Below are 533,755 nucleotides of genomic sequence, written 5' to 3'. Positions count from 1 at the left end.
TGCATCTAAAATAAAAGTTGAATTAATAAAATCAAAAAAATAAAGGCCGGGTGTGGTAGCTCACGCCTGTAATCCCAGCACTTTAGGAGGCCGAGGTGGCTGTATCACCTGAGGGCAGGACTTCGAGACCAGCCTGGCCAACATGGTGAAACTGTGTCTCTACTAAAAACACAAAAAATCAGCCGGGCATGGTGGCACTCACCTGTAATCCCAGCTACTCCAGAGGCTGAGGCAGAAGAATCGCTTGAACCCAGGAGGCAGAGGTTGCAGTGAGCCGAGATCATTGCACTCCAGCCTGGGCAACAAAAGAGAAACTCCGTCTCACATATATAAGGAAATAAACCTTGGTTTTTTTTTTTCCAATCCCACCTGTCCCGGCCCCTATTTAAGACTTAATCTATCATCAGTTTATATATGCACTGTCAAAAATAACAAACAAGGAAGTCTAGCTCTTTTGTTTTCTATGGCTCTTAAGAAGTCAGGGTGACATCTGGTGGACAGACAGTCTTAAGGTATCTATCAAGACAGTATAAATTTCTTTCTGATTCCCACTTTAAAAGTTCTCAAAGAGTCAAAAATTTAAAAAGGAAGTTGTGCCTCAAGTGGACAGAAAACATGACTCTTAACCCCAAACACAAACTATTCAAAGTGGATCCTCACAATTAAATAGTTGGATCCAGAGATACTGCTAATGCTGTAAATGCACATATACAAGATGATGCTTGGCTCTGAATAAAAAGAAAGATTTGTGCTTTTTTTGCTAAAGACCAATTTTTAGAGGATTTAATTGTGACTCTCCTATAAAACGAATTGTGTCAAACATTTTAGTTAACTCTTTTAGTCATCTAAAGATAAGGAAGACATTCAAATGCACAAATATAAAATACATGCTAAGCTCATGAAACCACCAACAGTAAAGTATGACGAAAGTGTAAGGTGCCAGATGGGAAAGCTGAATTCAGGAAAGGTCTATGCAGCATAACTGAAGCCAAATCATAAAAAAATCTTGCAAATCAATAGGAGATCAGATGCTTTTTTAAAGAAAATGGAAAGCCATTGTGATTTTAAGCAGAAGAATGACATAATCTAACTTGTGCCACAGAAAATTAATCTGGCACTCGTGGAGCATGGATTAAAAGTTGGAGAAAGACAGAAGGCAGGATCCAGGTTAAGAGGCTGGCACAGTATTCCAGGTGAGAAATAATGAAGAGCTAACATAAGCAGCAGCATGGAGAGGAGAGGGATGGAGACACATTTGAGGCGTCTATGGAAGCTGGGGCTCTCTAACCTCACAAACCTGCGAGGGCAGATTGAGTTACATGTACCCTTATCTTCTAATCTTACTAGCTCCAAGTGCCACCTGCAGAAGTGTTGTACCTGAATATAGTCTCACTGGGGCCTCCAAATGTTGTACCTGAGCGAGTTAGAGAAAATGCCACACTTTGAGATGAATTAAGAGTCCGTTTATTTAGCTGGTGGCCAAGAGACGGCTAATGCTCAAAGTTCTCTCGGCTTTGAAGAAGGACCTAGATTTTCTTTTATACTTTGGTTTAGAAAGGGGAGGGGGGGTCTAGTTAAAACAATTTTGCAGAAGTAAAGTAGGCAAAAAAGTTAAAAGGATAAATGGTTACAGGAAAGTAAACAGTTCCAGGTGCAGGGGCTTTAAGACTATTACAAGGTGATAGACGCGGAGCTTTGGGTGTTATCAATCGGACGAATTCCTGGACGAACTGCGGATATAGCTGGCCACAGTATCTTATCAGTTAATTGCATTCTTGGATGTGCTGGGAGTCAGCTTGCACAAGTTAAGTCCTTGAGGAAGGGGCTGCCAGTGAAAGAGCCAAGATGGAGTCTGTCTGGCTCTCTTAGCTAAGGGAGAGTCAAAAAGCAGGGTTAGTAAAAACAAGGTTGGGCATTAGAGAAGCAGCACTTCCTCTGCACAGACACTCCAAAAAATGTCTGGGAGTTTGCAACCGATTTCTTATATATGTTTACAGAACAACAACAAAAATTTCAGGTTGCTGCTTGCCATTAGCATCTTCCACGATGAAATTAGAAATTTGCTGATTTTCTCTGGCCACCACTGCTCTTGGTCCTCAGGGTACAGCACGTGCCCAGCAATCTCTTATTAAGTGGAAAGGAGTTTCATCCCCCTGGCCCCTACCCCTGTTGTATTTGAGGGGCATCCATAGCAGGGTAGATTGAGCAATGGGGTGCTATAGAGTTTAGTGACAGAGGTCTTTAGGGTACAAACAATTCATTTTTGTTTTTTCCCAGGGAACACACATATCACCAGGATAGCTGAGCTGGAATGGGTTTACCTACCAATTACTACATGGTACCTTGCACCACTCTGACCCTTAGTCCCTTTGGGTGAGGCTGAAGGTCCATGCTAGGTAACTTCCCGGCTTAGAATGAATTCTCTGTGTGTGTGTTAGGTTGGTACAAAAGTAATTGCGGTTTTGCCATTAAAAGTACTGGTAAAACCGCAATTACTTTTGCACCAACCTGATACTTTCTTACCTGCCTGTAACCTAACTCTCAATTTGGCAGCCCTGTCTGAACTCCAAATGTGAAGAGAGTTCATGCTTTACGACCATCAGTGTCCTCAATTTTCCTGAAAATCAGTCTGTCAGAACAATTAGAGGTCATGGAGATAAGATGAGAAGAAAAAACTAGCTCCACGTATTAGCCACATTAGAATCTAGTTCTAAACCAGCTGAAATCTGTATTACACCTCAGGTAACAGGCAGCAGTAAAATGCAGACATCGATAAAATATAAATGTAAACGATTAAGTATAGAATGTGAGGGAAAGACAGTAGGCAAAGAGGTCTCCGAGATATCTAACTTAGGTAACTAGAAGGCTCCATTAAAAAGGTGGGTGGGAGGAGGGAATACAGGAAGTGAAGCAAACTTTCAGGTTATGAAGTGAACTCAGCTTCATGGAATATCCACATTCCAGTGGAGGTATCCAGAAGACTAGAGGTCCTCCAACCATAATACATCTCGATGAACCTGGAACACTTTAAAAAATACATCTGGGGAACTTGTATTGGAGCCCATACATCCCTCTCTTTAACAAATTCTTTAAAATTATTTAAAGACTCTCTTAAAATTTACCAAAATACCAACAGTGATTGTCTCCAGGAAAGTTGGCTTCGGGTAAGATTTATCGTTGCAAGTACTAGAAGAAGAAAAAAAAACTAGTTGTTTTAAACAGTAAAAAGGAGATTTAAAAAGAAGATTTTAAATAGTTCACGGACTCTCGAGGCAGGAAGTGGTTGGGCGTGGCACAAAGGGCTAAAAGGAAGCCAGTTCAAGAATCCAAGAGCAATGTTCAAAATCGTCCCAAAAGCAGTTTAGTGAGGTCCCACTGTGCCATCCATTGTTTGAAAATTTCCTCAATTTGGTGAAAGATCCATGAAACTCAATAAACCCCAGTTCCCAAATGAACTGGGCCAGGGGCAGGGCAGGGCTTCATCAGTGCCCCCTGCATCACTGACGTTGCCGCCTCAGGAGCCAAGGTCACTGCTACTCCCTGGCGCTGCACCTCTTACCAGCGTGGATTCTTTCCTGCTTATGCTCTCTTGTTTTCAGACCCACTTCTGGGGCAGAACCTCAGTCATGTGTCCACATCCCAGCTGCAAGAGGAGGTAGGGAAAGCAGGGATTTTCACCTCTACAGCGAAAGAGGTTCTGATGTCAGGCAGCCAAAAGAGATGAAAAATGTACACAACAGTGATTTTTTTTTTTGGCGATGTTTTCTGGTTATTTATGCTTCTTCATATGTTCTACATTTTCTATAATGAAGAGGGTTCAATAATCAGAAAAAAATGTTTAAATAAACTGACACTGGAGATTCTATGTCAGGTTTTTTGTTTTTTATTTTTAGCAAATCTGTTTGGTATTGCTTCTCCCTCTAGTGGAGACTAAAAGGAAATACACAGGTGGATGACTTCTGATGGTTCTGTAACTTTACTGTTAGAGTAAAATGTACTATCACTCCATTTCACAGGTGAGTAAACTGGAGCTGAGAGATAAGAGACAGTTTACCAAAGGTACATATGAACTTAATGGTAGAGCCAGCCCTACAATCAAGATATCTTGATGTAGGTTTCTATTTTGTGTTCTCTCATAAAGAGCATGACTGTAGACTATACGGCATGATTTGAGGGGCAATCAGAATCTCCGAGTTAATTCTCTGTTGTTGTTTTTTTAATAGAACACAAGAATTAGCTATGACTAAAATATAAGTGGGTTTAGCAATTATCCCCAGTATTTCATCTTCAGGGAAAATAAATTTGAGAGGAAGCATTGTTAGAGATTAAGAGTGCAAACTTTGAGACAAAACTTCCTGGATTGGATCCCAGCCCTTCCATTTGCTGAAAGGAGCCCTCACAAAACAAAAATTGCAGCTGGTGAGATTGGAGAATGTACAGCTTCCTGCCTGAGGACAATCTCCAGTCTGCACAGCAGCTCAGAGCAGCAGAACATCGCAGCCTTACTGCTCTGAAGCATAAAAGGCCAGAGTTTAGGGTTTGGGGAGCAGCCAGGAAGCTTGGAAGAGAAGGGGTCATGTAGTGGGTGTGTCCCAAAATAGCAGCTAATATTGGCCTGAAATGTAGGCTGACCACTCAGCTAAACTTCACAGGGGAACTAGTTAAAAAGCAGCAGCTGGAAACTACAGATCCTAGGGAAACTGTTGACTTCAGGGGACACAGATGGAGTTTGAGTCCAGCCATGTTAATTGTTGACTGGAATAAAAATCAGCCTTCTCCAAGTCTATTATGTATGATTCATGCAAAGAAATGGAAGCACATGACCAATGCTAAAGAACAAAAAGAGTCAAGATAAACCCATCTCAAAATGACTCAAATAGTACGATTAGCAGAGAAGTGAAAGAAACATAATGGATATAAATAAATGAAAATACTAAATACTAAACAAAATACTGAACAAAATGGCTCCTCTTGGCTGTGACAGTTTCTCAGACTTTCTGGCATTTTTGTAACTTTAACAATTTTGAGAAGCATTGGTCAACTATATTGTAGGATGCCCCTTTATTAGAATTTTTGTTTTTTTTGTTGTTGTTTTTTATTTTTTATTTTTATTATTTCTTTTTTATTATTATTATACTTTAAGTTTTAGGGTACATGTGCACAATGTGCAGGTTAGTTATATATGTATACATGTGACATGCTGGTGTGCTGCACCCATTAACTCATCATTTAGCATTAGGTATATCTCCTAATGCTATCCATCCCCCCTCCCCCCACCCCACAACAGTCCCCAGAGTGTGATGTTCCCCTTCCTGTGTCCATGTGTTCTCATTGCTCAATTCCCATATATGAGTGAGAACATGCGGTGTTTGGTTTTTTGTCCTTGCGATAGTTTACTGAGAATGATGATTTCCAATTTCATCCATGTCCCTACAAAGGACATGAGCTCATCGTTTTTTATGGCTGCATAGTATTCCATGGTGTATATGTGCCAAATTTTCTTAATCCAGTCTATCGTTGTTGGACATCTGGGTTGGTTCCAAGTCTCTGCTATTGTGAATAGTGCTGCAATAAACATACGTGTGCATGTGTCTTTATAGCAGCATGATTTATAGTCCTTTGGGTATATACCCAGTAATGGGATGGCTGGGTCAAATGGTATTTCTAGTTCTAGATCCCTGAGGAATCGCCACACTGACTTCCACAATGGTTGAACTAGTTTACAGTCCCACCAACAGTGTAAAAGTGTTCCTGTTTCTCCACATCCTATCCAGCACCTGTTGTTTCCTGACTTTTTAATGATCACCATTCTAACTGGTGTGAGATGGTATCTCATTGTGGTTTTGATTTGCATTTTTCCAATGGCCAGTGATGATGAGCATTTTTTCATGTGTCTGTTGGCTGCATAAATGTCTTCTTTTGAGAAGTGTCTGTTCATATCCTTTGCCCACTTTTTGATGGGGTTGTTTGTTTTTTTCTTGTAAATTTGTTTGAGTTCATTGTAGATTCTGGATATTAGCCCTTTGTCAGATGAGTAGGTGGCAAAAATTTTCTCCCATTTTGTAGGTTGCCTGTTCACTCTGATGGTAGTTTCTTTTGCTGTGCAGAAGCTCTTTAGTTTAATTAGATCCCATTTGTCAATTTTGGCTTTTGTTGCCATTGCTTTTGGTGTTTTAGACATGAAATCCTTGCCCATGCCTATGTCCTGAATGGTAATGCCTAGATTTTCTTCTAGGGTTTTTATGGTTTTAGGTCTAACGTTTAAGTCTTTAATCCATCTTGAATTAATTTTTGTATAAGGTGTAAGGAAGGGATCCAGTTTCAGCTTTCTACATATGGCTAGCCAGTTTTCCCAGCACCATTTATTAAATAGGGAATCCTTTCCCCATTGCTTGTTTTTCTCAGGTTTGTCAAAGATCAGATAGTTGTAGATATGCAGCGTTATTTCTGAGGGCTCTGTTCTGTTCAAAAAAAAAAAAAGAAAAATGTCATATCCACTTTGGAAATACAGTCAAAACTGATACTTCCAATTAGGCTCTCCAGTTAGATACTTTCCTCTGAAGCTCATATTTCTGGTAGGTGTATAAATCAGGGTGTTAAAAGTCAAGATTGTATACTTTCAAAGGTCAGGGTTCTTTCATACCTCAGATGTTTGAGAAGTATACTGAACATGATGTTAAACATCTACTTATATTCTTTTATGTGATGTGTGGGTCATTTAATTTTTCCAGGCATGCTTCCTTGTCACCCTTAGAACACAGCTGGTGACTTGGATAACCTCTAAGACCTCCCATGATAGTGAACTCTCTGGTTTTAAATAGATATTCAGCCAGAGATTCTTGCGTATCTTTTCTTATCCCCAAGTCTCATCTACTCTAACTTTAAATCACTTTATCAGCTTGTCTCTTAGCTTCATAATATTTAATAAACTATATTTCTCTCTAAAGTGAGTGTTCATCAGACCCAGTATCAACCAGGGTCTCTAAGAAAAAAAATAGGTTACATTTGTATACACTTGTGCCTAACTCCTGCCTTAGTATTTACATTTATAAAGCTTTTTCAACTCTATGAATCTGAAGTGTAGTAAATGTACGGCATAGTATTAACTTTACATAGAATAATAAAGTTATTATTTGGCATGATTTAAGAGTATTCAGAGACTTTAAGATCAAATATCCTATTGTTGGAATTACATAGTATGTAGCCGTTTCAGACTGGCTTCCTCTACTTAGTAATATGCATTTAAATTTCCTCAGTGTCTTTTCATCACTTGATAAATGCATTTCTTTTTAGCTCTGAAAAATATTCTGTTGTCTGAATATACTAACTCTCATTTATTCATCCATTCATCTACTGATGGACAACCTGTTTGCTTCCCAGTTTTGGCAATTATGAATAAAGCTACTACTACAAGCAAAAAAGAAAAAGAATTTTTCTGATTTTGTTTCTCATTATTCAACTGGGGTTATGAGTTTTAGAGAGAAAGATAACAGAGGTAAAGTGCCATTTTTATTATAACATATCAAGGGTATAGACTATTAACATGATTTATGACTAATAATGGTGAACTTGATCACCAGACTGAAATAGTGCTTGAAAAGATACTCCTTTTTCTCCCATTTCATTCTGTACTTTTTGGAAGGAAGTCACTATGCACATCCCACGCTTAAAGAGTAGAGTTATGCTTCACCTTGTTGGATGTGGGAGTATCTGCATAATTTATTTGGAATTATTCTACATGGGAGATTTATCTCTTCTTCCTATTTATTTATTATTCAATCATTTATTTATATCAGTATGGATTCATGGATATTTATTTTTTACTTTGAGTTATCACTGAGTACTACTTGTTTTATTTTGTTACTCAAATTCTTTCAGCTTTGGACATTGGGAGCTCTTTCAGTTGGCTTCTGTATTAATCACCCAGGGCTGCTGTAACAAATTACCACAAACTCCATGGCTTAAAACAACAGAAATGTATTTTCTCAAAATTCTAATGGCAAGAAGTCCAAAATCACTTTTACTGAGACAAAAAACAAGTGTTGGCCAATCTGTGCTCTCTCTGGAGGTAAGAAGTTATTCCTTGCCTCTTCTAGTTTCTGGCGAATGCCAGCAATCCTCGTTTGACTTGTGGCTGCCTCACTTCCATCCCTGCCTTCCTGATCACGTTGCCTCTTCTTCATTCCTGTGTCTGTGTCAGATCTCTCTCTGCCTCCTTATAAAGATACATGTCAGCTGGGCGCGGGGGCTCACACCTACAATTCCAGCACTTTGGGTGGCCGAGGTGGGTGGATCACTTGAGGTCAGGAGTTCGAAACCAGCCTGAACAACATGGTGAAACCCCATCTCTACAAAAAATACAAAAATTAGCCCGGAGTGGTGGCGTGTGCCTGTAGTCCCAGCTACTCGGCAGGCTGAGGCAGGAGTACCACTTGAACCAGGAGGTGGAGACTGCAGTGAGTTGAGATTACAACACTGCAGTCCAGCCTGGGCAACAGAGCGAAACTCTGTCTCAAAAGAGAAAAAAAAAACAAAAAAAAGATACATGTGATTGTATTTAGGGTCCAGCCAGATTATCTGAAATAATATTCCTTACTTATTCACTCTGCAAAAACCATTTTTCCTCATAAGGTAGCATTACCAGGTTACAGGGAATAGAAACTGATTGATACCTTTTGAGTGGCATTATTTATCTTAATACAGCTTTTGTGCCACTTTGACATACCCATATCAAGGTAGGTTGTGGGTTTCTTTTCTCTTCTCTTTGTTTGTTTTCTGAGCATTTCCTTACATTCTAACACTACAAGATGCTCCAGGCTCATCTTGTGTATTTCCTGCTATAGTCCTAGAATTAGCCATTGCTCCAAGGAGCCCTACTTCCTTTCACTGGAGAATGGTATTAGAAACTATGATCTGTGTACTATATATGCTAGTTGCTACTAGAGTGTTGCTTCTTTTAGGGTCAGTTTAGAGAAACTGACAGAGAAAAAAAATAGATGTGTGTCCTAACCCATGTATATATACATATTCATAAATATTTCTATATGTAATCACCTGTATCTCTTTTAAATTAAACATGAGTTCTTACTAATGTAATCCATTACCATATGGATCATTCTAGCCTTCTCCCCTTGCTTATCTGTATATTCCCAAAACAATGCTGAGAAACCTGGCTCCCACCATCCACCATTCATTGTTCAGTTCTAGTATAATGTATGGCAGTATGAGAATCATTACTCCATATCCTTAGGGGAAACAAACGTATCAACTGCACATAGTGCTTATGTACAGTTCCTTTTGCCTTTAGTCTCACAGACTCCACTTATTTCCAAAGTTACTTAGGTCAGCAATTTTCCCCAAATCCCTCAGTGTGCTTGTTTCATACATTTGTGATACAGCTAGATTATCTTCTCACAATATGCATTTTTTCCTGTGACTCCAAAACACCCTGATAGATTTTTTAATTTGCATACATTAACATTTACTCCTTTTATTGTCAAGTTCTACGAGTTTTGACAAATGCATAATGTCAAGTATCCACCGTCACAGTATCATACAGGATTGTATTACCACCCTAAAAATCCCACATACTTCACCTATTCATCCCCCCAACAACAACCCCCACACACACCAAAATCCTTAGCAATCACTGATATTTTTCTTATCTCTGTAGTTTTAGCTATTCCAGAATGTCATATATATTTGCAAACATTTTCAATTTGGCTTTCTGCACTTAAAAATGTGCATTTAAGTTTCTTCCATATCTTTTCATGGCATAATCGCTCATTTCCTCTTATAATTGAATAATATCCTATTGTAAGGCCGGGCGCAGTGGCTCACGCCTGTAATCCCATCCCTTTAGGAGGCTGAAGTAGGTGTATCATCTGAGGTCAGGAGTTCGAGACCAGCCAGACCAACATGGAGAAACAGAGCAAAAAAATAGATGTGTGTCCTAACTAAAAATTCAAAATTAGCCAGGTCTAGTGGCACATACCTGTAATCTCAGCTACTCGGGAGGCTGAGGCAGGAGAATCGCTTGAACCCGGGAGATAGAGGTTGCAGTGAGCTGAGATTGCGCCATTGCACTCTAGCCTGGGCAACAAGAGTAAAAAAAAAAACAACAACATATATATATATATATATATATATGTCCAAAATCAGTTTTACTGAGACAAAAACCAAATGTTGGCCAACTTGTGTTCTCTCTGGAGGTGAGAAGTTATTCCTTGCCTCTTCTAGTTTCTGGCCAATGCCAGCAATCCTCGCTTGACTTGTGGCTGCCTCACTTCCATCCCTGCCTCCCTGATCCCGTTGCCTCTTCTTCATCCTTTCATATATATATATAAACACACACACACTATTGTATGGCTATACCACTATTTGTTTATCCACATACTTTTGTGTTTTTAAAAAAGTTTTCCAGCTTCATTGAGGCATAATTGACAAATGAAATTGTATAAATTTAAGGTGTATAATGTGATAATTTGATATGTGTACATTGTGAAACGATTATCACTATTAGGTTAGTTAACACATCAATCACTTCACCTAGTTACCTTTTGTGTGTACGTGTGTGGTATGAACAATTTAAGATCTCTATTAACAATTTAAAGTGTACAATACAGTATCATTAACTATAGTCACCATGCTGTACATTAGATCCCCAGAATGTATTCATCTTATAACTGAAAATTTGTGCCCTTTCACCAACATTTCCCCATTTCCTCTAGCCCCAGCTCCTGGCAATCACCATTCTATTATCTGTTTCTATGGGTTCAACTTTTTAAAATTCTACATGTAAGTAAGGTAATACAGTATTTGTGTTTGTCTGACTTGTTTTGCTTTGCATAATTCTCTCAGGATTCATCTATGTTGTCACAAATTGTGGTATTTCCTTCTTTTTTAAGGCTGAATGATATTCCATTTTCTGTATATAACACAATTTCTTTCCCTATTCATCTATCAACTGACGTTTAGGTTGTTCCCATGTCTTGGCTACTGTGAATAATGCTGCAATGAACATGAGAGAGCAGATTCTCTTAGAGATACTAATTTCATTTCCTTTGGATACATGCCCATGAGTGGGATTGCTGGGTCATATGGTAGTTCTGGTTTTAATTTATTTTTTGAGGAACCTCCATACTGTTTTCCATAATGGATGTACCAATTTACATTCCCACCAACAGTGTACAAGGATTCCCTTTTCTCCACATCCTTGCCAACATTTGTCTCTTGTCTTCTTGATGATAGCCATTCTAACTGGTGTGGTTATATCTCTCGTTGCAGATTTTATTTGCATTTCCCTGATGATTAGTGATGTTGACCACCTTTTCATAATATGCTTTTGTGTATTAGCCTTGTATCCCTTGCTATCATCCCCTATTAGTTTCAGGGGTTGGTTTTTGGGTGGTTTTGGGGGTTTGTGGTGTGTTTTATTGGTCAACTAATTGCAATTGTTTAGATACAGAATCATGTCATCTGTGAATCAAAATGGTTTTATTCCTTTTTTTCCTAATGTGTATCACTTTTATTTCATTTTATTTTCTTATTACACTATCTATGAGTTCTAGCACAAGGCTGAATAGAAGTGGTGAGAAAAGCCATAGTCACCTTGTTGCTCCTAATTTTAGGAGAAAATTATTTAGTTTTTCACTAGTAAGTATCACGTTGGCTGTAGGTTGTTTTAGATGTTCTTTATAAGGTTGAGAAAGCTCGCCCAATTCTAGTTTGAATAGAGTTTTTATCATGAATCGGTATTGTATTTTGCCAAATGCTTCTTCTGCATTATTTGAATGATCATATCACTTTTCTTCCTTAGCCTGTTGATGTGATTGATAGTGTTAATTGATAATCAAATGTTGTATCAGCCTTGCATATTTGGGAGATATCCTGCTAGTTTGTGATATCCAATCCTTTTTGTATATTATTACAATCAATTTGCTACTACTTTGTTCAGGATTTTTATATCTATATTTTTGAGAGATATTAGTCTATAAGTTTCCTTGTTGTAATGTCTTGGTATTAGGATAATGCAGGCCTCTTAAGAATTAGGAAATGATCCCTACGCTTTGTGTTTCTGAGATTGTGGAGTATCATTGGTATACATCATGAACAATTTCTTCCTTAATAATTGGTAGAATTCACCAATAAAACCATCTGAACCCATCTGAAAGTTATTGCTTCTTGATTTAATTTCTTAATAAATATAAGCCTATTCTGATTACCTATTTCTCCTTGTGTGAGTTTGGGTAGCATTGAAAGTTTTGTAACTTTCAAACAATTAGTAAATTTCATATAAGTTATTAGAATCATGAGCATAGCATTGTTCTTAACATTCATTTATTATGATTTTTTAATCCACCTCCTCAAATGTTTATCCATTGAGTTGCAAACAATCCAATTATACTCTTTAAGTTATTTAAAAATGTACAGTTATTATTGACTATAGTCACCCTGTTGTGCTATCAAATAGTAGATCTTATTCATTCTTTATATTTTTTGCACCCATTAACCATGCCTTACTCCCCCATATGCCCCCCACTACCCTTCCCAACCTCTGGTAACCATCCTTCTACTCTCTATGTCCATGAGTTCACATTGTTTTGATTTTTAGATCCCACAAATTTTGTGTGTTTATTTTGTATCTGTATCCTGTAACTTTACTGAATTTGTTTATCAGTTCTAATAGTTTTCTTGGGGAACCTTTAGTTTTTTTCAAAAATAAGATCACATCATCTGCAAACAAGGATAATTTGACTTCCTCCTTTCCAATTTGGATGCCCTTTATATCTTTCTCTTGTCTGATTTCTCTAGCTAGGACTTCCAGTACTGTGTTGAATAACAGTGGTGATAGTGGGCATCCTTGTCATGTTCCAGATCTTAGAGGAAAGGCTTTCAGTTTTTCCCAGTTCTGTATGATTCTAGCTGTGGATCTGTCATATATAGTTTTTATTATATTGAGATATGTTCCTTCTATCTCTAGTTTTTTGAAGGTTTTTATCATGAAGAGATGTTGAATTTAACAAATGCGTTCTCAGCATCAATTGAAATGATGTACATTTGAAAACTGTACATTTTTAAATAACTTAAAGAGTATAATTGGATTGTTTGCAACTCAATGGATAAACATTTGAGGAGGTGGATTAAAAAATCTTAATAAATGAATGTTAAGAATAATGCTATACTCATGATTCTAATAATTTATATGAAATTTACCAATTGCTTGAAAGTTACAAAGTTACAAAACAAAGATAAGTTTTTTTATCCTTCATTCTGTTGATATGTGTATCACATTGATTGATTTGCATATGTTGAAACATCCCAGGGATAAATTCCACTTGGTCATGAGGAATGATCTTTCTAATATATTGTTGAATTCGGTTTGCTAGTATTTTGTTGAGGATTTTTGCATCAATATTCATCAGAGATTTTGGCCTGTAGTTTCATTTTTTTGAGGTATCTTTGTCTGGTTTTGGTATCAGGATAATACTGGCCATGTAGAATGAGTTTGAAAGTATCCCCTCCTCCTTTATTTTTCAGAATAGTTTGAGTAGGATTCGTATTAGTTCTTCTTTAAATGTTTGGTAGAATTCATCAGTGATGCCATCAGGTCCTGGGCTTTTCTTTACTGGAAGATTTTTTATTACAGCTTTGATCTCATTACTTGTTTTTGATATGTTCAGCATTTGGGTTTCTTCCTGGTTCAATCTTGGTAGGTTGTATGTATCTAGGAATTTGTCCATTTCTTCTAGGTTTTCCAATTTATTGACATAGAGTTGCTCATAGTAGCCACTAACGATCCTTTGAATTTTGGCACTATCAGTTGTAATGTCTCCTTTTTTATTTCTGCTTTTATTTATTTGGATCATCTCTCTTTTTTTTTTAGCTAGTCTGGCTAAAGGTTTGTCAATTTTGTTTAACTTTTCAAAAAACTACCTTTTTGTTTCATTGATTTTCTGTGTTTTTTATTTCAATCTTATTTATTTCTGCTCCAATCTTTATTATTTCTTTTTGTTTACAGATGTTGGATTTGGTTTGCTCTTGTTCCTCTAGTTCTTTAAGGTGTATCATTGGATTATTTGAAATTTTTTCTCTTTTTTGATGTGGGCACTTAATAGCTTTAAATTTCCTTCTTAGTTCTGCTTTTGCTATATCCCATAGGTTTTGGTGTATTGTGTTTCCATTATTATTTGCTTCAAGAAATGTTTTAATTTCCTTCTTAATATTTTCATTGACCCAGTGGCCATTCAGGTGCATATTGTTTAATTTCCATGCATTTTTATGGTTTCTAAAATTCCTCTTGGTATTAATTTTTAATTTTGTCTGTATCCAAGATGCAAGACAATGTCCTCCCCTCTCTTTCTTCTCCTCAAGTAGAATGAAGGGGTGTTGTTTTTGGAGTCACGAGTTGTGCAGCCTGGAGTTAGGGGAGGGGTGATGCCAGCACTCTCTTGGCTGCCCCAGTTGGTGTCTCAGTATGTCATTCCCTTTCACCCCCAGTCCACTCTCTCTGGGCTTACTTCAGCCCTAGGACTCACCTATGAGCTGTAGTCCTATGGCATAGAGTGCCTTTAAGTTTACTTATAGACCAAGAGCCCTTTAAGCCTTGGTGGGGAGGTTTGTGGGCACTCAAGTTCAGACTGCTTGGATCTTTGATTCCCCACTGGCTAGGGCTGCTTTAAATACTCCTGTGGGCCGGTGTCAGTTGAGTTTGGTCTATGAGTGCTCACCTGATTTTTGGTTCTTGTGAAGGTGTTTTTTGTTTGTTTGTTTGTTTGTTTGTTTTTTCTATGTAGATAGTTGTTGGTGTCTTTATGGGGAGGATGATCAGTGGAGCTTTCTATTCTGCCATGTTGCTCCACCTGTTTGTTTTTTTCTCTCATTTATTATTTATTTAATGCCCATAATATCAACGTGCGAACCCCTTTTTTGTTTCTGATATTAGTAAATTTTGTCTTCTATTTCTTCATGGTTAGCCTGGCTAAGGGTTTATTAGCTTTATTAATATTTTCAAAGAACCAGCTTTTGGTTTTGTTGATTTTCTCTATCTAGTTTCTGTTTTCAATTTATTTGATTTTCACTCTAATGTTTATTATTTATTTTCTTCTGCTTGCTTTAGGTTTACATTGTACTTCTTTCACTAATCTTTTAAGTTGGAAGTTTAAATTGATTTTAGATCTATCTTATTCTCTAATAATATGCATTCAGTGCTATAAATTTTTCTCAAGGCACTGTTTTTGCTGCGTCCCACAAATTTTGATAAGATGTATTTTTATTTTCGTTTAGTTTAAAATATTTTAATATCCTTTGAAACTTCTTCTTTGACCCATGTATTACTTAAAAGTGTTTGTTATTGTTTCTCTGCCACTTGGCTAATATCAAGTATAGAGTTGTTTAACCTACAGCTATCTTTTTATAATTGATTTTTCGCTTAATTCCGGTATGGTCTGAGAACATAACTTGAATTATTTCTATTTTTTTAAAAAGTTTAAGATGTGCTTTATTGTCCACAACACAGTCAATCAGTGTATGTCCACGTGAGCTTGAGAAAAATGTGTATTCTGCAGTTGTTAGATGAAATATTCTATAAATTTTAGTTAGATTTTGTTGATTGATGATACTGTTCAGTTTGGTCATATCCTTACCGATTTTCTGCCTTCTGGATCTATCAATTTCTAAAAGAGGAGTGTTCAATTCTTCAGTCATAATAATAGATTTTCCTATTTTTCCTTGCAGTTTTCTCAGCTTTTACCTTACAAATTTTGACATTCTGTTGTTTGGTGCATACAAGTCAAGTATTGTTACATCTTCTTGGAAACTTTACTCACTTATCGTTATGTAATGCTCTCTTTATCCCAGGTGATTTTCCTTGTTCAGAAGCCTATTTTGTCTGATATTAATATAGCTACTTTGGCTTTCTTTTTATTATGGCATGGTATACTCTTCTATATCTCTTTATTTTTAATTTATCTGGTTTTGTACATTTAAAGTAAACTTCTTGTAGATAACAGATAGTTGAGTCTTGTGTCTTTATCTACTATGACAGTCTCCGTCATTTAATTGATAATATAGAACATTCACATTTCAAGTGACTATTGATATTGATGAAATAATATCTACCATGTTTTAACCTGTTTTCTATTTATTGCATTTGTTTTTTCTTTTTTTTTAAATCTTCCTCCTTTTCTGCCACCTCTGGTTTTAATTGAGCATTTCACATGATTCCATTTTATTTTATCTCTTAGGAAATCAATTATAATTATTTTCTTCCTTTTTTTAGTGGTTGCCCTACAGTATACAACATACTTTTACAAATAATCTAAGTCCACTTTCAAATAACACTGTGCCACTTCACCAGTAGTGCAGATATCTTATAGCAGAACATTCTCAATTTCTCTTTCCCATCCCCTATTACTGTTACTTACTTATCCATATGCTATAATGCCTTCATATTTTAACTATTATTAATTAGACAAACAGTTATCTGTTGGATCAATTAAGAAGAAGAAAAATAAAATGTTTCGTTTTACTCTCATTTATTCCTTCTCTATGAACTGTTTCTCCATGTAGATCTGAGTTTCTGACCTATATTATTTTTATCTCTGAGGAAGTTCTTTAACAGTTCTTGCAGGACATATCTACTGCTAATGAATTCCCTCAGTTTTTGCTTTTCTGAGCAAGACTCTTTTTCTTCACTTTTGCAGGATAAATTTCGTGAATATAGAATTCTAGGTTGGTGGCTTTTTTATTTATTCAATACTTACATTTTACTCCACTCTCTTCTTGTTTGCATGGTTTCAGCAAGTATTCCACTGTAATTCTTCTTGTTGTTTTAATGATAAGGTGCTTTGTTTGGTTTTATTTTGTCCTCTGAATTCTTATGCGATGTTCTCTTTGTCTTTGAATTTCTGCTGCTTTGGTAAAATATGCTTATTTCTTGGTATTTATTCTACTTGTTCTTTATTGTATTTGGTATTCTCTGAGCTTCCTGGAGCCATGAACAGATAAGAACAAGATGGTAAGGTGTGGGAAGAAGAAACGTTCTATAATCATTTGATAATATTTTAGATTTCTAGTGGGACTGTCTTCCTGAGCTATAAATGTCACAAGTTTTTCTTAGCCATTTTCTCCCCTCTCTTTAAATGAGATAGGAAGGCTAGAGAACCTAAAGTTGGCTAATTTCCCTTCCCCCAGGTTAGATAATGTTTTGGTAAAGTGTTTACCCTTGCTTAAATTAAGGAGACCAGTATTTGTTATGAAATCTACTATGGGAATATTTCAAAAGCTGTTTCTCTCTGACCATAATTCAAATGGTTACTTTTCCTTCCTCCTGCCCAAAATGGGATTTTTCTAGATCTTTACCTTGAGAACCTAGTGGGCTTATGGAGGTAAAACCTACAAAAGTGTGGAGGGTTCCAAAGCCTGAGCCTCCAGGGTTTCTCATTCTCAAGCTAATCCACACTCAGCCTACAGAAATTCATCAAAACTATCATTTTAGTGTTCTCACCTATTTATGGCTCTACTGACTTCTGTTCCATGTAAATTGACCATGGCTGAGATTCTCTGTATTTACCTATCTTGCCAGGTTTTGGGGTGTTCTTGCCCTGTGTCCTCAGTTCCCAGATGGGTCTAAGAAAAGACTGATTTTCAGTTTCTTAGGCATTTTTAATTATTCTAGGGACAGGAATGATGATTTCCAAGCTCTATCTATGTTGGAGCTGAAATTGTAAGTCTGTTACATACCTTCTAATCTGCAAATTTTCTCTTACTGTTTATCTTCTTTCACTATATGTTTGTTGAAGAAAGTGGGAGGGCAGGTGGAGGGGCTCATGCCTGTAATCCCAGCACTTTGAGAGGCTGAGGCAGGAAGATCACTTGAGCCCAGTAGTTCAAAACCAGCCTGAGCAACATAGTGAGACCTCGCCTCTACTAAAAATAAACAAAACATTAGCCAGGTGTGATGGCATGCAGCTGTGGTCCCAGCTACTTGGGAAGCTGAGGCAGGAGGATCACTTGAGCCTGGGAGGTTGAAGCTGTAGTGAGCCATGATTGCACCACTGTACTCCAGCCTACACAACAGAGCAAACCTTGTCTAAAAAAAAAAAAAAAAGAAAAAAGAAAAGAAAAAGAAAAGGAAAATGGGCCACCTCTTAGAGATTCCTACCTTCTAAAATTTGCTTATTTTCTCCTATGGGGAGTTTTCACACATTCTTCTGGCTTCTTTATTATCTGTAGAGCTAACATCTTGATCCGATTTCACTTAGATTTATGGCATGACTATTGTATATGGGTGTTGTGTTGTTCCATTAAGAGACACATAATGTCTAGTTCTTTCCCTTTTTTGTGGCACGAAGGCTGGGCATTAGGTTTGCTGTTGTCATCCTCATCACCATTATAAAGTTCCCTATCAGCAATTCACTTAATGGTTTTAGTAGCCATTGATAACTATGACCTAAATCCATTATTTCATTAGGAGTTAAATGATGATATTCTAATTATACTATTGCTTTCTGGTTTATTTGCTGTAATTCTTTTTAAAAGTCTTTTTTTTTTAATTAACTGTTTGGCACCCTAAAATACTATTTGTCCAAGAAATATGATGTAAATGCTTGATCATTTTACTCAATTTACCAGTTTTTACAATAAAGTATTGGTTCATAGCATCTTCCAAAGGTGATTGAGAGTTTTTGTATGTGAGTATCCTTAAGAACTAATGAGTTTTAGTATATTTGATGTGTCTTAATGTATTATCATTATTATTCTTTTTTTGTTGCTAGTATTTTCCCAGTGTACTCCCCTTCAAATTGGATCTGGGATCCAATTAACATGAACCCAGTTATTTCCAATAGCTTCCTTGTCTTTCAGTAAGACAGAATATTTCAGATATATTTTATGCATTTCCTGGCCCAAAATTGGTATCTGCCATTTCTTCAAGGATCCCTATACTCTTTAAGCCCTATAGTCTTAATACAAACCACACATGCAAGCCTGTTTGAAATATCAGTAATGATGTACTACAACTTGCTAATATTTAATACTATCCTATTGGCTGTCTGCTTTTAACTATATACAGGATGTTCATCATTCTAACAAATGTCATTTCTGAAGATATTTCTGTAAAACAAAATTAATGTCTCAGCAAATAATCTACTTGCTTCAAGTAACATTCTGTACAACACAATTTCAACATGCAAAAATGATATTTATTTTTCTCTGAAAACTAACTTGGTATTTTTCTTCTTCTGGCTACCTATTTGTATACCATTGTTCGTATTTCTGCAATGTCAACTCTCCAGTCTTATTCCAACCTTTGTTTTGTGGGGGTTTTTGTCTGTAACCTTTTGGGGGGATTTTGAGACAGGGTCTTGCTCTGTCACCTGGGCTGGAGGCCGGAGTGCAGTAACACCATCGATTCTCACTGCAGCCTTGATCTCACAGGCTCAATTTATCCTCCCATCTCAGCCTCCTGAGTAGCAGGGACTACAGACACATGCCACCATGCCCAGCTATGTTTTTCTTTTCTTTTCTTTCTTTCTTTCTTTTTTTTCTAAGACAGGGTCTTCTTATGTTGCCCAGGCTGGTCTGAAATTCCTGGGCATAAGCCACCCTCCCACCTGGACCTCCTAAAGTGCTGGGGTTACAGACATGAGCCACCACGCCTGGCCCACTATTGTTTTCACGCTGCTGCCTCCATAACTGCACCTTGTCCTCATTTAGATCCTATTCCCGTTTCAATTCCACCTGTATTTCCAAGACACAGCCTAAACACTCTGGTAAGTGAATGTATGAAATTTCGAACTTTAAACGATCTATGTAGTAATGTCTTCATTCCCAATCACCTTCTGTTATTGTCCCACACGTGGCCTGCTCTAAGTGTGTACCCAGCAATAATTTGTCCCTCTCCACTGCCCAGCAAGTTTGACCTCTTGAGCAGTACTTCTTAAATTTTACCCAGTGTAGGAATCACTTGTGGTTTTGTTAAGGTGAAATTCCTATTCAGAAGGTCTGGAGTGAGGTCTGTGTGGGACAGAGAGCTTCTGGGATGCCAGATGAGTTGGTCTCCCCTGTGTGAGACACCCATGGGAAGCCATGGGCAGCCTCTGAGGAGAAAAGTCTCCTTATTGCCTTCATGTCTTTGTGCTCCGAGAGCATAACTGCTCTGCGGCATTCCACAGGTTGCTCAGGGAGATAACACTGCCTTGAAGCAGTGGAGTATAATCAAACATCTTGGCTTCTCCTGAAATCCACTCCCACCCATTTCAGGCCTGATAAGTTAAAGTTCTTAAGTAGTTTAGACACACAAGGCTTGAGGAAATTCACAGAAACCGCCACTGCTATATATCTTATTGAATGACTCACGAGTTCTCCTTCACTGATTAATCTTTTTCCTCATCCCTTCCTCCCTCTCCCATTTGCCCTAAGAACAAAGAGCTTGTGAACCAATAAATTGGGTGGAGGCCAGGAGCTCGGGGAGTGAGGAAGCCTCCGACGCTCCGGTCCCCTGGACCTGCCTTTTAAACTCTTATTCTGTCTCCTTCTAATTCCTTTGTCTCCGCTGGACTCGGGGTACCTGCCGGGTGGTGTGGGGCTGGTTTCCCCAACAGTCTGATATTCTGCATTTCTAACAAGCTCCTAGTAGATGAATATTGCTGATCCTACACCATATTTTAAGAAGCAAGGCTCTAGTGTGCTGGTGTTATATGCTCTATAAAGAAATATTCCAAACACACATTTCTCCCTAATCTGTCCTTCCCTTCATCTCTACTATTATGATTGATAATCTTCCTTCTTACTTCACCTAAAAAAAAAGACTGACAACATCAAATGTGAGCTTGGACAATTGAATATGCTCCTACCCTTTTGATAATGAGAAATCTGTTACACCATATGGTTAAATCTGTTAAAACATGTTAGAGATTATTTGGCATTTCTCCCTTCAAAAAGGAAAACCTAGTTCCCCTTCCCTTGAACACAGGTCAGCCTTAGAGACTTGCTTCTAAAGAATTACTGAGCAGCAATGGTGAGTGACCTCCAAGGCTAAGTCATAAAAGAAGTATGGCTTCTGCTTGCCTCTTTTTGGATCATGTGCCTTTGGAACTACCTGAAGCTGCCAAGCTGGAAAGACCACATAGAGACAGAGACACCTGAGGGTCCCCAGCTGTCCAGTCCAGCAGTTTGAGTTTTCCCAGCCCAGGCACCAGATGTGGGAATGAGCGAGGCTGCAGATGATTGAAGGCTTAGCTGCTGACTACAACTGCCTGAGAGACCTAGAGTCAGAACCTCCTTGTTGACCTACAGGCTGCTCACAAAAACATGAGAGATAATAAGTTCATGTTCCAAGTCATTGTTTTGAAGTGGTTTGTTATGCAACAAAAGGTACATGGAAATATATCACAATTCCCCTTGTCCCTGACTGCCAAGAACTTCAGAGCCAAATCTGATACTCAGTCACTCCAACTCTGCTGGCTATTATATTTGCTTCTTCCTTCTTTCTAAGTCCTGATTTTTTTTCTGTTTATTAACTTCATTATTTCTATGTTCTTTTTCTAAGCTGCCTCAAATTCTTTTAGATAATAGATGAAGTATAAATAAACAATGACTCTGTTTCTCACCCACTTGTCTCTACATTCTTATTTCTCAGTTTATTTTCTTTCATACTTTTATGTTGTCTCAGAAAAAACTAAACGGTCTGTTTTTTTTTTAATTTTCTGAAGCATCTTTAATCTCTTGCCGCCTGTGTTCTTGCCATTTGATTTTAAACAAGTACAAAGCTCTTCTATCTTGAGAAAACCTTTACTTTTCTACCACTACCATGTTTATTACTTTCTTTTCATAGTTAATCTTCTGGAGAATGTTTCTCTTCCATTTTATCGAAGCTCAAACTGAATTTTCACTTGTACATCAGGATGTGAAATGCAACAGCACCTACAAAGTAAAATTGTGGGTATGGCTGGTGTGTTAATTTAATGCAGAAGAATGTCAGTAGAGTACTTCTATTGTTACTCATTAAAAACAGTTCTTGGCCAGTACTCAAAAACACTTATTTAATTATTGCATGTATCTCCAGTGATCACTTTTTCCTCGTTTACCCTTTAGCAATTTGTGAAAGCATTTTTTTTCCATTTTCAAGTGTTGTTAATAACACTCTTGTTAGTAACACTGTTAATCTTTCACCCTATGGTCCTGTAGATTTTCTTTGCAAAATAAAGGCCTGGTAATGACAGGAAAAGTGATATTTCTTATTAATATTTAATTATGTTGTGTGTACAATAATGCAATAAATCCTCCCTCTTTGACACTGTCCTAATGTACTCAGAACTAATGTCTCCTTATGTTTTACTATGACAACATTTCTTCCCAGGGTTGATAAGCCCTAATTAGGGTGTTGGTTGGGGACAAGGTCTTGTTAATGAGTGGAGGAAGGAAAAACAATCCATGCCAAACTCAATCCAGGTTCAGAAACATATTTTACAACCTTGATGGAAGTGGATGTGATTAATTTCAACAAGAATTTCAAACCATGTACTCTACATCTAATGAATGGCAACACATCTCCTTTTACACCTAAACTTTGCAGATTCCATTCTCTGTCTAGATTTCCATCTCCCATTCTTCTTGCCCTAACCCCCTTCTTTTTTCTTTCTTTTTTTTTTTTTTTTTTTTTGAGACAGAGTCTCGCTCTGTCGCCCAGGCTGGAGTGCAGTGGCATGATCTCGGCTCACTGTCACTGCAAACTCTGCCTCCCGCCTAACCCCCTTCTTACTGACATTCGTCTGATCACCATCTCATTTCTTCACTGGGTTGCCAACCTTTCAGGAGGGCTTTCTGACCACCTACTTTGGGGTAAGAGCCCTTTCTCTGCATTTCATCATGCTCCTATGACCACAATGTTGGACTTGCCTTCTCTCCTGTCTGTTTTTAACTAAGTGGCTTTCTGAGAAAAGAACCATGGTTTTTTCCTTTAAGATCATATCTCTTGCACCCTTAGCACCTAACACAAACCTGGCTTATGAAACACTTGCAATATATGTTATATGTTGAATAAGAACCGTGTGTTCATTCCTTTCGATATTTAAAAGCAGGACATCTTACACATTTGAAGGTAGGTTTGATTTTCTAAAGAAGTCAAAGTTTAAGTGGGGGTAAACAAAATCACTGATCAAGCTTAATAAAAGCATTTTTGAAGTGACAAACAAAATAACCACTTGCTCCTCCCCAAAAAATTACAACTACAAAATAATAAGACTGGTTTTATGTGGTTTTTGAAATATCACTAAAAACCATTCTGAAAGAAGAATTTAGAGTAAGAGAAATGACATCCGATGTGACTGAGAATATCACATCTTAAAGAAGCTCTTTTGAGTGGGACAATTTTCCTTTGGCTACTTGTGGAACAGTCACACTGAGAATTGGTTCTAGTGGAAAAAACAAATCTAGAAATAGAGTTGCAAGTTCTGTCTCCAGCTTTGACGCTATAGCTGGGCATAAGACCTTGGGAGAAAGATCCACTCATGTTTCCTTCCTTGTCGACAAAGGGGCAGACTAGCAGTGCTGCATATTAGAGCACTGCTGCACTGCAACCATCCTGGGCCCCGGCACCAAATGCCAGGAACAACCTCAAACATTGTGACAACCAATACAATGGGCAGTTACGGCCGCCAGAGGAGAATTACTGCCTGATGCTCTTTCAAGTTCCTTACCATTCTATCATCCTGCAAAAGAAGCAGAGGCTTCTTAATTTGAGTATTTTTTTTAATAATCCTCACTTGTATTTGCACCCATGAAGTGTCTTAGGAGGTTAAGCAAATTGGATTCCTTTTCTAAATGTGACTCTTTCTCATCTTTTGGGCTCCATTATGGTGTCTGATATTTCATCACTTGATTCTTCATCTGGGTAAAAACAATGTCATTTTAGCACTCTTGTACATGCTCTAGAACCCAAAGGAACTCAAATTAATGTCTTAAGCAGAAATGAGTAGAGAAGAAAGGACTAATCAGTTTTTAAAATAGCCTAAAATTAGTAGGTTCTTCATAAGGCTCTGAAAATTATAATATTTTCCACTAAGAAAGACAGATAAAAACACTAACTATTGGTTACTACATTAGCTAAAAATGCCTTGATTCTCTGCTAAGGAGTACAGAAAATGTCAATACCTCTACCTTTTTCTGTGATACATAATGGAGAATAAGTAAACAAAAGGAAAGGAAGAGAGAGTAATGGGGGAATACAAAGTAAGAGATTTATTTGGGAGAAATTATTCCTACACTTTCACATAATCAGTTTGAAAGTATGCAAGTATTTTAATCTATAAGACAGTAATAAGGTCTTTAGCCTGTTCATTGTCTCTTCTCCAACACCTCAAACATAACAGACCTTCACTAGATATTTGTTGAGTAAGTAATAAGAGGCTAAACATTTCTCAAATGTTGTATGTGAATGCACAACAGAATGGAATAATCCACCTGCACCATTGGTGTATCAGCACAGGCTAAAGTGACATACGGGGGCATAATGTCCTCGCTAATGAATGGGATTTAGGAGGAGGAAAGCTAGGAACAGGAGTGCTGTCAGAGTGGTAATAAGTTGAAGTGAGAGCCGGAATAAACAAACTGGCTGAGAGATCCCAAAGGCTAAGGTTACACCAGCTTCTTCCACTTGACAAGTTTGTCAACAGCCAGACCTGCCAGTAAATCATCTCTGGCACTTTGTGTTGTTCAGAGAGATTTGAGCTTCTCATAATGTTATCTCAGGAGTCCTAAATCGACCACACAGCGATGTATTTTAATAGGCGTGAAAGCCTGTAAATCAATGGACTAAGCATAAACTTTGGGGTTAGGCAGTTATAGGTTCAAATCCCAGAGGAGTGTATATCACTGTTTCCTCCCCAAATTCAGGAGTAAAAGCATTGCATTGGAGGGAGCTAATAGCATAGTTTGGGTAAAACTTTCCAGGGTATAGTATACTTTGTTACTTTTTAGTCTTGTATTTTTATCTTGATAAAAATATTCAATATTTACAGCAGTCAGAGAAAAACACAGAACTTCACTCAAGTTTTACATATATTATTATTATTATTATTATAAGACATATGCATATGCAGGTGCCATCATGATATATTGTTGCATTTTCAATAGTAGTTTTTCTTCCTTTGGGACATTAATTGGTGATGGGGCATGCCACACTGCCACACTGTAACCCAGGAAACTTCCAATCATTCCACTTCATCATCAACACCAAGCTATACCACTGTTGCAATATTATAGTTGTATGGTCTTGAGCAAGTTAGTTTACCTCTGTGAGCCTGTTTCCTTATCTTTAAAAGGAGAATTACAGTAAAAAATAAAGCTTAATGTGTGTTAAGCCTTACTCTGAATAATTTATATTGCAATACCTAATCTGTAGCCTTCCTGGAAAGCAGGTACTATTACTATCACCATATTGTAGAAGATGAAGGCAGGGGTCCTGAGAGGTTAAATACCTTGCTTGAGGTAACATAGCTTGTAAGTGGAGTAGCTGGGATTCCAGCCCAGACTGACTAGCTCTGGAGTGCAAGTCCTTAGCCACTATACTACAGCCACTGCTCATAAAGTAGGGAAGGCAGTGAGATGATGTAATAAAGGCATTTAGCACAGTGCCTCAAACATAGGGAGTTTTTATAGATTGATGGTTAAGTTCGCTGGAGCAAAGTTCAACCCCTCAGAAAAAAATGACAGTGTAAAGGAAAGCATAAGGGCTTTGGAATTGAATGGCCTAGTATTTAAATCGCAGCACACTGACTCCCTAGTTGTGTGATTTGGGGCCAGTTACTTATCTCTTTGAAACTCTGCTGTTTTCTTACCTTTGCAATGGGATGATAATACTCACCTGTTAGGGTTGTCATGAAATCTAAGTTTAAGACAACACACATGGTGTACAGCGTGCCATGGTGAGGGCACTATGTGAAGGGAGGTATGCAGAACAGCTTGGGAGCTTGGACCCTCTGTAGGCCATCCTCCTAATTCAACCTGCTTCTTGTCCAACCCCCTCCCTCCCCATCCACCAAATGCCCTCATTAAATTAATAAATAAGTCTGAGTCGAAAACACAATTCTTCCCTAAATCAAGAATCAAAGGCTAGCTTAGATTACAGACCAAAGCTTGGATGAAAACAATAATTTCGAAACTGGTCTCCTTGTTTTCACTCTTGTTTAACTCAAAATAATTTCACACAGCACTCCTTATGATATGGTTTAGCTGTGTCCCCACCCAAATCTCATCTTGAATTGTAGTTCCCATAATCCTCATGTGTCATGGGAGGGATCCAGTGGGAGGTAATTAAGTCACATGGGAAGTTTTTCCTGTGCTGTTCTTGTGACAGTAAATAAGTCTCACAAGAACTGATGATTTTATAAAGGGAAGTTCCCCTGCACATGCTCTCTTACCTGCTGCCATGTAAGATGTGCCTTTGCTTCTCCTTTGCCTTCTGCCAGGATTGTGAGGCCTCCCCAGCAATGTGTAACTGTGAGCCCATTAAACCTCTTTCCTTTATAAACTACCCAGTCTCAGGTATGTCTTTATGAGCAGCATGAGAACAGATTAATACAGTAAACGGGTACCAGTAGAGGGGGGTGCTGCTATAAAGATACCTGAAAATGTGGATGCAACTTTGGAACTGGGTAACTGGCAAAGGTTGGAAGAGTCCGAAGGACTCAGAAGAAGGCAGGAAGATGTGGGAAATTTGTAACTTCCTAGAGAATTGTTGGATGACTTTGACCACAATGCTAATAGTGATATGGACATTAAAGTCCAGACTGTGGCAGTGTCAGATGGAGATAAGGAACTTCTTGGGAACTGGAGTAAAGGTCACTCTTGCTATGCAAAGAGACTGGTGGCATTTTGCCCCTGCCTTACAGATCTGTGGAACTGTGAACTTGAGAGAGATGATTTAAGGTATCTAGCAGAAGAAATTTCTAAGCAGCAAAGCCTTCAAGAGGAAGGAGAGGATAAAAGTTTGGAAAATCTGCAGACTGACAATGCAATAGAAAAGAAAAACCCATTTTCTGGGGAGAAATTCAAGCCTGCAGCAGAAATTTGCATAATTAACAAGAAGCCAAATGTTAATCACCAAGACAATGGGGAAAATGTCTCACCTTCAGGGCCACGCCTCCCATTACAGACCTAGAGGCCTAGGAGGGAAAAATAATTTCCTGGGCCAGGGCCAGACCCTCTCCTTGCTGTGTGCAGCCTAAGGACTTGGTGCCCTGTGTTCCAGCCACCTCAGCCATGGCTAAAAGGAGCCAAGGTATGGCCATGGCTTCAGATGGTGCAAGTCCCAATCCTTGGCAGCTTCCACATGGTGTTGGACCTACAGGTGCACAGAAGACAAGAATTGAGGTTTGGGAAACTCCATCTAGATTTCAGAGTATGTATGGAAATGCCTGGATGACCAGGCAGAGGTGTGCTGCAGGGGCAGAGCCCTCATGAAGAACCTCTGTTAGGGCAGTGCAGAAGGGAAATGTGGGGTTAGAGCTCCCAAACAGAGTCCCCACTGGGGGACTATCTACTAGAGCTGTGAGAAGAAAGCCACAGTCCTCCAGACCCCAGAATGGTAGATCCACCAGCAGCTTGCACCATGAGCCTGGAAAAGCCACAGACACTCAACTCCAGCTTGTGAAAGCAACCAGTAGGGAAGCTGTACCCTGGAAAGCCACAGTGCCAGAACTGCCCAAGTCCATGGAAACCTCTATCTTTCATCAGCGTGACCTGGAGGTGAGACGTGAAGTCAAAGGAGATCATTTTGGCGCTTTAAGTATTGACTGCCCCGCTGGATTTCAGACTTGCATGGGGCATGTAGCCCCTTTGTTGTGGCCAATTTCTCCCATGTGGAACAGGAGCATTTATCCAATGCCTGTACCGCCATTGTATCTAGGAAGTAATTAATTTGCTTTTGATTTTATAGGCTCGTAGATGGAAGAGACTTGCCTTGTCTCAGATGAGACTTTGGACTTGGACTTTTGAGTTAATGCCAAAATAAGTTAATACTTTAGGGAGTTGGTAAGGCAAAATTGGTTTTGAAATGTGAGGACATGAGATTTGGGAGGGGCCAGAGGTGGAATGACATGGTTTGGCTGTGTCTCCACCTAAATCCCATCTTGAATTGTGGTTCCCATAATCCCCAGGTGTCATGGAAGGAACCCAGTGGGAGGTAATTGATTCATGGGGTGTTTTTTTCTGTGCTGTTCTTGTGATAGTAAATAAGTCTTATGAGATCTGATGGTTTTATAAAGGGCAATTCCCTGCACATTCTCTCTTTTCTGTTGCCATGTAATTTGTGCATTTGCTTCTCCTTTGCCTTCTGCCATGATTGTGAGGCCTCCCCAGCTAGGTGGAACTGTGAGTTCATTAAATCTCTTTCCTTTATAAATTACCCAGTCTCAAGTATTCTTTATTAGCAGCGTGAGAACAGACTAATACAACTTATGACCAAATCTTATTGTCACCCCGCTTTAAAATGTTACAAAGACTCTTTACTTCTATAGAGGAAATAATCAAATTTTCTACCACAGACTGAAGGCCCTGGGTGAGCTGGTATCTGCCTGCATCTCCAGCCTCACTCACGCTATGCAGTTACCATGTTAGTACTCCCTTGGATGCTTTCTCAGACGTTTTTTCTTTTCAAATATATATATTTGAAAAGCATACATATATTTTCAATATATATGTGAAAAGGAAGACTAGAAAGAAAAGATTTTGAAATGAAAGGTTATATATGTGTAAATAATATTACATATTGTTATATTAGATATTACACGATATTTTAATAAACATGAAATCATACCAAACACATCATTGTGTTATCTGCTTGTTTAGTTTAGAAATGTATTACGAACATCTTTTCAAGCCCATAAATATAATTGTGTGACATCACTTTTGCTGCACCACAGTGACATTCATTTCTAAACCAATCAGAAACAAATTTTTATTATTATAAAAACATGCTGCATTGACCATAAAAAAGAATGAAATCATGTTCTTTGCAGCAACACAGATGCAGCTATAGGCCATTTTCATAAGTAAATTAACACAGAAAAAGAAAATCAAATATCACATATTCTCACTTATAAGTGGGAGCTAAACAAAGGGTACACACGGACATGAAGATGAAAACATTAGACACTGGGGATTCCAAAGTGGGGAGGAAAGAAGGTTGGGAATGGGTTGAAACATCAGACACTATGTTCACTATTTGGGTGATGTGTTCAATCAAAGCCCAAACCCCAGCATTATGCAATGTATCCATGAAAGAAGCCTACACATGTTTCACCTGAATCTATAGTTTTACTAAAAGTCAGATTTTTAAAAATTACAATAAAATCATGCTGCATTCAGATTATCCTTGTTGCTGAAACTTTGTGTCATTCTTATTTCTTCTTTCAAGAAAATTTTCTAAAAATACAATTGTTGGGTCAAAGAGCATATGCATTTTTGAGGCATTTAGTACATACAGTTAACCTTCCTCTAAAAAATGTCTTACTGATGTTCAGTCACACAAGCAAATAGTGGACATCTTGCTAGATTGTCACTAACACTAAATAGTATCATTCCATTTTCTTTTGATCAATTTCATAGTCAAAACAAACAAAAAAAGAATTAAAACTCCAGCCAGGATACCATTTTAATTTGTTCAAATATTAGTGAGATTTAGCAAGTTTTTATATATCTATGAAATACTTGTATTGTGAGTGAAATGCCAGTTTATTCTCTGATATGGTTTGGCTGTGTCCCCACCCAAATCTCATCTTGAATTGTAATTCTCATAATCCCCTCATGTTGTGGGAGGTACCTGGTGGGAGGTAATTGAATCATGGGGGTGGTTACCTCCATGTTATTCTCGGAATAGTGAATGAGTTCTCATGAGATCTGAAAGTTTTATAAAGGGCTTTTCCCCTTTTGCTCTCATTCTTCTCCTTTCTGCTGCAATGTGAAGAGGGACATGTTTGCTTCCCCTTCTGCCATAAGTGTAAGTTTCCTGAGGCCTCCCCAGTCATGCTGAACTGTGAGTCAATTAAACCTCTTTTATTTAAAAATTACCCAGTCTCGGGTATGTCTTTACTAGCAGTGTGAGAATGGACTAATACAGGAAATTCATACCAGGTAGTGGGACAGTACTATAAGGATACCCAAAATGTGGAAGCCACTTTGGAACTAGGTAACTGGCAGAGTTTGGAACAGTTTGGAGGCACTTGGAAGAAGGCAGGAAAATGTGGGAAAGTTTGGAACTTCCTAGAGATTTGGAGGGCTCAGAAGACAGAACGATGTGGATAAGTTTGGAACTTCCTAGAGACTTACAGAATGGCTTTGACCAAAATGCTGATAATGATATGGACAATGAAGTCCAGGTTGAGGTGGTCTCCGATGGAGATGAAGAGCTTGTTGGGAACAGGAGTAAAGGTCACTCTTGCTATGCAAAGAGGATGGTGGCGTTTTTTCTCTGCCCTAGAGATCTGTGAAACTTTGAGCTTGAGAGAGATGATTTAGGGCATCTGGTGGAAGAAATTCTCAGCAGCAAAGTGTTCAAGAGGTGACATAGTATAAAAGTTTGGAAAATTTGCAGCCTGACAATGCTGTAGAAAAGAAAATCCCATTTTCTGGGGAGAAATTCAGCTAGCAGCAAAAATTTGCATAAGTAATGAGGAGCTGAATGCTAATTACCAAAGCAATGGAGAAAATGTCTCCAGGGCATGCCAGAGGACTTTATGGCATCTCCTCTCATCAAGCGCCCAGAGGCCTATGAGGAAAAATGGTTTCCTGGGTCAGAATCAAAGCCCCCCTGCTGTGTGCAGCCTTGGGATTTGGTGCCCTGTATCCCAGCCGCTCCAACCACAGCTAAAAGGGGCCAAAGTACAGCTCAGGCCATGGCTTCAGAGCATGCAAGACCCAAGGCTTGGTGGCTTTCATATGGTGTTGAGCCTGTGGGTGCACAGAAGTCAAGAATTGAGGTTTGGGAACCTCCACCTAGATTTCAGAGGAAGTGTGGAAATGCCTGCGTGTCTAGGAGGAATTGTGCTGCAAGGGCAGGGCCCTTATGGAGATCCTCTGCTAGGGCAGTGTGGAAAGGAAATGTGGTGTTGAAGCCCCCACAGAGTTCCCCCTGGGGCAGTACCTAGTGAAGCTGTGATAAGAGGGCCATCATCCTCCAGATCTCAGAATGGTAGATCCACCTACAGCTTCCGTTATGTGCCTGGAAAAGCCACAGAAACTCAATGCCAGCCTGTGAAAGCAGCTGGAAGAAGGGCTGTACTCTGCAAACTTCAGGGGAAGAGCTGCCCAAGGCTGTGGGAGCCCGCCTTTTGCATTAACGTGCCCTGGATGTGTGACACGGAGTCAAAAGAGATCATTTTGGAACTTTAAGGTTTAATTACTGCCCTACTGGATTTCGGACTAGCATGGGGCCTGTAGCCCCTTTCTTTTGCCAATTTCTCCCATTTGGAATGGGTATATTTTCTGATGCCTGTACCCCCATTGTTTCTAAGAAGTAAATAACTTGCTTTTGATTTTACAGGCACATGGGTGGAGGGACTTCCCTTGTCTCAGGTGAGACTTTGGACTTGGACTTTCAGGTTAATACTGGAATGAGCTAAGACTCTGGGGGACTATCGGAAAGGCATGATTGTGTTTTGTAATGTGAGGACATGAGATTTGGGAGGAGCCCAGGACAGAATGATGTGGTTTGGCTGTGTCTCCACCAAAATCTCAACTTGAGTTTTAGTTCCCATAATCCCCATGTCTTGTGGGAGGGACCTGGTTGGAAGTGGTTGAATCATGGGGGCAGTTACCTCCATGCTGTTCTCATGATAGTGAGTTCTCATGAGATCTGATGGTTTTATAAGGGGCTTTTCCCCTTTTGCTCTCATTCTTCTACTTCCTGCCACTATTGAAGAAGGACATGTTTGCTTCCTCTTCCACCATATTTGTAAGTTGATATGGTTTGGCTGAGTCCCCACCCAAATCTCATCTTGAATTGAAGGTCCCATAATTCCCATGTGTTGTGGGAGGGATCCAGTGGGAGGTAACTGAATCATGGGGTGGGTCTTTCCCATGCTGTTCTCATGACAGTGAATAAGTCTCATAAGAGCTGACGGTTTTATAAAGGGGAATTCCCCTGTACACACTCTCTTGCCTGCTGCCATGTAAGATGTGCCTTTGCTTCACTTATGCCTTCCACCATGATTGTGAGGCCTCCCCAGCCATGTGGAACTGTGAGCCCATTAAACCTTTGTATTAGTTTGTTTTCATGCTGCTGATAAAGATATACCTGAGACTGGGCAATTTATGAAAGAAAGAGGTTTAATTGGACTTACAGCTCCACATGGCTGGGGAAGCCTCACAATCATGGAAGAAGGCAAGGAGGAGCAAGTCCCATCTTACATAGATGGCAGCAGGCAAAGAGAGCTTGTGCAGAGCAACTCCCGTTTTTTAAACCATCAGATCTCATAACACTCATTCACTATCATGAGAACAGCACAGGAAAGACCTGTCCCCATAATTCAATCATCTCCCACTGGGTTCCTCTCATGACAATTGGGAATTGTGGGAGTTACAATTCAAAAAGAGATTTGGGTGGGAACACAACCAAACCATATTAACCTCTTTCCTTTATAAATTACCCAGTCTCGGGTATGTCTTTATTCACAGCATGAGAACAGACTAATACAGTAAACTGGTACTGGGAAGTGGGGAGCTACTGTAAAGAAAACTGAAAATGTGGAAGCAATTTTGGATCTGGGTAACAGGAAGAAGTTGGAACAGTTTCGAGGGCTCAAAAGACAGGAAGATGTGGGAAAGTTTATAACTTCCTAGAGACTTGTTGAATGTCTTTGACCAAAATGCTGATAGTGACATGAAAATAAAGTTTAGGCTGAGATGGTCTCAGATGGAGATGAGGAACTTGTTGGGAACTGGAGCAAAGGTGATTCTTGTCATGCTTTAGCAAAGAGACTGGTGGCATTTAGCCCCTACCCTAGAGATCTGTGGAACTTTAAACTGGAGAGAGATGATTTAGGGTATCGGCCAGAAGAAATTTCTAAACAACAAAGCATTCAGGATGTGACTTGGATGCTGTTAAAAGCATTCAGTTTTATGTATTCACAAAGATATAACTTGCAATTGGAACTTATGTTTAAAAGAGGAGCAGAGCATAAAAGTTCAGAACATGTGCAGCCTGACAATGCAATAAAAAATTCCATTTTCTAAGGAGAAATTCAAGCCAGCTGCAGAAATTTGCATAAGTACCTAGAGGCCAAATGTTATTCACCAAGACAATGGGGAAAATGTCTGCAGGGCATGTCAGAGACCTTCCTGTCAGGCCCTCCAACTACAGGACTGGAGGCCTAAGAGGGAAAAATGGCTTCATGGGCGAGGCTCAGGGCCCCCCCTGCTTTATTCAGCCTGGCAACATGGTGCCCTTTATCCCAGCTGCTTCAGCTCCAGCAATGGCTAAAAAGGGCCAATGTACAGCTCAGGCCATTGCTTCAGAGGGTGTAAGTCCCAAGCCTTGGTGGATTATGTGTGGTGTTGGGCCTGTGGTGCACAGAAGCCAATAATTGAGGTTTGGCCACCTCCACCTAGATTTCAGAGGATGCATGAAAACTCTTGGATGTCCAGGGAGAAGTTTGCTGCAGGGGTGGGGCCCTCATGGAGAACCTCTGCTAGGGCAGTGTGGAAGGGAAATGTGGGATTGAAGCCCCCATACAGAGTCCCCACTGGGGCAATGCCTAGTGGAGTTGTGAGAAGAGCACTACCATTCTCTATCCCCGTCAAATGGTAGATCAACCAATAGCTTGCACCATGCACCTAAAAAAGCATCAGGCACTCAACACCATCCCGTGAAAGCAGCTGGGAGGGGGGCTGTACCTGCAAAGCCATAAGGGCAGAGTGGCCCAAGACTGCGGGAACCCACTTCTTACATCAACAAGACCTGGATGTGAGACATAGAGTCAAAGGAGATTATTTCAGAACTTTTGGTTTTATAAAAGGGAGTTCCCCTGCACACGCTGTCTTGCCTCCCACCACGTAAAACATGCCTTTGCTTCTCCTTTGCCTTCTGCCATGACTGTGAGGCCTCCCCAGCCATGTGGAGCTGTGAGTCCATTAAATATCTTTCCTTTTTAATTACCCAGTCTCAAGTGTGTCTTTATTAGTGGTTTAAGAGCAGACTAAAACATTCTTTTTGCCCGTCTTGTACCCATCTTATAACATGAGTAAAAGAGATACTCATCTTACTTGTTAGCTTATAAGACTTCATTTGTTTATTCATCAGACACTTAGCATCTATACCATTTTCTGGACACTGTGCTATGTCTTGAGGGTACAATTGAGTTTATGATTAAACCAACTTTCGCAGTCTTCTTGAGTTCCTTCCAGCTTTGACTCCTGATCTAGTTCCAAAGCCAGTGGCATGTGGTTTAGGTTTTTCATTATGGCAGCACCTTAAATTTTTTTAAAATTTTGCGTGTGCATACTAGCTGTATATATTTTTAGAGTACATGAGATATTTTGGTACAGATCTTAAACATCAACCTTTTTATTATATCTCCCAGTTGTGGAATTGACTGGGATCAGTAAGATAATTCTCCTTCTAATTTCCCTTGGGATGTCTCTCAAGTATGTCATCATTGGCATCTCAGGCTGGATTTATTTGGAGGCTGAAATGGAAGCTCAGATGCTTGACCCTCTCTCCCTCTTCATGGAATAGTAGGACTTAGGGTCAGCTACAGAGCCAGCCCAGATACAAGAGGATAGGAAATAAAGGATACCTCTCAATGGAGGAGTGACAAATAATTTGCTTCCATCTTACATCTACTACAGATCATAATGGTTTTAATGTGACTTAAAAGTATTTTTTGAAGTGTGTCATATGCCCTTTAACTTTCATATGGATTCGATGTGTAGATGATTTTAAATTATACACAGTAAAATTTGTCAGTCACTTCTGAGATTATCCCAACTTCTCGCCCATATACAAAATTTTCTTCTTAAATGAAAAGCAAAAAAAAAAAAAAAAAGATATCTTGGTTTGTGTTGGGTGGGAAGTGCATGGACTATGAAGAGATTCATCTTCTTCATAATCTTTTGGTATTTTAAAAAGATAATAAATGTGTATGATTTTTATAAGTTTTTTTATAAAAATATAAGAAAAAGAAAGAGGAAGAGAAAAAGAAGAAATAAAAAAGTGGAGGAGATGGGGGAAAATATAGACAAGGAAAGCTCTTTACCACACTAAAATTTTATAATATTTACTAATATTTAACTCAAGACATTTTGTAGTTTCTTTTTCATTACTTCTGAATCTATAGTTCATTTGAAAATTATTTAATATGATATGAGTTAGGGTATAATTTTAATTTATTTACAAGTGCTGAATTAGTAACACAAATTCAGTAATTGATTTCATTATTTAACTAGTTTTATTAACCATCTAATATGTGCTAAGCACTCTGGCCATTACTAACTGTACAGTCCTGAAATTGATTCAGTCACTGCCATGATGGAGCTTATAATACTCCAGTGAGGAAAACAATAAGAAAATATATAACAACTATTTTCACATTTGTTATAAAGAAAAAAATGGGAGCTATAGTGAGAAAATAGGAAGAGAAATAATGGGAGTAGAAACTCAGAACTAAATATGTCATAGGTTTTGACAATGCAAAGTCAAAAGCAAATGATTTCTATGTCCTATTCTTTCTCTATTATTTATGTATCCTCTCCTTTCATTAAATCAGTTAAAATAACATATATGAAAGTTTGTTAAAGAATCAGGAAACATAAAAGGATAGATCAGCATTTAAGAGTGGATAAATTGTCAAAATCCTCCCTAAAATGTTTTGTGCGGTTGCCGTGGGAGGGGATGGAGGAGAGGTTATGTAGAAACTGAGTTTGGGTCAACCCAAAGAGTACTTGCAGAAGGCCCAGCACAGTGGGGAGTACTGGCTACAGGGAGGGCAAAAGCATTGCCAACCAGGTGCCCATCTGAGCTTTGACTGAGCGTTGATGATTCTCCCCAGAGGAAAGGAATTTCTTCCTGGCTTTTGAGGTCTCTTGGCCTTCAGCATGGGTCCCGGTGCTGTAGTCACTGCCCTGGTGCCTTCAGTGATGGAGCTGCCATAATGAACCTGAAAGACCGAGAAGCAAGAGGGAAGCCGGGGCTCCCTTGCCTACAGTGGAGGGTCCCAGTTCTGTCAGCTTCTCTCCTCACAGGTTCTACTAACGACCGACATTTGCTAATGTAAATAATAGTAAATTATTGAGAATGCTAATTATTTTATAGTCTGTTTTTAATCTACTTTAATTAAATAAAATCTGTTACTCTAAAAAAAAGAGTGATAAATTGGAGATGATCTGGAATATTTCTGAGAATGTAAAGTTGAGAGCTGAAGGAAGTTTATATTATCCATGAAATGAGCTGGATTATTTAAGAAGACAAAGACATGAGGATATTCCAAAAGAACAACTCCTCAGGATGACAATTACTGTTCACTTCAAAATGATGACATCACGTAAAATTGCCAAAAACAATGCAAAGTCCAAAGCAAATGATTTCTATGTCATATTCTTTCTCTACTATTTATGTATCTTCTCCTTTCATTAGATCAGTTAATATAATATAGATGAAAGTTTGTTAAAGAAGCATTATCCAAATGTAAGGCATTGTTGTTGCTGTCATAAATTGGAATTCAGTCCTAGTTCTAAATTGATTTTCTCAGGATAACAAATATAGGACTAGGATACTAACTATAGACTACTCTGCTCTTTGACCTTTTCTGGGATGTTAATATAATTAAGTTCTGGGAATTAACTTCCCTTCATGTCAGAGTGTGCTATAATCTATAGCACAGTTTTTCTTCTGGAAACTTCCATTTGCTGATGATTAAGTACACAATATTGCAGTCATTTATATAGGCAGCTGAGAATAATTCACAAGGAGACTGCAAAATCCAAACTGCATCTGGGTCATTTATTCTATAACATCGTCTCAGGCAATTATTCTGCTCTTGCACAGAGCATTTAAAGCATGGAAAATAACTAGGTTTACCACTGTTATAGTAACAATTTCAAATTGTTCAATGTTCACCTTTTTTAAGACACAGAATTCTGTCATTTAAAAATACATTGACTTGTCTTTTCTCATTTTGCCTTCAATATAGGCACTTCCAAAACATGAAGAAGAAATGTATTTGACCTTGAAATCAGTTGCTAGAAAAATAGCCTGTCTAAATGTTACTTTTCACCTAAAATGTTATATTATAGGGCTGCTCAATGGCATGGCTATAATAAAGAATCTGCCATCATTTTTTTAAGCTCCTAGTTATACAGGCTTATAACTTCTTTAAAAGTCATTCCAAGGATCTTCAGTTCCACTGCCAGTTCAGGAAAGAAGACACACACACATACACACACGGGTGGCTATCTTTACAGTTTTATTTTATAAGCCACATATCTTTACAAATTCATTTTTATAAACACATTAAGTCCTTGATTTGAGTAATAAGTGAGAAGTTACTAGCATTATCTAAGTCTTAACTGAGACAATGGGGATTAGGGGAAAGATCAGTGACCAGTGAGGTTGATACTTGAGCCCAGGTTTGTCAAAAGGAAATGCATGACCTTGATGAAAACCCTTAACTTCTTAAGGCTTCTAATATCCTAGCTAAAATACGGTGTTGGACTTGATAATGTTTACAATTCTTTAATTTTCAGTTAGGACTTTAGTGGAATAGCATAAAAATGGAAAATCCTGGACTTTCCTCTCTGATGATTGATCAGAAAGACACATTTGCAGTCTCTTCAATTCTTTACTATTATCAGGTATTTATCATAGTTTTCCTATTACATATTCTTGATCCAGGGGATTAAAATCTAGTGAAAGTATGCATGTGAAATGTCAATAGTAAATGCTAAATTCTTATTCTTCACTGATGATTTTAGTTTTACTAGTAAACAACAGAAACCTACTCCAGAAGTTTAAGCGGAAAAGTAATTTATTTAAGTCTATCGTGAGGACTGCTAAGGACAACTTAAGAGTTTAGAACTGCTCTGTGGAAATGTGAATACCACTGCTATTGGCACAGGAAGCAGAATTCTCACCACTATTGCTGTACTCTGGACCCTATCACTAGAGCCACTGCCACAGATGCCTCTGAAGTAGAGGTCTCTGCTGCCAATGTGGCTGAATTCTGCAAGCACCTACTTTGTTGCATTGATGCTAATCTATGGGTGCATCTGATTGGTAAGCCTAAGTTATGTACCTGAACCCGGGCTTCAAAGTAAACTGGGAAAGATATTTTACCTTCTATCTTGGGGAGGTAGCAGTGGGTTAAGAGGGAAATTTTCCCCAACTACAAATAGTGTCCCAAGAACCTGAGAAACCCAAAAGAAGAGTAAATGTCCATTATAATCTTCTCATAGCAAATTTTAAGTAGAATGAACTTTACATATGTGTATATATATATATATATATTTTTTTTTTTCTTTTTTTTGGACATGGAGTCTTGCTCTATCACTCAGGCTGCAGTGCAGTTGCGCGATATCGGCTCACCGCAACCTCCGCCTCCCGGGTTCAAGGGATTCTCCTGCCTCCGCCTCCTGAGTAGCTGGGATTACAGGCGCCCACAACCACGCCCGGCTAATTTTTGTATTTTTGATAGAGATGGGGTTTCACCATGTTGGTCAGGCTGGTCTCAAACTCCTGACCTCAGGCGATCCATCCGCCTTGGCCTCCCAAAGTGCTGGGATTACAGGCGTGAGCCACCGCACCTGGCTATTTATATATTTTTATGTATAAATGTTAGTTGTTATTATCTTTGTAATTGTTATCTTTTATTTTAAATAATGTTGAATTCAGTACTTGTACTGTTTCGCATTTGGGTAATTTTTTAGTATTTTTCCCCAGCGTTCAAACCGACTAGTCAAATATTTACCAATAATTTTTGAAATGCTCATACATATCAAGTAATTCATCTATTCTATCTTGTTCTCCTCTAAAGACTATTCTGCATCGCTTTTTTCCTGCTATACAGACTGGCTACTATTTGGGCTTTGGGCACGTATCTCATGCTGTGTTTTGCCTTCACTGCTTTCTCAAATCGATTCCCATTCCCATCATTCCTGGATGTCATGCTTTCCTTTTTCTTGGTTAATATATTTGTTTACCTGAAGATAACCTCCGTGGCTTCCTAAAAAGTGTGTATGGGAGGTTTACATTTTTGTTCCTGCATTATGAAAATGTCTTATAATTGTTGTTAACTTGGCAGAATATACAATTCAAATCTGAAAATAGTTTGTTCTTAAAACTGTGAAGGCCTTGATAACCTGTTTTCTATTATCCCACATTGCTGCTGAAAAGTCTAAAACAATTACACTTCTTGTTCCTTTGCAGGTAACCTTTATTTTTCTCTCTGAAAGTTTTTAGAATGTCCTCGTAAACCCTGGCATTCTGTAAATTCACAATAATAATAATGTACATTTTTTTGCTGAATAACAATTTTAATGTGTTTTATTTTTAATGATGTTACTTCAGAAAATAAAAATTGGCAACCCCCATTTTCTTTGAAATTTTATTTAGACCTATGAAATTTAAAGTTTGGGAACTGCTTAGAGCAAGGATCTCTAACAAGCCTTTTGAGATCAGGTGGTCAGTTGGCATCCTTGGTCTCAATTATAGAATAGGCTTTCGTCAGTGAAAATTGATATACACTCATTATGCATGACCTTACAGAGTTTTATAACTAAAGTGCAGAGATCCTGCCCTTAAGGCAAGATACCTTCCTTTAGGTATTATGTGCAGTTCTAGTGTTGGTCATTAGAAGGATGCCTTGTCCCTAGTCACCTAGCAGCAAGCCAGAATGCAGGGGAGAGAGAGAGAGAGAGACAGAGAGAGAGAGAGAGAGGGGAGAGAGAGAGAGAAGAGACTCCATGTCTGTGTCTGCACCTCTGCAGAGACAGAATTAGTTTAGTAATTCTTATGTCTCACATGTGCATATTGCCTACAGTTTATATATGAGCCCCTGACTGTTAAATATGTTTCTGAAGATTGTGTGATTTGTTTACAGTCACATACATAATGTCAGGCCCAGAATTCACAGATCACAAATCTCTGGCTCTTTTCGTGAATTTCAAGTAATTTCAGGTTTTAATAAAAGGAAGTCTCTGCTTTAAAGAAGACTCAGGGATTATCTACCAAAGCATAAAAGTAAATAATTTCAAGTGCAAATAATTTCAAATACATATTGTAAAGGTTGCACAAAAGAGGCATTTGAACCCATTCTTTTTCTGTTTGTAAAGTGTCATCCTGATATGATATTTCTTGAAATGATTCTTGGTCTACTCAGTCACTGAACTGTTTTGCTTTCTTTTGGTGAGTTGTTATTACACTGGTGATAAACACATTCTAGTCTCTGCTTAGTTCTATTTAATACATGGTTAATGGTTAAATGAATGACCCTTTAGTTCCTAGGTTTTTTCTTTAAGTCTACCTACAGTAAATTCACACTTTGTGGAGTTTGATTCTATCAAAAATGGCAAATAGATACAGTCGTGTAACCACCAACACAGTCTGGATATGGAACAGTTTTATTATCCAAAATACTTATTCCATCTCCAAGGCAACCACTAAAGTATATAGTCTCCAACCTGGCTTGTTTCATGTAGCATAATGCACTTGTGATTCAGCCATGTTGTTGCATGCATTAATAATCCGTTCCTTTTTATTACTGAGTAGCATTCCAATATATAGATATATAAGAGTTTGTATACTCACCAATCTAAGCTGTTTCCACTTATGAATAAAGCTATGATAAGTATTCACAAACTGGACTTTATATGAACATAAGTTTTCATTTATCACTTTACCAAGGAGTAGCATTGATAGATCACAAAGCAAGTGTTTAACTTTGGAAGAAACTGGAAAACATTACCCAAAATTTCTGTTTCATTTTACAATCCCCCACCGCTGTATGATAATTTTAAATCTTCTGTATCCTCACTGGCATTTCATAATACCAATATTTTAAAAACTTCAGCCATTTCAATAGGGGCTTAGTAATATCTCATTGTGGCTTATTGTGCATTTCTTTAATAACAAATGATGTGGGGCATTGCATCATCTGTTCATTTTTCATCAGTAACATTTTCTTTGGTGAAGTGGCCAAATCTTTTAACAGATTTAAAAATTCAATTGTTAGTGTACTTACTGTTGAGTTTGGAGCATTCTTTTGTATTCTGATAGAAGTCCTTTACCAGATATATGATTGGCAAATAATTTCTCCCGATCTGTGGCTTTTCTTTTCTTTCCCTCAATAGTGTTCTTCATAAACCAGAAGTTCTTTGATAAAGTACTATTTTTCAATTTTTTTATTTTATGGATATTGCTTTTTGCCTAACTCAAAGTAACAAAAAATCTCTTCTATGTTTTCTTACAGAAGATTTACAGGTTTATGTTTTACATTTAGAGCTATGATCCATTTTGAGTTAATTTTAAGGTGCAAGGTGTAGGTTAAAATGTATTCATTCATTAATTCATTTAGTGTATGGATGACAATAGTTCTAGCATCATTTGTTGAAAAGACTATCCTTTCTCCATACAATTACTTTAGCAACTTTAACAAACCTGCACATTGTGCACATGTACCCTAAAACTTAAAGTATAATAATAATAAAAAAATTTTTTTTTTAAATCAGTTAACTCTACACATTTGAGCCTGTTTCAGGATGCTGTTTTGCTTCACTGATGTATATGTCTGGGCTTTTACCACCACTGGAGTGTCCTGATTACTGTAGCTTGATAGTACGCTTTGATATCAGAGAATGTGAGTTCTCCAGAATTATTCTTTTTCAAAATTGCTGACTATTCCAGTTCTTTGCCTTTTCTTATAATTTTAGAATGTCTGTCAATTTCTTTGATACTATTATTTTTTAATTGACAGATGAAATTATAAGCATTTAGCATGTGCATGATGTTTTGAAATCCATAAATATTATGGAATGGTTAAATCTTGCTAATTAACAAATGTATTACCTCACATAGTTATCATTTTTGTGGTGAGAACATTTAACATCCACTCTACATTTTTCAAGAATATATCATCATTAACGATAATCATTGTGCTGTATAACATATCTCCTGTACTTTTTCCTCTTTTCTAATTGTAATTACATCTCCTTTTGTCAGAGGTATTTGAACCAGAGCAACTCCAACTTGAATAGGGGCTGAGTAAAATAAGGCAGAGACCTACTGGGCTGCATTCCCAGGAGGTGAAGGCATTCTAAGTCACAGGATGAGACAGGAGGTCAGCCCAAGGTACAGGTCATAAAGACCTTGCCTATAAAACAGGTTGTGGTAAAGAAGTTGGCTAAAACCCACCAAAACCAAGATGGTGATGACAGTGACCTCTGATCGTCCTCACTGCTCATTATATGCTAATCATAGCACATTAGTATGCTAAAAGACGTGCCCACTAGTGCCATGACGGTATACAAATGCCATGGCAACATCTGGAAGTTACCCTATATGGTCTAAAAGGGGAAGGAACCCTCAGTTCTGGGAATTGCTGACCCCTTTCCCAGAAAACTCATGAATAGTCCACCTCTTGTTTAGCATATAATCAAGAAATAATCATAAAAATACCAACCAGTTGCCCTGGGGCTGCTATACCTGTGGAGTAGCCATTCTATATTCCTTTACTTTCTTAATAAACTTGCTTTCACTTTATGGACTTGCCCCACATTCTTTCTCATGCAAGGTCCAAGAACCCTCTCTTGGGGTCTGGATGGGGACCCCTTTCTCGTAACACTTTGGCTAACATCTCCCTGAGCTGGCTCCACTCTAACCACTGCAGCCTGTAGTAAACACTGTTCTACTTTCTACTTCTAAGATATCAGCTTTTTTAGATTCCACATATGAGTGAGATGATGTGGTATTTTTGTCTTTTTGTGCTTGACTTATTTTACTTCACATAATGTCCTCCAGATTCTTCCATGTTTTTGCAAATGACAGGATTTCCTTATTTTTTTATGGATGAATAGTATTCCATTATGTATGTCTATCATATTTTCTTTATCCATTCATCTGCTGATAGACACATAGGAGGATTACACATCTTGGCTATTGTGAATACTGCAGCAATGAATATGGTATTTCGGATATCTCTTTGACATACTGATTTCATTTTCTTTGGCTATGTATCCAATAGTGGCATTGCTGGATGATATGGTAATTTTGTTTCTAATCTGAGGAAACTCCATACCATTTTCTTTAATGGCTATATGAATTTGCAGACTTATCAGCAGAGTGAAAGTGTTCCCCTTCCTTCACATTCTCACCAACACTTATGTCTGGTCTTTTTGATAATAGCCATACTAACAGGAGTGAGGTGAGATCTCATTGTGGTTTTGATTTGCATTTCCCTGATGATTACTAATGTTAAGCATTTTTTCAGATACTTCTTGGCCATTTGTCTGTCTTCTTTTGAGAAATGTGTATTCAGATTTTTGTCCATTTTTTATTTTTTTAATTGTTATGAAGTTGTTTGAGTTCCTTAAATAGTTTGAATATTAACCCCTTATCAGATGTATAGTTTGCAAATATTTTCTCCCATTTGGTAGATTGTCTCTTCATTATGTTGATTAAAATTTTTTCCCGCTCCCTAAATTATTTCTTCCCTTTTCCTTTTCTACTTGAGCATCTTGCTCTGTCTCCTCTTCCTTTTTCCATTTCTAATTGATGTGTTTTGATCTCTTTCTTATTGGAAGTTTTCTACATAATTCTGATGATCCTTTGTTTTTTATTATAATGTAAATTTAAAGTACTACAATCTGAGTTGGCATTCTTCCTGTAAGGTGTGGATTGGCAAATCCTCAGAATCATATGTATACTCACCCATTTGCTTGAGAAACTTGCAAATGTCATGCTTTTGAGGACTTTTTCTGGAATCATTCAATTTCTTTTGAGAAAATGTCTCCAGTATCCTGTACAGGGGTTATCTGCCTAGCTGTCAGCATTCTTATAGCTGTCATTCCAGCCTTGGGATCCCTGTTCCATATGTAGACTTTGTCCTAATGTCCCTCCATTGGTTGGGTAGAGTCTGGGGTCTTTCCACTCCTTTTGTTGGTGAGATGGGGTGAAGTCAGGCAGACAGGTAAACAAACTTAAGCATTTTATCATGGATAGAAACAGAACTCTGGGAAAGCATTAGAGGTGGATGAGAATAAATACCTTTTCCCGAGGGCTCAGAAGAGGCTTCAAAGAATAATCATCACAACATCTGGGTTTCGAAGTAACCTCCAGGCAAACTGATTAATGAGTGGGAGGCAGAGATGGACAGATAAAAGCATTTCCATGAAGAGGTATCTGTGTAAAATCAAGAAAGCGTGGAAAAGCATGGTCCATTTCTGAAGCAGCAAGGGCTTCAATGCCATAATGCTGACAATTAATATATGGATTAGAACAGGGAACTAGCACTTTATCTAGTTTAAAGGAAAACAATTAATATGGTTTTTTTTAAGTATCTAAAGCCTTTGCATTTTAATTCTAAATTTGAATATTACTTTATTTGCTTAGTTCAATCTGTACTAGTTAATGTATTTCAATTCTATCACTTGCTACTTATATCTAACAACACATCATTTAACATCTTTGGTTCTCAATTATCCCATCTGTAAAATGGAGCTGCCTGTATCGGTCACAGTTTTTAGTTGTGTGCAAAATAAAGCGACATGCGAATCTAAATAGAAAAGGATTTTATGAAAGGGCGTTGGATCTCTCCCAGGAAATAGAAAACTAAGTTTGAATGTTATGCAATCCTGACAAAATCGAAAATCATACTGCAGAACTTGTACCATCATCACTGTCACCAGCTGGGCATAGACAGTGGATCCTGCACCACTGACACTCTGCTAGTGTCCTTGGATGCAGCCACTAGACACTGCACCACTGCCTTTGAAAATCAGGTGTGGCTGTGGTGCTGCCATCTCCCTCACAAGAATGTGTTTTGTCTAGAGCTGTGGGTCTGATTGGCAGAAGCTAGAACATGTGTTCGAGCCGTGTGTATAATGGAACACTGAAGAGTAAGCAATGAACTGTTTACAACTTCTCCAGGAAAAATACAGGCTCTGACTCCTAAAGAAGGAAGTGGGTTTCCAACCATGGAAAACAGGGGCAAAAACTGAATCATCAACAAGAATGACCAATGCCCACATAATTTAGGCAACCAAAAGGTTTTTAGAAGATACATGACATTATAATAAAGAAAACTTTGAAAATGCCAGATATTATTATTATTATTGTCATCCTTAGCACATCCTCATCAAGGAAGGTTCCTGAATAAATTCTGTATTAGTTATTTATTAATGTGTAACAAATTACCCTCAAAACTTAGTGGGGTATATGTAATAATGAAAAGGCCTTATTATTGCAGAGTATCTATGTGACAGGGATTCAGGAGTGGTTGAGATGTGTGGTTCTGGTACAGTGTTTCTCATAAAGTTGCAGTCAAGATACCAGCTGGGACTGTCAGTCTGACTGAAGCTAGAGGATTTGTCTACAAGCTGGCGCATTCACAGGAGGAGGCCTGGGTTTCTTGACGGCTGCTGGAAATAGACCTCTGTTCCTGAACACATGGGTCTTTCCATAGAGCTGCTGGAGTGGCTTCCCCCAGAGAGAATGACCCCAGCAGCAGAAAGAACAAGGTGGAAGTTACACTGTCATTTTACAATCTACATTTCACAGTTGTTCTCCATCATATCTACCGTGTTCTTCTTGTTGGAAGGTAGTCACTAAATATTGCCCGCAGAGAGAATTAAGGCTTCACCAGAGGGAGGAGTTTCAAATAATTTCTGGGCATATACTAAACCATCACGAGTTATTTTTATCATTTCATAGACTGACCAAACTAATTTACTTAGGCATTATTTCTAGTCATTTTTTGTACTATAATATGTCAGAGCATCTTTCTGATTGGAAATTACCACATCTTCTCCAAAGATATTTATTGTATCTGGCAAAAATCTTTCAGTGCTTAAAAGGAAGAGGGGTTCACACTGCATAGCATCTTATCAGCAAAGAAACACATTTCAACTATAAGTGAAATATTTGTCATTTGTTCAAACACCTGAATCCTGCAGTACAGAGATTAACAGATTATAAAGTAAGTCATCATTGTCTGGCTAGCCTTATTAATGTGATGGGAGGAAAGGTAGGAGGTAGTTTTTAAAATCAGGACACTTTTCTGAGAACCACAAAGTATTCTAGGAACACAAAGTTGAGTGTCTTCAGAGGCCAAGCAGGTAGTATACATGGGTGAAGACTACAGGGAGTGGCGAGGCCTGCAACATTCAAATGCCAGTTAAAAATAACAGCACCAATACCAAGCCAACCAAACAAATCACCTTCCAGTGTCCAGTTTGGCTTTCACCTGCCAGCTTGCTCTTCCTGCTGATGTCTAAGCTCTAACTTGCTTTTCTTTGGGAAAAATAAAGATGTAAGGAATGAGCAAGTTAAGGGAATCCTTGTGGTTCCTTTCTTTTTGTTCTCCCTTATATCCTAAACTAAGGATTAACTGCACGACCCCTTCCATCATCTAAAGAGAGAGACAGAGGGCATGCTCTCTTCATCCTCTCCCATCTGTTACACTGAACACATTCTTGCTGTCCAAGGCAGTTGGTCTCATATGCATCCCCTCTAGGGGCATGTGTTAGGGGCACCATGTTTCTTTAAATAGGCTGTCATTCCGGGTTTATTATTAGCCCAGTTTTGATCATGCTGTGTTGAGGCTACCTGTGCCTCGACAGTATAGAAATTCATACACTGGAAACAAGACCAAATAGGCACAATACTTCCCAAAAATTCTTTGTGGTTTAGGCGATAACATCCATGTTTGGGTTTGAGATATTCAGTGCACTATTAATTTTTCTTTATTCAAAGGAGAAAAGGCCTTTTCAGAAACATTGCTTTAGAACCTCCAATTTTATTCAACCCTGCCTTGAATGCCAATTCTAGATGAGTTTTTAATGACCACTTCTCAGTCCAAGGATTAAGACCAAAGAAAAATAAGGATATTTTATGGCACTTATAAACTGTGTTAGTTCATTGCATTCCAAAATGCAGTTTGTTCAACAGCGTGATAAGATACAACTTTTCCTTCATTCAGTCTTCTATTCACTATTTACCAAATAATTATTGAGCAAGGAGATGGTGAACAAACAGACATAGCCCCTCATGGAGTTAATAGTCAATGTAGTACATCAAATTTGCAAACACTGAGAATATGTATATTTAATCCCCAGTTAAATATTTCCTTGGTGGAGAAATTGGCTCTCACACACTGATGGAAGCATTTGCTCCAACTATTAAAAATCAACTTGGAAAGTTGTATGGAGAGGCATAAAAAATAGGGATACATTTTGACTTAATAATTCTGCTTCTGGAAATCTGTCCTAACAAAATATTCAACACAGCATAATTTAGTTAAAATTTAGAAACAAACACCCAGCAAGTGGGAAGCATGGGAAGCAGTCGTATTACAAAGCATCTATTTGATGGTCTATTATGCAGCTATTAAAAAGGATAATTATGAAGACAATGTAGCAACAAGGTAAACTTCTTATAATGTAATGTTTAAGGGAAAGGATATAAACTGTACCTGTATAACATTACAAATACATAAACAAGTACTTTTTCAGTGAAGCAAGAAAGAAATACACTGAAAAAAAGATACTAAAGTTCTTTTAGATTGCTATTGTTTGAGATATATATTTTTTATCTTCCTCTTCTATATATTTATTTTAATGTATATTTATTTAATCTTGGAAAACAAATTATACTAAAAGTCCAATCCTCTTGTTTTTTAAAAAATTATGATTTATTTCACTTTGAAAAATGGAATGCTTCATACATTTGGATGTCATCCTTGTGCAGGGGAGATGTTAGTCTTCTCTGTATCATTCCATTTTTACTGTATGTGCTGTCGAAGCAAGCACAAAATGAACTCTTCTTAAAGAAGTGGGGAAATTATGAAATTTCATCTGAATGGGTGAGATATCAAATTGCATATCATGTTGTTTTTACTTTAGAACTTATGGAGCTTTTTCAGTTATAATATCATATGCTACATGAATAAGAAAACAAGAAATAAAGGGAGGAAGGGATAAACTATTGCTATAACCAATACCCACTGTGTCAGGACCCAAGAAATACATATAGGTTGGTACACAATCAAAGGTCTTATTTGTGTGCCGGAACTTTCAGAAATGAAGCCTGAGAGACCTCTATTTTATCCCATAAGTCAGGCACAGGAAGAGCCCTGAGTCCAGTCAAAGAAGTAGCAATGAATAAGATGTGTAATAAATGAGGTGGGCATGTCATTCTGTCAGTTGCTTCCTACTGACTAACCAAGAGCAGATAATTCTGCTTCTGAATTCATTAATTTTGGCAAAAGGTATCTTGGTCTACCTAATTCAGCTTCTCCATTTAACAGTGAGGAATCTGAGGCAGGTTCACATTATGATTTTAGTGTGCATTTTTGCTTTGGGGAGGCCTCTTCATTTATAAACAATATTAAAAATTATATCTTACAATGTCAAATTAAAAATATAGACTTGGGTAAGCAAAGACTTTTATTCTAAAGGAGTATTGCAATGGAGAGAAAGTGACTTGCAGTAGGAGGAAGGGGACTATTGCAATTAGAAGAAAACTTTGATCCTGAGATATACAAACCTCTCAAAGGTTAGGCAGAAAAGGTCTTTTCTTTTCTAGGAAGGAATAAACAATACTGGAAGTAACAGGATGTCGAAAAGTGGAATGAGTTAGGGTGAATGATCTTACAGTAGAAAAGAGAAAATTCTACCCTATGATCACCCGATTTTCAGGAGGGGCTCTTAAGGAGGGGTTGTATCATGGCTCAGGCAAAGGGCAGGTCAAAGCTCAGGGGCCAGGAGAAAGAGAGAATTCTAACTAAAATTGGGTCAAGTCAAGGTAGCAGATATTCTGTCCACATTGGTCAGTGGGTGAAACAGTTCAGCTAATCATTAATGATGCAAAGAACGGAATGGTGGAGCGTCTATGTTCAGCTTTGTCATTAAAAAAACAAGGTTGGCATCAGCAAGTCTTAACTAAGTCACATGGGGGAGGATCTTTCCTTGTATAAGCTGTTTTCTGGAACACTAAAGAGTGGGAGGGTTCCTTTAACCCTTCATGTTTTCCAGGATCACAGGACTTGGGTAAAATTCAACATGGTCAGTGACTACATTGGTACAAAGACCAACACATTAAAATAATATATTACAAGACTTTCTTTGACTTAAATGTTCTTTTGTTCTTTTCTCTCTGCCCCCATTTTGTGGGCCCCCAAATTATTATGGGTCCTGGGCACCGTCCCTAATGGATAAGCCAGCCCTGATCTGAGACACAGAGAGGCTGAGGGTCTCTAAGACCACTAAGCTAGCTACAGCAGAGCTCAGACAAGAGCAACTAGGTCTAGACCTCTTTCTACATTTGCGACTATGAAAACTATGGAGAAGGCTCTGCTCAAGAGGTAGGATGAAGGCTTGGGGATGAGGGGATGTGTGGGGATATTAACTTTGATATAAGAACCTGCAGACTTAGAAGGAAAGGATTGGTGAGGGAAATTCATTAAAGAGTTGATGGCTGGGAATGCCTTAACCGTTGACTGTCACAGGCACATCATTCAACAACATTTATTCTGTATCTCCTACGTGCTTGGTGTCCCTGCCTTTACAGAGCTTACAGTCAAGCAGGGGAGGCCAATGCACAAGCAATGGTAGTCAGTTGTGACAAGTGTAATGACAGAGGAAGCAAGGTAATTAGGAGTGAGTAACAAGCACATCTAACCTGCAGGAGGGAAGTGAGAATCCAGAATGGAAATGAACCAGTCCCAAAGGATGCAGAAGGCGAGAGGAGTGCTCTAGTAGGAAACACTGCATGCAGGAAGACCCAGGATATGTGAAGTTTAAGAGATGGAAAACCTGTGATCTTACTTGGGCCTGGCCAAATATCCTTAATATTTGGGAAGCCAGATATCAGTGAAAAAAAGGAGGAGTTAAAATCTCTCCCAACCTGCTTCCAGGAGTATTAGAATCCAAGACTAAGGAGCCAATAGGATTTGGAGGGTAAAGTCATGTAACTGAGAAACCTTAAAAAAAAAAGCAGTGTCTCCCCACCCCACATTTTACTAAACCACCCAGTCATTCAGTTTAGGTACTTAGTCTATTCACAACAGGCTAGGATGCTGGTTTCAATGTTGAATTTTTCACCCACTCTTGATACTTTTAATGGCTTTTCCCTATTCAGAGGCTGCATTTTTTGTTTTGTGGGTTTTCTGCTTTGGGTTTTTGTTTTTGTTTTTGACAGAGTCATGCTCTGTTTCTCAGGCTGGAGTGCAGTGGTACAGCTAGCTGCAGCCTTCAACTCACAGACTCAAGTGACCCTCCTGACTCAACCTCCAGAGGAACTGGTACTACAGGTGCACAGCCACCACGCCTGGCTAATTTTTGTATTTTTTGTGGAGATGGGGGTCTCCTCCTATTGTCCAGGCTGGTCTCAAACTCTTGGGAGCAAGCAATCTATTCACCTCAGCCTCCTAAAGCGCTGGGATTACAGGCATGAGCCACCATGCCTATGCAGTCTTGAGGAAAACGTCCTTCCATCCCTTACCAAAAGATCTTGGATATATTGATTTCTTTTCTTTTGTGTATATATCCAGCAGAGGAATTGCTGGATCATATGGTAGTTTTATTTTTATTTTTTTGAGGAAGCTTCAAACTGTTCTCCATAGTGGTTGTACTTATTTATATTGCCACCAACAATGTATGAGGGTTCCCTTCTCTCCACATCCTTGCCAGCATTTGTTATTGCCTGTCTTTTGGATATGAGCCGTTTGAATTTGGGTAAGATGATATCCCATTGTAGTTTTGATTTGCATTTCTCTGATGATCAATGATGTTGAGCACCTTTTCATATGCCTATTTGTCATTTGTATGCCTTCTTTCGAAAAATGTCTTTTTGGGTCTTTTGCCTATTTTTATATTTATTTATTTATTTAGAGATGGAGTCCCACTCTGACACCCAGGTTGGAGTGCAGTGGTGTGATCTCAGCTCACTGCAGCCTCCACCTCTCGGGTTCAAGTGATTCTCCTGCCTCAGTCTCTGGAGTAGCATCGACTACAGGCACACACCACCATGAGCAGCTAATTTTTGCATTTTCAGTAGAGACAGGTTTTCATCATGTTGACCAGGCTGGTCTCGAACTCCTGACTTCAAGTGATTTGCCCACCTCGCCCTCTCAAAGTGCTGGAATTACAAATGTGAGCCATTGTGTCTGGCCTTTTGCCCATTTTAAAACTGAATTATTATATTTTTTCCTATTGAGTTGTTTAAGCTCTTTAGTACCACCACTACGGAGAATAATTTGGAGCTTTCTCAAAAAACTAAAACTAGAACTACCATATGATCCAGCAACCCGATTGCTAGGTATACATCCAAAAGAAAGAAAATCAGTATATCAAAGAAATATCTGCACTCCTGTGTTTATTGCAGCACTGTTCACAATAGCCAAGATTTTGAATCAACCTAAGTTGTCCATCAACCGATAAATGGATAAGAAAAATGTGGTACATATACACGGTGGAGTACTATTCAGCCATATAAAGAAAGAGATTCTGTCATTTGCAACAACATGGATGGAACTGGAGATCATTATGTTAAGTGAAATAACCCAGGCACCGAAAGACAAACTTCACATGTTCCCACTTATCTGTGGGAGCTAAAAATTAAAACAATTCAACTTATGAAGATAGAGAGTAGGAGGATGGTTATCAAAGGCTGTGAAGGGTAGTGGGGGGTGGGGGAGTCGGGTGGAGGTGGAAATGGTAAATGGGTAGAAAAAACAGAAAGAATGAATAAGACCTACTATTTGGTGGCACAACAGGGTGAATATAGTCAATAATAATATAATTGTGCAGTTAAAAATAACTAAAAGAGTATAATTGGATTGTTTGTAACACAAAGGATAAATGCTGAGGTGATGGAAACCTCATTTACCCTGATGTAATTATTACGCATTGTTTGTCTGTATCAAAATACGGCATATACCCCATAAATATATACACCTACTGTGTATCCCCAAAAACTTAAAAAAAAAAAAAAAAAAGGTTGAGGCCTCATCTCTGCCAATGCCTAGGGTCAAGAGTTCACGTCACCTGGGCTCTTTTGATCTAACCCCCCCTAACTAATTCTCTCCAGCCCTGAGAGGACAGGCAACCGCAGGCTGCTGGCGGGCCTTTTCCAGCCGCCACCGCAAGTGAGAGAAGGAGGGAGGGAGGGAGGGAGGCAGCGGGTCCAGGTTGCAGGAAGGGAGAGCGGGTGCACCCGCCCGCGGGCGGCTGGGGCCAGAGCTAGCCCGGTCCGCGCGCTGCGGGGGCAGGACCGGGGCGGGGCGGGGCGGGGCGAGGCGGGCGGGGCCGGTACCCGTGACCCTAAGGGCGAGACCCGCCAGCCTGCCTGGCCTCTGCCGCTCCTCCGCCCCACGGCTCAGGTAAGGCAGGCACCCCCAGAGCGCAGGTCGGGCTGCCGGGTCCCAGGCTGGTGGTCTTCGTCTGCCCCTGGCTGGTGCAGCCGCACGCCTTCCCGCCTTCAGAGCACGGCGCAGGAGGGGACGGCCCGCGCTTGGATACAGCTGGGCCGGGAAAGAGGGTGGGCGTGCGCAGCGCTATCTCTAACCCCTTCCTTTGCTCTAAGTTCTTGCACTTGGAAACTGGAAAAGTCCCTCTTCAAACTCTTTTCCAGATGTGGCATCAGGAGTGAACAAAGCCGCTCATCTCGCAGTATCCCTACCTATGCTCCTGGGAGGAGTCTACCCCAGATACGGTTAGGGACCTGCCTTTCCCTATTAGGATAATTTCTTGGAACTTGGGAATTGGACTTCTATGGAACGGAATCGATTGAATTAATTTTATTTATTTATTTATTTTTAAAACTTTAATTTTAGGTCGAATTAATTTTAAAGCTGAGTTCAAGGGCAGGGAAAACGACCGGGTGGGCCTAAGCCTGCTGGGGTGTGACAGCTTGGGGCTGTGGGGACGGGGGCTGGCGAAACTTTCCTTGCTCTGCCGCTTGGGCTGAGTCGGCAATAAAGACTGCGGGGACAAGACTTTTGCCCCTTGTAAGGTTGGATGAGAGGCAGGAAGATAAAGGGGGGACTGTCTGTGCTGACAAAATCTGGAAAAGGTGATGCACTGGGAATACTTCCTTTTGGAAACTGGTGCTGACTTATACCATCTTCCCCACTTATTATAGCATTTTTGTATCCATTTCAATACAGTTAACGACGTTCTGTTAAACAAAACGTAGGTGTATGGTACGTTTGTCTTCCCCCGCCCGCACCGCCCCCCCCCCCCCCGCAGTTTTGTGTTAAATGACTTCAAGGTCACCGATTGGAGACTAGGTCACCTGTTGGGGATCTTTTTACCTGAAGTGTTTTCCTCCACCCCTTCCCATTGTCACTGCCAAAACACCATTCCTTTCTTCCCTGTTCAGCTCTCACCACTTACAAACCAGTGAAAAGGAAAGCGGCCACTTCTGTCATGCAAGTACTTGTGGTTAAGTTGGTCTTGTGCAGCTTTTTTTTTGTAAACATCACTTGTTCCTTTGTCTTTTTTTAACTCCTTCAATATTAAAATGTGCCAATAGAGTCTTCTGTAAAGAATGTAAAAGGCTGTAGGAGAAAGGGAAACTGCCCTTGAAGGTGTCTAGTAAAGTGATTTTTTTAACCTAAAAATTAATATTTTATATTGAGTTCCAAAGCTTTCACTTCTTTTGGAAAAGGTATTTTAAAATTATAAGTATTTTGTCAAGAAAATATTAACTAGGCTGGGCGCTGTGGCTCATGCCTGTAATTCAAACACTTTGGGAGGCCAAGGTAGGTGGATCGCTTGAGCTCAGGAGTTCCAGACCAGCCTGGGCAACATAGCAAAACTTCATCTCTACAAAAATCAGCTGGGTGTGGTGGTGTGCGTCAGTCCATAATCCCAGCTACTAGGAAGCCTGAGGGAGTTGGATGACTTGAGCCTGAGAGGTCGAGATTGCAGTGAGCCATGATTGCATGCTTCACTGTACTCCAGGCTAGGTGACGGAGAAAGACCCTGTCTCAAAAGAGAAAAAGAGAGAGAGAGAGAGAGAGAGAGAGAGAGAAAATAAACTCTTAAGTTTCTCCCTGTGTGTGAAATCTTCCATTAACGGTCTCTACCCAATGAACTGAATGCTTTAGAAATCTGACGTTCTAGTTTATACATGCCTACTGGAATGGAAGAGTGCATTTGACTTGTGAAATAACTTAAAGGAACCTTGAAAATAATGGTATCAGTAAGATTTTAAGATTTCAAGTTTGTTGCATTCAGATATCTTTGTAGCTTGACAATTCATATACTCGAAATTTCTGTTATTTAATAATAATAATGTTAGTAATAATGTTGCTCACAATAGAGGATGTCCTTTATGAATAATTCTTTTTTTTAATTTTTAATTTTTTGTTGTTGTTGTTGTTGTTGAGATGGAGTCTCACTCTGTCTCCCAGGTAGGAGTGCAGTGGTACTATCTCGGCTCACTGCACCCTCTGGTCCCTGGGCTCAAGTGATTCTCCTGCCTCAGCCTCTCCAGTAGCTGGGGTTACAGGTGCCTGCCACCATGCCTGGCTAATTTTTGTATTTTTAGTAGAGGTGGGGTTTCACTATGTTGACCAGGCTGGTCTCGAACTCCTGACCTCTAGTGATCCACCTGCCTCGGCCTCCCAAAGTGTTGGGATTACAGGCATGAGCCACCGTGCCTGGCCATTTAGGAATAATTCTATCGCTACATCATAAAAGGTACCTTTCTGGAGGCCTTTTCTATATGTATGGTTATTTTTTCCCAGTTGTTAAGCTTTGTAGATTCAGTTCTTCTCTAGGCTGAATTGGAAGCAGGCAGATGTGGTGGAGACCTGGACTAAAAGTATCTATCTGTGCACTGAGGTCTAGGCCCAGGTCAGCTTTGAAGTCCTTGCAAGACCTCTTCCTAATCAACTTTGGGGACCCAGGAGTTTCTTTATTTACATGTGTCACGTTTATCTTCAAAATGAGAGAGATATCTTTGGTCTGAAAAGACATTTGGGCCCCTTTGAACTTTTCTAAAAAATGCAAATTTTCATTTACAGAGCTAGATATCATTGCTGTAGGGGAACACTGATTCCAGAATTTGCTCTCATTTCCAGAGGCTGTCCTCACATGCTGACCACCACCTCTGCCCCACCTAACCAGCATAGTGCAGTGATTAAGAATTGAGTTTTTCATAGACTGATGGATCTGTTTGTTTCCTAGCTCTGACCTTCGGCAAGTTACTTATGTTCTCCAAGACTCATTTTCTTCATGTTTGGAATAGTGATAATAATGCATATTGATATTATGAGGACCGCATGAAGCAGTGAACGTAATCTAAGCAGCACAGTGTCTACAACTTAACATATAGTCAGTAAGTGGTAGCAATTGTTTACTTTGACACTGACTTTTCCTCTCTCTCTCTGTCTTTTTTTTTTAACAAGTTGAAATTCAACTGGGAGAAATGTAAAGCCCTACACAGTAAGTGTTTAAAACAATAAGCGAGTACAGGATGAGGGAGATGTAATTTACTGAACCAGTCAACCTTTTGGTTAATTGACATTTTGTTGCTTGTGAGTCGGCAGTGAGTTGTGAGGGCCCATGTATTAGTCCTTTCTCATACTGCTCTAAGGACACTGCTCTAAGACTGGGTAATTTATAAAGAAAAGAGGTTTAACTGACTCACATTTCCACGTGGCTGGGGAGGCCTCAGGAAACTTACAATCCTGGCGGAAGTCACCTCTTCATAGGGTTGCAGGAGAGAGAATGAGTGCGGAGCAAAGGGGGAAGCCCCTTATGAAACCATCAGATCTCGCGAGACCTTACTATCACGAGAACAGCATGGGGGAAACCATCCTCATGATTCAATTACCTCCCACTGGGTCCCTCCCACCACATGTGGGGATTATGGGAACTGCAAGATGAGATTTGGGTGGGGATGAAGCCAAACCATATTAGCCCAGAAAGCTGATATGATTTTTAGATTGCTTTAGTATAGATTAGAACACAGAGTCCTGTGAAATCCTTATTCTCCTTAGGGTATCAGTACTCCTACTTTCTTTGTTACCACTTTCTTATGTTAAGAGGAATAATGAATTTCAGAATGGGGGAGTGAGAAGGTGTGGTTGATAGAGACTACCTTTTCTATTAGAGACTGAGCTATGCCCCCCACTTTTTTAGACTGGATATGTAAATTACCAGCTGAATGTTTCAGTAATTGGACTTCCTTGGAGAAACTCTTCTTGATCTCCTCCCAGCAGGGTTAAGTGCAGCCTCTGCTGCGCTCTCTACCTGCTTTGTGGGAACCAGGCCTAGCCCTTCTCTTTCTGCGGTAATGGAGGCCCCATGATCTGTCAGCATCATGGGACAGGAAGTGGGGCCTTCATCTCATTCTCAAGAGGAGAACAGAGTCAAGAACACAGTAGGTGCTTTATAAATCTTTGTTAAATTAATTAACTGCCACTTCCCAAACCACTGTTAAAACAAATTGCTTTATTTTCTGTGATGCATTGCATAGTTTTCTTCTCTTTCTTAAATGTGCAAAACCCTGTGCTAATTCTATATGCCCGCTTTTGAGAATCTATATGCCTGCTTTTGAGAAATACAATGTATTTAGCTGTAATTATTATTTAAAATTGAAAATAAAAATAATTTGTAATAGCATCATTAATTTTTAGTTAAGGGAAATAATGAATGTGATGCCTAATAATCCGTTATGCCACATAGGAGCACAGATAATTATTTCTCCTCTTGTTGAGGAACTGGGATGTAAGCATTTAAAGTATCTTCTTTATATGCATTTTGATTTCCAATTGAACAAAAAAATATAAACAGGAAGGACTTCATTCTTTTTTCCAGTGAGATCACAGAGATAAACCAAGTTAGAGCAACTCTCTTGAATAGCTAATAGCTGTCGCCTGGGGAAGGAGAAAATTATTTTCTGCCTTCCATGTTGATGTATATAGAACATGTGTTCTGAGTAGCTCCTATTTTCACTGCCTCTTTTTCCAGTTGAGGTGCAACATAAACTATTTTAATTAACATTGTGTCACCAAAAGGGGTTGAAATAGCCAATTGAATTCTGCCAAGATAGAGTCTTTTGATGAAAACATATCTTTATTGATTGTGGATGAAGAAAATCATTCTTAAAATGAAATCCAGAGAAAAATCATATCCCTCAGAGAAAATTTCTGAGTGGCAGGCTGAGATTAACATCATAAAATTGAATTTGTGCTGCAAGCCTTTGATGTAATCAGCAGCTGGGAGATGGTGTTGCCCTTGCTGTGCTCTCTCTGATTGTGGTGAATTATTGTGTGGAATGAAATAAGTGTTTCTTGTGTCCCTCCTCCAAGAAATACAAACAAGGTATTACCAGGTAGTTTCTTGCTAGTTAAAATGGGTTGGATCGATTCCAGGCCTCTCAGGCTCTTATACACCCATGAACTATAGGTGTTGGATATTTATTTATGCCCTAGGGACAGAATTTCTTTATATCACTGGACAGTGACTTCTTTGGTCAGTAGAAATCAAGCAGAGAAGAGGGATCCCCTTTGCCACGGATTTTTTTTTCTTAGAATAAGCAGAGGCCAGGATGTTTTAGAAAGTGCCATAGTGCCACATATTGCCTGGTTTTTGTTGGCCTGTAGGTTCAGGCAAGCCCTTTCGTGTCTCCCTCTGCTACCTCTTATGTCATAAACTGCATTGCAGTCACCCCAATGTGGAAATCTCACATTGTGTATTATGAGTCTTTTTCCATGACACTAGTGTTACGATGAGCTTTTTAGTGTTTTTGTATTAAGTTCTGATGCTTTGAAAACATTCTGGCCCATGCATACACTTCCACATACATAATGAATAGGTTTTACAGATTAAGACTCTTAGACTAAACAGTCTTTAGTCTAAGAGTGATTTGGCATCTTAACCACCCCTGTAGTTGAATTTAAGTTGTGTTTGTTTTGTTTTGTTTTGTTTTGTTTCATTTTCTTTAAAGAAATAGGTGGACTGGCTTGTCTGTGTGGAACTGTAAACAGATGATGATGTCATCATTATGAATTCTCACTTTCAAGGCCTTTAAGAAGTGGTATGGGCTTTGAGGTCATACAAATCTAGGGATGTAATCCCTAGGGATGTAGTCGTAGCCAGGGGATTTAGATTTACCTAGCCTTCTTTTCCTAATAACAGTAATGGTAGATGTGTGGATTACTTGAGAAAATGCATAGGAAAGCCACCAGCACAAGGTCTGGAACACAGTTGGCATTCAGTAAACACTTGCTGAATTGAGTATACAACACTGTGCCTTAACACTGAGAAAAGAGGCAAGGATAGTGAAGACAGAAGGTGGGATGTGTTTAGGAATAAGGGAAAGTAGGAAGAGCCAGGACTAGAGAAAATTTTGAATAATCAAGTGGTGAGATAGGGACTATGAAACAGAGGTGGGGCTTATCTTGGCTCATGACAGAAAATCCACAAAGATGTTCACAAAAGCTACAAAGGCTATGGTTCCTTCAGATTATGAGCCTCAAATCCTGTACTTCCTCTACCACTTTTTCCAAACCACCTTGGGATTCTGCATTCATAGCCTTGCTGATGAAAGTCTGTTTTGGCCTAGCTTCTGCTAGAATCCTTTAGTGCAAAAGGTGAGTTTAAAGTCTTCCCTGGCAGGTATTCCTGATTGCTAGGACAGAGTCAGAAAACACTAGAATCGTGGGCATTAGGGAGGCTTCTCCAAATAGGCCTTGTCCATATAGGCCTGTATTTCTGCCTATGGGAGTACCTGCCATTTGCTTATTCTAGGAGGAAAAATGGATTGTTATAATTACAGTGGACTGACTTCCAATGTCAACTTGTGCTGAAACTGAAAGAAGGGAAGTAGATGTCAGGGCCAAGGAAGAAGATAACTAGTCCTTGGAAGAACACAGTATTTTTACACGAGAAGCCAAAGTGTAAGGGATGACCCGTTGACAGCCATGGGAATGAAACTTGGTTTGCTGTTGTGCCTCGGAAATGCTTCTACCAACCTACTTTACGTTGGTTCTTTACATACTTAGGATTTGACTTATAGGTTGTGAATTCCTAGAGGGCAGGAACTTGTGTTTTTTCATCTTTCATTTAGTAGGGCTTTACTAGATACTAATTATTGAATTAATAAATGAATATATTCTTTTCTCAAGGAGCCGATAATGTAGATGGAAAGGAGATTTATTACACAAAGAGGTAGAGAATAGATTTTGGTATATGACCAATTGTGTGATTCAGACTAAAATTTAAATATATGTTTCAGGAATTGATACATGTGTTACTGAGATCTGCATTCTGACTCGAAAGAAACAAAGTCTGTCAAATGCTGTATTACTTTTCTAGGAATGTATAACAAAGTACCACCCACTGGGTGACTTACACAACAGAAATGTGTTGTCTCACAGTTCTGGAGGCTGGAGGTCTGAAATCACAGTGTCAGCAGGGTTGGTTCCTTCTGAGGGTGAGACGAAGGTTCTGTCCCATGTCTCACTTAGCTTCTCGTGGTTTGCTGTCAATCTTTGGTGTTCCTTGGCCTGCAGAAGTCACCCCAACGTCTGCCTTCACCTTTACCTGACTTTCTCTGTGTGTGTGTCTGTCTGCACATTTCCTTGTTTTATATGACTACCAGTCAGATTGGATTAGGAGCTCACCCCAATCCAGTATTACCTCATCCTCACTTAATTAATTATAGCCACAATGAGCCCATGTCCAAATAAGGTCATACTTGGAGGTACTCCGAGTTAGGGCTTCAACATATAAATTTTGGATAGGCTCAATTCAACTCATATTAGATGAGAATGTGGCAGATTTTTGAAAAAATCAAATTGTTTTTTAAATTTAAATTACTTTACTTTGCCAATTTGATACTTTTGAAGTTTTATCTTTATCTCTCCTACTTAATTCACTTAATAGATGGGATCTACTGTAAGTTATGAATGATAGAATGAAGAATTATAAATGACAAGAATTTCATTTATCGGAATATTGTTTACTTAGCAGGATTTATGTACAGATTTTGAGATTTGAAAAACCTTCTGATAATAGAGTCTAATATTTATTGAATGCTTACTAATTAATGATTTCCAAGGATTATTTACTCACATCAACCTTATTAGATTGATATTATTATTTATCCTCATTTTATTGATAAAAATCCAACACAGAGTTGTAAAATAACCTTCCCAAGGACATAGATTGGTAGAGTTGGCATTTGAATCCAGGCTCACTGACTGGAGGGCCTGACCCACCGGTACATGCTGTCTCCTTACTCATTACGGCTGGGTGCAATAGATAATTGATCCCCTTTCCTGGATGACAAAATAAGCTCATTGGGTCACAAAACCAGCAAATGTATAAGATTTGTGATTTAAACTTAGGCGTTACAGACATATCTTGGAGATATGGTGGGTTCTGTTGTAGGTTTGATTCCAAGCGTCTCTAATAAAGTGAATATTGCAGTAAAGCAAGTCACACAATTTATTTTGGATTCCCAGTGCATATCAAAGCCTATTAAGTATACGATAATATAATATCTAAAGTAACAATGTGCATACTGTGATTAAAAGTACTTTATTGCTAAAAAGTGCAAATGATCATCTGAGCCTTCTGCAAGTTGTACTTTTTGCTGGAGGAGGGTCTTGCCTCCATGTTGATGGCTGCTAATTGATTAGGGTGGTGGTTTGCTGGAGTTTGGGGGTGGTTCTGGCAATTTCTTAAAATATGACAATAATGAAGTTTGCTGCATTGATTGACTCTTCCTTTTGTGAAAGCTTTTTTTTTTTTAAAGTAGTCTCACTATGTTGCCCAGGCTGGTCTCAAACTCCTGGCCTCAGGTGATCCTCACACCTCTTAGCCTCTCAAGTAGCTGGGATTACAGGCATATGTCACTGTGCTCAGACCTTTTGTGAAAGATTACTCTGTAGCATGTAATGCTGTCTGATAGCCTTTTACCCACAGCAGAACTTTTTCCAAAATTGGAGTCAATCCTTTTAAACCCTGCTACTTTACCAACTAAGTTTATGTAATATTCTGAATGTTTTGTTTTCATTTCAGCTATGTTCATAGCATCTTCACCAGGAGTAGATTCCATCTCAAGAAACCACTTTCTTTGCTCATTCATAAGAAGCAGCTTCTCATCCATTTACATTTTATCAAGAGCTTGTAGCAATTCAGTCCCTCTTCAGACTACTTTTAATTCTAGTTCTCTTGCTATTTCCACCACGTCTGCAGTTACTTCCTCCACTGGAATTTTGAATCTCTCCAAGTCATCTATGAGGGTTGGAATCAACTTCTTCTCAACTCCCGTTAATGTTGATATTTTGACTTCCTGCTATGAATCACAAATGTTCTCAAGGCACCTAAAGTGGTGAACCTTTTCCAGAAAGTTTTCAATTGACTTTGTCCAGGTATATCAGAGGAATCTCTACCTATGGCAGCTATAGCCTCACAAAATGTATAGCTTAAATAGTAAGAGTTGAAAGTCAAAATTACTGTTTGGTCCATGGGCTGTAGAATGGATATTATGTTAGCAAGCATGAAAACAGCATTAATCTCTTGTGCATCTCAGAGCTCTTGGTTGACTCGGTGCATTGTCAATGAACAGTATTGTTTTGAAAGGATTTTTTTATTTTTTCTGAGCAGTAGATCTCAACAATAAGCATAAAATACTCAGTAAACTATTCTGTAAATAGATGTTTTGTCATCCAGGCTTTCTGGTTCCATATACAGAGCACAGGCATTATTCTTAAGGGCCCTAGAATTGTTAGAATGATAAATGAGCATTGGCCTCAACTTAAAGTCACCAGCTGCATTAGCCCCTAACAAGACAGTCAGCTTGTCCTTTGAAGCTTTGAAGCCAGGCATTGACTTCTCCATTCTAGCTAGCAAAGTCCTAGATGGCATCTTCTTCCAATAAAAAGGTGTTTCATCTACATTGAAAATCTGTTGTTTAGTATAGCCACCTTCATTAATTATCTGAGTTTAGAGCTTCTAGATAACTTTCTGTAGCTTCTCCATCAGCACTTGCTGCTTCATCTTGCACTTTCATTTTATGGAGGAGGCTTCTTTCCTTCAATCTCATGAACTCAGCTAGCTTCCAGCTTTTCCACTGCAGCTTCCTCACTTCTTTTAACCTTCATAAAATTGAGGAGAGTTAGAGTGCTGCTCCGGATTAGTGTTTGACTTAAGGGAATGTTGTGGATGGTTTGATCATCTTTCCTGATCATTAAAACTTTCTCCATATCAGCAATTGTTTCGGTCTCTGATCATTCATGTATTCACTGTAGTAGCACTTTCAGTTTCCATCAAGAACTTTTCCTTTGCATTCACAATTTAGCTAATGGTTTGGTGCAAAAGGCCTAGCTTTAGACCTGTCTTGACTTTCAACATGTCTTCCTCACTAAACTTAATCATTTTTGGCTTTGATTTAAGGTGAGAAAAGTGCAACTCTTCCTTTCACTTGAACACTTAGAGGCCATTATAGGATTATTAATTGACCTAATTTTAATAGTGTTTTGTTTCAGGGAACAGAGAAGACTGAGGAGAGGGAGAGAGGAGACAGGGGAATGGCCAGTTGGTGGAACAGTCAGAACAAAAACTTAATTTACCAATTAAGTTTGCCATCTTATATGGGCATAATTTATGGCACCCCAAAACAATTACAGTAGTGATATTTACGATCACAGACCACCACAACAGATATAATAAAAATGTTATTGACAAAGTTTGAAATATTATGAGAATTACCAAAATGTGATACGGAGACATGAAGTGAGCACATACTGTTGGAAAAAATGGTGCCTATAGATTTGCTCAAGGCAGGGTTGCCACAAACCTTGAATTTGTAAAAAAACACAATTATCTGAGAAGTACAATAAAATGAAGTTTTATTCCCTCCCCTGGGGGAAATCCTTCCCAATTTTGGCTTCGAGCTCTAATTGTGCTCCCTCCCTGGACACTCTTGCATTTACATTAACATAGCACCTATCACACTATGGGATGATTCAGGGCAGGCCTGTCTCCTTAGACACCAGTAAGCTCCTTGAGGTCTGTGACTTGCTTTGTCTTTCTTGTCTACATCCCTAGAATCCTTGCACAGTCTCTGACATGTAGCAGATAATAAATATTTTTAAACTAAATATATGTAAACAAAGGCAAAGGGACCAAAGAAGAGAAATCAGTTGAAGACAAAATAAATATTAATAAAGGAAGTAATTGAGTTGATAGAAGATGAAATCTGGAATAAAGGTAAAAATGTTATCAGAGGAGACTAGTATGGATATCTCAGAAGAAAATAATCTTAAAAATAAGAAAAAGTGATGGAATGTTGAAGTAATGAGGAAGCTCATGTATGAGAGACTTGATTTTCTTGGTTAATTGAAAGAAAGGATCATCAACTAAGAGTGCTGGGATATGAGGAACTACCTCAGTTAGGGTGGAGTTTTGAAAGGTAGAGGAAAGGATTTGACTATGACGGAGGATTAAAGCTACGTTTCCCAATGTGATTTTAGGTAGTACATACCAAGTATTTGTGTTAATAGACAAGTATTTCTTTTAATGTGTATTTTAAAAATATAACCTGTACATTAAACCTCATGATTTTATGGACACTTATGATTAAGGTGATTCCAAAACAAATATACTTATGTAGCTTAATTTCTTCTTACCTAAGTTTAATTAATACTTAAGGCAAGTTAATTTAAAGAGAGATATTAGGCAAACAGTTTTCCAGATTGTTTTTGGATATGGGAAAGAAAAACATGAGTCAAGACCAGAAATAGGTTTGCAGAATTTATACACACGCAAAACAATTGTTTTGTCTAGTAGCATGAATACTTAGTTAAAATTAATCCAAAGATGACTCCATGGTAAATATTTTGAGGGCAAGGATGGTGTTTTTCTGTTCTTTGTGTTCTCTGCAGCCCAACCCACCACCTGGCTATATTTAGTTCTCAATAGATATTTGTTGAATTTACTTAAGAATGGTCTAGGACAATGGTATTTTTTGTTTATGTTAGCCACATCTAAGTAAAAAAAAAAAAAGATTTTCACTGTAAATAGAGGGTTAAATGTGGTATAAGCTAAATACATATCCACTTCTTAAAGCCTGAACTTTGAGCTTTAGACAAGGGGATTGTAGTTTTTTCAGTTTGTTTGTTCACTAATTGAATATAAATAAAAGTGAGGTTACTACCCAGAAAGAATTGAATTGTTCTCTCATACTTCTCTTACCACATCTAATGCTCATTTCCTTGACAATGACTAGAATTAGACACCCTTGGCCTTTCTTTGAATGTGTCAGCTCTGTTGCACTACAGCTTATTGAGCGAGGAGGTGAAGTTTGAAGGCAATACTCTGTGAAAATCTTTGACTCACAAGTCTGGAAGAGCTGTGAGCTGTGATGGAAACCTCATCCATGTAATGAAAGAGATGTGATTTCTTGGCTGTTTTGCTTTATATGTGTTCCAGGTCATGAGTGTTTGGAATTCAAAGATTAATTTGCACATTTGTTTAATTCCTCCTTTGATCTCTGGGCTGTTTCAGCTTTGACTTTACCTGCTAAGATATTCTCTATCTAAAACACATTATTTTCTAGAGTTTACTAAGTAGCAGTTAATTACTCAGTAACAACATTTTTGGAGGAGCTTGGCGTTGATGTTGGTTAGGGGTTAATTCCGAAATAGTCATGTTCCAGTGGGTTGACCAGACAGAATGTTATGTGTTATTTAAATATGCCTTGGACACTCTTTGACCTCATAAAATTTATTTTTTTACCTTTTCTAAGGAGTGATCTAATTACAATCTGTTGATAAAATAATAACTTTGGCTTCAGGAGCATTTTCAAATAGATTTTGGGTGGACAGGGCTTCTGCTGACCCATGCCAGCTTGGACTGGTATGTTCTCATGGACTGAAGTCAGGCCCTATGGACTGCAGAGGCTGCTTGGTTCATAGTCTTCTACGGTTAAAGTAGATCTCATTCTGGCCTACCAGAACACCCAGTTACTTTCTCCAGCTTTCCTCAGTTTCCTTGAGTTCTTTGTTCCTTCCTAAAGCTCAACTTTGCCCTTTCCCAAACTGTTTCCACTTACTAGCTAGCTGTGTGACACTGGCCAAGCCACTTTACTCTGCTGTCCTATCTATCCATTTGTTTCATCAAGTTTATTAGGGTAAATTTATAATACATTTAATAAACTGCATACTTTTAAAGTGCACAATTCCAAATTGAGTGTACAGTTTTCACACCAAAGCTCTTTTTATCTCCACCTAAACTCAAACTTTTAAAAGCAAAACTCCCTCCTGGGATAAAGATGACCAAGGTATGTTTTCTGGAAAAAAAAAATCTTTAAGTAATTCATCTTTGCCCCTCACAGTACCTATGAGTTTTGAAGAAAGTAGGTGGGATTCTTCTCCACTTAAGAGATGGGATTCACAGAGGTCACATAACTATAAGTGGCAGATCTGAGATTCAAACCCAGGCCTATTTTATCTCAAAGCTCATATTATTCACTGCTGTACTATATTTACTTTCCTCTTAGTGTTTATTCTGGTTAGGATGTTATTGTCAAAATTCATGCATTGTAACCAGGAACTTTATCCTTTGTGTTTCTAGTGGGCTGTCCTCAGTCAAGGGGTTTGAGATTTGTCTATGTTTGTGAGGTTGGTAAAGCAGACTCAGTGTCTGGGTGTGTCCCTGAAGACAGCTATTTATGACAAGGTAAACAATTCCAGTGTCCAGTAGACACCACCCACAAAACCACATTTGCATCATACTCATTATTCTGCTACCCTCAGACAAGTCAGAAAGATAAAAACAAATTGTTACGGGGAAGAAGATGAAGGCGGGCTGGAGGATGGGAGCTGTAATGGCGTGTTGTCCTTCCTTGTTCTTGCCAGGTATTGTATTTATGGAGAGAGGATCAGGAAGTGTCAGTTCAGCTTTTAAAGGCAATGAAGGCCATGTTGGAGCCTGGATGAATAAGAGGTTTATTGCTCTTGTTTTGCTTGATTTTTTTCTTTTTTTAGAACAACCAAAATAACGAAGGAATTTCACATCGCAAATCCCTAAGAATTTCCGATGGGCAAGACAAGGGCATCTTTGCAATTGTGTGTAAGGAGCAAGTTCTGGATGGGCTGTTAGTAAACCTGGTTCAGTTTCTGTCTCGGCCACTCATTTCTTTGGTTACTTTGGCCAAGTAACCAACTTCCCTGGGCCTTCATTTACTCATCTGTAGAAGGAAAGAGCGGTAATTGTGATCTACAAGGCTCCTTTTTGTCTTCAGCTTAGAGATACCAGAGACCCTACTATGCCTACAGGTCCTAGTTATATTTGAATTTCAGATGAAAAATACGTATTTTCTATAAGCATGTCTCATACAATAAACAATAATTTTTAGTATAACCATGTCCCAAATATTACATAGTGTATACTATACAAAACTTATTTGTTGTTCATCTGAAATTCACATTTTACTAGGCATTTTATATCTTTATTTGCTAAATCTGACAACCCTAATTTGGCTTGGAGTCATTGATTTAAAGATCATCATATAGTTTAGAAGTAATAATAACAAATTGTATATTTTCATGGCCAAATATTCCAGCATATAGCCACAGTATTTTCAAGAAAAGAAACTGTAGTGTCAATACTGTAAAAGTAAAGGAAGGAAATCTCACACTCTCAAAGGTATTGCTAGAAAGTGATAGTCAAAATCTCTATCCACAGTACAAAATTATAGTGATTCATTGCCTCATCCAGTCAATTCATTCCATATGCTGAGTGCTGATTATGAACAAGGAATAATGATAAAAGTTATCTATGCAGAATCACCTATACCCCCATCAGTTCTCCAAGGTAATTTTTTTTTTCCATTTTATAGATAAGAAAACTGAGGCTCAAAGAATATTTGCAAGTTACTAAGGTGTGGGAAAGGAAGGCAAAACTTTATCTGACTCATTCTATTAATATTTTCTTGCCCTTTTTTTTTTTTTACAATAAAGTATAGTTTGAATTAAAATAATACAAATAGTGGCATGCTGGATACAACCTAATGATGAACTCAGAATCAGAAACTTTATATTTCTGTGTATTTTGGTAGAACATGAAGAGAGGAACTGGGGTGGTTACGTTCCCCAGAATATACTTCTTCCAGAGCAAGACTATGCTTTGGTCCTAGGAAGGTCACACCACCTTTCCTCCACTTCCTCATCAGCAGAATAAGAGTTCAGCTTTACATTCTTCACATCTCTTCCAATTTCTAGTGAACTCTTGCTTCAGTATCCAGGTCAAACACATCATATAAGAAATATTACTGAATGTCATCTATGTGTTAGGCAGTGTGCCAGGGACTAGGGATCAAACAATGAAAAGACATACCCACCTTTTTCCAGCTGTAATGTACAGTTTTGCAAAGTGTCCCCATGCTGGTGATTTGAGAGGCCCTATGGTTTAGGAGGTGATTGGGAAGTTAATGTTGCTAGAGTAGGTAGCCTATTGCTATTTCTATTTCAAAATATATTATTTAAAGAAATTTTCACTTTAAAGCAGAACAGTTTGGGAGCTGGCAGGTCATCCTGTGAGTGCGCAACAGTCAGTGGCTATCAGCAGGACTGCATTACTGGGAGGTTTATTTCTTAGACGTGGATATAGTTTTGTGAGCTCAATAATGGTTTGAGCCCTCTACGGCTTTAAATTATTTATATTTCTAGACAAGTTTTATGTAATTCAATGCTTCTCATCCTTCTTCATATCAAAGCATAAACATAGAAAATAATTATTTTCGTATACACCAGGTTGAAAGTTTCAGTTCCTCTCACCCCTATAAACTCTTCATAGCTCATTATGTACGATGGCATGCTGATGGGAGGCCCTGATTTAGCTGATTTGTATCACAATAGAGTGTTGGTTATAGAAAGGAGCACAGGGAACTCCGTTACTAAAATCCTGTGTCAATGAGAATGAAAACAGAAACGTTACTGCACATTTACTACAAGAAGGTATTCCTTTGATCTGAAGAGAAGATTCATTTGATAAATTTTTTTTTTTTTTTTTTGAGACGAGTCTCGCTCTGTCGCCCAGGCCGGGCTGCAGTGGCGCGATCTCAGCTCACTGCAAGCTCCGCCTCCCGGGTTCACGCCATTCTCCTGCCTCAGCCTCCCAAGTAGCTGGGACTACAGGCGCCCACCACCACGCCCGGCTAAGTTTTTGTATTTTTAGTAGAGACGGGGTTTCACCTGTTAGCCAGGATGGTCTTGATCTCCTGACCTTGTGATCCACCCATCTCGGCCTCCCAAAGTGCTGGGATTACAGGCGTGAGCCACTGTGCCTGGCCTGATAAAGATTTTTATGTGGAATATCAAGCTATCACTAGTACTTTAAAAATCAATATTAAAACCGGAAATCCTAATGATTTGGAACATTGCATATGGCTTTTTCTAGAAAGTAAAAATATTCATGAACTTCCTATATTTCGAATGGCTAAAAATCATTCGCAAGTAACGATTTGAAACATCTCTTATTTAGAAACAAATGTGGAAATTATAAACATGAACAGTTTTACTTTATTAACTATAAAAGGTAGGAAGTCCCAAAATATATCACAAATGCTGTTTTGGTCTTATTTGATATATACCTAAATTTCAATCTATATTAAATATGTAATACTAAAATAACATGCTTAAATTTAATATTATGCTTTTATTTCATCGTTATGTATAAATTGCAGTGATCTATATATAATTAAACTCTATAAATTAAACTCTATAAAAATCAGCTTTTTAACACTTTCATAATTATTACACCTAAAATAAATTTTTTCTTAGAATTATTTTTTTCATTATGCCACCAAGAAATGACAAAATTGTATACATACATAATGTGAAAATGGTAGGATATACATAAATGCAACTACATAACTAGCAAGTAATTCATTTACATTGTTTTTTTACCTACTGGCTGTGAGCTTCCTGAAGCCCATTCATCCTTTCATCCTGAGAATCCAGTGTGGTATCTGAGTAGGCTGCAGTCAAGAATTTGTGTAGGAATTATTTGAGAGTTACTTAAGAGAAGTTTTATGTCTGTATGTTTGGTTGTTTATATAATTATTTCCATAGCTGTATTGATTATATGATAAAATGTTGATTACATTGCTTATATGTTACAAAATGCAATATCAAAATATACTTAGTACTAAGATGTACTAAGTACATTTATTTACTATTTGTATTTACCAAGTATTTACGTACAAAGTGTAATGTACTACAGTATTGTTGTTTGTCCTGTGACTAGAGATCCCCGTGAGAGAAATTCATTTGACCTCTATAATATAGTCTCTAACTTTATCCCTATCTGTGGCTATGATGCCTATTTTTTTTTCTTAGCCAAAAGGCCAAGAAGTAATGCTATATTTCTTTCTCAGTGTACACTTATTTTCTCCAGTGAAAGTATTTATTTTGAATTGCCTTTAAATAGATGAGATTTAAAAATTATCCTACAAAATCCTACCAGCTTGCTTTAGACACCCAAAATATCATTCAGGTACTCAAATTTGGTATACAATAATTATAAATTGAGGGCTATGATAGAGGTTTGTAATCTTTTTCCAAAGACTTCTTTAAAACTTGTCTAGACACATAATTATTTGAAACACAACAGGTGTACTTCTGTCAGGAACATAACTTTCTCCTCCGCACCACAGAGATTCTATAGAGAGTTTTTAATAAAATGGTTTTTTCCTTTGAGGTTTATTTTCACTTAGAGATTCCTAGGGAATTATTAGGGATATCAGAAGACATGGATTTGCTTTCTATCCTATTGATAGCAAGACACTACGTTTCTGGGGTTACTTTTTAAATTTTGCTGGGGAAAGATAAAGAGTCTGAAGAAAGTGACTTCTGATATGTGCAAGCTTTTAATCAGTTCTTTCTCCTCACTGTACAATTCATTTGGTCTTTCTCAGAATCTCAGAATTAGAAGTGATCGTAAGAATTATCTAGATCAAGCCAGATGCAGTGGCTCATGCCTGTAATCCCAGCACTTTGGGAGGCCAAGGCTGGCAGATCACTTGAGGTCAGGAGTTTGAGACCATCCTGGCCAACATGGTGAAACCCGATCTGTACTAAAAATACAAAAGTTAGCTAGGTGTGGTGGCAGGTGCCTGTAGTCCCAGCTACTCGGGAGGCTGAGACAGGAGAATCGCTTGAACTTGGGAGGCAGAGTTTGCAGTGAGCAGAGATCGTGCCACCACTCCAGCGTGAGTGACAGAGCAAGACTCTTAATCCAAAAAAAAAAAAAAATCTGGATCACATTTCTCATCATCAGCTTTCTTATAAGTGAGGGGGGGATTACATTAATGATCCAAGGCCACTTGCTCTAAATCCTATGGGAGTTTATGAGTAAAATATGCAAGGTAATATAATGATAGCATAATATGTATATTTTTGCCCATATGCTTTTGTTTACATCATTGTATTTGTTCCTCATAAGAATAGTGAAATGTAGGCAGCTCAGGTGGTAGTAACCTAATTTTACTAATTACGGTATTTACAATGTGGTAATAACGGTTATAAATGGTAAAAGCAGCCCTGGAAGTACGTCTCTGAATTTCAGGTATGTTGCACTACACATAGCAAATCTGGATTGTTCGAGATCGATTCTAGGGATCTGATTTCTTGTGGCTTTGACCTTGGTCCATTTTGTTTTCTAATTTGGTTGTGTTAGGAATCCTGTGGCTATAAAGGTTTTTAACCTGTGAAATGCTTTGATTTACTTTCACCTCCATAAACTCCAAATTCCTTGTCTTTTAACAATACAATAACATTTGTAAATATTTGAATGGGGGGATGTTTTATCATACGTGAGTCTTTAGAACTATATCCTGTGAAACTGCTCTGGGCCCTGCAATTATAGCAATAGACAAATGAGACAGAAGTCTCTGCCCTCAGAAAATTTATAATCTACTGAAAGTGAAGTTGATGTCAGTTTAATTTGAATAAGAATAAAGCAAAAGTGTTATGGTGAAAAAGTTTGACATATGGATTATCCAGAAGTATGAGAGCCAAAATAAAAATAATAGTAGTAAGTTATTAGTATTGCTCTCTGCTCCACACTGTGTGCATGATCTCATTTCATTCTCACAACAACCCTGTAAGGTATCTTTATTGTTCACATATTATAGATGAGGAAACTGAGGCTCAGAGGGACAAAATGGCTCAAATTTAAGTCTAGCCTGATTCAAGTTTACACTCTTAATCCACTCCCTCTCTTTTGGTATACAGAGCTTAAAAATAATGAAAAGAGGAATTTATTCAACCAATATTTATTTTGTCCCTATCTTCAAAGCACTGTTCTTCAGGCATTGTAGGGAATAGATGAGTGATTAAGAAATGATTCCCATATTTCAGAAGGAATGTAGAAGGAAGAAGCATCAAAATTAGTTGAATCGTGGCTCACGCCTGTAATCCCAGCACTTTGGGAGGCGGAGGCGGGCGGATCACGAGGTCAGGAGATTGAGACCACGGTGAAACCCCGTTCTCTGCTAAAAATACAAAAAATTAGCCGGGCGCGGTGGTGGGCGCCTGTAGTCCCAGCTATTCGGGAGACTGAGGCAAGAGAATGGCGTGAACCCGGGAGACGGAGCTTACAGTGAGCTGAGATCGCGCCACTGCACTCCAGCCTGGGCGACAGAGAGAGACTCCGTCTCAAAAAAAAAAAAAAAAAATTAGTTGAATCAATTTTTTTCAGTAGAAAAGAATATTTTCTGCTATGGGATAGGCAATATGCTACGTAAGTAAGGACTGATCTCTATCCTTGGGGGAAGTGTATCACTTCATTAAGGGAGACATCAATGCAGAGCGGATAATTTTCAGGGAGATACAAAACCGGAATACAGGTGACTAGTTACTGGGTAGACAGTGTTGCAAAGATTCAAGTAAGAGAAGCTAATTTTCCAGAGCAATAGGAATATAAATACTGCACCTCAAGAGTTATTTATCCCTTAGTGTAATGTTAATCATTACAAATATATTAATTACCTGGCAAATGTTCCTCGGAATTTCCTTCTCCTACTGTTCTACTCAGCAGGGTGGGTGAATTTCTTTGACTAGTTTCCTAGGTAAAGTTTAAAAAATGACACAAGTCCTTGGACAAGAGCCAAAGTGCACATTGCCCGTAAAAAAATGCCCAGTTTCCTTTGGAGCAGTGTGACCCAGAAGCTTTCCCTTGTGTATCACTATTTAATTCTTAGCTAAGCACACGTTAGCCAAGCCAAGAATGAAGGTCAAATGATTTTTGTATGGTGATTTTCGTTGTCTCAATACTAAAAGCTGTGGTGAAAAGAGCAATACAAAGTCAGGAGCAGTAGTTCTTAGGAGCAGAATGTTAAAACACGCCCATGTGTGTCCTTCTCACTACCTGCTTTGCAGTCTTCACTTGTATCCAATTTATCTGGTATTCATGAGAGTGAGCTTTTCCCCAAAGGTGAATTTTCCTTGTCAATGAAACTTACTATCTATTTAACTCTTGTCTTAGAAATAGTTAAAACTGCTAGTTTCTACTTCCCCCTCTTCTTATAGTAGAGTATATTGGACATCTCAGCATCTTTTATTCAGACAGGTGGTTGCCATCAGAGGCAGTAATTGTCCGGGCCTTAGAGGACTGCGGAGCCCTCAGGAGTGATAGAGATGTAGGCCAATTTGCTCTTACACTAAGGGTCCCAGGACTGCCAGATTCTGCGGCTTTAATGGCAGGTTTTGTGGGCTTTTTGATCTCCTTTCTCTTTGCCGATTCACTTTTTTTTGATGCTTACTTCAGTTGAAAATCATTATGTTCCTACTTTCTTCACTTCATTCTCCTTCTGTCTCTCATCTGTTGATTTTGATATAAATGAGCTGTTAAATGAGCTGTCATTTTGCTTTACTTAGGAGAATTTATGTAGGTTTGTCCTATGTGCTTTCATATATAAGAATGTATCTGTTAATTCCCCAAGATTACACCCAATATGAAGTTTTTGCTAAAATAAATGTGTGTGTGCATAATTTTACATATTTTATTCCATTTTAATGGTTACAAGTATTTGTGTTTCTATTTCTTATTCATTCAGATTTAATAATCTGTGTTTTCTGGCTGGGTACAGTGGCTCACGCCTGTAATCCCAGCACTTTGGGAGGCCATGGTGGGCAGATCACCTGAGGTCAGGAGTTCAAGACCAGCTTCGCCAACAAGGTGAAATGCCATCACTACTAAAAATAAAAAAATTAGCTAGGCATGGTGGTGGGTGCCTGTAATCCCAGTACTCAGGAGGCTGAGGCAGGGGCAGGGGCAGGAGAATCCCTTGAACCCGGGAGTGGAGGTTGCAGTGAGCCGAGATCACGCCATTGCACTTCAGCATGGGCGACAAGAACGAGACTCCATCTCAAACAAACAAACAAACAAACAAACAAAAACAAAAAAAAGGCTTGTGATCTATATTTTCTCTAAAAATTATTTCACTTACCTTTCCAAATTTTTAGCATTAAGTTAATAATATTCTCATTTAAGATATCTGAGTTTACTCATTTTCTCTGTATATTAATTTTGATGTTTTTAGGGCCTTCCTTATCAAACTTGCCATAGATTTCCTCATGTTATTTCTCTTTTCAAAACCTGGGTTTCATTTGTAGATTATTTCTTATATGTTGTTGTTTTTATAATATATATGGTTTTGTCTACATTGTTTCCTTTTGCATTCTTTGTATTTACCCTGCTCTTCTTTTATATAAGATTTTAATTTGGCTGTTATTTACTTATTAATTTGCTGTCTTTTTTCTTACTGATGTATTTATGTGTTTAAGGCTGTAATTTTTTTAATACAAAACCTACATTTGGCAAATTTTATTATACAACGTTTTCATACTTTTGAGTCTTAACTACATCGAATTTATATTATGTTTTCTTGGTAGCCCAGGGATCATTTAGAATTTTTTTTAGTTTCCAAACATTCAGACAGGGAATATTTTAAACTTTTGTGTTATGCATATGTTACAGGAGTGGGGAAGGAGGCAATTTCAGATTTTTATTGATTGTGGTCAGATAATGTTTCCTAAATGGTATTAATCCTTTTAGATGTTTTGGGACCTGTTTTGTGGTCCAGGAGGGTCACAGTTTTATAAATGTTGTATGCGTGGTCTCATTGAAATGTATTTTTATTTAATTCCTAGATGCAGGAATCTATATATTTTTGTGATGTTACTAATACAAATTATGTGGTTCAAGTATTTAATATCCTTAAATTTTTGTTGTCTGCTTGATCTGTTTATTACTAATTGAAACATGTAAAATCTCTCCGTGTCACAGTTAATTTACCAGCTTTTCTTAGTAATTATGCTATATTGTGTTTTATGTATTTTGAGACTCTGCTGTTGAGTATCTAGAGACTATTATCCTTTTCTGGTGAATGACTTATTTAATCATTATATAGTGACCACCACCTCCCCCAACAGTGGTTTTGCTTTAAAGCCCATTTTGTCCAGTATTACATCAGTTTTCTTTTATTACTATTTGCCTGGTACATTATTATTCACCTCTTTATTTTCAACCTTTCTACGTTAATATTTTAGGAATCTTTTGTAAGTAAGATATAGTAGGATATATTCTAATTGATAATTTTTGTCTTTTAACTAGCAAGTTTAATCCATTTATTCATTCTGTTGCTAACATTATTTATTCCGATGCTCAAATTGTCCATGGTTTGGCCTGTGGGAGGTCCTTCAAGCAGACTTCTGTGTTCCTTTGATATATCCTCACTATTTGAGCACTTCCTTGTTTTAACAGCAATTTAGTCCAGTAGCATCTTGTGTTTCCCTGCTCCAGGCCTGGAATCAACCAGTTTCCCAATAAAACCTGATTCCTTTTTAGTAGAGAATAGTATTTAGAGATGCTATGTAAGCTCATTGCTATTGGAGTGTTGCTTCTCCCAAGACTCCAGCTAACAGAGATGGCAAGTCTGTGTGTGTGTGTGTGTGTGTGTGTGTGTGTGTGTGTGTGTGTGTGTTTTACATCTACCTTTGTTTTACACCAGTTCCTCTAATTCGACTCCAGTACCACAGGGATCATTCAAGTTTTTTCCTTTCCATATTTCTAACTCTTTTTTTCTAACAGTAAGAAATCTGATTCCTGTTATAAATAAGCAATATACTAATTATTTGCCATCAGTCTGTTATGTAACCAATTTCCTGTAAACGTGCTACCCTGTCCTCTGTGTGGATGCCCTCCTGATCATTTTCTGGCTTTAACACTTCTTGTGGACCTGTCCACTGCCTAATATGTGAAAATCCTGCTTATCCCTGTATTCCTTTACTACATCTGATTACATTTTCAGGCAGCAACTTTTCTCATCCTACAAGTGCTCTCAGGATGCTCAACACCCCTCAGTGTGCATGCCTTCCTATCCTCCTTGGGCTTCAACACTTTGTGCCAGACCATCCTTGTAAATTGATGTCCTCCTCACCCTGCCCAAGCTCTGGCCCCTCACAGCAGGGCCACTTCCTTCACTGTCCTCACCCCTGTTAGGCTCATGACACTCCTTGTTGAGGAACCTCATTATGTGAGCTCCTTTCTCACTTGTTCCTGCTCCAATACCCAGTGCCAGACAGCCCTGTATACATTACTCCTCTTCACCCTCCTTGGAGGCTGCACCTTACATGCAGCTGCCCCCACATTTGGACACCTCACTCACCATCCCTGGCCTCTGACTCCACTGTCTTCCTATCCTGATGCCCTCCTCATACTATTTGAACTCCAACACTCCACTCTTGCTCTGTTCTATTAATATTCCATGGCTTTAGGACTGAATTAGCAAAGAAGGGAAAGGGTTCTATCATTTTTGGAGCTTATATTAGATAAATATTGGGTCTTTTCACTTAGCATCTATATCTCTTAACATCTCTGATTTATCTTAATGTCTCTGAATTCTTTTTACTCAACATTTTCATTTTTTTTTAATGACTTCTTGCTGTATTCTGGGAAATTTCCTGAAAATTGTATTCAAGTTAATTATTCTCCCTTCACTTGGGTCTATTCTGATTTGTCCTTTTGAGATTTGTTATATTTTAACGATTATGTTTTATTTCTAGAAGTAATATTTGTTTCTTTTAAAAGTCTACCTTTTGTAGGTTTTTTCTTTGGGTTTTTAATTTCATCTTTTGTCTATTTATTGATTTATAATAATTTATTATATTTGTTCTTCTTTTGAAATATGTTTTAGATTGTTCACTTATTATTAGTTCCTGGGGTACTAATCTTTCTGTTTGCTCATGGTTTATCTTGAATGTTTTATAATTTTTTATTGTAAGATTATTTGCTACTGGGGCTAATTGTTTTACAGAAATCTCGTTCACTCTTGATAGTGAGAGTGTCTTTCAGAATGCCTTAAGTACAACATTAAACAACTTTATTGAAGTATAATTGACACACATAATATTTGTGTGTATACATAAATGCATTTAAAGTATAAATTTGATTAAGTTTTGACATATGTATACCCTCATGAAACCATTACCATAATTAAAATAATGAACTTATCTACCACCTTCAAAACTTTTCTTACTCCCCATTGTAATGTCACTGTTCCCTGTTCTTTCTTTCCCTGAGCAATCACTGACCTATTTCTGCCAAACTGTTTTCCATTGTACGTTCCCCCCGTCAGTGTATGAGTTCCAGTTGCTGTACATTCTTCTTAATACTTGTCATGGTCTTTTTTTTCCCCCCTGTCTTGCTCTGTAGCCCAGGCTGGAGTGCAGTGGCACAATCTCAGCTCACTGCAACCTCCACCTCCTGGGTTCAAGTGATTTCCCCACCTCAGCCTCCCGAGGTAGGATTACCAGTGTGTGCCACCATGCCTGGCTAATTTTTGTATTTTTAGTAGAGAGGGAGTTTCACCATGTTGGTCAGGCTGGTCCTGAACTGCTGGGTTCAAGTGCTCCACCTACCTCGGCCTCCCAAAGTGCTGTGATTACAGGCCTGAGACACTGCGCCTAGCCATTAACACTTGTCATGGTCTTTTAAAAAAATTTAGATATTCAAATAGGTCTGTAGTGTTTCTGACAAGCCTCCCAATAGTATCATTGACCTGGAAACAATTTTTTATATATAATTATTATAAAAGTATTATACATAACTCCAGAATCCCCATGTGAAGAAATTCATTCCGGAATTATATATAATATTATTATTTTTTTTTTTTAGTCCCAACCCATTTGTACTTCAGGCTTGACAGATTTTTCTTGGGAGATTTGGAAATACTCTTTCTTATCTTCCTGGGGTAGTTTTTCTGTTCCTCTTTCATTGAGCAAGGCCACTTCTGAGAGTTTTGCTTCCTATCCTTACATAGGGATTAATATGCAAACTCCTAGCCAAAAAGCCACATACTAATTTAGTTCTAATACTTATTGTACTGGTTTTCTGGTTTCTCTTAGTTTTTCACTGCTTGGGATTTTCCAGACTTATTGATAAGCTTGGTCAGGAAGCAACAACTTAAAAATAGGTATAATGCATTTTTCTCTGTGTTTGAAGCAGAAGAAGGTCCATGTTCTGGTTACAGTATTATTGAAATCAGAACTCTCTGGGTAGCTTTGTAGTATGATTAATATGTATAATCCTGGTATTCAGAATTGCAATGCTCAGAACATTTCCTGTAGAAACTTTGGCTTCATGGTGTTTGGACATGGCAGTTAGAATAATGCAAGTGTATTATAGACTAGATAGACTAACATATTGACCTAAGAAGTGAAAATGGGGAACTAGATACTGAATTCCAGACAATGGAACTACAAGGAAAATTTGTGTTCATAGTGTCAGTGCACACCCATGTTTATGTATATATTTGTGTGTGTGTGTGTGTAGACATATAATTGAACATTAGAAATAACATGTATCATAAGTTTTAAAAATTTATATTGGTATTTACACTTTTGGTGGTTTAGCAACAGAAATCCTGCAGGACAGAAGGTTTTCATTTTCTTGACTTTCTCAAAGCAATGTGGGAAGTATGCTTGGCCCCTTTCTCCTCTCTTTCGGACATTTTTAATGGGATTAAATATATAATGCTAAATTGTCTCCCAAAATTGTTTGTGTTTCAGGAAGGAATGACAATTTGGGGAGAATATTTAACTCAGTGTTTCACAAAATATAATGCACACATCACTGAGTGATACTTTGGGTGGTCATAGATAACATTTTTTGATACTTATGTATTCATTTTAACCCTTGTAACTAACATATGAATGTAGTAATTTCATAAAGATTATTGTTTAGGAAGATACCAAACATAAAAATAGGTAAAATAAAAATTATTATTAAAAATAGAATATGGCAGAAATCATGACAGTCATACATGAATCTTGAAGACTAGGAAACACTGTTTTTATGGAAAAGATTTATTTTTTTAATAGCAAATTCACCAATTTCAGGTATTTATTACCTAGATGAGGTAACATTTCTAGGGAGAGAGAGTCTGCAAAGCTGGCTTCAAATTATACCATGTAGACAGCTCTATGCTTCTTGAGAGGCCCAGCAGGACTTTGCAGCAAGTTGGATGTAGCCACAGGAAGAGCTGGGTGTGAAGTGAATAGACCATTCCTTTCTTTCTCTTCAACAATAATAAGGAATTCGAAGATAAGTCATTCTTGTTTGATGAATTAGCAGTGTGCATGGTAATTTCAGTTTCTGATGACTACTTTCTCTTCTAATTGACGGGGAAACACCCTTTTCCATAGCACTGGGAGAACACATCATTGAAGTTTGGTCATCATAAATCTGCTTGTAATATTATCGGTTTCCTCAAATTTCAAAAAGATGACCATGTATGCTTCTTCCCTTCTTTGTATGTCAGGATTCGCCCAAAATGAGGACTTCCCTGCAGGCAGTGGCACTCTGGGGACAGAAGGCCCCTCCCCACAGCATCACTGCCATCATGATCACTGATGACCAGCGAACGATTGTGACTGGAAGTCAAGAGGGTCAGCTCTGTCTCTGGAATCTCTCACATGAACTAAAGGTTAGTGAAAGCTACTGATATTGAAACAGACACCACTCACAAAATACGGACAACTTGCATTTTCTATCTGCAATGACAGTGGAAGGTTTGCATGATTGTTAAAAAGATGTTTATTAAAGTAATAAATTGATTTTACTTCTGAATTTTGAGAAAATAAAGTATTATATGATTGATCAAGATTATATTTGAAAATTATATTATGAATATTGCTAATCTTAGCTACAGCTAAGTGTTATCATCCTTTAAGCTATGCTGAGTTTTACTATTTTATATCCTGAATTATATGTTTAAGTAACTGAACTACAGGCATGTAAGTATAATTTTAAAAATTATGGCTCATTAATCTAAACAAAGGGCACCCTTGAAAGCCACGATTAACTAAATGAGTAATATCTTAATTATGTGGGTGTTTCTGCTCATTTGGCCTTCTTGCTATTCTTTTAGTCTCTGCCTGCCTGTGATTTTTACAGATCACATCAAAATGCTCTAAATCCAATTTACTATTGTCATCCTTCTATTTCAGAACCTGACCTCACCTAGGATTTGGTCCATTGATTAGCAATTAATTGTCCCTGTCTCAAGTCATAAACATTTAACGTATCAGAATAGATATTTGCTTAACTCTAGCAGTCTCTAGACCCAATTTGAACAATTAAACTAATGATGTAGTTAAAGTATACTGCCCTCATTAAGAAGCCTTTTAAAGATCAAAGACTATTTTTAGCCTTTAAAGTTTGTCACTTTAAAACCTAAATTAACAATTAATTGTAATTCTATTTTATAGTGTAATTAATTAACATCTCCCATCACTGAACAGTTCTACTACAGGACTGCCAAGAACTGCATTGCAGACCAGCTCAGCTCAATGTTAATGAACGTTCTTGAAGGAAGGATGGGTATTATTGCAACAGTTGTGCTTTAAAAATAGTGGCTCCCTTTGAAAATTAAAACATTAATTTTCTATTATAGTTTAAACACAAACTTCTAAGTGACTAAAATATCTTACTTATTTTTAATGTTTAAGTGTATTATTTTCTGGCTAGAATAGTTGTGTAATAATATGTAGGTCACTATAAGCTTAAGAAATCTGGAATTCTAGCATCTTCATATTTATAAAGGCATTGCTAATATTTATTCAACTTTTGTTTAGCATACATTTGTTGAGTGCATGCTGTAAGTTGTGTGGTATGGTGGGTACTCATTTGTAAATTCAAATGTGAATGATAAGACCTGGTGCTGGCTGCCCAGGAGGTTACAGTGCAGTACAGAAAAAAACTGGCTACTGTGGCACAGTTATGATATAAGGCACTCTAAGCAGGGAATGGTCTGCACTCCATATTCAGTGGAGAAGTTATGCCATGGGTCTCTTAGGAGCAAGTCTTCTGCTTGGATTCAGAGTAGTGGTTCTTACAGGGAGCAATTTTCCTCCGAAGAGACATCTGTTACTATCTACAGACATTTTGGTTGTCACAATTGAAGGACAAGGTGGCATGTAGTGGGTGGAGCCAGAGATACTACAAAGGTCATATAGTGCACATGACAGCTCCTCACAATAAATAATTTTTCCATTCCAAATGCCCAGAGTGCTGATACAGAGAAATCCAGGGATAGAGATATGGGCTGGGAATAGGAATTAGATTGGTGAGAGTGGAAGAAGCAAAGTTATTCTACATTAAGGAGACTGCCTGTGCTTGGAGGAAAGGGAGGAGCTGTTTGTTGCCTTAACCTAGGTGTGAAAAAGGATCAAAGAGAGGTAAGGCCAGAGGGGAAGACGGGCCTAGGCGTGGAGAAGTTGAGATGACAAGTGAAGGAATTTATATTGAATTCTCGAGAACTATAGAGGAGATTTAAGTTGGGGATGGGATCAGCTTTGTGTTTTTGAAATTCACTGTGAGGACATTGTGCAAAAGTTAATTACACAAAGAAGTTATTGATTCGTATGAATGTGAGATACTCCATGTAAAGATTTTCCTGAACATTTTCTACGGCTAACCATAGAGCCAGACTGAATAAATAGCATCTCTTATTTTCCCATGAATCTTGCCCCCCCACATTGCAACTAATCAACTATTAGCAGGGAAAACTCCAGACTGAAAAAAATCAAGGGCACTTTTCAGTTCTCAACAAATCCTCTTGTTATCCATAAGGTGGTCAAGTGAGTAGATTAATGGGTTAATACTTAGTGGTTTAATTTTATTTTTGTTTAAAAAATGTGTATATAAAGGAATAATTTGGGTAGGGGTAGAAAAAAAGGAGTCCTTGAGGACAGAAGAGACTGTAAAAAAGGATGTAACTACATGGTTGACTGAGTCACCGTAGGGCAGCATCTCAGGGAGAGGATGGTAGGAAGAAGAGAAGGAAGTCGGGCATGGGAGGTTGTAAAGTGAACAGGGAGCCATTTATTTTCTCTTCATACTAAGTTTGGAAAGTTCTTTCCCCCTCCAAAAGTATGTAGGTAAGAGAATACATCAGGTTCTGTGGTCTTAAACACTCGCTTGCCACCATGCAAAATGGAAAAACAAACCAGGAACACTTATTTACGCTTTCATTAGGCAAACTACACAGGTACTTTTTGTTCTAGGCACAAATCCCTCCTCCAAGTTTCTCGGAGTCCAGTATGGGAGACAGACTTGTAAATAGGAATTTGTAAAGCACTGAGATACTTTCTATCTCTATGAATTTGACTATTCTATATATCTCCTGTAAGTGGAATCATACAGTATTTGTCTGTGATTGGCTTATTTTATTTAGTATAATGTCTTCAAGGTTCATTCATGCTGGAGCATATGACAGTATTTCCTTTCTTCTTAAGTTTGAATAATATTCCACTGTATATATATACCACATTTTGTTTATCTGTTCATCTATGGATACATACATGGGTTGCTTCCACCTTTTGGCTATTGTGAATGATGCTGCTATACACATGGGTGCACACATAACAGTTTGTATCCTTGCTTTCAACTCTTTTGGGTACATACTGAGAAGTGGAATTGCTGGTTCATGTAGTAATTCTATTTTTGAAATTATTTTTAATTGACACATAATTTTGTACATATTTATGGAGTGTTAATTCTATTGTAAATTTTTTGAGGCACTCCTATGGTGGCTGCACACTTTGCATTCCCACCTGCAGTACACAGGGCAACCAATTTCCCTGTATCCTCACCAGTGCTAGTTACTTTATTTTTTTTTTTGTAATAGCCATTCTAATGGGTGTTAAGTGGTATCCTGTTATGTTTTTGAATGGAAAGCCTTTCTGAGAGTGATGCTTGAGCTGAGTTCTAAAGAATGCACAGGAGTTGAAGGTGAGTTTGCAAACACAGGCAATGACAAGTGTGTGTGAAAGACATGAGCATTTTGCCTTAAGGGAACTGGTAAAAGTAGTTGAGTAGACCTGGAGCATACATGGTGAATTAGAGGTGACAGGCTCATCTGGAAAGGACAGGATGGGTCCAGCATGGAATCCCACAGGCTGAGGGGTTTGTAAGTTTTGTTTTGTTTTTTTTTCACTAGATAGAGCTAATAGCACATGATAATTAAAAGCAGTGGTGATTTTAAGGGCTTTAGAGGATATTTTATGTGAGAAGATGACATAATACTATTCAATTGTATTTGGGTTTTAGAAGATCACTTGCTAGCAATGTGAAGGGCATATTGGAGAAAGGGGGAGCTGACATCAGGGACAGGGACTATGGCTAGCAGACTTCTACTGTAATTTACTCAAGAAAGGTTTTGAGGATAAACCAAATGAATGGCAGTGAGGATGAAGAGGAGATGAAAACTGAAAAGACATTAAGAAGAGAGGATGGACAGAACTGAGAAACTGATTGGATGTAGGGTAAGGGAGCAGGAACAGCCAAGGATCTTTCCCAGATTTAGGGTTTGGGAGCTGGATGGGACTGGTAGAATGATGGTATTATTCATTTGCATAAGGAATAAAGGGGATTGGAGAATAGGAATAGGGAAGGAAAAAAGGTGGTGTAAGTTCTGCACGTCTCAGAGTGCCCAAGTATTCAATAGGGGTTTGAAGATGTGCCTCAGTCTTTCCTTGACCATGTGCAGTGGGATGGCAGGGCACAGGGGAGCTAGAGAATAAGTGTCTCCCTGCCTTGGGCTTCTCACTGCATGCCTAGATTATACATGCTGCCTTTGAGTTCGAAGTCTGACTCCCATAGCCCTCTAGTTTCCCCAGAATTTTGTGAAGTCTACCAGTGAGGAGCTTCTCCAAATCCCGTGGCAGCAAATTCTTTACTTGGGTTTTCTGGCATTGATTGCTTGTTTTCTTAAAAGCATAGAGAAAGGTGTGGTGAATATCCTGTCAGATAGATTCCCTTAGTATTGCTATGTTCTGCTCTTCCGCCTGTCTAATACTCAGAAGGAAACACAATAAAATGAAGAAGAGCAATGTGTGGAGACAAAGAATGGAGATCTTAGTCAAGTGCCAGCCCTGATATTTACCAACACTGTGATACTGGGCAAATGACTTATATTCTTTGAGCTTCAATTTCCTCACCTGTGAAATGGGGATTTAAACACTACTCTGTGATTGTGTTTTTGTCTGGAATACGGTAGATGTTCATTGATGTGGTTTGGCTCTGTCCCCATCCATGTTTCATCTTGAATTGTATCTCCCACAATTCCCACATGTTGTGGGAAGAACCCAGGGGTAGATAATTGAATCATAAGCCTGGTCTTTCCCGTGCTATTCTCGTGAAAGTGAGTTAGTCTCACAAGATCTGATGGTTTTAAAAAGGGGAGTTTCCCTGCCAATATCTCTCTTTGCCTGCTGCCATCCAGGTAAGATGTGACTTGCTCCTCCTTGCCTTCCACCATGATTGGGAGGCCTCCCCAGCCATGTGGAACTGTAAGTCCATTAAACTTCTTTCTTTTGTAAATTGCCCGGTCTCAGTTATGTCTTTATCAGCGGTGTGAAAACAGACTAATACATTCATCAAGTTGTGTGTTCTTTTCAGTCTCCCATTGTGCTGTTGGAAGTACCTGGAAGTGATGGTGGTGGTCAGGAGGAACCAATGCTTCATAAAAGTAGAGCTAATGGACAACAGGAAAGGTCTTGCAGATTTCATCATGACAGTGACTAAGTGTGATTGTAGAATTTTTGAATTTTGTTATTCTTCACAGCAGTTCTACAATATGGTAAATGAGGAAATTTTAGTGAACTGTCACAGCTTATTCAAATATATGTGGGGATTTAGTAATAGAATGAGGACTTCATATGAAAGGCCATGATGTTCTGTTCTGATATTTTGTCCATGGTAGATTTTCTCTGGAGGAGGGAATATCCTTGATGTTCCCTCATTGATTGCTTAATTTGGCTTCTAATAGACTGGAAAGGGATTAAATGCACAGGGATATGCACCCCTGAGTGTGATGACAGGGAAAGATAGTATGTTGTTCTCTGAGATGGAACCTTCTGGACTTCTCAGGAAAAAGGTAGCGCGAACTTGAATTGTGCAGGATTCTAATCAACCACAAAACACTTCTTGTAGCACTAAAAAGTTAGTCTGACAACAGCTCTTTTAAGAAGGAAATATTTCTGATTATGATAGAAATGATACAAAGGCAGAGAACAATTATGTCATGAAATAATTTGTCCTCATTAATATGGCTGAGTTACCATCTACATATGTTCGTATAGTTCAGAAAAAACATAATAGATATTAATTCATTTGGAAAATAGATTTTTATTACCCACAAGACATTTGCTAGCCATTCAAATTCAATTTTTGGTCTTTTTTTTTTTTTTTTTAGACAGAGTCTTACTCTGTCACCCAGGCTGGAGTGCAGTGATGAGATCCACTACACCCAGCTAATTTTTGTATTTTTAATAGACATGGGGTTTCACTATGTTGGCTAGGCTGGTCTTGAATATCTGACCTCAAGTGATCCACCCGCCTCAGCCTCCCAAAGTGCTGGGATTACAGGCATGAGCCACCGACCGTGCCGGGGCGATGTTTGGTTTATTATTGACAACTTTCTCCATCTGAGGAGATCTTACATGTTTTCTGTTTTGTAATTTAATTTTCATCATCTTGTTTTACAAAATAATGAGGAATTTACTTCTTTCACACATGAGATAGGGGAATTAGCCCTTAGTGTCATATTTTTAAAATTGGGTGTTTGTTTTTTCTTGAGATGGGATCTCACTCTGTCACCCAGTCTGGAGTGCAGTGGCATGAGCTCAGCTTGCTGCAGCCTTGACTGTTAGAGCTCAAGCGATTCTTCCACCTTAGCCTCCTGAGTAGCTGGGATCACAGATGTGCGCCACCATGCCCAGCTAATTTTTTAAAATTATTTGTAGAGATGAGGTCTCACTACATTGCCCAGGCTGGTCTTGAATTTCTGGATTCAAGTGATCCTCTTGCCTCTGCCTGCCAAAGTGCTGGGATTATAAACATGAACCACCATGCTTGGCCAGCATCGATATTTTAAAAAATCATTTAGTTAAAATTTTGTTTGTAATGTAGGAAGGTTAATTTTAGTATTTCTGAGGCAGGAAGATAAATAAGATATTTTTAAAAAGTATTTCAATAGACTATTTTTGAAAGCAGTTTTAGGTTTAAAGCAAAACTGACTGGAAGGTACAGGGAGTTTCAGAAATACCTGATCAGCCCCGCCCCCCTCCCAACACACGTGTACACACAGTCTCCCTCACCATTAACATCCCACACTAGAGCAGTGTGTGTGTGTATATATATATATATATATATACACACATACATATATATATACACACATACATATATATATATATACACATACATATATATATACACACACACATATATATATATATATTACAACCAATTAACTTACATATCATCAAGCATTGGTTCACTCTTGGTATTGTACGTTTTATGGGATTTGACAAATGTATAATGACACGTATCTTTTTTTTTTTCTTGAGATGAACTCTCATTCTGTCACCCAGGCTGTAGTGCAGTGGTGCAATCTTGGCTCACTGCAACCTCCACCTCCCAGATTCAAGCAAATCTACTGCCTCAGCCTCCCAAGTAGCTGGGATTAAGGCACATACTACCACTCCTGGCTAATTTTTATATTTTTAATAGATACGAGGTTCGTCCTGTTAGCCAGGTTGGTGTATCCATTATTATAGCATCATACAGAATAGTTTCACTGCCCTAAAAATTCTCTGTGCCCCATCTATTTATCTCCTGCTCCCCACAAACCCCTGACAACCACTAATGTTTTTATTGTCTGCTAAGTTTTGCCTTTTCCACAATGTCGTATAGTTGGAATCATAAAACCTTTACAGATTGGCTTCTTTCATATGGTAATACACATCAGTGGTTTTTCCGTGTCTTTTCATGGCTTGATAGCTGATTTCTTTTTAGCGCTGAGTAATATTTCATTGTATATATGTACCATAATTTATCTGTTCACCACTTGAAGGATATCTTGGTTGCTATCACATTTTGGCAATTATGGATAAAGCTACTGTAAACATTTGTGTACAGATTTTTGTGTGGACACAGCTTTTCAACTTACTTGGGTTAAATATCAATGAGCATGATTGCTGTGTTGTATGGTAAGAATATGTTTAGTTTTATATGAAACTACTGTACTCTTTTCCAAAGTGGCTGTCCTATTTTGCATTCTCACTAGCAGTGAGTGAGAATTCCTGTTGCTCCACATCCCGGCCAGCATTTGATGTTGCCAATGTTCTGGATTTTGGCCATTTTAATAGGTGTGCTGTGGTTTCTCATTGTTTTTTAATTTGCACTTCTCTTATGACATACGATATGGAGCACCTTTTTATATGTTCACTTGCCATCTGTATGTTTTCTTTGGTGAGGTGTCTGCTCAGATCTTTTGACTATATTTTAATTAGGTTTTTAACTTTCTTATTGTTGAATTTTAAGAGTTCTTTGTGTATTTTGGATAATAGTCCTTTATCAGGTATAACTTTTGAAAATATTTCTCTCAATCTGTGGCTTGTTTTCTTATTTTCTTGATCTTTTCTTATTTTTTATATAAATAAGAAAGATGTTTTAATTTTAGAAATTTTAGGTAATATAGATAATTTAGAAGTGAAACTTGAAGCCTAAAATTTCCTCCATGGTAACTGGTCTGATATTTAGTCTATGACTAATGGAATTTTAGTCGTTTTTATATTAACTTTAATGAGCTGTAATTAACTAGTAAAATTATATAGGTTTAAGATGTACAGAGTGATGATTTGATATATGAATACATTGTGAAATGATTACCGCAAATGATATGTTTTGGCTCTGTGTCCCCACGCAAATCTCATGTTGAATTGTAATCCCCACATGTTGTGGGAGGGACCCCGTGGGAGGTGATTGGATCATGGGGGTGATTTTCTCATGCTGTTCTTGTGATAGTGAGTGAGTTCTCGCGAGATCCTATGGTTTAAAAGTTTGTGGCACATCCCCCGTCACTCTCTGTCTCCTGCTCTGCCATGATAAGATGTGCTTGCTTCTCCTTCACCTTCCACCATGATTGTAAGTTTCCCGAGGCTTCCCAGTCATGCTTCCTGTTAAGCCTGTGGAACTGTGAGTCAGTTAAACCTCTTTTCTTCATGAATTACTTGGTCTCAGGTAGTTCTTTATAGCAGTGTGAGAATGGACTAATACAACAATCAAATTAGTTAACACATCTATCACCTCACATAATCATTTTTTGTGTGTGTGGCAAGAACTCTTAAGACCTACTCTCTCAGGAAATTTGAAGTATACCATATAGTAGTAACTATAGTCACCATGTGTACATTAGATCCCAAAACTTATGTGTAATTCAGTGTTTGTACCCTTTGAGCAACATTACTTCATTCTTCCCTCACCCCCAGCCATTGGCAACCACTAATTCTGTTTCTATGAGTTTGGCCTTTTAGGTTCTGCATAGAAGTGAGATCATATAGTATTTGTCTTTCTGTGTCTGGATTATTTTATTTAGCGTAATATCCTCTATGTCCATCCATGTTGTCACAAATGGCAGGATTTATTTCTTTTTTATTTATTTGGCTGTATACTATTCCATTGTGTATACAGTCGGCCCTTCATGTCCATGGCTTCTGCATCCATGGATTCAACCAACTGTGGATTGAAAACTTGGAAAAAGAAAAGAGGATTGCATCTGTACTAAACGTGTACTGACTTTTTCCCTTGTCATTATTCCCTAAAAAATATAGTATAAAAGCAATTTACATAGCATTTATATTGTATTAGGTATTATAAGTAATCTAGAGCTGATTTAAAGGATATGAAAGATGTTCATAGGCTATATGCCAATACTTTTATATTGCAGACTTGAGCATCCTGGCATTTAGGTACTTAAGTGATGGGGCATGGGGTGTGGGGCAGCTGTGTCCTGGAACCAGTCCCCCATGGATAATGAGGGAAGACTGTATGTGACACATTTTATTTATCTCTGCATCCGTTAATGGACACTTAGATTGTTTCCATATTTTGGCTGCTGTGAATAATGCTACAATGAACATGGGGGTACAGATACCTCTCTGAGATACTGGTTTCATTCCCTTTGGGTATATACCTAGAAGTGGGAATCCTGAACCATGTGTAAGTTCTATTTTTATTTTTATTGAGGAACCTCTATACTGTTTTTAAAAATAGCTGTACCAATTTACATTCCTATCACCATATAGGGTATTATGGTGGTTTCAAAAAGGGTAATATTTTCTCTTGTATTATTTTGTGAAGTTATTTTGAATTCTGAACTCTGAACATTAATGTGCTACTATTATTGAGGGGACATTTTGTTCAGAGGAAGCATCAACACAGACTTATTTGTATTCACAACCTAGCTGTTGTAAGACAGGCTGGCAGTCATGGAGGTTTCATGATGGACACCAAACCAAAACAAACAAAACCTGTCTACAGCACAATTCCTCTACCTAGAAGTTTATTACTCTGTGGATGTTGTTATTACATATATCAGTTTTCTTAAAACTTGTATACAACAAAAACAACAGAATTTCCTAATCAGAGTTATGAATACTATATTGTGGTGTTTTTATTCTTCAAACAGTTTACAATTATTTAAAAGCTCACTCTCATTATTTTCAGATTTCAGCGAAAGAACTCCTATTTGGTCATTCAGCTTCGGTAACATGTTTGGCAAGAGCAAGGGACTTCTCTAAACAGCCCTACATTGTTAGTGCTGCTGAAAATGGGTAGGTATGGTATGTAAACTTTGTCCCCTTCTCCATTTCCTTCCCTTTTTAAAAACTACAATGGAATACAATTTTAGGGCTGAAGGAAACCTTTGTGATCAACATGTGCCTCTCACATATAGGAACATTTAGATATAGAAAGTTTGAATAACTTGTGTGATGATCCCAAGGAATGTAATCAGTATTATGAACCCTCACTCAATACTCTTGTTGCTGGATTGGGACCAAGTTAAGCATCTCAACATGTGTATCAGAACTTGTAGCACTCTTACTGGGTGAGGGTCAGTGACCAATGCCTAGTATTGTAGAATCAGCAATGAAAAAGTCTAGGTGTTTGTCTTTTCTCATGTAGTAACACACTTTGAGCTCTTAAGCAAACCCATCCAAGCTTTCATAGTTTTACAAAACAATTTAATAGTTACAGTCTTCATGTTGTACCCTTGTCTGATGCTACTATAAAACTAACAGGCCGGGCACGGTGGCTCATGCCTGTAATCCCAGCACTTTCGGAGGCTGAGTCAGGCGGATCACCTGAGGTCAGGAGTTTGAGACCAGCCTGGCCGACGTGACGAAACCCTGACTCTATTAAAAATAGAAAAATTGGCCTGGGCATGGTGATGCATGCCTGTAATCCCAGCTACTCGGGAGGCTGAGGAGGGAGAATTACTTGAACCCAGGAGGCAGAGGTTGCAGTGAGCTAAGATGGCGCCACTGCACTCCAGCCTGGGCGACAGTCTCAAAATAAATAAATAAATAAAAATAAAAAATAAAAATAAATAAATAAATAAATCTCACAGAGGAGAGGACTCAATTATCAGTAGAATGGTGGCAGAGAGATGGAAAAGGAACATAGCCAGTGATTTGGGTGCAGTGTCACGGGAGCAAAGCTTGCCCTCATGAAATAGGACTTACCTGTAGGAAAAAGTTCCACTGATGGAAGAAATACTATGAACTAGGCTCCTGATGAGTTATTTTCCAAAATATACTCAGGAATGTCATATCAATTCAATATGCATTTATGAATAAGGGATTGGGTTTCTAGTTGAAACAAGATAAGCCTCTCTTTTGTTTTTAATACAAAGAGAAATTATACGCTTCTGAATTCTGAAAACCAAAAGAATAGTGAGGAATCAAGGTCCAGCTTGTATAAACAGAATAGTTTAATATGCTGGCTAGTTGAACAGGTATCAAAGAGATACCTATTTTCATAGCTTATAGTAAATCATTAATTGTAATATTTAGAGGGATTGAACTTTGGATAAGTCTAAAGTGAAATGTCCTAATACATTCCTTTTTTAACCTTTGCTTGTAGCTTTCATTCACCAGGGCTGCCACAAAGTCTGCTACACATGCTGAGATATTTATTCCCAATCTAGAGAATTTTGGGGATGGTGAATTTTTTTCTGGGGCTACATGAAAAAATTGAGAAATACATAATAGCTAACTGAGAAAAAGGTCTGAAAAGTTACTGAGTTTCAGCTTCAGATCTTTGCCCATAGTGATCTAACTCCAAAAGAGAAACTAGGGGTTAATGGATATATTTTTGATGAAAGATGAATTCTGCTGTATGAGCCCTGTAAATATTGTTGAAGAGCCTGGGAGTCTAGTTTCAGTCTACCTAGCTGTCCTCCTTCACCAAGTTGATTTGAATTTTCTAGAACTTTGTGCTTTTGAGGTTTCTAAAACTTATGCTGTATCTATAAGATACTTTTCAGGTAGTACCTATGCTTCAGCTACTGTGTTCTTAGCAAGTCTTAACTTTATTCACTGGAAATTATTACTCCTACTAGGCTTGCCCCATTATTTTCCAAACAACAATGCATATTTAGATTTGAGAAGTCCCAGATATTGGCTATGGACTTAGCATTTTTGCCTTTATGGTGACCAGAGGGGACCCAGAGTTGCTTTATGGCTCAGTGTTTAATATTTTTCTCAAATTATTATTTTATTTGTAGGCATACATCCTCAGATTCAGCAATCACAGAAAATTCTAGGATAATGAAAATAAACCACTGGAGATCTGATGTTAAAACAACAGAATGCCAAAGAAAAAGAGAAGATCCTGTAGGTAGACAGTGAGAAAAAGCAGTTTATTTACCAAGGAGTGTTAATTAAGCAGAGAGCTGACTTCCCAACTGTAATGACAGCAGTGAAATCCCTTCAAAAAGTGGACAGAAAATATCTGTCAGCTTGGAATTGTATATCCAACAAAAACACTTTTGAAAAATTGGGGCAAAATAATAAACCTTCAGACAAACAAAAACTAAAGGTACTCACTATACCAACAGACTCACGATAAGTATAATAACACATTTCTAAATGATATTCTTTAGTAAGAAGAACAATGATTTCAGAAGGAAGATTTGAGATGGAAGAAGGAATTTTGGACAAAACCCAGCAAAGCTGCAGAAACTTTATAAGACATAATGATATTTATATACACCCATTCACACACACGCGATTCTGGTCAACAATAGCATATAATAATGTAGTAATAAGATCCCACACATTCTGGTGTTCTAGAGGTGGGTAAAGATGTTGATTGACTTTAGACCTTAAGCTATATTTATATGTTTACGTTTCAAGTATTGTTTAGTAGCTACAGAAACAATAGACAAAAGAAATAAAAAATAAAAGAAAGAGTATGTAACTTTTAATTAAAAAAATGTTTAATTCAAAGAAAACAATTTTTTTTAAAAAATGGGACAAATAGCACAAAATAAATTAGTAGAATAAATCTGAATAAAATAGTCATTCCAATTACATATTATCATATGTATACTAATCAAAATAAGGTTGGTATGACTATATTATTTTTATATATGTATAGTTAATAAAATTTTAAGGCAAAAAGCCTTGGCCCCAATAGAAAGGTTTATAACTTATTAATAAAGGTTTAGTTACTGGCAAGAGATGAGCCCAGAGAAGTAGGGCACCAGGACTTGGAAGCCGCTAGGTGAGTGCTTCTCAATCCTGAGCGTGCACCAGAATCACCTGCAGAGTTTGTTTAATTAGAGATTTCTGGGCCCCACTACCGAAAATACAGATGTAGTAGGTCTGGGCTAGGGTCTAGTAACTTGCGTTTCCAAAGCATTCCTAGACTATGCGGGTACTGCTGGCCCAGAGCCCATATTTGAAGTAGCAAGTACCCACATTTGGGAGCGTGAGAGAAAATGTTGGGTCAAGAGTTACGGGAAATTTATTAGTAACGATATCATTCATTGAGATAATGAACCAAAGAGAGAAGATGCTATGCTTCATATTGAACATGAAAGTGTGTGATCTCCTGAAAGTCACACAGGTGGAGATGTCTAAAAGCTAGTTGCCTATAGAAATATAGAGCTGAAGTAAACCGCTCTGGGCTTCCAATAGCATAATAACAGTACCTGAAGCCAGGGGAGTAGATAACTTACCCAGGAAGAGAGTGAAATATAAGGATGTAAGAAAGTATAAGACAAATATCTAGGGAAAACCAGCACTTAAGAAGCAGACAGAGGAAGAAGAGGAGGCTGAGAATGCCAAAGAAAAAATGAAAGTATAATAAAAGACAAGGGAAAAGAGTTTGAAAAATGTAATAGACTTCCAATGCAAGATGGCAAAGCAAGCATTCATGTTTATCTCCTCTCCTTCCAGACACTTCATTAAAGTTTGATCAAAACTATAGTGTTATAAGCACACAAATATGAAAAATAAGAATGAGGTCAAGAGAAAATAATATATTTCCAAAAGATAGAAAGTGTATGGAAGAATGGTGGCTGATGTATTTATCCATGGAACAAATTTTTATTGAGGTGCTGAGGTGGGGATGTAAAGTTGAGTAAGACCAAAAAATTCCCCTTTTCAAGGAATTTGTAGTGAGAATATAACAATTTTCTAATGTTATATGTCGTAGACACTTTCATCTGCTGTTTTCTTTTCATTGAAATAAAAATTTAAGAATTTTTAAGCTTTTAAAAATTCTTAAGATTTTTAAAATTTTTAAAAATCTTAAGGTTTTTAAAATTTTTAAAAATCTTAAGATTTTTAAAATTCTTAAAATTTATTAAGGTTTTAAAAATTCTTAAATTTAATTTTTTTATAACAGAATGTGATTTTAGCTATGTACAAACTTAGGCGACAGCTTCAGAAAATGAAAAGATTATGTTTTTTAATAGTTCAATTTCATGTCTTATTTTTACCTATGTAACTTATATGGTTCCAGGTAAGATGTCAGTGTTCCATTTCATACACCACAAATTTGCTTTCTTTTATTAAGCAAAATTGATAGGCAAAGAGCAAATTTTTGCTTTGTGATATATTTTCATTTTATTTTCAGATTTAATATAGAAAATAAAATGATAAGCAAACAAATAGGGAAAGCAATGGGATCCAAGATGGTTTAAATACATTAATATTTTTAAAGGAACTTTTACTGGTGTCCAGGTTCCAATCCTGGAAAATGTGAATTAATTGGCCTGATTTGATATCTGCATGGTCAGCCATCAGTATTTTTTAAAAGTTCTCAAATAAGTCTAATGTATAGCTAGAATTTAGAGCTACTGGTTTAGAAATGGGCTAGAAACAAGTCGACTGACCAGGTGCTTTTCAAAACCACACATGCCAGGATCCCAACACAGAGTCATGGAATTAGAATCTCTGGAGATAATATTTGGAATAGTATCAGGTGGTTGTTGATGCATAGCTAGAGTCAAAAACCTTGTTAATAAGCTCAAATCCCTTAAAGAGCTAAAATTTTATAATGTTGACTGCTTAAGGTTCAATTACTTTACCTTTGCAATATGTTTCTTTATTTTATAGATGCATTATTAGTTTGTTTCCCTTTGAGATATATTATTTCAATATCTACCTTCCTCCCAATCTTATTTTTTAGTACATACACACAGACACACACAGAGAGATTTTTTCCTCCTATTTTATAGAATTATATGTCTTTTCAGGTTACCTGAAATCTTTTTGGAATGAGGCTGGATATAAACAGAGGGAAAATGCTATGAATATTTTGTGTGTATTTCTAGAATATTATTTCTCAACCTCAGTACTAATGGCATTTAGGAACAGATAATTCTTTGTTGTGGGGTACTGTTCTATGCATTGTAGGATATTTGGCAGCATCCCTTGCCTCTCCCCACTAGATGCCACTAGTGTGTTCCTAGTTCCAACAACCAAAAATATCTCCAAATATTACCAAGTGTCCTTGGAATGTAGGGGGAATAAGGGGTAGCAAAATTGCCCCATTTTAAGAACTACTCATGTAGAAGATTGAGTTCCCATGGTTGGTTAGAAAAACAAAAAAGCCTGCAAATCACCAAATGCATACAGTTGTTGACATTATTAGTCTATATATTTTGTTTCTTAGTATAATGGCAGTATCTCCTTTAAGGCCTATAAAACTTTTCTTTTTCTTGCATGGAAAATTTTGCTTATGTGTTAAAACTCTCAAGACTGAAGAATATTACCAAACAATTCTGAAACAGCCATTCTGATTTTTGTGAAGTCATATAAACTACCCTATGCTGGGTGTACTTTGTATTTTAAAACTATGTCTTTGTAATACATAAACGAAGTAAGAGTTTTCAAAATAATAATATTTTTCTAAATATTAAGTGGCAAGGATGATTTTAGGATTTCAAATCAGGAGAAGCAGAGATAAACTGTTATCGATGATAGACCAAATGTAGCCTCTTGGTGGCACTGTTTGTTTTTACAAAAATGATACATTGGCCTCAGAAGATGCAGCGCTTGATGCATTGTGATTTTCAGAATATGTAGTTTAAGTTCAGTGAAATAAAGCATTTTCAAGAGGATACAGTTTCCACTGAAAGATTGTTGTACTGTCACTAACAGGCTGTGATAGCTGTATCCCCACAATTTGTTGTAGGCCAGGTTGTCTCTAAAGTAAGGTTTGCAGGCTGGCAGCAGGGTGTAATTACCCAAACAAAAAGATACAGATACAGTATGTCATCCCTGCTAATGACCACAACATTTTCTTGCCCAAAATCTGTAACAAAAAGCCACATAAATGATCAGGCTGCTAAAGAAAAACTTGGTGGCACAAAAATTATTCCAGCCAATTGAGTGGAAATGACAGAGAATAACACAAAGTTATCTTCTGCTAGGGAGATGTGTGTTTGGAATGTCACCAATGGACAGTGCATGGAGAAGGCTACACTTCCTTACAGGCACACTGCAATCTGTGTAAGTACACTCACTTCCTTCAGGGCATTTCTAGATTCTGCAACTTGTTTAGGGCATTTGCAAATACACTTCTAAAGAAACATCTTTGGAGAATATTCTTTGCTTGAATTTTTATTTTGTCATGAGGGTCAAATATCACCAGTAATTGTCTGCTGTTTTGGCATTTTGCTTTCCCAAAAAGTATTATTCAAGCAGATTTTCCCCCTGATTCTTTCATTTTTGTATCTTTCTAACAGATTTGAAAGACAATTTCCATATATTGCCTTAGTGCTACAAAACATACACATACTTGTACATGTGTAAAAATTCAGTTTTAATGATGTGCTGTCTTATAAAGCACACACAGTTTTTTTCTCCCTCATTTCCAATTTTAAACCCTATGTTTTGGTGGATAGGTTCTTAATTTCTCTGTATATAACTTTTATAATCACTTCCCAATCTTTAAAGCAAATCTTGGCTTTTAGTAGATGGTTTCCAAGCATATGTAGTGTGGTTGCATGATTCCAATGGTGCTGACCGTGTTTTAAAATATTTTACACTCTTAGTGTTGCTGATGTGCATTGTAACATTCATGAACTCTCTTCTATTTTTTTTGGAAATAAAACCCTGCACAGAGAGAGCTGGTTGAAAGTAGAATGCATTACTTGATCTTTAATAAAAGATTTCCAAAACTTATTTGGCATAATAATCCTCAAATGCCCTTCAAATACTTTATTTCTTTTTAACATACAGCATTGTTGCTATGGCAAGGAACCTGGGTTTTGTTGTTGCTATTAATTTTTTCTCTTTAAGAGACAGGGTCTTGCTCTGTCACCCAGGCTGAAGTACAGTGGTGCTAACGGCAACCTCAAATTCCTGGCCTCAAGTGGTCTTCCCACCATAGCCTCCTCCCAAAGCACTGGGATTATAGGCATGAACCACTGTGCCTGGTCCTGTTGTTGTTGTTTAGTTCCAAGTTGCACTCCAGAAATAATATAATTGTGAGCTTTCCATGATTTAGAATAAAATTACTTCTTCCAAGCGATCTCTCTTTCCCTAGAAAAATCATGAGATGCAAATGAGACTAAAGTGCCAATAGGAGTTTGGAATAACTGAACTAAGAGAAATTTTAGTTGCTATTCAGTTCAATACCTTAATTGATCATATGCTAAAACTAAAGTCTAGAGAAATCTTCAATGTAGCCAAATTATGTTAATTTTAGTGATAATTAAATGTTTGCTTTGCTTTCCATGTACGTAGTATTACCACTGCTCATTCCGGATGACAGGAGAAGGCTGGCTTCTTTGTTGTGGAGAATATCAAGATGTCCTTATAATTGATGCCAAAACTTTGGCTGTTGTTCACAGTTTTAGATCATCTCAGTTTCCTGACTGGATCAACTGCATGTGCATTGTTCACTCCATGAGAATTCAAGGTAATAGTTGGATATTATCTGACAGTAGAGAGATTGCATATAAAAATATCTACTTTTGAATTATTTGTCAAATTATTGGGCAGAAATTCAGAAAGAATGCTTCTTTATGCTTACCTGTTAATGAGGATATGTCTGTAATACACCTGATCAAGAAAAACTAAGAACACCCATGCCAGTGGTTCAAAACATTGGAAAGTCAGCAAAAGGTTAAGATGAGGGGGAAAGAGGAGAATTTGTGTTTTTATAACCAAGTTCTGCTTGTTACATTTTAAGAGTGACAAGCAGGTTTTGTTGTGGATTAGCAGGACTCCTGGAATTTTGCCCTGCTGTATCTTCTAGATGTAGTATTGATAATTCAGTTTCTGTAATGAGTGACTGCAAAGGGAAGTGGAAGTTGGCGCCTCACTTACTTCCGAAATAGGAAGGTTTCATTTTATGATGATTTGCAATGTGGTTCTGCTTCTAGTGGTGCTCTTCTTATACCTAGGAATCACTTTGAAATTTTAAAACAGATTTGGAGCACGATGTAAAATGTTTATTTTTTCTAGTTAAAAAGTAACTCCAAAGCTGAAAATTTTCTATCTACACAGCCCTGCGTAATTCTTAAATGACTGTGAAATGATTTTTACCTACCCAATTATATCCATGGTAAGCTTATATGTGACTTTTATTATTTTCACAGAAGATTCTCTCTTGGTGGTATCAGTAGCTGGTGAGCTCAAAGTATGGGATCTTTCCTCATCTATCAACAGCATTCAGGTTGGCTTGGGAACCCTACTCTTTTTTCCTTACAATTTCAAGCATATTCATTAAAATTTATAAATTTTAAGGCTATTACATGTTTATTGTCAAAAGTTCAAATAACATAGAAGTGTATAAATTCTACTTCCATATATTTCCCCCATCCATCTTCCCAGGGGTGAGCCTTGGTACACTTGGCTTGTATCCTTCCAACCTTTTCTCCATGTATATACAAATGTTTTCATTTACACACACACACACACACACACAGAAAGATTACATTTTTAATCTTTTAAAAAATAGAACATCTCTCTGTTCGTTACAGAGGAAATCCCCCTTTTTTCTGAGTATATGTGAACAGTGGCAAGCAAATGACCCTAAAAACTTGAGGGGCATGTCCCTGGGGAGTCCAGTATATTCATCTATTCACTGGCATCAGGCTACAAGTTGAGATGATGGACAAAAGAACAGCCATACTATGTGTGTTGATGACAAAATTATTTAGGCTTCCCCAAGGAGTTCTGGGGTCTTTTTAGGAATTTATTGGTTGAGGAAGCCTAGGAATTGTGATGGTATGCTGAGCTTAAGAAATACACATCCAGCATTTTCACAAACTTATTGAGAACGTACTATTCTATGTGCTGTGTGTTGGCACTTTGTTCATTTTTTTTCTGTTTAAGCAATCAAAATACTAGGCCATGCACAGTGGCTCACGCCTGTAATCCCAGCACTTTGGGAGGCTAAGGCGAGCGGATCACCAGAGGTCAGGAGTTCAAGACTAGCCTGTCCAACATGGTGAAACCTCGTCTCTACTAAAAATACAAAAAAAAAAATTTAGCAGGGAGTGGTGGAGTGCACCTGTAATCCTAGCTACTCAGGAGGCTGAGGCAGGAGAATCGTTTGAACCCGGGAGGCGGGGGTTGCAGTGAGCCGAGATCCTGCCACTGCACTCCATCCTTGGCGACACAGCAAGACTGTGTCTCAAGGAAAAAATAAAATAAAATAAAATAAAATAAAATAAAATAAAATAAAATAAAATACAACAAAATAAAATAAAATAAAATACTGTAGGTTTTTTTAGTCATCATTTTAGATTTTTTTGTTTGACCTTTCTGCCATATCTAACAGTCTGTAGCTTATTCTCATCTTGACATTCTCAGCATCCAGCCGTAGTTCCCCAAAGAATGTTTGTTGAATGGTTGCATGTAATGAGCCCTTGAATCTAAGTGGATTTCCTGATCACAGCTTTTTTTTTTTTTCAAGAAATACATCCTATATTTTTTAATTTTTTTTTTTTTAAACTTTCAGGAGTACATACGCAGGTTTGTTATACAGGTAAATTAAGTGTTGTGGGGGTTGGGTGTACAGATTATTTCATCACCCAGGTACACAGCTTCTATTGCCAAGTAACTTCTTAGTTCAAAACACTCAAAAGGTAACTCAGATACTTTTCGTTTTATAATGGTGTGATCTACTTGAGATGTACGGGAAGCAGGTCTTCTCATGGCTGTGTATGAATTACCTGGAACTAGTACTAAAAGATTTTCTTTCCTTTTGAAGGAAAAGCAAGATGTCTATGAAAAAGAATCCAAGTTTCTTGAGTCCTTGAACTGCCAGACAATTCGATTTTGCACATATACTGAGAGACTTCTATTGGTGGTATTTTCTAAATGTTGGAAGGTATTATAAAGTAACATAATAAATACCAGTGATGTACAAGTGTAATTTTTTTTGTTTTGTACAAAAATAAGAATATGATTTAAATATGATACAAATTCTCTGTAATAGTATTACCAGAACATGGAATGATGTGTCTTTTATGACTGACGTAACAGTTTTTTTTTTTGGCGGTGGGGTGGTTGACAGTCTCACTCTGTTTCCCAGGCTGGAGTGCAGCGGCACGATCTCAGCTCACTGCAACCTCCACCCCCCAGGTTCAAGCAGTTCTCCTGCCTCAGCCTCCTAGTAGCTGGGATTATAGGCGCATGCCACCATGCCCGGCTAAGTTTTGTATTTTTAGGAGAGACCGGGTTTCACCATGTTGGTCAGGCCGATCTCAAACTCCTGACCTCGTGATCTGCCCACCTCAGACTCCCAAAGTGCTGGGATTACAGGCGTGAGCCACTGGACACGGCCTGACATATCAGTTTTTAACTCTCTAATTAATAAAATTAGGATATACTACTACATATTTAATATCATGGTATATGCAACAGTTTTGTATCCCAAGATATTATATATGTAGTAGCATATCCTAATTTTAGTAACAAACCATAATAACAATGAATATTTAGCTCTAAATTGTTTTCAAAATTTGGTGTTTACATTTCAGAACTAAAAATATACTTTTCACCTACATAGTTTGATTATATTTTTAGATGTTTTACTTTTTCTACTTTGTCACTACATTTGTTTTAAGAGGGACAAACGTTATTTTCTTGTGAATATGTTCGCTGACATTTCCAAGAAGAAAGAAAAGCTAAGTTGCCATCATTTCATAACATTTATTTTTCTTTAAAGTTTTTTATAACTGGCTCAGTTAACAAAACTATACAGTCTTACTTGTGTGGTGATAATGTATTTTTGAACAAAGATTTAAAAGTATATGGTCTAGCAAAAGATTTACGTGATATATATTTTTTATGTGCATAATACATTTTCAAATGTAAAACTTGGAGTACTCATTATGGAAAGAATAAAATTACTTAGAAATTTTGGGATTTGGGGTTTCTATGTTTAGTGTACACACTCTGGAATGATATAACCAGATGAACTGTATCCCCTGAAACCTACCCTAAGATAAATATAAGTCAATAAGTCATGGTAAAATATCATCTTAATATGAGAGTACAGTATGGTCTGTTATTAACGCTTACTATGTTGTTATATTATTACTATCATAATTTATATTCATCTTATTGGCAGACTAGATTTAAGCCTTTGATAATGTGCATCAACTTCATATTTTAGGTTTATGATTATTGTGATTTTTCCCTTCTGCTGACTGAAGTTAGTAGAAATGGGCAGTTCTTTGCTGGTGGAGAAGTGATTGCTGCTCACAGAATCCTCATCTGGACAGAAGATGGTCACAGTTACATCTATCAGCTGCTGAACAGGTGGGCTCAGATGGGAGCGGCATACAAAACATTCAGGTAGAAAATGAACTTTGGGAGGTTTATTATGGAAAAATCCCTGCATGCTGCCCATGATCAAAAACCAGAACAAAACAACTTTGGCACTAGAAGATTTACTCTGGGCTTGGTAGGCTTCAGCCTTTGTACAAAACAGCAGGGGATGGAGGAATGAGATTAACCATGTATAACTTGTACAGCTGGTGCTGGGTTTTCAAAAAGTCACTTGTAATTATTAACCCAACAATTTCTAACTAGAGTTTAGAAACTTGAACGGTACCATCCGGCTTTTGAAAGTGGGAGGGGGAAAAAAAACGAATAAAGAACCTCAAAGTTCTAAACTTTGCTTTTTATTTTTGCCACGCAGTGGGCTTTCAAAAAGCATATACCCTGCTGATGGAAGAGTGCTTAAAGAGACCATTTATCCTCATTTACTGTGCTCTACTTCTGTGCAGGAAAATAAGGTAATGCAAGAAAAGAGTGACTGCCTCAAAGCTGTTTCACTCAGTTTCTTGGATAAGTGTTGCTTTGTCTGTCACAGAATCAGGCTTGAAAAAATTGAATTGAAGCATCCCATCAAGTTGTTAATGAGAAAATCAAGTTTAATTATCAATGGCTACCAAAGAGAAAACTTTGTCTTTAAAAATCTGCTATGTTTAAGTCTGTATTTTAAGTTTATAATGAAACAATATGTATTTATTATAGGAAAATTATAAATGTTAAAAAGAAAGGAGAAATTAAAATTCCTAATTTCACCGCAGTACATATTCACTGAGATTTTTTTTTACTTTGTTGTATGTATTTACCTATTTTGATTGGAAAATTTTCAAATAATTGGAAAAGTTTCAAGAGTAGTGTAGTAATTATTCATATACGTTTTACTTAGATTCACCAATTGCTAACATTTTGCTATATTTACTTTCTCATTCTCTGTCTCTCTCTCTGCATTTGTGTGTGTGTGTGTGTATACGTACAAACACATACACACACACCACACATTTTTTCACTGACCCTTGTGATAAATGGTGTGACAAAACATTGTTAACATTTTTACGTATCTACTCCAATTTTTAAACTTTATGAAATGTTTTATGTTCTGTTTCTTTAATCATATATTGATATCATTTTCAGATGTATTTAGCTATTCTTACGAATAAATTTTCTTGTTAAAACAAATATAATTATGCTTTTGGCAGAGAGTTGAGAATATAAATGTGAGCTTATTACTTGACTGAATCATACCTCTGACATTCTAGGAAGCCTGAAAATTTAAGCAGTTGTTTTCTTTCAGTAGTGTTATCCAAAGTGTTTCTTTTCCCTGAGCCTTTGGACTTTGTCATCAGTTAATTATCCATAAACGTTATTTCATGGAGAGTGGAAGAGTTTTGAATTATTGATGTGTCAACCAAGGAAGCATGCTACTTTTAACAGAATGATGGTTTGCTTAATTAGGCAGCATAGCTGTTGGAAATCCTATAGTTCAGTGATTGTCCCTTTAACATATCTGTGAGGTTTTGTTGTGAAAACTTGATTAAGAAACTGTCAGCCAAAAATTAGAACCCCAAGTGCCACTGGGACACAAGCAAACTTTATAATTACGGCATGCATCAACCACTATTTCTAAAATTATTTGTGGGCAGTAATAGGTTCCTGTTTTGCTGTCGATCACAAAAACAGTATTGGGGCTTACTCAGAAAAGCATATTCAGTTATTTTTTAAAGGATCTGGTCTTTCCTCCTTAGCTTTGAATGCATTTTTACAAAGCACAGTTTGCCCTGAAAGCCAATGATCAGTTGTGCCCTTTAGGGGCTTCTTGTTCCTGAAAATTTCAATGTTATGTATAACCATGAGGAAAGAATACAACAATTAAAAAATAACTAATCTCATGGGAAGTTACCTTGCTTTGTTTCTCAAAATGTGAAGACATAAGCTTATAGGTCTTTTACCAGTAATTCTTGTTTAAACAACCATAGATGTTTCTGTATCTTAAAAGCGAGAAAGCCTAGAAGCCAGTGAAATATGAATAGAATAATTGGAAACTGGAAAAAGCTGGTCTGCCTGTCCTTACTTGCCTTTTATCCAGGGCATAAAGTCAGACTTTCTTCCCCTTATTCAAACATCACTAGTGTTCACTAAATGTAAGAGTCCTTAGTCTCTCTTGCAGTTACCAAGTAATGAAGGCATTGTGGTAGGATGAAGAGATGAATTTGATACATTCAGTGAGCTTAGAAAAGACTGCTCTGTAAGCAGGTACTATTGTCTGAACTCATTTTTTGGAGTAATACCATAGAATTAAATCTCCAGGTTTGACAGTAACAGGTTCTCAGTTATTGTTTGTAATGCCCATGTACATATCTGCTGATGGAGTTACAGTGGTAAGAATGAGGATTCGTCTTTCCTTCCAGCAGCTGCATGAGGATCTCCCTAGCTTCAAATCACAGCTGGTAATTGCTGAGGCCTGTGGTGCAGGGGTCCTGGCTATTGAGACAAGGAACTGGTTTTCCCAGGGTCTCAGCCACAGAGTAAGACTGCTGTGCTGAAGTGGGAATAGCTGGGATAGAAACAGCCTAAGAATTGCAAATAAAAAATGTGTGTGCATGAACTAAGAGTAATGGTGATGATGATGATGGTGATGATGATGACAAAAACTTCATTTGAGTCCTTATTATTGTCAAACATACAAACAACCTCATTTACTTTAGTTGCCACCAAGATCCCATGTTGAAACTGATGTTCAGAGAGGTGAATTCCCAGGATTTGAATTCAAGTGGTTTAGCCCAAATCCAGTAATGGGTTTTGGAGTGAGTTTCTTAATTGTTCTGAGAAAAGAATTACCAGAATTGTTAAAATTAATTGAATAGGGACTAAATGTCAGGGACCATCCTGTGCACCTTATCTTTATCTACTCATTAATCCTCACACCAATCCCATATAGCGGGTGCTTTTATTAGTCTTATTTCACAGTTAGGGAAAATGAGACAGTGAGGTGCACTAAATTGCCTACAGTAACCAACTTGCTCTTTCAATAGAGCTAGGATGTGGTAAAGCCAGGATTTAAATCCAGGCAGTTAGCCCCAGGGATTTCAGTGCTAATGGCTATGTTTTATTACCTCCTGGGTGGTGGAGACTCTTATGATGGACACAGTGATGAAAAATCGGAATTCACATGGTAAGGGACTATGAAGAAGTTTTCAGGTGAATAGCAGAACTAGAGGGAACTGTTTGGGAGGAGGAGGAGCGAGGGACCAAGCGGTGAGTGTGAGCAAGTGAGAAGCAGCAATGTGGAAGGTGAAGGCAGAGGGGATGAGAGCAACAGGGAACTTCAGCTGCCAGAGGCAAAGCACCAGCTGGGAGGAGTTGTGCTGCCACCAACTCGAGTAACCCAGCAGCCTCTTGGAGCTTCCTTTTCAAATCAGAATAACCAGGGAGTTGGAACAATCAGTTCTAAGTGCATACAAGGGTGGGAGAGTTTGAGTAGCCAATTTAACCAAATGTTATCAACACCATTTCAAATAGCTATAAAAATCATGGCTGTAAGACACCAAAGTGCCCTCTGAGTCTTAAAAAAATTTATTGGCCGGGCGCAGTGGCTCATGCCTGTAATCCCAGCACTTTGGGAGGCCGAGGTGGGTGGATCAGGAGGTCAGGAGATTGAGACCATCCTGGCTAACACGGTGAAACCCCATCTCTACTAAAAATACAAAAAATTAGCCGGGCGTGGTGGCGGGCGCCTGTAGTCCCAGCTACTCGGGAGGCTGAGGCAGGAGAATGGTGTGAACCCTGGAGGCAGAGCTTGCAGTGAGCCGAGATCATGCCCCTGCACTCCAGCCTGGGCAACAGAGCGAGACTCTGTCTCAAAAAAAAAAATTCATTTAGAAACTGACTTTATTGGAACCATTTTCTGTGATGCTCTTATTTCTTGGGACTATAGGGAATTAATTATACGTCTTGGTTGGATGACCTTGGATTGGTTTCTTATTTTCTGTGATAGTTTCCCTATTTTCATATCAGGATAATAGCAATGTTTACTTACTACATAGCTTTGTTGTGAAGATTAAATGTAGCAATATCGTGGCCTTTAATAATCACTAATGAATAGAATTTTTCACTAATGTGTCTAAATCCAGACCTTAAAGCATGTATTTTCTGACTAGGAAGCATCACTTTCCTGAACTTCTTTAATTCTAGCACCAGCAGTTGGCTTTCTTTTTAGGATGACTTTTATTTCTGCGCCAAAGAGAGTTTGGGTTTTGTTTTTGTAATCGCTTAAATGATTTTGATCCCTTATGCATAATCTCTATATACAAACCTGCCCGAAGAACAGCTATACTGCCCTGAGAAGGACTAGGGATGCTCTAAATGCATTCATGAGTGAAGGCATAGCTTTAAAAACGCTGGTGCCCAATATTCATATTCTGCTTCAGCAAGATCATAAGTTATATATAATTTAGATACAATGTACAATATTATACATAATTTATATAATGTATAACATTATATATGTATATACACACCATTATAAATTATGGAATCATTTTCCTTTGTGGCCACTTGAGAAATCAGAAATCAAGTATGTTCAATCTGAAAATAGTCAACAAAATGTAGAAAACATATTAATAACAAAATTACTATACAAATGTTACTTGTTGCTGTTTTAACTGACAATTAGAACTATAAAGGAACTGTAAAGAAATTAAGCCTTCTCAGTGGACATCTTTAGCATCAAGACATGGGTTGCTGAATCACAATGACTGGACTCAAAGCCCATTGCTTCTTCTAATCGCCTTAGACAAATCAATCTCTTCATTCCAAGTTTTCTTGTCTGTAAAATGAAAACAATGATAGTACCAATTTTATAGGGTTATTGTGAGGATTATTTAACTGAATATGTAGAAAGCCCCTTGCAGTAATGTGTACACATAGCCATATATATATATATATATATATATATATATATATATATATATATACACACACACACACACACACGCACATATAACATGGTCAGTAAATGTTAGATACTTTTATTGACTTTCTGAGGTCTATGACTTTGCTTCTTGTTTTATAAAGCCTCTTTAGTCCTAGATCACAGATTATTTCATTTAATTTACTTGAAAATGTCAAAAGAGTGGGAAATAAATTGAAAAGATTTATTCAGTTATTAAGTCTTGTTTCTCCATTTAAAAACAGTGGCCATCTCTCTCTAGTTAGAATATTTCCTACATAAAAGCTCACTTTTTGTTTAGGAACAGAGCCGTCCCTTTGTTATGGGCTACATGAATGAAAGGAAAGAGCCTTTTTACAAGGTACTTTTCTCTGGAGAAGTCTCAGGAAGAATTACTTTGTGGCACATCCCTGATGTTCCTGTATCCAAGTTTGATGGTTCTCCTAGAGGTAAGTCAGTTTCCTTTTCTAGTAACATGTCTTCTGAGAATGAATTTGTAATTAATTCATTGTTCTTCTAAGTTGAGCAGCATGGGACCACAAACAAGAAAAATTTATTGTGTACTACTACGTATTAAATGACAACATGAAAGCAGGTATAAACACAAAGCTTAGGCGGGGCACAGTGGCTCATGCCTGTAATCCTAGCACTTTGGGAAGCTGAGGTGGGTGGATTGCCTGAGCAAAGGACTTCGAGACCAGCCTGGGCAACACGGTGAAACCCCGTCTCTACTAAAATACAAAAAATTAGCCAGGCATGGCAGCATGCACCTGTAATCCCAGCTACTCAGGAGGCTGAGGCAGGTGAATTGCTTAAACCCAGGAGGTGGAGGTTGCGGTGAGCCGAGATCATGCCACTGCACTCCAGCCTGGGTGACACAGTGAGACTTGGTCTCAAAAAAAAAATTTTTTTTTAATTAAAAACACACACACACAAAGGTTATGGATCTTATATACTAATATAACCAATATAATTCATGTTAACATCAATTGAACTTCCCAAGAGATGAATGCTGGCAATATGAATCTGGGATAGGCTGTAACACTGTATTCATATTTTTGAAGGGAGGGTGCCTTGATATTTTCCATGTCTATGATGTACTGATAAACCAAATTTTCTTTTTATGTCTGTTTTCTTTTTAGAGATACCAGTAACTGCCACCTGGACTCTTCAAGATAATTTTGATAAGCATGATACTATGTCACAAAGTATTATTGACTATTTCTCTGGGCTTAAAGATGGGGCAGGAACTGCTGTAGTCACTTCATCAGAGTATATTCCAAGTCTTGATAAACTAATATGTGGCTGTGAAGATGGGACAATTATCATTACCCAGGCTTTGAATGCTGCCAAAGCAAGACTTCTGGAAGGTGGTTCTTTAGTAAAAGGTCCTTGAATTTTATTTGACCCTATTTATTTGATTTATCTAAAGCTGCAATTTCAACAGACTGCACTAAACAAGATTTAGAGGCCTAAATAATTTGCTGGCATTTGCTGATAAATATGTACATATTTTAATGTTAAAGTAAAACATACATATAGGTTTTTTTTTTTTTTTTAAACTCCCTGTAATCCTAGCACTTTGGGAGGCCAAGGCGGGCGGATCACGAGGTCAGGAGATCGAGACCATCCTGGCTAACACGGTGAAACCCCATTTCTACTAAAAATACAAAAAAAAAAAAAAAAGCTGGGCATGGTGGCGGGCACCTGTAGTCCCAGCTACTTGGGAGGCTGAGGCAGGAGAATGGCGTGAACCTGGGAGCAGAGCTTGCAGTGAGCTGAGATCACGCCACTGCACTCCAGCCTGGGCAACAGGGCAAGACTCCACTCCATCTCAAAAAAAACCAAAACCAAAAACAAAAAAAACTCAAGCAGAAGGCTACACAATAAGAAATGATTTTTTCTCCTTACTTGATCTTCCAGTTCTTTCTCCAAAGGCAACTGCTAATAACAGTTTATTTATACTCTTCTTGAAATTTTCTATGTGTGTACAAGCACATATCAGCATAACAACATACAGTCTTTTAATTATATTGCACAAATAAAAATGTATTCTACATGCTTTACTCAAATGTCCTTAAACAAATCTAATTAAAATATTGTGGAGTTCATTCTTTATGAGCTGACTTTAAATAATTAGTAATAATTGAACTTTAATTGCCTATTAATTGGCATGTAGGTTTTCTAGTTTTTAGCTACTATGGACAATGCAGAATTGATTATTATTGTACATATATGTGAGCATATCTGTACAGATGTGTGAGTATATATCTTTGGCCACTTACTAAATGTTACTGACTTGTGCTTCAGTGATTGACTGAAGTGGAGGAGTAAATGGCAATGAACCAAAGAGAGGTAATGTACTGGTATACAGCTAAATGGCTGCCATTAAAAGTTAGTGAAAAAGCAAAGACCTAGCAGTTTTTATCTAGGCTGATTTACCCTAATATCCAGAAAGCAAGAAAAAGCCATATTTGACTTGTAGCACCTCAATGAACATTCATCCAGGTGGGTTAGGAGATAAAAAGTGAGGATATGCCTGAAGGAATAGAAGTTTCCGAAGTATAATAATAATTTGATGTTTATTTTCATTTTGAATAAAGAGAGTTTGTGGTTTATGGTTCTTTCCAGTTTGGGGGAGTTTAGCTAATGATGAAGGAAGAAGCAGTGTGGTTAGTGGGAAGAGTAACCCCCTAGCACAGTAGTGTGTCAGTAGTCCTGTGCTCTCATACAGCTGTGATTTGAAATGCCCATATGCCTACCAAGTGCCAAGCAGAGTGCTACAAAATTATAGACATTATCTTATTTATTCCACACAACAGTCTTGTCCGAAGTAAGGAATATTATTATCCTAAATTTTCAGATGTAACATCTGTGGTTAAGAGGGAAAAGGCAACTAGATGTGGTGACATATCTAGTAAGTGATAGACCCAGGGAGAAAAGGCAGATTAATTTAACAGCAATGCTGTACTCTTAAACATTTTGCTTTGCTTTTTCACACTTGGATGCAAGTCACTTAACCTCTCTGAGCCTCAGATGCTTTATCTGTAAAGCCAAGAGGTAGAATTAGGTAATGTCTAACATCTTTCAAAGCAAAAATATTTCCTGAAACTTTTATTTTCTTGTATACTAGACTTAGTCATTCTAATTTAAAGAATGACGGGCTGGGCGCGGTGGCTACCGCCTGTAATCCCAGCACTTTGGAAGGCTGAGGCAAGTGGATCCCTTGAGCCCAGGAGTTTGAGACCAGTGTGAGCATTATGGTGACACCCTGTCCCTGCAAAAAAAACAAAAATTAGCTGGGCATGGTGGCGCTCACCTGTGGACCCAGCTACTAGGGAGGCTGAGGTGGAAGGATCATCCGAGCCCAGGGAACTTGAGGAATAGAAGTTTTGTCTTATGGTGCCATGATTGTACCACTGTACTCTAGCCTGGTCAACAGAGTGAGACCCTGTCTCAAAAAAAAAAAAAAATGAATGAAAATAAGTAATATTCTGAATTTATTTTTGTGGAGGTAAATGTACGAAGTATTCACTCTTTTAGAGCAGTGTTTACTATTCAGTGACGCTGGAATTGGTAGCTTACTAATGTCCTTAAGAATTAATAGACTTTGTAGCTGGGACTATAGGTGCGAGCTACCACACCTAGCTAATTTTTGTATTTTTAGTAGAGATGGGGTTTCACCATGTTGGCCAGGCTGGTCTTGAACCCCTGACCTCAAGCGATCTGCCCATCCTGGCCTCCCAAACTGCTGATATTACAGGCATGAGCCACCATGCCTGGCCTAGAATTAATAGACTTTGAACAACTAACTGTAGTGCTTCATCAAAAGCATACTCTGGCTTCTGGTGAGGCACTTGTTTTTCAAGATGATCTAAGGATGTTCACTAGTTTTCTTAGCCAAGTGCATGCTTTAATTATATGTAATTTCCTTATGTTAAAATTTTATAGAAGAGAATCTTGGGACGATTTTCTGAACAAAAATAACATCTGTATTATTTGGTGTTTCATTGTTTTTCAGATTCTCCCCCTCATAAAGTTCTTAAAGGCCACCACCAAAGTGTCACTTCATTACTCTATCCACATGGTCTCTCTTCGAAATTAGACCAAAGTTGGATGTTGTCTGGGGACCTGGACTCATGTGTGATCTTGTGGGATATCTTTACTGAAGAAATTTTGCATAAATTCTTTTTGGAAGCTGGTCCAGTAACAAGTCTTTTGATGTCACCAGAGAAGTTTAAAGTAAGACGAAGAGTAAAATATAACATCTAAATTTGAAAATTATATAAATTATAGAATACTTAATAAGACAAGTAAAAATGACCCATATTTCCAAAGAAAAGAAAAACATGAGTTCTATGTACTTATAATACAACTGGATGATTCATATATATTTATTTCTAATCTTTCTATATGAATTGTAGTATTATTATAACTTACATTAGACGGATAATTTGGCTCTAAAGCAAAGATTTAGTCAATGCTTAGCTTTACAACAACCACTTAATTCTCTTCAAGTACTTACATCTATTTTTTTCCTCTCATTCTATATCTTCATTTTTAATGGAATTATCTTTTTTTTAAAAAAGTAGATACTCAAGGCAAAAACAAGTCAAACAATATAGGAATCTATAAATTAGAAATTAACTTTTGCCTTCAATAACTTCCATTTTGCAATGAGCTGAGATCATGCTACTGCATTCCAGCCTGGGCAACAGAGCAAGACCTTGTCAAGAATTTCTTTTTATAATAATATTGATAAATAGTTACATTTGTCTTCTGTGTGTGTGTGTGTGTGTGTGTGTGTGTGTGTGTGAGAGAGAGAGAGAGAGAGAGAGACAGGGTCTCACTTTGTCATCCAGGCTGGAGTACAGTGGCGTGATCATGGCTCACTGCAGCCTCAACCTCCTGGGCTCCAGGGATCCTCCTGCCTCAGCCTCCCAAGTAGCTGGGACTACAGGCATGTAGTCCAGCTACTGTTTTTTATTTTTGTTTTTGTAGAAACAGGATCTTGCTTTGTTGCCCAGGCTGGTCTCCAACTCCTGGGTGCAAGGAATCTTCCCACCTCTGCCTCCCAAAGTGCTGGGATTACAGGCATCAGCTATTGTGCCCAGCACATTTTCTTCTTAAATGGGTTTTTATTTGCTTATTCATTTATTTAACAGAGAATGAGCTTTAATAAGTTTGTGAGCATCTACCTTGTTATGGGCAAAATGAAATCGCTTTAGGTAGAATTTTCTCATGAAATGTCAACTTAAATTCAGCTTTTGTAAAGTTGACTTAAAAAAAACATGAACAACCAACTTTTGAGTTTCCTCTGTAGTAAAAGGACATGGTAACACAGGTAAAATGATTTTTTAAGTCAGTTAATTGGCTTATAAACATTATTTCTCCATAGTCTATTCCTGACCATAAGATTTGTGTTCACACGGTATGTGTGTGTATGTATGTAAGTTTCCTGGAGCACGTTGGGCTGCCTGTTCTAGAAGCCGTGGGATGGGCAGGTTCTCCAGGAAATAGAATGGTTAGGGAAAAATGACATATGATCCGTTCTGCAAGTCTAGGCTCCAGATCTATCACACCTGCCATTTTGTGATTTTTTTTTTCCTTACGATTTCTGGAGTGCACTTAATAAAGAATTAGGAAAGAAAACATGTATCCCAATCCTCCCTGCATCCCCGCCTCCAGAGAGGTTAATGATGAGTAATGGGTGTCTCAAGGTCTCCAAACTGATGCTTTAAACAAAACAGCCAAATTTCTGGCTAGATCATTAGAATCCACCTTGGATAGTAATTGTCGTAACCTGTTCAAGGTAACCACATGCTGACTTCTTAAAAAGTATCTTAAGGATTGTTGTCCTGGGAGCCTATTTTTGGTCCTTATGTCTTTGAGGCTGTACATTCAGTTGGAGCTATCTAATGCTTACCTCTTTTAGACTGTGTCTACACTGAGTTTCCTGTTTGGATTAGAACCTGTATAGTTCTGGGAACAGCACCAAATCACATTTTGAGGCTTTAAGTGGAAAATATCAGCTCATGATACCCTTGGGCCTAAGCTTGTGTCTACAAATAGCTTCTTTTTGTGGCAACAAATTAGTTCTGGGGTTTATTTTATTCTGCATTATTTCCGATGTCTGCCTCGCTGCCTGAATTTGCTGAGTGATGGTCAAGTCCTTCATTTATCTTATAAGTAGATCTGTCCTGGATTCATCTTTTGACCTTCCTGTGAAGTTGTTGAGCTTAGACTCCACTCTGTGTTTAAAGCTCCTCTGTAGAGGGTTACATGAAAGGTGCTGTAGAAAGCAGAAATATCATTTTTGTAAATGGGGCTTTAACAAAACTTTTTTATGTTACTGGGAGAAAAAAATCTGACTTACTCATAAAGAAAGCATTTGACTATTTACTTACATAAGCATGTTGTTTTTTCACAGCTAAGGGGTGAGCAGATAATTTGCTGTGTGTGCGGTGACCATTCCGTGGCTCTCCTTCACCTTGAGGGAAAGAGTTGCCTCCTGCATGCCCGGAAGCACCTTTTTCCTGTGAGGATGATAAAATGGCACCCGGTTGAGAATTTTTTAATTGTTGGATGTGCAGATGACTCAGTTTATATCTGGGAAATTGAAACAGGTAAGTTGAAATTTTATCCCTTTCATTCTTTATATATTTATGATGTACAAGCATTTGACCAGATGGAAAGTTTCAGAGAAGACACGGTGATGACCTCACTTGCTTTAACCTTTGTTTGGGCTGCATTTAATGGCTTCAGTTAAAGGCATGTGTGCAAAATTAAACACAACGGCCTAAGTCAGATCCTGACCAACTGATGATTAGCTGACAGGGCAGTGCACAGGAATGAGCCGGATATTTCTGGAAGCTATAAATAAAAACATAAGTTATCTACTTTAATTATTAACAAGAGAGAAATTTAGTGTCCTACTGGTCTCAAATTATCATTAAATTCTGCTTTCTTCAGCATGCTCACCATCTCAGCAACATTTTGAGCTAATTGATGATCAGTAATAATGGAATATAATTAATTATAAAACTCCAAAAAGTTGAGTCAGGGAAACTGAAAACTGAGTGGCTCAATTGAACTTTTGATATCATATCATAGAGAATGTAGAGTTTGAACTTTTTAAAATTAAAAAACAATTACTAAATAACTAAAGATTGAGAGTAATACATTCCAGAAAATGCTGGAACATATCAAATAAGGTGAGGTAATTAATGAACGTGAGTCAGGGGAGTTCGTTTGAGAGTACATTTCACTGAAACTGTAGCATGATTTTTATTGATTAATCAGTGGTGGTTTTATGTTGGGTGTTATTAACAGACTGGATAGTTTATAATATTATAGTTTAGAGCCATACTTCACCAAAATAATTGCTATTTTCTTTGCATTTTACTGTCATGTGTAAGTGATGATGACTAGTGTACTAGTGTTTAGAGGGTGCAACCTAATACTGCCTTACATTTGTAAATTGTTTTATAGCTTTGATGGGCTTTCCTGCTCATTTTCCCATCAGATTCTCACAACTTCTGAGGTAGGTCAGAGAAGTATTATTCACCATTTTATTGATGAGGAATTTGCAGATGTGATACATAAATGTACAAGACTGTACAACTAATAAGTGGTGAACCAGTTTGAGGGTCTTGCTTGTTCTTTGCACAATATACACAAAATTAGGGGAGTTTTAGAATTCTTGATTTGAGCAACAGTTAATTATAATAGATAAAATAGGCCCTAAAGCCTGGGCTTGCCTCCAGAACCTGTTAATAGGACCTCGGATCATATTACATTGCTTCTTTGCTTGTCAATCTCCTCATCTATGAAATGGGGTAATAATACTGCCTTCCTATCAGGATTAAATGAGCTAATACCTACAATGCTTATAAACAGTACCTGCAGGTGGTTAGCCCTTAGTAATAGTTGACTATTGTTATTATCAATGAATGCAGCAAAGTCTTGACTTCTGCTTATAAAATATAAGCCTGTAAATCACATATGCTTATTAATGTGCCCAATTGCATTTTCAGTTGTGAACACTTGGTAACTAAACATATTTTTCATAGGTGATAGAATCCAGCAAGAATAAATAAATATCTGGGCACTCACGAGTGTTTATGGTCCCCTTTTCCCATCGGGATACCCTTAGGCTATGTAACTTTTTATTTATGTATTTCTTTGCCAGAGTGGGAAGTAAAGCAAAGCCAAACCATTAGTACTTCTTGAGATTATATTTATTCCCATTCTGTATTTTAATTTTGTTATTTCTTTTTTATACACCCTCAAATACATAACCAAATGTTGAAGAACGTTTGAAAAATAAATATAAAGAAAAACAAATAATCCTATCCTACTACTTAATAAGTGCTCTTGTCTACTAAAAATATAAAAAAATTAGCCGGGCATGGTGGCGGGCACCTGTAGTCCCAGCTACTCGGGAGGCTGAGGCAGGAGAATGGCGTGAACCCGGGAGGCGGAGCTTGCAGTGAGCGGAGATCGCGCCACTACATTCCAGCCTGGGCGACAGAGCGAGTCTCTGTCTCAAACAAAAAAATAATAATAATAAGTGCTATTAATATTTTGATCTACTTTCTGTCAGACATTTTTCTATGTCAATAAATAGATATTTACTGTATTTTAGTCTATATTGTATTTCAGTCACAGTCCTGGCAGGAAACTGAAGTCAACCCAGATGGGTCAAATGAAGAAACTTGAATGAAAGGACTATTTATAGAGGTGTGGGCAGGGATTAGGGACCAGACAAGGAATGGATGGTGAGGGCCTCCAGCACCCAGGCACTGGCAGCATCAGGAAGCTCTGGCCACCTCTAGGACTGAAGCAAAAAGAGGAGAAAACATTGTTGTTGGAACCCAGTGAGAGTTGAAGCTCAGGAGGAATGGTCACCCCATGAAGTCATAGAAAAGAAGCAGCTCCTGCCAGAGATGGAGGACTCACATAGAGAGGGGAGGGTTGGAAGAAATTCTTTTTTCTTCTGCAGTCACCTCCATTAATTTAATCCACTGAAAGTGAGAGAGGAAGGGCATTCAGTTCTGGGCATCAGCCTCCCTGTGCACAAAAAAGGAAGGACACAGAAGGGTAGGAAAGGACGGAGTGGGTTGTCACATGGACAATAATCGATAGAGTTGTCATTATGGACATACTAGGCTTTAATTGAGGAATCTCCTATAGTTGGTTATCTATACTATTTTCTATAAAAAGTTTGTTTTAGAATTTCCGTATCAAACAGTATGCATAGGTTTAGTGCCAAAGTAACCTAGAGAATATAAGTTGTTCATCTTTTGGTTGTCTATATTAATAGTTTAAAAACAATCTCAACTCATCTTAAGATGAGCTTATAATTGGTGATGATAGTATTAATGATTCTACCCAGACCTTCACATTTGTGACGTGCCTCTTCACTTCTTTAGACACAATCCCATTGACCACCTCATTTGAGCCTTACAACACCCTGTGAAGGTGGCTGGTGGCCCAACTTTCTATATCACATTCATTCCTTTTGAATAAGTTTATGCTGTTCCTTTATTCTCGTGTTGGGTATTGCCTTTGTTGTGTTTTGCCTTTAATCTGTGCAATTTTAATTTTGGTTACAATTTAGTGAATTATGTTTTCTTTTCCAAGCCAGATTTCAGCTGGCTAAGATGCTTCCATCATGTTTACTGCACTTGATTTCTGTTTTATTCTTTACTTACAAAGGTTGAATGGTCTGAGATCAGGAAGTGTTTCCATTTATATTTTCATAAAGCTAGGGGGAAAATACGAACTAAAGCCAAAACAGGCTGAAAAGAGCTATTTGAAGGTATGGAATATACTTGCTCATGGATGTGCCTGGCACACGAATGATAAATGAATGAGTGAACTAATTAATCCAAGTGCCCTTACCTCAGTAGATTGAGTATGAATTAATTCACCTTAACATTGGCCAGTTATGGCTCTTAGATCCTGACTGCCCAACTGTAAGCAGGTCCTTAGCTTTCTGCTTCAAGTCTTCCCTAGGGTTTTGGAGTTCACAGGGCATATTTCACCTCCTCAGGTGAAGGTCTGTGTATTTCCTACTCCAGTCAATTTTTCCTGGGCCTTGGCCTTTTAGTTTTACTATTCTCTCCACAGGGTTCACACTTAGTTCCATGTGTGGACAGACCTATTCCTACTTTCATTTCTCCAGCACTCTGCCTCCTCTAACTACGTGAAGGAGGAATAAATTGACATAAAGGTATTTATCAGATCTTTCAGCACTAGAGCAACTCCAGAGCCCACAGAGAGAAAATAGGAGGTGTTAGTGGGAGAAGAGTTTTGAGGAAAGGGGCCTAGAAAGAAAAGGCAGGAAAAGGGGCTTGAAGCCAAAAGTAATTAATTCTCAACTTGCCAGAAGTCTGCCTTGGTGGGAGCTTGGGGAGTATGGGGTATAGCATAAGTCCCTGTGCCACCCTTCCTCGATTATAGAGGAAAGTTTGCGAGGCCTCTTGCGTTTTTCACGAATACTTTATAAGAGCCTATTCTCACTTTACTTACGAGTCTCTTTGGCAGAATACGTAAGCATATTCTAGAGTCATGTACCACTGTGCCTATTTTATCTTGGACTGATAAGGGTGTTCCTTTCTGTGATAGGTGGCATAGTGAGATGGATGACAGGGTAAATTTTGGGGTCGTAGGTGGACACACTCTTGGGAGTGGCAAACAACTGAGGTAAAGAAATGTTTATGTGACACTGAGGGCCCTCGTCCTCTGGCTAAAAATGTGGCGCTGCCAGGTTAGGAGTGATGAGGGCATCTAGTTTTGCTTATTGATTTGCCGGATGTCCCATGATGTTTAGGCCTGATTAGGAAAGGAAAATATTGCAGATGTCAATTTGATTAATATTTGAGCTCCCACAGTGTATTTGGCACTGACAACTCTGGGCGGCTTGGTCGCCCTCATTGCTGTGAGACACAATAGGCGTAATAATGTATTACTGATTTTATTTTCCCTAAATTACATACCAGAAATAAATCTTAGCTCTGAGCTAATTATTCTTTTAAGAATTGAATTTAAAATAATTCTGAGTACTACTCTTTTCACAGTAGTGGATTTACATAGCAGATAATTTGTGTAATGAATTTCTTGTGTGTTATTAATGTAACTTTCTGTTGAAGGTCTTCTGTTAAGTGTACAAACTGTGTTGGGAAATATGCCATATTAAGTAATTGCACTTTTTTGTGTGGGACAATGAAACCTTGTTTGCTTAAAAATAATACTTTTTAAAAATACCTTAAGATGGATCAGAAACACTTTTTTCTGTAGAGGGCTGGATAGTAAATGTTTTCTGCTTTGTGGTCCGTATGATCTTTGTTACAACTACTGAACTCTCCTATTGTAGCATAAGTGAAGCCATAGACACTACATAAAGGAGAGGGTGACGCTGTGTTCCAATAAAACTTTACTTACAACAACAGGCAGCAGGCCTGATTTGGCCTGCATCTATAGTTTACAGACCCCTGAGAATGATGATTGTTCTTTTTAAATACATTGATTTCATAATAACTCATTCTTAAAGCAATAGAAAATGTTTGATCCATTTTGCCTCACTGTTAAGCAGGACAGGTATAGTTATACCCATTTTACCAGTGAGGAAATAGAACACAGAGAGGTTTTGTGAGTTTGAAGGTCCCCAGAGTAGGTGTTGGCACAGGCACTAGATTATATGTCTCCTTCTTCCATTCTGGTGTGTTCTTCACTTATCGTGCAATGCAAACACCTCTTGCAGATGGAGGTCAGCCTTTTGAGACTGTCAAGCAGGGAATTAGATAAGAACAGCTTTGAAAAGAAAGGAGATGGCTGCCAGGAAGCCTGCTATAAGATCTCCTAAAGGAGAGGGTCTCTGGCTGTCTTTCAGAGTTTGGCTCTAAATTTACACATAGTTCTAACGGCTCTGGTCATCTGATTTCTCAGATGACAGATTAGCCGCAGCAAATTACAAGTGGGGAGGCTGTTCGTGGCTGGCACTCTGATAGCAGAAGCGACAGCTGATGGGAAGGGAGGAGAAGCAAAAGCTATGTATCACTGCTCAGGGCTGTCTTTCTTGTGCTCATAGGAAGATAGTTGCCAAAATATAAAAATGCTGAAATTGCTTCCCTTACTCAGCAAGCTCCTACAGATCTCTGCACAGACCATGGAAAGCTGCCAGTCCACATCCCGTGACTCCTGTTGGAGAACTGGGCTGGCTTCTTCCCAGGTACTGCTGGGCTCCAGGAGGAATATTTAAAAGTATTGTATCCATGGTGGATTCCAGACCTAAGGACATCTCAGAAGCAGCTTGGGGCTTGGGTTTAGGGGACTGAAGTCTTTGACCAATTAGTAGGTAGAAATCAGGGTCCATGGGAGTCTGTTTTTGTTCATTTCTTCTAGTTCCTGCTCAGGTAATGTGGACTGTGTAACACTGAGCAGAAAGCCTCATGATTATAGCATAGCATGAGCACCCAGCCTCTGATTATGACGTGGTTTCTGTAGGAAAACACACTCCAAGTTTTAAAACAAACATTTTTTGTACAGAGCATTGAAACAAAACCTATTCATAAGAAATTAAGGAAGTAAGGAAGAAGATACGTTTCAGAGTTATTTTCACCACAGGTGTTAAATTTTCTTTTTTTGCCTTGCCAGTAAGAAGTCAAAACTTCCACCTTTTAATTTCTTTTTCTTATTAGAAATAGTAGTAGTTAGCTGGAAAATTATTCAATCCACAATACTGCAAAGTGGAGCACTTGTTCTTCCATGTTTTCAAAGTGCATAGGCTTTGAAATAACTAATTTTAAAAAGTTTTTAGAAGAAAAAAGGAAAAGATAAAAATATAAAGAAATGAGTTTTGTCAACCAACAGCTAATAGCTCATGTTTTTCAAAAATATTCAGTGTTTAATCTTGTCGTATAGATTTGAGTTTGCTTTAATAGTTTACAGTGAGGGGTATGTAGAATATGTGCAAGACACGTTTTTCAGAAATATAGCTGTATTTGCCTCAATAGACTAGAATTGTGTGGTAAATTCCTACTTTGCCACACCAAAATATTATACAAGTTTACTACATGGAGAAGTAATTTGCCAGTCCACAGGTTTTACTTGGTCACCTTCTTTTATGGTAGACAACATCTACTATTCCCATACATATAAAATAACATTAAAAATTACACTAGTGACCAACTATACCATTCTCAGAAACAATATTGCTTGGTTTTCTCCTCAAGGTCACCGCTTTGTAGATATCAGGTCAAAGTTATGTTGTGTTGACAGTCTTGTGAGCATAACCAGTATACGATTTTCATTATAGGTATGTTAAAAGTAGGTTTGGGGTATGCCGCATCCTGCAGGTAATAGTCTCTCTAGTATGTCATTTTCTCGAAGCCATGTTATTTTGTTGTGGTAGATTACAGATGGAACCCTCTTGGGTTGATTGGTTTTAGGAAAGAAAAAATAGGATACATTAAAGTATAGGGTGGGATTTTTCCTATGTCACCTTTTCCAGACCTCTTTCTTATTATAATAATTACTGATGTTATTACTCGACATATATTTTTAGTTTACTGACCATTTTTTGAATCTTTGTTTCTGTCTCCTTTGCCCTAGTTATCACAGTTCCACTGCAATTTGTGATTTTGATTCATGCAATATTGTGCATGTGCGTATGTTTGCATGTGTATGCACATGCTGTTGTATATGAACTTTGCAGTTTAGCTATGAAATATTTACACAATTGTCAAAATTTGATCTCTTAAGTAGGCGACAATGTCCAGAGGAGTTATGTACATGAGCCCTGGGAGTCAGCTTGCCTAGGTTTGAATTCTTGTTCCACTCTTTTTATTCTATATTACATAAATCAAGTTTGAACTCCTCAAAACACCATCTCTTAATGGCAGCGAGGGCTGAATAAACATTAACTATTATTTATTATAAATCCTTCATGAATTACTGTACTAGTGTGTACTAAGGATTCATTATTCCTGACTCCTTAACTCCTTCTCTCCATTCTAATTGTGCTCAATAATTATTTCCTGTTCTGGTGAAATGCATACCACTGTGAAGGACACTAGAATTATCACATATGGTTTCCCTCCTTAAAGAGCTTTCAGTGTAATCAGGGAAAACTTGTACCTTTGAAACAATTTGAAAAAATATAAAGCAACATATAAGAAAGTGGCATATGGAATATACTAAAGTGTCCAAGTGTACTGATAAGTATTCCTGTGGGGAGAGTTTTATGACTTGTTCCCATAGCACAGTGCACTTCACCTCTCATAATTACATTTCTGGGGTTAACATCTGTCTTTCTCACTAATCTGAAAACATCTTGAGGGCAAGAATTCTGCCTGTGTGGTTCACTGTTCTATTTCTAGAAGCTGATATGGCACCTGCCACATAGGAAGAACTCAACAAATATTTATTGAATGAAAAAATATTTAGCTTCCATGAGCACAAGTAATGCCACATGATTAATTATTCACCTTTAATCTGTCAAACTAATTCTATTGCTTAGTGTTCAAAGAAAGAAGATTTTTCCACTGTTAACATGTGCAGTCTTTGGCAAATCCCTAAATTGACCAGAGCCCTAGTTTCCTCATGGTAATAATGAAGATACTTAACACACAGTGTTTGCAGAAAAGATGTATGAAGTTACTGTATGTGGAATACTGGCTTTATTTTTGTTAAACATCTATCTATCTATCTATCTATCTATCTATCTATCTATCTATCTATCTATCTATCTGTCTGTCTGTCTGTCTGTCTATCATTTTACATGTTTGCTGTAATAAAAAAGAAACCTGAGCAACGAAAGAAAAAAATAGATGAAGTTTACAAAATTTAAAAACTTTTGTGTATCAAAGGTCATTAACAAGAATGTGAAAAGACAATCTACAGAATGGGAAAAGTAATTTGCAAATTGTACATCTGTTAATGGTCTAATACCCAGAATGTATAAGGAACTCTTATGGCACAGCAACAAAAGACGAGCCACTCAATTCTGCAGAGGACATAGGGCTGGACAAGGTGGCTCATGCCTGTAATTTCAGCACTTTGGGAGGCTAAGGTAGGAGGATCACTTGAGTCCAGGAGTTTGAGACAAGACTGGGCATCATAGTGTGATCCCATCTCTATAAAAAATTTAAAAAATTAGCCAGGCACAGTGGTACGTGCCAGTAGTCCCAGCTATTCTGGAGGCCGAGATGGGAGGATCACTTGAGCTGGGGAGGTTGAGGCTGCAGTGAGCTGTAATCGTGCCACTGTGCTCCAGCCTGGGTGACAGAATGAGACCCTATAAAGGTTATCAACATCATTATTCTTCAGGGAAATGCAAATCAAAGTTATAATGAAATACCATTTCATATTCACTAGGATACTTATAATTTAAAAAGTGGAAAACAAAGAGTATTAGCAAAAATGGAGAAAATAGGAACCCTTGTACATTGCTGGTGGGAATATAAAATGGTACCACCACTGTAGAAACTGTATGACATTTCCTCAAAAGGTTAAAAATAGAATTATGAAATGACCCAGCAATTCCACTCCTAGGTATATACCTAAAGGAAATAAAAACATACCCACACAGAAACTTGTACATAAATGTTTACAGTAGAATTATTCATAATGGCCAAAGTACAGAAACAACCTAAATGTCCATCAATGGAGGAATCTCCATAGACTAATCTCCTGTTAATCTAACAAATCATAATATACACATACAATGAAGTGTTACTCCACCCTCAAAATGTAGCAAGTTGTCATGCTACAACTTGAATGAACCTTGAAAACATGCTAAGTGAAAGAAGTCAGACATACACAAAAATGCACATATTGTATGATTCTTTTTTATATGACATATCCAAAAAAGGCAAATCCATAAAACCAGAAAGCAGATCGGTGGTTGTCAGGAGATGTGGTTGTGGGAGGGTGGAGAATGGGGAATGATTACTTAATGGTATGGGGGATTCTTTTGGGAAGATGAAAATGTTTTGAAACTAGAGAGAGTTGGTGGTTACACAACATTGTCAATGCACTAAATGCCACTGAATTGTGTAGTTAATGTATATTATGTCAATGTTACATCAATTTAAATAAAAACAACATACAGTAAGTCTAAAGGCAATTTTTTTTAAGTTTTTTTTCTTTTATTATTATACTTTAAGTTTTAGGGTACATGTGCACATTGTGCAGGTTAGTTACATATGTATACATGTGCCATGCTGGTGCGCTGCACCCACTAACTTGTCATCTAGCATTAGGTATATCTCCCAGTGCTATCCCTCCCCCCTCCCCCCACCCCACAACAGTCCCCAGAGTGTGATGCTCCCCTTCCTGTGTCCATGTGATCTAATTGTTCAATTCCCACCTATGAGTGAGAATATGCGGTGTTTGGTTTTTTGTTCTTGCGATAGTTTACTGAGAATGATGATTTCCAATTTCATCCATGTCCCTACAAAGGACATGAACTCATCATTTTTTATGGCTGCATAGTATTCCATGGTGTATACGTGCAACATTTTCTTAATCCAGTCTATCACTGTTGGACATCTGGGTTGGTTCCAAGTCTTTGCTATTGTGAATAATGCCGCAATAAACATACGTGTGCGTGTGTCTTTGTAGCAGCATGATTCATAGTCCTTTGGGTATATACCCAGTAATGGGATGGCTGGGTCAAATGGTATTTCTAGTTCTAGATCCCTGAGGAATCGCCACACTGACTTCCACAATGGTTGAACTAGTTTACAGTCCTACCAACAGTGTAAAAGTGTTCCTATTTCTCCACATCCTCTCCAGCACCTGTTGTTTCCTGACTTTTTAATGATTGCCATTCTAACTGGTGTGAGATGGTATCTCATTGTGGTTTTGATTTGCATTTCTCTGATGGCCAGAGATGATGAGCATTTTTTCATGTGTTTTTTGGCTGCATAAATGTCTTCTTTTGAGAAGTGTCTGTTCATGTCCTTTGCCCACTTTTTGATGGGGTTGTTTGTTTTTTTCTTGTAAATTTGTTTGAGTTCGTTGTAGATTCTGGATATTAGCCCTTTGTCAGATGAGTAGGTTGTGAAAATTTTCTCCCATTTTGTAGGTTGCCTGCTCACTCTGATGGTAGTTTCTTTTGCTGTGCAGAAGCTCTTTAGTTTAATTAGATCCCATTTGTCAATTTTGGCTTTTGTTGGCATTGCTTTTGGTGTTTTAGACGTGAAGTCCTGGCCCATGCCTATGTCCTGAATGGTAATGCCTAGGTTTTCTTCCAGGATTTTTATGGTTTTAGGTTTAACGTTTAAGTCTTTAATCCATCTTGAATTGATTTCTGTTTAAGGTGTAAGGAAGGGATCCAGTTTCAGCTTTCTACATATGGCTAGCCAATTTTCCCAGCACCATTTATTAAATAGGGAATCCTTTCCCCATTTCTTGTTTTTCTCAGGTTTGTCAAAGATCAGATAGCTGTAGATATGCGGCGTTATTTCTGAGGGCTCTGTTCTGTTCCATTGATCTATATCTCTGTTTTGGTACCAGTACCATGCTGTTTTGGTTACTGTAGCCTTGTAGTATAGTTTGAAGTCAGGTAGTGTGATGCCTCCAGCTTTGTTCTTTTGGCTTAGGATTGACTTGGCGATGCGGGCTCTTTTTTGGTTCTATATGAACTTTAAAGTAGTTTTTTCCAATTCTGTGAAGAAAGGCATTGGTAGCTTGATGGGGATGGCATTGAATCTGTAAATTACCTTGGGGCAGTATGGCCATTTTCACGATATTGATTCTTCCTACCCATGAGCATGGAATGTTCTTCCATTTGTTTGTATCCTCTTTTATTTCCTCGAGCAGTGGTTTGTAGTTCTCCTTGAAGAGGTCCTTGACTTCCCTTGCAAGTTGGATTCCTAGGTATTTTATTCTCTTTGAAGCAATTGTGAATGGGAGTTCACTCATGATTTGGCTCTCTGTTTGTCTGTTGTTGGTGTATAAGAATGCTTGTGATTTTTGTACATTGATTTTGTATCCTGAGACTTTGCTGAAGTTGCTTATCAGCTTAAGGAGATTTTGGGCTGAGACAATGGGGTTTTCTAGATATACAATCATGTCGTCTGCAAACAGGGACAATTTGACTTCCTCTTTTCCTAATTGAATACCCTTTCTTTCCTTCTCCTGCCTAATTGCCCTGGCCAGAACTTCCAACACTATGTTGAATGGGAGTGGTGAGAGAGGGCATCCCTGTCTTGTGCCACTTTTCAAAGGGAATGCTTCCAGTTTTTGCCCATTCAGTATGATATCGGCTGTGGGTTTGTCATAGATAGCTCTTATTATTTTGAAATACGTCCCATCAATACCTAATTTATTGAGAGTTTTTAGCATGAAGGGTTGTTGAATTTTGTCAAAGGCCTTTTCTGCGTCTATTGAGATAATCATGTGGTTTTTGTCTTTGGCTCTGTTTATATGCTGGATTACATTTATTGATTTGTGTATATTGAACCAGCCTTGCATCCCAGGGATGAAGCCCACTTGATCATGGTGGATAAGCTTTTTGATGTGCTGCTGGATTTGTTTTGCCAGTATTTTATTGAGGATTTTTGCATCAATGTTCATCAAGGATATTGGTCTAAAATTCTCTTTTTTGGTTGTGTCTCTGTCCGGCTTTGGTATCAGAATGATGCTGGCCTCATAAAATGAGTTAGGGAGGATTCCCTCTTTTTCTATTGATTGGAATAGTTTCAGAAGGAATGGTACCAGTTCCTCCTTGTACCTCTGGTAGAATTCGGCTGTGAATCCATCTGGTCCTGGACTCTTTTTGGTTGGTAAGCTATTGATTATTGCCACAATTTCAGATCCTGTTATTGGTCTATTCAGAGATTCAACTTCTTCCTGGTTTAGTCTTGGAAGAGTGTATGTGTCAAGGAATTTATCCATTTCTTCTAGATTTTCTAGTTTATTTGAATAGAGGTGTTTGTAGTATTCTCTGATGGTAGTTTGTATTTCTGTGGGATTGGTGGTGATATCCCCTTTATCATTTTTTATTGCGTCTATTTGATTCTTCTCTCTTTTTTTCTTGATTAGTCTTGCTAGTGGTCTATCAATTTTGTTGATCCTTTCAAAAAACCAGCTCCTGGATTCATTAATTTTTTGAAGGGTTTTTTGTGTCTCTATTTCCTTCAGTTCTGCTCTGATTTTAGTTATTTCTTGCCTTCTGCTAGCTTTTGAATGTGTTTGCTCTTGCTTTTCTAGTTCTTTTAATTGTGATGTTAGGGTGTCAATTTTGGATCTTTCCTGCTTTCTCTTGTGGGCATTTAGTGCTATAAATTTCCCTCTACACAGTGCTTTGAATGCGTCCCAGAGATTCTGGTATGTTGTGTCTTTGTTCTTGTTGGTTTCAAAGAACATGTTTATTTCCGCCTTCATTTCGTTATGTACCCAGTAGTCATTCAGGAGCAGGTTGTTCAGTTTCCATGTATTTGAGTGGTTTTGAGTGAGATTCTTAATCCTGAGCTCTAGTTTGATTGCACTGTGGTCTGAGAGACAGTTTGTTATAATTTCTGTTCTTTTACATTTGCTGAGGAGAGCTTTACTTCCAAGTATGTGGTCAATTTTGGAATAGGTGTGGTGTGGTGCTGAAAAAAATGTATATTCTGTTGATTTGGGGTGGAGAGTTCTGTAGATGTCTATTAGGTCCACTTGGTGCAGAGCTGAGTTCAATTCCTGGGTATCCTTGTTGACTTTCTGTCTCGTTGATCTGTCTAACGTTGACAGTGGGGTGTTAAAGTCTCCCATTATTAATGTGTGGGAGTCTAAGTCTCTTTGTAGGTCACTCAGGACTTGCTTTATGAATCTGGGTGCTCTTGTGTTGAGTGCATATATATTTAGGATAGTTAGCTCTTCTTGTTGAATTGATCCCTTTACCATTATGTAATGGCCTTCTTTGTCTCTTTTGATCTTTGTTGGTTTAAAGTCTGTTTTATCAGAGACTAGGATTGCAACCCCTGCCTTTTTTTGTTTTCCATTTGCTTGGTAGATTTTCCTCCATCCTTTTATTTTGAGCCTATGTGTGTCTCTGCACGTGAGATGGGTCTTCTGAATACAGCACCCTGATGGGTCTTGACTCTTTATCCAATTTGCCAGTCTGTGTCTTTTAATGGGAGCATTTAGTCCATTTACATTTAAAGTTAATATTGTTATGTGTGAATTTGATCCTGTCATTATGATGTTAGCTGGTGATTTTGCTCATTAGTTGATGCAGTTTCGTCCTCGTCTCGATGGTCTTTACATTTTGGCATGATTTTGCAGTGGCTGGTACCGGTTGTTCCTTTCCATGTTTAGCACTTCCTTTAGGAGCTCTTGTAAGGCAGGCCTGGTGGTGACAAAATCTCTCAGCATTTGCTTGTCTGTAAAGTATTTTATTTCTCCTTCACTTATGAAGCTTAGTTTGGCTGGATATGAAATTCTGGGTTGAAAATTCTTTTCTTTAAGAATGTTGAATATTGGCCCCCACTCTCTTCTGGCTTGTAGGGTTTCTGGTGAGAGATCCGCTGTTAGTCTGATGGGCTTCCCTTTGAGGGTAACCCGACCTTTCTCTCTGGCTGCCCTTAACATTTTTTCCTCATTTCAACTTTGGTGAATCTGACAATTATGTGTCTTGGAGTTGGTCTTCTCGAGGAGTATCTTTGCGGTGTTCTCTGTATTTCCTGAATCTGAATGTTGGCCTGCCTTGCTAGATTGGGGAAGTTCTCCTGGATAATATCCTGCAGCGTGTTTTCCAACTTGGTTCCATTCTCCCCATCACTTTCAGGTACACCAATCAGACATAGATTTGGTCTTTTCACATAGTCCCATATTTCTTGGAGGCTTTGCTCATTTCTTTTTATTCTTTTTTCTCTAAACTTCCCTTCTCGCTTCATTTCATTCATTTCATCTTCCATCACTGATACCCTTTCTTCCAGTTGATCGCGTCGGCTCCTGAGGCTTCTGCATTCTTCACGTAGTTCTCGAGCCTTGGTTTTCAGCTCCATCAGCTCCTTTAAGCACTTCTCTGTATTGGTTATTCTAGTTATACATTCTTCTAAATTTTTTTCAAAGTTTTCAACTTCTTTGCCTTTGGTTTGAATGTCCTCCCATAGCTCAGAGTAATTTGATCGTCTGAAGCCTTCTTCTCTCAGCTCGTCAAAGTCATTCTCCATCCAGCTTTGTTCCGTTGCTGGTGAGGAACTGCGTTCCTTTGGAGGAGGAGAGGCGCTCTGCGTTTTAGAGTTTCCAGTTTTTCTGTTCTGTTTTTTCTCCATCTTTGTGGTTTTATCTACTTTTGGTCTTTGATGATGGTGATGTACAGATGGGTTTTTGGTGTGGATGTCCTTTCCGTTTATTAGTTTTCCTTCTAACAGACAGGACCCTCAGCTGCAGGTCTGTTGGAATACCTTGCCTTGTGAGGTGTCAGTGTGCCCCTGCTAGGGGGGTGCCTCCCAGTTAGGCTGCTCGGGGTCAGGGGTCAGGCACCCACTTGAGGAGGCAGTCTGGCCCTTCTCAGATCTCCAGCTGCGTACTGGGAGAATCACTGCTCTCTTCAAAGCTGTCAGACAGGGACATTTAAGTCTGCAGAGGTTACTGCTGTCTTTTTTGTTTGTCTGTGCCCTGCCCCCAGAGGTGGAGCCTACAGAGGCAGGCAGGCCTCCTTGAGCTGTGGTGGGCTCCACCCAGTTCTAGCTTCCCGGCTGCTTTGTTTACCTAATCAAGCCTGGGCAATGGCGGGCGCCCCTCCCCCAGCCTGGCTGCCGCCTTGCAGTTTGATCTCAGACTGCTGTGCTAGCAATCAGCGAGACTCCATGGGCGTAGGACCCTCCGAGCCAGGTGCAGGATATAATCTCGTGGTGCGCCGCTTTTTAAGCCCGTCGGAAAAGCGCAGTATTCGGGTGGGAGGGAGCCGTTTTTCCAGGTGCCGTCTGTCACCCCTTTCTTTGACTCAGAAAGGGAACTCCCTGACCCCTTGTGCTTCCCGAGTGAGGCAGTGCCTCGCCCTGCTTCGGCTCATGCACGGTGCGCACACCCACTGACCTGCGCCCACTGTCTGGCACTCCCTAGTGAGATGAACCCGGTCCCTCAGATGGAAATGCAGAAATCACCGTCTTCTGCGTCGCTCACCCTGGGAGCTGTAGACCGGAGCTGTTCCTATTCAGCCATCTTGGCTCCTCCGGCAATTCTTAAAAACAGTAGAATCTCAACATTTGCAGAAAATCATTGTTAAAGGTTCGTCTATTATACCTGCAATGTTTTCTTTCTTTTATATATTAACGTATACAAAGATATGCTCATACTTATTTTCATATTGTGATTTTAAGATTTTGCTGATTTTAAAAATTAATTGATATCCTTTATTATATGCATTTTATTTACAAATGTTAAATTATTATTGGAAAAAAAGGGTTCGTTGACATCCCCAGATTGTTGATGGGGTTCATGGTGTAAAAAAGGTTAAGAACTCCTGTTAGTCTAAGAGATTTTGAATTACTCAATGGTAGCAGTACAGTTGGGAAGTATAAGTGAAAATCTGCTATTTTATTTGCCAGGCTGTCTGTATTTGCCATCCGTATACTTTTTAAAAAATCAGACCATATATATATATGAGATTTATAGATGTATCATTGATTAGATCTCTTCTTCCTCTTTCTCTCTCTCCTGTGTGGTTCTTACCCAAGTAATTATAAATTAATATACTTAATATTCACTATATTCTGTGTGTGTGTTTTTAAAATCTATTTTCTATGGGGAAATAGGTACATGTAAAATACATAATGTAAGAAAGAGAGCAATTTATAGTAGCCAAAGACAGTTGTTTCATAGGATTCAGTTAGTATAAAAATGAAAGTAAATTTTATGTAGAGAAGATACTATCCTTATTTTAAAAAATTTTGTATGGATACATAAGATTTTACATATTCCTGGGGTACAAGTGATACTTTCTTATATGCCAGTATATGTAATGATCAGGTTAGGGTATTTGGGGTTTCCATCACCTTGAGTATTTATCATTTCTATGTGTTGGGAACAATCAGATTATCTCTTCTAGCTACTATGACATGTATAATACATTGCAGTTAATTCTAGTCACCCTATTCTGATGCCAAACATCAGAACTTACGCCTTCTAAGTATGTGTGTATACCCTGATAGGGTTTGGCTCTGTGTCCCCACCCAAATCTCACCTCAAATTGTAATCTCTGTGTGTCAAGGGAAGGGAGGGACCTGTTGGAAGGTGATTGGATCATGGGGGCAATTTCCTCCATACTGTTCTCATGATAGTGAGGGAGTTCTCACAAGAGCTAATGGTTTTAAAAGTATTTGGAAGTTGCTCCTTTACACTTCTCTCCTACCACTGTGTAAGGCATCCCTTGTTTCCCCTTCACCTTTTGCCATAACTGTAAGTTTCCTGAGGCTTCCACAGTCATAAAGAAATGTGAGTCAATTAAGCCTCTTTCTTCCATAGATTGTCCAGTCTCTGTTATTTCTTTATAGCAGTGTGAAAACAGACTAATACAGAGAACTGGTATAAGTAGAGTGGAATACTGCTATAAAGATAACCTGAAAATATGGAAGCAACTTTGGAACTGAATAACAAGCGGAGGTTGGAACTGTTTACAGGGCTCAGAAGAAGACAGGAAGTATATGTTGGGAACTGGAATAAAGGTGACTCTTGTTATGCTTTAGCAAGGAGTCTGGCCGTATTTTGCCCCTGCCCTAGAGATATGTGGGACTTCAAATTTGAGAGAGATGATTTAGGGTATCTGGTGGAATAAGTTTTTAAGCATTCAAGAGGTGACCTGGATTATTCTGAAAACATTCAGTTTTATGCATCCGTGAAGAGATGGTGGGAAAAAAAAATCAGAGCAAAAATACAGTAATAAGAAAGAGTTTGACCTTACTTTGAACCAAATTAAATAAACAATTAATACTGCATCACTGAAGAGAGGCATGTAAGTCTCGTTGTATATATATATTTTATTTCAATGTAGAGACAAGACCCAGTGTACATCTTTACATGCATGTGCATGCAAACAGACACATGAGTGCATCCTCCCACCCCACAGGCCCACCACAGTCGTCGTCTTTAGTTCCATGTGGTGAACATGGATCTCCACTTTGGTGAAATTATGTAATTGTTAACTTGATCTTATAGTTTTACAAACTTTTCAAAGTAAGGACATTCCAAGGATGAAGTAGTAAAATGGTCTGCATGAAGTGGTTTCTGGTGTGCATTGTAAAATGGTCTGCATGAAGTGGTTTCTGGTGTGCATTGTAAAATTCAGGTATCACATTGAAAGGCTGTCAACAAAACAGGCACATGTAATTTTTCCCCCAAATTTAGAGTTTTTGTCAATCTTTATTAGTTATAAACATTGGAAGAATTACCTACATTTTATTACAGGATTATACTTTATATAAACATTTCTATATTGTTTTTAGGTATCCATGACTTATTTTAAAAATTCTACATCATTTGATTCACTTTTTTTTTCAAGTGACACACACACAGGTATTTGTGGATGTGTGTGTGTGTGCATTTTAATTGAGATATTATTCAACTCCACCTTTTTTTGGTTCTCCTGGCATCTTAATATATATTAGGCATATTATTGTGGTATTTGCAGGATGTCTTCAGAACATTTTGTATGCTCAGAAACAAATAGGAAAATCAATACAGTCTCATTCTAATGATAAAAATAAATATTGTCTGCTCTTAAAATTACTTTCATCAATTAAGTCCCACCCTTTGCTGCCTTTATTGTTTCCTTTGGCAGTTGCTATCTTCCTGGGTTTTCCTTTAGTAAAGAAAATACTGGCTGTAATCAGTTTTAGCGATTCCTGTGGTCTGATTACACTTTTGGATTGAGTTCTGGCTGAGTAGTTTGTTATGTATCTGGTATCTGCATTTAATGTTTACGGGGGCTTCACCTACAACAGTAGAAAAAGAAACACATCAGGATGGCTGCTCTTTGGCTCCTCCTTAACTAGGCCCTTTCTTCAAGCATTTTATATGACACTTGGAACGTTAGTGGGTTTCACAGCTGTAACGTTTAGTGGAAATAAACCCAAAGGAGCCATCTGCCCTCCCCACGCTGCCTTCTTTCAATTCCCTAGCAACTTCCCAGTAGCCAGCTGCCACAGAAACAATTGGAAACGCAAGACTCAGTGGACTGTAATGATTGTTATTCTCTGGGAAAGTAGGTTCTCTGATTTGGCTGAGAGATAAAGGATACTGGATGCACTTGATTCATCTGACTGTATCAATAATATCCAACTCCTACCATTTGCTTACCTGTTAAGATTTGATGGGAAAGGTCTTTTGTGTTTCTAGGGATGAACTAGATGAAAACAAATTCAAAGGTCAAGTCCTTGGCTTGGGAGTGGTGAGCAGAGAATTCGACTGAGGGAATGTCAGATTTTATCTTCTGTGCTGCAAATAATGTTGCCTGCTGATCTCAGCCTTGTCAGTGCATCCCAGGCAATAGATTGGCCCACCACTTTCCCCAGTCCTTTTCACATTTGGGGGAAGCAGGTTCCATTCCACTGAGACCCATATGCTGAGTAGACAAAGGACCTGCTTCAGCCCTTGGAGCATCTGAGTACCCAACACTCCACTGAAAGGCACATGATGCCATCTTACAGTTCATCAGTTGAGCAGATAACAAGCTGTTTTTGTAAATTTAGTAAATGAATTGTATTTTCTGCTAATAAAAAATTTAGAAAATTTATGGGGTTAAGGTTCTAGGAAGATAACTAAGATAAGAAGATTTAATAAAAACAATTGGCTTTAACCCATGATTTACCCCGCAGGTTAACTTTCTTTGGTCACCACATTTTTCTTACTTCTGGAAGTATCAACCATAAGTCAAGTTTGAAAATTACAGTTACATGTTCCTTATTAGAGGTCTGTCATTTAAAAATAGAAATTCTCTCCATATCTTACAACCATGATAGTTTTCTTAAGCTTGGTCTGTTAGCAAAGTTATCTCCCATCAATAATTGTGTAAAGAAACTTGTGCTTCTTTTAAACATTGAATTTAACAGAATTGTTAGTACATTATGATCTAATCATAGAGGGCATAGATAAAACAATCCGCCAAGCTTGGGGTTGGAATTGCATGACTAAGCATACTTGTATAGATATAAATAGGAGCTAAATGCATGAGTTAATATACTATATTGCAGGAAACTGAGCATTCTATTAACCTATCTTATCTCAGAGAATATTTCTGGTTAGTTCTGGCCACCTTGCTACCAGTTATTTGGAGTATAGGCCTACATTCTCTTAGCCAAAATTTATAAATCTAAAAATCTCTGAAAATAAAAGTTTTTAATAGTTTGTAGTAAAGCAACATAACCAAAATTTAAATTGCATAAGGTTATTTATTTCACTAAGTGTAAGTATTCTTCCTTTTCTTTTTTTTTTTGCTGCAGATATATAGCATGTTTGATTACTGTCTGCTCTGTTAGACCTTGCTCCAGTTATTATATAATATGCATATGTGCATTATTTTATCTCTCCAAAATCTGAAAAATCATGAATTCTAAATTCCTATGGTCTCAAATGTTTTGGATAAGGAATTGTGGGCTTCTATTATTTTTCTCTGAGATTCTTCCCAAAGTAACTGGTGGTTTCCTACAAAATGCCATCTCCACTCTATATCTTTGCCTCCCATTGATTTAATACAGTTTAATCTGGCTTTTGCTACACTTTTTCCATTGGAACTCTTCTTCCTATACCTCACTGCCAAGTTGAGTTGCCATGCTCTGGGTCACAGGTACTTGTCTGCAATCACTCTGCCATCAATGTCCTTCTTTCCTCCCTCTCTCTCTCCATCCTCAGCCTCATATGACACTGCCTTCTCCTGATGGCCAATGGTCCCTCTTTCTCAGACTGCCCTACTTCTACATGCTTTCTGTATATTGTTCTTTGGGTTTATTCTCAAAGTTTTCTTTTCCTTGTATCTTCTTTGGGCTGTCTTATTAACACAGATGCTTTTTTATTATGATGATTGTGGTAAAATATAAACAAAGATGTGGGATCTTTACATAACATAGAATTTACCATTTTAAGCTTTTTGAAGGGTACAGTTCAGTGGCATTAAGTATGCTCACATTGTTGTGCAACCATCACCATCATCCATCTCCACAACTTTTTCAGCTTCTTTAAATGAAACTCCATACCCACTGAACAGTAATGCCCCATTTGTCCTTTCCCAAATTCCCTAGCAACTGCTATTCTACTTTCTGTTTCTGTGAATTTACCTGTTCTGGGTTGGGTATATCATATAAGTGGAATCATGCAATATTTGTTCTTTTGTGACTGGCTTATTTCACTTAGCATGAGGACTTCAAGTTTCATCCATTTTATAGCATGTGTCAGAATTTCCTTTTTTAAGGCTGACTGATACTCCATTTTAGGTGTATACACCATTTTATTCATCCATTCATTATTTGATGGACACTTGGGTTGCTTCCATCTTTTGGCTCTTGTGAATAATGCTGCTGTGAACATGGGTATACAAATATCTATTCATATCGTTGTTTTCAGTCAATTTTGGTATATACCCAGAAGTCAACACAGATGCTTTAGACCATGATCTATACATTATGAGAGGTGGGGGATAGAACCTTGTGGCATAGGATACGCAGCCACGCATACTGGGGTCTTTACCAGACAGGGGACCAAAAAAGGGAGGAAGAGCAAGTTGTTCTCTAATTCAGAATTGGGTAGGACAAAGGCTGATGCCGGAAAGTCTCTGTTCTGTAAGACTCCCTCTATAGTAGAGATAAAGTATATGCATCTGTATACAAAACACCTAGAGGAAGTGGCAGCAGAGATTATAAACTACAGAAATAAGGATGATAGTAAGAAGGGATAGGGTAGAATGCTCCGGGAAAAGAAGGAAAAGGAAATGGTTCTATAGAGTTAAGAGCCCACCAAAGACTACTGGCTATATAGGGAACCTGTGTAGCCATTCCATGGAAGTCCTAATCAGTACCTGTTTCTTAGCCCCAATACTATCAATAATGTCTAGTGATGAAGTTGGGTTATTTGAAAGATAAACTATTGCTACATTTATTTCGTAAGCCTTCAGTAAAAGATAGAATTATACATTTTCAGAGGTGGCAAAAACATTAAAAAATAAAATGTTTTAAGGGCAGATGGATTGGGATGTTCCTAATCTTTTATATGAACTTTTGAAAAATTTGCTGATTGTCTTGCCAATAAAGTTCTTTCTTCAGTTCTCTTCTCTGTATTGCCAACCAAACATTCCCTACTTTAAATCTATCCCTAAACCTGCCAGTCCCCATAATCTCTGGTAGAAATGTAACTCTACCACATAGCATTATGGCCTTGCCTGTCTTTTTAGTTAAAATACTTTCCCTAATCACCCTCCCAACCACAGGAAACACTAATACCCTGTCACTTATTCTTCCTGATCTTCCATTTCTTTGCAGTTAACGGGATTGTTTTAAGAATTAAATGGCACTTAAAAATACTCAATTAGTGGTAGATAATGGCAATTTTGATGATGATGATGATGATAAAGAAGAGGATGAGAAAACAATATTTTATCTCTTACATGTGCTTCTGTATTAGTCTGTTCTCACACCTGAGACTGGGTAATTTACAAAGAAAAGAGGTTTACTTGACTCACAGTTCCACGTGTCTGGGGAGGCCTCACAATCATGGTGGAAGGAAAAAGGGGAGCAAAGTCATGTCCTCCATGGCAGCAGGAAAAAGAGAGTGTGTGCAGGGGAGCTTCCCTTTATAAAACCACCAGACTACTCACTATCATGAGAACAGCACAGGAAAGACCTGACCCCATGATTTAATTACCTCCCACGGGGTCCCTCCCAAGACACATGGGAATTATGAGAGCTAAAATTTGAGATTTGAGTGGGGACAGAGCCAAATCATATCAGCTTCCTTTGGAAATAGAATGCTTTAAAAGGAATTTTTTGATGTGGCATATGATTGTGGAATCACCAGCTATTTAGAGAATATCTGAATGGCTTATAGTACTTAGGGTGTAAGAAAGGGGAAGGAGTTATAAAAAAGTATGAAATGTCTAACTAGCCATCACACTTACTTATTTTTATGTGTTTATGCATTTAGTTATATATTATGTTTAAGAAGCAAGAATTGGCTGGGCACGGTGGCTCACGTCTGTAATCCCAGCACTTTGGGAGGCCAAGGCGGGTGGATCATGAGGTCAGGAGATTGAGACCATCCTGGCTAACACAGTGAAACCCCGTCTCTACTAAAAATACAAAAAATTAGCTGGGCGTGCGGGAGGGTGCCTGTAGTCCCAGCTGCTTGGGAGGCTGAGGCAGGAGAATGGCGTGGACCCAGGAGGCAGAGCTTGCAGTGAGCCGAGATGGTGCCACTGCACTCCAGCCTGGGCGACCAAGTGAGACTCTGTCAAAAAAAAAAAAAAAAGCAAGAATTTCACGTATAAAATAGTAAAGAATGACTAAAATATTTGAAATCTAAATATGTTGTTCTGAGTAAAAGTACTGCCACAAGTCCTGGTTATATTAATTTCCTATTGCGTATAACAAATTAACACAAACTTAGCAGCTCAAAACAACACCTATTTATTGTCTCACAGTTCTGTAAATTAGAAGTCCAGGCAAACTCAACCAGGTTCTCTATTTAGGATCTCATGAGGCAAAATAAATATGTCAGCCAACTGGGCTCTCATCTAGAGGCTCTGGGAACCAATTCACTTTCAAACTAATTCAGGTCCTTGGCAGAATTTAGTTCTTTTCACTTGTAGGTCTGAGGGCCTTGCTGGCTGTGGCCAGGTGTTGCTTTCAGCTCCTAAAGGCCACTCCCTGACCTTTATTCATGGCCTCCTGCCACTTCCAAGCTAGCAATGGCACATCAAATACTTCCAATGTTTTAAATCTCGACTTCCTCTTGTTTGAGTGGCTGGAGAGAACTTTCTGCATTCAAAGCGCTCATCAAATTAGGCCTGGTCTATTTGAATAATCTGCTTATTATAAGGACAACTGAGTAGAAACGTTAATTACATGTGCAAAGTTCCTTTTGCCCTTTAATAATCACTGGAGGGCCATCCTATCATATTCAAAGGGGAGGGAATCACATAAGGATGACTGTCATTGGGGATTATTAGTAGAAGTCTTCCTATTACATTAGTGGTCAGGTAGGACAGTCCTACCTTTCTGGAGGTCCTCACTGGTGAGTGAGTCTATAGAAAGGAAGTGTGAAGAGATGAGAGAGCCTTTTGAGGTCACTGGGTGTGGTAATATGGTATTGAATTTTACAAGTGGCACTGGGGACCTAGGAGTATAGTGAGGGTACCCTGAGCCTTGGTGGTTTCAAAACAAATCCTGACATGCCTGCTGGAGCATTAGTCACCCATTATTTGCCTAAGGCAAATCACCATCATGTCCCAAGGGAAAACTGATGGCAGTTAAAATGTTTTGGTACTCTCATCTCTACTATATCCTTCCTCTCCAAAAAAATAACCAAAATAACTCTCATAGGACTTCACCCCTCACCCAGCACTTTATTCAAGAGACCATACCCCAATTTATCCTTTCCCAATACTCTTCCTCTTCCCAGGAAAAATTCCAGATCAACTCAGCAAGATATTGATCTGATTAAATTAATTGACACCAGAAGCATATAAATGAACAGACTCAAATCTCTTCAAGGATATTATACCCAATAAGTAACTTAACCTACAATTAAAAGCATGAGGGACAAAATCTACTTTTGAAATATTTTAAAATTTAAAAATAACATGCCTGGTGTAATAAATTTAAATAATGCGACGTGATGAATGAAATTTTGAAATACTCAGTAGCAGTATAATTTTATAGTTTTGTATATAATAGATAATTGTACAATTAATTAAATGTATTCTTTACGTTATACTTAAGAAACACTTGGCTGTGAATATCTACCTCTTAAATTGGTTGTAAATTGTATTTAGTCTTAGAGTGAGGTTAAAAATTAAAAATTAGTCATAGTAGATTTTTTTTTTTTTTTTTGAGACAGAGTCTCACTCTGTCTCAAGGCTGGAGTGCAGTGGTGCAATCTCAGCTCACTGCAACCTCCGCCTTCCAGGTTCAAGCGATTCTTCTGCCTCAGCTTGCCAAGTAGCTGGGACTACAGGCATGTGCCACCATGCCCGGCTAATTTTGTGTATTTTAGTAGAGATGGGGTTTCACCATGTTGGCCAGGATGGTCTCAATCTCCTGACCTCGTGATCCGCCTGCTTCGGCCTCCCAAAGTCATAGTAGATGTTACGCTGCTAGCGTGTGTTAATAAATAGATACCTTATCAAGAAAACCCTAGTTTAAAATGTGTTGAAAATTAATGCATTCTTTGCTATCTTTACACATCTCAGCAACTTTAAACCTCCAGGTGTTTCAATCCTTTTTTTTTCTTTCAATTGTCCCCCGCCACACCTCTTTATTCCGTTTTTCTGGAGGTCTGTGGTCAGAATTAGACGTGAGGGTTGAATGTGGCCCAGCTGATAAATCCCAGCATTGCTGTGAATGTGCTGGAGGCTGTGGCAGAGCTGGGGTTAAGGTCATGGTGGTTAGAGACTTTTTAAAAATGTATCCTATATACCCTTAAGGTACAGAAGATTGATGTGACGCCAATCTAAGTTTGTTATCATATTAGGGCCTCTATATAGTACAAAATAAGCCAGGTCTTTGACACTCCATTTTTTAGCTGAATTTATTATATCAACTACATTTAGGAATGAAGGTAAGTACCTTTATCCCTAATTTAATGTTTTAAGACTCATTCCCTTTCCCCACCCTTCCATTATTTTCTAGTTAGCTAAATTTGATACCTCCAGGGCCCCTGTTTGTGGTGGGAACCCCCATCAGTTATACATTTCCTGGAGTAAGATGCAGTAACTGTGAAATGGTTTTAATAGAAAGGGGGTGCTAGGTCGATCTCCATATGTGTTTCTGAGCAAGGCAATGAACTTCATGAGTAACTGAAAATAAATGATAAATTGTATAACAGACCCAATGGTCAAATTTTTTGATTTGTGGAATTTGATTATAACTGTCAGTCAGTGGTTTTGTTGAAACCTGACTTTTATGAATTTGATTATCAAATTTGGTAGTGAGGTCATTTTTTAAAACTTACTCTGTTTCAGAGAGAGTCACTTTGAAATATTGTCCTCTTAATCACTTGCCCAATATCATAATGGATTCAGTTAGAAAATGCCTACCCAATATGGAAAAGACCTAATTCTATAATATGTCCACTCACATGTTCTTGCTATTAAGCTTTGTTCATTTAAATACAATTATTTGCTAAATAATTCCTATCCTATTATGTGATTAGTGATGAATATATATGCTTTTTTTTTTCTTGAGATGGAGTTTCACTCTTGTTGCCCAAGCTGGAGTGCAATGGCGCGATCTCAGGTCACTGAAACCTCCGCCTCCCGGGTTCAAGGGATTCTTCTGCCTCAGCCTCCTGACTAGCTGGGATTACAGGTGTGCAGCACCACGCCTGGCTAATTTTTTGTATTTTTAGTAGAGACGGGGTTTCGCCATGTTGGTCAGGCTGGTCTTGAACTCCTGACCTCAGGTGATCCACCCACCTCGGCCTCCCAAAGTGCTGGGATTACAGGTGTGAGCCACTGCACCCGGCCCTATATGCTTTTTTCACAATGAAATATATATGCTTTTTCCACAATCCAATAATAAGCAGAATATTTAATTTAAAATGTTTTCCTTTTCTATGAAACAAATTTGTTTGAGATTCATTGGTTTACAATATATGTGCTTTGGATGGTCTGGGAGAATTTTATGTTTCTATAGAAATGGTGTTTCTACACTGTTCTTCTTTGGAAAGACACCATGAGTTATAGTAAGTCAATTAGTCTCAAATGTATTTATGTATAATTTTAACATAAAGAAAATGTTTCTGTACAACATGATAAAGTGTTAATCCATCTGGGTGATGTTGTTTAGTCTTAATTTCCTCTTGATCATTTGCAGATGGATTCATCAAATGACTATGATTTCTTTTTAAATTATTTCTCTCCCTTTGAGCATAATAGCTATTCTTTTTTTTCATAGACTTAGTGGACCGAGTTAATTTGTAGGAGGAAGTATGTAATTTAAAGCTATTCATACATTGATATTAGGCTAGGATACTTTTGTTAATTTTGGAAAGTAAATGTCAATGGGAGTTGAAAACAAGTTTCTTTTCTTTTCTTTTCTTTTCTTTTTTTGAGACAGTCTTATTCTGTCACCCAGGCTGGCTGGAGTGCGGTGGCATGATCATGTCTCACTACAGCCTTGACATCCCAGGCTCAAGCAATCCTCCCACCTCAGCCTCCTGAGTAGCAGGGACTACAGGCGTACACCACCATACCCAGCTATTTTTTGTAGAAATGGGGTTTCGCCACCTTGTCCAAGCTGGTCTTGAACTCCTGAGCCCAAGGGATTAGCCCGCCTCAGTCTCCCAAAGTGCTGGGATTACAGGAGTGAGCCACCACTCCCAGCCAAAATAAAATATTTAAGTAGAAGACAGCAAATAATAAAATTATGCACAAATTTCAAGGAAAATAAAATCAAGGAAACAACTTCTGGCTGTTTGGAAGGGAATTGAAGTGTAGAATGTGATGGCTCTTTCTTCTCCTTCTTTAGGTAGATGTTTAGATCTTTTTCATCATTTGGGCAGATGTATAGAAGTGTGCTCTTTACTCTGTGCCTTGCTCTTCTACTGCAGTTGAAGGCTGCATCCTTCACACTACATGTCATGCTTTAAGACAGCCTGATATTGCAAGATCAGATCTCATAACCGGTACATCACAAAGTGATTATTTGCTCTATTTAAGAACAAAACAAAAAACTGTAGATGCCTATAAATTTGACAATCCTAATGGGTTTACAAGAGGGCTGTATTTTAGCAACATACTGATTTACAGCAGTTTCAGAATCTTCCTTCTTTCTTGTGCAGAAACTGCTAACAGGGGTTTATGCTCGTCTCCTGAAACAGCTCACTCCAAATTCACTTGGAGTGGCTTTTTTTTTTTTTTAATCGGCATTTAATCCTCACCTATGTGCTGCTAATGCTTAAGGCTTTGTGTCTCTGCTCTGATCTCTACCTGGAACTCCACATGCTGTCTATTTGGGCATCCTTAAACTTGGCCTTTACCGTAATAGAAACATCTCTGCCCCATTCTTATTAGGGCCCCTATTAGGTAGGAAGCAGTAGAAGTAAAGTTAATTTTATCAGAAAGTGGTGTTTATTATAAGGATTCAGGTGTGTATTTCAGACACTTTAGGGGCACTATTCCTTAGGAAGGATCTAGAAACAAAACTAGAAAGTTGTAAGTGCTCTCTCTCTCTCTCGCTCTCTCCCTCCCTCTTTCCCCTTCTCCCCATCTCTCCTCTCCCTCTTCCCTTTTTTTTCTCTTTTCTCTTCCCCTTTCTTCCTTCTCCATTTCTGTCTCTCTCTGTGCATTTTCTTATTTCCATCTCATCTTTAGACTAGCATCTTCTGTTCTGTAGTCCACGAAGCAAGAAATGGCTAGTTCACAGGTCAAGACAACACGTCACATTCAGAAACTGACTCGCTGTCTCCAATTACAAGTTCTTGTGCCATCAGGAGTGACCTGGCAACATTGCTGAAAGCTGGGACAGGCCTCAGGCTTGTGAATGGCACTTTTCGCAGTGTTGGCCTCTCCTGGGCTCTAGGGTCTAAGTTTATAGTGCATATTTCTGGCATTAAATCTTGTCACACTGAGACCCTCATATGCTCTGATGCTTTATAGCCACCTCTTTTCACTGCCTCAGGGAAAGGATAAAATTCTTCAATTTCTTCGGTGAATATTTAGAAAGACCTGCTTTGTACCAAGCTCATGGAACACATACTTGCCAAAAAGAGTTTAGTATCTGTTGGGGAAGCAAGCAAATAAAGGACACCAATTACAAATGTGATAAGTTCTATAAAGTGAAGAAGCTGAGATAGAAAACAGTACAAGATAGGGGAATCTATTTTAGAAGGCTTCTCTGAGGAGGTGAGATTTTAAGCTAATACCTGAAGGATGTGCTAGAGCTAGCAGGAAAAAATTTGTTTGTTTTCAACAAAAGAAAAAGAAAATCTAATTTGTGAATAAGGGGAGGCTGACATGGGAGAAAGCAGAGCGAGGGTGAGACTATGACTTCTTGGTCAGGGAGTTTAGGTTTAATCCCAAGTGCAGCGCCAGTTAAAAAAAAATCATGAGCAGGTTGTTGATGTCATATAATCTATTAAGAAGTATTATCTAGCCTTTAATTTATGCCAGACCCCATTCTGGTGTACTGAAGAGGATTAAAAAATAAGTCAAATATATAATCCTACTCTGAGTTTGATTGTAACGTAGCCTGTGAGGAAAGGCTGATTGAGGAGGTTCAAGTCTCAGGTAGGAAGCCCTGGGGGCCCAAGCTGGCCATATGCCCAGTGACCTCAGGCCTAGGTGTCAGGCAGACTCTAGTGCTTGGGGGCCAAAGAGGTTTGTTAATCAGCTCACAAGCAGCTGAGTGAGGACCTCTCTCGTGTGACAAAGAGGGCTGTCATATAGCACAGCATTCACTGTGTGCCGAAACCTCTAAGCACTTGTTATATCTACTCAATTTAATCCTCAAGTAACTCCATGATGTAGGGATTATTATTATCCCCATTGTACAGATGAAGATATTGAGGCACAGAGATGTAAAGTAACTTGTCCAAGGCCACACAGCTATCAAAGGTAAAACAAGGATTTAACTACAGGACAGTCTGATGCCAGAGTCTGCCCCTAAACACCATGCTGTGATGATGTGTCCTTGTTGTCCCCCTGGACAGATAGAAAGAACATGGGCAGGGTTGTGCATGGGGTCATAGAGAAAGCTCTGGTTTTACATGTAGTTGATTAGGTATGCTGTGGGTTATGCTGAACTGACAGGGAAAGCAGTGTGTACAAGTGAAAATCCTGTCAATATGGTTCTAGGGATCTGCAGAGATTATCTTGGCTGTTTCTTATATTTCTGTGTGCTGACTTTTTGGAAACTACGCAACTTTGGAAACTGATCTTTCCTTCATTTCTTATCAAGATGTTAATTGCTTTAAGCTATCTTTTCTTATGATTAGCTCTGGTCTCTAATGCACTATTGTATAGTTTAAGATTAAAACAAATTATATAAAAATTCATATTAAATAAATAATAGAAAAATACAAAATATTTACTGGAAAGCATTTTATACAATAAAGATTTTACTTACAATAGATTTTATAGAATATTTTTGCACACCTACTTTGAAGGAGGAGATGTAGTGTAACTTTCAGTAATGCTTAACTCACCTATGTCTCTGCACCTTTCCTTGTCATGTTCAGATTGATTCAAATGAATAATAAATATGAATTAACTCCTATTCTTGATGTACTATAATGAAATAAAATTCTAATTATCATTAAGTTTACTTTGGAAAGCAAAAGTACTCCTGAAATTGGAAGTTGAATTAAGCAATTTTGTAAACCTTCAGTTTCTTATATTTCTTTAATATCTGGAAACAGTAGCTATTCTGTATCTTGCCCAAGGCAGTATATTAGAGTTGCAAAGGCATCCCTTGTTGGAAATCTTCCTTGTAGTCATACCTCCCTTTTTGGTTATTTTTTTGCTGTAGATGTTCTCTAATAGTTTAAATATATCTCTGAAGTTATGTAAATTTCATAGCTTTGGAGACATATTTAAGGAAACATTCTGCATCATAAGTGATTTGTCATAGTGTATTAATCAGGGTTTAATCAGGAAAAAAAATGATGCAGTAACTTAAACAGAAAATTTAGTATAAAGAATTGTTAACTATCATAAAGAATTTGAATATGAGAGATTGACTAGTAAGAAGAGAACTCTAAAGAATATAGGAATAGCAGATGTGAAGGATGACTCCTAGCCCTAGAACTTGAGATAGCTTGACCAAGAAACCAAGAAAGACCCCCCTCCACCCCCTAGGGCTAAGTTCCTGACCTTGCTAGAGAGGGTATGGTTATATGTACTGAATGGCAAAGAAGCTGCTATGGTGTAGTGCTGGTGGAGCTTTCCAGAAATATTCCCTCGCGGGTGCCAGAGAAAGCTGTCCATAGGGAGATGTCTTGCTGGAGGCGCTGTTACAAAACTACCCAAAGAGTATGCCAAAGAAAGTGGTTGGATGCAAAGTGCTGCTAGCCCCGCCGTCATGTACTACAGACAGCTGTACTGGGGAAGACACTAATACTACTCCAAGAAAAGTACACGAGAACCAAGAAAAGAAAGCCCTTTCTTCTTCCCCTTCCCCTCCCCTTCCCCTTCTTTCCCTTCCTCCCTTCTTCTTTTCTCCTTCTCCTTCTCCTTCTCCTCCTCCTTCTCCTTCTCCTCCTCCTCCTCCTTCTCCTCCTCCTCCTGCTCCTCCTCCTCCTCCTCCTTCCTCTTTTTTTTTTTTTTTTTGAGACGAGGTCTCACCTTGTCACTGAGGCTATAATACAGTGGTATGATCACAGCTCACTGCAGCCTCGACTTTCTGGCTCAAGTGATCCTCCCACCTCAGCCCCCCAAGTAGCTGTGACTACAAGCACATGCCACCATGTCCGGCTAATTTTTGTATTTTTTTGTAAAGATGGAGTTTCTCCAATGTTGCCCAGGCTGGTCTTGAACTCCTGGACTCACCTGATCCACCCGTCTCGCCCTCCCAAAGTGCTAAGATTACAGTTAGGATGGGATGAGCTATTATACCTGGCCTTAACCCTTTCTTCTACTAGGTGTTTCCAGCACGCTCTGTCCACAAAGGTTAACATTTCACCAGCTGATGAATGAGAAAATATTTATCAAGCCCAAATTCATTTTCACAAAGCAAGCAGTGAAGGGTGAATTTGAATCTAAGAGGTAATAAATTGATAACTAGCACATGTGGGAATACCCATCCACTGTCAGAATTTTAACCAAGGTCTTTCAAAAGCTGCCATCCTGAATTTATTACAAAATTAACTTACTGCTTTGAACATGTAGTTTATTTATCTGTCTGTCTATATCTTTTACAGAAATTGATTGACTCTAACCACTCCTTATGTCATGTGTATGCCTTAATCAGTTCTTCAAAACAAAATATTCATTATTTTTTAAACTATTTTATAACTAATCATGATAGAAACCCTTGTACACAAAACCGAGTGTCTAACATTTTTAGAATGAGAGATTGTTAGTTTTGGGTGGAAATAGCTTAGGTGTTACTTTAAATATTGCAGCTTATCAGTTTTCAGATGTTTCTTGCCTCTGCACTACCATTAGGTTTTAAGGAAGCTCCCAGGGACCTGGACTGAGTCATTCTTAAATACTATACATTGTCATCATCTGGCATGGTGGATGGTACATGGTAGCATAGTAGATGCTCAGACAGATTAATTATCTGTGTATGAATGAAAATGGATTACAACTACCTAAGTTTGTAGATAAACTGTTTTCATCACTAAAAAAATACAAGAAATGTTGTATTTGGGTAAGACATTAGGTATACAATAAAACGTGCATATATAAAATGTATACATTTTGCATAAGGCACATAACAAATGTATTAAAATGCAATAAGTTCTTTCCCAATAATTCTCAAAATATGTAAACAATATCATAGTTTGAGGAGCCACAGAGAACCTGTGAGAAGAAAATATCCAGGATGATACCGTATTCAAAGAGAGACTTCTCAGAAAGACAGTGAATTTTACCACATAACACGGTTCCAAGTTCTGGAATGCAGTAGTTTTCAGGAAGCAGTAATAACTCTTATCTTTGGTTTGTGAAGCTTTTCCTATTGTCAGTCTTGAGAGGAAGGGTTTTCTTGATGTTGCTGTCAGCTTCATTTGTTGATCTATAAATCATTTTTTTCTCCCTGAGGTGTATCCTTCAGAAGATATATCAATATTTTTTTTCCTAATTTATAAAAATTAAAGTCCCAGAATATCTAGCTGTTGCATACCATTGTGACGAACTTTGTGTTTATTCTTTTTTGAGACAGGGTCTCGTTCTGTCACCCAGGCTGGAGTGCAGTGGCGTGATCCTGGCTCACTGTAGCCTTGACCTTCTGGGCTCAAGAGATCCTCCTGCCTTAGCCCTACCTAGTAGCTGGGACTGTAGGTGCTTGCCACCATGCCTGGCTAATTTTTGTGTTTTTTTGTAGAGATGGCGTTTTACCATGTTGCCCAGGCTGGTTTCAAACTACTGGACTCAGGCAGTCTGCCCACCTCAGGCTCCAAAAGTGCTGGGATTACAGGCATGAGCCATCACACCCAGCCAGATAGATCAATCTTGGTGGAAAAGGAAAGCTTAGAAGAACAACATGTTTATAAGCTTGTATGATAAGGATGTTTATTTATGAATGTAGAAATGTTATAATAAAAGTATATTGTTAAGGGACTCGAGACTGAAGTTTTGCCTGTTATTTGAGCACAGTAACTGTTACTGATTCAGAATCCACAGTGCCAGCTAATGGTAGTTTAGTTGTAATAAAAGAAGGCTATAGAAGAGTGGGAGAGAAATGAGGAAGGATAGAATAGTCATAATCTTCAAATGTATCTACCAATGTTTTTATCTAAAGACATAGTGGCCTACAATTATTATTTCTATTTTCTTATTGTAATTAAGTTGATATTTTCTTAACAATATAAATAGTACATCTACTTCTTTCTCATTGGTGGAAAAGAATATGAAATGAAGTCTGTATTTAGGTATTGTTTATTAAATTAGTATTCCTTGGTGTCTTTATTCAGTAGGAGATAACCTATATATTTAATATAGTATGAATAATACAAATGAACTCATAAGAGACAGAACATGATTAATTCGTATTTATTGATATTTCACTGAGTGTATGGCATTGTATTTTATAAAAGCATTGAATTATTTGTGAATTGGTTTCTGATACTTTTGGTCTATTTTATACTTTTTTTTTAACTTTAAGTTGAACTTGACAGCACTCCTAAATTCTGAAACTGGAAGAATGACAGAGGCAAAGGATTTTTTTCCCCTTCTAATAACATAAGAAATAAAAGCCAAAGGATATAATCACAACAATACCAACAATAAAACAGCAAAGCCCTGTGGGGACACTTCGGTGAGGGAGGCAGTACACAAAGCATCCGTGTTCTTACTTGCTCCATTCATTTAAATTATGTGTTACCAATAGAAACATTTCAAGCCTGGAAACCCAGGCAAAGCACTGTGGGTTCTCTGTTGCTTGTGAGTTGGAACACTAGGGGACAGCACTAAAATATTCCATAGTTATGTGTTATTGATCACTTGCAACTGTATAATAAGTAAGAGATTTTACTATTAAAGACTATCGAATCTCCTGTTGATTTCAGTGGATGAAGAAGCGCAAAGAGGAAGATGAACTTTTCAAATCCATAAGTTCAGACTTTATGAGCAAGTGTTTTGAATAATTTAGGAAAAGCTCCCAGGCTATTTTTCAGTTGCAAGATACTAAGGCACGATAACTTAAAGGATTGTGATTCTTCTGCTAAAGAGTGTTTGTTCTGTCTTATTCTGTTGGGGTAAATATTTTCCTGACATTTTTACCTCTAATCTTGTTTTCCAGGCACTTTGGAAAGACATGAGACAGGAGAAAGAGCACGAATTATTCTTAATTGTTGTGATGATTCACAGCTTGTGAAGTCTGTACTTCCCATTGCCTCAGAGACACTTAAGCACAAAAGTATAGAACAGAGATCCTCCAGCCCCTACCAGCTTGGGCCATTACCTTGCCCTGGTCTGCAGGTGGAGTCTTCATGTAAGGTAAGTTCAAATCAAGCTGTTGTTCACAAAGAACATTATCAACCGAATAAGAAGTTATATGCATTCATAAATACATGGCACTTAAGTATCAGCATGAAAACAAGAACTAAGAGACTGCTGCATCTACCAAGTAATCTTGGGTGAATCAGTATAACTTTTTGAGTGACTATTATACTTACTATGGCATGATTTTTGACAAAATAGGTTCTGGCTTATCAAAATTGAGTCAATTTTATATTAACCCTTGAATCCTAGGTGATTTAACATAAGGAAGGGAAAACATTTATATTCTGTAGTTTGGATATATTTTTATTTTTCACTTGAGAGTATCTGACCTCTTAAAAATGCTGATTGAAAATAAACAAAAAAAAAATCAGAAAAACTAGATCACAGTATGGATAATTCTTTTGATATAACCAATATCTGTAGGATCACTAACTCTCTAGGATTCCAAGCCTCAGTGAATACACAGTGATGGAGTTGGCATTTATTCTCATAAACCAAGTCAACCAGCTTAGCAGAAATTTGGACTAGCTTTATTGTTTTTTACTTCTAAATATGATATAGTAATTTAATCTGATTTCTTAAAGGGATTATTTTCCATCTTTTTGTATTTTCACCTCCAAATTATCCCCTCAACATACTGTTGTAACTATGCCGTTTATATGTACATATCAAATGTATTTTTTCATATAAACATATTTTCATGGTATTAATATGTAACTTTTATTATTAATGGCTGCATTATGCTCTATGTGGTGTGTCTATCATTGCTGGTATAAATTGTTTCTCTATGTCTTGATATATGGCTTGGTTTTTATGTTTCACTTTTAAAAATAACACATCTATGAACCTAAAGCTTTTTTCATGTAGATTATTTAAAGGATATATTTTTGGAAGTGGGATTGCTAAATCAAGGTTTTGCTGATTTTTAATTACATATTGTTCATCTTTTCTGTTATTTTAATGGTATTTTGAAGGCTAGTAATATACTATTAATAAGGACTTAGAATAAGACCTTATTTTATCTCAGGTGTATGTATATAGTTAGGCAAAATAATGTGTCATCATCAAGAAAGGCCAATGGGCCATTAAAGCCATGCCTCAAAGCAGTAGAGTTGGGGCAGGGGTGCTAGCATGTAATCTTTAGCTTTTTAGGTTTAGAGGACTGATTTAGATTTCACACGTGAGTCTAGGATTTGTCAACCTTGTGAGAACTGAGTCACACTAACTAAATACCTAAAAAATGAGTATATAAACTAGAATGACAATTCTTTAATTGGCATTCTGGTTATTGCTTGGTACATTCTCACTGTAGCAAATCTGAGGCCAGGGGAAATTGTAATACAGGGTGCCTTGATGGAAATGGAGTCAGAGCCCAGAGGATATTCATTCACTGAGCTCTGAGAGTTGAATGTAGCCAATGCTTTCAGCCCAGCAGAGTACCATCTCCCTTGGTCAAAGCTAATAATGCATGGAAACATTTCTGAATTTTGTATTTCTCTTCTTAAGACTCCATTTAGAACACCTGCTTTTGTTCGTACTTTCCTCCTTCAGATATTGAAACCGGTGATTAGGTGACAGCTTTTTTTCTTTTCTCATTTAATCCATTGTCTTTAGGTTTTTAAAACCTATTTTTCCTATTCTTAACTTGAAAAGGTCATTTTTCTAAGGACAGTTATAGAGATGCATTGAAACTTCAACATTAACAGCTGAACATAAGGTGGGAAATTGAACCACACTGACAGTCTTAGGTATCATAAGGCTATAGTGAATAAAGCCCAGTGAGTGAGCTGAGCCAGCTGCCAAGCATCCCCATCTTGATGTGTCTTTGTTGCTCACTATTCATAACAGAGTTAGCATCTTATAGTGGAAATTATATGTCAGAGTATTAGCTGAGAACCGGGGGAATGTCTCTTGACCTATGCGTTTCAGATGTCTAGGGTCTGCAGGAGCAAATCTCATTCATCAAGTGTCATTTTTACTAATTTAACTCCCAGAAGGTAAACTGACTGATATTTATTTCACTCTCTTGAAGAGCTTCATAGCTACTCTTTAGGTAGTGGTAATAATATATATAGATTTCATTTTCTTTATATAATTTTGTTTATTCCTTGACTTCAAGAAGCAATGAAATGCCAGAGTCTTGTTTTCCTACTTATAGGCTGATTTCAACTTTATTTTCTTGCTTTTGCCCCTTGCCTTAGATGACTACAATTTCAAACTTTCATTCTTTACATTCGGACATAAACTGAATTGGACAGGACTATCACCTTCTTTGTCCTACATACTATACTTCTCTTATTATTGAATTTAGTGCTAATTAGAACAATATTTATTTGTGCTTCTCCTAAGTTATATCTTTTTAATTTATGTTCTGGGTATCTTCAATGTCTATTATACACTTTTTCTCTTAGCATTTCATCCTGATAGAGTTAGGCTGTTGAGATTGTTTTATTTATTTATTTATTTATTTATTTTTAGAGGCAGGGTCTTATTTTTAGAGATCGTGCCACTGCACTCCAGCACAATCACAGTGCAGTGGCACGATCATAGCCCACTACAGATTTGAACTCCTGGGCCCAAGCAGTTCTCTCAGCTCAGCCTTCCAAGTATTTGGGACTACAGGTGCACAACACCATACCTGGCTAAATTTAAAAAGTTTTTCTATTACAGGCAAGATCTCATTTTGTTGCCCAGGCTGGTCTCAAACTCCTTGCCTTAGGTGATCCTCCTGCCTCAGCCTCCTGAGTCTCTGGTGTGAGAGGTGTGAACCACTGTACCTGCCAAGGTTGCTTTATCTTAGTCTTCTTTAATTTACAAATTTGATAAGTGTGAAATGTTATGGGTGCTTATAAGTTTCCCATTCTCCTTGTTACTAATACAGTAAAATGCTTCATGAGTTTTCTTAAGAAAAAAATTAATTTTAAGAAACCAAGTTTGAATCATACTCATTTTATGTGTGGAAAAAATGAGGGACAGTATGCCTGTGAAATTTAAAACTGTTAAAGGTTACTTTGTATTTCAGGATTTTTTTGTGTGTGGATTTTAGTAAGACACAGGTGAAATATTCTCCAACAATAGAATGAACTGTTTAAACAGGAGACTAGCAGCGGAGCTTTTTGTGTTTGGCAACATTAGGACTTTATTAGAATGCTGTATTTCTTTTTTATTGTTGTATTTGAAGCAAGTGCATATAGATCTGGGGAAAAGTTTGCAAGAGAAAAACAAATACAACAAAACATTTTGAAAATAATTCCAATTTGAAATGCTAGAGGAGTTGAATTTGTGCTGCTAGACAAACAATATCTCTGGTATAGGAAAGGAAGGCCAGAGTCATAAAGGATTTAAAGGAATACAATATCATATTCATGATGGGGAACTGCTTTTCTTAGATTTATCTAAGGATAAGACAAGATAGAACCTGTTTAAATTGCAATGGAAGGAATTTAGCATCAAAGTAGGGAATAAATAACCACCCTAAAATCATCTATATATTGCAGAAATCTTTGTAGCTTCATGATATTTTAAGGTAAAAACACCTATTTTGTTTGTTGGTTGGTTAGTTGCTTTTAAATTCTTTTTCTGCATTTCTTGTCTGTAAAATGAATAAAAGGGTAAAGTGGATTATTATTTGGGGCCCATTGTAGTATCCTGGAAATGTCTTTTCTTTAAAACTGATTTTCTGTAGAATAGGTCCCCCAGCAGCTCCTTGTGATTTGCTTTTCTAGAGCTTCACTGTCTAAAATGGTAGCCATTAAACATTTGTAGCTACTGAGTATTTGAAATGTGGTTAGTACTACATGTTAAATTCTATTTTGGTTATGTAGAATTAAATGAAATATATTATTAAAATTAATCTCACCCATTTCTTTCTCCTTTTTTTAATGTATCTACTAGGCAATTTAAAATTACAGATGTGGTTTTCATTCTATTTGTATTAGACAATGATGAACTAGACCAGGGATAAGTATTTTTCTTTTTTGTAAAGGACCTGCTATGATTTGGATATTTAACCTCTCCAACCTTACGTTGAAATTTGTTCCTCAGTGTTGAAGAAGGGACCTAAGGAGAGGTCTTTAGGTCATGGGGCATATCCTTCCTGAATAGATTAATGTAAGGATGGGAGTACATGAGCTCTATCAGTTTCCAGGAGCATTGGATGCTAATAAGAGCTCCTCCCTCTCCTGTCTCTCTTGTTTCCCTTTTCACCATGTGATCTCTGCACACATGGCTCTGGTTCACCTTCTGCCATGAGTGGAAGAAGACTGAGGCCTTCACCAGATGTCCTGTCTTCCAGCCAGCAGAATCAGGAGCCAAATAAAACTCTTTTCCTTATATATTACTCAGCATCAGGTATTCCTTTATAGCAACAGAAAAAATAGGCTTAGAAAGGACCAGATAGTACATATTTTTGGCTTTGCAGGCCAGAATTTTGCTGCTATGGGTACTCAACTCTGCTTTAGGAGCACAGAAGCGACCATAGACAATTCTTCAACAAGGGTGGTTGTATTCCAATAAAAACATTATTTACAAAAACAGGCAGTGGACTAGAGGTGATGCACTGGTTGTCATTTCCCAATTTATGATCTAGACAGTCTACTGGACTTGGAGATCATGAGGTCTGAGGAGAAATTGGCAAAATAGTCAACACCTCCCTTTTCCCTCCATATCTGTATTTTACATGAAACAACTTATCCCAACCTCTGCACTGTGTGGAATGTAATCCAAAAGAGCTTATATCAAGTCTAACCTGTGACAGAAACCGGGAACTCATATGTGTTTGGAAAACCACCCTTTGTAGAGAAACAAATTTGTAAGTAATGGCTCCCAACTTAGTTGGAATTTTTTTTAATGGAATTTTCTTTAAATAACGCACTTATATGTGCATCTTTATCTAAGCATATAAAATTGATTATAAATAAAGACTGCACTGCATTATTTACATTTTAGTTGAGCTTTCTAGACATATGGTTATATATATTTTTAACCTTTAGCTGACCTTATGGTGATGTGTCTCTGGTACCATTTGCTGAAAATTTTTATTAGAGTTTTATTCTCATACCTCTTGTAAAAAACAGCTGGTGTATTGGTAGACCACCAATTGAAAATTTGATCCCACTACTACCTATCACCTTATGAGAATGAAAGTTAGTTCTTTTATATTTTATGACACAAAAAATAACCAAAATAGAATTAGTATAGTTTCTAAATTGTGAGACTGGAAAATATCATCTGAAAATATACTTGTAAAAGTATTAAATAATAATTCATCATGGCAATACTACATGTTACCATGGTTTTTATTAAACTATCTTTATTTTAATATTAAACTTGTATAACTATAAAAAAAGAACAAATATTTATTTTAAAACAATAAATTGCATTATATAGGGCTAAATCATCCATATAGAATGAAAATTTTCCCTTTTTGATTAGTAAATTTTTGATTTATTCTTTTTAATAAAATAAGCAGCATAGAACTATTTTTCTAGTGTGGAAAATATTCTATATCAATTTTTTATAATTTTAAAAGAAAATAAATAGATTTTTATTTTACATTTCAAACACTTGATGAACAGTCATTTTCCTCTGTAAACATTGGATTAAGATTTCTGTTTTAAGTATTTTGATTTGGTGAATCTCAACTTAAAACTGTAGTACCTAAATGATAATACCCAGCCTAGGAAGATGGAATAAAGAAATAAACGTTAGGGGAGAAATCTACAAAGTCATTTGCTTTTTGAACACATAAAGTGATGCAAGTTTTTGACAGTGTATAACTGTTTACCATAAGAGTTTTATAGATAATTTTATGTAATGTAAGTTAAATAAAAATTTCTGTAATATCTAATCCTTTTTTTTTTTTATAACTGCCTTATGAAGAATTTCCCTTTTCTCATTTTGTGGCATGAGTTTAAACTTTTTTTGTTTTTAAAATATTACCTCAATCATGAAGAAAACTATGAGGAACATGTCACAGCTTCGTTTCAAAACTAATTTAGAAGGTCTGAGTGACTATGAAAAGTAGAAAATGCACCATTAAATGACTCCAGCTGTCCACCTCGCACCCAGAAGCAACTCCGAATTTCCTCACAGGACTTCAAAGCCTGGCTTGTATCTAAACATTCGTTGGCCATGTAAATCAGAGGCACAAAAGGAGAATGCTCCTATTTCATGGTGCTAGGCTAGCTTAAGTCTGGCTTTGTGCAGCACGTGCCGGTGGGGAGTGCCAGCAACGGAAGGACTCTGTTCTGACTCGTGTGACAAATGTAGTTAACACCGGATCCATATTAATGTTGTCAAGTTCCCTCGATGTATTTAAACAGATTTTAATTATTTTCAGCGTCCACAGGCCTGAAATATATAGCCTAATAGTTCTTCAAAGAAAGCTTACTTAATGTGTGAATGTAAAACCTCTCATAAAAATGAAACTTTTATATTGGCCTTAGTCATTGACATAGGTTATTCATCAAGTCAGCAATTTGTGTGGCAAAGTGCCATTTGAATAGTGTATTGTTAGGATACTTATGGTCCACTTGACAAGGGCTCTTGCTGTAAATAGTGCAATTTGACTCCAGCTGTTAAAGAGTGGCTTTGACAGCAGCCAAATAGAATGGAGATGCCTTACTGCACTGCTGAAAAATCAATATTGGGTTCTTGTTCATAGTAACCTGTTCTTTTCTCTTCTGTAGATTTATAAACGACTATTAAGGGTTTATAAGTGGAAGTTTAAATATTATTTTAACTGTAATTCACTTTAAGTTTCAAATTAAGACTTGTGATAAAGGGTACAAATGGAGAGTTTTCAGATATTATTTCCAAACCCTGGCTCATGTTTAGTCACAATTACAGTTAAGTTTAATTTGGATTCTCTAGCTTCAATAGAAAAGAATTTGTGTAAAACATGGACACAAAATTGTGTGCCTATTGTATATTGCCAGCCCAATTATTTCTTCTTTTTGATTTTCCTTATCAGTTTATCTTCCGTGTCCCTCCCCTCTTCTCTGTGTGTATACCTTTTTGTATAGATGGCAGAGTTCTTTGTGGCTGTGCCCATAGCAACACCCACAGATGTTGACAGCCAGTCATGTCCCCAGTGTTGTTTTCCTAAAGCAGAGTCTTGCTGGTTTTGAAGAATTTTCTAAGCAATTTTCAGCACTACAAGGTTGCTATGATACCTGACTGGCTGTAATAGATATTGAATCTGTTAATTACAATAACTACACACAGGGCTATTTTTTGATTGGGTTTCTCTACCATTGCGAGCTGTTATGTTCAAGATACAGAGAGGAAGTGAAGTTATATATTTAAGATGAGGAAAAAAAATGCTCCAAGGTAAAGTCTTGAAATGTAAAAAAATTTCCAGGTATAAAAACCTTTTAGCTGACTATTGCTTTCCCAGGACTACAGATATAATTTATTTAAATCATTTCTAGTTTTGGCTGAGTTTGATTTTTAGTTTTTATTGCTGTTCCTGAGAGGACATAAGTCCTCATCTAAAGTGTACTGAGCAGGATTTGAAAAAGCTGCATTTTTTAACATGGAAAATGCCAGTATAATGTGTACTTTCTCAAATGCCTTTTTCAATGAAGTCAGCTGTTAAAATAGCTATCTTCCTATTACTAATCAACTCTGCATTTATTGAATTTATGGCTGAGATAGCAACTGAAAATTCATAAAGCTGATAATATAATTGTGAGCGAAGACCTTTAAGGCTCATTCAAGGTCGGCGTTATTGTTTTTATAATTGCTGATAGGCAACCGTGATTTCTACCAGAGAAAAGGTTGGTTCTGCTTTGGGTTTAGCTGGTTTCAAAAAATGTTCTCTCTTCCATTATTTCTAAAGTAAGATTTTTCAGTGAATAAATATTTATATCATTTATTTAGTACTAAACTTAGCTTTAGATTTATTTCAGTTTCTCTCCCCCTACAATATTTCATTAACCCTATAAGAGACATAGAAATCTAAGATTATAACTTTCTTCTTGGATTAAATACTCCATTTGTAGTTATCAGTTAATTTGAAGGGGGAAGTTCTAACATAGAACGTGGAGAAAAGTTTAACATTTTAGGCATTTTAATTTTGTGTTTAGCTTGATCTAGGGACTGTGTTAGCATAATTTATTAAAGCACATCTTTACATTTGCCTTCATTTACATTAATAATTTTATAGATATTTTAGAACCTATGAATTCTGTAATCATGCTCATATATTATGCATCCAAAACTATTTAGCTTATTTAGACTTTTTTCTTCCTTATTTCTTTTTTCCTTCTTTCTTTTTTTTTTTTTTTTTTTTTTTTTTGAGATGGAGTCTCGCTCTTTTGCCCAGGCTGGAGTGCAATGACATGATCTCGGCTCACTGCAGTCTGTGCCTCCCAGGTTCAAGTGATTCTCCTGCCTCACCCTCCCGAGTAGCTGGGACTACAAGTGCATGCCACCACAACCGGCTAATTTTTTGTATTTTTAGTAGAGACGGGGTTTCACTGTGTTAGCCAGGATGGTCTCGATCTCCTGACCTTGTGATCTGCCCGCCTTGGCCTCCCAAAGTGCTGGGATTACAGGCATGAGCCACCATGCGAGGCCTGTTTTTCCTTTTTAAAAACATGTAGCCTCTCACAATTTGTTAAGATCCTGCTTCTTGTAGTACCCAAAAGATGACCCTATCCCACCTACTTAAAGAGGTTATTATTTATTGGGGTCCAAATTCACTCCAGTGGATTTGGATGCTCTGTTATTGAGCAAACTTGTTGGTTCTGATTAAAATGATTATAAATGTTACCTCTTTAAAATGTGTTTCTATTCTGTTTTTTTAATGACTAATGCACTGGATGGTATTTTCTGGAAAAAAATGATGTTTGTAGAATTCAAATGTTAACTCAAACTATTAGTTGCTTATAACTGGAAAGAAATGGAGGAGAATAAAATCTTTCTTGTTGAAAGCTGGTAATACCACTTATTGACTGAGAGTACCATGTGGACCCATTTAAAGCAATCCCAACAGGAGCACTACTTCTGTACCAATGACTTATGTTGAAACTGGCCCTAAGAGAGTAGCAAATGCAAAAAACTAACAGGAAGCAATTCTCAAAAAAGAAAGCATTTATTTTCATGGAATATTTCCCCATACTATTAAAAACAAAATGTATTAAGACTTTATCTTTATTTATTGGAACTAAGAGCATGAACTTATTAAAAAAATACATCCAGCTAACGTTCTTGCCCATTTTTCTGAATTCTGTTTTAATAGTGATGCCCTGAAGGCACCACCAGTTCTCTGCATCTCCAAATGACGTTTATTTATTTGTAATTTTTTTCATACTATATAGCTTATATAATTCTGCAAACAGCTTTAATCCTAAATTAAAATATCCTGCATAATCTTTTGGTTCAAGTGTGATTATTCCTGTCAGATATAAAAATGATCCTAACAAGCTGCTGTGAGCAGCAGGGGCTTTCTTATGCACATATTTAACTCCATGCACAATCAAATGGGACTGAAAATTGTAGTTGTTCTATGTCTTCGCATATTGCCCAAAACCTGATGACTTTTAGAAAGCCATTAAGAAAGCTTACAAAGCTGGGCACCATGGCTCACGCCTGTAATCCCAGCACTTTGGGAGGCCGAGGTGGGTGGATCACAAGGTCAGGAGTTCAAGACCAGCCTGACCAACATGGTGAAACCCCGTCTCTACTAAAAATACAAAAATTAGTCAGGCGTGGTGGCATATGCCTGTAATCCCAGCTACTCAGGAGGCTGAAGCAGGAGAATTGCTTGAACCTGGGAGGCAGAAGTTGCAGTGAGCCAAGCTTGTGCCACAGCCTGGCCCACAGAGCAAGACTCCATCTCAAAAAAAAAAACTTACAAAATGCAAAGTCCTGCTCACCTTCATTACTTTCTTCTGAGCTCCCACTAGAGGTCTCTTGTCGTTATATAAAACGTGGCCTTCTCCATTGATTCTCTGGTAGCAGATGTTTTGTTTTCCTTTTTCTTGTCTCTCAGGCCAATCTCTGTTTTACAACAACCATAGCATGACATTCATCATGTAATCAGATGGCAAAATATGGAAAGAATAGTATGGGTCCTTTCTCTTCATGTGTGATTATCTTGAGGCTCAAATGAGAAAATTATTTGACAGTTGACATCTCCCCAAATCTAAGAGGATACCTGAATCTTGAACTTTCACAAAGTTTTTATTATATGATTGTCAGTCCAAAATTGTTAATTACCAAGGACCTATCTTTTATTAAACCAGATCAATTATAAAGTCAGGTTGATAGATGGTAACAAATTGTCTTTAAGATCTCTTTTTTTTTTTTTTTTTTTTTTTTTTTTTTGAGATGGCATCTTGCTCTGTCACCCAGGCTGGAGTGAAGTGGTGCGATCCTTGCTCATTGCAGCCTCTGCGTCCCAGGTTCCAGCGATTCTCCTGCCTCAGTCTCCTGGGTAGTTGGGATTACAGGTGTGCACCACCACGCTCAGCTAATTTTTGTATTTTTAGTAGTGATGGGGTTTCACCATTTTGGCCAAGCTTGTCTTGAACTCCTGACCTCAGGTGATCCACCTGCCTCGGCCTCCCAAAATGCTGGGATTACAGGCGTGAGCCACTGCACCTGGCCAAGATCTCTTAAGCGTATCTTTATTTTATGACTTTAACATTTATGTATGCTAACGATCAGCTTAAAATATCTTGAGGCATATTTTTAGTAATTAAATTTCTGGTGTTAACAAGGATGGAATTAGTAAGATAGAAGCAGAAAACTAACAGTTCTGAGTGTGTTTTGTCAAAATTTTCACTTTTTATGATAATCCAATTAATCATGACAAATTATGCCCTCAATATACATCTGATTTAAATGGTCTACCTTCTATCTTAATCAAGATAGCTACTGAGATTAGTTACAGAAAATTCAATGAGCTGCATGGTGAGGAAGTGTCCATATAACACACAGTACCTCAGATGATGGTTTGCTTCACTGTTCTTGTGCACCTACCGCAAAGGCCCAGCTATGGGGCCACAACTTGATGTTTTTTTGCCTTCATCTAATGTTCTACGTCCATTAATTCTAGGACCAAGTTCTTGTATTTTAAAACATTGAGTTATTATATTTTATCAGACTTCAGTTTTGTAACAGGAAATAATTATCAAAATCTGTTTATCTTTCACTAATTAATAAAATCTAAGGATATGGGCCCTTACTTCTCTATCTGTATAAAGGGTATAATAAATGGGTATTTAATTCACAGACAAATCATGAAGTATAATGGGACTAAGTAATATAATCTACGAAAGTCTCGTTATGTATGAATGATACATCATATCTCTTAAATCTTTTGCAGCCCTCTTGTGGTTACCTGATGTCTTCTTGATAAATCATTTAGTATGGTTGCTTTTGATTCTTGTTTTCAGGATATACTGAATTTCATTCAGCATGAACACATACATCATATTATAATTAAAAGTTTCTTCACTTGAGAATTAGAGCAGGTTTTGTCAGTAGTTTATGAGTGATACTTGGGAAAGAACTCTAATTGATTTTTACTATCCACTGGTAATTTTGTGTTGATTTCCAGACTGGGTATATTTAAGCATAATCAAAACCTAGGAAATATCCTCTTTAATATTTCAGAATGTTCATAAAATTCAAATTTCTATTTAGTACTATTATTTTAAAATATATTATATCTCCTAAACTAGGAACTCTATTATTTTCTTAGCAAGAGTATCTTTGGAGTTATAAATTTGATTTTGACACTTATCATGTGGGGCAGGGGATGTCCCGTAAGGTTTACACATATTCTTCAGCCATAATAATTTCCAGTCTATTGAACTCACATAACTGTTTATGAAATATTATTTTCAGCTTCCACAAGCATGACAGAAAGAAAAGAAACTAAGAATGAGCATTCCATTATTATTAATCTGAGTTGCATTCATTCTTGTGATAAAAACCCAAATCAAACATCATACATTAAAAAAGATGAAAAACGTCAACTACAGGTTCAGTCCCATGACCCAGATATTTAATCCCCAACTATTTGGCCTCATTAAAGAAACTCATATTTCCACTGATGTTAGTCTTTTGCCAGAATATTTTCACCTCAATTCTATACCTTCAAGTCTAACTTCGATGTCAGTTTACCATTATGCAGGTAGCAGCCCACTTTCTGTTACTCTCTTTCTCAGCATCCTTTTTATTTCATTTTGTATCTTCTCTACCCTCTACTCCAGTGTAAGTTCAAAGGGGACAGTTACAGTTATGATAAACCTATTTTATAACTTTATCATGAAATTCTCATCACCTGGCATATCTGGCACGTGGAAGGCATTCAGAAATATTTGTGGAATAAACTCATGAACTGAAAACTACTGAAGTCTAAAACATGAAGAATAGATGGTAAGAAAGTAAAGAATGCTTCCTTTTTTGAATTGTAAGAGAAAAAAATATAAATGACTGACAGAAAAAAAAGTGTATTTATTTCGCCACCCAATTGCTTTAAGTCCAAATCAGGTTTACATGTGACTTGGTTGTACAGAGGATAGTGACCTAGCAAAAAATAGTCAATAATAGCAAAGAGGCTGTTGAAACACAGCAGCAGCCTCCACTGATATTTAGACACCAGTCTCAATTACAAAAGTTTATAAGAAAAAGTGTATTAAATAGTGGTGATAAAACTTAGTATGCCCAGCATATTAGGGAGAAATGATTCACTTTGGGTAAGGTGGGCATAGAACAGAGCTGATAAAGACTCAGAAAGGAAGATTAAGAGGCAATGTGGTTAAAATGGCTTATTATACCAACACAGTGCATATTATTACCCCATTTACTTGCCCTTAAATCTTAGACTTCTTTTTCTAATAACAAAGTTGTCTAAAATAAGCACTCAAAAATAGCCTGAGGATTGCGTTGTATATCAGGAGCCTCTACTTCCCTGAAATAATTACTTTACTAAGCCCTCCCCTCAATACAAAACCCCTGAAGCCAGCAACAATCTAATCAACAGGTTTGTAATAACTTTCAGAAATTTAAGTGTAATAAATATGAAGAGGGCTGATTTATGTTTCATTTCCCAGATGCAAAGACTAGTACAATTCTGTATCCCCCAAGTAGCAAACATTGCTTCCTGCTTTTGTACATCATTTGAAAATTGCTTAACTCACCCTCTCATCAGAGGAGAAGAGAGGGCTGATTACGTTTCAACATGTATGACATTAAATGCTTTTAGGTAGCTCATTGTGGGAAGGTAGGGTGGCATACTGGATTAGCAGCCCCAGGAGAAACTGAGCTTCATAGGATTTGTTCTTCTTCCTTTTCTCTGAAGACCCCATTTAGATTCCCATGACAAGGCTCTTCCATAATTTCTCGTACACTAGTGCTCTTCCACATGGGTGGTTCTGGTGACTCTATTCTCCACATTTCTTCCTGCCCAATCTCATGTACCAGAGATGTTCTCTTTACCTAGTCATATCCTACCTAGACTACAGTATGTGCATGTACAATTTACCATGAACATGCTAGTTAAACAATTTATATTAAACTGATAAAAACAGATGCTACATTTGATCTTAGCCAGAAGGCCGAGAAGTGATTAAACAATTTATAAATTAACTATGGACTGGGCGCAGTGGCTCACTCCTGCAATCCCAGCATTTTGGGAGGCAGAGGTGGGCAGATCACCTGAGGTCTGGAGTTTGAGACCAGCCTGACCAACATGGTGAAACACCATCTCTACTAAAAATACAAAAAATTAGCCGGCATGGTGTCGCGCACCTTTAGTCCCAGCTACTCGGGAGGCTGAGACAGGAGAATTGCTTGAACCTGGGAGGCAGGCGTTGCAGTGAGCTGAGATCTCGCCACTGCACTCCAGCCTGAGCAATAGAGCAAGATTCTGTCTCAAAACAAACAAACAAACAAACAAACAAAAACTATAGATTGCCTAATTATTTTGCCACTATTTATTTGTCTTATTTTCTCAGTTAGGCCTAAAGCTCCTTGAAAACAAAGAATTACTGTGTCTGCATGTTATGTAAGTTTTGTAGCATGGAATGCAAAACAGAATACTTTATTCATTCAGCAAGTATTCATTGAACATCTACTATGTACCAGGCACTCTTCTTGATACAAGATCATGGTGCCCATGGCACTTACATTTCTAGTGAGAGTGGATACATCGTAAACAAAACAAAACAAGACTGTCAGATAATGATAAAGGCTCTGCAGGGAATTAATGTTGGGCAGTTTGATAGACAGTCTTAGGGGTTTACGATAGCCTGGGTGGTCAGAGAACATCAGAGAAGGAGGTAGGATTTATACTGTTTGAATTGCAAGAAAGAACCAGAGATTCTCCCGCCTTTCAGAGGGGAGAATATTCTAAGGAAAGCAAACAGCTACAACAGAAGGCCTAAAGTAGGAATGAGGTTGATGTAGACAATGAAGTCAAAAAGGCCAGTGTGACTCAAGAGGAGTATGGGGGAGGGAGCATTAAGAGTCAATATTGAAAAGTGAGGGACGGACAGAATATGTTGGGTGTAATAATCCAAAGTAAGAAGCTTGACTTCCAAGTATTAAAGGGAGTCTTTTCACGATTTTACTCAAAAGGAGTAACATGATTTGATTTATGTTTTGAAAAGGTCGTTTTGTTTGCTATGTAAAAAAAAAAAAAAAAAAAAAAACTGAATTAGAGGAGAGAGTGTGTCTGGAAGAGGAGTCCATTGCTTAGTTGAAGCAAGAGAAAGAAATTGTTAGCTGGTGTTTGTTTTGTTTTGTTTTGTTGTTTGTTTTAACATCAAGTTGGCAAAAACCATGGTGTGACATATGTGCTCTAGTTGACCTATATCCCAAAGTGCCAGTGGGAGGAACCGCTTTAGATGGTGAGGCTAACCCTGTCTGTGGTATGCAGGAAGTCATATTAGGACTAAATCTTGATGGATGAATAAGATTTTGCCATAAGGAACAGCAGGTCCAAAAGCCCAGAATATGAAGATGGGGAAGAAGTAGGAGGTTAATGAGAAGTTGATATGACTGGAGATGGAATATAAAGTGAGACACAGTGGAAGGTTAACTATGACTTGTACCCCTGAAGAAAATAAGAGGAAGTCTTTGAACCTGGACTTCAACTTCTTATTTTATTTTGGTAAGAACACTTAACATGACATCTGCCCTCTTAACAAATTTTTAAGTGTATAGTACGTTATTGCTGACTCTAGGTACAGTGTTGTACAGCAGATCTCTATAGCTTACTAATTTTACTGGGCTGAAACTTTATGCCCATTGATTAATAACTTAAGCCCCTAGCAAGCACAATTCCACTCTTCGATTCTATGAATTTGACTATTTCAGATATTGCATATTGGTGTAATCAGGCAATATTTGTCTTTCTGTGACTGCTTATTTCACTTAGCATATGTCTGCAAGGTTCATCATGTTATCACATATTGCAGAAATTTCCTTTCTTGAAAGGCTAAATGTTATTCCATTGTATGTATATATCAAAATTTCTCTATCCATTCATCTGCTAATGAACTTTTAGATTATTTCCACATCTTGGTTATTGTGATGCTGCAATAAACATAGACATGCTAATACTTCTTCAGGATCCTGATTTTAATTCTTTTGGATAAATACCCAGAAGTCGATTGCTGGACCATATGGTAGTTCTATTTTTAATTTTTTGAGGAACCTCCATGCTGTTTTTCATAGCAGCTACACCATTGCATTTCTACCCACAGTGTGCTAGGATTCCAATTTCTCTACATCCTCACAAACACCTGACTTTTGTTTGTTTTGTTTTTGTTTTCATTTAATAATAGCCATCCTGAAAGGTATTGGGTGGTATCTCATTGTGGTTTTGATTTGCATTTCTTTGATAATTAATGATATTGAGCATTTTGCATATATTTCTTGACCATTTGTATATCTTTTTTGGAGAAATGTCTATTCAAACCCTTGGCTTGGTTTTTTTATTATTAGGGTTTTTTGCTATAGAGTTGTAAGAATTCTTGGACTTGGACTTTTGGGAGCAATTTATATTTGTGGTGGAAAATCTCATGAGTAACAAAAACAACCAATACAGACTTAAGATAGGGTCCTCTTTTAAAGTGTAACAACTGAATTAAGGGGATTTAACACATAAAATTGCTTTCTTTATATTTATATTGCATTTTTGCCCAGAAAAAATATTTTGCATACAATTAAAATTCCCATTAATTTAGAATAAGCCAGGGGTTGGCAATGTTTTTCTCTAAAGGATCAGTTATCAAATATTTTTTGGTTTTGTGGGCCATACAGTCTCTGGTACACCTACTCAACTCTGCGTTGGTAATGCAAAACCAACCATAGCCAACGCATCAGTAAATGAGTGTTTCTGTGTTCCAGTAATAGTTTCTTTGCAAAGAGAAGTGGTAGGCAGGATTTGGCCTACAGGTCATTGTTTCTTGACCTCTGCAATTGGCAGTGCTGTGATTAGATTGTGTTATAATTGACTATAATAGGCCACAAGAAGAGGAGTGTGGTAGCTTTCCACTGGAAAGAACTATATTTTATTATTGTCATTAAAAGATTTTCTTGTAAAGCTCCCTATTTGCTGAAAATTATAACTGGTTTTGCTCAATTTGGGAGCCCTGGTTTGTAAGCTCTCTTTTGGGTTTTCAGAGATTTTTGTCTTGTTTCTTCTGCTTCTTACTTTTTTAAGGTAGTCTACAAGCTTGATCTTGTCAATCAGTTGCTAGACATGTGAGAAGTTATTGTGGTATGGTTGTTTGAAAGAACTCATGTTCTGAGACATTTCATAAATTTTATATACTTTTTTTTTAGTGAGCATACTCTCTGGGTATTGATTTCAATTTAATAAGTATGTGTTGAATTGAATTGACTGAAATATCTGGTGGCCACACAAATATATACCCAAAATAAGTGTTTGTGGTTGGTTATTCGTTATGTGAATACACATACAAATCACTCAAAAGAGGAGAAACACTATTTTAAAAAAAATTTGTCCTTTGGTCTACTTAATGGTGAGCCAGTTCTGGCTAAGTTGTTTTTCCTTCAGACCTATACCTTTCCTGACCTCTTGGCCAATTATAAGCTTGTTAGTATGATGTTTAGAAAGCATCAACTTGATACTGCTGATTTCAGTGTCATAGTTTGGGAAGCAAAGGTGTTTGGAGTAAGTAAAATTACATGTACATACCACATCTCTTTTAATTAGTTTTCATCTCCAGAGGGTGAGTACAGAGTAATTTAGTAACACATACTTGTTATCTTAATTGACAAAAACATATAGAGAAAGAGGTGAAAACAAATGGAAGGAAATAATTGCTATTTAAAGAACACATGAGACAAGTATCTTTCCTGCTACGTAAAATTTGGCTTATTAATGAATTTTTTGGATTTGATATTGAGAACTTTTATTCTACTAGTGACATTGAATTTTTATAGGATGCAGAATAGACCAAAATTGGATCATGACGTGTCTATTCAAACAGACGTGCCATCTGTCAGAGGTGGGGAAGTTAGGGGGAATTTGTTTCTGTGTCTTCTAGTAGTTTCCAGAGAAAGTATAATGCACGTAAGCATGAGAAATCACATTTCATGTAGTGGAAGGAGCACTGGACTAGGAGTAGTCAATCTGGGTTTTAATTTCAACTTTGGCATTTCAGTAGTTGCATTGATTAAATGAGTGGCTATATGACATTGAATCAGTCACCAGGCCTCTCTTGTTTCCACCTGTCTGTCCATGTATATATTGATATCAATTTGGAAAACATCTAGATCAGAATAGGCTATATTATGTTCTAGTAACAAACAATGTCCCAAATCTCATTGGCTAAAACAACTCAAGTTTATTATTTCTTATTCACTCAATGTACCAACCTGGGGTCAGAAGGGGTCTCTGCTCTTGATTGTTACACAGAGACAGAGCTAATGAAGCAGAAGCCGTATGCTGGGAAAAGGTGGAGAACTGTAAGCATTTGGTAAAAATACCGATGACTGAGGAGAGGGAGCATGAGAGAGGAAAAAAATACTAATGATTGCACAGATAATTTGTAGGGCTCTATATAAAATTATATGAAATTTTGTGGAAAAGTGTGGTTTCTCTTTAGATTCCTGCTTCAGGAAGTTAAGGATCTCCTTAGGTGTTATAATTATGGATGATCTAATTTTCTTTTGATTATCTTTATTATTGAATTCTTTGTAAACAGTATTAGTATTGTTTATTAAAGGCAAAAATAATATAGGAAAGGCTATTTTTAAGTAATGAATCTCTTTCAAATGTCCTTTGCTTATCTTACTTTTTAAAAATTTATGAATGGATATAAATACCTTTAGTTTCTTCTATAATTCAGAATTTGGTGTCTGAGTTAGTATTTCATGTTCTGTACTATTGTGATTTCATAACAATTGAACACATCTTTTCCATTTTTCACATGGAGTTATATGATTTTCTAATCTGTTTGTGCACAAAAATAATTCTGATTTTTCACATTTTATTCTTGAGATCTGGTCAGACTTACTAAGCTTTCTACTGGAGTCTCTGCCATAGGACTAATAGTGTCCTTACCTTTGCATTGTACCAAGAAAGGATAATCCTTTGTATATTGTCTCTAGTACAGGCAATACCCTACAATTTGGGGGAATATTTTGACTTCAGTAATTTATCAACAAAGACCCTTAATTATTCCCTTTTTTATTTTTGGTTATGAGACTTCCTTTTTATTACACCTATTTGGCCATACCTTACTTTCCTTGCCATTTTTTTTTAACTGTCCCAGAGCTTTTATTTGACGTTTTCTATCATTTCAGTATTTCAGTTCCTAGAGAGGATATTTTGTTGTACATTTATTTCTCAGAATTATTTATAAAACCATGAAAGTTTAAAGCTGGCACTTGGTTTCAATCCCTTTCCAGAAGCTGGAGACACACTTGTGGTTGTGGTTCTTTTTGTTGGGGAGAATACATTGGTCCCTAGCTTTTGTCTCTTGTTTGTTAACCAGTCCTCAATACAAGGTGACCTGAAACAGTCTACTGGCCTTTGGTAATTTTGTTTACCTTATTTCTTTTCTTTTTCTATCCCTCACTCCCTCCTTTACCTTGGTCTTACAACGTTTTTCAAAAATGATGAGCAGTTTGTTTACCTCTAAATCCATTATTTGTATTATTTCTCACTTACCTGCAACTGAATCTGCACCACAGAAATTTAGTTGATTGCTGAGAGATTATTTGGGAAATATGATAAGAGAATATGAGTTACGGGGGTTTTATAAGCACGAGATATAAAAATAAAAATTTCAAACAATCCAGCAATATTTTTATAATTAGGACTTTGGTTGTTTTTCCTTTGTTGTATACATCAGAAGTTTTTTGAGAAGTAGAAATAAACTATCTGAGAGTGTAAAAGAAAATGACTGCAAAATTAATTTCTTTGCAGTCATTAAAAAATAGACATACAGAGATATGGTTATGATTTACAGAACAATAGTCACATTTTAAGTGTTACAGAAACATCGATGCTTTTTAAGAAGCCACATCATCACCTTATTCCTGTAAGATAGGGTCATCATACATCCAGGTTCCCTGGGACAGTTTTGGCTCATGCCTCTTGTTTAAAGGTAATTGTTAATAATGCACCATTTCACTCTAAAAAGTAGCCTGGTTTGAACAATAAATTATATGATCACTTTATTTAAAGGAGACTAGCAAAAAATATATATGTCCTACTTAAGGTTAATCTAGCAATTTCAAAATATTCAAATAACCATGTATGACATACTAACACAAATGGGTTAAAGAATATAAAGCTGATGCTTAATCATTTTCCTTTTATATTTAGATATGCAAAAATACTAGAATCTCCTAGCAGTTAAAATGATATAGTTTAAGAGAAAAATCATGCTTAAGGCAAATAAAAATCTTAATTTTTACTTCATCGAACATTTACAGTTTTAGTTTTTCTGTGTTTAGCATATCTTTCTTAGTACATCATTTTAAAAACCAACATGCAAAAGGTTCATTGCACAGTAAATGACACCCTTCATTTTATAACGGTTTATTGATATATGCATTAAAAATGTAACTGGATAACCCTGAGAACTGCTTTACAAAATTCTGCTATTCTTCACACTTAAAACACAAAACCTATAATTAAAAAAGAAATGAGCAGTTTGTCCATTAGCCAGAGTCAGATTATACGCTTTAAATCTGGAGATTTTGTAAACACACTAATAATATTTTACAGGCATAAACCAGCTTGAAGCCTGAAACACAATTTCGTTTATCTTTATATTCTAAGCTTTATAATGTCACAGAAAGTGTCCATCTGTTCAGCTGAGATTGCTTCAAATAGTGAGTGGTCAGAAAGACTTAGATGATAAAGGTCAAAGGAGCCTCTTGACCCTGTGATACTTGCCAAAGCAATTGGAGCATCAGGGCTGATATATAGTTAGATACAGTTCGCTAAAGCAGGCTCCACTTTAATTGGTAGTGATAGCAAGAATACACAGTAAAGTCATTGCTGAAAGAAAACAAAAAGTATCCAATATAGTAATTTATTACCAGTCAGTGGGTTTCACGCACTAAGTTGTTTTACCCCTGCAGTGGTGAGAGAAAGCAAAAAGGTACTCTAACACTTAGCTGAAAATGGATGCCCTGCTGATACCCAAGATGCGTAGTGGCCCCATGATTGCCCGTGCCATTAGCTTGGTAATGTTGTCTCTATTGTAAGCTCAGCTCCCCATGTTCTTCCTGTGCATCAGCTGCAGATTGAAGGCTTTCTCCTTTGTCTTCTATTTGCCCTGCCAATCATGCTGCTCTCCACCCGACCCGTTGGAAGGAGACAGTTTTACTGCCAACAACGATCTTCAGCAACCTAGGTCTCAGAGAATCTGAAAATGAATGGTTGGCACTTTCATTTACACCTTGCTGTTCGATTTACACGTTGTTGGGATTCTTTTTGTTCCTATTATTCCACCAATGGTTTCCAGATTTTTCATATCTTTGCAAGATACATACTTCTCATAACTAGTATACACCTATATGCTTATGGCTCCCTATAAAATTAAATTATTTGTTACAAATGTTGACATATATTTGGTGCAGTATGAGCACAGCTCTTTGTAAATATTTTTTATTTAGTTAATCGGCTTAAAAAATCCTTTAAAAAATAGTTACTGGTTTCTGTCAATGAAGATAAAATTCCCATGGGGAAATATGAACGAGCTCTTCAATGTCTCGATTTTTTTCCTTAAACATCTTAAGAAAAACTATGTACCACCAAGAAAAGATAGACTAAAGCAGAGACTTTCCTAATTGCAAGCACAGATGCAGTAAAATAAATCTTATTTCACATTTCCGGTCGTATATGGGAGGTGTAGTTTGTGTTTTTGGTTTGCGTTTGTTTGTGCTTATCTAAAATATGGATACCCTCTCAAATATTTAAATTTACTCAAGGATCACTTGATTTCAAGGCTGATGGATACACTGTTTTCATCAAATCACAATAGAAATTTATTCCTGAAGTAATTACAATAGATAACAATATTAGCTTGGCATTTACAATTAAACACTAAACTTAAACTTGATTTGGATTTTCTAACTGAGGGCTCAGTGTATAAAAAGTATGTATGTTACTGTACACATTTTTCATGGATAAAATAGTCTTTTGTACATTTTGTTTGCATATGTAAAATTAAATTAGATGATATTGTGATTCTATGAAAATGTATTTTCTTTCATTTTTTTTTGTGACAGGGTACTCTAGGTTAGATCATGGAAATGGTAAGTTGTTGAAAAGTGTGTTATTTTCTTTCTCTTTCTACACACACACGCACACACACAGATACATACACGCACGTTTCAGTTTTTAACTTAAGCAAACAATATCTGGGATTATTCTGAGACTAGCCCTAGGTGTGTGAGGAGTTAGAAAAGACCAGATTCAGGCTCTCCTTCAGTAGCTGCTTTTATTGTGGCCAGGTTCTTAGCATTGTATTTGGTTGCCCCAAAGAAAGTTTGATGAGGAACATGTCTCAAGCCAGCTCCCATCTGTTTTAGAAACCATGGTGCTTTGGACTTCAAAACAACTAGGGACTTTAACGTTTTAGGTGAGAATTAAGCTTTACCATCTTTTCAAGGACAGAAGGAGAGACATTTCAGAAAAAAAAATCCTCATAGCGTGTCTGTGTACTGTGGGTGATGGTTTAACTTCCTTAATAAAAGTATTCTCAACAAACAGTTATTACAACATTAATTAACTGACTAATTAATTAATTTGCTGCTGGAATGGAGACTAGGCAGTCATTATGCCTTATGTCATAAATCTTCATAAACCAAGGAATTCTTAAGTCAATATCTGTATCAGTTTTCAGTTCTATTATTTAGGCTAAATAGTTCTAAGGTAAAAATAGGATGAAATAATTTTAGCACTGGATACATATTAATTTATCATTACATTTATGAAGAATTCTTTCGCTTTTTTTCCTAACTGGTATTTTCTACTTTAGAATCTTCAAATGGACAAGGCAGTGGCAAAGGAGAAGCTTATAGATAAGGAAAATGACTAGCTTTAGGAAAGAGGACAAAGAAGAGGTAAACCAATATAGGACTCTCCATCACTAATGGAAATATGTATTTTAAGGGAGGTAACACAGTTCCCAGAATAAGTTGGATCCCAATGGTAAACAGCCCTCAGAGACAAGCAGGTAGATAAGGAAAATAGCATTTACATTGTACTTCCCATGCAATTTTTATGTGGTTATGGGTATTCAATCAGTTAAAGTAGATGGCATGTCTTGATGTATTTGAAGGGGCAAAATTTGAAAGCATTTTCTTTTCCTGGATATTATGCCAGTAATATATAGAGTAACTTGAGTTTTCAGGTATGGTTTATGTTGTAATTTAAGACTTTCCAAAATACTGTATAGCAGTATCAGTTTTCATGTATCACTAATGGATTAAGGCTGAATTTTAGGAAGTGAATGCTTGACAGTACAGAGAGGAACCTGACATTTATGGATAATAAAGAAACCTCTCTCACCCTTCAAAACACAGCCCTTGTGTTAGGCTCTATTATTATGATGCTGTTGATGTGCCCCTTTCTAGATATGAAGTAAAACATATGTGTACACATTGGTGTGTGCATGTATATATTGTTTTTACATAGAAATGAGATACTATAGAGCTATTCTGCAAGTTGCTTTGTCAAGTCAAAAATATTTGGCAGACATCTTTCAGTATCAGTACATAAAGATCTACCCTGGTTAGATTTTTAACTAAGCTTCTGATACATACTATTTTAGTTTTATCTTTGATGGGGAAGCAATTTGGGACTATATGCTAATATACAATTATTACTAGTTTATGCTATTATAATGTCACTCTTCTTTCATTTACTTAATACTACTGCATATATCAACTTCGAATTACAGGGATTAAAGAAGGGTGGTTACTCACATAAATGGACCTAGAAAAACCATTTAACTTATTCAACATCAAGAAAATATATGAATCAAATGAGTTTTTAAAATAGCAACAGTAATCATACCAAGTAAAATTACAGTAATCTACAATTTCTGCTATTATTTAACATTTTTTTCTGACAGCTTAAGCAAATGCCAAAATATAAGAAACAGAAAAAAAAGATGGAAGGAAAGAAAAGCATTACCTTTATTCAAATAGAGTAATAGTGGACACTCTGCATATAAAATATTAATAGATCAGAAAACCTAATAAAACAAAAAATAATGTTCAGCATGGTCGTTGGCTAAAAACAAAACTTAAGTGCTTATATAAAAAAACACCAATTAGAATGTACAATGGAATTAAAATTCCATTCATAAGTCATTAAAAAGAAAATAAATAGGAATAGATTTCATAAGAAATATGCAAGAGCCATATGAAACCATATTCTAAAAATTACTAAAAGACACAAAAATGCCTTAATTTAACAAAATGATATAGTCCCAGAGAGCAAGCACACTATTTTAAAGGTTTCCATACTCACAACTCTATATATTTAATAACAATCCATTTCAAAATCTCCTTAGTGGGTTTCCAGGAACCAATGAGTTGATTATAAAATTCTTCTTGAAAAACAAATATGTGAATTGAGCTAAGATAGCAGAATGATGGCTGGAGCCTTCCTTCTTCCTTCTCAGATGTCAAACATATTATCTCTCTGTCTACATATTTATCTCCATACACACATACACACACAAATACACACACAGTAAAATAGTAGCACTTGGTACAAGTTCAAGAACAGAGAAAGAGATAAATGGGGAAAAAAAAGATGGTCCAGGAATGAGCATATCATAACCTACTCTTTGTTAAAGATGGCACTTAAAGTCAAAGAGGAAAGTTAATAAAAGGCTTTTGTATAACTGAGTGTGATTTTTGTATAAAATATAAAATTATATCCCAACTCTCTACCTTTCACAAAAATAAACTTCAGATGAATAAAAATTTTAAATGTAGAGGGATAAATTACTAAAGGAAAATACTTGATAATATTTTTAGTAATCATGTTACAAAAGATCTAAGAGGCAAAATTTCAGAAAAAAATGAAAAAAATGAATATTTTTACTACTTAAAAAATTGTAAAAACCTCAAAAACTTACAAGTCAACTTAAAACCTTATAACAGACTTGAAAAAAATCTTTGTAATATTCAATAAAGTATTAATATCTTTATATATAAAGGGACTCACAAATTGAAAAGGAAAAGGTAAATAGTAAATGAAGAAATTGGGCAAAGATTGACACTTAAGCCACAGAAAAATACAACTAGTCTTTAAGCTTTTCTCACTAAAAGCCCACAATGCACATTTCCTATTATTAACAAATATTAAAAGAAGTACTAAATTTTTTGACAGCATGACAAAAGAATAACTTACATATATCCACATTTGTTGAAGTGTGTTTTGAAACAGACTTGCTGGAGCAGCCTCACAATTTAGCCAATACTTTAAAGATAACATAGCTTTTTACCCTGAAATTTCATTTTAAAGAATTTTTAAAAGAACCAGAAAGTGTTCAATGATTGTATTTTTAGAAAAAGAATGGAAAAATGCTACTTTTCATTTGTAATCTGTGGAGAAATGGCTTATGTAAGGATAACTTATGTCCTTTTCCAAATTACCCCAAATTCTACATCAGTAAGATTTTTAGGAGACTTAGTACAAAGTTAGGGCTATGGCATCCAAGCATATCAGGACCCAAGAGTGGAGGCATCCTAACTGAAGCTCTGGGTAGACAAGAAGCCACTGATGAAAGCAATCTGTTATAGAACAAGTTGACTTTTGACTGACCTTGTAATTAGGTGCTTAAATGGGCTAGTGTTGTAAGACATTTATTTTTCACTTAGGCGACAGTTTCTTAAGTGAATTCCTCTGGTCACACAGAGGTTAGAGATGGGCTAACTGAAATGTGCAGGACTCACACCCAAAGGCTATATCCCATGTTACCATAAACAAAAGCATACTTAATTTTTAAAAGTGTGCTAGTTTTTATTATTTTTTAAAAGACCTGGAATAACATCTTCAACCATTATATTTCAGCATTGAATAGTTACTAGAAGGAGAATGTTATGAAATTTAATATGTTGTACTCCATGATTATATGATTCAATTTTATCTGGTATTTTTAGGCTCAATGAAGTCTTCTATAAAATACCTCATGTTTTATGAACTCTAAGATATTAGAATGTCATGGGAACTCCAAGGAAGGCAAGATTGCAACTGGAAGGGCAGATTATTAAAGGTTTAGGGAAGGTGGTCTCTTGAGGGAAATGAGCTTTCTTCAGGACTACAATTTCTGTAGATGGGTGTTAGGGCACTTTCCGCATGAAAAGAGACACAAAGGCAGGGCAATCACAAAGATCATAAGGCCAATATTAACTATTAATAGCAGAAGAATCAGACAGCAGTGCCAGGCACACACTGCAGTTAGGAGATAAGGCAAGAAAAGAATTTTTTTATTTTATATAATTTTTAATTTATAACATTATATATAATTTTATAAATAAATAAAATTATATATAATTTTATAAATAAATAAAATTATATATAATTTTATAAATAAATAAAATTATATAAAATTTTATTTTATATAATTTTTAATTATCTGTAGAGACGAGGTCTTGCTATGTTGCCCAGGCTGGTCTCGAACTCTTGCACTCAGCCTCCCAGAATGCTGGAATTACAGGCATGAGCAACCGCACCTGGACAGAAAAGAATTTAAGTGAGATGAATTAGGCTGCAAGCTCTGCTCCAGGGACTGCGGCTGTCTGTTCTGCTCGCTGTTGAGTCGTCCACATATAGCACATCACCCAGCACATAGGAGATACTTTTGATGAGTAGAGGGATTAATTAATGGTTAACAAACTATGAAGGAAAGGATGTGGTAGGAAAGGCATTGAAGAAAGAGAGGGGATTCAGAGAAGGGAAAGAAAAGGTAGTATCTAGATATAAGATTGGTGGACTGGTAGAATGTTGCCATTACAAGAAACAAAGATGTCAGGAGATGGAGTAGACTTCCTTAGTGAGAAACTTGGTGTTGCAGTGACCATGGTTCTTTTTTTTTCTTTTTTTCTTGAGATGCCCAGGCTGGAGTGCAATGGCTCAATCTCAGCTCACTGCAACCCTCCCGGGTTCAAGCAATTCTCCTGCCTCTGCCTCCCAAGTAGCTGGGATTACAGGTACCCGCCATCATGCCTGGCTAATTTTTGTATTTTTAGTAGAGACGGGGTTTTGCCATGTTGGTCAGGCTGTCTGGAACTCCTGACCTCAGGTGATCTGCTCGCATTGTCCTCCGAAAGTGCTGGGATTAGAGGCATGAGCCACTGCACCCAGCTAACCATGGCTTAATAAACGTATCAGAGCACAAATAATACCTTCTTGATATTTTAAAGTTAGAAAAATTTTCTGATTTTTCAGTATGTTTCTCTGTAATTTGGTGCAAGGCCAGTCTGTACCAAAAAAAAAAAAAAAAAAAAGAATGTGATTAGGAGAAAATATAAAATCTTGATTACAAATCTAGAAGGATATTTTATATGTTAAAGTACCAATAACAAAATGTCACTTTTCCTGACTTCCAGGACCATGTTTAAACAAGCCTTTGGCATGTTGCCATGGAGTAGAAATCTGTCATTGTTCTTTCTTGTGTCGTTTTTCTATTCCAGGGTAGCCCTCTGTTTTATGATTGGAAGGAAATGAAAGCCCTGCTAGATTGGATATTGGACCTGAGCATCTCTTACTTTGCTAAGGCACTGGAATATCTGGCAGTGATGGAGCTGCCCTTAGATAGCCCCATTGTGGTGTTGAACATTTTTCATTTCACCCTTGAAAAAAGACTTTGTCTAATGTTATAGCTAAGAGGTTGGACACACATTTCTTGGGAATTATTCTTAGCTCTTTTGTTGTTGAAGTGTTGATAGTAAAGCTGAAGTTTATGTTTGTTCACCTCATTCCTTACAGTTAAAAGGAAAAAAATGCTGCTTTCATTGGTCAGTACTATTTCATGCATTCATTTTCCTGGTTGTGTAAAGGAATACAAATTTTTCATTCAATGAATTTTCTTGAGTACTACTAATTGCAAAATATTGATATGGGAAGTAACCCCTCTCCACTCCCCACCCCCCATTGAAGGAATCAGACATGAAACCTGCCCTCAAATAGTTCACACCAGAAAATATATTTCCTAGATTGAAGGAGTCTCACTCACACTTTCACGCATGAACAGTTTCTGTGAATGCCTAAGGCTAAAAATATGATACAGAAAGTCATTGCTAAAGAGTTGAAGGGAGAGAGAATATGGGGCTGGGGAAGACAAGAATGAAGCATTAAAGGAGGTAGGATTTGGGATAGAAGCTGAGAAGAGGGGAAGGATTGCCATTTGGGTAACAGGCACAGGGAAAAGCACACACTTGGAAATGAGTTAAACATGCAGGGCATCAGTCAGAGAAATGTGACCACATGAAGGAAGAGGGATGCAAAGTTAGACAGGAAAGGAAAAAAGAACTTGACTGGAAGCCTGGATATGCCAACTCAATGAATTTGAACTTAATTCTACAGACACTTGGGAGCTATTGAGAATCTAAAAGTAACATGCTCAAAGCACTTTTTAAAATATACTCTATTACTCCAGTGGTGCTGTGCAGCCTAGGTTTGAAGCAGACAACAAGTAAAAATGTTCTGGGGAAAGCCACATTAAATGATAAAAGGTCCCCAGACTCAGATGATGAAGATGCGGAAGGAGAGAAACGTTGTGCAAAATAAGGATTTTTCACTAGTGTAAGAAGATCTCAGATCCTAATGTTAATACATTTTTATTTCTCTTCAATTATAAGATTATTTGTGCAGTATAAAGCTAATAGAGATGCAGCAATAAAAAATAATGTAATATTGATACATGCCACAACATGAATGAATCTCAAAAACATGTTAAGTGAAAGAAGCCAAATAAAAAGGTCCACATATTGAGTGATTTTATTATAATGAAATGTCCAAAAAAGGAAAATCTGTAGCCATAGAAAGTAGGTTAATGGTGGGAGTGGCAATGGGAAATGAGAGCAAGGGATCTTTTTGTGGTGAAAGAAATGTTCTAGAACTTAATTATGGTGAGGGCTGCACAACTCTGTAAATGCACTAAAAATCATTTAATTAAACACAATGGATTAATTATATACTATGCAAATGACCATAAAGTTGTTAAGAAAAGAAATAAATCATTAAAACATGGGCTTGGAATTAGAATGACCTGGGTTTAAAAGTTGCCTCTTCCAGTCGTTACCTGTGTGATTGTGGACAAGTACACAGAATTATCTAAGTCTATAGCCTCCTATCTTGGAACCCACAAGACGTACTCCATTGGAATTTTCTAAAGATTAATGACTAAATTTGCCTTGCACTTAGTCTTAGACATAGTGAGTTCTTACATAGTAGATTCTCAATGTATAATTATCTAATGAAGAATAGACAGTTGACTTAAAACTATCTTATCTCAAAGCTACATTTCTTATATAGTTTGTAATATTATTGATAGTATATGTGATGTATGACCTATATAAAATATGGTAACAGATCTAATTGGGAGAATCTGTTCCTCCCGATTTAATTTAATTTAATTTTTAAAAAGTTTCAGTGAAGTTAGTTTGTAGTTTGGGTATTCATTTTAAAGATTTATTTAAAAGTTGAATTTAAAAGTTTATTTTGTCTTTACAACCACTTATACTGTAATTAATTGTGTTTTAGCATAGCAGATCAGGTTAGGATTGACAAAGGAAACCTCAAATCTTAGGTTAGGATATTCAGACATTTTCAGCTCAGTTTCTGGAACTCGATCTTGATTGTGAAACAGACTTAATTGGGACATGGGCATAGAAAAAAATTTACCTTTATTGACAAAGACATTAAAATTTGAAATATGTACCACTGCATTTGAGACTTTAATTAAAATTTTATACAGAATAAGAAATAGTATAGCATAAAACCAAGCAGCATCAGTGGATGCACTGAAGCAATAAAAGAAAAATTAGCAAGCAGCCCCAACATGAGGATGAATCGTATTCCCAGCTTGCAAATGGGTTGCTTGGAGCTTTGATTGTTATTTTCCTTAAGAAACAATGGTATAAAGGGTACTTGGTTTCTAGGCTGTCTCACTAAAGTCCCTTTAACCCGTGGTGTAATGGCATGTCTTATTAACAGCAGCATTTTGTTTTTATTTTTCAACTTTTATTTTAGATTTTGGGGGTACACGCACAGGTTTGCTACCTGGGTATATTGCATGATGCTAAGGTTTGGGGTATAAATGATCCCGTCACCCAGGTACTAAGAATTGTACCCAACAGCTAGTTTTTCAACCCTTCCCCATCTCCCTCCATCCCCCCCAGTAGTCCACAGTGTCTGTTGTTTCCATCTTTATGTCCACGAGTGCTCAGTGTTTAGCTCCCTCTTATAAGTGAGGACATGTGGTATTTGGTTTTCTGTTGCAGCTTTAATTTCCTTAAGATAATGGTTTCCACTTAACAGCAGCATTTGAAACTCCACTAAGTCACTCTTGTAGTGATTTTTTAAGAAAATAAATTTTAAGCTCCCACCCAAGGAGAATAGGAATTCCCAAAGCTTTTCTATCCACATGTGTGTAGGGCTATAGATGGCAAGGCAAAAATGGCCCCAATTCTGAATTAATTTATCATTTTCATAAGTGAAGGGATCTACCTCAATTTGCTCCATAAGCTGAGTTTTTCTAAATTAAAACAATAGTCATATAGGCAAAAGCTGTGTTTCAAAAGCTGTTAAGTTCTCTACCTACGTTTGTCTTTTTTCAGTTAAAATGGCATCAGAGCTACACCAGGGAGGATGGTATGGTGATAAATGTGTATCTCTTTGAATGAGGCCTACTTACTGTTCTACCCTAGGTGCTTCTCACTGGTTTGCAGAGGGTAGGGAGGAAAGAAGTTAAAGTCAGCATTATTTCTGAAAGATCGTCACCCTCTGCAGTTTCTCAAGTCACTTTAGTGACACAGTTGAGGAAGGAAAAAGCAGAGCTTCTATACCTGCAAAAGCAGAGTGTCAACTTACACCACCTTGCTCTGGCTCATTGCTGCTGTGTGAGAGCAGAAGGTCCACTCTGGACCTCCCTGACAGGAAAAGTGGAATGCAAATAGCACTGTCTTGCACTACTACCTTTGCTGCCTGTTAAGGGTGGAAGTCAGCTACCCACCATTCAGTCCCCCTACCCATTCAGCCCTACTGGCACCACCTTGGTTGTGAAAGTGCAAGGTCAACTTACTTTGCTTTATTGTTCCTTGGTGAGACAAGAGGTTGAGCTCCTGCTTGGCCTCACTAACACCAGGGTAAGGGAAGAGCAGTTTTTCCTTTGGCACTGACTGGAGTAGGTTAAATATTGTCTAAAGGACTTTCTGTTCTGCTAGGGCCCCCTTTTCCTAGTCCTTTGGTTAGATCAAGTTGTCCAACCTGCAGCCTATGGGCTGCATGCGGCCCAGGACAGCTTTGAATGGGGCCCAAAACAAATTTGTAGACTTTCTTAAAATGTTGTAAGTTTTTTGCATTTTTTTTTAGCTAATCAACTATCATTAGTGTTAGTATATTTTATGTGTGGCCCAAGACAATTATTTTTCTTCCAATGTGATCCAGGGAAGCCAAAAGATTTGACACCACTGGGTTAGAGGGGACAGGCTTTTCTTGGGATCTTTCATGCCTATGCCTTCAGGCAGTTTGAGGTCACTGGTTTCACCATAACCTCTTCTGGGATATATGGGAGGCAAGGTGAAAACCCAGGGAATTCACTGTAGTGTTGTTTGTTCCTCAGGTCCTGAGGTTCCTAGTTAAGCAGGCTTCTGTCTACCTTCCAGAGACTGACTATTTTTGTTGTTTATGTCCAGGTTATTTTAATTGTAAGAGGGAGGACCTCAGTTTTAAATATTTTATAACTTACATTGTGATGTATTTTTAAACTATGAATTACTCAGGAGGGCACATTATCATTTTCAAAACTTAACTTTTTATTACTGATTTCTAAATTAAATTGCAGTATGGATAAGAATGAAGATTTTAGCAGATACTGTTTCTTTTAAATTTATTGAGGATTTTTATGTTCCTTTAAAAAAAGTTCAATGTATGCCATAAAGAATGTATATTCTTTATATCACTGGTACATATGTTCATATTGGGCGTTTGTGTTTGTGTACACACAAGGGTCAGTAGCAACTTGAAAATAATGTATTCTTTCTAGTTCATAAATGCAGGTAATGTTGTTTTAGTATTTTTACACATACATGCTTTACCAAAGTTATTAATTCTGTTTTATTTCATATTTTTAATATAGAATATTTTATCCCCTTGAGTGATCTGTTTCTGATAGATAGACTTGTGCTAAAATCAGTACAATGACTACAATTTTGTCAATTTATCTTTATAATTATATCCAGAGACTATGCTGTTAGATACATAAATATTCATGATTTCTTGGTACATTTTCTTTTTTGTGGTGCTATTGAGAGAAGAATTGTTTTGTTAATTTTATTTTTGGATTGTTTATTGCCAGAATTACAATAGAATTTTTGTATTAGTTGGTTTTTCACTGCTGTAAAGGAATAACTGAGACTGGATAATTTATAAAGAGAAAAGATTTAATTGGCTCACAGTTCTGCAGGCTGTACAGGAAGCATAGTGGCTGCTGCTTCTGGGGAGGCCTCAGAAAACTTAATCATGGCAGAAGGTGAAGGGGACGTAGGCACGTCTTACATGGCTGAAGCAGAAGAGAGAGTTATGGGGAGATGCCACACACTTTTTAAACAACCGTATCTCATGAGAATGCACTCACTGTACAGTACCAAGGGGGCATGGTGCTAAACTATTAGAAACCACCCCCTTGATCCAATCAGTTTCCACTAGGCCCAACCTCCAGCATTGGGGATTACATTTCAACATCAGATTTAAGTAGGGACACATATTCAAACCATATCATTCCACCTCTGGCCCCTCCCAAATATCATCTCCTTCTCACATTGTAAAATAGAATCACACCTTCCCAACAGTATCCCAAAGTCTTAACTTGTTTCATCATAAACTCAAAAGTCCAAAGGCCAAAGCCTCATCTGAGACAAGGCTCTTCCCTTTCACCTATGAGCCTGTAATATCAAAAACATGTTAGTTACTTCCAAGATACAATGGGGGTACAAACATTGGGTAAATACTCAGATTCCTAAGGGGAAAAATTGGTCAGAAGAAAGGGACTACGGGTCCCATACAAGTCTGAAACCCAGCAAGGCAGTCATTAAATCTTAAAGCTCCAAAATAATCTCCTTTGACTCCATGTCTCACATCCAGGGCACACCGGTGCAAGGGGTGGGCTCTGAAGACCATGGGCCGCTTCACCCCTGTGGCTTCCCAGGGTTCAGCCCCCACAGCTGCTCTCATGGGCTGTTGAATGCCTGCAGCTTTTCCAGGCTGAGGATGCAAGCTACTGGTGAATCTACCATTCTGGGGACTGGAGGATGATGGCCCTCTTCTCATAGCTCCACTAAGCAGTGCCTTAGGTGGGGACTAGATGTAGGGGCTTCAACCCCCCATTTCCCCTCTGCAGTGCTCTAGTAGAGGTTCTTCATGAGGGCTCCACTCCTGCGGCAGACTTCTGCTTGGACATCCAGGTGTTTCCATATGGCCTCTGAGATCTAGGCAGAGGCTCCTAAGCCTCAACTCTTGCATTCTGCACATCTTCAGGCTTATTACCACATGGAAACTGCCAAAGCTTACCACTTGCACGCTCTGAAGCAGTGGCCCAAGCTATATCTTGGCCCCTTTGAGCCACAACTGGTGCTGGAGTAGCAGGGATGCAAGGAGCAGTGTCCTGAGGCTACTCAGGACAGTGGGCCCTGGTCCTGGCCCAGGAAACCATTTAGTCCTTACAGGCATCTGGGCTTGTGATGAGGAGAGGTTGCCATGAAGCTTCCTAAAATGTCTTAGAAGACTTCTCCTCATTGTCTTGGTTATTAGTACTTGCCTCCTCTTTACTTATGCAAATTTGTGCAGCCTGCTTGAATTCTTCCCCTGAAAAATGGGCCTTTCATTTCTACCACATGGCTGGGCTGCAGATTTTCCACACTTATATGCTCTACTTCTCTTTTACATATAAGTTCCAATTTCAGGTCATTTCTTTTCTCTACTTCTCTTTGCTCATATGAGATAGGCTTTTAGAAGCAGCCAAGTCACATCTTCAGTGCTTCAATCCTTAGAACTTTCTTCCACCAGGTACTGTAAATCATCACTCTCAAGTTCAAAGTCCCACAGATCCCTAGAGCAAACCCACAATACAGCCACCCTCTTTGCTAAAGCATAACAAAGTGACCTTTACTCCAGTTCCCAATAAGTTCCCCATTTCCATTTGAAACCTCCTCAGCCTGGCCTTCACCGTCCATATCACTGTCAGCATTTTGGTCACAAACATTTAACAATTTCTGGGAAATTCTAAATTTTCCCTCATCTTCCTGTCTTCTTCTGAGGCCTCCATACTCTTTCAACCTCTGCCCATTACCCAATTCCAAAGCTGCTTTCACATTTTCAGGTATCTTTGCAGCAATGCTCCACTCCTCAGTGACAATTTTCTGTGTTAGTTCTTGCACTGCTATAAAGAAACACCTGAGACTGGGTAATTTATAAAGAAAGGAGGTTTAATTGGTTTACAGTTCTGCAGGCTCTACAGGAAGCATAGTGGCTTCTGCTTCTGAATAGGCCTCAGGAAACTTACAATTATGGTAGAAGGCAAAGGGAAAGCAGGACTGCTTTACATGTGGCTGGAGAAGGAGCGAGGGAGGGGGAATGCCACACACTTTTTATACGACCAGATCTCATGAGAACTCAATCACTATGTAGTACCAAGGAGAGGGGGATGGTGCTAAACTATTAGAAACTGCCCCCGTGATCCAATCAGTTCTCACCAGGCACCACCTCCAGCATTGGGGATTATACTTCAACATGAGATTTGGGCAGGAACACAGATCCAAAAAATATCAATTTTCTATATTGATATTGTGTACTACAACCTTGCTAAACTCATTTATTAGTTCAAATAGGTTTTTTTTGTGGATACCTTAGTGTTTTCTATATACAATATTATGTAATCTGCAAATATAGACAGTTTTACTTCCTTCTTTCTAATCTGGATGCCTCTTACTTATTTTTCTTTCTTAATCACCCCGTCCAGGACGTCTAGTACAATGTTAAATAGAACTAACAAGAAAGGACATACTTGTCCTGTTCCTGACCTTACGAGGAAAGCATTTGGTTTTTCACCATAAGTATTATGTTAGGTGTGGATTTTCCACAGATACCCTCTATCAGATTGCAGAAGTTCTTTTCTATTCCTAGTTTCTTGGGTGTTTTTTATTATGAAATTGTGTTTGATTTTTTCAAATGCTTTTTGTGCATCTATTAGGATAATCATGTGTTTTGTTTTTTATTCTATTAATATGATACGTTATGTTAATGGATTTTTGTGTATTAAGTCAACTCTATATGTGGGATAAATTCTAGTTGTTCATGGTGTAAAATTATTTTTAGGTTTTGGTAGATTTGCTTTGTGAATATTTTCTTGAGGATTTTTGTGTCTATAGTTATAAGGGTTATTGGTCTGTACTTTTCTTATCTTGTGATATCTCTGTCTGGTTTCAGTATCAGGGTAATACTGGCCTCTTAGAGAGATTTGGGAAGTGTTCTCGCACCACTTCTATTTTTTTGGACATATTTATCAAGAACTGGTATTAACTCTACTTTAAATGTTTGGTAGAAATTAACAGTGGAGTCATCTGGACCTGGTCTTTTCTATATAGAAGGATGTTTAACTACTAATTCAATTTCTTTACTTGGTATAGGTCTGTTCCACTTTCTATTTCTTCTTATGCCAGTTTTGGTCGTTTATGTCTTTTTAAAAATTTGTCCATTTCATCTTGATTTCCTAATTTGCTGGCAGATTCATAGTATTTCTCTGAGATCTTTTTAAAAACTTTTGTAAGATCAGTGATGATACCCCTCTTTCATTACTTTGATTTTTCCCCACTAATTATTTAGGAGTGTATTGTTTAATTTGCACATATTTGTAAATTTCCCAAATAATGATAAGGTTGGTAAATGGGACTCCTCAGGGAGCTGGGAGGCAGGTGAAATATTGCCAATTTTGTGGGGATGCGGATTTTTGAGGGTCTCCAAACATATATGCCTGATCCAGTGGCTGGTAGGCTGCTGGTTTTCATAGCTACCATGATTGCCAAACTGCTGATTTTCAAGACTGTGGAGCTAGAGAGGGGCAATGAGAATAAGGCAAATTAAAATGCTAGGACACTCACTGTTTTTACTCACATCCAGCCATTTTACTAGGGAAGAAAAGATCCTTGTCACAAAGCTTTGGTTATTTCTCAAGATCTTTTTGCCTTTTTGAAGGAGCATATTTTCAGTGGACCTAACTTAATTAACCTAGAAGTTCTGCCCCTGCTATATTTTTTAATATAATTATTATACTTTTCCTAATATTTCTAAAAACTTTCTTTCTCTTTTATTCATTTTATTTTTACTTTTTTTTTCTTCCATAACTTCGTGGTCATTTTTATGAATGTCATTCCTCTGATTTCTCTTTGATAGTCATAAATAATACATTTTCAGTCCCTTCTGTGGCACTGATTTTATCTGGAGTTAATATATGTTTCAGCTTTTATATTTGTAGCTATCTTTCTGAGTATTAGTTTCCCTGTGTTATAGAAGTTTGGTTTGCAAGCTCATTTCTAGAGAAAAATTTTTTCTCTTGGGTTTTTTGTTTTGCTGTATTTTATGTCTCTCTCTCTCTCTCTCACTCTCTCTCTCTCTCTCTCTCGCTGTCTCTCTCCTCAGCTGATATTGTCTGTTGGTTTTAGGTAGGTGTCTGCATACCTTGTCAAGGCCTTTAGTCTAGAATGGTACCTGGACTGCATTAATATTCGGTGTATGTCTGTCTAATCAGTGAACTAGCTGATGGGTTGATTGAGTTAAAAGTTAGATTAGGATTTTTCTAGGTTGTCCACCCGCCAATGGCCTGACATTTAGCCTCAGAAGTTGACTCTAAAGCCTTATTATCTGCTTATAGACTTGTTGGTAAGCAGGCCTGTGACTTTAACTTCACTTAGCACTTTGTGTTTCTTCCCGTTTGTGGTCTTCCAAGCTGTTTATTTTGTTTTTGAGCTTAGCTAAACATTTTAAGTTTTTTTTTAATTAAAAAAAATCTATTGTTGGTATGAATTTAAAAAATTTAGTTTACTTCAAAGTCCAAACTTTGCCATCTTGACTAGAAATCAACTAGTATTTTCAAAATATTTAGAATTTGTTAATTTGTCATAACACAAATTTAGTTATTTGAAATTTTTAACAGCAAAGATGTAAGCATCTACTGTAATTTCTTTTTGTATCTAAGTACCATATTCTCTACCTTTTTATGGCATAAGTTTTAAAGTTAACTTCTTATAAGTTAGGTTATAAATTTATCTACATTGTAGACTTGTTTCTCAGAAAATTTTCCGCATCAAGAAATCACACTATCTTTTCCTGTCAAACTTATGATGCCGGCTAATCATTAAATAATTTCTCAGTAATATAGTATTCAATACATGGGTGTCAACTTTTTTTTAATATCATCTGTGCCATCTCTCACTTGAAAAACTTCCATTGTTATAAACCTTTTGATGGAGGTACTTTCCCTTGAGTATAGATTCATAGTTTAAATTTCATAATTTTTTTCTTTGCATTAACTACACTTCTAATGCTTCAGCTGTGACTTATAGTTTTTATTTACTTAAAATGTAGAAGTAATTTAGAAACTTGAAGATTAACTAGAATGCAGATTCCATAGGGTCTTTCAGATTACTAAACTTTGTTTTCTTAGGAACTAAATTATATACACAGAATTCTTCAATTGTACATAGCTTATTAAAATATGTAATTAATGTGATAAGCACAACTGGGAAAAGAAGGTTGAGAACAAAGAGAATTAAAATTACCAGAAAGTAAGTATCTCAGTTGCTATGAGTAGAAGGCAGAAAGTAGAAAGTGGTATACTGGTGGTCAGAGAGATTGGAGAGCATAGATTAATCTGATGAGTTAGCTGAGTGGAGAACTATTAAGGAGATTTTAAAAAGTATTTTATTTTTAACTTAAAAATGAAATTAAACATGTAAAATAGTATAGCTTATTTATATTGAGAAAAACATAGATTTATGATTGCAATTAGGCACTAATTTTTTAAATGACTATATAATGAATCAAGTGAGTTTTGTGTGTTTTTTTTCTAATTAAATGTTTTTAGTATGGTTCACAATATGTCATCCTTTATTTCATGTTTGAATTTCAATAAGAATATTAAGGAGTTTTGTTCTAGAAAAGAATTTGAAAGATAATCAAGCTTTCCACAGGCCTAACTTATACACTTTACATTAAAACATTTTTCATTTGAAGCTTCTGAGTTAGTTTTCTCAAGTTATCTGGTTTTCTCTGCTACATCGTTTTTTGTCAATGGCATTGGTTATGACTCAGAGTTCTGCTATCACTGTTAGTGTAATCCTGCATCTTTAACAGTATTTGCTATCTACTCTACAATTGAATTGCATCATCAGATAACCAGTCCAAGTCTAATAGATGGGGCTAGGTCTTTATGTTATAAGGCAAGGAGTGTTTACGTACTAATTTTATATGTGACTAGTTCATTAGTGAATGTTTTCACATGATGACGACTTTTCCTTCCTTATACAGCTCAGTGACTGTGGTGTATTGTAAAATGAATGTTTAGCTAATGAAGACCCTTGTATCTTTTAAAAATAATAAATAAAAAATATTATTTCATTCTTTGAAGAATCTAAGTGGATAATGTCATCTTAGGAGAAACAGACTTGGGAATCTTGGTTGGGCTATTTGCCAGATGGGTAACTTAGAACAAGTCATTTCCCTTCTCTCTCTCATTTTTCCTTAGTGTGAGGAGAAAGAGTCAAATCAGACAATTTCTAAATTCTTCATTCAGGAATATAAGGAAATATCTAAAATGTTTTAGCAGCTGCTGCCTATATTTCCTAACTTTGTATTTAAATATTTATATTAAGTGTTACTGTACGAAGTGACAAAAGTGAGAAGATGAGGGCAGATTTAAGCATCAGTGTTACCCAATCTATTTTATGGTTGTAGTAGTGAGAGATGGGACTAGCTGGATTTCCTAGGCCAACTAAGAATCCCTAAGCCTAGCTGGGATGGTGACCACTTCCACCTTTAAACATGGAGCTTGCAACTTAGCTCACACCCGACCAATCAGATAGTAAGGAGAGCTCATTAAAATGCTAATTAGGCAACAACAGGAGGTGAAGAAATAGCCAATCATCTGTTGCCTGAGAGCACAGCGGGAAGGACAAAGATCGGGATAGAAACCCAGGCATTTGAGCCCAGCAACTGCAACCCCCTTTGGGTCCTCTCCCTTTGTATGGGAACTCTGTTTTCACTCTGTTAAATCTTGCAGCTGCACTCTTCTGGTCCGTGTTTGTTACGGCTGGAGCTGAGCTTTGGCTCGCCGTCCACCACTGTTCTTTGCCGCCTCGCAGACCTGCCGCTGACTTCCATCCCTTGGATCCGGCAGGGTGTCCGCTGTGCTCCTGATCCAGCAAGGTGCCCGTTGCTGCTCCCAATCAGGCTAAAGGCTTGTCATTTTTCCTGCCTGGCTAAGTGCCTGGTTCATCCTAATTGAGCTGAACACTAGTCACTGGGTCCCACGGTTCTCTTCCGTGACCCACGGCTTCTGATAGAGCTATAACACTCATCGCGTGGCCCAAGATTCCATTCCTTGTAATCCATAAGGCCTAGAACCCCAGGTCAGAGAACACGAGGCTTGCCACCATCTTGGAAGTGGCCTGCCGCTATTTTGGAAGCTGCCCACCACCATCTTGGGAGCTTTGGGAGCAAGGACCCCCGGTAACAGTAGCTTGGGCAGGTCAAATTTTTTCACAACAAACTCAGTGGGGGATCCAAAATGTTTTGAGAAAGAAGTTATCAGAACATGTTGCTAGAAAGTACGTTTCTACCTTCAAAAGCCAGGAGTAAAACCAGTCTTGTTTAAGCATTTTGTTTTTCTGAATCAGGGAGAAAAGGAAGAAGAACATAGTAGGCTGAAGGAAAAAGAAAATAAATCAGTACACTTCTTTGTTCTTCAGATAAAAGTGTTAGACTTGTACTTTCACACCTATTACATTTTTTTTTTTTTGTCTGAACAGTTGGTCCTTTCTGTTTTTCCTTTTTATATGTACTTTGGATTGCTTACAGTTTGCATTTCGTGTCATTGGCGTTGGTTTTAATTATTCTGGGCTCTTGTGGGTAGTAGAGGAATAATTTTGGCCTGCCAGCCATCTGGGATTCTACTTGCAGACTTTCAGACTCAGTATCTTTTCCCAAAGTCTTTGTACTCCAGACAAAGAATTCAACCCTGTGTGCCTTTGCCTACTCCCCACCTGCTGTTTATAGCATTCACATGTAGATGTATCAGCATTATTTTACTCCCAAACTCTCCAAAGTTCAGAGGTTGGAATGGATTGTTCTTTAGTGCCACCCTCTTGCTTTACCAATTGTAAACAATACCTTCTCTCTTTTCTCAACCTGGGATTTCAGAGAGTAGTAGTAAAAGTGATGATTTTTGAGGAAAATACCAGGACCTTGTCTATGATGCAATACCTGGAAATCACATGTTGGGGAATTATCTGTCAGGCAATCAGATAGTGTTTTATAAACAACATGTAAACCAATCACTTAAAATTTGTATTTACTCCTCACATTTTTGCAGTGGCATAGATGGGATGAAATACTTCTTGCTTTTAATTACTTGTTCTAGACTTTTAAAAATTGCAGTCAGATTAATGAATGTTTCCAAGACACTTCCGTTAGAATGATGTTTTAGATATATTTTATCATCCTAAAATTAACATAATTATATTTGTATTTTTGCTTTTAGCATGCTACTTTTAATAGACTTTTTGTCTGTGAAATATATTGCATATAGGTAACATAAAAATAAAGTTAATATTAACTACAGCCTTTGCTAAACATTACTGAATATTGTGTCTGCCCAATCTATAAAATGTGAAAACTCAGAAAATATATATTATGGGCATTTACTGTCATTTTTCTGTGTTACTTATATCCAAAATGATAGTCATTATGTTTTCAAGGCCCTTTGTTAATAAGACTTTTAGCATACACTTCCTAAAGTTTCAAACAGTGATGACTAGCTGGAATTATGTTTAATAATTTTAATACATTAAAACATAGCAACAATTTATACTTATATTCTAATGGACTTGTTTTCAAATGGAAGCCAACTCTGTTGTATGTTAATTAAATTTGGAATAACATTTATGATTTTAAAATAATGTAAAATATTCAGTTGCTTCTTTGATAAGGTGACCATATTTAGGAACACAAATTTAGGATTTTTGCTTATGGCAGTGCACTAGGCCTATTGTGGCTGTGTGGACCACAAAATAATAAGAGGAGAACAAGAAATATTGCTCGAATCATTGCTGTGATTTTGATTGGCCCAGAAGTTGAGGAGATCTAGGTGCTGAGACAGAGATTATAGCTTTGAGGAAGTGGAAGTGCATAGGAGGGCAGAACTCTGCCTTCAGCCAGCTTGATTAACCAGTAATCCAGAAGAAACCACAGCTATAGTTTGTGAGTAGATGACTTCTTTTCTTAAATACCCCTTGAAGACTTATAACTATTCTTAGAATGCATTTAGTAGTCAGTAGAGTTTATACGGATCTATGTAACCTGGCCCTCATCTCTTCTGTGTAGCTCATTCTCTACCTTCCCGTATTCTACCTTTCAGCCATTCTGAAATTTTCTCAGTTCACGCTATATGCATACCTTCTTACCCTTCTTCTAGCCATCACTTCAGAGGTCTTCTCATATTTGCAATGCACCCAACAAATGTCTTATAGCCAGAATCTATAGGGAACTTAATTGAACAAGCAAAAAATAACTCCATTAAAAATGGGAAAAGTCGTGAGCATACACTTCTCAAAAGAAGACATACAAGTGGCCAAGAAACATATGAAAAGATGCTCAACATCACTAGTTATCATAGAAATGCAACTCTAAACGACAATGAGTTACCATCTCATGCCAGTCAGGATGGCTATGATTAAACATCAAAAAACAATGGATGCTGGTGAGGCCACAGAAAACAGGGAATACTTATACAGTGTATATTTGTAAGTGGGAATGTATACAGTGTATACTTATACTTGGTGGGAATGTAAATTAGTTCACCTACTGTGGAAGGCAGTGTGGAGATTTCTCAAAGAATTTAAAAAAGAACTACCATTTGACCCAGCAATCCCATTACTGGGAAAGAAAATAAAGTTCTACCAAAAAGACACGTGATCTTGTATGTTCATTGCAGCACTATTCACAATAGCAAAGATATGGAATCAACCTAGGTGCGCATCAACAATGGATTGGATAGAGAAAGTGTGATATATATGTGTGTGTGTATGTGTATGTGTATGTGTGTATATATATATATATAATATAATGCTATTTAGCCATAAAAAAGAATGAAATCATGTTCTTAGTAGCAACATGGATGCAGCTGGAGGTCATTATCCTAAGTTAATTAACACAGGAACAGAAAGTCAAATACTGCATGTTCTCACTTATCAATGGAAGCTAAACAATGAGTACTCATGAACATAAAGATGACAACAATAGCCACTGGGGACTACTAAATGGAAAAGGAAAGAAGAGGACTGTGGGTTGAAAAACCAACTATTGGGTACTATGCTCAGTACCTGGGTGTTGGGATCAATCATATCCCAAACCACAAATCTGCAGATGTAGCCCCTGAATCTAAAATAAAAGTTGAAAAAAAAGAGTTAGTTAATTAAGAAATCAAAACCCGTATAGTATACAATATTTTACACTTTTTTGAGACTAATGATTTACAAACTATTTCTCTCTACAATATTTTTATCTCTTTGTTTATCTCTTGTGATGGTATGAGTATTTTACAAATTAATTTATGTGAGTTCTTTATATGCCTAAAATATTAGCCTTTGATTATTGATCTTGTGAATTTTGTTCTTATGCTTTTAAGTTTAATTTGATCAATGCAGCTGTTTTGCGGGGAGGGTAGTACATGTTAAAAATATTTGGCTAGTCATATCTATTGTTGACATTTTCTTTTTTCCCCTAGGGCCCTTTATTTTAGTTTAGTTTAGTTTAGTTTAGTTCTGGGATACATATGCAGGATGTACAGGTTTGTTACATAGGTAAACGTGTGCCATGGTGATTTGCTGTGCCTGTAGAAACCCATCACCTAGGTATTAAGGCCAGCATGCATTAACTATTTATCCTGATGCTCTCCCTCCCCCTGCTCCCTCCTCAGACTGCCCCCACTGTGTGTGTTTTCCCCTCCTGTGTCCATGTGTTCTCGTTGTTCAGCTCCCACTTATAAATTAGGACATGGGGTGTTTGTTTTTTCTTTCCCATTATTTTGCTGAGGATAATGGCTTGCAGCTCCATCCATTGTCCCTGTAAAAGACACATCTCATTCTTTTTTATGGCTGTGTAGTATTCCATGGTATATATGTACCACTTTCTCCTTATCCAGTCTATCATTGATGGGCTTTTGGGTTGATTCCATATCTTTGCTATTGTGACTAGTGCTGCAATGAACATAACACTTGCATGTATCTTTATAATAGAATGATTTATATTCCTATGGGTATATACCCAGTAATGGGATTGCTGGGTCGAATAGTATTTCTGGTTCTAGGTCTTCGAGGAATCGCTACAGTGTCTTCCTCAGTGGTTGAACTAATTTACATGTCCACCAATAGTGTAAAAGCTGTTCCTATTTTTCTAACGCCCTGCTATTATCTGTTGTTTCTTGACTTTTTAATAATCACCATTCTGAATGGCATGAGATGGTATCTCATTGCTGTTTTGATTTGCATTTCTCTAATGATCAGTGATTATGAGCTTTTTTCATATGTTTATTGACCACACGAATGTCTTCTGTTGAGAAATGTCTGTTCTTGTTCTTTTGCCCACATTTTAATGGGGTTGTTTGTTTTTTTCTTGTAAATTTGTTTAAGTTCCTTGTAGATTCTGGATATTAGGGCTTTGTCAGATGCATAGATTGCAAAAACTTTCTCCCATTCTATAGGTTGTCTCTTCACGCTGATGATAGTTTCTTTTTTTAAAAAATGTTTATTTCCATAGGTTATTGGGGAACAGGTGGTGTTTGATGACATGATTAAATGCTTTAGTGGTGATTTGTGAGATTCTGTTGCACCCATCACCCAAGAGCTATACGCTGCACACACTTGTAGTCTTTTATTCGTCATCCCCTTCCCACCTTTTCCCCCTGTGTCCCCAAAGTTTATTGTGTCATTCTTATGCCTTTGCATTCTCACAGCTTAGCTCTCATTTATAAGTGAAAACATATGATGCTTGATTTTCCATTCCTGAGATACTTCACTTAGAATAATAGTCTCCAATCTCATCCAGGTCATATTCCTTTTTACAGCTGAGTAGTACTCTATCATATATATATATATATATATATATATATCACAGTTTCTTTATCCACTCATTGATGGATGAGCATTTGGGTTGGTTCCACGTTTTTGCAATTGAGAACTGTACTGCTATAAACATAGTTGTGCAAGTATTTTTTTCATATAATGACTTATTTTCCTCTGGGTGCATACCCAGTAGTGGGATTGCTGGATCAAATAGTAGTTCTACTTTTAGTTCTTTAAGGAATTCTCCACACCGTTTTCCACAGTGGTTGTGCTAGTTTACATTCCCACCAGCAGTGTAGAAGCACTCCCTGTTTACCACATCCAAGCCAACATCTATTATTTTTTTATTATGGCCATTCTTGCAAGAGTAAGGTGGTATTGCATTGTGGTTTTGATTTGAATTATCCTGATCATTAGTGATGTTGAGCATTTTTTATATGTTTGTTGGCAATTTTTATATCTTCTTTTGATAATTTTCTATTCATGTTCTTATCCCAGTTTTTGATGGAATTGTTTGTATTTTTCTTGCTAATTTGTTTGAGTTCATTGTAGATTCTGGATATCAGTCCTTTGTTAGACATATAGATTGTAAAGATTTTCTCCCACTCTATGGGTTATCTGTTTACTCTGCTGACTGTTCCTTTTGCCATGCAAAAGCTCTTTAGTTTAATTAAGTCCCAGCTGTTTAATCTTTGTTTTTATTGCATTTGCTTTTGGGTTCTTGGTCATGAAATCCTTGCCTAGGCTGATGTCTAGAAGAGTTTTTCCAATGTTATCTTCTAGAATTTTTATATTTTCAGGTCTGAGATTGAAGTCCTTGATCCATCATGGGTTGATTTTTGTTTAAGGTGAGAGATGAGGATCCAGTTTCATTCACCTTCATGTGGCTTGCCAATTATCCCAGCACCATTTGTTGCATAGGGTGTCCTTTCCCCACTTTATGTTTTTGTTTGCTTTGTTGAAGATCAGTTGGCTGTAAGTATTTAGGTTTATTTCTGGGTTGGCCATTTTGATTACTATTTTTAGAAGAGCTTTTTGTTTGGTATGGTAAAATATAAGTTTTTCTAGAAATTTAAAAAATAAATATGATCAAAATATTTTAAGAAATCTGCAATTTTATAGAAAATGGGATTATATTTTTAAAAATTTAAATATTTTCCATTGACAATATATATGAATTTTTGGCATATGTATGTATGTCATAATGTATTTTGCATATATATATGCCATAATATATTCAGCCAAATCTATTGTATGGGACATTTAAGTTATTTACAGCTTATTGAAACAGCAAAATCCTCAATGACCATTTTTTATATGATTTTGTGCATATTTATAATCATACCTTTAGGAATTATTTTTAAAATAATTTCTGCATTAAAGAGTTTGTAACATTTTAAGATTATTGATACATGTTGCCAAATTGCCTTCCATAAAATAAGTGCCAACTTACACTAATCTTGCAGTGTATAAGAATGCCCATTTACTCCCCCCATTATCAAAACTGAATATTCAATTTTCAATGGTATTTGCAAATCCAATGTTTACCTGTTTGTTGGCTAATAGTCTGAACATCAGTCCTGTTCATTTCTCTACAAATAAAGAGTAAGCTATTTTAAAATTTATCTTTGAAAATAATGCATATTAGAATTAACAAGAAATTTACAGAAATTCTTAGAGGTAAAAAGCAAAACGAGAGCACAATTCCAGACAGGTTGGAGAAGGCTGAAAGAGCATTTGCTAATCCTCGGGTACGTTTAGCTTTAGTTTAAACCACTATAAAGGTTAAAAGAGAGAATTTCCAGGTCCAGTGCAGTGATAGGAAGTCGGATGGGATACCACAGCATAAGCTCATTGTCCTCTAAGAGATGCGTATTCAGTGAGAAAGCCAACCAAGATGAGCAATATTTTTCACACAAGAAGAGAATAAAAATATTTGTCTTTGTTGGTCTCAGCCCTAGATGGAGGGGGGAAAGTACTTTTGCTTAAGTATTAATAACCATAATCTTGAGTCAGAATTCACACCACCTTCAAGGAATGAAAACTTTTGAAGCTGAAAATTTTGTTTAAAGAGGGCCCTATTTGGTAGTACCCCTGGATACCTGGTATTCACAAACTAAAATCCTCTCTTAAAGAGTGCACTGTCACATATATCTCAAAGGATTCTCACTGATCACATTTCATACACACACACACACACACACACACACACAATTATAAAGCATACAAGGAAACAGGAAAATGTTGGCAAAATAAAAAAGCAGAGCCATATCCACAAAGATTTTAGAAACTTTAATTACAGATGCAAAGTATAATAAGTAGGTTTAAAAATAAAAGAATTATTTTAAAATATGAGTAAGAAATAGCTGTCTATAAAAATGACCATTTTGTTTTTTTAGAAGAACCAAATAGAAGATCTGGCAATGAAAAATGTAAAAATCAAAATTAGGAACTCAATGGGCAATTTAAGGAACATATTAAACACAGGTGAGAAGACAACTGGCAAACTAAAAGAAAAATTTTGAAGGGATTGCCCCACATGAGGTACAGAAAGACAAAAGAGTTGAAAAACGTGTAAGGGGATACAGCCTTTGGCAAATACCTGATCAGAGTCCCATAAGGGGATAATGGGATGGTAAGAGAAAATATTCAAAGGGATAAGCCCAACAACTTCACAAAGTTAATGAAAGATGGGGAGGCTCAGATACAGTGGAGGACTGGGGGAAAACATCCACACCTAGAAGAATCACAGCGAGGCAGTGGAATATTAAAGCCAAAAGGATCTCATCAAACAGCAGAGAGAAAAGACAGATGGTGTGACAGACTAGCAGCTGACTTCTCAACTGCATCAGAGGAAGCCAGAGACTGCAGAATAATCCCTTCTTCACGAATACTGGGAGAAAATAAGTCAAGCTAACACAAGACTACCTTTTGAGAAAAACATTATTCCATTGAGAGGATAACCAAAGTCAAAAGTTGATGCTTTAAAAAGAGTATCAAAATTGACAAAATTCTAGCAGGAAAAAACAGAGGCAATAAAAGTAATAAATTTTAAGAGGCCCATAGTTATAGGTACTGCAGAGCTAAATAACTGATAGGCAAGTAATATAAACATATTTTTGAGTGATTATAAAACTATCAAAAGAAATTAAACATGGTCTAAATAAGTGGGAGATGTAATCTGGAGTTTGGCAAACATGCAAAAACATGCAAAATTAAGTAGGTCAAATAGGAATACATATTTAAGGTTAAGACACTAAATGAAAGCAAAGAAATTATAAGCATGAAATTCAAATATTGGTTACTTTCTGACAGTATGCAGGGGTAAAAAAAATCAGGGCATATTCTACTTTTTAGTCCAAATGGAGGCACTTTGTTAATATTCCTTAAACAGTTCATTTACATTATTTATTTACCATGAAATGTATAACACGTATAGAAAAAAGTAAACAACACAGCACAAAAATGTACAGCTCAATGAATTGTCATAAAGCACACACCTTCATAATCACCACATAGATCCAGAAATAAAACATGTGAGCACCCCAGAAACTATACCTCCCAGTCCTCAAAAGGTAGCCACTATCTTTGTAGATTTATTGTTTATGAAGGTATCCTTAAACCCTATTGTTTTGTTTTCTCCTGTCTTTTGAAAATAACGGGGATGGAATTACATACAGCTAATTCTTTTATGTCTGGCTGCTTTGATGAACATAATGGTGAAATTAATAGGCCAATGAATGGTATTATTTTAATTTCATTTTTCTGGTTACTACTTGTAGTAAAAATTTTTCATATTGTAACTTTTGAATATTTGTTTTGTGAATTGTTATTATCTTTGCCCATTCATCCATCTGTAAGAGCCTCTTCTTATTGATTTGCAAAAATTATTTATTAATAATTATATTAACCCTTATTTGACAAATTTGCTCTTATAATTTGTTCTCCATTTCATTTTTTACCATTTATAATTTGTAATGGTTTTCTTTTTAAACTTTCCTTTTTTATTATTGAAAATTAAATATATCATCACTGTAAAAAAATTTCAGAAAACCAAACCAAAAACACAACACACCATAGTATAAAGATCATTTTAATTTCTGCTTCCCAATTAATTCCTTCTTCCCAATTAAATGTTAACTATTGTTAACATTTTGGTTCATATCCTTTGTGACTTTATTCATTTATTTGTATTTACATGTTCCCTATATATGTATATTTATATATACAAATGTAGATAGAGATATGTGTCAAATTTTTAAATACCTATATATTTGTACGTAAAATTTTACAAAAGGAGAATTATTTTGTCTGCCTAATAACATGTTTTTCACCGATCGATATAATTTACACCACCATTTTAAATTATTTAAATGGTGTTCCATTGTATAAATTTGCTAATTATTAATTCAACAAACATTAATTGAGTCTCTTGATAATGCTGTATAGAAGCATTGTTTTGTAGGCACTGGAAGCAACTAACATACAAAATTCCTGCAAAGGTGTGGCTTGAATGCTAGTGGAGGAAACATACAATAAAGAAATAAATTTTTCATATTCTGTAAGGAAATCCTAAGTTCTAGAAAGAAGAAAAAAAGCAAGGAAGATTATAGAGAGTAATGGGTTGATATGAGGGAATAGAGTATTCAAGGAATGCCTCATAAATTAGCAAGAACATAATTTAAGTATGGGAACCCACTGTGCCAGCCTTTGGGGCAAAATCAAATGCAAGTCAACAAGGTGAGTTTTTTGAGTTTTTCTTAGAGCAATATGACATTGGTTAACATTTAAATTACTTCCAATTTTAACAAATTTGGAAGCACCATTTTTGTTAAAATACTTAATAAATTTTTGCATGCGTTCTTACATTTGTTCTCCTCAGTTTTCAAACCTACCTTGTCCTTGTATGTCTTTATGACAATAATAGTAGAAAGATATGAGAGTCTATATTAAAGGATGTTAATCTAGTGCCATCTTACTCCAGAGACATAATTCATATTTATTTAGAGGAAAAATAAAACTTAGGAAAAAAGAAAAGAAGTCTTCAAAGAATGTTAGAATATAGAATATTTAATTTAGAAATGAATTTTTATAGCTAAGACAAAAAAATTGAAATGACTTGCCTTTAGCTGCTCTGCAATGTAATACTTTTTAAAAATGCCACTTTAACATCATGGAATCTTTAATAAAATAATAAGCAAGAACTTTGACACAAATATTTTTTGTTCCCTTAGGTTACTGATGCCAAATTTTGCCCAAGACCTTTTAATGTCTTGCCTGTGAAGACAAAATGGAGTAACGTTGGCTTTCATATTCTTCTATTTGATCTGGAAAACCTTGTTGAACTTTTGCTACCAACTCCACTCAGTGATGTTGACTCTTCCAGTTCATTCTATGGTGGTGAGGTCCTGAGAAGAGCCAAGAGCACAGTGGAGAAGAAGACACTGACACTGAGAAAAAGTAAAACTGCCTGTGGTCCTCTTTCAGCAGAGGCACTAGCCAAGCCTATTACTGAAAGCCTGGCCCAAGGAGATAATACCATCAAATTCTCAGAAGAAAATGATGGCATTAAAAGGCAGAAGAAAATGAAGATCTCCAAAAAAATGCAGCCTAAGCCATCAAGAAAAGTAGATGCCAGTCTCACAATAGACACAGCAAAATTGTTTCTGTCTTGCCTTTTGCCATGGGGAGTGGATAAAGATTTAGATTATCTTTGCATTAAGCACCTCAATATTTTAAAGCTTCAGGGTCCTATTTCTTTGGGAATTTCTTTGAATGAAGATAATTTCTCACTGATGTTGCCAGGTTGGGATTTATGCAATAGTGGAATGATAAAAGACTATTCAGGAGTAAATTTATTTTCCAGGAAAGTTTTGGACTTGTCAGATAAATACACAGCCACTCTTCCAAATCAGGTTGGAATTCCAAGAGGATTGGAAAATAATTGTGATTCTTTGCGAGAGTCAGATACTATAGTTTATTTGTTGAGCAGACTATTTTTAGTTAATAAATTAGTTAACATGCCTTTAGAATTGGCATGTAGAGTTGGCAGGTAAGACATACCTAGAGATTTTGACTATACTAGATTATGACATTAAAAATATATATCATTATTTGCTATATTTAGCTCTTTAACATTCCTTCCTTCTTTCCAGTGGGGGGTAAGTATGCAACAATTTCTGGTTTAAAAAACATTTAAGAAAATCTCCCTTTTAATTGTTTGGGATTAGAGTATAATTTGGCAATAAATCTATATGATTTAAAATTCATTAACTCAACAAATATTCAATGTTCTCATAATATGTGCCAGGAAAGACATAGTGTGGGATGTTGAATGAGTTGATAGATAGATACATACATACATACATACACATATACATACATAGACACATATACGTCTTGAAATCCATTATACATGGTGTGAATCAAGTATGAGCAAAAACATTTAAGTAAATGCTTATGATGATATATTTTTATATCGTCAGAGAAGGAAAACTTTGAAAATTTCATACCTCAAATTTTACCATTTATTTTATATTTTGGCATATTAAAATAGAATAAAATAGAAGAGGCTATTTAGTGATTCATTTATACATAGTACAGTTTAGTAATAACTGTTGCTTTTGAGTGTTGAGATTACACTAGCTGTGTGGCTTTGGGCTAGTCACTTTGCTTTTCTGGGCCTTACTTTCCTCATTTACAAAATGAGGTGGGTGGTGTAGGTGATTGTCAAATTCTTAAAAGCTTAGGCTGGTAACCAGTTTGATTTATTGGTCTAATCATGATCCCACAGAGCAGATGAGGGACTTAGTTGTTTGCCAGAGGTTTTCATTCTAAGTTTATTCCTGGTACAGATTACAGGATGGAAATGATGTGTCTGATGTCTGGTGCACTTTAGGGAAGCTTATGGACTTTTGGTACGCCTTTCATTAAATAGCCTTTCAAATGTTGTCACACGTTGGTTGACTCTTTAAAGAATTCTTCATTGAAACAAATTATAGAATGAAGGTGTCAGGATTAGAGACTGCTTCTCTACTGCAGCCACTCAAGATTTGATCTGCTGTCAGAGCCCAGATATTATTTTTTGAGAAATCAAAATCATGTATATTGGATTTGTCACACCAAATCCTTCCAACAAATGTGACCATTTCACAAAGATTTTACTGTGGTTGTGAAGGTTGAGAAATCCTTGTGTGCTTAACACCTGGGCACATGATTTAACTATATTTTAAGGCAACACCTGCCTACTTATCAGAACATCCCTGGCAGTTTCGGAAGATTCCTATGATTAGAACACTGGCCTAGGGTAAAACCTGCCTTCATAAGGCTCCAATGATACCTGAGGATAATTCTTTGACAGATGTGAACATATTGGGTTTTTTAAATTTGTTGCATTAGTCAGTAATCATGTAACCTAAAATAGCAAAGCCTGTCTTGTAAACATAGTTCACAGATAATTCTGGCAAACTAAGATGTGCAGGTCAATTGGGATTAAGATTTTAGGTGGGAGCCTAAAAAAATAAATAAATAAGATTTTAGGTGGGAGCAAAGTGAGGAAATCAGATTCACAAGAGAAATTGATGTGAAAGATATTGCTAAAAATAATTTGTATTCAATTTCCAAATTTGCTAAAGTGGTCATGTACCCATATCTTTGATTTATTTCCTCAAATAATTTTTCATGCTTTTTAGTAATATGCTGTCAATCTTTTTTCTAACAGTTCTTTCAGAATGGAAAGTATACATAATAAGATGAGAGGTGCTGGGAATGACATTTTAAATATGTCAAGCTTCTACAGTTGCTTACGAAATGGTAAGAGAGTTACTGGCACAGATATGATCTGATTTTTTTTTTCTGTGAAAGGACATAACTAGTCTTTCTATAACTGGTTAGCAGTGTCAAAATAAATAACATATATAAAACATAGATTTTACCTATGTTTGTGATTACACTAGCTGTGTGGCTTTAGGCTAGTCATTTAGCTTTTCTGGGCCTTACTTTCTTCATTTAGAAAATAAGGTGGGTGACATTTATAAAACATTTAAAAACATAGATTGAACATTTTATAATTTTAAAACATAGACATAACATTTGAACATTTATAAAACATAGATTTCAAATGATCTTTGAAATGCCTAAAAATTTGAAACTTTTCAGCAAAGGAAATACTTATATGTTAAGTATTTTATTATTGTGTTTTATTGGAAAGTTTATTGCATCATCTTTATTACCAAATAAATGATTATTATATTAGATAATTTTCTTGCAATTTCAGAAGGTTATATTCTCAACTTCAGTGTTTAGATTTCCTCTTGATGCCAAATGGCAAATGTATCTCCCAAACCTGCTTTTCCAAGTTTGGGACATCTCAATAAATGACAGTTCTATCCTTCCAATCACCAATTGCTCAAGCGAAGAACCTTGCGATTCTTTTTTACTTTCCCTTTCTCTCATACCCCACATCCAATCTGTCAGTAATTGTGTCAGTTCTACCTTCAGAATGTATCCCAGAATCTGACTGCTTCTCACCCCCTACACCAGCAACTCCATCCCCCTCAACCTTCCTTTCCCTCACCCTCACCCCTGTGAGCGTTCATCCTGTCTTGCCTGGATGACCATAGCAGGCTCCTGATCATCTCTCTGTTCCTATTCTTGACTCCTGCACTCTGTTCCCACCCAAGCAGCCAGAATGATTTATTCAGAACTAAGTCAGAACCTCACTCGTCTATGTATAACCTTCTGGTGGCTTCTGTTTCGCTCAGAATAAAAGCCATTGTCCTTACTATAGCACAGAAAGCCCTATAGGATCTGGCTGCTCTACCTATGTCATCACATATACACCCCCATCCAACCTTCTCTCTTAGTGCTCACCCCCTGCTTAACTCATTCCAGCTACCCTAGCCTTTTTACTCTTACCCAAGCATGACAAGCAGGTCTGAGGACCTTTGCATTAGCTGTACCTTTGCCTGTGGTGTTCTTTCCCTAGACCTTCATATAGCTCAACCTGCTCACCCTCCACCCGCTACCATCCATCAAGTCTTGCTCCAATGCCACTTTATCACTGCAGCAGCACTCCCTACCCCTTTCGCTGTTGTACTGTTCTCCATAAGCCTCTTCACTATCTATCTGACATCTGTTACTTTAAAAAATCTCATCTGCCTCCTGCTACTAAGTTGTAAGCTCCATAGAAGTTATATTTTTGTGACAGTTTTATTCATTGCTGTGTCCCTGGTTCCTAGAACAATATCTAGAAGGAATTAGCAAATAACTTTTGAATTAGTGGATGAGTTCAATTAATGGACAAATGAAATTAAAGGATAAATAATGACTAGAACAGTGGTTTTGGAGATAAATAAGATAGATGGCTGAGATTCAAGATCCAGCTCTGCCATTCACTATTTGTGTTCTATTGGGCATGTCTTTTCCTTTTTAAAAGCCCTAATTACTACATTTGTAAAATGGGAATGTGATCCCAGATACAATGCACATGTTGCCTCCAAAGCTGTGCAGCATATGATCCATAGGATGGGGTGACCTGAATGACAGTACACAGTGGCCCTCACACGACTGTTGAAAAGAGTATTTTCAAGTGAGAGTTTATTATTAGCTTCCAATTAACTTGTGCTTAGTTTGTTCCAAGAATTATGTTAATGGTTTTACATATATTATCTCATTTAATGTAAAAACAACCCTGCACAGTAGGAGGCAGCATCTCTGTTTTACCGTTAAAAAAAAAAAATGGGACTCAAGGAAGTTAGATGACTCATAGGCAAACAGCTATTCAGTAGAGGGGCCTGCATTCCAATCCAAATCTGATTCCTAACCCCATTTCCTGTCCACTGTGTCAGGCCACTTCTCACATTTATGATTACAGATAATGTTCCATCTAAATAGCCCCAGTCTGGGTTGCCTCCTTTCTCCTTAGATAGTTACTCTTATTAGGGTTAGTTATCCAGTGTTTTGTTGTTGTTGTTGTTGTTTGTTTGTTTGTTTTTTAGCACTCGTAACTGGGAAGGGGATTGGAATTTAAGATTTAATATAAGTGTTTCTGCAAAGACAGGGGATTGCTAACCAGAATCAAGGAGGCCCCTGCTTTTCCTATGGGTGCCCCAGCAAAAAGCCTAAGCAGCTACTGTTACTATAGAATCATCTCTCTGGAATTTAGGTTGGCACTTATAGCATTTGAAATTCAGCTAAGGAGTAGGGAAACATGTTTTTCAAAAAAATAATAGGAAGATGGAAGGTTAAAGAAAGGAAGTATTGACTTCATGGTATTAATTTTATGAAGCCAAATCCTAAAGAATAAAAATAATACTCCGAGGTGCTCATCTAAAACGTTGTTAGGAACCAGTATTCACTTCTGTCAGCAGGAATTGACTGAATAATGTTGGTAAGGCTGGGATACTTTCTTTTATCTTTCCCCCTAAAGTTGCAATTAATTCTTTAACTCACTGACATTGCCAAGATAAGTTGGCTCTCATTTCTATCACATATTAAAATTTTAACATCACATTAAATTGTGCTGTGAAGTACCCCATGATGCTAGTAAGTAGTTACAGTTGAGACCAATACTTAGCTTTGATGGTTGAGTCACAAGGTCCACAAAGTGGGAGAGGGAGGAAAAACAGAGATCAAAAGAAAATGTTCTCTTACCTGCTGTGTTCATGAAGAAATGGAAAACATGTCAAAATTATAATCTTCTACCATACTTCCATGTTTTATATAGTGTTCTTGGTCATTTTACATTTATATTAAATGCTCTATCAGGAAAAAGTAATATCAATAATTGGTCAGAAGTTTCTTATGTATTACTTTTATGTTCTCAAATTGCATTGTATACAATACCTTTATTGCATTTTCCTTGACTGCTAATGTGGTAAATATATATTCATATATATATATATACCTCATATGTTAATATAAAAATAGGGATTTGATGAAAAGTGTATCAGACAAATGCTAATTTAAATAGTTGATACCACAATGTCAAACATATATCAATATATTAATTTAAGTAGACAATTATAGTAACAACTTTTCCGCTTGCAGAAGCCCTTACCAGTCTTCCCTATCTCTCAGGATCTGGCACCTAGATAATAGACTGTAGCCATCAGAAAGCCTTAACTCATCGATTGTTCATTATGGTTATATGTACATTTTCAATTAATGAAAAGGCACTTATTAAGTACTTTTTTGTGTAGGAAACTGCTGGACACTCTATGAACCAGTTTACATAGACCAAGCACTCACTCATTCTTAAAATTTCACACTGAACATTAAGGCAAATAGAAAGGACACTGGAGAGGGCAAACAGAGAAGAAATAATACATAACAGAATGAGTTAAATTAAAACAGTAGTGCTCTACCTATTGATCAAAGTGGTATAGCTGGGTAAGGACAAATCAAAGGAAGTCTTTGATTTGATTTTACATGTGATAGAGACTAATTCATGGCAGAGTAGAATTTCAGAATTTGTATAAGGAAGGAATTGTAAGATTTGGTGATCTGTCTTGGGTCAGCAAAAAGAACAAAAATGTGTTGAAGCTGTAAAAATGAATTTGATTTGATGTGAATATGTGTTAGTATAATTGTTAGAATTACATATAAATTGTGTGTGTGTGTGTGTGTGTGTGTATAAATGTACACAAATGGATGTGAACCCTGGCTGTATATGTAAATCATCTGTGGCACTTTTACAAAGCATTAATGCCTGTCCCACCTCTACCACAGGATCTGTAAAATAAAAATCTCTGGAAGATTGAACCTGGGCATTGGTGTTTATAAAAAACAAAGCTTCCCAGGTGATTCTAATATGCAGCCCATCTTAAGAGCCATTATCCATTTTTAATACTCTAAAGATACAAGTGTGTTCTGTATATTTCTAGGTAAGAATGAATCCCATGTACCTGAGGCTGACCTTTCACTTTTGAAGCTAATTTCCTGTTGGAGAGACCAGTCTGTGCAGGTATGATATAATTCACATTCATGACGTTATTAGAAGAGTTCCTTGCTGCTGTGGTTCATGGATACCCCCCTCTATCTGAAAATACAAGCAGTTACTCTTGTCCTCATAAAATGGCCTTTGAACAGACATAGAGATGAGGGAAAACACGGACCATAACATAAGCAAGGGTACACCATTCACTAGGGGAGCGTGAATGCCCGGGGCTGAGGGAGGGAGGTTCTTGCTATCACAGGTAATTTCTTGCTTGTTGAAGCTTCAGTTTGAAGCAGGATTGTCCATTATTTGATTTCAAAATATGCCATACATTAAAGTACCTATGTGTGGGAATTTGATTATGTGAAATTAGATTTTTTTTTAATTTTTGATTTTTGTGGGCACATAGTGGTCATATATATTTATGGGGTATATGAAATATTTTAATACAGGCATGCAATGCCTAATTATCACATCACAGAGAATGGGGTATCCATAACCTCAAGCATTTGTCCTTTGTGTTAGAAATAATCCATTTATACACTTTTAGTTATCTTAAAAAGTAAAATTAAATTATTATTGACTATAATCACCCTGTTGTGCTATCAAATAGTAGGTATTATTCATTCTTTCTAACATTTTTTGGCACCTATTAATCATCCCCACCTACCTCTATCCCACACTACCCTTCCCAGCCTCTGCTAACCATTCTTCTACTCTCTATGTCCATGAGTTCAATTGTTTTTATTTTTATATTTATTTATTTATTTATTTATTTATTTTTGAGAAAGGATCTCGCTCTGTCACCCAGTCTGGAGTGCAGTGGTACAGTAACAGCTCACTGCAGCCTCGTTCTTCCAGGCTCAAGTGATCCTCCCACCTCAGCCTCCTGAGTAACTGGAACTACAGGCATGCACACCACACCTGGCTAATTTTTTCTGTATTTTTAAAGAGATGGAGTTTTGCCATGTTGCCCAGGCTGGTCTCAAATTCCTGGGCTCAAGCGATCCTCCCACCTCAGCCTTCCAAAGTGCTAGGATTACAAGTGTGTGCCATCTCACCTGACCTGTTTTGATTGCGAGATTCCACACATAAGTGAAAACATGCAATATTAGTGTATCTGTGCCTGGCTTATTTCACTTAACATAATGATCTCCAGTTTATCCATGATGTTGCAAATGACAGGATCTCATTTTTTTTATAACTGAATAGTGCTGTATTGTGTATGTGTACCATGTTTTCTTTATCCATTTATCTGTTGATGGATACTTAATTGCTTCCAAATACTTAGGTTGCTTCCAAATCTTGGCTGTTGTGAACAGTTCTGCAACAAACATAGGAGTGCAGATTTCTCTTTGATATACTGGTTTGCTTTCTTTGGGGTTATACTGAGCAGTGGGATTGCTGTATCATATGGTAGATCTATTTTTAGTTTTTTGAGGAACCTCCAAACTGTTCTCCATAGTGGTTGTACTCATTTACATTTCCACCAACAGTGGATTTTCTTTTCTCCACATCCTCACCAGCTTTTGATATTGCCTGTATTTTGGATATAAGCCATTTTAACTGGGGTGACATGATATTGCATTGTTGCTTTGATTTGCATTTCTCTGATGATAAGTGATGTTGAGTACCTTTGCATATGCCTGTTTATTCTTTGTATGTCTTCTTTTGAGAAATGTCTATTCAATTATTTTGGCCATTTTTTTATTGGATTGTTAGATTTTTCCTATAGAGTTGTTTGAGCTCCCTGTATACTCTGGGTATTAATCCCTTGTCAGATGGGTAGTTTGCAAATATTTTCTCTCATTCTGTGGATCGTCTCTTGTTTTTGTTGATTGTTTCCTTTGCTATGCAGAAGCTTTTAAATTTGATGTGATTCCATTTGTCCATTTTTGCATTGGTTGCCTGTGCTTACTCAGGAAATTTTTGCCCAAACCAATGTCCTGGAGATCTCCCCCAATGTTTTCTTGTAGTAGTTTGATAGTTTAATGGCTTAGATTTAAGTCTTCAATCCATTTTGATTTGACTTTTGTATACGGTAAGAGATAGGGGTCTAGTTTCATTCTTCTGCATAAGGATTTCCCAGCACCATTTATTGAAGAGACTGTCTTTTCCCCAATGTATGTTCTTGGCACTTTTGTCGAAAATGAGTTCACAGTAGGTGTATGGATTTGTTTCTAGGTTCTCTGTTCTCTTCCATTGGTCCATATGTCTCCTTTTGAGCCAGTACTGTGCTGTTTTGGTTACTATAGTTTTGTAATTTAATAAGTCTTTTTTTTTTAATTCTGAGAGTACCTCATCTGTGAGTTGACTTAGAGGACTGGTTCTTCAATGTCCAATTTAAATCCTTCTTTCTCCTTTAAGGCTACTTTTGGTCTCAAAATTTTAGCAGTACCTTTGTGAATTGTACAATAAATAGTTGTGCGTTGATTCGATGAATGTTTACTAGAAGTTTATTCTTTTTTATGAACTTGATACATTACATATCATATTTGCAAGATTAAAATAGCAATAACTCCAATTACAAATGATTATTCTTGGTTATAGGGAAACAAAGTTAACTCGTAATATACTATAGGGGCTGATGCTATAATACTAAATATACACAGTTGGAATGGCTATAAAAACTTGTTATCATGGCCTGCAAATATGCATGTGATTTTTTCCCCAGCCTGACCACATCTGTCATCATTTGCCACCTCCTATCTTACCTTGATTTAGCCCCAACTGGCTTTCTTTTTATTTCCAGAAGACGTAAAGCTCATTTGAACTCAGGATCTTACTGTTCTCTTGGGCTAGAATTCTCATTTCTTCATTAATCATTTAGGTCTTTGCTTAAAAAATCGATCTCCTTAAAGAAGTCTTCTCTTATAACTCCAACTAATATTGCTGCCACATTCTACCCAACCCCAGTCATCTAGTCATCATCACATTACCTAGTTTTTTTGCTGTGATTACTTTTAATGAAAATTATATTATTTGCTGTTTTGCTTGCTTATTTTGTCTTCTCGCTGTTATATAAGCTTGCTGAGAGCAGTGACCTTGTTTGTCTCATTTGCCCCTCTCTTACCAATGCCCAGAAAAGCAGAAGTGACAGTAGGCAGTCAATACATATTTAATGAGTGAATGAGTAGCTATGCAGGCAACCTCTGTAATAATTGGAATAAACACAAGTACAGGCAACTTTATCAGCACATTAGCAGTCACCCTAAAAAGGTTTATCTATTAAAAGTGAGATTTTTTCCCCAGTGGCCAAAAAATTCCTAAATGGGGAAAAAATTATTAAAAAGAAGGATTCAGCAGAACATTTCTCTTAAATTGCTCTCACTTGAAGATCTTTGATAGTTGTTCATTTGACCTTCAAATAAACTTTAATGTCATTTGGGCATGTTTGGACTAACAGACCTTTAAGGTTCTATGATTCTGTGACGGTATGTGAAATGCTGGCTGTGGACAAAGACTACCAGAGAATTTACCCACTCTACAGGAAGTCCAGACTTCAAGGTTCTCTTCTCATCTCTGCTACTGGCCTGATGCATGACTCTGTGAGATAGTTTAAACTTCTTGATTATTTGTCTTCCTCATTTGTAAAATGGAAATGAGTATTGCTGGCCCTTCAGGAAGAATAGAGACTCTTGCAAGTATCCATTCTACTGCTTCAATAACCGATCCTCAAATTATTATTATCTTTTTTTTTTCTGTCACCCAGGCTGGAGTGCAGTGGCATGATCTCGGCTCACTGCAGCCTCCGTCTCCCAGGTTCAAGCGACGCTTCTGCCTCATCCTCCCAAGTAGCTGGGATTACAGGCATGAACCACCATGCCCAGCTAATTTTTGTATTTTTAGTAGAGACAGAGTCTCACCATGTAGATCAGGCTGGTCTCAAACTCCTGACCTCAAATGATCCCCCCGCCTTGGCCTCCCAAAGTGTTGGGATTACAGGTGTGAACCACCATGCCCGGCTATCCTCAAATTACTTATAAAGCCATTCATTTAAGCAGTTAGTTGAATTATGTTAGCTTGATTTTACTTTTTTAAAACTTTTATTTTAAGTTGAGGGGTATAAGTGCAGGTTTGTTTCATAGATAAACTTGTGTATGGGGGTTTGCAGTACAGATTATTTCATCACTCAGGCATTAAGCCTAGTACTCATTAGTAGTTTTTCCTGATCCTCTCTCTCCTCCCACCTTCTGTTCTTCAGTAGGTTGCAGTGTAGGTTGTTCCCTTCTACGTGTTCAAGTGTTCCCATCATTTAGCTCCCACTTATAAGTGAGAACATGCAGTATTCGGTTTTCTGTTCCTGTGTCAGTTTACTGGAGGATAATGGCCGCCGACTCCATCCATGTCAGTGCAAAGCACGTGATCTTGTTCTCTTTTATGGCTGCATAGTATTCCATGGAGTATATGAGCCACATTTTCTTTATCCAGTCTACCATTGATTGACATTTAGGTTTATTCCATGTCTTTGTTATTGTGAATAGATCTGCAATGAACATACATGTTCATGTGTCTTTATAATAGAATGATTTATATTCCTTTGGGTATATATCCACTAATGGGATTGTTGGGTTGAGTGGTATTTCTGTCTTTAGGTCTTTGAGGAATCACCACACTGTCTTCCACAATGGCTGAACTAATTTACATTCCCACCAACAATGTATAAGCGTTCCTTTTCTCCACAGTCTCTCCAGCATCTGTTATTTTTGATTTTCTAATCTATAATTTTTTGACTTCAACATTCTGACTAGTGTGAGGTATTATCTCGTTGTGGTTTTGATTTGCATTTCTCCAGTGATTAGTGATGTTAAGCTTTCTTTCATATGATTTTTGGCCACATATATGTCTTCCTTTGAAAAGTGTCTGTTCATTTCCTTTGCCCATGTTTTAATAGAGTTTTTTTTCTTGTAAATTTGTTTAAGTTCTTTGTAGACTCTGGATGTTAGACTTTCGTAAGATGCATATTTTGCAAAAATTTTCTCCCATTCTGCAGGTTGCCTGTTTGCTCTATTGATAGTTTCTTTCGCTGTGCAGAAGCTCTTTAGTTTAATTAGATCCCATTTGCCAATGTTTGCTTTTGTTGCAGTTGCTTTTGGCATCTTTGCCATTAAACCTTTGCCTATGCCTATATCCCGAATGGTATTGCTTAGGTTATCTTCCAGGGTTTTTATAATTTTGTGTTTTACATTCAAGTCTTTAATCCATCTTGAGTTAATTTTTGTATATGGTGTAAGGAAGGGGTCCAGTTTTAATCTTCTGCATGTGGCTAACCAGTTATCCCAGCAACATTTATTAAGTAAGGAATCCTTTCCCTATTGCTTGTTTTTGTCAGGTTCACCAAAGATCAGATAGTTTTAGGTGTGTGATCTTATTTCTGGGTTCTCTATTCTGTTCCATTGGTCTATGTGTCTGTTCTTGTACCAGTACCTTGCTGTTTTGGTTACTGCAGCCCTGTAGTATAGTTTGAAATCAGGTAACGTGATGCCTCCAACTTTGTTCTTTTTGCTTAGGATTGCCCTGGCCATTCAGGCTCTTTTTTGGTTCCATATGAATTTTAAGATAGTTTTTTCTAGTTATGTGAAAAATGACGTTGATAGCTTGATATGAATAGCAATGAAACTGTGAATTGCTAGGCAGTATGGCCATTTTAATGACGTTGATTCTTCCTATTCATGAACATGGAATGTTTTTCCATTTGTTTATGTCATCTCTGATTTATTTGAGCCATGGTTTGTTGTTCTCCTTGTAGAGATCCTTCACCTTTCTAGTTGGCTGTATTCCTAGGTGTTTTATTCTTTTTGTTGCAATTGTGAATGGGAGTTCGTTTGTGATTTAGCTCTCAGCTTGACTGTTGTTTATAGGAATGCTAATGATTTTTGCACATTGATTTTGTATCCTGAGACTTCGCTGAAGTTGCTTAACAGCTTAAGAAGTTTTTGGGCTGAGATGATGGGCTTTTCTAGATAGAGGATCATGACATCTTCGAAAAGGGTAGTTTGACTTCCTCTTTTCCTACTTGAATGACCTTTATTGATTTCCCTTGTGGAATTGCCCTGGCCAGAAATTCCAATACTGTGTTGAATAGGAGTAGTAAGAGAGGGCATCCTTGTCTTGTGCTGATTTTCAAGGGAGAATGGTTCTAGCTTTTGCCTATTTAGTATGATGTTGGCTGTGGTTTTTTCATATATGTCTCATTATTTCGAAGTATGTTCCTTCAATATCTTCTTTATTGAGAGTTTTTAACATGAAGGGATGTTGAATTTTATTGAGAGCCTTTTCTGCTTCTATGGAGATAATCATGTGGTTTTTGTCTTTAGTTCTGTTTATGTGATGAATCATATTTATTGATTTGCATATGTTGAACCAAACTTGCATCCCAGGGATCAAGCATACTCGATCATGGTGGGTAAGCTTTCTGATATGCTGCTGGATTTGGTTTGCCAGTATTTTGTTGAGGATATTTTCATTGATGTTCATCAGGAATACTGACAGGAAATTTTCTTTTTTTGTCATATTTCTGCCAGGTTTTTGTATCAGGATGATGCTGGCCTCATAGAATGAGTTAGGGACGAATCCTTTCCTTTTCTATTTTTTGAAATAGTTTCAGGTGGAATGATAATAGCTCTTCTTTGTATATCTCATATAATTCATCTGTGAATCTGTCTGGTCCTGGGCTTTTTTCGGTTGGTAAGCTGTTTATTTAACTGCCTCAGTTTCAGAACTCATTATTAGTCTGTTCAGGGATTCAGTTTCTTCCTGGTTCAGTCTTTGAGGGTGCATGTGTCCAGGAATTTATCTATTTCTTCCAGATTTTCTAGGTCACGTGTATATATTACTAGCTTATAATATTCTCCGAGGATTGCTTTTCTGTTGGGTCAGTGGTAATATCCCCCTTATCATCTCTGATTGTGTTATTTGAATCTTCTCTCTTTTCTTCTTTATTAGTCTAGTGAGTGATCTATTTTATTTTATTTTATTTTCCAAAAACCAGCTCTTGGGTTTGTTGATCTCTTGAATAGATTTTTTTGTGAGTTATCTCCTTTAGTTCAGCTCTGATTTTGGTTATTTCTGGTCTTCTGCTGGCTTTGGGATTTTTTTGCTCTTGATTCTCTAGTTCTTTTAGTTGTGAAGTTAGGCTGTTAACAAGAGATCTTTCTAGTTTTTTGATCTGGGCATTTAGTGCCATAAATTACTCTCTTAACCCTACCTTAGCTTTGTCCCAGAGATTCTGGTATATTGTATCTTTGTTCTTGGTAGTTTCAAAGATCTTTTTCATTTCTGCCTTAATGTCATTTACCCAAAAGTCATTCAGGAGTAGGTTATTCAATTTCCATGTAATTGTATGGTTTTGAGTGAATTTCTTAGTCTTGAGTTCTAATTTGATTGTGCTGTGGTCCTGGTGACTGTTTGTTATGATTTCAGTTATTTTGCATTTGCTAAGGAGTGTTTTACTTCCAATTATGATCAATTTTAGAATAGGTGTCCTGTGGTGATGAGAGAAATGTATAATCTGTTGTTTTTGGGTGGAGAGTTCTATAGACATCAGGTCCATTTGATCCAGTGCTGAGTTCAGGTCCTGAATAGCTTTGTTAATGTTCTGTCTCAGTTATTTGTATAATATTGTCAGTGGGGTGTTAAAGTCTCCCATGATTGTTGTGTGGGGATCTAAGTCTCTTTGTAGGTCTCTAAGAACTTGCTTTATGAACCTGTGTGCTCCTGTGTTGGTTGTATTTATATTTAGGATAGTTAGCTCTTCCTGTTGAATTGAACCCTTTACCCTTATGTAATAATGTCTTTCTTTGTCTTTTTTGATTTTTGTTGGTTTAAAGTCTGTTTTGTCAGAAACTAGGATTGCAACCCCTGCTTTTTCCTTTTTTCCACTTGCTTGGTAGATTTTCCTCCAACCCTTTATTTTGAGAGTTGACATGTTATCTTGAAGACGACATACCGATAGTTTTGGTTCTTTATCTAGCTTACCACTCTGTGTCATTTAATTGCGGCATTCAGTCCATTTACATTTAAGGTTAGTATTGATATGTGTGGATTTCATCCTGTCATCATGATGTTAGCTGGTTATTTTGCAGGTGTGTTTATGTGGTTGCCTTACAGTGTCACTGGTCTGTGTACATCAGTGTGTTTTTGTAATGGCTGGTAACAGTCCCTCCTTTCTATATTTAGTGCTTTCTTCAGGAGCTCTTCTAAGACAGGTCCGGTGGTAATGAATTTCCTTAGTATTTGCTTGTCTGAGAAGGATCTTTTTTCTCCTTTACTTATGAAGCTTAGTTAGGCTAGATATGAAATTCTGGGTTGCAATTCCTTTTATTTAAGAATTTTGAATATTGTCCCCCAATCTCTTCTGGCATGCAGGGTTTCCACTAAGAGGCCCACTGTTAGTCTAATGGGCTTCCCTTTGTAGGTGACCTGGCCTTTCTCTCTAGCTGTCCTTAACAATTTTTCTTTCATTTTAACCCTAGTTAAATGGAATACTTTTGTAAAACAGAGCAAAATTAGCTCTAGAAGTTGAATGTTTACCTTTAAGGTTGGGGGAAGAATGAATTAATTTTGCTGATGAATAAGTTTGTCTAGAGATTGTCTGTTTTGCTCCTCACACATTAAACACTCAACATAAAAATAAATGCTAGAAAAGAAACAGAAAAGTTTGGGGATTGCTAATTTGCATGTTTCCAGTACTGCACTAAATTTCTTTGGATTTTATAATCTAACACCACTGGGTACACATCATGAAATGTAGGCCTCCAGCTAGAAATGTTGCTTTTCCAGGAGACACCCTAAAGACAGGAAAGGCCAGCATGAGCAGAGTGTTGGGAAAAATGTTTTATGACAAAAAAACTAGACACTGGAACAACAACCAGGACACAGGGGTTCTTATGCATCTTCATGATGCTCTATGCTATTTTACAGTATTTTGCTCTTCCAAGGTGTTTATGGAATGCCACTAAAATTTTTAGCTTGCCTAAGACTCAGTAATACCTTTAGTTAATAAGCATATGTCCCAGATTTGTAGCTGACTCTTTCCAGTCAATGAGTTTGTAAACTTTATTTTTAATCTGTGTACATTGCCTCATAAAAGAATATGATTCTTTGATATCTACCTTTTGGAAGAAATTTCTTTATATGCATTGGGAAGACAGCTTTATAGCCATAATGCTCAATACTAGCTCATTATTAAAATTACAAAGTTATATAAAATGCCATATAAACATTTTATATTTTTTTGGAGTAAATTCTATTTCTATTGACTACCTGTAAAATCTATCTATTACATTTATAGAGAGAGACTCAAGTACTGATAGTTATAAACTGTCAATAAATTATACTTCCCACAGTTTATTTTTGAAAGTCTGCAGAATCTATTTCAATTCCACTGGTATTTATGTAGTGCCCATTCTATTCCAGATACTATAATAACATTATTACATGTTTAGAAGATACAGCCTTTCTCTCATCTCACACTGAGTTTAAATATATATTTTGAGTTTCTTTCCAGTTGGATGCCATTCAGTATTCACTTTTAAATGTTGTGGCTCTGAGTACCCTACTCATCATGGTTAATCTATTTTATTCTATAGTTATTTCTGTTCTCCTTGTTTTTGATGATATTCGTATCATTATTCTTATAATATGCATTTGTGGTGACAACTATGTAAAAAATCAACAGTTAAAGTGAAGTCATGACATGTAAATCAAATAATTAGAAATATTAAATTAAAATACATAAATTCCTGTATATTTTTAAGAAGGAATGATTATCCAAGTTGTATAGGATATTATATTCAGTGGGAGAGATGACATTTTAGATCACAGTTGTGGGCATGCCTCTGGGGTGATAAGCATCCCAGGGTGAGAGGCCAGCCATAAGCCCAGTGAAGGCATATGGCCAAACTACCCATTCTGAGGGGTATAATATAGTCTGTACACATTGTGGGTCTTAGGATATCCTCCAATATCCTTAATTTATGAGTATAGAAAGAGCAATTTCCATGCACTATTCTGTTACTGAAAGCTCTTATCCTAATTTCTGTCAGTATCACAGACTGTTTTTTAAGTGAGAACATGAAGTTTCAGAGAAGTTTGTGGCTTGTCAAAGGTTGGATTTGTGGTAACTGTCGTGGTGGAATAGGAAATACAAACGTTTTCACTTATAATCCTGAGTTCTTTCTACCACATCATCCACATCATGGAACCAGTGATATCAAATAACATGTATGACAAATTTAAAATGAAATAGCTTCAGTGTTATAAAATTGTTCATCATGAATAAGTAATAAAATATATCCCATCATGTGAGATACATAAATCAGCATGGTTTACCAATATTGTGATATATATATAGCAGTATATGTTAGTAAGAAACATATATAATACTTAATATATATGTATCTCAGAAGTGGTATATATATATATACCATATTTGTCATCCAGGCCGGAGTGCAGGGGTGCAATCTGGGCTCACTGCATCCTCTGCCTCCTGGGTTCAAGCAATCATCCTGTCTCAGCCTCCTGAGTAGCCAGGACTACAGGTGCGCACCACCAAGCCAGGCTAATTTTTGCATTTTTTGTACAGACGGGGTTTCACCATGTCAACCAGGCTGGTCTCATATGGTAGATATTAATAGGCACTATTCACCAGCATCATGATATGCAGAAGTATATCTTAGATTAATGGCACATAATTGATACTCTGATGTTAAATATCTCATTACATGATATTCATGAGTAAGCACCATTCACTTGCATTGCGATTAGGCAGTACCTCATGTTAGTATGCATGGTATGCAATAGTGATATTCTACTATTCCTTAGCCTTTTTTCACTCCTTAAACATTTGAGTGTGGGCTGGACAAGGGCAGGGAGATAATCAGCAATCAGGAAGCTGCTCCAGTATTCTCAGGAAGCTTCCTATATTTAAAAGTCAGAGGCCAGCTTTTCTGCCCCAGGATTTCAGCAAGTATCTGCCATCATAATAAGCTCGTTGGATGTCCCTGGGACCTGAAGGTCTCACATGCTACCATCACATACAAAAGAGACTGAATGTAATTTGTTTACATAAATACACGTTCAGTTTTTGGCCAAAGCATCTCTAGGTCACCACTCTCGGTGTTGTCTCATATCCCTAGCTCTAGACATGCTTATGGGTAGACTGGGAGTAATGGAGGGGTCCAGTGGTGAATTGTGGAACATGAGTCAGCTTGACAGAGGACAGACTTCTGAGGGGAAAATATATATGCTATGGCACTGGGATGTGGCTATATGAAAGGCACTGGGATGTAGCTATATGAAAGGCACTGGGATGTAGCTATATGAAGGTTTAACTGTTGGCTGAAGAAGAGTGATGAGAAGGTGTCCCTAGTTCGTCTATATCAGCAGTGTCCATTCTTTTCTCTCCCTAATTCAGCTCCTGGCCTTCCTTGGGCTGTACCTAACTGCTAGACCTTGCCTCATCTGTTACCAGGAAGAGGTCTAGGAAACTGTCACTAGCTTTGCACTGAGGGCAGAGGATATAGAATCTTGAGTGGACATGTACTTCGAAGGACATAGAATCAGGGATCAGAAGGTCTGTCCACCAAGTCTGTGTAAGCTTGAGGTGTCATGACCCAGATTCTTCATTTTAAAAATGAAGAATTTAGTTGGATGTTCTGTGGCAAGTGTCCCTTTCCCCCCGCCCTTCGAACCATAGGTCCTTGACTGGGCACACACAGCAATTGGAAGACGTGCCTTGCAATACTTTAATCTATGTAAAACCACATAGGTATACACAAAAGTTAGTGAGATTTATTATTGAAGTCATTTCTTTAATTTTCTGTGTAAAGCATAGTTTAAATGCAGTGTTTATTTAAATAATGCTTTGGAGCTAGACATGGTTTGAGGATCTAACCTTGTCTTTAAGAGCCATAGGATAAATTCAAATGAATTTTCTTTATCTTCTGGTGGAAATGAAAATAGGAAAAATAATTAAAAACTCCTCTTTGTCCCATAGTGTAATGTTTGGCATTCTGGACTTTAAAAAATGCCCCTCAAGTATCCTTTTAGAATCTCTTGCATTGCAAAAAAACAGTGTGAAAGTCTGGGTGCCAGTTGTTGCTACCCACATTTCAGTTGTTGTGGATGCTAATTCTAGAAGTATGAAAAGTTATCGTTTATGGAAACCTATTCAAATTTAAATTCCGGGCTTTGGATTTTTTGCAACATACCCAAGCATTTGTAATAATACTAAAAATAATTCACTTAAAAAAATACCTTACAGGTAACTGAAGCAATACAAGCTGTTCTCTTGGCGGAAGTTCAACAACACATGAAGAGTTTGGGAAAGATACCCGTCAATAGTCAACCAGTGTCCATGGCAGAGAATGGTAACTGTGAGATGAAGCAGATGCTGCCAAAGCTGGAATGGACAGAAGAACTAGAGTTACAGTGTGTTAGAAACACTTTGCCTCTGCAAAGTAAGTACAAAATTTATTGGTATACTCTTTCAACAGAACTTTTCTACTATAGATAGTCTCCAACTTATGGTGGTGCAACTGAACGATTTTCGATTATATCATGGTGCACAAGTGATAGACATTCACTAGTCTCCTTGACTTATGATGGGGTTATATCTGGCTAAACCCACTGTAAGTTGAAAAGGTCATAGGATAGGTTTATCCAGAAGTAACACCACCATAACTTGAGGAGCATCGCTACTTAGAGAGTATTGAAAATGTAAGTTCACAGTATATCATCTCTTCAAGAGCTGAGCCAAGTGCCCTGTTTCTGACCTATTCTGCTATCAATTTCCTCTTATAATTGTCAAATGTTTGAAGGACTTCTAGATCCTATTATAATCATAAATATTTGCTAGAAGAACAGCTTGTATTATTTATAACAATGTTTTGAAGTTAAGCAATTAAAACTGAAAGCAGAAGTAACAGCAATAGCTTAATAGGATATATATTACAGGAATACCCTAATCATAATGGGTAAATTTGCTTTTACTTTGTACCTTGATAAAAGTCATGTACCAGTTTTCCTTTTCTGGGCAACAGAAGTATCATATAAAAAATAAACTATTTTTATGGTTAGATCATTTGATTTTATAACAAACTTCGTCACTGTCACTTCCTAATGATAATGTTTATGGTTTAGGGCCAACAAGTGAGTCTAAATTTATGTTGTAAAATGTTCTATGATTTTTATCGTAATGTTAGCTGTTACTTAAAAAAATTAAAAACTGTAAAAAAAAGTACAACTTTAATTTTCAACTTTATTGTAAGCTTTTCATGAATACATTAATTTATCATGTGATTAAATATGTGTTTTTGTCAGGAAAACATGTTATAAATTTACATATTACAGGTGGTTAAATTGTTAAGTACTTCTTTTATCTCTCACAAAGGGTTTTCTTTTAATTTATTCAGGACTAGGAGCAATGTTACTACATATGAAATGTTAAATCTTAAAACAGGAGTCATTCTTGGAAATACTTAATGATTTCTTCTCATTGTTTTTATGAGATTACTGATTGGAGAGTGTTATGTAGAGAGAAATGAAAAGGCATATTTAGTGAAGGCCAGAGATCAAAACAGGTAGAATATGTTTTAATGCCAGGACAGTTGCTGATTATGGTAAATTCAATTAATAATTTGATAAAGCTAGATGGTTATTTTAAGTCATATGCATGTTTATTTTCCAAAAATTAGCTTTAATGATCTGGTAAATTCACCTCTGTGAAAAAGCTCCTGTTTCATCATATCACGTAATTATAGTTGTATTACATATTTTAAGCAAGAAGCAGAAAAATTGCTTTTTAATTAATTTTGAGTGACTACATTTGCATTTTTGACACATATGGAGGGCTGCCCATAGTGTCATTGATAGGTTTCTTCCACCTCTCCCAAGTCAGCTAGTGTTACTTGTTCATTGTTTGTTAACTCTCAGTAGATGTCATTTCTGAATTTTCTCCCTAATTTTGAGAGCCTACCTTGTTCATTGGCCCAGAGCCCCATTTTCTGGGTAAGAAATTATTGGTCAGCTATCAAAGTGAAACTTTAGATGAATTTTTCTGTCATTTGGCTTACTCATATTTGAGGTTTCACCAGATTGTGCCCAATTCTGTCCCCAGTACATTCTTAGACATAAGGAGGTTCCTGCAGTCCCAGCTACTTGGGAGGCTGAGTTGGGAGGATGGTTTGAGCCTAGGAGTTAGAATCCAGCCTGGGCAAGATGGCCAGAATGCATCTTTAAAGAAAGAACTGTTGATAGTATAGAATTTAGTCTTACTATGACTAAAGACATTTGGATTAAAGTGTGGTATTAACTCTCTTTTGATTAATTATTGAATAGTCCTTTTTTTGCCTATGGTAAAAGAAAATTTGTGGTTAATCTGTGATAAGAATTAGAACACCAGAATATTACACCTACTTTATATGTTGGTGGAAGAAATTTAGAATACTTTATTTAAAAGAACAAGAACATATTCACAAAATGCTGGGCGTATATTATTTTCAGAAATATTACCTGCAGGAAAATATTAACTACAATTGCAATTAAATGGGAGACACATAAAATACATCGAAGAGAGAACTATCCAAGTAGTATTATATTTCATATTAATATTGTCTTTTTCTTTTTGAGAAATTGCTTATTTTAAAAAAACTATTCACAAGAACTTAGTAAAATTACAGGAAATGTTTTTATACTTTCATTACAGTGGCATGTAGTGCCTTACTTGATAGGATTTTTTTTGGGGGGGTGGGGGGTGCAGGCTCTGTCGACTAGTCTGGAGTGCAGTGGCATGATCATAGCTCACTGCAACTTCCACCTCCTGGAATAAAATGATCCTCCTGCGTCAGCTTCTTGAGTAGCTGGGACTATAGGCAAGCACCACCATTATAAGCTAGTTTTTTTTTTTTTTTAATTTTTATTTTTAGTACAGATGGGATGTCAACATGTTGCCCAGGCTGGTTGATAGAATTTTTAGAATACATAACCATTAAACTGTTATCTTTATTTCTAATGTCCTAAGACAAAATGTAATATGATTATAGAGGTGCTATTCACTGGGTGTAGTAATTCCTCAAATTTCATAGGCAGATTTCCTTAGCCTAATCATTGCAACATATGTCATTTTGCAAAATATTCTTATGGCAAATTGTATATGTTGTTTAATTTCATCAACTCTGCTTATTTGTCCTCTATGAGCTCCTGTCCCTCCCCTCGTTTCTTAATTTCTTTTTTTCTTTCTTGGTTTCTTGGTGGTACGTATTATTTATAAATCATTTGGAAAGTAAAAGATGATGGTTTTGCTATACACAGATACTCAAACTTCTTTTATGCTAAATGGAGTATATTTGATTTATTAGGATTATAGCAATATGGCAACAATGTCACAAGGAAAAATAATAATTATTGAGTTTTTAATATATTCCAATGCTTTGCTAAGAATCTTATGAAATTTAGCTCACCATTTCCTTTAATTCTGACACAATCCACATGAACCCTAAGACCCTTCTTCTGACATTTAGTTCTCTGTGTAAAGGACTTTACCATTTTTAAAATGTTCATGTTCATTGAAGTGAAATTTCAAAGTACAACTGAAAAGAACTATACTCTAAGAAAGAGATTCCCATCATACTAGCTAGGTTTGTCCTGAGAAATTAGTTATTTTTTTATTTTACATACTAATTTTATATTTTTTATCATACTCATTAAAAGTGTTGAAATACACTTTTAAATATGAGTTTATCACCACACCAGCTATCTTTCTTTTTTTTTTCTTTTTGACACAGTGCCTCACTCTGTCACCCAGGCTAGAGTGCAATGGTGTGATCTTGTCTCACTGCAGCCTCAGTCTTCCTGGCTCAGGTGATCTTCCCACCTCTGCCTCCTAAGTATCTGGGACTACAGATGTGTACCACCACACCTGGCTAATTTTTGTATTTTTTGTAGAGATGGGGTTTCACCATGTTACCCAGGCTGGTCTCAAACTCCTGAGCTCCAGCAATCTGCCCACCTTGCCAAACCAGCTATCTTAAATGCCACCAGTGGTATACATCTTACTCTTTGAAACATACTTCCTATACTACCCCGTTTTCAAAATGAATAAACTAAGACTTAAGAGAGGTTTTGTGTCTTGCCTACAGACACAAAATTACTAAAAACAGGGAAGCAAACCTAGATATTCTCCTAAATACTGTGCTGTTATCCAGTAAGCTACGTTTTCCATACTTGCAACGTGGAAGAAATTTGCCCTAAATCAGTTTGAACTAAAAATCAAATAATTTGCTAAGTGATTTTCTTAGATTTTTATTCTTTTCTCATAAATCATGCTTCTCTTACTAAAGGAAATGCAGAATATTTAATTATTGCCATCTCAACCCTCATAATAAAGAAAATCACCAGGTGTCTGGAACTATTTGTAGGGATGTGTCTAGAAAGCAATGGAAATCCAATAAAGTGAGAGTTAAGGCATAATGTATATTTAAACCTGTAATTTTGTCTTATTTTTTAGTGTTTTCTCCTATTACACTTCACAGCATGTATTTTATTTGAGGTCTTAATATTTGTGTATCTGTGTTTTATGGGAAAGTGGTGATTTTATCTAAGTTAACGTTTTTATAATGATTACTTTGCTATCTTCCTTGAATCTCTTTAATAAGAACTTGTACAATTAACACTTACATTTGAGGCTTAGATTCATTGCTTTAAAAACAGCAATAGTTTCTATTATTAAATTGCATTTGAAAGTTATTTCCCTTTATTTTGAATGTTATTTGGATCAGTTTAAACAAGTGCTCTAAATTGTTCCATTAAATAAATTGGTTGAACTAGAAATGGAGGCTTTGTAGATAAAACTGTCACCTTGGAATTATTGGCTGAATTTAAATTTCATGCTAAACCATGTGGTTGTGAAAACGATGCATCAAATATGGGTATTGCAAATAATCTTTATTGCATGCATCATCTTCAAAGACTTATCTAGAAAATTAAATAATAAAAATGTGTTTTTTGTTTAAATAAAACCATGCATTTATTGTACATCAAGAAAATAAAAATCCATTCAACAGAAACATTTTGGTGATCCTGCCCTGCAGAAGTACGGGCCCAGGGCAGGCTTTCTTGGCCTGCTGAGTTTTCCAGAAGGATATCTACTTGTGGAAAGGCTTTGTGACTACCCTACAGGGAAACTCTTCCCTGACTGCCATTATTTGTAGTAAGTGCATCTTTTTTTCATTTACTCTAAGATCTCCAGGAGTAAGTGAGTTCTTCTTTATGGCCACAGAAGTCACTTAGGAAAGGCCTGTGTGGTACGTGTGATCAAGGAGCAGAGAAGTAATGGAGGACACATCATAGAAGGCCTCGTATGTGGTAGTGAGGTCTGGGGCTTTCTCTCTAGTGTGGTGTGGGAAATCTTTTAAGCACACTAGTGGCACAAAGTGTAATGGGATCACATTACCTTTGGTTTAGGGGCAAAGCACAGTGATAATGACTGACTGTGGTGTCATGACTTGGCCCATATGTTGGGTGGTACATTGTTACATGTGGTATTCCAGGTGTGCTGAAGATATAGTGGAAGATCGACTCTACAAAAGGCATCCTTGGTGTGTTCAGTTTCAAGTGTACCTGTTTAGGTGACCTGTAGATTTTATTTTATAGTTTTTAACTAAACTAATCACCAGAAAATAGACAAGACACTTAACAGTTCTCTCTCAAGAAACCGTGGTTTAAAGACAATAAGAATAATGCAAGCTTGAGAAAACAAGATGTAAATGGCATTGCCAAACTTAACTTATGCTACATCAGAAGGTATATATGTGTGTGTGTGTGTGTGTGTGTGTGTGTGTGTGTGTGTGTGTGTTGTGTGTGTTGTATGTATATATGTGTGCGTGTGTTAATTTCCTCATTTTGGAATTTCTATTTTTGTGTGTATTTTATAATGGACATAATGTTGATATGCTAATAGCGTGTACAAGCATTTATAAGCAAACATACATATATTGTTGATGCGTATTTCAGAGCTCCTCTTTGTTACTTTCTACAAGAAAATGTCTCACTTAAAACTTTTGGGTGGATTGAGCTAGGAAGCTACAGTTAGGCAGATATGATTGACTTTTGGTTATGGAGTGTTGGCGATTTGATATGCTATTTTGTACAGTGCCTATCTCCAAAACTTTAAATACATCTTTATGCATCACTTCTTTATACCACTTCCTCTCTGCTTCTATGCACTGACTCAAGAGCTAAGGATATCGCCAAGAACAAACTAACAAACTGAAATTCTTTAGCTGAGGATACAAACTAGAATCATTAACCATAAAAGTGTGTCAGATGCCAGAGCAGAGACTAGGGAAGCACATCAAAGAGGTGCCTAACATAGTCTTTGGGGCTCAAGAAGGCTTCTTCCAAGAAAAGTTGCCTAAACTGGGAGCTGAAGGATGAACAGGATTTAGCCAAGCAAAAAGTTGGGGTGGGGAAAGGTAGCTGTTTACTAAGACCACTGAAGCCATTTATGCCCTTTTCTTCCTCTCAAGATCATCTGACTAAGAAATGCATGAATGAGAAACCTGGACATTAGCAAGAAACCCATGCATCTTTAATTTCTTCTCTTTAGAACACTAGTGTTCTCTTTTAATCTCATCTTGCAAATGCCTTCTTTTCCTAACCCTTAGCCTTCTGGAATAACAACAGTAATGATTAACATAGTTACAGTTAACACTGATATGACCTAATATTTATTTAATCCACACAGCAATGCTATAGGAACAGATAATATTGTTATATCCACTTTATTGATGAGAAAACAGATTCAGAGAAGTTAAATAATTTGTCCAATGTCTTATTTCCAACAAGTGGCAGAGCGGGGAATCAAACTCAGGCAGGCTGGCTTTGAAATCTGAGATCTTCATCACCGTATTACATTGCTTCCCAATTACCTACAATTCTCCTTTTGGATTTCTTAATTCAGCAAATATTTACCAAGTGCCTTCTGTATGACAGTTACAGAAAAATGTGTTACCCAGTTGAGGATTACAAGACAGCAAAACATTTTGTCATAACAACAGAAAAAAAAGATTCTCTAGAAGAAATCAATTAACAGATATTGGATATGCAGTCTCTGCAAAGCTGGGGTGTAGCATTGTAAGTTATTCCAATAAAGATGTAATTAATATTGAAGACTTTTATTTGGAATATGAATTAACAGAAATATAAGTTTTATTGCTTAAAAATTTAAAAGGTTCCTTTTGGGAACCGAAAAAGCCATCTGGTAAATGCTAAAAATGTACAAGATTTGGCATACACATACGAGTTGAAAGGAATAAGGGTTGGGGGTACAGGGGAAAAAGTGGAAGAAATTTAAAACTTCATTTGTGTAGATTAATTTTAATTATCTAATAGACAATCTCATTTAAATATCAAGGTATTCATGTGTTAAAGACAAATTTGTATATGATAAGCAAATAAATAATTTAGCACCTAGAATACATTACCTACTTTTCAAAAAGCATTGTAGTCATTTAGGTTTAAAATATATCCCATCTTATTTTTAGCTCCTTATAAAATTGAGAGAGAAATTTCATCATTTCCCTTTTGCCCATATACATTCTTCTAAACTTCTTTACTGTTTCTGCCCTCTCTGTATCATCTTAAAGATTGCATCACCTTAGAAAGACTGATAAGAGTTCACTGCTCTTTTCTAAAAGTAGTTTTATCTTTCACGGAGATTGAGATTGATGATTTTCATCTTGGCATATGAAAAACTGGAATATTTCATCATCTTTTTTCCTCATGAGCAGTCAGAATGCCAGCCTGGCTCTGCCCAGAGATGGTCTGATCGAGGAATTGAGTTAAATATTTCTTTGGTAACAGTCGTGCAGGCACCACTTTATCTATGATTGTCTGCATACCCATTTAAATTATTGACAAAAAGTGATCTAGATTCTGTCACTGAAGTCAATGTGTTTTGCACTATTGTTTCCGAAGCTGAGACTGACCTCCCGACACTGACCCTTCAAGGACAGGGATCAGGTCTATTTATCTTTTTTCCTCCCATCACCTAAAATGATCTCTTACTTAGAAGCTGTTAATAAGTGTTTATTGAGTGGATGGGTGAATGGATGGAAAGTGAGATAGTTTGTACTGAAGATTCAGCCAATTCCTAATTAGTAAAAGAAGGAGCAGTGGAGGGAAACCAGCCGATTGCTATTCTTTAGCATCCAGACAAAGTCTTGAATACAAACTGAAATTCGTGAATACAAACTGAAATTCGTGTTATCTGAGAGTCACCATCCTAGGACCATGAGATGTACACACAGCAAGCTCACAGGAAATTAAAAATAGTCATATGAATGAATCTAGTTTGTAACCCCCCAGAAGACTCTGTTAGTGATAGTTATTTCACTCTTGACTGCTCACTTTGTCATGATCTGATTTCAGTTTGATATTTTTAGAGACCTGAGCCTTGCCTGAAACTTACCTCACTCCTTATTCAGTTACAGTTTATCCACAGAAGTTTCTAAGGAGCCGCTGCCTCAAACATTGTTTCCTCAGTATTTGGATTCACATATTGTGTTCTGACTCATCACCTCCCTATGGACTTCTGGCTCATTCCTGGTCTCTTACAGTAGCCCCCATGCTGCTGACACAGAGCCCTCTTTGCAACATGGCTGGCTTGGGTCAGCCTCCACTAATGATTCATTCTACTTCTGAGCCTGGGAATTTGTGTGACATTAGTTCCTCCATCAAATGCAATTCTGTCAGCCAATATGGATATGTATTCATAGTTCTAAAAACAATTTTGGTAAATAGAGGGACTAAATTCCTTTAGAGAAAAACAACTGATTTAGAGAGCTTTGTCTTCTCAGCAGATAGCACAGTGTCTAGTATGTGGCAATTGCTAGAGAAATGGTGGCTGAAGGAAAAATTATCCATTTGTCCCAGTGCCCTTGGAATATCCCATTCCCATCAGAATGTCAGTCATCTTGCTAGCTGGAGCCTTATCCTTCCATTTTAACTCTTCAATTTATCTGCCCAATTTTCAGCCTTGGAACAATTTGAATAACTCGAAACATTTCTTATTAAGCACTTACTATGTCTAAGGTTCAATGTTAGGTGCTGACATTTTCATTTATATTACTTTCTACACTCCTTTTATAACCTTCTAAAATACTGTATATTACCTGGCACTCTAATTGCTTATTTATTTGCCTTTCTTTCCCAACTCTGTGAACTCCTTGAGGGCAAAAGTTGGAACTTATTAATCTTGTGCTCCTAGCAGCAAATGGACCACATGGTGTATGATGGGTGCTCATTAAATGTTTGTTGCCTGAGTGAGTGGATGTGTAATAAATGACAATGACAGACATCTATCAAAGAACTCTGGTCCAAGGCAGAATGAAAGAAATGCTAAATAATATGTTAATTGTCTGTACTAGAAAGAGAATGGAAATGGTGATTATAAGGATGATGGTTTTCTTCTGAAGTGTTAGTCCAGGGGCATTGCTTCAAATTTATCTACTTTGTTCAAGAGCAATATATCTGTCTAGAGAACCACCAGGAAAAATTAATGCTGACAAGTATTTGAAGGCAAAACCAAGGCAGAGTACTTCATTTTCAACCCCCTGAGAATAAGCTACAAGAAATGAAGACAATTCAAAGGAGAGTTGTTAGTTCTTTCTTTTACCTGCTACAGATGAGCATGGGCCCTTTATGTATATTTGTGCAGAATATCTGTCCTCCAGCCAGGCAGCCCTGCCAATCTAGGGACAATGTAAAAACACTCTTTGGTAACTGAATATGCCTAAGAACATGGTCTATATAAACTTCCAGCCTCACATGTTTCTTCTCATTAGAATGAGGTCAGTCTTGAAATTTTAAAAAAAGTAATCGTAGTGGATCTCAGTGCTCTCAATCCTAGCCAATATTTTGTAATGCTCCCTTGAAAATCTTAAAATGAAATTCATAAGCATTATAACCTACCTACATACATCATTTATATAACATTTAAAGGAAAAATAAATGGTAAGTAACTTATAGTAAAGTATTATGTGCAAAATCCTGGGCATGACTACACTGAAAGATATAGTAACATACTGTTATATAATATGCTGTGGTATACATAAGACCACTGCTATTGATGCATATATCTGTGTGTGTGGTGATTCTGTCAGTGATGTGGGTATCTAAAATGGATTTTCTTGACACTGGACAATAGTAGCAAAATGTGGCCATTCCTTAATATACAAGGTAGTGGCCTTCTTAGAAAATTCAAAGTATGTTAAAAGCCTTGAAAGATTCCTCCATAGTTATATGTAAAACAAAGTTATGTTCTGGACTTGGGAAATTACATACAAAGCTTTTCTTTTCATGAATGACCAGTGGAATATTTGAAAACCAAGCAGGACAGTTATTCACTGTGAAAGGCGTTCCTAAGCATTGCAGGCCATCTGGCATCTCTGGTGCCTGACTGCTAAATGCCAATAAAGTGTCTCTACAATCATTGAGAAACCCAGTCCCTCACTTGGGCAGTTTCCAAAGCCTCCCCCTAGGGGGCAGTACCAACCCTACCGAGAACTGCCTTAGAGAAAGGGATTCTAGACATTCTTAAGGACTTTGTTTCTGTCCCGCTCCCCTTTAAAAAAGTTCAGAAGGAGATGAAACCAAAAGAGAAAGTCACACTAACTCAAGAAGTTCCTTTTCTTTCTCTCCCATGTTTGCTTTTTCCCTTGTGTACCCTTTAGGTATTATAGCACTTCCCAGTCCATGTAGTAAATCATCAGCCATTCTGTCTCCACCATTAGAAAAGGGGCTTCTTATCCTATTCATTCACTTTCATCTTTATGTCCTCACAGCTTAGCTTTGGGCTTAGCAGAGAGTAAATATTGCTGGCTGATTAAATGAAGAGTATATGTTACTGAACTACTAAGCCTTGCCTAAAAAGGTCATCAAAGAAAACTCTAAAATTTACAACTGAAATTAAATTATTTTACAGTACAGAATAAACACAGTACATCTTAGAATTTTAAAATTAGATGGACTGTTACCCAATCTGTAAATTGAAAGAGAAAACTAGAAGTGAGAATAATGGTTGGAAAGAGATACACAGATAGGTTCATGTAATCTACTTATGATGGTGATTAGATTTATGATTGGGAACATAATTTCAAAACTTTGGCTTACAACATGCTAATTGTTGATACATGTTATCCTTAAAGTCCAATAGTCCATTAGTATTTAAAGTACATTGAAATCAGTTTTTGAGAACTCTTAATACCCTTTCACTTTCACATACATGAGGTATATCTCTTAGTATCTCTGGACCAGAATAGGCAATAACCAGTCTGGTCTGTTGTCCAGCTGGTAAGTCCAGCCATCAAATCACTCTACCTCTTTTGAATATATTTTATTAGGTGCTCTGTTTCCCAAGCTATGTACTTGAAATCTGAGAAGAATATGATGTGGTTTCTACTTTCCAAAAGGTTGTAAAAATAGTGAGGACACAGTGTGGTATGAGAAATTAACATTCACATTACTGTAAAGGCATAGAGAGCCACCAACTGCCTGGGAATGAATTTTAGAGGCTTCACATAGGAATAGACATTCACATGTGTGTTGGAGAATAATTTTGTGGCAGACATGAAGAGACGTACTGCTAAAATCCCTCTTAAAGAGAGGACTCCTTTCCCAGATGTGAGGAATATGGCTATCTGACAGCTTCCAGTTGTTAGTGCCTTTAATATCTGACCCAGCGTTGGAGCAGAGATCACACTCTTCTTGGGACGATGGCTGAGCATGATGGTGATACCAGGGCCTCACCATTTCTGGCCCATATTGACCTCCTTTCACAGGCATTCTTTGCTTTAGAGTTTCTGTTAGGCTGATAGAGCCTGAAGGGGTAAGAGAAACTTCTCTGTACCCTTTGGAGCTTTGATAAGTGAGTCTGCTGAAATAGACAGACGGTAGACAAATTAACAGGAGAAAAGGCATACCAATTTATTATATGCATGGGGGCATCACAGGAAAGTGAGTACCCAATAGCGCAATTATATGGTTTGACTCTGTGTCCCCACCCAAATCTCATCTCTAACTGTAATCCCCACGTGCTGAGGGAGGGATCTGTAATTCCCACGTGTCAAGAGAGGGAGGTGATTGGATCACAGGGGCGGTTTCCTCCATGCTGTTCTCATGATAGTGAGGGAGTTGTCATGAGATCTGATGGTTTTGTAAGCATCTGGCATTTCCCCTGCTTGCGCTTCTCTCTCCTGCCGCCTTGTAAAGAAGGTGCCTGCTTCCCCTTCACTTTCTGCCATGTTTGTGAGTTTCCTGAGGCCTCCCCAGCCTTGCAGAACTATGAGTCAATTAAACCTCTTTCCTTTATAAATTACCCAGTCTCGGGTATTTCTTTATAGCAGTGTGAAAATAGACTAATACACCCAATAATATTTAAAAACTTATATATCCTTATTCATAGGGGTGAGAGAAGTGGGGGATGTAGGCACTTTTAGAGGAAGAGTAAATGATTTTTAGGGGAGGTGAATGAGATATTAAAGTTCACAATTTACGCAACCCTGCTTTTGCCCTTTTTCTTTCACAGGTGTTACTTCCCAATAAACATTTGCATTTCTAATTTCATCTAAAATCTGCTTCTGGTGAGACCCAACTGACACTAGTTGGAAAGGGCTTGATGCAAGAAGGGCATTTGAGGCAAAGGGAATAACATGGGGACAGATACCAAGGCAGGGCAGTATGGCATGGTCAGGAGATGGGATGATTTTGGTGTGGGCAGGACATGGGAATGGGGATACTCCAAGCTGGGTTCAGAAGGTGAGATACCTGGAATGAAAAGGTTCTGCTGTGGAGCTTTTTTCTGAAAGAGAGAGACCATTAAAATTATTTTAAGAGATGCAAGACACTTTCAGTGCAAAGCAGAAACTGACAAAAGCAGGAGGTGCAAAGAAACCCTGTGTCCAAATTTTGTCCAAGTATCTATTTAGTGTTTTATTTGTAGAGCAGTATTTTTTCTTAATTTTTTAAATTGTTTTATAATTTTTTTCTGCCTTCATAAATGTAGCTTGTTTAGATGAACCATTAGTGCTCCATGTCCTACATGGAGTAAGAAATTTTGTTGACATTACATAGGGGAGGGAAAGCTTGCCTCCTTGCTTTTAGACCAAACAACACCAAATGCCCATTAGGATCATCAAATTTCAAATCTCATTAGTAACACCTTCTGAGTTGCTGTGGTTCTTCATGCCCATTTGAGGTTATTTCTCTTTCTTTATGGTTGGTCATTATCTCAATCACCCATCCTCTTTGAATCAGTTTTTAAATCTTTTCCAATTTGTATAAGTTAATATTTGGTCCGATTTTTCATCTCCTTTTATTCATCTGTAATCGTTTACCATTTATTGACAAGTTTGGGTTTCATTGTCAATTTTTCCCTTTCCTTTTTTGTGTAATTATGTAGACATTATTAACCTCCTTCTCTACAAACATCCTTAACTGAAACATTAAGTAAGACCAGATTATTAGGTGTTTGTTCTTAGACATTTTCCAGGAATAGGATATATTATCTCTCTGTCATTTAAAAAAATTTGATTTAATCAATAGAATTTTAACAAAGCAACTTAGAAGTGTGCTTTTCCTTGTGTTTATATTAATATTCAATGAATAATTTCAAAGGTTAAACCTCATGATCCATCTCTTCAAGCCATCTACTTAATTCTAGAGTCATTACATCACCTACTTCCCTTATGCCATTGACTTATGTTTCTTTCCAACTGCTGAAATTTGGCAGCATCATTTATTTTTTATATAACATACCCTGCACTGTGAAACAGTGTTTCAGAAGGTGATGACAAAGTACCTGTAACACAGGGCAGAATTGCCTGCTCACCTGTGGGTATCAGTAACATATTTATTGCCCTATGTCTGGGATTCCTATAATGCTAGAAGAAAAAGAAATGTTTTGATACACTTTTTTTTCCCTGTGGTAAAAATATCAAGAGGTCTCCAGGTGGTAACATCAGACACCATAGTGGTTTGTGTTTAATGCTGAGGAATGCAAAGGAGTTTTCAGAATTTCCTCAGGGACTTCATATTTCAAGTTTTCCAAATGAACTAAAGTTTATTCAGAATGTACTGTGAAGAAACAGCAATTTCAGGACCCTGGAATATCTATTTTACCACTATTTTTAGATACTAAAACAAATTAGATGAGTTATTTTCAAATGATTAGCATGCCTTTTCTACGTATACAACAGGTTACTTTTGAAAAAATTTTAGCATATCTTTTTTGTTTCTTTTTTCATACATCAAATGAAGTAATTCTTGGCCCACTTTATTGAGAGGAACACTAAGGTACAGTACACTTGCATAGCTTTACTATGATGATACAACTTGTTGGAGAATGGCACTAGACTGGATTATATGCCCCATCCTATTTGCCAATCCCAGGTTCTTTTCTGTAAATCACCCTATTTCATGAGGCATTATGTAGAGGATGGAATTTACAAGACAGTAAACTCATTTATTTATAAAAAATGATATATTTTACTCTAGCTACATTTGGGCCTTTCCATAGGAGAATATTATCATTTTTATATTTCCAGTGGTTCATTTTAAAGTAAAATATATTGCCCATTTTAAAAATGAGTTAAACTATCTCTACTGTTAATGGCAATCCACTGTTATGATATTAATATTATAAAAGCCAACTATTAGTCAAAAATATAGTTTGATGAATGTACGATGTTTATAAATTGAAAATAGTCATTGCATTTCTTCATGGTAAATTTGCTTTAAATATTAGTTTATTATATATGTTAGTTTATATTACAAATATTTCCAGTAAGCAAACACAAATCATTTTTATATTTAGCAGTTAAAATGTATCTTAACTTGACCATTAAATCATCTATTAAATATTCAATTAAAGTGGGTTTTTGATTCTTTTTTTTAAATTAGCGGTCAGGTATTCGGGGAAACAAGCCCATAAGATTTTTCTAAAACACAATTCACTTCATTTCTTGTTCTGTATATTTTGTCAGAGAATGCCTTAATGTAACAGAAATCAGATTTGGTGTGTATTTTTACACCAAATCAAATTGTGCAGGCGCCACCCTCAGCCTTCTCCAAAACATTATGAAGGATAGGATTCCACCATGATATAGCTTAAGAAAGCAGTACAGCCCTGGAAGAAGTCTATGCAGGGAAAGTGGAACTACAGGAGTAGGTTTTACTGGAAAACCACGTGTCCTGTAACACCATTACAGAACTGGATTTAAAAAATAACTTTACTTAGCCGAGTTGTCTCTTTCTGGAATCTGTATGTAAAACATATATGGTTTTCCTAGTTATTCTGTAGGCATAAATCACAAGTATAAAAGGTACTACAAAATGTAAGAATGAAACTGCAATACAGGAGTGACTAATGGTACAAAGCACTTAGATGCTCCAGTTATAACAACTGTATGAAGAGGGTGAAGGCATCATAAGTCATTTTATATATTACAATTGGCAGGTTTCCCTTCAGAGTTGCATTGAATATAGTCTCACTTTCCCTGTCCTCCTTGCCCAATCCTCGTCTTCTCAAATTCACAAGCCATAATTATAAAATTTTAAATGTTTTAATCTATTATTTTAATGTATAGCAGTAATTCAAAATTATTAATTCCTTTTCTCAAATCTAGACATGGAAAAAGTCAAGTAAATCTTTATGGAATTTTTCTAATATAAAGTACAATTTTAGATCACAAGCTCCAAAATTTTCCATTTCTTATTGCCAGAGGTAAGAGCTGTGTGCTGTCTCCATACATGTTGTTGCATAATAGCAGAAATGTATTTCAAAATAATTTCTGCTCTGCGAAGTGAGTTAGGATTTTTTCATCTTCATATGGGATCTTCTACACAGCAATAATTGAAAATTTGCAAAATGTCAGAAAATTAATGCTAAGGTTCATCAGTAACTTCCATCTTCCATCTCCTATGTAAAGCACAGAACTTTCTAATTTTTACCAATGACTAGATTCATTTTATTGTTTAAGAAAGAATCCAAATTGCTGTTTTAAAACTTTCATAAGCATCTGAACATTTTGTAAAAATGAAACAACTGGCAAAACAGAGAAAACTCTTACCTTAATTGTTTAATTTTCCAATAATTTACATAGTAAATATTTTGATGAATTATGAGATTTGAAATTAAGGTAGATGGATGACAGTCATATAAACTTTTGGTCTCAAGATCTACTTCATTTTAGTATATTGCTTTGGTTACATTGTAGTGAAAATATTTTGATTGAGAAGAAAGCAGAAAGAGTACTTCCATAGCACTTGCATACAGAATTTTACATGAACAAAATTGCTAAGTACTAACATTAAACACACACACACTCTCGCTCTCTAATCAATGATACATTCATAAATATAAGCACAGAGATTAATCTTGAATCTGCACAAAAACTGTTGTTTGAGAGCATAAGTCAGTCAATGTGTTTATGGTTTCCAAGTTTATTAAATTTAATACACAAGATTTGCATTTTTAATCACAATTATTTAACAGTAGCTAAACAATTGCTTAAAACAAATAATTATAACTATCTTTTAAAAAGAAAATTTGAATCAGGCAATTATGTAATTCCCTCAGAAATACTACAATGCCATGGAATGCAGGTTGGAAAGTGCTGGGCAGGCTCATGAGAACAGAGGCTGTATTAGTTTTTCTATACATCCCTGAACTCCCACTATAAAATTGTGGCTGTTTGGAATAAATACTTGCCATAATTACCTCAGTCTTTTTTTTCCATGGCCACTTTTAGTTGTACTTTTTTTTTAAGGCTTATCTCATGATTTGGGTAACGTGAGCTGTTGTCTTCTGCCTGTTTCAAGGCTCAAGTCACAAATCACAAACTGTGTCATCCTGGAATGAGTTTCCCCATGCTCTGTAAGATGCTGTGCCTCTGTTTGGTGCCCAGTGCCTACCAAGCTAGCTGCTGAAGCACGAAGAGGAATTCCAGGAAGTAGCTGCAGTGGGCCATTTTCCAATAATGCTCCCTGGCATGGACTCAGTTCAGGGCTCTTTTGCAAATGGCTATTACACTGAGATCATGATGAGATTTCCTAGAAGTACACGCAATTCTTTTCACTAAAATTTCCTACTTCAAAACTTTTTGTAAAAACAGAGGTTTTCTCCTGCATTCTCAATCAATACATTTTAGTGGCCCCTGAAGATATGAAAGTGCTTAATGTTCTTGGAGACAAGCTTTTTTAAATGAAATTATTATTTTCACTTTGCATTATTTCGTTTTAGATTTTAGGCTTAAATTATGCTGGATTTTTATGTCTTACTTCAAGGTAGTTGAAGAATATGGGAGTCCTAAAATATTTATTATCTCTATTAATTCTGTCAATCAGCTGCAATCACTAAGAGTTTATGGTGGGCAAATGTTGCAATAAGTACTCCAGACATGTGGGCAGCTATCTTGGGTAATTTCTGATAGTTAATCACCTAGCAGAGCCTACCGTAGTACCAGCCACGTGAGGGGTCCAAAGCATATGATAAAGTTTCAGTGATAGATGCAATTATCATGTTAAACAGGCTGACATTTGGGTGCAGAGACATAATGAAGTCCTTACTTCAACCCTGAACTAGACTTACTCCAGCTGTTGGCCCCAGCCCTTGATCTTTCTATTACAGGCATTTGAAATTTACCTGATTTTGAACATTTTTTTTATAGGGGACAGGAGGGGTGTTAGAACTTAGCCTAGTACTTGGCATATGAGTGGTACTCAGATTACAGGACTCATAGAGTCTTTGAGTCAGAATCATTTGCAGGTCATTGAGTCTGAGCCCTTTGTTCTTCCTGCCAAGAAAACTGAGGCTCAGAGAAGCCTAATGACTTGTTTAAAGTCACACAGCTAGTTAAGGGGTGAGATAGTATTTCACACCTGACTCTTTTCAATAGTTGCTGCTTTCTGAAAATGGCTTGGTGGTCTTTATTTAGTATTTCGCCCATTCCCTCTGGTGGTTCTTATTTGCCAGTCCAGATTAATGTTTTCTCCATTAAGTGGCAGATGAACCACACACCAAAAGATAGGGAAAGCAGTTTGCATTCCTGTAAGTCCCACTTGATGGGCTTAGAACATTTAGGTTTAGGTAAAACTTAAAAGGAGAATGCTTTTTCCTCCCTTCTTTGTAGGTTTCCGTTTTATTCCAGCAACTCTATTAATAATTCTGGTTAATGTATTATTTCAGTAACCTGTCCTGGGGCAATTGCCTTCAATAGCTAAAGAAATCCCATAAAAGTCTGTTTGTGTTAACTCTCTACTTAAAACCCTTCAATGATGCAGTGCCTGTCAGGGGTTCTTGTTAGGCTCACCTAAACATGCAGTTTCACAAGGTGACCATACACCACACCTGGCACTTGTCTACTCTAAAGGGCAGAGATCAGCAACCATAGCTCACCACAGCAGCAGGCCTTCCTCATCAGGAGTCCATGCAACAGTCCAGCAGTTCATCTATGGAAGTCATCTTGCTAACAGCCTTATATCTCTTGCAACGATTTCTTCCCTGCTCACAGGGAAGCCCAAAGCTATGAAATCGGGTTTTTATGGTTCATTTATAGACTCTCCTAGTCCAGATGCATTTTACCAATGAGGGGTCATTTTTGCTATCAGCAATGTCACCTTGAGACTTAGTTGACATTCTGTCTTTATCAAATTACCAAGGGAATCCAGGTAGTTAACCAAAGGTCAAGTTGCTGAAAGAGAAAAGGGGACTTGGATTTTGTTTGTTTGTTTGTTTGTTTGTTTTAAGTTTTATTTATTTAAGCACATATGGCTTCTCTTTTCTCTTAGGATAAAGTGCAGATTATTTAGATGATTCATAAGGCTCATTTACAACTGAGCTTTGGATGTCTCTCTAGTCTTATTTTGCCTCTTTCTACCTACCTCAAACTCTACAACTCAGCCAAACCATACCCTTTTCAGTTCCTCCAAAGGACCGATTACTGCCCATGGCTCTCAACCTCTGCATATGCTGTCCCATCATTCATTTATTTATTTATTTTAAATGTTTTCAGTACCTTCCATGAGCCAAGCACTGAGCAAGGCCCCAGGGATACAATGAGAAGGGCAGCCGTGGAGAGTCTGCAGCCTCCTGCCTAAAGGTTTTTCCCCTTTCCCACTATTGCCTGAGATCTTCATGTCATGGGCAACCTCTGGAAAGGCCTCTCTGTTGCCCAGTATATGTTAAGTGACCTAACCTGTACTTCTGTCACACCACTGACCACCCTGTGTTTTCATCACCTGGTTTCTTTTCTGCTGCAATGAGACTGTGAGCTCCTGAAGGGAGGGGGATATGTCTAACTTGCTCACTATTATATCTCCAGTGCCTAGGTCAGTGCTGGGTACCCAGTACATACTTGATAAACATATGATAAACAAATAGATGGCAGGGAATTCTTGAATTGCAATATGCATTTAAAATACAAATAACATACTTCTAAAATTAAAATTTAAAGTCCTGGTATATGATGGTGAAGATATTTTGAAAGCAGATACCCACTGAAATCTATGATATGGATAGAATTCTCTTCATTTTTAAAAATTGTATTTGTAACAAAGCAAACCAATATTATAGAAAATGGAGCAAATACATTTTAAAAATTGTGATTACCCAGAATCATATCACTAGAATAAAAACAAACTATTATAATTGGGTTATTCCTAGTTATCTAAAACCTAAAGCCAATGTTAACTTTAATAAACAAATAAAGGGGAAGGATTAGTAAGGACTTCAAACACTCTGAAACAAACCTCGGATTCTTATTCTCACTTAATGTAGCTTTTTAAGTTTGTCCTGGCAACTAAGGAAAAGAAACTGTTTCCCATTAAGGCATCATATATAGATGCATCCGTGAGGATAAACATTCTTTCCTGGAACTATTTTCCTGGAATTTATTACACTGCTTTATATATCCATTATAAAGCAGTGCTAAGACACAAGGTAGAATGTGTCTCCAGCCAGTTTTCTAAAAGGTTCAAACTATGCTCTTAAACATGACAGTTTTTTTTATATTAGCCTTCTGTAAGATCAAATGACATGGTATTGAGTCATCTCTCAGAAGTCTTGTCTTTGATTGACTGAGATAATGGGGTCCAAGACATTATTTTCTGATGGTCTGAGACTTCAATGATAGAACCTAGAATAGTGCAGGTAAATGGATAGTTAACATGCCCATTTAGGCTTTTTCTCTAAAATATCAAATATCTTAAATGAGCTTTGGAGAGGTGCTGGACCACATTCAATTTGCAATCAAATTCCCTTAATAAGCTTTTACAGTGCAGAAGTTCTTCCTTGCTGATAAAATGAAAGTCATAATTTTGTGAGGCAGGTACTGACCAAGTTTCTTTCATACGAACAGGTAGCACACCCATGAACAGCCTGGCTGTGTCCTAACAGCATCCTAGTCTTTTGGAAGAACAATGGATCTTTTCAAGCTAAAATGCACAGTAGTGATTTCTAGAGACTGCCCAGTCTTGGAGCTCTAAAGCAAAGGTTCAAACTGATCCCTTACAAGTACATTCTGTTTGACTTAGACAATGCTTTACAGAGAACAAACCAAACAAACAACCACCAAATTTCCAACATATAAAAACCAGATTTCCCAAAAATATTCTGGATATCTGACTTCTCATGGCAGATAGGAAGAGAAACCACACTAAATTGCCATTTTCATGCAACAACAGTAGGCTGGAGCTGATAGCAGCTAGTGAGATAATAACCTTTTTTGCAGAAGTGTGTGTTCTCCAAGTCATCTCAGTATCCACCAAGCCTGTCTTGTTCAATTTTCCCTAGGTTCCCATAGGAATCTGAGTTTTTCACTTGGTTACTGTCACAGAGAGGTAGCTTTAAGTTGAAAAATTCTGTATGTGTGTATTTTTAGGGGTGGGGGAAGAAGAGAGAAGGAAAGGAATTATTTAATCTAAATTTCACCTAATAAGTAAAGGGCACTATACAAGTTACCATGCATACAAAAAGGAATAAGACACAAGGAGTACAATAAGATGTGTCATTTGCTTTAGTGCAATGGGAGTGGCTGTCCTGGACACACCTGCTTATGGAGAGTTTTGGAGGAACTGGAGGCTCTATACCTTACTTCTCTTTTCTGAACATCCTTAAAACTTAATTTCAGAATGTTCATCTTACTGCTGACAGTCTGAGGGGTCTGTGAAAGATGCTAACAGCTGAAACTCCTTTCAAGTGTGATTATCTTGGAAGATATGAAGAGGCATACACTGGTTAAACTGCCCCTAGGCAAACACATACTTTGAGGTACAGCCCTAAAAAGGGCTAGATGGGGATTAGACACCTGATTAACTATAACGCAATGTCATAAGAGCTATTTTAGGGGTGTAATTAGAATACAATCGTGTAAGTGAGGTGATGGAGCAGGCTTAAAGTTGGGGTGGGGCCAGTTTGTGAATGGTTTTGTATGCCATATTGTAGGTACTAGAAAGTTTTCAGATTTATAATTTGGGTGTTTCTCAGTTTGGTAGATGAATCAAAGATCAAAGGGCCTATAAGCAGGGAGACCAGTGGTCTCAGTGGGCTCCAGTGATGTCTTCTTTTCAATCCTGCAGAAGTTGTTGACTGCCAGTTCTACCCTGGTAGATAGTGATGAGCTAAGTGATTGCATAGACTTGGATTAGCAATTAAATGTCTCTGTGTTATGGGCATTGACAGCAGCTGTTAAAATGCACAGGTTAACACTAATTCAATTATGGACATCAATACTCAACCTCAGATTACCATTCTCCAAATCTAGGAGGAGCCCAAAAATTCTGTGTGCTTTACACACATGATCTAATCTTTCTAATAACTATGCAGGCTAGGTACTGTTATTTCCATTTTACAGATTAGAAAACTGAGTTCAGTTTCCCTTCTACAATATATGACCTGTATGCCTAAAAAAACAATACACAGACTCAGGTTATACCATTGAGATATCAATGTTTTAGACTTTTAAACCTTCAGTTCATCTTTATACCTGGTAGTAAAGTTGTGTTATGGGATATACAGGGTTACCACATTTTGAAACAGGGATGTTTGTGTTATTAATTAAAACTTTATTTGCAGAACAATCATGGTTTTATTTCAGTGACAGAGCATGTAGCAAATAATATTGATTATAGCCTAATATATAAAGTGTCAGCATCCAGTTATAAAGCATCTCCTTGGTGTAATGTAAAAACTAGCCATGAATCACTTCCCATGAACATCAGAGATTAAGTCTACATTTACACCTGAGAGTTTTCTGACTTGACAGTTTTCAAATGCCATCAGTAGTGACCCTTATGTTGAGTTCGGAACATACGATATGGTAGTACTCATATGAAAAATAAGCTACTAATTTACTACATTGCTTTTTGAAATATATATGTATCAAAACACATAATATATGCATATAAATTATGTATACATGTATGTGTATACATACATTTTAAATGTGTGTGTGTGTGTGTGTGTGTGTGTGTGTGTGTTGTGTTTGATTTTCATTAGCCTCTTTAAATGTATTCTAGGGCAATGCTTGTTGGAGGATTTCCTCACTTGGAAGTGAGGGCTTGGTACGGGAGTTGTTTTAACCCTTTCCAGGTCCATCATTATAAATACCTGTGTACACTCCTCCTATCTCACCCCACCCATATATATTTCTTCATACATGAGCACAGAGAAAATAAATAGACTATCCTATGAAAAGCCTCTGTTAATTTATTTTATAGAAGGAAAAAATGGAGGAAGAAAAGAAAGTCTGATGTCATTTGTTACATAAAACTGAAGTATTTCCTTTGCATTAGAAATAATATAATGAAAAAAATTATTTCAAGAAACATAAGCAAATACTAAAATAGTCTCTTTAGGACAAGTTTGAATAAAATTAATTGCATTAGAAATAGCTGAATTTAAAAAGTATGAAAGAACCCTAAAGCTACATCATATCTTTCTTTGTTCTGAGATACATATTTTACATATTTCTCCACATTTTATCATTTCCGAAATCTGAGTGCCTCTTATAATTGAAGAACATAAGTTCAATGATGGTGAATATTTTATCTATTATATTCACCCAATTTTCTCAATACCTAGGTCAATGCCTGTCATTATTAGGCTGTAAATAATATTTGTTGAATAAATGCATGAATCTAAGTTAAAAGATAGTTTTGAGCACCCAAACAGTGGCTGTCATTGTCTATGTGTGGGAACTTAGGCATGTATAGAAGGCATCTCTTCAATCAGTTTTCACTTCGGCTGAAATTATTAGCGTTAACAGCAATGCCTACTGCTAAATTTTAAATTACGTTTGGATTTTTAATTGTCACTTAAAATGTCTTTGGAAGGATTATATTGTAATACAGAATTGAAACAAATACCACCTTAAAAATAGAAGATTCCCTGTCATACATCAAGAGATACAGTTAAAGACAGCAGAAATGGACAAATCTTTTATAAGAGATCGTCACATTTTCAATCTGGGTGTATTTCTATAACATACTCAAACGTTAGAAAGTACTAAGAAGTTTCCAGCTGACTTTCCAGAGGATATGTTTAATATCCTGAGATATGTGAATCAATTAAAGAAATAAAAACAAATGCAAAACTAGGAAATTAACAAATTAAAAAATGCAAATGAAACAGTTGATGTTGGCTGGGCGCCGTGGCTCACGCCTGTAATCCCAGCACTTTGGGAGGCCAAGGCCAGTGGATCACCTGAGGTCAGAAGTTCAAGACCAGCCTGGCCAACATGGCGAAATCCCATCTCTGCTAAAAATACAAAAATTAGCTAGGTGTGGTGGTGCACGCCTATAGTCCCAACTACTCAGGAGGCTGAGGCAGGAGCATCGCTTGAACACGGGAGGTGGAGGTTGCAGTAAGCTGAGATCGTGCCACTGCACTCCAGCCTGGGTGACAGAGCGAGACTCCGTCTCCGAAAAAAAAAAAAAGAAAAGAAGCAGTTGGTGTTAAAATGGATAAAGGAGTTAAAATTACAAGCAAGAATCATAAAAAACACATCATCAAATGACATTTATGGAATAGCAATGACCAAAATGAATCAGAAAAATTTTAGCCTTTGAATACATACAGAATTAGACTCCAAGATTATTAAGATATTGGAAAAGAAAGGCACATGTATAATATGAGTAAGCATATGCCATTGTGAATTGATGCAACATATGAACAATTAATGTGGAATTTCCTTCTGTATGATGACTGTTAACACACCTTAGAGTTATTCATAATATCATGGAATGAAGGAAATAGACACACAGCCACATGCACATTTAGGGAGGTCATTTGGACAAAATGAGATACTTAGCTTAGAGGAACAAAGTTAAATCACTAGAAGTTTGAATGTGACAAAAATCAAATAAACAGTTGTTTTTAACACAATATTTGCTATCAGAGTTGAATGGCACTGTTTGGAATCCATGACCATGAAATGAAGTCTTGTGACTGAAATACTGATACCTCTACCTCCTCCCAACCCAACTATAAGGACGCTGGTATTCAATAAAGCAACATTCTACTGCTTCCCTTGATTTTGTTATCCAATTAATGTAAAACCCAATCCCTATGGAAAACTTATATTTGTGATGAAAGGATAGAAAAATGTGGTTCTCTAGAAAGGAGAACTCTAATTGCTACTGAATGCTGACTTTCTGTAAGGTTCGGGAGCATTCCCAGAGGGCAGTAACTGGAGCACAACATGTATTGCAACAAAGACAGGGCTTTTTAAATCCAAGTATCAGTCAGCCATAGGCTGCAATTCTCGCCATTTCCCAGGCATCTATAGTCAAGTTGGCTCCTGTCTGTTTAGGAAATTCTTCAGAGAAAGGTTAAGAATTTCTTGCATCAAGGATCCCATTATCTCCCACAAAGAAATTTTTTTTCATTTGAATGAAGTCCAATTTATCAATTTTTTTCTTTCATGGATTGTGCTTTTCGAGTCAGTTCTAACAAACTTTTGCCTAGCCCTAGATCCCAAATATTTTCCTTTATTTTCTTATTTTAATGAGCTCTTCGAAAACATAAGCTTTCAATGTGAGGGGAAAATATCATAGGTAGGGCAAAAAAATATATATCTCACACCGTATACAAAAAATCAACTCAAATTGGATTAAAGACTTAAACACAAGACCTGAAACTCTAAAACTGCTAGAAGAAAACAGGGGGAAAGCTGCATGTTACTGGTCTGGACAGTGTTTTGTTTGTTTGTTAATACAACCCCAAAAGCACAGTCAAAAAAAGCAAAAATAAACAAGTGGGATTACATCAAACTGAAAAGCTTCTTCACAGAAAAGAAAACAATCAACAGAGTGAAGACAACCTACAGAATGGTAGAAAATATTTGCAAATTATACATGTGGTAAGGAGTTAATATTCAAAATATATAAGGAATTCAAACAACTCAATAACAAGAGAACAAATAATCCAATTTAAAAATGGACACAGGACCCGAATACAGATTTCTCTAAAGAAGACAGAAATGGCCAACAGGTATATGAAAAAATGTTCAACATCACTGATCATCAGGGAATTGCAAGTCAAAACTACAATGAGATATCATTCTCACCTATTAGAATGGCTATTATAAAAAGATGAAAGATAAGTGTTGGTAAGGATGTGGACAAAAGGGAACACTTGCACACTGTTGGTGAGAATCTATATTAGTACAACCATTATGGAAAGCAGTATGAAGATTCTTAAAAAAAAAAAAAAATGAAAAATAGAACTGCTGTTGATTCAGCAATCACACTGCTGGGATTAGTACCAAGGAAATGAAATCAACATGTCAAAGAGATCTCTGCACTCCCCTGTTTGTTGCAGCATTGTTCACAATTGCCAAGATATGGGATCAACCTAAGTGTCCATCAATGGATGAATAAATAAGGAAAATGTGACATATATAATCAAATACTGTTCGGCCTTTAAAAAGAAGGAAATCCTAGTATTTGCAACAACATCAATGAACCTGGAAGACATTATGTTGAGTGAAATAGGACAGGTACAGAAAGACAAATACCACATGATCTCACTTTTATGTGAAATTTTAAAAAGTTGAACTCACAGAAGCAGAGAATAGGGTAGTAGTTTCAGGAGCTGGAGGCAGGGGTTGGGCATTGAAGAGACATTGGTCAAAGGATACAAAATTTCAATTCAATAAGAGAAATAAATTCAAAGTATGTTTTGTTTGTTTTTTTGTTTTTAAATTCTGCAGATAAATATGCATATTTTTTACATGGTTATAGTGCTTGATACTAAGTTTGGCTTCTCATGATCCTATCACACAAGTAATAAACATAGTACCCAATAGTTCAACACTTTCTCCCCTCTTTCCCCCACCACCCATTTTGGAATCCCCAGTGTCTATTGTTTCCATTTTTGTGTCCCTGTGTACTTACTGTCTAGCTTCCACTTACAAGTGAGAACATGCAGTATTTGGCTTTCTGTTTGAGTTAATTTGTAGTATTTGGCTCCATTTATAAGTGAGAATATTCGGTATTTGGTTTTCTGTTTGTGTTAATTGCTTTGGATAATAGCCTCCAGCTGCATCCATGTCGCTGCAAAGGACAAGATTTCATTCTTTTTTATGGTTGCATAGTATTCCCTAGTATGTATGTACCACATTTTCTTTATCCAATTCACCATTGATGGGCACCTGGGATCATCCCATGTCTTTGCCATTGTGAATAGTGCTGTGATAAACATGAGTGCAGGTGTCTTTTTGGTACAACAGTTTATTTTCCTTTGGGTAAATATCCAGTAATGGTTTGATGGATCGAATGATAATTCTATTTTTAGTTCTTTGAGAGACCTCCAAACTGCTTTCCACAGGAGTGAACTAATTTGCATTCCCACCAACAGTGTATAAGCATTCCTTTTTCTCCACAACCTGGCAACATCTGTTATTTTTTGACATTTTAATAATACCCATTCTGACTGGTATGAGACAGTATCTCACTGTGGCTTTGATTTGCATCTCTGATGGTTAGTAATGTTGAGCATTTTTTCATGTTTATTGGCCACCTGTATGTCTTCTTTTGAGAAGTGTCTGTTCATGTCCTTTGCCCACTTTTGAATGGCGTTTTTCATTTTTTTCCTTGATCTGTTTAGTTCTCCAGGTACCTATTGTACAGCATGGTGACTATAGCTAAGAACAATGTATTGTATTCTTGAAAATTGTGAAGAGGTTAGATTCTAAGTGTTCTCACCACAAAAAAAAAAAAATGGTATATGAGGTAATACATATGTTATTTAGCTCAATCTAGCCATTCCACAATGCATACATATTTCGAAACATCATGTTGTGCCCAATAAATATATAGAATTTTTATTTGTCACTTAAAATAAAAAATTTAGCTTTTAAAAAAGTATATACTGGAAAAAAGGGGGGAGTGTATTCCTGCAAAAGCATGAGATACATTCTCACCTATTAGAATGGCTATTATAAAAAGATGAAGGATAACAAGTGTTGGTAAGGATGTGGACAAAAGGGAATGCATTTAATGGACTATGACCTCACTCCTACTGAGTTGTTAAGTGTGAATCACCGTTACATACATTTCACTGAAGACCACAAAGGCCACCTATGTCAAATGTTCATTGTTTTCATAGTTCATTGTTTTTATGATTCATTGTTTATGTAAAGATAAATAAGCAAAATAAAAGTAATGACATATGAAATAATGCAAATTATACTTTCTCCCTCCCATACTGACATTCTAGGGGGGCATGATAAAGAAAATCATTACTCTCATGACAGCAAACCTCAGTACTCTGAGAAGACTTAATTAGAAGTACAGCAACTATACCTCTTTAAAGACATCCAGGTGCTTCATATCTTCTGGTACCACATTCAACATTTGGTCTTGTGAATGCAAATAAATGCCTCATAAGCTGATGTATAGATATTAGAAGGACTTCTTATATGTTGAATTCTCCTGACTTCAATGGGTGGTTCAGAGTGTAGCCATTCTATGATGGTTTCAATCTTATCTCTGTATTCAATACTGTATTTTAGCTGATAGACACGTGCTTCAAAAATATGACACCTCTCAGGTTGCCTGTGTGGCTGATGCATTTTTCTCCCACAGTCTTGTCCACACCATTTTGGAGAACTTGTACCTACAGTGCATACACATGAGCTGCTAGTTATGCAATCCTTGTCATCTCTAATATTACCTGTGATGGGTGGAGACCTAGGATAAAATGAAATAGTGTGTCCCAGGTCTTGGAAGCTGGGAGTGTAGAGGCTCAACATAGTACTTGATGTAGACAAGAATGACCACATAAAGGCAGGGATAGGCTGGCTACCTGTATTTCAAATCACAGAAGACTGGTCTTCAGAGAAAGAGAATGATCTCATGTGCAGAAAGAAACAGACCATAAGTCCTGTGAAAGGAAAGAAAACTTTAGATTAGTATTATGTTTTCAGTAAACTCCCTACCACACCTAAATACTTTGCATTCTTCCATTTCTCCCAATTACTCTAAGAAAAACTGGTAAATTAAACATTATTTTACAAGCTAAATATATCATAATTAAAATTTATGTCATATATATAGTATATATCGTACCATTCTTTGTGGTAAACTTCAAAAGGAAACAAATTTGTATGTATCAATGATGTGTTCAAGGTATATATACTTATAATGTATGTTTACATTGATAGCAGCTGAGTTTTTAACTCATGAGAAATGATAACCCTACACATAGAGCTATGGTTATAGTTGAATGAAATGGTCTATAGGCCTGCTAGAGATGATCAGTGGTCCTTTTGGAGCAGGAATTGATGAGGAACTTTTCAAACCATGATGTGGAAGAGTGACTGGAGGAAATGGAATTGTTTTACTTCAAAAAAAATAAATTCTTAGCATGGAAGACATCAATAGTGACCACCTTAGTGACAATGGGGAGCAAGTTGGGATCGTTACAGAAGCCAGAGTGAACAACATTGCTAGATGTACAGGGAAGCAGATTTTTGTATAATAGTTAAGGAAAATGTTTACACCCTTAAGCCTGTTGAATGAACAGGCTGCCTCATTAAGTGGTGAGCTCCCTGTCACTGTTGTTCAAATAGCGTCTGTCACAAAGTTAGAGTTACTGTTTTGAGTATTAGATTGGTTAGAAAATCCCTATTTTCTACTTCATAAAAACCGATTTCACTATTCTGAACTTCTTAAGGGTCTGTAAAAAACAAAAGCTTATGTACTTTGAAAAGCTGCTCAGTAAAGTTGTACTGTGGATCATGCATGCACTTGTATGTGATCCCCACATACGATCCCCATATTAAATGGTAAAAAATTATTTTGTATTTGATGTAATTTTTTTAAATTTACCTATTTTTAAAAATCAGATATTCATTGACTAATACTTAGAAATTAGTAGAATTTACTTAAAAAAATAAAAAAAAAAAAACAAGACAAAAAATGCCTAGAATCAAATCTTGATTTGGAGCATCCTAGATAATCAATAGTCTTTATTCAAGGCAACTGTTTGTTATGATCAGGATGATATGCAATTAATGTTTGAGATAAAACTTGATGAAATGGAGGAATATTGAATTTAAGACATTTCTAATAAAGCTTAGAAATGATTATTTGTTTTTTATCTGTTGATAAAATAAAAAATTTGGTTTAATAATTAAAACTGTTTTTAAATTAGTTATTAATTTGACTTAAAAATCTGGTACACACTAGATTTTTCATTGTTTTCAGAAGATTTTAGTAACGTTACCATTTTATGTATATAATTTTCAAGGCTTTTGTTCCTATAAAGATCAGTTTAAACACATAAAAAAGGTGTTTAGATTCTGTAGTTTGGTCCAGTCTTAGTTTTTAGTTTTGGTGTATTCAGAAGTGGAATTTGGTATGCTAACATAAAAGATATTGTCTTTTATTTATAAAACTGGTTATATAAACAAAATAAGATCAGTCTCATCTCTCTCGGATATGCAGGTATCCTGCATGGATATGCAACAGAGATTGGTCAGCCACATTTAAAGAACTTAGTCCCTTTGAAAAACAGGGTTTTTTGTTTGTTTGTTTTTTGGGCTTTTTGTTTCCTTATGAGGGAGTTGGGGAGAGTGGTGGGCCTGTTGGAGCTTCTTGAGTCTGAACCCATCAATTGACTGACAGTGCCTACATATTCTTCCCCTCAAATCTATTGTATGAACTACATATTACACAGTCTAGGCAGTTTTAGAAAATCTATACTCATTTCTCGATTCCAAATGTGAAGGTCCTCCTTAAACCTAGAGGACTCCTGGAAGGATTTACAGGGAAAATATAACAAGACTGATTTCCCAACACATGTTGGACACACAGCTCACATAAACCTTTGCGTAGCCCTCTGTAGATTTATACGAGGTGGTGTGGGAGAATTCTCCCTGCCATTGAGTGCAGCTCTCCTGCTTCTGAGTTATGTCAGGTACACAGGAATCACTCCCAGACACTCTCCTGGGACTGCAACGGTTGCCTTTAAATCCTCAATTTGACACTTTTCTGCATGGTTATTAGAGTTTAAAGAAATGTATCAAGACTCTCAGCCAGGCTAGAGAAAGCTATTTGCCCCAGGACTATCACCTGTGCAAGACAGTGTTGGTGGGTATGTTCCAGTAACCTATTCTTTCCTGTGTTTGGGGACTATTTCATGAATATTACTTTTACAGTATATGAGAGTCCTTATAAATAAAAAAGTGGGTATTAATAATTTATTTGTAAAGTAGTTCAAAGTGATTTTTTAAAAATATGGTTTGGAGATAACATTTTCTTTGGGTTTTCCTTCCTGTCTTCTTATCTCTTAGTTTGTTCCTCACCTCTTTCATGTTCTCCTCATCCTTGACCTGTTCCTTAAATGTTGCTCCGTAGATGAGCCTATCCATGCTGGTGACTTCCCAAGCGTAGTGTCTGTACACTGGTGAAGTCCCATATATTCCCCAGACTAGACTGTTCTCCTACCTCCCAGGCAGTAGATATCTCCCACTGTCACCTCAAACTCAAAAGTCACCCCCCGACTCCTTGCTTTCCAGCTGTAAATCTTAGATTCCCAGTCTCGACGGATAATGCTGATCTGTTCCTTTTCTTTATGCTCTGCATGCATTCAGTTACCAAATTCTGTCAGTTCTACCTCTGACAAATCTCAAATGTATCAACTTCTCTGCATCCCAAATGGTATTGTAGTGGCTAAAACCACTTGCTCTGAGCTAATAGTAATACTTGCTTGGATTTGAATCCCGGTTTTGCCATGTGCTACTACCAGCATGTACTTGGACAAGTAATTAACTATGAGCCTCTGTTTCATTTTGTCTTTGTCTGAAACCAGTAATAACAGTTAGTGTGGTTATAGGTAATAAATGTGATAATGCAGTGTAAGTGCTTAGCAGAAAATCTGACATGTAATACGTGCTCAGTAAAAATCCTTGCTCTCCCACATAATCAACACCGGGTTATCTCTAATCCATCCATTTTCCACACTGCTGTAGAATATAGCTTTCTAAAATGTAACCCTAATCAGAGCGTTCCTTCTCTTAAAACCCTTGATTTATGCTCTAGTGTTCCAAAGATAAAGTCTAACTGCTTTTTTGAGAGGAAGGAAACAGTCATGCTTATGCTTTGCAAATGACATTGCAAATTATTACAGCCTCTGTGGAGAACATTTTTTCAGAATCTACCAACATATTAAATGCTCATACCCTTTGACTCAAAAATTCTGTTTTTTTTTTAATTCAACGTATGTGCACATGTTTGAAATGACTTAGGTACTAGCTAATTCTTTATATTTTTGCTTGTAAGAGCAAGAGATTGAAAATAACTTAATTGTCCATCAGCATGTAACTGGTAAAATAAATCATAGTGTGTGCATAGTAGAGTACCATGCAGTGTTTACAAAGAAGTAGGAGATGTGCTCAATATCCAAAATACATTAGGTCAAAAAAGCAAGATGCTGAACTGTGCATAGTATACCTTACTGTTTAATTTACTGGAACAGGAGTGTGGAGAATAGGTCTTGGCACATTGTTGCATATGCATTTAACATCTCTGGAAAGACACGCAAGAAGCTGTTAATGGTGTTTGCCTTCCAAAAAAGAAATGGGTGGCTGGGGAGAGGACAGAAGGAAAACTTTTCATTGTTTATTCTTTTTACACACTTTTTTTCTGTGCACATGTGTTCAAAAAGTAATTTATTGAAAAGAAAAAAAGTCCTACGTGATAGTTTCCTTTCAACTTCTTAAACTGCATCTCTTGTTTTTGCCTCTTAAACTTTCTAAACTCACCTGCCTCGAGTCCCCAAGGGCTCCCTTTCTCATGAGGTTCCCTTGCTGGGAACACTTTCCCCAATCTTACACTTATTGTACCCAGAATATGCTCATGAAATTTTTATTTCTCCAGCACCTTTCCCCAAAACCTTTCCCAGGCTTTTAGGATTGAATCAAGTGTTTTTTTCCTGTATACCTCAAAGCACCCAGCTCTAATTCCTTTCACTTAGGAAATTTTCTTGTAGCTCATGGACTATCTGCATTAGAATTATCTGGAGGACATATTAGAAAGGTATATATCAGAGCTCAGCACTGAATCTGTCAACTCAGATTCTGGGCTTTTGGCCCCAGCATTTTCATTTTTGGGTGGTTTTTCTGCACACTAAGCTTATTATCGTACTTGCCTATTTTCTTGCCTGCTGTCAGCAGGACTAGCACCTTCATCATTTTATGCTTACCCACGTGACTGGAAAGGAAGGATTTTCAGTAGGCATGGAAGCAATAAATGTCATCCTACTGAATAAGACCTTTGATAGGTCAGAAAATACCATTCCTATAAGACCAAATGTGGATGCTAATGGTTAGAGCAGCCAAATGGTTTATCGAAGGCCATACAGAAAATTTAGACACAGAACCTGAAGTCCAAGGTGGGCCTCCTAGTTCCTGTGCTAATATTCTCTTAGGGCTATGCAGTTGACCTGGAGATAGTTTCTTTAAAGTTTAATTTTAAATTCAAGTTATTGTAATCTTAGGAAAGGAAATAAAAATAATAATAATACATGGCATGTTTACCAGGTAATTTGTCTTCTATCTTTAGATGCTGTCCTAGGATATGAGAACATAACACACAGCTAGGAATTTTAGATAGGCATTTTAGCAAATTTAAAATTGTTTAAATGTAAAAATTTAAATTATGAGAAACAGTTGACATTTCAGGTTTATATTCTTAACAGTATATAACTATTCCTCATATAAATTTGCCTCCAAAAAAATCAATTATCAGATTGAGCAATTCTAGCCATGCCAAGATGATAGCCATTAGACCCCTTGTTTATTAAATTCTTTTGCAGATAAAGGTGCCAGAAATGAATTAATGACTGTTAAAACAGCTGGGCTTTCTTGGTTACAAGAAAAACACCTTGACATATTTTTTGACTCTGTGATTGGTCTGCATTTCAAGGGTATAAATTAATCTTCAGAAGATCCTAAAGAATATCTTCCCTGGACACTTCACTTATACATCAAGTTGGCCATGTTAGCAATCTAATCACAAACCTGTAATTCAGCGGACAACAATTTCTTATTGTGAACAGCATAGCGGCTTTTACTATCATTTAGGTCAGCCCAAGATTGCTGATGCACTGTATGTTTCAGACCAGGGATGATGGATGACGAGCTCCGATGCCCATCCCTAAGTGATTGGAAAGATTGAAGACACACAGTTCACTTAAGCTTGCTTACTATTACATCAAGTAATCAGTGTGATAGGCAAGCCTGTGCTCTTTATGTCATCCAACCAACATTCTGCAAGAACAGTATTTCAGATTAAAAAAAAATCTTAAAAATTGTGTTCCATCTGACATTCCTATTACTAGATTAATCATTTAGCAAACAGCTTCACCTCAAACCTAGTTTGGGGGTATTAATAAACATTTTTAAATGGGCTTAATACCTGGGTGATGAAATAATATGTACAACAAACCCCCATGACATGTGTTTACCTATGTACCAAACCTTCACATGTACCCCCAATCCTAAATTAAAAGTTAAAAAATAAATAAATAAAAATATCTATTTTATAACAGGCAGATCTTGCTTTCCTTTATTTTAACAGCTCAAATGAAGTACATGTCACTGAAGTCGTAAGTGAAAGATGAAATTAGTTTCTTTTAAATTTTACTCAGTCCAGGTAGAGAGACTTAAAATAATTTTATATTATATACCTAATTTCCAATTTAATAAATTAGTCTGCTTGTTAACTTTAAATCATAAAGTTCTAAGGATGTGTCTTTGCTGAAACTGATTCATGTAAACACTATTCTCTCAATCACATCTTACCAATATCCAACACAAATAATTAGGACCATTTTTCTAGCTACTATTTTGTTACGTGGAAAATTTCTTTCCGAAAGTGATGAAGAAAAACCAAGTGTATATTTTAAATTGTCAGCTTTGCACTAAGAGCATAAATCACTGAGATAAATTTTTAAAAATTCCCTCGCTTTTATTGTTTCAGACACTGCAGTTTATAACCTCAAGCAAAACATTTCATCGAATAATTAAATGTATCTTGGTATGATTTAAGTAACTTAGAGAACACAAGGCATAGAAGACCTTAAAATTGTTCATCATTGCTCATTTATTTTCTAAACAATGTCATAATATAAGTTTATTTGACTTTTAGAATACCTGCATTGCCTGCCATCATATACCAAGTCTAATTATAACTTTGTGGAGAAAAGAATGCTGAAGTCCATTTATCTCTTGGGAAGGGTTTGCAGTAGGGGATAGGAAATCACTTCTTACTTGAAGTTTTATTTTTATCCATTCTTATTAACATCATTTATATATCATCATCCCTCTCTTCTTTCCTGTTTTTACTTATTCATAACTTTTCAATTTACATAAATGATTTGAGGAAATTTGTAATGAAGGCAGGTAACATCATAAGAGCCATCACAACTAATCTAGCCCACTGATTCTTAAAACTTGGTTTTGTCCCTGGACCAGCAGCATCAGCATCACCTGGGAATTCTTTGGAATTACAAATTTAGGGGTTGTATCCAAGACCTACTGAATCAGCAACTTGTGTTTTAACAAACTCTCAGTTGCTTCTAATTTACACTAAACTTTGAGGTCCACTTTTCATTCTAGAGTACAAACCAAAGCCAGGAATTAAGAAATAATTGGGGTGGGGGGCAATTAAGAGAAAACTAGGCCACAGGTTGGAAAAAAGCTGCAAGAATTGAATATGCAAAGTAGTAACAAGGATTTAAGAATGTAAACTCTGTAGTCAAAAATAACTGGTTTTAAGTTCTGGATGTTCTACTACTAATTAAGGACTATCTCACCTTAATTTTTTCAACCCCTCCTGGTCTCAGTTTGCTTGTATGTAAAATAGGAAGACTGACATTGCTTTGAGCATTAAATGAGAAAATTTACTTAAAAAGAGCTTAGTGCAATGACTAGCATGAGATAAAAATGTATTAATGTTATCTTGTTTCTTGTTCTTAATATAACTCAATTAACAATAAATTACCTAAAAAGATTCATGTTAACTACTTGAGCTTTCTAGTGGCTACCATAAAAAGATAAACAAAACAGGTTACATAGCTTTGATTACAGTGGTGGTCCCATCTCTGGATGCACACTTGAATTACCTGGGGAGCTTTTAAAAAATATCAGTGGTTGAGCCCTACTGTCAAAAATTTTGATTTAATTGGTCTATAGTAGGGTGCTGGCATCTGTATTTTCTAAGAGGTCCTCAGGTGAACCTAAAATGCAGACAGAGTTTAGAAGTACTGCATTAAAGCAGGGCTTTTGAAACTTGAGTAGGCATATGAATCACCCAGGGAACTTGTTAAAATGCTAGTTCTTACTCTTTTGGGGTGAGGCCTGAGATTCTCTAAGAATTCCCCAGGTAACAGGCACTTTGGATAACAAGAAATTGAGGTTTTGGAAATATATGAGTTTCTAGGGAGAAATTAATCATTTTCCTCCTTTATTTGTATGAGGAAATAGAACCAGAATGCAGCAAAGTATGCACTTATTTTATGTAGAGGAATACCCTCTTTGCTGACGGCTTTAAGCAAAGTAAAACTATGTTAAATTTTGATTTTTTTAATTACTTTGATTTATATATTTATATTTGGGATATGAATTTGGGTTCTGGACAGAATAAAAGCTTTCAATATGTTTGCTTTTTTCCTCAGGAAGTTTAAAAATAGAGTAAAATTTCTAATATTTTTGGAGAGAGAGGAGAACTAATACTAGGTCTTAGTAGTGCATTTAAGTTTTAGAAATAGCTATATCCTTACCAGAATTAATTTCAAATGAAGTCCTTTTGGTTGAATGTGCTACACCAGTTGTCTCATTTATTGAAGGTAAAAATTCCAGGTGTTCTGAACAATGCAGTTTATGATACTCAAAATCAAATAATACAACTCTAAAATGCCAATAAAAGAGTAGAACTGAAGATTTATGAAGTTCTAATCTCAAACAAAGGACTGTGGTAATAATATCTTTAGGGAGAGTGAAGTCTGGGAATTAGATAAGAAGAGAGAGTGTGGAAGAATATAATGTTTTTAAAATGATTCTAGAGCAAGTCTCTTTCTTTTTTCTCCTCATTCATTCTCTCCCTGTGTTTTTTTTGGGGGGCCGGGGCTGGGAGGACACAAATGAATATAATGAGAAGAATGCAGTGTGGTTATTTTAAGGTTAATAATTTTAGTTGACAAGAATCAAGCTAAAGACAAGGGTCATACCATTGTATTATTTGCTGTTAAACTCCTTAGCAAAATAAATTCCAGTCATTGAAACTGCTCAAAGCAACTAAAAAACTTAAACTAGACTTCCAAAGTTATTTATGTCTTATCTAAAGGCCATTCTCTATTTTAGAGCACAAAATAAAAATAAGTACTGCATCTTAATTCTTGGAAAAAAAATAACCTGGTGTATCGGGGTCATGGCAGTGAATATCCTGGTTTGTGATGCTTTGGAGTGAAACTGCACAGGAAGGAAGGGGTGGGTCGCCATGGGATCTCTAGGATAATACTTATTCTCATCCTTTACATCTCTACAGTTAAAAGAGTTGCTCGTAAGGACAAGTAAAGAATCTGAGCTTCTAACCAGTGCGGTATTCTGTCCTTTATAGTGAACTTGTTTTGTTTTGTTGTTGTTTTTTAATGTGAAGATGTCAAACCCCTACCGTGTGCATCAGAAAGTAGCAGAATATGAAGTAAGGCACAACCTCAATCTGGGCCATAATAAAGTAGCTGTTCATCTCTGGTCAGAGAGCACCATGAAAGACCTTGAGTTCCTTCACTTTATTTTGCAGAAAGCCATCGGACAGCTTTTCATCATCTAGCTATATCAATCAAGGACCTCAACTGCTGCTGACTGCTGAAAGCTTTCCTGTTTGGCTCTGTTTTTTCACAGACAGCTCAATAACTTGTCTGTGGAGTTGTGATAAATGTGCCATGTGCTTCTAAACTGTCTCTTTAACACTGGACTGCATTTCAACTTGTAATGCTTGTGACTAACTGCATGTATCAAAGGCTTTTTATTTATTTCTAATGATTATCCAATAGGCTTATCATTTATATTTCTCACTCCTCTTCATAAAGTGGTTTTATTTTAAGTTGCACACTGCAGACTGTCAGCTAACCTCTAATATAGCAGCTCTTGCTCAATGAATAAGCTGTCGAGTTAAGAGAACATAATTGGCAAACCCCAGTACATAACCAGAGCAAGTGCAAACTCCTAATGATTTTTCTTTCTCTTTTTGTGATCACCACACATAAGCCATAGTTTTAAACACCAACTTTATGGCCGCCTACTGTGGCTGTCGGAACGGAAATTTCCTATTGGTTTTGTCCTCCTGTGTAAGAACGGTAGTCAGGATCACAAAACCTTCTTGTTTGGGCACAATTGCTAGTTTCTGTTAAGGAGGCCCCGAATAGAGCTATTATGGTAAATGAATAACTTCTCACTTTGAAAGAAGGTGGTTCTTTCAGATCAGGTTGGAGGTCAATGACAGGGCAAGGAAAGGAAGCTCATATTGCAGCTGTCTGCAAATGAGCTTTTTCCTACAGATATTGTAAGGAAAAATAAGAGTCTGTTGGGGAGACTGATCTTCACCTAATCTTTACAAAACATTTTTAGAAAACCTGCATGTTTTTTCTTAAACTTTCATTGTACTTTAAAAAAAATCCACATGTGTATCATCATTACAGTTTGTGTGAATTGCGAATGAGGACTCTTTCTTCTTTCTAGTCCATGGCTAAAAGAAACCAAGGCTACTATGGCAGTAGCAAAATCCATGTTTCCCAATCCTAAAATGAAAAAAAAAAGAAATGCCAATACTCAGGGAGAAAAGTACATTAGCAAGTTATAAGTAAATAACCATTTAACGTTGGCGTTGCTTTTGGGCTATATTTCTGTGAACTAAAAGCTTGAGTTTGAATCATACATTGATAAACTGAAGAGATGCTTCAAGGTATGCCTGAGATTCTAACTCTCCAAGAATGTGGATTTTAATAAAAATCATGCACATTTTAAGTATGCACCTGGAATAAGCTAAGAAATAGAATGTCCCATTTTTAAAGGCTAAAAAGTTAAGTTTCATTAAGAGACTTTTATTCTGAAGTCATTTCTTGCCTCACTAAAAATCCCGTCAAACAAATGAAATCAAAAGGCAGGTGCCATTTACTGCTATGCATCAGAATAGGCCAGCCTCAGTCATTGGCTCCATTGGAAGAAAAAAGTTATAAATAAAATCAAGAAATCATCTACATAAGGTTTTGGAATACATTACAGGGTTCTTTCTTACACAGCAACCTAGTGAGTGGACTTTAACTTTTTGAATTTATAAATTAAGAAATCAATTCAGCATCCCATTAAACATACTTTAATGGGATGTTGAATTGCTAAATCATCATTTTGTGACATAATCAAATAATCTTTGCTTCTCCTTCACTCCACCCCTAAGCCATTTCCATAAAGATGAAAGATGGGGGATAGTATCTATGGAGTAATATTTAATGAAGTTTCAATTGTCTAATGTGATACATAGTATTAACTTTAGAGCACATTTTTCAGAATTCGTTTTTGTTTGTAAACATCAGGGCTACTTTCTTATACCACAGTTGTAAATATGTTTGGCTTGAATGGTTGGAGTCTTCTGGATCAAGGCCAAAAATCTGCCAGGTGATAGGACGAGGCAAACCGGAATTAAAGATGTCATGGATAATGTTTTTAATGTTGACAACTAAGGATAATTATTAAGGATAATTGCCATTAAAACTGGATAAAATGTTAAAATTAATATTGGAGTCTATGAATTCCTACTATAGAATGAGCAATAGATTCTAGGACACATTTATAGTAGAAGTGGAGCTGTGTCAGTCAATGTCTGTGGAAAGATAGTGACCTGGGCCTTTGTTCTGAGTCCTCTACTCAGGGAACCCACTGCTCCAGATTCCACCAGTGCCCCTGTTTCAGCATCAACGAGGGAAGAGGTCACCTCTACCCATTATTCACTACAATAACCATACCAATGTACACTTCTACGGACATGCCAAATACATTGGGTGGAAACTAACATTTGAATCTCACCTCCTCAATCTGTGTCATCCTGGCTAGCCACTTTGAGCTTTAGTTTTTTTCTAAAACCTAGTAATAATAATATGAGAAATTAATATATGTAAAACATTTTTTGAACTGTAATATTATTATAGAAACCTTAGATGCTATTAAATCATTCTAAGGCTAATGAGAGCCTTGGAGATTATCTAGGAACACCTCCTTCATTTAACTGAGCCTCAGGATGGTCGGTGGTCACTTTTCCAGGCTCACGGGCTGATCTCTCTTGACCTCAGCCAGATTTCATTACACAAGAACTCAAAAGGTGCCATGTAAGCTGTTGCTTCTCCATTCCTACCTTCTGGCATACATTGCTCGTAGATCAAGGCATTGTTTCTTGCGACATCCAGATACAACATTAGAAATCTTCTGAACATCGCCTTCCAAGCAATCACTCTATAATCTTTTTGAATGTGGTGTTTGAGATGAAATTCTTAGCCATTGTAATGTCTGAGAGACCCTTAAGCTCACACAAAATAAGTCAACATTTGGTGCTCCTCACTTTGGATTTTCATATTATCATACTAAAGGCAGCAGTCAGTTTTTTTCTCCAAGATAATCTGAAAGTTCAGGGAAATTTAATAAATGCTGAACACAACACAGCTCCCTTCACTTAGAAAACAGGCAAGAACTTCCTAACCTTAGAAAGCTAAGTATAATGACACTGTAATTGTTCATTTTGCTCTGACTGCTATGGCACTGCTGGTTGGCCTCCAAGCTTTTTGGACAGCCTGATATACTGAGAACTAATAAAGCAAATTACCTTTAAAGTGAAGTTTCTTACTCTGGCCAAGTCAACCTTGGCAGTACTATTGTTTAATTGTTGAAGTCAAATTTCTTTCAGTAAATTATTGTATTCATCTTTCCTTTTTTATCTGTTCAGAGTGAAACTCCTTTCTATCATTGCTCTAATAACCTGAGTTAATTATTCAAGTTATTGTATGTGTATGTGTACTATATGTATACATATGTATTATACATGTAACATGGATTATATAACATTAGTGAGTGTGTAACCTTTCCACATGTACTCAGCATGCGCTATACTCATAATTTACATTTCTGTAAAGACCAGGTTTATGCAAGGTTTTGAACCATGTTGTAGAAAGCCTATAATAGCAGTCTGTATTTTTTTTCTTAGATGACTTGATGAGCATGCTATAGTGGATTGAACCCATTCAAGATATTGCATTTTGAATCATCAAAAAGGATTCTCTATGATTTCCCAATGCAATTATATTTATTCTTTGAACTTTTATCAGTTTGGGCAGTTTACTAGGCTGGGTTCACCAGATAATTGCCAGCTCAATGCCAAGTCAGCCTTCTTCACATGGATGATTTGGGTGATATGGGTGACAGTTGATAAGTCAGTTCCATCCATCCATGTACAGGAACACTGCTGAATGTCACCCTGCTGATTTCCAGACCCTACTATAGGCAGTCTGCTAGAAACACTTATGTGAATTCTTTGAAGTAATAGATTAGGGAAAAAGTGACTTATTTGCAACAGAATGAAAACTAAAATGAAGAAAGGAACACAAACCTTTAGTTCTAACAATACTCTAACTTAACAATTTGTTCTTATGCTGATAAGTTTAAATGGTTTTCATCATTATAATTTATATCCTGATACTCAGTTACTCAATCTCATTATTTAACTGTTGGTAAAATATTTTCTCCAAGGATGGACATTGTATTGCCTCATTTATATATTTACCTCTTTATTATGCCTTAAACTTTTACACTGGCAATTAAAATAGAGCATTATTATTTGTTTTCTCCATAGATAAATGATGGAATACATTGTCATCCAAACATTTATTTTCAAAGAAAATGTGTTTAAAGATTTTACTGTATATTTTGGTTTTGAAACAGTGTAATATAGCTACATATTAGAGAATAATAATGTAGAAACACAGATTCAAGCCTCAGTTCATTTTGCTATTTGTTAAACAATTAGTTCATTCCTTTTGTCTTTCTTTATTTTGTAAAATAAAATTAATAGCCCTTTCTTCTGAAGGAGTGCTATAAGACTTTTTAGGTAATGGATGTGAAACCCTTTGTCTTTGCAAGGTAATACTACAGTAAAGGGCTGAGAAATATATATTTTTTTAAATGGCAAACCATTGACCCAGCAAAATAATCAAATAAGTGGTCTGAATGTAAAACAAATAAATCAAAGTTCATTTTAATTTAATTGAATTATGGGTGATAGGGTGAAATAGTAGGAGAGTCGAGTGAAATATAAAACATTAGCTGGTTTGCTATATTAACAAAACTACAAAGAATACCACAAACAAAAAAATATATTTATTACAACATGAAGGACGAGAGATAAAAGTGGGAAAGAGGCAAATGAGCCAGAAGGAGAAAACTGATATAAAAGTTGAGTATTCTTTATCCAAAATGCTTACTTGCACATGTTCTCTCTCTCTTTATCTCTCTCCCCCTACATTTCCCGGTTTCCCCCAGATCTATTTCTTTCTTCTTTGTCTGCATCTTTGTCTCCCAGTGTTTCTTTCCTTTGTGTCTGCCTCTGCTCTGAAGTCTTTCGTGGGTCCGCCCTGCCTCTGTCCTCCGTGAAGTGCACGTGCACTTCCTGAGTTGGTGCACAGTTTCCTTACCCTTCCCGCACTTACACTTCCTGCCTTTTTTTTTTATCTTAAATGGCTTCACATTGTAGAAAGTGGAGAAAAACTCAGAACCTGGTAATAAAAGATGTCTAAGTACCAGCCCTGCTATTCTTTGCTTCTCCATCTCAGATGAATCATTAAATCTCTCCGTATCAGTTTCCTTGACTCCAAAATGAAGATACCAATAGCCCCTCTATACTCAGTGGTGTGATGGAGCCAGCTAACACCAGCTCCTGACAGCCAATTGTATGCATCTCTCCTCAGCTTTGTACATAGTGACATCATTTTGGTAGCTTGAAATTAGTTATGGTGGGAGTATTTGTACCATAAAAATTGACAAATAGTACAAATCGGGGTTTTTGTTTGTTTGCTTTTATTAAACATTTACCAACACAAAACTACATATATTCTACGTGAGTTTGTAGTGAGGTTATGTAAAAATAAATGTGAAGTGTGTAGACGGGACAAAGAAGTGCTCCACAAAACACATACATAAGGTGTCATTTTTCCTCACTCCCTGTAAACTCACTTCCTTTCTTCTCCTGTATCACAGTTCAGCTGATGTATATCTATGTAGCAGTAGTATTCCATGTTACTAATTAGAATGGGACCTCACCCATAAATCTAGGTCAAGTGCCTTTACTTTGGAAAAGTTGTGACTTTCTGGAAAAGTTCAATATGCACAAAGCAAAATTTTTGCAACACAACACAATGATGCTTACTAGGGCTCTGCACACCAAAAGTCTTCTATATGCATTTATTCAGTTACAGCAAATTGAACAGGCTTGAAACCAACTGAACCAGCTTTGGCTGCCATTTTGTCTTTCTATTTTGGGAAGATAATGGGAAATTGTGATAAATATATGGTGAGGGTTTCTCTAAATCCTTCATTGTTAAGTTTTTTTTTTCCAATTTATGGTAAATAACAAAAAATTGGTTCAAAACAATTTTTACTCATCTGTGTGATATTACTACAAGTAGAGACAATGTTATTTTACCAAATGGCTCTTCTGCAATTCAAAAATTGGCAAGAGTTTAACATGAAGAGTGAAGAAGACTATCATAGTCAGTTGAAAGCTAAAAGGGGACCTAGCAAGAGAAATATAATTAGCTAAACTGGAATTTGGCCAGGCTCCTGAAATCTTTTATTGAAAAGAATACCAAGTAAACACAAAGGCACTATACATGTTATTAAGCAAAAGTGTCAAAATTAGACATATTATAGGATATTTATCAAAAAGAATGTAAACATTTACCAAGTTTACTTTGTAACAGCTGTTATTTTCCAAAAGCAATAATGAAAATTTTAAGGATTAAAATTGTAGGGATGGATAGTTTAGTTTAAAGCCATATTTCTGTTTTCATTTTAGTTGGAAATTTTTAAGGTTTCAAATTACATCACTGTGTTACTCAAATAAAGTTAAACATTTAAACTAATTACTATGTCACAAATATCCATATAGCTTAATACCTTGTACTTCTACATCCGTTATCTAAATACAAGGACTATTTGCACCAAAATGAAGTGAAAGAGTCACATTTAGGTTCATTCCCATTTTTAGAAAATTCTCATAAAATCACCTTGCTGTTAATATAAGTGAAATGCATATAGCATTTCCTTTCTTCTTTGCCAGTGCTAAAATAATAAAGGAAATCAGAGGTGGAAGAAATACCTTGACCAATGTTTAGGTTTCTACTCAATTCAACAACTAAATAGAAACATTGGGAACTCAGGAAAGAGTCTCCTTAAAAGCCACAATAGAAATATTTCTATAAATATCACTTTACATGACACAACAGCTTCAGAAATTTGTTCTCCCCGTGCTACATAACACGAAAACACTGCAGCACCCACAACCTGGGTTGAGGCAGCTCATTAGCTGAGCTGTCTTGGTGTGTGTGTCTGCATCTGTGAAAGAGGAAACACTCACCCTGCCAGATTTGGGTCATCAGGTCAACAGGTCTCATTTATTATTCAAAATTGCTGTCTGACCTTTTATCTGCTAGGTCAAAGGACGCTGTATTCTAGTTGGTTGAATTTTTTAATGATGAAGCCGCTATCTTGCCAGATAATAAAATTACATCTCCCCTCTACCGGGCATTATGATTTTCTCCTCCCCTGTCTAAAAATGTAGTATTCTGAATCATTGCTGTGGGAAGGACCCTAAAGAAAGCCATTATTTTTAATTTTTATCTTTTTTTCATAAGATTTCTAGAGATTTAAATGATATTGACCGTTGACAGTGACTGAAGTTATTTTTCTTGGCTATGATTTGAACCTTTCAACCCACCTTTGGGATTCCACCGCTTCCTATAGAGCTCCTGGGCTGCACAGGAACTAATACTTTCCATGCCGATGGCCCCTGAGTGTGGGTAGTCATAGGTTTTCCAAGCCAAAGGGGATGAAATCAAATGGCATTCGATGTTGACTGGTTAATATTTGCTTCTGGATGAGAAATACGTAACAGACAAATGTGTAACTGTCTTCCAAGTCAGAGGATGTTTGGAAGCAGTCTTCTATTCTTCTATATGATACAGGTTTTTCATTATCCAAGAAAGAATTTTTTAAGCCACTTCATTATTTTCTATGTGTCTGTTTTCGATCTTATAAAACATAGTGAAAGAAGAACAGTTAAAACCCACTCCAATAGAGAATGCATTTGAAAATATTCAGACATCTAGCCCTTTACTATAAAATTAACTATAAACATTTAACAAGCAATATTGAAGAAGATTGAGACTGCTTCAATAGCAGATTGGGTAGCTGTGCAAATAGACATTGTTCCTAAAGAATGATTTTATCCCGTGTAAAAGAAAAAGTAAAGGTCACGTTGGTCCTGCCCTTGAAGCAGACATATGAGATGTGACCATGTGCTTTGTGACACTGCATATATTGAATAATTTTGACAAGCTAGTAAACAAGTAGTGGAGAATATGTAGCATCCATGAGCCCAGTGAGGCATTAATACACTAAACAGTTAAAGTTACAACTCTGAACTTGGATATATAGCTTTGTCACCACTATGAAATTAACTGATATTGACTCTGTGTCTTTGAGTATTTATACATACTAGTACATACATAAACACACACACACACACACACACACATGATAGGTATAGAATAATTCAGTTGAGGATAGTCTAAAAATGTCAGTGTCAGGTGACACTTGCAAGGCATTCCAAACAACGAATTTTCTGTCTTTTCCCTGAATATGCTCAGCAGCAGATGGCTGAATGGTCACTTCAATTCCTCCCTTTCCCACTCTGATCTCAAAAGACTATTATACTAAATAGAGACCAACTGCCAGACAGGATCAGAAGTTTCCTGCCTAGCATATTGCATGTACATGTGCGTGTGTTTGTGTGTGTGTGTGTGTGTGTCTGTGTATTCTAAGTCGTCTTCCATATCTGAATTGGTATCCTACATCTAATTTTACCACCTCTTTCATTGATACCTTTTATTGGGTTTAGCAGAATCTTCTTCAAGGGAGTTTTCCACCTCTGGCTCCCTGCTTTCTTTATCTAGACCATCTTATGTCTGACTCTTAAGGTAATTGTTTTTTATAGTGATTCTGTGATTTATACATAGGACTGACTTTTGTGTTTAATTTTTACATAGCATAAGAATTGTATGTTTGCATAAGTAACCAAATTCATGGTGATAAATGTCTCCAGGTTATTTATGGACAGGTAATAAATCTACGGAAGGGAGATATGACTTTCTTCCTTTACGCATCTCCTGATTCTGGGTGCAGTTGCCAAGGGTGTTTTGCCCAGAGAAGGTGCTGGAAAGAGAAAGGCTGAGAGTGGGTTTGATCAAATTTCCTTTCCAAGACATATTTCTTACAGCAGTCAGTACGATCTTTACATATGTAAATCTAAACATGCCAATTCTGCGTGAATTATTTCAACATCTTCTCATTGCATTTAGGATACAATACAAAATGCTTAACAAGTGCTCTTAGGCTTGTGGTTTGACCTCTCTCCTCTCCAGCTTCATTTTTGCCAGTCACCTCCCCGTATTCTGACCTCCAGTCTCACTGGCCATCCTCCATTCCCCAGACCAGGCCAAGCTCCTTCTTGCCTCAGAACCTTCACAAATCTTTTCAAGTGACACCCATTTAACCTGTAATCTTTCCCATTGCCTACTCTTCACCTAATTTCTGCCCATTTTTCAGGTCTTAGTTTAAAGGTCATTTCCTTAAACAGATCCTCCTTGACCTCCAAGCTTCATTAGGTTCACTCCATATTTATTCTCATGACAAACTGTGAATTTCTTTCATATTACTCATTTTCTTTTTTAATTAATAATCATTTATATCTTTTGTGTTTATGTACAGATTGTGTGTCTCCTAGTCAGATTCTAAGCTTTATAAGAGATGGAGAGCCTGTGTCTTTTGTTTACCACTTCTCTAATACCTGTATTCCAGGACCTTTCACATAGTAGGTGCTCAATAAATATTCCTTGAATTAATGATGCTGTCATTCTCTCGGCTGCTTCATTTATACCACAGTTAAAGTGAAGGCCTATTTATCTGAGCAAGTCTCTAATGTTATACAGCAAGTCTCTAACCATTTCCCTAATCATTCCTTGTGGAGGAAACCAAAACACACATCTTTTTCTCTGCTGGAGCAGAGTGGTGGTTGAATGAGTCTTTAAAGGGGTAGGCAGAGAAAGTTTTTTGTTTAATGCATAATAAATAAAAGGATGGAGAGATGTTTATGTTATAATCTTATGCTCAGAGATTCTGATAAGCTCCCAATTCATATCATGACTATCACTGTTATATAAAAACTGAAGCTCAGCTGGTGGCTTGATGCACTAACCAGAAATGGTCAAGACGAGAGGTCTGCAAACCATAAGCTGAATTCAGCCTGCTATCTGTTTTTGGTAAAAAAAGTTTTATTGGAACACAACCACACCCATCCATTCATGTATTGTTTTTGGTTACTTTCATGCTTCAGCTGCAGAGTTGAATAGTTTTGATAGAGACTATATGGCCCACAAGTCTAAAATATTTACTATCTGAACCTTTAAGAAAACATTTGCCAATCCCTGGTCAAGACTGATGAGAGTGGGAAGCAAACATAAGGCACAGACTGTGTCTTACCAAGCTTGTTTCCTCAACACTTACCACAGTGCTTTCCACCAATCAGTGTTCAATAAACAATGGTTGGCTTCAATTAAACAGGTTTTTCTGGTTTAATTGAACTTCCGCTTTCTGGAGCTTATATTATGAAAGGGGACACCAAAAGTTCACTCAGGAAAGTATCTGCATGAATGAAAGAGAAAGCAAATAAGCACAGATGGGCAAAATAACTCTGGGAAACCCTGGGACCTAGATCTGGGGCCTTCGGTTTAGGCACCTGAATTTGGATATGTATTATAGAGTTGGGCACAAAAATAAGGCCAAAGTCTGGGCAACAGATCACCTTTGATCTATTGTAAAACCAAAGCCTAAGTTAGCCTAAGAGTAAGACTTCATTTTTATGTTAATTTAACTATAAAACCAAAACCAAAGCCTACGTGACCTTAGGTATAACCCTTCACCTTTATATTGGTGTAATTAACCATTGAAATGTTCCTTTAGTGATCTCCCTTTGTCAGTCTGTTACTCATCTTTTAAAAAAAAATCCTAAAATCAGCTTGTTTTTGAAGCAGGTCCATTTTTACAGCCTTAGCTTTTATTATGTGTGTGAAAAGGGCATGTTAATTTAGCTACCTTGAGTTTAAATTTTCTGGTCGATAAATGGGAAAACACGCATCTATTCGGCAGGGTCGTTTTGAGGATTAAAAGATGCAAGATGTGTAAAGTATATATATGTCAACATCCAAACCTGAAAATTGAATAGACAATTTTTGAGCAGAGTCTATCAGCTACACTCTAGTTCTCTCAAGAAACAAAATGGTCCAGTGTCCCCTAGCTGCTTGTTCCAAAAGAACTGTGTATCAGCCCAGCTTGACATTCATCACATGCGACTGTAATTACTTGTTCAATGTCTCTTGCCTGTCAGACCATAAGATCTGTTAGGGCACAAACCATGCCTATCTTTTATTGTTGTTTCCTCTCCCCAGCACCTTGGACAGTACGTGACGTACTGGGTCCCCCAAATATGCCTATGACTGAAAGAATAACATGCTAAAAGAAATAAAAATCCTTAAGAATAAATAAACGTCATCCATACTTAACTGTTTGAAATAGTTCCTACCTAGATGTTTGTGTTCTTTATACCTGGGGCATGGTTATTGGTTCTCTTTCTTCTGTAAATTTCTCCAGATTCTTTCTGGAGCTTCTTGCCTTTCATTCCCAGTCTTCTCTGTGTTGATATAAAGAAGATGAACAAAAAAATGGAAACACTGTTTGCATTGCTGTCTATGCTAATCTCTCTCTGTTGACTCTGAATTCTAAACATGTCTCCTGTAACTGCTGTGATTTACAAGCCCCTTCTAGCAAATAGCTCTTCCATTTTAAGGGGTCAGAACTAGTTTTTAAAAAAATCTTACAAACACTTATAAACTACTAAATAGTATGTAACGTTTTATAATCATGCTATAGTTCCCCACCTCAACCCCCACCAAAAAAAAAAAAAAGCACAGTTCATGACATGGTCAGAAAATCATTAGCATTCACTACAGATAGTTCCCTCAGCTTTTACTTTTTAACCTCACCCCAATTCCCATTGCCTTTATAAATTAGTAAATGGAGCTTATCAAAGATTAATGCCTTGCTTTCTCCTTTTGGCAACTAACTCTCTCTTCTCAAAATCACTCTCTTTGAAGTCAGCCGAAATTCTGTACATGATCCGGATGCACAACAGGAATTCCAATCCCAGTGCATGGCAGAAACTAACCCTGCTGCATCTGAGAGCCCGAGCCCTCCCATCAGGCCTGCCCTGTTTATTCTGTAGGAGCATGGTGGCACTGGCTATTTCTCTTCTACCTAAGAAGTCTTACCTATAAAAGATACCTTACCACGGGTGCATTTAGAAGGAAAACAGGTATATGGTTCAGTGCTACCACACACTACTTTATTGAAAGAAAAGATGATTTAGGTAGAAGATGATCAGAGCATAGCTCTAAATTACTATAGGGAGTAAGCAGAGTTGGTGACCACTTTATGATAGATTTTATACTGGTTATTTTTCACCAGATAAGGTGGCCTCACATTCAGCATAGACTTATATGGCAGACAAATCCAAGTGGTCAAGTACAAAGAAGTCATTCAAGTGGTCAATTACAAAGACGTCATCAACCTTTGGAGATCAGCAACATTTCTTTTTTTTCTTTTCTTTTCTTTTTTTGCTGTCCAGCATTTACTGCTACCATGAGAGCACCCTAGTTTTCTTTTGTGCATTCCTGCAGAAACAATGAATTAATTTGTCCTCTTCCTTCAGATGCCCTAAGCATGCTTGAAGCGCCTACCACCAGATCAATTCCTCTATCATTACCACAGTATGGCCACAGGATGGGCAGGTTTCTTTAGCTCAACCAATTAATCTCTTCTGAGGTCCTGAACTTAAAGCTGAATGAAGCAAAGGCAGAACAAGTGGATGAAATCCTTTTGTTCCAGATGTGGCAACCAAAAAAGGCTGGTGTAGTTCTTCCTACAAATAAATTTCAGAAGTTCCCTGTTCCTGTTACCCTGTGGTGAGCATCCTTTGTGTAAATATTTAGCTCTTACAACCACTGAGACCTGATGAATACAAAGATTATTGATCACTGCTATATACCCAGCACCTCCCACATGCTCTGTCACCCAGTAGCACTCATTGTTTATAGAATGAATGATATTATAATAGTAACAGGCCAGGCACGGTGGCTCACGCTTCTAATTCTAGCACTTTGGGAGGCCGAGGCGGGTGGATCACCTGAGGTTGGGAGTTCGAGACCAGCCTGACCAACATGGAGAAGCCCCGTCTCTACCAAAAATACAAAATTAGCCAGGCGTGGTGGCACATGCCTGTAATCCCGGCAACTCGGGAGGCTGAGGCAGGAGAATCGCTTAAACCCAGGACTTGGTGTTTCCATTTGGCTTAATTGCATTGGTAAATATGTTCAACTCAATGTTAAATAGTTGTTGGTAACAGTGGGCATCCTTGTTGTTTTCCTTATTTTGATGGGAAATCACTGATGTTTCTGAATTAAGTAGGTTGTTGGCTTTGGAGCCAAGGCTTATGTATTTTGTCATATCAAAGAAATATCCAGCAATCCTATTTTATTAAGTATTTTTACATAAATGGACATTTAATTTTGTCTAATGGCTTTTCTTTCCCTATTTCTACTATAATTGTCTACTTACTCTTTCTATCACTACCAAGTTTTCCAGAGAATTACTTGTTTAATCTAGATTTTCAAACTAATTTGTATAGACTGAGCATTATAATCGCTTAAGACTTCTTAAATTTCCTCTCTACTGATAGTCATTTTCCTTCCCCTTTCATTTTTGATTTTGTGTATTTGTGAATTTTCCCTTTGCTTCTTGATTAGATTTGTTAGTGGTTTGTTTGTTTTATTGATTATTTTGTTAAAAGTATCTTTTGCATTTCTTTCTTTGTTCTTTTTTTTATTATTATTATACTTTATGTTTTAGGGTATGTGTGCACATTGTGCAGGTTAGTTACATATGTATACATGTGCCATGCTGGTGCGCTGCACCCACTAACTCGTCATCTAGCATTAGGTATATCTCCCAATGCTATCCCTCCCCTCTCCCCCCACCCCACCACAGTCCCCAGAGTGTGATATTCCCCTTCCTGTGTCCATGTGATCTCATTGTTCAATTCCCACCTATGAGTGAGAATATGCGGTGTTTGGTTTTTTGTTCTTGCGATAGTTTACTGAGAATGATGATTTCCAATTTCATCCATGTCCCTACAAAGGACATGAACTCATCATTATTTATGGCTGCATAGTATTCCATGGTGTATATGTGCCACATTTTCTTAATCCAGTCTATCACTGTTGGACATCTGGGTTGGTTCCAAGTCTTTGCTATTGTGAATAATGCCGCAATAAACATACGTGTGCATGTGTCTTTATAGCAGCATGATTTATAGTCCTTTGGGTATATACCCAGTAATGGGATGGCTGGGTCAAATGGTATTTCTAGTTCTAGATCCCTGAGGAATCGCCACACTGACTTTCACAATGGTTGAAGTAGTTTACAGTCCCACCAACAGTGTAAAAGTGTTCCTATTTCTCCACATCCTCTCCAGCACCTGTTGTTTCCTGACTTTTTAATGATTGCCATTCTAACTGGTGTGAGATGGTATCTCATTGTGGTTTTGATTTGCATTTCTCTGATGGCCAGTGATGATGAGCATTTTTTCATGTGTTTTTTGGCTGCATAAATGTCTTCTTTTGAGAAGTGTCTGTTCATGTCCTTCGCCCACTTTTTGATGGGGTTGTTTGTTTTTTTCTTGTAAATTTGTTTGAGTTCATTGTAGATTCTGGATATTAGCCCTTTGTCAGATGAGTAGGTTGCGAAAATTTTCTCCCATTTTGTAGGTTGCCTGCTCACTCTGATGGTAGTTTCTTTTGCGGTGCAGAAGCTCTTTAGTTTAATTAGATCCCATTTGTCAATTTTGTCTTTTGTTGCCATTGCTTTTGGTGTTTTGGACATGAAATCCTTCCCCATGCCTATGTCCTGAATGGTAATGCCTAGGTTTGCTTCTAGGGTTTTTATGGTTTTAGGTCTAACGTTTAAGTCTTTAATCCATCTTGAATTGATTTTTGTATAAGGTGTAAGGAAGGGATCCAGTTTCAGCTTTCTACATATGGCTAGCCAGTTTTCCCAGCACCGTTTATTAAATAGGGAATCCTTTCCCCATTGCTTGTTTTTCTCAGGTTTGTCAAAGATCAGATAGTTGCAGATATGCGGCGTTATTTCTGAGGGCTCTGTTCTGTTCCATTGATCTATATCTCTGTTTCGGTACCAGTACCATGCTGTTTTGGTTACTGTAGCCTTGTAGTATAGTTTGAAGTCAGGTAGTGTGATGCCTCCAGCTTTGTTCTTTTGGCTTAGGATTCCCGTGGCGATGCGGGCTCTTTTTTGGTTCCACATGAACTTTAAAGTAGTTTTTTCCAATTCTGTGAAGAAAGTCGTTGGTAGCTTTATGGGGATGGCATTGAATCTGTAAATTACCTTGGGCAGTATGGCCATTTTCACGATATTGATTCTTCCTACCCATGAGCATGGAATGTTCTTCCATTTGTTTGTATCCTCTTTTATTTCCTTGAGCAGTGGTTTGTAGTTCTCCTTGAAGAGGTCCTTCACATCCCTTGTAAGTTGGATTCCTAGGTATTTTATTCTCTTTGAAGCAATTGTGAATGGGAGTTCACTCATGATTTGGCTCTCTGTTTGTCTGTTGTTGGTGTATAAGAATGTTTGTGATTTTTGTATGTTGATTTTGTATCCTGAGACTTTGCTGAAGTTGCTTATCAGCTTAAGGAGATTTTGGGCTGAGGCAATGGGGTTTTCTAGATATACAGTCATGTCGTCTGCAAACAGGGACAATTTGACTTCCTCTTTTCCTAATTGAATACCCTTTATTTCCTTCTCCTGCCTAATTGCCCTGGCCAGAACTTCCAACACTATGTTGAATAGGAGTGGTGAGAGAGGGCATCCCTGTCTTGTGCCACTTTTCAAAGGGAATGCTTCCAGTTTTTGCCCATTCAGTATGATATCGGCTGTGGGTTTGTCATAGATAGCTCTTATTATTTTGAAATACGTCCCATCAATACCTAATTTATTGAGAGTTTTTAGCATGAAGGGTTGTTGAATTTTGTCAAAGGCCTTTTCTGCATCTATTGAGATAATCATGTGGTTTTTGTCTTTGGCTCTGTTTATATGCTGGATTACATTTATTGATTTGCGTATATTGAACCAGCCTTGCATCCCAGGGATGAAGCCCACTTGATCATGGTGGATAAGCTTTTTGATGTGCTGCTGGATTCGTTTTGCCAGTATTTTATTGAGGATTTTTGCATCAATGTTCATCAAGGATATTGGTCTAAAATTCTCTTTTTTGGTTGTGTCTCTGTCCGGCTTTGGTATCAGAATGATGCTGGCCTCATAAAATGAGTTAGGGAGGATTCCCTCTTTTTCTATTGATTGGAATAGTTTCAGAAGGAATGGTACCAGTTCCTCCTTGTACCTCTGGTAGAATTCGGCTGTGAATCCATCTGGTCCTGGACTCTTTTTGGTTGGTAAACTATTGATTATTGCCACAATTTCAGCTCCTGTTATTGGTCTATTCAGAGATTCAACTTCTTCCTGGTTCAGTCTTGGGAGAGTGTATGTGTCAAGGAATTTATCCATTTCTTCTAGATTTTCTAGTTTATTTGCGTAGAGGTGTTTGTAGTTTGTAGAGGTGTTTGTAGTACTCTGATGGTAGTTTGTATTTCTGTGGGATCGGTGGTGACATCCCCTTTATCATTTTTTATTGCGTCTATTAGATTCTTCTCTCTTTTTTTCTTTATTAGTCTTGCTAGCGGTCTATCAATTTTGTTGATCTTTTCAGAAAACAGCTCCTGGATTCATTAATTTTTTGAACGGTTTTTTGTGTCTCTATTTCCTTCAGTTCTGCTCTGATTTTAGTTATTTCTTGCCTTCTGCTAGCTTTTGAATGTGTTTGCTCTTGCTTTTCTAGTTCTTTTAATTGTGATGTTAGGGTGTCAATTTTGGATCTTTCCTGCTTTCTCTTGTGGGCATTTAGTGCTATAAATTTCCCTCTACACACTGCTTTGAATGCGTCCCAGAGATTCTGGTATGTTGTGTCTTTGTTCTCGTTGGTTTCAAAGAACATCTTCCTTTCTACCTTCATTTTCTTATGTACCCAGAAGTCATTCAGGAGCAGGTTGTTCAGTTTCCATGTAGTTGAGCGGTTTTGAGTGAGATTCTTAATCCTGAGTTCTAGTTTCATTGCACTGTGGTCTGAGAGATAGTTTGTTATAATCTCTGTTCTTTTACATTTGCTGAGGAGAGCTTTACTTCCAAGTATGTGGTCAATTTTGGAATAGGTGTGGTGTGGTGCTGAAAAAAATGTATATTCTGTTGATTTGGGGTGGAGAGTTCTGTAGATGTCTATTAGGTCCGCTTGGTGCAGAGCTGAGTTCAATTCCTGGGTATCCTTGTTGACTTTCTGTCTCGTTGATCTGTCTAATGTTGACAGTGGGGTGTTAAAGTCTCCCATTATTAATGTGTGGGAGTCTAAGTCTCTTTGTAGGTCACTCAGGACTTGCTTTACGAATCTGGGTGCTCCTGTGTTGAGTGCATATATATTTAGGATAGTTAGCTCTTCTTGTTGAATTGATCCCTTTACCATTATGTAATGGCCTTCTTTGTCTCTTTTGATCTTTGTTGGTTTAAAGTCTGTTTTATCAGAGACTAGGATTGCAACCCCTGCCTTTTTTTGTTTTCCATTTGCTTGGTAGATCTTCCTCCATCCTTTTATTTTGAGCCTATGTGTGTCTCTGCACGTGAGATGGGTTTCCTGAATACAGCACACTGATGGGTCTTGACTCTTTATCCAATTTGCCAGTCTGTGTCTTTTAATTGGAGCATTTAGTCCATTTACATTTAAAGTTAATATTGTTATGTGTGAATTTGATCCTGTCATTATGATGTTAGCTGGTGATTTTGCTCGTTAGTTGATGCAGTTTCTTCCTAGTCTCGATGGTCTTTACATTTTGGCATGATTTTGCAGCGACTGGTACCGGTTGTTCCTTTCCATGTTTAGCGCTTCCTTCAGGAGCTCTTTTAGGGCAGGCCTGGTGGTGACAAAATCTCTCAGCATTTGCTTGTCTGTAAAGTATTTTATTTCTCCTTCACTTATGAAGCTTAGTTTGGCTGGATATGAAATTCTGGGTTGAAAATTCTTTTCTTTAAGAATGTTGAATATTGGCCCCCACTCTCTTCTGGCTTGTAGGGTTTCTGCCGAGAGATCCGCTGTTAGTCTGATGGGCTTCCCTTTGAGGGTAACCCGACCTTTCTCTCTGGCTGCCCTTAACATTTTTTCCTTCATTTCAACTTTGGTGAATCTGACAATTATGTGTCTTGGAGTTGCTCTTCTCGAGGAGTATCTTTGTGGCGTTCTCTGTATTTCCTGATTCTGAACGTTGGCCTGCCTTGCTAGATTGGGGAAGTTCTCCTGGATAATATCCTGCAGAGTGTTTTCCAACTTGGTTCCATTCTCCCCATCACTTTCAGGTACACCAATCAGACGTAGATTTGGTCTTTTCACATAGTCCCATATTTCTTGGAGGCTTTGCTCATTTCTTTTTATTCTTTTTTCTCTAAACTTCCCTTCTCACTTCATTTCATTCATTTCATCTTCCATCGCTGATACCCTTTCTTCCAGTTGATCGCATCGGCTCCTGAGGCTTCTGCATTCTTCACGTAGTTCTCGAGCCTTGGTTTTCAGCTCCATCAGCTCCTTTAAGCACTTCTCTGTATTGGTTATTCTAGTTATACATTCTTCTAAATTTTTTTCAAAGTTTTCAACTTCTTTGCCTTTGGTTTGAATGTCCTCCCATAGCTCAGAGTAATTTGATCATCTGAAGCCTTCTTCTCTCAGCTCGTCAAAGTCATTCTCCATCCAGCTTTGTTCCGTTGCTGGTGAGGAACTGCGTTCCTTTGGAGGAGGAGAGGCGCTCTGCGTTTTAGAGTATCCAGTTTTTCTGTTCTGTTTTTTCCCCATCTTTGTGGTTTTATCTACTTTTGCTCTTTGATGATGGTGAGGTACAGATGAGTTTTTGCTGTGGATGTCCTTTCTGTTTGTTAGTTTTCCTTCTAACAGACAGGACCCTCAGCTGCAGGTCTGTTGGAATACCTTGCCTTGTGAGGTATCAGTGTGCCCCTGCTGGGGGGTGCCTCCCAGTTAGGCTGCTCGGGGGTCAGGGGTCAGGGACCCACTTGAGGAGGCAGTCTGCCCGTTCTCAGATCTCCAGCTGCGTACTGGGAGAACCACTGCTCTCTTCAAAGCTGTTAGATAGGGACATTTAAGTCTGCAGAGGTTACTGCTGTCTTTTTGTTTGTCTGTGCCCTGCCCCCAGAGGTGGAGCCTACAGAGGCAGGCAGGCCACCTTGAGCTGTGGTGGGCTCCACCCAGTTCTAGCTTCCCGGCTGCTTTGTTTACCTAATCAAGCCTGGGCAATGGCGGGCGTCCCTCCCCCAGCCTGGCTGCCGCCTTGCAGTTTGATCTCAGACTGCTGTGCTAGCAATCAGCGAGACTCCGTGGGCGTAGGACCCTCCGAGCCAGGTGCGGGATACAATCTCGTGGTGCGCCGTTTTTTAAGCCGGTCCGAAAAGCTCAATATTCGGGTGGGAGTGACCCGATTTTCCAGGTGCGTCCGTCACCCCTTTCTTTGACTAGGAAAGGGAACTCCCTGACCGTTGGGCTTCCCAAGTGAGGCAATGCCTCGCCCTGCTTAGGCTCGCGCACGGTGCGCGCACCCACTGACCTGCGCCCACTGTCTGGCACTCCCTAGTGAGATGAACCCGGTACCTCAGATGGAAGTGCAGAAATCACCCGTCTTCTGCGTCGCTCACGCTGGGAGCTGTAGACCGGAGCTGTTCGTATTCAGCCATCTTGGCTCCTCCTGTTCTTCTTTTTACTGCTTTCTAATTCATTGTCTTTCTTTCCTCTTGTTTTTTTTTTTTTTCTTTCTTCCTTTGGTTTGCTGTATTGTTATGTCTTCATTATTACAATTTTTTTAAGTTCTACAGTTTTGTATTGAATTTCCCTTTTGAGCTGAATTATTTAGTAATGTGTTTTGAAATTTCCAGGTGGAACGATCTAATTTCTAGCCTTATTGCGTTGTGATCAGAGAAGTTTTCTGTGCTAGTTCCATTCCTGGAATGTTGGAGGGGTCACTCCGGAAAATAAGATGTGGCCAGTTTTGGTAAATGTTTCATGTGCACTTAAGTACAAGGTGTACTGTCTACTATTGGCATTAGAGTTTGATTATTACATCTACTTTATTGACTTAGTTCTGTAGGTTTTCTATATTCTTGTCAATATTTCGTCCCCATTATGTGTCTTATATTCAGAGATATGTGCTAACATTATCTATCGTTAGTTTCCATTCTCTTTAGCCTCTGCTTTATTAAAGTAGCTGTGTTATTACTTACACATATATTAGTCATTGAAATACCTCCATTGTGAATTGCAGTCTTTAGTATTACGAAATACTCTTCTCTGTGTCTTTATTTATTGCTCTTTGGTTTGCATTCCACCATGCTCAATAATATTGTGACCACTGCTTTTTAAAAATTTATTTATATCCTGTCTATCCTTTTATCTTTAATCTTGCTTAACTCTTTGTTTTTGATGTATCTTTTTAAAAACAACATAGTGTTAGATTTTACTTTGTTAGTCAATCTTAATCTCTTTTATTCTAATAGGTGAATTAAGTCCATTAACATTTATTGATAAAGATGGTAAGTTTGTACATAGACACAAATATATGAAACTATATATGTTCTTTTACTATGTCATCTATTTCATTTTATTTTCCTCAAAATCTCTCTTTCTCTCTCACTTTCTGTATGTAGGTATTGAGGGAGTATTTGGTAGTTTTTTTTTTTCCTAATGTTTACCTTTATGCTAAAACCTTTACGTATTACCTTTCTTCTCATTGCCAGTTAGCCCTCAACTATTAGCAATAATGAAATAATTTGCTACTAACATTTTTACTTTCTCTCTTCCAGCATCTAATTTGAAATGATACTCTTTTACTCTCAGGTAATACATATACTACTAAGTATATGTATTACTATGTAATTACTCAGCTTATCCTGCTTTTTATGCACTCTCCATATCCCTCTGATCACCTGCATTTTTCATAGTTGTTCTATGAATTGTCAGAGAATACAGCCATATTTCTATAACCATCATTTGATTTTAGTTCTACAGGTAAATGTATATTTAGTGCTTACCTCTTATTCTGATGCTGATGGCTTTTCAATTATTCTAGTTATCTAAAGCTCATTTTTAGTAGGTCACCCAGGAAAGGCATATTTAAACAATATTTCTTAAGTTATTGCATGCTTATATTAACTTGCAGCCTTTCTAGTTAAAAGTCAATTTTGCTGGATAGAAAATCTTAGTTCAATTTTTTCTTTCTCTTAAATTTTTAAGTATGTTACTTTATTTTCTGGGGTAAAGTGTTGTCATCAGAATCTTTTGACAATTTTATTTTTTTCCCTTATGAGTAACTTGACCCACTTATTTTTCTATCACTATTTTGAAATTTGCTCAAATATAGAATATTGCTATTATCTATAAGTTCAAATTAATGAGTTTCATGGAGTATGTGTTGTAAAGACCAAAAGCAAGGCACTACTTATATCTAAATGTACTTACTGAGACCAGTCATGAAATCTCTGATCCAGTTATTTCAGCTGCTTTTATAGAAGGATCAGAACCATGCAGTGATCTGATTCATTCTGTGATCTGCTGTGTGTCTAGGGGTGGGTGAGCCAGGGCGGGTAGCAGTATAAATATTGGGTCAAACAAGATAAAAACACAGCAAAAAACTTTTTATAATAAACCAAAATAAGTCTATTTTTTCACCTTTAAAATTAACTAAAATGGATATAATAATGCATTCCGCATCACCCAATGTTAACCTGGTGTTCAAGAAAAAGAGAATTTTTTGATGTTATTTTATATGAGGTTTTATGGTGCTTTCTACCCTAGAAATGAAAAAGAAGAATGTTAATAACAAGTAAACCACTATTTCTGTGTGTTAGATGTATACACCGTCAAATGACCTCCTCCACTAATGTGTTTGCCATTGACGGAGCTGAGCTTCATTAGACTTTCAGTTTCAATACTAGCATTTCTTAAATCTTAATGTGTGAATGGAAACCAGGAAAAAAGCAGCAATCAAGAACCATGCACAAGTGATGGTGCAAGACCTGTTCTTACTTTGAAATATAAAAGATTATAGTTGCTCATTTAAAATGTTATGATCTAATCATATCCATAAGCTGAAATTTGATTGTGCACATACAATAATTTAAATTTCCAAACCCAAATCAGTTCTCTAAAAGGCTAATATATATGTAAAGTATATCACCATATCATCATTTCCATTCCATTTAATTTTTATTTAATTTATCAGCAAAAAATTAAAAAAGCTATTTAGAATAACTTTCCAATGAGGTTCTATGTTATCTGGTCAGCATTGTCAGAAGTCACTTTTACTTCCTTCCATATTCAGCACTCTTGATAAGAAAAAAGAATTACAGATGACTTTGGACAGGTTTTTATTTAGTTAATAGATACAAATGGACATGCCTCTTTAAACTGGTAAAATAAAAGGGGGCCACTAACAATAACTTGTAGATTTCTACAGTCTTCAATGAAGATCAAGATAATATAGCTATTTAAAATATTTCTTCTATTACTAGGTTAGAGAAATTTTAGATATTACTACATTGCTAGTAAAATAAAATAAAATGTCTTGACCTTAAGGCTGGACATCTTATTTACATTTATGCATATTTCTAGACAAAGACAGATATACAAATAATAATAATACTGAATTTACTTAGACTGTCTACATTTGAGCCATTAGGCTGAGCACTTTACATGTTTTAACTCATATAATTGTAACAACAGTTTCTTGCCCCTGGTAGGCACCATCACTATTGCTATTTTATAAATGAAGAAACAGAGACAGAAAGGTAAAGTAACATGACCAAGGTTTCCCAGTTTGTAGATGAGCCAGGATTGTATTTGAACTGGGCATTTTAATAGCATTTAGATACATTTCCATATCAATAAACTACTTGTCTTTCATTTGTGAAAGCTGTCCTTTTCAGAAGAGCCCCTAAAACTCAATAATAATCTTGAACAATGTTTGTTGAAGGAAACACTTATAAGAAACCAGCCAATTAAAAAAGGAAAGAAATATATGTAATTCTCTGAACATCTAATAATTATACAATGTCATTCAATTAAACCATCACTCTTAGAAGCAGAATCCTTGTATTACCAAATACAATCCTTGCCAAATATCCAGACACAATCATGGGCTTTAAGGATTACAAGTCACATAATAAAGGATAATGACCTAAAATTAAGCACACCAATATAGAAAGCTGGGACTGTCATGCTCAGTATAAGTCAGCAATCTATTAGATTTAATGTGAGATTAAGGAGCTGTGTAACCCGCAATTACACTGTTTTTCATTAAGAAAAAAGGTGATGATGGTGCTCAGTACAATTCTTCCTTCTATTTACCTCTGTTTAATTGGATTGGGGACTGCTTAAACATCTTTGAGCTGGAGCTTATAAGAAGATGATCCCAGCTGTTTTTCAAAGCTTAAGGCAGCAGACAGACAACAGGATCATGTCAAGGCTCATGCAAAAGCCTTAATCCTACTTTTTACGGTCAAGCAGCTACTGCAGCCCAGTGTTTAACCTTATAAGTACTAAATGTGCTATGTCACTGCTTTGGTACATTTCTCAGTGAATTGTCATTGTTTAAAACTTTTAGCTTCAATGCCGTTAAAAGATCTCAATTCTCTCCACCTTTGGAGGCTGACCATGTTACTGTGCAATGGTTCACCACACTTCTAAAACGTCAGCTGGAGAACAGTGACTTGTTTGTTCATACATTCATCCACCCATTTACTCATTAGATAAATATCCAGCTTTTTTGTATATTTCCCCAAGCTCTCTTATAGATGTAGGAGAGTAACCAGAAAGGCACCCTTCCTTTCTTTGGAGGTCGACCGATGAGCCCCATGATCATAGCGTTTCAGACAGCTCTTTGGGACTCATTGTTGAAAGTAAAAAAAATAAGTTGAAGTTCTCTTCCACTTTTTCTAACTACATCTTGCCAATCCAACCATTCAACAACTTAACCTTAGAACTACCAGCTGTAGTTCTACTGAGAATAATATCGAAGTATTTAAGAAGTAAAGGTAAATGATCAAATTAGCTTTCTCTACAGCTGCACACGCTACTGGGATGGTGACATACTTTCTTTTCTCTTTTCCTTTGGAGGGTGACTGGTAAAGGAAAAAGGGGGTGGCTCTCTGATTTGTCCTGGTGATGGTGAGCAGCCAGCAGAAAAGCAGACACGCTTAATGCTCAGCTGCTCTGACCAGTCAAGCAAGCCACCAAGTCCCAGCTGTGCCTCTTGATGTTTTCTGATTGCACCTACTCCTCAATCTGTGAACTGTTTTCTGGACTCAGATTCATCAAGCGCTGTTGCTTTAAACACGCATGCAGGCAGGCATCCTAGGATATGCCATTATAAGCTGCTGCCAGGGGATCTTCTAGGAGATAAATGGAATCTGTGTGAAGTAAATTAGTGTGAACCAGTCAATCTGAGTGTCAGCCTTGAGCCACTTCCATGGATAACTAGCTGGCTGACTGGAGGCCAGGATCTTGTGCCATAGGTGGGTTGGAAGCTCTGAGATTCTGCTGTACAAAATGAGATGATTTGGGGGGCTGTTTAGTCTTGGAATAAGGCCAATTTGATCTGTGTTTCAGATTTGTCAATGAAATGGAATTCTAAAGCATGTTTGTTTACCTCCTTACTCTAGCTATACCAAATGCCTCTAAATTGGACAACTTTTTTACTGTGGGAAATAGGAGAGAAATGCCCTGGAAATAACTGGTTCCTCCCAGGTTCAGCTGCCATTTGCAGGCTCCAACAGTGCTGTACTAGGTTTGACCCTCCTATCTAAGACCTTTAGGGTTTTAAGACTAAATAATGGCCATAATCTGGCAAAAAATTTTAAGCCGAATCTCTCTCCCTATTTGTTTTTGCAAATAAATCTCTGTGATCTTAAACTCATGAAGAGAAGTTCTCTGCAAAGGTTGATGATCATGGTTCCCTGTCGATACCCAGCATGGGAAATAGAATTTTGGTCATGAGAAGAGGTAAGGGAGAATCTCTTCCATGGCAATACAATGAGGAAATATTTTAAAATAACTTAACGGTGCCCTGGAAAGGATTTAGAGACAAAAATGTATATAAGCCAATAGAGCCTTAAGAATTATTGTTTAGTAGGATTAAATTCTATGTGTAAATGGTTCTATTATGTAAAAATCATGTTTCCATAATTCAGTATTCTTTTAGAGATCATAGTCTATTCTTACATTAAGATCACAAGAATTATTTTTATCTAGTTAAATTATGACAAATCCTCTTTATTTCCTTTTTCCTTTATTACCTTAAAAAAATATTTTATCACCTCCCTCTCTGTGGAATGAAATATCAGTGAGATGGCTGAACATAGAATAAAAATGTATAAAATAGAACTAGTATAATCTAGGCCTTATATTTGGTGAAATTTTTTCAAGCATTTCCTCCCGTAGCCCCAGGGAAGTATTTTACCTTTCATAAGAAGAAACAGAAATCTGTCGTGTAATAGGAACTTGGGCAAAACAACAATTATTTAAATATTCAACAAAATTAATTTATTTTCTACTTCTGGTTACCCTGCCTAGACTCATGTATCCATAATACAGCTTTTGAGTACTTTACGTGAGAGTACCACCATTATAGGGTCCATGGAGACACATTTTATATATAAGATACATTTCAGTATATAGAGTGTGTCTGTGGATGTTAGGTAGCATGAATCATAGCAAAGATCAAACCAAATGCTTTAAAAATTGAGTGACCCTTTCCTTGAACTAATGAAACAAAAATGGGATGTCCTGTGAGAACAAAATTTGTTTTATGCTTGTACATTGAGTTCAAAGAAATAAAATCCCTAGGGTAAATTTAAGTTTATGATTTATGAGAATAAGGAAAAGGGAGTGGAAATCAGTGAATTTCCCCTTCTGTTGTAGGGAGAAGGTGTAATCTTTTGCAACGCATGACTCATATTATTTTATAAAGTTATCTAAAGGTTAGGAAAGTGAGTGTTGGGAAAATGATGCTTTGGCCTAGAGATATTGCATAATATGATCCACCCAATGCTACATAAACATTCAGTGCAAATAAAGTAGACTTCTTCAGTCATCACTACCTGGAAGTTAGCTGTCCCATGAGCATTAGACTCATCATGTTAGTGGAGCAAACATATAATCTATAAATTTCCTGGTGTCTGAGATAAGCTAAAGATGACAGAAACTGACACACTGGGTCAGGCCTCTGATTTTTCTAGCTCAGTCTTCTGATTTCAGCACCAGAGGTTCCATTGTAGAGAGGCAAAGTTATCCTCATAACATCAGCCTCAAAGTCTCAAAATGTGTCTAAAATGTCTTGCTTCCCTACCCCAGTGGGGTAGTCAGAAATGAGACCCAAAGAATGGGATTATAAGTATAACACAGGCCAAATAAAGTGCTAAGGAATACAGGAAAGAGGAGAAAAAATAATGTTAACTGACAGATTGATGAAGATTTCACAGAAAGGTGAAATTTCAGCTAAGTCTTCAATAAAAAGTATTTGAGATAGCAGAGATTTGAAGATTGATGTTAGAGGGGATATCTCAAACTGGGCATCTGTGCGGAGGCACAAATGCAGTAAATAAATGGCATATCCAGGGGACAGTGAGCAGTCTCCTCTAACTATAGTGATGATATCAGAGGCTGAGATTGGAAGGATAAAGAGAGGGGTAGCATCTAGTGAGAAATCGCTAAATGCGAGTTGAGATTATATTGCAAAAGGCTGTGAAATCCATGGCTCCAGAATCTTTCATTGCTGAGTGAACAAAGGTCCTTGTGGGTTTTCTACTTAGGAAATACATGATCAGACCTTGGTTTTAGGGGTATGACTTGTCTTAATTTAAAGAATGGCTGGAGGGAAAGATACCTATTATTGGATAATTAAAATAGAGGAGTGATTCTGGTAATGTCAAACAGAAGGAGGGTATATCTTAATGGGTTGAAGGAATGGGAAATGAGAAAATGACAGTCATAGGTATATATAACTTTTTAGCAATTTTACAAATATACTCTTCTTCAGATTTACTTTCAGACTAGCGTCTTTGTCTTCTTAATCTCTTCTTGAGATACTCTTATATAAATAAACTGTCCTCCCCATTACTTCCTCCCAGACCTTTGGATGGCCTCTTCAATTCCATTGTCTTCTGCATGGGCAACAGTAACTGGAGACACACACAGTGTTCCAAGTGTGGAGTCCTCATGGGCTTACTTGGTTTCCTTGTGGTTGGTTGATTGTGTTGCTCGTCTCCTTCCGAAAGCACCAGCCTTCTGTTAGCCATTTGCCTACATTTTTACATTGACACAATGTCCTTGAGTCATAACAAATGATAGCTCAGTGCCATGTTCTTATTACGTATACTTAGGGTTATTTTAAATTTTTTATTTGTAATTATTATGAATACATACTACTTATACATATTTTTGGGTTACATGTGATATTTTGACGTACGTATACATGTATAATGATGAAATCAGGGTAACTGGGTTTCCATCACTTCACCCACTTATTATTTCTTTGTGTTAGGAACATTCCAATTCCACTCTTTTTGTTATTTTGAAATGTACAATAAGTTATTGTTAACTATAGTCTACCAAACACTAGATCTTATTCCTTCTATCTTACTGTATTTTTGTACTCATTAACCATCCCTTCTTATCCCCCGCTTCCCACTAACCTTCTTTTAGTTACCATCATTCTACTCTCTATCTCTAAGAGTTCAATATTTTCTTAGCTGTCATATATTAGTGAGAACATGTGATATTTGTTTTTCTGTACCTGACTTATTTCACTTAACATAATGTCCCTCCAGTTCCATTCATATGGTTGCAAATGACAGAAGTTCATTCTTTTTATGACTGAATAATATTCCATTTTGTATAGTACCAGATTTTCTTTATCTATTCATCCACTGATGAACAGTTGGGTTGATTCCACATCTTGACTTTCATGAATAGTGCTACAATAAACATGGGAATACAGATATCCCTTTGACATACTGATTTCCTTTGTTTTGGACATGTACCCCACAGTGGAACTGCTGGATTATATGGTAGTTCTATTTTTAGTTTTTGAGAAACCTCCATACTGTTCTCCATGGTAGCTGTACTAATTTACATTCCCACCAGCGGTGTATGAGGGTTCTCCTTTCTCCACATCCTTGACAGCATTCGTTATTGCCTGTCTTTTGTCTAAAAGCCATTTTGACTAGAGTGAGATGATGTCTCATTGTAGTTTAATTTGCATTTCTCTAACGATTAGTGTATTACATATACTTTGGGTTGTGTTTCCTCTAAATGTTTCCCAAACTTTACTCAAATGTGTATGCAACATTTATTCTCATTCATTCTGCCTTACGATTGTTTTCTATAACTAATCTAATTGGTCTAACATTTCACAACTCAAGAACCCTTAGTGTCTTAGAGATTTACCATGCATTTTTCCAAACAATGTGTAAAACTATATTGAGAGAGAGATTTTTACACTAATCTAGGAAACTGTCTTATCTAGAAATATCTATTCATCTCTTAACCTTTTGTTTCCTATTTCTTAGCTCTCCAATATGATAACATCTCTTTTGTATGGAACCTAGCTTTCTGGAAGTATCATTAGATTATATTTACTAGTTTCCCTTTATCCACGTGCATGTTTGCTCTTTAAAACTTGGCTTTCTTTAGGTGTGTTTCTCCTATCCTTTATTTATAGATGTCAGTAGCTTATGTAATATCAAATGAAACTCTACTACTTATCAAGGTCACTTCCATATTTTCAGCAACCATCTCTTGGAGATATTAGTCCAAATACTCAGTGTTATGCAGTGAGACAGCTTGAGGATTTGAGAAGGCATCTTTCTGTTATTTATCTCTCAATAAAACTAATACTTTTAAATGAGTGCCTACATTGAGATGTGTGACAGTAAGAACCAGCTGATGCCAACAGACCACCTATGCTTTCTATGTCTTGTGTAAATGCATATGGAGGGTGTGGGGGTGTGAGAAAGTGATACTCACTACTGATTGCGTTATCATATAGTTGTAAAATACTTGTTAGCATCCAAGCATGTCTTTCGTTCAATCTCAATATGTTTTTAAGTAGCTAACATACCACTTTGATGTCATTCAAATAAAAATAAGTCACATTCAGAGTAACTCAGCCTAATGATACGAAATATGGTAACTCAGACATGTTCTTCCTTGCATCCTTCTTAATGTTGACAAAGAACTAGAAAATGGAGACGTAGTCTAGATAATGTGATTTTCTTATTTTCCATTTCCTATCTGGGAGATGAAAGAGCTCTGACACTTGACTAACCATCTGAGACAAACGCTTTCCCTTGAGATAGAGATGGCTGTCAGCTGGGAATTTGAGACTGCCTGCCAACTATTCTCCCCACACTGATGGTGTTGTCTTAGCTTCAGTCTGTGGAAAGGTTGCTGCTCTTACAAATTCCAGTGCTAGTGCCATTTAACAGTTTTTTCTCCTACTGATTCAAGAGGGGAATGTTTTTTGGTGCTTTTCCTTGGTTTAAATTGCCCTGTGATGTGAATCCTTATCTTAAGTTCATATATAAATCATGTTTATCTCTAGTCTCAAATGCTAGCATGATGCTCTTTTGATTGAAGGGTCTCTTGTTTTCCTGGCCTCCTTCTAAATTTTTAAATACAAGCTGGGAAGTTTACTATAAATTCTTCCTAGAATTTTCCCTTTACTGACTGTTCTTCAATTTATCAATATGTGGGTATCTATTTATTTTCTTCTTTGGAATGTATTCCTGCTTTCAACTTAGTATTTTCTTGAACTTGTGAACAGTAAGTAAAATTAATACATTTCTGTATTTACCATAGGATTTGGTCCTTAAAAAGAAAACAAACGACTTTGCAGAAACTAAATTGCATAAAGAGTGCGAATTAGTTTCTATACATTCTTAGAAATCATTCACCACCATACTTCTTTTAGTGATGAACAGATCCTTTCAGATGTTTCTGAATCTCTTTTTCTTCATTATCTGTATGGTATAAAAACTGGAATTCAGCTTACTGATATGACCAATTAACTTCTTGTATATAGAAATTCTCTTCTTTACCAAATTGTAGATAAATATACAAAATAAGAAGTAATGTTTCTTATTTTGTATATTTATCTACAATTTGGTAAAGAAGAGATTTACTCAGTAATATTCAGAGACCAAAGTCATGGAAATTATTGAAATTTCCTTTAAGTGTCTGCTCATCTACTCACCAGCTGTCTCCTTGGAACACTGCTTGCCACAAAAAATGGTTTTCCAAAGGAGAACATAAAGAAATCTAGGCAAACCTCCCAGTGGGAACTCTTAGAATTACCTGGTTGGGAGCGAGGAAATGTAGCAGGAGGAAGGAATGCAGTTGTACCATTCCCTGTTACTCTCCTTTTCTACTTCCCAACCTACACGTTTTCTCTTTGTAATACTCCTTCCATCCTATATCCTTATAATCTGTTTCAGATTCTGAGAGTTTAGATAATTTGATTTGAGTTGGCTTTCATGCCTGGTTTGAGTAAGACAAAATGACTTCATGGACCCCATCCTTACATATAAAAGGAATAGAAAGAGTTGGGAGTATACTGATTCTCCCTTTGGATTGAGGAGAGTATGAGTCCACAGGAACACATACTGCTCCATAACCTTGTCTATTCGTTCAGCAATCATTGAGAACCTCCTTATCGCTGAGAAACTGAAACCAAGAAGGAACACTTTCTCTTTTAGGAAAATGCCAATCTTCCTTAATTCAGAAAGGGCCTCAGAAGTCCTCATTAGTTCCAACACTAGTGTAGTGGCCATTTACCCTCTTAGTATCCTGTTCAATTGTATACTCAGTAGTTGGTTGGTCTTGGATTCTTAGCTGGCAGAATATTTGAGTCTCAAAGCTGGAAGGTATCAAAGAGGCTGTGTACTTCAACTCCCTCATTTTATAAAGGAAAGAACCTGAGTTTAGGGAAGTGAAACGGCATGCCCAAGGTTACACTATTAGGAGCAGAGGTAAGATTGAAACCTGTTTAAGGATTTGTTTTGTTTTGTTTTTTGTTTTTAACAATACAACACATTCCCTCTCTGGGAACTCATAAGTTCACCTCTTTAATGAAATTTTTTATATTCTTTTAAAAAAAAAAAAAAAAATATATATATATATATATATGGGCTAAACAGTGTGGAATATTATTTTCCATCCAAAAATAAGTCAGACAGGGTTTCCTTCTTTATGCAGACTTCCTTTTGGCATTAATAAGAAGTTTTTGGACATTTTTGATTAAGCTTGAGCTGTAAACCCTAACTAGACCTTGAGATTTTCCCTTAAAACTGCAAGTGAAATTAATCATTGATTTTTAAAAAGTTTTTATTGTGCCTTGCATTAGGCTGGAAGTGCAGTATCTGCTTGCTTATCAGCCTTACTGAGGCAGCCCATTGCTCAAAGTCCTGAATAACAGAACAATTTGAGAGGAATACAGCAATGTTTAAACAGATTCCGTAAGCAATTGATACCTCTTTCTCATTTATCTTCCCCAAACTTGGCTGGGGGTCTAGCCATACTTCTCACCTGTGGAAGTTTGCTATAGACAGATTTTTCCCCTAAGCCTAAATAGTCAATAATTTAATCCTCTCTGTGTGTATTTAAATGAAATAATAACTTAAATTCTCTACATCTAGGTAATAATACAAAAATAATAGTTACTCTTCACAACATTTCAGAAAATTCATTTTTTATTAGTTGAAAAATAGATCCTCTTTAAAGCGATTCATTCTAGAAAATGCTACCCACAAAATAATATTCCATATTAGATTACAACTGCAGGAAGATGGCAAAACACATAAGTCTAACCTTAACTCATCTTGCTAAACTTGTCTGTAAAATAGTTATTAGTTATAAAGAAGCGTTAGATACCTAATTTAATTGGGGGCATTTCTACATGATTCTTCCCCAATTTCCAGTTCACACTGAAGACAAAGTAAGCCTAAAGTCTAATGCAATATGTAACTATTGCTATTCAAATATAATCAGGAAGTCCTAGCACTTGATTATCTGAATAGATACTCTTAAAGTAAGGGTGATGTGTACACAGCTCTTTAGCCAGATAAGTTTTCCTGATAAGACATCTGTCCAGAGAGATGCCACTTGTAAACTGAATTTGGAGTCTGTTCAAATGACATCATCTTTGTTTACAAATTTAGTGTTACCACTTAACATCTTTTCATAGATTATGCCTCCCTCTGATTTAAAATATCTTGCAGTCTTTTGAGATCTGCCAGTATTGCATTAATATTTTCTTCTACCTGAATTTTATGTAGCTTTTCTCACTTCCATACTTCTAGAATGCTATCTTTTAGTTTATTTTATAGTGACTCTTTAAAATTGGAGAGAGATCTGAATTATAAAGCAGGATGGCATTCAACTCTTGGCTACCATATTGAGCTAGTAACTTTGAATTCAAATCTTTGAGTTCTTTTTCACTGCTTATTTCACAGGCCTGAGCTATCTTTTAGTCTTTCCTGACCTCTGCATCCTGTACATTATTTTTGTGCCCCTGATTAATGTGTAATTAAGATTTTTGTTTGGCTTTGGTCTGGTACTGCAGTGGTTTATTCTATTCAGTTGCCCAATATTTCAAACTGCTCTATCTTTTAATTAATGATTTTCCTATAAATATCCTCATTACTTCCAAAAAGCCTATACAGATGACGAATGAGATCTATTTTTAAATCATTCATAAGTTATTGTATTGAAAATGTTATTTAGGACTGCAGATTTTATTCACACTGTAAATTATAGGGTTTTTTCAATGGGCTCCATCTGTCCAACAGCAGTTGCCTAGCTTGGAAGATCCAGCCACTGTTTGTGGACGTGGATGGAGACTTTTTTCCAGTGGCCACTCTCTTGCTGGGGATGTGGAAATGTTTCTGGGGGGAGTTGTTCGCTGCCTAGGCCTAGCCCCCTTTAACAGCTAATACCATCTTTCTGCAAGTGAGGAGAAAAGGAAGAACGGAATTTTTAGAGAATGACTGAAACCAAAATAGAGAACAGAGCAGGTGGAGGAGTATTATCACCGATGGCCCTGCTACCACTTTTCTAATTTTAACAACAAATCCTGCTATAGAGTCTTCCTCATACTATCTCCTGAATTTCCTCTTACAGTGTTCTTGAATGTGATTTAAAAACTATTGGTTTCATCTTCTCTTTGGCCAAACAATTCATTTCTTTAGGATCTAGAAGAATTACACTAATAGTTAAATGCACCATAGTGAAACACATCCATACGAAGTTCATAGATTCCTCTCTTCTCTAGCTACCAAAGATATTGCAAAGATATTTAGAACACTGGCCCTTCAGTCGTCAATATTTTGAGGCATGTGATGAGTAAATGGAATAGCCTTACATCTTTCAGTGGCAGAACTGTCAAGAAGAGTTTGCCTTTTTTGCCCCTTACCTTCAAATGTGGACTATTTCAGAATCCATTACAGAGGAAATAAACAGTTGATTTTAAGCTAAAGATAAGTCTAGCAACCATTTGCATTATATTGATGTCAAAAGTATCTCTCTGCCAAGCTCTGAAATGCACCTTCAAAAACTACTGAAAATATCCAAGAACTTTAGTGATGAGCTACAAATGGACTTTGGTATTGATAAATAAAAGTCAATATGTATAGTAAAAGGACAACTTACTGTGATAAATGGGCCCACCATGAGTAAAGATCAAATTATTGACTATCTAAAGCAAGGAAAAACCTGTCTATAGCTAACTTTCACAGGTGAGAAGAATTAGCTAACAGCAGCAATTTAGAAAAAGCTCAAAGAGACATGTAAAGAGAATTCATTAAAAATACATACCAAAGTAGGCAGCAGCTTTAACAACTATATCTGTGGCACTAGGCTAATGTGTATCTTTGGTCATGCCTAGGTTCACACCCTTTTCTTTTTCCTTGAATGAGCTCCCTTTGGGTTTTCCACATTCCTACTCAAGGATGTCTAATTCAAATTTTACCTTCAGACTACTCTATTGTAGAGGAATTCTCCTCTGCACTACTAAAAACCATGTCCCTCTTAGAATGTCTTCTCCGGTGTTCCTACTAGTTACTTTTCATCACACTTCAATTAGAGCACAAGTTGTATGAGGGCACATTAAAAGTGCCTTCATGTCTTTACCCCTCACAGTCCAGCACAGAGCTCTACCCATAATAAACACTAGAGCAATATTTGTTGATTCATCATTATTGAAGTGATTCATTAGAGAAGCCTTGGTCACACATCATGTCAGAGTTCAGTGATGAAACATCACAGGAAACACCCAAAAGAACAATTGCAAGGATTAGCCTATCAAACAAACAAGGAAAAAGTAGAATGGCAGTAATTAACCTCTCCAGTGCCTTCTATTCCCAACTGGCAGAATGTAGCTATTTCTTCTACAGTAAATTTAATTGGATGCCCTAGGAACTATCCAGTAAAAATGACAAATCTTGTATCATTTTAAATTTGGAAACTAATCTGTAACCAAGTTCAATATCTGAAGAATAACCATCTTTATTTCCCCTCCCCCACACAAGTCACACCCTCCAAAATCAGAGGTGGAAGCAAAGTTGTAGCATGGTACCTACTAGTGTGAGTTTAATGAAGATCATGCAGCTAAAACTACAGCTAACTTTCTGGCCTTTTTGAAGGGTTTGGGATGTCAGTTCATTCTGGGACCACTTTATTGCCACAAAGAATGGTTGCAGACATGTACTTTGTCTAATACCATGTCCTCTTCCTCTGTGAGGTCCCTGATTTAGAACAGTATCTTCTGAATATTTATTTGGTGCTTGATAAATATTTTTTGAAGGAATGAATAAATGAATGAATGGAGGAATTTTTTAAATTATGAAAGAATAGTGTGTTGGATGGCAAGTGCAATGCATTTGCCCAAATCAATAGAGGTGCCACCTCATTGGCTTTTAGTAATAGATTTAGCTATATGATTTATTTCCTTTTATAAATACCAACATAAATATTTCAGAAAATTATCAAGAAAGATATATAGAGATAAAAATCATTAAAGTAGGCCAGGAAATCTTGACCAACATAATAGTATTCTGAATGAAACTGATACATTTAACTATACCACTTAAACATTTCACAAAAAATCTATGGATTCAAAAATAATCTGTAAGTATGACCTAAACTGAAGAAAATTAAGAAAATTAAACTCAGCTGCATCAATAACTACTTAGGCCACACATCCTCTCCTTCCATGTCACAAACTAACCCACATCACCATTTTGCAAACATGCATCCTTGGTCTCAAGTTGGCCTAACAAGGAAATTGAACAGATCCATTGAAAAGATAATTGAAAGCACATATCCTCTTGGATCAGAAGGACATTTAGCATGGTACCTCTGCATCATTCATGTGTTCATTCATTCATTTCACAGATCCTTCAAGAATACCTTCTATGGCCTAGACACTGTTGCATGTGAAGTCCACAGAAACATATGGATGAAAATGAAAAGATCAGATTTATTATTGAAAATAGCAATTTCATGCTTTTCTTATATTTTGTTCCCAAAAAAGGTTTTAGAAACGTAGTAAATTCTAACTATGCTGGCACTTTGATAGAACAGAGAAGTCATATCTGTGTCCTGAGAGAGTTGGTGAAACAATCTAGAAGGAATATTTAAACCAGAATCATGTTACTAGTCTTCTCTAAAGTTTGTCCGTGTGGTCTTCAGGTTACAAACATCAGTGCTATGCACACTTCATTAAAATAAGTGGAGGAGTGTGCCAGGTCTGAACACTACTAATGCTGACTGGACCTTGGGTGGGACACCGTTGTGTCACGTACCAAATGTGTGAAGTAGCACAGTCTCAGCCTCTGCATTGCTTTCTTGTCTGGTAACAGAGGTTTAGAAACAGTGTCTAGGCCCACTCCCCTGTGCCAACAAACATATCTTATGTGTGATTTGTAAATATATATTTTGTTTATTGCATTTATGGTTTATAAATACATTGCATGTGTTATCAAATCAGTAGTCGTGTTTATTGCAGCAACTTGTAATAAATAAAATTCCATTGTACTCAACAGTATCCATATATTTAGAACATTTGGCTTAATTGTGACCTAATTTATGCTATTGCAGGCTTGTTTTGCTTTTTCACTGAGCTTCTTCATGAAGACAAGGCCCACTTTTTCTGACAAATATTTTCTAGAACAAATGTAATATGGAAATATGTTACTTCCTGGAGACAACATAGAGCAAGTATTACAACTTGTGGAAAAAGTGGAAACTTCAGTCTGTTTCTCAAACAGAATTAGTCGGTACCATGGGTTTATAGAAAATTTTGGACTTCTGTACTAGTTTCCATTTCTGGTCATAATTCTACAATATCTCATGATAGGTTGTCTGGAGACCTACCATTTGAAACAATAGCCCTTCTTATTATAACTTTCAGTGTATATTCATGCTACATTTTAAAATTTACTTTTTATAGTACTAGTTTTTTTGGTGTTTGGTACCATAGTTTTTAATTTAATGAAAGAGAGCCAAAATGCACACAAAATGTTCATTAGCTGTGATTAGTGCAGTGAGAGGAAACATTGCCACCAGTACAGAGCTGGTCTTTCTAATTGACTAGCCTGATGTTCTTCTCTCTGTGTTCTATTGCTGTTAATTGACTATATTGTTTTAGATTTATGCATTAAAAATACGATTTCTACTTCGAAGAGATCACTTTGTTACTTTGTAGCTTTTAAGCTGATGCCGTGAACTTATTTTTCTTCTAAGATAAAGTCACATCTATAGATTTTTCAACTAATTACATGTCTGCCAATAAATACTTAGAGGATACATTTTATTTCAATTTATTATTTGTGTTTACATAGTGTGTCCCTGGAAATATCTGTGGAACTGAAAGGAAATGTTTTAATGGTGTTTGCTACTACTTTTTCATCCTCTCTCTTCTGTCTCTCTCTCTCTCTCTCTCTCTTTTAATAGCTCCAGTCAGCCCGGTCAAGCATGACAGCAACTCAAACTCGGCAAACTTCCAAGACGTGGAGGACATGCCTGACAGATGTGCCTTGGAAGAGTCTGAGAGTCCAGGTGAAAGCCATTTAAAAATAGTCAAGTATAAAATGATAAATTTGACACAGCTTTGGGGTCCTTGGAAGGGGGTGAGGGGAGAGGACATTGTAATGCTGTTTTCTCTTAGCAGCTGCACTGTCAAATTAATGGTCACCTCCAGGGGTCACAGTGTGGAGCTGTTATCTTTTCCTCTTTCATCAAGAATTCAGTTGGAGGAAGTACAAAGGCTTTATGACTGAGAAGGGAAGCTGACACTATTAGTTCATTATCATCAATTTTAGGCTAAATGGTTAATAGAGCCAGAGATTGGAAACTATAGAGAAATGGCAACATTTTAAATATTTCAAATAATGGAAACTAACAAGAGGGGAGCGGAAGTGGACAGACGGGGGTGAAAAGAGAAACTGTCATCATTACAATTCTATTTACCTTTCTAGAAACAAACAGGACTGTAACTGGGATGACAGGATTTTAGCATGATGGTAATGAATACTGTCAAATGTTTAGGGAAAATAAAGTCTAGAAAATAGTAACCCTTCTCTCATGCAATAAAAGCTTTTCTTTGTCAAAGTTACATATTTGTATATATCCTTTATAGAAATAAAAGAGAAATGTACTAGAAGGATACAGCTAGAAACACTTATACAAGGATTTCTGTTTCTATTTTTGTTTCATTTTGAAACACGCCTAGCCTTAACTAATTAATTAGAATCAAAAAATCTTGTAAAAGTCGAATGAACATTCCTGGATAAATACAAAGTTATAAGGTGCTAGAAGGTACCTTATTATCATGAATGAAAGAGTTAAATATCTCCTCCACTTAATATTTGTGATTCCTGTTTTATCTGGCTCCTGTGTACCCTCTACCCTCTCACATCTTTGTGTGCTGATCCATGTATCATATTTTTGATTCATCCTCTCTGTGGCCTGTCAGCTTAGTTAAGAGATTTCCAAATCTTGTAGCCTTTGTTGACAGGGGGCAGCTGCAAACAAACAGTCCCCTGATCCTTCCCCAAGGAGAGTTACTGAGATTTAATTTTCAGTGAAAGGTGCAGCCTGCAATCTATGTCAGGTCCCCTAAGTCATCTCGGAACCCCAATAGGCGCAGTGGCGATGGCATTGTATATCAGTCCTCTTCACTCCACCAAGATTCCTCTGAAGATGGACTGCTGCCCTGTGCCTGTTCTCAACCACACTTCTGCTTTCAGATCCCATGGAACTGAGAAATGGCATCTTTAGCAGTGACAGAAATGTTTAATGAGCAAATTAACCCCACCCCTTGCCATAATAGCCAAAAGAAAAATGTAGATGAGTCTCACTCTAAAAGGGAGAGGGTAAATAAATGGTAGTGTTAAATTTCTATAATAAAAATTATTTATCCATTACTTTTAGTTTTGACTAATGTTGCCAAATTTTTATTAGGTTTTAAAAGTGTCTTAATACAGTTTTCTATTACTCATTTTGTCAGACAGGTAAATCTGTGAATCAGGTTTTTACCTAAATGTCCATTGTTTTTGATAAGAATAGATCAGCTTTATATCATTTCAAAAGTAGAATAAATTTCCATCATCCCTTAATATGAATGGAATGGGAGCGAGATTCAAATATAACATTCTCTATCTGATTGATACACACAAACGTGTTTATCAAGAAAGAAAGATTAATTAGAAAATATAGGTGCTGATAAAGAATCTTAACTCAAAAAGTGAGTACCGTTCTATACATCGGACATCATTATGCTGGTAATAAAGAATGAATTACTCTGGCTTTTTCCTCTGTCCCTTCCTGCATTTTAAGACATCTTGCCTTATAGGCCTAGAAACCTCTGGAGAGTTCACTACTGGTCTCACTGCCTTCCACTGAGAATTTGTGGCTTGGTTGTCATGGAGACATCGTATTTCTCCAAGAATTGCTCATATTGATCCGTGGCCAGGAGTAAATGGCCAAGCCAGTGTGAGGAATAAAGGGGGCTGGGCAGTCCTATAAAATGACCAGGGCTTGTGGGTTGGAAATAAGCTCATAGCAAACACTTAGCTAAAAAGAAAGAAGCAGTTTTATTTTGTTTTAGGATTTCTTTCTGCACTTTGGGCCATTGTCTTCTTTCACTGTGAACTGAAAGAAACTTGTTAGTCACTTGTCATGTCAGATCTTTGGTGCTTGTCCTGACACAGCTGTCAGCCTTCCAGCTCTGTGCAGTTCAGGGACACACAACAAAGAGGCAGTGACATGAATTATTTATTGCTCCTTGTGTGGATAAAATTCTGTGATAAGAAATTAAGACACTTCTGACAGAGGTGCTTGTTTAGTAAGAAAGATTTTGATGAGAGAGTGTGTTTCCTTGAAGCATGAGTATTCGATGGGCAAAATTCTTAAAATTGAACATGGAGGAAAATAAGTTTTATGTTTCTCGTGTGAATTTGGTGGCAGAGAGGGATGTTCTTGAACTATAAAAATATGACTTTTCACTTTTCAAAGCCCAAACGTTAACTTCAAAATATCAAGTCTTTCAAAATGTAGGGGTTCCAAAACCATAAGCATTACTCTAGTGGTTTAGTTACCTCTATTTACCACATGTGAGTGGTGTTTCTCTGGAAAATATTAACTACCTCAGTCAGAAGAAGAAACAAATTTGGGGTTTTTAGGTGGTGAGATTTGGGAAAATGTCCTCGAACCAGAAGAGGTGCTTCAGTAGCTAAACTTACAATTGCATTAGTGTATTCCTTAGTCACTGTATGGAAAAGAGTGCATTTAATTCTGAATGCACATTCTTACCATTTTCAACTGGAATGTTTTCATTCATTTAAAATTCCTTTTAACATTTTTATGTACCTGCAAAATCCCCCAGTTACAAAGCTGAATGTGGTCAATCTTCTAACTTTAATGGATATTGAACTTACATGGTTTTATCTATGCAATGCTAAATGACTAATATAATTATTACATCATTTTAATGAATAGCTCAGTTGTTTGAACAGCATATAGAAAATGAAAAAAAGTATTTTCCATGCAAACACAGTTCAAGTATATTGCTTTGTATATTGTTCATTCCACATAAATTCTCTTCTTTGCAAACCTTGTAAACATCATTTTACTTTAAACTCTTCTGGTTTTATATTGTGAATACGAACGTATTTTCATAGGCAGAAAGCAAAAGGGACATTGAAGCACAGAAAAAGTTTTTGGAAAAAGTGAAGTTGATATTTAGATGTTGATAGAGTTTTAAAATGTCATTAACAAAGCCAAGTTGCTTGAATTTATATAAAATAGAAATAACCACTTCGTGTATTACCTCTGAATACAATGGGCTTGAACTCAGTATGTAGATTGTTTATTTTTATATTGGCATCACTCCTTCTCCAGCACTGAATTGACTAGGATGACCCATTTGTAAATGGGCTGCAGTCTGCATATAGGTCACAATTTAGATGGCTTGTGGAGTGATTGTTCACCTGGTCTCTAGAGCACTCTACCTTATTCATCATGCCATTGTGATCTCTTTATGGGTTCAAGCTGTATACCCAGGTGAGTGCCTGGAGTCCATTAAGGTAGGCAAAGCACCTTTAGACCAGAGCATTCCTATTACTTTGACCCTGCTAGTGAACCTGGAGGTCTTGTCTGATAGGGAAAAGTGTCTCTGAGTAGTGTCTTGTCTTCGGAATAATTCATTAGCAAAGAGTTTTCACTCACAGGTGAATCCCAGATTGAAGTTTCCGGCTTAGACTCTGTGAAGTCTACTTGCTCCTTCACTGGCATTTATACCTTCCTGAAACCTGTGGGAATAACTTTGATGTCTAGTAATAGAAGCACTGAGACAGTATCATGAACTTTCAGCTCCCTCTTTTGAGATTTTAGGGCCATTAGGCTTTCTTTCTTTGGCTCTTTAAGGCCTGGTTGCTTCTGAATCTGAAAGATGTTATCACAAAAATAGTTCAGTGGAGCCTTTTGCTGGTTAACTTCTTACTGTTTCTTTTACAGTGATTAAAGCTTGTTTTTCATTCTTCAGAATAATTTTTTAAGGATTTCTAGCTCCTCATCTTTAAACTCATTCGATGATAGAAAATTTAGTGTGACATTCACAATTTTTATGACAGTGTTAATGAGAAACCTTAAGCCTTTGTCACCATATTGGCTTGGAAAATTAATAATTTTTCTTTTTAGTGCACTAGAAACAGTGCACTCCAAAGTAGCTTCAGCTGAAAATAATAGTGACAAGAGAGAATTAGAAGTCCAACAAAATGCATTTACGTAAGTGTTTCCACATCATTCTGAAGTAGTTTATAATCAGTATGCATTCTGCCATTAATAGAACATTTTTGTGGTTTTTATAAGGCAGGTTATCTATGTAGATCTATATACATCATTGTCAATCAATATTACATTTGCATGAGTCTGATGACCAAAACTAGATTTCTCACAGAGTTTCCAGGGGATACTATACTGTGAAAAGCCAAGGTGGAGTTTTTTTTTTTTCTTTTTCTATTCTGGCTCATGAATCACCAGCAAAAATCAGGTAACAGAAAGTAGGACAGATTCAGGACTGGAGTGTTGGAGATGGCTGATGATGATGCATGAAGCAGAAAAAATGTGGAATGTGTGAGCAGCCGATCAATCATGGCCATTGAGAACACACTTCTTATGGTTAGCGCTAAAAAAAATCTAGAAGAATTAAGAGCAATTCCAGTAGGAAGATATAAGCACTTTCTTCGAGTTGTTTTTAACAATATGACATTCTTAAAATTTACCCAAAAGCAAAATTCAAGCATCAACATATTTTTTAAAGAATGCAAAATTATACATTAATACACACACACACACAGTTAGTATACAGTACTGGTTTAACTAAACCATAGTTTTTGCCAGTAGGAGTGAAAGTTACTATTCATAGACATGTCATTAATATAAATGTGTTTTAAAATAGTTATTAAGGAACAATGTTCCAATTAGTTTGGTAGTCAATTTGATTTTAAATGAGTGGCTTTTTTTAGCCTACAAAGGCAATCATCCAAGTAATCTGAGAAATAAATACTTGTTTGATTCTCTAACTCAAACAGTATTTCAACTAATAAATTTTGACCCTAAAACTGCAGTTGTGGATTTTTCTAAGAACAATTAAGCTGTTTGAAATTTATGGAAATTTACTAATTTCAAACTAAATTTTTCTTATAGAAAACTTCCATCTTCCTTGGCAGTTAAAAAAAAATCCCCAAGCTATTAATAATGTGTGCAATTAAAGTGTATTTACCTACTTTATAAGACAAGTATATTTTTATTATATTAACTTGTCTTATTTTAGGATGGAAAAGACATGTAGAAATTATAAGCAATACCTTTCTTCCTTTCTTTCTTTTTTTCCTCATTCTCTCCCTTCTTCCTTTCTGTATCTATTCTTCATTTCCTCTCTCCCTCCCCTCCTCTTGGTCTTTCTCTTTTTTCTCTTTTTAGATTTCACCATATAACCCAAGATATCTGCTTTTTTCCTAGGTGAGCCAAGGCATCATTCATGGATAGCAAAGGTCTGCCCCTGCAAGGTGTCTTAAATGGAATCTCATCAGTAGGAGCTGAATTTGGACAAATTAAGAAATCCAAAAGATGCCATTTGTTTATTACTGTATAAAAGCATTGTTGTTATTGGTCAAGTTATTAGGCTGTAGTGGATTTGCTAATACTTTAGCCAACATGTATTAAAGTGATTTTAATACATGCTGATTACAATGCAATACATACTGATTGAAAATATTCATATTCATCTAATTTTAGAAAAATATTGCCTAGATCATTCTCTATTCCTGTTTCTTACTTTTTCTGTTAATATTTCCAACAGGGAATGCCAGTCCACAGACACAAATTTAATACTGCTTTAAATTTTCTCCTATCCTTTTAGTCCCTGAATTATATAATAAACAATGTTAAAACCAATGTAGTACACAATACTTACTTACAAATTTAATACTGCTTCAAGGTATTTAATCTAAAATTTTACCAACTTTGATTTGTCTGGTTAGGATATTTTGTTTTAGTGGATATGCTTTAATTCGGATCAATTACTGCAGTAAATCTCATCCCTAAGCATGAAATGTTGTCAACAAATACCCAGTTCCATTTAGTTATCAATTAGCCCAAATAAGAGATACAAAGTATAACAGTGACCAACCTTGTACTGTTGAGTTAATTTGAACTTCTAATGACATTGAGGCTAATGTCTTTAGCTCAAGGTTGATCTTGTTGGCCATATAGATGTGAACTAGGGAAGGGGAATCAACTTACAGCATATCACAATTGATCCTTATTAAGTATAAACTCTTGTAGGTCTTTTCCCAGAAAGAAGCTTGACTAGCAGGAATTCTAAAACTGAAATATATCAAACAGCATAAATAGGAATAGACATAAAGTGCTCTTCTATTAAAGCCTTTGGTGATCTATTTACTATGATTTATATTGTACAGTTCCTCGATTTACAGAAAATCATCAAAATTATTAATCTACATATCTTATGTATATAAATATTGCCTAATCCATAGAAAAAAGGATATAAAGTATTAAATATGTGATATATAGCTATATCTATCTATCTATGTATCTAATAGGGAAGTCCAAGTCACTTCAATTGAAGAAACATATCTCTGAGCATAGGAGCAGCCTCAGGTCCTATGGTGGGATGCAGTGGACAGGAGAGGGGGAAATTAGAAAAGAGAACTATATAATTGAAAAAGGGATATAAAGCATTAAATATATGATATATAGCTATATCTATGTATGTATCTAACAGAGAAGTTCAAGTCACTTCAATTAAAGAAACATTTTTGAGCATGGGACCAGCCTCAGGTCTTATGCTGGGATGCAGTAGACAGGAGATGGGGAAATTAGAAAAGAGAACTGTGTAATTGAAATGACGTGGGCTGCACCCTTAAGGAACTTATAATTAATGATGATCTGAATAAACATACCAGGATAAAGATGTCAAATGAGTGTGACTCCCTTAAAGTAGATTAAAGTGTGCATTCTTTGTTTCCTAAAATATGATTTTACTGCTTGAAATTACATTTGAGTTGAAGTTTAGAAACTAACATAGCATTAATATGAATAATCATGGAAAATTATTATCCTTTGAAAACTGATTGATAAATATATTCCCCCTCCTTTAGAAACAGTCAAAAGCCACTTCAAACAAGTTTCAAAATAAAGGAAGGTAGCAAGTTAGGCGATGGATTATATTTTCTTGCTTGTTGTATACCAGTTGTCAAGGACATTATAAGGACTCCCAAAAGCATTTTGAAGGATGGCAATATCAAATAAGTGTATGTCCTCTCAAATGAGGCATTTTTAATTGTTAAAATCTATTTGGACGCTCAGGTTATGATATGTTTATGAAAAATAAGCTTCATTATTTTTATAGCTACATCCTATTATTCCCTTTTAGAAACAAGAATAACAATAGGTTTTAATAGTTGCCATACTTAGCATTTATCAGTTCTAATGAAACCAATATTGAATCTCTGATAAATATTTTCTGATGTTACTAGCTATGGGAAATTAGAACTGGCACAACCCTGACATTACTAAGTGGAAATGTTAGGATTTTTCGGCATCGCATGTTAGAATCTCTAAAATTTAAACATTCCTGTTAAATGACTAAGGTTTGCTTTTATCAATATGAATTCTGAAGGCCAATATCATACCATTAACTATGAAAGCTTTTAATTCCTAAAAATAGTTTTAGAGATATTCAAGCAATGCTCTCCTAATATCCATACGCAAGTGTGTTTATGACACAAATTCACTAGTCTGTTTAAAAATGAATTCTTTATATTGACTGGTGTTCCACATATTTCAGTAATTTCTGTTATGAGAGGACTTGAAATAGCAAATTGCCACACAGTTAACTGGATAGACCACGTACGTGGTGATCATAACCACTTGGTACTACACCCAGAAACTCAAAATTGTCTTTCTCCTGATGAGATATGGGTGTCCTTTTGTACGTCTAGGCCTAGGTAACCAGTGGAGTGATTATATTAGCAAATGTGTTTGTATCCGGAGTCTTCCTGTCATTGTAATAAAAAATTTATTTAAAAATTTTGTCTTGTGTTTCTTTTTTGGTAATCATCTTGGTGATATTTATGAATGTATTTGTGTGTGTGTGTGTGTGTGTATACATACATATATATGTGTGTATATATATACACACATATATATACACATATATATGTGTGTATATATATATATATATGGCATATCCCCCAAAGGAATATCATATTTTCATTTGCAAGCCTTGATTCTTTGACTTGCTGTTGAGTTTCACATTGGCTCCATTGTATATTGCAGGAAAAAGTACCTGGAAAGCCTGGAGGGTTAAAAGCAGAGGCTCCTCGGCAGCGTGTCCAGGCCGTGTGTGCTTGCTGTGCTTGTCAGAGCCTCATTCCCTCCCCTGTGTTGGAGAGCTTTCTCACAGGGCTCATCCAGAGGTGCTAGAAAGCAATGTGAGCACTATTAAACACTTCAAATATAAGGAAAAATGTATAATGTTAGAAACACACAGTTAAAAAGTAGCCCCAGGTATCAAACATTCTGTTACTATTTTAGAAACTAAATTAAGGCTGCTTTGAACATGATGGTATTAGAAAAATGGTAGAATACAGTTTGTTAAATATTAATATTCTATCTTTAGATGATAGCATTTGGTGACTTTTATTTCTTTTCTCATACATTTTTTCCAGTGTTCTGTATTTTTAAAATCCTTTCATAATTATTATAATGAACACTTTAGAAAAGATACTATTTCTCTTCCATCCTTAGAGGGCACATTATAATAATTGAGTATTTTAAAATTAAATTTTATGCCATGTATTTAAAATGAAAGTTCAGGTTACATTAATTCCAACTGATTTTAAAGCCTTATTTTCACAGAGTGGACTCATTCAATTTTTTAAATTTTATATTCATACATTTTGATTGCTCAGTTATATAAAAGCGGTGTTATAGACTCCTTTATTCTCCACAAAATGTTGTCTTATATGTAAAGTGCCAAAAGTTGTGTTTAATTTCCTAAGAAAGTCATTGCTTTGTAAACATTTGCATAATACTTAGTGTTTTTTGTAATTTTAAAAAATTAGCTTAACCAAAAGAGTTGCAAAATTAAAACTTACTTGAGTAGGTATCTTTCAGACAAAGCTGCATGGCTTCATGTACAATAGTCCCCAGATCACCTCGCACTGTAGTTTGCTCAAGAAGGAGCCTACAGATGGCAGGTAGGAGAAGGTAAACTGGAAATTAACAGGTCTGTCTGTAAGAGCATGCCACTGGAAACACCCATCCAATTTGGGACCCCTGGAAGACAGCATGTGTCTAATGGGAGGCCTGTCCTAGTACAACTCCTTTACTCTTTTCACCTTCATCTTGACCTTCTCAGATACCATCTTTATGTAAAATGTTGATGTTGTGGAGTTTTTGCAGTAATTTAATTTTTATAAATATTGTATTAAAATATATTTATCTTGATTACTGTTTTTTGTTTGTTTTGTTGTGTTTTGCCAGCACCTACTCTTGGATTCTGCTTGTTAAGTCTAAGATAAATTCACCTTTACCCCAGAAAGCACACTGCAGGTAAATGGACTGTGACAATTGCATCATTACAAGCATGATTATAATGAGGCGAATGGTAAGAAATAATAGTTATTGTAATACTATGTGAAAACTAAAGCCATAAACCAATGAAGATATCCGAAATGGCCTACTTCTAGAGGTATACTGAGGGAAATTAGGCACCCGTTATATGCAAGGCTTCTCACACAGAGTAGTTCAGACCAGTACCCCAGCCTCCACCTCCAGCCCCACAAGGGGTGTGGGGAGGTCAGTCAAGAGACCACATGAATGTTTCCCCTCTTGGCAGGGACAAAACCAGGAGGAGTTCAAGGGTGGAAGTGAAGCGGGAGCATATTTTATTCTTCCATTGACATTGTTCCTCCAAATGCCTATTTTTCATTGCACAGAGCATATTTTCCTAACATCAATTTTAGGGTCATTTTTTTTTTGTCTTCAGCATCCTGCTATTGGAAAAATAGCAATGATTTTTATTCAAGGATACAAAGCTTTTAACACTAAAGATAATTAGTCCTTATTTAGTCCATAGTACACTATGCCTAAATCTACAAAGTGCATGCCAGAAAAACGCCAATATTCATAACATTGTGTAATAGGAATAATTAGTTGGCACATGCTTCCAAAACTCATCATTTATTCACTTAGCAATCATTTTAATTGCAATTATCTGTAAAGTCATCAATCAGGTTTTCGATCTTGCATGTATATTTTCTAGGGAGAAGGTGTTTTCACACAGCCTCAGTAACAGCATCGTGGCCTTGGATGATGCCTTCCAAGATAAAAAGACAGCCTGTGATGTTCTTGACATATCACAGGTTTCCTTTAGGCTTTTAAAGAGGTTTCTGGTTAATTCTGTACTGTCAACTACATTTCCTATCAGAAATAACCTCTCTGATCTATATCAAAAGAATTGTGACATCTATGTTATCCCCGTTAGCATCAATTTATAGTTACTATATAATCAATTGAGGAAACAATGTTTCATTTCATTTTCTTTTTTTTTTTTTTTTTTTGTATTTTAGAATCTGCTAGGGTAGGAAAGAGGGAGGACCTCTAGTACAGTGAGATTAAGAACCTTCATCCTTTCCCTAAGACATAGCTATGGGGATCAAGTTGCACTTGGGATTTTTTTATAATAAGGAAGAATTCTTTGAATCGGCTTCTATTTCAAATAATCAGTGTATTCACACCAGTCTAAGCAAAACCATTTACTCCAATGTCTGCAAGTATTTGAGATAGAAAATGAGGCGAAACTAACAAATACTAACATGCCTTCAGGATAGTGAAGTAAATAAACAAATTTGGGGATTTCTAAAGTACATTTTCATAGAAAACATACTGCAGCTGATGCCTGTCTGAAAGGTGTTAGATTTTGTTTGTAGTCTTCCCACCATGTAGGTGGCAGCAACACTCAAGGCTAGAAATTTTCTTTCACATTCTCTTAGCTCTAGTACAAACATATTCTTACTAAAAAATCCTTGTGGGAGAGAAAAGGTTTAAAATGTAGAGACAAATTTCTCGATGTCTTCACCTATCTCTAAAGCACTATTTTAAGGTTGTGCTTAAAATGGTTCCCATAATGTGAAAACATTCATCATTCCCCTTAATACAGAAGTCGTAGTCTGCCCTCATACATGTTGGTAGTAGTAGGTTGCTGTTTTTTTTTATTTACTGGGATGTTACTTCTTTACCCTTTCTCAGACTAAAGCCGTTCTCTTAAGAAAAAGGAAGAAATCTGCTTTAGTCTCCTATCGCCTATGTTTTTTAGGAAAATAATACAAGGCTGTCCCCTTTTTCTTTGTAAACATCTAAGAATCCAGAGGATTGAGTATATGTTGAGAGTTTTCTCTTAGTCTTCAAAATGCAGCCATGTTCTCTGATTGTCCTAACTATAAGTGAGTGCATTCAACTCGGTTCTGTGTGCAAATCAAATGAGGGCTCTGTCAGAGCAGAGAGGCTCAGGGTGCCTGAGAGTGAAGGCAGAAGACCTGGACACAAGACATGTGGGTTAAAGCTGAGAGTGTTGCCATTGTGTGGATGAGGGTCACTGCCTTGAGAAAGCTGTTTACTCCTGTGCCTGGGTGGAAATGAAACCAGGATGTCCCCCAACCCCCTTATAGAAATAAGTTTGTTTTTCATTAATACTGGAAACTGATGGGCAATAGGCTTTTCCTCAATTCCTGGTGTTTTGCTAGAACTAGTACATGTTATAGCAAATACAGGCAGCCTTTCTGCAAACATCTTCAGAGTGCTCTTGTTACATAGGGTCAGTCAACATGTTGAAAACACCAAGCAAACACACACAATTCCAGGCCCAGGTGAAACAGATAGCAGTTACATTTCCAGGCTAGGAAGAGGCCATTAAGTGGTTTGGGAAGGTGAAGAGAGGTTTCTGCATCTACTGTCTTTCAATCTTAGTTTATATTCCCCCTCATTTCTTGTGTCCTTCTACATCCTTGATCTTTCTTCCCACATCTATGTAGTTCAGTGCAAATCTTTTGAGAAATAGACCCATGCATTGAATATGGAGTCAGAGAACTGATATTGTGTCCCAGCTTCTTCACTTTCTTACTTGCTGTTTGAGATTAGAAAGAACTTTCGTGTAATATTCTGAACCTCAGTTTCCTCATATATACATTGAGTCTAATAATTCCAATTTTGCAAGCATCATACACGTGTTATTTAATATAGTATTACAAATACTGAAATTACTATACATACAAAAAATACCTGGTTAGAATCTTAATTATGGCCAACCATAATGGCATTCCAGTGCTTAAGCAGGCTTTTTATGCAGATTGGATAAAGCAGTTTTGCATAAACAAGCTAAATTGGTTATTTGCATAAAAGTTTATTCTTTTAAAATGTTTCATGTTAACTTGAATTTTGAGCAATTCCCAAAATCAAGGATTACTTTCAGAGTTTTTGGTAATTTCTGTAGATGTTAGGGCTTTCCTCAGCACAGTGGGTAATAATAAATAGCAAGTAGTTATTTTTCTGGGTCCCAGAAGATAATCTTCTGGCAATGTTTTATGTCAGAGTAGGATAGGCCATAGTCCATCAGGGTTGTACAAAAAAACAAGTAGCTTCCCTCTTGACTTCTGCCAGTATGTATACAATCAAATGACACTACAAAGGATATTTCTGTAGCCTTAGGTGAGTGTGATGAAAGAAACCAAACCAGGGCCGGGCGCAGTGGCTCACACGTGTAATCCCAGCACTCTGGCAGGCCGAGGAGAGTGGATCACTTGAGGCCAGGAGTTCGGGACCAGACTGGCCAAAATGGTGAAACCCTATCTCTACTAAAAATACAAAAATTAGCTGGGTGCAGTGGTGCACACCTGTAATCTCAGCTACTCCAGAGGCTGAGGCACAAGAATCACTTGAACCCCGGAGGCGGAGATTGCAATGAGATCGCACCACTGCACTCCAGCCTGGGTAACAAAGTGAGACTCTGAAAAAAAGAAGGAAGGAAGGAACGAAGGAAGGAAGTAAAGAGAGAGGGAGAGAGAGAGAGAAAGAAAAAGAAAGAAAGAAAAGAAAGAAGAAAGAAACCAATCCAAAACACCTAAGTACTTCTAAAGAGGTGTCCTAAAACAGAAAGTCAATGCATTGCTGAAAGGTTTTCTGTAAAGCAAATATGTATGTCAGATTCTACCTTTGCACTGAGAATGGTTTGTATTCACAATGTTTTCTCACCAGACAAGAATCTGAAAATGGATAAACTGAGCAGAAAATATTAATCAAGGAAGAGTTAAAATGGAGACCTGACTGTGTTGTCGGGGCATCAAATACCAACAGAATGTACCTGGAAAGGGAAGACCATCCCTATTCTTACCTTCATAAATCTTGGTGAAATGTCTCATTAGAACTCTGTCTCTGCTTCTGTCCTCTTCTTTCCTCCTATCTTTAAGTGAAAATAAAAATACTATTAGGAATAATAATAATAAATAACTATGGGGATTTTCCATTAAAATGGTAAATTAAAGACATTCATCTCCATGCTCTCCTGAAGCCTCATTGAGATGATGGGACAAAAAACATAAACCCAGGAGAAAAATAAGAAGAAAAGAAATAATAACAGCAAAAATTTAAAAACTGAAAGCAGATAAATGCCATAGGGGACAATGCCAAGAAATGAGCCTGCTGGTATTGCAGAGCTCCTTAAAGGTTTAGGAAATGGGTCAACTGTGACCTCTAAAAGTGGGGGTACAAGTGTGGCTGAAACAGGAAAATTGTTTGAAAGAAACAGTTAACTTCCTTGAATCCCATTCCCATTTAGCATACAAGCAGTTACTCTTCCCCTCACCCAGCAGACACCTAGATGTTCCCTCTCTGAACAGGTTGAACAAGAGGGATTCTGGACTTAGGGACACTAGGCCAGCCAAGAGCAGGTGCATCATCCTGAAAGAGGAGGGATGGGTGAAAATCTGTACACTGATGGCCACACACTTACCCCAGCTTCCGTCTGCTTTGTTCCAAAAATGCTGGTAACTGCTCTTATTAGCCCTGGAGAAAAGACAGATGATTCTTTTATGAAAAAACAACAAGCCTGAGGCCAATAAACACATGAAAAGATGCTCAATATCACTAATCACCAGGGAAATGCAAATTAAAACCACAATGAGATACCATCTCGTACCCACTAGGATGGGCCACTATTGAGGCGGAAAAGATGGTAAGGAGGTGGAAAAAATGGAACTATTGTGTACTAGTTGGTGGGAATGTAAAATGTATCATCCAGTAATTCCATTTCTGGGTATATATCCAAAATAACTGAAAGTAGGATCTCAAAAAGATATTTTATGTCGTTGTTCATAGCAGCGCTATTTATAATAGCCAAAAGGTGGAGGCAACCCAAGTGTCTATTGATGGATGAATAGATAGACAAAATGTGCTGTAGTCATACGATGAAACAGTATTCATCATTAAACAGGAAGGAAATTCAGACACATGCTACAATATGGATGAACATTGAGAATATTATGCTAAGTGGAATACGCCAGTTACAAAAAACACACATACTGTATGATTCTACTTCTATGAGGAACATAGAGCAGTCAAATCATAGAGACAGAAAGTAGAATGGTGGTTGCCAGGACAGGAGGGAGGGAAGAATGGAGAGTGATTGTTTAATGGGTAGTTTTGGTTTTAACAGCATGAAAGAAGACATTCCAAAAGTTAAACATATGTGATAGCATTTACTTTTTCAGTCCAACATTTTTTTTTTTTTTTTTTTTTTTTTTTTAGTTTCTAATGTACTAGGCACTGTTCTAGCCATTGAGAATTCCACAGTAAACAAAACACACACACACATTCCAAGGCTAGCATTTTTTTCCAAAAAGAGTTTAAAAAATACAACTGAGGGCCAGGCGCGGTGGCTCATGCCTGTAATCCCAGCTGCTCAGGAGGGTGAGGCAGGAGAATCACTTGAACCTGGGAGGCAGAGATTGCACATTGCACTCCAGCCTGGGCAATGAGCAAGACTCCGTTTCAAAAAAAATTACAATTGAAGAAATGTCTCACAAAGTGGAAAAATTAGGAGAGGCAGTAGAAAATTTTAAGACTAATTCAATTAGAGGGGGTCTTGTGTGAAAAATAATATTAATGAGAGCTCTACAAAGAATAAACAGAGAAATCAGGGGGAAGAAAATTATGTAAAACAAAATCAAGCAAACTTTCCAGAACTGATGAAACCAAATTTCAGATTGAAAGAACCTATGGTGTGCTCAGCAAAATTCATAAAAATGACCCATATCAAGGTACATTTTAGTGAAACTTCAGAATATTAGAGCAAAAGAAATGTTCTTAACATTAGAAAAGGAAGGATAACTTTTGCTCAATACAAATAATTAGGAATCCGTATGGCATTAGAGCTCTTAATTGCAATTCTGGATGCCAGAAGAAAATGTGGCAATGACTTAAATATCCTGATGAAAACCATCACCTTCCTAGAATTATACTTAGGCAATCTATTTCTTCCATGCACTCTTTCCCATGAAATTGCTGGAGGATATGATCCACCTACAAAATGGAGTAAACCAGAAAAGTTTAGCATATGCAACATGGGAATGAAGAAATGTCCACAGAGGACAGGGAAGGCAGATGGCATGTCTACTGCTGTGCTCAAGCCTAGAAAGCAGCTGGTCTAGATTTTAGCAGAAAGTAGAGGATTCCCATAGGGACGTCTCCAGGACAACAACGGAACTGACAGATTACTCGGTAAGTCTGACTCTACTGAGAGTAATGTTAGAGTTCTGTCAATGGGCTTGGGTCATGAAGTAGTGAAGTATTGTATATGACAGAAAACTAAACGAATAAAAAAGAAGGAGAAATAGAAGAAATGTAATCATAGTGTATTACATGACCCAACTGTAGTAATTCTAGTACTAATTATTACCAAATAATTATTACTCTAACAAAAAGATATAATGAAACTATCAGGAGGATGAGGGAATTGTGTGAAGGGAATGGATGGGAGAAAGGAAAGCTAAATCCTTATTCTCTATAAATCAATAACGTGGGCTGGGCACAGTGGCTCACGCCTAGAATCCCAGCACTTTGGGAGGCTGAGGCAGGTGGATCACCTGAGGCCAGGAATTTGAGACCAACCTGGCCAACATGGCAAAACTCTGTCTCTATTAAAAATACAAAATATTAGCCGAGCATGGTGGCAGGCACCTGTAACCCCAGCTAGTCGGGAGGCTGAGGCAGGAGAATTTCTTGAACCCAGAAGGCAGAGGCTGCAGTGAGCCGAGATCATGCTATAAATATAATTTTTTAAAAAGCACTAAAATTAGGAACTTTAATTCATCTGAAATAATGGGTAAATTCCCACTTTACAAATTTTGTTATAGCAAATGTTGGCATATTTAATTTATTTACAAAAAAGAGTTATCTGGAATCTTTTAGTATTTCATCTCTATTAGCCTTCTTTGTGTATGGCCCTGTAGTTGCATTTCTCTGATTGTTTAGGGCTGTAACTTAAGAAACTACCCAGGTCTTACAGTTCCTCTGAACTCCACAGAAATGTCACCCAGTTGATGCTGTTCTACCCCAGTTGGCCACTACCCGGTCTTTGGAGTAATGCAAAGCCTACTGATGTGGCTTGCAGGCAGGAATTTTCCTGCACTATGGCCCCGGTTGGTAATGATCCTCCTTTGTAACTTGATTAATGAGTGTTATGTGTGATTAATGAGTGGGATGATGAAACATTAAACAGCTGAATACAATATTGAGTATCTGGCTGTTCAGAAGGTCACTTTTGGATATCAGCTAAAAATATTGGTGAAAAATATTCTATGCCTGCATAGCTGTCTAGGGACCTAGAAGGCCACCTACTTCTTTGCCTCTCAAAAAGTTATTCCAAAGTGTTGTCAGAAGAAAAGCATAATAGTATACAAAAGTAGCTCCAAAGTAGAACACTGGAGCTGTGAAATTTTTTCTCATCTTGTAGTTTATCTTTTAAAATTCATTTAAATTTTGCGTTCATATACATTTGTGTTTGTTAAATACATACTCTTCTAACAGCTAACATTTACTGAACATTTTATGGCTGTGCTGTGCCTAGTACTTTACATATAGTTTCTTAATCTTCACAGCTATTTTATAGGATAGATTTTATCCTTATTAGGTATAAAAGGAAACAGAAACACAGACAGGTTGAGTAATTTGCTGAAGACCACACAGCTAGTAAACAGTGGGAAAAGGAATTAAACATTACAGCATAGTTTCTAAGCATGCAGCCTTTGCTTTCTGACTCTTTGGAATCATTCAGTCTTTTATAACTGCCTTTCTTATCTATGGTTCCCAGTTTTTCATAAGGGGTATTAGGACTGCATTTTAAAAATCATGAATCCGTTTCATCTACTCTCGTTCGTTATGACAGAAACCAGTAGAATCAATGTCATCACTTTTAACAAATATTGATCAACAAATTATTGATTTGATTAAAAAACCTATAGGTGTTATATTCCTGGCATTAATACTATCAATGTATTTGTATCAATTTCCTGGAAGCCCTTAGTGGAGGGTCACTTTGGAAACAGTGGGCTGGATCTAGGTGTTCTTTTGCTCCATTGATAACACTCTCTACCAGCTAGGCACCAAATCACATGGACCAGGAGTCTTGCAATGTCAGATTCAGCAATGTGTGGCCTTCACCATTATGTTATATTGCTGACCACTCACATCTTTCTGTCCTCATATTTAACAATGCAATAGTCAGATTTAATGGCCATTTTCAAGCTTCATGTTTTAGATGTCCTTGGTGGTATGTACATTCCCATCTATTCCCATGGTATTGAACTTGTTATCTTTGCATTGATTGCTAGCCTACATTGTGGGGTTCCCTGAGTGAATATACCATACATTCTTGGCGCCCTCAATGTTGTGTGGTCACAGAGTACTCCTATGCACGTAAGGGCTCTTAACCAGGGAAACATCCTTTTGAGTTGAAAGGCTAATGGAATGGACTTCCCAGCCAGAATATCAAGGTTCTTTGACGCATTACAGCAAAAGTCCTTCTCTGGTGTTTCTTGATCAGGAAAACAATTTAAGGATGATTTGAACTCTTTTTCTAAAATTGTCTAAGCTCGATTGTCTAAGGCAGGGGTTTCTCAACCTCAGCACTATTGACATCTTGGGCCAGGGAGTCCTTTGTTTGGTGGGGACTGTCCTTTAAGTTGCAGGATATTTAGCAGCATCCTTGGCCTCCACCACTACATGCCAGTAACTGCCTACCCCCTACTGTTAGGACAAGCAGAAAAATGTCTCCAGACACTGTCAAATGTCTCCTGGAGGGACAAAATTGCACCCAGTTGAAAAAACACTGGTGTAAGGTAAATTCCAACATAAATTCCAATGAAAAAGTTCATAAAGTGTTATATTGAGTTTTATTTATTTCAGAATACTGTCCTCTAGCCTGACTTCAATATAAAGCTCATTTTGGCAATTTTTACATTTACTGTAAGATTAAAAGAAAGTATAGTAATCACTATATTTTTTCCTCTTTTTTCAATGCCTCCTGTTTTCTTAAAACCAGATGCTTCCAAAGCACAGACCCCCTCATGCACAGCTTCACCTCAAGCTCCAAGCTCACATATTCACCTGCATAACCACCATCTTCTCCTGATCATCCCCCAGGAACCTCAGCCCCGTGTTCCACACTGAACTCATTCTCTGACTCAACAAATCTCTTCTTTCCTCACTCCCAGCATAAAATTTGTTTCCAAAAATTTTTTATTTGATTTCCTAAATGGCTCTTGAGTCTGTCCTCTTGGCCTCCCCCTGGTTACATCCTCAGTTCAGACTCATTTCCCATCTGCACTGCAGCAGCGGACTCCTGACTGCCTCCAGTCCATCCTCCACACTGCTGCTCAAGCCAACTCTACAACACAAACCTATTATTTGACTTCCTTGAACACCCTCCAAATTCCCTTAGCAGGGCTTGTGAAGCCTTTTGTAAAGCATCCCTTGCTCTCCACCATATTATAACAATAAATTAGTGAATTCTATATTTGCTAATAGAATAAAGGCACTCTAAAAAGTTGAGGGACAAATTAAGTACATAAAATATTAAAACTTTATATATCCTATTATATTGAAGTAATCTTAGTGAGATGGACTTGAGTGTGTAAACTTCTCAGGTTTGAGTGCTTTTTAAATTAGGAAAGATTTGAAATGTCAGCACACACTATCAGGAGTGCCAAAAACATAATTATTTTCTCTATTAATGAATTTAATTTCCATTTTAGATTTAACTTCTTATTTTTCCAGGTAGAAAACTCTTAACCTCAACTGATTCAGCGCTTTCCTCCTGTGTTGCATCTCAGTTCTGAGACCTTAGTGAAGTCACGATAGAGTTTTTAGTGCAAACCATGACACTTTCTAGAGTGAGAAGTACTGCTGTTTAGCAATTAGGCTTGAGGCAACTGGCATAAATCAGGGCTTTCCTAGGAACACAGTGATATATGTTAGTCCAGTAACATAAGGGTGTGGGTCTTTGAGGATAATCAGTCATCAGTATGTCTGTGCTAGACGGATAGACAATATTATACACAGGTACATTAGAGTCCAGAGAGGGAAATGTTCTGCCTCATTTGTATCTGGTCTTCACTCATCTGTGGTCATCTTTGGTTATATGTCTCCGCTGCTTCCTCACTTACATTCATCTCTGATCTAGCTTGCTCCCCATTCCCTCCAAGCTCCACTGAGATGGACAGAAAAAAAATGGAATCTCCTGCTCTTCACAGAGATGGAACATGGCTATCTCAGACATGCCTACTGAACCAATTTATTATTTATTTATTTATCTTTATTTATTTATTTTTCTTTAAGTTCTGGGATACATGTGCTGAACGTGCAGGTTTGTTACACAGATATACATGTGCCATGGTGGTTTGCTGCACCTATCAACCCGTCATCTAGGTTTTAAGCCCCGCATACATTAGGTATTTATCCTAATGCTCTCCCTCCCCATGCCCCGCACCCTGCAACAGGCCCCCGTGTGTGACGTTCCCCTCGCTATGCCATGTATTCTCATTGTTCAACTCCCACTTTTGAGTGAGAACATGCAGTGTTTGGCTTTCTGTTCCTGTGTTAGTTTGCTGAGGATGATGGCTTCCAGCTTCATCCATGTTCCTGCAAAGGACATGAACTCATTCTTTTTTATGGCTGCATGGTATTCCATGGTATATATGTGCCACATTTTCTTTATCCAGTCTATCATTGATAGGCATTTGGGTTGCTGAACCACTTTTGTGTCATGATAGTTGCAGAAACATTCTGTGGGCCTTGCAACTCTCTTGACTTCCCCCTCAAAACCCCAAATAGAGCTCACCACTGCTCTTGGATTCTGAACTCTATCTCTGGTTTCTATTCCACACCCCACACCTAACTAGGAAATAGACTTCGGGTGAGATACAGAATTGCTTTTCAGGAATCCACCTGCATGGATTCCTAAAGACAAAGTTATTTTTCTTCTTCTTTTTGCTTTCCCTATGTAATATTTACCTCTTCTGTAACAAGGCAGCCTGCTTTGTCTTTTTTCTAAGATTTGTTGTTTGTGACATAAATAGCATACCCTAGTATTATAGATTTTAAAATGAAAAACTCTAATTGAAACCCAAAGGTGATTCCTTTGCTTGTGTATCTTGTTCTAGCTCCCCTGAGACACTAAATGCTGCTGACAATAATGGGGGAAGGCAAAAGATATAAGAAACTACAGGGAGTAATACAAGTCAAATATTTGATAAGCATAACAGCATTAAATGTTTTCATCTACTGAATGCAAATATATTCTAGAGTAGAAAAAAATGAGTATGTCAGTTGCAATGGTAACTTTATATGTCAACTCAGCTAGGCTATGGTGCCAAGTTGTTTGGTCAAACACCAGTCTAGAGGTTGCTGTGAAGATATTTTAAAAATTTGATTAAGGGATAGAACAGACATACCTTAAGGTAATAAAAGCCATTTATGACAAACCCATAGCCAACCTTATACTGAACAGGGAAAAGTTGAAAGTATTTCCCCTGAGAAATGGAACAATACAAGGCTGCCCACTTTCACCACATCTATTCAACGTAGTAGTTGAAGTTCTAGCCAGAGTAATCAGACAAGAGAAAGAAATAAAGGGCATCCAAATTGGTAAAGAGGAAGTAAGACTGTTGCTGTTCACCAATGATATGACTGTATACCTAGAAAACCCTAAAGACTCATCCAAAAAGCTCCTAGACCTGATAAGTGAATTCAGTAAAGTTTCAGTATACAAAATCTATGTGCACAAATCAGTAGCACTGCTATACACCAAAAGTGACCAAACTGAGAATCAAATCAATAACTCAACCCCTTTTAAAACAGCTGCAAAAAAAAAAATACTTAGGAATATACCTAACCAAAGAGGTGAAAGATCTCTACAAGGAAAACTACAAAACACTGCTGAAAGAAATCATAGATGACACAAACAAATGGAAACACAATCCATGCTCATGGATAGGTAGAATCAATATTGTAAAAATGATCATACTACCAAAAACTATCTATAAATTCAATGCAATTCCCATTAAAATACCATCATCATTCTTCAAATAACTAGAAAAAAAATCCTAAAATTCATGGGGAGCTAAAAAAGAGCCCACATAGCCAAAGCAAGACTAAACAAAAGGAACAAATCTGGAGGCATCACCTTATCCAACTTCAAACTGTGCTAACAAGGCTATAGTCACTGAAAAACAGCATGGTACTGGTATAAAAACAGGCACGTATACCAATGGAACAGAATAGAGAACCCGGAAATAAAGCCAAATACTTACAGCCAACTGATCTTTGACAAAGCAAACAAAAACATAAAGTGGAAAATGACACCTTATTTAACAAATGGTACTGGGATAATTGGCAAGCTACATGTAAAAGAATGAAACTGGATCCTCATCTCTCACCTTATGCAAAAATCAACTCAAGATGGATCAAAGACTTAAATCTAAGACCTGAAATCATAAAGAGCCTAGAAGATAACATTGAAAAAACCCTTCTAGACATTGGCTTAGGCAAAGCCTTCATGACCAAGAATCCAAAAGCAAATGCAACAAAAACGAAGAAAATAGATGAGACTTAATGAAACTAAGAAGCTTCTGCACAGCAAAATAAATAATCAGCAGAATAAACAGATAACCCACAAAACAGGTGAAAAATCTTCACAAACCATGCATCTGACCAAGAACTAATATCCTGAATCTACAAGGAACTCAAACAAATAAGAAAAAAAAAAATCTCATCAAAAAGTGGGCTAAGGACATGAACAGCCAATACTCAAAAAAGGATATACAAATGGCCAACAAACATATGAAAAAATGCTCAACATCATTAATGATCAGGGAAATGCAAATCAAAATCACAATTCAATACCACCTTACTCCTGCAAGAATGGGCATAATTAAAAATCAAAAAATAATAGACGTTAGCATGGATGTGGTGAAAAAAGGAACACTTTTACACTGCTGGTGGGAATACAAACTAGTACAACCACTGTGGAAACAGTGTGGAGATTCCTTAAAGAATGAAAAATAGAACTGCCATTTGGTCCAGCAATCCAACTACTGGATATCTACCCAGAGGAAAAGAAGTCATTATATTAAAAAGACACTTGCACACACATATTTATAGCAGCACAATTTGCAATTGTGAAGTTATGGAACCAGCCTAAATGCCCATCAACCAAAATGTGGATAAAGAAAAAGTTATATATATATATATACCCATGGAGATATATACATATATATATATATAAATCCATGGAGATTATATATATGGATATATATATATATAAATCCATGGAGATTATATATATGGAGATATATATATATATATGGAGATATATATATATATATGGAGATATATATATAATCTCCATGGATTACTACTTAGCCATAAAAAGGAATGAAACGAAATTATGGCATTCACAGCAACCTGGATGGAGTTGGAGACCATTATTCTAAGTTAAGTAACTCAGGAATGGAAAACTAAACATCATATGTTCTCACTTATAAATGGGAGCTGAGCTATGAGGATGCAAAAGCATAAGAATGATGTAATGTTCTCTGGGGACTTGGGGGAAGTCTAGGAGGGTGATGAGGGGTAAAAGACTTCACATTAGGTGCAGTATACACTGCTTGGGTGATGAATGCACCAAAAATCTCAGAAATCACCACTAAATAACTTATCCATGTAACAAAACACCACCTGTTCCCCAAAAACTATTGAAATGATAACAAGAAAATGTGACTAACATTTAAATCAATAGACTTTGAGTAAAGTTGATTACTATCCATAATGTGAGTGAGCCTTATCTAACAATTTGAAGGCCCTAAGAGCAAAGATGGAGGCTTCCCAAAGAAGAAGGAATTCTCAAGACTGCAACATTAGAAAGGGCTAGATTCTTTCTTACCCAAACAGCACATAGTGAGAATTCCATAACATTAATGAGACAGGGAAATTATTTTCCTTGCTAATAATTTAGAAGAAAACAGAAACCAAGTGACTGCTCTTAATATAGATGACAGAAAGCACTTAATAAAATCCAACAGCCATTCCTGTTATAAAATTTTAAAACTATAACAGCAAATATAACAACAATAAAGAACAAAACCTTTTAATTAACCAGAAAGAACAATAATTTCTCAATATAAATAAATAAAACTTAGAATATATAGCAAATTTCATCCTAACAACAGTGATGTTGTTTGGCTGTGTCCCCACTCAAATCTCATCTTGAATTGTAGCTCATGTAATCCCCACTTGTCATGGGATGGACCCAGTGGGAGGTAATTGAATCATGGCACTGGGTGTTTCCTGTGCTCTTCTCGTGATAGTGAATAAGTCTTACAAGATCTGATGGTTTTATGAAGGGCAGGTCCCCTGCACACACTCTCCTGCCTGCCGCCATGTAAGACGTGGTTTTGCTCCTCCTTTGCCTTCCACTGTGATTGTGAGGCCTCACCAGCCATGTGGAACTGTGAATCCATTAAACCTCTTTTTCTTTACAAATTATCCAGTCTCAGGTATGTTTTCATTAGCAGCGTGAGAACAAACTAACACACACACACTCAAGGCATCCAATTTAAACCAGAAACAAATAGGCTGTGGTCAGCTGTCACTATCATTCCTCCAAATGATTCTGGAGTTCCAGCAAATGCGAAAGAACAAAATAACAGAGGACTATAAATATTGAAAAGGAAGAACACCTAACAAAATCTAGAAATTATATAAGTCAATTCCAAGAGAATGAACTGAAATCAAAGTGTGATAAGATGGCCAAATGTAAGGTAAAAAAACAAAACAACAGCTTTCCTGTACATTGAGACTAACCAACCAGAAAACCGAAAAAAAAAAAAGACCTCATTCACATTACCAACGCTTACAAGGAAACTAGGATAAATACAACTTAATACCGCATGTTTGTAAGCTATTTGACAGAAACCTGTAAAATGTTACTAAATAATGCAAAAGATGAATGAAAAAATGATGAGAAATGCATGCCACATTGCTGGATGGGACAAACCAAAATTATAAAGATGTTAATTATCCTTAACAAATTTCAGTGAATTTCTATCAGAATCTTTGAGTCTATGTGTTTGTGTTTGGGTGTGTGTGTAAATCTACTTATAATTTGATAGTTTTATAGAAAATAAAATGTAAGTATTTATAGTTAACTGAAGAAGAAATAAAAACTTAAATACGCAAATAATCATAGAACAATATTTTCTTTCTTTTTTTTTTTTTTTTGGAGATGGAATCTCACTGTCACCCAGGCTAGAGTGCAGTGGTATGATCATGGCTCACTGCAGCCTCAACCTCCCAGGCTCAAGTGATCCCCCTGCCTGTCTCCTAAGTGGCTGGGACTATAGGCATCTGCCACCATGCCCAGCTAATTTGTGTGCGTTTTGTTTGTTTTAGAGGTGGGGTCGCACTATGTTGCCCAGGCAAGAACAGTTCTTAAAAGTTACCGGAAAACTAGTTCCTCTTCATAAAACACCAAGTCTACCAAACTAGAATTCTACCAACCCTTCCAGAGTTGTACTGAAACTTCCAGAAGCAGCTGTGTGCAATTTAAATACAAAAACAAAAACCTTCTCATTAATTCTCTACATCTTCAATAGTGTTGTTACTGAGCCTAATAATAGCACATGCATATATAACATATACTTGCCACTTCAAAGCAAACTCAATTATTTATATTGAGGCAAAAATTCTAAATGAAATATGTGTTGAGTTTATATTTATCAAATGTTTAGAACTATGCAAATATTCTCAAGCAAAAAAAAAAAAAAAAAAACAGTGTCTGGAATACATTAAGTCCAATACAGGGACTTAAGTGTAAATTAATTAATAAATAAGTAAATATAAATTAAATCTAACAGGAATGTAAGGATTTTTCCCATTGAAATATATTAATCACATTAGTAACTTAATGGAGAAAGATTATATGATTAAAAAGGCAGGTGTTTTAAAAGCATATACCATGTTTATAAGCAATTGATAAGTTTGTAAATTATCTAATCTATTCGGCAATATTAAAACACTCTTATAAATAATTTTTGGGTCAAAGAAAAATTTAGAGCTGCAGCATAGCAAATTTAGAAAGTGACAGCAAAATACTATACATAAAAACTTGCAAAATGCAGTCACAATTGTACTGTTAATAACATGAAGTAATTTTTAAAATAAAGTAAATAAAGTAGTCCTTCAATTCAAGCAGTTAAAAAACGAAGATATCGGTAGCTTTATGGGGATGGCATTGAATCTGTAAATTACCTTGGGCAGTATGGCCATTTTCACGATATTGATTCTTCCTACCCATGAGCATGGAATGTTCTTCCATTTGTTTGTATCCTCTTTTATTTCCTTGAGCAGTGGTTTGTAGTTCTCCTTGAAGAGGTCCTTCACATCCCTTGTAAGTTGGATTCCTAGGTATTTTATTCTCTTTGAAGCAATTGTGAATGGGAGTTCACTCATGATTTGGCTCTCTGTTTGTCTGTTGTTGGTGTATAAGAATGCTTGTGATTTTTGTACATTGATTTTGTATCCTGAGACTTTGCTGAAGTTGCTTATCAGCTTAAGGAGATTTTGGGCTGAGACAGTGGGGTTTTCTAGATATACAATCATGTCGTCTGCAAACAGGGACAATTTGACTTCCTCTTTTCCTAACTGAATACCCTTTATTTCCTTCTCCTGCCTAATTGCCCTGGCCAGAACTTCCAACACTATGTTGAATAGGAGTGGTGAGAGAGGGCATCCCTGTCTTGTACCACTTTTCAAAGGGAATGCTTCCAGTTTTTGCCCATTCAGTATGATATCGGCTGTGGGTTTGTCATAGATAGCTCTTATTATTTTGAAATACGTCCCATCAATACCTAATTTATTGAGAGTTTTTAGCATGAAGGGTTGTTGAATTTTGTCAAAGGCCTTTTCTGCATCTATTGAGATAACCATGTGGTTTTTGTCTTTGGCTCTATTTATATGCTGGATTACATTTATTGATTTGCGTATATTGAACCAGCCTTGCATCCCAGGGATGAAGCCCACTTGATCATGGTGGATAAGCTTTTTGATGTGTTGCTGGATTCGTTTTGCCAGTATTTTATTGAGGATTTTTGCATCAATGTTCATCAAGGATATTGGTCTAAAATTCTCTTTTTTGGTTGTGTCTCTGCCCAGCTTTGGTATCAGAATGATGCTGGCCTCATAAAATGAGTTAGGGAGGATTCCCTCTTTTTCTATTGATTGGAATAGTTTCAGAAGACTTTCTTCACAGAATTGGAAAAAACTACTTTAAAGTTCATATGGAACCAAAAAAGAGCCCGCATCGCCAAGGCAATCCTAAGCCAAAAGAACAAAGCTGGAGGCATCACACTACCTGACTTCAAACTATACTACAAGGCTACAGTAACCAAAACAGCATCGTACTGGTACCAAAACAGAGATATAGATCAATGGAACAGAACAGAGCCCTCAGAAGTAATGCCGCGTATCTACAACTATCTGATCTTTGACAAACCTGAGAAAAACAAGCAATGGGGAAAGGATTCCCTATTTAATAAATGCTGCTGGGAAAACTGGCTAGCCATATGTAGAAAGCTGAAACTGGATCCCTTCCTTACACCTTATACAAAAATCAATTCAAGATGGATTAAAGATTTAAACGTTAGACCTAAAACCATAAAAACCCTAGAACAAAACCTAGACATTACCATTCAGGACATAGGCATGGGCAAGGACTTCATGTGCAAAACACCAAAAGCAATGGCAACAAAAGACAAAATTGACAAATGGAATCTAATTAAACTAAAGAGCTTCTGCACAGCAAAAGAAACTACCATCAGAGTGAACAGGCAACCTACAGAATGGGGGAAAATTTTCGCAACCTACTCATCTGACAAAGGGCTAATATCCAGAATCTACAATGAACTCAAACAAATTTACAAGAAAAAAACAAACAACCCCATCAAAAAGTGGGTGAAGGACATGAACAGACACTTCTCAAAAGAAGACATTTATGCAGCCAAAAAACACATGAAGAAATGCTCATCATCACTGGCCATCAGAGAAATGCAAATCAAAACCACAATGAGATACCATCTCACACCAGTTAGAATGGCAATCATTAAAAAGTCAGGAAACAACAGGTGCTGGAGAGGATGTGGAGAAATAGGAACACTTTTACACTGTTGGTGGGACTGTAAACTAGTTCAACCATTGTGGAAGTCAGTGTGGTGATTCCTCAGGGATCTAGAACTAGAAATACCATTTGACCCAGCCATCCCATTACTGGGTATATACCCAAAGGACTATAAATCATGCTGCTATAAAGACACATGCACACGTATGTTTATTGCGGCATTATTCACAATAGCAAAGACTTGGAACCAACCCAAATGTCCAACAATGATAGACTGGATTAAGAAAATGTGGCACATATACACCATGGAATACTATGCAGCCATAAAAAATGATGAGTTCATGTCCTTTGTAGGGACATGGATGAAACTGGAAATCATCATTCTCAGTAAACTATTGCAAGAACAAAAAACCAAACACCGCATATTCTCACTCTTAGGTGGGAATTGAACAATGAGATCACATGGACACAGGAAGGGGAATATCACACTCTGGGAACTGTGGTAGGGTGGGGGGAGGGGGGAGGGATAGCATAGGGAGATATACCTAATGCTAGATGACGAGTTAGTGGGTGCAGCGCACCAGCATGGCACATGTATACATATGTAACTAACCTGCACAATGTGCACATGTACCCTAAAACTTAAAGTATAATAAAAAAAAAAACAAAAAACAAAAACAAAAACAAAAAAAACAAAGATATCTTTAAAAAAGAAAAAAGTAAATAAAAAGTATAAAACTTAAATCAACCAATAAAAGATACAGAGTTACTGAGATAAGTAAGTTGCTATTTAAGTCTTGAATGATATCAGGGATACCAACTGTAACCCTATTCTGGCACTGGTCTGGTCCAGGGTGAGGTGAAAAGTTCTATAGCACATTGTCTTAAGCATGAACTTAAATACAGTAGCAGCTAACTATCTAGTACTCTCTAGTAACCTGGTTGGATCTTCTTTGCTCATAAAATCGATTCTGTCTCTTTCTTTCTTTTCCTTCCTTCCTTTCTTTTCTTTTCCTTTTCTTTTCTTTTTCTTTCTTTCTTTCTCTCTTGCTTCTCTCCCTCTCTCTGCGTCTCTGTCTGTCTTCTTCTCCTCTCTCTCTCTCTCTCCCTGTCATTTTCATTTAAAGATATCTAGAACACAGGTCAGCAAGCTTTCTCTACAAAGGTCCAGACAGTAAATATATTAGGCTTCCAGGCCCAAGTGATGCACCAGATTTGGCCTGTAGGCTATAGTTTGCTAAATCCTGATCTAGAGTAAAAGTACAAAATGTGGAAATTCAGTAGCTAAGTAGAAAGTCAGCAGCCTGCAGCTGCTTATATTCATAGACATTGTGTGTAAGGCTGAGTAGGTGGTCATCTACTACATGGTATATGCCAAAAAGGGGAAGTTAGATCCTGAAGCCACGTCAGTGGTCTGAGCATGATGGGCACAAGGACGCAAAGTTGAGAGAGCCTGACCTGAAACAGAGCTCGCTGTAGGTGCACATTCCCTGGAAACTGCTCCTCCACCATTTGTTTCTTTGTACTGAGAGAGCATCCTCATCATCAGAACCTGAATGTCTTCCACTGATGAGAAGATAAGACAAACTTGCATCTACCTGCAGTTTCTCAGTATTTCAACATTTAAGAGAATTTTCTTTCAGGTTTCTATTCTACTTATGCCAAATGCCATATTCAACCTGCTCCTAGGTTGAGATTTCACAAACTTCTTTTGTTAGAATGAGAAGATTAATTGCAATAAAAGAAAGAATAGTTATCTCTTGTCCTTGAAATAAGGTGTAGGAGCAAATTCTGTAGGTTTTTGTATTAATAAATTATTTGTTAAGATTTAATCTAGTTTGACCTCTGTGAGAGTGCTTTTGCTGAGCTGTAGTACACACAGTACAATCTAGACCAGTACTACCCAACTGAAATATAGTAATGTGAACATAAATGCAATTATAAATCTTCTAGTAGTCACATTAAAAAGTTTTTTAAAATAGGTGAAATCAATTTAATAATATATTTTACTTTACCCTATGTAACCAAAACTTTATCATTTCAATATATAAGCAATATAAAAATGATTCATGAGATATTTTACACTACCTTTGTTCATGCTAAGTCTTCAAAACCCTGTACATATTTTCCACTTATAGAACAACTCAACCTGGACAAGCTACATGTGGCTAATAGCTAACGTATTGTACAGAACAGATCTAGACTAAAACGTGTTGTGAAAAAGAATTAAAAAGACATTTCTGTGCATTATCATAAGTCTACAGATTATTAAAAGACGGAAATATATTTAAGGTTTAATTTTTCTATCTGGCTCCCTCATTATATGAATAGAAATACTAAAAATCAGCAAAGTTAGATGATTCTCTGGAAATCATTCAGTTAATCAGAGTGGCAGAATCAAGACAACAATCCTGTTAGGATGGGAAAAAATCAAATATCCAATCAAATGGGCTTAAACAATACCTTGGATGATCTTGATACCTAACATAACAAGATTCCCATGTTGGTTGCTTCAGAATCTCAACAGGGCCATCAAAAGTTCCAGTTTTTTCCATCCTGCTCTGCCATCCTCTGTGTGTCAGCTTTGCCCTCAGTTGGCCCCTTCCTGGTTGCAAGATGGCTGTTTCTATCCTGGAAAAAAACCTCCAGCAAGAAGGATGTATGGAAGAAGAAAAGAGCAGTCTCTTTACATGCCTTTTTCTTAAGAGAGAGAAAACTTTTTCCAGAAGCCCTCAACAGTAGAATCCTTCTTTTATCTTAATGACCAGAAATGGAGTTCTGCTTATCCTTAAACCAATCACTGGCAAGACAAATAGGATTACAGGATTCTCTTAGATTAATTATCTCAGAGTAGAATGAAAGCTGGAAAAAACAACCACAAAGGCTACCACACCTCTGATTAAAATCAATAGCTGAAACACCATTTGTAGTGGGAATATAGTAATATATAACCACCAAACTCTATAAACAGCAATCTTTTATTTGCCCCAAATTCTATTTGGATTTAATAAACTAATGACTTCACAAACATACATGAAATGACCTAACCAATATCATCTTCATATTTCTTTATCTAAACCCTGGAATCTTAAAACAGAAGGCTCCCATTATGTTAATACAGAGATTCAATAGTCTTTTATTGAAGACTATTAGAGACTAAATGTTTGTGTCCCCCAAAACTCATATGTTGAAACCTGATCCCCATTGTGAGTATATTTGGAGGTTGGGCCTTTGAAAGATTATTAGATTATGGGGGCAGATACGCCATTAATGACATTAGTCCCTTTATAAAAGAAACCCCACAGAGCTCTTTTGCCATCTATGAACCAGGAAGCAGGACCTCACCAGACACTGAATAGGCTGATGCCTTGATCTTGGACTTTCCAGCCTTCAGAACTGTAGGAAATAAATTTCTGATGTTTATAAAATAACCGGTTTATGATGTTTTTTATAGGAGCCTGAACTGGCTAAAATAAGAGCCTACTCTGTAGCAGGTACTGATTTCATCACTGCCACATGCACCACATTTCATCCTTATAAGCACCCATGAAATAACTTTTCAAATCATTTCTCCATTAGCCTGGGTCTCAGAGAAGTTAGTGGTGTCCTCAAACTCACACAGCTCTGAAGTTATTAATGTATAGATCCCAATTTCAAATCCAAGTTTTTCACTCTAAGTCCAGTACTGTTTCTGCACCATAAATTGACTATTATACTGGAAAATGTTGTCAGCTAGTAGCTTAGGTTAGGGGGCCGCATAGAGTTATTTTCTCTTCCTTTCTAATCTTTGTAAATAAACTATGTAAAAATTTAGCGAGAAGAGGGAGTCCATAACTAAATCCCAAACGGAATAGAGTTACAGAGAAAGCGCCATATACGGCAGAGGCTGGCAAACTGTAACCCAGCAGCTGCCTGGTTTTTAAATAAAGTTTTATCAGAACACAGACATTTGTTTACATATTGTTTATGACTGCTTTCTCTCTAAAGGGCAGAGTTGAGTAGTTGCAACAGAAACCCTATGGGCTGCAAAGCTGAAAATATTTACTATCTAGTTATTTACAGAAAGTGTGAAAGTGTTCCAACTCCTCACATAAAGGAAAGCTCCTAGAATTTGAAATCAAGAGGCCTGAAGTTGAAATCAAGTTCTGACTTGATGTAATGGTTGTGTATACTTGGGGCATTGTATTTAACCTCTCAGAATTCAGTTTCCCTCTGAAAAGTAGAAATCATGTTTAATTCAAGAAGTTTTGAGAATTACATAAGCTTATGTAGATGACAGTAGTTTGTAATTGAAAAGTGGTGGCCAGTACATATGAGCAGGAAGAATAGCTTTTGTCAAGTCTCAGAGAAGAGAGGAAAATCTCATTTCTTTGCTATATTGAGGTTTTCATAACATTAGAGCAAAAAATCCAGGCTGTAGCCAAACCAAAGTGAGAAGAATAGGGATATTTTGCTGCTTGAGGTAGCACTATTTGCTTGGCTGAGCAGGAGCTGATTGTGAAGAATTCAATGACATGAAGATAAGGTGATGGGCATGTCTCTCAAGTGGCTTCCTACAGAAGCCAGAAGAATAAATAGGAGGGCCAATGGGCATTGGTGGTTAGCACAATTGACCAAACCAAATAATTCAGGGACCAGACAATTGTCTTTAAAGAGTTTAAAGTTAGATTAAAAACATACCAGCCTCCTATTATGGCATTATCTGCTTAAAAAAGGTGCATGTTTCCAATTACAAAGGTCACACTGTAAAAAGATGGTAGGATTTACATTATAATATGAATTTTAAAAGTAAAAATGTCATATTCTTATAATTTTTTAAAAACTTCCTGTGGCCTAAATTTGTGTATGATACACTCATGTAATTTCCTCCCTTGCTGTTGATCTTGACCACAATAAAAAAGCAGTCATTTTTCTATTTTTAAACCTTGTCAGCAAATATTTTTTCCCTCTTGTTCTAGGCCACCCTGGATTATAGAGGAAAAATAAAAAACAGTAAAATATGGAGCAAAGTACAGCAAAAAGGGCCATTTATACTGCTATTCTGACTGCTATTACTAGCAATAACTATCAACTCTAAACTGTTCAACAGTGAGTCCACACCAATAAGTGGAAACATTTTTTATAAGTGCTGTGTAATAATATCTGACATGTATATAGTACTTTTCATCTCTAAGAATCCCAAAGCACCATGTGCAGCCTCCTGGGATCACTTCTCCACTAAAAAGTATAACAGCCTCTGGAGTTCAAGGTGGCAACCCTTCCATACAGGGTTGTAACAGTCCACAATTCTTGGTATTCTTGGGGAGAAGGCAAGAGGAAGTATGTGTCCATCTTATAGCCCTCCCGAGCCTGCTTAGTTTATGCTCTCCTTTCCTATGTTCAACATGTGGACCCTAAAGATAAACTCTCCTACCTCTCTTTGTGCTTCAATGGGAGGGCTGGTTCTTAAACAGCAGTGGGGAATTGAGAAATCTTATTTAAGCACTGATTTATTTTGACTGCTTTTTATTTAGAGAAGGGTTTGTGTATTAGTCTGTTCTCACGTTGCTAATAAAGACATACCCGAGCCTGGGTAATTTATCAAAGAAAGAGGTTTAATTGACTCATAGTTCCACATGGCTGCAGAGACCTCACAATCATGGTGGAGAGCAAAGTCACGTCTTATATGGCAGCAGGCAAGAGAGTGTGTACAGGGAAACTCACCTTTATAAAACCATCAGATCTTGTGAGACTTAGTCTTTATCATAAGAACAGCATAGCAAAGACCTGCTCCCATGATTCAATTATCTCCCACTGGGTCCCTCCCATGACACATGGAAATTATGGGAGCTACAATTCAAGGTGAGATTTGGGTGGGGACACACCCAAACCATATCAGTTTGTGTGAGTTAAATTAAAAATAGCAACAGTAGAATTTCCTTTGAAACCACAGCCATTTTTAATACCTGGTACTGCTACTTTCTAGCTGTAGATTTGGGGCAGGTTTCTTAACATTTTTAAGCCCCATATTTAAAAATGGAGATACATTTAATACCTACTTCCGAGTAGGCTTACAAACTTAAATTTAAAGTGACAGGCAGAGTAGTCAGGATCACACAGGCACAAAATAATTGTGCTTTCCTCCACTTCCACAGGGTATGTCTATAGGAAACAGTCTGTGTTCATTGATTAAATTGGATGGTGGGAGGGGTTTGAGAGTGGAGTTCTATTGTTTCTTAACAGAGAAGTTTACTTTAGTAATGGCAATTCTATGGATTAGGAGTCAAGGATTTGATTTAATAATCTTTGGGTGTGTCAGTTATTTGATGTCTCCAATTAACCCTGTCTACTAAAAGGAAAAAATAATATCCCCTACTCTTCTTACTAAAGAATTAGAGGATAAATTAAATAGTATCTGTAATATGGCTCTACTTCCACAGACTATGGTGCCGAGTAATGCAACATTACTCTGGTTATGATTGTTGATCAAGACTGGATTGGAAAGAAAATAATAAATACAAGAAAAAGATTCAGAATGGTCAAAGTCAACAGATAAAAAGGAATACAAATACTATCTAAAGATGAATCCCATCACTCCCCTACCCCCCATTATAAAAGTTCAGAAGAATACAGAAAACAAATAGAGGGTGAGCCATCTGTTTTTTCTGGATTATAGTATATTCATTTGGAAAATAGTTATTAAGAACCTACTGTGTGCAAAGCGCAACAATAGGAATGTTTCATTTTCAGAACAAATTAAAAAGTACTCAGTTCAACAAACGTTCCTCGATGTCTACTATGGACAAAGCACCATGCTCACTCTCAGTACTCATGAACTTGAAAAAATGATTAAAAAAAAAAACCCTTCATCTTCTAAGCCAAATGTCCATATCGATAGAAATAGCTATGTCATAGAAGACAAGGTGTAAAATGTATAAGATAATTGTAAACAGCATGAGCTTTGGAATTGATTAATGGTTTAAACAAAAGAGCTCCACCATTTGCTAGCTTTGTGACTTTAAAATCCTTTTTTCCTCATACTTAATTCATAGAGTTGTTTTAAGCTTGGAACAAGTTTATGTATAAAAGTACTTTCCAAAGGGCCTGGCCTACAGTATTCACTTAATTACATTAGCTTTAAAGATATTAATGATTTTGTCATGATTATTTACTAATAACTGGGAGTCTAATGGATTTAGAGCAGTGATTCTTAAGTGGGAGTGATTTTGCCACCCGGTAACATATGGCAATACCTGAAGACATTTTCAGCTGTCTAACTTGATAGGGCAAATACTACTCTCTAGTAGGTAGAGAGGAGCCAGAGATGCTCTTAAACATCCTGTAATAAACAGAACAACCTCTCACAACAAATAGTTATCCCGTCCAAAATATCAATAGTTCTAATGTTGAGAAACCCTAATTTAGAGAAACTTATCTATCTGGCTGGCTATCTATCTGTCATCTATCCACCCATCCGTCATCTATCAATCAAAATCAGTTTTGAATCAGCTAAACTGATTTAATTGCTATTAGGTTACCTGAGAATCAAAAAGCAAGCTATGTCTCTAAAGCGAAGTCTGGAGCAAATGTGAAGCCTAGAATTTGAGAAGAGAATATGGGATCCAGGAAAACCCTTGGTACTGTTGGTGATCAAGTATTGAAGCCCATTATTATTAAGGCATTAGACACAGAAACCAGGGCATTGCTGTGGGAAAGTACAATTTAGTGATACTTGCAACTCTGTCATTGAAGAGATAATAAAAGAAAATAAAGAAAAGCAGTCCAAACAGAGGCCACTAAGGCCAAAGAAACTCATCTGGAGAGTAACATGTTTAAAAACCAGCCTCAGGATCCTGCTGTTTTACTAAACGAAAAATGAGAAAACTTGAAGTACCATAGAAAGGATGTCTGGTCTGTCTCCTGGGGCAATGGGCCTCCTATTCAAGTAAATAACTCTTTTATGATATAGAGAGTGAGAAAGAGAAAGACATAACAGTACAATCAGTCTCCCACGGGGCAGATAGTAGGTAAAGAGACTGTGAGAGGACTGGGAGCCAAGTGTCTGGTCTTGGGAGGGCAGGCAGCCCCAAAGAAACAGCTGAGAGCCAAAGGGAACATGGTGTGGTGGTGTCTAAGCTGGAAAGGAGTAAATGCACAGGGAGGAGACAGCGTCAGTGGATTGTGTTTTATGAAACTGCAGCAAAGAAAATTGCAGAAGAGACAAGGAACCAGCCAGGGTGAGGAGTGTTGGCAGAAGTTAAAGTGACCCCTTTTGAAGGCCTTTTGTAGACAGAGCCCTGAACCCTAGTAATAATACAGGGATATTGGGTAAATGTAAAGGAAGTTCCTAAGTGCAGTTACAATGCACATAGAAGAGGAAGGGTCATTCCAACTAACTGTCTGAGACAGCAGGACTGAGACACTTCTAAATATCCCTGTCTTGAGACTTCTTACCCACTTTTGTGCATCTGGAACAATTGGTAGTCAGACTCAGCAGGTTTGATTATAGTTAGTTTTCATATTTATATTCCATAAAACTGTTCAAATGTAGGAAATATTGAGCCTCTGCTATGAGCTGATACAGGTCTTAGTATTTAGGGAGATTAGAGTCAGGTATACAGTGGGATGGGATACAGTGCTGGTGGTGGCAACAGGTTAGTAAGTACAACCTGAATGGCACCTGAATTCATAAACTGGAACCTGAAAAGAAGGAAATTCAGGAAAGAGAGACATCATCAATGTAGCATAAAGGTACCCAAATCTGGACAGATACAATGATTATCCTGATAAATCTATCTAAAGAGAAGATAAAGTCAGGTCAGGGTTTGTTGAGTTGCTACAGAGCTAGAACCCAAACAGGGTATGTATGAATGAGCACTCAGGAGCTCGTCCACTTTCTTCATCAGAGAATTCTTTAGCCATCCACTTAGATCGCAGTTAGAAGAGGGCAGAGAGGCTCCGGGCAGGTCTCCTAAAAGCAACCAGGAGCAAGGGAGGAGATAGAGCTGTACACAGCTTCTGCAAATTTGCAATCTGGGGCCACTTAACATAGAGTCAAATAGACCTTTATGTCTGAAAGTTTTATTTTGTTTAATAAATTGTGAGTTAATGTTCATAATAAAGACTCTGAGTCATTATGAAAGATATATATTATATAATAATTTCTATTCAAAAACTAGGGTAATATGTAAACCATTTCAGAAAAATATGTAAAAGAGACATTTTGGCATTTATGACGCTAAACCTTACAGAAGAAATTGGTTCGCTGAGAACAAGTCATACCTGAAATTCTTAAAAAAAGAATAGTAATTAGTAGTACAATTAACATTTGATATTAAAATATTATATAAAGCATGGATAAGTAAAACTTATTGACTCAGGAATAGATAAACAGATTAATAAACACATTTCCTAAAGGAAACCCAAATATATAGGGAAATTTATAATATGATAATATAAAATTTATAATAGAATAATTAATAATATGACATATAATATGATAATAGTGAAACATTAAACCGGTGAGGTAAAGATCGACATTTTAATAAAAGGTGTTAGGATCACTGGATAGCCATTTGGAAAGGGAAACATTGTATTTATACCAGTACAAACTCCAAATGCATCAAAGTTTTAAATGTAAAAATGAAATTATAAATGTATTTATAGAAAACGTGTATGAATTGTTTAATAACCTGACAGTATAAAACTATGACTCATATGGCAAACGAAACAAAAACCAAAACCTTCAAAAAGGTACAACTAACTGAGAAAAAATATTTGCGAGTCTTAGGAATAAGAAAATAAATGAGGAACAACCGAATAGAAAAACGCTTTAAAAACATTAATAGACCAAAGAAAATGAAATGTAAACGGCCCTTAAATACCTGAAACAAAAGCACAATTTCACTCATAATTAAAGACTACATTGACATTCCATTTTCTCAACTATCGAGCGGCAAAAAAATCCCAAAGTTTTTACAGCATGCTTTGTTGGCCAGGCTGTGGGTAGCGACACTGACCCATAACGCTGGTGTGAGTACAAAATGGTACAACATCTAAAAAGAAAAAAATAGCCACCAAATCTGGAAACATCTACCAAGATTACTGAAGCATTTATCCATTGACCCTTGACCCGGAAATCCCACTTTGGAGCCTCTTTCCTCTAGCATTGTTTCAAATAAGAAAAGACTGTGAAAAAGGGGTGGAAAATAAAAATAAATGCTCATATTTACTTGTGTTGAAATAAAGCAACAAGGAAAGCATGAAGAAAATAAAAATGGTTATTGCTAGGAGGCAGGAGAGTGAGATTTCTCACTGTCTACTTTTTATTATTATCTTTCTTTTGTACGTATATTAATTACGCAAACTAAATTTAACAATTCTAGCCTACAGCAGTGTTTTCCCAATGGCCATTCAGATGCCATTCTAACCATGTTCAAAATGTTTTTATCAAAACACGAATCTGATTATGTCAGGTTAAAATTCTTGGTATTTTCTCATTGCCTTCAGGAGAAAAATCCCAATTCCATATTTGGCATATAAGGCTCCTCCTGACTTGTTCGGTGTATCAGGATCTACAGACTTTCCTCTCCTCCTTCATCTAGTGCAAACTTGTCCATGTCAAGATAATCTGCCTTATCTTATTGTTGTTGTTATTGTTCTGTTTTGTTTTGTTTTAGGCTTTTAGCAGCCTAAAGCCATGGCTTTTAGTTTCTGTCTCTAGTGATAAGCAGAAAAGAGGGATGAGGAAGGGGCTTTACCGGCCGAACCAGAAACAGAAACTAAGAACCCATGACTATGTTCTCTCCCTTGGACACCCCTGATAGCGGATCCCTACTCTTTTTTTTTTACTCTTTTTTTTTTTCGAGATGGAGTCTGGGTCTGTCGCCCAGTCTGGAGTGCAGTGGCATGATCTTGGCTCACTGCAACCTCCGCCTCCTGCATTCAAGCGATTCTCCTGCCTGAGTCTCCCGAGTAGCTGGGACTATAGGAACGCACCACCACGCCAGGCTAACTTTTGTATTTGTAGAGACGGGTTTTCACCATGTTGCCCAGGCTGGTCTCAAACTCCTGACCCTCAAGTGATCCGCCCGCCTCGGCCTCCCAAAGTGCTGGGATTACGGGCGTGAGCCACTGCGCCTGGCCTATTCTTTTATTTATTTTTTTTTTTTGAGACAGAGTCTCGCTCTGTCGCACAGGCTGGAGTGCAGTGGCGCAATCTCGGCTCACTGCAAGCTCTGCCTTCCAGGGTCATGCCATTCTCCTGCCTCAGCCTCCCGAGTAGCTGGGACTATAGGCGCCCGCCACCTCGCCCGGCTAATTTTTTTGGTATTTTTAGTAGAGACGGGGTTTCACCGTGTTAGCCAGGATGATCTCGATCTCCTGACCTTGTGATCCGCCCGCCTCGGCCTCCCAAAGTGCTGGGATTACAGGCCCCACTCATTTTTAACTTTCAGCTCTGGGCTGTTCTCTCCCCATCCATCCTTCCTCCTCGGGCTGAATGAGGTGCTCTACTTTAGGTTCTATATTTCTCAGTCACAGTCCAAGTCACACTTTCTGTTTCCTTTACTCTCCTTCTCCTTCCCTGAGTCCCTAGAGGACAAAGTAGTGCTTCTTAGCCTTCAATGTTTGACACACAGTAGGTAGTCAGCGTTTATTGGGGAGGTGAAGGAGTAGATTCGATTCAGCTGCTTCCTCTCAGTTCCACACCCAGCCTTCTATATCCTGCTTTGTATGAGCCAGGAGCTGAGACCATGTAAACTTTGTTACTGCTTGGCCACAGGCCCCTGTAAAATGCATCCAATAAGATGCACCAGACAGAGTCTGTGAGGCTCTGGGATGGAGAAGGGACTTGCTCCTTACTGTCTCTTGTCAGCAGCACCCCAGCCTCATTTCTTCACCCCAGTAAGTGTTCGTCTAGAAGCAGCAGCTGAATCCCATTTGCCATCAATTTTTCCAACATTTGAAAAGCAGCCACATCACACCTAGTCAAAAATCTCAGCACCAGCTGAGGGGTGCTCCACCCCAGAGGCCTAAGTTTGAATAATTGTAACCTCTGCTTCCCCTTGTTCCCAAGTCCACAGGGACTTGGTTGCTACTTCTGTAGTACCTTGGATTTCTTTCTTGCCTTTTTAATTCTTCAAAGCAAAGTTAACGATTCTTTGTATTCAATTCTCTCTGTTGAAATAACCAATGTGACTTCTATCTCTTGCCTAAAGCCAAGACAGGTCAGAGAAGGCCAGAATTCTGAGACACACTGCTGCCTGCCGGGTGCTGCATGCTCAGAATATCCACACATGTTTTCACTGGGAGTCTACACATGACTGTGGGCCACACAAACGAGTCCTGTGATCATCCTTCAGGATTTCTGTTGCCTCTGCTAAGTCCTCCATGAACTGAATAAGCTAATGGGGTCTCTACATGGGCCTGCGTAAAAAGGAGGACCAGCTTCCAGCAGTTTTAAGGGTGGCTTTGGCTCCCTGCTTCCTGCTATTATTTTGCTCCCTGTTCCAACGCAAAGGACCCAGGCCCATTCAAGTGTCCAAGTATCCTTTGCTCTAGCTCATCATATCTGCCTCCTCCCACTGTCCTTTGTTACACAAAATCTTTGCAGTTTTGAAAATTTTCCCTCATATGTAACAAGCATAGCAGAAGTACAATAATAATATTACCTAACAAACACTTGTTAAGCATTGACTGTAAACCACAAAGGTGAGATCCTCCTTTAATCCTCAAAACAATCTCATTTCACAGACGAGGAAGCTTAAACACAGAGATACAATCATTTGCTCTAGGTCATCATTATAGCCCAGATTTGGCTCCAGACAGACTGACCTATCAGAGTAACATTAACTGGGGATTATTTCGGTTGTTTTGCAAAAGATGATGGGACTATGGGATCTCGTTAGAATTACATTTTGTGTGAATGTGTGTGTACAGAGTGTATGTAATATAGGCTTTAGAATTTGCGGGCAAAAATATTTAGAATTTGGTGAAGAAAAAGTCATCTGTGAAGATTTTATGTAACATATTGTAAAACCAGAGGTCAAGAGTGGGGGAAGAGAGGCACTGTCATAGAAAAATATATATATATAACTGCCCATTTCTCTTGGCAGTACCTGGATGATTGCTGGCTCCTTGGCATTAATCACCTGTCAGAAATTACCTTCCCCACACTTGACACTACTACCTTGACAATTTTTGCCTCCTTGCTCATGAGTGATGGGATGATGGTTATGCCCTATCCATCATGCATTTTGATCAGACTGTCATCCCTGGGTGACATACATCTCCTGGCTGGGACTTGGCCCCAAAGATGTCAGCCCCAAAGTGATATCTTGTGATGGTTGGGTAGATGGTTCTGGGAGCAGACTGATGGCAATCAGGGTGTGCTGTATGTCAGCACCAGCTTGCCTGCTGCGATACATGAGCTATGTACTCAGATAAAAATACAGCGCAAAGACGATGCTGGCCCGGGCCTACCTCTTTAGCACAGGGATGAACCTAATTGGATAGACACTGGCACCTTATTTGAGGTCAAAGACAGGTCAGAGAGGGCCAGAATTCTAAGCTAGTAAGGAGGCAGAGTCTCTATGTTGTCTGAACAAATGACTGAGAATGCTTCTTGATGCCAACCTTGGGAATAAAAGAACCGGAAGCCTAAGAGGTTTCTAAAACTCAGAAGACCAAAGAATCCCAAAGTAGTAAGACTAGGGGAGTTAAATCATGAAGAGCGAAGAGTAGACTCTGCTTTCAGAAGAAATACATTTGTAATTATCATTATATGCTGTGGGTAATTAGTTTCATAAATCCAGGTCAGTACAATCTTTTTTAAGTGGGGAAACTCAAAGTCTCTTTTGTTTGTTTGTTTCACGGTGTCCCAGATTTTTTATCAGCATTTGGTACTGTTGCTTCCCCTCCTTTTTGAAATGCTTGTCTCCTCATCATCTACTGTTTACCTATCTATCTACAGCCACCTAAAATTCCTCCCCCGGTCCTAAATCCCTATTGAGTCATTCTTACTCAATCTTATTTTGTACATTTGTAAAACAAATTTATGTTGGTTTTTATCATACAATTCACATATTATCATCATCCTATACTGGGTATAAGTTAAGTTTGTGTTAGTTTCCTCCAACTTGATTAGAAGATCTTTGAGATTAGAGATTATATTTTATTCATTTTGGGTTCCTAATACTTAGCACTAGCATATGCTCTAGTACTATTTTTGATTAATGGTATTTAGGCATTAGCACCTAACACAGAGGGCTAGGTACCTAGAAGCTAGGTAAGAGCGTACCGATAGACTCAGATACGGGCTGATGTCTTGTTTAGAACTGTGTCACTGAGGCTTTGGCACCACACATTCTGCACCCTTTCTACATATACAGATGCCATTCCTATTCTCAAAGTCACAACATCCAGCAAATTGAAAACATTTCTTGGGCCTCACTCAGTAAACTCCTTGCAGTTGAAATGGCATCTGTTTCAAACGCCACTTATAAGAGCAGATAATAATACAGGGGCTTGATCTTAACAGCAGAGAAATGTGTTAACTTTCCGAATGTGCCATATTTTCTGTAATTTTGAGTAAATTTCACTTGCTTTACTACCTCTACTTCAAACTCTCTCATTTGAAGAGTAATTTCTTTGGAATACTGTCCAGGTTAACGAGAGGACTCCTTTCCCATTTTGACTCCTGATGTTGTCCTTAACCTAAATGTGTAATTTCTTCTCACTTTTCTAACTCTTATCACAGTCTCTTATCAGAATTCATTCTGTTAACTCCTCAACGCTTTCACCCACACATTCATTCCACATTTATTAAACCCAGCTACTGCTATTTACTCTCCTGGTTTTACTCTTTGTTAGCTATGTGACTTTGGCTTTTTCTGTAGCTCAGTTTGCTCATCTACAAAATAGGGCTAACAACAGTGTCTGCTTTATAAGGTTATTGTAAAGATTAAATTGTGTGTGTGTGTGTGTGTGTGTGTGTGTGTGTGTGTGTAGCACTTAGATTTATGCCTGGCACAGTCTAAGGATTTATTATTCTTTTTGTCTTCAGAAAGAACTGCATAAAATGCAATGAAAAGAAATGCTAAGCCTCCAGAGCACTATGTTTTTCTCCCTCCAATCTAAAATGAGTGACAACAGATTAATATTCTTCAAATACAACTTTTATCACACTACTCTCCCCACAAAATTTCTTGAGCAGCCAAGAGAAGAGAGCATTATGGCAGAAGGCTGGCTGATATGAAAATCCAGAGATTTCAGAATAAGCTTGGTTTCTATGGAAGACTGGCTCACTTATTGATCTGTCAAACTGTCCATCATCAGATAATTTACAAGTTCCTTCATTTGTGATCACGATTCCTGCTAGGTTACAGGAATAATCTAAGATGCAGAAGGATGTAAGGAAACAAAACATCCACAAAATGAGTAAATTTTGAGCCAGCATTTCCCAAACTGAGTCCTGAAGAATTTTTGGAAATTATATAAGGAAGGAAGAGTCTCATAATCAAAATGTTTGGAAAACCTTAAATTTAGCAGCTTAGCCTTCCCAATTACTACCATCCTATTCCAGATTTTAAATCATTTGACGTGGATTATTGCTGTAACCATCTGGTTGGACTCTGCCTCTCATTTCTTTCTTCCTCTGGTCCAAACTTTCTATTTATTCTAGAAGGATTGTTCTAAAACATAGACATGATCATACCATTCCCTCGTTTGAAATCATTGATAGTTCTCATTGCCTATGGCCTAGAATCCAATTTCTTAGTATGACTTACAAAACCCTTCAGGACCTGGGCCACAAACTGTGTTTCCAATCACCCCTCTAATCTTCCTACGCAAACACACCCTGTATTTTGTTCACACCAGAGGTTTGCTCTTCTTTGACATTCCAGGGACATCCATCACCTCTGTGCATACTATTCCCTCTGGAATGACCTTTCCATGCGCATAGGTACTAACGTATTTAATTCTCACTGCAACACTCTGTGATATGCTTTATTATTATCCCATTTTACAGTTGAGTAAACTGAGGTGAAGAGTAGTTAAATAACTAGAAGATTTGAACCCAGGCTATCTAGCTCTGGTGCTAAAGACCTTAAACCTTGGGCTTTCCTGCCTCTGGGAAGTTAACAGAGAGAGACTGATAACAAACTCCTACTAACCCAAGTCAAGTTAAGCTTCTCCCTGACCAAATACACACTTTTTTCTTTCTCCCAGAAGAATGAATAAATTATCCCATTATTTTTTTCTCCCACCAGGTGTGTGTGTGTGTGTGTGTGTGTGTGTATACATACATAGTGTTATACACAAACACACACATATATATACACACACACATATACAGTCACACATTGCTTAACAACAAGGATGCATTCTGAGAAATGTAGTGTTAGACAATTTTGTCACTGTGCAAACATCAACAAACCTAGGTAGTATAGCCCACAAAACACCTACGCTATAATGGTGTACTATTGCTCCAGGCTACAAACCTGTACAGCATGTCACTGTACTGAATACTGTAGGCAGTTGTAACACAGTGGTAAGTATCTGTGTACCTAAATACGTAAAATGTAATATGTTGCACTAGGATGTTATGACAACTACAACATCATTAGGTAATGGGGATTTTTCAGCTCCGTTATAATCTTATGGGGCCACCATCGTATATATGGTCGTTTGTTGACTGGTGCATGACTATACATGTATAAATACATATACATATATCTATCCTCAATTACAAGTGCTTATTTAGTTGTTTAGAGAACTGTGGGTTCTCAGGAACAGAGACCCTTTATAAATATCCTGACATTCATCCCTACTCCAACAGCCAGGCACCTGATGCTTGTTAGACGCTTAAATCTACATGGAGGTGAATTAAAAGGAATCTGTTTGAAGGTAATGGGAGGCTGTAGTGACAGCTTGGTTATGATTTCTGTCCAACAGCTCCCAGAAACACAACTGATAAATGCAAACCCTTGTCAAAAATGACAGTGTCTGCTGAGCTATACGTTCCAAGCAAGTGTTTCTGAAATGTAATTGTCGCAGCAGAGTTAGAAATGGAACTCGAAGTACTTGCAAGAGAGTCCACCTCAGTCAAGAACTCCTTCCTCTGAAATGGCTTGGAAAAATCAATTTGCCTTCCTGTCTGAGATTTCTTGGTCACTTTTCACGGACATAGGTGTCCTTGGTATGCAGTAGCTCTTCCACAGGTCTTTCAATATCAGAATCAATCCCAAAGCCTGGGTCTGGCTCCCACTCAGGGGTTCGTGTCATGTGAAGAGCTCTCCAGCAGGCCAGAGGGCACAATTCACCCATGCGCCTGCCAGCCATTGAGCTCCTCTTATGCACCGGCTCTGTGCTCAGGCTGGAGATGCAGACAAGGACAAGACATAGCCTCTGTGCTAACAAAGTTCACAGTCTTATAGAAGGCAGACAAGCAAGTCAATATTATGGTGTGTCACGTGTGGAGGCCTGGTACAGGCTGCCTGGAAAACAGAAGAGAGCCTCCAACCCTTTGAGGACTGGGGGGCCTTCAAAATAGCTTTGTAGGGGAGGTGATGCTTGGACTGAGCCTTCAAGGAAGTAGGAATTAGTCAGAAAGACAAAACCTCAATTGCATTGTTAATTCCACTTCCATATATCTCATGAATCCATCCACTATCATCCCTTTTCTTGTCTTCCAGAATAGCCTTCTAAATAAAGGCTCCCCCTATTTTCTGTTGATTCACTTATCATACAGCAGCCAGAGCAACTGTTTAAAAATGTAAATTAAATCACATTACCCCTTTGCTCAAATCCAACCCATGACTTCTATTGCACTTGGAATAAAGCCCCTTGCTATGAGCTACAAGGCCCTGCATGATCTGATGCCTGGCTCTCGCTTCATCCTCACCTGGTACTGTGTCCCCCACAACTACCACACTCCAGCTGCATTAGCCTTTATTCAATTCCGTGAGCCTGAAAAAGCCCTTTTCACATTAGGACTTGCACATGCTGTTTCCTCTGTCTGGAAGTCTTTGCCATGGATTTTCACCTGGTACCCCCTGAATGTCACCACCTTCCTCTCCTCCCTGATAGTCTCTATGTAAACACTCAAGTTTTTTCCGTCCAAGCAGCTGTCACAATTTGTAATTATTTTATTCATGTTTATTTTTTGTTTTGGCAGAGATGGGGGTTGTTATTTTTCTTTGTTAGCCCCACCAGGCCATAAATTGCACAAGCCTTTGGATCATGTTGACTTGCTCATCATTTGGTCTTATCTGGCATGTAGCAGGTACCCAGGAAATATGTAATGAATGAGTTAAAGAAAGGAAGGAAGACTTGGGGACATAGTTCACTTAGGAGCTACAGTAATTGATGGTGATACACCTATGGTGATTGGCGGACATGTGGGTGTCAGGATATGAGCCTGGAGAGACAGAGCAAGGGCCAGGCTATGAAGTGTCTTGCATGCCACTCAGAATGATAAGGACATCATATTCAAATGATGGAGTACTACTGAGGAATTTTAAAGCAGTGGACGTCTTGACATATAATGAGGTTTTTGCGTTTTGCCCACGGCCGTCCGTGTGAGAAATATGACCCTGGGAACTAAGAATGTCCAGCGATTATCCAGTCCCTGCCCTGTGTACTTCTGTAAGATTCTGAAAGGAGCTGCATTTTACCATTGGCCTAAACACAGAAACTGCTTCCTGTTCCTTACAAATTGCTACCTATATTATGGTTTTTATTTTTTCTTCCACTGAGGGACAGCTTTGGACAAACAGAGACCAAACAGGGTAATTACTGATCTTATTGGTTAAATGGTGACAAGAATTTAAGAAAAGTGTGACCGTTGCACACAATTCCTCTGCCTTCTATTCCCACCTGAAACATAAGAAAAAATTTATATGTAATCATTTGTCATTTTCACACTCTGACAAACCCTTTCCATATTTGTATTACCAAAACACTGTAAAGTGTACAAAATGCACATGATATAGCGAAGGTTTTATGTCACTTTCCAGACCAACTCTATTGCAAAAGCACAGAGCAGGCTGTCTCCCAAGATATATTTGTGCAAGGACTGGTGTAACGTGCAATATATTCTGGATTCTCCCTCTGCCCAACCTTCAATTATTTGACCAATGGGTAGCTTTTCATTATTTGAACTGAGAATGTCCTTTTGATAAATTTGTACATATTTCAGCTTTACTTAGGAAAGGCATCTGCTTCGAGTATTTTCTGGGAAAAGCCAATATGTTGCATCTGAAAAAAAATTTCACTGGGCAATATTTATCAAAAAGTAAATCACAAGAGGTTCATATATTATGATCTAAACTGAATCTTTTTCTAGCCTTAAAATGTAACTAGCATAGAGTAATTGAGAAGTGCTATCTGAAAAACCATTTGTTTAAACTAAGACCATAAATTAATAAATATTCTACTACTTGTCTATCTAATTCCTGGCAATGAATTATATTTTTATTGGTTTCACCTTTTATCTTCATTTTTTTTAAAGAATTCTACTAACTTAAGTGACATTGAATTCCAAAGTATTAAACAGAAGATTTGATTTTTAGTTAGATTTTTATTAGCTACAAACAGCTTTTATACTTTAGAAATCCAGAATATCTCTACTTACCCCATCAGAATCTAAATAGTCCCCAGCTCTACCAATGTCTTCCAACCTAGTCCCCAAAGTCAAGGACTTATGATTATCGTTTGAGGGAAATTTCTTTTTAAGAGATTATCTAGATAGTTTTTATGGAATATCACAATACACTTTTGTTTCTGATTATCCTTTCTGGGGGGGTGGGGGGGACAGAGTCTTGTTCTGTCACCCAGGCTGGAGTGCAGTGGCATAATTTCAACTCACTGCAACCTCCATTTCCTGGTTTCAAGCGATTCTCCTGCCTCAGCCTCCCAAGTAGCTGGGATTACAGGCACCCGCCACCACGCCTGGCTAATTTTTGTATTTTTAGTAGAGATAGGGTTTCTCCATATTGGCCAGGCTGGTCTCAAACTCCTGACCTCAGGTGATCCGCCTGCCTCGGCCTCCCAAAGTGCTGGGATTATAGGCATGAGCCACCACGCATTGCCTGTTTCTGATTATCTTATCCAGATCCTCTAGCCAGATGAATGAAAAAGAAAACCCTCCTATATGCAGTGCGAGAAAATCCAGGTTCAAAATATGAGACTACCTCATGGCCTATTTGTATATATTGCATTTGAGTTCAAATGCACGTTAGATCTTTCAGGAGGCTGAATATATGAATCCACAAGAGTATGCAAGCTTTAATGCTTTTAGTGCTATGAATTTCTCTGGGTGATTTGGACATTTCTGCTACAGTAAACATTTAACTGCACTAAAGCGTTTCCACAAGGTAGCTCACCGCGTTTCCATCAACGCTGAGCATGTTCTTTACTCTGGAAGAGGCTGAAAGTCCTCAGCAGGGTAAAAGGGATGGGGGTGGGGCTGGGGGAATCCAGACTTCACTTTCCATTTTCATTTTTCAAGAGCAAACCTGTTATTGTCAAGTAACTCTGAAATTCCACTTTGAGATGAAACTGAAATTGAGCTCTGAAAACCTCCACTGAAGAGCACCAAATTACAGAAGAATTTATGTTTAAATACCAGACTCACTAGTTTTCTGATAATTCCTCTGGGTGAGGAGGAGGAAATATGTACACAGAATCTGGGATACCCATTGAGCCCATCCCCCTATATGCAGGCATAGCCACATTGATTGCCCCAACACTGTGGTATTTCACATCCCATAAACAGAGTATGCATTTTCTATTGGCAACTTGTTATAGGCTCTGCCACCAATACTGAAACTGTCTTCCTTACATGCAATCCTATCTAATAAAATGAAATGTTTTTATTTTAAAAGCAATGCAATGTTTTATCAAATATGAGCATTTATAATAAAATTAGAAAGTATAGCACAGATTTCACATGAAAGACAGTACAACATGGCTGTGGGAGAAAGAGACAATAAGAAGCTTGTGGCTTCTTTGGGAGAAGGAGCCATTCAATTCTGGTAAAGCTTTTTGGGAAACAGGAGTATCAGAAAATCTTCCGTTATAAAACCCTTTCTCAAATGGACCCAAATATGATTGCCATGAAAATACTTATTGTTGATACCTTTTTTTTGGTTTCTATAATCAGAAGATAAAACTTCTTTGAAAACAATGACTGCTTTTAATCCTATTTTAGAATCAACTACAAGACTTAGTCAATTACAGAGACTCTGCAGAGAGGTCCATTCCAGGCTACAGGTATAACAGATAATAAATGGGTACCTGGATTTGTGCTATGGGAAAGGACAGTGCTAGATACTTTCCACTTGCCTCTCCATATTTACTCTCCACCCTATCCCATGCTCTGTGTGTGTCAGGGCATGTGGACAGCACCAATAGGTGCCCTTGCCTGCTGGCTTCCAGTTGACTCTGCCCATAGGAGGTGCTAGTAAGTGACAGAGGCTGGGAGGAAAATGAAGAAACGTTTTCCTCAGTTCCTTCCCTGCAATATCATAGTGGGCTGGCTGGGTTCCTCTACCAATGACCCCACTCCAGACAGTCCTCCTTTCCATACAAGGACCCTCAGTGGATCTTGAAAACCGCTCCTTCCTTTACTTCTTCAGGAATAGGGTGGTAATTGCATCCACTACTATGAGACCCTGGGTTCTGCACAATTTATTTTCCTACACCCTGTTCATATCTTCGAAAGCATTTCCTGTGTTACACTCAGTTCAGTTATGAAGTTTGATGTACCATTTCTTGCCTGCTGATAAAAAATATCAGAAAAACTCATGAAAGAGCATCGCAATCCCCTTCTCAGAAATGTGGCAGGGTCAAGGTCCTTTTGCACAAACTATGTTTGTTTGTTTGGTAGACTTTTTTTTTTAAGAGCAGTTTTAGGTTCGCAGTACAATTGAGTGGAAGGTACAGAGATTTCTCATATACTTTCTACCCCGACACATTCATAATCTTTCCCAATATCCCCCACCAGGGTGATACTGTTTTCTATAAAAAGAAAAATGGAAAACTTCCCTTAAATTTAAGGAGTTTACAAGCAATTTGAGGATGTTTACATTTCCACTGTGGAATACACTTTTTCCTCTTAAAAGGGAGGAAATAAAAAAAATTGAGAACAAACCCAAAGAAATATCCCCAAACAACAAATTCCTGTTTGCTTGTTGGTGGAGGTGTTTAAGTAAGCTGGTTTAAAAGATCTAAAAATAAGAGACGCCTCTAGGCAGGTTGTTCTGCCATGAATTTTGGGAGAACATTTTGAGAACATCTGGAATAAAAGGGATCTGAGACATTATTTCCTTCTGTCTCCCTCTGGTGCTTGAATTCTTGCAGCGACAGCTCTGCCAAAGCGTGGCTCAGTCTTTGCTTGCATATCTCTGGTACCTGGGAGTTTCCTACCTCCCGGGGCAGCTCACTCCAGCATGAACTGATCTCATAATGTGGAAAGCTCTGCTTTCCACAGAGCCCCAGTCCACCTCCCTGTAGCTTCCACCCACTGACCCTAGTTTGGCTTTGGAGGGCAGCAAACAGTGAGCCTAATCTGTCTTCCCTCTGACAGCCTTTCCCAACGTGAAGGCAGCAATCATATTCTCCCTAAGCCCAAATCCCTAGTTCCTAATGGTGGAGACACAATCCTCTGAACACAGACACTATTTTATTTTATCAATGTCCTGAAGTAAAAGTTGTGTTTGAGGTGTGATCTAAGCAGCATAGACTAGCACCGTCCCCTTCTACATTCCAAACACTGTATTTCTATCAACTGGAACTCAGAGTGCACTCCTTGTAGAACAGCCCCATCACATTGTTAAATGCCCAGGGATTGGGAAGGTATGGTTTTTCATATGATGGGTTAAGAGAACTTAGAAGAAGTTTCACAATATGTCAAGATATGCAGTCCACCCTGTCAAGATAGACAAAGTACCCACATGATAAGGACAGTAATAAATAAGTTGTGAAATTTCGGAAATTTTTCATGTATTTCCATAAATGCAATTGGTGATAAGATGACTCACATAGAGCACCAAGGTGGCAATATGTCTATCACCCAGTGCTAGGTTCACCTTCCTGGCCATACGAGATCGTTTGGAAAGTCACCAGCAAAGTCCTGGGAGTCAAAACACCTGAATTCCAATACAACTGACTGAGCCCCTGAGAATCAATTCATCCTTTGGAATTATCCCATATAAACTGGGGATAACAGACCTCACATAGTTATTGTGATTATGAATGAGAGTGTTCCAGAGACAATGTTCCATAAACTCTAAAGCTCAGTACAGACAAGCATGTCACATGTGAGGGGAGAGCACTGGATCAGGGGAGAACTCCTTTATTTATTTGATGATATTTCTGGCCATTACTTTGTCCAGGTCCTGAGAGAGGTATGTTTCTTTGACTTTATGTATACACTAAAAACAGTACAGTAAGTCCTCACTTGATATTGACAGACTGTTAGAAACTGTGACTTTAAGCAAAATGACCTACAACAAGTCCTCAAATAACATCCTTTTGTTATAACATTGATGAGAAAAAAAGTTGGTTTTCTTATACATTGTTTCACTTAAAAGTTGCAGTTTCCAAGAACCTATTGATGGTAGGATGTAGAAGACTTACTGTAATGGGGTTAAAAATTATTCCACATAATTATGGAATTTTTTTCTGCCTCCAAAATAGCCCATTTACATGCAGGAAGGAGATTGGTCACTGATGAAAAACTAAGCCAAACAAAGAAGGAAAGATGGTTAAACATCTGAATTCTCCCATTCTTTGAGAAACCACCAAAGAGTGAAGAAGTAAGAGAACCTATCTTCTTCCATCTTTGGGCTAGAAATATACTTGTGCTTATATGCTGGCTATTCTAACCATTGAGTTTACAACTGCCAAGCAATGTTTTCTTAAAAACAGGCCCTTTTACAGAAAGGGAAAGAACTGGTAGGCATCCTTATAAAGCATGTTGAATGTTGGCACCTGGGAAAGGTGTACTTGAATCCACCTGGACACAAATAGAGAAGACGGGGCTTTCTGGAAGACAGAGGTAGTATCTGCACAAAAAAGCAGTCCACCACAGCCTTCTCTACCACCATCTGGATATGTTTACGAGCAACAGAAGCTTTTTCTTTTTCTTCATTTTTTTCCATGTGATAAATTTTGAATCTGATATTTCTATTTAGATGAGTAAAAAGATCAATGGAATCAGATGAATCCCAATCGATATTTGACAGTTTTCAAGTAACATTGAACCACATATGGAGTGTGCTGAAAGCACATAGAATAGATGATTGAGCACTGTTCATAATTTCAATAGTGGCTTAGAAGATCAAAAGATGCTTTCTGCAGATGTAGTGCCAAGATAATTACTACACTACTTGGGCCAGATTTAAATAAGTTGAACAAACTTATGTCAGTTGTATTTGTAGTTTAATTGCTTTTCACACTATCTCATCAGATTCTTTGTAGACCTTATAAGGTTGTCAGTATAAGGATTATTATCCCTATTTTACAAATGAGTAATCTGAATTCCAGAAGTCTGAGACATTTGCTTAAGCTCACTTACGTATTCATTCAATCATTCCGACAACATTTAAACGTTTTGTTGGAATGATTGAATGAATACATGAAAGAATAAATGAGCAGATAGCAATAGGCATGAGTAGGTCCAAGGTCAAGTTTCCTGACCTTCGGTGCAAAATGTTTTCCAGTATACCAGCATTATTCAAACTTGAGCAATATGTGTTTTGCTCAAGAAAAGAATCTCCATTGTAATTATATCTATTATAATATTATGATGGACAGTATAATTCTGGTATTAGCTTTTCAACTCTTATCGGTAAAAGACTGGGGAATCTAGTTTAAATTTTCTTTTGTTATTAAGGTTTCACATTGTGTGCCTGCTCTGTGTCCTTTGATTTTGTTTCATGCCATGCTGAACTGTGCTCACAGCTTCCTCTTATCATTGGCTTTTCATATCAATTGTAGAGAATTCACAGCTTTTCCTTAGCAATTGTGCTGGGCTCAGATTTTAAACTGATTTTTGGCTGTTCCACAGCTCTGACTGCTGGTGTTTCTACTTCCACAATCTATGATACCAGAACAGAAACCTGGGCTTTTAAAAATACCCACTCTAGTAACCTTATTCATCTGTTCCTTATAAGTAACCTTATTCACTGTTGTTCCAGTGTTACAATTTTAGTTTCCTCCTTTGCATTTTGTGAGCTGTATTTCTGTATATTTGCTACTCTATGGAATGCTGCAGGTAAGGGAAGACAATACTCTGCCCTTTTAGAAGGGGACATTTAGAACAGATCTTAGAATAAAATAGCTACTTTCCTGTATATAAGTCATTGGCACCACTGATACCAGCAGAATCCTCCTCTGCCGCCCTTCCCAACCCCAACCTTTGACAGTAGATGCCCTGGGTTTGCCCTATGTAACTAGCTCACAACCACTGTCCTCCCAGCTACATTAAAACTGCAAAGAATGTGGAAATGTATCATAAGACATAAATCTTTCCCTCAAGAAGTTTATCCTATACTTGGATTTTAGGACTAAACACATATAACATATATGGACAACAATCAAATGTCACACCATGTTTTTGTATTAACCATAATAAAAGAGGGATTTGGAAAATGGAGAAAATTCTGTGGGCTAAAATGATTGCAAAATGATTCTTGAACCCTCAAGGGGCAATGCAAGATCTTGAAAAGTACATCGAATTTATAAAGGGATGAGAACAGTAAGGATATTAGAAGTGGGAGAACAGCACCATTAAAGAGTGCATGGGAAAAACACATGCTCCAGTGAACAGTATCTCCTGGCTAGGTGACAAATTGGGAGTTGTAAATAAACTGTGGAAAGAAAGTCAGAAAGGAAAGATAAGGACTAAAAGGGGTGGAAAATAGGGAGGAGCCATTGTAGGTCCTGGAGCAATGAAACAACATAAGACCTGCACTTAAAAGTTCGAACATTATTCACAATAGCAAAGACTTGGAACCAACCCAAATGTCCAACAATGATAGAATGGATTAAGAAAATGTGGCACATATACACCATGGAATACTATGCAGCCATAAAAAATGATGAGTTCATGTCCTTTGTAGGGACATGGATGAAATTGGAAATCATCATTCTCAGTAAACTAGCGCAAGAACAAAAAACCAAACACCGCATATTCTCACTCATAGGTGGGAATTGAACAATGAGATCACATGGACACAGGAAGGGGAATATCACACTCTGGGGACTGTGGTGGGGTGGGGGGATGGGGGAGGGATAGCATTGGGAGATATACCTAATGCTAGATGACGAGTTAGTGGGTGCAGCGCACCAGCATGGCACATGTATACATATGTAACTAACCTGCACAATGTGCACATGTACCCTAAAACTTAAAGTATAATTAAAAAATAAATAAATAAATAAATAAAAAAGTTCCATCTGGAAGCTATACTTACATAAGCTCTGTAGTCAATAGAGGATAACATCTAAACTTGAATAGATAACACAAAATGCATGACTGTTCACAATCTGCCTCAACCTTCATCATTGCTTTCTTCCCATCCTAATATTTGACATGCAAAGAGCCACTTGGCATCCCAAACATTTCATGAATTTTAATGCCTCTCTGCCTTTGCTTTCCTCTCATTTTCTTTCCTCCTGATTTCTAATTTTTTCTTCAAGGCCCCCTCAAAATTCTGCCATCTGTGATTTATTAGTAGTTATTTATTGAGCGTACCCTGCAACGTATTAAGTGCAAGGGACCAGGCATTTCAAAGATTATCTATCTATCTATTGAGAGGGCAAACAGAGAGAGCGAGAGAGGAAGAGAGAGAGCGACTGAGATAACACATTCCTAGGTTGGCAATTGTCACAGCATCCCTTCCAATGTATTTAATTGGTCAAAGCATGTTGCAAGCTCCACCAGAGAAATATGCTTTGCCTTTTGATGGAAACAGTGATGTAAGTATTATGGATTAGAAGGATTCTTGGTGGCCATCTTTGCAGAAAATCTGTGAAAGCCCCTGATAGGTCAATAATATGGTAGAGAATTAACCATTGGATTTGGCCACATAGAGGTCATAAGTGGTCCTGTATCAGTCAAGCAGTTATGTCAAAGTTTGAATGGAGCATGTGCAAGAAATAATGGGAGGACAGGAATAAAAGGCATCAAGTAGGCTGGGCGCGGTGGCTCACGCCTGTAATCCCAGCACTTTGGGAGGCCGAGGCGGGCGGATCACAAGGTCAGGAGATCGAGACCATCCTGGCTAATACGGTGAAACCCCGTCTCTACTAAAATTACAAAAAATTAGCCGGGTGTGGTGGCTACTCGGGAGGCTGAGGCAGGAGAATGGCGTGAACCCGGGAGGCGGAACTTGCAGTGAGCTGAGATTGCGCCACTGCACTCCAGTCTGGGAGACAGCGAGACTCCGTCTCAAAAAAAAAAAAAAAAAAAAAAAGGCACCAAGTAAACGGCAGTGGGAAAACTATGTAACAGTGGAGAGAGTTTGTGGCAAGAAACCAAGAAAGTGTAATTCTTTTTAGTTTTTAAGATGAGAAAAATGGCATGTTTATTTGCTGATGGGAATTATTCAATAGGTTGGCTGAAATAGAAGAATTTGCGGTAATTGTTGGATTGAGGTCTTTGTATAGGCAGGAGAGGAAAAGATGCCACTCATGAGTGGAGGATTTTTGCCTTAACAAGAAACAAAGACAGTTTAAACAGAGTAACAGGCAAGAATATGAAGAATATGGATTCAAACGCAAGCACACGGGTAGATGTGGAGGGGTAATGTGTGAAAGCTCTATTCTGGTTGTTTCTGCCTCCTCAGTTAAAACAGGAAGCCAGGTTACATCAGAGTGTGCAGGGAAGAAGACTGGAAGCTTTGAGAATGAAGAAAAGGTATGAAGCAGTCATGTAGGAGAGAAAGAATGTATAAGCAAAGTGTAGAAGAATTGGTGGGCAGCACCAAAGGTCTACATAAAGTTAGAAGCTGTGAATTGAAAGTGAAATCAGGCAGTGTGAATGTGTTTCACAAAACTTTCAATTTTATGCATTCAGCCACAAAGTAAAAAGAAGATTGGAGTTAACCAGAGCTAGGGATTTCTAAGGGAGCATGAAAAAAGGAGAGTTGAACAAGGGAAATTGGGGTGACAGTAAGAGACATTATTAAGGATTGGCCATGGAATTTAAGTTGGGTAAGGAGGGAATAACAAGATGAGATGGGTAAAGGACAGGGTAAAAGTAAGGGTGATGGGATCAATGGATTGGAAGTCGTGAGGTAGTTGAAGAACTGCGGGAATGAGAGTTTAGAGAGAATTACTTGGAAAAAGTAAGGGAACTGCTTGAAATAGACATTATGAAGGGGTGCAGTTGTTGGAAATAACAAATCTAGGATTTAACCATGAGAATGAGTGATTGAAGTAAGGTGAAAGACAAGATTATTGAAAGACAAGAGGTTAACGAACTTAGAGGGAACACTGAGGTGAAAATTGACATCACCAAAAATTTCATATAGATTGTGTGTTGGAGGGAGTGGCAGTGATGCAGATGCTAAAAAGTCCTTAAGAAATAAAGGTAAGTAGACTATGGGCTTGTAGATGGAAGTCACAAAGAGAACCATCAGGGAATATAGACCCAGGGCTTAAGCTTTGAAGATGGCCGAGGGACGGGAATTTCTAGAAGTGGCAATGAGGAGCAAGGAAGACACTCAGCCCATCCTCAAGAAGTGCAAGATAGAAAACAAGTGCCTTCTGAGAGGGCTCTGGGGAGCAGTTTCCTCAGGGAAGCAAGATCAGGAAGGAAAGAGTGGGTACCTCTCTCATGCCCGCACAAGCAAAGCTGCTGTCCTAGACCACACAGCAGAGGACTCTGCTCTTGTGTTTCACTGCCTGCACCGCAGCACACGAAGAGATGGGCAGGTGGGATCATGGAGTTGTACTCACTTGAAGACAGCACACCCCTTCTAGAGCACGCTATATGTATCAAGGCCACAGAATTTCCTGCTGAAACATCTCTGAGCCAGATCCCTGGGCCTGTGTGGGCTCTTCCCCAGTCCATCCTCTGAAGGACTGACCAGTCTTCAGTGTTCTGTGAACACAGAGACCCTTCACAATGCAGGATGGAGCCAGAGTGGGACTGGAAGGTGGATTGGCTAAAAGGAAGGAGCCAGGAGCTGGGGCCTACTCACTCCATGACATCACATGAACTCCTAAAACTTTCGAACTTGGCCTTCCAGGTGGAGACTAAGTTCTATTTGTCAATCTATGGAGATGAAATATGATTTATTTCTCAGTCTGTTAGCTCGATTTATAATTTTTAAAGACTTAGACTATGGAACACGGGCCTCTATTTCTACTATTGTCAGGGGTATGCAGGGCTGAGGAAAACCTTGAGAAAGTAGAGCATTTGGGTGATGACACAGAGTTCGAGAACCTTTTCCCATTTCTACAATCAGGGTTGAGGACACACTCATCAAGAATTCAGTTACATGGAGATTGTAATCCAGTTGACAACATGGCATTAGTCTACTGTGTCATAGTTAAATTTATGTTATCTTTCCACTAGACATTGAGCTTCATGTGGGGAGAGACTGTCTGCATCATCTCTATGGTCTTAGCCCTTGGACGCAATGCTCGGTACATAATGGTCACTAAAACAGAAAAAAAATTCATTAAGAAATTAATGGGAACAGAGTCTAGAAACATCTAACAGTCTAGCCAAAGTGTGTTTCTGCTTTCCAGATGATTCTGATGAAATAGCTCAAAAATATATACTCATGTCCATATATACATTTGGTTCTGAATATCATTCTTCAGATTTTCTGGACTCTGGAACTTAAAGTTACCTTAATTGCTGCTTTCAATTTTAATAGCAGGTAAAATTTTAAAAAAGGAAAACCCTTTGAATGATTGAGAATAAGTCCCTGGAATGTTGCCTTCCTTGAAGCCTCTGATGCACATTGCCCTTTCTGTGGGTATCCCCTGCTGTGGCACTTTTGTAGGTAATTGATGTTGGCATTTCAGATTAAGATGAAATTTTGGGTGTCAGTTTTGGACTGCTTCAATGGCCATGATCAGTTAGCTCTCAGTTTACCAATTTGTGTTCCACTGAGTTGAACAGTAAAAATCCTTGGTAGTTTACCTGAAAGGCCGTGAAGATGACTTATGGGCTGCAGCACACAATATTTCTTTTCTGTACTTTATCTAGACAAATAAGTGCTTATAACTCTGGATTCAGGAAAGACTGTTTATTCTTCAGAACTGACATCCCATTAAAAAGAAAATAAAGTGAGCGTCAGGATTAGTCCCCTAAGCTTTCATCAAGTCTCTTGCCATGAATGTCTGCGTGTTTTTCCCCTGTCAGTTCCTGACACCCAAAATGCATTTCTCTACAGAAGATAATATCATGTTACTCTTTCTCTCTCCTCAATATTTGCCAATCTTCACCCACCTTTCTCACAAAAATCAAGCCAGAGCTCTTTAAAATAATTATAAAGGAATAACTAATAAATTAAGGCTATTGTGGAGTAAAGGTGATGGTAGTAACTTTGGCAAAGAACTCCCTCAAGAACAATCCATCCATTGCTATTAGGAAAGAGCGGCATGGGACACATTTAGGCTAAGCACAATGTCACAGGGACTTTAGAAAACCGTGGAGAGACAAGAGTTGATGGCAAAACAAAGGAAGTGGTAGACCACTATTTTACTGTGCTCAATGGATTTTACTGGAGTGGGCAGCTTCTTCTCCAATATCTCTTACCTATCACTCTGTCAAATGAAATCAGAGAACAAGAATATATTTTGGTCAAGTAATTATAATGCAGTATGTCTAAGTCCTATCTTGTAGGAGAAAAGAGACCTTGGAAAACCAAATGGCCTGTTCTTGCAGGTAGGTCACCAGCCAGGACCTGGGGGATAGAATGACCATTACAGCTCCGGTTCTCATCTTCAGTGACCAGAAATTCACCCTCTAGTTTCCTTGAGGTTCTTTAGTGGAAAACAGAACACTCTCTTTTCCATCAGTCAAAGGCAGGGCTTGATGTGATTTTAAGGAGAGAAGCACTCTGGGATTTTGTATTTTGGTGGAGACTTCTTTGGAGTGCATGCCGTCAGCCTCCAAAGCCAATGAGGCAATGATTGGCATCTGGAAAGCAACTGGTATTGTGTTCATAAAGCAACTAGCAATGAGAATGGGAGTTGTTTACATACCTAGCTACACCCAGCCCACACCCCTCCAATTCTCACTAGTCATGGAAGAAGCTGACAAGTGAATTTCTCTCTTTTATACATGTTCCTTTTTTTAATGTCTTAGACTGAGACATAGCATTCTCAGACTAGAATTAACCCTAGTCACCATCTGTGTGAGCACCTCCACTTTTACAGTGAGTTAACTGAGGCACTAAAAGGTGACACTGCTGGTTAGAATCAAATCACACAAACTTGTTCTTTCCACTAAAGAACATATGGTTGATGGAAAAATTTGTTTCTGTTTACAGGCTCAACTTGATGCTTGTTTTTACCTAATAACACTTGGATTAAAATGTATGAATTGGGAGACTTGCCATCCCCAGCACTGTATTTATGGTTCATAGTTCAAAGAATGGCCTTATTGGATCCCGTTGGATGATCATAAAGAGAGATCTTGTCTTATTTTTGACTCTAAGAAGGAGTATTTATTGAGCCTCAGGAAGGTGAATTGGAAGGGCATCCCTTTTTTGGGGAAACAGAATATAAATTTTATTATAGCAAAGGATGTTGCAGAACAGAGGCAGGAATTTCTGGTTGGCCTGATTTCAAATGATTTAAATACGTTTGTTGTATTTGTTCTTGTTCCATTTTACACCTTATTTTTATGCAGTAAACATATATATCTTCTGTTACTAAAAAGAAAAATCCAAATGGATATTTCAAAAGGTGTATATAATGCTTCAGTATTAGTGTCCAATAGAGGAAAATAATTCTCTATTATGACTGAATAAGAAGTCATCCTGATATGCTAAAGAAAGTGCTGCCAAAAGAGCCAAAAACCTGAGTCTGAGACCTGGCTCTGTTACCTTTTAGTAAATTCACAGGCAATACTGAGCATCTGTAGTGTAATGGGTACTTCGCTGAGCCCTGGGAAGATGATGAACATATGTAGGCATAGTCCTCCATACATTTACTGGAGCCTGAACCCATTCATCATTCATTTCTCTGAGCACCAGTTTCCTCATTTGTAACATGGAAATAGCCACACTTTAGTATGTCATTATGAAGATTAAATTATGTCATGTATGTGATTCTCCAAGTGCAGAGAACTCAATTAAGTGTAGGATCTGAGAGTGTCGGAACACAAAGATGAGCCATTAGAGTTTCAGCAGACAAATATTAGCTCACTAATCATAGATATCTCAATGTCTGTTATCAAACCCATGTTCCTGTGTTACTTATTATGAGTTTAAGAGAAAACACATTAACTTGTTCAAATATAAGCTGTTGAATGTAGCTCTGGCTTTGATTTACCTTTCCCACCAAGCTGCTGTACACAAGATCTGAGTGAGAGAACGCCCCTCATGCTCACTTCCTCTTGTCACCTGAGGGGCAAGTTTCTAGGCATTCAAACTCTGTGCAGCTCTATCTAAAAGACCAAGTCAATGGGGTGGAAAAACGAAAGTGTACTTAAATTAATGAACCATTCACTCATGCATTCTCATAATTTTAACCACAGACTCCTTTTTCATGACACTTTCCAGAAGTTTGTCACAGCAATTTCAAATACATTTTCCTCAGCACCTCAGCACTCACTGTGTCTACACAGAGCCATGCTCACAGCAGACCATGAAGAAATGAATGAGAGAATGAAGGCATGTTAAGAAAGTGAGCCTATGAATGGTAGCTATGAAGAAAGGAGGTTCAGATTTCCCTATGTTGACAACACATTTTAATTTCCCCGAATGGCTGAGTCTACCCCAGGAAATTCTCTACCATTTTTCCCCCTGAAGATTCTTTTGAAAAAGTCTTTAAAAAGAAAACTTTAAAAAATCATCTTTCTTAAACTGACTTAGATATATTCTCCACCAAAATCTTCCTTCTCTACATCTCTTCTACCAACTATATTCCCCAGGTAGGTGTTGTTTCCTAGCACCCAAGAAGTTCTGCCAATTCCTCTGCAGGATGAAAGGGCCCTTCTCCAAGGTCATAAAGGCCTCAGTCAGGCATGAAGGCTGAGGCAGCAACAGCAGTGGGGTAGTGTGGTGCAGGACAGAGTAGATGGACCTGGGGTTTTAATTCAGGGGTCATAAACATATGTAGTAGTACTATAAAACCTTCTTTAAATTCTTGCAACTTCATGTTCTACAGTCTGTAAAATAGATTATTGTCTGCCTCCTAAGGCTTTGGATAGGATTACATTTAAAAATACGTGAAGGTAGCAAGCATGGATAATCACTAATTTTTAAAATCTTAATATCACTTGGTGCTATGGACTAAACTGCGTCTCTCCAAAATTCATATATTGAAATTAACCCCTAATGTGACTGTATTTGCAGATAGAGCTATTGGAAGGTAACTAAGGTTAAATGAGGTCATAGGGTGGGGTCCTAATCCAATAGGATTAGTGGCCTTATAAGAAGTGCCTGAAAAAGGCCATATGAGTACACAGCAAGAAGGCAGCTGTCTGCAAACCAGGAAGACAGCCCTCACCAAGACCGAACCATGCTGGCATCCTGACTTTGGACTGTGAGAAATTAATCTTTGCTGTTTAAGCCATCTAGTCTATGGTACTGTGTCATGGCAGCCTGAGTTGACTAAGACGACTGCTCTCTGCAGTCTTACAATTGCCCCTCACTAACTCCCCTTGACCAAAACACACTCCTTGAAATTCCCATCCTTCAGCTCTTTCAACTAGTGGAAGGCAGTGGTTAAAACAACTCTAGACATTTACCAAATGTGTGATCTTGGGCAATATGTTTCTCCTCCCTATGCCTCAAATTTCCTATTCTGTCAAAGCAGTCTAAAAATAGCGCTTATCTCATGGGGTTGTTTTAAATATTAAATTAGTTCATGAACATTAAGCACCAATGGCAGATAATAGTGGGTTGTCATACCTAGACCACAAATTTTATAAGAGAAATGTTGATCTCTTTTGGATATATCCCAAGCACCTAGAACTATGTCCAGCACATAGTCACACTCTCTGTTTCTGCAATGGTTGAATAATTAGTCCTCCCACCATTTCTGACTGGCTTTCCAACCCCTCTATAATTTGACTATGCCCAATCTTTCCAGTCTTCTTTTTCCTCTACAACCAGCTCAGGAATGTAGGTACCAGTCATACAACTGGTTGGATTTTTATTGTTGTTGTTGCAAGTCTTGCCTTTTTTTTTTTTTTTTTTTTGGCTCCAGCCATTTCTTGTACTTCTGGAAGTTTCCTTAGCTCCCCTTCATAAATGCCATCTCTTAACAAAGGTGACTGTGCACCACATACATGCGTGCACACACACACACACACACACACACACACACACACACACAGTGAGAGAGAGAGAAAGAGAGAGAGAGAGTACTAAGACACACAATCCCAAAGGTTCTTTGAGAGATAGGAAGTAAAATTTTCATGGTTCTCCCATCTCAGACTCTTAGAGTCCTCCCCATACTGAAAGTGGAACATCTTATAAGGGTGGTTTGGATTTATTGAGTACCTCCTCAAAATTTCTCCAGGGAGTACTACCTGACTGAGAGGGAATAGCGATTATCTAGACAGAATTATCACACATTAGAATTCACTCTCCTTCAGTTTGGAGGGAACTTTTCCAATACCATTTGAAATGACCAGAGAAGACACCTGCTGGAGTGATATAAGGTGAGGACTGATTCTCGATGTGGTGGAAGCAATGCTTACAGATGAAGAGAATGCTCTTGAAAACTTCCTGCTTTTCTCCTCACACCCTTGTGTAAATGAACTCTTGACTGCCTATCCCCACTCTGGAAAATAAGTAGGGCTTTTCCACCCACAAAGTCATTAGATAGTATGTCAAGATTTGGTAAGGAAGGGGTAAGAGGGCAGAAAATGTGTCTGAGAGCCTCTGATCCCTGAAGTAACTTGGTCTCCCACAGAATTTGGATGGAAAGCCCTTTATGAGTTTTATATATTTCCATGTTCTTCTCTCTCCAGTCAGAAGATGCTTCCTACCCTCCATCCCTGAGGCAGTCCCTTCCCTATAAAAATACATTTGTTTGATCAAATCCTGATTGTACTTTCACAAATGAGTTGGAGGGTAAGTGCGGCTGTTTGTTTTTCTGGCTGTGTTTGCTTTTCCGGAGAGACTAGAGGCTTTTCCCTTGACAGTGTTCCCCAAGGGGAAGGGGAACAATGGCACCATCTCTCAGTTCCTAGAGTCTCTATAGTTCCTCACAATCATAAATGTATACATCCTGAGAGCACAAGTCCTAGCTGCTGCTGATGCACATGGCTTTTTACCATGGTGAGTGGATTGGAGTGCACTCTCATAGCATCAGAGACCTGAAGCTGTGGCTACACAGTCAACCAATTCCCTCTTATCTCTGCCTGTTTTGCCCTTCTATTTCTGCACTAATTATTGCCTTGGCTAGGGATTTGATGAGTATCCTAATTAAAGTATCTGAAATTTTTTCTACCAAAATATTCTTATCAATACTCTCTTAACTTCCAGAGAAGGTGAACGTTGTGCATAATTAGAAACACTGCAGTAATGCCAACCTACATTGATCTCATATATTCTAGTGTACAAGGCACTTTCGCACCTATTACTTCAGATTATATTCATGATAACTAACCCCATGAGGAGAGCTGGGAGATTATAATTAGTCCTTTTACAAATAAAGATTCTCAGACAGGTTGGCTAAGTGATTTTGGCTTACAAGTGACAAAATCAAATTCTCTATTAAATAAATGGAGGGAAAGGGCTATTAGGAAGGGAGAGGGAAAAGGTAAATAAGTGCCACTAAGAAAAAGTATGTGATGTGTCAGACAAAAACCAGGATCTGGTTAACCTCATATGTATCAAGCTTATTTAATTAATGTATGGAATAACCTCTATCTCTGGTCTCTTTCAGCCTCTTGATAGCTTGCCTACTCTTCTGTTCTTGCCATAACCAACATGCTGCAGCCAGAGAAATCCCACCTGATCACATCATATATCATATCATATTGTATCATATCATATCATATCACATCACGTCATTCTCTTGTGTAAAACTCTTCAGTGGTCTTCCATTGCTCTTAGGACAAAGCCCACAGTTTCTCATGTCTAAATGATGGCTTCTGTGACCCAGTCCCTAATGGTCTGTTTCTGCCTCATCTTACCTCCCAGTCATCCTAGCTCTCTCCAATCCAGCCATACCTTCAGTTTGTTAGGTGCACCATGCCTGCCTGCAGAGCCATTGTCCATTGTATTCTTGCTGCTCGAATGTTCTTCCTCCATCTGGTTTTAAGTACTATTCTCCCTTTACATCCAAGTTCAAGCAACTCTTCCTCAGGTAAGTGTTCTTGACCTCTGATCTTCCTGACTAAGCCAAACAATGCTTTTATTTGCCTAGTCCCATGCCTTTCTTGTTGGAGGGCTTAGTAATTTTATATTTATTTGTGTGATTAGTTGATAAATGAGTCTTTCCTTATGTCCCAGGAGAGATAGAGATGCCTTGTTTGGCTCACTATTGTGTTCCCAGTACCTATTGCCACACCTGGTATACAGTTGGCTCTCAATAATTAATATTGTCTGAACAAATCAGCAAATGGAAAAATGAAGGTGATTCTTCAAACTAGTCCTCATTTATATTTAAATTTCAGTGCAAAGCTATGTCCCTCACGTCAAGTGTCCCACAGATGAAATGGACAGTGAGTAGATATGGCCTATTTCTGTGTTTCTAAGAATAAAATTTCAACACACTGACTGTTAAAGATCACATTGGCTTTTGTTAGCAATTTATGAACCAGGCATCACTCATTGTACGCAATAGACAGGAGTTCCATCGAATGTGGCAGAACAGTTGGCTTTTGTGAGGCAGCTTGACCAGGAGCAAGGAAGCAGCACAGTACAGAAAGTGGACTAGTTGACCTCAGGTTGCATCAGGTTACTTTCCTTGTATGGGTGAAAGCAGAGGGGGCTTCTTTGTCATGCCAGCTCAAGACGACTGGGCTCCTTTTGATTGGGTGCTATGAATCTACTGTGTTGTTTTTGTTTTTTGTTTTTGGAAAATTGGCCTGTTTGGGAATTTGGCTATCATCTCCTGATTTCTGGGAAGGTCAGATCTTATAAGTGAACAATTTAGTTTTCAGTTTGGTGTTGTAGAACTTTGACACATGTGACTCCATTTTGGGTTGTTCTGTTGGGGCCTACGACAGGAGCTTAGTCCAATGAACGGCCTTCCTTAAATTTTCCTTAACATATGTTTTGTTGCAAAATGTGAGCAAGATTTTAGTCTTAAAGAACTACTGAGGAGTTCTTATGTAAATGCTTCTTCTTTTCCTTTTGATTGGGAAAGATCTTCCCTGCCTTTTTTTCCTCTGCACTCCTTACACCACATTATCTTTTTAAAAGGCATTTCAATGCTAGTGGTGAGTAACTCCCTAGGACGAAGCTTTTGATGGTCAGAAGCCCTAGTTAAGTGCCTGGTGTGCGAGCTAGAGTCTTTCATCCTAACCCATCCATGGGCACTGTCCCTTACAGGGGACAGGATGCAGAGTTCTGTCTATATAAATAGCCACCTTCCTCTTTCACCTCCTCAGCATTTTGCTAAGAGCCCCACCTTGAGCTTATTTACATTGAGAACAGCTTTTGAAGCAAATATACACCTGCTCCTGCACATCCCCAGGGCGAGCTGTGGGGTTTCTTGATGAAAGGGTTTGTTCATACAGAGCTCAGTGCCTCTGAGTCAGAAAGAAAAATGAATAAAAAGAAGTTTTCTGAAAACCAGCTCTGTGAAAAGGAAAGTACTGAGAGAAGAGAGTTTTAAGGCAAAAGAGGCAAAACAAATAAGAAGTCATCATCAAGAAACCATGTTGAACAGTTTAATTTCCTGAAGCAGAAATGAATGTCTATTTTCCTCTGTAGCAGACTGCTTCAGAGAGAGAAATACAGTTCGGTAGATTAAACTGGCATTTGCACCATGGTCTTTAAGTCACTAATTCTTGCTGGGGGAACAGGGGGCAGGTGGAAGAGAAGACTTGAAATTGGCCAATTTGGGGTCATTGTTGGTTAACACCGATATATTTGTGTCAAGAGTCAGGAAAGGATTTAGCCCTCTACTTGATCTGTGGATGTGCCTGAGGGGCAGTGAAGTTTTGAAGGAAACAAACCAACGGAGGAATTGCGTTTCACTCCATCAGTTTGGACCTAAGAATCTAAGAAGATGCTCGTAGCACTGCCTTCTCTCTTAGCAGATTTTTTTCTCTGAATCATCACAACATGTAAAGCTCTGACACCTAGGATATCCTGAGGGGGAAAGCAAGAGAGAAGGATGTAATTGTGCCAATTCATCTGGCCAGGAGACTGAGGGCACAATGTCCTTTGGGCAGAATAAATTGTTATTTTGGGACCTTGTGTTGATCATTTTGGCAGTAGTATCCTGGAGGGACAAATCCAGAGTTGCAGAAAGAGGTTTGGGTGCCTGGGGCAGGGAGTCAATTAGTTATAGGGCTCTCCTTTTTCGCACCCATATTTATACAGGGCGAATATCCATTAACACTCCAATTTAATAAAGTAACTGACTTATATTGTATAGCCTTATTTTAAAAGCTTATGATAGTCTATATTAACTTGTCATAATAAAAATAAACAAATACATTTTACAACTTGCAATATTTAACACACATCAGAATGCTGAAATTAAAAAAACAAAAGCATACACCTGTATGTCTTATGATATTTAAGGTCTGGGTCTGTTTACCCCACAATTTCTCTTCTCATAGTTAATAAAAAACATGTATATATTATGTTTTAAGAGGAAATATTTTTTGTTCTGTTTCTGTAAGAGCATCTGGGCCTTATTACCAATTACCCTTGCAGCCTTGAATTGGCAGCAGCCATCCACATCAATGTAAAATTAAATACAGCTCTCAGATTAAAGGGCTAAGAAATTAGCAATAACCTTTATTAAATGTATATGAAAATTGAAAGTAAACATTTTTGTCAAGCATATATATATATATATATACACACACACACACATTTTCAACTGTTGAAACAAATAAAAAATGCCCTACCAACAGAATCTACTTTAAAACATTTTTTTTTATTGGAAAGTGCCATTCCATTGTTCTAAGCCTCTCAGACCACACTAGACACTTTCCAATTTTGACTAAGACCTGGCCCTCACATGTGGCCCAGAAGGGAGGGACAGAGAAGATAGCAGCATGCAGAGGCCAGGTTAGGACTCAGCAGCCATCTCTTGGACCATTTAATTAATTCACCAGATAAAGGGAAAATGTGGAAATTGCAGGGTTAGGACCATTAAATTCATCAGATAAAGGGAAAATGTGGAGATTGTTAGGGCTGAGTAACTCCCTTTTTCAGCTAATACTCTTCTTTTTTCTTCTTTAAGATTGTCACCTATCACTTTATGTTTCCCCCTCCCCCTCTTCCTCCTCATCTTTCTTTTTCTTGACCATCTCTAATTAATAGAATACAGGATCTACTATGATGAAGGTAGCTATGGGGGCTCTTGACTGGATAAGCCCTATACAGAGGCAAAGTGCCCAGGGGACTGTGGAGGAAGAAAGATAAATGAATTTCTGCCCCTTTAGAACCTGGAGAAGTGCCACCACTGACAACAAAAGGAGAAAGGAGTTGACAGCAAGACAAAGGGACTATTGCTTTTGTGTGTGCCTTAGTACACACTTTTCATATGTAATCAACTGAAGTAAATAATATTTGTCTCACATTTTCCATTATATAATAGGTTTTTTTTTTCAACGTTCATTTAGAAAATGTGTGTCCTTCCTTGAGTGGCATAACCTGCCTAATGCAATCTCTTTCATCTGTGTTGATATTGACCTTTCACATGAGATACATTCCTCCTTGTGTGACCCATTCCACGTGTCACCAGAGCATCTCAATAGTTAAATTTTTACATGATGGAGAATGCATCACTGAAAAGCAAACATTTTTGAGATGTTTCTGCATCTGTTTTAAAACGCAGCTTGGCTATTATCAGATTCATACGTTTACACAGTGCTCTGTCCCACGCAACTTGTAAATATTTGATAAATGTTACTTTTTAATTCCTGATAACATTATGAAAGTGTTAAGAAATGTTATGGCCGATAACCTCTTTCCGAGCCTAAGACTCACATTTACCATGTAAAGTTATTGATTGACTAGAGCAAAATGATTTTGTTTTCAGGGAAACAAAGTCCCTCAGAGGCCACATTCAAACTTTCCCTTCATTTAATTGTACGTTGTCCAAGGACAGAGATAAGATATTTTTTTCCTGCTGTTTCTCAAGCAGGTCAACCTGGGTCTACCAAGACCAAATATTTATGGACATATGTGAGTATGCAGTTCCCTAATGACAAATGTGTGATAATATGTCAGAATGAAAGATTTTTGAGACAGTAATGTTGACTGTCTGAGTTGGGCATTTACTTAAGCTGTGTTGCTGGGAAGCAAGTACCTGGCCTTCAATCAAATAAAGCATTTTCTAATGAATGAGTTCACATTCTGAAGTGTAACCTCCAAGATCAGGACATCCAGGTACAAAGGCATCGTCCCGTGCAGAAAGAGTCAGCGATTTTTACGCAAGCTTGAGAATCCTTCACTTCGAGCATATGCTACACAGTGGAGCAACCTTCACTAGTTTAGTTTAATGAACAAAGCATCAAAAAATACTCTGAAATTTGATAGGAAAATAGTTTTAAATTTGCATACTATATGATGCTATTTATACAAAATATAAATTTATTTTATGCTAATACAATACAAGATGTTGGTTACCCTAACAGGCAGTGACTACAAGAGGTGTGATGGAGGGATTTGGAAGGTACACATAATGTTTTGTTTCTTAATCCATGTACTGGTTACATGAGTGTGTCTGGTTTGTGAAAGTTTCTTAAACTCTAGTTATTTTATTTATTTATATATACATATATATTTGATAAAAGTGTTCACTTTCAATTTTCATATACATTTAATAAAAGTTATGCACACACACACATATCAAAAGTCTACATATGTCCTTGTTTAGTCTTACTTCTACTTTTTAAAAAGATGCATTCTCTTTCTTTCAAGTTCAAAGGCATCTTTTGAGGAAATACATTTGTATTTTCCTTGAACTTGGTACGTACACACCTACATATATTTCTTCAAGAAATCTCTAGCATGTCCAACTTAGTTTTTGAGTAATTATTCTTACAAGTGAAAACTTGTTCTCATGGCAGCACCAGGCTCTGAGCTCCCTGAGGCAGGGGTCATGTCATGTTTGTGCCCTAGGAAGCTGGCCTATGGTAGGTAATCAATAATTATTGAATAAGATGCAAAAGATCAGGTAGTACAAGAGTCCTGATAGTCCCCAACTCTGACCCCTGAGTCCCTTCAGTTTCTTTCTACTTGACAGTTTGTAACACTGGGCACAAAAGGGAGACAGAGAGAACAAACCACTTCTGCTGTGACCAGGTTACGTGATCTGCAGGGATCCAGCCTCCAATCAGGAGCTATTGCACAAGGGCTAGCAAGTAGCCAAGGACAAAAACCAGGTAACTTCATCAGTTAAGTAAACAGTGGCTAGCACAATGGCTGTGCTAAACAGGACAAGCTCAAAGTGCAGTGTCATGGCCAAATGTCTCCTTCCAACGGAATGGACATAGGTGCCTCTTAGAGACCTGCCTTGCAGGAATGATTACAATATTTATCAAGTAAATGACAGCTTATGTACTTTGTCATGTGCTTTTTTTTTTTTAATCTTACAATAACTGTGGTAGAGGTGATGTTATTCTCTTTTCATAGATAAGGAGACTGAACAAAGCAGTTAAGCAATTTATTCTTGGTTACAAAGTTAAGTGACAGAATTGCAGCTCAAATCTTGGTCTGTATGGCTGACTCCAAATCCCATGAACTGATGGCATCACATATCTTAAAAGAAAAAAAATCTGTGAAATGTCAGGATTATTCTGATTAAATTCAGGACTCAGTAAAAAAAAAAAGGTGGGGGATACTGGCATCTTCTACATTATTATTTTCTGGATGATGATAATGCAACTGAACTGAAGATCTGTAAGGTTAAGTAACTTGCCTAGGGCTGCTCAGCTAATAAGTGGAAGCACCAGGGTTGGGAACTAAACCTATAACCTATGCACTTCTCACTCTACTGAGGATGCTGAATAGCTTTCTTCTCTAGAGTCAGCCCTGGGCAGTGGGCAGTGGCTGCCTGGAGTTCTGTGCTGAAATGGATCAGAAGCCACTGCAGAGCCCCATGGGAAAGAAGCCTGGGATAAATTAGCCATGCTGCTTATTTGCCATCCCTGTGCTATACTGCTCCTAAAACCCACTGCCCTTTGACCCCTGGGGATCAACCAGGACTTAATTATCACAAGCCTTGTTATGCTTCCCAATATGCAAGGCACACACACGAATACCACATTCTACTAAGCCTTCTTCATATTTGCACTCTTTAAAGATACCATATCTACTCTATTACCAAGCAGCAGGTTTGGACGTTGGTAATATTTCTGTTTAGGCTCTAATTCCAAGTAAGGAGACATCTAAATGGCTAAAGCAAACATGGACTAAAATTATTCTTAGTATAATTTCACCTCACTTAAAACCACTTATTAAATGGCTATTTTGTGAAAGTGGGAATATACTAGGACAATAAAAAGGGAACTAGATTGAAATCAGGATTATCAGGCCCAGGTTCCAACTTGACCCTTCACCAGTTCTGCACCTCTGGACTAATCACTCAAAGGCATGTGTTTTGGAGTCAGACCTGAGTTTGATTTCTGGCCCTGACATTTACAAGTGCTGCAATTACCTTATGCAATTTTCTGTATTTCCTAAAGCTTCAGTTTTCTCATATTTAATGTGTGAATAATAATGACTTCCTCACTGGGTTGTTATGAAATTCATGGAGATGTTGCATGCTAACTGCTTAGCATAGTTCATACAACACTGAGGTCCCTAGTAAATGCAGCTGTCATTATTCCTTGTCATTAAATTTCCTTATCTATAAAAGTTGGTTACAATGCAAACCTCCCAAACCTTCATAAAGTTCACTGACAAGTTCAGGCTTTACAACAACATAAAATTTCTTTTATTGTATATCTCACCTCAAGGTGTATCCCATCTGTTAAGGAAACAGAATCTCCCCCCCAAAAAAAGAAAAAGTAAGAGATAATAACACATAATAAACATTTACAAAACAAATGAGGAGTAATACATGGATATGGGGAAAACTTGGAATAAATCAAATAATTAGAACTGAAAAGTTTAGTTAAAATTTGGATTTCAGAGGAAGAAAAAGGCATGCCTTGCCACAGAGCCCATAAAATAGAGTTATAGACTCATGGATTGGAAATTCTGCTCAGGTTCAGAAGAGCTGATATTCAGTTCTAACTCTGATGCTCCCTAACTTTTTAATTTTTCTCAAGATTTTTAGATTTTCTCATTCCGTAAAAATGGGAAAAATAATAACTTTTTTTTTTATGAGGGCTAAGAGGATACAATCAGATCATACATACAAATAAGTTTTTGTTGCATTTAGTTTATGGTACAAGGAATGGCCAAAGCCAGTATAGGGCAAGTGAGCCACATAGGGTACAGCATTTAAGGAGACACGTAACAAAGGGTTCTAGAGTATGCCTCTTTTGACTTGCACCCTTGTCTTCTCACTTGCCTTAACCTCGTCCTGGACCTGGGATGAAAAGACAGCAAACGGGTCTCTCCAATGGAGTAACAATGTGAATATAAATAATGAGACATGAGAGCACGTGACAAATCCAACTAATAATGGGTTGTAAAGCACAAGGCAATGAGTCTGGGGCCAATGGGACAGTGGAGCTACTGCAGGTTTCGGAGGAGGGATGTGGCATGTGTTTTCATAGTTTGATCACAGAATGCAGCAGTTCAATTGGATTCTGGAACATAGGCCAGTTGGATCTATAGAAGAGGTCAGTATTGTTCTATTTTATTATGGATTTGGGAAGAAAATAAAATTACATATATAATTGTATGACAACTACTAAAACTCTAAATTATGAATTAATGAAATTAATAAAGAATTGATAATGCGTGCCCTCTTACTGTGATTTATAGATGGTTGTGGTGGAGATTGCCAGGTGTCTCACGCCAGCCAAAGAAACATTTGCTATCTGCCATTTCTACAAATTGGCTACTAAAAAAGGAAGCAGCATTTGGATAAGCTGGTACTTTCAGCACAGTAACTCTTGAAACACAGAACTTCTTGGGTGTACATTTGGAGGAAAGTTGATCTGGAGCCTATGGAGTGTCATTGGAGCTGGGTGTTCACAAAGCTAATGGAAAACATATTAATTCTGTTCTACTGAGGGTTGGAAAAGAGCTTCTAGGGTCATGGTGGGTCAGAAACCTAGGAATTCATTTTGGACTGTAATGGAAAAGTTTTATCCATTACATCTAAACTTATCATTTAATAATGGCTGCCAGGAACACTGTCAAATGAAGGATTCTGAGCCTTCAGCCAGGCTTCACAGGTAAGGGCCACCATTGATTAGCAATGTCTGTTGCAAGACATTGGCAGAAATGAGAGGTGGGTTGTGTGTCTGATCTGGTTCAATTATTTGATTTTACTATTGTTAAAGTCAAGGCTCTAGGAGGGGAAAACTTACTCAAAGCAACACAGTTCAATAAATAAGTGAAGAATCAAACTCAAGTTCTCCAACCCAATGCAATTTGTTCACAATCCACTTCTTAATAAACCACAGAACATTTTTATTTATGGCATTTATTAAGGAATGTCTTCCCCTTCTTTCAAAAGCCACATTCTAAGTCAAAATTTTGCTTCTAATTATTTCTTTTATTCCAGAATTTTTTCCATTCCTCTGTATCGCTCATTTTTTTTTTTTTTTTTTACAAATGTCTATTATGTGTTATCTCTTACTCGTTACTTATTTTTAAATTTTATATCTGAGTTTATCTTTGCTTCACATTTTGGTCCACAGTGGAAGATTCCAATGACAGAGTAATGCTTTTATTCAAGATACTTTATTCTAGCTGAAACCACATCTTTTCTATGCTAGTCTATCAGAAATGCAGCATAATGGGAGTCTTTGCTGAATATGAAGCAGATTCCTAGAAAACAAGTGGGCATTGATTTATTTTTATTGATGTGCTTTTACTAACTGATAGGAAGTGTTCTTTGAACACCTCTCTTCCTACCATTCCACTCCAATAAGCCACTGAGTTTGATCATTTCTAACACATGGTCCATGATGCTGTCTAGAGGGCTGAGAGCCTCTCCAGCCACAGTGCTAAGTGAGCCAACAGCCACCCAGGTCTCCTCAATTCAGATGTGACATTTTCCTGATGTGCGACTTACATCCTGACCTGATATAACCTTTCAGTTTGGGACTATGAGCTGGGATATGGATACCTTGGACAACTCTTGGTCTTCAAAAAAAGAGAAAACTAACTAGGAGTAAACCTGCAGATGAACTATGCATATATCCAGTGTACAAGAGAAAGTAGGTTTTTGGGAGGAAAGAAAAGTTATAAAATAAAGGCAGAAAAATCAACTATTTTTTCTCTTTGAGTCCAGATGTTTTTGATGTCATTGAGCATCAGGCATTGTCTAGAGTCTCCAAATTTTATGTCATGTTCTCTGTGGAAATTGCAGCAAACAGGCACACGATGTTTTGAAGGTGAGTGGGAAAAGGCGCTGGGACATTGCTGCTGGGAGCAGAGTACCTCCTTTGGGCTAGAAAGAGCCCACCGGGCCTTTTTATTCCCAATTTACCACCTAAATATTGGAGAACTGTGATGTTAAGTTCTAATAAAAATCTAGGGAGAAATTGTACAGCTTCTTTTTGAATGATGTTCTCATGCACCAAAAAGGGCTTCTTAGGGCTTATTTCTGCCTACTTTTTGTTTGTTTGTTTCTAAATCAATACAATATCCAATTCTCTACCAATCGGAATAAAAGAGAAAACATATTTCGCCCATAATACTGCTGTCCTATCACAACCATAACATTCTGGTGTATTTCTTTTTAGTGTATTTTCCTGAGGATGCATTTTTCCATAGCTATAACTTTATTATTATTATTTTACTTAAATCTGCAAAGGTTTTTTCTGTATCTTTAGTTTTATTTCTCTTTTCTAAAACTATTGTCTTTAATAGCTTCATAATATGTATATGCCACAGTTTATCTTTTTAAATTCATTATTGCTAGATAGTAGGTTATTTCCAATTCTTAATAATACTTCTATGAACATCTTTGTGCATGCCCATTTATCATATCTGTGAGAGTCCTTAGCTTAGTTTTCTTTGGTCCCTAGCTTGGATTTCTTATTTCTACTACTCACTCTCATTTATATTCCGAAACAAGCAGTATTCTTTTTCAAATGGTTGAATTATTGAAAATATTTGATATTTTGCCAAAATTCTGTCTGCTGTTTCCTCAGTAATGACCTTGGCCTAAATGAAAGGCAGTTTCGGTTTCGCACATTTACATGTGGGGGCCAAATTTCCTATAAAGACAAAGACAGTGCTTAGATCTTCCTTCAAGGGCTCCGATGACATTATAGGTACAACACTCCTTTGTGCTGGTGGCCCCAGCAGGGACATCACTGAAAGGCCTGCCTGAAATAAAAATGGCACTTTTATGGCTATGGATGTGTTTGTCCAAAAAACATTTAATCACTCTGAAGGTTTTTTTCCCTTGTCTGTAGTAAGCAGCATTTTGTAACTGTAGAGTTCTGCTAATGCACACTTCTGCCGGGAAGCTTCCCAGGGTGGGGCACAAAAGATGCTAAGTGGCAGGGGGGAGACGGGGAGAAAGCCATTAACACTCCAGCAGCGAGGTCAGATCTGATGTTTCCTTTTGTTTGCAGGATCCAAATTAAGAAGCTGCTTCTGTACTTTCCCTGTTGCCTCCCACCTAAACACACTCTTGGGTCATCTCAGTCTGGTCACATCTTTTGACAATTAGCCACCCATTAACAGGGTGATTGAAAAGGAGCCAGAGTGGTTTACACATAAAGTGCTTACTCTTTTCCAGGAAGAACACATATCTCTACAGTTTCATTAATGCTTTGGCCGATTAGTCCACACAAGAAAATAAAATACTTACACTCTAGAAAGCACTAGCAAAGGGAAGAAAGTGAGGTGGAAGGAAGAAAATTAAAGAACAAAAATAACCCTTAGAGATTTTTCTTTCCTTTTCTTCTTTTTGCAAACATGCTTTAAAGGGGGGGTGGGGGGATGGGGGGTGTTATCTTGCTTCTATCTTTTTCTACCTTTAAAGCCAGTATTACCAGCCATTTTACTTGTACTTTACTATTATTATCTGGGTGATGGCTGTGACATGTTGATCATATATGGCAGTGAGAAAATTGATTTCCCTCAACAGAAATGCTTCCAATTTTCCCAGGGCCATAATTTTATGTCCACAACAAAATAAAAGGGTCATTTTCCTTAAGATGAGGGGAATTGAAATCTTTGATAAAAACTATGGTAAATGCTGTACTTTTGATTGTGGAAACGGCAGTTTTCACAAACATCTGGCCTGTCTGATTTGGGGGTGTGGGTTGGGGGCAGAGGAGAGAGGTTTGAAGGCAAAGAATAGTTGTTATTTTTCTTTAAAGAGCTGAATTTGCTTTAAGAAAGCTATGTAAGTCCACAGCTTCACTCTAAGTGTTCATATTCCCATTAAACGGAAGCTACAGGGTGATGCTTTGAGCTTACCTGCCTACAAGCAAGAGTGCTAAAAAAAAGCCACAGTCACATGGATTGAGCCTTCTCAAAGAATGAACACCTGTGCAGGCCTTCAGTTCACAGGGAGCCTGCCACAAAATGCATTGATAACCTCACAGATGTTGCTTTGCAAGCCAAAGACATTTCATACCAAAGAAGGAGGTTAGGAGGATTGAGGCCAGGGACACATTGACTTTGTATAAGTACAAGAAGAATAAAAACAGAGGCTGTTTTCTGAGGCCTAATTGCTGCTCTGTTTAGTTAGCAGGCTTTACCCAATCTGATGGAAACTGATTTCCAAGTAGCTGATGGAGCAACATTTACCAACAAATATTTAGAATTAGAGACCTTTGCTTCACCCTGAATCCACATGCAAGGTTAAACCAAGTTTTCTAGCCAAATAGCCGAGTGTTTTATTAACATTTGATTCACCAATGGAAATATTTTTACATCATGACTGCAGTTGCAACTACAGATGCATGAGAGAAGATAAAACGATCTCTTGCTTTTTAAATAGTAATTTTCCCTGAGCTAAAAGTAATCTGCGATCTTATACATTTTTCAGGTAGTCTAAAATAAACAAATGCAACTTTTGTAATCAGAAAAAGTAATTTTGTTGGGATTATTTATGAATATGAATAATGAATATTCATTTGTTAGAAAGGAAAAGTTACAATCCATTAGGAATATGGAAGTACATTCTCCTGGGAAAAATTTAACTCAAAGAGTACTGAAATTACAAGAAAAAACACAGCAATCTAAGGAAAATAGTCTGGATGCTGCTTGCTTTTTTTTTCTTCTTGAATATTCTCCTTCTAACTCTACCAAAGTAAAATCTGAAATTACTAGTATTTACACACTGCAGCAGCTGTTTTTTGTGTTTTCATGCTTCCACTGATCTTCATGAGTTCGTGTTGATAAAGTACTCAAAAATGAAATGTAAGCAAAGAGGTTATATGTCTTATTTTCACAAGTACAGGTTAAAGCAGGAGTCAGTAAACTGTGGGCAATGGGCCAAATCCAGCTGCCACCTGTTTCAGTATGACCCTGCCAGTGAAAAATGTTTTTAACATTTTTAAACCACAGAAAAAAAATCAAAAGAATAACATTGTTTTGTGACAGGTAAAAATTATATGAAAATCAAATTGCAGTGCAGTCCATAGCAAAAATTGATTGGAATACAGTTGCACACGTTAATTTACGTATTGCCTATGGCTGCTTTGATACAATAATGGCAGAGTTGAGTAGCTGCAACAGACCATATGGGCCACAAAGCCTAAAGTATTTACTGTTTGGTCATTAACTTACGTTTTCCTTTACCTACAGAAGTAGCTTGTTAGATGATTATGCCACATCACTTTGTGTGGATGAGTTATCACATAAACACACCGATACATTTCACTTTCATATAGGCATGAACTTTACCTTCTGACATGAATAAAGTTTATTGGTAGGTGTAACGTCATCAAAAAATATCTTGCTTTTCCTACTCACAATTTGGATGAAGTTGAAATGTAGCTCTTGTACCTGTGGTACAAATAGTGTTTCAGTGTCACTGAAGAATCAGTCTTGAAAAGTGAGGCATTTTCAAGGAGACCATTCAAATAATAGAAATTTTTAAAGCACTTAGAAAAATGTCTGTGCCCAGAAGAAATCTAAATGCTCACATTTTGCCAGCTAAGAGCGTTTATGAAGCAGTGCAGGTAATAGGGGAAGAAAACTCACTTTGTTTCTTGGGAGCTGCGCTCTTTGAATGTCCAGTTCGTTTCAGTGCAGTTTAGATGACAGCAATTATAAATGGCTTTGGCCTAGCAAGGGTGAGTGACAAGCCGTAAGTGAGTGATGCTCATTTGAATCCATTGCCCCGCCTCTTCAATGTGAAAAGGTCCCTGCATTTAGAATAGTAACGATGAATTAGAGTAACTTGTCTGCCTCATTAACATGTGGTCTGATCTAGGTAAATCAATTTGGAGGATGTCGGCATATTTAATCCTTCCCAAGGGTGAATTGTGGCTTTTTCCAATTTGTTGACCTTACAGCTATGCCCAAAAGAGTTTCCTTATTTCATCTCCAGCCTGTGTTGGATACTGAGTGTGCCTAGGCTGAACCTGGAACGTGACTGAGTCCCTTTGCAATTATTCTGGCAAACACAGTGGATTAGTGCATGCTGGAATATCAAGGAAGATGTGGGTGTTTGTTCAGGAAATTCCCCATGCCACACTGAAAATACCCATCCTTAGAATAGCAGTGCTGCTCTTTGCTGTTATAGAATCAGCCTCCTTGTGAATTGCACTTCTTAAGGGTCAGCATCTGAGAAATTGCAGAGCATGGTTATGTCTTCAGGACAGAACGATTTGCAACTAAACTGTAACTTGGGAGGTCAAATGGATTTTTCGGGATTGCTGCAATGTCCTGAATTTGGTTCAGTGAGTATGTGATTTGCATGGGTGACCACATCTCAAAATCATTCAGAGTATCATGCACATCTATTCAGCTTCAGCTTCCACTTGAGGATGAATACATAATGCCTTCAATAACCAGTGGAAGGTGGTGCTCTTGAACCTCCTACTCCCTTGGCTGCTCTGTGTTTTGCGTGGTGAGGGAAAGGGGATAGCACATGGCAGGTATGCCAGGTGAAGCTTACTGGGGAAGCAGCAGCCAGTCATTAAGGATATGTCAATATGAACTTTGTTACAAACTCTTGAAGGATTTTAAGCAGAGAAGCAACACGATCACCATGTCTTTCTAATCATCAACCCAAACCTGACAAGAATTGGGTTTGGTGGGTATGACAGGACTCACTGGAGACAGAACAGTTAGAGATCATCAGTAATCCAGAGGAAAGATCATTTAATCTGGGAATGGTGGGACTGGAGAGAAATGGACAGGTTTTACAGATAGTTAGAAGGTAAACTCAAGAGGACATAGCAACTGTTTGGATGATAAATTGAGAGGCAGAGGTAAGGGTTAAAGACAGTGTCCAGATCTCTGCCTTGGGCACATTTTTTGGATGGTACTGTCATTTACTGAGCTGGGCATCAGGAGAGGAAGAACAGGTGTTTCCTTTGAGATGAGATATGGTGAAGTTAGACAATGCAATCTGGTTATTTCTGTCTTTAATGTTTTAATCCAATCATTTCTAGAATATTTGAATGTAGGATTTTTCAGAGGTAGAGAAATTCTAAGTGTTAAAATAGCCCTGAGTGTGCCCTTGGGAATTAATGGTTGGAGTGGAGAGGAGGCAAAGGCTACTGCAGTGTAAGAGATCAAGAAATGCAATGACTAGGACAAAGCGTTCTTAAGAATTCTCAAATCTCCCAAAATGACAGCAGAGCTTGGTACAGGGATCCAATTAAGTGATCCAGTTTAAAATCCTCAATAAATAAGAGGGGAGTTGCCATAAGGCTATGAGAGTGACAAGAAATCAAGAGTGATATGGCCACATATCATGAGTGGTCTATAAGGACCCACAAGGGGTGAAGTGTGATGTTTGGAAGCAGTACATTTTTATAAGTCAGATACTTGGGATGTAGGAAAAATAAAGGCATCTTCTTGAGGGACTTTCAAGGATATTCAAGGTGTTCTCAGGAAAGAGCATATTACAGCTAAAGCCAGCAGTTAGGAGAAGCATTTGGTGGAGAGTTTGAGAACACAGGGGAGTTTGTGTGCAACTTAAGAGAAAGCCTAGAACACTCAGTGGGAAGTTTTGGAGAGAAGTGGATCAGTGGGAGTTTAGTGCAACAGAGGGAGCACAGAGCAGCCCAGGGGTGAGAGTCTAGGGGGAGCTTGATGAACAGAAAGTGAATTTTAGGCAATAAGGGGTGAGAAATGGTTGATTTAGGGGATTTTTAGATTCATACAGCTGCTGTAACAAATCACCATAAACCTACAGGCTTAAAACAGCACAAATTTATTATCTTACAGTTCTAGAGGTCAGAAGTCCAAAACTGGGACTTAGGAGGCTAACATCAATGTGCTGAGAGGACTGCATCTTTTTCCTGAAAGCTCTAGGGGACAGTCAGCTTCATGCCTTTTCCAGATTCTAGAGGCTGCCCTCATTTTGGGATTTGTAGCCCCCTTCTGACAATGGATCACTCCAAATTCTGCTTCCATCATCACATCTCCTTCTCTGACCTTCTTGCCTCCCACTTTCCTTTATAAAGACACCTGTGCTTACTACATTGGCCCCAGCTGGTTAATCTGGGATAGTCTCCCATCTCAACACCTTTAACTTACATCCATGAAGTCCTTTTGCCATGTAACCTAGCACATTCACAGACTATGGGATGAGGATATGAATATCTTTCAGGGATCATTAGTCTGCCTACTACAGGGGCCACAAAATGTCCTGGTAGAAGAGAGAGTATAGCTGGAAGTGGCAGCAAAATTGACCACATCCTGGAATAACTGTGCTTCCAGGAGAGTTCTGATGCAGATTGGATGAAAGTGTCATGCAGATTTTAGATTCTCACTACCAATCAGTTAACAACAATGGCCTTCAAAAGTTATCAGGAGAGAACTGAGACAATAAGGATTCAAAGCTGCTAGTAGCCACTGGGAGGTCACATCAATCTCCTTAGAAAACAGTAAAAATGGGATTCATTTGTCTCATTTATTCATTCTTTTAACAAATCTTTATTTAGTCTATAGCTACGATGGCCTTGAGGACAAAAATAAGAGCAGTTAAAACACTTTGGCTAGTTGGGGAAAGAGGATAAGGCAGGAAAAAAGGATGGAGTCAGAAGTGATCTGGAGCCTGCTTAGGCTAATGACAGTGTATCTTTGAATCATCCCTTACATCTTGCCAGCCATTAAATCCCGTATTTATTCCTTGAGAAGTTCTTGCAAGTACATTAATTTCTCCTTGTTTTGCCCACTACCACATTAGTCCACATCCATCTATACTTTACGCCTTAAAAAAAAACAGAAAAATGTATTTCAGGAGAAAATGATGGGTTAGATTTAGTATATGCTAACCTTTAAAAAAGGCAGAATAAGGGATACAGGACTGAGCTGGTGAGTTAGAATTGAAAGTCATCCTTATAATGATAGTATTGAAACCCATGACAGGCTAAATACCCATATAGTGAGATTTTGGAGAAATAAGAGCTGATATTCAAGGACTGAGGGCCTAGATGAAGGAAAAGAATCGAAGAAATCGGGGAGAACCAGGAGAGAGAAACATGGGGGAATCAATTATTTATTGGGGAAAGTTTCATCAAAAGATTCAAATGAATGGTCTTCAGCATTAAGAGCCACAAAGAGAGGAGACAGAGACTGAAGGCCAGATGACTGGATTTAGCCAGAAGAAGGTCATTACAAACCTTGACGAAAATTGCTATGGCACATAATTAAGGATCATAGGCAATACAAAACTTTAGTTTTCTTGAAGATGGTGGCATTAGTTTCCCATAGTCCACACTCTTAAAGCTGTTCGTATGATAAAGCAAGTGGTTAGAAGCCATGGACCTTCCAGTCTAGGTGAGCTACAAGGAGAATTTTCAGCCTGTCTTCTCATTAGTCAAAAAGCCTAATAGCTTGAAGAGGAGACAAATTTTAAATATAAGAAAGAAGAAAACAAATGGAAGCATCTAGACCTAGGTTATGGTTTTAACTTGAGAGAGGAAATGTAGAAGGATATTTTGGCCATCGGTTTGTTGTGCAAACGAGCAGCAATGTTGATTCCAATATAATATTTAGCCTCTTAGGAAATCACTCATCATACCGTCCTTAGCACTGTGCTAGGAGGTTCAGGGGGATGAGTGTCATAATGGTGAAACTCAGAAACCTGGTTTTGCTCTGCTCAATTTGACATTTGGATCAAGAAATTTTACTTATAATCTGACATCTCCGGGTCAGAATGAGTTAAGTTCCTGGTCTCATTTGATGTTTCCCCCAATTTTTGCTTGTTAAAGAAGATGAGCATGAAAGAGATATTAAGGAAACTTTCTGAATCAAAAGTCCCATAACTGTCTTTGGCATCAGTGAGCAGGGCTGATGTGAAGCCTGCAGGGCTAGTACAAGGCAGAGGAGAACAGTCATATTAACTGAGAAGCCTGATTTCCGGGCAGATGAGACTTTGAATAAGAAAATCATGGTTCACTGGGTGGAAAGATGCACAGAAGCTCCCAGAAAAGATTTTGATACATTAGTAATGATAACCAGGCAGCTGGAAAGTGTGGTTTACACAGGTTGGCCTGCCCAAGTTGGATGATATCCTTGAATGGACAAACACTTAGGTGTTACCAGGATACAGATAGAGAACAGTACTGAGTGAATGGGGCATGAAAATGGCGTATTCCATCTTATAAAATATAAATCCACTCCAGAACACATTCCTTCCTACTTGAACACCAACCAGTCTGTAACAATGCAATGGGGAGGAGGGGAAAGCTTTAATTTTACAGGAGCAAGAGTTGCTTTCATACAATGGTGAAATCATAATTTTTGAAATGTAAATTGTTACTTTGGAAAAAAATTAATGTCCATACATACCTATTTCTTTCACCCATTCTCTTTCCCATCATCTTCAGCTTTCTCCATGATATCTGCCATAAGAAGCAGTACTGCATTGTGGTTAAGCACTTTTGCATGGTTTCAGAGTCCATCTTTTTTTTTCTTAAAAAAGGTTTTATCACATTGACACAAGTTACTCAAGCTCTGTAAGCCTAAGGTGATTCATCTATCAAATGACACTAATAATAGTGTCTCCTTCAAAAGTGGTTGTGAGGATTAAATTAAATAATGTAGGTAAAGTACTTAGCACAGGGCACAGAATACAATTGTTGTTCAATAAATAATAATAATAATTTTACTGGCTAATTATTTGTTATAATGAGAATCATTTATTAGCTAATATTACAATGCAATAGAAAGAAAATTGAACCAGAGAATGGGTGAATGTATGCTCTATTTTAAAATAAATCACTCCCCAAATCATAAAATCCCTAGAGGAAAACCTAGGCAATACCATTCAGGACATAGGCATGGGCAAAGATTTTATGACGAAATCACCAAAAGCAATTGCAACAAAAGCTAAAATTGACAAATGGGATCTAATTAAACTAAAGAGCTTCTGCACAGCAAAAGAAACTATCATCAGAGCTAACAGGCAACCTACAGAATGGGAGAAAATTTTTGCAGTCTACCCATCTGACAAAGGTCTAATATCCAGAATTTATAACCAACTTAAACAAATTACAAGAAAAAAACAACTCTGTCAAAAAGTGGGCAAAGGATATGAACAGACACTTTTCAAAAGAAGACATTTATGTGGCCAACAAATATATGAAAAATAGCTCAACATCACTGATCATTAGAGAAATGCAAACCAAAACCACAATGAGATACCATCTCATGCCAGTCAGAATGGTGATTATTAAAATGTCAAGAAACAACAGACACTGGTGAGGCTGTGGAGAAACAGGAACGCTTTTACACTGTTGGTGGGACTATAAATTAGTTCAACCATTGTGGAAGACAGTGTGGCTATTCCTCAAGGATCCAGAACCAGAAACACCACTTGATCCAGCAATCCCATTACTGGGTATATACCAAAATATAAGTCATTCTACTATAAAGATACATGCACACGTATGTTCATTGCAGCACTATTCACGATAGCAAAGACATGGAACCAACCCAATGCCCATCAATGATAGACTGGATAAAGAAAATGTAGTCCATATACACCATGGAATACTATGCAGGTACAAAAAGGAATGAGATCATGTCCTTTGTGGGGACACAGATGAATCTGGAAACCATCATCTTCAGCAAATTAACACAGGAACAGAAAACCAAACACTGCATGTTCTCACTCATAAGTGGGAGTTGAGCAATGAGAACACATGGACACAGGGAGGGCAACAACACATATGGCGACCTGTCATGGGGTCGGGGGGTGAGGGAAGAGACAGCATCAGGACAAATAGCTAATGCATGTGGGGCTTAAAACCTAGGTTATGGGTAGATAGGTGCAGCAAACCACCATGGCTCATGTATACCTATGTAACAAATCTACAGGTTCTGCACATGTATTCTGGAACTTAAAAAAAAAAAAAAGCATAGCAAAAATAAATAAATCACTTCTAACCTTTTGACTTCTGTCTTTGAAACAGGAATAACAGTATCTGTACTAACAGATTCTCCTAGACATTCTGTGAATGAATAGAATTATGAATATTTGGACTTTGTAAAAGATATGTAAGTATAAGATAGGGAAAATAAATAAAAAGTTACCACCACAGCTCTATTTCTGCTTTCACGACTTGCATAAAGGCAAGTAAATATGATATTTAGTTAGTTGAGACTTAATCCGGCTGCCATCATTTATCTAGTAGAAACATAATGGTTATTTTTCAGCTAGAGATTTTCAAACCAGTTGAATGTGTCTATCTTAAGTCAGTCTTTGGTTTTAAAAAAAGCCTTGAAGCTGCATTTTATTTAATTGACTATTGATAATATAATAAAGCTCAATGGATATTTTTAAAAACCTACTATGTACTATGCATAATCTAGAAGTAAATGTTAGATACGAACAGTTAGGACCCTTGAATTGTACCTCTTGTAATAATTTGCAGTGACATTGACCTTATAATATATGTGTTTCCATCGAGTCATCTATTAAAAGACTATTATGATACTTATCTACTATGCAAAGGAATTATAAATTGGTTTGAATGTTAAGCTTCACTCAGGAAAAACACTGTCTAAGCAAAAGCCTCACCATTGTGTCATTCCTGCATTTGGTGCCATGGTTAATAGATGCAAAGTACAAACCACTGAATTATGCATTTGCCAGTACAATTCTGCCCCAGAGCAAGGTACTGTTGGAAGCCAGCCTGGTGGAGCGCAGCAGAAAAAGTGCCTGGTTTTGAAAAACTGATGACAAGAAGACATGATAAGAGATGGCCAGCAGGTTTAGAGAGGCACACTCTGAGGCTGTGTCCACCAACACAGCCCCTGTCACTGGTCCGAGGCCAATATTGTAACCACATTGATTGATTGACTCAGAATGTTAAGCAAGAGTCTCACAGGAAATGGACACAGACAAGCCCCTTCATGGAAAGATGATTTGACCAAATGTAAGAAATCCACGTATGGGACAGAGCACAAGAGAGGGTTCAGCTTTGTTTACAAAAGTCTCTGCTACATGAATGGAAGTCCTGACACAATAAACAACATTGACACATCACTTCGCGGCTTATAAAGCCCTCACACATGCACACAGTCCCATCTCCCTCTTATTGGCCCAAAAGTTCATGGATTTTTGTATCTGTCTACATTCTGGCTCAGCAGAGGAAACAACCCCTTTTCTTCCTGGGCAGCAGGTTCATCTGGTTTTAAGTCAATATAAACTATATGAGCTGCCACCTTTCTTGCCAGCCTGAGCTGTCCAGGGTCATGGCCATCTGCTCTTGTTAGCAGACAAGGTCATAGTGTTCAGACACAGGCTATCCTAGGGCTGCATCCTTAGCACCTTCAATTTATCCATATGTCCTTTTTTGCCTGGGCTTTTTCTTATATGCCACAGGCCTATATAATTCAGCTCCCTAAAATCTTCAGAGTACCTGGGTTCCATTGTCCTTTCTATAGCCTCATAGAATCTGAGAGATGCAAGAGACCTCGGAAGTCATTTAGTCAAAATTTCTCTTCATATTAGGAATCCCCTCTGCAGCATTCCTGACTGCTAGTCATTCAGCCTCACTGTGAATGACCCCAGTAGAAAGGAGTTCACTGTTTTGCAAGGCAGCCCATTCTAGCAGATTACATTTTCCTAAATGACTACAATATTTTTCCATCCCACTTGCTCTTCTTACAATGTGACTTTGAGACTTTCTCATTGAGAGTAAAGCTTAGGGCTTCTCCACTTGTATCTTGACAGAGCTTAGGAAGCCTTTAACCAATGGAGTGCAGGAGAGTGATGCTGTGTATCTTCTGAAGCCAGCTCATAAAAAGACCACAGCGTCCAGCTGGCTCACTCTTTAGAATGTTTGTTCTAGGGAAGCCAGCCAGTGTGCTGTAAGGAAGCCCAAATTTACTACACAAAGAGAACATATGGAAGGGTCCACCTAGAGAAAAACTGGGGCTCCTAGCCAAGATCCAGCACCAGCTATAGATGTGCGAGTAAGGGATACTCCAGATGCTTCCAGCCCCCAGCCTGGGAGCTACCCTATCTGATACCAAGTGGAGCAGACATGAGCTATCCATGTGGATCCTTGTCTATTTAGTTCACGGGGCTTCATATCAAAAAGACCAGTGCTCCAGGATCTGAAGCCAAGGGTCCTCCACGTCATCAGGACCTGATTTAGATGATGAGATCCTGGACCTTAAGCTGATGGTTCAGGGGAATGAGACTTGAGGCCTTGAAGCGGGGGCATGAATATATTTAGCACATAGGAGGGATTTGAATTGCTGTGGCCAGAAGGTAAATTATAGCAGATTGTATTGTCTTGAATGCAACAACATCTCCTTTTCCATTTGCTCATCCTACAATGTGAAATAGAGGCTCCTCCCACTGAGAGGTGAGGTCTATGTTCTCTCCCCTTGAATCTGGGCAGCGGCTTGGGAATCAACTGATAAATTAAGGCAAAAGGGATGCTATGTGACTTCCAAGGCTAGACGTTTTTGGGATGCTTGCTGTACTCCAACAAAGCCTGCCATCATGTTGTGAAGAAGTCTGAATCACCAGGTGGAGAGAACACATGGAGAGGCCCCTACGGAGAGGAACTGAGGCCTCAGCCAATGTCTTGCATCAGCCACCAGATCTGTGAATACAGCAGCCTCCAGATGATTCAAGATGCCCCTGCTGATGCCACATGGTGCAGAGATAAGCTATCTACCTGAAGCTTAGTCCAAACTGTAATTTATGAACAAATACATGCTGTTAGTGTTTTAAGCCACTAATTTTCGGGGCAACTTGTTACGTGACATTAAATCACAAGAACAGAAATAAATTCCTGCATGAGAGATCAGAGCCCCCACAGTAGGAACAGAGCCCTATTGTATTAGAATAAAGACCTGTATTGGAGCAGAACCCTTCATTGTGGTAAAACTCTGTATGAGGGATAGAGCCCTGCATCAGGGGTTGGAGGTCGGTATTACAGGAGAACCCTGTAATGAGGACATAGCCTTATATGAAGGTAAAGCCCTGTATCAATAGACAGCAATGCAGAGCTCCAGTCAATTGTGTATTCCTGGTAGGTAGGCCTTGGACAGGGTGTATAAATGTCTCAGGATCTTAGGTGCTGAAAAACTGAGATCATAACCTTATTCATCTAGAGGAAAACACTGGATAATAGGTTAGCTCCTGCTCTAGACTTTATGATTCTGAACAGCCATTTATGCATCCAGATACTCATTGTGACTTGCCATTGTGATCAAAAGTGAGGTGTATTTCCAAACTGAAAGCCTTCACTCAGCAGGAGAAAAATCTTTATCATTTGCCTTTTTATATCTTCTAAATCACTCCCTCATTAATCCTCACCAATCCCTGTTCATATCTAGATCTTTCACTGCGGCTATTTCTGTTGGACCAGAGCAAATGTGATTCTTGCAGTACCTAAAAACAAATAGGGGGTTGTGTGTGTATTTTCCTGTCAAAATAAAGTACTGTCAAAGCACAAGATTTACACTTCTTTACAATTACTTTCTGGGCTGCCAAAAAGCACCCTAACTTTCCAGAATTCTTTTTTTTTTTTTTTTTTTTTTTTTTTTGAGACAGTGTCTTGCCCTGTCACCCAGGCTGGAGTGCAATGGCGTGATCTTGGCTCACTGCAACCTCCACCTCTGGGGCTCAAGCGATTCTCCTGCCTCAGCCTCCTGAGTAGCTGGGATTACAGGTGCAAGCCACCACACCCGGCTAATTTTTTTTTTTTTTTCTTTATAGAGATTGAGTTTTACCATGTTGGCCAGGCTGGTCTTGAGCTCCTGACCTCATGATCCGCCCGCCTCAGCCTCCCAAAGTGCTCGGATTACAGGCATGAGCCATCACGCCCAGCCCAGAATTCTTGCAAATAATATCCTTTGCCAGTAACAACCTTCTTCCAAGCACAAAGCAGTATTCTTAACAAACTAATTTTCCATCTGGAGATTTAAAGTGTGATGTTGTTTCACTTAAAATTTCTGATATGCAGTAGTATGAAGACAAGGGATTGGCTAAGTGGTTTGTCAAAAATGCAACAGAGAATCACCCCCTACATCCTCAAATATAGCCCAGTGATCTAAATTATGGAGCAAAACTATCAAATGTCATAGAAATACTGGACTCTAGAAAGTTCTTTCGCTGTTGTTCCTGAATAAGGGGTTTAGATAAAGATGCGGATTATCATATACTGAACTTACTTTTCGAATAAAAGAAATCCCACTTTCCTGGGCCACGTGGCTTCAGATTTACACATGAAGGTGGCACCCAGATTCCAGATGAAAAGGGGCTCTTGGAGCCTCCTCCTCCTCCCCTCGACCCAAATCTCCTTCATTTTCTCCCATTGTTTTGCACATCCTTAACCTTCTTCCCAAAGACAGATCTTTAAGATGCCTTTTTCCCCCCACTAAATTGATCATTTTGATGTCAGGTCATTTTGGAACCAGTGATTAGTGAATATGATAAATTACCGCTAGCAGGTTTGCTTTAGCAGGTTTGAAGTTTTGACGCATTAGTTATTTCCACCCAGGAAAATTATAACTCTGAACAACATCAACTTGTACATCTCCAGATAGAAAGCTGGTTTGTTAAGGATATTGTCCAGTGTTTGGAAATGTAGGTTCTTCGTACTGACAAGATCTAAAAGTCACCTGCTATCTTTTAAAATATTTTCAAATGTGTTCTCCTTAATCTGTCTTATTGAGCCCAGAGGTATTTCTTAGAGTTGAAATCAGGTTGATTTTACCAATTTTGTGTCTCATAAAAATTTCAAGACATAGGGACAGAAGAGTCTATCCTTTTGTTTGAGGTGTGTGTGTGACACAGGATTATTTCTTAGAGGTGTACTTTGGAATTGGCAGGTCGTCTGTCTCTTTGTCCTCATCTATTTTCCCTCCCTCTGAAAGGGTCTTTTAAACAATGGAGTTCACAAACTGCACCTAAAGCAAATGCCTAGATGTTTATATTCCTAGGTTGTGGTTTATACAAATTTTTTTAGTGTTTGTGATTATGGGTGTTGCTCTCTGAGATGTGAGGGGTTTGGGGTAGGCTTGTTTACATGAATTCCTCTCTGGGAATGCACACGGATTCACATTCGAAGCAGCAGGAGGATTTCCAGGGGAGAGAATTTCAGGACAGTGTACAGAATCAGAGCTGGGGGGTCGTGACCTTGCCTATTGATCCAGTCTCTCTAATTTCCACAGCTTGCTGAGGCTTGTTCTTCCAGCCTGCTGGTGTACATTAGAGCAGAAATCCATAACATGGCCATGTTCATCCAAGCACAGGAAGAAACTAAATTAAATGTTAAAAAACAATCTGAGGCTAGAGTTGGAGACAATTCATCATGATCCTAGATGCCAGGCAGGTGGGATGACCAAGGATTCCTCAGCCAATAGCCCCCCAAACAGAATATGGAAGGGCTTTGGTGCCTCATTTGTCAGGTACACAGCAGATAGTCTGAAAACACACCAAGGTCAGCTCTTTTGGCTGCAACATATTTTTCTCAAAAATGAGATATTACACACCCGAAAAGTGTAACTGAAGTAAATTAGCAGCAAGTATTGGGAGAAATAAATGGGATTCCTTATGAAAAGCTTATTTGGGGTAGTGTTTGGCAAATTCTCCAAGGCAGCAATGTTCCTGCTCTGGTCTCGGCATTTTTGTGCCACTGTATTATTCTGGGGCTGGTTGCTTAGATTTATATTGGAGGAGGGAGAACATTTTGCCAGAGTCATGACCTTTCTACTGGGTGACAGAGATTCAGGACAATAGCACCCCAAAATGAAATCCATGTGTTAAAACAAAAGGCACCAGACACTCTGACGTTCTAAAACATCTCTGGATATTCACCCAAAGTAGGCAGAGAAGGCAGCACTTCCTAAGGCGTGTTGGATGGTGCCAAAAGTGCCCTTTTCTGCTTCTTCAGTTGATCTCATTTATATTGAACATGGGGCTCATGCCATTTATTTGCCATTTACTTATTGATTAATCTAAAATGTTTAACCTGAAGAAGGCATCACAAATGGCAGGTTGTTCTGCTGGGAGTTGCCTCAAATGCTGGGATGCATTCCTCAAAATGCCTTTTGCATTATCCAGGTAAAATCTCATTCAAATGAGCAGGGCTGCAGCACAGGAGTGCCTCTTTTAGAGAAACTAGTGCCTGTATGGGTGGGGCCTGCACCAATGATGACTTCAAGGTTGATAGGATTGTATTAAACAATAGCAAATGCAAGGTAGCCCTAGAACAGATTCAGACAGCTCTGCACAGGTAGTACTCCACCAACCTGGAAAGGAAGAACAAAAAATGGTTCTGCAATTGGACTTCAGACTAAAGTTCTATTTGTATGCTAACATCTCACTCGGCTATAACAAGAGTCCTTTTTTGAGGGGAAGGCCACAGGGAGGAAGAGAAATAAAGAGATGCATGAACCTGTTAGTCAATTCAGATTAAACTATAATGTGAGAGCTGAAAGAAGCAGAGAGGAAACTGAGGCTCCAGGAAAACGAAGAACTCACCCTCAGACGCACTAGTCCAGACAGAACACGTCATTTTCTGTAGCTCAGTGGTACAGAGCATGTGCTGTGTATTCGAAAGTCTGTGTTTTGTGACCTGTCTCTATCACTTACTACCTGCATGGACCTCGGAAAAGTTAACTTAGCTGACTGTATTACAGTTTTTTCATCAGTAAACTGGGGATAATAATAGGATTCTAATAATGTTGTGAGAATTAAATGAGATAATGTATCCACAAATCTTCTATCAGAGCCTGGTACATGGTAAACACTCAACAGATAACGTTGTTATTCTGTGCTGCCTTTCCCTGTGAGAGCATCCAGCCCAGCATACCTTTTATTTATGTGTCCGTTTTAAGTAAACACAACCATACAGCAACGTATTCAGATCATAAGTGTATAGTGTGATAAATTTTCCCAAAGTGAAAAAAACCACATGGTCTCTGTCAGGCCTCTGAACCCAAGCCAAGCCATCGCATCCCCTGTGACTTGCATGTATACATCCAGATGGCCTGAAGTAACTGAAGATCCACAAAAGAAGTGAAAAGGCCCTGCCCTGCCTTAACTGATGACATTCCACCATTGTGATTTGTTCCTGCCCCACCTTAACTGAGGGATTAACCCTGTGAATTTCCTTCTCCTGGCTCAGAAGCTCCCCCACTGAGCACCTTGTGACCCCCGCCCCTGCCCACCAGAGAACAACCCCCTTTGACTGTAATTTTCCATTACCTTCCTAAATCCTATAAAACGGCCCCACCCTTATCTCCCTTTGCTGACTCTCTTTTCGGACTCAGCCCACCTGCACCCAGGTGAAATAAACAGCCATGTTGCTCACACAAAGCCTGTTTGGTGGTCTCTTCCCACGGATGCGCATGAAATTTGGTGCCGTGACTCGGATCGGGGGACCTCCCTTGGGAGATAAATCCCCTGTCCTCCTGCTCTTTGCTCCATGAGAAAGATCCACCTACGACCTCAGGTCCTCAGACCGACCAGCCCAAGAAACATCTCACCAATTTCAAATCCGGTAAGAGGCCTCTTTTTACTCTCTTCTCCAGCTTCCCTCACTATCCCTCAACCTGTTTCTCCTCTCAATCTTGGCGCCACACTTCAATCTCTCCCTTCTCTTAATTTCAATTCCTTTCATTTTCTGGTAGAGACAAAGGAGACACGTTTTATCCGTGGACCCAAAACTCCGGCGCCGGTCACGGACTGGGAAGGCAGCCTTCCCTTGGTGTTTAATCATTGCAGGGAAGCCTCTCTGATTATTCACCCATGTTTCAAAGGTGTCAGACCACGCAGGGACACCTGCCTTGGTCCTTCACCCTTAGCCGCAAGTCCCGCTTCTCTCCTTGTCTCTACCCCTTCTCTGCTTTTCTGGGGGAGGGGCAAGTACCCCTCAACCCCCTCTCCTTCACCCTTAGTGGCAAGTCCCGCTTTTCTAGGGAGCAAGAACGCCCAATCCCTTATTTCCACACCCCAACCTCTTATCTCTGTGCCCCAATTCCTTATTTCCATGCCCCAACCCTTTCTCTGCTTTTCTGGAGGGCAAGAAACCCCTACCCCTTCTCCGTGTCTCTACTCTTTTCTCTGGGCTTGCCTCCTTCACTATAGGCAAGCTTCCACCTTCCATTCCTCCTTCTTCTCCCATAGCCTGTGTTCTCAAAAACTTAAAACCTCTTCAATTCTCACCTGACCTAAAATCTAAGCGTCTTATTTTCTTCTGCAATGCCGCTCGACCCCAATACAAACTCAACAGTAGTTCCAAATAGCCGGAAAATGGCACTTTCAATTTTTCCATCCTACAAGATCTAAATAATTCTTGTCATAAAATGGGCAAATGGTCTGAGGTGCCTGACGTTCAGGCTTTCTTTTACACATCAGTCCCTTCCTAGTCTCTGTGCCCAGTGCAACTCGTCCCAAATCTTCCTTCTTTCCCTCCCGTCTGTCCCCTCAGTCCCAACCCCAAGCGTCGCTGAGTCTTTTTAATCTTCCTTTTCTACAGACCCATCTGACCTCTCCCTTCCTCGCCAGGCCAAGCTAGGTCCCAATTCTTCCTCAGCCTCCGCTCCTCCACCCTGTAATCTTTTTATCGCCTCCCCTCCTCACACCTGGTCTGGCTTACAGTTTCGTTCTGTGACTAGCCCTCCCTCACTTGCCCAGCAATTTACTCTTAAAAAGGTGGCTGGAGCCAAAGGCATAGTCAAGGTTAAGGCTCCTTTTTCTTTATCCCAAATCAGAAGCTTTTAGGCTCTTTTTTTTATCAAATATAAAAACCCAGCCCAGTTCATGGCTTATTCGGCAGCAACCCTGAGACGCTTTACAGCCCTAGACCCTAAAAGGTCAAAAGGCCGTCTTATTCTCAATATACATTTTATTACCCAATCTGCTCCCGACATTAAATAAAACTCCAAAAATTAGAATCTGGCCCTCAAACCCCGCAACAGGACTTAATTAACCTCACCTTCAAGGTGTACAATAATAAAAAAAAAGTTGCAATTCCTTGCCTCCACTGTAAGACAAACCCCAGCCACATCTCCAGCACACAAGAACTTCCAAACGCCTGAACTGCAGCAGCCAGGCATTCCTCCAGAACCTCCTCCCCCAGGAGCTTCCTACAAGTGCCAGAAATCTGACCACCAGGCCAAGGAATGCCTGCAGCCCAGGATTCCTCCTAAGCCATGTCCCATCTGTGCGGGACCACACTGGAAATCGGACTGTTCAACTCACCTGGCAGCCACTCCCAGAGCCCCTGGAACTCTGGCCCAAGGCTCTCTGACTGATTCCTTCTTCGCTTTGCGGCTGAAGACTGATGCTGCCTGATCGCCTCGGAAGCCCTGTAGACCATCACGGACGCCGAGCTTTAGGTAATTCTCACAGTGGTGGGTAAGTCCGTCCCCTTCTTAATCAATACGGAGGCTACCCACTCCACATTACCTTCTTTTCAAAGGCCTGTTTCCCTTGCCTCCATAACTGTTGTGGGTATTGACAGCCAGGCTTCTAAACCTCTTAAAACTCCCCAACTCTGGTGCCAACTTAGACAATACTCTTTTATACACTCTTTTTTAGTTATCCCCACCTGCCCAGTTCCCTTATTAGGCTGAGATATTTTAACCAAATTATCTGCTTCCCTGACTATTCCTGGACTATAGCCGCATCTCATTGCTGCCCTTCTTCCCAATCCAAAAGCCTCCTTTGCTTCCTCCTCCTGTATTCCCCCACCTTAACCCACAAGTATAAGATACCTCTACTCCCTCCTTGGCGACCAATCACGCACCACTTACCATCTCATTAAAACCTAATCACCCTTACCTGGCTCAACGCCAATATCCCATCCAACAGCAAGCTTTAAAAGGATTAAAACCTGTTATCACTCACCTGCTACAGCATGGGCTTCTAAAACCTATAAACTCTCCTTACCATTCCCCCATTTTACCTGTCCTAAAACCAGACAAGGCTTACAAGTTAGTTCAGGATCTGCGTCTTATCAACCAAATTGTTTTGCCTATCCACCCCATGGTGCCAAACCCATATACTCTCCTATCCTCAATAACTCCCTCTACTACCCATTATTCTGTTCTGGATCTCAAACATGCTTTCTTTACTATTCCTTTGCACCCTTCATCCCAGCCTCTCTTTGTCTTCACTTAGACTGACCCTGACACCCATTAGGCTCAGCAAATTACCTGGGCTGTACTGCCGCAAGGCTTCACAGACAGCCCCCATTACTTCAGTCGAGCCCAAGTTTCATCCTCATCTGTTACCTATCTCGGCATAATTCTCATAAAAACACACGTGCTCTCCCTGCTGATCGTGTCCGATTAATCTCCCAAACCTCAATCCCTTACAAAAGAACAACTCCTTTCCTTCCTAGGCATGGTTAGTGTGGTCAGAATTCTTACACAAGAGCCAGGAGCACACTGTGTAGCCTTTCTGTCCAAACAACTTGACCTTACTGTTTTAGCCAAGCCCTCATGTCTGCGTGCAGCGGCTGCTGCTGCTTTAATACTGTTAGGGGCCCTAAAAATCACAAACTATGCTCAACTCACTCTCTACATTTCTCATAACTTCCAAAATCTATTTTCTTCCTCATACCTGATGCATATACTTTCAGCTCCCCGGCTCCTTCAGCTGTACTCACTCTTTAAGTCCCACAATTACCATTGTTCCTGGCCCAGACTTCAATCTGGCCTCCCACATTATTCCTGATACCACACCTGACCCCCATGACTTTATCTCTCTGATCCATCTGATATTCACCCCATTTCCCCATATTTCCTTCTTTCCTGTTCCTCACCCTGATCACGCTTGATTTATTGATGGCAGTTCCACCAGGCCTAATCGCCACACACCAGCAAAGGCAGGCTATGCTATAGTACAAGCCACTAGCCTGCCTCTCAGAAACTCTCATTTCCTTTCCATCGTGGAAATCTATCCTCAAGGAAATAACTTCTCTGTGTTCCATCTGCTATTCTACTACTCCTCAGGGATTATTCAGGCCCCCTCCCTTCCCTACACATCAAGCTCGAGGATTTGCCCCCACCCAGGACTGCCAAATTAGCTTTACTCAACATGTCCTGAGTCAGATAACTAAAATACTTCTTAGTCTAGGTAGACTCTTTCACTGGATAGGTAGAGGCCTTTCCTATAGGGTCTGAGAAGGCCACCACAGTCATTTCTTCCATTCTGTCAGACATAATTCCTCAGTTTAGCCTTCCCACCTCTATACAGTCTGATAACAGACCAGCCTTTATTAGTCAAATCAGCCAAGCAGTTTTTCAGGCTCTTAGTATTCAGTGAAACCTTTATATCCTTTATGGTCCTCCATCTTCAAGAAAAGTAGAACGGACTAAAGGTCTTTTAAAAACACACCTCACCAAGCTCAGCCACCAACTTAAAAAGGACTGGACAATACTTTTACCACTTTCGCTTCTCAGAATTCAGGCCTGTCCTCAGAATGCTACAAGGTACAGCCCATTTAAGCTCCTGTATAGACGCTCCTTTTTATTAGGCCCCAGTCTCATTCAACACCAGACCAACTTAGACTGTGCCCCAAAAAAACTTGTCATCCCTACTATCTTTTGTCTAGTCATACTCCTATTCACCATTCTCAACTACTCATACATGCCCTGCTCTTGTTTACCCTGCTGGTTTACACTGTTTCTCCAAGCCATCACAGCTGATATCTTCTGGTGCTATCCCCAAACTGCCACTCTAAACTCTTGAAGTAAATAAATAATCTTTGCTGGCAGGACTATGCTGAATTTCCTTAGGCACCTCTAATCAGATGTCCTAGGTCCTCCCAATTCTTAAGACCTTTTATACCTGTTTTTCTCCTTCTCTTATTCCATTTAGTTTTTCAATTCAAACAAAACCGTATCCAGGCCATCAGCAATCATTCTATATGACAAATGTTTCTTCTAACAACCCCACAATATCACCCCTTACCACAAGATCTTTCTTCAGCTTAATCTCTCCCACTCTAGGTTCCCACGCCGCCCCTAATCCCGCTCGAAGCAGCCCTGAGAAACATCGCCCATTCTCTCTCCATACCACCCCCAAAAATTTTCGCCGCCTCAAGACTTCAACACTATTTTGTTTTATTTTTCTTATTAATATAAGAAGGCAGGAATGTCAGGCCTCTGAGCCCAAGCCAAGCCATCGCATCCCCTGTGACTTGCATGTATACATCCAGATGGCCTGAAGTAACTGAAGATCCACAAAAGAAGTGAAAAAGCCCTGCCCCGCCTTAACTGATGACATTGCACCATTGTGATTTGTTCCTGCCCCACCTTAACTGAGGGATTAACCCTGTGAATTTCCTTCTCCTGGCTCAGAAGCTCCCCCACTGAGCACCTTTGTGTCCCCCACCCCTGCCCACCAGAGAACAACCCCCTTTGACTGTAATTTTCCATTACCTTCCCAAATCCTATAAAATGGCCCCACCCCTATCTCCCTTCGCTGACTCTCTTTTTGCACTCAGCCTGCCTGCATCCAGGTGAAATAAACAGCCATGTTGCTCACACAAAGCCTGTTTGGTGGTCTTTTCACATGGACGCGCACGAAAGTCTCCACCCAGATAAAGAAACAGAACTGTACCAGAACCCCAGAAACCCTTCTTACATCCCTCCCAGTCATAATTCCCCCAACAAATGGAGCTACTAATCAAATTTCTTCCATGGTATATCAATTTTGCCTGTTTTTCAATTTTATATGAATGGAATCATGCCATATTTATTCTTTTGGATCTGTTTCTTTTGCAGTACTATGTGAGATCCATTACTTGTAACAGCAATTTATTAATTTTCATTGCTGGGACACTGCATTTTCTTATTATAGACACAAAATACTGGTGTCTTCTAAACAGGCATAAGGAATGTATGAAGCAAGTTGTTAATTAAAATATGATACCAAAGTTGGGTAACGTTTACTTTAAAAATTTATTTAAATTAGAGAGCATTCACTGAGCAAGCCTCAAATTTTTGTTATCCAGATGAGAAAACTGAGTTCCAGAGGAAGTAAATTGTTAAGCCCAGGATCATGGAGTCAGTAAGTAAAAATTTAAGACCAAATGGAAAGAAGATAAAAGGATAGAGGAGTTCGGATGTTGGTTTTAGCTGGAGCAAAAGCAAAGCTATTGCTACAATGGCATGGCCATCTTAATTTTTGCCTAAGTGTTCCAGAGCCTGTTGCTATTCACAATTACAGAGCACAATGGAGCCCTTCTTTTACTTAACCAACATTCTATATTCTGAAGACTATAAATATCAGTTGCCACTTAAATGTTATTTGACTTTTCAAAAGAAAAAGGGGTCTAGTCAAACGAGTTATTTTTTCCCCATATAAATGTTACCTGATGACAGCACCAGCGTTTGTCACCCCCTCAATGACATAAGATGTTTAGCATTTCATCAAGCATCTGAATTGCATCTCTGTGGCCAACTTTAACTCAGTTGGTTCATTAAGAAGTTGTCATGTAATTTTAGTCATTAAGTTTGATCAGATCATGTTCATGGCATCACAGTTGCTCTTTAGTTTTGTTGAGTTTACTTGATACTATATAATCTAGTCTTAGAAAATACAACAGGGAAGAACTTTTTTAAAAAGTTTCTCAGTCCTGGCCAAAAGATGAAGCACACTTGAACAGCTGTCAATGAAATGAAGTCCTGCACCTCTGCTAGTTAAGCAGAAATCAAAACCCTCATATAGAAATAATCTTCCTTGCAGAGGATCAAGAGAAATGCACGGAGACCACCAGGGTTGGGAATAGCTGTGCTCTGAACCTGGATTTGTCAATGACACATCCTCTAATGAAAAAGACTAAGTACAATTTACATGGGCTCCTCTGCTTTCTTCACTCTACACAATCTGATTAAAATTCTCTATAACCGCAAAACCCAAATTGGAAAAATATATTATCTGAAAATATGTATATTACTGATGTAATACATTAGTTTTTGTTTTGCAAGTAAGGAAATCATTTATGTATTTGTACTTCAATGCTTTTAAATGTTTTTACTTCACATGTTTTCATTTTCATGCTTTCTGTACTTAGTCTGCAACTCTCATTATATAAAAATTTTCTTTTTCATACAAATTGCTTTTTGTATGGCTTTCTCCTATATTTTTCTGTGAATTTGATGTTGCAATGTAATTTCAGATTTTGAAACCCTTTTGTTCTTAAAAAATGTATAATTTAGTTCCCACCTATTTCCAAAAATAATATGAAGTATATTTTGGAACTTCTGGTATAAAATACTTTCCCCCTCTCTGATTGGGTAGTGGACCATATTTGCTCATTTCTACTCAAACAAGAAATTAATTAATGCAACCAGATAAATACAAAGAATACAAAACACACACACAGATATTTTGAATACATATGTGTATATATGTGTGTGTGTCTGTGTGTGTGTGTGTTTATGGATGGATGAATAGATGGATGGATGGATGGTTAAACAGACAGATAACTACAAAATTGCTACTCGAAGCAAAATAAAGAAAAAACAAATTGTGGACAATTAGCTTGCATTAATCAGCTTATGTGTGTCCAATTTAGTGTAGTTGTTAAAACTATGGAATAGCCCAAGTGCCATTGCCACCATCTCTGAATTTGGGAGAACAGGTCTCTGTGAAGAATGAAGTGACTATAGTGAGTTCACAGCAATTATAAGGATTAAAACTAGGGAGAGCCCTTTTGGCTATGATCAAAGAAGGAGCATCACATATGCTCACTAAGAAAAGAATTGTTGGTACTAAAGTCACAACACCCTCTTCCCCCTTCAGAAAATCACACGTGCCATTTTCTGATTATAATTCGAATCAAGATTCGAATTCTGATTATAATTCGATCAAGAAGACTCACTTTTTGGAGTTAAGGAAAGGAAAGGTCCCCTAATACCCACTAGGACATATCTATAAGGCATGATTATGATTCTATTGATAATTTCCTAATCAAATAGGTTTTTTTGGCCAGTCATCATAAGGGCTGATTGCCATTAATGGCAAAGCAATCAATGGGATTGATGTTATTGCAGGCACCTTAACAACTGAATTGGATCAACCATGCATGCGTGTTCATAGATAGCTCATTGACTGGCTGTTATTGTGGCTAATAAAACCAAGTCAGCTGGAAAAGAGCTCTTTCAGTCTGGTCTTGTAGAAAAACTTAAAGTCTTTACTGTGGAACCGTCTAAGATGATTGGCCCTTTGAATCAGCAACTGGCCTAGAGGGATTATGGCCACAACAAGAGGCTGAAGCACAGAGATTCAAGTAAGAGAGTGAATACACACTCAAAAGCATTCATTGATTGGCTAACTAGGGCTAAATTAGTTAAATTCATGGGCATTTTCACACTCTTTTGGTGGCATGGTAGTCAAGAGAGAGAATGGTCTTTCACTCTCTTACAGCAATGAAGCACATCAATGAAGCATATCAATCCAAGTTAGTGGAAGAAATTTTGCTAAATGCCCAGGTCCAAGCTTTGCCCTACCGCAGAAGCACCTGGTAGGGACAGAGATAGGTATTGAACTACATAAGTCAAAACAGATAGGATACACTATAGCTGCCATCCCCAGAATGCTGTCAGACTACTAAGGATGAGGAGGCATTTGGATATGTGCCAGGCCACTCACACTTAGTCCTAGATATTGGAAATGAACGTCTCTATATAAGGAAACATGTGTATGTGTATCATAGTTATACAAGGAAGCAGGCTACTGTTTTCACGCCAGTGCACTTTTGTGTCTACCAATCCCCCTGATAGAAGTCCTAAGTATTTGAGCTAAGGCAGAGATTTAAGTAGAGGGTTGTGCACAGATACATTAAGGGGGCAAGATCTACCAGACTGGGTGACTGACTGGGTGGAGGTACAATGGAGAGAAACGTGTCTATACTATTAATTATAAAATGTCTTGAGTGTGCTTCTATTGAATCAAATAAGTGTTTAAAAATACAACTAAGTTGCCTTCACCTTTTCTGAAATTTGACATTTAAAAACTGACTTTAGTGAAATCATGGGTGAGAAGAGATAATATTGTTTTGTATGCCTTTCATTCATTTATTTTTCATTTATTCTTTCATCAGATAATTACTGAACACCTATAATGCACCAAGCGTAATGTTGGACACCAGGGATTTATTCTGAGTGGATGATACTAGTTTGGTCTCTACCCTCACAGTGACGTGGATCAGAGTCATTTGATGTGACAGAAATACAGACATAAATAGTACATGTACCTGTGCCATTTTCATGATTACCTACAAGAAATCATATCTAAAATTTTATTTTATTTCCAATGCCCCGAGTTCAACACCTCATATGAAGAAGCTATGATATGCCAGAATCTGTGCCAGAGATGAAGCAAAGATAAATAAACAAGATACTTTTGAACAATAATGCATGCTGAGAAGGTAGCAAGACAGGATGAAGCAATGGCAGTGGCAGGGCAGGCAGCAAGGGACACTGGTGTGAATGGTCATCGGAGTGGAGGTGACACAAAACAGAGACCTGAGCAACAGGAAGAGAGAGGTGCTCGGTAAGCATCTGGGGGCAGAACGTTCCAGGCAGAGGGCACAGTAAGTGCCGAGGCCCTGAGCTGGAAAAGAGCATGGAGCCTGTGAGATACCAACAGTCAGTATGAGCAAGCAAGAGCAGGTGACAGCGGAAGTCAAAGAAGAAGCCAGAGGTCAGAGCACTTCGAGTTTCTCAGGACATGGTTAGGAAGGCAGATTTCTATTTAACACACTTTATTTTTAGAGCAGTTTTAAGTTTACAGAAAAATTGAACAGAAAGTACAGAGCTCTCATATACCCCCTCTCTCCCCACACACAGTCTCCCCGTGATGAACATCTTGCATTAATGTCATGCATTCATTGCAACTGATGAACCAATATACATACATTACGATTAAACGAAAGTTGTTTGTTTACATGAGGGTTCACTCTGTGTGTTGCACATTCTGTGGATGTTGACAGCGGTATGATGACACATATCTACAATTATGGTATCACACAGAGTCACTGCCCAAAAAGTCCTCTGTGTCCCGCCTATTCATCCCTCCTTCCCTTCTCCCTAATGCCTGGAAACCACTTATCTTTTTACTGTCTCCACAGGTTTGCCTACCTTTTTGGCACCAGGGGCCAGTTTTGTGGAAAACAATTTTTCCATGAATGGGGGTGTGGGGGGATGAAACTGTTCCACCTCAGACCATCAAGCATTAGATTCTCATAAGGAACATGCAACCCAGATCCCTCAAATGCACAGTTCACAATAGGGTTCATGCTCCAAGAGAATCTAATGCTGCCACTGATCTGACAGGAGGTGGAGCTCAGGCGGTAATGCTGGCTCACCCACCACTCACCTTCTGCTGTGTGGCCCAGTTCCTAACAGGCCACAGACTGGTACCGGTCCCTGGCTCAGGGCTTGAGGACCCCTGTCATAGAGTTGGAATCATATGGGATCGTGTAGAATGTAGCCTTTTCTTACTGGCTCATATGAGATGGGGAGGCACTGGAAGATTTTAAATGTGACATGGACTTACAGTTTTAAAAGATCCCTCTGGCTGCTGTATGGAGAAAGCACTAAAGGGGAGCAAAAGCGAGAAGCAGGTCATTGTTGAAGGCCACTGTAGTTACCCAGAGATGCAAGATGGTGCAGTCTAGGACAAGTGTAGTGGCAGTGAAAATAAAGAAATTGGACAGACTTGAGATATATTTGTAGTTGGACAGAATTTGCTGATAAATTCAATGTATAAGTAAAGGAAAAAGGTGAATTTAGGTATTCAACTTGAGGAGGTGAGTGTATGGTAGTGCCATTCATGGAAATGAGAAGATTCAAGGCAGAACAACAAACCAGGCTTGGGAGGGAAAGTTAAGAATTCTATTCGACCATATTTTAAAGGTTGAAATGTTTGCCGGCTATCCAAGTGGAGAAATCAGCTAGGCTGTTGAACATACAAGTCTAGAGCATAGTAGAAATGTCTGGGCTAGAAATACAAATGTGGATGTCATTGGCATATAGGTGATAGTTAGAGCAATAAGTAAATGCAGCACCTATGGAGAAAAGTGGAGAAGATGGAGAAGAGGACTGAGGGCCAAGCTTCAGAGAAGGAAGCTTCTGTAAATGCTTTTAGGAGGAGGTAGGATGCAACAAATTAAAGAGTACACAAGTAATTACTTGCAGCCTTGTTTTGTCTTGCAAATATATTAATAGTTTTGAAACCCATGCATCATTTGCAATAGAATATTTTAATTGTGTGATTTGACCTTCTGGAAGGTGTCAGAAGCTCACAAATACACCTCTACCTGAATCCCCATATGAAACTATGTCAGAGCTCAAGCTGGAGTCCAGTGTCCTTTTATTAAATTATAGTTTTGCTCTGTAGCTACTAAGTGATGTAAAAAGAGGGGCTGGCCCATATTTCAGCTGTGCATCTGTTTCTGTTGTTCTTCAACAGGCACTAAGTGTGTCACAGCCCCTTGACCAGAGACGAAAAGGCTAGAACAATCAAAGCACTAATGAAAAAGAGGCTATGATATTTGAATACACAAATAACTGCTTTCCTGCCTACCCTGGACTTTGAGTTTCCCTCCTGCTATGGAGTTCAGCAGTAAGCATTTTAATTTAGGCTCTGGCTCTCATTTCATCCAGATCTGTTTCTGGCTTCCACTGCAGTTTGTCACACAAATGATCAACTGCTTTCCCCTTTATTGTGGCTAGAATTAGACCAATACACTTACCGTGCTTCCTCACGTGGGTGGTTTCTGCCCTTCTGCTGTCATTCCTACAAGGATGCCTATTAATACGCAACAGAGGAGTCAATTTGACAGTTAGATACTTAAGTCTGAAACTCAATGTCGAGTTATCCCCTCATTCCTGGGTGTGTATCCTCTCAAAACCTCCACCACGATCTTAACCCCTGTGGGTTCTGACTCTCTACAACACAGGATGTCTCAGATTGGACCATCTCAATGAGCTCCCCATGGTTCAAGTAAACTAATTTTCCTCTTGGGAACCTCAGCTGACTCCAATCTCAAGGTTCTTCTTTACTCGCTACTGAAATTGGTTACACTAGGGAATTCCCTCACCCTGCACTTTAGAGATCACAGAGAAGTTGGAATGTGTCTACTCAACAGAGCTTTTCAAATGACTCTTATTTGAGTTTTCTCTCTCTCCTATACTTTCTTACCATTTTGTACCTCTTCAAGTTCTCCCCTAAAGGGAACTTATATTATAGTTATTCTTTCCTTTATCTTCATCCTTGGAGAAAAAAATATCTTACCATCTTTGTATTTTAATGAATAATGACTCACAATAATATATCTACATAGTACATTATACATTGTCTCCACTTTTAAAGTTTAATAAAGGGAAATATCAATTAAAGAGAAACTAAAGAAATGAAAACAATTAAAAAATCTTTTGAATGATAATTACCAATGCAAAAGACAGATTTTTATTTGTAATATAAATGAAATAATTTATAATACACAAAAATACTTTTAAGTATTGTATTGAAAATGAATATACAAAATTAAGAAAATGTTATGGAATCCCTGGGCTTGTCTTTATGACTCCTGGGGGCCCTTACCCCACAGTGTGAGGAGAACTGTCTGGCCCTGAGGGACCTCATCTGTGGACTCCCAAGGGCCCTTAACCCAATGTGAGAGGAACCATGAATATGGACTTTAGAGTCCTTCATCCCCAGCTCCAGGAAAACTACCCGGAAGTGAAGTCAGCAGAGGACCTGGGTCTGTAGACTCTTAAGGTTATATCAGGAATAGCAAGAACAAGACTATTAGGAAGAAATTAGACTTAGGTTAGTGCTTCCCAAACTTCTGCCAAGTGCTGTGTTAGGTTCTGAAACTGCTGAAGTGAATCATATATATCATAGACTTTGGCCTCATGGAGAATTTGGTATAGAACACTGTTCCTTCAAATGTGTTCACAACTTAAAAGTCTGGCCTATAAAAATATTTATCTTTGTTTAACGCAGCCTTTTCCAAATGCATTCAGTCAAGTAACACCTCTTTCTCCCCTTTATTTTGTAGCATCACCTTCACAGTCTTTGTTGTATTGATATGGTTTGGCTCTGTCCCCACCCAAATTTCATCTTGAATTGTAGCTCCCATAATTCCCCCTATTGTGGGAAGGACCCAGTGGAAGATAACTGAATCACGGGGGCAGTTCCCCCATACGGTTCTCATAGTAGTGAATAAGTCTCATGAGAGCTGATGTTTTTATAAGGGGTTTCCCCTTTCATTTGGCTATCATTCTTCTTGCCTGCTGCCATGTAAGATGTGCCTTTGGTTTTCCTTCACCTTCTGCCATGATTGTGAGGCCTCCCCGGCCATGTGGAACTGTGAGTTGATCAAACCTCTTTCCTTTATAAATTACTCAGTCTTGGGGATGTCTTATTAACAGCGTGAGAACAGACTATTACAGTGAGTAAGTTCTCCCAAGATCTGATGGTTTTATAAGGGATTTCTCCCTCTGCCTGGCTCTCATGCTTCCCTCTCCTGCTGCCATGTGAAGAAGGACTTGTTTGCTTCCCCTTCTGCCGTGATCATAAGTTTCCTGAGGCCTCCCCAGCCATGCTGAACTGTGAGTCAATTAAACCTCTTTCTTTTATAAATTACCCAGTCTTGGGGATGTCTTATTAGCATCATGAGAATGGACTAATACATGTATCAACAGACCTTTATTATTATTATTATTTAAATCTACTGATTTTTATTACTGAAACAAATTTTATTTCAAAAGAAAACGTCTTATTACAAGTTAAGTGTACTTGTTTCTAATATTCACTATAATGAACATATGTTTAAAATGTTCATTATTCTATTAAAGTCAGCTTAAGTAGCTCACTTTGGGAAACCGTGGCTTAATGACAATGGGCTTGGGCTTTGGAATGAGACAGGACTGAGTTCAGTATTTGTCTCCACAATTTATTAGTTGAGTGTCCTTGAAAATTTACTTAACCACTGTAATCTCTAGGTTTCTCATCTGTAAAATGGAAATCCTAAAATCTATCTCAGAAGACTGGTTGAAGGGTCAAAGGAGATGATGTATGTAAGGCAGTTGCCACACTGCCCACTACATGAAAAAGCCTAATCCTGTGGTCACCACATCATTTTTTTAATGATTCAGTTATATTATTTGAATAGGGATAGTAAATGAAGCTCCATCTGGCCAGTGCTGGGATCCACAATTGAACAGGGAGAAAGTGCCCAGAGATGCAGAATCCCTGGGGGCCCTCTCCCAGGAAGGGTCTCAAAGGAAAATCATTCACTGTATCTGCGTTCTTAATTTTTCCCCAGAACTTGAGTCTGAAGGATTTTAATATGAACTACTAAAAAAGGGGGTGGGACGGGGTCTCTCTTGGCTAAATACATTTGGCAAAGACTGGGTTAAACAAAGAGATATTTCTATCAGACTTTTTGAAACCTTTACAACTAATGTACAATGAGAATCTTTAAAAGGGATAATTAATACATAGTACTTCACTTTCCGATGCATTTTTTTAAAGAAACCCCTATAAGATTAGGTTGTGAGGAACACATTTGAAGAAACAGTGTTCTAGACCAAATTCTCCATGAGGTCCATGTCTATATACGATTCACGTGAGCAGTTTCAGTACCTAGCACTGTGCTTGGGACATTCAACATTTTTGTGTAGTGAATTAAAGCAGAAACAGATGAATAAATATATGAATGAATAAAAACTTTACCAATACTTTACGACTGGGAAAGCCTTGATAAAATTCATGCAAATGGAAAAGGACCCCTACTACTTTCCTAAACCAAACTGAGAAGATTCCCCAGTTTTGCGACAAAACTGATTTCCAGATCAGAGGACACCCATCAGAGATTTTCACAGAGGTGTCAGAGTCAAACCCAGCAAAAAAGCGAGCATTAAAAACACAACATTGAAGGAAAATGTGAGACGTAAATCCCCAGCCATGAAGCAAGAGAAGGACGATGATATACTAATAGTAGACTTAGATGGGCCTCAGCATCAGATAGAGGGACTTAAACAGGTGAGGGTGGGAACAGGGGCAGCCTGAAGCAAGGCTCACCTCAAAGGCTTCATGGAGGTTTTCTAAGTGAGAAGGGCTGAGAAGGAAGTCAGTTTGCAGCACGCTTATAGTGAATTTAAATTTTATCATGTTTCTTGGCCTAGAATCTTGCTCTCCTATTGCATTGCTGTTTGAAAACTTCTTGTCAAGAGATAGTTTGGGGTTTCATCTCTAGCATTTCCTAACTCAAAAACAGAAAAGGAAGAGGTAAAGAAAAAAAGAAGAAAAGATCAATGATACACAAAGCAAAAATGTAGATTACTCCCAGTCTGTAAATTTTACCTACCAGTTGCCCTACAGGTATAATAAAAGTGTCCAGAATTCAAAGGAAAGTCACCAAGAGCATGAGGATCTGCCCTCTGAGAGGACAAACTCTTTGTTTTCTTTGTTTTCAGCTGACAGAAGCATATGGCATCTAAATGATTGTCAGAAGCTCTGAGTGTAAGTCTTAGTTCTGTAAAGTTCAAGCTGTGAGGTCTTAGACCATTCAGCCCCACTAGGCTTCTGATTCCTTGCTAGTGAAAGAGAATATGGACTGCCTGCCCTGCTGTCTTCACGTGTTCACTGTACCCATTACACAATCTCTTTGTACATACTTCTCTTAGAGAACATGCCACACCGGATCATTAGTATTTGTGCCCTTGTCAGTCTGTCTGATTAGATTCTGAGAATGTGGAGATTAGGGTTGGAGCTTTGGTTAGCTCTGAAATCCCAGTGCCTAGCACAGTATATGCTCAGTAATTGTTTATAAAGTAAGAGCCAGGGTATCAGTCAAGTTATTCAAAAGCTGGGTATCTGTCTTAGTCCATTTAACTGCTATACCAAAATGCCATAAACTAGGCAACTGATAAGTGACAGAAATTTATTTTTCTCAGTTCTGGAGACTGGGAAGTCCAAGATCAAGGCACCTGCAGATTCAGTGTCTGGTGAGGCCCCATTTCCTGTTTCATAGAGGGCACCTTCTTACTGTGTCTTCACATGGTGGAAAGGGAGAGCTATAATAACTTCCTGGAATCTCTTTTTATAAAGGCTCTAATCCCAATCATGAATGTCCTGCCCTCATGCCTAATCACCTCCCAAACTCCCCACCTCCAAATACCATCACCTTCAGCATGAGGTTTTAACATATAGATTCTGGGAGAACACAAGCATTTAGACTGTAGCAGCATCTGTGCACCTTTAATAATATCCCTTAGCCTCCTGCCATCCCTATGCTAAAAGCTGGAGTTAGCAGAGAGAACTTTGAGTGCACACTGTGGTGGGCCAAATGGTGGTCCCCAAAAAGATATGTCCAAGTCCTGACTCCAGTACCTGTGAATGTATTCTTATTCAAAAAAACAGTCTTTGGGCCAGGCGTGGTGGCTCACACCTGTAATCCCAGCACTTTGGGAGGCCGAGGCGGGTGGACCATGAAGTCAGGAGATCGAGACCATCCTGGCTAACACGGTGAAACCCCGTCTCTACTAAAAATACAAAAAAATTAGCCAGGCGTGGTGGCGGGCACCTGTAGTCCCAGCTACTCGGGAGGCTGAGGCAGGAGAATGGCGTGAACCCAGGAGGCGGAGCTTGCAGTGAGCCAAGATGGCACCACTGCACTCCAGCTGGGTGACAGAGCGAGACTCTGTCTCAAAAAAAAAAAAAAAAAAAAAAGAGAAAAGGAGTCTTTGGCTGGACATGGTGGCTCATGCCTGTAATCCCACCATTTTGGGAGGCCAAGGCAGGCAGATCACCTGAGGTCAGGAGTTCGAGACCAGCCTGCCCAAAATGGTGAAACCCCGTCTCCACTAAAAATACAAAAAATTAGCCAGGCATGGTGGCAGGCACTTATAATCCCAGCTACTTGGGAGGCTGAGGCAGCAGAATCGCTTGAACCTGGGAGGGCAGAGGTTGTAGTGAGCCAAGATTGCACCATTGCACTGTATCCACCCTGGGCCACAAGAGCGAGACTCTGTCAAAAAAAAAAAAAAAAGAAAGAAAGAAAGAAAGAGAGAGAGAAGGAAAGAAGAAAGAAGAAAGAAAGAAAGAAAGAAAGAAAGAAAGAAAGAAAGAAAGAAAGAAAGAAAGAAAGAAAGAAAGAAAGAGAAAGAAAGAAAAAAAAGAAGGCCGGGCGCGGTGGCTCACGTCTGTAATCCCAGCACTTTGGAAGGCCGAGGCAGGTGGATCACGAGGTTCAAGACAAGCCTGGCCAAGATGGTGAAACCCCATGTCTACTAAAATTACAAAAATTAGCTGGGTGTAGTGTCAGGCACCTGTAATCCCAGCTACTTGGGAGGCTGAGGCAAGGAATTGCTTGAACCCGGGAGGCGGAGGTTGCAGTGAGCCGAGATAGTGCCACTGCACTCAGACTGGGCGACAAAGTGAGACTCCATCAACAACAACAAAAAACAAACAAACAAACAAAAAACACCAAAAAAGAAAAGAAAAAGAGTCTTTGTAAATATAATTAAGAATATCAAGATGAGATCATCCCGGACTAACCGGGTGGGCTCTAAATCCAATAACCAATGTCCTTGTAAAAGGTGGAAGAGAAGGCCACGTGAAGACAGTGGCAGAGATTGGAGTTATGCAGTCACAAACCAAGGAAGACATGGAGCTGCCAAAAGTCAAAAGAGGCAAGGCAGGTTCTCCCCTAGAGCCTCCGGAGGGAGCACAGTCCTCCTAACACCTTGATTTTGGACTTCTATCCTCCAGAACTGACATAAAACATAAGCATTCATTCAAATATTTGTTGAATGAATGAATGAAATTTAATCTCCAAAGGTGAATAACACACAACATGAATGACCATGCACCAGGTATAAAGAACAAACTTCTATTGCTTTAAGCTACTAAGTCTGTGGCAATTTGTTTTGAGCACCACAGAAAACTAATACAGCCCCAAACCTTCAAGGTCGGTCCCTGCCTGATCTGAGTCACTGCAGCAGCTCCAGGCAGCGCAGGACTTCAGAGGCCATGGGGCCTTGTCACCAGGCAACCAGGGGCCTTTGGAAGCCCAGTTTCCATGTTGTGAACACAGGTGACCAAAGTTTCATTTGTTGCTTTCGACCACCAGCCTTGGAGAGAGTTAGAAAGCAATGGGGGAATTCAGAGTAATGTGATTTGTCATCCAGGGAAGTGACCAGATGAGAAGTCACCAATTATTGGCTTGCTCAGCAGAGGGAAATGAAAAATAATTGTTGGAAATAACATGAAAGCCTCCAGAAACAGAAGGGCTCTCATTTGTGAGACACCAGCCTCTGAGGGAATTTCTGGTGTGAAATTGCTTCCCTTAATATTATTAGAAAGATTTGTGTTCATTATAATTTAAATATGGCAAACGAAAATTAAGTTATATGGATTTTGTGTGACCACCTTTTGGTTTATATTCAACATTATCCAAACAGCTCATGAGTGGTTAGTTGATTCCCTCTAAGCTACAGTTTCCCCATATGTAAGATAGAGACGACAGTAGTACTTGTTTCACAGGTTTTCGGTAGAAATAAACAAGACAATTTTTATAGGTGGTTAGCACAGCAATAAGAGCATAGTATTCAGTAAGAATAGTCATTATTATTACTACTGTTGTTGTTGTTTTCTATGCCAGAATACAGTGAAGCAAAAGAGCAAAGTGGTTGAGGCTCAAGCTATGAGGTCAAACAGTCATGGGTTTGAATGCTGGCTCTAGCACAGACAAATAATGTAATATTTATAGAAAAAAATCACTAGGCCTCAATTTTCTCTTCTGTAAAATGGAGATAACAATAGAGTTATTTGTCCAAGCCATTAAGAAATAAAGTGCTAGGTGTAAAGCATCTAACATAACAGCTGGTTGCATGGTCTTTCATGTTACGTGTTTTTCACCCTTAGGGATTACAATTTCATCCATTCACTCATTCAACAAATATTTTAATGAGTGCTCATGCTTTATGTCTGACAAGAACTAGAGGTTTAGTGGTAAACAAGACTGTCACACTGCCTACTCTCCGGGAGCTTACCTGCAAGTGGGGGAGACAGGCATTAGCTAACCATGAAATAGGTGGAGATGATTGCATATCACAAACCCTTTAGAGACAGTGCTGTGTTTTTTCAAGAGGAAGTTAATAGCATGCCTGCCTGCCAGAGGTATATTGTATAAACTAAATGAACCTGAATGTTGGCAGGACCATTTGCCATCTCGTCTGCCCCCACAAAAGGGAAGACATTAACTGTAAACTCGAGTGGCAGGAATGGAGGAAGAGAGATGATAGGGTGGCACCAGGGAGCCATTAGACATCTTCTGTCTTCCATGAGATGCTCAGATCTTTAATGAGGTTCTAGACGTAGGAACTATCTGAGGGCAAACGGATTTTCTTTTGATGGAAACCAGAGAAGAAGCAGCTTACATCTTTACATCTAGGTTATGAGATACTGGGGGACAGAATGCGGAATCTTGACTGCACACCCCAGCCTGGGAACAGAAAGGCAAAGGGCACAAGAAGAGGAAGGGAGCAATTAGGGGTTAGCCCAAGTTTAGCTAGGTCTTCCTGAACCAAGATGGATTCTAACCCCATAAATGAGTTTCATGCAATTAATTCTTTAAATATCACAGTGATCAAAGTAGGAAAATAGCTGACATGGCAACAAGTGAAGGAAAAGCCCCTAAGGAGGTGACAGGTGAGTCACGATGTGAAGGCTGAGACAGAGCCAGCCCCACAGAAGCCTCCCAGGTGGCAGAAGTAGCAGCAATAGCTCAGGGACCAGAAAGAATGTGTTGTATTAGAGGAACTTCGCAGAGACCAGAGTGAGGATGGGGTGAGCCAAAGACAGTGTGATATGGAAGGAAACTGGAGGGATAGGCAGGGATTTCTGATGAATAGACTCTAAGGGCAGGACTTCTTTGAGATCTATAGAGGCCTGTGCTCTTAGGACATTTCACAACGATGACATGTCAGAATAGGGTTGTAAGTCACGATAAACTGCAATTATTTACCTTTCACAAATTAACTCTTTTGTCACCCTAAGATTACAATGATATGTAAAGGTGCTATTTACAAAATAATAGATTTATTTTTAAAAGTTGATTAATGCATACTGCACTATAGGTTGCGTGGTCTGGTAACGGGACACATGTTTCAAGATAGATTGTAAATGTCTTTGCTCGATCTCAATATTACGATATCTCTAAAATCTTATTTTAAGATAAAGTTAGAAATCTACATTTAAAGGCCTTGACCACACGGCCTTCTCAAGGAGTCCCTCCACCCCTGTTCCTGACCCTCTGATGGCCTAAAGATTTGCAGAAACAGATATAATTGCCTAAAGAGACTCTGTGTGGCAGCCCCTAGCAAAGTCCCCATGGGGGACAGGATGCAGAATCCACAGGGCATATCCCAAAGGAGATGCTCACTAAGTGTTTGATGAGTGGGCGAGTAAGTATTCACAAATGACTGCACGCTGACACACCACTTTCCTGTTCAAAGTCCCAACCCATGAGACATAATTGACTTCCCAGGAACAAAAAAGACAAAAAACAAGTGAAACTCAGAGACAATAAGTTTAGATGCCCTAGACATGTTTTTGAATTAAGTCAGTTTCTCCAACGCTTTGATGCCGCAGTTTGATTTGGAGAATGCAGTAGATTTTAAGCATCAGCAAAATAGCCACATGATTCCATTTGGTGTCTGCTCTGCCTCCAGCCCTGCTAACTTAGGACAGCAACCCCAGGCTTCTCACCTTACAGGCAGAAGGTAGCTTTGAAAGGACATGATATTACTCAGTGGTGTGTTCTCATATTCACTGTCTGGAGAAGAAATGAAAAGGCTCCAATGTATAATCTTGGATAATTTATAAGAATATCTCATCTCTGCTTTGAAATTCATTTATAGAAGTTGTATCTTTATTAACTTGCTATGTGACCTTGAGCAAGTCAGTTAACCTCTCTAGGACTCTTGATAAAGTCTAAATTATGTAGAATTTACCTCATAATACTATTATGAAGCTTCCATGAAAAAAGCATTTAGGAAAAGATCCAAATTTGGGGGCGGGGGGAATGAAGCCAATACAAATAGAAGGGCCCTATTTTAAAAAGAGGAACTTAAAATTATTAGGTAGAAGGTCTTAGAAGCTGTCCAGACAAGTGAGAGTCCATCCACTTTAAGCTTCATGGCAATTCTATCTCTGGGAAAGTGATAATCAGATAATACTTATTGTAAGAATAATTAGCACAGACCCTTTTGGTCTTACTAGATAGGTGTGGGCTAGAAGGGACAATTTCTGACCATGCTGCAGCTGCTCAGAGAAAGGAAAGTTTGCATTTCCTGTGAGAGGCTGGGTGTCTTTTGCTGCCCAAAGATGGCATTTTACTTGAGCTGACGTCAGACCTCAAATTCTCTCCTATGTGGACAAGCCCAGCACAAATGCCTCAGGGTGTGACTTAATTCAATTCAATTTGAATCAATTCAGTGCATGCCAGAGGGCATACACCCCAAGAAGACGTTGATTCAAAAAGAACTTGAGACAGGGTTTCCGTGTTCAAAAAGTTGAAGTCTAGCTGAGGAGATGACCTTGACACACATTCGATAAGTAGAGAATGTGATGTTGTAGCATCATGGCAAACTTGAATCTTATCTAATTCTTACTCTCCTCTTAGGACAAGCTTCAATCACTGTTGTAAAGTGTGTCCTGACCACCCAGCCTGCAGACTCTCACTCCGCTCATCCCACACTTAGAGATGAGAGCACTCATTTGGCATTTATGGTATCTTGTCCTGCAGCAACTTTTGCATCGTCTTGCTATATAATTGAGTGTGTGTTTGGGGTGGTGGTGGTGGCATTGATGATGACACTGATGATGATGATGACATCTCCCAAATAAGATCATAAGCTCTTTGAGGGCAAGAACCAGGTTATTAACTTCCATATAATCCTGCAAGCCCTGTTCTGTCCTGTTAAATGAAAGAGTTATGTATCAAATGTTAAAATATGACATTCAGACTTAGCTCATAATGTATGCCATGGGCTGTTAGAAGAGGGACTGGTTGGAGGTAATAAAAGAGGGTTTCTGCAAGGAGGTTGAGCTAAATCTCCATGAATTTTATTTCACAGTGTTAGTGCATTTCTCCCTAGCTATACAGCTCATCACTCCCACTTTTGAGCACCAAGCACCAGTTTGGACTTCTACAAATAATTTGAAAGAGAGGCAGTAGGGTAATTTGCCACCCCGAAGAGGGAAATTGTTCAAATCAGGATTTGATTGCAGGAGAGAAACAGAGGTAGATATTGGAAGAGAATATAAATATGTTGCAACCTAATTTGAAACTTCTTGGGAGAAGTGAGGACGGGCCAGGGATCAGGAATGATGAGAGCTCAGGGAATCAGCCTGGGGAAGGCCAATGTGGACTCTATGAGCGGAGACTTAAGGGCACACAGTTGTGGGGAGTCATCACCACACTGAGCAGAGAGGAAAGGGCAAAACATGTGGCAACCAAGTTTAGGACTGACAGTGGAAGAGCAGTGCTGCACTAAAAGCAACCACAGCCGCACATACACTTGATGAACACTGCAAATGGGAAGGCTTGCCAAGCAATTATTCCTGCTCACTGCCAACAGGATCCTATCTCTCCAAGCAAAGCAGTGTCCTGCTTCTCTGTGGGCCCTGCTGCTGCAGCCTTTGTACTTCCTGAAGTCAGTACCAGGAATGCCTCCCTGCCCTCAGGCCTTCTCGCCTTTTGAGGTCAAGCTTACATCACTTGAGAGACTTCCCTGATGTGCCAAGCAGGTGTCTTAAAAACCTAAGTCCTGCACAATTGGAGTTCCAGCAGGGAAGCACAACTCCCATAACCTCTACTTAGGAGTGTCCCTTTTCTATCATGGAATGGCACCTCTTTGACCAATGGAGCAATGGAAGGAAGAAAGGGCCAAGAAGCCAGTCAATGATACCAGCTGAATAATCAACTCTGGTAAACATGGCATGATGAAGAACTCAACAAGATGAACCTTCTTCCCAGCCCAGGCCAAGGGTGTCTGCACCCCTCATAGTTACACTTAATACTACACTCCTTGGCATTGCTATCTAAATATCTCAAGATTTGGGCACAAAGTAGGTGCTCATCAAATTCTTACTGAATACATTAAAACCCTTTTGTTTTAATTTAAAAGTCAGGGAAGTCTTTGTGCCCAGAGTTTCAGTTTCCCAGAGTTCCATTGATCACAAAAGGTGACCTTGTCATCCAATGCACTCTGTCTCTTATATCCCATTAGCTTTTTCCCAACAATAAGACCCTAGAGGTTGCATACAGGATGGAAGTTTCCCCTACTGTGGGAAGGATCCAATTTCTCAGCAGGCTGATTTCTTTCTGGGTACAGAAAATCTTGCAGCTGAGACAGAGCCTCTTCTCATAACCAGGGCAGGCAAAACTAAATATCACTTCATACAATCCATCCCCACAAGGACAAAGCTGTTCTTTACTGAAACCCCACTTGGCACTAGGTAGCCCTGGACATTCCCCTTGCAGCATCTTCCTGTTCTGATAGTCTCTTCCAAAGGGACCACTGGGGACTGCAAGAGACCACTGTCGACAACCGATAAATGCAGTCTTCAAAGCCACTCATCCATTCTTAATGGACAGCCCGTTAATTTGAGGTCTAGGTCATGAATTTGAATGCTATGCACTGAACACCTCTTCAGCAAGAAAACCTGGTTTTGCCTCAGGGTAAATGGTGATTCATTAATTGTAATTAAATTAGGCTGGTGGCTTAAACTGGATGTGACAAAATGAAAATCCCCATATAAAACCTGAGATGCGTATCACAGGCCTTCTGTCAACAACATCTAGTTTTTGTCTAAGTGGATTTAAAGGGAACAAGATGCCTCTTCTTTAAGAAAGAAAATAAACTACCTCAGTTAAATAGGGAAATAAATAACTCCTGAATGTTGCTCTATTTCTTTTTCATTCAGGTCCTGCTACAGAGACCTGGAAGGACTAATAATAAGGGTTTTAAGTGTCCCTTGCATATCTCGGAGAAAATGAGCAGCATCCTAGGAAGCCCCTTTAGGGTTGGCTCTGAAGCCCATCTACCCACATCCCACTGGCCTTGGGCTGTAATCTGAGTTCTCTTGGCAGAACAAACACAATTGCCTTTTAGTGCAGTGGGTGAATGGGCTGAATCCTTGGATGGAAACCTGGAGTCCTGAGATCTCACTGCGGCTCACTCAGCAGTTAGCTGTTAACTTTGGGACTCTTTGTCCCTGAAGTCCCTTAACTGAAATAAGGGGGTTAGACAAGGTTCCTCTTTTACAGCAAAAGAAAGCTAAACGGAAACACAAAATGAAACAGGTAAACATGAGGTTTCTCTGGTTGAACGGAGTGGAGGAGTCTTACCTGCTGTGACCCCCAGTCCCACCTCTGAGCCCAGAAGAATCTCAGGAAAACCTAGAAGACAGTGAAGGAGAGTTTGAAACCCATTCAACTGGGTATTATCTCAAGTCTTTTCCAGCTCCAAAGCTTGTGAAAAGCATAATTTGTTCCATCATGCTATGAACTAGAATATGATTTTAAATAAAAAATGAAATCATAGTGTATTAGGGAGCATTTAATCAGAGAAGCAGAATCATTATCAGTGGTATAGAATAAAGGATCATTAATAGGAACAGACTTTTCACAATTGTGGGATATGGTGAAGAAGTGCCTGCAAGGCTGTTGAACCTGATGTTGGGCTGAAGCCACTCTACATCAGATGTGTAAACTGTTGGAAAAGAAAACCAAACTTGAAGTTAGAGAGACCATAGCAGATTGGAATCTATGACTGTCTCTCAATTACTCTTAGCATGATGATGCAGGAGACCTGCAAAAGCTGACACCTTCTGCCATGGGACTGCACTTACACCTGGCCCAGGAAGATGAAGAGGATCTGATGGGAGATGGTGCTGCCTCACCCTCACAGGCAAGCCAGCAGCTCAGCAACAATGTGGATCCCCTCTCAAAGTGCCCACAGCCACCTTCAGAGCAGGAAAAGGCTGGTGTTTAACTCCCATTTCCCAAGTCTTATACAAATATCTTTTGTGGCCAAACCCAGTCAAGAGTCGTATGGGAAAGGGAATTCTGGGAAACACAGTTCCAGCTTAGCAAAGTTGACAAAATACAAAGCCATCGCAACCCACCCAGGTCACATGGCTTCCATATGCACTTCTTTTAACCATACTTAACTTCCGAATAAAGACAAAAGCAAAATCTCATTTACAACAAACATAATGCATCAATCCTCCATCCAATCAAAATACACTATCCCTCTCCACAAAAGAGAACACAACATCATTTTACACATATTGGGCTGATGTGATTTTTGTTTTTAAGTCATACTCCATTTTGGATAGCTCACAATTTGCATACTGAGCTTTAGGTCTAACAACTATTAACACATCTTACATTATGGAATGGGAAAGAGGAAGACAGAATTGGCTGATATATATGTAAGATATTTAGGTCAAAATATGGAAGAAATGCTGATAACTATTACAGTCTTTATTTCTGCAACTTGTCACATAATTATATGTGGTATTTATAACTACCTTCTTCTATTACCCATTCCATACTCCTTTACCCTTTGCAAGTATATTGCCTAGAGGCGTTCCTTGGCTGGTGGGGCAACCTAAATCTTTATTTCTGAAGTGTCTGGGCCATTAGCAGTCCTGCATGTGGTGGCCATTATTTCCCACTGACTTTCATCCAGAGGAATCTAGGAGGGAGTGTACATTTTTGACAGTGTAGCAAGATCCTTCCTTGAAGGGACTCGAACTCCACTTCATTCCAAGGGCTCTGGTTCTTCCTCTGGCTCAGGTCTGGGGCTTGGTAGGTCCATAACTCTCTATTGTGGTGATTCAATGAGGCTTCTGGTCACTAAACACAGAATGCTTCCATTCACACAAAGTAAGGATACTGTTCATCTAGTTCAGTATGACAGACACCATCATCAATTAGCCAAAGTCAAAGATATCTTGTTTTCTGTGTTTACAAATAGTTACAAATAGATAAACATCCCTGCATATATATCTTTGCATATTGATGCAAATGTAGGATACATTTTTAAACAGAAGAGTATGAAACATTTTCTTTTAGGACCTCTTGGTTGCTGATTATTTGTTCATGCATTAATTCATCAATGGTTCTTCTGGGTCTATGGGTAGTAATTAAAATAATCATCATTTATTGCTGTTTTTAGCACTTACTATTTGCTAAGTGCTGTCCCTATAACATCTCTTTTAATTCCTACAACTAGATAAATGCTATTATTCCCATTTTACAGATAAGGAAATGCTCACAATTGCAGGAGCATATACAGGCATGAGAACCGTGGTGTAACGAATGTAAAAGCCTTAAGCCAGATCCCACAGCTAATGGTCGGTAGAGCCAAATTAAAACTTTCTCCTCCCAAAATCATTTTCCCTATATTATGGCCTAGAAAAAGATAAATAACAAACACATCTATTTAAATAACTTTTAAAATTAGTTTAATGAATGAATATAAAATCTGGATCTATCGCTGGTCAGAGACAAGATGAGGGAATCTTGAAAACACATGGAGCAGACAGTTCAGTCAAATGATTGTCCAAAGTTGTTGAAAGTTTTCAGGAACTGGGAGGTCTCTGGGAATAGAGGCAACCATAATACGGTAAAATAGGAAGAGTGTGTCTGTTTACTATTTGTATAATTTTAGCAAATCAATATACCTCCATTGCCTCATCTGTAAGATGAGGAAATAATAAAATCTATTTCATAGGTATGATGAAAGAAGTCAACAGCATATATAAGCACCTGATAGACTGTGAGGTGTTGTTGAATTAAATATTATAATTATTACCTTGGGGCTGCAGCAAGTCAAATAGTCACACATCAAATCAGCAGTAATTAGGGTGACAATTCCTAGCTTAGGAATGCCCTAGACAAACTAGGACATGCACTTAGTAATACTGTTGGGAGAGAGTCCCATTCAGTTTAGTACTTACACTTAGGAATACTGTTGACAGAGTGTCCCACTCAGTTAAATACTATTGGACTCTCAAATATTGCCTGGATTTGCACAATAAATTATAGGAGAACCAAAGCATCAGGAGTAGAGCAAGCCAGCCATTCACCAGGTGCAGAGGTTACTGGGTAGCACAGATTCTACTCCCTGTTATTTCTGTTTCCCTGGGGAGAACTAAAGCTAGGTGAGCCCAACCAAGGATATGGATTTCAGAAAGCATGCAAGGCTGAGAAGGAGTTTCCTGACAGTCTGGCTGATTTCCCAACATTCATTGATAAGCCAGACCTGGCAAATTATGTGCTTTACAAAGTAGCAAAAGCTTCTGCAGTACTAATTATGTGGCAGGCACAGTTCAGGGTGTCTTATATTGCCAATACGTTTAATCCTATTTTAAAATGCAGATGATAACCTACAAAGCAGGTTACCATCTGCATTTTACAGATAAGAAATTGAGGCACAGAGAGTAAGGTACTTTCTCCAAGATCACACAGCTATTATGTGCAAGACCAAGTTTTGAACATGTGTTAATGGGCTTCAGGGTCCACACTCACACATTCTGTTCTGCTGCCTCTCATCCTCCTGAGTCTAGAGGAGCAGAACAACAAGGTCCATTCAGGCAGCACATTAGGAGTGGAAACCCGTCCTCTTTCCCCAAAGAGAGCATGGAGATGAGCTTAACCTTTTGGACGTGCGTGATTTTTAAAGAACAGGGATTCTTTTCTGCTAATGGACATGGTCCTCTGCAGCATGTGCTCACTGCCCCATCCATCAGCCATAACGAGGTGCTGAAGCATCTTGACTTATAAGGTTTTGGAGCTGGAGACTGGGTATGATGATGTGTGAAGATCCTTCCTTTTTCCACATTGATGAAAATTTGCCCAGGTAAGCTGTATTTCTAATCACACGGGTTTGAAGAAAACGTTTCTGACCTATTGCTATTGAAGGGTTTGTAGGCAGAGTACAGAGAAGAAGACTGGTGGATGGTTGGTCTTTTTTTTTTGTGAATTTCTTCCTCATACCAACACATTCTTCAACTCTCTGGCACAAACTGAGTATCCTACAATTCAATTCAATTCTGACACTAATTACCTGAAGTGAGTGCAGCTCCCACAAATCAAAGGCTCAGTCCTGCAAGACTAAGACAACTCTCACGTCAGATGCCACCGGCAAGTCTTGTTCAACTGTACTTCTGATGGACCAGCTATAAAGTTGGGGGGATTCCCATCAACCTTGTCCTCAGGTTCAATAATTTACTAGAATGGCTCACAGAACTCAGGAAAGCGTTTTATTTACTATGAGCAGTTTCTAGTTGATCAAAATCCATCTCCAGCCTCTCTCCCCTCCTAGGAAGTCAGGGGATGGGACTGAAAGTTCCAACCCTCTAATCACATGGTTGGTTCCTCTGGCAACCAGCCCCCTTATTGAGGCTATCTAGGGCCCACCAAGAATCACTTCATTAGCATAAAGTCAGTTATGGTTGAAAGCTCATTGCTGCAAATAATAAAAGATTCTTCTATCCCTCCTGCCACTCAAGAAATTCCAACGGTTTTAGAAGATCTCTTTAAGGAACTGGAGACGAAGACCAAATATATATTTCTTATTATGTCAAAATAGTTCATTGCTCAGTGTTTACAAGGTCCTTTGAACAGGAATTTCTTGGATGAGATGGATTGGGAGAGATGAGAAAGGTAGCATGGTCCAGTTAAATTTAGATCCTGAGAGTCAGGACATTTAGGGCAACTGGGAACATTTGGGACATTAGGGAATCTGGGTCCTACTGCTGTTCTGAGTCAGCCATGTGACATCGGATACCCTGTGTCATTCACGCTCTGTGAACTTTCTAGCCCACGGGAATTTTCTGAGGAACAAGGAGAGAATAGATCCAAAAAGACTTGAAACAGTTTTTTGTTGTTGTTGTTGTCTTTTTTTTTTTTTTTTAATATCCTAGAAATGTAAATTTCCTGGGTCAGACCTTGAAAAAGAAAAGCGTGAAAGATAAACTTATAGGAATTGTGTTAAAATGGATCAGAAGGAACTGGAAATTCCACAGCTGGCCTGGGCTTTGTAAAATATATATAGTGAAATTTAAATCTGGAATGAGATTGTTACAGGGGTTTGTTTCTTTTTGCTTTTTTTGGAGACATGGTCTCACTCTGTCACCCAGGCTGTAGTGCAGTGGCACGATCTCAGCTCACTGCAAGCTCCACTTCCCAGACTCAAGCCATTCTGCAGCCTCAGCCTTCTGTGTAGCTGAGACTACAGGCACGTGTCACCAGCCCCCGGCTAATTTTTCTATATTTTATAGAGACGGGGTTTTGCCATGTTGCCCAGGATGGTCTGGAACTCCTGAGTTCAAAGCAATCCACTGGCCTCAGCCTGCCAAAGTGCTGGGATTACAGGTGTGAGCCACCATGCCCAGCCATGGATTTGTTTGTTTAAATGTTTATTACTCACGCTTGGTGTGAAGGAACTGAAACGTCAGTGGTCTCAGAAGAGTTCTACTCACAGGCCATCTTGCTCTGCCTCCCAAGACAGTCTCATCCCTCAGGTTTGCAGCCGCACCTCTCACACAGGTGACCATTAACTCTGCCCTCTCACGTCCTCAGACCCCAAGGAAGCCCAGCCCTACAGGAGGCATTATTGACTTCTGTTAAAACAGTCAGACCGGCCTTCCTACTATGAATTCACCCCAGCTCCTCACCTGCCTTTACCTTAGAATGAAGCATGAGCAAAAGTACTACCTGATGACCTGTGAGAATGAAGGACAGGGCAAAATGCAGCAGTATCTCGGGTACCGTCATCCTGGATGTGAGCGGCAGCATCAGCGGGCCGCTCTACGGGGTGTGTGTGAAAGGGCTGTGAGTGTGCTGACAGCCAGCTGATCACCCTAGATCCATGTTCCCTCCTCATAGTGTCAGTTTGTTGCTGAGAAGTGGCTGCCCAGCCAGGGACTGCATGTCACAGTCACCTGTCATCTAGGTGTGGCCATGCAAACTAATTTTCATGAATGAAACATAGCCAGAAGTGATCTGTGTCCCCTCTGGGTCTGAGTGAATAAAAAGCAGATGTGCCTTCTCCTTACTTTGTTCCCTGTCTTTCAGTAACTGGAGAGGACTCTGTGGCTCCAAAAGAGGCAAGAGCCACAAAGTAGAAGGGGCCTGGGTCCCTAAATGACCATGTGGAGGAAAGCCACCTGCCAGTCAGAAACATCTGCATTGGACTTCCACATGCATGAGAAAAATGTATATATATTGTGATAAGCCACTGTGGCTTGGAGGTTTGTTTGTTACAGCGCTGAGCCAATATAGTCACTAACACAGGAATTGAACACTTGTAGGCCCCAATGGAGTGCTTATTTTTTACCTTGAAACAAAAGAATTCTGGAAATTTAAAATGCAGCATAAGACTGTCTAGCCACACAGAAATGACAGGTGCTTACATGAGAAATTTCTATTTCCTCTAGGCCAATATAGTGCTCCTTCTCTCAGGCCTCTGTGAAAATCTTTAATCCCTTCCATGCTACACAGTTCAAAGGGCAGAGAAGAACCAGGAATCCTCACACAGGAAATCTCCAAGAACAACTGGAGCCTTCCTGATCACCAGGGTCCAGCTGGGGTTGATAATGCATGCTCCTGAGAAATCTGAAGGGACTGCCCCTCACTGAGAGAAAGCTGGGTGTGAGTCATCCCATTCTCACCAGATTAGTGGGTTTGCTTCCCCATCATTTGGATTATCTAATAGAAAGTAGAATAGCCACCATTAGATTTGTCACTTGATTTGGATAAAAATTGAGCCTGGATGGATGAGCATCTGGAGATGGCGGGGAGAGAATATTATTCCTCTGCGCTAATTTTGATTTAGAAAAATGTCCCTACTTGGGAAGATGCATAAGCATCATCCTACTGGTTTCACCTCCAGCCCCTGCACAGAGTCCAGAAGTGATCATCCTCCTTCCAGATCCTTTGTGGCACAGGCCTCTGCAGCACATGCCAGAATTCTGGGCAGTGGCCCACGAGACCTACAGGGGCCAGCACGGGCTGCGTGTGCCCAGGTGTGTGTGGTGCCCTCTCATCACAGCTGCTGTGACACCCGGGGAAGAGCAGCTGCCTGCCTTTTCCTTGCTAATTTCTCTTCCCTGCTGAGCTACATGGGGGAGAATAATTGCCTTCACTCTGAGCTCTGACATTCCCACATTCAAGCACCTGCTCTACCACTGTTCTCCCAAGAGGAAGACAATTTCTGCCACACTTGGTGTTTCCTTCATAGCAAGCCAGCTGATTAGAGAAGCACACTTTAAGAGATGACTAGGGGCCTGTGAATGAGGCCTGGACCAAAGCAGCATTTTGGAAGTCTGGTCGGCATTTTCCCTTGATGAAATACAAACTGCAGTGACAATTCCCCATAGTGACTGGGCAAAGGGTAGACTCCTCTGGAGCTGCTCAGCCCATCTCACTCTCCTACAAGGTCCCAGCCCTGTGAGCAGAAACAAATCAGGAAAACCTAAATCTAAGGAAATGGAAAACCATGTCATGGTCATTCAGTGATACCATATTGAATTTATCAGAAGCTTCCTCTAAGATATTCAGATTTATTCTCTGACTACTAGAGGGCTGGGATCAATTGATTTTTTTAGGATGCACATTCTTATTCTAGATTACAAGTTGTGATACTGTAGCAGTTATTAATTTTGGCAAGGTCAGAGGGCCAATGTCACAACATCTCATGGTGGATGGGCAGGACAATCTAGGACTCAAAGACTCCCCCTCTGTAAGTAAGTAGGACATACATAGGAAACCATAGCTAAGAAGAAAGACAGTTCTCATCATATCCTTTTATCATCCCCCAAAGAGTCAAACATTAGTGTTAGTTAGCCAACCATTAGGTTTTAATCTTAATTCAGATTACGTGTCCCAATTTTTTTAACTATTATAAACTTTTATATTTCTTAATCGTGCAAATAATAGACTTTGATATAGAAACATTAGATCAGGAGTTGGCAAACTGTTACCTGCAGGCCAAATCTAGCCCTTTGTCTAATTTTTAAAACAAAATTTTATTGGAATATGTCCATTTGTTTATGTGTTTTCTCTGGCTGCTTTCACACTGAGTCGAGTGTTGAGTTGTTGAAACCATACAGCCCAGAAAGCCTAAAACATATACTATATGGTACTCTCCAGAAAAAGTTTGCTGATGTTTGCATTAGAGTAAACTGACATGGAAAAGAAAAAATCAATATCTCATAATCTCATTGCTCAGAAATCATAAATGCTAATATTACCCATTCCTCGTTTTTATTCCTATGGAAGTAACTCTTTAGAAACAGGACCTTCATCCCAAATTTAGTTCATATGTTGAGACTTATGATGTTACACGCATGCCAACAGAGTATAAAAAGTTTCTTATTACATCGTCAAGGTTTTTCTGGGAAGAGCCGGAAAGGCCTCCCAAACTGGTCTTCGGATGTCTGGAAAGAGCCAGGAAAGGAGACTGACCTGGGGCTGTTAGGAGGGTTAGCATGTGGGGCAGAGTGAGAGCTTCTGCCTGAGGGCAGAGGCTTATATGGTTTGAATCTTACACTATTGCCAAAGGAGGGAGCACCCCGGTTTTCTCATCAGCTTCCCAGATATATGGTTTGGCTGTGTCCCCACCCACATCTCATCTTGAATTGTAGTTTCCATAATCCCAGGTCTGATGGGTGGGAGATAATTTAATCACAGGAGTGGTTACCCTCTAGCCGTTCTCATGATAGTAAGTTCTCCTGAGATCAGATGGTTTTATAAGAGGGACCCCCCTTCACTTGGTTCTCATTCTTCTTGCTGTCGCCATGTGAAGAAGGATGTGTTCGCCTCCTCTTCCGCCATGATTGTAGGTTTCCTGAGGCCTCCCCAGACATGCTAAACTGTGGGTTAATTAAAACTCTTTCCTTTGTAAATTACCCAGTCTCAGGTATGTCTTTATTAGCAGCATGAGAATGGACTAATATACCAGGGCTGGAGCAGAAGGGGCAGAGAGAGGGGTGAGGCTTAAACAGGGCTATCTGTCAATCATCAAGAAATGGAGGCACACTCCTTATTACAATAACACAGTTTCTATATCACTCCTCTTTTTAACCTACCCAGTATCTTCCCTCCCTGCCTTCTGACAGAAAGCAAATCTATGGTTTTACCCTACGATTCAGTTTTTCTGGGATGAATTCATGCCTCTATCCAACACCCCCAATTCCCTCTTCTCCCCTGCATCCCCCCACCCCACTCCCACAGCTTGTGTTCTGCTTCTTCCCAGGAAGAGGGAGTCAAGAATTTCTTGGACCATAACGAAGAGGAGTGAGGAAAGGGGAGACTAAACCTTTTGAAGAGTTCTCTGTTTTCCTCTTTGTGGCTCCCACGCTGGGCCATTTTCTGGCTTCTCCCTTAAGAGGCCTGGTCCCTAATAAGAGCCAGGCACCTTCCCCTTTTGAGGGAGAGGGGACATCTCTGTGGCATCCTGGAGTGAGTAGTTGAGACTAGCTCTGTCTTAGGCTCTGAGGAAATGTTACCTCTTTCCCTTCCATTTACTTTTTCTCATTACAAGAATCAAAGTATCTACAAATGCAAAATTAGGATATGAATCCAAAGAAAAAATCAGGGTCTCTCACCTTGGACAAAGGAGCCCTATAGATCCTACAGTGGGGCTGAGCTCACGGGGTGCCTACCCTGGGGTCTGGACTTTGAGGCTCAGGAAACAAGGCCTCCTTTGCCTGATGGCATTCACATTGCTGGATCTCCCCTGGGAGCCTCAACAAGAAGTAGCTGAGGGTGGAGGCAGACGTTGTTGGCTCCCAGTGAGCCTTCGAATACTCCCTGTCTGTGACACACTTAACTGAAGGGCAGGAATGAATACCAGATGCACTCTGAGGAGGAGGAAGAGAGTGAAGATTGGTACAGAGGGAAAGTAAGGGGAGAAGGGTATTCTCTACTATGTGCTAGGTGCTTTATAGACCATATATTTTATGAAAAGATTTTTATTGTGGAAATACCCAAGCACACACAAAAACAGAAAGACTAGTACAAGGAACACAGGTCCTCATGAATCATTTGAAACAATGACCATTCAATATTGCCTTATAAACTGTACAATAACCCTGAGAGGTAGATGTCATTCTTACCCCGGCTAGACAGGTTTGAGGACTTTGGGTTACTTGCCTGAGGCCACAGATCTACTCTGTTCACTCTGGCAGTTCACTCTGGCTCTAAATCCCACACTCTTTCAATAGCATGCTGCCTCCAGGGAGGGCTTTGTGAAGGATGGAGACTTAAACTGGGCCAGAAGTGTCAGAGAAGCAGCAAGAGGACATTTTGGGAAGAGGAGAGAGAGAGTGAGCTCACATCCAGTGACAAAGATGAAGAAAGGGCATTAAAAAAACAAAAATCCCATTAGTCATCTTCTGCCAGCAGTATTTTAAAATTTTCAGTGTGTTTAAATCAGTTTCTATTTGGAAAATCTACAAATTTAGTCATGTATGGAAATGTGCATTTAGAGGAAAGGATGCCTGTCATTTCCAGAAGGTGAGAGTAACCTCTCCTGCCATATCCCAGGGAATGTTAGCTATACAGATGCAGGGCAAGTGCCCATTTAGTGACAGAATTTGGGCCTAAGATGAAAGAGACACACAGGGAAGTCACAGACACTGGCTGTGAGTCTCAGGAAGAATGTTTTGGGCCTCATCCCCTATCCTAGCCACCATGAAGGCATCCAACCTTCATGTAGGAGCTGTGAATGGTGTTCTTCAGCCCACACCTCCCTGTTGCATGGCTGCTTACTAAGTAGAGCTAGCCCTTCCTTTTAGACAGAAAGAGACATTAATATGTGCCTTGTTATAAGGTCCCAGAGTGGATGGCCTTTCTCTGTTTCCTGAGTATAGATGTAAGTGATGTCTCATCACCAGCATAATTTTATTTATTTATTTATTTTTTTGCCACCAGATTGAATACTGCTCAGCCATTTCAGAGGGGCCCTGCACTGGCCACTTCCTGCTTTGTTTATTATTGAGTGCTTCCAAATAAGGAACACAAGTCTACGGAAAGGGAAATGATTCTCTGAATCTGCAAGAGGATGCTAAAGGACATCTTCAGCAATTTTAATAATAGCTTTGGAATAGATGCCTCTGTGGTCTTGAAATGATGACAAGTGAAACCCAAAAAAGCTTTATTGTCTCAGGGAACGTAGAGTCAAAACTGGGGAAGACAAACCTTAGACACATAGAATAAGAACTCGAGATGCCTACTTTTGTGTTGGCTTTGTTATTTTGTTAAAAAAAATTAAACATTAAATAAATACATGTGTACTTTTTATCCCATTATATATCTCTTACATATATTTTGTAATTTATATCTAATTTTGTAATCTATAACTAATTTTGAAAAAACCTTATATTTATAATACTTAGCCTAATACGTCTGTACTTTTAATACATATATGATAAAATGTGCAACCAAACATTATTTTGCTTTTTAAGTTCTGGGACAAAATTGTGTGACATGTAGCTCCTTGGCTCATATTTTTAAAAACATTTCTCAGATCCAGTTGCTTAAGGACACCAAAAAAATCCTGTTAGTCATCTGTTGTCAGTATTTTAAGATTTTCAGCGTGTTTAAGTCAGTTTCTGTATGGAAAATCTACAAACAAATCTAGTCATATCTGGAAATGTGCGTTTAGAGGAATGGATGCCTGTCATTTCCAGAAGGTGATAGTAACCTCTACTGCCATATCCCAGGGAGTGTTTGCTGTACAGATGCGGGGCAAGTGCCCATTTAGAAACAGGACTTTGGACCTAGGATGGATGAGACACACATGGAAGGGAAGAAATACAGTAGCAGGAGATAAAAGGAGGATAATTTCAGTTCCAAAATTTTCTTCCCTTATGTTTTTGATAAAATAGAAACTTGTGAGCTTCCAGGCATAGTTTATTGCCCATCTTTTCACTCTAATTGGAGAGGAGGTATATGGATAAAGGATGACGCTTTTTATGGCAGGGTTTTGATGTTGCTGGGATATTTAGGGATTATGTTTGTCCTTCAAGAGGGCCTTTTCATATGTTCCTCTAAGGACAGAAAAGGAAGGATGACAGGCTGAGCAAAGTCATATGAGCCAAAATGACACACAGGAGACAACTTAGCATCAGGCTTATAGGTTTTCTGGTGGGACCAAGAGATTTGAACAATCTATACCAGACACAGAGCCACATGGGACTAGCATAAATGAGTTTCCCCGCCATTGCTCCCAAACTGGCAAAAAGCTGCAGTTCGAGAGAGATTGAGCCTTTTCCTCCCTGGCAGTCAACAGACATATCTGGCAACACTCAAACTCCCAAGCACATCCAGAATGCAGGAGTGTGATGGCTCAGTGTCTTGAGTACAGCATCCTTGAATAAATGGTATCCCAGCTGCTCCCATTTACAGGAACTATTTAATCTCACTCCAAATAGCACTGGTGTCATCTCCCTGCTGTTTCAGTGCTGCTATGACCTTGCCATCAAGTCTTAGAATCGTGGAGATTGTGCTAAACATAAAAGGCTGAACTGAAGTAGATTGTGAAGTTAGAATGCAATAATTCTTGGACAATATACTGCTACTATCAAATGACTAATATAATGCTGTTTTACTGGGTAAATGTGTATTTTCATTTCTGGGAATAAATACTCTACATTTTTATGCCTTCTATATTGAATTTTTCAATATGGGCCAATGTGGGAAACTGTAGATTTCATAATAAATGTTTAAAAATATTATTCCACCACAGTAGAAAAATGAGCAAAAGACAAGAACAAGCAGTTCACATGTACACACACAAAATACAAATCACTGATGTGTACCTACAATGATGTCTAACCTTAATAGAAATCAAAGAAACGTGTATCAAGACAATGATGAAATGCAAATTTTTCCTTATCATATTGGCAAACGTAAGAAAGAATGATAATACTAAGAGTCGGTAGGTGTAGGAGGAAGTGCATATTTTTCTTTCTCTGGTGTTAGTACAAATTGTTTGCTCCTGGAGGTGATTTGAAAATATTTATCAAAATATAAATGTACATACTGTCTAACCTAGTGAGTTTATCTTTAAAAATTAATTCCCAAGATAAAATCAGATACATATGTAAAGACACTTGTATACAAGGGCTCAACATAACACTGTCTGTAGTACAAAACAATGCAAACAACTTAACTGTTTATCAATAAGAATTGCTTAAATAATTTATGGTATAAGCCAAACAATAGTTGGCTATGTAACCATAAATATAAAGCTATATTATGGAATGGATATTCAATGTATTGTTAAGTAAAAAAGAAAAAAGCTGTTTGTGAAATAGAAGGCATTGGAGAACAGACTTGTAAATTTTTGTGAGTGAAAGAATATCCACCAAAATGAGCATAGTCATAAGTGGCTTGTATGGGCAGACGGAGGTTCTGTGAATTTTTTCTTTCCCTTCTTTGTAGCTTTCTTTCTTGTGCGGGTTTGGTTCCTTGTTTGTTTACTTCTGATTCATTTATTCACCAAATTTACTGAGTACCTACCGCATACTAGATACTGTTCTAGACCCTTGACATACAATGGTAGACTGACAGCACTGGATAACAATCCCTATCTTCATGACACTTGCATTATGTTGCGGGGGAAGACAGAGAATCAAAAAAGTAAAACATAAACCAAATGGTATGTTAGATAATATCAGATGCCCAGGAGAATAAGGCTTCACTTATACAAACCAAGGAAAAGGACTGGTCAGGGAGCTCATCCATCTTCTCCCATACTCACTCCGGGCCTAGCACACTATATGGTCCAGAGAAAGGCTCAATCTCTTTTGGTGAATGAATTTAAGAAGGAGAATCCATTCAGAGCACTCTCTGGCCAGGGCACTATGCTGAAAGCATTCTACAAGACCTTCATTCCTGGGTTCTCCTCTCTTAGGTACAGACAGGTGATCTACCTTCATTCAAATCACACATTCTTTTCTTCAGACCCAGTAACATTCAGCTGATCTCTTTCTACCTTTCTTTATTCAATCACATTCTGGTTTGGCCTTCTTGAGATGAACAAAGTTCCTTGGACTAAACTCAATTCTTTATCGTTCAGTTTTTTTCCAATTATTTTGTAGGGTTGCTTATCTCCATGCATAGCTGACCCCATTTATTATATGTTGATGCCTCACAATGTCACATTGCCTTCATACTTTGGGGAAGTATTCTTAAGTTTCTCCACATAACTGCCACAAATCAAAACACATCTGGCAATAATAAATATGTTATTGCTGAGTGCCCTCCTTTATTTCCTTCTTTAGTTTGTATTTATTTGAATTTGTTCTTCTTAATGCCCCATGACTTCTTGTACCAGGAAAAATTAGTCAGATTATACAAGGAGAATGAGGAAAATTAGAAAGGCAGCAGGCAAAATAAATAATGAGTTTCCCCTCATATATATTATTTCAACTATTAATAAAAATGTTTTCTTGTGCACAGAGACGAATGTCAAGGGCAATTGGGATCTTGAAGCATGACAATGAAATTTAGGATACAGAGGACAAAGAAATACATATTCAGCAATTATCTTCCACCTGTCTTCACAAATGAATTGCTAACAGTGGCAGAGGAGGAATTAACACATACATAGATTAATATCAGAAATGGACATAATAAGCTTACACTGTTATTAATTATCACAGCCTAATGCCTTTTTAAGTAGATAAGCACAAATACAGTTTTGAAGTTGCATAATAAAGGCCATTTATGGATATCCTTATAGGAAGTTTGTTGCTTGAACATTTGAACTTACTGCTAAAACAAAAAGAGCAAATACTTTATCAGATCTCACAGTCACACTATTAAATAGTCTATCAGTTGTTATTGCAACAATCACAGGCCCTTCCAATAAAGTTAAGGAAGTCTGGCATTTTGCCTCAAATTCTCTATAGTCTCATTTTCCAATATGACACTGTTATTTGAGTTTTGAGTTTTATTTATCTCGAGAAACTGCTTCCTCGCCAGGAAAATGGATGTATTAACATTTGTCACCAAATCAGCTCTCAGAAATCAGCCAGAGAGGATTCTTACAAAATTCTTTGAGTTTCCTTGTATTATAAAAACACTGTTTAAGTAGCACATGTGGTCAGCTTCTTGATAGATTTTTGACAGCAAAACAAGCATCAATTACGAAGATACTAAGCCCTTTCCTTCAGTCTCAGTAAAGGACAAAAGTATTCATTTATTCCATGCCCTTGTTGCACAAATTATCTTATTTAATCCTTACTAGTCTGTAAGGAAAGTTATAATTATTATAATTTTACAAATACAATTAAGACTCAGAGACATCAAGTAACTTGTTCAAGGTCACACAGCCAGTACATGGCAGAATCAAAATTCAAACCCATATTTTATTGACTCTACCTTACACTTTTTTCCTCAAAAGGACAAAGTTTTCTTTTCCTAGAATCCGCCCAAAATGCATGTTCCTTTTGGCCATCTTCCCACACACCTGTCCCCAAAACATAAGTAAGGTATTTCTATCAGTATAATCTTTGAGGCTTCCAATTACTTTTTTAGGTTATTAGTATAATTCTTAGCCTATCTCCGCTCATCTACTGATTCATTTTGCAGGTATTTTTCTACTGTTTGTGCTTGAATATCCTGTTTTCTCTATTAGGGCTAAGAGTTATAAAGATATGCACCATAACTAACCTCCAGCACACATTGATCCTCAAAGAACCATGTCAGTAATGCATGGGATGAATGGCACAGTGTCCCCTAAACTTGAGAGGTTAGCTCTGACTTGGACACAACATTAAATACGTCTCATTCTGTTTTTTGAGTTTCCAAAAAGCAAAAGTTCACTCAAACCACTTCCAAACAAAGAGGGAGATTTATGCATTTTCAGAGAGGTTTCATGGGCCTCAGTAAAGCTGTACAACTGTGCTTCCGGAAGGCACAGAGCTGGGGCTGCTCACACAACCAGCTTCTCTCTCTTTCTCTCATAACATCTCCTCCCTGGTTGCTACACTTTCTTCTTTTTCTGATGATAAGCTGCCTCATCTTGCACATAGCCAGTAATTGTTGCCCCAGACAGATTCCTATAAAAGCTTTTACCTCTAGCAACCTCCCACCCCCACAACTGGCAACTTTTCATTCTATTTATGAAAGAAAATCTGATTTAGCCAGCTCATCTTTTCAAGACGGGACATACAGTCCTAGGTCGCTGACTAGTTTATGGATGGGCATCTCTAGGTTAGAGGTACCCCTAGTCCAATGCATTGCAGGGGGAGGGATGCAGATCTCCTCATTCACCACCTACTCTTTCTAAAAGGAGATATGCTGATGAGCAGATATCAAGAACTCTGTTGAATGCTCATATATTCAATTTCAGGTCTCTGTCTTCATGAGGTTTGCCTTCCCATCTCTTTTCCAAAGCACAAAGAGAGATTAGGTCCTCGACCTCAGCCTGACTTCTAATTAAATTTCAGCCATTCGCAGTGAGGATGTTGATAGAGGAAATGGGGTCACTTCATATAATAAATGGTAGTCATAGAACCTAAATGTAAAGGTACAAATTAAAGAGATTGTTTGAGAGGCAATGACTGTTACATGACATTAGTTTCAGCCTTGTTCTGGCAAAAGGAATTTCAGGCCATAATCTATACAGAGCCACTCAACTGACCATTTGGAGAACAGTTTGGAGTTTTTAGTTTGGCTCAGCCTGAGACTTGATAAATGGATTGATCTCTCATAGGTTGAATTCTGCAAGGAAAATGCTTGAAAAAAGTCTAGCTACCAAGCTAGGATTTGGTGTTATTTTAGTAACTAAATTTGATGAACAACGTGGTCATCTGTTAATATCTGGAGATTTATATAAAGACACTGAATTGGCCGCTAGCACATTAACCATTAATACTTTATCAATACAGCGGTGGAATAGAGAGGACTTAAAACATGTTACTGTAACCCAAAATGCACGTCTCACATCCGTTTCAATATTCGCTTTGCAATTCCGTTACTGATTGTCTCTGACAGCAGGGGTAGTCCAACTTTATGGGCAGTCTTTTCGTTTTATGGAGCTTTTCATGTGAAATATTAGAGAGTTGGTATTAGCGATTTCATAGACACAAGTTCTATCATTCATAAATCTTTTATCTTAAAATTGAAAGCATTTACTTTAAACGTGTTCTACAAATCTTTCATGGGAATAGAAGGTCATTTATGCACTATATGTGAGGTGACTGGACGAAGTATACTTTATGAAGTCTTTGGACCATTAACTCTAGATTTTTATTTTTCTTCATTTAGAAAAATGATACCTTTGAATGTTTTAATAGTATGATGGGAAAATCAGCTTCAGTGAATTTTCTCTTTGTGGTCACTGAGGTAGGTCATGAAGGTGATTGAAGTCTCCCAGCAGACTTTTAAATACTTGAAACTGAAAATATTTAAGGGTGTACCAAATGACTAGTGCTTTAATTTTTATTTATATTCTATTTTTGCTGTGGTTGTGATTATAGCCTCACCAAAGCGGGTGATCAGTAATGAATGTGTCCTGTTGGCAGATCCCTCCAGGGCTCTGATTCAATCTTTTGAGTTATGGGATGAGGACAAAATGAACTATTTTTCAAGCTTGTAAATATGTGACAAATGACAGTGCAAGAACTATTGATTCCAATCACAGTGATACAATGTTTCATAGTCAAGACTGACTCTGGCTTTACAAATTACTTGCAAGTTGAACAGTAAACCCATGCACAACATGCTTCAAACTGGATCAATCTTCAAGAATATTTGTGTCACTATTCACAAATTCCCAAATTGAAATGGACTTTTCTTCTATTTTTACATTAAAAGGGTGCTGCTGAGTTTTCCCTCAATCTTAAAAAAGGATGAGAAAAGCAGAACCTTTATAAAATTTCCAGTGACACTAGGCATATTTATCTGTGTTTATCCTTATTAGTTAAATGGGCATAAGCCAAATATAATTGAGAAAGGCCTCTTAAGAATATGAATGGTAAAACAGCTAAACATTCATAGGTACTGCCTAGCTCAGTGCTCAAATCCTATTCAAACATATCTGGAGACAAAAAGAAATTCAACTGATTGGAATATGAGACACTCCAGTAGCCAGCCATTGTGTTCCTGTTTGGGGCAATTGGATTTGACTCTTTTTGAAAATGTCCCTAACACAACAGGCATTTATATGTAAAGATGGACTCTCTTAAAAACCTCTTCCTTTGGATCCTGAGCTCTTCTGTGTTGAAGAAAACTTTTCCTACGTCCCCACTATACAAACCCAGTACATTACACTTTTGCGGGGGGGTGATGTTGGGGGGCAGAAGTCATTTTTGCAGCAATTGCTCAAAGGCAGCATCTGTACATCCCCCCACAACTCCCACCCCCACTCCCACTGTGGAGCACCATTTTAAACTTGCCCTCAGGTTGTCATGGCATATTTTATGCAGGACTGACCTTAGCGGAGACTCTGCATGCTGATGTATTATTGACCTTCTTCCCCACTGCTTACTCAAACAGGCCATCTGGGTACCAGGACGGTACAGGAAATATGTCCAACTTTCCAGACCAAGATAAAAATAAATAAAACGGAGTGGGGTGAGGGAAGGAAGGCTCTTTAGCTCGCACTGTGGATGCGTTTATTCAGACATAATTGGCGTGGATCTGGCCAAGGCACAGTTTCCTTCTTTGTCTAACCCACTGGCCCCCTAGCCCCTCCCCTCATTGTTCATCTCCATCAAAGTGTGATGAGCCACTAAGCAAGAAAGGAGGGCAGAGACGCGGCAAAACCACCACCAGCCCCTCATTACGCTCACACTTCTGGAGACGCTGGAATTAGCTAGGGTGTGTGTGGCCGCTGAGTTCAGCAGATGACCCGATCTCAGCCCAGTCCACACTAGGGGGACCTGCTTCTTCCTTCCACTCTCTCCTCAGCCTGCAGTAGGTGCTAGGTATCTGAGACCCGAGAGCCAGGTTATTGTGGCTGGGGTTTTGACTGGTGGAACAGCCCTCAGCTCTCACCCAGTTGAGTCACAAAGGACCCATCCTTGCCAGGCCAGGCCGGGACATCTACAGCCTCCCCAGGGAATTTTTCCCAGGCTGGAATCCATTTTTAGCAGCTTCACTTGGTTGATCAATGGCTTCCACTCAATGGGCATATTGACAGGAAACTAGTTCAGAATGTCAGATAAAGTTCATAGCCCACCGCTCTCTAGGCCCCAAAGAGAACCATGAGTTCCCTGCAGTACAGGAACACCACCAAATGCGGGGGGGATTCTGTTTAACCTCAGTTCCTGGTCTTCAAAAGGCTTTGTTTACTCTCTTTTTCTGGAGGAAAGTTCTGTTTGTGTACAGTTTAGTTAAGGAGAATAAAAGACATTGGACACAATATTCAGCACGGTTGTTTTTCCTAGCATAGAAATGCAGTAGCCATTAGCCAAGAGCAAGACACCACCTCCTTTGAAGCCTTCTCTGCCCCCTGTCCCCACCTACTCCCTCTCCTCTCCTTTGTTCTTCCATGACACTTCGTAGACACCATTAAAATAGCCTCCTTAATAGAATTTGTTGTTCATCTATGTCTACCCTTTTGAAAGTACAAAGGACTAAGACTGTACTTTAATCATCTATGCCAAGTCAGCCCTATGCCTGGTATACAGGACAAACTCAATAAATATTTGCTGAATACATGACTAGTCACTATTTCGAATTCAGCAGTGTACCAAGCAGTTAAGTTAATCATCACAGTCATCTGAAGAGCTATATACTACCCTTACCTCCATTGTACAGATTAGAAAATTGAGGCCCAAGAGGCTAAATAGTAGCTAGAAGAATGTGAGCCAGGATTTTCATTTGGTCAGTATCATTACATGGCCTGGGTTCTAGCTGCAATGCCACACAATAATGAATGAATGCTCATACCTCTCTTTCTATACAAACAGGAAATGCATGTTTCCATTTTTGGAATAAGTAAGGATGGTTCTATTTCATCACTGGGTTTATTGAGTTTGTGACAGTTCCTCAGCATCTTTGGGGAGATAGAATACAAATTGTAAAATCCAGCCAGGCTCTGTTCTATTTGTTCAGGCTTTTTTACGGCAGCCAAATTGAGAGGCACAAGCACAGATTTAGGATATGCATTGCCTGTGTCTTCAGCAAAGCGGACTGGTCTGTGGCATACAGGCCCAGTGGGTCAGTGGATATTGTTGTTTTAACACGCAGATTCTTCAGCATACAAACTTCCTCCAGGTATCTCCTCTTGGTAGCAGTGTGACTTTGAATCAGCAAAATGAAACCTCTCTGACCCTCAGTTTCCTCATCTATAAAATGGGATAAGTAAATGGTGTTTTCCTTACCAGAATGCTGTAAGGAATAAATGAGATGAGACATATCGAACACTTACCACAGTAACTGGTGCACTTTTAGGAGTTTAATTAATGATGGGTATCTTTATGACATTCAAACATCTGAATATTTGAATATCTTTGAATACCTATTCAAAATAAATAAAAATTACCAAGGATAACGTAGGCAAGATAATGAACAAAACATAAAAGAGATAAACATATCTGTCTCATGCACAGTGAACTACACACTTAAAATGATTAAAATAGCAAATGTTATGTACAATAAATAAAAAATAAAAAACTCAGCATGCATCAATCCAATGAAGACCTCACAATAAAACCTCAACGTACATCAACGCAAAAACAAACCAAAACAAAAAACCCAGAACAAAACTGCTAATGCTGTGGAAAATTCTAAACATGCAAACTGATATGTTTTTGTTGTTGTTAACATTTAATGCTGCTAAACGTTTCAATTAAAATCATTTTGTGCCAAGTAATGAGAGCATTTAACCAAATTTTTATTATATTGCTTGGACTCTTTCATATTCTCTTTGCATTGCCAAGAACTAAATAGGCGCTCAAAGAGGTTTTTATTAGTATACATTTTAGCACATTTAATGTTTTCAAAGCACATATTTTATGACATTTTCATCTCGACTCATGGAAGTTAATGTGTCTCATGGTCTGGGACAAGCGGTGAGTTTGGTGTGGTGCCTTGCTGAGGGTCTGTGGTTGCCTGTCTAGAAAAGCCTGACTGCCTGTTTAGAAAAGCCAGACTTACCAGGCTTAGGAGAACAAGGGCAGAGCTTCCCACTGAAGACCTAGACACGGCAATGCACTGGCTGCCTCCAACCTGTGGCTATCAGGTCCCCATTTCACATACCCAGCCTGCTTCTCCCTTAACACACTGAGTTGTCTCACAAATAGTAGCGTTTGCCATCCTGACACCTCTGTTATCTGAAGTCAGGACATGTGACCTAACTTTGGTTTGGTTTGACTCTATCTGAGGAATGGTAAGAAGGACCAAGAAAGCTTCCAATACTTCCAAGGTTAAGACCAAGGGACGAGATGGAGAACTGTGGGAAGAGGGGTGAAGTGCTAGCCTTACAGCATGTTAGAAGCCCTCCCTGTGTCCAAGAAGACATCTCTAGCCTTATATTGCAAAATGACGAGCACTCAGCAACATCAAGAGCCTTCTTTGCAGAGATTTAAGGCAAGCACAGGACCTAAAATTTCAGGTGGGCCAAATAATCACCGATCTAGAATGCTGCTGCAAGGAGTTAGGTGATGGGGGCACAGTTTCCTGGGCTGTCTAACACAGGGTGAAAGCTATGTGTTGGAGACTATTTATCTGAAAGCCATACATAAGATGGAATTGGGTGGGAGTGGTAGAGGCCAACCTGAGGTAGTAAATGTGGCCATATTTAAAAGATCCCCAGCCAGACTCCTTCATCCCTGACTTTACAATTTACTTCCAAGCTACCACTCGGGGGTCTGCATTTATCTACTCCCCTCCCTTCATCCAAGCTGAACATAGCAATGGCCTCTGTCTTTCAGACTTGAGATTTCAATATCATCTTCTACTGTTTCTTATCCCACAGTAGCCGCATCTATCTGATTGCCATTTACGTAGACATTCTTGCTAATTCATTTAATTTTAACAGTGTGCTTAACATCATATGATGAACCCCTATCATCTGTGTGCTGTCATCTCCAACCACACTGCCAAACCCCTCATCTAGACCCAGATTACGTCTCATCTGGTTGACTTCTGCCTCTTCCCTTTTCCTCTTTGGGCCTCTATTCATCAAATTTCACTACCCGTCTAGCAAATGTACAGAGCACAGAGAATTGGAATATTAGTACCAGGCAGGGCCTTGAAATTCATCTAGTCCAACACTTTTTATTTATTAAAGAGGAAACTGAGGCTCTGAGAGGTAAAGGCACATAGGAAGGGGGATGAACTTTAAAAGCAGACCTTCTGACCTCCACAGGGGGACTCTCCTACTTCTCTATTGTCCTGTGTGAATATAACCTACCACAATTCTGCCAGCCAACAAAGCACAAAACCAGGACCCACAGAGCTGGAAACAAATAGTCTAAACTTGCTGCTTAGTAAAAATAAGAAAGTCAAATTTTGTATAATGTGTATCCATACCTAGGTAGATACTCCTTGGCTTCCTTCCATTAGAGCCCAGGGCCACCATCTAAAGAACCACTTGACACATTAAAGTGAGGGTTGACAAACTACCGTCCATAAGCCAAACCAGCCAGCTGCCTATTTTTGTAAGTAAAGTCTTCTTGGAACACAGTCATGCCGACTTGCTGATATATTGTCTATGGTTGCTCTTGAGCTACAATGGTGGTGTTGAGCAGTTGTGACAGAGACTGTGTAACCTGCAAAATCTAAAATATTTTCTATCTGGCCTTTTACAGAAGATGTTTGTGGAACTTGTGTTAGACCATTGCAGCTTTATGCAGAGCCAAAATGGATTCTACCTCCCGTGTAAGGGAATTCTGTGAAACTTGTCCAAGGTGGTGGCTGGTTGGCTTAGAGTTTGTGGCCACAGCCGGTTGTCGTCCTTATCTTCACATCTTTTCTTCCTAATTTGTAAGTTCCTCTGATGCCAGTTCATTCCAAGTCTTTTGCAACTCTGCAGGCAGAAGCTCACAGATATGATTCCACCTGCCAGTACTCCACCACCGTCTTCTAACGGCCTCTCTGCCTCCAGTCTAAGGCCTCCAAGTTGCCTCCCATGCAGCTTCCTGCATGCCTCTTTATGTACTAACTCTCCAGGACATGTACCCAGCCAGGTCACCCTGCCCCATGCTGAATGTTCCAGTGAATATTCTTACCCCACTGCCTCAGGTAAGGCCGCTTCACCCACCTGCTCATCAGAATCTCGGGATGCTTTTTAAAAGCACGTATGTCTAGGTCTCACTTCAAAAGCACTTAATCTGAAAAGCATATATTCTTTTGCATGTCACTTCCTTAGAGAAGTCTTCCCTGCCTGTTCCATCTGAAGGAGAGTGTCACCAATGCCCTCTATTTTATTCAGTGTTATTTCTTTGTTTTGTTTCCTTAATACCATGTATCAGGATCTGACAGATTAGAATATTTGTTTACTTCTTTATTGTCTATCTTTTCACCAAATAATATGAGCTTCATGAGAGTATGGACAGTATCCTGAGCACCAAGAACAGTATGACCCATAGTGAGGCCTCTAACCATCTGTCCCACCTGTTTGGGTACTCTTCCCTGATGTGGCCCCAGCATTCCCTCTGGCTTACCTGTCCAGCTTTAACCTCTCCTGTTTCCATGCTCAGGTTCCCCCTCTACCACCCTCTTAGAGTGGCCCAACTGCACAGTGCCACCTGCAGGCTGCTAGGCTGCCAGGCTGCCATGCCGTGGTCCTATCACCTCCTCTATCTTTAATATCCTCTCCTCCACATCAGCCTGGGAAGCCCATAAATGCTCCTTCATAAGCCACTTCAAAGTCACCTCCTTCCCTGAGCCGTGTAAGCAGATGTGATTACCTCCACCTCGGAGCCAGCAAAGTGCCCCTTATAGAGAATCCCATTGCTGTGGCTGTTTAGTACATGAAGACCTGTTGTCACTAAACTGGAGGCTCCCTGCAGGCTTTCACTTCTGTATTCCCAGAGCCTAATGGTATACTTGGCAATATTGAATCCTAAATAAATGTTTTTTGAATAAAATAAGAGATGGGTGAAAAAAGAAGGTAACGAAGTAAGGGAGTAAGGGGAGAGGGAGGTTGAAGAGAGGAAAGAAGGGACAGAGAGAGGTAGAGAAAGAAGAGAAGGAAAGATGAAGAAACCAACTTCTCCCATGGAGTCTTCTGCCTCAGTGCTCATGGTTTGGCGCTGCCTTGCTAAACCGGCTGGCTCTATGTTGTAAAGCTAAGACAGCAGCCCCAGGGACATGATCTGCTCAGTGGTTTCTTTTTAACACTCTACAGTTTGTCTCTGCAAAATCTTCTTGCAGATGTGGCCAAGAGGAAGAAGGGAAGGGTCTCCTTCAGCAGACAGTGTGATATTTGAAAAACCATTTCCTTGCATGCCTCCAAATCACAGGCCTGGTAACATGGCAGAGTTCTTTGCCGTTTTGCTTATGGCAAAGAACACTGCCAGTGGGGGCCAGGAAGCCTCAAAATTAACTGGCTTCCAGTGCTTTTACAGATCCTTTGCTCTTCTCCAAGGTGTAACAAGATTGTCATTTGTGGCATTGATGTGGTTTGTATGTTTTTCCTCTCCAAATCTCATGTGGAGTTGTGATTCCCAATGTTGTAGGTGGCACCTGGCAGGAGATGATTAGATCATGAGAGCAGATCCCTCTTGAATGCTTTAGCACCATCCTCTTGGTGATGAGCGAGTCCTTCCTTCCTAAGTTAATTCACGTCACATCTGGTTGTTTAGGGCTTCCCCCTCCTCTCTCTCTTGCTTCTGCTTTCACCATGTGAGATGCTGGCTCCTCTTTGCCTTCTGCCATGATTGTATGTTTCCTGAGGCCTCACCAGAAGCAGATTCTGGCACCATGCTTCCTGCACAGTCTGGAGAACCATGAGCCAGTTAATTGTCTTTTCTTTATAAATTAACTCATCTCAGATATTTCTCCATAACAATGCAAGAACAGACTAACATATGCATTGAGTGTTTTAATTAAATATTTTATGACACCCTTAGGACGGACCAAGGTGAGAAACTAATACAGGAAATTTTTTTTCAGATGGAGAAGTATTGGAAATTGTTCTTCTCTATATTGAAACATTGTCTTCTCCAGTAAATAGGAATTTTCACTTATGTCAAGGATGCATACAAGAGAGAACAGAGAGCCTGCTAGTGAGGAACTTGCATGCACTCTGAAGGGCATTTTGCATATGGCTATTTCTGATAATATACCTTTGAAAATACAGCTCTATTATGGATGCATTTCATTAGTGAAAAAGGGGACATTTCTCTGTATTAATGAAATAGAGTTAAGTTCCAATCATATGAACCTGCCATAAATATACAGTTCTAACTGATAGAGTTTTTACACTTTCATTGATGATAAAAAATGGCTTCCTGATTAAAAGAGAAATTCAAGCTGCTTCTTAGAAGAATAGTTGGGAGGAAAAGGAACATAAAATAAAGATGTATTGCAGAGGATAGCAGACCTATGCAAGTTTCACATTTTTCTTAAATGCACATGACAGGGCTCCAGTAGAAAGCCCCCTGGGAAATAATTTACAGTGGGTGAAACCAAGGCTCAGACAAGTTAATTGAACTTGCCCTGAGTCACTCTACAGATTTGTAGTGGGAATAAGATTTGAACCCAGAGCTACTGAGTTACGATGCTTTTGCCCACCTTAGAAACATCCACAATATACAGGGACATCGGGAACACGATTGCACTGGAAAACCTGGCTGCTACAGTTGAACTCTACTGCTAATTCTGCTGGGCCATATCTCACAGCACCCTGGTCATGTATTGAGTTGTACTGTTGACTGGTCATTGTCATTCTCCTCCCAGATGTGCAATAAGGCTGCAGTCATTTATTTATGCAGTTTTTTTTTTTTTTTTTGCTTTAATGCTATGTTTTTTTTCTTTTTAGTTTAAAAAGAAATTTTAAAAGGAAACCTTGTTATATAGTTAAATTTTTCTAATTTGGGCCCCATTAAATCCAGGACTTGTGGTAATTGTACCCAAACAGAAGTTTTGTATTGTTTTTAACTACAAACCACTGCTCAAGGAAATAAAAGAGGATACAAACAAATGGAAGAACATTCCATGTTCATGGGTAGGAAGAATCAATATCGTGAAAATGGCCATACTGTCCAAGGTAATTTACAGATTCAATGCCATCCCCATCAAAGCTACCAATGCCTTTCTTCACAGAATTGGAAAAAACTACTTTAAAGTTCATATGGAACCAAAAAAGAGCCCACATCGCCAAGTCAATCCTAAGCCAAAAGAACAAAGCTGGAGGCATCACCCTACCTGACTTCAAACTATACTACAAGGCTACAGTAACCAAAACAGCATGGTACTGGTACCGAAACAGAGATATAGATCAATGGAACAGAACAGAGCCCTCAGAAGTAATGCCGCATATCTACAACTATCTGATCCTTGACAAACCTGAGAAAAACAAGCAATGGGGAAAGGATTCCCTATTTAATAAATGGTGCTGGGAAAACTGGCTAGCCATATGTAGAAAGCCGAAACTGGATCCCTTCCTTACACCTTATACAAAAATCAATTCAAGATGGATTAAAGACTTAAACGTTAGACCTAAAACCATAAAAACCCTAGAAGAAAACCTAGGCAATACCATTCAGGACATAGGCATGGGCAAGGACTTCATGTCTAAAACACCAAAAGCAATGGCAACAAAAGACAAAATTGACAAATGGGATCTAATTAAACTAAAGAGCTTCTACACAGCAAAAGAAACTACCATCAGAGTGAACAGGCAACCTACAAAATGGGAGAAAATTTTCGCAACCTACTCATCTGACAAAGGGCTAATATCCAGAATCTACAATGAACTCAAACAAATTTACAAGAAAAAAACAAACAACCCCATCAAAAAGTGGGCAAAGGACATGAACAGACACTTCTCAAAAGAAGACATTTATGCAGCCAAAAAACACATGAAAAAATGCCATCAGAGAAATGCAAATCAAAACCACAATGAGACACCATCTCACACCAGCTAGAATGGCAATCATTAAAAAGTCACGAAACAACAGGTGCTGGAGAGGATGTGGAGAAATAGGAACACTTTTACACTGTTGGTGGGACTGTAAACTAGTTCAACCATTGTGGAAGTCAGTGTGGCGATTCCTCAGGGATCTAGAACTAGAAATACCATTTGACCCAGCCATCCCATTACTGGGTATATACCCAAAGGACTATAAATCATGCTGCTATAAAGACCCATGCACACGTATGTTTATTGCGGCACTATTCACAATAGCAAAGACTTGGAACCAACCCAAATGTCCATCAATGATAGACTGGATTAAGAAAATGTGGCACATATACACCATGGAATACTATGCAGCCATAAAAAATGATGAGTTCATGTCCTTTGTAGGGACATGGATGAAATTGGAAATCATCATTCTCAGTAAACTAGCGCAAGAACAAAAAACCAAACACCCCATATTCTCACTCATAGGTGGGAATTGAACAATGAGATCACATGGACACAGGAAGGGGAACATCACACTCTGGGGACTGTTGTGGGGTAGGGGGATGGGGGAGGGATAGCACTGGGAGATATACCGAATGCTAGATGACGAGTTAGTGGGTGCAGCGCACCAGCATGGCACATGTATACATATGTAACTAACCTGCACAATGTGCACATGTACCCTAAAACTTAAAGTATAATAATAAAAGGAAAAAAAAAGAAAAGATGAACTAAGCAAATTAATAGCATAAATAAATGACATATTTAAGTTATTTAAATATAACCATGTATTTTTTTAAATGTTGGCAGGGGATGGTTTGCAATGAATATGCTGCATAATAATAATAACTGCCATATACCAAGTGTCTGTTCCAAAGAAAGAATAAGAGATAACGTAATGTATCATCAACTTTGGTCTCTACAAAAAGCCTGTAAGGTAGTCCAATTTTATAGATAAGAAAACTAAGGAAGAGATTAATTGACTTATCCAAGGTCCTTCATCAAGGATTCAGACCCAGGTATGTCTGGCTCCAAAGCCCATTTTCTCCTCTGGATGCTGCATTGCAAAAATTTCTGATCTTCCGCAGGTCCCGGACCCTTACAAGAATCTAATAAAAGGTGAGAAACAGAACACACTCATAATGTTGCATGATTTCCAGAGGTTTTCCAACTAAAGAACCCTTGCACTACTGCCAATTTATAAACTTCTCCCTTTCTGTTCACAAAAAATCATCATCCAGCACAAATCATTTTGTTAATCTTATGTTTTCTAGATAGCTGTGTATTGGAAAGCAACACCCATGTTTATTTACAAATAGATTAAGTCTGACTTTTAATTAATTCCTTCTTAGTTGATGTTAATAAAGTTGTATTCTACAAAGATAGAGTTTAGTATATCCTTAACAATAATTGACAATTTACCCAACTATTTTATTTTAGGCCATATCCTGATTGTGCCTTGAATTGATCCAATGCAAAGCTGGTTCATTGTGACAGTAGAGTGGCTCCTGTATGTTCCAGATCAGAGGTTGCAAACTGGAGACTGAATGCAGCGCTGGGTAGAGCCATACTGGAGCCTGAGACAAAAGAAAGTAATGCTAATACTGATTCCATCTTCATTTTAAGATTTTGATTTTTTTTCAAAATGAAGTTTTTGCTTTAATTTTGATTTTACCATATTGCATTAAGATATTATTTATTTTGATTGCTAAATGTTTGGGTGCTCCCTTAAATTTACACCTGAGATGGGCAGCTCATTTACCTCACCCTAATCCCCATCTTGGGTGAAGGAAGGGCTAAATGTGGCCACAGGAGTGGTCTTAAAAGTAGGACATTTCCCATGAAAATCAGTATTTCTGGCATCCCTTGTAAAAATCACAATACCTGGCAATATTGGACTTGTATTTCCACAGGGCAAACCTCAACTATGGTTTCCTGTCAATGGCAGCTGCCTCCAATGGCGGGGGTTGGGGGGTGAGTGCCCTCCTATTCTCTGAAGCCCCCTGGCTCCCTCTCAGTTCAGTTACCTGGTCCCTGTAGGCATTTGAATTGAGCATTCTGGGGCTAGACCAGGTGGAGAATGTATAAATGTTCATCTCTAACCTTCATAAAACTTGTTCAGCCATAGCCTGTAACATTCTTTCAGGATTACCAATGTGCCACCCTTGACATTAAATCAGAAGATAAGCTCACTGCCAGAAAGACCCTAGGGAAAACACCATTGACCGGCATTGAACCATCATCAACTGCAGTACTGAGGTTGCATGTAACATGTTGTTCATGCCAAGCAAAAGTGTTATTTTTTCATTTTAAGGACTTAAGCTACTTTTATTATCCCTAAGATTTTTTGAGTGCTTACAACATGCCTAACTCTGCGCTGAAAGCTTTACATATATGGTATTATTTAATTATTATAAGAATAGCATGAGATGCAGTAATATCCCCATTTTATAGGTCCAGAAACTGAATTACTAGAAGGTTAAGAAAATTGCCCAAGGACATATAGGCAATAGGCAGAGGAATCTGAACTCAAACCCAAGATGGATGACACCAAAACCCTATGCTTCTTCCCACTATGAATGCTGCCTCTCTGTGCCCTGCTGTTATCTTTAATAATAGACAACCTGCCTCCTAACTTCGCTAATTGCTCTTTGCTGTCAGTGATGTTAACGTTTCACAAGCACATGGAATTTGATCCAAGTGCATACAACAGCTGCCTATTGTATTAAATTCACTTTAAGAGCCTATGTTCCTTGTTTTTGTGCCTTTTTTTTATACCAGATTAATTTTTCAGAGGTTAATCACATGGCACTTATTTTAATTATGCCTTTCTAGTCACAACAAATGACAGCATTTGACTTCTTGTAGCCTTCCTTTGTATTGTGTGACCAATGAGATTATTAATAAATGCTTTTTTATTATGTAGTCATGCTGTAGGTGCCCACAGGGTATGGGCTGGCCTCATGTATTTTATTCTGGGTGCAGTGTCAGCAGGGCCTTGCGGATTTGCTAATGAGCTAAATCCGGTTAGTGCCACATGCCCTGGACTGCCAGAGATCTTTTAAATACATCATTGCTCTCAGAGACTCAGCTGGGTTCAGTATGAGAGAGATTAACTTCTCATTCCAATTAACAGAGAGTCATACTGCTGGAGAGAGGGTTGCTTATGTAGCCCCAAACCTAGGACCCTCTGACTGATGAACTACTGACCAGTCAACAACAAACCCGGACTTGTGAAAGGATGGCCTCAAGAAAGGATTTTTTTATTATCATTATTTGTTTTGTGTCTGCCTTAGAGGCCACCATCTCCTTAATAGGGTGGGCAGTGGGGAGGGGGAGAGGCTGTTTTGTTTCCCATGTGGACAGCAACTGAGCAGGAAAAATATATTGACTTCTATCTAGAATAATGGAGGGTTAAAAAGCAAGGGAGTGGAGCATTTAAAATCAACTTGAAATCAGGTATTTATAATCCTTCACCAGATTCCTCCCACAAAATAGTGGGTGTCAGTGCTATTTTAAGTTCTATCTTTTATTTTTTCAGATAAGAGTAACGCCAGCTAACAATGATTGAGCACTTACAGGGTCCAGCACTCTTAGAATTGCTTTATGTATATTAATTAATTTAATGCTCACAACGACCCTTGGACAGGGATACAATTATCCTTCTACACTGCACTGCTCCAAACAAAATTCGTGAGATAATGTCTTTGTTCATCTTGTGTTTTTGTCTCTCCTCACATCTTGTTCTCGCGTTGAATTAACATTTAAGCTACGTGAATCGCTCTTCCATGTTTCTGTTCAGAGGGTAAATAAATAACTATTTTAAAATGAAATGCTTTTTAGGATGAAAGTCAACCCCTCATCAGGCACCTACAAAGATAACACAGATGTGCAGAAAAATAGGAAATTTCCACAGACACAGTGAAGAAAGGAAAAGATGTGCTTTTTATAGAATATAATTTCTGATAAGAAAAAGACGTGCAAAATATTCAGCTTGGAAATCAAGAAAAGAGCAGAAATGCACATCTTCCTTTCATTTAAGATTAAGAATGATTCAGAAAAATATAATCTAAAACATGCTCGATAATAAAGTAAAAATATCCTGTTTAGATGTAAATTATCTCACCATAGCTCTATTAGTAAGACAAGCACACTGGCCCATCTAAAGAGAGCTCCAGAGGTATTCCTGAATAGAAATCAATGTGTGTACCCTAACCACAAGCCCATCTAAAAATCAATGAGGGTTTTTTTTTTTTTAGAAAAAAAAAAACAAAAACAAACTTGTTTTACAAGAGAATGTATCATTTGCAAGCCATAAAAACCCAAGGAGTTTTATTTGCGAGGCTTGATAAATCTTTTTTCAAAAGTAATATCCCACATTTAAAGATCAGAGTATCACAATTGTTGTTTGTTTTAACAGAAGGCAAAGCTAAGACAGGATTCTAAATGTGTAAGTATATTCTGAAGCTACAATTGAACACACACACACGCACACAATGGCTTTAAACTGGCTTCCCTATCTAGAGGCAGCCAAAGGCAAGACTTGCTGGGGGAAGGGTTTGAATGTACATGTAAAGTGCCTATAAATGTGCTTTTTCCAGACTGTAATTACTTCCTTTTCCTTAATATCTGCAGGTAAGTAAGTGACACTGACACTGGGGTGCACAGCAGAGCAAACAAAGGATCCACTCGAAAAAATTCCAGGAGGGAACTCGATGGGTGTGTGATGCATATATGTGGAGGGAAGTTGGGTGGTTTGTGTGGTATTTAGGGTTGGGGGATACAGGCACAGACCAACCAACAAAAATCCCGAGGATCCCAGAGTCTCACTTTTCAGCCTCACGAAACAACAGCTAAATTTTATGAAGGAAATATATTGGTTCCTTGTGTTTCTTAAATGGGACTTTCTCATCATTTGGATCCTAAGAAGCCCCCTTTTCATTTTTCTTTATTAAAAGCATCCTTACAAGCATTCACTCCGTGAGGAGTAAAACTGTCTACTTTCTATGGTGGGACCTCTTCTGTCCCCACCTGTTGCCCCACCTTTTCCCTGGCCTCCCCTCACACTGCTCTAAACAGCACAGGTGATTGAAAACCACTTTCAGCCCCTACCAAGCTTAGGCGACCTGTGGGCTCTGGGTGACCAGGGCTGGCTCTTGCTTATCCATGTATTCCCTGACTTAATGCTTCATGGATTGAACACAGATACTGCATGGTCGGTAATGCTTTGCTAAATGAGGAAGGTTCTGGTTAACTCCTAAAAACATGTTTATTGAACCTAGTAGAGAAGAAAGCAGGAATATTTATGATATCTGTTAGGCTGTGTAATTTATTTTTAAAATCAGGACAAATTTTTTCCATCCACCTGTCCAAAACCTCATTGTCCAACTAAATAACAAAAATCCAAGATATAAATAATTTGCCTGCAATAAGTGATTAGCAAAAAAAAAAAAATAGTGCTGATAGATATATATCTGATGTCTTTAAAACGGAGAGTACAGCGCAGTTGATGAAAACAGTTGAGCTGTTCGGTTTTCAGGCTGAGTCTCTTGAACAATGAAATTCAGCCTGAAAACCTTGATGGGGATGATGACAACTCAAGATCTGTTTTTTGTTTGTTTGTTTGTTTGTTTGTTTGAGATGCAGTTTCAGTCTTGTTGCCCAGGCTGGAGGGCAATGGCACAATCTTGGCTCACCGCAACCTCCGCCTCCTGGGTTCAAGTGATTCTCCTGCCTCAGCCTCCTGAGTAGCTGGGATTACAGGCATGAGCCACCATGCCCAGCTAACTTTTTTGTATTTTTAGTAGAGACAGGGTTTCTCCATGTTGATCAGGCTGGTCTTGAACTCCCGACCTCAGGTGATCCACCCACCTTGGCCTCCCAAAGTGCTGGGATTGCAGGTGTGAGCCACCATGCCCAGCCAAGATCTGGTCTTATAATAGCCTTGCATGTCCAGAGAGTTCAGGTGGAGGCCATCATGGGAAGGATTGAGCTCTGGAACTTCTATTTGTGATCCCCAAACTCATATAGTACTGAGTTGTACCAGAAATTGAATATACTGTAATACAATGACATCTTTTAAGTGTTCAGTATGTGCCAGGCATTGCGCTACTAATTGAAGAAGACCAGTTGTCTTTCATGGCGCTTGCAGTCTAGTGGGAAACCGACATGTAAATAACTACCTTAGGCCTCAACACGTAGCCCCTAGACCAGCAGCACTAACACCACCAGAGAGCCTGTTGGAAGGGCAAGGTTAGCTCCTATCCCACTCCTGCTGAGTCAGAAACTCTGGAACAAGGGCCCAATAATTTACAGTTTAACAAGCCCTCCAGGTAATTCTGATGCTTTGAGAACCAGTGGCCTAAAGACCAATTATATGCAGTGATATTCAACCCTAGTTGCATAACAGAATCACCTGATGCATTACTCTCCCAGCCCCCTGTCAATTAAAATAGAATCCCTATTCACTACCATCCTCCTCTTTAATCACTGTCTTGTTGACCTGGTTGTCATCTCACTATTAACTCTGACCATGTCAGACATGTGATTAGCAACATTTACAATGTCCAGTGATCATGAAATTTGTCCTATTTGATTTTTCTTAGGTGCTTTTTGTTAGCTCACAGGCTAATTGAAGATCTAAGTTTATAGCTTTATAGAAATTCTTTTCGATGCCCAAGAAGTTCCCAATGTTCCAAGAGATCTTTCCCTAGCAACTGCTATCTTTCCCCTTTTGAGTTTTCTCTCTCTTTCTTGAAGATTTTTCTTCTGTTCACATGAACTCCCTCTGAGAGGAGAAACAATAGTCAGTAGGCGCAACTTATGAGGAAAGATTCCAGTATAAAAAAGCTGAAAGGAAAATATTGATAAGGCTACAAAAGCAGACTATAATTTCAGTTTCTTTGCTTTTGGCTGGAATGATGACATCAAGTCAGTGTGGTAAGTGCGGTTATCTTGTACTGATAAAACCTGATTGGCATTTATGTATGTATTTGATGAATGAAGAAATCTAAAAATGGATTAATAATAAAGCTTGGTAGAGAAAAATCTCAAAACATTACATTTATGGAGAGTAAGTAATAAATAGGGTCCTTGGTGGTTAAAAAGGTTAAGAGCCACCATGTACAATTATCAGTCATGTGTACCAGAGAGATAAGGGCAGTTCTGAGAGCAGCAGGCGTGCACGAGGGAAGGAAGAAAGTAAGCACTGGTTAAATACTAAGCCAGGGAGAAGAAAAGGACCCTTCTAGTCTGCTCCTCTTACCCTAACAGATGGAGGCTGGAGCTTATGTGCACCTGTCCAAAGCAAAGTTGATGAGCTGGGGTCCTGTTTGTGCAGCCTGTTGTCTAGGGTTTTCATGGGAGGTTTCAGGGAGGTCTTACTGGGACCAAGATTCTATTGGAGTTCAAGGTCAGAACTAGGAAGATAGTGTGAAATCAGGTCACAAGTTTATATATGGCTAGAGAGAGAGTGAGAGCACCCAGAAATGACGCCAAACAAGACAGATAATAAAATAAGTTTAAGTTGACTCTCAGAATAGGCAGAGCTCACAACTCTCTTAGAGAAAAAGGTAGAGGAACACTTTGGATCCTCAAACCAAGTTTTTCAGCTTCATTTTCATTTACCAGTTAACCCTGAATGGCCAAATCAGACATTTTAACTCAGAAAAGCCCTCCTCAATCTGCGAAACATAACTTACACAGCCATAAGCCCCTTTTAAAACAGCCATGGACAGACAGACATTCTAAGATGTGAGCTTTGCCTCTGAATGGACACTATTACTCACCAGGGATTTTGCTGAAATGATCATATTCATTTTGCTTGGGTTTGCAATGGCAATAATGATATTAAAAATACCACCCATAAAACAGCTATCATTATCTGATTATTTTTTTGACATGTAGTTATGTTTCGTGGTGGTTTGAAGAAATAGCAGTGAATTTAATGCCTCATTACTTAGACCCTCTAAGGTTAGAGCGTCCAACCCAAATTGAATCACAAAAATACATTTACAGCTAATTCACATATTAGAACTTCTATCAATCATCATTTGTGCACTTAGAGATTTGCATACATCTCATCTACTCTCCAAATCCCTCTCCTTAGCAGTCATCCAATTTTTTACAAATCCATCATAGTTGCAGGGCCAAAGTATAGGGCTGGAAACCGAAGGGGAAAAGGGAATGCCCTGACTTGACTGGAGATACTGTCTCAACCACAAAATAAGGGTCAGAATAATATGAAGCTCTTCAAATCTAATGGCCCAAGATACACAATTTAACTTTTCTGCACCTCAACTTTCACATCTGTAATGTAGGAGTAATAATACTTCCCTGTGTATCTCACAGGCATGTTAAAGATTAAGTAAGAATTGTCATGATGCTGCCCCACGGTGGATAGTGCATCTTCAGCATAGACTCAAGCAGAAAGTCCTTTAGCCTAAAAGATTTTAAAATGCTCTTTTCAATCGTAATGCTATGTGAAAGACTGCTGGCTATGTTTGAGAGAACTCAGCAGACAACATGCATGGACAGAGACTTTCAGGCTAGAGAAGCAGAATGCCTGCATTTTGCAGGGTGTACTAAAAAGAAACATGATCTCCTATAGAAATCAATCCAGATTTCTCACCTAAAGTCTGAGAAAATATGAACCCAAAGCCTAAGAACTTAGAAATAAGGCACCATGGAAGAGATTGCATATAACCATGTGGGAAAACTACATATAGTTTTTTTATTATAGGTAACCCTATAGGACTAGCCTTTATTCAATGCTCACTATGTGACATTCATTTGATCCTTTCATCCAGTTCAAGAGGTAAATAAGTGTATTAGTCCATTTTCACACTGCTATACAAAACTACCTGCGACCGGATAATTTACAAAGAAAAGACGTTTAATTGACTCACAGTTTCACATGGCCAGGGAGGTCTCAGGAAACTTACGATCATGGCAGAAGGCAACAGGGAGGCAAGGCACATCTTACATGGAAGCAAGAAAGAAAGAGAGATGGGGTCGGGGGGAACTGCCAAACACGTTTAAACCATCATATCTCATGAGAACTCATTTACTGTCATGAGAACAGCATGGGGGAAACCACACCCAGATCCAATCACCTCCCACCAGGCCCCTCCCTTGACACGTGGGGATTACAATTCAAGATGAGATTTGGGTGGGGACACAAAGCCGAACCATATCAGTAAGTTATAGATATGGGTATACCATTTTAAAAATTAGGAAAGTAAGGCTCAGAGAGGTGATGTGATTTACCTAAGGTTGATATAAAACAGATCAGGCTTCAACTTCTAGAAATATGTTAGACTGAAAATTTTGAAAAGCCTTTCCTCTGCAAATGTATAAACGCAGATGACGTATGAACCACAACACATTTACTTATGCATCGTGGTGCTCACTACAAAGCAAGAGAAATTTCTAAAAGACAGTTCAAACTAGAGCATTAAGAACAGAGACATAGGGATTACCCTCACGGGAAATGCCATTGACCAAATCCTAGAAGTTGGGAATAAATGATAGTATATGAAATGAAAGACTTAGACTTGTGCAAAGTAGGAGCTAAACCTTAAAATTCCATATAAAGCTAATACACTTGAAGGTGCTGCAGATTCATGATGATGGCTAAACAAAAATCTGTGTGGGCAAAGTGAGCCAACAAGGAATCTCATCTTCACAAGAAAATAAGATTTCAAAGATAAAACTTCAATAGGAATTCCAGAATAAAATAAACAGCTTCACTTCAACAAATTTAAAATGTGTACAATTTGAAAACACAAAAAAACACTTCTAGAAAAATATACTTAACGAAATGTACTGAAAAAGAAATTTAAAAAATTAATATTGACATTCCCATTAAACAAACTCTAGGCCCAAAACATATTACAAATAAGCTTTAAAAACTTTTAATAAACAGATTCTTGCAGCTATATGCAAATTCCTCCAGAAATTAGAAAATAGAGTGAAAACTAACCCCTCATCTTCTTTTGTAAAAATGATATAGTCTTAATGTCAAAACTTGTCAAGGACATTACAAGAGAGAATGGTTACAGGCCAATTTCATTTATAAAACATAGATGCAAGAATCAGAAACAAAATATTGGGAAATGGAATTTAGCAATATATTAAAAATATAATAGATCATTACCAAGTTGAGTTTGTTTCAGTAATTCAAGATTGGTTTAACTTTAGAAAAATCGATTAGTGTAATTCACTATATTAATAGATAAGTAAGAATAAATGATTTGAGTAGATGCATAAACATTTTATAAGATTCATGATAAAATTATTTTTAGTAAATTAGAAATACAAAGGAACTCTGTTAACCTCACTAACAGAAAACTACAAATATTATCCTAAGAATTCTCTTGAATATCAGAAATAAGACATATGTCCAGAGACCCTGCTTCCATTCACCATTGTCTTCAAGATCCTAGCAAACATGGTAAAACAAGAGAAATAAATAGGAAATAAAAACAAGAGAGAAAAAACTCTCATTATGCACAGATAATATAATTGCCAATATAGAAGCTCCAAAAATTCCACAAAAATTGTTATTATGAAGAAGAGAGTTTAACTAGTTGGGTAGACATAAATTACTACATGAAACAATTATATGTTCATATACTAGCAACAATATATATATATAATTTATAATAGCAACAAAAAGGGTACCTAAGAATAAATATAATGAAAGATTTCCCAACTGTTAGAATATATAATAGTATTTTATTTTAAAATGTTAGCTTATTCTATGTTTTTATAATCTGCTCATAGTGGTTACCATAGAAGATATATATATATCCACATAAGATATTAAATATCCATATAAGATATTAAAATTACTATTTTGTACAATCAGTATTCATTTAGATTTACCCACAGGTTTATCCTTTTTAGTGTTCTTCAGTTTTTCCCATATATTCATGTTTTCCTCTGGGACCATTTTTCTTCTACCAAAAGAATTCCCTTTAATAGTTTCTTTTTCTTTTTAATTAGAGTTATTGATATATAATTTTATGCAATAAACTTTTACAAAGTTTAAGCGTGTTTTTTCAAAATGATAAATGCTCTCAATTTTTTGTTTTGCAAAAACATCTTTATTCACATTTATGTTTGAAGGATATTTTCATCGGCTATATAATTTTAGGTTGGCAGTTACCTTCAGAACTATAAACTTTTTTCTTGCTTCCATGATTTATTTTGAAAAGTCAAGTATCAGTTTTATTGTTGCTCCTTTGAAAGTAATGTCATTTTCTTTTTCTCTGTCAGCTTTAATTATTTTTTTCTTTTCATTGCTTTTTAGCAATTTAACTATTAAGTCTATTTTGGTATGCTTTTCTTGTTAAACAGCTTGGAGTCTGTAGAGCTTCTTAAATCTGAGAATTGATGTTTTTCAGTTTTTTGAAAATTTATAGCTAGTATGTCTACCAATATTGCTTCTGCACCGTTTTTTTCTCTCATTCTAAGGCTCCAATTATACATTTGTTAGACATAGATACTGTGGCATTTTTTAATACTCTTGTTAGTTTCTCTGTACTAAAATTTTTTTCCTCTTTGTCCTTAAGTATGGATATTTTATATTGATTTACCTTCTGATTTTACAAATCTGTCTTCTTCTGTGTCTAATCTCCTGTTAAACCCACCTATTCAGTCCATAATTTCAATTATATTACTACAATTATATATATTATATTTTAATTCTAGAATTGTCATTTTTAATAGGTTCAAACTCTTTGAAGAATTCCTCTATCTTGTCATTTCTTTTCTTGAGTTATGAATCACAGTTACTTTAATGTCGGTGTCTGAATTATCTGATATCTCTATTGCCTATTGATCTACTTCTGTTTTCTCTTCGTTTTTTGGTCATTTGATCCTGTATTCTTCTATGCCTGTTAATTTTTTTATTGAATACCAGACATATACAAAATTATAGTGATAACAAAGCTCTGGTTGCTGTTATCTTTTCCCAGAGAAGCTTTTTACTTTTAAAGTGCTGGTAAATAGGAACAGATTGCCTTATTCCATGAGTGGGACTGACAGAGCTTGTTTGAAGTTTGGTCGTGCTCTTTTCTGTGTGCCAGTCTATTACTAAAATATACTAAAATATAGCTTTTTAAGGATTCTTAACTGAAAGTCTAGAATTAATAACAGCACTCTTCCTACTTATCCCACCCTCACCTCCAATTTGTGTTTCCCCAGCACCACAATACTGAAAAAACTGTATCTCAGCTTCCTAACCACCGAACTATCACTTTTTGCTCTGCTTTTCTCTCGCTCCCAAATCCCTTAAAAATCAGCAAATTCCTCAAAAGGCACAATACTGTAGAATATCTCACTTTGTGGGCTTTCCTACTCTGAAATTTTTTCTTCTTCAGTCCTGGCACCTTTGAAAGCTGTCTGATGTGTTCTCTTTGAATGGATGTTCTCGATATTTTGTCTAACTTTTCTAGTTGTTATTGATAAGAAGATTGGTTCCTGGAAAGAGAATCTATCATTAGTGGAAGTCATTAAGAAATACGTATATTTTAATAAAGCTGGAATCATCACAAATCCGTACTGATACTTCTAATTCAAATTCAGGAATACAGTACTTTTACTTAACCTCACTGATCTTACATATGTATCTCCTTTATCCCATGTCAAAAGCCACAGTTCTCAGTGACACTCAGATAATTACTCATTTGTTTTAGCAAATATATATACCATATAAAACAGATAATTAAAAAAGCTGAAACTATCAATAGAAATGATTATGGAAACCAGTTTAAGGTCTTTTAAAAGACTTTTCTTATAACTTAGTTATGTTTTAATATTTATGTAAACAGTTTAGCAGATTCTAAAGTAAAATTCCTCAAGAAAAATCCCCCTATTCCTGTCAATTCTAGCTTATTCTGTTCTTTCCCCGTGTTTAATGGCTTGCCCTTCCATTGTTTTTTAAATAAATTTAATAAAGTGCATGTGTATTTTTGTAAGCCCTTCTTCCTTAAATAGTCGCATAGTATACACACATTTTTACCTCGATTTCTTTTACATATAACTATATCCTAAAGATTGTTCCATAGTAGTATATACAGCCAGTTCCAACTTAGATGGTTCAACTGATGCTAGTTTAACTTTACGATGTTGCAAAAGCAATACACATTCATTACACTTACATCTAGATAAGCTACCATAAGTTGATTTACATTAGGTTTATCTGGATATAACTATTATAAGATAATGAGCATCTGTAATGATAGTCTACATTCATTTTTACAGTTAAATATTACTCATTTGTTAAATTTCTCAATTGTTTCTTCCCAATTTTATTTATTATTTATTCAAATATTTGTTATTTTATTATTTATTATTACATTTAAATATTTATTATTTTTTATTTCCTTACTTTTACTTACCTTGGTTTTTTGCTCATCTTCATTTAGATTCTTATGGTATGACTTTGGGTCATTGAGTTTAGAAGGTGCCCAAAGTCTTAGGGAGATTGGAATGCTCAAGCGTATTTATTACCTAAGAACTTCACTTGCCCTCTCACTATGCCCCCTGGGAAGTTCCAGACTATACTCCCTTTACCAAGCCTGTGAGAACTACATTTATGAAAGAAGCCCCAGCATCTTCCAAAGTGTTTCGTTGTGCTATTCTCTGTAGCTCAGAGGGTAGTAGGAAGTGCTGCCATCAAACTAGAATCTCTGGATACTATGGAGATGATGGTGAGCATGGTTAGTAGAAAGAGCAACAGAGCCAAAACGGCAATCAGAATAGTTCGACCCACAGAGATTAGTGTTGTGTAGCTGATCATGATATCTCTAGAACTGAAAGAGATAGGAGACAACTAAAGCCTTACTTGATTGGTGTAAATGAAAAAGCTCTAGGTTTGGTAACAGGAAGTCAGACTTGAATTACCACAATAGAGAGTTGTACATTCCCAGTACTGGGACAGTTTGCAGACCCAAAACCCTTGAATGAAGGTGGAGGCTGGATCCCTTTGAAGAAAGGCCCTATTACACCAATTTATCCTGTGCATTGTGCCCTTCAGTCTTCTGCAAGGGGGCTGCGGCCATTTAACAGGGTGACTGTGCATTGAGGAAAGGGATTACTGGACAATGGCTCTGGAGTGACACTAATTCCTGGAGACCCAAAATGCCAGTCTATGGGATACTTATTAAAGTAGGGGCTTATGGAGGTCAGATGATCTATGGAGTCTGGGCTCAGGTCCATATCACTGTGGATGTATAGTGATCCACCTGCTTGCCACAACCAATAATGTGTGTGTGTGTGTGTGTGTGTGTGTGTGTGTTTGTGTAGTAGCTAGTTTGTGTTGTGAGCTGGTGGAGGCATCCACAGTAAAAACACAATTTAAAAAAAATAAGAAGAGCATAAATAAAGCATAGAAAACATTGTTATGATATGACAATAGATAACATTAAACTTAGTCAAACATTCACAATTCCAATAATCTGAATGTAATCTGAATGATGGATTTGGTATTAGAAAAATCCATGTGAGTAATGTGCTGCATTTTTCACCTCCCACCAGACCTCATGGCAATGGGAGGCATGTTAATTGATAAGAACTCTCTTTCAGGGAGCGAAGGGAAAGCACCAGAAATCAAAATTTCAAAGCTTCGCCTATATTTCATTGTCGCAAGGATACTAAAATATGCCAAGGATAGAAAATTAGATTCCAACTCCTCAATGAAATATAATGTGGATGATGAAAATTGCTCCCTCCTCTTCAATAATTGCAGAAGTACCATGCCTAACAGTATGATTCCCAGCGATGCTTTCCAAATATGATGGTACTTTTCATTTTAACCCAGTTTGAAAATTTACTTTGTTTCCTCAATGTGTTTCTCTCTATAATGATTAGAGTACCCATATATCCTGGTTTGCTCAGGAAAGTCTCACTTTATGACTATGTCCTGACATCTCATCCAAACTGAACACCTAATACTTTATAAAAAGTACCACTGTTTGGGGCATAAATTAAGTGATCACCCAATCTATAACTTGAGGTAGTCTATTTATGTGACATTTCATAATCTCTTTTGAAAAAAGGAAAATAAAAAATTTGAGAGTCTTTGCTATGAGATGGATAGAAGAGCAAATGTCTTTTTGGTCAAATAAGATAAGGTGAAAAACTCTTACTCTCATGATTTTGAGCCCATAAAATGTAACACAGGGTGAGATTCTCACCCCAGTTGTCCATACGAGTGATTTCTTATTGCAAACGATGGACTTCAACCTCATGGTAAATTAGAAAAAAGAAATGCTAAAGTCTGTTTTTGATCTCACTTTTAAACCAGTTTGGCAATAAATTAATCCCATGCTTGGCCTTTTGGTAAGTTATCTCCAAGTCAGAAGAGTTAGGGCTTGTAAGTACTGCAGAGGTGCTGGAGGTCCATGTTCAAAGGTCTCCTTTCACTAATCTGTTGTAGGTCTTGAAGTGACATTACACAGCACCCATCCCTGCCTGTGCCACAAACTCTCATATATCAACATCTGGAGGAGAAGCAGTGAGGTCAGATGCTTCTGATGAAAAGGCAGTCACTAGGTTCAGACTGGAATACTTGTCAGCACAAAAGAGCCATTGCATGAGATGGGGACTTTCAAACTGAGAGTAGCTGGAGAGTTGTCTTATCAAACTTGGCTTTATTTTTCTTTCATAACAATGTGTCCTTCTTCTTTTTCATTTTCCTACTTAGTCTGTGAAATCTCTAACCAAGCTTCATGGCTCAGAGAATGCTACCCATCCAGTAAGGCTTCCCCATTTTCTCATTTATGTCCCTGTGCTATTTTATGCCTCTCTCTTAGCTCCTACCTTCTCTTACTTAAAGATACTTAGCTCCACCTATACCTGCATGCCACAACCAACAAGCAGAAGCATGTTGAGAACAGGAGTGTATGTGTCCTGCTCATCCTTGAATCACCTCAGCTCCTACAGTGCTATCTAATGTAGCAGTAAATATTTAATTTGATTGAATAATGCTCACTCTCTAATGTTCTTCCTTTTAGTAATTGTTCTTTCATGTGTAAGTGGAACTAGCCAGCCTACTGTAGAATCATTTGGAAAGATACTCTCAGGTACCTATATTTGCATACTCAAGCTATAAGCATGACTTAACGTACAGAGCAGCTCTTTCTAGATGTTCTCTGCGGTGTCTTATGGGTCTTGCAAACAAGACCCATAAGACATCAGAAGTAGTAGAGTCACTGGAAGGGAACATCTAGTACATTAAAAGCAGTTGCTGTTATGTCAGCTGGGTACATAATACAAGTAAAATGATCAGGGTCTGCTGCATTCACTGCCTGGGACATATCAATTTTTTTGCTTTTCTCTACTATTGGTGTATTATATGTCAATAAATAAAGTCCACGATTAATTGTGTAAATGGATGAATTTTTACATATGTATACACTCATGTAACCATAACCCAGATCAACATGGAGAATATTTCCAACATTGCAGAAGTCCCCTTTGTGTTCTTTCGCCGTTAAGAGCCAACCTCCCACAAATAAAACCACTATTCTAATGCGTATCACCAAAGACTAGTTTTATCTTTCCCTAGACATGAATCAACAGTATGCACTCTTTTGTTTCTGGCTTCTTTCATTTAACATTATGTCTGCAAGATTCATTCATGTTGCTGTGTGTAGCTGACATTAATTCTTTCTCACTGCTGTGTAATACTTCATTAACGAATATACCAAAATGTTCTATCTTCTAATATTTTTATAAGCATACTAAAATTTATTTGAGCAATCCCTTATTGATGACCATTTAGCTGTTTCTAATCTTTCTATAATAAAAATACTGTAGTTAATGTCTTTATACAAACATCATTTCCCCCATATAAAAATATATTTGTAAGATAACTTCCTAAAAGCAGAGATACTGCTTCACAGGATGTGTGCATTTATAATTTCAGTAAATAATACCAAATTTTCTTCCATTGGCTTTTTACCAATTTGCATTCTTATTAACAGCGTACAAGAGAAGATGATAGAAGTTTTTAATCTTGAGTTTACAGTCCCTAAAATTTTATGCAATCATGTTTTCATGTGTCTCATTGATTTTTTAGCTTTAATGAAGTATAATTGACAAATTAAAATTATATATGTTAAAGGTGACAATGAGATACTTTGATATACATATACATTGTGAAATGAAGAGCACAACCAAGCTATTTACATATATATATTTATATATATATATATATCACCTGACATAGTTATCTTTTGTGTGTGTGTATGGTGAGCATACTTAAGATCCACTCTTTTAACAAATCTCTTCCACTATTGATGACTACTTTCATTACTTCCATTTGGGTGCTGTTATAAGTAAAGCTGCAATCAACATTCTTGTACATGTATTTTGCTGAAAATATTCACCTGTGATATATTCAGGGGTAGAAATTTCTGGGTCATGGGTTATGGGTGTTTCCCATGAATATTTTTTATATACGTTAGTGAAGACTACCAGTTTTTCAAAGTAATTTTTTACCACTTTACACCTTCTCCAGCAGTGTATGAGGACTGCCCCCCAGCAGTGGTGTATGAGGGTTCCATTTTTCACCATTAACTTGCTAGAGTGGTAACCCTTGTTACTGTCAATTCTTTTTATTTTGGCCATTCTAATGGGTGATACAGCTATTTCACTGTGGTTTTAGTTTGTAGTTCTCTTGTTAATAATGGAGTAATTAATAATAACTTCTTAATAATAGTAATTTACTAATTAATTTTTCTAATTATTGATCCATTTTTGTTTGTGAATTAGCCATATGGATACCTGTGTTTGTGAAGTGCCTGTTTAAGAAACAGAAGATTAAACTTGAGGGGTGGGAGGCTAGAGAAAACACAGGGAGGAAAAAAAGGGAATTCAGGAAGGGATGAGAGAGGCAGCTAGGACTGCTGACCACCTCCCTCGCTGTACAGATCCAATAGAAGCAAGTATTTGACTATTGAATTTATCTTGACTTTTGTAAGGACAAACTTGCATGATCACTTGTACATAAAGCTCCTGTCAAAGAAAAAAAAACTGGTAACTCTCATTGCTGTTTCAAAAACAAAAATTTAAGAAATGTTCCTGGATATACACAGGTGGAGAAGAAATCTTCAAGAAAACATTGTGGATAAGCTTTCAGCAAAAGTAGAGGAAGAGAGGTTGGGACAAATGATTGTGCATGATTTGATATGAGCAGGTGAAAATGATTCACCAGTGAGCCATGCCATAGAAGAGAACAGGTTGGTGCGAATATGGGACCTTATTGTGTAATTCTTCATTAAATGTTTCCCCTCTAGCCCAACAAGGGTTTGTCTGTGCTAATTAGAAACTCAGAGTGTGATTCCTTGCCAGTCATAAGTGCTATTTAATAATTTCAGGCTGTAAGGAGCGTGAACATTGGAAGTAAAGCAATAAACAGTATAGACTAGCAAACTGCTTTTCTAATTATTGAGGGTAGAAAAATAAATCTGTTCTGGGAGAACAATAGGTTTGATTTCTAAGCCTGAGCTATGTAAAATAGAGCCTGTCCAAAATCTTGCTCTGCATGTCTGTGTGTGGATGTGGGGGCGGGGGGCAGGGGCAGGGGGCAATATTTCCCTTGCACAGACCTTCTGCTTCTTTGGCCCTGACTTGCTCACAAGCTGCCTGTGCTGCCTCTTTCAATGGGATCTCTTCCCCAGAATTCCATTGCTTTTCTGAAGTTAGTGATAATTTCCTAGAGTCCTGCTGTCTGTCTCCTAAAATGGCCCCTTCCCGAGGCCTCTGTCACCTCTCTGGGGTTGCAGTTACTTGCTTTCCCTGTTTCATGAGGATGAACTTTTGTGTTTGAGGGAATGCTCAAGTTGTACACCTTCTCTGCTTTTATAGGATTGCTCTTCTCCCACAGAAATGTAGAATGTTAGAGCCAGTAGGATTTGATTGTTCATCTGGTCCAAGCCCCTCATTTTGCAAATGGAGAAACCAAGGCCAGCTGAACCGCCTGGAAGTAAATGGCAGAGGTAGGACTGGAATGTAGATCTCCAGGCTCCCTGAGTCTCTACACTTGCCCCCCATTCCATGGCTGCATTTATCTTGCTATTCTATTTCTCCCAAGAATAACAACTTATTCGTAGACAAGAGAAGATGATAGAAGTTTTTAATCCTGAGTTTACAGTCCCTAAAATTTTATGCAATCACTTTTTCATGTGTTTCATTGATTTTTCAGCTTTAGTGAAGTATAATTGATACTAACAACTTATTTGTAAGTCTAACAACTTACTTGTAGAAAGTAAATGTGGATTGGAGTAATCATGTTATGGTCTGTTATGGCTGTTAAGTAGGTATGAGTGAATCTGATCCACACCAGCAAATGAGGAAGTATCTCTAAAAATTTGCTTCCTTTCTGGAATGAGAGTTTTAGTCTTCTATGTGGCTGCAGAAAAAACACTTTAAAACGTTTGTGACTTTAGGCACAAAATTCAATGCATATTTTGCTGAGTTACTTCTTGAGTTTGCTTTGAATTCCTAAGCAGAACAGTACTATCTTTGAATTCTGAATTGGACAATTAATAAAAACGGCAGTTCTGAAGATGAAGTCTAAAGTACACCAGGAAATAAATGGCTTCTCTTCAAATTTGGGGATCATTTCAATTGGTCAAAGAATTCAGTCCTTCTTTGAGATTTTATGTGTACAGCAAAGCCCGCAAAGATAATTGCCGCCATTTTTTGTTTAATCACTGTTTACTTGCCCTGGTATTGAAACTATTGCAGGGGAATAAAATATGACTTCAGAAGTAGAGTTACTTTTAATAGCTAAACTCGTTCTTAGGCTTTCCGGCAAAATAATATGAGTCTCCATAAGTAGAACCCAAGGACTGACACCATAGTGAAGGTGACAGCTAAAGTGAGGAAGAAAAAAGAGAAAGAAAAAGTCACTATAATGAAATGAAGTTCAGTTCATCTCATCAAACTTTAGTGCTACATGAGATGTTTTAAATGTACAGCTGCAAACACTTCTGCCCCTCAATATTTTTCCTAATATGACAAATAAGTGTAAAGGAGGCAATATAGTATAAAATGACTCTCAACTGGGAAAACAGCTGTTGGCTTGCATATGAGTAATTAGGCTGATAACTGCCTTAAACAAAGACAGGGTAGACACTAAGTTCTCGAAAGCTCGGGAAGGCTGGGCCCACAAGGGGAACCATTATCTCCTCCTTTGGACGGATTGTATTTCCCACAGACAGCTCCACATCTGGATGTTCCGCAATAGTTCAGCACAGCTGTTAAATTAAGGCTGTTGGTAGCTATTTCTTGAAACCCTTTAAAGAGCTGTTCCCTAGTGAACAGGGCAAATGTCACCAATAGCAGATCAGGCAATAGGTTACTATTCCTTCCTCAATTAAATACAGATGGTCCTCCCACTCCAGCCTCATAATGCACCCTGGGTGGTGGGAGAAACCCCAGGTCTCTCAAGCAAAGGGACAAGTAAACATCACTCCTCGCTGCTCCTGAACTAAATTTTGAATGCACTTGTTGGATTTCTTTACCTCTATAAAAAAATGTGTTGGCCAGTTACTATAGTATTGTTTCTGTTTTCAAGATTATCGATTGTAACTTTGAAAATAAAACAAGTTGTCTCTCGAACAAATGGACAAATGAGATAAGCCCAGCTGACTTTTTCCTTTAACAATAAAAAAATGAGTAAAAATTGCTAAGAAGCAAGGATGACCACTATTGTGTGTTTTTTTTTTCTAAATATTGTTTCGATAGGCCTAACTGGATGTCCTGGCCTCCCCATGTGTGGAGCTGCATACCTGTCACTGTATTAACACTCTCATTACCTTTATCTAAGTGGCCAGTCTATCTGAGAAAGGCTCCTCCTCTACTCCATTCATTTAAATGGACACATGGGTATCTTTGTACAGGACAGGCTTCTGATGACTGCGACAGTTTTCTCCATTTAAGAATAGAGTCACTGGCATTTTAAATGTAAAACACAATCTCCGTTATGGTATAGCCTGGAGCATAGGAATGAGCATAGGTGTGGGAAATGGAATTTAAATTCCTGATTAGTTACTACTTCATGAACCTTAAATATGACTCAAGTACGCTGAGCCTCAGTTCCCTGATTTATGAAATACAGGTGAAAAACATCTTTGAGGACTCATTATATATGTGACAATGCATTCTAAAGCCCAGAGTTCTACAGAAAGGAAGTATTATAATTTTATTACAATTAGCATAATTGATGTTCCTGGGGGATTATAGTCTTCCAATTCCCACTTGCATAAATGGAAACCATGAGGTCTCAAAGCCAGTGATATCAGGGGAATTGACAAACAATACTCAAAAGCAAGCCCTGAGACCCTAATCTATAGTTTTCAGAAGCCAGGCCGGATTGGAAATGGGGGAAGATGGAGGTAAGAAAACCAGATGGATGGCTGTGGAGGGTAGGGTGATCCAGGAGATAGGTGATGGTGATCTAAGCTAGGATAATGGCAATGGGGATAGAGAAAAGTAAGTAAAGTAAGAGACAGAGTGGAAGGTCAAATTAACAGAACTTCTAATCAACTGGTTGTGAGTGTAGAGAGGAAGGAAAAGGTGGGATATAGTAAGCCCTTCACTGAGATGCTGTTGTGGACTGAGTGTGTGCCCCCAAATTCATAAGTTGAAATCCTAACCCCCAATATGATGGTATCAGAAGTGGGGCCTTTGGGAGATAATTAGGTCATGAGGGTGAAGCCCTCATGATTGGCATTAATGCCTTGTCAAAGAGACCCCAGAGAGCTCTCCTTCTCTCTTTTCCTGCCATTTGAGAATAAGGTAAGAACATAGCCTTCTGGAAACCAGGAAGAGGGCCCTCACCAGACACTGAATCTGTCTCTGCCTTGATCTTGAACTTCTCAGCCTGCAACTGCGAGGAAAAAAAAATTTGTGATCTGTAAGCTACCTAGTTTATGGTATTTTATTACAGCAGCCCAAACAGACTAAGACAGTAGGTGATAGTAAAGGGGAGGTATAAAGAGTGGTTAAGCTGAATGACACACTTATCAGTGAGCAGGGATTTTTATCAGGAGAGTGTTGGCCCTGCCTCCTGATTTGAGGCACTTGGGGTGTGAAAAAAGCTACTGCCCATTGAGAGGCTGAATGGGGAGTGAACTCTTCTAGGAGAAGCTAAGATTTTTTATGGGAAAGGAAGTAAAAGAAATGTTCAGTGAAGAAGTCATAGGAGCTTGTTAATGAGAGAACAAGGTTCCCGAGGTCAGACTGTAAAGATTGGGACAGAGGAAGATTGGGTGAAGAAACATGGAAGGTACTGAGGAAAACCAGTGGCTGGAAGACCTGTGTTCATGGTAGCCAACTGGCATTCAGGGATGGGAATAGGGTGGATGCAGCCAGCCCAAGGTTGCCAAGAGAATGCACCCACTACTCCTTTGGTGGACAGCAGGGAACCCAGGCATCCCAGGAGGCATATATGGCTTGTAAATATTGCACCCTAAGAAGGTCTCAGGCTCAGATGGAGACAGTGACTTCAGGCTTTCTTCCAGGATTCTGACTGATTGAGTGAATCCCAGTGAGAAAGCCTCAGCCTCACTCAAGGGAACTGAAATCTTCACAGTGGTGAGTAGCCCGGCCTGGGAGTAAAGAAGCTAGAGAGACAAGATCTCAGTGGTCACAGGGGTCCAGGAGCAGAGGGAGAGCACAGTCCAGTTAGTTGCTAAAAGCTGGCAAGAAACTTGAGTCTAAGCTACTGGAGAATAAAGCCAAAAAGGGAAACATGATCAATTAAAAGTTTACACATAATGATCACAAAAAAGTTACTTAGGAAAAACACAACTGTTCCCAGCTATGACCAGATAGGAATATTTCTCATGTGTGTTCTCAGAATGAGAGGTGTATGTGATGTGCAGGTGCAGTCATGTATCTCATGGGGCTCTTTGTTAGATCATCTTATAATGTTGGTAGGTTACTTGTTCCTTCAGGTGATATAAAGAAACACATTCTAGAAATCAGAAGCCAAGAGGGCTGTATCTCAAAGCAGTGAGTTCCCTATCAGAGGCAGTGCATGTCAGCCTGCAGGAGTTTGATATATAGAATAAGTTCCTCTATGTGTGTACATATAGTCAGTCAGATATATATATATATAGTATATATATATTATATATAATATATATATACATAGTCATATACATATATTTACAGACCATTTCTTGCCTAAAATAATAGGAGAAAGAAACTTTAGCTAAAATTGTAGAAACCATTTTAAGTCATCTTTGGAACAAGTAATAATATTCTTATTATAAATAAGTGAATGAATAGATTAAATGTAAGTCAAGTGACAATGGGACTGTAAACTAGTTCAACCATTGTGGAAGTCAGTGTGGCAATTCCTCAGGGATCTAGAACTAGAAATACCATTTGACCCAGCCATCCCATTACTGGGTATATACCCAAAGGACTATAAATCATGCTGCTATAAAGACACATGCACACGTATGTTTATTGCGGCATTATTCACAATAGCAAAGACTTGGAACCAACCCAAATGTCCAACAATGATAGACTGGATTAAGAAAATGTGGCACATATACACCATGGAATACTATGCAGCCATAAAAAATGATGAGTTCATGTCCTTTGTAGGGACATGGATGAAATTGGAAATCATCATTCTCAGTAAACTAGCGCAAGGACAAAAAACCAAACACCGCATATTCTCACTCATAGGTGGGAATTGAACAATGAGAACACATGGACACAGGAAGGGGAATATCACACTCTGGGGACTGTTGTGGGGTGGGGGGAGGGGGGAGGGATAGCATTGGGAGATATACCTAATGCTAGATGACGAGTTAGTGGGTGCAGCACACCAGCATGGTACATGTATACATATGTAACTAACCTGCACATTGTGCACATGTACCCTAAAACTTAAAGTATAATAATAATAAATAAATAAATAAAAATAAAAAATAAAAAAAAGAAGGAATGAAAATGATACCATAGCTTAAGGTAAAGGAAAATGGAATTTATCGTACTTCACCAATTCAAAGTTGTGTGTTATTTTCAAACTTTAAAATCTCTGACTGCCTCTTAAAATCAGTGAAGTCTTGCGAGCGCTGTGAGCCTGGCAGTGGTTTGGTTGAGATTGCTTATACCAATGATCCTAAAAGTTTGTGCTTCTCCCCCACCAGCAGCATCTGCATCATATAGGAATCTGTTAAAAGTACAAATTCACGGGTCTAATCCCAGACATAGCAAAGCAGAAGATCAGATTCAGCAGTTTGTGTTTTAACAAGCTCACCAAGTGATTCTGATACACACTCAAGTTTTAGAACTACTGGATTGCATGCTTGAAAGAACATAAAAGCACTAAAATTATACCTGCAGAATGGGAGTATTAGTCAGGATTCTTCAGAGAAACAGAACCATGGTGTGCGTGTGTTTGTGTGTGTGTGTGTGCAGAGAGAGAAAGATTTGTTTTAAAGTATTGGCTTACATGATTATGGAGGCTGAGAAGTCCCACAACCTGCGTCTGCAAGCTGGAGAGCCGGGAAAGCTTTCTGTGTAGTTCCAAGGAGAGCCAATGGTGTAGATTCCAGTCTGAGTTTGAAGGCCTGAGAACCAGGAGTGCTGAGGGAAGAGAAGACTGATGTTCCAGCTCAAGCAGTCAGGCCAAGAATGAATTCAACCTGCCTCCACCTTTTGCTGTATTCAGCCCCTCAAGTGTCAGAGGATACCCATCCACACAGGGAGCACAATTGGCCTTACTTAGTCCACCAACTCATTTCGGGCTTGGAAGAAAATCTAAGGGTCAATAACAATGCATTCTTTTAACCTCGAGAAACCAAATGATTGTGGGAAAGGAGTAAGAAAGAGGGTAAACCAGACATGTTTAGCAACATTTCCAAAGCTAGGCTACCTCTACGTGACTGCAAAGCCAGCCTAGGAGGCCAAAACAAAGGATTTTTCATTTATTTATGGATTTCTGCAAGAACTTCTGCACCTTCCACACACTTGATGTCAGGGGATAATATTGTGTGGAAAAGCATAGTCAGAGCTGACTGTGAGAAAGGAAGAAACTCACAAGAGTGAGGCTCCAAATTTGAGGACATTTTAGAAATATATCCACTTAAGGAAATTTTTTAATGTATATATGTGAATGATAAACTATAAAAATTGTTTCATGGAGTCAAAGCTTTTCCAAGATGTTTAAAATAAAAAATCTATGTGATAGGAAAACACTGTGTCAATTTAATTTGGCATCCCTTTTCTTTTTCGTAGCATATATAAACTAATGATACATCTCGCAATCAATGCATTTTAGTTTGATGAAATATGGTAATTCACTAGCCCCTGCTTGTTAGGTACTTGTCTTTGCCAAGACACACTTGGTATTTTAGGAAGGGTTCAAATTTTAGAAAACTGTAGCATCCTGATTTGCTTAGCTCCAGAGGGGAAGTGAGCAGGGTCAAAGATTGAGTAATGAAAATTCTTAGGGAAGCAGAACAGATTTTCCAGGTCTCTAAATGCGATCACTTTGCACTATACTGGAAGTAGGTACAGCATATTGGCTAAGAGTACCTGTTTTGGATTCTAATTAACCTTCATTCAAATCTTGACTCTAATGTTAGTTAGCTATGAAGCTTTGGACAAATCATTGAGCCTCTCTGAGACCCAGTTTCATCTCCCTAAATGGGGATGATGTTCTTAGGGTTACTGCGAGGACTGAGGTAGATAATACATATGAAGTGCTTATAAAATGCCTGGAGCATAATAAATACTCAGGGATTGGGAGCTAATATAATAATTGCCTGCAGTCTGCAATACAACCTCCCTTGCAGTTTTTAGGGCAGCCATCCAAGGAGGCTCTACCCAAAAGAACAACAAAGGGAGGCCCTTGGTGCCTGGCTTAACTGTTTGAACCAACACAGGAAGGGTAGCCTCTGCTTGTATTCTGATGAATGAAACGCTCCTCTCTGAGAAAAATTTTAAAACCTCCAGAAAGTAAGTCAATTAAAGAGTCTTACTAATCACATGCTACATTATCAAAATGAAAATACTTTTTCATTAGGGAAAAGCATTTCAGAGGTTATAATTCTTATTGATGGTGGGGATCTTTGAAGAAAATGACTAGTGGTAAGAGACAAACATATTTCAAAGTGACTCATCCATCCTTGATTGAATCAACAAGGAAATTCTTTTTCTTTCCTGAACCAGTGTCCAGATCATCACAAAAAACTTGCATCAACTCCTCAGAGAGCCTCTTTCTTGATAAATGATGTAGGCACAGAAAGATAAAGAGACTGTCTGAAAGTGTGATGTCACACAGGTTTAGGATTTATTATTTTTCTCTGTAGAATATTGAACATTGTCATGAGGTTAGGAAATCAGAGTCCCAGGCTCAGATCTAAAAGACATGTACATCCCTTTATCCAAACGATATCTGCCTCTTGAATCTTCTGCTTTTTTAATTAATGTAGCAGAATCTCTGAACTATAGTTTGAAGTCCATGAAGTCTAAAAGAAATAAGATACACACACAGATAGATAGATAGATAGATAGATGATAGATAGATAGATAGATAGACCAATGATGGATAGATAGATGAATGAATATACTCACTGGCCCTCTTTTTGAGTGTTACCAGGTTTGTGAATTATCTGGGATTAATTTTTATTTCAATCCAATGTCCCCTGATCCCATCACTTCCTGTCTTGTTTCTTCGTTCTCTTTTGATTAATAATGAATAATAGTCATTATGGAAAAATAATTTCATTATAAATTTAAGCCATGTTTCTCTCCAAGTTAAAATGGCTTTTATCCAAAAGGCAGGCAACAGCAAATGCTGGCGAGGATGTGGAGACAAGCAAACCCTTATACACTCTTATTGGGAATGTAAATTACTACAACCACTACAGAGAACAGTTTAACCGTTCCTCAAAAAAATAAAAATAGAGCTACCATATGACCCAGCAATCCCACTACTGGGTATATAAACAAAATAAAGGAAATCAGGATATTAAAGAGATATCTCTACTCCCATGTTATTGCAGCATGATTCACAATAGCCAAGATTTGGAAGCAACCTAAGTGTCTGTCAACAGATGAATAAATAAAATGTTGTACATGTACACAATGGAGTACTTTTAAGCCATAAAAAGAATGAGATCTAGTCATTTGCAAAAATATGGATGGAACTGGAGGTCATTAGGTTAAGTGAAATAAGACAAGGGCAGAATGACAAACTTCACATGGTCCTCACTTATATGTGGGAGCTCAAAATTAAAGCAGTTGAACTCATGGAGATAGAGTAGAAGGATGGTTACCAGAGGATGGGAAAGGTAGTGGGGGGGTGGGAGGGGAAGTGAAGAGGGTTAATGGATATAAAAACTAGTTAGAAAGACTGAATAATATAGTATTTGCTAGCACAACAGGGTTACTGCCGTAAAAATAATTTCACTGTACATTTTAAAATAACTAAAATAGTATAACTGGATTGTTTGTAACACAAAGGATAAATGCTTGAGGTGACGGATATACCATTTACTCTGATGTGATTATTATGCATTGTATACCTACATCAAAATAACTCATGTACCTCACGAGTATATAGACTACCCACAGAAATTAAAAATAAAATAAAAAAAAGTTTCAACTATGACAAAATCTACTCCCCAGAATGTTAATATATTCCAAAGTCAAATACAGATGTAATGGAGAGAGATAACTTTTTGGGCTTAATGACACTACTGAAGATGAAGCTATCATTATTATTACTATTATTATGCTGTACAGTGACATTAAAGAGTAAGGTTAGTTTACCACCCCAAGGTGAGCTTCAATGTGCCTATACCTTTAATGTGGTCAACATGAGTCCAAGATCTCACCTCAGCTTTTCAGGTTCAAAAATTTGTTCTAGTCTGTTCCACCAAGAATGACCGTATCTTAGTGTCTGACTCGTGTTAACCAAACTCACAAGTATGTAATTTATAAACCAAAATTGCTTCTAAAGTAGGACAGCTTCTCAGTGGCCAAAACCCTGTGCCAGTTCTCCATAGTTTCCCATTTTCTGTATTAGGGTATCTTACTTGCAGAATAATTAACTTGAAGTTTGTTTCTTTATTTTGGAATCAGAGCAAGGATCATCAAATGGCATCAAGGCATTCTATACGTTCTTATCCCTACAGTGCCTTGTTCAATGTCAATGAATCCTCAGTTAATTAAAGCTGTTTTAGTTTATTCACAGTATAGTCTACCTAACAACACACCTGTCTATTGACCAGAACACACATTTACATTTATTTTATAAGTTTCTGGGCAATAGAATGGGATACACACTGGTTTCTGGTCCCATCTACAAATTGTCTTCCAATAAAGGTCACCTCTGCTGACCCCTGACATTCTTATCTATGTGCTCTATTTTCACCAATTTCAATGTCAAAATATTACCTTTTCCTGAACTTGCCTCAAATTTCAATTCAGATCTACCATGATGCTCAATTTTATTTATGTGCCACCTTGACTGGACTAAGGGATGCTCAGTGGGCAAAACATAATTTCTGGGTGTGCCTGTGAGGGTGTTTCCAGAAGAGATTTACATTTGAATCAATAGACTGAGTAAAGAAGATCTGCTTTCACCAATGTGTATAGGCATCATCCAATCCACCAAAGGCCCAAATAGTTCAAAAAGGCAGAGGAAGGGGAAATTTGATCTCTCTTCTTGAGCTGGGACATCCATCTTCTCCCGCCCTTGGACATCAGAGCCCTTGTTTCTGCAGCCTTCAGACTACTAGACTTACACCATGGCCCCAACCCTCACATTTCAAACCCCTTACTTCCCCCACCCTAGTTCTCAGGACTTCAGCCTTGGAGTGGGAGTTACACCATCAGCCTCCCTGATTCTCAGCCCTTCAGTCTGGGACTAAAGTACACCACCGGCTTTTCCAGTTCTACAGCTTGCAGATGACGTGTTGCAGGACTTCTTGGCCTCCATAATTTCATGAGATAATTCCCATAATTCCCACAATAAATCTCTCTCTCCCTCTCTCTCTATTTACATATATATATATATATGTATATAGCCTATTGGTTCTGCTTTTCTAAAGAACCCTGACTGTACATATACTATATGATATCTAGACTATAGATTATGCAGAATCTTAGAATCAGGTCTCCTCTTGTTGGAAGGGACCTAATTTAAAGACCATTTAGTCCAACTTCTCACCTTATGCTTGAGTCCTCTGTGTCATGTCAGCCTCTGAGGAGAGTTGGAGATTATTTATTTATGCACACTTAAAAGTAAACATCATTATGATTTGATATTTCTCATATACATGAAATTCAACAAAGACATAACTTCCCTGTAAAATTAATTGCTGTTTTAAAATGGTAATCTCACCATGAAGTTTCCGAATATTCAGTCAGATGACAGAGGAACAACAGTCTTTTGAGCTACCTGTTATAGTTTTTTGGGTTTGGTAGCTGTTCTAAAATTAAAAGTGTCCTACTGCCAATATTTTCTTCATGAAATTAACTGCTTTTGATGGGAAAGTCAGTGCGGATGTTTGAATCAGCACTGACCCCCATCAATCAGGCAGTCTGGTCAGCTCATTAGGTCTTGAGGGAAGTTTGATTTGAGGATAAACAACACAGATTAACTAGCAGAAGAGTCTTGTGCCCAGGGAGACACTAAAGTGCTCATTTGAACAGCACCTCCTAGAGCTCCCAGTCTGTAGGCTCACCTAAGTAAAAGACAGTGGAAATGGAGCAGAACAGCTCAAGGAAGAAGTACTTAGATGTTGGACATATGGATTATTTAGAATCACTTTGATTTGTTAGATTGACGTTCTGTTAGAACAGAGAGAAGCCAATGCAGATGAAAAGGGAGATGAAAGTGTCAAAATCAGAAACGCACTGCTCAGTGGGAAAAAAATAATCAGACAGAAGGTTTTAGGATAGGGAAACATGACTCATTCACTTACTATCTTTTTTCTCTTAGGTCCCAACTAAAGAAAGCACTTTGAAGAGTCAAAAATAGGATTCAGCCATACTTAACATACATCCAACTCTTTGGCATACTAATATCGGACAAGGGAAATTGAAGTTGCACAAAGCAGACACATGGACTACTATTTGACAGTGTGTTTCCATTTCATACATACATATTTGGCCACTGTTACTAACTAACATGAGATAAGTACTGGAGATACAAAAATAAATATAGCCGGATTCCTTTCCTTAAGGAGATGATGATCTCGTCAAGGAGGAACAGGATTAAACCATGATGGAATATATGAGAGAACAGGATCAAGACAAAGGTGATCTGCAAACTCAGAAGCTACCTGACTTAGTTTGGATGGGATCTGGGAAGAGAGTTTGTGGAAGATGCATTGCTTTCTCCACCATCTCTGTAAAAAAACTTTTCTTTTTTTTCTTTTTTTTTTTTTTTTGAGATGGAGACTTGTCCTGTCACCCAGGCTGGAGTGCAATGGTGCGATCTCAGCTCACTGCAACCTCTGCCTCCTGGGTTCAAGTGATTCCCCTACCTCAGCCTCCCGAGTAGCTGGGACTACAGGCACGCACCACCACACCAGGCTAATTTTTTATATCTTTAGTAGAGACGGGGTTTCACCATGTTGGCCAGGCTGGTCTCCAACTCCTGACCTCATGATCCGCCCGCCTCGGCCTCCCAAAGTGCTGGGATTACAGGCATGAGCCACCATGCCCAGCAAAAAACATTTTTTTAGACCAATTTTAGATTTGTAGAAAAAAAATGTAGCAATAATACAGAGAGTTCTCATATATCCTGTACCCACTTCTCATATTATTAATATCTTATACTAATATGTGGTATATTTGTTACAATTAATAAAATAATATTGATACATGATCAGTAACCAAAGTCCACCATTTATTGAGGTTTTCTTAGTTTGTACTGAATGTTCTCTCTCTATTCCAGGATCCTGTCTAAGACAGCATTACATGGAGTTGTCACGTCTCCTTAGTCTCCTCTTGGATCTAACAGTTTCTCAGGCTTTTCTTACTGTTGATGACCTCGAAAGTTTTCAGGTGTACTGATGAAGTATTTCATAAAATGTCTCTTATTGGGATTTGTCTGGTGTTTTCTTTATGATTTGATTGGGCTTGGTTAAGGGGTTTTGGGCAGAAAGGTAAAAATGCCATTTTCATCACATACAATCAAGGATACATACAATTGACATGACTCATTACTGTGTTAATCTTGACCTTGAACACCTGGTTGAGGTACTATCTGTGAGGTTTCTCACTGTAAAGTTGACCCCCCAGTACCCCCCCGCTTTTCATGCTGTACTCTTTGGAAGGAATTCACTATGCACAGCTCACACATAAGGAGTGGGGAATAAAAAGTTATGCTCCCTTTCCTTGAGGGAGGAATACCTACACAAATTATTTAGAATTCTTCTGCATAGTAGGATTGTTTCTTCTCTCCCACTTCTTTATTTATTCCATCACTTATTTATATTAGTATGAACTCATGGGTATTTATTTTATACTTTGAGTTTTAATCCAATACTACTTTATTTTATTGCTCAAATTGTTCCAGCTTTGGCCATTGGGAGCTCTTTCAGTTGGCTCCTATATCTCTGTGACAGGCCCTCATCATTGTGGGCCTTTTCCTTTTTTCTGTTCTTTTCCTGTTTTGTGTTGCTTTGAGCACTTCTTTACCGACTGGCACTCCAAGATGCCCCAAGCTCATTTTGCTTATTTCCTGTCCTTCCTCCATCTTTTGAAAGATAGGCATAGTCAGTTTTGCTACAAGGCTTGTTTTAAAGACATGAATTTGTTCCAGCATGATTGATATATTAGGGAATAATCCGAGCATGACACCAATTTAGCATTTGCTTATAAACAAGAAACACTGTGGTGAATGCAGAAAACTGCTGCTTGCTGGAATGAGCTGCATAAGGATAATAACACCAGCACATGCACACACCACAAATATCTGACAGCTACCCCAGTTCCCTGGGGGTGTGAGGAGCCACACCCACCCACACCAGGTGCTGCAGTTTTCCATGTGATTTGACCTAACCTTTCTCCTGCCACTTCACAATCACCCCAGGCTGCAGCCCTTCTGCTGCTCATGTCCACCCGCAAGCTTAAAGTCTTTTTCAAGGTGAAGTGACATATTTGTTGCAGCATTTGTGTTTTTCTGAACCATTTAACATACGTCAAGCAATGCTACTGGTTTTGTTAGGATCCTATCTTATTTTTACATGCATCAGAGATTTTTTGAATGCTGTGCTTCTAACCCCATTGTGGGGGTTATTGTACCTATTTGCACAGAACAGTGATTTTTAGGGACACACGTGTCATGGAAGAGCAGAATTGACTGTAGGCATCACTGATTGAAAAGAGGAAAAAGAGTGTTTGGGGCAGAAATGGCATGGAGGTATGAAACAACCATATGCATGGTGTGCTTTATCTCATTTTGTATTGTTGGAGTATAAAGGATGATGATGAGTTGAGGCCAGAGTGATACCCAGAAGCAAAAGCAAGAGCAAGCATTTGCTAGAAGAAATTTGGGCATTAATCCTCTAGCTATTAGGACATCAGCGAAAAGTTACAAGGATTGCAGTAACAGGTACAAATCTGCATCTTATGTAGATCTCTCTCTTCTGGCCATTAGGAAGAGGATGAATTGGAGAAGGACAGGGATGTAGCCTGGAAGACCAGGACGCTTATGATTAAGGCCGAGTATAGCCATAGTAACTGGAATGAATTAAAATAGAAAGGTTAATGACATATTCAGGAGATACATTTGACAAGCTGGTTAATTTTTTTTAACACGATCTAGACACAGTGTCACTTAGGTGTGAAGTTAGATCTCAAATGCATATTTTTAAACAAAATTTCAAAAATCAGTTTTGAGACTCTAGGATTCCTCAAGAGATGAATGATTTTTTTTAAAAGTTACAGTGTGAAAAGAGAAAGAGAGACATGGGAGAGAGAGAGAGAGGAGAATTTTATGAGGGGCCTATCTTCAGAGAAAACAGAGCTGCAAGACCTATCTCCCCTACCCCCATCTGAGTGATTGTGTGTGTGTGTGGTGTGTATGTGTATGTGTGTGTGTGTGCGCACGTGTGTGTGTGTGTGCACACATGCCCTTTCCTCTCTTACCTAATGAAGAAAATTTCATGGAATACGTAAAGAAATTTGAAAAGTCTTCTTAAGAGGACTTCATTGAGAAAGCTGAGGGCCTGTCATCTGGGGTGTGACATCCACCCCCAAATTCAGAGAATTTGAAAAAGGTTGGCAGGGCCGGAGCAGAGCAAAGAGTGCTATTGCATCAAGGTGGGGCTGCTCTGCCTGAGTTCCGCAGGGCAAGGCATGTGGGGTGCAGATTTAGGGTGATCTAGAGCTCTCTCAAAGAGTCACCTAGGGAAGATAAGTTGGCCTTAACAAAAATAACAAAAGGCTAGAAAATAGCACCAGACTTACAGTGGCTTAGGAAGGCGCCACCAGCCTGGAATAGAGCTGTATCTACCAGGGTCAGGAGACTGGGAGAAAGGGGTCAATAGGGGGCCTCCAAAGAGCCTGCCATTGCTATTTCCAAAGAGAGAATAAGCTTCAACCATCTCCCTGGCCCAGAAAGTGAGATGCCACCTATCTGGTGGCTGCCCCCATGCCACTCCACCCCTATACTTCTCCCTCTAACTCCTCCATGCTTACACACGGGGAGCAAAATAGCACTGACTATTGCTGAGAAAGAAGTGAGCAGGGAGGAGGACCTTCCCTTTCCTTGTCCACTTTGGGCATTCAGGCCAAGGCTCACCCATGAAGAGGGGACAGTAACTTGCATTTGGAGATTTTATTATTATATGTTCTTGGACATTCTGCTTTCTGATTTGAGACTGTGTGATTTAAATAGACTCTGAGTCTGCTGCTTTAGAGTGAGCCATAAAGTCAGGAACTCATTCCAGTTTCTTTTGTGGGCAGAGACAAGTTACTCACATTAAATAAAATGTATGTAAAGCATAGCAGAAAGAAAGACGTGAAGTTATATTTTGGTTACCTCCAGAGTTGTGCATGTTGAAAATACTTGTTTCACACACATGAGATTCTTGGTCTAGATGACGTACAAATGTTTGCCAAAGAGACTAAAGACCACTCGACATCAAAACATTATAAAAGCATCTCCCCCATGGTGCTTAACTTTTGTTTTATGTAAGAAGTCCATGGTTCAGCAGATGGCCTCATTGTAAAATAGCATGTCTCCATATTTTGATGATCAGCACGGTCATGGAACAGAACACATTTCATTTTGTTAGCTTAGATGCCACCTCTCTCACTAACCTTCCTAAGAGCCCACTGCTAACCCTTCCCTGAAATCCCCTCTATGCCTTCCCCTTTCCAAGGCAGGATACAAGTTCCTCCTCAGAAACTCATGTTTCCAAAGCACCCGGAACCTTCCCTTATCAAAATTCATATCATGTTGTATTATAATTGCCTGTTTTCTCGTCTGCCTTTCTTAACAACCTGGGAGTTCCTTGAGGGCAAAGAGCATATCTTGTTCACTCATATATCATAGCATGGTGCATGACATAGAGTAAGTACTTAATCAATATTTATTTAAATCAAATATTGCTTAATTAACTAATTCATGGTCAAATGAGGTATAATTAGGTGTAGCCACCGGCTTACCCCTGCAAAGATCCCCCAGATTGACTATAATGCAACCCAGGGGGGAAAAGTGAGAGAATACAGACCAAGCGGCACAAATCTACTGCTTTCCCTGGAAGCCAGAAGGTGGCTCATTAGAATCCTCCTTGCAGTTGACGTATCGATGGACAACAGATCAGCATACTTCATATCCTGTTGAAAGTCACACAAAATCCTTTTCCCCTTTAGCTGCTCCTATATAACTGAAGTGAAGTTGGATAAAGCGACTTCTCCCTATGCCTTTGAGAGGCTTTAATTGATGTGGATCACTGAGTGATTGATGTGGATGCAGCAATCAGTATCAATTGGAAGGCCGTGGAGTAAGGGGATCAGCCATCCTGCAGTCTGGTTTGCCAGCCCCATCTAGCTAGAGCTTGGACAATTGATCTTTCCTGCTTTAAATGATCAAACTGCAACCTATTCAAGATGCATATGGTTTCAAAGGCTCCCAAATGCTGAGGTCGGACACTGCTAAAAGGGGAATAATGAGCCTAGCACCATTAAAGTTGGAGTCAATTAGCAGAGTCAGGAGACTGACATTGTGTGTTTCTAAGTATAATTTGAATCCTTTGTATCTATAATAAAACCTTAGTGATTTTCCTGTAGGATGATCATTCTCTGAGGAATCACATTTGTGGCTAGGTGGAGTGGTGTGTGGGGTCACATGAGCAGAACCATGAACTTTTTGCCCCCAGAGGTTTAATGCCATCCCTAAACTTGACTAGTCAAGGGTCTAAACTAAGGATTGCTTTCTCTGGGCCAGTTTTCCTGGGGTGTATTTGAAGAATATAATTTCCACGAGATGTTATATATTATTTGAGAAAAAAGTTCACATGGTCAAATAAATGTGTAAAACCCCATGTTAGGTAAAGAGGTCTCTTGATTTCACCATACTTCATATTCCACTGGAAGTCATACAAAAGCCCTTTAGCTGCTCCTATATGTCTAGCACTTATATTATGTGCTATGTTTTATATATACTTATTAGGAATTTCTAAGGGAGGAATAGTATTACCAATCATTTTACCAATGAACATTTTATCACAAAACATCTAATGGATTGTATTCTGAGAGCTACACTTTGGGGGAATGCTGCCTTAGGGAAATGCATGACAGATGGCTTCACATTGGGCCCCCAAAGTCCTACTGTGAAAGAATTTGCTAAGTACTTTCCCCACACACATGTTTTTTAGTTTAAAAAAAATTTAATATATTTTTAAATAAAATGTTCATAGTAGCATAGTTTTAGATTTACAAAAGTGTTGCAAAGGTAATACAGAATTCTCTTACATCACACAGTTTACCATGTTTTTAACATCTCATATTACTGTTATATATTTATCACAACTAAGAAATCAACATCAGTACATTACTATCCATACATCCAACCCGTTATTTGGACTTTTAATAGTTTTTCCCTAATTGCCCCTTTTCTGTATTCCATGCGAGATACCATTTTACATTCAGTCATTGTGTCTCTTCAGCCTCCTCTGGTCTGTGACAGTTTCTCAGAATTTCCTTGTTTTTGATGACCTTGATAATTTTGAGGAAGCTGTTTTCAACAGCAAGAGGGATCAAGGAAGCAAAATGAAATGGCAAATCTTGTAGAATAAAAGGGGATGCAAGAAATTTGAAAGGGCAGAAAAAATGCAAGAAAATAAAAAGATAGGAGACAAAGTTTATTGACTCCTCAGTTTTACAAGATCAACACTGCCCATAAATGAATTTTGTAGAGTGTAGGTATGGAAAAGGTGGATGCAAATCACATTTTTAAAATTTACATCATTCACTTATATCAAATCATTTTCTCCTAAAATGCTGTTTGGTATAGTTCAAAGGGGAAAAAAGCAAATATCAAACCAAAAGATAAAGCCTAATAAAATTTGGGACTAAGACAGACAAAAGTGGCTTGAGATGACCAGAAAGAAAGAGTTTGAAGGTTACAAGTGTCAAAAGATTTTTCCATCAGGATGATAGCCCTTTGACTCGAGTTGGTAGCTTTTGAAGCACTACCTTTTGTTCTGTATCTCTTTGTTCTCAGAATGGGATAGTTTTTAAAGTGGGAAAAAGGAAAATTCTTAGAAGGACTGGCTCTTTGTTTCCTGGGCTTGGGTTAGGGAGGAGAAGCAATGGCTCCTAGCCACTGTTTTTCCTTTCCCCAAACCAAGAAAGTACATTTTCCCTTCTCTTATACTGACCAGACTGAACAGACTCTGGGAAACCTGAAAGTAAATAAGAATAGAGAGATCTAGTCATCTGCTGGGTTTAGCACAATCAAAGCTACTCTGAGTGTTCTGTTTTTAAAAGCTTTTTTCTTTCTCCTGCCCATTTCTTTTCTTGCCTTTAATAATGAGATACCAGTCTTTGCTCACTTTCTTTCTACCAGGCACCCCCTTGAAAAATGTTTTCCTTATCTAATTATGTGTTTGTTTAGAAGTTCCGAGACTAACTATTGAAACAATTCAAGCCACTGTGGGATTCTCCCCTACCTGGAGATCTTCAAGGCTTTTGTTAATTTACAACCCGGCTGTACCTGAGATAGTGCCAGCCCATTCACCAGACGGGGCAACAGCTCAGGATAGTCACTGGAACAAGTCATGTAGACTGGCACCTCCTCATCGCTCCTGCATGCCCATCATACACAACTCCCCTTTTTAAATCAATACCCTCAACCCAAAAAGCTGAAACGGTTTCTTTATGGCACAAGCCTTGGTCATTTCCCGATGACTAGCTCTGAAATAAAACCACTTTCCTTCCACTGCACCTCATTCTCGTTATTGGTTTTGCAAGCAGTGAGCAGCCAAGCCTGCATTTGGCTACACTACCATAGCCATGGTGAGCAGCATGACCAGGGAGATCACTGTGTCATGGTCAGTGGCCAGAGAGTTTCTTAGGGCATGTGATGGACTAAATATGGTGTAGATGAGATGGCAGATATTATTAGTTGCTGTGATGGTTAGGAGACAAGCTAAGCTGCTATAACAAAGCTTAAAAATACAGTGACCCACCAAAAATGAGGAATGATCTATTTCTCTCTCTGTAATAGTCCAAGGGTGGGAAGGCCCTTCAAAGCTAGTGGTCATTTCTGCCATTCTCAACACTGGATCCAAGGCAGCTCCCCAAGTTCTTGCTATTCCCCAGCTAACTGGAAGAGGACAAAAAGCTTGGTAAATATACAACTGATCATTTTATGGGAAAGACCTGAAAGAGATACACATCATATCTGCCCAAATGCCATCAGCCAGAACGTAGCCACATGGCCACATATAACAGCAAGGAAGTCTGGGAAATGTAGACTTTAGTTAGCCATCTGCTCAGCTAATATTCTATTACTATAGTAGAAAGCAAGAACAGATATGGTGGAACCACTTGCAATCTACCAAGTTGTTTGCCCATTCTCCATGCCTCCTTTGTTCTACTTAAAAGAAGCCCAATATTGTTTAAGGGAGCAATGTGCCTAGCTAATTGCTCATTTTTCAGCCTCCATTGCTGTGAAGTTAGGACATGCAGTGTGACACAGACACGGACAGTGAGAATAAAAGCAGAAATTGGCTGGAGGTTTTAGATAAACCCTTTGCTATACTACTAAAGGAGGATAGATACAGCTGGTATTGTGTCCTTCCTAATTCTGCTTCCCTGGAATGCAGATGTGATGGTTAGAGCTACAGCTGTTTAACTGTGCCCATGAGGAAAAGTCAAGAGAATAACACAAATATCTGTCCTGACATCAGTGAACTGCTAGACTCATACTAACAACTACTACTTCTAGACTTGTGGAAGTGAGAAAAAACACCCTCAGCCTTCTTTTAAGCTTTTGGTAGTTAGGTTTTCTATTATTAATAATACTTGTAACAATTACATTCTTAGCTGATTGATTCAGAAGATAAGTGGCCAGAAAAAGAGAAACCTTGAGGGCAGATAAGCAGACAACTCAGCCTGAGAGAGGATCACATAAAAAGGTCTGCCTGGGCAGGGCGCAGTGGCTCACGCCTGTAATTCCAGCACTTTGGGAGGCTGAGGCAGGCGGATCACGAGGTCAAGAGATCTAGACCATCCTGGCTAACACAGTGAAATCCCATCTCTACTAAAAATACAAAAAATTAGCCGGGCATGGTGGCGGGCGCCTGTAGTGCCAGCTTCCCTGGGAGGCTGAGGACTGAGACAGGAGAATGGCGTGAACCCGGGAGGCGGAGCTTGCAGTGAGCCAAGATCACGCCACTGCACCCCAGCCTGGGCAACAGAGCGAGACTCCGTCTCAAAAGAAAAATAATAAAAAAAAATAAAGAAGATCTGCCTGACACAGAGTGACATTATGCACTTTATGCACTGAGAGCTTGAATTCAAAGAACAAAAGAGAACAGAGAAGAAAAATAATCAAACAGCCACAGTGGAAAAGATCTCAGGGTATTACAGCTATGGCAGTAAAGATCTAGAAATATCATGATGGGGTGTTAAGAAAATGCAGACAGAATCTGTAAATCTCTTTGTGTATGTGTGTGTATACATATATACACATACTATGCTTTCTCTATACGTAAAGTATACATATATACTATATTAAAGTATATATAGTATGGTCCCAGCTTTATATATACTACATATAAAGTATATATAGTATAGTCCCAACTTTTATATACTAAAGTATATATGTATACTTTATATATACACTATATACAGTATACTATATATAAAGTATATATGTATACTTTATATAGAGAGAAAGCATAGTACATATACATAAAGTATACATACATTGTATAGTATATGTAGTATATATGTATACTTTATTTACTGTATAAAAAGTATATATGTATACTTTATATAGACAGAAAATATAGTATACATACTATTATATATAGTATATATACATAATGTAACATACATAATACATACTCTATACTTTCTATATATATAAGGTATACATGTACAAAATATATACATATATGCTTATACATATATAATATATGAAGTATACATATTTAAATTATATATGTGTGTGTGTGTATATATACATATACTGAGTAAAGAAGTAAATAGAAGTTAACAGTAAATTTATATACCAAGGAACAGAAATAGAGCTACACATGTGATTAGAAAACTATAAATATAAATTTCTAGTGAGAAAGAATTGATTAACAATGAATACAACGCAAAATTCATGAACCACAGAATGCAAATTACATTACAAAGCTGTTATTAACAGAATTGTTCACCAAAATAATCTAGGAAACCCTGATTAATGTTTATTCTTGGTAGTTCTGAGTTTCTTCCAAATAACATCTTTGTTCCTAAAGTCACATTTTAAAACTTCATTCAGATAAGATCTTGTGTAGGTCTATAGAGTAGTAGAGTGGTTAGAAGTCCAGATTTATGCATTAGTATATCTGGGTTTGAATCCTGGGCTGATTATTTCCTCTTTGTATGATAGTGAGCAAACTAACCTTCAGTTAGTTTCAGTTTTATCTAAAGAAATATGATGACAGTTTTTTCAATTTATCTATCTGACAAAGGGCTAATATCCAGAATCTAAAAGGAACTTAAACAAATTTACAAGAAAAAAACAAACAACCCCATCAAAAAGTGGGCAAAGGATATGAACAGACACTTCTCAAAAGAAGACATTTATGCAGCCAACAAACATGAAAAAAACTCATTATCACTAGTCATTAAAGAAATGCAAATCAAAACCACAATGAGATACCATCTCATGCCAGTTAGAATGACAATCATTAAAAAGTCAGGAAACAACAGATGCTGGAGAGGATGTGGAGAAATAGGAATGCTTTTACACTGTTGGTGGGAGTTTAAATTAGTTCAACCATAGTGGAAGACAGTGTGGCGATTCCTCAAGAATCTGGAACCAGAAATACCATTTGACCCAGCAATCCCATTACTGGGTATATACCCAAAGGATTATAAATCATTCTACTATAGAGACACATGCACACGTATGTTTATTGCAGCACTGTTCACAACAGCAAAGGCTTGGAACCAACCCAAATGCCCATCAATGATAGACTGGATAAAGAAAATGTGGCACATATACACCATGGAATACTACGCAGCCACAAAAAATGATGAGTTCATGTTCTTTGCAGAGACATGGATGAAGCTAGAAACCATCATTCTCAGCAAACTAACACAGGAACAGAAAACCGAACACTGCATGTTCTCACTCATAAGTGGGAGTTGAACAATGAGAACACAGGGTGGGGAACATCACACCTCAGGGCCTCTCAGGAGGTGGGGGACTAGGGTAGGGATAGCATTAGGAGAAATACCTAATGTAGATGACAGGTTGATGGGTGCAGCAAACCACCATGGCACGTGTATACCTATGTAACACCCTGCACGTTCTGCACATGTATCCCAGAACTTAAACTATAATAAAATAATAATAAAAAAAAGAATTTACCTCGAAGGATTGTTATGAGGATCAAGTGACACAATCCATGTAAAGTAACTGAGACACAGTGAGTGCTCAATATGTACTACCATTGTTATTGTTATAGAAGTACTAGATCCAAATCAACTATTTAGTCTCTACACTGGGTGGGTACCAGGAGTGGAAAGCAATACTCGTTAAGTTCTGGAAGCACACACAACACAGCAAATCCCTCTCAAGCCTCCTCTGTCTGGCAATATTTGGGAGCAGAGGTTCAGGTGAGCACCTAGGCATGGATGCCACAGCTATACAGATGTGCTCACCTCATTCTCAAATCTTCTGGCTTGGAGGTTTGATTTCTGCTTTCTTGTGATTGATAGTCTCACACCCCTCAAGCCTTTTCCTTCTACAGATCCCATGCCTTTAGGGACTTTATCATGTAAACACCTAGAGGTGATGGTTAAAATACTAACATGAAAAGAGGAGAAGGTTGAAAGGTAGTTTTTCTTAACAACAGAAAAAAAATCTCACTTTTCTCTGTTGTCAGAAAATGATAATTGTCTTGTTGATAAAAGAGGTGCTAAAAGTTTCTTGTGGATTTTCCCCCTATTTCTAGGTAGGAAACCACAATGGTATACCTGGTAGGGCAGATCATATTAGGTAAGCTAGATCAGAGATCCAATTAGTATGATTGGTTCAAATGTATCTATTTATCCATACCAAGTGAGAGTTAAATAACTAGGTGATGCCATTAGTTCCCTTCATGCCTACATACACACAAAACCAATTAAAACATACACAGGTCATGTAACTTTTGCTTTCATGCATCCTTGTGCATACTTCAGCAAGATTGGTATACATGATGCTATTTCCTGAAATGGTACACATTATGTAAAATTCCACAAAATTCCTTGGGGAATTGAATTACATAATAACACATATTCTATTAAAGGAAAAACATTCAACAAAAGTTATAATTTTTGCAAGCATATTGTTCTGTCCTGCAATTATAATTCTTTGAAAAGGAACTGAAGAAATATTGTCACTGAATACCCAGAACATTTCAATAAACTACGTCACTGAAAGATTTTTCACTGGCCCCCAAATGAGTAATTTATTTTTCTTGCCCAGCAAATGAACATCATTATAATAAAATTCTCTACAAATTTGCTTTGACCCTCTATTACCCTATGCTCAATATTTTCTTGCTTGCCAAGGAAATGATGTGCTCAGGGAACCCATAGTTCTATGTCAACAAGACGTGTAATACAGAAGACAATGCAAATTATCCGCAGCATGGAAATTGTGTAATCTGCTTTTTTAAATTAAACTCCCAGATCTTCATAGTACTGGAAGGTTACTTAGAAAACTTGTATGTCAACAAAACTACTTTAAAGAATAATCATTGGCAATAGTTTGTAGAACACTGCAGCTCCTCATCTAACTCAACAGGCAAGTCAGTCATAGGGAAACCACTTCAGCAAAGCCAGCTGGGGAGCAGAGAGGTCTGGGGATGTGTCAGTTCCACTCTGCAGAGCATGATGGTCAAGCCCCAGCTCAGAAGTCACAGATAACTGGTTGTCGGTCTGACTCTGTGACTTGGTCTAGGTATTTGGCAACTCAGATATCTCAAGTAGAAAATGCAATGCCTGTCTCAGAAGATTATAGTAAGGAGTAAATGTGTTGATCTATATATTCAGCACTGCTACACGGCCAGTTGCTAAATCATTGGTCAGAAACCATTCCTGGAGGGATAGGAGCATTCCCCATATCCCAAGAATGCAGATAGAAGAAAGCCTTCCTTCCAGGGGTAAAAAGGACAGAGAGACCATGCCTGGAGAAAGACACATCAGAGGGAATTTATGCCCTGGACTGAAGTCCTAGAACTCAGGCAATTATGGCTCATGGAAACAACTCCAGGTTTATAAACAGAAGCTTGAAATGTAAGCTCCACAAGGGCAGGGCCTTTGTTTGTCTTGTTCACCACTCTATCCCCTAAAATAGAGCCTGGACTAAATACGTATTTATTTATTGAACGAAAGGATTAATCATGCCATCACCCTGTCTCATATTAGCTGTGTGATCTTGGACAAGTAATTTAACATCTCTGAACTTCTATTTTATTGCATATAAAATTGGAATAAAAATCATATATACTTCACAGGACTACTGAAGCATAAAGGTAAGTAGCATTTCATAGAAATGATATTTCTGATCAGGAATATTCTGATGACAATGTATATCTCTAACACAGAAATAATTATTTTAGCTATATCATAAAAATGACAAAATGCCTTAGTGGCTCTCATTCCTATGGAGACTCCCTCCAGCAGCTCAGCAGTCCCTTTGAAGTCACAGTAGAGTGGAAGTCATGGTCTTCACAGCCAGCTCCCTCCAGAGAGTAGGGGCTACTATTATGGACTGAATTGTATTCCCACAAATTTGCACGTTGAACCCCTCACCTCCCATATGACTGCATATGAAGATAGAGTCTATAAGGAGGTAATTACAGTTAAATAAGGTCATAAATCCAATCTTATAGGATTGGGGGCCTTCTAACAAGAGGAAAACAAAGAGATCTTTCTTTCTGTGTACACAAAGAGGTCATGTGAAGACCCAACGAGAAGGTGACCATTGACAAGTCAGAAAGAGAGCCCACACCATAAACTGGTCATACAGGCACTCTGATTTCAGAATTCCAGCCTCCAGAACTGTGAGAAAATAAATTTCTGTTGTTTAAACCACCCAGTCTATAGTATTTTCTTATAACAGCCTCAACAGACTGATCCAGACTTCGGTATCAAAAAAGTGGGTCATTCATGTAAAAAACACCTATGGATGATGCAGCAGTTTGGGGACTGGGTAATGGTAGAAGTAGTAGGAGTTTTGAGGTGCTTACTAGAAAAAGTCTAGATTGCCATGCACAGAGTTGGTAGAAATATGGGTGTTAAAGGCCATTCTGCTGAGTTCTCAGTTGGCAATAAGGAACAAGTTATTGAAAACTGGAGGACAAGGGATCCTTCTTATAAGCTGGACAAGAAATTCCCTGAATTGTGTTCTGCTGTTTTGTGGAAGATGAAATTTATGAGGCATGAAATTGTACATTTAGCTGAGGAGACTTCTAAACAAAATGTTTAAGGTGCAGCCAGGGTACCCCTGACTGGTTATAGTAAATTGCTAAAGGAGGTGAATGAAGAAGAAATTATTAAGCAAAAAGGAACCAGAACTTAAAGATTTGGAAAATTCTCAGCCTGTCCATATTGCAAAAAATTAGAAAGTGTCCAGCAAATGAACGCTTTCCCATGTAGAAATTGTGTTTGGAAGATAATAAGGGTGTGGCTGTTATGGCAGAAATGCTGCCACTTTAAACTGAAGGGGACAGTAATGCAACAAAATGAAGCAAATGAAGTAAAGCTATTGTAGTTCTAAGATTCTACAGGACAGAATAAACTTATCAGACTATAACATATCTTATCTTTCAATAAGACGGAAGAATGACCCTAAGCGTGATTCTGAAATCATCAGGGCTGCCACAAGCCCAGGCGACAGGGTTGGTTCTACTTTAGTCTTCCCTTCATTTCAGTGGGCCAGAATGACTCCACTGAGGGCCTCAAGGTTGGGGGCACAGCTCTACAAGGGTGGCACTGCCACCCCAGTGGGCCTAGAGGGCAAAACATTGAATCAAAGAGGATTATTCTCAAGACTAATGATCTAATGGAATTTGCCTTGCAAGGTTTTGGACTTGCTTGGGACCCATCACTCCTTCCTTCTTTCCTATTTCTTCCTTTTGGAATGGCAACGTCTCTTCTATGCCTATCCTGCCAGTGTAATTTGGAAGCCCATAATTTGTCTGCTTTCACAGTTTCACAGCTGGAGAGGAATTTGCCCCAGGATGAATCATACTTTGAGTCTCCCCCATATCTGATTTAGCTCCCTTCTTTCTCTGAAATACAGGTCCCACCATGATCTGCTTCTCTCCCAGGGTGACCACCCTGAAGGGAAACCCACACATTTACAGGATGTCCTGGTGTTTGGTAAATACATCCTAATACATTGTCATTAGATATTCTGTACAGACCCAAGCAGGATAATAAGCCACTTACTTTGGCCATTTTTCTTTATCTTATTTTCCTCTGCCTTTCTTAATTTTCTTGATCTTAATCTCCTTTGCTGTCTCCTACTCCAGATCCTCTCTGCCCAGTCTTCCTGGCCTGGTAGGTTAGAAATAGCACCAGATTAGTGCTTAGAATTTCTGCATTCTGGCCGTGGCTTTGCTACATCCAATCTACATGTGTCTGAGCAAGTTCATTTCACTGGTTGAAATCTCAGTTTCTCACCTGCAAAGTGAAGACACTGATACCAACACACTGGCTTAAAGGCTCAACTGAGATCGTATAAGTAAGAACATATTGTGAAGCACTCTATACATTTAATCCGCTCATGGTTCATTCACTTGTTTATGCATTCCTCCTCAGTGTGCTTAAGCACCAGTTACAAGGGATTATTTTTATTAATATTCTAACTAGTCTCTGCCTACTTTGGCCAATGAAAAATGTGAACTCCTGATGTGACTTGCAAATCATAGAAGAATAAAAACTCAGTGCCAGAAGCACCAGAATTGAGAACTGAGTGAATCTCAATAAGGGAAGCTGTGATTTGGGGCCCATAGTCTTCTATGTCAATGTGGTTTCAAACTCTCTTTTGCTTCATCTCATTATGCTATTTTCATGTTGGCACTACAGAAGTCCAAACTTCACTCCAGAGCCACCACAAGTCAATCAATCTCAGCCGTGTTACCAAGGCTTCAGGGGCCTAGGCCCTTGTGAACTACGTGTTTCAGTAATTAATCTTCTCCATCCTGAAGCCCTTATATGTGGGCAGCCGTCACTAAAGCCAAGGGCCATGTTGCAGATTAGTTGCTTAAGTGCAGCCTGGAAGCTGCCTTCCGAGTGAAGTGGTGCTAATTAAACCCTGCACCCCCACCAGGACCACTGCTTGTAAGACAAACTAGTTGTTAATTATGACCTGGGCACTATTTTGGAATTTGCTGATGGACTCCTGAGGGTTTGATTAGTCCTTAACATAAAAACATCAGTTTATTCTGGGGAAGCCCATAAGTGAAGAATTCTATCTTGATTTTAGGTCCTTTTATTTGAATTAGGTCATAAGAAAATTATGTGAAGTTAAATGAAGAATTCCAAACAATTAAGCAGTGTGATATTTTTCAATAGCAATTATTATTTGTATTATTTATTATGCCTGAAAACTCAGATACAGGAAATTAAAAGAGTACAGCAAAATTCTTTTACATTATAAATAGAAAGAAAGGCATAGTGTCACTGACAGTTTCAGACATTAATTTTATTCTTTTCGAATTAGAATAGAATGTAAATGAGATAATTTCACTTAAATTTGATTTTTCCTCTCTCAACACATTTAATATAATAATTTAACTAACTGTGTGGCTGGTAACAGCTATAGTAAATGTACAGATTATGTAAAACCATTTCATTATGACCTGAATAGTGGTGATGACTTTAGCTGGAGTCATTATTTAAGTTCTTGTGAAAGTTCCATTAACGTTTCTTTCCTATACCAAATTTACTGCTGTCACACTTAAAAATCATAAGAAATGAGGAAACAAGCATCACGCGATAGGAAAAAATCATATGCTCTGCAAGCAACATTTTAACAAAGTCTATTTCCACATATTTACACTGATCAGTTTTTAGTCTATTTATTTTCGGCAGATTTACTGACCAAATTCTGAAGAGACTGGGCACAGTGGTTCATACCTGTAATCTCAGCCCTTGGGGAGACTGAGGTGGGAAGATTGCTTAGCCCAGGAGTTCAAGGCCAGCCTGGACAACATAGCGAGACTTCATCTCTGCAAAAAATAAAACAAAATTAGCTGGGCATAGTAGTGCACCTGTAGTCTCAGCTACTTGGGAAGCTGAGAGGGTAGGGTCACTTAAGCCTGAAAGTTAAAGGCTGCAGTGAGCCGAGATCGCACCACTGCCCTCCGGCCTGGGCAACCGAATGAGACCCTGTCTCAAAAAAATACATATTTAAAAAACAAACAAATACACCCACAAAAGTCTGCAGAACCATTGTTATTGAAATGGTTCTAAATTTTGGCCTTCTCTGTGTATTTGTGTGTGTATATGTATACACATGAAAACAGAGAGTTTTGTTTTCTAACACTACCACTCAATGATTCAATAACATGTTATTGTTTTAAGATCTTAGAAATAGAGAGAAACAAGAAAGAACAAGGAAAAACAAATCATTGCAATCCAATCAAAGTCCAGCTTCATAAAATTTAAGCTGGTAAGACTGAAAGGAAAGGATAACCATAGTAGAAACCCTAGTCTTTGATCTAGATAAAGAGAGAAAAACTTGGGAGACAACAAAAGGAAAAAAGTCCTATTAATGCTAATTTCTGGCAACTTATACTAAAGAATGATGATTTATATACAGTGAGCACTTACTAATTGGCAGGCACTTTATGTTACTTTATCTTCCCAAACAGTCTATAATGTAGGGGACTACAATTCTCACCATTTTAGGGTTGAGAGTATTGAGCCTTCAAAGAAAAGCTAAAGCAAGTGGTCCATTTCTAAAAAGTAGTAAAGTCAGGATACAAATTCACTATGGTATTACAGAGATCAATTTATTAGCTACCACGCTAATTATCTCTCTTCCAGTTTCAGAGATTCTATAATGATTGCAAATTACTGTAAAATTTCATGCAAAAATTAGAAAGCAGAAACTCTGTAAGTTAATACTGCTTTTAGTCATAGTAATACATGAAAACTTTCAGGTAACTTTTGAGATTTGCATTTAAGATGCCAAAAAAGCAAGAAGGCTTAAATACCTCTCCTATATCTGATTTCATATCACCAAAGTTGACTTGGAATGACCTCAAAATGTTTTACTCATGGCAAAGAGATGAAGATGCTGGGCTGAAATCTCCAAGCAATGGTTTCATTGGTCATCATATTATTTTTATACCTGAAAATGCAATTCTTCATTCATACAAAATGCATAGTTTTATGCATTTTGCCAAATAGAACATTTATTATTTTATTACTCTAAGATGTATTTTTTCTCAGTTTCACATATCTGATATAGTGGCTTACCTTATAATCACTGCTTACCTTTAGTCAAGGTTTTCTCCAAAAGTTTTTATAAACCTTCAGTGCAGTTTACAATCCAGGGAATACTATGTTCATTGGCTCCTCCTCCTCCCAGAGCCCCATTCTCACTGTGAACACTCATGCCCAGGTCAGCCAGCATGGCTGCATTACCTCGTGTCAGGCAACCAGGAAGCACAGTCTGCCCATGAAATACATTAATCACCAATCTGACGGTAGGAGAAAACCTCTCAATAAATATTAGAAATAAACATCTTGGGCCAGGCATGGTGGATCCTGCCTGTAATCCCAGTGCTTTGGGAGGCCAAGGCAGGATTTCCTGCTGCCAGGAATTTGAGATCAGCCCAGGCAACATAATGAGATCTTGCCTCTACAAAAAATGAAAGTTAGCTGTGGGTGGTGGCATGTGCCTGTAGTCCCAGCTACTCTGGAGGCTGAGGTGGGAGGATCGCTTGAGCCCAAGAGTTCGAGGCTGCAGTGAGCGGTGATAGCACCACTACACTCTAGCCTGGGTGCCAGAACAAGATCCTGTTCTAGAAAAAATAAATACATATAAATCTTTACAAGGAGCTCCCAAGTTAAGACACAAAAGCTGCTACAGCAAACCGTGTATCCCTGTGTGTCACATTACAGAACTGATAAACACTTGGAATTGGTTTCTTCATTGTAAGTTTTGATTATTGGAACTATACCTACATAGGTATTTGTGAGTAAGATTGTATATAACAGATAGCAATCTGAAAATTATGTACAAGTAAAGTATAACATTGTACAATATTGCTACTATTTCTAAGATTCCAAAATATTTGTGTCAATTGTAGTTCATTCTATGTAGCAAAAACATTTCCTGCATCATCACAGGTACTGCCAAGTACAGTAGATTTAAAACTAAAATGGCTCACTAGTTTCTAAATAATCCCCTAGGAAACAGTTTAGTCTAAACCATTATCTTGATAGTTCATAATTAGGTTCAATAATAAAGCTTGTTTTGCTGACCTAGGTCAGATCAGCATGTCCACAGCATCTGGGCACAGTGACCTTGCTTTGAGAGGGTATTGTTAGAAAATCCATTATTATCATCACATACACTTCAGAGAAGTGGCTGTTTTGTGAATTGATGGTGTGATGTTGCCACTTTAGATAAAAGAGTCCATGAATTATTGACTTAATGAGTTAATGTTGCTTGATTTCACAACAAAGTCTTTACAGTCTTGATGAAATTTACTGAACACATAATCACAGCATATGAAGGAAAGCACAGGTGATAGGCTCTGCTGTGCATTTATGAGCCACATCAAATCTGGAAAAGATATGAACCTCAGAGGTGTCACCGTCTCTCTCTTGAAAGCATGACACCTTGGTCAGTGTGTCTTAAGGCCAATTCATGAACAGTCACTTGAGATGGCTTTCTTACCATTATTTTTGTCTTAAACACAGAGCAGTTAATTGCTTTTTCCCCTCCCCCTAGAGTTCATTTTGGTCCCCAGGCGAAGCCTTGAGGTCAGTCCTGTGTAATCATCCTGGCTGTGTGGTATGGGTGCAGCCCACAGAGAAAACCTATCACAGGGGAAATATGCCAGTAGCCTTGAGCTTGCCACGGGAAAAAGGAAGCAAAATCTTCTAATCTGATGATGTTTTTCTTCAGAGTACACCAAACATGGGAGAGATGATAAAAACCCAGGCACAAGGCAGTTAACAGGTTCTCCAGAGAAGCTGATGAGCAGGTGAGACCCAATTATTCAGTGAGCCAGTCCTAATTCGGGTTTTGCTACCATTCATGGGGGGCTTATTATCTGCCAAGACATTTCTGTATAAATCTGCCCAACAAACTTACAAAGTAGACGTTATTTTTCCCACGTTACAGATAAGGAAATTGAGGCCCAAAGACAAAATAACTTGCTGCAGAGCTAGCAGGGAAGGGGTCAGGATTCCAAGTGGGTCTGGCTGACTCCCAGGCATGTGTGAATAGCCACTGCACAGAACGGTGGCCTCCTGACTGCCAGGTCTAGCATCTGTTTGCTGTTTAAAAAGTCTATAAATCTGTCTGGCTTTGGGATCTCACTTGAAGATACCTCCTTTCATCCTCCAAGTCGAGTTAAATGTCCACAATATTCAAGATGGCTCACATTTCAGTCCCAGCATGACGTTGCAACCTTATCTTCCTCAATTCCCACTCACATGTCCTTTACTGTCAGTTTCCCAGCATGCCATTTGTTTATTTATCAAGACCATGGCTCAGATCATTTCTTCCTGTCTCTCCCGAAATCTGGTACATTTTTTCAAAACACAATTTTTTTGTGTGTTTTTGTTTTCATGAAGTCTTTTCGGATCCTCCACCTCCATTAAAAATTATTTCCTATTTCCATCTTCAAATCTCATAGCATTTTGCTTGTGCCTGCCTCTCTTAAGGTATTTCATCATAGTCTGAATGTGATCATTTCTTGTGGGCTTATCTAACTACTTCTTGTGATAACTGGAAGCCCTTCGAGGGTAGAAACCATGTCCTAGTCATCACTGCATCTCCAGGGTTTAGCATCATATTTAGAATGAGGGATGCTCAATAAATGCTTGTGAGATGAATAATTAGATAAATGAATAATTGTGAAGAAACAGCCGGGCAAATTAGTTGGGTCATGATTCAGAGGTACTCCATGCAATGTCTTGGTGAAAGGACTGCTATGAAAGAATAGAGAGGCCAGGCACGGTGGCTCAAGCCTGTAATCTCAGAACTTTGGGAAGCCAAGGCAGGTGGATCACCTGAGGTCAGGAGTTTGAGACCAGCCAGATAGGGTGAAACCCCATCTCTACTAAAAATACAAAAACTTAGCCAAGTGTGGTGGTGGGCACCTGTAATCCCAGCTGCTCAGGAGGCTGAGGCAGGAGAATTGCTTGAATCCAGGAGGCGGAGGTTGCAGTGAGTCGAGATGGTGCCATTGCACTCCAGCCTGGGCAACAGGGGGAGATGCTGTCTCAAAAAAAAAAAAGAAAGAAAAAGAAAGAAAAGAAAAAGAAAGAAGGAAAGAAAGAAAGAAAGAAAGAAAGAAAGAAAGAAAGAAAGAAAGAAAGAAAGAAGGAAGGAAGGAAGGAAGGAAGGAAGGAAGGAAGGAAGGAAGGAAGGAAAGAAGGAAGGAAGGAAGGAAAGAAAGAAAGAGAAAAAGGAAGAAAGAAGAAAGAAAGAAAGAAAGAAAGAAAGAAAGAAAGAAAGAAGACAAAGTTGACTTTGCTCATTCATCCCTGCATCCCAGTCCACAATTTTGTTTGTATATTAGAATTCAGGTATGGAATGGGAAAAAATAAACTGTGATACGTAACAGCACCTTAGCCCCTTCTCACTGGCCCTACTTTCTTTGCCTGAAAGGAGATTTAGGCCAAACTGGGAAAAATTTCAGCCCCAGCTTGGCCAAGTTGCCTGATGGTATCATAGCTCAATTTCCTCATCTGTATGATGGGGGTATAATAGTACCTATTATTATTTACCTCATTTCTGGATACACTGTATGTCCCCACTTGTGATTCTTCCTTTGCACTTTCACATACAATGGGCTACTCTGTTAGAAAGCTCTTTCTTATATTAAGCTAAAATTGGTCCCACTAGTCCAAGGTCTACCTGTTAGAAATTATGGAACAAATCTAACCCCATTTCTATATAACACTTTTGGGGGTGGCACAAATACCCATCGGGGATGCACACATGCACTTTATTTGCTACATAAGCATAGCACAGGTGCTCAGAGTCACAGTCAACCATTCTGAGAACTTAAGGGAGAAGCAGCCCAATTCATGGCTCCATCCCTGACTATCTGTCTCTGCTACAGGAGTCAGTGTGACATAGTGGAAAGAAAACAGATGTTTAAGTCAGAAGTTCCTGGAGGCAACTTCTGACCCTACCCAGTGTGAGGTGAGTCATTTAACCTCTTTGAACCTCAAACTCAAATAATCTCATCCGTAAAATGATCAGGGGCTCCAACTGAAAAAAAGATGTAACAGTAACTATTTGAATTTCCACCTTAAAATATTTTACCAGAGTTTCAAACATTTAAACAAAAGCATCCAATAAAATAACATCAAAGACTTTTCAAATATTCCAACAAATGGCTATTGCTGATACATTAAATGTGAATAACTTCACTTCTTTTTTATCATTTAATTTCCAAATTTAAAAAAATAACAATAAGGGTGACAGTACTTTTAGATCATGTCATATGGAGTCAGAAAAAAAGCTGAAACTGTTCTGTGATTCATAAAAGGTTCCTAAAACCACCAGACAAGGCTTCGAGGAATAGGAAAAGGGAGCTGGAAGCCCAGGGAGGAGGTGTTCTTATGTCCCTCAGGGTCCCCCAATCCTCAAGCCTATGGACACGAAACTGTGGGAGAGAGGAGAGAAGGAGGCCCAAGGCCTGTAGAGAATTTGCACTCCTTGACTAGGGGGAAGCCCCAGTACTTCCCTTGCACTGGATTTCCCCAGCCACCTCACTTTCAAGTCATAGTTGCTGGGATCCTCTATCTTCAGGACCTTGGACAAGTTCTCCCAGTGATGCACCAGAGAAATGTCTTTGCTCAACTGTTCATCATCCATGGAGTTAGAAAACCTTTGTGTTGAGTGGAACCCCAGAGGGAGACCATTGAATGTGTTATAAGAAACAGACTCTTTGCCACTCAAGAGGCACCATGTTTTGTCATACATCAGCACCTTTCCTCTGGCTGTACCCCAGCCCTCATTCCTAAAAAAATGTTATTTCCCCACATCTTGACCTATGTCTAAGTGAGAGGCTGTCTTCTGTGTAACGTTTTCTCACACTGGTCTTTCTGATTTCCTATACCTCTTAATGAGCATATTCTTATAGAAAGAGTATACGAGAAACTGTTTTTGTCTATCTCATGTGCTTGGCACAGTGTATCTGTTTATTCTTTTTCTACCTTTGTCACTACAATCTACGTCCTATCCCAGACACTGATACTGTCCTCCTTTCTCCTTCTCTACACCACAAAACCACTCTTAAGGTTTGTCTGGACTTGCTCTTCCACTTCCTTTCTCACCCCCTACCCTACATCCCTTTCTATCCTAAGTCGTGTAAGTTGTGTGTTTCTTACCCCCAATGAAACTGAACCCTTAAAGGCATACCATGACTTCTAAATCTCCTACCTGCCAAGAAACTCAGTGCTAAATCTAGTGCTCAACTGCAGCACTTAACTCACTTCTAGTGCCACCTTCTAGTTCATTATTGAGCTGTCTTCTTAAAATGTTTATTTCAGTTCTCCTACTTAATGTGTGTTATAATCTTTTAAGTATCTTCAAATACATTTTGGGAAAGGGCAAGAAATAACTACTTGTTACCAAAGTCACTGAGTCCCGTGGTTCCTTCTCAGCTCGCACCCACCTCTGCCCTTCTCTAACTTTTGATGCTGCTGCTGGCTGTCACATGGAAACACCCTCCTTGTTCCATCTCTGTCATGCTCTGTCTCTACTTTCTTTGCTCTCTCCTTGTCCTGCCTGAGGCAGACACAGTTCCTGCCATTTGCCCTAGTTCTCTCTTCCCCTTGTTTCTACTTTCTTTCATCCCCACCCCATTCTCTCTCCAATGGATGTCCCACTCAGTGCCATGGTTCAACTAGGACTGAGATGTCAATGACATGGGTGCCAGTTCAGGCTCAAGCCCCAGGACTACATTTCCAGTGGCCTCTTCAACAGTTCTTGGAAATGCTATGGGTACCCCAGACTTGATAGATCTAAAATTTTCTTTCATCTTCTTCCCATCCTCTTCATTTTTATTAATGACATCACCAGATCCTTGGTCTCCTAGATTTCAAATTTCAGAGCCATCTTATACTCCTTGCTTTCCATTATTCCATAATCCATTAATAGCCAAATGCTGCCAGATCAGCATCCTCCATGTCCCACATTTGTCTCCTCTTTTCTATCCCCTCTGCCTCTGTCCTAGCTCCAACTCTCATTCGTGCTTCCTTCCCTATATCCCTGCTGCAGTCCCCTATTTGGCTTCCCTGCTTCTAGTCCTTCCCAATGCCAATATGGTTTTACACTGTGCCAGAATAATCTTCCATAAATACCTCTCTGACCATATGACCCCCTGTTCCTATACCTCTGATGCCTGCCCAGTGCCTAGAGAACAAAGGCCAGATGACTTGGCATTCCAGTCAAGACCCTACAGGATTTGGGCACCAAGATCCTTTTCCTTACTGTCATCTATTTCCCCTGCCTTTTAGTTCCAGAAAACTCCTTGTCCTTTCTCTCTTCCTTGCCTTGATTCATACTCTTCCCGTCTCTTCATCAATACCTAACCAGTTTTCAAATGCTTCCCTGCCTAAATCTTTCCTAATCTCTCTAGCGAGACCCATCTTTCTCATCTGTATTTTGCTAAACCTTTATTAACATTTGGTATCAGTCTTACAGGGAACTCATTTTTTTTAAAAAAATTCCTATATGCTGGGCTATGTGTTTCACATTTTGTACTTTTCAATGTTTACAATTCCATGAAATGGGTTTATTAAAACCATTTTGTAGATGGAATAACAGGTTCATAAAGCCAAGCTACATGGGCAGTGAAGCACAGTGGCTCTTCAGACCATACTCCCTACACTCTTTACACACCAGATAACCTCTTTTAAATAAGTATTCCACTTCGTCCTCCCTTAAGAGCTACAGAAATCTAAGAGAACTGATATGACTACTTAATAGTGATAAAGTAGCTCTGTCTTTGGACTGTCCTAGTCCCAGTTCTTTGTGTGGCTTTTCTCCTTTTAGACCCTCTTCTGATATTTGGTTACTATTGCCTTTTAAAGGTTTCATTATTATGCATAATGTATTCATCGAAGGGCAGCATTTCCTGTAATTTATGTCTCTTCATTTTACTACTCAGCAATTCCTCAGTATTTAACCTCATAAATTTCCAGTTATTGTCCTATATTTACACATTGCATCTGCTGGAGAAGTCTGTGCAATTTATTACTACGTGGAAGCTAAAGGGACACAAAGAGGGCGAATCTTCTGCTTATGCCCCTACTATCTAAGTCAGATTGCTCATGATTAGGAGCAAATAGTCTCACCTACCTCCACCCTTTTGCATTTATCTTATTAAATAACATAAGGGCCAAATTTCCTTGACTTTCCAAAATCATCTCCTATCCATCCCTGGGACCCTGAACTGCTGGCCTCAAAGCCCATTTGAGCTGTCAGGCATTTCCTATGCTGTACCTCTCAGTTTCCTGGGCTGCCAGATCCTCCTCCTCTGAAAGGTCAAACAGTACTAAAACCTCACCTCATCTGGCTCTCAGTCCCCTTTGTTTCTCTTATATTGTTCTGCCATTGCCCTAAAGCCAAAAGATCTTTGGGGCAGCGGCCCTGTTTGGTGTTTGGCACAATTTCATTTACTGAACATCTCGATGTACATTTATGATGCCATATAACTAATAATAAAAACAGGACAGCCTAGGGCATCGTTTTTTATTGTCAGCTCCGTGGCAGCTGTGGGGGATGGGGAGGCAGAGGATAGAGAGTGCAGGAATGGTGCAGGACTCCCCAGGAGAGGCCAGTCCTTGCTGAGCCCATTCTGCAAGCCACATTCCTTCCCAAATGATCCAAACCTTGTCCAGACCCTCTCAAAGAGCCATTCCAAGCTTTCTGAACACTCTGCAACTGTGCAGAAGGCCAGATCAGAGGCTTTTGTGCACTACCAGGGAGGTACCTAAGCTGTGCACCCCACTATTTTTCAGATGGCAAGTTTGCCCACCTTTAGGCATGTGCAGAATGGATGACAGCAGAGCTCACGCAGATCATCACTGCTTGTTGCTAAATTGACGTGGCTGTCCTCGGATGCCATCAGCTGTGCAGTAATCCATATTAATAGCTGGGCTTCAAAGTAGCCATTTGTATGCTTTGCCTTTCTCTGTGGCTGTCTACTCTTTGTGAATATGGCCTGGATGGTATATGCCCCCGATCCTCTGACTTGGACTTCAGCATGTTGAAAAGGCTATTACTAGGTTTTAGAGGCAAAAACTTGCTCTTTGAAAGTGTTATTAGAAGGCAGCATAGAATAATGGAAAGAGCCTTGACTCTGACATTAAATGGCCTGCCTTGTGTTTCAGGTCTGCCCTTTACTAGCTGTGTGATTTTGTGTAAATTACTCAACCTCTCTGAGCCTCAGTTTTCTCTTCTGTAAGTAGAGAGAAGAGAATAATTCTACCTCACAAGGTTGTTTAAAAAATTCTGTGTAGTCTCTTTGTATATTAAAGTAAATGTATACATTATTTGCTGAAAAGTGCTACGTAAGAGGTCATTGCTATCATTATTTTTAAAAGAAAAGTACAGAAATAACTCTTGCGCTACGTAACTCTTACATTATTACTATGGAGGTGTAGCAAAGTGAATGATAAATGTTGAAGCCTACACTGAAGGGAGGAGAAATAAACTGCAATTTCTAACCCAGATGATTCCTCCTATTTCAGATGCCTTGGCTGATCCGGAACACTTGGCACAGCTCTGCCACAAGTGCAATTATTGGCAGCATCCGCTACAGAAAAAGTAAGTGAACCTTTCTAAGCTTAAAGTAAAAATCAATGCTGATTTTTACATCTATTCTGAGTGTGTGGCTTGTAAACAGTTAAAGGACTTGTGCTGTGGCGATTCATGGATTAAAAACTGCAGCGCACACGGGTGGGATGTACTGGAAAAACGAATTCTGTCCACCTGACTGCATTGACCATGGAAACACATGGTTAGCTGGAAGCAGCTCTTGAAATTTGCCAGAGCCCAAAGGACTGAATCTAGGTTACAAAATTTGTGTCAGTGAAAAACAGATTCATTTTGGGTGGGTTGTTTAGTCACGGTGCCAAAGCGAAGACAAACTCAACACACAAAGGAAAGAGAATTGACCACCTGGGATGAGGGCTAGCGTGTATCCTCTTCTGAAATTTCCTTAATGATCTCAGCTGTTTCTGCCCCACATGCTGTTTGTGAAGGGACCAATTCTCATTATCTTCTAAAATGATCTCTTCTCGCTATATGCAAACCCTCGTCGGCACACTGTGCATGCTATTTGGGGAGTTATTACAGATGAGTTAACAATGATCTCTGAGCCGCACATGCTAAAGCTGCACTGACTGGGCCCTATGGAAGAAAGGGGTCAAGCCCCTTATAAGTTCTGAGGACCCAACAGACATTTCAGAAACAGAAGGTTAATAAAAAATGAAGGGATAATCTGATTTGGAGAATATTTTCTTTCATTCAGAAAAGAATATGCCCTGTAGTACTTTCTTGGACTTCCCAATATGCTAATTTTAAAAAGAAAGTTGAACAAGCATCTTAGCTGTCTACCTCAACTATAACTAAGAAATCCATCTAGTCTATAAAAAGGACAAGGCCATAAGGAGGTGTTTCCTCAACTGCAGGCAAAGGAAGGAAAAGTCAGTTGCTGGCTTGGATTTGCTTTTGCTTCTTTGTTGGTTTGGACTCCCAGTTTTTGCGCATTGGAAGACGTGTCTACCCACTGGCCCCCTAACCCAGTACTTCAGGTTTCTTCAGTCAATAGCAGGAAGGAAGGAAGGGGATCAGGGCAGACACTCACAGCCATTTATCTTCTTCTTCAAGTGCTGCATTCTTTGTAAATGAAAGAGGCCAATCAATAGGGCAATAAGGAAGGAGGACAAGTAGCTGGGAGGGACCCACTGCATGGTGAGGTCTATTCACAGCCAGGGCCCCTTGCCTTGTGCACTCTATCCCGGAGGCATGACTCATTAGCATTCCAGAGAGGTTTGTTATTGAAAATTAGCCCTCTATTACACAGAACAAGATGATCACAGTGAATATTTTCACTGCTGGCCTCTGTAGAATAAATGTACACATCTGTTTAACATTTGGAGTTATTGAAATCAGACCTGTTGTGCATTTGCCATCTATTAAGAGGCAGTGCTATAAAGGGGAAAGTCCCAGACCAGCAGTGAGACAGACTGGGGTTCAAATCCAGACTTTACCTCTTATCAGCTCTGTCCACTTGTACAGCTACTGTGCTTCTCTGGACTTTAGTTTCCTCATCTGTGCAATTGGAATGATAACAATACCTACCTTACAGAATATAATGACCTAAGATAATCTGTATTAAAGTAATTCATATAATGCATATAGCAAGTGCTCAAAAATGTCAATTCTGTTAGTATTGCATGAAAACTGAAATACTAAAGGTTTGAGGAGAGGAAATAGGCAACTCTTTGAGAACCCATAAAGCCCTCTGAAGCTGTTCTCCCATACTGGTATATTTATAATTTCTTTGAGGTGGGGACTTTTCCTTAACTGTGAGTCTTCCCTAGTCCTAAGGAGATGATATATATGACATGCCAATATGGGGAGATACTAAACATCACCACTTCAAATCTCATGTGTTGATCATATAACTCTTGATTGGGATGGAACCCTAGAACACCCACAGCTTCATCCACTCATTTTGTAGAAGCCCTGAAAAAGGTTAAGTGACTTGCTCAGGGTAACATGTTGAGTTAATGGGTTGAGCCATATTTTTCTTTCATTCCATCTAGGTAATTTCCCAGAACTCTTTATAAAAGAGTATATCAATGTTAAGAAGGAATGAAATGGTCTTTCCAGCAATAACAGTAATATTCAAATACCCTAGGGGAAAAATATATAAAGTCTAAAGCTCTTCGTTTGAGGGATCTACCAAGATCTTATTAGAACTCTCCCTTAAAACTCAAGCTTGAGTTCTTCACTCAGGTCTGTGCATTTTACCCTTTGGCCAGATTGTAGCTCTGGAATTCCCTGGGTTTTCTCATGGTGATCCTTATTGTTTTTATATCCAGTGAAAATACTGGGGACATTTATTCACACATTATTGACTGAATAATAAAAAATTATTCAGCAGGCCAGGCGCAGTGGCTCATGCCTGTAATCCCAGCACTTTGGAAGCCAAGACGGGTGGCTCACCTGAGGTCAGGAGATTGAGACCAGCCTGGCCAACATGATGAAATCCTGTCTCTACTAAAAATACAAAAAATTAGCCAGGTGCAGTGGCACGCGCCTGTAATCCCAGCTACTCAGGAGGTTGAGGCAGGAGAATATCTTAAACCCAGGGGGCGGAGGTTGCAGTGAGCCGAGATTGCACCACTGCACTCCAGCCTGGGCAACAAGAGCAAAACTCCATCTCAAAAAAAAAATTTATTCAGTAATACTTTTAAAGCACATTAAGGAAGACTTTATTCAGGACCATCGATATAGGTATAGGAACAACTGCAATAGAATTTTGCAGTGTGAGAGAGATATAAGCCACAACTCTGAATATAGCATGGGCAAGTGGGAATTTACGGCTAAGAAGCAGGGCAGAAGTCAGTGGACAGAAAATCACCAAGAGAAAATATCAGGGGCCGGGGGAATTCTGGCTAAACTGAACTATCACAATTCTTGCTGAAGACAGTCCAAGGTAATCACACATTACCCGAGGGATACTGGAGGTTAAGAAACCTGATCAGATATGGAGAGTGGGAGGTATTTGCTAAGTTGACTTAGCAGGGTTCTTACTAAAACTGGATTTTACAAGGAAATGCACAGATGGGCCCAGGAGAAGGTTCAGGAGCCTGACTAAAGTTTGATCAAGCAAAGAATCTTTGTCACTGGCTGCAGATATAAAATATGGGGTTGATGAAAGCTAGATTTTCAAACACAATACACCTGATTTTTCTATCTTCCTTGGATTAAAAAATGTAAGTAATAGATTTTTCCCCTTACCTCACTGGCTCTAATTATTACAGACTTTAACTTTGCACATTAAGATCCTCTCCATAATTGCATTTGCATATAGCTTGCAGTCATAGCCCCATGTGCACAAAGAGAAATATTGTTTTCCTTCCAACCTCTCTGCCAGCTGTGACACACATCCTTCCTAAGCTCCTTTCCTCCCCCATCAGCACCACGTCCCAGAGACCAGTAAGGAGGTCTTGACTACTGAAGAGATGTTGAATTGACTCCACATACTGAATCTTGGCTGCAGGATCCTTTTGCAGATGAAGATGTCAAAAGGCAATCTGCAGTGAGAATGACAGTGTGATTAGCCAGAATGAGGCCGAAGTCAGAAGTAGCACGGACCACTGGGAAATTAAGACACCAATTTTCACCGTCAAGATCAGCTGTGATAGGGCGGTATATCCTAGCAACAGCAGAAGTCTTAACCTTGCCATCACAGCAAAAACTAATTTTGTGGTGTTATCTGTTCCAATATCTTTTAATCCAAAAAGTCTTTAAACAGAAAGTAAATACTCACACATTTCTTTTCCTGGATCTGCCTTTTGCCTCTAATTGGGAAATCCTTAATTCGGTGAATTAAAAGGTTATTGAGTCTTAACACAAATTTCATTTGCTTTCCTTCTTAATGCAACCATGGGAAACCTCATTGGAGAGACAGAGAGGGATTGTAATAGTTAACATTAACTGCATTCATGAAGAAAATGATGCTTAAAATCACCCTGGTGTATCTTAAACCAAACATAGAATATTTTATTATCTAGCTGAACAGTGTTAGAGCATGCCCTTGCTACTATGTTGATTCAGATTTACCATAGGGCAGTGGCATCTCTTAAAACATAACTTCATGTAAAATGCTCACCCAATTAGAATGGAGCCTTTTCTGTCCCTTGATACCAGTTCTTTAAAGAGGCTTAGCTATGATATATTTATATTTACAAAAATATGCATCATAGAACTTTAGCTGCCAGATCTGTTCTTGAGACAAGATAAATCAGCAATTTCAGCCACGATACTGAAATATCAAAGTCAGAATGTATAGTTTCCTTTTTTTGAAAAATAAGCAAAAATAAAATTGCTCTTTAATAAGCCTAATCCTCCAAGTAAAGGTAAAACTGTGCCAGAGGCCAGATTATTCTGCATGTTCCTTCCTATAGTTCTGATTCGGAAGTCCTTACCCTAGTTCTCTAAGCTGTCCGAGACCCCCAGAAACCCTCCCTGAAGTATTCTGCTTTGCTTCCCTCTTCATGGTAGAATCCAATGCTAAGTTGGGAACTAAGCCTTGTGCATAGGACCCAATGATGGAAAGGAAAAGTCCGCAAAGGAGCTAGAGCAGCCACAGCTGAAGAGTTAAGAGAAGAACCCAAGCCAAATGGAATCAAGAAAGCCAGGGGAGAAGACAGATTTAAGAAGGAGATGGTGAGAAACGATGTTGAATATAGCATAGACACTACAAAGCATAAGAACTAAAGGGAGATCAAAGGATTCTGAGGTCACCAATGACCTTGAGGAGATCTCTTCCTTCGGCTCTATAGAGGCAAAGTACAGGTATTAAGGAATGAGTAGGTTAATGGTGAACAAAAGGGAAAAGACTACGGTAGTTCATCCAAGTGTTCAAAACTCCACCCCCAGGTAGAACGGGGACCCCTTTGTGGTGTGATTGCAGGATGTTGGAAAGCTGAGCAAATGCCTGCCCCATGGGGCCTCGCACAATCCCTAATTCAGGAGCAGCATAAGTCTTTACGTTGATAGATGGGAAACCTTCCCTACCCCAGAAATTCCTTCTTGGGATAGAATGTTAGAGTTGGGTCCACAACCCAACTCTCATGTCAGTTTCCTAGTGGGGAGAAAAAGGCAGGCAAGGAAACTCCAGAGTAGGCAGCAAAATAAAGGATCTATTTGCATGATTCTCTCAAATTTAGGCAAAGGATAGACTCAATTAAGGCATGATTGAATATAGGAGGAGGCTTCTCTTCTTGTGTGGCTACCTGGGGGAGACATTTTATTGGCAATGGGGTGACTTGGATTCTACACACTAGTGGCTCTTATTCTCTCTGGTCTTTGCAGCACACATTTGGCTTGGTGAGACTAAGGGCAGGCCTCAGAGATCTCAGAGGTCTCTAGAAAGTCTTAGGATTTTACATGAGAATGCCAGGACAAGTTTGCTCATGTCTTCTGTTTGGCAATGCATTGCTGTTCTTTCATGGATGCGAAGCTGCCTCTTAAAAATCTGAAGTTTGCCCAGTGGCCTCTTGCTTTCAGACACCCATTTTTTCAGTGTGTCACTTCACCAGCCACATGTAGGTCTTGTTTCTGAAGAGCAACTTATGCATATCTCAGGCTGTCTATGCTGCTGCTGGGCTTCTCTTGCTAAAAATAAGCCACACCTCTCCACTCTGCTGCCTGCCAATATGGACCGGCAGCTTCCTTGGTCCCCCCTTCCCCATAGCTCCCTGTCAGTGCTCAGAGCTGAGTATCACGGTGCGTTTTCTACATTTTTCTCCTGCCCCACAGGCTCTGGCTTGTCAATAACTCATCTTACTTTCACCTCCTCTCCTCTCCTCCTCTCCTGTAGATGCAGTATGGTGAATATTACATGAATGGATTTTGAGACAGACTTCCTGGACTGAATCCTAGCTCCAACACTTACTAGCTGTGTGACTGCAAACAAGTTACATAACCTCTCTGGACCTTTTCCAAAATGTCAAATGAATGGTATAATACAATATGTAGCTGTGATGGTTGAGTTCATGTGTTGACTTCATTAGGCTAAGAGATGCTCAGAGAACTGGTAAAATATTATTTCTGGGTATGTCTGTGAGGTGTTTCTGGAAGACATTAGCATTTGAATCAGTAGACCAAGTAAAGAAGATCTGCCCTTAGCAGTGTGAGCAGGCATCGTCCAATCCACTGAGGACTCAGACAAATAAAAAACTTAGAGTAAGGGTGAATTCACACCCTTTCCTTGAGCCGGGACATTCATCTTCTCCTACCTTTGGATATCTCTTTGAACTTAAGGACTTATACCAATGCCCCGCTCCTGCACCCCAGCCTTTAGCCTGGGAATGGGAGTTACACCATTGGCCTTCCTGGTTTTCAGGCTTTTGGACTCAAACTGAATTATACCACTGGCTTTCCTGGCCCTCCAGCTTGCAGATGGCATATTGTAGGAATTCTCTGCCTCTATAATCATATGTGCCAATTCCCAAAATAAATCTCCTCATATACGTATACAGGATACCTATATCCTATTGGTTCTGTTCCTCTGGAGAACCCAACTAATACAGTAACCTTTTGAATCTGGCTTCTTCCACCTTAGCAAAATGAATTTATCAAGTTGGTGCAAAAGTAAAAGTAATAGCCAAAACTGCAATTACCTTTGCAGCAACCTAACCTAATAGAATTCATCGATGTTGTGTGATAGCTCACTCCTTTTTATTATCAAAAAACATTCTGTTGTATGGATATACTATGATTTGTTTAGCCATTCACTTATTGAAGGATATCTTTGTTACTTTCAGTTTTTGGCAATTATGGATAAATCTTCTAAAAACATTCATGTGCAAGTTTTTGTATGGACATAAGTTTCTTTAGCTGGGTAAATACCTAGGAGTACACTGTTAGGTCATATGATGAATCTGTGTTTAACTTTATAAGAAACTGCCACATGTCTTCCAAAGTGGCTATACTATTTTGCATTCCCACCAGCAATTAACGAGAGTCCTTATTGTTCCAAATTCTCATCAGTACTTGGGATGGTCAGATTTCTTTTTTTTATCTTTTTCTTCTGTTTTTTTTTTTTTTGGCTTTAGCCTTTCTGTTAGGTATATAGTAGTATCTCATTGTTGTTTTAATTTCTATTTCCCTGATGACAAACAAAGTTGAGCATCTTTTCTCTTTTTTTTTTTTCTTTTTTTTTTGAGATGGAGTCTCGCTTTGTCACCCAGGCTGGAGTGCAGTGGCGCGATCTTGGCTTACTGCAAGCTCTGCCTCCTGAGTTCACTCCATTCTCCTGCCTCAGCTTCCCTAGCAGCTGGGACTACAGGTGCCTGCCACCATGCCCGCCACCACACCTGGCTCCTTTTTTTGTATTTTTAGTAGAGACAGGTTTCACCGTGTTAGCCTGGATGGTCTCAATCTCCTGACTTTGTGATCCGCCCACCTCGGCCTCCCAAAGTGTGGGGATTACAGGCGTGAGCCACTGCGTCCAGCCGAGCATCTTTTCTTATACTTATTTGCCATCTATACATCTTCTGTGGTGAGGTATTTGTTCAGATCTTTTGCCCTGTTTTTTGGGGGGGTGTTGTTTGTTATTTTATTGCTGAGTTTTAAGAGTTCTTTTTATTTTCTGAATAGAAGTCCTTTATGAGATATGTGGCTTGCAAATTTATTTCAAATCTGTGGCTTGTCTTTTTATTCTCTAGTGGTGTCTTTCAAAGAGCAGAAGTTTTTGACTTTTATGAAGTCCTATTTATCAATTTGTTATTTTACAGGTGGTGCTGTTGTTGTCATTTTTAAGAAATCTTTGCTTAACCCAAGTTCACAAAGACTTTCTCCTGTTTTCCTTTAGGAGACTTTTAGTTTTAGGTTTTACACGTTGGGCAATGGTTCATTTTAAGTTGATATTTTTACATGTGGCAAGATACAGATTGAAGTGCTTTTTTTTTTTTTTGCATATAGATATCCAATGTTCCAGCGTCACTGTTGAAAAGTTTCCTTTCTCTACTTTCACTTTTGCACCAACCTAATAAATGAAAAAGGGCTTTGTGCCTTTGTCACACATCATTTTCTCATATGTACATGGGTCTATTTCTAGATTCTCTATTCTGGGAAGAAATATACTGATTACTGAAACTTATTGTGGAATGCATAAAAAATTAAGACGGATTGGTGGATAAAAAAGAGATAAATGGGCCAGGCATGATGGCTCACACCTGTAATCCCAGCACTTTGGGAGGCCAAGGCAGGCGGGTCTCGAGATCAGGAGTTCAAGACCAGCCTGATGAACATGGTGAAACCCTGTCTCTGCTGTGGTGCGCACCTGTAATCCCAGCTACTCAGGAGGCTGAGGTAGGAGAATCGCTTGAACCCGGGAGGCAGACCTTGCAGTGAGCCAAGATCATGCCATTGCACTCCAGCCTGGGCAACAGAGCATGACTCCATCTCAAAAAAAAAAAAACAAAAAAAAAAAACGGATAAATATGGTGGATGTGGTCAACAAACTATAGTAAAATATTAATGGCAAAATCTAGGTGGTGAGTATATGGGTGCTTACTGTAAACTTTTATCTTTGAGTGTTTGACATTTTTCATAATCAAAGGGTTAAAAGAAAACTCCCCTAAGGATTTTGAAGCACTAGCATGCCATCAGTCTTTAAGAACAGGTTCCTAAATAACTATTTCAGTCAAGCTTTTGGTATCTGAAATCTAGGTAAGAAACATCCTCTACCAAAAAAAAATCTTCCTAAGACTTCCTAAGCACAGTCAGATAGACTAAGCACAGTTCTATCTGACTGTGCTACCCATAATGGCCAATTACTACTGTTTTTTAAAAATTTATCAGTTTTTGTAATGAGTTTCTTCATCAATCTATTATTGTTGGATTATCTGTTTTGTATTATTATTATTATTTATTATTATTGCAATATGCTAAAATACATTGTATGCCATGGCTCTTTGCTGTTTGACAAGAGTGCTTTCACACACAGTATATCATTTGATCCTAAACAACCCTACAGGTAAAAATTGTGATAGAATATTATCCACATTTTTCTAATGTGGATAATTTTTCTAACGAGTTTCTCATGGAACTCAATTCAGAGGGAATCCTTTTTTCCCAAACCCAAATGCCTCGCAAGTGGTAGTTAGCACTCCACACAGTGCAACATCATGTCGCATTAAAATAAGCAAGCAGATTTCATTCCCACTTGAAACTTTAAATGTTTGTGGCCTTTACCAATCCTCTCAATGATTTCATAGTTAAGTTTGGTTGTATTTTAATTCATGCCTTGGAAAGTTTCCAACAAGGATGGTAAACGTCAGCCCCCATCAAAAGAATTGCTGATTTGATGCAAAGTGATGTGTGAGCACCAGCAGGATGCTGTTAATTGATTCGTCAATTCTCCTATGTGTGAACAGGTGTGATGAAGTGTAAAGAAGTATGCGACGTGGATGTGGCAGAGCTGTCACACAGAGAGGACTATGACTATCAGAGAAGATGACTCTCCGACTACCTTCTATCTTCCTGTACAAACACCTGTCCCAAACCATTCTCCCTTGGAAACTTCAAGAAGTGGTAAAGTGGTGTGCTCCATCTTGATGCACACCTGAGTAGGATGGGCATATATGGCCCACACTGAAATGTGGAGGTGGATTTTCCTAGAGCGGGTGGATCACCTCTGACCTATAGTTAAGGACAAAGCTTATTTCTAGGAATAGGATTTTTTTTTAACTGAAAAAGCACATCTTCACCAAAATCCATATTTAATCTAAGAAAACTGCACCTAGAGAGCCCTTCCATCAGTTATATATTATTCTCATCAAATTGCAGCCACAAAGAAAAGCCTAGGTAGGAAGAGCCTAGCCAGGCAGCTGAGGCCAGAAGGTGACAAAAACATCCCTGCCAAGAAAAGAGAAAATATTTGCATAAATGTTTGCACAACTTGGTGTTGCCCATCACTCCTTGCACTCTTCCTGGTGTCTGTGGTTACCTGTAATCTATTTCCTCTTCTCTCCGTTAACAAGTCAAAATATCATCAGCGTGGCTCTGTGTACCAGTTGACTTTTACAGTTGAATAGTCTCTGTGTCTGAGAGTGAAAATGTCAGATTCTCTGCCCTTATTCTCTCCCACATACCATAGCCCTTTCTGCCTAGGGTTCTTGATTGTTGGGGTTCTTCTGCATTCTTCCAGGACATTGAAGTTCTATGGTTGTGGACGTTTTCAGGAGTTGTCTTGGAAGGAAAAGTTGGAATCTAATGTGCATGGTATTTATCAGGGGTTGATACCTATGGAAGGGAGGGGAAAAAAACAAGATAAGACAGAGAAAGAAACAGGACTGTGGTGAGGGTAAGAGGTCAGACAAAGACTTACCAACCCAGTGGGAAGTTGTGAAGTAAATATAGCCCATCAATGTTGTCATATATTGACCAACTTCTCCTGGGTTGCCAGATTTTCCTTGTTTTAGCACTGAAGATCTCATATTCTGTACGTCCTGTCATCCTGGGCAAAGCAGGACAACTGGTTGCCCTAGCACCTGTCTCATATTGGGCTTTGTGTCTCACTGAGGTTCATATTTTGACGCCGAGGCTGACTTGAAGGAACTGCGGGTAGAAGCTGTCTGCTTACCCCATTACAGAAACTGAACAGCCAGCCCTTGCCAGAAGGGAGGTCTGAGTGCTGCATCCCTGGTTCCACCACAGGGAGGTAGGATGCTGCAGGACCCGAAGGACCTAGCTCTCTTCCTTTTTTTTCCTCTTGTCTCTGGTCCTCCTGCCGCTTTGTTTGACAATAAGCATGGCCTTTGGAGATAGGCATGAATTTAAATCCTAGGTGGGCCAATCACTAGTTATGCAACCTTGGGCAAGGCCAACTTCTGAAGCCCCAGTTTCCCATCTTGTGGGTTAATAGTAGAAATTCAGTGAGGTCATATACGTGTAGAATCAGCACAAAGTAGGTCTTGGATAAGGATGAGCCCATGTTATTTTTAAGGGGAAAATCTCCCACCCTGGAAAATGGCAGAGAAAAGTACCTCAAGCAGCCCCCACTCTGAGCAGCTTCCTGCCTCCCCGCCTGCCCTTTCATCCCCTTATTAAAGGTCCCTCTCACTTTCCCCACCCACTGAAGAGTTTCCACGACTGTGTAATCCCATGAAAACAGCAGCCATCCCCACATTACAACCAGGAATTCTGAAATATATGAAATACACAGTGGCAGCCAGAACAGAGTGGCTTTTACTTAGGACTGCTGGCTCTGGTAAAAATCTGAGTCAAAGAAGGAATAGAAGGCATCAACAGCCTGTGTTCTTTGAGGTCCCTATAATTCTGAACTGTGGGCAAAGAAAGGGTAATGCTGACTGAGCTTGAAAAGGTGCAGTGGAAGGCAAACAAATAAATGATTTAAGGTTTTGGAAGAAAGACTTTTGAAGAAAGCTTGACCTTAACCTTTGGAGCTTAGAGCAAAGCTCCACTGAGTGAAGGTGGGTTGCAGTAGTAAATTGGTCTGGACAAAACACATAGAGAGTCATTATGAGAAGAGAAAACCCTCCTCACCTTGTTGGGGCAGTGACTGCTGATAAGACACGTCCTGAAAGGGCAGCCTGCTGAGAAGAATCGAGCTAAATTCAAGGACAATAGCAATCCTCATTAGGGCCAAAAGCCAGGGGCTGTGATATGCAGGTCAGCTTACCAGGCTATTTCAGGAGCTGCTTGCCTGTGGCTAGTTGGCTCTGTTGGATGGAGCAGTGAGTTAATGAGGCCAAGGGCAGGAGGCTGACTTTCTGCAAAAGCCAGCTAGCTTTATACGTTTGCCAGCTAGCTTTATACATTTCCATGGCCATGGATTCCACCACTAAGCTAGACCATGCAGCTCACACCTAGGTGCTTAATTGCTGTCAGGGTCTCAAGTTTACACTCTGAAGATTTCACAGAATTCTTAGCCAATACGCAGATATGCTATTTTGTTGGAGGCTCAACCAATGGTCTAGCCTAGCAGTAAGATGTTAATTCAATTACACGTTTATTCATTCTGTCAGTCAACAAATACTTGAGTGCATACACTGCTGTTCTGTAAAGATATTGTGCCAGGTGCTTTGTATGGCAGTAAATACGAAGAAAGAAAGACATAAAACTAAAGAAACAGAAAATTCAACACAGGAGAGAGGCAAAGAGAATACCCAGGTTGATAAGCATGGAAGTTCCGAGATGACAACTGACAATTATGTGGCAATACTAAGGGAAAAAAAAAGGATTCCTGATTAGAAAGATAGGACAAGGCCGGGCACAGTGGCTCACCCCTGTAATCCCAGAACTTGGGGAGGCCAAGGTGGTTGGATCACCTAAGGTCAAGAGTTCAAGACCACCCTGGCCAACATGACAAAACCCTGTCTCTACTAAAAATACAAAAATTAGCTGGGCATGGTGGCGTGCATCTGTAATCCCAGCTACTCAGGAGGCTGAGGTAGGAGAATCACTAGAACCCAGGAGGCGGAGGTTACAGTGAGCTGAGATCATGCCAGTGCACTCCAGCCTAGGTGACAGAGCAAGATTCCATCTCAAAAAAAAAAAAAAAAAAGAAAGATAGGACAAAAATCTATAGAAGATATCTCCAAGAGAAAAAGAAAAAGAAATGTTGATATGACCAAAGAGTTTGAAAGTATAAAAAGATTTTTATTTCTATTGATAAGTTTAGGGTGAAAAAGTGAAATATACATGGAAAATCAAGAAAATGAACAAATAACACAACAATTCCAGAGAAAATAATAAATTGTACAGGAAAAAAATGAGATCACACTACGGGTAACAGAATTGAAAGAAGTTCCATGTGAAGAGACGAAACTGAGGATGTGGCATGGGAGAGCAAGAGACTGCATTTTCATCATAAACCTAACAGTGCTATTTGATTTTTTAAAAGCTGTATATTTATTGCTTAGAAATTTATTTTTTTCTTGAGACAGGGTCTCACTCTGTCACCCAGGCTTGAGTGCAGTGGCATAATCACGGCTCACTGCACCTTCAATCTCCTAGGCTCAGGTGATCCTCCCACCTCAGCCACTACCTTTTTAACTGCTATAGATCTAAAAGCAATGGTCAGCAAGCATTTAAAAATGTTTGAACATATACATAGATATACCTAAAAGACTATTCATTGAAGCACATAGTCTGTAACAACAAAAATGTGAAACATTTAAATGTTCATCAATAGGACTGGCTAAACAAATATGAGTAAATTCGTAAAATAAATGAACTATTTCACAGCCTTTGAAAATAGAGGGTAGGCTGATTTGTATCGACATGGAGCAATCTCTCCATATATTGTTAAGAAGATCAAGTTGCAGAATAATATGTACCAAAGCGAGCATGTGTGTGTGTATGTGTGCATGCATTTATATCTTTGTATGTGTTTATATGTACATAGGAACATGCATGAAAGGATACAATATAACTATTAACTGTGGCTATCTCTAGGGAGTGATTAGAGTAGGGTCTGGAGGACTTCCACTTTTTCTTTCTAAATATTTATTGTCTGTATTTTTTACAGTGAGCAAGTACTACTTCTATTATTAAAGTCCACAAAGATAGTATTTTTTTTTTAACTAAAACACAAGGGAGAGGTAGACCCAATTGCACCTGAAGAGGCAGAGGGCAGGCAGGCCCATCAGGAGGCATACTGGTCCTGGCCAGAGTGCTGAAATATGGCACCAGCGGGGAGGACAGAAAAGTGGAGAGATTCAGAGGTAGCAAAGTGTGGCATATGCTTTGTATTAATTTGCTAGTAATGATGAGGAATTTGTTTTGATAGTTTATATTTTGTTGTAGAATGGAATGAAGAGATGGCCAGGATGTAGAACTTCCAAAGCTGTGAATACCCATGTAAAGCACTAGGTATTTCTTCTCAGAGAATTAGCCCAGCAGCTGACAGCAGCTGGGTATCAAGTGGGCTCTAGTTCCCAAACCCCTTTGTGGTCAGCAACTGCCCTGATTTAGCCCTAATGGCCTATGGTCTTCACTACAGCCAGGACTCCTGGGCCCCCTTTTTCTGCTTAGTCAGTGCCTTCAAGGCTTTTCCATACCCACGGTGAGAAGAAGCAAAGAAAGGCAATGCAAACTGGGATGCGGAGGGTGTGTGTGGAGAGTATGTTTGGAGGGTGGGAGGTATTTAAATCCGACATTGGCTGTGCCTGCTTTTGTATTCTGAAAGTGACTAGGGATGGATGGGGCTGTAGAGAAAGATGTGAGGGTAAGCTGACATAATCCATGCAATGTGGATGCAACTGTGCAGCTCCCGCCCACTGTGGAAACAAGTAGAGGAGGAAGAAGGAGTGAGACCCAGAGAATAAGCCCCACCGTCTAGCAGAGTGCTAACAAATCATTGGTTATGCAAAGGGAGGTCCAGAGCTGGTTTTGGAAGGAGAAGCAAAGGAAAGAAAAGTGTGAACAAGTACAGGTTCATGAACGACTGAAGTCTGAATTGGTGGAAAGAACAGAGGGACAATAATCAGTATAAGAATATCTGATATTCAATTCTAAACTGCTTGTCCATCAGTGATGTAAACCTTCTGGTTCTCCTCCAAACAGTAAAGACATAAACCAAAGGCCTTCCTTATGATTGTGGATTGTGGAGTGGGCATAGATAAAAGCAATGGATGACTTCCATATCTAAGAGACAAAGATATGAAATAATGATGGCCCATTCAGGACAGCAAAACAATTCATAAATCTGGGGGTAAGATAATTTCATCTGAATCTTGAAAGAGGAAACAGCTCATTCTAACATCTGGGTTAGATGGTGACTGATAGAGTTTGGATGTGTATCTCTATCCAAATTTCATATTGAAATATAACCCCTGATGTTGGAGGTGGGGCCTGGTGGGAGGTGATTAGATCATGGGGGCGGATCTCTCATGAATCGTTTAGCACCATCCGCCTGGAACTGTTCTCATGATGGTGAATGAGTTCTCTGGAGATCTGGTTGTTTAAAAGCATGTGACATCTCCCCTCTTGCTCTCTTGCTCCTGCTCTGGCCATGTGATGTGCTTCTTCCCCCTTCACCTTCCACCATGATTGTAAGTTTCCTGGGGCCTCCCCTGAAGCTGAGCAGGTGCCAGCACGATGCTTCCTGTACAGTCTGCAAAATTATGAACCTATTAAACATTCTTTATAAATTACCCAGTCTCAGATATTTCTTTATAGAAGTGTAAAAATGGCCTAATACAGTGACAAAATCCTTAAAGTGCCTTGAATATGCAGCCTATAAGGATCAGCCTCCCATGTATGGGGCGGTGGAGAAGAGTGGGAATGTACCTCAGGGGCCCAGAGAATTCCCAGCACACAAGGACACCTCGATTTCGAGGAGGGGCAGAGAAATGCAATTATCTCATATGCCCCAAAAGCAGGAGATGGAAACATTTGTTGAATAGTGAAAGTGACAACCAAAGTAGGTTCACTGACTGAGGAAATTTCTTGAATTGTTTAGAAACCAGTGCAGAAATTATGGGGCTTGTGTGGGTTACGGGGCCGCTACTACAAAGTCCTCTTTAACCAGTGCTCTACACTTTCCAGTGTATTATTCACTCCTCAAAAATGCCCTATGAAGGAGGATTTCTCAGCCCTCATGATGCTGTACCCTGTTGCCAGGGAGCCAGGCCAGTTTGCCTGTATGAGTATATTTGAGAAGTGATTATAAAAAATGTGTTTTTTTACTTCCTTTACATTTATATAATACTTTGGAGTTTACAAAGCTCGTTTATAAAAATGGTCTCATTTTGTACTTGAAATGATAACCTTTTAGGCAGGGAAAATGTCTTTGAGAGGTCAAGCGTCCAAAGCGACAGAGTGAGTTAGCAGCATTCGCGAGCTGTCATTGTGAGACAGACCCTGAACCAGGCCCTAGTGGTGCAGCTACAAAGAACATCAGATCCTTTGCCACCTGCGCCTCCTTGCCTTGTGGCCATAGGAGGGTCTTTCATTTGGGGATAGAAAAAGCTGGCACAAGCTGCATAGCTTACAACAGTGCTGGTGAGTTCCTGGAGCAGCTGCTGCCTGAGCATTCTCAGATGCTCATGCTAGGAGCTACTCAGGGGGATCTTGTTGGTTGAAAGTCTGAGTCGACGCACGGAAAGCAAAGATGGTCTTGTCCTTGCTTGTTTTGACTCAGCCATCCCAGTGGGGAGCTTTGAGAACAACAGATTCCAAAATACAAGACTAGTGGTTGCTCTGGGAAAATGCACCGCCCCACCCGCCACCCCAATGCATCTGTTAATTAGCTTGATTTTGCCATTTCATGGTTTCTAAGTATTTCAGAACATCATGTTGTACAAGATAAACATACAATGTTTATTTGTAAATTTAAAATAGCCAATTAATTTTGAAAAATCACCCCACTCCCATCCTCAATGAAACCTCTGATCTGAAAATATGAGTGCCAGGTTTGTTGAGTCAGTGTGACTCATCAAAACCTAGAAGCAAACAAGAGGATCCTTTTTGCTCTTTTCTTTCTTCAAATCTAGAGTGATTCCAAAATAGAGAATTCCTGGTTTCCCCTTTTTTGGGTTTTACTCAGGGGCATTTCCAGACCAAAGTGCTCCAGGAGAACAAATCTTACCCTCAAAAGCAAGTTTGCAAGGGGAGAAGAATCTATCTTCTGGCTTTGGCAAATCTCTCTACTCCCCCATCCCCTGGGAAAGTCAGAGAGACACCACCTGTTTTACAGATGAGACTCCAACTGAGGCCCAGGAGCTTAATGTGGAGCTGCGCTAATGTGGATGATCACCTGCAGAGCTGGGGTTCACTTCAGCTCCTCAGTACCCCCCACCCCTTGCTCAACGTGTGCTGTGGCTGCAGATGGTCTTGCTGGCCATGCTGGATCTGCCACTAGTATCCACGTGACCTTGGGCAAAATTCTCATTTTTTCTGTGATTCAGTTCAGAGGTGGACTGAAATGGGGATGATAATAGTTAACTCCCTCACAGGGTAATACATGATAATCTCTCAAAAATGGTAACTACTACTATTGTCATTATAATTTTATTGCACAGAGAGAGTTCCAGCCCCACCCCAGGTTTCCAAAATAAAATTATTTCAATTTCTGAAAAGTATTTTATCCCAAAAGAAAGCTTAGAGAAACACAAGTTTACTTTCAGATATCCTCCTTACCTGGTAGGAGACAGAGAATGTCGGGACACATCAGCTGTTGGAAGCAGAGGCTCAGTGACATGGAAAGAGCTTGGGCTTCTGTGCCCAAGCCTTGAATCTGAGCTCTGCTGCTCACCACCTATTTGAGCTTAGGCAAGTTGTTGAACCTCTCCAAGCTCCATTTCTTCCTATAGGCCAGGAACGCTATGTAACCCCAAGAGCAGTTGTGAGGATTAAAGATCACACATGCAAAAAGCCTTGTATGGTGCCTGCCTTATGGTAGGCTCTCAATAACTGTAGCTAGTAATTTCATTCTTAATATTTCATTTAATCAATGGCTAATTCCTGTGACCCATGACAGAAGTGCACATGCACACATCCACACAGACACTTGCATATTCCCCTTTCAGGCCTGGAACGGCCATGCATGTGAGTGGGGCCTTCTTCTCCTGGAAGAAATTGGTCCAGCTATTGATATCAAGAGCAATGAGGGATAGATGAGCAAACTAACATGGAAGGGTAAAATAGAAGAATAGCCACAATGTGAATGATTGCATTGCACATTACACTTTACAAAAAGCTCTAAGACTGCCAAGATGCTGTCACCCAAATTGTCTCAGGTCAAGTTTGAAGAGGCGATCTAAACTGACATCCCAAACAAGACCTGTGTTTCTGAGCAAACAACCCTTATTGTAGACCATAAGCAATTTTTTGAATCTTCTCTCCTTGCTCCTTCGTTAATTTGCGTACCTAGATAGTTGGGCAAAGATTACTGTTTGTACCAGTGGACTTCCATTTCAAGCATTAGCCTTGTGCAGTAAATCCTAAACAAAACCCCAATCTCAAAGCTTCCTAAGTGAATAGACAGAAGCCACTTCACCATGATCTACTGGTGTTTTACTTTTTTTTAACCTTGTTATAGAGCTGGTCTCAGATGCCAAATATATGAGACATTTTTTAAAAAAATATACGGTAAAAATTGATTCTTAATCATTATACTATCTCTTGGACTATTGCCTTTCTCTTGAAGTGAATTCAGATTAAGACTAATTTGTATTGATTTTTAAAATCTAAATTGCATGTTCCTCTAACTACATTCAAAAGACAGAACTAAGTTTTATATTATTGTTTAAGCCCTTTGGAAAACTTAAGCAAATAATATTTATAGGTGACCCCAGTCTGCACTGAGAAAGATCATATTACTTTTAGTGCTTTACATTTGATGTGGTGCCCTAGGAATTAGATGGTCCACTTTACATATGTATTACTTGAAACCCTACCTTTCCTCATCCCCCGCACTACACCAGAAGAACAGGAGTGGAGAGAGGGAAAAAAATTTGTGCTTGGGTAAGATTAAAGATGAGAAATTGTTCACAGGCAAGTTCTGGTTTTTACCTTGGTGCCTAGAACAGCATTCAGCACAGAATAGACACAATAAATATTGATTAATAATATTGGTAATCTACACTAATGGAGGGGATTGTGACATAGTTAACCAATGTTTATGAATATTTTGACATGAACACATTAGCTGTTTCTATCTGCACATTTTCAAGGAAGCTTCCCTAGCATTTTCAGAATTCTCTGATACAGCCCAGGTGCCTCAAGGAAAAGTGGACCATCATCCCCAGCTCCAGAGACAGATTCTGATTCAAGGACTGGCGGTAGCTCTCCCATCCTCAATAGATAGCTTCTAGCTCACCCTACTGGTCTCCCTTCCAGGGAGAAAAAGAGAAGAGAATGGGGGAGCAAACACGAAGAAGGACAAGGGTGAAAGCAGCACACATCCCTTCTGCTCACTTTCCATTAGAGAGAATTGTTCACAGTGCCCCACCCAGGAAGGAAGCCTGGGAAATGGAATGTCTCTGGGAAGCCAGATGCCAAATTATGATTCAAATGCTATGGAAGAAGGGAAGAATGGAATTGGTGGATAACCAGCAATCTCTGCCACATTATTCTATGTATTGTCATCCAGCTGTCCACTGTTAACACTTGTGCACCACAAATCTCAAATTCCTTACTAAAAACAGCCCATTTGGTTTCCACACTAGTATCAGGGCATATCTTCCCACATTGCTTTGGAAGCTTGTTTTTAACCATCATTCCATTTGATCTTTGAACTTCAATGAGACATACTGGGCAAACATTATTGTGACTTGCCTAAGGTTACTTATTTTTTGGCAGAACTGGGACCTGACAAAGACTCTCCTGGACCAAACGCTACATAGTCTTCTCTGAAGGGCCCTACTCTTGGACATGCCCACAAAGGGCCAGTTTAGCAAGAATCCTGAAAAGTCAGTTTAATCAGAATCCCATACCCTTGATATCTGACCAAATCCCTTATTCCCTACCATGCCCCAGATGATGTCTGATTACCCTGGCCTGCCTTCAGCAAGAATCCTGTTAGGCCGCACTAGCCAGAATTCCTCTGCATTAGTCTATTCTCACATTGCTATAAGGAACTACCTGAGACTGGGTAATTTGTAAAGAAAAGAAGTTTAATTGGCTCATAGTCCCACAGACTATACAGGAGGCATGCCTGGGGAGGCCTCAGGAAACTTACAATCATAGCAGAAAGGTGAAGGGGAAGCAAGCACGTCTTCACATGATAGCAGGAGAGAGACAACATGAAAAGGGAAGAGCTACACACTTTCAAACAGCCAAATCTCGTGAGAACTCATTCACTAACATGAGAACAGCAAGGGGGAAGTCCACCCCCATGATTCAATCACCTCCCACCAGGCCCCTCCTCCAACACGTGGGGATTACAATTAGACATGAGATTTGGGTGGAGACACAGAGCCAAACCATATCACCACCCCCATACTTAATGTTTCTTCTTAGTAATATTTCATCCATAGCCCCTCCCTCTTAGCTACGAATTCTCAATTTTTCTTGTTGCATTTGGAGTTGAGCCCCCTCTCACTCCCCTACTGCAAAACCCCATTGCATTAGTCCATATCCCTATTAGAATAGTCCTCAATAAAAGCTACTTTACCACTTTCCAACTGAATTCAGCTAATGGGAGACTCCATAAGAAATCAGAGGGTGGGAGGCACAAGAGATGGAGGATCTCATTCTTGCTGCTTTCCTAATTCTCTGAAACTAGCTGCATCAGTCCATGACTCCCCCTTGCCAGGCAGCCCTTTCTCCTTGGCCCCAGGTCTCTCAGTGCCCCAATCACACTCTTTTCTCCCCTTACCCCTTCAGTATTTGGAAGACAGAAAGAAAGTATTTGTGGCAATAACAGTTTCCACTACTTCTAGTCTCTGGCTGCATCAACATCCCTTGATGGTTTTCTTAACTTTGCCTTAACCTTGCCTCTTCCTTATATTCATATTTTCTCATTTTAACTATCTGGGACTAATTATTTCCTTCTAGGACCCTGACTGACACAGAACACAAGTCGGGCATCAGAATTCTAGCTAGAGCAAGTGTGGTTATGTATCATCTTTACCTCTGCAATAAGCATGCCACAGTCATAACATATCCATCACAATAACCCTATCTTCTCCCAATTCAGGGTGTAGGCATCATCAGGGAAACGTAGCCAGCCTGTGGTTGTAGAGTTATTTCTTTATTCTTCTCTTTCTTTTGAAGATGCAGATTTTGTTCAATGCTTTGTGGCTTGTGGTTCACCTGCTGGTGATGCACTCAGAAGCAGTGGGGAGGTTAATCAATCCCTCTGAAAGCATGTAGAACATTGGGATGCTGTCTTATGCAGATCAGAATGTCTTTCCAGAGCTGCCAATGACTAAACAAATTCTTAACAGTGAACATGCGGGATTACTATCCATAAAGAAAAGATTAAATCTGGTCTAAGAGGCATTTGGCAGTATTAACAACAATGTAATAGCTAACATTCATTGAGCACGTATTTTGTGCCAAGCCCTGTTCTCAGGACTTTACATGTGTTTCCTCATGTAATCTTCATGAGCAAGCAAGGAAATATATCTTGGGAAAATGATAACACTTTTTGTTCTGACTTTATAATCAGAGAGCATTGAAATAAAAGAGAACTTGCAGGTCACTGAGTTTACCTTTCTTTCTGTAGATGAGGGAAGTGACTTGATGTGGCTTTTCAACATTTGTGTGGCTAAATGGTGGTGGTGACAAGATGACACCCCAGATGCCTCTTTGTTTGCCTCCAAACATATTAAATCTGCAAGCCAACATGAAGCCATAAGTTATCAGTTCAGCAACTCATGAGCCAATTAATCTGACAGAAAGAAAGGGAGATAGTCTCAGTAAAAGATATTCTACGTTCTTGCCATTTGCACATTAGCTGCATCAGTAGTTGCAGAGAAAACAGACATAGTAGGTAAGCCCTGAGTTCGTGAAGTTCATAGGCACTTTTAAGGCCAAGTGGTTCCCCATAACCAAAAGGAAAGACACCCTCCCTCCCCAGGACAAACTGAGATTCTGAAGATGAACTTGTTACCATCCCTGTTCTGGCCTCATGGAGGGGTCAAAAACAACTCTCTAGATAAGGGCTCAGCAAACTTTTTCAGTAACAGGCCAGGTAATACTTCAGGCTTCGCAGGCCATGCAGTCTCTGTCACAACTACTCAACTTTAATATTCCTTCAAGCTCTAATCTGCTATGTCTTTATTTAACTTTTATTAGTCACAGTTTGGATGTCATTGTTTTCTACACTGGGAAAAGGAAAAATTAGACACTCTTTTAGTACCTGACTTCTGTTTCTGGCATTATTGCAACCTACATTCAAAGAATCCCCTGCTAATATGGCACAATTAAAAACGCTGAATAAAATATTTTTAAAGTGAAGCATTGGCTATGCTGATAGAGAATTTCTTGGCAGTCAGAAGGAAAATAGAGAAGGTGCTAATCCACAGGAGGAAGTTATGGAACCAGCATTTGCCCTGGAGAAATATGTCCGTTTTGGCTGTCTATAAGCAGAGTTTAAATACACCTCTACAGAAACAGGAGACACAGCCTAGGGCCCAAGTAAAGAAAGAAGTTGTATTGAAGACTCACCTAAAGCCAGGATATTCAAGGGATAATACTTTCATTGGGAAAAATAGAAAAAAAAATCACCCAACAAAGGAAAATAGTTGAAATACATGCTTGTCTTAGCCTTGGCTCTAGATAATTGAAAATAAAAACAAAAAATTCCTTGTAAGCTTCATTCATGCACGCCAACTACCTAGACCAAAAGAAATGTAACATTTTAGTTTAAATTAGTCCTGGATTGGTAATGCCAGCAAAACTAGGAGATGTACAAGTTTTTTATGGAGGAAAAACTTTAAAACTAGACCTCAAATAATTTCCACGAATAAAGACTTATGATGTAGCCTGAATAATGGCCCCTCAATATGTCCATGTTGTAACCCCCAGAACCTGTAATTGTTACCTTAAATAGCAAAAGAGACTGCAGCTGTGATTAAATAAAGAACTTTAATATGGAAAAATTCTCCTAGATTATCTGTATGGGCCCTAAATAGAATCACAATTGTCCTAATAATAGGGAGACCAAGGGATATTTGACACAGACAGAAGGTAATGCGAAGACATTGTAGGAGGAAATTTGAAGATGTTACACTTCTAGCCTTGAAAATGGAAAAAGAAACCATGAAGTTAAGAAGAGCAAAAAAAAAGTCCAGCTCTGGAAGCTGGAAAAGGCAAGGGAACTATTTTTGAGAACTCCAGAGGGAGTGCCGCCTTGCTAACAGTTTGGTTTAAGTCCATTAAAACCCTTTTTGGACTTCCAACTTTCAAAACTATAAGAGAATACATTTATGTTGTTTTAAGCCACAAAGTATGTGATTGTTTGTTACAGAAGCAACAGGAAACTCCAAGGAATACAAAGTCCAAGGAATATGAGCTCATAATTTTTTCCAAAAAAAAAATCACTAACTACACAAGGAAATAAACTATCATGAGAAGGAATATGCAGAAACAACATACCATTAAATCAAACCTGTAAACAAGCAGATATTATGTTTAATGAAAGCAGAATATAAAATAAGATTGATTAACATATTTGAACAAATAAAAGAGAAAACTAATAGTACAACAAAGGAACGAAAACATAAAATATATCAGGCAGATTTAAAAAAAAACAGAATTTCTAAATGTGAAAAGTATAGTAACTAAAATTAGAAATTTAATATGTGTTAGACACAGCTAAATAAAAAAATAATGAACTGGAAGATAAATATAAATAAATTACCAGATAGAATATAATTCAGTACAAGGGGGAGATGAAAAATATGAGAGAGAAAATAAAAAGCATGGAAGATAGAGATTGTCTAATATATATCTAACAAAAGACATAGAAGAAGAGAATGATAAGAATGAGAATGAGAAGAGCAAGAAAGTTTTCAATGAGATAATTACTGAGAATTTTTCAAATAGAGTGAAAAACATCAAATCCTCAAATTTAGGAATCTCAATATATCCAAAGCAGAGTAATTTTTTTTTAAATTCACACCTAGACACAGTGTATAACACTACAGGACACCAAAGATGAAAATCATCTTGGGGAAAAAGAAATAGGGTCAGATTACCTAAAAATGAAATGTTAACAATTGGTTAAGTAAAAATAAAAGTCCAAATTCAGTTTGTTCGGTCTATACTAGTCCACTCAGCAAAACTATTTAAAAGCGGAAAGCAGTAAAAATTTTAAAACATTTTTAGATAAACAAAAACTGAGAGAATTTATACCAATAAAAGCGAGTAAAAGAAATTCTAAAGGCAAAATTAACATGATACTAAATTTTTAGATATTTAACAATTTATTTGCTCATTATTGTCTCATTAAAGACAATAATAGCAAATAAATAGTCAAGAGAGGAGAAGGTTAAACTTTTTTTTATTCCTTATGTTATTTGAGACAAAGGTAAAGATATAAATAAATTTAGACTTTTCAGAATAAATGTTAAACTTTCTAGGGAATAACAAAAATAATATAAGTAAAATTAAGACTTTCAAATTAGTAGAGAAAAATGTAATGAGGAAGAAAACATTTCACTTAATCAGACAAACTTTAAGAAAAAGAGGAATTAAAGTCTACAAAGGGCAGGCCAAAGATAAAGTATAAAAGAATGTTATGTATCAAAATATATCAATAAACACAAATGCAAATAATATAAATTGGCTACAGTCTCCAGTAAAAGACAAAGATTTTTAAAATTTTTTAAAATATGAAATTCTGCATTGTTACTTTCACGAGACATATCCAAAACCTATGGCACAGAAAAATTGAAAGGAATGGAAAAAGATACCAGTAAAATTCTCATTCAGCTGACATCTGAGTTATATGCATATCAGAAAAATTTATTGTAAAAAAAGCATTACTAGAGATAAAATGATCATTGACTATTGATTAAAGGCATAGTTTACAAGGAAGCTAAAACCGATGTAAATTTGTACCTAATAATACAAATCTAAAATATGTATATGTAAATGACAGAAGTAAAAGACGAAATTAATACATCTTCCTCATAGCAAAACCCTTTAAGACACCTCTGTAATTAAATGACATATCAAGCAGTAAAAAAAAATCCCATAAGAATACAGGTTTGAACCACATGATTAACAAGCCTGTACCCAACTGTACCCAACTGCTTCACATTATACCACATTTCTAAGCATAAATAGAACATTTATGAAATTTGGTCATTTAGCAGCCATAAAGCAAGCTTCAATAACTTCCAAAGTATCAGTATGGAAACATATTCTTCAATCACAATGAGATTTAAATTTTATAATCAAATGATAACTAATTAGGACCATATTCCTGCCTCCAAGAAGTTTATACTCTACAGTCAGAAACATAGCAAGAAGCAACTAATTAGAATAAAAGCCAGGATGAAATATGAAATAACTACATGTAGAAATGTGAAACGCATTGTGAGGGAACATAAAGAAAGATGAGCAGATTCTGACTAGTGGAATCTGGGGCAACCTAGAGGATGTGGTAACATCCAGACTCTGTATTGAAATGCAAGGATGATGAAGCTTGGGAGTAACAGCTTGTCCGGCAAAGGCCCGGGATTAGAATGGAATGACAGCAGTTTGGGGATGGTCCTCAAGTTAGCGTTTGCTTCTTTTTTTGTTTTTTTGAGACAGAGTCTCTCTATATTGCCCAGGCTGGAGTGCAGTAGCGTGAACTCAGCTCACTGCAACCTCTGCCTCCCGGGTTCAAGCAATTCTCCTACCTCAGTTCCACAAGTAGCCGGGATTACAAGCACCTGCCAGCACACCCGGCTAATTTTTTGTATTTTTAGCAGGGGTTTCTTCATGTTGGACAGGCTGGTCTCAAACTCCTGACCTCAGGTGATCCATCAGTGTCAGCCTCCCAAAGTGCTGGGATTACAGGCGTGAGCCACCGTGCCCAGCCTCAAGTTAGCTTTTCTAAAGCAGAGATTATTAATTTTTCTTGTACTGTGGACCTCTTTGGCAATATGGTGATGTCTGGGGAGCACCTCTCAAATTTGCTTATATTGCATAAAATAAAATATGTAGATTTGCAAAGGAAGCCAAATCTACTGAAATCATTATCAAAATATTCAAAAATATAATTTGTGTTGTATTATAATAATAATGTGTGTGGGTCTAATAACAAACAATTTCAAAGCAATAATGAGCTATGAACAATCTACTTTGAGAGATCTGCGACAACTGTAATGTGATATGAAAATATCTGCAATTTCTACTGGTGACAAAGACACATTATTGCTAATACTATTGTGCCACATTTGTAATCAAAGAAAATGTTAAACTTCAGTTAAAAGTGAGTGAAATTTAAGTTGTAATTTTTTCCCAGAATTTCATCTATAAAAATGTTATAGGAAATAAATTATACTGATCATGAAGTACTTTCAGTGTTAGATTAAAGGAATTTCAACATTTTTTTCCCGTGCTCAATAGAAATTATGAAAATTTTGACTCAATATTTAAAGTTTTGTGTTATTTTGTTGTGCTTTATTTTCTCTTGCAATAACTAACTATTGAGTGAGACTGATACTTCCCCCCTAACCTAATTATTTTGGAAAATGTCCCATAAAAATTCATACTACTTAAAGTGCAATAAAAATGACAAAGAGGATTTTAGCATGGAGTTGCAGATGTGGAAAATGGACCATGGAGACATGCTACCAATCTAGCAGTAAGCATCTGTGTATAATGGTCTTTGCACAGGTCCTAAAATTTAAGGTGTCTCTGTGACCTTCTACTGCGTATGATGGAGGCTGAACTATGATCACTTTTCTAACCATCACATTCAAGTCTTCATCTACCACCTCATGTTTGCATAGCAAGTCTGTTTTAGTTGCCTGAAGTACACATGCCTCATTTTCGTAATCTACTATAGTCTATTTCTGTGCACTGAAAGACAGTCCAATTCAGTATTCCACACTTCAATATTAATTTGTCTTTTCAGCTATTTCAACAGAGGATGTGTGTCCTCCGTTACAACTTGGCTGAAATCCATCCGTCATTCTATTGACCTACTGGAAACAATGTCCAATGCATTCTGGCTCACAGATTAAGTTTGCTTTAGTTACCTATGAAACCAGGACACTGTTGAGTATCTTTTTTAAAAAAAGAACATTCGCAATGACAGATATTTTCTGCCTAAGAATGAATATACAGTCAGTCCTCCATATCCATGGTTTTACATCTGTGGATTCAACCAACTGCCAATTGAAAATTTGAAAAAAAAAAAGGATGGTTGCATCTCTGTGAACATATACAGATTATTTTCTTATCATTATTCTCTAAACAATACAGTATAACAACTCTTTACATAGCATTTACATTGTATTAGGTATTATAAGCAATCTAGAGATGATATAAAATGTACAAGAGGATGTGCCTTAGGTTATATGCAAATACTATGCCATTTTATTTAAGAGACTTGAGTATCCATGGATTTTGGCATTTGTGGGGGTTAGAGAGGGTCCTGGCACAAATCCCCCATGGAAAGCAAGGGACAACTGTACATCATAAAAATTAGCATATAGAACAATGGATTAGGAGCTTTCAAAATTTCAAAGGTTAAGCAGATCACTCAAAATTACAATCGTTAAGTGGATAGATATGCATTTACTGTTGACCTAAGAACATTCTATGCTTTTTCTTTAAATGCTGATTTATAAAAGGCATTTCCCCCAACAGTTTTAGAAGAAATACTGAGCAACACATGTCGATCATTTTGAAATAGAGTATCTGTTTCTACAAAGAAAGAATGAGCCATTTTGGAAGGAGAGGAACAAATTATTTTCCAATATAAAATTTTCCTTCAGTAAACATATTTCTGAGACCAAGAGAGGAGGGTGAAAGGGTTTTTTGTTTTGTTTTGTTTGTTTGTTTGTTTTAAAATTTCCTTAAGGATGTATGATCCTTACTGAAATTGTACACAGAAAAATCCAGTGTAATTTTAATCCTTCTTATCTGTGATGCAGTTAATTGCATTATAAGAAAGGGTTGCTGTGAATTATTTGCTATTTACATCATCCCAAACAAATAGGAAACTGGCAAATAGTCGTTTCATAAATGTGAAGTGGGCAGGAGGATTGGGGTTTTTCTTCAATTGCTAACAAGGAAGAATGCAGTATCTTCTTTATCAGGTGAAGAGGGACTCCACTGACAGGACAAACAGAAAAGCCCCATCGGAATTCGGCTCTGCTCTTCACACTGTTTACAAATGCCTCTTTCTCTAGGCAAGAAGCAAATTGTTCAGTCTGGGTCCCAGGATTGCTTTGCCCACAATAGCTACATAACATACTCTATGTTACCGTGAACTGTGATTTTATTTAAAAAGATGTCTTTTCTAGATTCAAAGAGAGGAAATAATTCCTAAAGTAGATCTCTTTCAAGGACTTCTAAGAATAAAAGATTCTCTCCACTTCTCTCAAATATTAATATGCATTTTGGAAAGTAGTTATTTTGAAAATCCATACTTCACAGACGGCTATATAGATTTTCAATTGCATTTCAATTTCAAATCAATTCTTACATTTGCCAGAAACACTGGTCCTAAAAATGGACTCTTCTCTTTTGCTAATTCAAAACTCTATGTATGTGTGTATGTGTAGGTATATGTATAGATATACATATATGTGGTTGTGCGTATATAAAACTTACAATCACAGACTATTTAACACATTTGATTTTAAAAACTAAAAAAGTAGATAATTGTGGAGAATGTTGAATATAAGTTAAAAGAAATATGAGCCAACTTTTGACAATAATTATCTTTAGAAATTGTTAGATCTGTAAACTTCAATTATTGGCTATCATACACTTCTACAAAATTAAGATTTTTTTTCATTCACAAATTAGCCAGCATTTTTTTTCTGTTATATAGATTGCTAATTCAGGTTCAAGTCCCAGCTCTTCTACTTTCTAGCTGCCTGACCTTGTAAATCACAATCACTCAGAAACAGTCAAATGAGGATAAAATTATCTCCCTCTAAGGTTTTGAGGATTAAATCAGATAATGAATGAGAACATGCTTTGTAAGCTATAAAGTGTTATTGAAAGATTAAGTATCACCAGTACTTTTTAAAGTACAAACTGAGATATCATTACTCATATTTGATATATTGTAAAATGTGTCTCTCAACCCTCTTGTCTTCCTGAACCTCTCTCCCTTTCTGAATTGGCATGGAAACTTATTGTTTCTGCCAAATGAGTCTGGATGTGAACAGCCATTGATTTGAGGACATGTGTCAACGTTACCCGCAAAAAAAAAAAATTGCCACCACATACCATTACAAAATTCACCGGGCATTTTATTACCTCAATAGGGAATACAGAAACAATTAAGTAGAATGCATGGAGATGCCACTGTGTTCGTCAAAAAAAGCAAAATAGTGGCAAATTTATACGGTTCAACCTATTGTCTATTGAAATATGGACACAAAAAGACTTCAACTCCACAGGGCATATTTAAATAAAATAAAGAATTATTAGTTGCCTTGAACACACATGAGAAAAAACAAAAAGCAAATGATCAAAATGAACAATAAATGCTTGATGACTATTGCCTGACCATAGAAAAAGGGGAGTTGAATTATATTATCTCTGTGGCTTTTCAACTAAATATATATATATAATTTTTTTCTTACTGTGGTAGCTTGTCTCTAGTTAGTCACTATGTATCCCATCCCTCCCTGTTTGCCCATGCCATTCTTTCCTTGAGAGGTAGAGTCTATGCCAGAAGAACCAAGAAGTTCTCCACCTACTTGCTAATAAAATGGTATGGACGTAACACTCTGTGAGGCTAGGTCACAAGAAGCCTTGCAGTTTCTCCCTGCTCTTCCTGGAGTGATCACTCTGGAGGAAGTAAGCTGTCAGGTAAGTAGTCCAGTTCTTGAGACTGCCATGCTATAGAAGCCCAAGCCACATGGAAAGGCCCTGAAGGAAGGCACATCACATGGAGAGAGAGAGAGAGAGAGAGACCAAGGAGTGCTGAGGTACCAGTGCCACTTCATGCAAGTGATGAAGCCATTTTGGAAGTGGATGGTCCTGCTACTGTCCAGGTTAATGCCACTAGACCAAAAATGAATCACCCCATTGAGCCCTTCCTAAATTCCTCACCCAGAAAATCATAAGCAAAATAGAATTATTACTGTTTCCACCTACTGTAGGGGTAGTTTGTTACTCAGCAATAGGGAACCAGGCCATTGAAATTGGGAAGTGACTTCTAATAGCACAGAAACTTTAATGCAGGAAAGACAGACCTTTCTAAAAGCAGCTTGAACCTGAAAATAATGTTTAGCCATGTCACATCTACTTCCCGGGAGTTTTGTTAGATAATTGCATAGATGTTTGGGGGCCTTTTATTTCATTCAACAAACATGGGCTGTCTAGTAATTGGCAGAGCACTCCCATAAGGAGTAGTGGAAGAGATGTGAATAAGTACAATAAGAGAGGTGGACACCTCAGAGATTCTACAAAAGCTTCACAAAACATGTGGTATGCACTGATGATCTTAAAGGATTTTTAAAAATATTTTGATTTTGCCAAAAACCACATTGTTTTCTAAACCGCTTAATTCTCATTCTTCTCATTCATTATTGTAGGGAGCTTAAATCAAAAAGAATTAGAAAATGGTAGTATATTTTGTTTAAATAATTGTCTTTAAAACACTATCTTCCTGGGACAGGGAATAATTATTTGAAAGAACTATCATCTTTCAATTTCTTCTCCTGAGACATTTCCAAAGTGCAAATAAAAGAACTGAGAAGAATCCTGAACAATATAAAGACGATATAGTATTAAATGTCCAGCTAATAGTGAATCATATGATTCAATTCAACAGAGAAGGCTCCACTAAGTCTGTAATAAAAAAGTAATGAGGTTTTATAACAAAACTGAAAAGCCCTCTCTGAAATGCAGATAGAAATCTTTTCAGTACAAAGATGAGAAGGATTTGCAATTGAACGCTGAAAATGCACACAAGTGTGAAAACCATGACTGATGAACTTTAAATATGTAACAAATCTTTAGTTACATATTTCAAAATTTAGTTACATTAATCAAAATACACAGTAGCATAATAACGGCATCTCATCACCCTTACCCCTTCGCAATTGCAGTGTTAAACAAGGAGAGCACAGAGAGGAAAAGAAAGCACTTTCAAGCTGGAAAGAACCTTGAAGAACAGAGTTCACCTTTCTTTTTTTACAATTAAGGAAGCAAGATCCTCAACCAGAGGTAGTTTGCTCAAGGACATGTAACGAGTTTGTGCCAGAAACAAAGCAAGAATCCTGATATTCTGACCCTGGACGAACAATCAGGTTTCTTCCTCTATTGTTACTTAAATCCCCCAAATTAATTATTTTTATAAGTGTTTCTAAAAATATGAATTCAAAGTATAATATGTGAATTTACTTGAAATAAACAAATTTGTCAAAACATATTGGCTTGCTACTAACAGGACAAGGAAAGCCAAGATCAAACTTTGTCATGACTAACAAAGGAACATCTTATGTTATAAAATACCATGTGCTTTGCTTTTTTTTTTTTTTTTTTTTAGATGGAGTCTCGCTCTGTCACCAGGCTGGAGTGCAGTGGCGCCATCTCAGCTCACTGCGACCTCCCCCTCCAGGGTTCAAGCAATTCTCCTGCCTCATCTTCCCGAGTAGCTGGGACTACAGGTGCATGCCACCACGCCCAGTTAATTTTTGTTTGTTTTTTTTTAGTAGAAAGGGGGTTTCACCATTCTGGCCAGGATGGTCTCAATCTCTTGACTTCATGATCTGCCTGCCTTGGTCTCGTAAAGTGCTTGAATTACAGGTGTGAGCCACCACACTCAGCCTGCACTCTTTTATCCTTCTTGTCTTCTTCAAGAAAACAAATAAAATCCTATCACTCTCTCTTCACATCAGACCCTGTGCCAGGTGTTAAAGGAGATTACAAAAAATAAATAAAATATAATCCCTGCCTTCAAGGAGCACACAGTCTAGTCTACAACTTTTCAATAAATATAAAATTATTCCAAAATAAAAAGATTAAAACAAAACGAACAAAAAAGAGATTCTTTGATTTGATCAGTTACCTCATTTGACCTTCAAAAGCAAAAGAGCAAATATTTCTTGCCAAAAATAAAAAAATTAAATCATTCAAACACCCTAGGTTTAAAGCTACAGACCCATTTTGCCATGAACTTACATAGCAGCAGTTTAACGCAGGTTGAATCAAATCTAAAATCTGTCTGTTAGTGGAACCAGCTCTTGAAAAATGTATAATTATTTTTTCATAGTAAGACATCACACTCCCTGAAAGCTCTCTTTATTCTCCTGTAAATGCAATCTGCCATCCCAGTATGTATGAGTTTTGGGTTACAAAGTCCTTTGGATTTAAAGGTCAATTAGTTTGGTTCCACTTTAATTAGAAGCCATCATAATAGTGCTGTGTGAGTAATTTATAGAAGCATAAATATTGACATCAATTTTTGTCAGATATTCTGATATCATAAACATCATGTAAATCTAAGCACCAGCAATCAATTTGCACATAATAGACTAATTTTATTAGAACTGTATGACTGCACTATTTGGTTTTTAGAGTCCCTCTCCTCTTGCTACATTAAATCATCGTTTTAAATCATGTCATAGTGTTCCTCACAGCAAGCAATCAAAAACAGAAAATTTAAGTCTATTGGATCTTTGCCTAATTTAATGATTTTTCTCCAGAGTTGTGCTCTCTCAGAGCCCTGCAATGAAGTTTTGGCCCTGTGCCTAGAAACACCTCCATGTTGCTTCGGAACCGGGTAAGTCACAAACCAAAGCAAGAGCAAGAAAAATCCTGTGTTGCTACTCGCGTATGGTGAAACTTCCATTAAAACAGTTTCTGCTCATTTAGGCTCCTGGGTGGAGACGCTCTCTGCTTGCTGCTCACTCTGAAAAAGGTGATTCGTGGTGGGGGGAGGTCACCGAATCTGTGACAAACCTCTAGGGCTATTCTGGCAGGTGTTTCTCAAGCTGCAATCCACAGATGTATTTGTAGGGGTCCTTGATTCCCTATGAATCTGTTTTGAATTTTGTTTCCAAAATTAATTTTCTTATTTATTATCTATATTGTTTATACTTTGTTTCTCTATGCTAGAATATAAGCTCCACTGGAGCAATGATCTTGTCCATGATATATTTGGATATATCCAAAATGCCTAGAATAGTGATGCACAGAGTAGAAATTTGTTGAATGGACTAGTTAAGATAAGCAAATTTTGAGTCATCTCGTTGACCACCGCATAACAGACAGCAATCTCAGGGTTTCACACCAGCATTTGGGCTGATATAATCACACTGCACTACTTGAGCAATACTTTAAGACAGTATTCCTCAAACTGGGATCCAGGGACCCCCGGGCTCTATGAAAATGTTCACAGAGGTTGGTACATTTGGAAGATGGAGAAACACTGGTCAAGCCCAATTTCCTCACTGCACATATAAGGAGACTAAAACCCGAAGAAGGGACGTGGCTTTCTCAAGGCCATTCAGTTAGTGGTAGAGCCAACATTAGCATCCATGTGTGTTATTTCTTAGTTCTGAGCCTTTCCCATTATACTTCACTCATTTCTCTTTTGCTCTTCTTGATCATACACTCAGTTCTAACTATGGAATCCAAAGCCTGAGTCAATCATTTGAATAAGAAAAGGAAGACATTTTATGTCAGAAGCTATTTTTTTTTTGCTTTGCATTATGCTATTAATTTATGATGTTTAAATATAGTCAAACCTTAAAATATTTTTAGTTTTTATGTGCTTACTATCACGGTTGCTTCTTACTCTATTTTATCTTGTTTAGACTATGAATAATCTGAGGGCCTGAACTATGTTTTTACCATGTTATTTACCAACATCCAGTTTCCAGTGGGTTTCACTTAGAATAAAACAAAAATGTAAAAGAAATACTCCCTTTATATCAAGAACATCAAACCAACCTCAACTTACACCTGTCCCAAAACTGGGAAGAACTCTCAGAAGCTGAGGATTACCCCTTCCCATCACAACCCTCAAATAGCTGTTTTTTCTGCCTTTTCTCAAATCTTTATTATTTTCCATATGCATTCCCAGTCCTAGAATATACATCATACCACTTGCTTTAAGAGAAACATAGCCCATTATGATAAAACAGGATCAAACAAAAAGCTTGTCTCAGAAGGTTAGTGTCTTCTTCAGTCATCTTTTATTCTGTTTATTTATGTTACTTAATTAAATTCATAGACTTTTCACTTATTTAAAATTATAAAATAAAGTTTAAGAAAATCATTGGGATGTTTTATTTGAAGATTTTGTAAATTATCCATCCAGGAACAGTGCTCCACTAGGGGATCTGTAGACTGGTTTTTCACAGCATCATAGAGTTACAGAGTTAGAATTGAAAAAAAAAAATTAGGATTATCTGGCCCACTACACGCAATAAAGAAACTGAGGCCCAGCAAAGGGAAATGATTTGTACAAGCTCACCCAGCTAGTCAGTGTGAGAATGGGATATGGAAAAGGTTTCCAAACTCCCATTTCAACGTTTCTCATGTTGATGGCATACAAGTAACTTATATCCAGCAAATATTTCTGATGCAGAAAATTCCTGATATAGAACCTACTATACTTCAGGAGGAGTTGATAATTGAGCCACATTAGGTCACAGGTGCATTTGAGGGCATTTATAGCTTTACCCTAAATTCCTTCTGATATGCCAATTTGTGCTTTTCCTGATAACAAAAAGAGAAGTATGACAAAGATCATACCTCCGTGGAGTTTATAATAGAGGCACATATACAGATAGCGATAGAAGTGAAAAGAGAGTTAGCAGCAGAGAATGTCAGGAAATTAGAAGAGAAGCCTCATGGTGTGGGGAGGGGTGTGGTAGCAGAGAGTCAAGGATGGTTTGCAGTCTAGTGCCACATCTCAATGTCATCAAAGACTAAGTTGATCTGGAGCATATGAGCTGTTTTTGTCTCAACCCTGGCAGTAGTTGAACAGTTAGGTTGTATGAGCAATAAGACTTCAGAATTAGATTAATCATTTGGGGTTTGATTGATTGCTTCATGATCAATCAATGTGGAAATAATGACTCCAACAATATTATAGAGTCAGTCTCAAAGTTTGAGTTATAAACAGACTCTACTAAACTCATGTGGAGAGTGGACCTCCAAAGCAAAAGACAGTCTTTGCAAATTCTTGCTTCAAAAGGGGCAACTGACCACAAGTTAGTCTTTGTAGTCACACTCACAACTAGTGCAAATAGTATCAACTTCTAACAGATAAAGACAAAACAAAACACAGACCAACAAATACCAAAAAAAAGGCAGATTTGTACATTCAGAGGCTGAATATTCTTTACCTTATACATCCAACTACTAAGTCCTGTCAAGTTTACTTCCAAGTCTTTATTTTTCTATTCATTAATATCTACTCTAACTCCATAATAATCCAAGTCATTCTTCACATTGCAGACATACAGAACTTCTCGATGCATAGATCTGAATTTCTAATTCTCTTGCTCAAGGATTATCTGGCCTTCGTTAACACTTTGCAGTAGGTCCTCATTGCCCATCACATAGGTTTCAGGTTCTTGAACATACTATCCAAAACATCTTTCCCCTAAGTTCCTTTTCCTTCCCCTTAAATACACCTAAGCTGTAACCATCATTTCCTTAATATGTCATGCTTGTTCATGTGTCCATAACTTTGTAAATGCTGTTCCCCATGCTTAGAATTCCCTTCCCTTATGTCTACCCAGAAAATGTCTAATCATTCTTTGAGACTCTTCTCAATTACCACCACACACATGAAAAAATTTTCTAGGCAGAACTATTGCTCTGCTCTTGATGACCATTAATTATTTGTACATAACTGTATTAGTATGTATCTTTCCTCATTATAATAATGTGTTTGCACACCTGACTGATTTCCTTGTGTGGGGACTCTCTTTTTCATCTTTGCACTCCACAGCATTCATCAATTTGCAGAATGAATAAAAGTCAAGTATTTGTTACATAGGGTAAGACTTTATGCTTTTTCTACAAATTTGATTAAAAATAAAAAACAGGTTAGCTGAACTGGGAACCCTGGACATTAAGTGAAATTCAAAGGTGCTGGTGAGAAATCAAATCATTTTTATGTGAGGATGATCACTAATACCCTTAAGCGGAGTAGAACATTTTATTTTAAAACAAGTGATTGATCTTGATAACAGCAAGGCAAGCCAAAGGACAAAGTCCTTTGGCTAGCTCCTTGAAAGCAGGGACTCCATTTTCTAGTTCTTTCTCATTACATGCAGCACCTTATAAAGTACAGGACACATAGCAAAGCCTTAATACATGTGGAGAGAACGAATAGTATTATAAAGATATGGATGAAACTCTATATTCTAAACTTGCCTCTCATTTTTCCCTTGCCTCTGACCTTGAATTAAGCTAGTTAATCTAAAATTAGTCAGCAATGTTAATTAATCTCAACATTAGCTATTATGATTGCCTTTGGAGAAGTTTCTCACTATCTTAGTATCTTAAACCTTATATATTTAACTTTAACCTATTTTTCTCCATACAGTTTTGGATCCCAGCCAGTTATTTGAGTGATTACTTTGAGGCCAAGGATGATCTTGACCAGCATGAGCACTTCTGTATGTGTGTTTGCAATGCTGTGCACACAGTAGGTTCTCAACAAATGTTTGCTGAAAGAGCAAAATAGATATCTACATTATTGAAGTGCAGAATTTAGCTGTAACACCTGTGTACAAATATACACAAATACATGGCATTCTGAAAAACAGAGAAAAAATATTTATCTGAAATAAGAATCATTTAAGCCAAGCACCAAGAAGAAAGGTGAGCATTTTAGAGATTTGGACAAGTAGAATAGTAGAAGTATGAGTTGGGGAATCAGCCAGACCAGGGTTCAATTCTCAGTTCTGTAACTTACCTGCTCAGTGACCTTGGGTAAAGACTTATGCCTCAGTTTCCTCCTCCCACAACACTGGCTAATGCCATCTTTTTAAAAGACTGTGGTTGAAACTAAATAAACTAATACATCTGAAAGCACCTGCCACTGTGCCTGGCACAAATCATTCACTCCATGATGGTTTGTTGAGGTTGGTCTTAACCACGACGGCTGCTTAAGCCTTCTTTACTCTTTCTGGAGTAGTGGTTGCTACTAATGATCTGCAGCTAGAGAACGCTGACCCTTTCGAGCTGTGTTACTCAAACTTCAACATGCAACAGAATACCCTGGAAGGCTTGTTAAGAAACAAAGTGCTAGGTAGCCTCCACCGCTGTAGTGTTTGATTCCTTAGGTCTAGGGTGAGGCCAAGAATTAGCATTTCTAACAAGCTCCCAGATGATACTGATGATGCCAGTCCTTGGACACAGTTGAAGAACTGCTGCTTTTGAGTAACTGTATCTGCTATAATGAGAATTTTGGTAGGGGAAAAAAAAGGCATTTGTCATTTCTTAGTTTAGATATTCAGAGGCATCCTCCCAAGTGTTTGAATATACAGGAAAGAAGTACTATCTCATCTGCCATGTCTACACAAGGAAAGACTGAAATCATTTCAGATTTGCCCACAATTCTCAATGAAGAACCCCAGAGCAACTACCAGATGCTCCAAGGGGCAGTCACAGGACAGAGGGCAAAAGACAGAAATTCTCAGGGCCCCAAACCACTGAGTTCTATCATTTTCAAAAGCTTTCTTTTACCAACTCTATTTGAAAAAAAAAAAGAAAGAACCCCTTTGAAAATTACATGCACTAAATGTCTACTCAATCCCAAAATTGTACTCATTTTGGGAATTGTACTCATTCCCAAAATGACCAATATATGTGCTGGGACTGAATCAAAGAGCTTAAAATTAGTGAGATTGACAGGAATGTTTAATTTTTTAGAAAGTGCTTCTGGAAAGCCAAACATATGGAAATTCCTGGAGGGCGGCACTCGCCTGGAGGGCATAGAAGCTCTGCATCCTTTCTCCCATACTTCGCTCTACACGTGTCTTCATTCATATCCTTTGCAATATCCTTTATAATAAACAGTCAAGAGAGCTGCACAGTAAGATTCTACTGCAGAAACTTCCCAGGAGACTTGAATTGAAGCATCAGCAAAACTGAAGGAGCAATGCCTGTCCACACATCCAAGAATAGACTCGTCCTGAATCTATTCTGACAAGTCAGCCAGCGGTCAAGAAACCCAAGGTGTGATCCATGTACCTGGCAGAGCCTCCCATCAAAACATGAACTGGGCTCCTTCTCACCTTATGGACAGCTAAAGGAGGTGGGAGGTGGATTTGTTGATTGGCCTTATGCTGCACCCAAGCACTTGGGCCGGGACTCAACCCTCATTGCCAAGCAATGAGGCTTCAAGTTTGCTCCCATGATGTACCCTAGCCTGTCACCAAGACACTCATCCTGGCCACTTCGACCTCTGGCTCACTGTTGTACTGGTGTGAATGCAAACCCAGCTCTCTTCCTGTCAAACATATATGTGGTCAGGACAGCAAATCAAGCATTCAGGAACCTGGCAAGAGGCCTTCCCAGATTATCAAGCAGACTTTCCAAAATTTCCTAAAGATACCGAGACTTAGCTTCTTTCAGATCCCACCTTCAAAGAGAGTCAGAGATGCAACCTGGAGCCACCCAGACTCTTCAGCTTCCTCTGTAGTGAAGATGGACTTGGACCCAACCCACAAGGACACCATCCCATATGCTGATTATGGACCTCCTGCCTCCCTACCACAGACCTTACCTGAGTCCCATCAAAGCCCACACTGCCCCAACCTCCACCATCCAGACATGTTCCAGAGCAGCCCCTCAGAACTGTCTTGATGGGATGTGACAAGGGATGGTGGAACTCCAGGTTCAGAATGGCTGCCTCATCTCTCCCTCCTGAGAGTCCTGTACCTGCTGATCAGAGCCCTCACCCCTGAGTGGGCTTGGCCCGGGTCCCAGGAAGTGTCCCCTAAGAGGACCTTCTGGTCTCTACTTCCTCTGATGAGAGTGCCCAAGAATGAGACCCTCTATCCTAGGGAATACATAGCCTCCACTCTCATATAACTTGATTAACTGATGAACTGATGCTGCGAGAAAGGAAAAGATGCAGGGAATATCCTGTGTCTCGAGCATTATGTTTCTCAGCCATGGTGACTGTGCAAATGGTGGAACCCCAAAGAATAATGGATGGTAGACACACAGAAACTGCCTAATAAAATTATGTCAGTTCAAGTTTAATATACATGGAGCTTATAATGTCATATAAAAATGTTGTTACTTTATTTTAAAAGAAAAATGAGTTAAATTTTGTAAGGGCATTAAAATATAATTTTAATAAAGAGATATGAAAATTATCTGTACTTGGTGTGTAAATGACTGAATTTTGGTCAAGCCTGTAAAAACCACCAATGGGTGTGAAAAGGGGTCTGCTATTTACTTATAAGACATCTACTTCCAAATCTTTGCTGTTTTTAACCAAATCCTTCTCATGATACTAAAATTTTTCATTCTAAAGAAGCATTTCCATGGAAACCTTAAAGAGATTTTGCTAATTTTGGATTTAAATCATTATAAAACTGTTTGGCTGTTTTATGTCATTGTTAACCAAATGCTCCTACAGATAGCACATTGCACATGTGTTTTGATTTCCTCTTTCACGTGAGGTCAATTTTCTTTCATTTTATTCATAAGCTTTTGTTTACTTTAGATAAACTCTTTTAGTTTAACTGCCTTGTAGTTGCCAGGTGCTCCATCGTTCTGCACTTTGTTCAAAATACAAATTCTCAGGCAAAACCCAGGTCTATTTTATCAAAATCTGGATGTTAAATATTTCCAAGTGATTCACATGCACATTAATGAGTTTTAATTGGGGTAATTCTATTCTCAAAAGGAGAAAAGATTATATGGGTGTATAGATTCATCAAAAAGTTACAGTTAAAATTATACATTTCAATGCATATACATCTTATCTCACAAATATATCTTAAAAGAATAATAAAATGGGGGTGGTGGGGAATGGGTTGACATATAGATGAAACAAAAACAGCAAATGATTAATAGTTGTTGAGACTGGGGGTCATGTCTATTACACTACTTTGTTTATTTTGTATAGGTTTAAAGTGTTCTGTAGTAAAACACTTGTATAAAAAGATAAAGTTTTTCTACAACATTAGCTCTTAAGATTGTGGCTGCCTTTGGGGAGAAAGAAGGGAGTAAGTGGCTGTCAAGGGCATGAAAAAGGCTGGTCTTATGCCATGGTTACACAAATGTATTTGCCTTGTAATAATTCGTTGAGCTCTGCATTAATGCTTTGTGCATGTATTTCTGTATGCATGTTATTCACCAATAAAAATTGAAATATTAAAAAAAGAAAAAAATGATGACCTAATGCTAGTGCTGTAATAGAAATCCAAGTGAAACAGGATATAGAAACACATAACAAAAAGACTAATAATAAAAAGCCAAGGCTTTTGTGGTACTTACTGTAAGTGTGGCACTGCTCTATTAACTCATTTAATCCTCACAACAACCCTATGAGGTAAGGAGTATGACTATTCCCATTTACATATGAGAAAATTGAGGCACAGAAAGGTTAAGTGAGCTGCTCAAGGTCACACAGCTAAAGTGTAGCAGAGCAAGGACTTAAACTCAAAAGTCCTGCTCAACACCTTTCCTCTTCACTATGCTATCTGCAGTACTGCACAGAAAGACAAAATTTAAAAAGATGGATGGGGGTAAAATGTGATTTAAGAGAGTAGTTTGAATTATCAACAAGAAATCCACCTCCCTTCTTTCTTAAATCCCTGAACTCATCTTGGTACTGAACTTTTCCTGTTCTAGAAGCTGAACAGGTAGAACTATTACTGCATTGCCATTTCCTAAATTAAGATAATCTAAACAGCCACACTGATTAGGTGCACTCACTTCTGTTATGTTGCATGACTTCCCTAAATATCCCACAGCACAGAGAAAGAGTCTCATAATAAATTATGTCTCAGTCTTGTGCATTAGTGTTGGCCACTCTCCCACAAACAATGTCAAAGTTGTAAGCAATTGGCATAGAGTCAGTGACAATATGTAAATTACTTATAAAGTGAACTTGATCTTGTGTAATAAATGCTATTTGAATCTTAATTTGCTTACAATATTTTAATGCGGTAATTGAGGTCATGGAAGACACGGTCTAAAGATGAAACCATCTATAACTCTCAATTTTAAGCAGGACTGAATTACCCAGGTTTATAAAATACTCCAAGGAATTAAAAGGCAAATGCCATGCTCTATATACTCTATGGACACGCACTGAAATATAAGTGTAAAAATTATAGGGCCATAAGAGGAATTTGGAAGAGAATATCAAATGTTCTAAAATTCCTTGGTTCTAGAACCAGTGACCCCTGACCTAGCGAGCCTTTCTTTAATGAAATAAAAGAGCATTTCATTAGATTACATGGCCCTGGTTTAGTTCTTAACAATTTGGGGCACCTCCTCATCTCCATGCTTTCATAATTAATCATCAGGCCTCTTTTGTCTTCTCAAAAAAGCCTTCCGTCAATTGCCTACCCAATCTTCTTTTTCCTCTTTTCATTCCAAATCTCAGAACAAAATCAGGTTCAGCTTCTGTGAAATTGACCCTCCAGCGTGAAATCGACCCTCCAGCGTGAAATCATTTTTTTAATGATAAAGTGCCAAAAGTGTTCTGCAAGTATAAGGTATTAGTTGAGTGTTATAATTATTATGATCCAGCTACTGCCACAGTGATGGCCTTTGTTCTCCTCCACCTCTCCTTCATCTGCTCTGTTTTATGGTCGGTCATTTTTGAGGGTTTAAAGACTCTCTTCTTTTCAAGGACCTGAACGTCTGGTGTTCTTGTTCTACCCAGTTCTGCCTTCTGTGAACTAGGCAAATCCTTCTCCAAACCCAGCATACCCTGTGGGGAAAGAGCCAGACTGAGCTCTGAATCAAGACACGTGTCATAATTCCCCCTCCCACAGGTGGCCAAATAAAACACTATCGATTGACTCCCACTTACATAGCTTGGCCAACCTCATGAGCAGGAAGATCTTCTGAAGGAAACCCAGCAACCAGAAAAGGGCTGAAAACAAAACTTTATGTTATGCCCTTTGCTCAGAAACCTAAAATGTTGTCCTTTATCATATCAAGTCAAAAGTCCTTTTTCAAGGCCTATGGTCTCCTTAATGTAACATGTCCTATCACTACTCATTATTTCTAGCTTCTTCTCTCTTAAGGTTTGTGCTCCATGATTCTATCCTTCACTGCATCCCTTCCTGGCCCCCACTTCTCAAATGAGTAATGCCCATCCTTCTTCCTGCCATCTTGGCCCTAGCCAGCTTTCCAAGCCAAGTTCAAATTCTACCTTTGCAATGGAATTTTGGACCACCGCACAGGTCTCAGGTATTTCTTCACTTCTTAATTCAAATCCCTGCTCAAAAGTTATCTCTTCTACAATTGCTTTTTTCTTCTTCTAGGCTTTCGAAACACTTTGCTTATAATTCTGTAAAAATACTTGCCACGTTGCACTGCAAGTACTGTTTATGTATGTTATTGACCATATTGTGTATTCCTCATGGAAGAAGCTGTAATTTGTTCATTTTATAATTTAAAAACTATGAATAAACTCGATTCACAGCAGATGCTCAATAGACAATTGTTGAATAAAATAGTAAATGATTCCCCAAAGCTGTGCATGCATGTTTGTGTGTGTGTACATGTATGTGTATGATTTGTGCACATGACTCCTAGTATGCAAGTATAAGAGTTTATCTGGAGAATATACCTAAAAATGGAATTTTTGAGTTACATGTACAAATCAGCTTCAGTATAAAATGCCAAACTGCTTTCCAAAATGGTTATACTATATCTGATTCCCACCAGTGCTTTGTAATAATTCCTGTAGAACCATTTTCTGTTTAACTTTGGTGATTGTCAGGCAGGCTAATATTTTGCAAACTAAGTATAAAAGGGTATCTCATGATGGGTTTAGTTTTTATTTCCCTGATAACATGATGTTACACTTCTCTTCATATATTTATTTCTTTCTTTGTCCATTTTTCCATTACTTATTTTGTTTATGTATTTGCAAGTTTCTTTACATATTCTTCACACCAATCTCTTGTTGGTTGTATGTATTGAAGATATTTTCTCCCTGTTTGTAACTTGGCTTTTCACTTTAAGTTTCACTTATTAACATGTTAATGTTAATTTTAGTGTGGTCAAATCTATAAGTATTTTATTTTATATTAAACATCTTTTGTGTTTTGTTTAAAAATCTTTTCCTACTCAAGATCTAAGAGGGCATAAGACTCAAACTCAGAAAACCTAGGTGTGTGCTCATATTCTATTTGTTTTCTGTGTGATCCTGGTCAAGTTACTTAATTTCCATAGCCCTCTAGTTTTCATTTTATAAACAAGAATATTATGATACCTGTGTATAGGCTTGTCTTAAAGATTAAGTGAGCATGAGCTGTGTACGTAAAGTGCTAGATGGATGTGAGTTGTGATGAAGACTAGATTAGTTTCATGCCAGGTAGGATGGCATGGAATTTCCAAAGTGAAAAGAATACCAAAACTGCCCAGTGTGGTGGCTCACACCTATTATCCCAGTACTTTGGGAGACTGAGGCAGGCATATTGCTTGAGCTCAGGAGGTCAAGACCAGCCCGGGAAACATGGTGAAACCCCATCTCTTCCCAAAATACAAAAAATTAGCCAAGCATGGTGGCATGCACCTGTGGTCTCAGCTATTCAGGAGGCTGAGGCAGGAGAATTGCTTGAACCTAGGAGATGGAAGTTGCAGTGAGCCAAGATCGCGAGACTCTGTCTTAAAAAAAAAAAAAAAGAAATTCTTGACCCACTTCTGCCCTGGTCTTTCTGAATATCCTCAGACAAGATTCTGAACCTTCATCAGCCTCAGTTGTCATCTGCAAATGTCTATCTCACTGTGATACAGTGAGCATGTGATAATGTTTAACACACAGGAGGCCTGGGACTAGAGTGAAGCAAAGGAATTTCTTACTTCAGGTGCACAATTTCAGGTGGTGCCAAAATACCTCAGTAATCAAGACAAACAATATTTTTTTTCTTCAACATTTATTTTAAGTTCAGAGGTACATGTACAGGATGTGCAGATTTGTCACATAGGTAAATGTGTGCCATGGTGGTTTGCTGCACAGATCATTCCATCACCTAGGTACTAAGCCCAGCATCCATTAGCCATTCTTCCCTAAGCTCTCCCTCCCCGCAGCCCCACAGCAACAGGCCCCAGTGTGTGTTGTTACTCCCCTATGTGTCCATGTGTTCTCATCATTCAGCTCCCGCTTATAAGTGAGAACATTTGGTGTTTGGTTTTCTGTTCCTGCATTAGTTTGCTGAGGATAATGGCTTCCAACTTCATCAATGTCCCTGCAAAGGATGTGATCTTGTTCCTTTTTATGACTGCATAGTAGTTAATGGTGTATATGTACCACATTTTCTTTATCCAGTCTATCATCGTGGACATTTGGTTTGACTCCATGTCTTTGCTGTTGTTAATAGTGCTGCAGTGAACATATGCATACATGCATCTTTATAATGGAATGTTTTATATTCCTTGGGTAAATACCCATTAATGGGATTGCTGGGTCAAATGGTATTTCTATCTCTAGGTCTTTGAGGAATCACCACTGTCTTCCACAATGGTGGAACAAATTTACACTCCCACCAGCACCAACAGTGTAAAAGTGTTCCTTTTTCTCCATAACTTCTCAAGCATCTGTTACTTTTGGACTTTTTCATAATAGCCATTTTGGTCAGGAGACAACAGATGCTGGTGAGGCTGTGGAGAAATAGTAATGCTTTTACACTGTTGGTGGGAGTGTAAATTAGTTCAACCATTGTGGAAGACAGTGTGGCAATTCCTCAAGGATCTAGAACCAGAAATACCATTTGACCCAGCCATCCCATTACTGGATATATACCCAAAGGATTAGAAATTATTCTACTATAAAGACACATGCACACGTATGCTTATTGCAGCAGTATTTACAATAGCAAAGACTTGGAAACAACCCAAATGCCCATCAATGATAAACCAGATAAAGAAAATATGGCACATATATACCATGGAATACTATGCAGCCATAGAAAAGAATGAGTTCATGTCCTTCGCAGAGACATGGATAAAGCTGGAAGCCATCATTCTCAGCAAACTGACACAGGAAGAGGAAACCAAATACCCCATGTTCTCACTCATAAGTGGGAGTTGAACAATGTGAACACATGGACACAGAGAGGGGAACATCACACACCAGGGCCTGTCAGGGGGTAGGGGCAAGGGGAGGGAGAGCATTAGAACAAATGCCTAACGCATGCAGGGCTTAAAACCTAGATGACGGGTTGATAGGTACAGCAAACCACCATGGCACACGTATACCTATGTAACAACCCTGCATATTCTGCACATGTATCCCAGAACTTAGAGTAATAATAATAATAATAGCCATTCTGACTGGTATCTCGTTGTGGTTTTGATTTGCATTTCTCGAATGATCAGTAATGTTGAGTTTTGTTTCATATACTTGTTAGCTGCATGTATGTTTTCTTTTGAGAAGTGTCTGTTCATGTCCTTTGCCCACTTTTTAAGGGGGTTATTTGTTTTCTTCTTGTAAATTTGTGTAAGTTCCTTGTAGATTCTGGATATTAGACCTTTGTCAGATGAATAGATTGCAGAATTTTTCACCCACTCTCTAGGTTATCTGTTCACTCTGATGATAGTTTCTTTTGCTGTGCTGCAACTCTTTAGTTTAATTAGATCCCACTTGTCAATTTTTGCTTTTGTTGCAGTTGCTTTTGGCATTTTCATCCCAAAATCTTTGCCTATTTCTATGACCTGAATGGTATTGCCTAGGTTTTCTTCTAGGGTTTTTATAGTTTTGGGTTTTATATTTAAGTTTTTAATCCCTATTGAGTTAATTTTTGTATATGGTGTAAGGAAGGCGTCTACTTCCAATTTTCTGCATGTGGCTAGCCAGTTCTCCTAGCACCATTTATTAAACAAGGAATCCTTTCCCTATTGCATGTTTTTGTCAGGTTTGTCAAAGATCAGAGGGTTGTGGGTGTGAAATCTTATTTCTGAGTTCTCTATTCTTTTGCATTGGTCTACGTGTCTGTTCTTGTACCAGTATCATGTTGTTTTGGTTATGGTAGCCTTGTGTTATAGTTTGAAGTAAGGTAGCATGATGCCTCCGCTTTGTTCTTTTTGCTTAGGATTGTCTTGGCAAGCTATTCAGGTTCTTTTTTTGGTTCCACATAAATTTTAAAATAGTTTTTTCTAATTCTGTAGAGAATGCCAATAGTAGTTTAATATGAATAGCATTGAATCTATAAATTACTTTGGACAGTATGGCCATTTTCACAATATTGATTCTTCCTATCCATGAGCATGGAATTTTTTCCATTTGTTTGTGTCATCTCTGATTGCTTTGAGCAGTGGTTTGTTGTTCTCCTTGAAGATGTCCTTTACTTCCCTTGTT

The 533,755-nt window shown here is 38.0% G+C and overlaps 1 protein-coding gene, 1 long non-coding RNA gene and 2 pseudogenes across 14 annotated transcripts, besides 6 other annotated features; 1 reads left to right on the top strand and 3 right to left on the bottom strand.

Moving 5' to 3' along the window:
* Window positions 47,903-48,009, bottom strand: RNU6-449P (RNA, U6 small nuclear 449, pseudogene; annotated as a pseudogene).
* Window positions 49,335-298,472, top strand: WDR72 (WD repeat domain 72). Of its 11 annotated transcripts, XM_047432342.1 has the most exons (22): window positions 52,550-52,580; window positions 52,832-52,912; window positions 55,396-55,546; window positions 79,052-79,216; window positions 89,305-89,411; window positions 95,528-95,606; window positions 96,846-97,020; window positions 97,703-97,779; window positions 99,322-99,441; window positions 100,732-100,877; window positions 101,260-101,356; window positions 106,139-106,286; window positions 106,980-107,225; window positions 109,859-110,079; window positions 112,268-112,463; window positions 146,445-146,641; window positions 195,970-196,787; window positions 198,456-198,547; window positions 202,621-202,700; window positions 214,939-215,134; window positions 288,891-288,995; window positions 294,459-298,472. In XM_047432342.1, the coding sequence occupies exons 4-22, from the start codon at window positions 79,064-79,066 to the stop codon at window positions 294,512-294,514; spliced, it is 3,309 nt and encodes a 1,102-aa protein (XP_047288298.1). In that variant the 5' UTR covers window positions 52,550-52,580; window positions 52,832-52,912; window positions 55,396-55,546; window positions 79,052-79,063; the 3' UTR covers window positions 294,515-298,472. The 11 variants fall into 11 exon arrangements, 8 of the variants coding, with proteins under 8 accessions (XP_047288298.1, XP_047288300.1, XP_047288299.1 ...); XM_047432344.1 differs by lacking the exon at window positions 52,832-52,912; XM_047432343.1 differs by lacking the exon at window positions 55,396-55,546.
* On the bottom strand, window positions 160,090-160,236 carry RNU2-53P (RNA, U2 small nuclear 53, pseudogene; annotated as a pseudogene).
* Window positions 186,404-187,012: an enhancer, noted in NCBI's record as "OCT4-NANOG hESC enhancer chr15:53917398-53918006 (GRCh37/hg19 assembly coordinates)". NCBI's record gives its function as "activates a minimal SCP1, AML or CMV promoter by ChIP-STARR-seq in naive and primed H9 embryonic stem cells {active_cell/tissue: H9 hESC(naive and primed)}" and the evidence as "EXISTENCE:reporter gene assay evidence [ECO:0000049][PMID:30033119]".
* Window positions 256,659-256,828: an enhancer, noted in NCBI's record as "experimental_39776 CRE fragment used in MPRA reporter constructs". NCBI's record gives its function as "activates a minimal promoter by MPRAs in K562 erythroleukemia cells, with activity observed for both the introgressed and non-introgressed 15:53847667 or rs76695954 variant alleles {active_cell/tissue: K562}" and the evidence as "EXISTENCE:reporter gene assay evidence [ECO:0000049][PMID:34662402]".
* Window position 256,743: a transcriptional cis regulatory region, noted in NCBI's record as "Neanderthal adaptively introgressed variant 15:53847667 (GRCh37/hg19 assembly coordinates) or rs76695954 in the experimental_39776 CRE". NCBI's record gives its function as "modulates activity of the experimental_39776 enhancer by MPRAs in K562 erythroleukemia cells {active_cell/tissue: K562}" and the evidence as "EXISTENCE:reporter gene assay evidence [ECO:0000049][PMID:34662402]".
* LOC105370826 (uncharacterized) lies at window positions 259,214-366,418 on the bottom strand. 3 transcript variants are annotated; one of them, XR_007064645.1, is made up of 7 exons: window positions 366,375-366,418; window positions 303,031-303,083; window positions 302,413-302,481; window positions 298,121-298,209; window positions 297,310-297,442; window positions 262,112-262,249; window positions 259,214-259,578 (listed from the first exon to the last, which is right to left on the bottom strand). It is a non-coding gene; the product is annotated as an uncharacterized LOC105370826 (long non-coding RNA). The 3 variants fall into 3 exon arrangements; XR_007064643.1 differs by lacking the exons at window positions 259,214-259,578; window positions 262,112-262,249 and adding an exon at window positions 274,236-279,182; XR_007064644.1 differs by lacking the exons at window positions 259,214-259,578; window positions 262,112-262,249; window positions 366,375-366,418 and adding exons at window positions 274,236-279,182; window positions 353,112-353,303.
* Window positions 363,547-364,056: an enhancer, noted in NCBI's record as "NANOG hESC enhancer chr15:53740354-53740863 (GRCh37/hg19 assembly coordinates)". NCBI's record gives its function as "activates a minimal SCP1, AML or CMV promoter by ChIP-STARR-seq in primed H9 embryonic stem cells {active_cell/tissue: H9 hESC(primed)}" and the evidence as "EXISTENCE:reporter gene assay evidence [ECO:0000049][PMID:30033119]".
* Window positions 498,840-499,570: an enhancer, noted in NCBI's record as "OCT4-NANOG hESC enhancer chr15:53604840-53605570 (GRCh37/hg19 assembly coordinates)". NCBI's record gives its function as "activates a minimal SCP1, AML or CMV promoter by ChIP-STARR-seq in naive and primed H9 embryonic stem cells {active_cell/tissue: H9 hESC(naive and primed)}" and the evidence as "EXISTENCE:reporter gene assay evidence [ECO:0000049][PMID:30033119]".
* Window positions 503,468-504,667: an enhancer, noted in NCBI's record as "MED14-independent group 3 enhancer chr15:53599743-53600942 (GRCh37/hg19 assembly coordinates)". NCBI's record gives its function as "activates an origin of replication core promoter dependent on BRD2, BRD4, P300/CBP and CDK7 cofactors, and independent of MED14, by STARR-seq in HCT116 cells {active_cell/tissue: HCT116}" and the evidence as "EXISTENCE:reporter gene assay evidence [ECO:0000049][PMID:35650434]".

This window comes from Homo sapiens, chromosome 15 (assembly GCF_000001405.40).
Source record: "Homo sapiens chromosome 15, GRCh38.p14 Primary Assembly".
NCBI lineage: Eukaryota > Metazoa > Chordata > Mammalia > Primates > Hominidae > Homo > Homo sapiens.
This window is presented reverse-complemented; position numbering and strand designations above follow the sequence as displayed.

Coding starts and splice junctions, on each gene's coding strand:
- WDR72 (NM_182758.4), top strand. CDS start 79,064: ATGAGGACTTCCCTGCAGGCAGTGGCACTCTGGGGACAGAAGGCCCCT. Junction 97,021..97,702: donor TCACTCCATGAGAATTCAAG/GTAATAGTTGGA, acceptor TTATTTTCACAG/AAGATTCTCTCTTGGTGGTA. Junction 101,357..106,138: donor CTTCTGTGCAGGAAAATAAG/GTAATGCAAGAA, acceptor CTTTTTGTTTAG/GAACAGAGCCGTCCCTTTGT.